Source organism: Hirundo rustica, chromosome W, assembly GCF_015227805.2.
Source record: "Hirundo rustica isolate bHirRus1 chromosome W, bHirRus1.pri.v3, whole genome shotgun sequence".
Classification (NCBI taxonomy): domain Eukaryota; kingdom Metazoa; phylum Chordata; class Aves; order Passeriformes; family Hirundinidae; genus Hirundo; species Hirundo rustica.
In genome coordinates, this window is record NC_053487.1 from 19,397,529 (window position 1) to 19,974,244 (window position 576,716).

General features: G+C 43.5%; 4 protein-coding genes and 1 non-coding gene across 9 annotated transcripts; 2 read left to right on the plus strand and 3 right to left on the minus strand.

The window, feature by feature from the left end:
- The first annotated feature begins 10,316 nt into the window (after nucleotides 1–10,316).
- Nucleotides 10,317–205,375, plus strand: LOC120764805 (uncharacterized). Of its 2 annotated transcripts, none has more exons than XM_058423948.1 (2): nucleotides 10,317–10,388; nucleotides 202,719–205,375. In XM_058423948.1, the coding sequence occupies exon 2, from the start codon at nucleotides 202,910–202,912 to the stop codon at nucleotides 204,836–204,838; it is 1,929 nt and encodes a 642-aa protein (XP_058279931.1). In that variant the 5' UTR covers nucleotides 10,317–10,388; nucleotides 202,719–202,909; the 3' UTR covers nucleotides 204,839–205,375. The 2 variants fall into 2 exon arrangements, with proteins under 2 accessions (XP_058279931.1, XP_039944772.1); XM_040088838.2 differs by lacking the exon at nucleotides 10,317–10,388 and adding an exon at nucleotides 194,721–194,852.
- On the minus strand, nucleotides 26,738–47,961 carry APOOL (apolipoprotein O like). The gene is given in 12 exon segments (XM_040089112.1): nucleotides 26,738–27,055; nucleotides 32,865–32,877; nucleotides 33,766–33,793; nucleotides 37,627–37,733; nucleotides 39,317–39,403; nucleotides 39,763–39,854; nucleotides 40,205–40,274; nucleotides 40,277–40,308; nucleotides 40,461–40,515; nucleotides 41,576–41,695; nucleotides 42,230–42,334; nucleotides 47,909–47,961. Coding segments are annotated over 12 exon segments (828 nt in total). The 5' UTR covers nucleotides 47,921–47,961; the 3' UTR covers nucleotides 26,738–26,948.
- On the minus strand, nucleotides 56,400–418,805 carry LOC120764804 (connector enhancer of kinase suppressor of ras 2-like). 4 transcript variants are annotated; one of them, XM_040088834.2, is made up of 25 exons: nucleotides 418,613–418,805; nucleotides 418,282–418,355; nucleotides 276,762–276,925; nucleotides 246,372–246,574; nucleotides 245,016–245,103; nucleotides 235,528–235,569; nucleotides 232,921–233,040; nucleotides 182,245–182,304; nucleotides 167,762–167,830; nucleotides 141,418–141,564; nucleotides 137,457–137,590; nucleotides 136,693–136,898; nucleotides 125,767–125,853; nucleotides 124,314–124,567; nucleotides 107,628–107,662; nucleotides 99,457–99,505; nucleotides 96,603–96,651; nucleotides 95,383–95,558; nucleotides 93,891–93,964; nucleotides 85,810–85,881; nucleotides 60,774–60,844; nucleotides 59,913–60,013; nucleotides 58,087–58,594; nucleotides 57,577–57,776; nucleotides 56,400–56,914 (listed from the first exon to the last, which is right to left on the minus strand). In XM_040088834.2, the coding sequence occupies exons 1-25, from the start codon at nucleotides 418,651–418,653 to the stop codon at nucleotides 56,699–56,701; spliced, it is 3,240 nt and encodes a 1,079-aa protein (XP_039944768.1). In that variant the 5' UTR covers nucleotides 418,654–418,805; the 3' UTR covers nucleotides 56,400–56,698. The 4 variants fall into 4 exon arrangements, 3 of the variants coding, with proteins under 3 accessions (XP_039944768.1, XP_039944767.1, XP_039944770.1); XM_040088833.2 differs by having other exon boundaries at nucleotides 59,913–60,016; XM_040088836.2 differs by lacking the exons at nucleotides 245,016–245,103; nucleotides 246,372–246,574 and having other exon boundaries at nucleotides 59,913–60,016.
- Nucleotides 418,806–432,369: 13,564 nt separating this feature from the next.
- Nucleotides 432,370–432,442, minus strand: TRNAK-CUU (transfer RNA lysine (anticodon CUU)). Its single transcript has one exon. It is a non-coding gene; the product is annotated as a tRNA-Lys (tRNA).
- A 58,958-nt stretch (nucleotides 432,443–491,400) lies between these two features.
- Nucleotides 491,401–549,232, plus strand: HDX (highly divergent homeobox). Its single transcript, XM_040088968.2, has 10 exons — nucleotides 491,401–491,525; nucleotides 507,362–507,508; nucleotides 509,362–510,483; nucleotides 514,758–514,811; nucleotides 526,716–526,862; nucleotides 537,413–537,620; nucleotides 544,161–544,240; nucleotides 545,837–545,920; nucleotides 547,944–548,066; nucleotides 548,264–549,232. Exons 2-10 carry the CDS (start codon nucleotides 507,362–507,364, stop codon nucleotides 548,387–548,389), a joined length of 2,091 nt encoding a protein of 696 aa, XP_039944902.1. The 5' UTR covers nucleotides 491,401–491,525; the 3' UTR covers nucleotides 548,390–549,232.
- The last annotated feature ends 27,484 nt before the right edge of the window (nucleotides 549,233–576,716 follow it).

The following is a 576,716-nucleotide window of genomic DNA, read 5'->3' on the forward strand; positions in this document are numbered from 1 at the left end:
CGGAGAATAAAATTTGTTTGGGAGATATGTTGTTAGTAGAAGAGGCTGATTACAACCTGCTGGGTAGGGATTTGATTGTTGCACTGGGTATTAACCTCATCGTAAGGAATTCACAGATTATGGTTAGCATATACAAACTAACCTGTGAAGATGAGGACAAAATCAACCCCAAGGTATGGCATACAGGGAAGGAAGCCGGGAAATTGGCTATGGAACCTATATCAATTGAGATTGAGAAGCCTGAGGATCCCATAAGGATCAGGCAGTACCCAATCCCTTTAGAAGGGAGGCGGGGACTGAAACCTATAATAGAGGATTTGATCAAAAAGGGCATATTGGAGCCGTGTATGTCCAGACACAATACCCCAATACTGGCTGTTAAAAAGGGAGATGGGAATTATAGGTTAGTGCAAGATTTAAGAGCCATAAATGAAAGGACAAGAACTCGGTTCCCTGTGGTGGCTAACCCCTACACCCTTCTGAATAGGATCTCCCCGAAGGATACTTGGTACAGTGTTATAGACTTAAAAGATGCATTTTGGACCTGCCCTTTAGCTGAAGGCAGCAGGGATTTTTTTGCATTTCAATGGGAGGATCCAGATACTAACAGGAAACAACAGTTAAGGTGGGCCTCACTTCCCCAAGGATTCGTGGACTCCCCAAATTTATTTGGACAAGCGTTAGAACAGTTGCTAAGTCAGTTCTCCCCTAGGAAAGGGACCAAGATCTTACAATATGTAGATGATCTATTGGTGGCTGGTGAAACAGAGGAAGGTGTAAGAGAATGCACTATTGATTTATTAAACTTTTTAGGGGAAAAGGGATTGAAGGTAGCAAAACAAAAGTTACAGTTCACAGAATCTGGGGTGAAATACTTAGGGCATTGGTTAGTAAAAGGGAAAAAGAAATTGGATCCTGCAAGGATAGCTGGGATTATCGAACTGCCCCCCCCTAAAACCAAAAGACAAGTACGTCAGCTATTGGGGCTGTTAGGTTATTGTAGACAGTGGATAGAAGGATATAGTGAAAAAGCTAAATTCTTGTATGAAAAATTAACTGCAGAAAAGATAAAATGGACAGAACAGGATTATAAGGAATTAGAGCAATTAAAGGGTGCTTTGGTAACTGCCCCAGTATTAAACCTCCCTGATATAAATAAGAAGTTCCAATTATTTGTAAATGTAGGGAACCACACAGCACATGGGGTGTTGACACAAGAATGGGCTGGGGATAGAAAGCCTGTAGGTTACCTTTCCAAACTATTGGACCCTGTAAGCAGGGGGTGGCCTACATGTTTACAGGCAATAGTAGCGGTTGCCTTATTGGTAGAAGAAGCCAAAAAGATTACTTTCGGGGCTCCCATCACAGTTTATACTCCACATAACGTAAGAACAATTTTGCAACAAAAAGCTGAGAAATGGCTCACGGATGCAAGACTGTTGAAGTATGAGGCCATTCTCCTTCATGCTCCAGAATTAGAATTAAGAACAACACAAGCAAGTAATCCTGCTGGGTTCCTGTTTGGGGAAGCTTCATCTGAGCCTATACACAATTGTATAGACCTAGTAGAATTACAGACAAAGGTTAGAGAAGATCTGGAGGACGAGGAGCTCGAAGAAGGGGAAAAATGGTTCGTAGATGGGTCAGCCAGGGTTATAGAAGGAAAAAGAAAATCAGGATATGCAATTATAGATGGAAAAACTGGGGAAGTGATAAAATCAGGCCCCTTGGGCACTTCGTGGTCAGCTCAGGCATGTGAATTGTATGCTGTATTGCAAGCTCTCAAAGGACTTAAAGGAAAAATAGGGACTATCTTTACTGACTCGAAGTATGCTTTTGGGGTAGTGCATACCTTTGGGAAAATCTGGGAGGAGAGAGGACTAGTGAACACTAGGGGAAAAGGTTTAATACATGAGGATTTAATAAGGCAAATTCTCAAGGCAGTAAGGGAACCAAAAGCCATTGCAGTGGTATATGTGAAGAGTCACCAGGCTGGACTGCAGTTTAGAATATGTGGGAATAATCTGGCTGATCAGGAAGCCAGGAAAGCAGCTCTCCTAACCCTGGACACCCCGGAAAGCAGGACAGAAAATCTTAGAGAAGTTTCTCCTCATCCCACAGAAAAAGAGATTGAGGATTTCAAGAAAATAGGGGGAAGTTTAATAAATGGGAAATGGAAATTGACTGACGGTCGGGAATTGATTCCAAAGGCTTATGCCAGGATCATATTAAAAAGATTACATGCACAAACTCATTGGGGAACTCAAGCTTTAGCAGAACAATTTCTAAAGTTCTTTGGATGCAAAGGTATTTTTGAGTTAGCAAAGCAGGAGGTTCAGAGTTGCTTAGTATGCCAGAAAATTAATAAGTCAAAGGTCAAGCACAATGCATTAGGGGGACGCCCTTTAGCATATCGCCCCTTTGGGAGAATACAAGTGGATTTCACAGAGTTACCAAAAATAGGTAGATATAGATATCTGCTAGTGATAGTAGACCAATTAACACATTGGGTGGAGGCATTCCCTAGCCCTAGGGCTACAGCTCAAACAGTAGCACGAAGATTATTAGAGGAAGTAATTCCCAGATATGGAATCCCTGATTCCATAGATTCAGATCAGGGAACCCATTTTACATCTAAGGTCATAAAAAGCCTGGCAGAAGCTCTGGGAATCAGATGGGAATATCATACACCTTGGCATCCTCAGAGCTCAGGTCAAGTAGAGAGAATGAATCAAACTCTGAAGGCACAGTTGTCAAAACTTATGCTGGAAACTAAGATGACATGGATCAAATGCCTCCCTCTAGCCCTCCTAAATATCAGGACGCAACCTCATTCAGGTTCGGGATTATCTCCATTCGAGATGCTGTACGGAATGCCCTATGAGCATGGAATGCCAGTTGGACATCCCCGGGTAGAGGATTGTCAGATCCAGTCTTATATTGTTGTGATTAACAAAAATTTACAGGAACTCCGGAAGCGTGGACTGGTAGCACAAAGCACCCCGCTGGGGTTTGCTATCCACAAAATCCAGCCGGGTGATCGAGTGTTGATCAGAGCGTGGAAAGAAGCACCGCTGTCATCGCATTGGGAGGGACCTTTCCTCGTCCTCCTCACAACAGATACTGCCGTGAGAACAGCAGAAAAAGGCTGGACCCATTCCTCCCGAGTGAAAAAGGTGGAACAACACAGCAGCTCTCCGCAGTGGAAAATCACCTCAGCGCCTGGAGATTTAAAGCTAAGAATTCACCGAGACACCCAATGACCAGCACTTATCGGATAAGTTGCACTCAGGCAGGATGTCCCTGCTATCCTTTTGTTCATTTTAAGTGCGGGCATTGTGAACAAGTTTGGGTAACTCATTGTGTCCGGGGAGCTAGACCTTGGAATTTGTGTGTACCTTGTTACGAGGAGGAAGTCAGGCTTACCAATCTATTCCTATACGTTGCCACAGAATCGGGATTGTTCGAATTGGATTCTCCTGAGTGGTTCCACTATTTCACCAAAGGGATAAGGGGAGGATTAAATAAAAGGGCGGATCCACTCGTAATTGAGTGCAGGAGAACGTTGAAAGTACCCTGTAGAGCAGATCAAATAAGGAGAACGAGGTGGGAGCAGTACAAAAGGCGATACGCTCAGAGAAGCACCGGCAGGGACCCGGAAGAATATCCCTGCTGCCAAGAAGATGGATTACCCCGCCGCTGGTGGCAACCCAACGGGCGAAGGGTGGAGCAGAGGGATAGGTCTATGGGTAACCCTGGTGATCCTGAGTCGAGCCATGTACCCCACGAATGGCCTCCACGAACCCCAAGAGGGGATGGGGATGGAAACTAGTCTCCCCACGATCCCTTCAAACCTTACCCGGAACGGAGTTTTGGAATCCAGGGTACGAGTAGACTGGCTTACACAAAAAAAGGGGGAGAATCGCAAATGGAATGAAGGGGTTAAATTGAACAAATCCAATCACCCGATGGCAATGGCTAGGAAAAGAAGGGAGGTAAGCAGTCTTCCTTTGATCACAACATGCAAAGAATGTAACAAAACTGTCTGGATTGGAGGGAAAAGAGAGAGTACTTTTGTGGGATATCTACAAGTTAACCCCTTATGTTATGATAAGAGGAAACTGAAAATGTGTGCCTTGAACGGGAAAACATATTGGGTGGGACAAAATGAGAAATTACAAACAGCTGCTTTAACTAATGGACCTATATTACTCGATATGTTGGGGGAAAACGATGAAAGGGTTTGTTTAAGAATGGACAAAGTTTTTTGTTTTTCTAAGGATGAGGAAGGGTTAGACCCTGAGAACAAGATACAAAAGGTAGCCCTAGAATTTAAACAACAAGAATTGGCAGCTAAGAAAAAGAGAATGGAGCAGGAGAGAATGAGGACACTAAGTGAACAATATGAACAATTGGAAAAACAATCTAATGATTGGAGTCTGGCTACTTCCAGCAAAAACCTTTTCCTGGATTTGGTACAAGAGATTGCTACCGAATTAGGGCTGACTAATTGTTGGATCTGTGGAGGATTAAAATCCGCAGAAAGATGGCCCTGGAAAGGTGAGAGTTTAACTCCTGAACAGTTGCTAAAATGGGATAACAAAATCTTAAACACTTTAACCCGACCAGGAGGGTGGACACTGGATGAACGAGTAATAGGGACAATCTGTATAAGTAGAGAAGGGAATGTTTACAGTGATGTAGTGGGATACACTCCTTGTCTATCCACTCTAGCTGTAAATTCCAACAATAGATCCAAAATATGGCAACCAGAACCCCCTAATGGGTACTGGGGAAAGGAAAAGCAAGAAAAGTGTAACTGGGTAGAGGAAATTGAACTCTGTTGGCATGAATTCACTAACGCTAACCCTTATTACTCCTTAACTGAACTAGTGGAATTTTGGGACAAACCGGAAAATATAGATATTAAATGGAAAGCTCCCAGCGGAATTTATTGGATCTGTGGGAAAAGAGCATACAGTGAACTGCCCCGGAAGTGGAAAGGGTCTTGTACCCTAGGTATGATTAGACCCTCTTTCTTTACACTCCCCAGAACTGGTAGCAATTTACTACGGGCTCCTTTGTATGAAACCCTCAGCAGGAGAAAGCGAGAGGTAAAGAAAGGACTCCCACAAGTGGGAGGGAATCAGAAATGGGGAGAGGAAGAATGGCCTGCAGAACGCATCATAGAATACTATGGTCCAGCCACCTGGGCACAGGATGGAAGTTGGGGATACAGAACCCCAGTATACTTATTGAACCGGCTAATCAGGTTACAAGCTGTAGTAGAAATAGTGTCTAACCACACCTCAGACGCCCTGGAATTGTTAGCCAAACAACACTCACAGATGAGAGCTTTCGTGTACCAAAATCGAATAGCTCTGGACTATTTATTAGCAGAGGAAGGAGGCGTGTGTGGGAAGTTTAATGACTCAGAATGCTGTATCGAAATAAATGACTATGGAGAAACTATCAGAGATTTGGCTGCAGAAATTAAAAAAGTGGCACACGTCCCAGTGCAGAAATGGAATTCGATCCTAAAAGCATCATGGTGGGATCAAATATTTGGAACAGGAGATTGGTGGAAAAAGGTGGGGTTCTTTATCCTGTGCTCAGTAGCTGGGTTAGTGTTCTTACCTTGTTTAATACCTTGCCTAATAAGACTAATTCACACCGTAGTCCAGGGAATGCAAATAGCAGCCCTTCCTATGGACCCGGAATTAGCTTCAGGGGGATTAGCCAAAGGCAAAGCCACCTCAAAAATTATGAACTTAACCGAGGAAAAGAGTACTGCTGCCCAGGTGTTAGAGAAATTTGAAGCTCAGATACAGGAGGGAAACATAGAGAGAACATATTGGAACAAAACGACAGGGGAAAGGTTAACTGAATAATGGTTAAGAGGCTTTTTTATCTTGACAGAGAAAAAAGACTATAACCAGAACACGAATTAAATTGGTGAATTTGGAAGAGGGGGGATTGTAATAAATGTGCTAAAGTTAATTCGTGTTATCAAATTATAAAAGGTAAATGTTGAACTGTATAAAATATGAATGTTAAAGATGTGCTCAAATGAACATAAGTAAGGGTAAAATGTAGAAACCAAAATTAGAAAATTTCCTAGCTTGGGAAGCACAGGAGGGACACGAGGAAAGTATGATTGGAATTACCAGAGAGGGGGCCTTGAAACTATTGCTGCCGGGAATCCCTGAAAAGAAACAAAGAACCACGGAAGAAGAAGATACAAGTCCGGAGACCAAGATAATCACTTCAGATGGATATCTCTACTCGTCTCCGCCGAAATTAACATATACACGACACACCCGGGCTCGGCCATCAGCTGCATTGTTCCACCCTACCGGTCTATTCAGACTTCCGATACCAGGACTTGAATAATTAATGAAGACGCCTCGGAGAGGATAACGTCAGAATTTCGGACTTCACTCCGCGATCTTGTGTATAAAAAGGGTGGCTGGAGACCAGAAATTGTGAACTGGGGGGGATACCAGGCTGGCAGAGCTTGATATCCGTGTTCACCCGGCACCGATCCCGGGCTCGGCGCTGTCCTTTTAAATTGTGGCTTTCCGAGACTGATATTTTGTCTCATAATAAAATTCTAAATTTTGATACTTTAAATTTGGTCGATTTTATTTATAACAGAAAATATTACAACCACTATGATAACCAGTGCCACTCCAGGAAGAGTAGCCACTAAAATGAAATCCAGAGTGCTCCAAAGGCAGTTACATTTGGAGCCCATGTACCAGTACTCCTGCCAGCCCACTCTGAAGTAATCACATCTGCAAATAAAAATATTCACTTTTAGCTACAGCATTTTAATTCAAAAGTAAGCAATACCAAAAAAAAGTATAATATTTTGCTATGTAATTATTTATTATTCGACACTGCAGGGGCCAAGAGATTCACTATTTTTCCTGCTTATTTAAAGATGATTTTTATCTTAGTTACACCCATCTGTTTCCAGATTTGATGCAAAAGCACTTTGCCAGGCTCTGAGTAACCAAGTCCAAGTTGGCATTTCAGGAGTCCAAGATAAAAAGCTTTGCTGGGAATCGGGTACAGCACCCAAGTTGTGGCCTGGCTCAGGTCAAAGATGTCTTTATCTGCTGTCAGCATGGCAAAGCTGCTGAGTGGAAGTGAAACCTCACATTTCTGGCAGTCATTATGACACTGATTTTTTAAAAGGAAAAAACCACCCAACTACGTAATGGAGAACAGAACATTCAGATTTTTTTTTTTTTTTTTTTTAACTCAGAAGAAAATTTGATCAACCGGAGAAAAAAATGAACTTGCAATTACACAGCTAATTCAGTTCTCAAGTAAAATAGTTGAGAGAACAGGGAGCATGTAAAAATTAAGGATTACAGTGGTTACTTACATTAGGAATGACATGGCCCACATATTTTTAAAAAGAAAACATTATGCCCAGATCCCAGATTTGATGCTTTGTACCAGAGTTATAAACTTATGCAGATTGTGAATGAAGATCAACATTTATTTTCATGGATCACTTTGTAGGGTCTAAATTTAGTTCATAATTTAGAATATATTTGACTTTTACATGGTGTATATTTAAACAAACAAAGGAAGCCCACACACTGCCTGCAAAAAGGTTCTTCATCTTTACACTGACAAAAAATATTTTTAGGACAGAATTCATCTGTATTACCCGGACAGGCCTCAAAGTCTGCAACTCCAGTGCAGTTGGCTGTTAATGAAAACAAAACAAGTATTTAATACAATTATACAGTAACCTACTGTCAGTGGGCTGTGTTGCAAATTACATCAGAAATTTAAGCTTCATATGTACTCTGTAGATGATACTAAATCATACTTTCCAGTGACTTGTCCCTTGAAAACTTTGAAGCAATTTGAGAAATGAAAAATTACCTAAATTACTTTACCCTGAATGTGCACCCATCTTCCAAATTGTATGGCGTGTGCTGTTTTGATTTTTATCTCACAATTTAAAGTGTAGTTGTGTCTGAATTCCATTTTATATCATCTCTGGATTGTTAGCAAAGACTAAAAGTCATGAGATTGATAAGAGATTCCCACCTTCCAGTTATCCAAATTAGAACTTTTTTGTGTGTTTTACAACAGGATTATTCCTTGGTTTAGTCTACAAAAGGATCTGGTTTGCATTAGTGTTTGTTCTCTATCTCTTTTGCTTTGTAAACACTGGGCTGTAAATTATGTTCCAGAATCTCAGTGTTTACAGTATTTCATAGGTATTTGGCTGGCTAAAAAATAACCCCCTCAGCTGCCTGAATCAGCCATCAAATGCCAGCACATTTGGCACTCCCACCCTACATCCTTTGCTACCTGTTCCTCTCCTGCTCAGGTCTCACTCAACGCTAGGCACCAACCTGAACACACAAAAAAGCCCCTAAACTGCCAATAGAGCCAAATATAATTGTGCACAACTGTTCCCAGTGAGAGGATCCATGTTTGGAATGAAGCCAGTCAGAACTGGCTGAGATCTCTGAGCAGACCCTTCCAAGTTCAGCAGGCAACTGCTGGAACAGCTTTAATGTCATTGCCATTGTCAGAGGGACTTTCCACCAGGAACAAACCCCTGACTGATGCATTATTAGCCACAGGAACTGTGCTGGGAGCAGTCTGCATTGCAAAAAAAGATGGGAGCCTCTTTCTTTTCCACTGTCCAAGTCCATCTAATCCAACATTTGCTGCTTATCAGAGATAAATCCAAATGATTACAGTGACCAAGGCTTGTACCAATCCATTTACTTAACACTGTGTGCTCTCCTCCCAAGAGAGCATCAGCACTGAAACATTTTCCAATAAAACCTAACTACAGGTCATGTGTTATGGCTATAAAGTACAGAACGATGAAAAATCCCAGGTAGTATTTGGCATGGTTCATCTAGGAGATAAGCCATGTTTTTAGCTACCCCTCTGATCAGTAACACAATTACAATTCTTTTAGCAATGACACAAAAACTGCTAAGGCAGCAGAAAATCACCAATTGTGATTCTGGTGGGAGAGGGAGTATGTGCCCTTTGCTATTAATGCTCTAATATCCCATGTGATAAAGGAACTCACTGCTGAGCCCTTCAAAATACTGTGGTCCACATAAATGCCAAGTTAGCCTTCAAGTGGTAACTTTTTTTTTTTTTTTGCAAATGAAAGTTTAGAGTAGCATAAAACAATTCCTCAGATCACAAACCAAAACTCATTAGAAAAATAATAACTGAAGCTGGTTTACACTACTATCAGCTTAGGGATACCCAATTACAAGTAACTGATAGCTACCAGGTACAGAACAGTGATGATAAAATAAATAAATATATAAATAAAATATGTGGGAAATCTTCCCATAAAATAATTGCAGGCCAATACTGGTCTATTCTAACAGAACCAGAGACAATTCCATTACTTAGCTTCTCACTTAAAATAACTTTTCTATCAGAGCATTCTGGTTGTCATACTTTTAATTATAGATGATTTTCTCCCTTTTAGTATCAAAAAAAGTCTAAGAACATTTGCTATAAAAGTGTTTGATTTTTTAAACCCATATACCTAGTGGGGTTTTTTTTCACTCAGAAAAAGAACCAAACCATTTAACTAATTTAAAAATACCCTTCTGAAATTCAGACTGACTCAAAATGATCCTAACCCACCAGGATATTGAGTATCAGATGAAATACATATGGTTGTAACCTCTTCCCTGTGATGCCAAACACAGGACAGCAGCTGTCTCACCGAGGTTTTCACATTTGCATTGTTTTGCTCTTATTTAAAATAAACCCAGCCTAAAGCCTAAGGAGAATTCCCAAACAGCAATCCCTCACAGAGGGACTGCAATGCTCCCCTAGCAGTCTCCAGTGGAGTGGACATGGCCATGTCCCTGCTCTGACAAGCCACAAAGCAGAATTCCAGCAGATCTTACATTGTGATGTGTCACTCAGCAAGGAGCTGGCCAGGACCAGGACACAGCAGAACTTTCAGAAAGGACATCCTAAAGGCAACAGGGGAAAAAGACCTTTTCTTCCAGACTTTGTCAGCAGCAGAATTGATATGCGGAGAGAAGACTCTATAACTCACAGAGTGGTTATGAGAGTAGGTATGAATTTATTCAGTGCTGAGGTGCATGGAGATAACTCCTCAAAGACATGCACCTCAGCGCTGAATAAATTCATACCTACTCTCATAACCACTCTGTGAGTTATAGTCTTCTCTCCGCACATCATTTTGGTGAGCCAGGCAGGAGGATCTCTGTCCGGCTGTGGGAGCGGCCGAGGAGCGGATTCCCTGGCGCGCCCCCAGGACCTTCCCGGGAGGGACCCCGGACCTCGGCTCGCTCACCGCGGGGACAGACAACGACCTGCTGGCCTTGCGGATAAAGGTATGAATTAAATATCAGGGAAGGGGCAGCTGATAAGTCGTGCAGAGACGTCTGACACACAGCACAGTCCCGGTGGGCTTGCAAGCAGCTGGCCAGGGAGAAGCCGGACACAGAGGGGGAGGGATCGACCCCCGGCCGATAGCGCGGCCGATGAGAAGGGGTCTCACTGAGCTGATAGAGCAGCCCGCTAGCGACTCTGGGGGTGAGTCGAGTGAACCCTTGTTTTGCTGCTATTTTGTGTGAATGCTAAGTCCGGACACGTTGAGTCATTGAGTATGATCAGTGAGTGAGTGAGACGCACCAGAGGTGCGGAGCGATTGTGGAGCTCTATCCGCATTTCCGACCTCGGGCGACTGAGGCGGCCGGAGAAAGGCAAAGCGACTGGAGTCAGTGTGGGGCAAACCCGAGTGTGTTATGTTTGAGTGTGAAGTAGTTAACATTTGTTTCAACCGTGGATAGACAAATTGACAGAGTCTCTCCTCAGCAGTGGTTTGGGCTTGATCCCAAGGAATCAATTGATCAAGTGAATCATTGGCTAGAAAGAGGGAATGAACGGGTCTATCTAGAAGGAATATACAGAACTTCTGCAGGGAGATTGGTGGCCTTGGACTGGGAACAACCTGCAGTACAGACCCTAAGTATTCCAGGGGAGGTGAATGGGATAGCCTGTTCTTGTGGGAGACTTAGAGCTGTCAGAAAATCAAGACATTGGCATCTGGCATGGGTATTATTGCAGTGTAGAGATTGTGAAAAACGTTGATATTGTTACTCTAGTAACCAGCAGGGCATATGCCCCCTGTGTAAGCTGAAATATTATCGTAATCAGGTTGACGTTGAACCTAAAACTTTGAAGGTTGCATGTGGAAAGTCACATTGTGTGCCTGCAAATTGGGGCTGTGTGTGTGTGAAGAGAATTGGGAAGTGACTCTGAAATTGTGTGAGGAAAAGTTTAGGTGAAAACAGGACAGAACAAGAAGAAGGAGATAATGGGTATTGAACAAAGCAAAGAGATCCCCAAAGTGAGTCCGCTAGGCTGTATTATTGCACATTGGAAAAATATTGCTGGACGTGGGGGAACTGAGAACAAGAGAGATCTTATCAGATTTTGCAGAGATTGGTGGCCACTATATAAATTGGATGATGGAGCGAGGTGGCCACCTAGCGGAACTTTGGATTATAACACGCTATTGCAACTCATACTATTTCTTAGGAGAGAAAGCAAGTGGACGGAGGTGTCCTATGCCGATAGGTTTTTCTCCCGTCGAAATCACCCCGAATGGCAGAGGGATTGTGGGATCAGGGCTCCATCTGACCCTCTGGTGTTAGCCCTGGAGAAAGAGAATAAGACTAAGAGAGGAGGGCTTAAGCAGTGTTGTTCAGCATGTAGCACAGGGCAAAGATGTACAAAATCAGATAAGGTTTACCAGACTGTGGCCCAGGAACAAGAGCTGGTGGATGATTTGCTTAAGCCTCCCCACATAAGACAAGAAAGGGATGAGGAGGAGGATGTGGACTCAGAGGATGCAGACACCTCCCCGATTGCACACCGGACTAGACAACAGACACACATATTACAGGCACCTCTGCATGAGGCAGTGGGATCAGAGGGAGGAGTGGTATTGGTTAAAGTTCCGTTCTCCACAATCAATTTGGAAGCATGGGAAAAGGTCACTAAAAACTACTGCAGTGATCCAGTTAACACAGCCAAATGTCTGCGATATATAATAAAACAACACAATCCGGATTGGAGCGATATGCAATTATTATTGGATGCACTGACTGAGACAGAAAAACAATTAATCATAAAAACGGCAGGGGATCTGGCAGAAGATTATTATAAAACCCAACAGCTGGATGTGAAAGATTATTTCGCACTCCAAAACCCACAGTGGGTTCCAAACAGAACAGCAGAATTGAAAAAATTGGAAAGCTATCAGGAATGGATCGCAAAGGGGATGGAAAGAGCCATTCCCAAAACAATAAATTGGACAGCCTTATATGCAATCAAACAGGGGCCCTCTGAGTCGCCATCTGAATTCCTTGAGAAACTAAGAGATGCTATGCGTCGTCACACATCACTGGACCCTGGGTCTGAAGTAGGGATACAGCAACTAGTTAATCTATTCCTAGGGCAGTCTACAGGTAACATAAGGCGTAAACTTCAAAAGCTTCGGGGAACAGATGGGAGGAACTTAGAGACTTTGTTAGATGAGGCGTGGAGAGTCTTTAGTAACCGAGAAGAAGGATATAAACAAGGAATGAGGAAGCTTGTAGCTGTTGTAAGTGAGAGAGAGAGGGGAAAACGTGGGCAGAGACCACCTAGGCAAGGCCCGTCCCGGCTGGGCAGAGACCAGTGTGTGATCTGTAAGAAATATGGTCACTGGAAAAATCAATGCCCAGAACAAAGACGGGGTGGCTTTCAGGAAAAAGGAAACTGAGAGAAAGGAAAGGTGACTGCATATGTGGAAGAAGACTGAGGAGGACCGGTAGATCTCACCCCAGAAGATCCACTGGTTATAAAATTGGAACTGGGAGAAAAAGGGAAAGAAGTAGAATTCCTGGTTGACATGGGAGCAACACATTCAGCCTTAAATAAGACTTTGGCACCTGTGGAGAAGAATTATGTTACAGTGATAGGAGCAACTGGCCAACCTGAAAAAGCATATTTTTGTAAACCATTAAAGTATAAGCTTGGAAAGCAATGGGGCATTCATAAATTCCTATATCTGCCCAGCTCCCCGAGACACTTTTTGGGGAGAGACTTGCTAGAACAATTACAAGTAACCATTAAATTTAAAAATGGGGAGGTCATTCTGGAGGTAAATGATGAACAATATATAGAGGCATTAAGTTTAATGTTGACAACTGTTCAGACAGAGGGGGAAATTAGCGAAGAAATAATAAATCAAGTGTTTCCTGGAGTATGGGCCTCCAATGTACCAGGGAGAGCGAAAAATGCACTTCCTATATTAATCAAACTTAAGGAAGGGAAACAACCAGTTAGAATTAAACAGTACCCCCTGAAAAAGGAAGATAGGGAAGGAATTAGTCCCATAATTGAAAACTTTTTGCAATTATGGTTGTTAAAAGAGTGCCTGTCTGAGTTCAACACTCCCATTTTGCCAGTCTGAAAACCTGATGGGTCATACCGGATAGTACAAGATTTAAGGGCTGTTAACAAAATAACTGAGGACCTCTATCCTGTGGTAGCAAATCCATACACTCTGTCAACATGCCTAACACCTGAGTTAACTTGGTTTACTGTTTTAGACTTGAAAGATGCCTTCTTTTGCCTCCCTATCCATGAGGACAGCCAGAAAATTTTTGCATTTGAATAGGAAAACCCCAAAAGCGGGCGCAAATCCCAGCTCACATGGTCAGTTCTACCTCAAGGTTTCAAGAACTCTCCCACTCTGTTTGGGGAGCAACTTGCCAAAGATCTGGAATCCTGGGAGGCTCCCCCAGAAGAGGGAAAGTTACTGCAGTACGTGGACAATATCCTCATAGCTACCCGGATGAAAGAGGCATGTGTAGCCTGGACAGTAAGTCTTCTAAATTTCCTGGGACTACAGGGGTACAGGGTATCAAAGAAAAAGGCCCAGGTAGTGAAACAAAAGGTAATCTACCTGGGTTATGAAATCAGTGCAGGACAGCGGACCCTAGGGCAAGATCGCAAAGAAGCGATATGCCAAACCCCGAGGCCTCAAACGGTAAAGGAACTGTGAACATTCTTAGGAATGACGGGATGGTGTAGGCTCTGGATACACAGCTATGGGTTGCTCGTGAAACCTCTGTATGCGCTCATTACAAATGGGAACAGAAACCTCCAGTGGACAAAAGAGGCCACGCAAGCCTTTCATCAACTGAAGAATGCTCTAATGTCAGCCCCGGCTCTCGGACTCCCGAATGTAAGTAAACCGTTTTTCCTGTTCTCCCATGAAAAACAGGGAATTGCCCTGGGGATACTGGCCCAGGACCTGGGTCCATACCGGAGAGCAGTTGCTTACTTCTCCAAGCAACTAGACACAACAGCCAAGGGATGGCCGGGATGCCTCAGAGCTGTTGCAGCTGTGGTGCTGAATATTCAAGAGGCACACAAATTCACTTTGGGTGGGAAAATGACTGTATTTGTGTCTCACGCAGTGTCTGCAGTCTTGGAAGTAAAGGGCGGGCACTGGCTTTCCCCACAAAGGTTCCTGAAATATCAAGCCATCATGGTAGAACAAGATGACGTAGAGATAGTTGTAACTAACATTATCAACCCAGCTTCTTCTCTCAGTGGGAATCAAGGGGAGCCAGTACACCACGACTGCTTGGAGACCATCGAAGCCTCCTACTCCAGCTGCCCGGATCTGAAAGACACCCCTTTGGATGACGCAGAAACCTGGTTCACTGATGGGAGCAGCTACGTCATCAGTGGAAAGCGACATGCTGGGTATGCAGTTACCACCTGCAGAAAGGTAATAGAATCTGGACCCTTGCCAACAAATACCTCTGCACAAAAGGCTGAGATAATTGCTCTAACTCATGCTCTAGAGATTGTGAAAGGAAAGAAAGTAAACATTTATACAGACTCAAGATATGCATTTGGGGTTGTACATGCACATGGAGCCATTTGGAAAGAAAGGGGACTGTTAAACTCACAAGGGAAAAACATCAAACATTCTCAGGAAATATTGCGGCTACTGGAAGCAGTCCAGCTACCTGAGCAAGTAGCAATTATGCACATCAAGGCACACCAGAAGGTGAGCTCTGAATTGGAGGAAGGAAACGAGCTGGCGGACAGAGAGGCAAAAGAAGCAGCAAAAGGTGAGATAATGATTGAGGGAGCCTTAATTCCTGATGGACAGGTCTCCCTTGAAGGTAAGCCAGTATATACCAGAAAATATAGAAAATTAATTCAGGATCAAGGAGGAAAGTATAACCAAGAGGGATGGGCTATTACTGCAGGTGGGATAAAAGTCATCCCTTCTCATTTGTTATGGTCTCTAGTAAGAGACTGTCTTGGTTTTGAAAAGACAGGTGTCTGCTATGGAGAGGCAGGCCTCTCTAGGAAATGAGGAATTTGAATCCTTCCCTCCGTGTTATTATAATTTGGAAGATTAAAAAAAACCAACTTTTCAGTCAGAGCTATGGGGAAAAGGAATAACAGTCCTTTACTAGTAAATATAACAGGACAGACAAAAAACAACAGCAATTATAACAATAGTAGAACAGAACCAAGAACCCCGAGGGCAAACGGTGGAAGCTCCGGTGCTGATGGCTGGAAGCCGGGCACGGCGGACTGTCCTCCGCAGGCAGGGGGTGTCCTCGGCAGGCAGAGGTGGCAGTGCCGGAGAAGCCGCAGCGGCGGGACCCGGTCTCACCCAAAATCCAGCAGGACAGCGAAGAAACTCCGAATTCCTGGATACTCCAACAGATGGTAGAATTCCCAGGACCAGACTCCTTCGTTAACCGTGGACTCCAGCAGCCAGCAGCCCCTGATCTCTGCTCCCCGGAAGACCAAAGACACCCGAACCCCACCCTCAGCTCTCTCTCCCGGAGCTTTTTTTTTCCCTCCCCCAAACTAAGTGATCAGCTTCTTTTTGTCCAGGTTAAGTACTCAGCATTTAGTCTCCTAGCAACTTGGGGGGGGAAAAATTCTACAGGAGACTTAACCCTCAAAAGAGACGAACATCAGAAAACACACTGGGGAATAGATGCCCTGTATAACTATCTAATTGAAAAGATTACTGCCAGGAATTTATATTCTACTGTCATTCAGGTAACCCGGCAGTGTGATATTTGCCTCCAGACCAAACCCCAAAATGCTCCCAAACCAAAACTAGGTCAAATTGGAAAAGGCCACGGGCCTGGACAACAGTGGCAAATTGACTTTTCAGAACTCCCAAGAAAAGGGGGGGTATCGATATTTGCTGATTTTAACAGATACCTTTTCAGGGTGGCCAGAGGCTTTTCCCACCAGAACTGCCAAAGCCCGGGAGGTAACCAAAGTATTACTACAAGAGGTAATACCACACTTTGGAGTTCCAGCCACAATATCTTCAGATAGGGGGCCACACTTTATTTCAAAAATAGTACAACAAATCAGTCATCACCTGGGCATAGACTGGGAGCTCCATACCCCTTATCGCCCCCAATCAAGTGGCCAAGTGGAAAAAATGAATCATTTAATAAAACAGCAAATTGTTAGGCTAGGACAAGAAGCTAATTTACCCTGGCCTCAATCTCTCCCACTGGCATTACTGCGGATCTGAACCAAGCCTAGAGCTAAAGAAAAATTAAGTCTCTTTGAAATGCTTTACGGGAGACCATATGGTGTGCAAAAGGGATTGTCCACCCAAGTAGGGGAGGAGAGGCTGACTGCCTATATGATAGCCTTAAGCAAACAGCTCAAAGCAATTGAGAAGCATGTGGCTGGAACTCTGAGCAGAGGGCTGGATGGGCCAGTGCATGACATACAGCCTGGAGATTATGTGAATGTTAAGTCTCTTACAGAAAAAACTTTGGAGCCACAGTAGGAAGGACTGTTCCAGGTGCTTCTCACCACCTTCACCACAGTTAAAATCAAGGAACAGAGCACCTGGATTCACCATTCTCAAGTGAAGGAGGCTCCAGAAACTCCTTGGAAAGTAACCCCAGGTGACAATGAACTGAAATTAAAACTTACTCGGGCATAATGAATACATTGTGGTTGAAAATATTCCATAATTTAGCATACAGGAATCCAATCAGTAGAATTGTTTTGCCTGTAGCTATAAGTGCAACCCAAGAATTGGAAAGCATCTCTAACCAGAAAAATGCTGAATGGCTGTGGTGGTGTGAGAGTTGTTTTATTAAGTTATTTTTGTAATATTTTTAAGCTACTTTTATAATGGTTGAGTCCACTGTACCCCTGTGTTCTGTATTGGTTTTCCCCTTATGAGTTAGGTTATTTAGTCCACTGTATAACCAGACGTTTTCTGTCAATTATTCCTTCCCTGCACCTGTTGCTGTCAATCCCCCCTCTCTCCTCGTGGTCGCCCTGTCTGTCACTTCAAGACCCTTCCCTGGATTCTGGAAAGATCCAGGAGAGGTGTCGAGTGATAGGCTGGTGCCTGGGGAATCCCCTCCTACCCTCCTGTGATTTGTTAATGGTTCAAAGGTTGACACCCCTGTTACCACCCCCATGTTCCCTGGTTGGCTGACCCGTTGTCAGCCCTCCCCTGTTTATAAGTGGCTGTCAAGCTTTGATCTGGGCTCTTCTGGGCAGCAGGTAGTGGGGTGCAGAGCTCTGTGCTCCCCCCCCCCTTCAATAAACCCTCGTTAATACCCTGCTCAGAGGAGTCTGCCTTTCATTCAGCTGCCGCGGTTGCTTGCTATATCTACGTGCCCATCGCTGGTGGTGGGATCCAAGTTCCCACAGGGAGGAGGCGGCTCACTCTGCCTGCCACCCCGACCTTACCACGTTGCCGCAGTGAGACCCACTGAGCTAGCCTGTGGCTGCACTGGTCAGTGTGATTCGGACACTGCGACAAATGGCCTTGGCCCCAAGCTTTCATTCAGTATACTGGATCCATGGGAAATCATTCTGATATAAAGGATTTAAACCTATCAACCGTGGTTATGCATGAAAACCAGATATATGAAAGGCGAGAATGGCAGAAACAAAAGTTGTGGAGCCTTCAAGGGACTATAGGGGAGGTAGTCAGAGTAGGATGCCGAATGATTAACAGGACTAACTATGAAAAGGCAATTCAAATTAGTGCCTCAACTTCTCCTGCAGATCATCACCAGGAAATTTGTGATCATCTAAGTAAATTGGACTGTTGGTGTAACTTTACGTTAGTACAGACAGTGGATGTGATCTGCCTTTGGGGTTGTGGTAATAAAGGGCTCTCATTTAAATTTAAAATAACAGCTATACCTATTGCAACAACCAAATCAACTGTAACCCAAGCTCAGACCACACCACCTAAAATTGAACATAAAATTTATTAAATTGGCCCATATGTAATAAGGAATACGGGACAACAACAACTGTTATTTAATCCAGAGTGGTCTCTTAAGCATGTTGAAGTACTAATACAAATGGACATTTCTGAGATTCAGCCAGCCTGCTCCTCTTTCCTAAGGCCATCATCCGAGGGCTGGACAACATGGTTACAAAAGTACACTTCAGGGGCAGAATGAGAAGAGATTTAACCGGAATATTAGGAACAGGATTGGGGGTCTTAAATGGAATCGATTCAGAAATATTAATTAACAAATTAGCCACTGCCACAAATGATTTGGTAAAACTAAGACAACCCCTACAATCCTCTTTATTAGCACTAGGAACTAACCAATGGGAAATTTCCAAAATACTACCAAAGTGGAAAGAAGCTGAGGACCAGGACCATAAGCTAATAATAAATGCACTAAATATAGCCCAAAACAATGTGTTGTTAGCCCTCAGCTGCATACAGGCACAATTATGGATACAATCAATAGTTGCTCTAGTAATAAGGGAGGGAAATGAAGGTACTTTTTCAATTGAAATTCGGAAAATTGTCTGCGACAATGCAAACAACCTAGAAAGAAAACTTCAGTCTTGGTGGACTGGTAAATTTTACCTATGACCCTACCACCAAAATAGCTACTACTTTTGTACTGACTATACGCAATGCCACAATTTACAATATCCACCCTATTATTGCATTAGGATTAAATCATGAAAAAACAGTGCTCTACCCCTCAGAACATAGAGCATGGGCCCAGATAATGAATGAAAAGTGGCAAACTGTGAATTTGGAATCTTGTGTTACCCGGGAACAACAAGGGTTCATCTGTGAGACTAACATGATTGATGCACAAGATATATGCCTAGACACTGAGCAAAACATTTGCCACTTTGAGATTCATCCAGATACTAGTCAAAAGACTATGCTTGTGTATATTGGCCTAGGCTGTGTATGTTTAAGAACTGCATGTGTTTCTGTAGAAATAGATGATAACAATGTAACCTTGCCTACTAGGAACTATTCTAATTTTTGTATTTGTAATTTTGTTAAAATTGTAGGGTGTGATTTTTCATATTTAGCACCGGTTACATCCCACCAGTTGATAAGATCCAATTACACAATGTACCATCAGTTATCACCAGCACCCATTGGAATGAACCTTACATTAGTAAGACAACTAATGAACCACCAAGACCTGACAGAAATCCTGAAAGAGATTCAGGAAAAGGGGCAAAAGACTCTGGTTACTGTCTATCATGATGTAAAAGAAATAAGCAAAGTATTACAAAGGGTAAACCGAGACACAAATCATCACTGGTGGGATGCACTCTTTGGATGGTCGCCGACTGCAACTGGGATTCTGAACACACTTTGCCACCCCATCATTGTCATACTAACATTAGTAGGTATAAGTCTGGTGCTATCAATTGCAATGCTTGTTTGGAATTGGAGAATGTTAAAACAGATAGCTGTACTGACTTCCCTAGCAGCAGCCTATGGTAATGCAATGAGGGATACGTATCGAGATAGGCCGGCTGCGGAGGTAGATTGGGAAAGGAAAAGGCATCAGTACTGCTAAGTAAAAGAATTTACTGATTTTCTAGAAAAGGGGGGACTGAGACAGAGAAAATAAAGCAAGGGTGCCTGGCATTCGGCCAAGAGCACACTGCATTAACAGAGAACTGTTCCTTAAAAGCACCAGTCTGTTACATATTAGTTTCAAAATCCCCCAGCAAATCAATCTTCTCTCTCTGGCCCCAATGGGTCTCCTAAATTCCTCCTTTAGGACTCTGGTCACTGTTATGCTCACCTGGTACTGATTATCTACTCATTCTTTGGGCCCCAAAACTGGGAAACACGATATAGAAGTTTGGAAGATGGCCAAAAGAACAAAAGAGCATGCGAAAGGGGACGAGGTGAAAAGTTCAACTCAGAGGATGACTATGTGCTTCATCCCCAAAGACCCCCGACAACCACCAGTGATCAATAAGGAGCAGTGCGCAGCTGCAAATAGGCGTGGAACTAATTTTAATACAAAGCGGGGACAGGCGGGGTTAGAAAATGAATATGTATTAGGTGTATCGTATAACCCTAGTTTGTAGAGATAAAAAGGGAGAAACAAAGCTCCAAGGTGTGCATGTCTTTGAGGAGTTATCTCCATGCACCTCAGTGCTGAATAAATTCATACCTACTCTCATAACCACTCTGTGAGTTATAGAGTCTTCTCTCCGCACATCAGAATGAACTTCTCTTTCTGCTGCTGTGGATTGTGGATTTTGAGCTTGTTTTACAGCATCCTTCTCTAAAAAGAATTACTAATTAACTTAAAACTGATACAACTTCCTGATAACTTATCCAGCATATTTTCCTTTATGAAACCAGGTAGTTCCATAAAGATATCTCATTAATCTTGCTATTTCTGAATTTTTGAAATCAGATGTGAGGTATTCATTTAACAACCTAAATTTCAACACACTAAGGTATCTGTCAGGAGCATTTCTCTCTTCTCCTTTTAGGCTTATGTTACCTTTTACAGATAACAAACTTGGACTATATTTGCAGACAATTTCCTGGAATATATATTGTTTTTAAAGACAAAGCCATGGTCCTGAAGCCATCTAAGAGGGATGAGATGGGAAGGAGGGAATCCTGTAATTGGATGCATCTACCATTAAGTTTTGTTGATTAATTTTTCCTTTTTCTGAGAAAAGAATAGAAAATACCCATCTGGCAAGGATGAGTGATGACAGAAACTCACCTTAGCACACCCCCTCTCATCTTGCTCCTTTATTATTTAAAGAGTCCTTAAAAATTCTCAACATTCACTGCACAAGATCTTGACTCTGTGGTCACCCCAAACACTACCCAGGTTACACCCAAACTTCGTGTAGTTTAACTGCATTGAAGCTGAAGTTAGCACAAGCATTGTTCTTAGCACAATGCTTTCAAAACTAATCCATAACTGATAAAATCCCAACATGGATTTCCTAATTTGACAGGAGCTGGCTGTTTATGTAAACATGCCAACCATAGTTACATTAACAGCAAAAGGTAAACTTTAACCTCTGCTTTTCAAAGAATAAATAATGATCTCTAAAAATCAATGCCTAGCAAATTCTTGAAAGAATACTGCTTTGGCTAAAGTCCAACAGCACTTAATATTACAGCAATAGATAAGAGATTCTCAGTCCTGCCAGAAGATTGCTTTACAACAGACCACAACAAAGAAATTAATATTTACCTCAGTGAAAGAAATTGCATGATTCTTCTTCAGATGCAAGGCAGAAGTGTGAAGAAGCAGTTCCTGCAGATGCTCCATTCTTCTGACTGACAAAGAATTCCCCTCTGGCTCCAGCTCCCAGCTGCTCAGTGGGAGCCTCAGGTTGGCTGATAAACACCTTTACCTGGGTCAGATTTCAAGGATGCAGAAACGCAATAGGCAGTTTTTCCTTGGGTGAGATGTTTTAATGAGGCAGGTTACAACCCCCAAACTCTTGACTTTGCAACATCATTGGCATTTATTGGATTCAGCTGGTTTGGACCTGGCCTCAGGAAGGGCTGCAGAGGCTGTGAGTTGGTTTCTGTTTTCAGTGCCCACTTGGGTAACAGCAAATAAACCCAGTGCCAGCAGACCTGAACAGCTGAGAGCTTTGTATTCCACAGCACACCCATTTCCTCCTCTTGTCCGAGTTTCTGGAACTCAACTGAATCAAGTGCCAAATTATGCATTCTATAATGACATCCAGGCTCATTTAATTTCTTTGAAGAGAGACATATAAGTAAACCAAAGTTACTGACCAAAATTAGTGGTGGAAGATGGAACTGCTCATGATATTTAATCTTAATTCATTTCAGATCTGGTTCAAGATGGCTGTGGAGACCAGTCTCTCCTCCTATAGCATAGCAGGGGTCCTGAGAGTGACACAAACTAAGCACAAGCTATGCATTCCCCAAACACTGGTATCAGGACTGCTACAAATAAAGCCCAGAAAAGGTTACCAAGGCTTGAAGCCATGACAGGCTCAGTTTACACCTATTCCCTGGTCACAGCAATGGATTTTCTTTCAGTTGTTGCAGCAAAATCTATCTCCTATGTCTGTAAACAAAAGGACAAAGGATTAACTGCACCTTGAACAAGGGTGTTTGCCCACAGTGAACACAGGGTTTCACTGGGGTTTGTTCTCTGGCTCTGGTCCACAACAAAAGCATATCAGGGGCAGGAAGAAAGATACACTGACTTCTAGGATGGCTTCAATTACAGCCTTTCTTGGCTGCAGCTTGCCATCAGCACATAGATGAGCTTGGCTTCTGGGAATCCCACATTTTAAAATAAAAAACACACATAATCCAGTGCCTACTGATTGTCCTTTTTAAAAAGTATTGGCTTCATAGGACCCCACTTCCTTTTTGGATTTAAAATATGTTTTCAGCATTTCACTGAAATACTCCAAACTTTCACAAGATAACAACACTGCTGCACTCCAATACCTTTCTAGTATTTCCCAAGCTGTTCAATAATCACAGTGACAATCTGCCATTAAAACAGCCCCATTACTCATTCACACAATTTTCCTTCTTTTGAGTAATTCACTCTTTAGGTTACATCTTGGATTACATAATTTATGACCCTTGCTTGGCAAATTACTTTATTTGGAAGACCGGCACAGTCACATTGAGACAAACACATTTACCACCTGCTTCCTTCTTGAACAGTGTCACTCCTCCAGCATGGATAAAAGCTTTAGTTTTTCCAAGTCCTGAACTACACCATTCTTTAGAAAAAAATACCAAGAGAAGAAAATGGGAGCACTTCTCAAAATGTAGGTCACTGAGCATTGATCTGTCCTGTTACTTCAGTGATTTCTTCCAGGAGTGTTTCAGTACTTCAGGGGTGAAGTTTTCCCCCCAACATTAATAAACTAAGTGTGACTTATTCATTAGAAATGAACTCTTAAAAAGTACTTAAAAGGGAAGGAATTGACAATTTTCCTACAGATGAAAACAGCAGACAAAAATTAAACTTACTTTTTAAATAAAAAGTATCTTATCACCCTTTATTTCCAGGTGCTTCACAGTGATATGACAAAATAAAGTATCACAATCAGTTTTATGTAAATAAAAATATCAACAAGTTCCAATTCTCTCTATATTGAATGCAATCAACCATAAATAAAAAACATGCATTAAATCTATTTCTGTATTGTAAAATACCATGTGACCCCATTCTTTAAGACACTGAATTTTTCACAAATATATAACTTATATAAAAATTACAATATATATATTCTTACTTTTATGATGTTACTGTATTATTGCATTGTGAAATAAACTTAAGTGACTCTTAAGGATACATTTGAGAGGCATTTCAAAGTGTTTCACTATAAATTAATAAAACCATGTCTCACAATAAAATTTTCCCATGTTTTATGTTAATTTTTCACTGTAACAGATTTGTCTATTGGGTCTGAAATCTTCAAGAGCCCAAGTCAGGCACATGGTTATCCAGGACTCACAAGCATGGCATCATGTAGGTCTGAATTTGTTTTTTTAAAGCCATTGCATAGCACCTTTACTAGAAATTACTAATACAGACATGTGGCTACAGCTCCTTGCAGTCAGCTGTAAAGCATTATATAACCCCTAGAGGTTCAGATGTCTGAACTGAAAGCAGAGAATACACTCAGCCAGAATACAAAACTTTCCATACTTTTCTCCCACTTTGGCTGCAGTTAGGGAAGAGTTGTCTTTAGCTGTACCTGTTTCACAAACAAAACCTTCTAATTTTAACCCCACTGTGTAGAGATAGTAAACAAAAACTGGTGATAAAAATGAAACAGAAAATTACCCTGCCTAGAGGAGAAAGAGAAATCTCAGCTGATGAAAAAACTAAATTTAGAAAGTGACAATAACCTCAGCAGCAGCATCACCACCAACTGGTGTGGGTTGGAAGGGACCTTACAGACCATTTTCTTCCACCCCTGCCATGGGCAGGGACATCTTCCACTAGCCCAGGTTGCTCCAAGCCCCATCCAACCTGGCCCTGGACACTTCCAGGGATGCGGCAGCCACCTGGCAAACCCTGAGCTGGAATAATTCTGTGCTGCTCACACCTCTCACCTACCAAAAAATCACACAGCACAGGGACTCCATTCTGTGAGCTACAGAACTGCATCCCTCATCCTGTTTGTTCATCACAGTGGGCAGGAACACTCATTTTAAATTATGTGCCAGAAGATGTTTAACTTCGAGGTTCAGTTCTATCCCAGCGTTGCCCTAAGGAGCAATTTGAGACTGAAATCCAGCCCCAGGACAGCTTTGTGTACCAGGGCCATGCACAGCATGAGCAGGATCAGGGGCTGCAATGAAGGGCTTTGCAGGGAACACCTGACTCCTGCCTGCCCAACCAAAGGGCCAGTGGACATTTACAGACCAGACACCCCCTCCTGTATCATTAGATCTGAGTGGAAATGCCCTCAAAACCTGGGAAGTCCCGGGGCAGTTTTTGGCACCAGGAAGAGGCAGTGTCCCAAGGCCTACTCTCCTGGGAAGGGCAGATGTGCTGGTTCCATAACAGCAATCCAAGGCAGCTCCTCTCTCTGCTCCCATGACACCAATTCCTGGGCAGAGTTTTTCATTATGTCCTGAAAAATCTCACCACAGTAAACTCCTGCAAAATCCAAGCAAATCTGCATCATCTTACATTTCCTGTTGACTTGTTGTGGTAGCACATCACTCAAAGTTAGAATTTAACAATTTAGGAGTAGAGCAGATGGCTTTTCCTTTATGTTTTTATCCATATTATCAAAGGAAGACAGATAATACAATTTCTGGCATTAGTCATGCACTTGAAAATGATAATTTCTTCACAATTTTCACTTATGTCTTCATCTGTTTCCCTGGAAATGGTATATGAAGCCCAGCCATCTAACTTTTCTACTCCTCTTGCTGTGATGAAACACTAAATGTGTCATGTCCAGGAGCTCTATGAAGACTGATTTAATATCCTCTGATTGCTGCCTGAATTCTGACAATTGCCTGGGCCTTTAAGAGATGATTAAAGAAACAAAACACACTAAATCCTGTCAGCTGTCCCAGACAAGTTTAACTAATAGAATTCTTCTTTTAAACTTCACATTTTTTTACTTCACCTTGCACTGGACTCTGTGTAACAAAGACCAATACTTCACCTGAAATTTGGATTTTAAAATATCAATTTGTTTCTGACCCATCCTAAAAGCTTTTCTCCTTTTGCTCATTTACCATTTGTGCCTTCTGCACATTCCATCCTGCAGCATCTCCTCACAATTTTGCTGATCCCACAGGGACACCAGGAATTCTGCCTGTATTTCACTGGTCATTTGCCCTTGCATTAGCAGCCTTGGAGAAGGAATCAGGTTGTGAAATTTCTTGTTCTGGTGAGCAGGAGCAAATATTCCATCACATCCCAGTGCTGAGAACAGCAGCATTTCAGGCTTTAGCCTTCCATCCACACTATCTGTTCATATGGTTTCTCTTGCTTCCCCCTCAATTTTACAGCAAAGTCCATATTTTCATCAATTGAAAGGTAACAGAATGAAGAGAAATGAAGGATGAACAGAAGTACAGGGATATACACCATGATAAAAGCAGTGTTTGAAAGTTTCATCTTAGGAAACAATTTCTAATATCATTCTTACAGAAAAACACAGAATTTCACAGAAATCCTACCAAAATCAATGAGATATTGCATACAAACTTGTGGGATGAAAATGTTGGCTGCCTACTACTGCATTTTTACTGTTTGTCAGCAGTTTAAACCTTGAAACTACAGATTTCCAACTTCCTAAACACTTCTAATGGATTTTATATGAATTCAGTATCAGTTTCACAGATTAAGCAATTTAAACACAGTTCTTCCAAGTATTAAAAGTAGGTGAAAGCTGATGCATAGTTTAGAAAGGATGTTTAGAGATCAGTTGTGTGTTTTTGTCCAACTTCAGACACATTTGAACACAGCAGAGGTGTGCAGGACAAGGAGTTGTTTCCATTAACCTTTGTGAAAGAGACAAACAGTACCAAATTATTTTGTAAGGAAAAAAAGTGACTCTTTTACACAAGCTTTAAAGCCAATGATGTTCACATGATACAACCACAGAGATTTTAAGGATACTCAGACCAGCAGGAACTTCCAGAGCTGAAAGATAAAAGACAAAGAAGCCTCTGCAAACCCCATCCCTCACATTCTTCATTCAGATCAATGAACATCTGAGCCAAAGCAGAGATACGTTTGCATTTTGAAATATCCTTTGTGAAGTGACATTTATTAGCAAGTTTGGCACAGAGAAACCTCACTGGGAGAAGACACTGACAAATCTTGTTTTCTGTCTCACTAATGACACTGAGTGAATTCCCACTGCTTATAAGGAGTCAGGAACAAAATAAGCACTAAACAGAATCATGTAAGTCAATAATACAAATTGGAGATAAGAAAATATCTGATGAAATTATACTTCACAGAGTACATATTATAAAGATTATTCCTTCCCTTCTTCTCTCCCCCTTATCTGTAACATTTTGCAATCACTAAAGCAGACTTGGCTTAGCTCCTGGTGCTGTACATGTCTACATCTTCTGGGCTGGACTGACCATGGTCCACAAGTTTTGGATGAGGCTTAAATTTTGATATCTTCCCTGTTCCTGTTAGAGATAGTAAAGAAATATGGTTAAAAAGTATGCATATACTTGAGCTGTAAGGAAATAAAGCTTAGTGATACATTTTGAGAATTTCTGTATTACCAAACACTTAGAAAAGATCAAAATCTGTCTGTTCTAGTTCAAAGTGTGTTAAGAAGTGATATAGGAGGATGAGGGCATGTTGGAATGCTGAGTGCAGCAGTGGTTGGAAAGCAGGACCTCTTCTCACTCTCCAACACCACTTCCTAACCCAGCAGAGTGAGAGAAGAAATTGTGATGCTTTGCCCAACACATGGAAAGGAAGGGAAAGTTTGAGGCATGGAAAAAAATCTCCAGCATTTCTTGCCCCAGTGCTCCCAGGAGCAGAGCTGGCTCCTAAAACCAAACCTGCCAGATCTCCCCAAAGCCAGATGGCAAGAATTCCAAATGAAGACAAACACTCCTATTTAGTTTCACTTCATAACTTCCAAAACCCATGAACTGAGTTTAGTAAAACACTGAACCCTCCCACTTGCTGGGGGACAGTGTACAGGCTGACATATTTAATGATACTGCAATTCCAGAGGATCCAGGGGAATATAAAGGCAGCTTTTCTGGGGCTGTGTCTCCTGTTCCTGATCTGCTTCTTTTCCAGCTACAAGGGATGTTACATTCTCGTGAAAGCTTTGACCCATTTGGACTGAGAAAATAAATATCTCTGGCAACACAGATTCATTTAGGGTATGGATATTTTTGGCTGTATTAGGGACATGAACTAATTCCCCCTATGAAAGCAAAGACAGATCTATAAACACAAACCCAATAGACACTTTGGCCTGGAGCAAGTGTAAAAACAGATCAAAGCATTCCACAAATGTCACCCTGGTTTTTCTGAGTTTTTTAAAGCCTTTTGATTGTTCATAAGATGGAGTCAGACTTTTTAGCTTCTGTACAATATTGGTAGCAGTTTTTGCCTTTTCTCATACATGTAACATAAACAAATCCTTTGTTTTTCATTCTCTGTCCTTTGTTTGCATATTTCTAACCTGAAAACAATTGTAACTGACAGTTGGTCTGGCCATTCGGCTGTGAGGTGATAACTCCAGAAGCCAATCCACAGCCAGACCACAAATGTATAAAAAGTAAGAAATAAACAGGCAGAGGGGCTCTCAGCCTTGGCTCAGCCTTGGGCTCTCTCAGAGGAACATCTCTGCCCTGCAAATCTCTTATCTCCGTGTGGTTGCTTTGCGTGTCGCGATCACAAGTGGTGACCCTTCGACGTGTGAGAGAAACAGTCTGGTGAGGTTTTCCTTCCCCTCTTTCCCTGTTGTGTGCCTGCCATGCAGGACGGTCTGGTGTTGGAGCTTTGGGGGGACCTCTTGGAGCGGAAACACGCTGAGGTCTCCCGGGAGGGGCTTCAGCGTCTGTTCGCGTGGGGCAGAGAGCGTGGGTTCTTTCCCACGCCAGATGCTGTGCTCAGTCGGGAGGTGTGGTTCCTCCTGGGGGAATGTCTGATGGAGGCCCTTGAAACAGAATATGATGAGGAGGTTGCACGCTTGTTGCTTCAGTGGAAGTTATTTGAGAGGGCTGTGTTGAGGTCGACCCCCCCCAGCTCGCAGACCTCACGGGCTGGCTCCCCCGTTTCGAAGCAGGACGGGGGGCTGGAGGGGGGCGGGGTCATTATATCAGACCCAGAATTATTGTCTGAGTCCGAACTTCAGCTCCCTTGTGAGACGGACTCAGCCCCTCCCTCCCCGGTCGCTGCGCCGGGTGGTTTTTCCCTCTCGGGCTCCGGCGCTGCTCTCCGAGGGGGGGGGCGGGGCACGTCCCGAGCCCGTTGGCGCTGCTCGGGCAGCAGGGGGGCGGGACCCCAGCGAGCCCGGGGCTGGTCCCGCCTGTCCCCGCGCCGTGGAGCCGCCGGAGAGGGGCGGGGCCGCCTCCCCTCCATGCCTTTCCGGCCTTGGTGGGGGGGGACAGCCCGGGGGTGCGGCCCCCACTGTCGTTTGACCGGGATTCGGTCACTGTGTGGTGTCCGTGCTGCGGCACATCCATCACCTATCCGATTGAGCCGGGTGAAGCGGCGCACCCCGCCCTGCCACCCGGGCCGGGGCCGGAGGGGGGTGCGTTGGCCGCTTCTGTCCCCGCGCCGCCTGTTGAGGGAGCGCGGGGTGTGGACGCCGCCGGAGGCAAGGTCCTGGTCGGTTCTTCGATGGACACCGCCTCAGCGGGCAGCCTGACGGCTCTGCTCTGCTCGGGGGTGGCGGTGCCTGCAGGCCTCCACCCCCCCGATGGGACTCTTCTCGGGGAGGTCCCGGACCCTCCGCTCCCCAAGCCAGCCCCGTGGGCTGCGGCGGGGGGTGGTGCTCGCGGGGCAGGGAGAGACTCCGGCGCTGCCAGCTCTGATGGGCTGCCGGCGGGGGCCGGCGTGACCCCCGCGGTGGCCAAGGTGCTGTCGCCGTCTCTGCCTGAATGCAGCCCGAGCTTCCCAACTGCGCCGGGATGTGTGCCTGCCGCGGAGCCTTTTGACAGGTCTCCGGCGGCTGGGGCCGCGGCGCTGCTGGCGGGCCCCAGCCCCGCCGCGGATGCGGCGGGCCCGGCAGGAGCGGCTGGCCCAACCCCGCCTCCGCTTCCCGCTGTGAGCGTTACGGCGGCTGCGGGCGCCGGGGTGTTTGCGTTCAGCGTGAACGGGGACACGGCCGGAATGCGGCCAGTCTTTGACAAGAGTAAAGGGCCCCACGCTGTTGACTCTTCCTCCACAGCCTGGTGGACGCTCCCCCCCGTCAGGTGACCGTACGCCCGAAAGACCGCGGGCGATTCTGGGGGGGAGGTGAAAGCTAAGGTTGAAGGACTGAGTGATGATGCTGATGCTGGTGCTGGACCTGCAGTGTCTGGTGTTCAGCCAGTCCCCAGCCGAGTGCCTGCCTCTGACCCTGTGGGGCCCACAGGGCAGGATATGGCAGGTGCTGCTGTTTCATCTGAGGGTCTTCAGGCCTTCCCTGTCCTTCAGGGTACTACTCATAACACCTATCAACCCTTGACTTGGCAGGCCTTGACAGAGCTGCGTGATGCAGTCAGGAAGTATGGTCTGGGCTCAGCTGAGGTGATACAGGTTCTCTGTTATTTTAATGACAGTCTTTTGACGCCCTTTGACATTCGGAGCTTGGCTCGGGCCCTTTTCCCACCGGTTGAATATGACTTCTTTGAGCATAAATGGACTCAGCTGGCAGTCAGAGCAGTGTAACGGAATACGACACTGGGTCCAGGAGATCCTAGGCGTACGGTTAATACTGATATGCTACTGTGAACAGGCAATTATGCCAGGGCCGACGGGCAGGTTGGTTTTGAGCCCTTGGTCCAGGAGCAGTGCCAGCAGACAGGCATGGCAGCCCTGGTTCAGACTTTACAGCTGGCTACTCCTCAGGAATCCTTTGTAACAGTCATCCAGGGAGTTGATGAGCCCTTCCTGCGCTTTGCAGGACGGCTGACTGCTGCGGTTGAGAAGCAGGTGAGTGATCCTGCGGCAAGGGAGCTCATGCTTCAGGTCCTTGCTCAAAGCAACTGCAATGCTGTTTCCAAGAGAATAATTGAGGTGCTTCCTGGGGAACCATCCATGTCGGAGATGGTTGAGGCCTGTGCAAAGGTATCCCCTTCCAGCCAACAGATGGTTGCCGTAGCTACGGCTGTACAGCCAGCTGTGGCTACGGTTGTCCAACTGACGGTGGCTACGGCGGTCCAGCCAGCCGTGCCTACAGCCATGCAGCTGGCTGTAGCTGCTGCTGTGCAGCCTGCTTGGATCGTTCCCCAGTGGGTGCACCAGCAGCAATGGGGTGCTCGGGCCAGGAAGAAACAGGGCAGAAAGCTACAGAAGCCTACGGCTGTCTTGTTTTATTGTGCACGATGTGGAAGGCCGAATCACGCTGCGGACGCGTGTAAGGCAATGGTGCACGTGAATGGTCATTCGTTGGTCAGTTCGGGAAACGCAACGCGGAGCACGAAGGCGAGACGCGTGCCGACATAAATGTCTCTGCCTCAGCCCCAACCAATGGAGATCTGCTCAGCAGGCTTGCAGCCAGCACCCGTGGTTCAGCAGGTGTTGATGTCTGCACAGCCGAGTCTGTCGTGATTGATTCGGACAAAATACACAAGGTTCCCCTGGATGCCTTTGGTCCCTTGGGTGATGGCATGAGCGCCTTCCCAATGGGGAGGTCCAGTGCCACCATTCAGGGTATCATGGTGCACCTGGGACTGATTGATGCGGATTTTTCGGGACAGATTCACGCAATGGTCTCCACACCCACCCCCCCTCTGACTATCCCAAAAGGCACACAAATTGCTCAACTTGTTCCTTTTAAGTCTTCTGTTTCCAGGACCGAGGACCGGTCACAAGGTGACAGTGGCTTTGGCTCTACTGGGCCACCTCAAGTGCACTGGACTGCTGTCCTGACCAAAGACCATCCTGAGACGCTGTGTACCGTGTCCATGGCTGGTGCCATGCCATCGGAGATTCACCTTCGTGGCCTCCTAGATACCGGGGCTGACGTGAGAATTCTCTCCCTGACTGCTTGGCCCCCGCAGTGGCCTTTGACCCTGGCAAAGACATCGATCTAGGGCTTAGGAGGAACAAAGCAATGCTATGTGAGCCAGAATCCCATGGCCATCACGAACCCGGAGGGACAGACGGCCATAATTTGGCCTCATGTTACTGAGATTGCTCGGAACCTCTGGGGGAGGGATGTTTTGGCCGCGTGGGGGGGGGGGCGACTGGGGACGGATTTTTGATTGGGGCCTCTGTGATGAAGGGCACAGAGTGTCCCACGCCTCCTTTACGGTGGCTGGTGGACAGACCCATCTGGGAGAACCAGTGGCCCCTCCCTCATGACAAGCTAGTTGCCCTTCGTGAACTTGAACAGGAGCAGTTGGATCAGGGGCATCTGGAACCATCTACCAGTCCCTGGAATACTCCTGTCTTTTGTATCAAAAAGAAGTCTGGGAAATGGAGGTTGCTACAAGACCTCCGAAAGATCAATGCCGTGATGGAAGGCATGGGGACATTGCAGGCTGGTATGCCATCACCTACCATGCTTCCTGCGGACTGGCCGGTCCTCATTGTGGATCTGAAGGATTGTTTTTTTACGATCCTTCTGCATCCCGATGACAGACCAAAATTTGCCTTCATGGTACCAACAATAAATAATGCCGAGCCTGCACTGCGATATCAATGGAAAGTTTTGCCTCAGGGCATGCAAAATTCTCCAGTGCTATGCCAATGGTATGTAGCCCGTGCCTTGTCTGGAGTTCGCAAGCAGTTTCCTGATGCTCACGTCTATCATTATATGGACGACATTTTGGTGGCTACGCCCACCCAGGAAGAGCTGCTGAGGCTACAGCCTCAGTTGTTGAATGTTCTGCATTCACATGGACTGCAGGTGGCTCCGGAAAAGGTACAACAACAACCTCCCTGGAAATATTTGGGAGTCAAAATTCTGGAACGGACAATCCATCACCAGGAGGTGCAATTTGTGCAATCGGTGAAGACACTGAATGATGCTCAAAAGCTGGTAGGTGTTATCACTTGGTTACGTCCTTACTTGGGACTGACCACAGCACAACTGTCTCCCTTGTTTGAATTGTTGAAAGGAGACACTGATTTAAAGTCACCTTGTGAATTGACCCCTGAGGCACGAAATGTGCTGGAGGAGGTTCAGCAAGCTGTTTCGGCTTGCCAGGTGTACCACATTGAACCTTCCATTGATGTCACTGTGTTCATCACCACTCCTGATTTACATCCTACAGGTATCATTGGCCGATGGAATGATGATTGGACTGATCCTCTGCACGTCTTGGAGTGGGTCTTCCTGCCTCATCAGCCGCATAAGACGGCGACAGCGCTGTTTGAATTGATTGCGCGCTTGATAATCAAGTGCCGACAACGCTGTTTGCAATTGATGGGTGCAGATCCCTCAAAGATCACACTCCCGGTTCAGAGGGAGGAATTTGATTGGAGCTATGCGAACAATGTTTCGCTGCAAAGTGCTCTTGAGGGCTTTTCAGGGCAGATCACTTATCATCTGCCTAGCCACAAGCTATTGCAAGTGGCCAAAAATACTCAATTTTCTCTGCGACCCAAAAATAGCCAAGAGCCAGTGCAAGGTCCCACCATCTTCACTGGCGGTTCGGGCAAAACAGGAAAAGCCATTGTTACCTGGCAGGATGGATCTGAGTGGCAGGTTTTGGAAAGCCATGAGGATGGGTCAGCCCAACTGGTTGAACTAAGGGCTGCTGTCATGGCATTTGAGAAATTTTCCCAGGAACCTTTCAATTTGATCAGGGATTCCGCCTATGTTGCCGACATCGCACAGTGATTGGGTTATTCAGTTTTGAAGGAGGTCAGTAACCCTGCCTTGTTTAATTTACTGAAGGCCCTGTGGTGTGCAATTCAGGCCAGAGTTCATCCATACTACGTTCTGCATGTATGGAGTCACACTAACTTGCCAGGGTTTGTAGCGGAAGGTAACGCAAGGGCTGTGTGGTGGTTTCAGGCAGATTTTGGGAGAAATCCTCCCAAGGGGCCCCCCTCCCCTCTCCCAACCGGTTCGGGAAAAAGACTTCCTCAGAGAGAAGTGGAAAAAACCTGTTTATTAAACAGGCAAAGCACTCCCAGCACAATACCCGATGACAAGAGCTTCGTGCCGGTTACGGAGGGATAACAAACTTAAAGAAAGTCTCCTCTTGAGGATCATCACTGTGCTCCACCGCTCCGTCTCCGCTGGCGTTGGGAGAAAAGGAGATGTGCAGGGCTGGTCTTGGTGGGGTGGGTCCCCTGTGGAGGCCCCCGGTGCTTCCCCAGGTCCTTAGTCTGGAGAGGTTGGAACAGTTCCGAGGAGAGGGCAAAAAGCAAAAAGGAAGGAAAAAAAAAGAAAAAAAAAAAGAAAAAGAAAAAAAGGCAAAAAGCTTCAGCTATTCTACAGCGTCTAACTATGCTAGCACTAAACTAACTAACTGCCGGGGAAAAAAAACAACAGAGCTTCTTTCATCTTGCCGTGTTCCAACTCCCCCGCTTCAAGGTCACTCTGATGAGCAGAGTTTTCCTGGGGAAAAACAAACCACGCTTGCCCTCCCCCCTGCACCCAACAGACGATTGGGGGTACACAGTCACCCCAGGACAGGTTGACAAGTTGGCCAACCCAGCATGGGTAGCTCCTCAGCCTGACGTGCTCGCGCAGGCCAAGGCATCGCATGGGTTTTTCCACCAAAATGCGCATACGCTGCAGAAGCAGTTCCAACTGATGGCCACTGAGGCTCGTGAGATTGTTGAGTCATGTGACGACTGTCACGCCCTTGGTGCGCCATTGCCGGCAGGGGTTAATCCCAGAGGCCTTAAAGCCTTGGAGCTTTGGCAGACCGATGTCACCCAGGTCACCGAGTTTGGCCGGCTCAAGTATGCGCATGTCACGGTGGACATGTTCTCCTCTGCGATGTGGGCTTCTGCTCACACAGGAGAGAAAGCCCGCAATGTCATTGCCCACTGGAGGCAGGCCTTTGCTGTTCCTGGCATACCTTCTGCTGTGAAGACTGACAATGGTCCTGCTTATGCCTCACAGAAGGTACGGCAGTTCCTACAGTCGTGGGGTGTGTCACATAACTTTGGCATCCCTCATTCTCCGACAGGACAGGCGATTGTAGAACTGTGTCTGGTTCCGTTCCCGCTCCGGGCGGGAGCTGACCTCCGGCTAGCTCTGGTCAGCACAGCCACAGAAGTTCCCAGTTCGGATAGGCACGCAGGTTATCTTTACCTGCTGGTCGGCTTCTCAGCAGCAGCTGGACCTAATAGTGTCGTGACAGCAATGGCAGTAAGAAGAAAAGGATGGCTCTCAGCTTTGCAGGTTAAAGATGTTTATTCAGGCCCAGCTGCGGGAAGTCCGCAGCTGGTCCAAACCTCAGGCCAGGGGGGCCAGCAAGCGAGAGAGGAGAGCAGAGCAGAGAGTTTGAATCTCCCTCCTCCACCTTATAAGTGGGGGAGGGGTTCCAGGGAGGATACAACAAGACAACAAATCAGGGGATTCAGGGGGTAACAAGGTGTGCCCACCCCCAAGCCTTGGACCACTAAAATCCAGAGCCAAAGGAATTCCCTCCAGTCTACCTATCACCTGAAGCCCTCTCCCTGAGATTTCGCAACCTGGGAGGGCTCCTGGAGTGATAGACAGGCTGCCCCCAAGTGAGGGGGGGGCAGAGGGGATGGACAAAGATAGGTGGGGGGTGAGATGATTGACACAAATCACCTTATTATACAGAAAACACAAAAGGGTTACAGATTTGGGGATACAGTGAAATGAACCATAACATAAATTTCTTATAAAAACCTAACAAAACACTTCTTGCATCGCCACATAGAATGCACTCACGGTACACTCAAGCGTGTTCTTCAAAAACAAAAACGGGGAATGCAGGGTGAAACCCCGCACAGTCGGTTGGCAAAGGCTTTGTACACCATCAATCCCCTTACGGTGCCACAGAACTCAAATAATCCTGTCATTTTGAACCATCATCTCTCGTTGCAGGCTTCGGACGGTGAGCAACAGCCTCGAGCGAAGGTACGGGTCCGAAATTTAGTCACCAAGCAATGGGAAGGACCCTATGACCTAATCGCTATGGGGCGAGGGTATGCGTGTGTGTCCACGGACACTGGGACACGCTGGCTACCTTCAAAGTGTGTCCGTCCTGACCTGCGACCACAGAGGCAGAATTCAGCTGACAGGCAAGGTGGAAGCCGTGATCAACTTGAAAGTCACCAAGTGGATGAATCCTCGAGTGATCACTCTGATGATTCCTCCAGACAGTGATTGAACTTGTATATATTCCCTTTGTAAATTTGTTCATTTTTCTTTTTCTGTTTTTCTTTTTTTGTTAAGTTAAAAGGGTGAGATGTCACCCTGGTTTTTCTGAGTTTTTTAAAGCCTTCTGATTGTTCATAAGATGGAGTCAGACTTTTTATCTTCTGTACAATATTAGTAGCAGTTTTTGCCTTTTCTCATACATGTAACATAAACAAATCCTTTGTTTTTCATTCTCTGTCCTTTGTTTGCATATTTCTAACCTGAAAACAATTGTAACTGACAGTTGGTGTCAGTTTTAATTTCAAACCGGGCAGAAACACTAATTAATGTAGTGGTTTTACGTTCACTAGATTTTGGTCTTGGTACTTACTCTTTTTGTGAGAGAGAGACTAGGAGAAAAATAAAGCAGGCTCAACCTTAAAATTAACAAATAGTTTATTAACATACACTAAAAGAATAGAAAAAGAGAAAGTTGGGAAAAAACTAAAATGGAATGAAACTTCAGAAACACTTTTCCCTCCCCTTACAAACTGTTTACTTTCTTACAAAACAACATAAAGTGACAAAACTTGTAATTTTCAGTCAGTTTCACTATCTGATAATAGTCTTTTATCAATTTATTAGCGGAAGAGTATCTTTTAGAGTCATGGATCCCACTGACAACTTAGAACAGTTCTCTTGTGGGTTTTAAACTGTCACAAAAACAACCGCCCGGAGAAACCTGCCTTTGTGACCCTCCCAGGAGCAGTTTCCCAAGCTGCTTATGGGTCATGGGTCTTAGACTTTTGCATACTGGGGTGTCACCTTTTAAAGATGAATAACTCCAAAGCAAAGGATTCTTCACCTCAAGGTACAGAGATATCTTCTCACTTCTTCACTGGCACAGGGGGCTTCTCATCTTTATCTCTGTTCAAGCATCTTATAGGATATTACTTAGTTCATCACAAACACCTTTGCTTAAATCTACACACAAATTAAAACAATCATCTCCCCAAATGCATATCTTTCCCATGATTTAAAGGAATGATCTAAATATAGAGTTCATTTCCATGGCTCAAGTAAGAATAGAACAACCAACTCTTCAACCCTCTGTCTTAATATTCTTTTTACTCTTGCTACTGACTTCATGCTGTTGTTCTTTATGTACATTCTGTCCTTTCTTACTCTCTCAGAGAAGGGCTGAGCTCTGGAAGCTTCATGTTGCTAGAGTTAAATCTGCTCGGAGTCTTTGTCTCTCCTTCTGTAGCTCCTGGTGTTAGATGTTCAAGGCCGAGCTGATGAGGGAGGAAGAACTCATGCAGAAACATTAGAGATTGGAGCACTCAGGCGGTCTAGAATTACAAAAAAACCAGGCAGGATCATAAATGCCTTCTCAGCCACCCCTCAGTGTAAATCAGGGTGGCTTCGGCCCAAATGGTGCCCATAGCTCTTATCAGGGCCCAGCAGAGGTCCCTCCCTGTTCTAAAGAAGTCTGAAGAAAGTAGCTGTTACAAAACAGCAACCTCTCCTTCCCCCCCCTTCACCCAGGAGCCGATGGAATCCAGCCAGGCCTCAGGCCAGCTCCCCCCAAAAGGGGGGAGCAGCAGGCCCAGCTCGATGTTACCTGTCTCTCTCTGGCCAAAGGAAGAAGAAAAAAAGGACCCACCTACAGGAAATCCATGGGGTTTTATATGGTACTTCCCAAAGTTGCAGCTAACAATTTCAGTGGTCAGAATAGATGTCAATATTCTAACTAACTCTCTGATAGGTCCCTGTCTCTCCTAAAGCAATTCTGTTCTGTTAAATGATCATGACTCAACAGCAGACTCAGATTTGGTACTAGAAATTCCCTTCTTTTTCTTATCTTCTTGCATAATTGGTTTTGACTCTTGCTGCAGCTGTGAATCAAACATTAATAAAAGAAAGCACATGGGTATATGCTTAATACATTATTGCAAAATAAAGCTTTCAAGTCCAGGAGCTTATGTTTTATGAAATTATTTTCAGATATGACATCATACAATGATATTCAACTAGTCAGCTGCACACAAGGGACACAGTTGAAAAAGTAAAATGCATGAAACCCCACAGATCAGATAGATTAAATTCATGTAGAAGGGAATTTGTCATGAGTATAGACTTTGGACTGAAGCTGTGGTTTTACCTGAGACCCTCCAAGAACTTCACAAGTTCATTTCCAGGTGAGGAGTCTTTAGCCTTACACAAGACTGAAATAGCCCTGAGTGTTTACAGAATACTTACTACCCATAGTTAGCAGAAGATGGAAAGATAAATCATGGTTACACCCTAGTAATGAGAAATAATATGTCTTGGGAAGAGGCTTCACTCGGGAAAAAAAATGAAGTTAATAAAAGTGTCTGTACCACATCAATTCTTGTTTTGCTATCAGTTTAATGACAGTTATCTGAATCTAATTTTTGAAACTCAGAATTCCACTTGTGCTTCTTAGAGGAAACAAAAGGTGAGGACTGCATGCCAATGAGCACTGTAAATTTAAAGCAAAATACTTCTACATGTTAATGTAACTGAGAAACTGAAATTTTCTTTGAAAAGAGCAATGAAAAATTTCTGTGCAAAGCCGCAATTTCATTTGGGAAGTGCTACTTTCATCAAGGTTTTATAAATTTCCACTTGAGAAAAAACCCTTTTGGATTGGATAAAACCCACATTTAATTCTGGGATTACTAACCCAAATTCCATATGTCATTTACAGAAGGTTCATATTGCCCTCTGCTCTCTGTTGGCAAGGCCTCAGCTGTTTACTATGTCCTATTTTGACCACTTCACTTAAAAACCAGAAAGAACACAAATCACACACAAAATCCCCTAAAAACAGAAAAAGCAGAGAAACTAGAGGAAATTCTGAGAACAAGAATTATGTCAGAGATAGAAAGCCTGCTTTGAAAGACAAGGTTATAGTGGGGAAGAGAATGTCAAAAACCCTGATAACTTTTCCATATGTAGTAGGTCAATATAAAGAGGTTACTGACCATTTATTCACTATGGCTGCAATGAGGACAGGACAAAGAGAAGAAATAAATCAGACATGGATAATTCATATCACAGGGTAAATTAACCAGACTTCCTGCAAGGGTTGTAGAAGAGTAACCAGTCATACCTACTGTAATTCTGAGTGTCTTTAGTCTAAATTCAGGGCCTGCTTAAGACCAAAGCTTGAATCAAAATGGATCCTTTATGCCAAGATAAAAAAGGAGCTCTGAGAGAAACTCATTCTTCTCTTGTGCACCCTGCATGCATTGTGGGACTACAGAGGGGATCTCAATATCTACTGGTGTGAAAGGTGTGAAAACAATTAAACACTGAAGTGAAAAAAAGATCAGACTGGGGTTTGTGCCTTGCTTAACGCCATCAGTAAACCCTGAACAGTATCAGCAGAAGAGTCCACAACTTTCTAAGCTCCCTATCCATGTGTGAGTTATCATTACTTCCCAACTCCTACCTTGGTGACAGTTTCCTTGTCTGCCCACCGTGACCTCACAGCCTCATAGGTCTGATGACTTGCACAAAGTAACTTTTTCCCTGTTACCTGTTTTTTTTTAGAAAGACATAATTTAACAACAGCTTTTAAAATACAAAGACAGACTACTCAAATGAAATTAATCATGTCTGCATGAGAACATGCCTGATCCCATACTAAGGCATCTACTTTTCAAGATCTAGTGCATATTTCCCTTACATCAAGAAAATTGTAAATAATGTTTAAATTGGTATTAGTAATCCACAGGAAACATTTCCATGCTAAATCCACCTACTCCAAATGAAATCAAAGCCTGATCAGCAAACAGTGTGCTGGCATTGTTGGCACAATAGATGGAGCACCAGGTTAAAAGATCCAAACTTGTCCCACTATGGTGGAAATGACCACAGATAAAACCAGAAACTTACCTGAGCAATGACCACTGACTGAGCTGGGTAACAAACAGAATATCCTACAGCAGTAAGTCCCAATGGATGAGCAATTTTCTTAAATCTAGAACCTGTACAAAGCCAAATACTTTGAATAATTAGAGAAAAATGAAACACAAACTAAGTAGTTGTAGCAATTAAATGCAGGAGACATTGATATTCTGAAAGAGAAATAACCCCAAACTAGGTTTTCTAATATTATGAAGAATGAGAAGAAGAATGGTATCATTAGTCTGTCTAGTTCTGCTCTATCAGCTCTCAGCCAGCTTCCAACAGCAATCAATAATGTCCCTTCATTTACCAGGATGATTTATTTCAGTTGCACAGGCTTTTGCCAATGTTTCAGAAGAGTATTCTGACCACTAGAACTGTTACATGCTCCATACCCCACAGACCAATAATGAAAACAAGCAAACTCTACCTTTTCTTGCCAGCACTACACCAGCCAGGCCTGACACCGTAATTACAGCGGCTTTGGGAAGAAATTCGGGGTGGGGGGGGGGTTGTTCGGGTAAACATAAGCATCTAAGAATTGGAAAAAAAAAAGACAAAAACAAGCAGGGCAATTCAGTATCAGTCATTTTATTTTATTTCCCACTTAAGAGATAAAGGTGAAAAAATTTGATTTTACTGAGAGTTTATATAGATGAAATGAGACAGATGTGTGACTTGCCTACCTTTTCCAAACTGAACTGAATCCATTATTCCATTTTTAACAAAGACATAGGCACTCTACAAGGAGAGAAAAAAAAAAATCAGAAAGTAAAATCTCAGCAAAAGTAGCTGTTCACATATATCTCAGCACAATGAGACAAAGAAATACTGTGTAACTTTAAAAAACCCAAACTAGATCAGTGACATTCTAGAAAGGCTGTGCAGAGATCTATCATCTTTGTGATAAACATATTTATATTTTTAAAACTTACATTGACAATTAATGAAAAAAAAATCTCACTAATGTAAGTTCACTTTCAAAATTGACATCTCAAGAACTGTAGAGTAGGAAAACACCCGGACGCCAACTGTATAAGAAAATTCAATTATAAAATACACTCTTCTCTTCCCTAGAGACTTTCCCAGGAAAACTGAAAGAGCAACACCAAATTTGTATCACCAGAGGTCACTGCTACTCAGTGTCAGGAACTCAGAATGATTAATGGCATGAAAAAGTTTGGTACAGATTGATAACAAGAGTATTTCGGTCATGCAGTCACTGACAACATTTTCACAGACCAATGGAATCACAATTTACAGAAAATACATTTTGAAGACATTTTAATTTTTTTTTTCAACTATTAGGGTCTACATTTTTTTGCAAAAAGCAAAACACAAGAACAAAATCTCCTCCTGCCAACAGCCAGGGTGAAGCTGCTGTTTCCCAGCAGGTCCAAAAGCAGTGACAGGCACCACAGTTCCCTCTCCACCTGGAACATGCAGCAACAGAGCTGGAAGGTGTTTCTGATGACTCATGAGGAACAGCCTGCTGCAACAGATAATGGGATGCATTCTGTTTGTCTTTTTTTTGTCAGGTACTGCCCTCTGGAAGCAGCTCTTTCTCGGTGGACTGCACCTGGAATTTCAGACTCCAAAACACCCTCAAGTTCCGCCAGCAAGAATTTACCGACATAACTCCTGCTGTAGAAGGAGGGCTCATTTTTCCATCCAAAATTATCTTATGCTAAGACAAAGAACTGTAAAAAAAACCCTCCAGGGGGAAGTAACCTGTTTTTTCAGTGGTTTAGTGTAGCGTTGAGAGGAACTGCAGGAAACATTGGGTGCAGTCACCCCTTACCTGGCACCACCCAAAATAGCGGCTGGTCGTCCTTCGCACTGCCGAGAGCTGCTGCTGCAGGAGCCCAGGCTGCTCCTCGATGTACTTGGACTTCAGAGGGGGTGCACTGTAAATGGGGAGCTGCAAACAAAGGCACAGCTGAACAGCAGGGGCAGAGCTCTCTGTTCGCATTAGCTGCTGCATTTGAAGGGAGTTTTTCAAGCATGCAAACCCTCAGTGTTCCCATTACGGCAAACAAAGCCTCTACGTGGAATTATGAACTTTTAGAGTTCCTAACTGACTCTACTCAAGTGGGACTTCACTCTTTAGAAATGAAAACTGAAACAATTGTGTAGGTTCTAGGAAGTAGAATTACTAATTAGAAGATGGATGTGTGTATTACTAGAAATTGCACATTAGAAAAGGACTCATCAGTAAATATTCTATTTTCACCATTTTTGAAATACTGTAATAATGAAAATGAGATAGAACTTTACTAATTTAGTATTGTAACACTTCATGTTTTATTTGAGCAATAGTGGTCAGTTATTTATTATCACATATTACTTTGCTATGTATTTTAGTTACTGGGTAATATAATTCAATGGACAGAGCTGCTATGCTGCAGAATTTCCTAGTATTATTTTAAAGACCAAAAAAGAGGAAGATTCATACCTTATCTGGCTTCACCAGCTGATTTTTGGATTCCTTTTTTGTTGCTGCATATACAGTAATATATACAAATGGCAGCCCAGAAGAAACAGCTGCCAGCTTTGCCACCTGGGACAGAGAGATGTAAAAATGAAGTCTTAATGCTGAAATTAAAAATTCTCTTGGGATTGATCAAATATGGGATTAAACAAGTCACTTTTAAAACCTTTTTTAAGCATTATGCCTTTTAGAAATGTCTTCTGACTTACACAAAGATTTTCTCAAATTATAATGGTAAATAAAAGGTTAAAGATCCCTGACAACAGTTTTATGTCTAAAATACCAGGAATAACTTTGTGTTCAAAGCCATACTGATGCTTCCATCACCTGTTAGGGTAAATTCAGTTGTAATTTACTCAGCATGCAGGAACTCCATTTTTGAAGAATTATTAAAGAAAAACTATTTTAAACATATCGTAATTCAGATTGCTCATTTCCATACAGCATGTTACCAGAACAAGACACCAATTTTCAGTAGGCACTAGAAGGAAAAATGAATTTGAAAGTGACAGCATGAAAAAGTTGTATTGTTCACTTAAATATATATATATATATATATATATATATATATATTTAAAAGTCACAATGGATTCTGTGCTCAATGTAAAAGAGAAAGCTATACAGGGAATGATCAAAGTGGTCCAGCTCCTGACTGACAGTAATTGTTTTACTTTTGGGTGCCTGCAGACAAACACATGAATGTTTAAAGATCCAAGGAAACAGCTGTACTGGCTAACATTTACACTGGCACAGTTATCCCAAGAGGGCTTCACTCTTTTTCTACTGAAATCACAAAGAACCAGAGTGAAAGAAAAAGCAACATCACCTTGACTACACTAAAGAGGCTTCACTGCATGGAGCTGTTTATCTTGTTCCTTATCTAATCACCAGGTGCACTAAAAAGACTTCAATTAGCTAAGTTATTTCTAGTATTAATTTATGGAAATTATTTTATTAAAAGTTACTTATGAGGCATTATGTATTTGTCTTGGTTTGAAAAGACAGGTGTCTGCTAAGGAGAGGCAGGCCTCTCCAGGAAATGAGGAATTCAAATCCTTCTCTCCATGTTATTATATTTTGGAAGATTAAAAAAAAACCAAAACTTTTCAGTCAGAGCTATGGGGAAAAGGAATAACAGTCCTTTACTAGTAAATATAACAGGACAGACAAAAAAAAATCAACAGCAATTATAACAATAGTAGAACAGAACCAAGAACCCCGAGGGCAAACGGTGGAAGCTCCGGCGCTGATGGCTGGAAGCTGGGCGTGGCGGACTGTCCTCCGCAGGCAGCGGGGTGTCCTCGGCAGGCAGAGTTGGCAGTGCCGGAGAAGCCGCAGCGGCGGGACCCGGGCTCACCCAAAATCCAGCAGGACAGCGAAGAAAACTCCAAATTCCTGGGTGCTCCAACAGATGGTAGAATTCCCAGGGCCAGACCCCTCCGTTACCCATGGACTCCAGCAGCCAGCAGTGGCCCGATCGGTGCTCCCCCCGGAAGAAGAGAGCCGCGAGACCCCCCCACCCTCAGCTCTCTCCGGGAGCTTTTCTCCCTCCTCCAAACTAAGTTATCAGTTCTTTTGTCCAGGTTAAGCACTCAGCATTTAGTCTCCTAGCAACTTGGGAGGGGGAAAAAATTCTACAGTAAACTTAACCCTCAACAGTATTAAACGAGGAAAATCAAATATTGTTTAGCTATAGAAACCAAAAAGTATTTTAACTATGAAAACTACAGAAGTTACTGAGAATTAAGAAATGGCACTAGGAAACACGAGGAAAGAAGCACAGAGAAAAACACCTGCAACAAGCTGCAGCGGTGAAACACCCTGGAATTACATGTTCAGCCAGTAGAATGACTCCAGAACATCAGCTGATAACTGACTTACAAATAAATAAAAATCTTGTTGAAGAATTCAGGAAATTGCTGCAGCTACAAAAGCCATGAAGCCAGGTGACATTTCTAGAGATGAATTCTGCACAGACAGAGAGCTAAACACCACCAGAAGGAAAGGTCAAAGGTCAGTATTAAAATATTCCCTGTAACACCACTGCCAAGTTCCTGACCTGCAGCACTGACAACCTGAAGGATTGTTTTTCCCCAAGCATAAAAAGCACACCAAAGTCAAACAGACATGGCAATATTTTTGATGAGAAGCCCAAACAGCAATTATTTGCTGAAGAAATGCATTATATGCTTTCTAGCAGAAAATTGTTACAGCTTGTTGAGGGTTAGGTTTCCTGTAGAATTTTTCCCCCCCCATAAGTTGCTAGGAGACTAAATACTGATAGTTAAAGGGTGCTCAACCCAGACAAAGGAAGTTGATCACTTAGTTTTGGGGGAGGGAAACAGCTCCTGGGAGCAGAGGGTGGTGGGCTCACTGCTCTCGGTTTTCTGGGGAGGACGGTCGGGCGACTGGTAGCTGTGTGGAGTCCACGGTTAACGGAGGAGTCTGGTCCTGGGAATTCTATCATCTGTTGGAGCGCCCAGGAATTCCGAGTTTCTTCGCTGCCCTGCTGGATTTTGGGTGAGCCCGGGTCCAGCCGCTGCAGGTTCTCCGGCACTGCTCACTTCGCCTGCCAGGACACCCCCCTGCCTGCCGAGGACAAATCCACCGCTTCCAGCTTCCAGCCATCAGCGCCAGAGTTTCCACCGTTTGCCCTCGGGGTTCTTGGTTCTGTTTTACTATTATTATAATTGCTGTTGTTGTTTGTCTGTCCTGTTATATTTACTAGTAAAGGACTGTTATTCCTTTTCCCCATAGCTCTGACTGAAAAGTTTTTTTTTAATCTTCCAAATTATAATAACACGGAGGGAAGGATTTAATTCCTCATTCCTAGAGAGGCCTGCCTCTCCTTAGCAGACACCTGTCTTTTAAAACCGAGACACAGCTACACCTCTTAATAGTAGAACTGGAGTAAGACCAATCAAAATATAATAATAAAACTGTCAAATGTACCTGGATAATTTTGGCTTTAAGTCTTTGCATTTCAAACAATCTGTTTCAAAGTGTTGGAAGCTTATCAATGATCAAAAATACAGATTCTATTAAAAAAAAAGTTAAAAAGCTACATCACTACAAAGAATTCACTACCTTCCACTCAAAAGATGCAGAATACAAACTAAACCATAATAAAACCATAGTTAATTTATGCTAATCTCCAAGTCATTGTTTCCCACTGAAATTACAAATTCTGTGTGCTTGCTTCAAGAATTGGAGCACGAGTCAGGAAACATGCCCTGAAGGCAGGAACTGCCTCAAAACACATGGAATCAGAGGAGTGGAGTATATGCAAAAATCTGATGCATGGATTTATGAAACAAAATATATGAGTTCTCTATCACAAAATGGGAATCTACTAGTCAGGTTAAAATAAGATTAAAATTTAGCAGTGTTAGGAAAATTAATCCACGAACACCAGAGGTTTATGTCCAAAAAGGAGACAGAGGAGTCCTTTTACTTTATTCGAATAAAGGGAGAGGCCATGGGGCATTTCCCCTGGGGTCTCTCAGTTTTTCGGAGGACACAGCCTCCTTTTTATCCTAATTTCCCAGCCGCATTTCCCTCTCTCTTTCCCCATTGGCTGAGGTACTTGATAGGTACAGATTTCCCGAAATGCCTAAGACCTCAGATTCCCCTTTTAATGTATAACCCCCCGCTAATTTTTAATTTTTATGGGATTTATGGGTTTTCCCCATTGTTGCTTTCATCTTTCAATATTCAATTTCATTTACAAACAAACCTACAGTTTGTTTGTAAAGGCAAGTATCTTCTTTTCCATTCATCAATCAGTAGAATCCTTCCCATTGTTTCTCTTATCTCTCAGTGCTAGTTTTATCTACTAGCAGACTCAGGGCTTGTTTGTAAAGACAAATCTCATTCTTCTCAGCAGCTACCTCATATTTTCCATGAAAAAATGTTAATTAAAGAATAGTCATAGGTTTATGATTTTCTCCTACCAATCAGATGTCTCGAGGTGGATCACAAAACTCTCTCAGATCCTTTTGGTTTATTTTTCCCAGAAGTTACGAGACATTACGATTGCCAGAAGCTTATCGGCCAAACCTAGTATCCTAATTCAGGTATGTATTTATAAATCTCTGGTGACAACCACCAAAAACCCCCATACAAGTGGAAGAGATCCTTCCGCTTCACCTCAACTCACTGACTGATACTCCACGGATTTGGTTTTAATCTTGGTCTGCCAGATGGTGACCCACAGAGAGTAAAATTTTAAGCAGAATAAAAGTCTTATTAATAAATCTTTCATAATAAATATTAAAGAACACACATGAAATAAAGTCACTTCACTAAAGGTACTGAATCATTCAGATTTATGTACTGAGCCAAACTACTTCAAGATCACCCAGCCAGACAACAAAGCCAAAGACAGTTTCTTTTGCCACAACAAACTAAAGTAAAATGCTTTATTTTAATTTCTCTGTCTGTCCTCGTTGGCATCATCCTTTTCTTTGCAGATACATACACATTTTAAATGCTTTAAAAGAGCCAATATGAAGATTCATGTGAGAGCAACCTGTTTATTGATACAACTGAACACTGGAAAACCTGTCTAAATATTTGAGGAAGCTTAGATCTTCACATGCACGTTTTTCTGTTTAAAGACTGTTGTAGTGCATTAATTTGGTTTACATTGTATTTCATTTTTATATTGGGTTTTGTAATGTTTCTTCTGTTCCTTTGGAAAATGTATCACATGGTTTGTCCCTGCTCTGCCCTGCCCATCCTCCCACACTGGAATGTAACCCAACTCTGTTCCACTCCCACCTTGTCCCTGATTGGATAGTGGCTTGTCCCTGCCTCTAGCCCCTTCCCCCCTGGGTAAAAGCCCTAGGAGGAGGAGGGGAGCCCTCTTTTGCACCGGGACAGGGATGGGGACTGGGACCAGGACCGGACTGGGCTCTGGACTCTGCAGGGGCAGGACTCCAAAATAAAGCCCTGATCCCCCCCGGACAAAGAGCAGACTCTTTTCTTTTGCCATCGACGGATGCCTGCTCTCTCTAAAGAACCAAAGTTTACCTCTGGGTAGCTTTAAGGCCCTGGGAAGGAAGATTCCTTCTGAAGTGGTTTCTCTCTCGAGCTAAATGGAGCACGGGCTCCGAAGGAGAGAGAGAGCCGCTACAAAAGACACTGTATTATTCCTACAACTAGAGATATTTTAGATACTTGTAACCCTGTTAGCTCATAACAACATGATTTTAACAGCCCTGCTTTAGTGATGTACAGCACTACTAGCACTTTATCATGTTACTACCAAACTATCATCTTGATATTCCTCGAGTTGAAGGTGTTTTGGGGGCTGCGAATACACGGAGAACCAGAAGAGAAACATTGCCTTTATTCCCTCTTGCACAATTTAACCACCTCCCGAACCAGCTCTTTCCCCCTCAAGTCCCACACCACCACAAAGACCTCCCACTGCCCCACTCCTCCACCTGGCCCCGGCTTCTGCGGCACCCGGGGCTCCTTCCCCCCAGCACCGGCGGAGCTGCAGGCGGGCCGGGCGCTCCGAGCCGGCCGCAGCCGCCGCAGCTGTTCCGAGCCCACGGAAGAGCGGGAGCAGAGCCTGAGGGGCAGCAGAGCCGCGGGGCCGGGGCAGCGCCGGCCTGAGGGCGGGCGGACACTCACCTTGGCCGCCATATTGGACAGCGCCGCGTACGGCGCGCGGGAAGGGCCGCGCCGGGCGGGGCCGAGGGGCCGGGGCGGGACCGCGCTCGGACCGGGCGGGATCGCCCTCAGCCAGCATTGCCCCAGAGTGCATGGATGATCCCCCTCAGCCGGGGAAGGGATCGTGCCCAGATCGGGGGGGATCGCGCTCAGCCGGGCTCTCCTTCAGATCGACAGCGATGCCCCTCAGCCCACATCGCACTCAGCCTGGATCACCCTCAGAACGCACAAAACCCCCCATAAACACAATCTAAGTGCATATAATTTGTCTATTGAAGTCCAAATTTACAACTGAACTTTCCCTCCCCCACCAAAAAAAAAAAAAAAAAAAAAAAAGCTTTGTTTGAATTTAGGAAGAAAAAATGTTTGTTTTTCTTTTCTTTTCTTTTTTTTTTTTTAATAATGTACAGACTATATATCTTAAATAAATTAATCTTTGAAAAACGAGCAATATGTTCCTTTTTTTAATGTTGCAGTGCAACTTACACGTCTGTGCAATGTACCATGAGGTATATGCCCAGTGAGCAACACACAGTGAAGTTTTGCATTCATAAATTTTCATTGTAGACACAAAAAGTTAACCAGTTATTAATCTGCAATAGAAAACACAGCCGGTTACAGTAATTCACACAGAACTCATCTGGAAAGAGGGAAAAAAGAAACCTAATGTTCATTGCCTATAGAAACTATTGGATCGTCTCTCAACATAGACAAGTATAAAATTAAAAATACTGTTGTGATACTGAAGAAATACTGTTATTCAGGGGTTGAAACCTCATTTGACCTGTATTAGTCTAGAATCATTGATTTTCTCTCTGTAGCATCCATGAGCTGAGGGATTTACTGCGGTACCGATGGAGCATCTGCTCGTCAAAGCACTAAGCACAATGGGCATTATAGAAAAGTTGCAGAATGCTCAAAAATTTACAGCTCCAGCCTTTTCTCTGGCATGGACAGGTGGTTTTCCATTGCCTCTCAGTTCATCTCCCAGCTGATTAGAAAAACAAGGCTAAAACATGGAAGATTACTCATATTTGAAGCTTGACACTTCAAACTTCTCAAGATGGCTCTAAAATAGATATTTTTCTTAATGACAGAAAACATATTTATTTAAGAAAGAATCATCCACAATATAACTTTGTGATAAATAACAGTTCTGCCTTTAATGCATATATACATACTGCTTGTAAACAAAAATGCCCACAGGTCATGGCGTCTCCATGATTTTTATACAAGGTGCTATAGATTTTTTTTTTTATTATTTTGTTATTGAAAACAGTCCTAGTGAAAGTTTGGTTTATAACCTCTTATTGCTACAGAAACGGCAAGAATGTTTATATTTACAAAGAAACAAAGACCATGGAGACCCCATAGCATTATTTGCCAAAGATTTGAAGTTGGTGGGGTTTGCAAAATACACATTGTCAGTACGTTGGACAGGTTGAACACCAGAAGTACGATACTCCAGTGCTTTGGTATTTCAGCCCCTGAATATACAGACATTACTTGCATTAAACTGTGAAGTAGGCTGTAGTAAAGTGCAAGCCATAGTATAAGGGTGTCATACATTTCCATACACGTAAGCATTATCTAAAAAATACTCTATACAAGGTTTATTAGCTATTTAGTAACCTAGATGGAAGTCACCTATGGCCCAGCAATTAATGGTCTTACAAGGATATTGTCTTTGTAATACAGTATGTGTTGAATGTAAAACATTTATTAATACTAGTGCATTTCTCATATCCTAACCCATTTTCTCATCAGATTTTTAAGCTGAAATCCTTGTTTCTCGGTAAAACAGAAGTCTTAACTGGTAACAGGTTCTTACTGGTATTTTGTCCAGCAAACACAGTTTGTTAAGACGTATTTGTTTTGTGGTTGCTAGTAAAAAAAATGAAATAGCTAATATGTATAATGTGACATCCTTAGTTAATCTGCAGCATTTGGACAGACACATTTACTGTTAGTAAAAAGATCTGTATTGATACCCTCACCAACGCCTGAGGATGAACAATATTCTAGAAATGTGAGAACAGAAGCTACAGGGCTTAGCTGGTCAAACAGCAGGTTGTTGATATATTTGATCATTTTTACAACATTGCTTTCTTTCAAATACTGCTCATACAGTGGCATTAATGCTTAAAGTCCCTAACTGTCACTTCTAACACATGTATATTCTTGATAAAAATAAAGATATATCTGTCTGGCCTGCATTAAGAGTGAATATGGTTCTTTTCTTGAAGGCAGTTTCTGTCTGAATTATTTAAATATTTTTATTAAGAGAAGGTCCCAATAGTATATCACCTGTCTTCAAACCTGATAAAAAGCTTAAATAATATTATTTATAAATCTCCTTCTGGATGTGCAAGACCCGTAAAAGATAAAAAATAAGTTTTAAAAAATGTTTCTTTATCTATTAGTTATATCCAGAGTGGAGAGTTCCCTGCCCACATGTTAGAGAGTGGAACTGATCAGAAACATCACAATTTACTTGTGTATAATGGGAGCAATGAAAAAAACTATAAACATCAACTAAGGAAATACAACTTACTAGTTTTGGTTTAAATAGTCATGAAATTTCCATACGTCAGCTGATACGGCTCAGGTGTGATTTTCAGATGAGATTTTCAGATCTGTGCCCACTTAACACCCATCAAGAGCCTCAGCCACACGGTGTGAATTCATCTGAGAGAGGAGATGGAGGACCTTTCCCCACAGCATCTTGCTGGGGAAACCTACCCTGAGCCTCAGCTTTAGTGAGGGAAACATTCTGGAAGAAAAAGAGCTTTTTAATACTGAATATAAATGAATAGCTAATATTGCTTCTCCTGTCTGTCCTAGTGGTAAATAAACATCATTTGGCAGCAGGGAAGGTGATGTGTTGTGGCCTAAGGCATGTGGTACATGGAAAATCTACCATGGAAAACCTGTGCCCTTCTGGCTGCCTGTCCTAGGGTAACTTTATGATGCTTGTATCCCCAATCATCTGTTCTGTTTGTGCTGTACATTGAGTCCTGTGCCTTTAAGACTAGTTCTAAGAGCAAGGAGAAGCGCGGAGTTTGTTTTGAGAAAACTACCTGACTCCTCCACATTCTGCTGCGGACAGCGTGTTCGGCGGAGGCTTAGAGAGACTGCAGGACAGAGATCTTTTTTTTGCTTTTAGTTAGTTTCAGCTAGCTAGGGCAGAGAAGTTCCCTGGACTGTTTTTTTTTCCTTTTTCTTGGAACTGTTTAAACCTGCTCTGAACTGAAAACCCAGGGGAGCACTGGGGGCTGCACCTGCGGCCCACCGGGGCCTGGACCTCGGCATTTTCCAGCAGCGCCGGAGGGACTGGGACTGAGGAGACACTGAGAGAGAGCCGAGCTCCACCCACGGCAAGGACTTTCTCAATTTGCCATCTCACTTCAGAAGGAGAGGTTTTATTGTTTCATACTATTCATTCTTTATACTTGTATGCACTTCATTTGTTTAGTAAAATAGTTTTTTCCACTTTTCTCCAAAGAGGGTTTTAGTTTTTTTTTCCAGACTAGTTAGAGGGAGGGGCCACGTGAGTTTACTTCCTTAGAGGGATCCTATACAGGGGTTTTCTCCCAAATTTGTCCCAAACCAGGACACTGCCCTAAAGCACCATTTCCCTACTGTGAAAACTGAGGAGAGAATAAAATCCTTTATGAGACCAAACCAACACTTATTTCTCTAACATTAAATGTAGGGAACCCAGGTATGCCATGAATGGGGTTCAAGCTGAGGCCCAGCAATACAGACAGGCTTGTCCTCTCTTCCTTAAGTTATCTCCCTAGGACTGGATCTGGAGACAGTCAGAATCCATGTAGAGACACAAGACTTGCTTGTACTGACAAATTGAGTGTTTAAACTATAATTAAGTTGCCTGGTGGTATCCTCTAATTCAGGGGCAGCTGACAGGCATTGCAGAGGGGCCTGGTTTTGTTGTGCTGCATTGTGCCTTAGCCAAGGACTGTTTTACACAAACCGTCTTTGAATGACTTTGTTCCCCACTGCATGAAGGGTTTGTACAAACTGTTGGTGAATTATCACAAAATAGCTCTGCTGGCAGAGCTGTCCCTCCTCAAGGATCAACAGCCCCCAGCTATATCACCTTGGTCATAAATACTGCTATTTTTGGCAGAAAGAATGCTTTTATCACTTTGGAAGACAGTAAGACCCCATGAGCAAAGAATATGTCAAATAAGCTATGTGATAATCTTGGCCTGATTTGCATTACTTGAGACAAAGAAGAGAATGTTCTTTGTTCTCCTCAGATTTGTGTTAAACAATTTCTATCAGATTCTTAAATTTTCTCCCAGAGGTCCTATTAACATCTAAAGTGAAATCTCCTAAAGGTCAGCAGCAGAATTGTACAATTTTTGAGGAGGCTGAGCCCTTCCCAGAGCCACTGTAAAGTAACTCCTTCAAAGGTACCTGTACTGTCCTTCACTAGACCTTGGAGAATGAGTGTTCTGTAACTGCTGAGAGGAGTGAGAGTAGGCTTAACTGGCCATGTACAATCCTCTGCAACACTCATTTCTTTTTCCTTGGAAAAAGCCAGTGGAGCACCACATTTCCAGCTGAAAAGGCAGCTGCCAGAGCTGAATATACTGAAAACAACCCCCTCATACTCCTTTGATTTTTGTTTGTGTCAATTAGAGCAAGCTCAGGGTAGTTTTCACTTAAAATAATGAAACCAAGAAAAATGTCTTGGTTCTCTCGGGAAGTGATGCCAAGAGAGCTATTAAGACACTTTCAAAGATATGACATGTCACTGAAAACAGACCAGTATTAAAAAAGGAGGGGAATCAGTACCTCGGGGGGAGCATTAAATCAGTTGTAATGAAAAATAGCCAGTAACAAAAAGATTCAGCTTGTGGAGTGTCAGAGAAAGTCTATGGGCTGAGACATTTTACCTGCAGGAATTCTGAATGAAGACACTAACTTTAATAAGATCCAGTTAAATAAAGCACATCCAAACAACATTTCCATGTTGTTGTATATGTTAAAAACCAAGTTTTACCTGAGAATTCAGGCAGGAAAACTGGTAAAATAATAAATCTATTGTACAGGTTATGCTTATTTCCCTTGATGAACTCAACAGCCAAGCCTTGTTCTTTTATTAATTAAAAATATGGCATCAAAACAACCACAACAATTCCAGCTGTTTTGTAGTGTGTTTAAGTACATGTTGGTCCAGAAGAATTAGACATATTTTAATACATAACCAGGATTTAGTGCATTAATTTTTTACTAGAGTATCTGTATTGCACTTTGCATTCCAGTGAGTTCAAAGGTGAGTAAAATCCAAATAATTGTGCTGAGGTGACTACATTCCTCTCTGCAGTCCATTTAGATTGGCACCTACATCCAGAAGGAAGAAACCTGTGGCAGGGAGGGAAGAGCTTGAGTACATGTGCCAGGAGAATGATAAGTTCCTGTGAAATGGCTTCCAAATGCCAGCTGACATTTGTGAAAGAATAAAGTCTTTGTATTGCTTAATTTAGCAATTAGATTTTGCTTGCTCTAAGGCACAAGCAATGCCAGACAAATGGTTCAAACTTTTCTCCCAGTTAATCTTAAGCCCATTAAAGGGAATTTCTCCAGTATATCTCATCTCATCTCATCTCATCTCATCTCATCTCATCTCAGTCTCATGCATCTCCTGGACAATTTATTTGGCCTATTCAGTGCAAATCACTTTTGCTGAGAGCTGCTTTGCAAGAGCAGAATGCAGACTCACAATTCCAAGAATTTCAGAAACAATGATCTCTTGGCACTGAAAGATTTTTAAAGATAAGCTGAAAGCATGAACTCTCTACTATTTATCTCATCTATTCATATTACAGAAATTGTATTTAAACTTAAAACAAAGATAATCTGTTTTCCCTACTACTTGGGTTATTTTTGAGAAATCTATCTTCCCAATTATTTTCTCACTTTCACATGTATCTGTAAGTAGTATTCTCTGTTTACTTTTGACTTCACTGAATATGCTCAGTTATGTGTGATGATGCAACAGCATATGAAATCCTTTTGGAAAGCTGTTTGGAAATAATAAAGACCTTTGCATTATGAAAGCACAAACCATCTTTTGGGTTTGAAACAATATTACATGTTAAACATATTTAAATTTCTTTAGGAATTTAGATAGTTCAATCTAAGTAACTATTTCTGTGACCATCCATCACTGCTTGCATGTATAATATGAATTAATTTCTAAATGGATTCTATAATTTACGCTGTTGCTCGCTGGAAATGAAGGAGTGAAATTAAGACTGGAAAGAAGGGAGGAGGCAAAGGAAAGGTGTTTTTAATTTTGCCTTTGTTTCTCACTATGCAATTGTATTTTAAATTGTTAATAAATGAATTTTCCCCAAGTCAGGTTTGTTTTGCCTACAATAACCATTAGCAGGTTATCTCCCAGTCCTTGTCTCAACCCAGGAGCTTTCCCATGACATTTTTTCCCCCATCCAGCCAAGGTGAGCCCCCCTCAGCTGTTCTGTAGAGACAGAACTAAACACCCAGGAACACCTTCACCTGGTCTGGCTTTGGGAATAATGAAATCTCTTCCTGGATATTAGGACCTCACTGAGATGACATTTTTTCCTCTGTTATACTGAAATGCATTAATTTTACAGTCCGTGATGGATGAAAGACAATTAGGTTTATCTTGTGAAAAAATTATCAGTGAATTTGTTTCAGTGAAATCTGTTTCAGTGAATTGATATCAGCTGTATTCACATCCCCTTCATTCTGCCTTTTAGAACTATTCTAGCAAGCAGAGTCAAAGCAAACTGTGAATTGCTTTGAAATCTATGTTCAGTAGTGTTGGGGTTTAAGTCTCCTGTAGAATTTTTTCCCCCCTCCCAAGTTGCTAGGAGACTAAGTGCTGAGTGCTTAACGTGGACAAAAGAACTGATAACTTAGTTTTGGGGGAGGGAAAAAAAGCTCCCGGAGAGAGCGGAGGGTGGGGGGATCTCGCGGCTTTTCTTTTCTTCTTTCCGGGGGGGAGCACCGATCGGGCCACGGCTGGCTGCTGGAGTCCACAGTTAACAAAGGAGTCTGGTCCTGGGAATTCTACCATCTGTTGGAGTATCCAGGAATTCGGAGTTTCTTCGCTGTCCTGCTGGATTTTGGGTGAGACCGGGTCCCGCCGCTGCGGCTTCTCCGGCACTGCCACCTCTGCCTGCCGAGGACACCCCCCTGCCTGCGGAGGACAGTCCACCGCGCCCGGCTTCCAGCCATCAGCGCCGGAGCTTCCACCGTTTGCCCTCGGGGTTCTTGGTTCTGTTCTACTATTGTTATAATTGCTGTTGTTTTTTTGTCTGTCCTGTTATATTTACTAGTAAAGGACTGTTATTCCTTTTCCCCATAGCTCTGACTGAAAAGTTTTATTTTTAATCTTCCAAATTATAATAACACGGAGGGAAGGATTCAAATTCCTCATTTCCTAGAGAGGCCTGCCTCTCCTTAGCAGACACCTGTCTTTTTTCAAAACCAAGACAAGTAGCATTCAGAGCAATCTTTTTTCCCCCCAAGAATACAAATATTTTCCCCCAAATCTGATTCTTACAAACAGTTCTCGCTCAGGCAGGCAAGGAAGTGAAATACACTGCGTGACTTGTCTTCCCAAACCAATCAATACCGATTGGTTTTCGAATGATGTTTGGAATAACTTCACTCACTTGCAAATGTACTGCTAGTAGTTAAAAATTATTGCCAGACATTACATAATTTTGAATAATTAACTCAGCTATAGATGTCAGTCTATAACAGAATGTAATTGATTAGTTCAGGAGGTTTTTTTAGCTTCATTCTCATGCTTTTTTTGAATTTTGTGACTCACGGTCATGTGTCACAAATTCACAGTGAAGAAACGATGAAAACCTGCAGTATGTACCTTACTCAGTGCAGATGTTTTGGTTTTTTTCTTTCACCATGAAATACTTCAAATTCTATTAAAACCAGTTTAATTTGCAGCATTAGTGAGCAACCAACATTGTCCTACTCATATCTTACCTCTGTGCCAAATCTGCTTGCTCATGTTCCTTCATTTAAAGGCAGGCACAGCATGTTACAAACACAGAATTTAAATGGCATGTACAGAGTGCCCATAGGGCCAGACTGGGATCTATTTCTTAGATGTACAGTGTACATTTTAAGGCACACTATAGGGATTGAGTTTACATTTTAATAACTCTGTCCTTTTATTTGCAAAGATGGTAACTACCTGGAAATGTTGCAAAAATAAATGTTCATCTCTAAGAGTGGTCAATGTATTCATGTCTTCATTTTTTATATCTGTTCTCCAGAAAAAATGTGTGAAAATGTGAACTTTAGGGCATTTTAAAAGGAAATGTCAACTACCACATTACATTTTATATACATAGATATGTATTTATGTATATATATCTAAATATATAAAATGATTGTAGGAGCTCATACTATAAACTGAGTTTTAGTACCGTACTTTAAATATACTGGTATTGATTTTCAGTTACACTTCTGTACCACTTCTTTCTAATGCAGAGCTTGATACGGATGTTGGTTGATAATAACAAACAAAAAAATTCATAAAGAATATTATTGTCTTATCATGCAATGTAGTAGGCATCCTGTGGCACTATTCTCTTACCCAAGTATTTACAGTACTGCTGAGTACCTTAGCAATAAATTCATCAGTGTTTGTCTGACTGCATCCCTCAGGGCACCCAGCAGTGATCCAGGCTGAGGCTCCTGTCACACGTGGGTCTCGATGAAGGAGTGTGTGTGTGTCAGCATTGGGGCTGAGCTTGCCAATTCAGAAGCTCCGTTTTGAGACTTCCCAGCAGCACTGTACTCACAAATGTCCATGAAAAATTCATAGTTCTTTAATTTCCAATCTTTGAACTTCTTGGATGTTAAGCTGGGGTCATCCAGAAGGCTGTTGATAACTTTGAGGTCCCCTTCCTTTGCCTGGCAAATTCCAGAAAGACAGAGGACAGGTCAAAATGAAATTTTGTATTTCAGCACTTTATTTCTTCCTTACCTTTATGCCAAGGGCCAGGAAAGCTACTATGGAAACGTTAATATTTACCTAAATTCAGGAACTTTTACAGCATAAACTGTTTGACAGCTCAGTCTGTGGCATGTGCTACAACTTGCCTACACAGACTGCCAAATAATCTCTTTTTTTCCTTAAGCTGGAACATGTTTGCTTTCAAGAATTTTAGTTTCTCTGAAACTTAATTTTAAAGCTACAAAAAAACATTAACAATAGAAATGCAAAGAGATTAAGGACATATAGTGACATTAAGGACAAGGGGGGATGGTTTCACAATGCCAGAGGACAGGGTTAGCTGGGATATTGTGAAGGAATTCCTGGCTGTTAGGGTGGTGAGGCCCTGGCACAGTGTGCCCAGAGCAGCTGTGGCTGCCCCTGGATCCCTGGCAGTGTCCAAGGCCAGGTTGGACAGGGCTTGGAATAACCTGGGAGAGCAAAAGGTGTCCCTACCCATGGCAGGGGGTGGGACTGGATGGACTTTAAGGACCCTTCAACCCATCAGCATTCTGTGATGCACAACTAGACTTTTCCTAGTTTATATTCCTTACACACAAAATTGGTGATAAAGCCTTACTTTTAAAGTGCTCCTGAGGACTCGGATGTGGTGTAGCTTTTCGTTGATCACTGGGTCGTTACATCGCTTCACAAAAGAGTTGTGGAACTCCTGCTTGGTGGAGGGACGCTGTTCTCCGAAAGCTGACAGACTGGCTTCTTCCAGAGTTCTGTAGAGCTCTTGCAGACCATCTGTGATTTCTTCAATTTCTTTTATATTTTCTGAAAGGAAAGAATGAAACCTAACAACAAACCTGATCATTCAGATGAGGTCTCTAAAATCAGCAATACTGCAACTTCAATACTATCTTAACCTATTGCTCAGTTCTGCAATGTCAGTTTTGATGAGACGAGAAGATTTGCATCATCCCAAAGCTCAACTTTTAGTGTTATGTCCTGGCATTTCAAGTACAAACTCCTGTGTTTGCCAATATCCAGCAGTTCAACCACCAAACCCTTGCTGAGAATAGTGGCAATACTCCTCTGGATTTTGATGGCAGTAAAGTGGATCAGAACATCTCCCAGAGCTTACCTTCTGCACAGAAACTATTGTGCCTTCTAATAGGAACCTTCTCTTTCAGATCGTCATCGGTCCCTTCTATGGACTTTACGTGTCCCTTCACACGGACATCTCTGTTTCGGGGAAGGCTTTGGCTGCACTGTTTCTGGGGCCGCCCATGGGAGCTGTGTCCCCTTGGACATTCTACCAGAGGAAAAGGCCCATCCTGCTCAAAATTGTGGCGCCTCTGGACGGGCAGCGTGGCTTGTCTCTGTTTGTCTGGTGACATTCCGGGCCGGCTGCTCACATACTCTGCCTCCAGAGGGACAGTCTGGAGGAAATGGAGCCCTGAACTGGTTAAGGGAGTCTCTATCAGGTCCTGCCATGAGCGCCGTTCTCGGTAGGGAGGTCTGCACCCCAAGGAGTGTGTGCTGCCTGATGCATCCTGCTGGGAGTCCTCAGCAGAAGAGTGGGAATATGTTGATTCACTGGAAAAGTGTTGATCTTGCTTGGCTTCAGGGAATGGACTTGAAGAATTCACCTGGAAAGATACAAAAACATCTGCCCATGAGACAATGTTTTGAACAGACCCAAGAAAATGACTGTAGTGTAAAACACTATGATATCTAGTAATCAGATGGACTGATGGGTTTTGATTTGTTGTAACATGAACCACTGTAAACAGAAGAGAATTAGCAGTGGTAACTTTTATACAAGTGCTCTTTTAACCACTCCCTATTCTTGTTTTGCACATTCTCTGCCCACAAGCAACTCCTGATGGAAAGAAAAGTGTAACACTGGTGCAGGTTTTCCGAAGACCCTTCCAGCTTACTCTTGGTCCAGCTGAGGACAGTGGAAGTCTCCAAAAGAAACCGTAATTGGATTTCCTGTCTTTTTTTTTTAGGGGCCAAACAGAAAAAAAAAAACCAAAACAACAAAAACCCAAACCAAAAAAAGCTTCAGCACCCAGGAAGAATTTTGGCTGGGGGACTGTTGAACTTGTGAAACGATTTGAGTGAATTCTGCTGGGTCTGTGTATAAATTTAATTCAAAACAAAGAGAAAGGCAAAAATGTGGAAAAACAGAAAGGGAGGGGCTTAACCTGTATCCCAGTTGATAAAACAGCATCACATGGTTGAAAAGCAGTCTGAACTTCACCCATGTGATGCTGTTGTCTCAGTCACTCTTTGGTTCTGGCTGTGTGAGGATCATGTCATTTACACTGAAGAAAAATCTGAAAGAAAAATAGAGAACAGTCCTATCTGTGCTTAGAATCATAGAATAATTATCATAATTGCCTGTGTTTTGTCTAATAGAAATGTTCTGTTTGCAATACTGTCATTACCATGGTATTGTACACAATCTTATAAAAAAAACCCCTTTCCTGGAAAGATTTGCTCTTCAAAAAATAACTAAAGCATGATTACTGTGTGAATGTGAGCTGATCTTAATCTCTAGCATCCAGTGTCCAATATTCATAATTGAAAATCAGTCTCAATTAATACAAACTATCCCTTCCACCACAATCTTTTCATATTCTGCAGTGAAGGTAAAATTTGAATATTCTGTTCCTGTTATGATGTGTAGTTTCACCAGTCCTACAAAAAAAGGTCATATTTCCAGTCTGGTGACAGATCTGTGTCAGGAGACATTACCTCTCCTTCCTTTCTAACCGATTTGCTATGGAAAAATCCAGGTCTTGGCTCATGAGGAACAGTAGTAATTTCATTTTTACAATCACATCTGGCTTTGTTCTGCCACCATTATGGTGCTTAAATATCCCAGGACAAGGGAAGTGCAAGTCAAGGCACACAGATGTTTTTGGTGACCTAGGGTCACATGCAGTGTCAGTGACTCACAGAGGGTGTGCGGTGGTAGGTGTCACACAGCGTAGAGGAGCCCTCCTGCTTCAGGGTCAGGGAGCTGTCAATGTCGTCCTGATCACTTTCACTCCAGTAATCTGCTGACAAAGCATTCCAGGTTTCACTCAGGTGCTTTTCCATACGCAAGCAGATCCCACATTTTAACTATATCCTTCCATGGCAAGGTAAATGTTCCCCAGTCACCTGCAGGGCTCAGCAGCCACTCAGGAATGGGCTGGTGGAAAGGTCTGGCACCTCAAACACACAGGGAGTGCAGGAACCTCCGAATGCTTTAGGGAAGTGTTACAGAAGGCAGCTTGGGCACCTGACTCCCACTGCACATAAAAACCAACTTCTGCTCACAGACTTTCAAACACAAACCTCATTCCAGATGCTGAAGTAGAGACAAGCCTGAACACTTAAATTAAGTGGGCATAACAGGTTCCAGTGTGGGTGCTGGGGAAAGGGCAAGGCTGGCACCTGAGCTCAGGAGGTGCAAACAAATATTGCTGAAGCACACATTGCCCTGAGTCTGCAATGTCTGCAGTGGTTTTAGGGGGATGAACATCCCTTAGGGCTGGAATCTGGGAGATCACACCTCACCCTGAACCCTGCATTCTCTTTATCACTCATTTAAAATATTTCTTAAAATTACTGTTCAGGATTCTATTTTCTTTGGTGGTGGCACCAATAAATGGAGTCCTTCAAGGAAATGTATTCTTATCAAAATTGATATTTGAAAAGATATGGCCATATGTAGATAAAGAAGTCAGTTATGACCTCTCCAGCTTTATTGAAATACTGAACAGATTTGTAGTGTCTTCTCTCTTCTCCTAATTATAATCACTGAAGCATTACCTTCATCTGGGTGAATATCCTTGTCATCAGGTGTGTAACCAATTGCTGCAAGACCCAAACGATTCATCCATCTAACGGAACGATAAAAAATGAGGAAGAGAGGTATTTAAAAGGAACATCTTGTGTAAATCTGAAGGCATCCACATTCTTAACATCTAGAAAAGTCAGTCACAACACCTAATACAAAAAGGCTGTTAAACTCATGATTCAGATGTGTTGGGCGGTTGATAAATGGGAGTGAAGGATTTATCCCATTTATTCTGATTGCTGCTTCTATTTATTCCAAGAACTTGCCTGAATTGCCAAAATACTAGAAAATAAAATAGAATTATCATAATTATTGTCTGAAAACCTGTGTTGGGAAATAAGTTATATTAAACTTGTATCCTCAGAAAGCTAAAACAGCCTGTGGCAGTTTGGTTTTTTGCTAGTCTGGATTCACAATGCTGATGATAGAAACATTTAGTGCTGTTGAGTTGTGATATCAACTTTATTTTCCCTAAATTTGTTTAATACAGGCTTTTGGGTTTCTAAAACAAGACTTGGTAAATTGTAAGTACTTCAATATTTGCATTTGGCATTGGATGTGCTGGGTTCTTTCTTTGTCCCCAAATTATTTAGTTTGATAGAAAATAAGATTCTTTACTTCATTAGGAAAATATTATAGTTTATATTGGGGAAAATACCTTTTGAGTTTTCTTTATGTAAAATTACTGGATATTTATACAATATATAATTGAAAACCTAGGGAAAAAAAAGAATGCACAGAGGGAAAAGTCACTTCTTAATGTTCAGCAAATGGAAAATCAAGAATTATCTTATTTTCATCAACAAGGAGATATAACCAAAGAAAAAAGCCCTAATAGTGACATCTATAATGCCTGGGATGTTTTTAACCATTCCCTTCCTCGGTGACTAAATTCTTAATTATATCATTAATTTCCCAGAATGTTGATATGAGAGTTTATCTAGAAGCAGCTCTTTTTTCCCTTTTGAACATTTGCAACATCAAATTTGCTAATAATTATCTTCTTTGTTAATGAATATTATAATGGCAAAAACATCTTTCACAGGCCTCAAGTCAGACATTAGTGAACAGTACATACACTATCAAAAGGACGAGTTGTTTTGCAAATTAAAACAAGAAAACTGTTCAGTGTCATTCTTTCCCACTTGTTCTAGAGGAGATAAAAAGCTTTTAAGGATGTATGTGACTGTTATTGTCCAGGAGAGTGGTGTGTGGGAGATGGGAGGCACAGCAAGGAGGCAGAAAATGAAGGAAGAGTGAACTTTCCACTAAAAATAGCGCACAGTACAGCACGTATTGATCTGGTATCAGCAGCTCCACAGAGGCTCCAAGCAATGATCTTAATCTGTAATATTGGATTCAGCACTGACTCACTGCATGGCCTGCAGCAGAACTTTCCATGGATCTTATGACTTTCCTAAGTAGCCAAAGGGGACAACAACGTTCACTTCTTACAGGGAATTGTGAGAGGGTTTAATTTACTTGCAAAACTATGAAAATAAAGAACTGTGCAATCATATTGCTTTGCCTCTCAGTATTAAGCCAGAAGTGAGAAATTTGGAGATGAAAATGGAAATGATGATTAGTTTTTGTTGTAATATTGTGTTTCATCGGATTTGTAATCACGTGGTTTGTCCTTGCTCAGCTGTAACCCAACCCTGTTCCCCTCCCACTTCTCCCTGATTGGGTAGTGTCTTGTCCCTGCCTCTGGGCCCTGCCCCCTGGGGAAAAAGCCCCAGCATGGGAGGGGCCTCACTCTCTCTGGCACCGGTGAGCTATCGGGAAGGGCTACAGCCAAGCAGGGCAGGACCCAAGAATAAAAGCTGTTATATCCCACCCAGTGAAAGAGAGCAGACTCTTTCCTTTTGCCATCGGCGGTCGTCTAGTCTCATAAAGAAATACCACAAGTTTTCCCAAATACCAACTGCAGGGTTAGGACTGCTCACAGCCGTTGTTTGCATCAGCATGTCAATAACTCATCTTTATCATGAGGGAAGTACATTTAAAATGGATTAACAGATTTACAGAAGAGCTTTTGCACAGTGCTCACCAGCATAATTTCCCTCTGCAAACGGTACCTTGATCGCCTGGCATTTGCTTCCCTTGCAAGGCAGATCCTTTATTGCAGGAATGGCAATGACATCATTCCCTGCTCATTATTAAGCATTTGTATTCACCGGTTTTTCATCAGTTGTTCCCAAATTTCAAAACTCATTAGCACTGGAGCAAAATAGTTTTAGTCATACTTTGCCATATGCCTTTGGCAATTAAGCAGGATGGCTCAGTGCCTTCAACTGAGGTTCTGCTTAAGCACCAATGATAAATTAGGACCAATTACTATTTTCCAAGTTAAAACAGACTCAGCCATTTGTGTGGTCAGTGTGTGGAAATTTATATTGTCTTAAATTTCTTGCAAAATTTCTTTTGTTGCTCATTGTTAATTTGAGGGTGTCGGATCTTGGAAGCAAATACAGACCCCAGTTAAAGTGTTAGGATTGACCTTCCAGAGACAGGGATGTTCTGAGGATACCCAGAGTATCAGCTTTAGGCATATGTCCTCAATGGCCAAATCTGGAATTAGCTGAAGTTAATCTTCCTTCTCTAAGGCTGCTCAGGCTTTTCTCTTCCAAAGGCCAAGATCATCCCTAGCTATAGTTACAAGGACTTTCTTAGCTCATTTACCACAATTCAGTCAGCTCTTTGTCAAGCCAACATAAAGGGTTATCTAATGACATTCAGTGGCTTATCATGATAAAAACTCTTCTGATAAAAGAACTAGAATCTCCATTTTAGGTTTTGTGTTTTTTAAAAAAGCATGAGTGAATGTTTTTGAGGTTAATCAGGAGATATACAAGTGGTGAGATTACAGCTCATTTTCTTACAGTAAATATTTTATTTTTCCCAAAGAAATGCAAACTCCATTTGAAAGGAACCCTGCATAAGCTTGATGAATTTCCTTCATGAGCAAACCATTTTTATTTTTCAGAAAATTGCAGTCAAGGTTATAAAAAGCTCTTTGTGGAGAGCTTGGAAAGGCAGGCAGTTGGTTCTGAACTCTGCCCTGGGTGCCCTGTAGGCAAACACTGGGGTCCAATTGGGCACTGGGAGCTCCTGTCAGAGCTGGACTCCCGAGAGATGGAGGATACACATCCCATGGAGGGTTGGGCACTGCAGGGCTCTCTGTGCTGCACCTGGCCAGCACAACCCCAGGGGCTGGATTGCTGATTTGGGTTCTAGAGCTATTCCCCAACAGCTCTGAGACTTCCCCGTGGTCACAAGGAGGCCTGGGCTGCCTTGGCAGGGGCACCTTTGGGATCTCACGTGCACATCCCCGTACCTTGATCCCAGGCAGAAAGCTGGGCTCCCTCCCCCCAAATCCTGCCTTTTTACCTGGATAATTTCAACAACTCTTTCCTGTTGATAATTAAACAACTTAACCAGGATGTTTCACTGAGTGTAGGCCACCCAACAGAACACAGGGTCTGCATTCTGGATGGAAATTGTGATGACACAGAACAGCACTAAATGTCCCATGGAACCTCTACCACAGCATTTTACCTCCAGGATTGTACAAATCCCCATAAGATATAATCACTGTCTTACCAAGGCATGTTGTAACAACCTACAGGGGACCAAGAAGTGGGTTGGTTTTTATTGCCTGTACTCCAGTGAACCAAAGGCAGGGAAAGGTGAGCCTCGAGTAGTCATGAAAATGCACAAGTAAGTTTTGTACTTTGTCTCAAATTCTAAATAAATCAGACTTGGTTGTAATTAATTCTGTTGGTTACAAACAGGCACTGTTGTCATTGCTTTGGGATAAAATAGAGCTTCCTAGTAGTATTTAAGTTAAATTTACTGAGACAATTCTGGTTATTACCCAGGGATTACAGCCCAGAGCCATTTCTGAGAGTCTGATTCTGCCCCAGGCCTGGGATGTGATGAATGAAGGCATCAGGGCAGTGAGTAGCTGAGGAGCTGTTCAAGAGTCAAAGCCTGATACTGAAGAGTGAATCATGCCTAAAATGCCCTGAATTGTCAGGAATCAGGAGCACATTCACCTACTGACAGAAACACTGGGAAATGTTAACGGGAGCCAAACAACTGGAAACAATTGCACATTGCTTTGCTCTCCTAACGCTGTATTGAAAACAGGAATATGCCACTCCTCAATGTACCAATTAAAGAAAAGTCTGTTTCCTGGCTGTTGTAGTTTACTCCTGCTGAGCAAAGGCTGAGCCAGCCCAAGGTTAGTGGGAGGTTCTGGGAGTGAAGGTAATTAAAGTTTCCAGTGGCATCACACTCACTCCCTTGGCTGCTCCTTTCTACAAGTCCAGAGTGAAAAAGCATAAATAAAAAAATAAAACAACTTGGACAATCTCAGTTTTGGAGAGAACTATTTTGTGTAGTGTAGGATAATGAAAACCAAGGGCAAGAGGATAACCTTTTCTTCTTCCTATATAAAAAAGGGGTGAAAAGTAACAATTTTTATGTTATAGTTAGAACTGTTCCATAAACCCACGGAGAAGAGATGAGGAAGAAGTGAGTTTCTGTGGCTCAGAAAAGTCTTATTTGCTAATATCCTCACTTATTGCACATACCAGGTGGTTGGTTTTAGAAGAAAATATTTAATTCAAATGAATATGTAAAAAAATTATATGTCTCGAAAAGGTGTAAATTCAAGAAAAAGTCCAATGTTGAGAGCTTATCAGAGCAGTGGCTCGCAGAAAAGGGACATGACATGATTAAACTAGTAAGAATTTAGGCCTCGAGGATATGCTATCCTTGAAGGAAGGCTTATGTGAAGAACAGGATGTAAGCCGGATGTGAAGTTAGTCAAGTATGGGGAAACTAAAGATATGATGTACTGACTTTAGCTGTTTCGCAAAAATTAAGGTCGTCGCTAAGTAATGCTTGCGTTAATTAGTTATGTCCAATGATGAGCTTGGCTTTTGCAATATGTATGAGCTAATTATGAAAAGTATAAAAATGTAAAGCAACCTTAATAAAGTGAGATCTGCTGACCATGACAGCATGAGGCATTTCTCCCGCGGCTCCGGTAACCCGACCCCGACATCTGGCGCCCGAACAGGCTTCTCCCCCTCCCTCCTCAGAGCTGCGTTGGGCTCGGGTCCTCTGTGACGGTGACTTTTTCGCCCGGGGTGAGCACATAGGTGTGCCCTGCCGACACGTGCTGCCGACGCCTGGAGGGTTGCGACGGTACCGGTAAGCATGGACAGGCAAGCAGCGTATGATCTCTTCGCTTCTCTTTTAAAAAGGCGGGGTGTGAAGGGTCTTGATTTAGATAAGGATCTTCCTTCTCTCCTGGGGCATGCTGCCTCTTATGGGTTCTTTGCTAACCCTCATGCTGTGCATGAATTAGCGGAATGGCGTAAATATGGGGACAAGTTGTGGGAATTAGTTTTAGATGACGATAAACCTGCCAAGAAAATGAGCAAGTTTTGGAAGATTGTACAGAATGAACTGCTTAAATGTGAGGCTGAGAAGCAGGCGGTTGTAGCTGCTAAGGAAGCACAGGGGAAAAATAAGATTTATTATGGTCACCCTTCTGATCCTAATCCCCCGGGGGTGGCCTTTGTTGACTTGCCCCCACCGCAGCCGCCGCCGACGGCCCCGCCATTGCCCTCTAATGCCGACCCCCTGTCTCCCACGCCTCCTGACCCCCCCGCCACGGAGCCGTTCCCCGGAGCCCTTTCGGACCTCGCGGAGGCTATGGCACAGGGCAGGAGAGAGACATGGGCGGCTCTGGCGCAACAGGGGTGGCAAAGGGAAGACCCTGAGCTTGCGGCGGCTGCCCAAGAACAGATTGATACTTGCGCTTTTCCTGTTATTTTTCAACCTAATCCGCAAGGGGGCCAAAGAGCTGAGCTTGTAAATCTTGACTGGAAGCTGCTTTCTCAGCTTAGAGCTACTGTAGCCAGCTACGGAGTCACGAGTGAGCCTGCTAAACAAATGTTAGAGTTCTTGTTTAATGCCAACCTCCTTTTGCCATCGGACATTAGAGGGATCTCTAAACTTATTTATACGCCACATCAGCGGCTACTATTTGAGGCTCGCTGGCGAGAAGAGGCAGCCATGAGTGCTGCCTTGCCGCGACCTCAGGGCGATCCCTTAACAGGACTTACAATGGATGAACTTATGGGGCAAGGACCATTTCATCGAATCGAGGCACAGGTAGCTTTAGGACAGGAGAAGTTAAGAGAGGCTATGGCAGTAGCAAGAAGAGCGATGGGCAAAATCAGAGCTCCAGGCGGTACCCCCATATATATGGGAATCAAACAAGGTCGAGAAGAATCCCTAGGATCTTTTGTTGATAAAATAATTGAAGCATTAAACAAGGCAGGTATTGCTGATCATATGCAGGATGCTTTAGTTAAGCAATGTATTTTACAAAATGGGAATGCTAATACCCGTTCCCTTATAGCTGCAGCCCCAGGTCATTGGAATGTGCAGGATTTGTTAGACAAAGCTGAATCCATGCCTTCAGGCACTCAAGTTTTTATGGTAGAAGCTCTTCAGAAAATAGGGGAGGGACTGCAGCAACAAGCGCAGGCTTTTAGGGAGCAAACCGCCTCAGCACATACTCAGGTATTAGCTGCCCTCGCACCCCTCCAAGCGGCGACGGCGCGTCAGCGCTCTAATACAGGAGGAAGAATGAAATGTTTTCGCTGCGGAAAATTGGGGCATATCCGTCGTGAGTGCAACGCTACCAGTATCTGGTGCGAGAAATGCCGCTCTAACACCCATAACAGCACCGCCTGTGCCCGGTCCGGATCGGGAAACTGCAAAACCAGCGCGAAGTTGGGCCGCGCCAAGACACAAGTAGCTCCAGCTGCTCTGCCGACAACCAGCTCGTGCCAGCAACCTCCGGCAGCCTCGGATTGGACCTGGCAGCAGCAGTAACTGTTACCTTGTTTAACAACAGCCCGCATGTCGTTTCTACCAGAGTTTTTGGCCCCATTATTGTTAATGGACAGCCTACAGGAGCACTTATTTTAGGTCGCTCATCGGGATCGGTGCTAGGCCTGTTTATTGAACCAGGAGTCGTAGACGCTGACTCCGAAGGAGAAATTTTTGTTATTGCCAGTACTCCTTATCCACCAATGAAAATTCTAAAGGGTCAGAGGATTGCTCAATTTGTACCTCTGCCACAATTGACTGCGAACATTTTGCCACGATCCAAGGAGCCACGCGGTACCGGATGCCTTGGCTCCTCAGGAGCCATTACTCTTCCCGTCATAGACTTATCTACAAGACCTAAGAGAACCTGCCATTTACATTATCAAGGACAAACAGCCACCTTGCATAAGGCGCTGCTCGATACTGGGGCGGATACTTGTATTGTTGATTTGACTAAATACCCAAAGATGTGGCCTCTCCTTTCATCTAATACTACGGTTTCAGGCATTGGAGGCATTAGATTGGCGCAACGTTCCCCTCTCCTCACTGTGGAAGTTGACGATAAACTGGCCAAAGCAGTGTTTTCGTTAACACCATTGCCAGCGGAGGTTGATTGCATTTTGGGACGAGATGTTTTGACACAGCTTGGGTACGTGCTTACTGATCGCCCTTTATCATGACGGCCATTGCTTGGACATTCCCTCTACCGCTGACCTGGACAACTGATGATCCTGTGGTAGTTAAGCAATGGCCGCTAAAAAGGGAAAATCTTGAACAGGCACACCGTTTAGTAGCGGAGCAATTACAACTTGGACACCTTAAACCATCTACCAGCCCATGGAACACACCTGTTTTTATCATCAAGAAGAAATCAGGAAGTTACCGCCTTTTGCAGGACTTAAGAACAGTTAACCAACAAATGGAACCCATGGGAGCTTTACAACCAGGACTTCCTAATCCAGCTATGTTACCGCAAGATTGGCCTATTTTAGTCATTGATTTGAAGGACTGTTTTTTCACAATTCCCCTACACCCTACGGATACTAAGAGGTTTGCATTTACCCTCCCCTCTTTAAATAGAGGTGAGCCTGACAAACGCTTTGAATGGACAGTTTTGCTGCAAGGCATGCGTAATTCACCTACATTGTGTCAACTATATGTTGATACAGCCTTACAGCCTGTCAGGAGAGCCTTACCTGACACAATCATTTATCATTACATGGACGATATTTTGTTTGCTCAGAGTAACCCATTTGATGTATCCCAAGTACAATTTATAGTCGCTACATTGACTGACTATGGTTTAACTGTGGCCAGAGAAAAAATTCAACTGCAAGCCCCATGGAAATATTTGGGATGGACCATCACGCAAAAACAAGTGCGCCCACAAAAACTTACCATTCAGACTGAACCGACTACCCTACATGAAGCGCAGCAATTGTTAGGGGATTTACAGTGGCTCAAGCCCGTAGTAGGCATCCCAAATACACTTTTAGAGGAACTGCGTCCCCTGCTAAAAGGTACTAACCCGTCTACTCCTATTACACTGACACCTCAACAGAAAACTGCGCTTCAAAACATTTTATGGTGTGTTGCCAACGGTTTCGTTACACGCTATAACCCCTCCAGCCCCATTTCTTTAACAATCTGGAATAGCAAAAATCATTTTCTAGGGGCGATCACGCAGGAAAAGAAAACGGGGGAGAGCGCAGAAAAGGGGAAAGACTTAGGAATAATAGAATGGTTAAGCCCTCCTTTGCAGCAAAGAAAAACAATAACACAAAAAATTGAAAAATTAGCTGGCTTAATTGTCAAAGGCCGTCTTCGAGCAATCGAACTTAGTGGGAAAGAGCCCGACGCAATACAACTACCAATGGAAAAAGCATCTTTGGACTGGTTCTTGCTTAACTCTAATAACCTTGCTGAAGCATTATTGCAATCACCCAGTTTGATTACTACAGGCCCCCTCAAACCAAAATTGTTGCATTGGTTCGGAGAATGGCAGCTGATAACTAAGCCGTTAAGAGAAGATCACCCCATTCCTGGAGCAACTACAGTGTTTACTGATGCCGGGAAGCGTTCCCGCCGAGCAGCGGCGACATGGAATGAAAATGGACAATGGCACGATCACATTATCCTGGCAACACCACAAGATAACCTTCAAACATTGGAACTCCTAGCTGTCCTATGGGTGTTCCAAACCTTTTGGGGACCCGTTAATGTTGTTTCTGATTCTCTTTATGTGGTTGGAGTTGCTTCCAGGATTGAAGACGCTAGCCTAAAGGAAGTAAATAATCCTCGATTGGGTGAACTGTTCGTACAGCTCCAACGAACTTTACAAATGAGAGAATGTCCGTATGCTATTATGCATGTCAGAAGCCACAAATGGACAGAAGGTTTAGGAGAAGGGAACGCTCGAGCTGACCGATTAGTGGCTATTAGTCAGCAAACTGTTTTGCCCCGCACCTTACAAGCCAAAGAGAGCCATAATATTTTTCATCAGAATGCAAAAGGGCTAGCACAAGAATTCAATATTTCAGTTAATGAAGCAAGGGCGATTATTAGAACATGTTCTGTGTGCAGCCATCATAACGGAGGGGTGGGATTAGGATTAGGGGTAAATCCGAAAGGATTGTCTCCAAATGAACTATGGCAAATGGATGTCACGCATGTTCCTGCTTTTGGGAGGCTTAAGTATGTGCATGTCACCATCGATACATTTAGTCACTATTTGTGGGCTACAGCACAAACAGGGGAACAAGCCAAACATGTTGAAAAGCACCTTAACAGCAGTAATGGGTGTACCTCAGAACATTAAAACAGATAATGGGTCGGCATACTGTAGCCAGCGCATACAACAATACATGCAGTTTTGGAATATTAAGCACACACAGGGAATCCTGCATGTATCCACGGGCCAGGCCGTAGTGGAGAGGGCTAACGGGACCTTGAAACGCTATTTGCTCAAATTCTCAGACATTACAGATCCAAAAGAGAAGTTATTGAGATGCTTATTTGTGTTAAACCATTTGTGTCTTTTTGGAGATAGGACAGTCCCTCCTGTTATTACCCACTTCCAGACAGCGTCCCCTCCCACACCGCCTATTTTTGTCCAGTATAGGGACCCAAAAACAGGAATATGGCAGGGCCCCGCACAAGTGCTTTACTGGGGCCGAGGATATGTTTGTGGTTTCGTCCCCAACAGGTCCCGCCTGGATTCCTGCTAGATGGACGCGAGCCGCAATAAATGAACAGCCCCGAAGGGAGGAGGCTTCATCGCTTAAGAAAGACGCTCCAACCACTGCTGATACAGGCTGACAGCCTGCCGGGACTGACTGGGACTCAGTTCGTGATTAACTCTGGAGAGGATGTGCAGTTTGGACTTCTTCCAGCTTTAAATGCTTGTTTACTTTTAGGACCATGCATTTTTCAATGTATACAACGCATGATGATGTCAATGGTAGAGAATGTAAAAATGTCGATGTTTGCCATAAAAGAAAACGGGGGAAGTGTTGAGAGCTTATCAGAGCAGTGGCTCGCAGAAAAGGGACATGACATGATTAAACTAGTAAGAATTTAGGCCTCGAGGATATGCTATCCTTGAAGGAAGGCTTATGTGAAGAACAGGATGTAAGCCGGATGTGAAGTTAGTCAAGTATGGGGAAACTAAAGATATGATGTACTGACTTTAGCTGTTTCGCAAAAATTAAGGTCATCGCTAAGTAATGCTTGCGTTAATTAGTTATGTCCAATGATGAGCTTGGCTTTTGCAATATGTATGAGCTAATTATGAAAAGTATAAAAATGTAATGCAACCTTAATAAAGTGAGATCTGCTGACCATGAAAGCATGAGGCATTTCTCCCGCGGCTCCGGTAACCCGACCCCGACAGTCCAACTACTTTCACTATTTCTTTCTGTTAAATGTTCCTTTAAAATGAAGTCTGAAATCCAGACACATTAAAAGAAAGAATAAATAAAATATATTTCCTATCTTCCTTGCATCTTTTCATCATTAATTCTTGCCCTTGAACACCACCTCAGCTTTGTGTTAGGAATGTTTCAGTGCAGAAATATTTTTTTCTTAATTTTTGAGATTGCATCTACATTTGAGATTATTTGGTTAAAAGGAAAAACTAGAACTAAGTGGAAGTTAAATTTCACTTGAATCAAGTTATCTTTAAGTCTATTAGAGATTCCCCTGAATCATTTATTTCATAGATAGAATTTATTCAGTGAAGTTTACATTTAATTCCTGATCAAAAGCTTTGTATTATATATTCTTTTACATCACTGTGATAATCAGATTCTAGAATTCACGGTAAAATTCTTTGCAATACACATCTAGATTTAAAAATTGATTTTGTACTTGTTATGCTGACTTTTCTGACCAGTCTTTCCTACTCAACACCTGAAAAATCAATGCATTTCCCATTTGGGTTCCTAAGGTACATTATTTTTACTATTTTCTATGATTATGCAGGTAATGCATTCATTTATTAAGAGAATAAAAGGTGCTGTAATAGGGGTGGCTGAAATGATGCCTTGATTTTGCTCCACACAAAAGAAGCCCCAAACCATCTCCTGGTGAAATTTAACCCGGAGAAGATCCTCCTCCATTAGCTCATCTCTCCCTGTGTATCAGCCCCCAGTATCTTCCATCTCTGCTATTTGATTTGTCACACTTGCTGGGATTTGTTAAGCAAAATCATTCATGGGATAAACTCTGAGTACTCTCTGATGTGATAGTTTGACATGATTGTTGATCTTGTTTCATGCATTGTCTTCTTAGATTTGTCAGGCTGGAAAAATAGGAAAAAAGCCCAAGACAGCTTAAGAATTGACAAGTGAACCAATCTGTGCCCACTTTGCATGTGCATCTACTTCATGTACTTAATGGGATTTTTTTTTCTTATTTTTAATTTTTTTAACTGTCTTCTGTCAAACAAATGCATAGTTATGCCTCTGTACACAGAAGTCTGGTGTGGATGGTCATTTTGTTTGTTTTTTGTTCTCCCAAGTGGGTAATTGTTACCCTGTTTTTTCTGAGTTTCTTTATTAGCCTTTTGATTTTCATAAATGGAGTCAGATCTTTTAGTTACTGTAGAATATTAAGAGCAGTTTTCTACCTTTCCCACAGAAGTAATATAAACAAATCCTTTGTTTTTCATTCTCTGTCCTTTGTTTGCATATTTCTAACCTGAAAACAATTGTAACTGACAATTGGTCTAGCCACTGAGGCTGAGGGGTGGAAACCCCAAAAAGCCAATCTTCTGCTAGACCCACAAATGTATAAAAAGTAAAAAAATAAACAAAGGGCTCTCTTCTCTCCGCTCTTTCAGCTGGGAGCTGGATCAGAAGAACCTCTGCGAAAATCTCTTGTCTGCGTGTGATTGCTTTGTGTGTCTCGGTGACAGGTAATAGACAAAAGAAATTCACTGCATTGTAGCAAATAAATTACCCTTCTGGTACCAGCATTTTACTGTACAAATATAGTCGTATATCACAGAGAATAAAAGCACACAATAACTGATAAGCTGTTATTTGATCCAGAACCAATAATAAGCTCTAAGGAAATCATCAAAACAGTCACATAAACTCACTCAACTGAAACTTCTCTTTACTCACTTATTCAAACTTTTACCCCAGCTTTCACCAAATGATTGGCCCCAAGGAAAGCTCTGGAGAAAGAAAACTTTGTTTACAAGCAAGAGAACTGAGCTTAGCATGGCCTAAAGTACGGGTGGATTTTTGGGATTTAGAGGTGATTTTTTTTAAGAAATGGGTTGATATACTTGTGTGTGGTGGTTTCAGGCAGATTTTGGGAGAAACCCTCCCATGGGGGCCCCCTCCCCTCCTCCAACTGGTTCGGGAAAAAAACTTCCTCAGAGAGAAGTGGAAAAAACCTGTTTATTAAACAGGCAAAGCACTCCCAGCACAATACCCGATGACAAGAGCTTCGTGCCGCTTACGGAGGGATAACAAACTTAAAGAAAGTCTCCTCGAGGGTCGTCACTGTGCTCCACCGCTCCGTCTCTGCTGACGCTGGGAGAAAAGGAGATGTGCAGGGCTGATCTTGGTGGGGTGAGTCCCCTGTGGAGGCCCCCGGTGCTTCCCCAGGTCCTTAGTCCGGAGAGGTTGGAACAGTTCCGAGGAGAGGACAAAAAAAGCAAAAAGGAAGGAAAAAAGGACAAAAAAAGAAAAAAAAGAAAAAAAAAAGCAAAAAGCTTCAGCTATTCTACAGCGTCTAACTACGCTAGCACTAAACTAACTAACTGCTGGGGAAAAAAAAACAACAGAGCTTCTTTTGTCTTGCTGTGTTCCAGCTCCCCCGCTTCAAGGTCACTCCGATGAGCAGGGTTTTCCTGGGGAAAAACAAACCGCGCTTGCCCTCCCCCCTGCACCCAACAGACGATTGGGGATACACAGTCACCCCAGGACATCTTCCACCCCTTATCCCCATATCGTTGACTTACAGACAGAACCAATACATATTCCACATAAAACTTCCATCCATTCTCCCCACAGAAAAAAAGAATACAAGCAATATACCCTCTCACTTACATATTTCCTTCTATTTCATTCTGCGTGGTTTAATGTACAGACAATGGCAATAACATTCAGCAGACAGTGATGTTTGTAAATGATTCTCACCCAACAATCAGATCTCCCTGAGGTACACATCGTGTTGTTCCATCTTTCTGCATTATCCACCACGTGCAACCTGGTCCCTGAGCAAAGACAACCCCACGAATGGGTTTGTCTGAACTTGAGGCAGACTTGATCCACACTGTCTTCCCTAACAGACCTCTGGCATGCACCACTGGGACTTTATCTCCATCTATTGTACGCAGAGGCTCAGCCTGGGCGGGGCCTGCTCGGTTGGTGGAGCCTCGGGTGTTGACCAACCAGGTGGCCTTTGCCAAATGCTGCTCCCAATTCTTGAAAGATCCCCCACCCAATGCTTTCAATTGGGTTTTTAACAATGCATTGTGCCTCTCCACTTTGCCTGCAGCGGGTGCATGGTAGGGAATATGGTACACCCACTCAATGCCATGTTCCCTAGCCCAGGTGTTAATAAGGCTGTTCTTGAAATGAGTCCCGTTGTCTGACTCAATTCTCTCGGGGGTACCATGCCTCCACAGGACTTGCTTTTCAAGGCCCAGGATGGTGTTTCGGGCAGTAGCATGGGGCACAGGGTAGGTCTCCAGCCACCCCGTGGTGGCTTCCACCATTGTGAGCACGTAGCGCTTGCCTTGGCGGGTTTGGGGAAGGGTGATGTAGTCAATCTGCCAGGCTTCCCCATACTTATACTTGGACCATCGCCCGCCATACCATAGGGGCTTCACCCGCTTGGCCTGCTTGATGGCAGCACACGTCTCACAGTCATGGATAACCTGAGAAATACTGTCCATGGTTAGATCCACCCCTCGGTCTCGGGCCCACTTATAGGTGGCATCTCTGCCCTGATGGCCTGAGGCATCATGGGCCCATCGAGCTAGGAACAAGTCTCCCTTGTGTTCCCAATCTAAATCAATCTTTGAGACCTCTATTTTTGCTGCCCGATCTACCTGCTCGTTGTTTCGATGTTCCTCATTAGCTCTACTCTTGGGGATGTGGGCATCTACGTGGCGAACTTTCACAGGTAGTCTCTCTACCCTGGTAGCAATGTCTTTCCACTCCTTAGCAGCCCAAATTGGTTTCCCTCCACGCTGCCAATTAGCCTCTTTCCACCTCCTCAGCCATCCCCACAGAGCATTGGCTACCATCCATGAATCGGTATAGAGGTAGAGCCTCGGCCACCCTTCTCTTTCAGCAATATCCAAGGCCAATTGAACAGCCTTGAGTTCTGCAAGTTGACTTGATCCACCCTCTCCTTCAGTGGCCTCAGCAACCTGTCGTGTGGGGCTCCACACGGCTGCTTTCCACTTCCGGTTCATCCCTACAATACGACAGGAACCGTCAGTGAAAAGGGCATAATGCGTCTCCTCTGCTGGCAATTGGTTGTATGGTGGAGCCTCTTCAGCCCGTGTCACTTGCTCTTGTTCTTCATCTGTGAGGCCAAAGTTTTCACCCTCAGGCCAATTGGTAATTATTTCCAAAATCCCAGGGCGATTCAGTTTACCCATACGGGCGCGCTGCGTAATAAGAGCAATCCACTTGCTCCATGTGGCATCAGTGGCATGATGGGTGGAGGGAACCTCCCCTTTGAACATCCACCCTAGCACAGGCAGTCGAGGTGCCAGGAGGAGTTGCGTCTCTGTACCAATCACCTCCGAAGCGGCTTGAACTCCTTCATAGGCTGCTAAGATTTCCTTCTCAGCTGGGGTGTAATTGGCTTCGGACCCTCTGTAGCTTCGGCTCCAGAATCCCAGGGGTCGGCCTCGAGTCTCCCCAGGCACCTTCTGCCAAAGGCTCCAGGACAGGCCATTGTTCCCGGCTGCTGAGTAGAGCACATTCTTCACATCTGGTCCCGTCCTGACTGGGCCAAGGGCTACCGCATGAGCGATCTCCTGCTTGATCTGGGCAAAAGCTTGCTGCTGCTCAGGGCCCCAGTGGAAATCATTCTTTTTGCGGGTGACCAGGTAGAGAGGGCTCACAATCTGACTATACTCGGGAATATGCATCCTCCAGAAACCTATAGCACCTAGGAAAGCTTGCGTCTCCTTCTTATTGGTTGGTGGGGACATCGCTGTAATCTTGTTGATGACCTCAGTGGGAATCTGCCGCCGTCCATCTTGCCACTTTATTCCCAGGAACTGGATCTCATGAGCTGGTCCCTTAACTTTACTCTTCTTGATAGCGAAACCAGCTTCCAGGAGGATCTGGATGATTTTCTTTCCCTTCTCAAACACTTCCCCTGCTGTGTTCCCCCACACAATGATGTCATCGATGTACTGTAGATGTTCCGGAGCCTCACCCTTTTCCAGTGCAGTCTGGATCAGTCCATGGCAGATGGTGGGGCTGTGTTTCCACCCCTGGGGCAGTCGGTTCCAGGTGTACTGCACGCCCCTCCAGGTGAAAGCAAACTGAGGCCTGCATTCTGCAGCCAGAGGAATGGAGAAAAAGGCATTAGCAATGTCAATTGTGGCGTACCACTTTGCTGCCTTGGACTCCAGCTCGTACTGGAGTTCCAGCATGTCCGGCACAGCAGCGCTCAATGGTGGAGTCACTTCGTTCAAGGCACGGTAGTCCACAGTCAATCTCCATTCTCCGTCAGGCTTGCGCACAGGCCAGATGGGGCTGTTGAAGGGTGAGTGGGTTTTGCTGACCACCCCTTGGCTCTCCAGCTCACGGATCATCTTGTGGATGGGGATCACAGCATCTCGAGTTGTTCTATACTGTCGGCGATGCACTATTGAAGTGGCAATTGGCACTTGTTGCTCTTCCACCTTCAGAAGACCTACAGCAGATGGGTTCTCTGATAGTCCAGGCAAGGTATTCAACTGCTTAACACCCTCTGTCTCCACAGCTGCTATCCCGAATGCCCACCTAAATCCCTTTGGGTCTTTGAAATACCCATTTCGGAGGAAGTCTATGCCCAAAATGCATGGAGCTTCTGGGCCAGTCACAATAGGGTGTCTCTTCCACTCATTTCCAGTCAGGCTCACATCAGCTTCCACCAAAGTAAAATCTTGTGAACCCCCTGTCACCCCAGCAATGGAAACAGATTCTTCCCCCACATGTCTTGATGGAAGTAATGTGCACTGCGCACCAGTATCAACCAAGGCCTCATAGTCTTGTGGTTCTGATGTGCCAGGCCAACGAATCCACACAGTCCAAAATACACGGTTTTCCCTAGCCTCTACCTGGCTAGAGGCAGGGCCCCTCTAAGCCTGGTTATTCTTCTTTCCTTGAGCATATGTCTTAGAGGTTCCTTCAAGGGGGTCGGACATGTCATCGTCATCATACCTGGCAGTTCGGCTACGGGCAACTGGAGCCGCTTCCCTTTTGGTGGAACTCCCTCTTTGAGTCTTGACTTCCTTCAATTCACGCACCCGTTGTGCCAGGGCAGCCGTAGATTTTCCATCCCATCTGTTCATATTTTCTCCACAGTCCCGCAGGAAGAACCACAGCTCAGCACGTGGAGTGTATCCTCTCTCCCTACCCGGGGAGCGTCTACGTTGGCTACCAGAACCTCTGATCTGCACTGCTGAGATTTGGAGAAGGTCCTCTCTAATCTCCTCCCTGAGTTTCTTATGGTTCTCATCTATCTTATCCTCCAGTTTCTGTAGACGTGTTTCTACAGCTGCGATCCTGGCATGTGTTGGGCCATGCACAGCATCTGCATATGCTCGGAGCTTCTTTGCCATATCAAGCACTGTTTCCTCCATGTCCTCCCGCTTCATTACTGCTAAAGCAGAAGCGTATTCTAATGGCCCGAGTCGTATAAGTTTTCGCCACATCACAGATGTACATGATACCAAGTCTGGGTTCCTAGTGTTTATATCATCTGAGAAAACCATCTCTGCCACTGCCATTTCTCTCAAGCGTTGAATCCCTTGTTCTATGGTCTTCCATGGGGTTTGCTGCATATAGAGATCATCTGCACACAAGTATCTTTCTGCCACACTTCCTAGGACCCGTATCCAGAGACTGCAAGGACTAGCCTCTCTCATCATCTCCTGGTCGATGACTGGATCATGTGACAGGGATCCCAGATGCCTCGCTTCAGTGCCATCCAGAATTGTAGCCTCGCCTGCAGCATCCCAAAGACGGACTAACCAACTAATTATAGATTCATCAGGTTGTCGCCGGTAATCTTTTCTTAGGCCCCGAAGGTCCTTCAGGGAAAAGGAATCAATATTTGCTTCTGATCCTGTGCTAGAAGCTTTGGCTTCTGATTTTGGTGAAGGTCCTTCTCTTGGGTCATCATCGTCCACTGGTCGATCGGTTTTGACTGTATGCTTCTTTGCCGGAGCAACTGCCAGGGGCTTTGGCTTACTGTCTGCTTTAGCTGCCAACTCAGGTTCAGGTTCTAGTCTAGCTGTTGGCTTCATAACTGGGGTGTTGACTGTAGCCTGAGTGACTGGGGTGGCTGTTGATTTGTATCCCTTCCCCCCTGCCTCTGTCTGCTGCCCTACAGTCTCTAGCAATGTGCGATAAGCATATGCCAGGGCCCAGCTTACTGCAGCCATCTTCTCCCCCTTAGAGCCATCATGGTACCTCTCTTTCAGGTATTTCCCCAACTCCACTGGATTCTGAATTTGTTCCCGTGGAAAATCCCAGACTACAGGGTCAGAGAATTCCTTGAGGAGTTGGCCCATATCCTCCCATTCTCCACACCACTCAGGATTTCCTCTGCCTGGGTCAGGAGTTTTATCAGCCCCTCTAGAAATCTCAGCCCATATTCTAGAGAAGCTGCAGACTGTATAGAGGAGGCTTACCAGATGACATACCAGAAAGATGGTCTCTTTAACACTCAGGGGAAACTCAGCATTCTCCAACAATGATTTAACCGATTCAGAGGAGAAGAAAGAAACGAAAGACTGCAACGCTTCATCCTCTGCTCCTCTTCCCACAAACAGGGTGAATATCCATAACCATGACCCATACATAGTAGGGAAAGATCTCAGCACCTTTATAAACTTCCTACAAATGATTATGATTAAACCAAGGCCAATAGCTACTCTAATCCGTGTCCCTCTGCTGTAAAAACTGCGTATTAGTGACAATATTGGGGCTATCTCTGGATATGCAAATAAACCTAAGGACCACAAAGGTATTAAGACCTCAAAGAAGCCTAAGGATCCAAAACACAGCAAGGCCCCCATCCCAAGAGACATGAGGTCAAACAGCATAATTACTGACTGCTAAATATTAATCAGTACAGGGTTTTTCCACTCTCTCGTGCCCCACGTATGGGCGCCAATAAGTTTGTGGTGGTTTCAGGCAGATTTTGGGAGAAACCCTCCCATGGGGGCCCCCTCCCCTCCTCCAACTGGTTCGGGAAAAAAGATTTCCTCAGAGAGAAGTGGAAAAAACCTGTTTATTAAACAGGCAAAGCACTCCCAGCACAATACCCGATGACAAGAGCTTCGTGCCGCTTACGGAGGGATAACAAACTTAAAGAAAGTCTCCTCGAGGGTCGTCACTGTGCTCCACCGCTCCGTCTCTGCTGACGCTGGGAGAAAAGGAGATGTGCAGGGCTGATCTTGGTGGGGTGAGTCCCCTGTGGAGGCCCCCGGTGCTTCCCCAGGTCCTTAGTCCGGAGAGGTTGGAACAGTTCCGAGGAGAGGACAAAAAAAGCAAAAAGGAAGGAAAAAAGGACAAAAAAAGAAAAAAAAAAGCAAAAAGCTTCAGCTATTCTACAGCGTCTAACTACGCTAGCACTAAACTAACTAACTGCCGGGGAAAAAAAAACAACAGAGCTTCTTTTGTCTTGCTGTGTTCCAGCTCCCCCGCTTCAAGGTCACTCCGATGAGCAGGGTTTTCCTGGGGAAAAACAAACCGCGCTTGCCCTCCCCCCTGCACCCAACAGACGATTGGGGATACACAGTCACCCCAGGACAGATTGTGTAATTCTGCTTCCATGTAGTTTTTTAAAAATCAGCTCAAATAGGCCAAATAATGCTGTTAAATGTCTGGCTAATTCATTATGATGAAATTTCTTTTTTCTCTTACTTATTTCTATTATTTCTTATTTCTATTACTAAATCTTCAGATTTGGCAGAGTTAACTCCATATCTCTAGGATAACATCAGAACATGGACTGTGACACTGCCTTCACCTCAGAGATGTGCAGGGCTGGAATCACTAAATCTGCTCTATGAAATGCAGCTGAACTGCTTGGCTTCCAGAAGAACTCTATCACTTCACACTGTGATATATGACCTAAAGTTAATTTGTGTTGTGAAGTGTAATTACTCTACAATGAAATGTAATAATATGCAATGTAAAATTGACCTGCTTTCAGTCTAAGTTGAGATCGGTAAACCTAAAGGTATGTTTAGGGTTAACTAAGACTAAAACAGCATGGAGGGACATGAAAGTCGAGAGAAAGAAGGAATTTCTGCCAGGAATCACTCCGGGACGAACCTACAGAAAGGCACCACTAGCGGAAAATGGGAGATGGGCGCGCTAACGATCAAATGATTAGATCAGATCGATATCTTATCTGTTCCGGCCCAATTTAACATTTCCAAACCTCCTCTGGACACGGCAATCATGGCATTGTTCCACCTTGAGAAACCATTCAACGGACCCCGGACCTGAACATGAATATCTAATGAAGCTACACGGAGGGGGAGTCTTACGGTCTCGGTCCACTCTCAGCGGAAGACTGTATAAAAACCAGCAGTATTGGACCCAGTTTGTGAACAGAGGGGGTGACAGGCTGACAGAGTCTGTTACCGCGTTCACCCAGTGCCAAAACCCCGCGATTCGACGCTGTCCCTTTTAATTGTGGCTACCGGAGACTGTGGTTAAGTCTCAAAAATAAAATTCTAAATTTTGATTAACTGAATTTGGCTTGGCGATTTATTACAACACTGGTACTATTTACAGCAGAATTTGATTAAGTTAATTTTGTAATTTAAACTGGTGCAGAAGGCCAGTGCAGATCCTGCCTCCTGCACGAGGGATCAACTCTCCCCAGTGTTGATTTGGATGGTGTTGGGGAAATGGAACTTCACATATGTAGGGTAAATTATTCAGAAACTGTAGAAAGGAGAAGCCAGGTGACTTGCCCAGAAAAGGAGGTTTGGAATATTCCAGCTCAGTCCTAGGAATTCCTGGTGAAGTATTTTGCCCTGACAGGACACAGCAGCTCCACTATCACCCTGTGCACTCCCATGAACATCATGCTTTTACCCAGTCCTTGGGGCCTGCAGCTAATTCTGATCAGGAAATTGTTTTACTTGTGCTGGACTTAGGAGCTTTTATGTGAGAACAATAAATTAGAGGGCTGGTGTGGCCTCAGGCATGGATTTGAAACAAGTTTATGGTAACATAAAAGGGAGAAAAGAAAACCTGCTCTTCATGATTATTTACAACACCATTGGGAAGCTCCATTCCAGAGATTTCTGTTTGAAAAGTACCTTTCATGTTCTGCAGAATTATCTCCTGGCTTTTCATCAGGTAAGGGGCTGAGAGTAAGAGCTCTGTAGCAACTTTTACTCAGCTCTATTTGATAAAGAGCTGTTAAAATAGGCCAGACAGATTTGACAATCTCTTGCTCACTTGTCCAGTTTGAGGGAAAATGTCTAATAGGGGCTCAGGCCTGAAACTTTTAGTTGCTTTATATAAACTAACATCCAAGAACTTTACTTGGGTGTTAGTTTATATAAAGTGGAGACAAAGTGCATTGAAACGGTAAAAGATGTGTTAATCCTGGCTCACCATCTGATTTGGCCAAGACCTGTCAAAGAGACCAACATGCCTGAAATTTAAGGGAGAAAACTGAATTAACTTTAGTAATAAACAGGATGATTTAGGGAAAGTCTTGAGTAACTCACTTGGTTATATTCCATATGTAAAAGTAGATAGGAGACACCATAAAATTTGCTTATAATCAATAGAAATTCAATTCAGAACACTTCAATTTTCAAACAATTCTTTTTTTTAAGAGAAATATTGTGCTATAATCTTTCAGGTCTTGGAAAATATAAGAGTGACACCTTTAAAAATCAATCATCATTCTGTTTCAGTAGCAACTATTATATTTCTTGAATGAACGCCTAAGATTTATGGGAATTATTAAAATTGCAAAGTTAACCCAGTCATTCAAATTAAAAGTGATCAAATTATTCAGCCAAAATGAGAAAGTTTTAAAAATTTAATATTTGGAGTCCATGATGAGATTGCAAATGCACTGTACTGCAGACTTCAATGGCATGTAAGTTTTAAATAAAGTAGATATTGTAAAACAACTGAATATTAAATTCAGTGCTAATTAAAGCCATAAACAGGTTATGTGTGGTGTGGTAGGACATGAAGCACTTCTGGGAAATAAGGCCTTGTCTTGGATTATGTAACCAAAAAATGTGTATTCTATTTCATCTGTTGAAAGCTGTTTTTTGGGAGATGTTTTTTCCTTATCTCTTGTGACTCCAGGGGGAGGGGGCGGATGCCTTCTAATAATGGCCCAGCCATTAAAACCAGGTGGGGCAGTGTTTCTTATCTCTTTCACCACCCCTCCGTCCTCCAGGGGGACATCTTCTGATAATGGGCCATTAAGGCTCACCAATGACATGACACATTCCATCATCCCACTGTGAGATGCTCCACCCAGTGGGGGGAGCCATCTGTTCCTACCTAGATAAAGACTGAGACTCAGGAACACCAGGGATCCGGTTTTTCCACTGGATCCCTGGAGGAAGACCGGACCCATCTCGCCACCACTGGACTTTCTACAGGATTTTCTCTACTCCACAGATCCTCATCTGTTACTCCAGGAGGATTTATTTGGACTGCTTCCAACACCCTGATCAACAAGGTGTCAGGTCGTATCCCTGACTCTGTCAAGGTTTTTCCAGGATTTTTGTTTGCTTGCTTGCTTGTTTTTTTGTACTTTTTTTTTTTTTTAATATTCCTAGTAAAGAACTGTTACTCCTATTCCCATATCTTTACCTGAAAGCCCCTAATAGCAAAACTATAATACTTTGGATGGAAGGGGGTTTACATTCTCCATTCCAAAGGAAGCTCTAGCTTTCCCTGGCAGACAACTGTCTTTCAAAACCAAGACAGGCCTTTAACAAGCTTGGAGTACCAAGCTAGAGATGACCTCATCAAGTTCTTTATTAATTCATTTCTAAGAACACAGCTCTGCTCATGTAAGACCTGACAGAACAGCACGAGCATGAATTTTGCAAATCCAAGTAACACAGCAGGCAAAACTCAGCCACAGCTGAGTGCCTAGGTCTGCTACAGAATAATCCATCCCTACCCACTGGGGTCCAGCTCTTCCTTCAACAATGTGGGGTTAAAGGCACATTAAAATATTCCAGAGTGGAAAAAAAAAAAAAAATAAACAGTGAATCTGAGGTGAGAAACTCTAAAAAGAGCTGTTAAAACAGAAGCAGGTAGTAAAGACAGTTGAAGAAAGGATAAAATTCCCCTCATAATGAATAAGGAATGTTCCTTTTCATGCCAGGACTCCTTCACTTTTCAGCATGAGGGGTCCCTACTTCCATCAGCAGGGAAAATCCAGTTAAATTCTGTGCTAAAAACAGGAGTGGGAGATACCATACAAAGCATTGGCCCTATTTCCTTACATTATGGGGTTAGAAATTTGCTGGGAAGAGAGAGATTTGTGAAATCAGTATTTTAAACACATTTTTCATCTATGAATCTTGATTCCTCATTTCAAATTTTACATAGGATCTCTGGGAGAAGGAATTTCAGGAAGCCTGTAAAAGCTGGAGGGATGCCCAGGGATTTTACAGAGGTAGCAGTTATCCATCATTTGGGTGGGGAGTGAATTCCAATTGCTCTGCAGGGACAGAATTGCTGAAGGGAAAATACTGCACAAAATACTTCAAGTAGAAGTTCATCCTTTGCCTTCTTCCCAAAAAATCAGGGAAAAGGCTCTTGTAAATTCCAACGTAAATGATGTGAAGGATGGTATGGTATGAAAAGACATGCTGGCACCTTCCCAGCTGTTCCTGTGCTCCAAGGCCTCATTGCCATACATGCAGCTTCCTGGGCTCCCCATGGAAAAATCAATGGATGTTGTAAAAGCAGCTCATCAAACGTGTGTCAAGACTTCCTGGTTTTCCTTGTCAGAACACTATGTATAATTTATAGATATGATCAATGGCACTTCAACAAACAAGAGCTACCCCAGCAGCTGAAATCAAGGGAGACCAGGCAGAGTTAAACCAGCAAAACATCCTCACTTTGGTTTTGTCCAAATAAACCTGAACCGCACTACAGAACTGAGCAATGGAACATTAACAACCTTGAAAAAATATCTTTCAGCAAACTTATACCCTGAAAATATCCCTCTCCTGATAACTGAAGCTCATCACCTTCATCAGTGCAGGATGAACAGGCCTCAATAGTTTCACTCCAGCCAGGCTCACGCCCCAACACACCTGAAGAGCCATGTAAGCCACAGAATATAAATGTTCAATTCAACACTGATTTTTAGGCCTTAATATTCCAAAGGAAAAAACCCATGCATATCTATCTTTCCAAGCTGGCAAACATTAAGGAACAACTCTAAGTATGAACATCTCAAAGTTTCAGTTATCTGTGCCAGGAAAGATTTAAGACTTCCTAGTATGGTGACCTTGTCCCAGGTGTCCTTGTGCTTTCCACCTCAGCTGGGAATAAACAAATTTCTGATGTAACAGGAGGAGGGAGGACATCTGACTCTGCCTTTTGGGATCTAAGGCTCCATCCCACCTTCACCCAACCTCTGCCTTCACCACTGAATCACAAAGAAGCACAGAGTAATTTGGGTTAGAAGAGCTCCCAGGAGGTGTCTGTTCCCACACCCACCCACAGCAGGGCCAGCTTTAATGTTGGATCAGGCTGTCTAGTGCCTTATCCAGTCAGAAGTTTGGAATGTCCTCCCAGCACATCCAAGGACATTTAGAAGCTCACTGCAACACCAAAAATGGAACTTTGCTTGCCTCTGCTCTGTGTTGGGACAGTTGATGTGATGAATAAAATTAATTACTGCTGATGTTCCATGTTGTTGGGGGTTGTTCTTGGGATTGGAAGGAGAATATATATATATATACATACACCTCACCACCTGGATGTACTCTTACAAGCTTTGGTGTGGGTGCACTGTTTAATATACCAGAAACACTGATCCCACTAAGACTTCCAGCCTTTACCTACCAATCACCACAAGGATGATAAACCTTAAGCCCACTAACAAAAGAAAAAAATCTAATTAACACAGATGAGACCAACACAAGTAACTTTCCTTTGCAGAACTAAGACAGGTCATGGCAGGAAATGTCAGCAAAGTGAGCCACAAAATGTAATGCGTTTACTGAAATTAATGGAAGGCTAATTCCTGAGAACACCATGAGCCAGCATTCCATCAGGCTCCAGGAGTCTACTCCTGTGTGAGAATAAATATTGAAGCACCAGGATAAAGAACATCCCACAATGAAGAGGACACATAACTCACCTGTTCATCTCTTCAAGGCAGTCAGTTGCGAAGTAGAAGCTCTTTATTTTGGGGTGACATGCTTTAAAGGCACTATAAAAAGAGCACAAAGAATAAAAATCACCTTTTCTTTCAAAAAATTTGCCTACAAATACAGCAGACTGTCCTGCTGTATGATTCTTCAGCATGTTACAGGTTTCATAGGCATTTGTCATCTTCAGTCTGAATTTTGCTGCCTAAATTTATAGATGGGTTCCCCCGATCTGATTTCATCTACATTTGTGAGACTCATACTTTGCAAAAATTTCAAAGCCTTTGAATTACTTAAAAATATAAATCCTTCGGATAACCACTGATGTTCTATATCTAAAAAATTCTTGGGTGAATTTGAAAGACTTGTTGAGTATATTCAAGTACATCTTAGTTGTATTCCAAAGATCAACTAAAGGAATAAATGTTTGATCACCCCCACCTCTCCTCATGTATTTAGATGACTGTTTTATGTTCTACAAAAAGAAATGCAGAGGGCTGCCAAGTTGAGCTAGAAATCACTGGAATAATAGATAATAATCAGATGGCATGGATGATTATAATCCACATAAAATGCTTTTTATTAATGCTTTTATGTGGTCTAATCCCTGAGCTCTCCCTTGGCTGAGCAGTTGAAAACTGCTAAGAACAATAATCAACAGGTTTTACAATTTTTTTGTGTGGGTATAATGAAAAGGAGTTTTGCTATCAAGGAAACCAGAAGGTCCCAGCATTAAAGACTATTAATTTGATTAGCTGGCAAATGTTTAAAAAATGCCACACTGTAATTCATAACATTTATGTTAAAATACTGACATTTATATGGTGATTACCAGATGTAAGAATTAGATTAGGAATCATTACATGTGGAATTATGAAGAACCTGTGATGCAACGTTTCCACTATTAATAGCTTAAATGCAAAAGAGTGTTTTATTAATTACTATGACTTATTGCAGTTTTCAAAGACAAGATGAAAAACTGAAGAAACTTCATCTGGGCACAGTGATATTTTGATATATATAATTAATACAAATGCATTCAGCAACAGCTTTCCTAACAAAAGTCCTACAGCAGAGTTGTATTTCTGTGCAGTTTCCTTTTCATGAGATTAGGGATATAAGGGGTAAGGCTATCTTTGCAAAGAGGGTTATCCTTAAATATTAAATTCCATAAAAGGAGACTGTTGAGGTATTTAAGTGTTGTTTTGGAATCTGGACAGGTGATAATTTCCACTGCAGAGCCTCACTGCCCTGGCTACTTGTACTTTGCAAATGAAAGCAGTGAGTGACTGTGAAATCCCACATAAGGATTCGTGGTGCCCACTAGATGGCATAGGCTTGTTAATTATCTCTCTTGATCATTATATAAATGCAGTTTTAAGCATGCTCTGATCAAATTTATGCTTTCTTTTGACTGATTGGTATGATACGATTTTAGTGTCAAGAATTCTTAGTCTTCTGCTTTTAACATGGAACTTTTTAATCCCCATATGACAGCTGAGTACCAGCAACTCCAACTGCTTCTATGGAAACAGCTGTGGGTAAGAAAGGTGAAAGTTTTGTGTGTCTTTAGACATGTGAATTAGAGCACTACATGGCACATCTTTAATTACATAGACATTAGCAAATAATGTACTCTCAACAGAAATTCCTTACTACATTTTTGATGCTCAAAATAGAAAATCATGACTAAACAAACACTTCTGCACAGTTCTACTGTTGGTCTGAACTCTCTGCAACATCTGCACCTTCTCCTGCTCCACTTGCCCAATCATCTCCCAGTGGGATTGGCTCAGATTGGAGAGGATAAGGTGGTGGGTCTAAAGATCCTAATCCTCTTGGCTAATCCTGAGAGAATACCACAAGGGAGTTTCTGCTTGTAAATAAGATTATTTTCCTAGACAGGAAATTTAAAGACATACAGGCATTCAAATGCTAACATTGGGGTTTCAAGTCAATGTTAATGGGTAGAAGTTAGTGTGATAAACAGAGTTTAATTTGGCTCCACTGTGCTTCTGTAATGTGATAAAATCTATGATTAGTGGATCATTTTCTAGTGGAAGGTGTCCCTGCCCATGGTAGGGGGGGGGAATGAGATGAATTTAAGGTCCCTTCCAACCCAAACGAGGCTGTGATCCTGTGATTATTAGAATATTTTACATTCTCACAGGAACCCTGCCTCAGTGTCATGGGTTGGCACAGTTTGGTTTTTACTTAGGGAGGAATGTGGAGTGTTGCCCTGTCAGGACCTTGGAATTGTTTTGGAAAGGACAGGGACCTATCAGAGGCTAGTTTGGGATTGTGAAAAGTGCATATTATATGGCTCTATGCAAGATATTTACTATATGTGTTGTGTTGTGTTAATTCTTGGTGTTGTATTAATATTTTGATAGTATAGTAAATGAAGTTTTGTAGTTAAAATGTAGTTTTTATGTACCAACCACAGGAAAACGTAAATCTTTCAGAGAAAAAAGAATTTACTACTTCCTTATCAGAAGAGACCAATTTCTCCTGCCTTGCTCAGCCCTGTTGATGCCATGGAGATTAAAAGAAGAAAGTGATATTAACCAGAGACAATTCTTTGTTTGAATGGAATTTATGCATCATGTATGAAATGTATGAATATTCAACAGGCTATTGCTTTTAAGAGATAATCCTTTGTTAACAGGGGTCCTTCTTCAGAGCTTTTTTGCTTGGAGAGGCACCCAGACGTCTGTAACTTTGTTTTTTATTGTCTCGTATTGTCCTAACTCTAAAATTGTTCAATTTTTTACTCTAATTCTATTTTTATAACCAACTTATTTATTATTAAACTTTTAAAATTTTAAAACAAGTGAATGACGTTTTTCACAGGGATATTGGCATCTGCTTTGACCACTGAGAATGTTGAATGAGACTTTGGGAAGTACCCATATAAATCCTGATTTTGTTCAGGTCAGCCCTATTCCTCCTGGCCAGCTGAACAGGTAACATCAAGTGGGGCCTGCTGTTCCCCCCCCCCCTCCTCCCTTTTGGGAGGGGAGCTGGCCTGAGGCCTGGCTGGGCTCCATCAGCTCCTGGCAGAGGAGAGGTTGCAGCTTAACATCAACTACTTTTTAAAACTTCCCCAGAGCCCCAGAGCAGGAAGGGATCTCTGCTGGGCCCCTGATAACAGCTATGGGCCTGGTAGGGCTGAGGCTGCCCGACTGTCACTGAGGGGTGGGCAGAGCTCTCCCCCCCTCCCCTCCTCTGGTGATTTCCAGACAGAGAGGAAAAGAGTGAAGGAGGAGAAACTCAGCTGATCTAAGATGCAGCAGGGAAAGACTGCTGTCCTGCAGAGATCACATGGCCACTGCAGGCCTGGGCAGATTTAACCCTTTCCTGGCAACATGAAGCTTCCAAGGCCTAATCCTTCCTTGAGAGAGAAGAAAGAGATGGAGTAGATGTAGAAAAGATACCACATTAAGTCAGTGGAGCAGGAGTGAAAGAACTGATAAAGATTATTGGAAGAAGGGACTGAGGAAGTGGACATTTTTAACCGGACTTCTCTGGTGTAAACTATGGAGAAATGGACTGTTTCTTATAATATCTTAATGTTGTTTGGGGGAATGCTGGTTTTAGTCAAAGTTGGGGATTGATATGATTGAGATTTAAGCGGGAATCTTAAAGCCCCTCACTCCTGGGGTAAAAGGAGGTCTCAGCCTTTGAGACAAAGATGATTTGAGAGAGAAAGTGATTTGAAGCCCTTGGCTCCTGGGGTAAAAGGAGGTCTCTGTTTCTTTTGAGATAGAGATGATTTTAGAGATAGAAGAAGAGAATCCTTGTTTTATACTAGAAGAAGCATTCTTAAACAGTACCCCAAATACACTGAGAGGCCCATAAGTAGCCAGGGGAAAGGCTGCTAATGGGTGGCACTGCACAAGCTACAAAAACTCCAGGAGGTTGCAGATTTGTGACATTGGGAGCCACAAGACTGTTTTTATCTTGTGGCGAATGTCTCCATAGGACTCTAGAGAGACTCTTCTCCCAAAGTGATGAAAGATTATGTTTAAATGGTGAAACTGACTGAAAATCACAGGTTGTGTCTATGTTGTTCATAAGAAAGTTAACAGTTTGTAAGGGGAGGGAAAAGAGTTTTGAAGTTTCATTTTGGGTTTTTTTGGTTTTTTTTTTCCATCTCTTTTATCTTTTCTTTTCTTTTCTTTTCTTTTCTTTTCTTTTCTTTTCTTTTCTTTTCTTTTCATAAAACTATTTGTTTATTTTTAAGCTTAAGCCTGCTTTGCTTCTCCTTATCCTCTCCCACAAAAAGAGAGTAAACACTAAGACCACTACACTAAATTTGGCAAACAGAATTTAGCGAACATAAAACCATTACACTCAGTTAAGGCACAGAGAGGTGAAATCAGGAGCATGCAACAGGTCAGGCACTGTCTGTAGGGCTCCTGGCTCAGCTGTTACAGAACTTGTGAACATGTCATAAAATGCAGAAAGAGCAAGAATTTTCTCAGGGTAAATCAGTTAAATGCTGCAGGTCTGGCTGCTTTTGTAAAGGAGTTTGCACATGCCAGGTCCCTGCAGACATCTCTGATTGGTTACTATATGAATGTTCCTTAAGATCTTTCTGTCTGATACTGTGATAATTTCCTGAGATAGTGAATATTAAAGCTGCAATAATGTATTGCACTGTTAGATATTTGCAGACTGCAGAAAAGAGATCTTTATTGCTAAGAAATGGAGATCCCAATTCTGTGCAAACTTGTGATTTAAATGCATTGCAGTTCTGTGTCAGGGCTGCAAAACATGACAATAAATCCATCATCTCCCAGCAGTGTCACTAAGATTATTATTAAGGAAGTGTTTAGATACATTTCTAGCATTAGGAACTGGAGTCTCCAGGGGAACAATTTGAGATGTATAAATATGAATAATTTAGAGGAATTATAACTATATCTTTATGTTTGGCTTGGTTTGGAGGGCCCCAGACTGGATGCAATAATCAAGATGTGGCATAGTGAGTGCCAGTTTAAAGAATAATCCCTTCATCCATTGGCTGCACTCCAGTTAACACAGCCCAGGAAGTGGGCCCTGTGGGGGCCCACTGGTGGCTCAAGGGGGCTTTGCTGTCTGCAAAGACTGTCAAGTTCTTTTCAGAAGTCATAAAATTATGAAACTGTAGTAACATTTAAGCTGTACCTTCATGTCTGCCTGTACTACAACGACATTTGTATAGAGCTCTGACAGCACACTTGCAATATGAAGTGCCAAAACTGTGGCATATCCTTGATAAATTTAAGACCCAAATTTGCATTAACTAGGCAATGAAAATTTTCACTAGGTGGAAATTGTTGAAGGTTCAGACAAAGCACCAGTTGATAAGGGCTAATTATACCTGTGGCTCAATTTATCTTTATATTTGAGGATCAGCATCATCATGGGGCATTATAATTATCAGTATCTTTGAAAATAACATGATATTTGTTTCATGTCACAGCATACAAACTCAAATAACTATAATTTCTCATACTCTATGATCACTTTTAATCAGGAGGATGCAGGTGTTGCCTAAAAGCAGAGGAAAGTTTTTCAGTGGCAATGCAAAAAGCCTCCTTTCATAGGGACAAGGTCATTGCACATCCAGCTATAGCCTGGAGAGCTGAACCAGCCTGAGATAATGCCATGGTTCCTGTAATAATCAGAGTACCTTCATTAAATGCATTACTGAGGCAAATCATCAAACCATACCAAATGATGCATTCAAATATCTATATTCTTGTGAAAACTTTCTTAAGGTTATTCCATCACTGTGAGCCATGGACATCAGGAACAGCCAGGCTGGGGAGCAGAACTCCCCATCCCACAGAACAGTGGGAGAGAGAAATCCGTTAATTATCCCAGTAAGCCTTCAAATCCTTTAGTTACAAAAGGGTTTGAACATTTCACATCAATAGCTCTGAAAATAACCCTCTGAGATCTGAGGGGAAATCCAAATTGAATTCCAAAATGTTCTTAGTTCTGCACTGGGGAGAGCTGAAGGAAAACTGACACTGTGATTTTGGCTTTTCAGTAGAACCAGGCAATGGAATGATGCTCACTCCTGGCCTTGAGGGACAACCCAAGAGAGGACAGGTAAGTGTTTTCCAGGTGTGCTCACAGGGGCTGTGGGTTGGAGCTGGCTGGACACAGCCAGGGCTCCCATTCCCACATGCTAGATATACTGAATTTCACTGCACACTTGTTACCCTGGTTTTTCTGAGCCTTTTGATTTTCTTAAATGGAGTCAGATCTTTTTAGTTATTGTACAATATTAAGAGCAGTTTTCTACCTTTCCCACAGATGTAACATAAACAAATCCTTTGTTTTCCATTCTCTGTCCTTTGTTTGCATATTTCTAACCTGAAAACAATTGTAACTGACAATTGGTCTAGCCACTGAGGCTGAGGGGTGGAAACCCCAAAAAGCCAATCTTCTGCTAGACCCACAAATGTATAAAAAGTAAGAAATAAACAAAGGGGTCTCTCCTCTCCGCTCTCTCAGCTGTGAGCTGGATCGGAAGGACCTCTGCCTTGCGAAAATCTCTTGTCTGCGTGTGACTGCTTTGTGTGTCTCGGTGACACACACTTCCAGGTAAAACAGTGGCTAAGGTAAGGTGAAGTTCTTGTGATGAGGGAAATATATAAATGGTAGTCCATGAAGGAAGAAATCAAATGGAAATTCAGCTCAGGAAAAAAGGAAATATACTATGAACATCTTCATTATACTTTTACCTCTGGACCTGCCTCTTTTTGAAAGGATTCAAAGCCTGAAGGTTCTCAGCTTTCAGTCATGTGCAAAGTTTTAGTTAATCGGACTTTTCCCTGTGCATATACCCTACAGAAATCCTTCTCTAAGCTGAGTTCTGAGGGATTGTGTTCTCATGCTTTGAGGAAAGCTCTGGAAGCTATTTCTAGCTGTGCACAATGACCTTCTGTTTGATCTTGGTTAATTCACTGAAATCTGTTAAGTGCTTTATATTCTAAAAAAAGGGTATTATTTTTCCTGTATTTTTGTTCAATATCATTATTAATATCTACTCATTGCTCTGAGGTATTTATAATGCTCAGTTCATGTTTAATTTCTATAGTGATACCCACAGCTGAAAGGAGAAATAGAAATGTAAATTGCAGTCTTGTACTTCTCTGACACAGTAATAATATCCCCAGACAAGAACAGGCAACTGAAGAGGTTTGATTTTCTGATGAGCAGTCTCTATTGTAATTCATATCTTCAATATTTCTATTGTATTGTGCTCATAGCTGTAGGACTTGTTTCCTCAGACCAAAACTGCACTCAGTCATTGGAAAAGCACAGGAAAAATCCAGGATGCTTAGTTAAAAGAAGGAAAGCATACAGAAGATAAATGCAAATAATTCCGGAGATCCCAGCAAAGTGCTAGTCTCAAAGCATTGGAATTGTTCTGTTAAACCTGTTGATTGCAATTGAAACACTGTTTGGAAGCAGTTTCCAATGAGTGTTTGTTATTAAATATTCCTTAATTGTGAAAAGCTTATAATATGCTTTTTAGTGGAGTGGAATGTAGAAGTAGCAATATGCGCACAAGCAATAATGCAGAGTTCATTTTGCATATGGAACCTAAATATTTTAGCAGCTGAGAGCAACACTATTGGGTATGAAAAGCTTCCTCCATAAAAGAGAAAATTAAGATTATATTCGCCATCCCCTGCTATGATATTTGTTATGCTATTTCCTATGGGAAAATACAGCCCTACTGAACCTGAGAAAGTTTTATCTCTTTACTAAAGTATTCATAGCTTTTTGATTTACTTATTTAACTGAAGCTGTAACTGGAGTATCTGGCAAACTGGCTAAAGAGTTATTCAATTAATTTTAATCCAGTAAATGGAATTGACATTACATTGCATCTTTTATAATAAAGAGAAATGCTAAAGCTTAAGTGGATCTATGATGTTATATTTACAGATTTCAAGGTTTTTTTCTCAGTAACTTCCTTCTCTGGACTTTGTAAGCGTTCAGTACCATGTATAGCAAACTTCCAAGAGCAATCCTTTATAAACATAATTGACACATTACTTACTGTTTTCGTCTGCATTCAATTGCTCTGTCTATCCTGAACTCGGGTAAACTAATGAATCCTTCTGCTTTTTCATCCTATTGAATGAGAAAAAAAAAATGTAGAAAAACCAACACAGAATTAAAGAAGAGAGAAATGAGCAGCAGCTGTTTGGGTTTTATACAAAGAACAACTACCTAGTCAAAGGAAATACTGAATGTATTCTGCACGTACTGTTTTTGTTATGAAATTGATTCAATTCATCACACAAAGTAAATAACCTCTATGAGGTAACTAAACTGATAATTTCTCAAAGGAGGCACAGCCATCCCAATCCCCTTCTGCTGAAGATCACAGAAAACCTTTCAGCCCCAAACACAGCACCTAAACAGAGAGCTCTCAGATTCTTCACCATAAATCTACATTTTACAGTTGTTTGGTGGATGTCTCTCTTTAAAGTAACAGTTGTCACACCACGTGCCCTGCTGATGGCCCCTGAGGAGCTTCCTTGGTGAGGTCACCTCTGATTAAATGGGGAGGTAATAACCAGGAAATGTATCCTGCCACTTTTTGCTTCTTTTGAAGCAATTCAGCAGGAAAAGCAGGGAGACATTAACACCAGGCAGTTTTTTGAAAGCTATTAGCAAGGGTACAGTGAATTATGGCTTGGTTTGAGCCACAGCCTGAGAGTCGGGGGGGGGACACAGCCAGCGCCCCCCACCTGGCACAGGAAATGTCATACACCACAAAACCTCTTGATCACCCACAGCCTGAACAGCCTCTTGGGCTACAAAAACCACAAAAACTGAGGGGAATTATGCTGCTAAACTCATCCTCTGGAAGAAAATGGGAGAGGTGGAGTAAAAGATCAGTAACCAAAGTAGGCTGCAGAGTTCAGCTCAAGCCCTGGGGCTGCTGCACACAAATGGAAGAGCAGAATTGAACCATTTTGGGCTTCTTCCCTCTGTTTTTTTCCCTACTTTTATGCAGATTGCACCAGCATAGGCCTATTGGTTTTCAGGAAAATGTCACCAAGAACAGCATTTTACACATGAGAAACTGCAAACCCCAGACTAATTCAGCAAAAAGCAAGAGGAACATCAATATAAAAATAACTTCTAGATAAAGAGATTCACAAATTCATATTTTCACATCTGCTTCACAGAATGCTTAACTAACACAAATGGTTACACTTTATACATCCCCCCCTCCAACTGAAACTGGGGAGAGTTGAGTGTGAACACTGTGTTAGTCCAAATTAATCTGTGGAAAAGGATTAACTACAGACATATTAATTTCTTAAAGACTGCCATGAATATCTGCTATTTTATTAGGCTTGAACATGGACTTGGAGACTTTAAAAAAGACTTTCAATTGGAATATTTCCAGCACTGAGTGTCCCAGACCTGGCAATTAAAGTGGCAGTTCATCTGAGCATGCAGTAAAAATAGACTTTAAAAGAATTCAAAACCTTAAGGTTTCATTTTTACTTTGTCCAAGCATGGAGCATACTTACATTCTGGTTTGTGTACCAGTACAAGGAGGAATCCTTCAGAATGAACCAGTATTTTTTCCACTTCTGGGTGAAATAACCTTTGGCATCCTTTTTCTTCCAGAGCCAGCCTTCACAGTCGCCGTGCCCCAGGTCCTTGCAGGAAATGCGCCTCCTGCTCACGCTGGAGGGGGAACTCCCTGGGAACACCACGGGGTGAGAAGGGGGAAAACTGTTCCATTCAAAACCCTCCAGGCCAAATCCTCTCCAGACTCGGAATGAACCATTTCCAAATTCAACAGTGCTGTGCAATTTTGGTTTCCCCATGAACACAAAATAAAAAGGGGCTGGTTTATGCAATGCTTTATTTAATCTCTAGAGGGTTGATTCCTCCAAGGGCTTATTTATTTTTTTTTTTTCTGATTAAGATGGACAGCATCATTCTGAAGTAAAAATGTATTTATTTAGCCTTAGTCAGGAACTCAGAGTGTGACACAATCTGTACACAGATGCAAACACTGCTTTTTTCTGTATATCTTCCCTTTAGCAGCAGAAGCCCTGCCAAATTATGGGAATTTTTAAACCCAGTTTTTATAAACAATAAAAAAGAAAGATTGTTCACTTCCATAACAGTGCACATGCTTACATGATTTTTATCCTGAAGTGAACAACAATATTTTGACTTTACAGCATCCTGTTAGAGGCACAGCACCAGGAAGAGGGTTGTTTTTCGTGTTGTTATTTCAGTGGATTCTAATTGAAAGCCTTAGATTGCCTTTTGACTATTAATAAAACCAGGTTTCTTAATAAATATGCTATAATTTATTTTCCTGAAAAAAACTCCATAGGAAATCTCCTTAATAGATCAGAATTTTTTTTCTGTGAAAAATCAAGTTTATGATGCTACAAGAATTACATTTTTCCTACAGCTATGAAACAGGGAAGAAATTTAGATAATATAAAACACTATCCTTTGCTCTGCAGTGTTCCACAAGCAAGTTCTCATCCATTTGCTCATAGATGCTCCTTGCCTTTTTCCTAAGGAAGAGGAAATTTTACCACCTACCCGAGCAATATTGTACCTATAAAACATTTATTTTGGTATTTTAATTTGGTATTTTCCTTTGTTGCTTACTATCAAATTTAGAAATATTTTAATCAAGTTGAACTTTTGATACAGTTCACTTATTATCAGAGAAGGAGCCTCATTTTCTAGTTTCAAAATGTTAACTGAAAGAAGTTACCTTTTGACCATTTTCTGCTTTTTACCCTGAGAGAAGTGTAATGGAATGACTGTAAGGAAAAAAATAAATTATGAAACACCAGTGCAAGTAACAGCAGTAACATGTAAGAGCTTTCATTCACTCCCCTCTCCAGGGTTATCACAGCATCAGTGATCACAGGATCTCCCTTCTGTCATTTTTTGCTTACTACTTTCCTCAACATCATAAAGAAAATAACACTCTGCTAAATCTGCAAATTAAAATTGCTTAAAAAAATATTAATTACAATTGCAATGAAACCATCAGGGACTCTTAGCATGAATAGCTGTGCAGTAGTTTGAAAACTAAAGATATAAACTCCCATGAATGAGCTGATAAACTGACAGGTATTTAAAGTTTGTTGCATCAACGTAATAATTATAAAAATATGCATTCAAAAAGAAATATTCACCAAAAACATTATATGCAAAATCCTGTGCTCAATGATGCGTCAAAGCCACACTCCTCCCACCACAGAAACAAGTTTTTGGGTGGTTGACAGAATAAGTCTCAGGAGAAAAAAAAAAAAAAATCCTTTTCTCTTTTGTGGCAGCATTAGAAAATTGCTACAGATTCTGGAAAAAAAACCCCAAAAAACAACACAACCTAAAAGCATCTCTTTATTTAAACCCAAAAGGAAGGATAGCACTCAAAACATGGTAAGGATTTGCCTCCAACATACAAATGCTTATGAACCCTAGAAAATAATCAGGTGAAAACAAGACGACAGCTCCAGAGAGACAAAGGTTTATTTTAATTGAAAGTAGCAGAGGGAGGAGCGGGTTTGGGCATCCACAGCCCTATTTGTAACCCTGGTGTGATTTAGCCCTTCACAAGTGGAAGGTTTTGTGGGGACTGCAGGGATCAGCAGCTCCTGGCTCCAGAGGGAGCTGGCTCAGAGGGCATCAGCTCTCTGTGCTCTCCTGACCTCAGCCTTTCCTCCCAGCCAGCCCCATGACAGGAATGTTCCACAAAATGTGGTAATTCTGGCAGGGAAAGCTCAGTGAGTGAGTGTGCAGCATGCCACTAACCCAGCACATCTCCCTCATTTGACTTAATCTCTGCAAATGTGTGTCTTCATTCAAGAGAAGACAAAGATTAATGCTCCTGTGCTGGAGGAAATGTGGCAAAATACAGAAAATGAAACAGCAAAACTGAGAAAAAGTAGCAAATGTGCACAGCAGCTCTGGGGGTTTTGTTGATGTATTGCAAATCACAGCAGCAATATTGATCTGTCCTGTTGTGTCAGCTGGAGTTCTGTGGTGGCTGGGGCTGAAACAATCTGCTCAGTGTTCCTCTTTCCACAAAAGTGCATTAGGGCAAAGCAGGTGTGTTCCTGAAAAACACATCACCAAATTTTCCCACAATTTAGGCTAGAGAAATGCAGTGATGGAATAAAAGACCATAATGAAATGTGGTTAAATTTACAGGACTGCAAGACAAGTGAAACATCTGGAGGAGATACCAGAAACTGGTATGCATAATTTAATATAAAAGTTTTTAAAATAATGAAAAAAAACCCAGCACAACAAATTAAGGGAGAGCTGAAAATATCTTTCTGACATAAAAAATATCTTTCTTCTAAAAAGCTTAGTTAATTATTCTTCCTGTTTTGTTTATGCACACATAGAATGTATTCAAAACAAGGAAACTAGAGAAAGTGAAAGGTTTGCAATACCTTGGGGATCAGTAGTTAATTAGCACTGCTAACATAAAAATTCAAGCTCCACATTCTGAGAGATAAAAGAACCACTATAATATAATTAACTTGGTGGCAAATACTGTGAGGAAACAGAACTCACAACTCTGAATGACTCAGAGTTGCTATGGGACAGATGATGGGGAACTTGCTGGGGCTGTCAGCGTTTCAATTCTTACCTCGAAACCACAACACAAGGCCAGTCAGAGTGCACACCCTGCCACTCCCACCCAAACCCAGCACAGTAGAAATGAAAAAAAGTGATAGAATTGAATGGATGCTACATGGAGGTAAATAAGGGAGATCTCAGTGTAATCAGGGGGTAGGAGAAGTGCTGTCACAGAAACGCTCAATGAAAAGCAGAACTGGTTGCTTGTACATCCACTGGTTTTAACCTCAGGAGTTTTTAGGGAAAACTATTTAGAATTGAGTCATCGCAAGCCACAGAAAAGTTTGGGTTGGGAGGGACCTTAAAGCTCATCCCATTCCACCCTCTGCCATGGGCAGGGACACCTTCCATAGACCAGGTTGGTCCAAGCCCTGTCCGACCTAATCAGTGTAAAAAGTGCTAAGTCAGAATGAAGAACTGACATTCTTCAAATGAAGGTTCTGTTGTTTGTCCTTTGTACGAAATAATTGCCAAATGCTAAATAAAACTTTTTTTTTTCAGCTATTTTCCATTGAAAACAGAGCACCTCGAAGTTGGTACCACAAAAAAATTTGAAAATCTTAATCCTCAATCTCCCTATGATAGTATTGGTACTATTTAAATATTCTGAGTTTTCTTTACCTTCAGAGTAAGCCTCCCTCCAGAAGTGCCTTCCAGCCCAACGTGGTGTGTGATTCTCCTCCCCAAACCATCACATACTTCAGAACACACATTAAGGTTCCTAAACTTAACTGAATTCCTAAGTTCTTAAACTTAACTAAAAGTATTGAAGACACACTGACCTGCTGTGGTTGCAGCAGACAGTTTCCTCAACATGGAAATTGTTCCTAGATTTTTGTTTTCAGCTCTTTCATAACATAGGCAAATGTCAAGGCTTGGGAGATCTTAAGTATCTTTAAAAAATATGGCAATGAATTGAACAGTTGAGGATTTTTTTGCTCATTTAAAACACATTTATAAATCATTACCTTCCTCATGGATGTGTTTCCTGGATGGTCAATGGCAGAATTTGCATATCTAGGACAGACAGAAGAAAGATGTCAAATAACCAAAGGAAAAAAACCAAACTGATTACATAGTGCTTACAGACACTCTGGATTTCTAAATATAACCACAGCATCCTGCAGCACAAAGTTCTGTAAGATTTTGCTACAGGATGCCACAGATACCAAGAACTGACACTTTAAAATGAAAAAATACTATCTCTGATATATGTGAATTCTGTAAAGACTGAAGAACAAAGCTGGCCAGCAGCACCATAGGCCTTTCCTCATCCAGTGCAAACAGTATTGGCCATGATGGAAATAGGACACTGAATCAGGGTCAGATTCTTCTGATCTGGCACAGAAATTCTTAAACACACAATTCCCCTTCATGCTCTCAAAAGTCAGGAAAAGGAGAATCCTTAACACTGTGGATGTTTTTGTATATGTCATGTAAATAGAAACAGAATGCAGAAATGGGAAAGTGATTAAGGGGAAAAAATAAAAAGGAATAAAGGGATTGTGGACATTTTCAATATATTGCCAAATTCTGTTGGTGTCCTGGTTTGGGACAAATTTGGGAGAAAACCCCTGTATAGGATCCCTCTAAGGAAGCAAACCCAAGTGGCCCCTCCCTCCAACCGGTCCGGTAAAAAAAAAAACCCTTTGGAGAAAAGTGGAAAAAACTATTTTACTAAACAAATGAAGTGCATACAAGTATAAAGAATGAATAATATGAAACAATAAAACCTCTCCTTCTGAAGTGAGATGGCAAATTGAGAAAGTCCTTGCCGTGGGTGTAGCTCGGCTCTCTCTCTCAGTGCCTCTCCTCAGTCCCAGTCCCTCCGGCGCTGCTGGAAAATGCCGAGGTCCAGGCCCCGGTGGGCCGCAGGTGCAGCCCCCAGTGCTACCCTGGGTTTTCAGTCCAGAGCAGGTTTAAACAGTTCCAAGAAAAAGGAAAAAAAACAGTCCAGGGAACTTCTCTGCCCTAGCTAGCTGAAACTAACTAAAAGCAAAAAAAAGATCTCTGTCCTGCAGTCTCTCCAAGCCTCCGCCGGACACCCCGTCTGCAGAAGAATGTGGAGGAGTCAGGCAGTTTTCTCAAAACAAACTCCGCGCTTCTCCTTGCTCTTAGAACCAGTCTTAAAGGCACAGGACTCAATATACAGCACAAACAGAACAGATGATTGGGGATACAAGCATCATTAAGTTACCCTAGGACATTCCACCCCTTATCCCCATATCGTCAATTTACTAAAACTAATATATACTCTAGCTCTACACACACATACATCTATATAAAAACAATATGCAATATACAGCTACATACAGTGGCAGTACCATTCAGCACACAGTGATAATTACACACGGTTCTCACCTAACAATCAAATCTCCTTGGGGTACACATCGTGTGGTTCCATCTTTCTGCATTACCCACCATGTGCAGCCTGGTCCCTGAGCAAAGACAATCCCACGGATGGGATCCTCTGTACTTGAAGCAGAATTGATTTAAACTGTCTTCCCTAACAAACCTCTTACATGTACTACTGGGACTTTCTCTCCATCTACTGTATGTAGGGACTCAGATTGGGCAGGGCCTTCTCTGTTGGTGGAACCTCGGGTGTTAACTAACCAGGTGGCCTTTGCTAGATGCTGCTCTCAGTTTTTGAATGATCCCCCACCCAGTGCTTTCAGAGTGGTTTTTAGCAGTCCATTGTATCTTTCTACTTTCCCTGAAGCTGGTGCATGATAGGGGATATGGTACACCCACTCAATGCCATGTTCCCTAGCCCAGTTGTTGATGAGGCTGTTCTTGAAATGAGTTCCATTGTCTGACTCAATCCTCTCAGGGGTACCATGCCTCCAAAGAACTTCTCTTTCAAGGCCTAGAATGGTGTTACGGGCCGTAGCGTGAGGCACAGGGTAGGTCTCCAGCCATCCTGTGGTGGCCTCTACTATTGTGAGCACGTAGCGCTTGCCTTGGCAGGTTTGGGGAAGGGTGATGTAGTTAATCTGCCAGGCTTCCCCGTACTTGTACTTGGACCATCGCCTGCCATACCATAGGGGCTTCACCCGCTTGGCCTGCTTGATGGCAGCACACGTCTCACAGTCATGGATAACCTGAGAAATACTGTCCATGGTTAGATCCACCTTTTGGTCTCGTGCCCCACGTTGGACACCAGTTAGAAGTATGTCCTGGTTTGGGACAAATTTGGGAGAAAACCCCTGTATAGGATCCCTCTAAGGAAGCAAACCCAAGTGGCCCCTCCCTCCAACCGGTCCGGTAAAAAAAAAAAAACCCTTTGGAGAAAAGTGGAAAAAACTATTTTACTAAACAAATGAAGTGCATACAAGTATAAAGAATGAATAATATGAAACAATAAAACCTCTCCTTCTGAAGTGAGATGGCAAATTGAGAAAGTCCTTGCCGTGGATGTAGCTCGGCTCTCTCTCTCAGTGCCTCTCCTCAGTCCCAGTCCCTCCGGCGCTGCTGGAAAATGCCGAGGTCCAGGCCCCGGTGGGCCGCAGGTGCAGCCCCCAGTGCTACCCTGGGTTTTCAGTCCAGAGCAGGTTTAAACAGTTCCAAGAAAAAGGAAAAAAAACAGTCCAGGGAAATTCTCTGCCCTAGCTAGCTGAAACTAACTAAAAGCAAAGAAAATCTCTGTTCTGCAGTCTCTCCAAGCCTCCGCCGAACACCCCGTCCGCAGAAGAATGTGGAGGAGTCAGGTAGTTTTCTCAAAACAAACTCCGTGCTTCTCCTTGCTCTTAGAACCAGTCTTAAAGGCACAGGACTCAATATACAGCACAAACAGAACAGACGATTGGGGATACAAGCATCATTAAGTTACCCTAGGACAGTTGGTCATAATAACAACAATTGTTTTAAGTCAGCGAGGCAGGAAGTGGCATTTTCTCATTTGATGATTTCCATTGTTAGGAGAAATCAAATTTACCAGCAGAAACAACTGCATAGTGGGTTAGAAACATCTATAGTCCTGAGGCAAAGGAAATTTCCAGCCTGCAGTGAAGGGATGGAATACATAACATTGAAATTAAATTTGTGAAAGTTAATAGGCAAGACTTCAATGTTCTGAGCTGTCTGTAGGTGACATGGATTGAAGGAAACAATGAAAACCTAACAAGTTCAGCTTTAGACATTTGGGGAGGGGATGGAAAGATGCCCAAAATGCTGCTGATTGTGCCATTAATGCCTCATTTGTGCCTGTCCCTGACAATGCTATCAATGCTGTTCCATCCTTCTGGGCACTTCCCCCTGATTTCAGGGCTGTTCCTTTTAATCCCATATGGAAAGCATCACGTTTGATGCTTCCAGTCTCTCTCTCAGCCAATATACAACCTCAATTGTGCATCTGTAGTGGTATCGAAAAAGTCCTTAGTCAAGTTTTATTTGCCTCTGTGCAACCACAATAATGGGTCTCCTTACAGTAATCACAGACTGTCAGCAGCAAAAATGCTGTAAAGCGAGGGAAGCAGTCTGGAATTATTGATAGGAGCAGCCTGCTCCATGCTTTTGAAACCTTGGCCAGGAAGTCAGGTCAGGATAAGGTGTTCTAGCATGCAATAAGTGTCATTTTTTCACTTGGGAACAGTTTTCAACAGTCTGCAGGAGGTTGGTTTGTTAAAAGATTTTATGTTTATCAAATACCCCTCCCCAAATCTAATTATTCCTGAAGTATTCAGATGTGCAGACCACAGAAGAAGGAAATGCTGATTTTTTTCTCCTCTCTAAACTAGTAAATTTTCTGTATGAAAGTGGCAGAACCAATTTAGACACAGAAGACCCCCAGTATGTTGCATGTTCTGGTTGAAATGTTTCTGTATCATATTTGGTTGAGTTATTCCTCAGCTGTATTTTTAGGAAATCTATTGTTACAGCAAAAGGAGCAAAAGGGAAAAGAAGGGGAAAGATGTGCAGTGATACAAGTTATAAGCACCTGGACTAATATTTCTCAAATCAGTTAAAACAGCTGATCTACTAAATACATGTTCATGTATAATTGTGCTTTTGAAACAAACTTCAGGATGTAGAAAAAGATTATACCAATTAAAACAAATAGAAAACAAGGAAAACAAATCAAGCAATTATTTCAGTATGTCTGCAGAAACATTCATTGCATAAATAATATCACATAGAAAAGGCAAAATATTAAGGAAATAACTGCGGAAATTGCATTTATTTATTCATGTAATTAATGCAATTTATTAATAAAATTACATTTACAGGCTCATTCTAAAATACTTATTCTACCCTACAATTTCCTCGAATGGATTTCTGAGCTATTTCTGCTTGACAGAAACCTGAAGGACTGAAACAATATCTATTGAGACTTTGGATGTGCTCTGCCTACCTGTGGGGCATATATTGGAATTTGTGTGGATAAAAAGGTCTCCCTTTTATCCATTTTTCAGAACTTGGACTAATACACACATGTAACATTTTGGATTTATCTACCTGGTCACAGGAATGCATTTTCAATCACCTCATCTGGAACCATGATTTACATTTAGGTTATTAGAACTTCCATCCCTTATATAATATATTCCTGTTACAACGAGTAAATTCTCACTGCAGATTAATTATTGAGTATTTTGTAGTGAGGTTTGAAATCCCTGGCTCAGGTCTCTGCTCTGGGCTGTTGATGCTTCAAGCAACTCAGGTGCACCTGTAAATCTCTGCAGCCTCTTCAGTACAGGTGCAGCTGAACATGCAACCTTAACAGCAAAATGTCAAGACTGAAAGCTATTTTCAAAATGTTAATCTCTTCTTATCTCTCCGGCATTAACCAAAACAAACAAACAAACAAAGTAATTTCCAAAGCACACTGCCATGACCATGAATTAAATAATCTTTAAGCACTATTTACAAATACAAAATGTGTTATGAGAAAGAACTTGAGCAGTGTTTATACACAAAAACTAAGCAAATATTCAGAAAAAGTGTTTATTCGAGTAGCAGCTGTGCCACATGTAAAGGATGCAGGTTTTTTTGCCTCTCTCCCCCTTGCAGGCCCGGCTGCTGAGTGAAGCAGAGATCTGCACCCAGGTCTCCACAGGGATGTCACGGTTACATGACACACCTGTGGCCAGAATCCACAGGTGTTGAGGCTTCCTATGACTGGAAAAAAACTTCTAAAGTGAAATGAAGATCAAAGACCACGTAGAACTCTGCTAAGCACAGAGTCAGGTGTTTGTCTGCAGGAAAGCTCAGCAGTGATTCCTTACTGGGCATCTGCTACCTCCTCCTCATCTGTGAAACAACTCCCAACACGGCAAAGGCTCCTGGCAAAGAGGGGAACAGATCAGCTGCTGCTCAGGAACAGGCAGCTATGCTTGCCCTCCTAAAACCTCAGTGCACCCATGCATCCAGGGATTCCACCTCCAGCTGCAACTTCCTAAATCATGACCCCTGCTCAGGAGTGAGGTCACAACTTCCAGCCACAGGAGCTGTGAGGAGAGTGCAGATTTGTCTGCCAGGCAGGGCAGATTTGTGAGTGATGGACAGTGCCCTGCACTGAGGGATGCTGGTGGAAGTCCTGCCCTGTGCACAGAGCTGGGCCAGGTGTGAGGTGTTCAGGTGCCAAGAGTTTGAAAGAACCCAGAGCTGTAAGGCAGAGATCCCTCATTTCTGCTCTGCTCCAAGCTGTGACAGAGCTGCCAGGCTTGCTCTACATTCTACTCATTGAATGAGTTAAAAAAGCTCCATGTTCCCAGGGACATCCTGCAGCCTCGTAGCTCTCACAAAGCTGCTTGAGTTTCCCTGCAGCCTGGGGGACATTCTACTACATGCAAGAAACAACTTCCTTCTCCTTGGCTTTTTTAAAACAAAGGATGCAATAATAAATGTCACAGAAGCTCTATAAGTCCCTGTATGTTAAAATCACAGAGTCACAGGATGGTTTGGGTTGGAAGGGACCTTAAACCCCATCCCATTTCACCGCTTGCCATGGGCAGGAACACCTTCCACTATCCCAGGTTGCTCCAAGCCCCATCCAGCCTGGCCTTGGGCACTTCCAGGGATGGGACTGCCACAGGTTCTCTGGGCACCCTGTGTCAGGGCCTCACCACCCACACAGGGAAGAATTTCTTTATATCCAACCTAAATTTCCCCTCTTTCAGTTATTGAAGATAATGGTATTTCACCCAAATATGTCAATCTATCCACACAGTTGGTCTCCTGGTCCCCAAATCCTAACTCTAGGGGCTAAATATCTGAAAAATTGTTTTTATTTTGGTTTACGCTGTTTAAATTACTTCAAATAAGGTTATTAGGAAGTTGATATAATTCTGCCTCTTGAAATATTTTTCAATATATTGAAAAGGTATAATATGGTCATGTTTTAGGCCTGAAATCTAAAATGTGTGGGTGAAGGATTCTTCTATAAAAGAATAGAAAAACATAGCCTTTTGCTATGAAAGTTTGCCAAAATTTCATCAATTCATATGTCCCTGGAAAGTATCTCTTGATAGATGCCCTGTCCTGTCCACCAGGGATGTTCCATCTGGATTGCAATGTCCCTGCCAAACTGAGCATGTGCAACCCACTGGGAAAAATCAGGCACCCTTTGCTCTGGGAATAACAAAATTGCTCAGAAGAAAATAAACTCCTTTGCAGCTCTTCCTTGTGGCTGCATGAAAATGTGAGTGTGGAGAAGAAAATGAAAAGGGTGAGACACATGGCTGTTTCTGGGAAGGGTGTGGGTTTTTTTCTGATGCAGAGAAGTCAGGCAGGAAGGACCTGAGGGAGGGCATAGCCAGGCAGAAAATAAGGAGAAACAAGTGGGAGAGAAGAACAGGACAAGAGAACCTATAAAGGGGTTGGGAGACTAAATGAAAACAGTCAGATTTACAGAAAGCAGTAGGTTTTCAAAAATCAGGTGTGAGAGGTAAAGGCAAAAGGTGAAATGAAGTTGTTACTTCAAAAGAGAGCAAGAATAACCCACTCTCCCCCAGGTAACCCTGGACAGGAGGGATGCTGCAAAATGGAAAAAATATTAATATTTAAATATTAATGTATTTAACCTCCTGTAAAAGCAAACCCCCACACTTAGCTGAGATGATGAACTGCTGGCACTGGAGGGACAGGACTGTTGTCAGATGAGGTGGAATTTCATCTGTACCTCACTTTAATCTCTGCTAACAGTGCTGCTCCATTTGGTAAATGCCGTTTTAACCATGCACACCCAGGGAAACAGCAGCAAATGGTCACCACTATGGCTGCCTTTCAACTGCATTGCGATATTTAAAACACATATAAAGAGGTAAAAATCCTGTCAGCCCTGAAAAATCAAGCATGAGGTGGTCAACAGCTGATAGTGTTGCACCTCAGACTTTTAGCTGTACTTCAGGGATGTTTATGGCACTGAAGGGAATCATCAGCAGTTGTAAATCCTTTAGACTGGTCAAAGCACTCTAAATCTAATTATTCAGCTTCTTAAATAGGTTTAGGCCATAAACGGGATGAAAAAAACACGAAAAAGAATAATTATCATAGATTACAACTAAACTTCATTAGAATATATGATGATACGAAGTAGCTGTTGCTTCAAACATTCTTTTACTGTGACTTTTGGATGAAACATGAAGATACTTCATCAGATAAACAGCAAAGAAATGAAAGACAAAATCACTGTTTTCTTCATTAGAATAAATTGATTCAATTCAGACCTAAAGGCCAAACTGAAGACCCTATTCTTAATATCTATCTACTACAAACCACAAATATAAGCAGTAATCTTGTACAGAGTGAATTAGATGTAGATGTTCATTGAAGCATTCTGCCTGTTGGTTACCAAAATCATGTTAGACACACATTACGTTTTTCATCCTCAGAGTGAGTCTGAAATACTGAATTTCAAAAGTAAAAAAGTAGATTGGGGAACATAACAGTATAATTTTTCCCTCTACAAATATTTTATAAACTTTTTTTTCTGAAGAATTTTTTAAACCTTTTTAATTTATATTTATGTTTGGTGTTGACAAATGAACATTTACTAAATTATATCAACACTGATATCTTTAAACCCTGAAAATTTATTCCTCAAATACTGCAAGGAAGTTTCTAAAAGTGAAGAAAGGAGTTTAATTCACAAATATAACTGTGTATATATTTAAATATAGAATACAGAAGTATTTACCTTTCAGTATCTCCACTGACTGTATCCCCTGTTCTCTGTAGAAGAAAAATAAAGAGCATTAAGCATGACTAAAGACCAGACTTCCTTGGCGCACTGAGCACAGTGAAATAAACGACAGGTAAACCACAGTCATTCTGCAACTCTAAAGCAAAGGAAATGGAACACGTATTTCAATTTCCAGCTAAGAGTTATTTTAAAATGAAGATCATACTTAAAACAACTTTCATCTGCACTTATAAACTAACTTCAGATGCTGCGTAATTGTGATCAAAGCTCTTTAAAATAAGGGAGCTAAAATTTATTTGAATACTTGCAAAAGTGTTAATATTTGAAGGGCAGTTTAAATGAAAAGAACAAATATTGCAATATAGAATAGAGAATTCCAGAAGGACAAACTGTCTGACATCATTCTTACCCAGCTTTAAATAACTTGATTTACCACACTGGTTATTCCTCTGAGGTTTAGAAATGAACCTGTCTTTGTGGATTAAGTAGCAGCTGATTCGGGGTTAAAAATGAAATCCTCAGACAGTTTAAGTTACTTTAAAACAAGTTTTATGATGGAGGATATTTCCCACAGCTAATAATTGAAATTTACAAAAAATGAAATTGCAAAAACCCCTCCCCCAAAATAGGTTGTAAAATTCATATGTATTTGTTTATAAATGCAGAAATCTGCACTTGCGAAATCTTTGACTTTCTGGATAACCAAATAGGAAACTGATAATTTTAGGAAGTGCAATGTTTGTGGTTTAATGCTACTACTTGAGGCCTGCAGCAGATGTTTGATCACAGATCATATTGAATCACAGATGAGTTCAGAGCACAGAAACAGAAGGGACAGAAAGTTTGCTGGGGCTGTTGCACCACAGGGCTCTGCACAGGCACATTTTGGACAAACACATTTTGCCACTTCCTCCTTCAAGTAGTCTCCCTTGCCCCTGGGGAACCCAGTACAGAACCAGTTATCAGCTTTTAGTGAGCTTCAGCTAAAATATTCCAGCAAATGTGAGGAGCAAAGATGATCCCACTCAAATAAGAGGCCTTATCTGATGAAAAATAATGAAATGGTGCCCTTACACTAAAAGCAGGGAGTTCTCTGACATTCCTTGTTGAAACCAAGCAAAGATAGGAGCTCCCCACTGAGTGATTGAGTTCAAAAAACCCTAACAGGATTTCCAGAGAACCATAATGCCTCAATTCTCCTCAGAGTATGCTGAAATGTAGCCTAGAGAACTTAAAAAAAAAATTGAAAATACCTTGTAGAAATACTCACATTTTCTCAAAGCAGACTGGAAGGGTTAACAGCACACAGCTAAAGCAAAATATTGGCTTGAGAGATCTTGCTCTGGTGCTGAAAATGCACTGCTAAATACAAATGAACCAGTCTGAGCATCCCTGGAAATACTGGGGACAGCCCAGGAAAATATTGTGTGGCCAAGCGAGCAAAAGAACTTTGACAGCAGCACTACCCATGCTAACTGTTATAAAAATAGAATTTATTCCTACCAGAAGGCTCAAAGCTTTCCTTCTCTTATCCCTCTGACTTCTAAGGTTTCTAATTTTAGCAACTAAAAGTGGGACTACTAATTCAGTCAGAGCTTCCCATTCTATTTCTTAATTTCCTTTTCCAGAAATGCTCCCGAAGTAAAAGCAAAGTGTTTCCAAATCAGGGTTTATTCCCTCTCTCTCAAATGGGACCCATCCCACACTCTCTTCCCTGACAAAGCTGAAATAAACCTCCCTCACCCTGCTCTGGTTGCTCTTTCCAGCACCCAAATTACAAATTTTCACTGCCATAAGGACTCATTTATTTCCTTCCAAGAAAATGCACAAAAACCACCTCTGTCATACGTGATCACCTTGGATTGTAGCTTCCAGATTTCTTTTGATCAGATATATTTCATAAACAATTATTAGTGTGATGTGAACTTGCATATATGAGGCTGAAAAAAGACTTACTAGTGAGAAATTTGCTTCTGATAATAAACCAAATTTTTCTAGAGGTCAGTCTTTCAACACCACCAATTTTTCTGCATCACCAAACATTAATTTCCAAAGATATTGAATAATGTAATCTCGTTAACTGAAGCATAGTCTGTAGCAGGGAAATTTAAAAAGACTATAAGAGTGTAAAAAAGAAAAATATGATTTAACCATTGAACAACTCATAGATTATTGTAACTGATTATTAGTTGCTGTAATTCAGAAAAGAGCAAAGAAGAATATCTATATAAATACAGAGGAAGAGAAAATTGTTGATATCGATACTTGAAACATAAAAAACATAATTACACCTTTTGAATTTTTTATCAAGAATTAATTTATTAGAAGAAAAATCTCAGCTCCTGACCAACTCATCGCTAACACAGAGCTTATTACCAGTATTTAAGCATGGACACTCAGGATTACTACAGACCTTTGTCACATATTTATCAGCTTTTATTTGACTGATTTTCTCCACAAAGAAGCTCTTCTCTTGGGAGAACAAAGCTTGAAATGCCAACCTTTATGAAGGATTTCTGATACTATACGTGGAAACTCCCACACTGGCATTTCTATAAATGTCTACCTATAGCTAAAATTAATTTCCTTGTGTAATTGTAATTACATACAGATTCGATGCTGACAATGACTTACATGTGGAAGGCTCCTACCTGCATTTTCAGCAACCTTATATATAAATTTTTTGAGCAGTTACTTCTTACCAGTTTGTGACAGTTGAAAAAAAAATTGCCTTTTCCTAGTTCCCAAAATAAAACTTTACTTCATCTTACTGCAAGGCCACTTTCATGAGTAGCAGACATGTGGGAGGCTCAGGAGACACAAGTCCTGTCATGCTGTCAGAGACTATAAAGCACAAATTCTGTGAAATTCAGGTCACTGGCACCTATCTGCCTTCTTTAGTCAGCTCCACTTTTCTGGAGCTCTAGGGATTCCCATGGATCTGCTTGTGCCTTGCACGAGTGGAGATGAAAGGACAAAAAGGCCTCTGTGGTCCCACAAACAGATCTGAGGCTCTTCTCCCCAAGGAAATCCTGTAGAAAGTCCCATTTACCTGAAACTTCTGTAAATAACTTATAACAAAAAAATCGTTCCTTTGAATTAGAATTTCTTCTCCTAAGTAAAGAAATCAGATAAACCACCGAGAACAGAAGAACCGTGAGTGGCAGAGATCATGTGAAAATATTCAACACTCATTATTTACTTGTGTCCTAAAGCAAGAGACAGGAATAGTTGGTGATGAGATTAGAATGGTTTCATAATGTGTATTACTAATCTGTGGCCAAATTCAAGATATTCCATCTACATATATAATTTATTCAGATGCAAAGATTCACAAACTTCTTTATTGTACTGTTCTTCCACTCTTCTATACTCAGATACTGAATTATTATTAATAAAAGGAAAAAAAAGGGAAAAAATATTTCTTCTGCTTCTTTAACTCATATACTTATTACCCTGAAAATTTTTCTACATCATATTTGTTCAGAAACAATCAAACAGTGGCCTTGTTACAAGGGGCTTTACTTATCTCTCTACCTCAGAGAGCTTTCAAAATTATCATGCTGAGCTAAAAATAAAAGCGGCCCTTGAGGTTTTCATTCCACTCACCCTTGTTGAAGGGAGAGATAACAGAGACAGGAAATCACCCAATGTGATCTACATTCATGTGCAGTTTGAGGTACTCAAATTTGTGCTGAAGAAAAACAAGAGGGCAGGTGAGAAGATGAACTGAAGGCAGAGGGAAGGGATCCACTCGAATTTGTAATTATGGGGTAATGATGAGCATTGTCAGCACACGGTGGGGAACAGGGGAGGCAGCACAGGGAGAGGTCAGGAAAAACAGGCAATTCCTTCCCCTTCCTTTTCCTCACTTTCTCCATTCCTATGGGAACAGGTTACCTGTGGCCCTGCCCAGGGCTGACCTTTCTGCCATGAAATGCTCCTGTCCTCCAAAACCCCCTCCTAGTTCTCCTGCTGGGGAAGGGGGAAAGGACAGGGAGCAAAGCTGAGCCACTCAGTAGAGAGAAAAAAATAAGAGGAGTCCCCAAAATGTTTCAACTGGATTCCTACACCTTGATCCTTTCAGCAGCAGGATGTGATATTTATGTGATAAGGGAGAGATTTCTATTTGGTGCATCTTCTGGAGGATAAATATTGCAATTATCATAGCAATAATATCAGTTGTAACTACTATTTATTTAAAAATGGATGTTAAATTTGGCTTTAGAGTGTATATATATCTAAACTGGTTTTTTTGTAGCCTGGAAAAACAATAAAAACAAGGCATAAATTCATTTGCTAAAATAATACAATGCAGTATAACTTAGTTGTGTTGTGGTTCTCTGGAGTCAGAGGATTGTAGAATATTTTACAAATGGCAATTTACCCATGAAGTCAGAGCAGGTTAATGAATGCTTCATTTGCTGACTTGCATTGGTAGTTTGTAGTGGTTTGTTTGAAGACTGCAGAATATCATCATTTAAATATGCTCTAATGGAGCAAAATTACTTTTGGAAACACTGCATATGTTTGGATAAAGGCAACCTCATATTTGCTTTGTGCAAAGTGTCCTGATATAACTACAAATACAAGGAATTCTAGGCCAACCAGGCAGCCTGAACTTTTGGAAGCAGCAGGAATGAGAAACCTGTCTTGGGGTGGAATTTGCAAACACATCCATCCTAACCAGGCTGTTTCCAACAAAATCCCAGCCCTTCTCCTGAGCTTCTGCAAGGGGCTGGTTCTTCCAGAAATCAAGGACAACCTGAGTTCTGGGTAAACACTGGTTTAGTCTTGTTTTTTTTCTGGATGCCGGTGAGTTATGAAGTTCTTGATTACTGAATGAATGTGGAAACCTAAAGACTGATGACATTATTGTTAGAAAGAACCTTTCTTAATATATTTCCCTTTATTTTCCCTTATACTGTAAAACACCTTTTTAAAATACCTTTTTCCCCTTTGAGTTGTTTATAGATTAATGAAGAGTAGTTTAGAGAGTCAGGTCTGAACAGAACTCTAAAGAAATACATTATTGGACTTTGCTACTCAAGGATCCATCTTCAAGTATGAGGGAGACACTTGTCAGCTCAAGCCTTCATGTATACAGTCCCAATGAAAAATAATATTATTTTACAATCAGTACAACTGGGCAGACTTGTTTTGAAGCTACAGAAGCCAGAAATATGTATATTGGCTTCTTTGAGCAGCCACAACCCACACAATCATCCTCAAAATGATTTCTCAGCATAACTGCAAGGTAGGGAAAGAAGACTTCCCATATTACAGATGCTTAAATAAAAAGCAAAGATAAATTTTATTCAGCAATTCAGAAAAGAAATAAAACTCTGAAGAAGGTAATGCTCATCCCTGACAGCACAGTTTTGTTTCTTTCTGCGAGAGCAGGAAGGAATAAATAAAACATGAGCACTTTTCCTGCAAAATTGGCAATAAAAGACTCCTCCTTCAGTCAGTGGAGCTGATTCTCCCAGACTATCTTAATTATTCTACTTATCAGAGCAGCAGACTGCCTGTCATCCCAAAAAAGCATCTGGAACATCTGGCACATCCCAGCATGCACCCATTACACAACACCCAGATTTACATTGGTTTTGCACAGGTTTTAATTCTCAGCATGTACCATTAAAATTTATATTGTTTGTCAAGCTGCTTCTGCAGCTCCAGGAACTGTTAAAGAGCATTTCCATCACCCTGTGCCACAGGGATGAGTTACCAACTTCCTGGGATCAGCAGGAAGGGAATAAAAAGCAAATTAAGCAAGTGCTGTGTAACAATGACTAACCCTAAAACACCATCATGCTTCAAATTATCTTTAAAATAAAAAAGTGATTCCTGGTCTGGCACTCTCAATGAATACCCTAAAGCAGCCATTATTTCTGTTTTACTGTGAAGGAAACATTGAAATGAAAGAATTGATCTTAAAACTCATTAAAAATTAAGTCTTTTCAACACACTGAATCCTAATTCACAAAAAAAAAAAAAAAAAATTCAACTCTATTCTCCAGTTTTTTAATATATGATACTACAAAGCAAAATATCCAATTATTTTGTAGATAATAGGCCCAGAACACTTATCACCTAGTAAAACCAACTGAGAGATCATTATCCAATTGGAGAATTTAATGTGGTAACCAGCAAATTGAATTTCAGAGCTCCAGAAAGTCGTGCAAGTCTGAGGCAATAAAACCACAGAGTTGAACACCATGTGGATTTCCAGAGTGGATCTGGAATGAGATCTTCAATATTCTCTTTTTAGATGGAATCTGGTTGCCACAAAGCAAAATGGAACTGAGCAGCAGGATAGATACAGTTTTCTATAACTTTTTGTAAAATCCTGAAGATTTTCCAAGGTTTTTTGTGTTTTATGATCAGAAATGCAAAATGAAAAATTTCCCAGGTACATCTGGTCTACTGAACTGGAGTCTTGTGTGATAAATTAATTTTCTGCAGAATGAGCTCTGGTAATACAAAATAAAAGCATATTCAGGTTTTAACTCTATCCTTGTAAGCCCATATTTAGGCTCAACCTGGTAAATTACATCCCTTCAGAAGTGAAGCATTAGTAAAAGAAATTCATTCCCAGAGATAAGAGTATTAATTAATAATTATTTATAACAGCCTTGCTAATTGTAATTGACTCTTGATTAGATCTGTGAGGTTGCATATCAATTAAATTAGAGTTATAAATATATCCTGAAGGGGGCAGTATTTCTTGACAGGACTATTTTACTGCAACATGGCTTCCTGCATTTTTTTATATCCTGGGCATGCTGCCAATATTGCATTGCCAAAATATCCATTTTATATAGGAACTCTGTATCCTCCCAGCAACTTATGAAATCGGGCTAATTGTTTAATTTTGGGTTCCAAATCAACATTCCTTCCAAAGCATTAATCTAGTGGTGAATCTCTGCAATTACCAATTTTGCAAAACTTCTTATGTCTGGTAATCTAAACTGCTGTTAAGTAAGTGCCTTTTTGTATTTTTTTGCTACGTATTTATGTAAGTGCTTAGAAAATTAAGCAATGGCTAAGTGATGCGCAATTTCTCCTTCCATCAAGCCATTCTTGTTTGATTACAAAACATTATCACCTTCCCCTCACTAAAGATGATGAAAATCCTATTTATCATCTCCATTTCCCAAAGTATTTATGTGGACTGAAATTTTGACCTATATCCAGAAGTTGTACTGGGCATGTGTTAAGGGGAGAGAATTTCATGGCAATGTGATTCCAGCAGTTCTGCACTTTTGCCTTCCACTGAAAAACACAGAGCCAAAGAAATAAGAAAACGCTAAAGCAGTTTTGTCAACTTTTCTAATACAAATGTAGCAAAAGCTGTTTTAAGATGATTTGGTCTCACTATCTAAAAAAGGTTTTAGATATCAAAATGCTTATGAAAATCCTGGTAACACCTTTAGATATTAAGGAAATTAACTGACCTACTTAAAACTTAAATTTATATCTAAGAACACCACTCTGATAGTTTTCCTTTTTGCTATCAAGCTGCCATGAAATGTTCTTTGATATTTCACATTTTTGTTCTGAGTAGCTCTCTTTCAAGATAAATATGCCCATTTTTTTGCTTGGCTTTTCAGAATTCTTTCAGTATTCCGAGTGGGAAGATGTTAATGTGAATGATTCTGTGCTGCCAAGAACCCACAAAATCTGTCAGCAACTCTTTGTATTTGTCAACTCAGTTCCTCCTGTATATTTATAAGGCAGTTGACAAAGTGCCTACGATATTCTGATTCCTGTGATTATCTCCTGAAGGACTGCAAAGGTCTCTTTTAATGCTGCCTCAAAAATTTATGGTGGTAAAAGAATTTATACTGTTCTGTCAGCCCATGAATAATCATTTTACCTGTGCCCTCCTCTGTAATAAGTGCACACGAAACAGTTTGTGAACAGGGGCTGAACTGACTTTTAGGGTGGACTGACCACTCCATACTGTCTCTTCCCAGGATAACTCCTGTTTTCCAGTTTCCTGCTTTTCCTTCAGACCCTTTAGAATTGACATTTTATGCCATTTGAGTATTTTTAAATATTTACTTTATTATCATACAATATTATACTGCTAATTTATCATGTCTGTTCAATTAGTTGCATGATGGTGTGGAAATCATGCAAGAAAATACAACATCAGTCCTGAAATCAAGGGTGGAATTTGCATATTACCCTAAATGGCCCATTTCCCTCTCTTCAGAATTCAGGTGAGCCAACAGATCATCAACAGAATTCCAAAAACTGACTGAAGCCAGCTGATTCATCTACCAAGTTATAAAATATTGTTGAGGTTTGTTGCAGGCTTGTATAATAATTTTCTCATTCATCCTAATAAATTGCCTGCTGATTTTCTCTACAGGTTTGAAATCCTTTGCTTTGACTTTGTGATACTGATAATCTCAGTCAGAGAGATTTAAATCCACAATTTCAATAAATAAATTTAAATAAACAGTAACTTCATTAAACGCATCTGTTTTTACAAGACACAGTAATCAAAGTGTGTGGTGGTTCTTTTGAGAGACCCAGACGACTGTTGATGGCAAATAGCAAGAGCCTGCTCTTTGTCCGGGGGGGAGAAATTATAGCTTTATTTGGTCCAGAGCTCCTTTAGCTCCTTCCCCATCCCCACCAGTGCCAGAGAGCCCAAGACCCTGCCCATCCCAGGGCTTTTTCCCCGGGGGGACAGGCCTAGAGGCAGGGACAAGCCACTACCCAATCAGGAATAAGGTGGGAGTAGAACAGAGTTGGGTTACATTCCAGTGTGGGGGATGGGCACAGCCAAGCAGGGACAAACCACGTGATACAGTTTCCAAGGGGAACAGGGAAGAAAACATTACAAATCCAATATAAAAATGAAACACAATATAAACCCAATTAATGCACTACAACATTTCCCCCTTTCTTATTAAATTGAGGAGGAGGAAGGCTCAGGCCGTGGGAGATGTTCAGAGTTCAGACCCTGAGTACCTTTAAAGTTGCAGAAGAAAAATGACCTTTAGTGCAAACAAACTGTCCAGAAAAACACTGTTAAGGGATAATTAGGAGAGGGTTCGGCGCTTTCTCCTCCTCCAGGCAGCATTGGCCACTTGTGGGGCCTCTGCAGGTGGCTTTGCACTTTTAGGGATGAAAGGTTTCACCCACTTGGCTGGCACCCACTTGAGACCTGAGGGAGTGGACACGCAGGCGTACCCACGACCCCAGGTGATCAGATCATGAGGACCCTCTGTTTCCCTGGTTGCTGGATCCTTTACCATTACCGGTGGCTTTGCTTTCAGCTGCAGTTGGCAGTTCTCTCTGAAATGGCACACAGTTGGTGGGTTAAGATTTTCAAACGTGCAATTTAAAAAGTTCAGAGTGAACAAGGCTTTGGACAACTGGATTTGGGGTGTTTCTAATTTTAGAGACTGATGTTGTTGGCTGAGGACCCTTCTGAGATTTTGGTGGGTCCTTTCCACAATGGCCTGACATGGTGGGGAGTAGGGGATGCCTGTTTTGTGCTCTACTCCCCATTGCTGCAGGAAGCTTCTGAACTCCTTGGATGTGTATGTGGGTCCATTATCAGTTTTTATTGATTTGGGGATGCCCAGGAAGGAGAAAGCCTGTATTAGGTGTTTCATGGCATCACTAGCCTTCTCCCCTGTGTGGGCAGAGGCATAGACAGCTCCAGAAAAGGTGTCCACAGATACATGGACATACCTTTGCCTACCAAAGGACATGATGTGTGTCACGTCTGTCTGCCATACCTCACAGCTGTTCAATCCCCTGGGGTTCGCTCCTGCACTCAGGGCTGGGAGTGCGTGTTGCTGGCACGAGGGACACATTGCCACAATTGCCTGAGCCTGTTCCCGAGTTAGGTGGAACTGGCGGACTAGGCCTGGTGCATTCTGGGGAAAAAGCTGGTGGCTGATTTTGGCTTGTCCAAAGATGTTTGGGAGTGGGGCCATCTCCACAGGTGCAGCAAGAGCATCAGCCTTTCTGTTGCCCTCAGCTATGAATCCTGGTAAATCGGTGTGTGATCTGATGTGCATCACATAAAATTGTTGCTCTCAGTGGGAGATCAGATTTACTAGTTTTGAGAGCAAGTTGAAAAGTGCAGAATTGGAGACCTCACTCAGTACAGCCTGCTCAGCTCTGGATACTACACCTGCTCCATAGGCCGAATCTGTGACCAAATTGAATGGTTCAGCAAACTTTTCAAAAGCTCTAACAACTGCAGCCAACTCAGCTACCTGAGGCAACCTTTCTACCTCGACAATATCTTTTTCCCACTGCTGAGTTTGAGGATTTTTCCACGTTATTACTGACTTATGAGATGCTCCCGATGCATCTGTAAAAATGGTTAGAGCCTTCAAGGGCCTCTTGCTCTGAACACTTTTTAATGACAATTTGAACTGAATTTGTTCTCTAAATAATTTGTGAGCAGGCTGATGAATTGAAATTTGACCTGTGTAGCTATCCAGAGCAAACTGCAAAGCTTCATTTTCATGAAGCAGGTGCTCCAACATTGCCTTTGTGATTTGGCCTGAGTTTACCTCAATTAGGATGTGAATACACTCAAAATCACTTCCTGCCAACTCCCTGATCCAGGTCCTGGCTTTCCGGATCAATTCTGCTACCAGTTTCCATGGCCTGGTCATTCTTTTGGACCGGTGGTGACTGAGGAAAACCCACTCTATGATTAAGAGGGGATCCTTACAGTCTTTGTCCTTTTTTGATTTTTCCACTCTTTCCCACTGAAAGATCACCCCGTGTAGGTGTGGCAATTTGCCTAAAATGATGAATTTAAATGGCAAGTCTGATTTGCACCTGTTGGCCTGTCTGGTGGCCATACAGTCCTGTACCTTTTCTAGGGCTGCTCTTGCCTCTTGGGTGAGGGTCCTTGGAGAACTTAGCTCCTCTCCCCCTTTTAAAAGATTAAAGGGGGGGTCTAGGTCCTCAGTGGTCAGACCGAGCCAAGGTCTTACCCAGTTTAAAGACCCACACAGCTGCTGGACATCTGCTAAGGTCTTGATGTTATTTTTGACAACCAATTTTTGCGGCACAATGGTCCGCTTACCAATCTCCAGACCCAGGTATTTCCAAGGCTGCATCCTTTGAATCTTTTCCTCCTGAAGCTCGAACCCTGCAGCAACCAGAGAATGGATTGTCAGGTCAAGCGCATGGGACAGTAAGTCATCATTGGGGGCACACACGAGCACATCATCCATGTAGTGCAGGATGATGGCTTCTCTTACAGCTGCGCGCACTGGGGACAGCAGGGAAGAGAGATACCACTGACAAACAGATGGCAAGTTTTTCATCCCTTGGGGAAGAAATTTCCAGTGGTATCTTTTCCTCAGGGCTTCTCGGTTGAGGGTAGGGACCGAGAACGCGAAACGTGGGGCATCATCAGGGTGCAGAGGGATCTGGAAAAAACAATCTTTGATATCAATAATTTTGGGGGAGCATTGCCGGGGATGGCATCCCTGGCTGGAGAGAACCCATGTCCTCAATGACATTATTTGACGGAGATCGTGGGAGAGCCGCCACTTGCCTTTGTTTGCCTTTTTGATAACAAAGACTGGGGAATTACACGGAGATGTGGTTTCCACAATGTGGCCTTTAGCTAGCTGTTCATCCACTAGCTCCTGAAGCGCCTTCAATTTTTCTTTACTGAGCAGCCACTGCTCTACCCAGACTGGTGAATCAGTTTTCCAATTGAGTTTCTGGGTAGGGTGCTCTTCAGTGGCCGCAGCCCAAAAAACCGGGGGAGCATCTGGGATGCCAATCGTGACCCCCCACTGGGCCATCAGGTCTCTCCCCCACAAGGGCTCTGCATAATCTAAAACAAATGGACACAGTGTAGCTAATTGTCCATTTGGCCCCTTAATTTGCACAACACTTTTTGATTGTTTTGCCCATTTCATCCCCCCTACACCTTCTACGTGCCCAGCCACATTTTGCAGTTCCCAATGTGAGGGCCACATCCTTTCTGGTACAATCGTTATATCCACGCCTGTGTCCAAAACCCCTTTGAGGTTTATGACTTCCCCACTGTGACGGACCTCAGACCCTATTATGAGTTTGTCCCTCCCAATAACTCGTGTGGGGCAAACCTCAAGGTGTTTGTTCCTTGTGATGTCTTTTTCAGGGAATGGGTCAGGTGCTGGAATTACCTGAGCTATTATCTGCCCCTTAGGCAGAAACAAAGGTGGGCAGACACAGCGCAGCCAGAGAACTAGTTCTTTAGGGTTTGATGAGGCAAGACCCGGAAGGATCTTGATCTCTCTTGGTGTGTACTTGGTGTCCCCAAGGATGACATACTTACTGCCAACATGTTGCCAGGAGCCTGGCACCTGTAGATCCAATGAACCTAAATGCCAGTGTGTGTCAGGTGCAAGGACTGCCAGTTGCAACCTAAACGGCTCTTGGAGACATTTTGTGGTTAGACAGGGTCTGCTTACATCATGATCTGAAAGGGTCATATCTAGTGACTTCTGCTGAAAGGCAGAACTGGTTATAGCAGGATTATTTAATTTAACATTTGCATTTTCTAGTTTTTTCTCCCGCCTCCTCGGACTTGCCCCATTTATGTCGGCATGGTGGGCGAGCCGGTGCTCACTTTTTAGTTTTTTGAAAACTTCCCTTTGGACCCTTGAGACCTCCCACCCCCATTGTCCTGAAAGTCCAGAAATTGCTTCTTTAAAGGGCATTGAGATGCCCAATGTCCAGCCTGATCGCACAGGAGACACGTCGTTCTTCTCTTGGGTGGTGGCTGTGGCACAGGCACAGGGGGCATGGCGTCTGCTGCGGCTCTTTGCGGTGGTCTGAATGCATCTCTGTAACTGTGGTTTAGGTGAGCTGTTATGAAGGGAACCTTCTTGGTACACACCTGGAGCATGTCATCTAAGGTTGGCACTGGTTCCATGGGCAGGCTGAGGATAGCTGCCTTGCAATGTTCGTTTGCATTGGCCAGAGCCATCTCCTCCAGGACCTGTTCTTGGGCTCCTTCATTCTTAACCTGTAATTCGATAGCTTGGGTTAACAGCTCCACAAACGTTACAAAAGGTTCTGATGGAAGCTGCTTTATTTTACTGTAAGGTTGGAAACGCCCATCGGGCTGGATTGAAAAGAATGCTTTGGAAGCAGCATCTTTAATGTGCTCTAAAACAGCTAAAGGAATTTCTTGAGCCTGCTTGAGGGCTGAGACCCATTCACCATCACCACATAGATGTTCTAATCCAATTGACAAAATATTATTATCAACAGCCATTTCAGGATTTTGCCAAAGCTCTGGGAGTAAATCTCTGGGAGTAAATCTCTTAGTCTTTTTTCCATGTAGAGTCCCAAAGCCTAAACAGTGTGGATGAAAGGAGGGAAGACCTGCCGGAGGTCAAAGGGAACAATAGGATTCCCTGCTAAATTTGCTTTTAAAAGGCTGCGAAAGTATTCACTTTTGTGTCCAAATTTGGCCTGAGCTTTGCATAAATCCTGAATCGCTTGTTGGGGGAAGGGGTCCCAATTACTGTGGACAGTACCCCCCCTTTTTGACCATCAGTATGTGACAGGGGTGGCAGAAAAGCCGGGATCACTTCCTACTTCCGGGTTCCTGGCTCCCCCCCTCCCCTCTGGGGCGTGGGAACCAGGACTGTGGGTGGGGAAACTGTGGGAACCAGGGGCAGGGAGGGGCTGGAGGCTTGAGTCACACGGGGAGGAGTCGGAGGGCGGAGGTTTGAGGGTAGGGGGCGGAGTCAGAGGAGAGGGCAGTGCCAGGGGCGGCACCGAAGGGAAGGGGGGGTCTGGGGAGAGGAAGGGATTGCGAAAGGGATTGTGGGAAGGAGGGACAGACAAAGAGAGATGCTCCTCGTGACTTAAGAGCACATGGCTTCAGCCATTTTGGGGAACAAAGGAGTCCTTTCCATCTTGTGACCCCCCTTCTGAACTAAGACTAGTTTGGGATTCACTAAGATAGGGGTTTTGTGCACTCAAACTGCCATCAAAAGTAAACCTAACCCGGGGTTTACAAACTGGGGAAGAAGGGAGTTTTGGGGAAAGTTTAGGGGGTTCTCGAGGAATATCTGATTTTGGGGAAGGGATTTTGGGGTCGGGATAGGGAGAAACTGAGGAAACTGGGGAAAATCCACAAAGAACTGGCTTTTTTTGATTTTCATTTTGTTTTTGCAATGCAAATAAAATCTGCAAGCTCAATGAGACGTTAATTTTGAGGAACTAAGGATTTTTAGGAAAGTTAAGATAATAAGTTGCTGAACTAGCTGAAGTAGATAGGTAATCTTTGTTCGCAGTTAACAGAAGCCGGATCTTAGATACGCTACCCCGGATCTTGTAACTCATTTCTTGTCAGGTTTATGTTTATGTAGTTGTGCTTGTAATGAAAAACAAAATGTGGTAAATAGGACATAAGATAGCTGCAGATTTCCTGCTTAAAGGACCCATTGAACACAGGAAACTGTAAGTTCTACCAAGGAATCATTTGTCACGAATGCATTGAAAAGGTAGAAAGGTCAGGACGAGGAAGACTCATCTTACTTCCTCATTTTAGGTGACCCCTCCCCAAAATAGACCCCCGACTCATTTTAAGAAACAAAGTACGCATGCTTAATAACCTTTTTGCCAATTAGCATATGAAGCGAGGAATGGGAGGTGACAGGGGTATGAATATGCATTTGTATTTTGGATATTCAACACTTTTGTAAATAAAAGACTTTGTAATTACCTGTGAATTTCGCAGTGCGAATTAGGGAAATATCCCGCGTGCTGCCCGGCCGTAATAAACATACACTTTCTAACTTTAAACTGTTAGAGAGTTTTTGTCCATCACAGTTGGGTATCGATACTAGATCAATACCCATATTTCTTTAATAAGTCATCCAAAGAGCAAAATTTGCTTTTTCTTTATCATTAGGGGATCTTGATTGAGACAATTTTTTTGCAACAGCTTCCCAAAATTCTTGGGAGCTTATTTGCTCTAATGATACATGTGGAAACTGAGAAAACAACCACCAAATTAAATTTTTCTACTGTTTCTTCGAACAATGGGTTTTCCCATCATCCAAGGCACTTAAAATTTGATAATAGACTCCTTTTTGAGACACAGACAGCTTAGCACCCATTTTTGGCTCAGATTTTAAGTTTCTGTGTCCCCTTTAACTGTGGCTGGGAAACCGAAAGGAAAAAACCTTGCTGGAGAGAAAAAAAAGCCGAAGGGGAAACAGTTACCTTTTCCACCCCCCCCATGCAGCCGAAAGGAATTTGCTACTAAAGCACCCTGAAGGTTTACTCTGAAAGCAAAAACCTTCCCCAAAAGGAAAAAAACCCTTTTCCCTGAGGAGCAACACCTCTGAAAAAGATTTTCCCTTAGATAATACTCACCAAAAATCCAGCATTCAGACGAATCTTTCCTTTCTTTCCCAATCCCTCCTTTTGCCTGAGACTGACCCTTTTGGTGCAAAAAGAGCTTCCAATCTCAGTTCCCAGGGTCGGCTTTCCATGAACATGTGGTCACTTTCTCTGGGAGCAGCCTGCCGTTCGTGGGGCTTCTTCGCAGCACTCCGATGGGTTTTTTAAGTCCAAAGGAGAAAACTGCAGCCCTGGCCTGTGGAATCCTGTGTTTCGGAGACTCCACAGTGAACGCAAAGCCTGACGGTTCTGTGTCTCTGCGTGGGTGGGCTGCGTTTCAGGACTCCCGTGCGTGCGTGAGATTCCTCGGCCACGTGCTCCCTGCGTGGTTCTTCCAGCTTTCTGAGAGCTCTTTGTGGCTTCGAGCCCCACATTTAGGCGCCAGATGTGGTGGTTCTTTTGAGAGACCCAGACGACTGTTGATGGCAAAAGGCAAGAGCCTGCTCTTTGTCCGGGGGGGGAATTATAGCTTTATTTGGTCCAGAGCTCCTTTAGCTCCTTCCCCGTCCCCGCCGGTGCCAGAGAGCCCGAGGCCCCACCCATCCCAGGGCTTTTTCCCCGGGGGGAAGGGCCTAGAGGCAGGGACAAGCCATTACCCAATCAGGGATAAGGTGGGAGTGGAACAGAGTTGGGTTACATTCCAGTGTGGGGGATGGGCACAGCCAAGCAGGGACAAACCACGTGATACAGTTTCCAAGGGGAACAGGGAAGAAAACATTACAAATCCAATATAAAAATGAAACACAATATAAACTGAATATATGCACTACAACAAAAGTGGAAACACAAAAGGTTATAAATTAATCTATAATAAATCATTATCAGAGGATGAGTGCAGGATCCTTATGAACCTTCAAAGATAATACAGTTAAATTAAACTAAACTCAGTGAGGCTGAGTAATTAAGAGCACAGTTTTATTAAAGCATCTGACAGCAAATGATTCTTGCCTTGTGTTTTGCTGTTCTGTCCTGACTTTTATGAAAAAGCTGTCATGATACTGACAGCCAAAAAGTGACTGTCGTGACAAATTTGTCATGACACTATCACTGAGCAACCTTTCTCATACTATGAAATACAGCATGAAAACATGCAGTAGAAGACTGTGCCTTTATGCCTGGATCAGTCCTAAGAGGAGAACATTGGAATACCTGAATTAATCCTAAGAGGAGAACACTGGAATGCCTGGATCAATCCTAAGAGGAAAACGCCAAAGTGTTTTCAAGATGGCTCATGCAGGGAGGTGTTTGTTGGGCACTCACATGGTAAAGTGGAACTGTGTTGTTCTCTGCCAGGGAGAAGTTGAGCACGTCCTGCTGCCCTGGCTCCAGCCTGATGTTCATGGTGGAGGCCAGCACAGAGGGGGTGATGGGGTAGCTGGGGTTCCCTGGGGGTTTGCCCTTTTTCCTGGACCTCCATCCCATGTCCCATTTGTTGTCCTTCTGCATCAGAGGCTCCTCCTGGATCCCCAGGATCTTGTTGTCGCTCAGGTACCACAGCAGCGAATTCTCAGAGTCAGTGGTTGGAGGGGAAGGAAAGTGAAAAAGAAACATTAGGAAGTGGAAACAAGCAGAGAACTATTTGGGCTGGCCAGAGACTGTCACTCAGTCTTGTTAAACTGGAAAAAGTTGTGTGAATGTCCAGGGAATTGTGGGGGCTCTCCCTGGATTCCATTCCACATTTTCTGACACCATGGGTAGTGAAAGGGAGCAGACACAGAAAATATTACTGGCTTGTATCATGCAGGGAGCATCTCTAGGACCATTCCAGGCATCAGGATTGTAATTTCAAGGAATTTGACAAGCTGGAATATTGGTTTTAAGGAGATGTGGAGCATAGTTGGGCACGGTTTCAAAATGGGAGCTGGCCAGGCAACAAGTCTGTTACTGTCTGTAACAGTGAAATATGAGCTAAACATACATTAACAGATTTGGAATAAATCAGAAAAGGCCTGTGCCTTAAATGAAATTTATTTTCTCTTGGAATGGAAGTTTACTGAAAAAGGTAGTTTAAAATCCTGTATTGATCTTCAAGAATATCATTCATTTTTTTGTTCACATTTTTAGGAGTCAAGCTGAACTTCTCTCAGCTTCCAAATCATGCCTAAAAGATTCTAAAAAACAGTATTCAAGAATCTTCAACAATTGGTGTCACAATAAATATGGTTATATATTTGAAGAATATTCTTTTGAATTATATGATTTCTTTTTGCCAGAGGAAATAAAGGAAAAAAGAAACTGTGCAATCACTTTTTTTCTTGCAAAGTTCATAATTACCACTGGGATCAGTGGGAGTTTATGTGATTAGAACTGCTGGTCTGAACACTGACAGTACAATTGTTGATTCCTGTTCCAAATTTTAATTCATATTGATCAATCAAAACGTTCTCAAAGGATGCTACCTTACATCTGTAACATCATTTACTGTTTTCTAGAGCTATGCAGATTTATTGCTTTGAACACATATCTGAGTCTTTGAAGTACTTTTTCCCTTGATGTTTTTTTCTTTATACTAGAATTAAATTCCTCCTATTAATACAAATTTTTAATTTTCAGAAATAGAAACAGAAAAGCACAGACACTAAACAGGCTCTTTTATAGCCTCTGTGACAAAAAAAAAAAAAAAAAAAAAAAATTTTTTTCCTGTGATGCTCCTTAAGCAACAAAGAAAAAAACATCTTGGAGAACAGCAGAGAAAAAAAAAAAAATTACTCACCTCTGCTGCCCCTCTTGTACATGTTCTGTTCTTTGGACTCCCCTATCCAGCTGTACTCAGTAGGCATCAAAACTGGCCTCAAATCTCCTGGAAACAAGGCAAGGAAAACCAATATAATTTTAGAAGCCTAGGAATGTAGGATCAGTAATGTCCATAAAATCCAGGTGTGACCTGGATAACCCCCACAGAGCAGTCCATTATTTGAGCTGTGGCCTTCAGGATCAGTGAAACATCCCAGAGCCTCCTCTTCATCACCCTGACCTCAAGGGAAGCACCATTAACTATGGTGAAACTCCTTGTAAATGTAAAGCAGATTACAAATTTATTTCAAAACTCTGCTCTGTAAAAACTTGCTCACTCATTAAACAGGTGTTGGGATGTAGTGGTTACATGTTCACTAAATTCTGGTTTTAGTACTTACTTTTTTTTCTGTGGGAGAGAGACCAGGAGAAAAACAAAGCAGACTTAATTTTAAAAACAAACAAGTAGTTTTATTAAAACACACTAAAAGAATAGAAAAAGAAAGCTGAGGAAAAAAAAGTAAAACAAAACAGAAAGAAACTCTAAAAACACTCTTCCCTCCCCTTACAAACTGTTCACTTTCTTACAAAACAACATAAAGAGACAAAACTTGTAATTTTCAGTCAGTTTCACTATCTGACAATAGTCTTTTATTAATTCTTTAGGAGAAGAGTCTCTCTTAGAGTCATGGATCCCACTGACAACTTAGAACAGTTTTCTTGTGGGTTTTTTAACTATTACAAAAACAACTGCCTGGAGAAACCTGCCTTTGTGACCACACCCATTAGAAGGTTCCTAAGCTGCTTATGGGTCATGGGTCTTAGACTTCTGCATACTGGGGTGTCACCTTTTAAAGATTAATAACTCTAAAAGCAAAGGGTTCTTCATCTCAAAGTACAGAGATATCTTCTCACTTCTTTACTGGCACAGAGGGCTTCTCATCTCTATCTCTGTTCAAGCATCTTATAGGATTATTATTACTTAGTTCATCACAAACACCTTTGCTTAAATCTACACACAAATGTAAACAATCATCTCCCAAAATTCTTATCTTTCCCATGATTTAAAGGAATGATCTAAATATAGAGTTAATTTCTGTGGTATTTCTTTATGAGACTAGACGACCGCCAATGGCAAAAGGAAAGAGTCTGCTCTCTTTCACCGGGTGGGATATAACAGCTTTCTTTTCGAGTCCTGCCCTGCCTGGCTGGAGATCTTTCCCAGTGGCTCACCAGTGCTAGAGAGAGTTAGGCCCTACCCATGCTGGGGCTTTTTCCCCAGGGGGCAGGGCCCAGAGGCAGGGACAAACCACTACTTAATTGGGGATGAAGTGGGAAGGGAACAGAGTTGGGTTACAGCTGAGCAAGGACAAACCATGTGATTACAAATCCGATGAAACACAATATAAATCCAATTAATGCATTACAACAAATTTCTATGGCTCAAATAAGAACAGAACAACCAACTCTTGAACCCTCTGTCCCAATAGTCTTTTCACTCTTGCTCTACTGACTTCATGCTGTTTCTTCTTTATGTTCACTCTTTTCTCTCTCAGACAAGGGCCAAGCTCTGGAAGCTTCATATTGCCAAGAAAGGGTTAAATCTGCCCAGAGTCTTTTTCTCTCCCGCGGTAGCTCATGGTATTAGATGTTCAAGGCCGTGCTGGTGAGGGAGGAAGAACTCATGCAGAAACATCAGAGATCAGAGCACTCGGGCAGTCAGGAATCACAAAAATATCAGGCAGGATCAAAATGCCTTCTCAGCCCACCCCTCAGTGTAAATCGGGGCGGCCTCGGCCTAAATGGTGCCCATAGCTCTTATCAGGGGCCCGGCAGAGATCTCTCCCTGCTCCAGGGAAGTTTGGAGAAAGTAGTTGTTGTAAAGCAGCAACCTCTCTTTCCCCCTGTCCCCACCCAGGAGCCAATAGAATCCGGCCAGGCCTCAGGCCAGCTCCCCCCTAAAAAGGGGGGGAGCAGCAGGCCTAACTTGATGTTATCTGTCTCTCTCTCTGGTCAAAGGAAAGAAGGAAAAGGCCCACCTGCAGAAAATCAAGGGGTTTTATATGGTACTTCCTAAAGTTGTAGCCAACAATTTTCAGTGGTCAAAACAGATGCCAATATTCCAACTAACCCTCTGATAGGTCACTGTCCTTTCTAAAGCAATTCCCAGGTCCTGACCTGGAGAATTATTCTACATTCCTCTATAACTAAAAAACCAAACTGTACTAACCCATGACATGGGATTAAAGAGAGAAACAGGTTTTAAGTGGGTGAAAATGCTGTAGGAAAAGTAGAGGGAGAATTAATATAGATACAACAACACAGATCTGTCAGGGAAACATAAAACCACCCTGACCTGGTGTAATGGTTTTAATTTAATAAAACCGGGTGGAAACACCAATTAATGTAGGGATTTTAGTATTTATTCTCTTTTTTGTGGGAGGGAGAGATTAGGAGAAAAACAAAGCAGGCTTAAGCTTAAAAATGAACAAAAAATAGTTTTATTAACATACATTAAAAGAATGGAAGAAAAAAAAGCTGAGAAAAAGAAAACAAACTAAAACAGAATGACACTTTAAAACATGCTTCTCTCCTCTTACAAACTATTAACTTTCTTATTGAACAACATAGAAAGACACAATTTAGGATTTTCAGTCAGTTTCACTATTTAGGCATAACCACTCATTACTTTTTAGGAGAAGAGTCTCTCTAAAATTTTATGAAGATGTTTGCCACAAGACAAAATAGTCCAGTGCTCCTAATGTCACACATCTGCTGCTGCCCGGAGTTTTCACAGACTGTGATGTTCTATCAGCAAAGCTTCTCAGTGCATCTGGGGTACTATTTACGAATACTTCTTCTAGTCTAAAATCATCTTTGTCTCAAAGGCTGAGACCTCCTTTTAACCCAGGAGCGGGGGCTTTAAAGTTCCCAAATAAATCTCAATTACATCAGTCCTCTATTTTGATTAGAATAGCATTCTACCCAACGACACTAAGATGCTGCAAAGAACAGTTCATTTCTCCATAGTTTACCTTAGAAAAGTCCAGTTAAAAAATGTCCACTTCTTCAATCCTATTCCAATATTATTAGTTCTTTCACTTCTAATCTAACTGACTTCATTCGATGCCTGTTCTATACGTATCCCTCTGTTTTCTTCTTTCTCTTAAGGAAGAATTGTGCTTTAAAAGTTCTATGTTGCTAAGAAAGGGTTAAATCCGCCTGGGCTTGCAAAGGCCATGTGCAAGCACCAGGCTGCAGGAGCTGAAGAAAAATGCAAAGCTGTGCTGATGGAGGAAGCTGGTAGATGTCCTTTTTTCCACCCGTCGGTCTCATCCAGGGCGGCTCAGCTCAGAGTTGTTATAGAGCTGCAGGCTTTCTTTCTCTGCTGCCAGCTGCGATTAAGCTGGGCCATGTTTAGGCCCCTTCTGCCGTGGTCTGAGCACATGGCCCTGCACTGCCGAACTGCAGCCGCCCCTCTCCCCTGCTGGCAAGCAGAGCAAAGGGGCTCAGCCGGCCCAGGCTGCTCCCTGTGTGGGCAGCGGCCCTCAGAGGCCTGGCTGAGCCCGGCCCGGCCACCCACGATGTTACCTCATGGCTGATTCTGAGGCGAGGGAGTGCGATCAGCAGCAATTAGTTTTAAATGTCCTTTCCAAAGTCACATCGACACCTCCCATTGGTCAACCCAGCTGCCAATATCCCGGTCAGCTTTTTGATAGGTCCCTGTCCTCCCCCCCAAACCACTGCACAGTCAGAGCAGGGAAAAACACCTCACATTTCTCCATAACCAGAAAACAAAATTGTGCCAACCCATGATACCTGGAAAATCACATGGTGAGAAACAAGGGGATCTCATTTCAAGGAACATTAATTTCCTCTGGCTCAGAAGGAAAACCTAGAGCACAGTTTGGTGACAACAACCAGCAAGGAAGATTCAGCCATTGGGGTTTTAATAAATGGGATTTCATGGCACTGTAGCAGTGAGATCCTGATGTGCCCAAGCCATTCCCTACTTGAGCATCAGAACAGGGATGGCAGGGCACAGGGCACCAAACCAGAAACTGCCCCAGATCTCCTGGAAATTGGAGGGGCGATATTTGAAGTACTGAGATTTTCCCATATCACACTTTTGTGCACACCATGAAATTTAGTGTATAAATAATCCTATGGAAAAAATATGTAGTTTCATTGTCTGCCTCACAGCTGAGACTACCTTTAACTACAAATATAGGATTAAACTCCTAATCCTTAGAAGAACAATATCAATTAAGAAAAAACCCTCAGTAAATAAATTCAAAAAAAGAATAATCACTAATATAAAAAGAAGAACAATATAAATTTTAGAAAAATAGGAAGGAACATAACAAGTGAAGATCAACATAACCAAACTGAGCAGTTTTTCTGTAAAGAAAGGGAAGATCTGAAGCTCTGAAATGATTTATACACAAATACTGATACCACAGCACAACAGACATCAAAAACCAAAATTTAGGACAGGAATCACACAAGGCAAATGAACGAATGATTTTGTAAACTGCTTATCTCACTTCCAAGTCCTTTCCAAATGAAAAGTAACCTATAAATTGTTTTGACATTGTAGCGTGGATATTTTTCTGAGGAGCAAAAATTGTTGTGTACAAGGATACCAGAATAAAGTGAAAGAAAAAAAAAATTATTTATGATTTTTTGCCTCTAACACAAATGGAAGAGGTTTGATATGCATTGCCACAAGAGCTCTTTAGATCAGAGCATTTTAGAGTCAGAAAATAAGAGTATAATGTTAAGTAAAACAAAAAATGCACTGCAACATTGTTAAAAACAAGCTTAATTTTCACAGATACGTTAAAAAAATAAAAAAAGACTTTTTATATACCTTCATGGATTTTGTATGTACTATGGTCATGGGTTAGTACAGTTTCGCTTTTTAGTTATAGAGGAATGTAGAATGACTTTTTGGGTCAGGACCTGGGAATTGCTTTAGAAAGGACAGGGACCTATTAGAGGATAAGTTAGAATATTGGCATCTGTTTTGACCACTGAAAATTATTGGCTACAACTTTAGGAAGTACCATATAAAACCCCTTGATTTCCTGTAGGTGGGCCTTTTCCTTCTTTCCTTTGACCAGAGAGATAACATCAAGTTAGGCCTGCTATTTCCCCCCCTTGGGGGGGGGGGGGGGGGGGGGGAGGGAGATGGCCTGAGGCCTGGCCAGATTCTATCAGCTCCTGGGTGGGGAGGGGGGGAAGAAGAGGTTGCTGCTTTACAACAACTACTTTCTCCAAACTTCCCTGGAGCAGGGAGAGATCTCTGCTGGGCCCTGATAAGAGCTATGGTCACCATTTAGGCTGAGGCCACCCCAATTTACACCAAGGGGTGGGCCAAAAAAGCATTTATGATCCTGCCTGGTTTTTTTGTGATTCTGGACTGCCCGGGTGCTCTGATCTCTGATGTTTCTGTGTGAGTTCTTCCTCCCTCACCAGCAAGGCCTTGAACATCTAATACCATGAGCTACCACGGGAGAGAAAAAGACTCTGGGCAGATTTAACCCTTTCCTGGCAATATGAAGCTTCCAGAGCTTGGCCCTTGTCTGAGAGAGAAAAGAAAGGGACAGAGTGAACATAAAGAAGAAACAGCATGAAGTCAGTAGAGCAAGAGTGAAAAGACTATTGGGACAGAGGGTTCAAGAGTTGGTTGTTCTGTTCTTATTTGAGCCATAGAAATGAACTCTATATTTAGATCAATCCTTTAAATCATGGGAAAGATATGCATTTGGGGAGATGATTGTTTTGATTTGTGTGTGGATTTGAGCAAAGGTGTTTGTGATGAACTAAGTAATATTAATCCTATAAGATGCTGTCCTTTAACTTTATGATGCTTGTATCCCCAATTGCCTGTTCTGTTTGTGCTGTATATTGAGTTCTATGCCTTTAAGACTGGCTCTAAGAGCAAGGAGAAGCGCAGAGTTTGTTTTGAGAAAACTTCCTGACTCCTACACATTCTTCTCTGGACGGCGTGTTCGGCAGAGGGTTGGAGAGACTGCAGGAAAGAGATTTTTTTTGCTTTTAGTTAGTGTCATAGTTTTAATTTAAAACCGGGCAGAAACACCAATTAATGTAGTGGTTTCACGTTCACTAAATTCTGGTCTTGGTACTTACTCTTTTTGTGAGAGAGAGACTAGGAGAAAAACAAAGCAGGCTCAACCTTAAAATTAACAAATAGTTTGTTAACATACACTAAAAGAATAGAAAAAAAGAAAGTTGGGAAAAAACTAAAATGGAATGAAACTTCAGAAACACTTTTCCCTCCCCTTACAAACTGTTCACTTTCTTACAAAACAACATAAAGAGACAAAAACTTGTAATTTTCAGTCAGTTTCACTATCTGACTATAGTCTTCCATCAATTCATTAGGGGAATAGTCTTTCTTGGAGTCATGGATCCTACTGACAAGTTAGAACAGTTCTCTTGTGGGTTTTAAACTGTCACAAAAACAACCGCCCAGAGAAACCTGCCTTTGTGACCCTCCCAGGAGCAGTTTCCCAAGCTGCTTATGGGTCATGGGTCTTAGACTTTTGCATACTGGGGTGTCACCTTTTAAAGATGAATAACTCCAAAGCAAAGGATTCTTCATCTCAAGGAACAGAGATATCTTCTCACTTCTTCACTGGCACAGAGGGTTTCTCATCTCTATCTCTGTTCAAGCATCTGTCCTGGTTTAGGGACAAATTTGGGAGAAAACCCCTGGAAAGGATCCCTCTGGGAAGCAAATCCAAGTGGCCCCTCCCTCCAACCAGTCTGGCAAAAAACTTCTTCGGAGAAAAGTGGAAAAAACTATTTTACTTAACAAACAAAGTGTACACAAGTCTAAAGAATGAATAATATGGAACAATAAAACTTTTCGTTCTGGAGTGAGATGGCACATTGAGAAAGTTCTTGCTGTGGATGTAGCTCAGCTCTCTCTCAGTCTTTCATCAGTCCCAGTCCCTCCAGCGCTGCTGGAAAATGATGAGGTCCAGGCCCCAGTGGGCTGCAGGTGCAGCCCCCAGTGCTCCCCTGGGTTTTCAGTCCAGGGCAGGTTTAAACAGTTCCAAGAAAAAGGAAAAAAAACAGTGCAGGGAACTTCTCTGCCCTAGCTAGCTGAAACTGTCATGGGTTAGTACAGTTTGGTTTTTTAGTTATAGAAAAATGTAAAATAATTCTCCAGGTCAGGACCTGGGAATTGCTTTAGAAAGGACAGGGACCTATCAGAGAGTTAGTTGGAATACTGACATCTATTCTGACCACTGAAATTGTTAGCTGTGACTTTGGGAAGTACCATATAAAACCCCATGGATTTCCTGAAGGTGGGTCCTTTTTTTCTTCTTCCTTTGGCCAGAGAGAGACAGGTAACATCGAGCTGGGCCTGCTGCTCCCCCCTTTTGGGGGGGAGCTGGCCTGAGACCTGGCTGGATTCCATCAGCTCCCGGGTGAAGGGGGGGGGAAGGAGAAGTTGCTGTTTTGTAACAGCTACTTTCTTCAGACTTCCCTGGAGCAGAGAGAGATCTCTGCTAGGCCCTGATAAGAGCTATGGGCACCATTTAGGCCAAAGCCACCCTGATTTACACTGAGGGGTGGCTGAGAAGGCATTTATGATCCTACCTGGTTTTTTTGTAATTCTAGACTGCCTGAGTGCTCCAATCTCTGTTGTTTCTGTGGGAGTTTTTCCTCCCTCATCAGCTTGGCCTTGAACCTCTAACACCACAAGCTACAGAGAGAGAGACAAAGACTGAGCAGATTTAACTCTTTCTTAGCAACATGAAGCTTCCAGAGCTTAGCCCTTCTCTGAGAGAGTAAGAAAGGACAGAGTGAACATAAAGACCAACAGCATGAAGTCAGTAGCAAGAGTAAAAAGACTATTGAGACAGAGGGTTGAAGAGTTGGTTGTTCTATTCTTACTTAAGCCATGGAAATGAACTCTATATTTAGATCATTCCTTTAAATCATGGGAAAGATATGCATTTGGGGAGATGGTTGTTTTAATTTGTGTGTAGATTTAAGCAAAGGTGTTTGTGATGAACTAAGTAATATTAATCCTATAAGATGCTTGAACAGAGATAAAGATGAGAAGCCCCCTGTGCCAGTGAAGAAGTGAGAAGATATCTCTGTACCTTGAGGTGAAGAATCCTTTGCTTTGGAGTTATTCATCTTTAAAAGGTGACACCCCAGTATGCAAAAGTCTAAGACCCATGACCCATAAGCAGCTTGGGAAACTGCTCCTGGGAGGGTCACAAAGGCAGGTTTCTCTGGGCGGTTGTTTTTGTGACAGTTTAAAACCCACAAGAGAACTGTTCTAACTTGTCAGTAGGATCCATGACTTGAAAGGATACTCTTCCCCTAATGAATTGATGGAAGACTATTGTCAGATAGTGAAACTGACTGAAAATTACAAGTTTTTGTCTCTTTATGTTGTTTTGTAAGAAAGTGAACAGTTTGTAAGGGGAGGGAAGAGTGTTTTTAAAGTTTCATTCTGTTTTGTTTTACTTTATTTCCTCAGCTTTCTTTTTCTATTCTTTTAGTGTGTTTTAATAAAACTACTTGTTTGTTTTTAAAATTAAGTCTGCTTTGTTTTTCTCCTAGTCTCTCTCCCACAGAAAAAGAGTGAGTACTAAGACCAGAATTTAGTGAACGTGAAACCACTACAACTATCAATACCCATCACCTGCCTGAGTATCCATCTACTTACCAGCTGCACAGGAGACTTATTTCTAATAATGGCTAGAATTCTGGTAAGTCCAAGGCTGGAATTTTGGAGCAGTAGTTTGTATCAGCACAAGAAATAATGAAAGTGGCTACTTGGTAATGAAAGGCTTCAGAAGTTTTATTTTCATTTCTTTGCTCATGGCTCTGTGGTTCCAGCATCAGTTTATTGGAGCTGCCATAAATTCTGTCTTTTTACTGAGACACATTGTCACTTTCATGATTGATGGCACCTCTCAGTCAGAAAGTACAATACCTTTCACTACAGCAGAACATCATTTGCATGCCTGTTAATCAACAGATTAATTAAAACTATAGTTTAAAAAAAATATCTGGGTTTGGCAGTCATTTTTTGAGAGAAGGGCGCATCTCAGAGACTTTAAAACCAAATTGCCTCTGGATTTCAGTCAGAATTATGCATCATAGACAAAAAAAATAAATATTGTGTACTCCTGGGATCAGGCAGAGAGCCCAATATCTTAAGCCACCATGCAGCAAGAATTTATGAAAGCAGGCCAAATAAACCCATCTGGCTCCAATTTTAATCACAGTTAACATTTCTCTTTATCTTTCATTCTAATTTTGTCTTAAAATTATGTCACTTCACAAGGAGATAAAGAGTGAACATTACTGGTCCTAAGACAGAATCCTATTCTTCAGCATCACAGCTCTTTCAAGCATCAAGTAGATGACTGAAGCAGTAACTAAAAATATCCTGTCTATAACAAAGGCTTATTAAGATTTCCTCCTCTGAAAAGGTTCTGTGTGCATATACACACACCATCAAGTCCATTTTACTTGCCATTTTTACCAGAAATCCAGCTGCAATCAGCAAATTACAACAGCAGGAGGGAAGTTCTGTGTAACTGATAAACACAAGATAAATACTAAGAACAGGAGGCAGAGAAACTGCATTTAACATCCCTGATAGCAAACCCCACACCAGCCTAAGTGGCAACAGAATCAGTGACTGCAGTGCTTTAAGTTTTCTTCCCCTCCCCCCGTGCTCCCTTTCAGCTGCTGTCCACCAGAACCACTCCTGGGATTCTCTCCACTGAGCTGCAGCAGGATTTTAGTACCTGTGTTCTTCATAGACACATTTTCCTTTACTGCTCTGAGCTTCTGAGAGGTTTTCCCTTTCCTAAATTTCAAAGACAAAAACTTACGAAGTTGTTGGGGCTTTTCAACAAAATGAGAGAAAAAAAAAGGTCTCAGAATAGGTGAATAAAATACTTATGGATGGCTTGCCATGTATGAATGAATATGTATATATCTCTCAAAAGATAGCAGCTACCCATAGAGAATACTACGGTCATTGCTTTCTCTGAGGCTCAGAAATAATGCCATTTTCAAAATGAGACATAATTCCAGTTTTCAAAAGAAATCTCCTATCTGAAATCTGTAAGCATCACAAAACTCTCCTATTGCCTTGAAAATAAAGCCACTGAAAATACATGCATTTCAGCAGTATTTTTCTCAAATTCATTAAACACCAAGCAATTCAGTTTAAACAGAGAAGCAAAAAAATTATCAGTTAATTTTCAACAACACCTTTTTATGGTTCCATGTACTCACATACAAGCACATGTGATTGCACACTCAAAAGGGATTTAGATACACACAAAATTTCTATAGAAAACCAGAGTTAATTATTGTTTTAATAGCATTTTATATATTTAAGCAGTCCCCATCCCAAGATTTTGAAACACAATTCAAGCACTAATGAGTGCATTGTAGGATACTCCTTGTGCATTTAATGCAATGCTGAATTTTGGAGGGCCTTCCATCTTACATACACTTTCATACCATAAGGCAGTTCCTTCACTGAAGTTTAACAGCCCAGAACATTACAAGTGGAATAATCTCCAGGAGTTTGGGAGGGGAAATTGAGTAAATCCAGATGCTGGCTATCCAAATAATATGAATTTAATTATCATTCAACATTCCAGTATGAGCTGCAAAATGACTGTATAAATAACTTACTCCTGCCCAGGAACATTAGTATGCAATTTTTCTAATTATTCCTTCATAATTAAACTTCTGTTTATTGTTCAGAGCCAACAGGTCACAGTCTGACAAAGAATGACAGATTTTTGAGGGTTGTTGCAGAGTTAACAGCACAGTTTGTAAATGTGGCCAGTTAGAAGAAGGTTGAGGAAATCCAGCCTACCATGAGAGGGTTTTTTTTCCCTTCTCCTCACGCCTGTGGCTCTGCTCCTGTCATACTCAGAGCCCCCAGGGTGGCCTTCCCCTTCAATCAGGGTGTAGTATTTCCCACTCTTGTGCTCCAGGAAATAGTTTGGAGACTCAGAGCCTTTCATCCCAGACTTTCCAAATTTGCTGATGTCATCACAAGACATTATTCCAATTTCATCCCTAAAAACAGAAGATGATGGAGAAATTAACCATTTAAGGTAAACTTCCAGCATGCAATTGCCTCCCCCAAATGCTACCAATAAAAAGCCTTGCAATTGAAATGCTGTGTGGGAGAACTTTACAAGTGAGGCAATTCAACAAATGTAAATTACCAAAACCATCATTAGGTGCCACTTTAATTGTGAGATGAACATTTAGGAGTTTTCTAGGATCTGAAGGAGAACATAAGGAATTGTTTTAATATGAGCAGACAAGGGTTTCCCTTGCAGAAATGCCCAACAATAAGATAGAAGTATGCACACAAAAGTAAATCAAACTAATTGATTTAAATACTTCTTTAAGTACTTTCTTGATTTAGGACTAAATCCAGGTTCTGCTCAGCTAAGTGAAAGTTAAGTCACTTAAAATAACGATATGATGCTAAATGTATTTTTAGCTCTTAATTTTATTAATTATTTTATGGTAGGGCTGTTCATTTTGGCTTTGTTTTATTAATCTAATGAAATCAAAGTGTAACATCTATTTTTCAAAACCTCAAATTCCTTAGAACATAAATACCTGGGGCCATAAAGTCCTGACATAGGGGAGAGAATGAAAACATCCTGGAGTGCAGAGTTGTCCATTTCTGAGGACATGCCCATTGTACTTGTTGGGGTTGTAGAGCTGCTTGTGGGGCTGGTTGGAATCACAGTCTGTAAAAACCAAAAGGCACATGAAGAATAAATTAATGTTTCCTGTGCTACAAGAAACAACAAAATTAGTGTGCATAATTTTAGGAATTTTGACCCCTGTTTTGGATTAGCCTTTTTTTTTTGAATTTCTGAAGTTTTTTCCAAAAAGGTGTCTAGTGAAACTCTAGACTTCAAGACTAGTTATGAAAGAAACTGATAAACGACCATTAAATTAATTTAAAAGCCACCTCAAGGGAAAAATCTGAGACTCAATCTAAATATGATCTTTAATCAGTGCAGAAAATCAATTATCTGAGGGCACAACATATTAAATGCCATTAATACAGAAGTTAATTACAGAAATCTGGAATACTTGTACTGAATTAAATGATCATGCTGGTTTCAGTGGAAGATTTATTGTTAACAAAGACAGAATATCTTTATTTTTTTTTAAGAAAGCAGAATTCATTGTCCTTTGGCTTTATAGCCATGGCGATACACATACGTGTTCTATGGTAAACAGCAAAGAAATATAAATTAACCTAAATAATAAATAAATGCCCTTTAAGATTTTTTACTTTATAAACTTTTACATGACGTTGAACACAGTTTTTTGATTCAGATGTCATAGAGAAGCTCAAGTCAATGGCCTGCAAGGACTAGAAAGATGATAACCAAATAAACTGTGCAGGATACAGAGATATAAACAAATAATATTTTTCAACCAAGATTCAGTCTGTGTTGATACTCAAGAAATAGAAAATAATTTTATTAATAAAAGTTATGCTTAAATAGATGCAACCAGTTTTCTAAAGGTGGAAGGAAAATCCAGTGACTCAAATTTGGATGAAAGCTATAAACACCAATCTTTTTCTAAATAAAAGGTTTTCTGTCCTCTAGAGGTAAACACTGAAATATTTTTTTATGTAGTTCAAAAAGTAAAAGCAGTCCTAAATACCAAAAAATTATGTTTTTTTCATAAGAACATCAGTCTGCAAATGGGTCAAAATTGTATTAGTTCTCTATGCTTATTGTTAAACTAAATAATAAATGGTGTAATTGTTCTGGATCAATTAGTTGTGACAGGAAGGATTATTCTAATTTGAAAAGTTCTCCAAATAAAAAGAAAAAACACAAAAAAATCTGCAGAGCACTATTTGCCATTACAAATTTTAAAAAAACCCAACATTTTGTCCCGAGTGGGAAAATAATTAGAGTTTAAAAATTCAAATAATCTTCTACTATCACATAATGTCAGCCAGAGATAGAAGGGGAAAACGGTATCACAAATCTCATTGAAAGATAATGGGGCACAGAACTGGCAAATGAAAACTGCTGTTGTTAATTGAGCATCAAGGGAAACCCTCTAAAGCAAAAGAATATTACAACAAGGCCAAGTAATAGATTTTATAAGGCCTCTCAGATTCTGTATCATCTATAATTCATAAGTTACCTATGTGATATAATTTTAAACCTTATTATTGTAGAAAACATATTAATAACCTCTATAAGTGCTTTAAGCAACAATAGAAAACACAACTTTTAAATAAAACTTCCTGCTATGCACCAATCTGAGGTAACAAATATGATTTCAAGTTCTTAAATCCTATTTCCTTTTTGCCTTCCCTAATTATGTACTGCATTTGTTTTGGGTTGGGTTTTTTTTTACCAGCACTAAATCAGAATGGAAAAACTGCTCCATATGTGGACACATCAATAGACATATGGGGTGCACCATGAAAATAGCACATGCAGAGAAATACGTATGGATCTGGACCTTGAACACGCCATGAAATACAACACACCCATATGTGTTATGCCTTTTTTGTGACAGTCTGACTTTTGATGAACTGTTTCTCTCAATCTTTCACTGAGGTATTTTCCTGCAGCTTGTTGCTGTTTGGGCATTCCCTATCCTGATTTTGTCTTGGTGGAAACCCTCCTGTCTGTGCTGTGCTCTCTGCTTATCCCCAAATCCTGTTCTGCAAGAGCCAATTCAATCCATGAGCAGCAGAAAACTCCAGAACAACAAACAAACCAACGCAGAAATTCTCCTACCAATTCAACACATGGAACTGCTCTAGAGTCTAAAAACGGCCAAAGTCAACAAAAGGTGAGGACATTGCAGCCAACAGAAGGGGGAAGTGAGCTCACTGCTTCCAGCAGCAACAAGCTGTTGTGTCAGCTGTCCAGGAAGCACAAGCTTTAGTGGCATCTTGAAATTTAATCAGGCTGCTTCCAAGTCATTACTGACAATAATAAATAATACCAGATCCAGGCGAGAGCTGCAGGAAATGGACAAACCCAAAACCTGCACCCTGAAACGGATCCAGGTCCGAACACTTGAGGTTGTCTCTGTGGCAGGAAGAATAAAAGATCTAAAATTGGTTTTCCACACCTCATAATAGAATCTACTCTTAAGAATTAACACTGGCAGGGCTGTTTTTGTTTTCCAAAGTGGTTTATACTTTTATTTAAATCTCTCACCCCACTATTCTCTGTTATAAGAGAAATACACCCCAGGAAGGAGACACTTCAAGCATCCTTTGCTCCTCAGGGGCTCATCAGGAGAGGAAACATCCCAAAACCAGAACGGCTGATAATGCCACAAAAGCAGCTTGATGCACTTTCACTTTTCTGGCTACCACAACAAAGGTTAGCATTTTTAATGGCAAATCCTGTGCCATACATGAAGTGTATACAGCACACACTGTTCACTCTGACACAGCCTCCAGATCCAGTGCTGCCCGTGAATTATGATTCTTTAATGTACAGATATAAAGAGAGGATCTCTCTGGAAACCCATTGCAATTTCCATTTGGCTGCCCCTGGAGGCGCCATCTGAAGTTCACAAGTAGATACATGAGCATCTTGCAAGAGCAAAGGATGGTATTCCTGCAGCATTATGACAGAAAAATCCCCTCTGGGTGTCACAGGGCCCTGTTCCTCTCCCCCAGGGAGAGTCACAGAGAAAGAAAGGTGGTCCTAAATCCCACTGTCAGTATTTCTGGGCTGCAAGGATTACACAAACTCCTTAAGTGAAGCCACTGTGTAGGATTCAGGCACTCTGAGAAATGAAAGATTTAGAAAATGACAGACAAGGAGGAAATCTGCCCAGATAAGCTTGAAGGGTTTTGTTTCATTAATTTAAAAGTCATTCAAAACCACATTCATGTGTCACGTGAACCAAACAAAACAGCTCTGAGAAGCTTCCACATTATGGAAGTGCATCAATTTACAGGATGTTAAATGGCATTAAAGGCAACCATCAATATTTATTGACTTACTTTCCTTTAAAAATGACATTTTGAGTTCAGTGTTTCAGCCAGTTTTTCCTGCTGTAGGAAGGAGCAGCTGTGATGTTCACAACTGTCTTTTTTTTTTTTTTTTTTTGTATCAGAAGGTTTTCAAGGAATGAGTACACAGAAAATACCAGAGGTTCTATTATCCCTGCTACCAAAAACTCCAACTGCATGAGAGGTGTGCAACAGAACTAGAGTTCTCCTGGAATTTAATGGATCTGACACACTTGATTACAAACAAGTAGTTGACAGACTGTGAAATAATGGAAACGGAGGCTCTGCTGCCTCTGCCAGGCAGAGCAGCCACTGAACCTTGTTCTTCATAAAACTCTGTAAATGTTCTTTCCTTGTGAGAGTTCCTGTGGTTCCCAAAGTCACCAAAACATGGAGAAAACAATCTGATCATGGTCACACTTATTTATCTCAGCACTCTGCTTCAGAGGAGTTTGATACAGGCTCCTGTCCTGTACCTTTCACTGGAAGGTAAAATTCTAGTGTTTTCTCTTGAATAAAGGATTTACCATGACATTGCAGCAGCCACCTTACCTGCAGTGCCAGAGGCTTCCACCTCACATTCTTCAGAAGGGCAGGAGCAGAAACCAGGGTATTCTGAGGTCGTTTTTTCAAAGTCAAAATCACTCCATTTGGGTCTTCCCACAGTGCATTTACTAGGTTCTTTAACTGCCAGCCAACCTAAGGAAGAAGTCCATAACTGAAGTTTGAAAGCTTTCCATTTAACTTGAAATGTGAATGAAGTGTTCTGTTAACCAGCAAGGTCTATTACAACCTGCTCCTTGCAAACATAAGCAGTTTTTATAAACTCTGTGGGACTGAAATCATGCTGCTGCAGCTGGATTTTTATTTTTTTTCTTTAGCCATGTTCCTGAACAAAATAAGGCAGAAGTGAACAGTTACCCTTTCAATAACTTGTGAGATCACTGAACATTTTAAATCAGAAAATGAGGTCTAGAAGTCATGAAATCATTTCAATCTAGGTTCTGAGTTGCAACAGTGAGTGCTGAGGAGGAAGCCAGACTGTGCTGGAACAACATATGTAGCATGTATGTAAGAGCTGTAAGACCCTGACTGGAGATAAATAAACATTTATTGGTTTATCTGTACAGCCACTGGAAACAGCTAAGTCTCTAAGTTACTGTAAATTCCAAACAGAGCCATAAAAAAGGACATCACTGGGACTGTAAGGATGTGACACTCAGAAAAAAAACTTCTTAAAGACATTTCTTAATCACCTCAATTATCTAAATAGGAATTTACCACAAATTATTTATACAGAAAACCAGAAAAATTATTTGTAGGGCTTTTCTCTTTCCTCTGCCTTTTCGGTCCCAGTCAGAGCAGATTTTTAGAGCAGTAGTACCTGGCCACGGTAAAGACCTGCCATAAATGTTGCGACTGCTACAAATCTGAGCAGACCTGCACTGAGCAGGAATTGAAATGCTGTGTCCATACAGCAATTCCCAGACACAACCTTCCCAAGGCAACTGCATCAGCCATGAAATGAACTTGTGAGAATGAAAAGCTTAGTGAATCACAGAACAGGAACAGCACCAATATATGCAAGCAGTAAATATTTTTATACTGGCCATGTTTGACTTGTCAGAGATCACTAATAACATTTTAATCATAATTTCTCTTCTGACCAAAGTGTCAATTCCCACTGCTATTAAAAAACAGGAAAATAAGTTATTTAGGTGCTCAGACACAGAGCAGTCTACTCCCTTGTTATATCAGGTGGAGTTGATAATGACTTCCTCTTAGAGGAAGATAATATTTGATTACACAAAAAGGTGAAGGGAAAATAATAGAAGACAACCTCCAAGAGATTTGAACTAAAATCCTCTTCTAAGAGCTGAAGAGAATTTAGGATACCAACTGTAAGGTTCCAAGCTGCCTCCACAGTGGGCCAAAGCCAGGATCCCACTGTAAACATCCACCTGGGACAGAAGTGCAAGAAGTCTTGGAATTCCAAGAAGGGTTTTAAAAGCTTTTAAAAGTTCTGCTCTATTTTTAATGCTGCTGTTCCATCGAAAACTTTCTAAAAATGCACCGGCCACAGAAAACAGCAGTAATTGTAAATAGGTCATATCCAAACAAATGCAAGGATGGCAGCTTACATCCCAAAAAGTCCTCCAGTTTGGGCTGTGTTTATAAAAGCCCATTTTTTTTTTCCTCTTTTACTCAACTATAGAAATCAAATGGAACGCTCTTTGATTTTTATAGATTGATGTAATTTTCAGATTGATGAAATCCTTAGAGTCCCATGGGCTCCTTTTAGAAAAGAATGATAAATAATTAAGTTAGTGACAAATTATTCCAATGAGAACCTTAATGATAAAGCCATTAAATACCAAGATCTATCAGAGAACCAGCTGCAATCATTACTACTGGGTGATGATAAAATGCTCTCAGGAATTTGGACAAGTTATTAAAAAGTGTATTACTAAAAATATCTTTGAAAAAAGAGAAGTCAATAAAGTGGATTAAAAATCAGTTGAAAACCAGCCATTGTGGAGTCCTATTTTGAGGAGGCTGAAATCTGATCCTCCCCCTCTGACCTAAACCTAAGACTCCTCCCCTAGAATACCCAATAAAACCCACGAGCTTGCCCCTGCTTGCTCTCTGTCTTCACCCCTCTTTGATCTCACCCCCTCCCTGGCCCGGGGTAGGGGGGAATAAATGGATTCTCGTGCTTACAACAAAGACTTGTCTCGTCTGTTTCCCTGACAGTGGTTGTAACCTCCCTGGACACAGTCACTGTTGCCACACGACACAACAAGCCCTTAAGTCAGATTTTGACATTTAGTCCTAAAATCATTCTTTAAAGCAATTATTGGCTTCTAGCTCTGTTAAGATGTATTCTTCAGAAAGGTATTTTGATTAAGATGTTTAGCACATACAGTCAAAATCAAATTCTACAAAATGGGTTAAGCTATTTCAGCAAGGAAAGTTAAATTAAAATTACAATACTGAAGAAATAAAAGACCAATGTGATACTTTTTATTTTCGTCCATAAATGAAAATGGATGCTAATTCAGATGCTAAAGATGTAACAAACCCAGAAGAATGCAAAAGAATTCACTGAAAATGATTCATATACAGGCAGATGTTTGAAATTTTCCTTGTTTACACTTAAGATTGCCACAATCATTAATTTTTATTTGTTTGTACATCCTCACTGTGTAAAGAGGAGCTCCAGGTAAAAAGAAACCTGAGGACTAATGTCTCTATTAAAGAATTTGTTAGTTTTCTCATAGAAACTATGCTGTGGAAAATTAAGAACATAGCATCTTTAAAAACAATAGTTCCAAAAATACTAATTGCTAACATAATTAATTCCTTTACCAGGAAATTCCACAATGCTGAGATAATTTTGTAGCCCCAAACTTGATGACTTTGTAGCTAGGACTCCTTAACTAATGTTTAGAAAAACATGAAAAAACAACCCACTTCCATTAACAGCAAAGCAGTGTTTTTTATATGTTTTTTAGACTCTCCTCATAATAACTTTGCTCCTTCTCACTGAGAAGATCTGGATTTACATGAATGGGATTTGGAATGCATCCTACCAGCAGTAGGGATTTCAGCATTGTTATAAATCCAAACTCTGTTCATGCTGGAAAAGCACCTTTTCTCCCTTTTTAAAATAAAGCCTACCTGCCCAGGGATGACTCGCTGCAGATCTGTATGAAAAATTCATACAAAAAATTCCTAATGCTACAGATGCACATACAAAAAATAAAATAATCAGTGCATTTTCAGGTGTCTGCAGATGTATGAAGCACATGATATATTTGTCTGTCAAAAGAAACTGAGAAAACAGCTGAGCTGTTAAACATGGTGGTGTTTATCAGAGAGTGCCCGTGGTCTGAACCCCCACAGCAGTTATTCACCTCCCTGCCAATTTCTTCCAAACACATTATACCTATCTGTTACGGTAGGAATTTTGAAGTAAAATTTAGCTCAGATGTTGGAACTTGGAGCACACAGGGGAGAGAGGCATCTCTTCCTTTCTCTGCTTTCCCTGAAAATTCTGGGGACAAGGCAGGAAGGGGGTTCCTCAGTTCCTTCACTACCTTACCAAACCCCAGCAGGATTCTGAAAAATGGAAAAGTTTTAAGAAATACAGAACCACTGAGTGCACCTCACAGAAGGAAGGGAGGTCACACCTTAATTTGCTTGGGGGACTTGTGTCTGTTCACTGAATCACCTGCCAGCTTTGCTGTTACCTGCAGTGGGAAGACATAGCACAATAACTAACAGAAATTTAAAAGCTCCCTTATCATGTCATCATCAAGATGGCCACAGAACTCAAGAGTGCTCCTTTAAAAACTTCAGCAGGCCTCAAGTATCAGTCCCATGTTATCTAAAAGTCTTTCATACCTTTTCTATGTTGCAGTCCCATGAGTAGCTCCACACAGCTCTGGCTCTTTCTCTCCTTCTTCTACCTTCCTTCTACAGTTCCAGCTTGCTCCTTCCTTTCCCTAGCACAGCTGCCTTACCCTATCTGTCTGTCATACAGCATCATACCCTTTCTATCCCTTGCACAACCCCCTGTCCCTTCCTCCTTACAGCACAAGTAGCAGACTTGAACTGACTCCTCTCCTAGCTAATTCATTCTTTTATCACACCCATAGCTGTGAGGGCAAGGCTGTTCCCACTCTTTGATAATTAACACAGCTGCAATGTATGGGGGGCAAGATTGCCTTTAGCCCTATCGCTGTCTTCCCATATCGTCAGGCATTTGGTCTGGAAATCAGTTGTGCCAAATATTTTCTAAATATTTATATCCCACTATATTGCACACCACCTGAAAACAAGTAATTCTGCTCTGACTGCAGTAACTCCTCACAGGAACCAGGACAGATGTTTCCTCTCATGACTCTTCAAATACATTAGCAAAGCCATCTGGATATTTACTTGAACCTGCAAAGTTTGACCTCTCTTCATATTTGCATTAAAAAAAAACCCCAGCTAGTGTAAACTCAACATTTTTTAAGGAAGAGACTATCATCTTTTCATATTTTAAGTTATTCACTTTGCCTCATTAAGGAATTAATCAAGGGAGCTGGTTTGATTAACATGGAAATCAGAAATTATTATTAGACAAAAACGTGCTGGAAGATCATAAGACTGTTTTCTGCCACTGAATGGGAATCTTGTCATTAACACCTGTAGCTGATTCACTCTCATTAATATTCGAGCTGCTCCTAACAATAATTGATGATGGAAAACCAAATGTTCTTCCATTATCTTACATAGTTATTTTCATTAACTAATGGAGAAGCACAGCAAGAATCCAAGAAGAAGCAAGATCTACTACTGGAAGAGAAGCTTTACTGAGCCTTTCTGAAAGGCAGAATCTGGAGAATAAGACTTTGGAAACAGAAGGACGTCTTTTGGGGAAAGAAGTTCAAATTCTCATATCTTTTGTCTTTTTTTTTTTTTCCCATTTGCATTTCCCAACACAGAGTGTACTGAAACACAGATGGTGTGACCTGGCACTACATTTATGGAATTACTTCCACCTAAAATGAGCTCTCATTAGGACTCATTTTTACAATTCAGCAAACAGACACCGAGGGTATTAATTCAATGACTGTCTTCACACAAATAAATTAGTGCTGAAATGATTTCATTGTGCCAGGCTCTTGACACACTTAATTTCAAGCATGTAATTTGACAATGAACAGTATGAAAGGCCATTAGGCTGCTGATCATGTATTTAGAATCAAAGTATATTTGGGGTTTGAAGGGACATTTAAAGGTCATTTAGTCAAACCCCCCCTGCCAGGAGTAGGGACATTCTCAAGTGGGTTGCTCAGAGCCCTGTCCAGCCTGGCCTTGGACACTTCCATGGATGGGGCAGCCACAGCTTCTCTGGGCAAGCTGTGCCTGTATTTCACTGCAAAAAAAATTCTTCTTTATATCTGGTCCAAATCTCCCCTCTTTCAGTTTAAAATTGTTGCCCCTCTACAACAGACCCTACTAAAAACCTGTCCCCATCTTTCTTCTGTGCCCTTGAAAGCACAGGATACATCATTCCAAAGAACAACCTCAAGTGTGAAAATTCAACTACTTTAGTTGAAACCAGCAGCTGTTTCAAGAGAATATAAGAAACATGTAACACAACAGATTTATTACAGATATTTCTGTGGCCTCTTGCTCTGGCATAGCAGTGTTTTATGCCTTAAGGAGTTGTTTCTCTTTCTGGTCTTTATTGCCTCTATCTGTGGAGAAAGAGAAATTCTGTCTCAGCCCCAGCTGGCTGAGTTAAACTGCTACCTCCGCTGAGGCGTAGCGACCTGGTTCAGGAACGACACGGCAGCCACACCCAGGCTGCTCGGTCCATCAGCTCACAGACACCAGTGTGGTGGACGGCTAATGGCGTTTATTAACTGGTTACATGGAGTTATAAAACCTCTGTTTGCTACATCACATCCATCTGCTTACGTTACAGGTTAGGTATTGCTTACCTTATCAAGGACACTAACCAACTAAGAGTTGAGGGAGGGGTTCTGTCTGCCCGTACAGCGCGATATCTTCCGACCGCCTGTCCCTAATCTCCCACATTTCCCCCCCCTCTCATGACTAAATAAAAAAGTATAAAAGTATAAAAGTATAAAAGTATAAAAGTATAAATGTTATAAAAGTATAAATGTCATAAAAATACAAAAGCTGTTAAAGTTAGTATAATAGGATACAAAAATAATATAAAATGTTAGTAACAAACACACTTCACGATAATTGCATGCGTTCGACAAATAGGATGTCAACTTTGTCTAAACGTCTTCTAACAAACGACACTAACTTGTTCAAAATGCAAGGCCCAAAAATCAATGTCAGGAGTATCATGGTGAGAGGACCTATTAATGTGGGAACAAGGGTGGCTAGCCATGGGGACTGATTGAACCATGACTCGAACCATCCTTGTTGGGCCTCTCTCTCTCTCTTTCTCTGGGCCAGTCTTCCTCTCAGTTCAGCCATGGAGTCTCGCACGACTCCAGTGTGGTCTGCATAAAAACAGCATTCTTCTCTCAAGGCGGCACACAGGCCTCCTTGCTGCATGAGCAAGAGGTCCAGTCCTCGCCTGTTCTGCAAGACGACTTCCGAAAGCGAGGAGATAGATCTTTCCAGAGAGGAGATGGATTTTTCAATTCTCAGTAAGTCTTCGTCAATTGTCATTTGCAGCTGAGAAAGTCTTTGATGTTGGGTCACAAGAGCTGAAACACCTGTGGCTGTGCCAGTGGCTCCTAGGCCAAGGAGCATTGCAATGGTTATACCTGTCATTACTTCTCTTTTGCGGAGCAGGATGGTTTCTTCTAAAAACCGATACATTTCTTCTTCTTGGTGATACAGGACTCTAGGAACAATCAGAACTTGGACACAAAAGTCAGCAAGGTTATTGAATTTGCTAAGGTACACGCAGGGAGTTATTCCGATTTGTTGACAGACCCACATTCCTGATAGGAACGGAACTGCCCACTTATCAGTCTTTTGACTAGGTTGGATGAATTCAGTACAGATATTTCCTATCTGCTTTGCTACGGTTACACTGCCAAAGCATTTGCCTCGGCCTGTGACTTGACTCAGGGTAATTTCCCTCCGGGGGGTGTCCCACTTACAGTTGTGTGGATTGTTTGCTGCAGAGTATTCAAAAGGAGCATCAAGGGCGACACCCTCATAAAAAGGAGGTTCTGCATTATAACATAACCAGCATGATTTTGTAAAGTTCGGATTGGATTGGTTCAATGACAAAAAGGTAGCATTTAACACACTAAGAAACAAATTGTAAGGATCTGACTTAGGTTTTTGGTAGATAGCTAAAGGACTGAATGAGGAGGAGGTGCTAGGTGTGGCCTCTCTCCTGTGTCTGCATGCTGTGAGAATCTGATAGGGTTTGAATGACTGGGGCACTGAAGGTGGGAGTCTAATAATTTGCACGTTTGCCCAATTTAAATGCCTGGCTGCATTTAAAGCATGCCATTTTTATCTTCTTCCAGTCTGTGAGGGGAGTTTGTTCTGACTTCCCCTCAGCCCAAGTAGAAACATTGTTGTTACTGATTTTATATACTGTTACTGTTACTTCTTCTTTGTCAGAGCCGGAGTCAGAGCCGGCAGCAGAGGACTGGCTGTCCCAGTCCCAGCTAGAGTCCGGTTCAGAGCCGGATGTCGACTGACTGGCTGCTTCCGGGCTCTGGAGCCTTTTGGTCGGGCTCCGACCTGGCCCCTTTCCCTCAGGGCTGGGCTGTCCCTTCCCTCTTGGCCCCCGCCCCTTTCCCTCAGGGCTGAGCCACTCCTTCCCCCTGGGCCTCCTGCACTTGCGCTCCCCCCGCCTCCTGCTGTGGGAGCTTCTTGCCTTAGAAAAACGTACTTTTTGGCAAAGATTAGCTTCAGCTCTCTCTTTGCGCTCTCCTCCCTTTTTCTGCTCATGCGCCCCCGCATTAGCAAACGAGCTCTCTTTGTTTTCAGCGCTATCTTGAGGTGCATAAGGTGGAGGTCCCTCCCCCGCTTTTTCAGCATTCCTAGCTTCTTCAGCTAGACCGTTGTAAAATGACTGCATCTGTTTTATCTCTTCAGTGAGCGACCTTGAGCTCGGAGGCTTCGAAGCAAGCTCTTGACCTTCTGAGCCCGAGCCCATACATTCAGCCAAACCGACTTCATCAACACTCTGAGCATTATCACTAACATTCAGAGTACATTCTTTTACAGTCTGAAAATTCTCAACAACAGTTCCCTCTGAGAAAGTTTGCGTTGCTGCTGCGATACTTAATTGGGGGGAAACTTTTAAACAATTTCGGGCAGCTCTCCAGGTGTCCTGTTCCTGCAAAGCCTTCTGTAAAGATTTTACGACCCTTCCCCATGCCTTAAGATTTTTCCCTGAGCCGGAAGACATTGTGTCTTCAGCAAGAGCCTTAGTACATTGACCCCAAACATCTGGGTGGAGGATATCCACCGGTCTATCAATAATACTAAGTTGCAAAAGCCTCGTCACTGTGAGGGTAAAATGTTTTGCTTTACAATCAATTCCCCACTGCTTATGAATCTGAGAAACGACCTTCACGAGAGCTTCCATCCTCTGCGTGGGTCCGGAGGCGTCCCTCCCGCCGAGCTGGACCAGCCGCTCGGCCGTCGTTCACCCGTCCAGGCGACTCCCGAACTCCAGGGCGACTCCCGGGTTTCTCGGCACCACTTGCTACCTCCGCTGAGGTGTAGCGACCTGGTTCAGGAACGACACGGCAGCCACACCCAGGCTGCTCGGTCCATCAGCTCACAGACACCAGTGTGGTGGACGGCTAATGGCGTTTATTAACTGGTTACATGGAGTTATAAAACCTCTGTTTGCTACATCACATCCGTCTGCTTACGTTACAGGTTAGGTATTGCTTATCTTATCAAGGACACTAACCAACTAAGAGTTGAGGGAGGGGTTCTGTCTCCCCGTACAGCGCGATATCTTCCGACCGCCTGTCCCTAATCTCCCACATTAACCAAACTGAAATTCTTAAATAATTTCTCTTCCTATGAGACAGATGAAACATTTTCCTTTTTGCCCACTATATTTCTTTAATGCTCCTAACTTAACACCTTTGATAGCTGTAAATGACCTGAAGATCACACAGTATTTCAGACAAGATAATACTAATGTCAAGACAATGGTATCCAAACTCAGTTTCTCCTAGAAACCTTTTCCTGATTAATTCCAAGTTCATCTTTACCATTTTCAGTCACAGCTCTATGGTGCTCAGTTGGTTTGGGATTAATTACTGTATTCTGACTCCTGGAGTCTTGTCAGGTGCTCCTGAGTAACATTTAGCTTTCAACAGGAATTACTAAAAGCCTTATTACTGTTCTCTGTCCTATGAAATAACCTTCAAATCCTAACCCTCACAAAAAAAAAAAAAAAAAAAAAAAAAAAGGAGACAGAGAAATTCAGTTTTCCCTTGTTTACAAATCACTTCTCTATCCAGAAGTAGACAAAATATTTTACAAGTGGTCAGGTAGATGAATCAATATTTATTTGATCTTCATTATTTTCATTGTTTATAAAAACTGTTGTAATGGTTTTAATTTCATAAAACCAGGCAGAAACACCAATTAATGTAGGGGTTTTAGTGTTAATATTTTTGTGGGAGGGAGAGATCAGGAGAAAAAATAAACAAAGCAGGCTTAAGCTTAAAAATGAACAAACATAGTTTTATTAACATATATTAAAAGACTGAGAAAAGAAAAAAAAGTTGAGAAACAAGAAAAACTAAAACAGAATGATACCTTAAAACACACTTCTTTCCTCTTACAAACTATTAACTTTCTTATTGAACAACATACAAAGACACAACTTAGGGTTTTCAGTCAGTTTCACCACTTAGACATTACTCATTACTCTAGGAGAAGAGTCCTTCTAAGATTGTTTATGAAGACGTTTGCTACAAGACAAAATAGTCCAGTGCTCCCAATGTCACACATCTGCTGCCACCCAGAGTTTTCGCAGACTGTGATGTTCTATCCGCAGAGCTTCTCAGTGTATCTGGGGTATTATTTACAAATACTTCTTCTGATCTAAAATTATCTTTGTCTCAAAGGGCTGAGACCTCCTTTTTGACCCAGGAGCGGGGGTTTCAAAGTTCCCAAATAAATCTCTATTACATCAGTCCTTAATTTTGATTAGAATAGCATTCTACCCAAATAATACTAAGATGCTGCAAAGAACAGTTCATTTCTTCATAATTTACCTTAGAAAAGTCTGGTTAAAAATGTCTACTTCTTCAATCCTATTCCAATATTATTAGTTCTTTTACTTCTCATCTAACTGACTTCATGCAGTGCCTGTTCCATGTACCTTCTGGGTTTTTTTCTTTCTTCTTTCTTTCTCTCGAGGAAGAATTGTGGTTTAAAAGTTCTGTGTTGCTAAGAAAGGGTTAAATTTGCCCGGGCTTGCCAGGGCTACGTGCACACGCCGGGCTGCAGGGCTGAAGAAAAAATGCATGGCTGTGCTGATAAAGGAAGCTGGTAAAGGTCCTTTTTTCCACCCCTCGGTCTCATCTAGGGCGGTCCAGCTCAAAGTTGTTATGGAGCTGCAGGCTTGCTTTCTCCACTGCCAGCGGTGATTAAGCTGGGCCATGCTTTGGCCCCTTCTGCCGTGGTCTGAGCACATGGCCCTGTCACTGCCAAGCTGCAGCTGCCCCCTCTCCCCTCCCCGCAAGCAAGGGAAAGGGGCTCAGCCGGCCTAAGCTTTCCCCGTGCAGGCAGCGGCCCTCAGACACCCAGCCAGGCCCGGCCCGGCCACCCAAAAGGGCAGCAAGGCCCAACCCGAGGCCGCCCGCCACCTCCGATGTTACCTCATTGCTGATTCTAAAGTGAGAGAGGGAGGCAGTCATCAGCAGATTAGATTTAAATGTTCCTTCTAAAGTCGTATTGACAGTTCTCATTGGTCAACTTAGCTGCCAATATCCCAGCCTGCTTTTTGATAGGTCCTTGTCCTCCTCCCCCCCCCGCCCCCAACTTACGCTACGGTCAGGGCAGGGAAAAACATTTTACATTTCTCTATATCTAGAAAACAAAATTGTGCTAACCTATGATAACTGTCCAAAAAGGAACATTAACACAAATTAATTTTCATAATTTTATGCTGAAAAAGAATTACAATATAAAATCTACTATTTCAACTAAGCAGCAGAAAGTACACCACCGCTAAGGAGTAATTGTTAATTTTGCAAACAAAGAAGTGCTACAGTGGCATCTTTAGTACTTCTGTATAATTTTATGGGAGAGGAAGTAAAAATCTACAAGGCACAGGCAGAAATGCTGCCTGTTGTTATTGTAGGGAAAAATAAAGAGTTACAGTGGCAGTAATTTAGAATGTATAACTTAAAGTTTCTTACACTGTTTTATTAAAATCTTATAAGCAAGAAAAACAAGCAGAAAAGCAAATAAGGAAATTGGATAATGATTAAATGATCTTAACAGCCAGTGGTGAATCCCCTGCTTTAATTAATTTCTTGCTTAAAGTACTATTATTTTTTATTTGATCTTTGTAATTGTATTACAAAGTATTCCTTGGTTAGACCAAATTCCATGTGGAAATGCTTTTATTTCTCACTTTTTCAGTTGCTGCATTACATAATTTGGAAGCAGCTCTCCTTTAATACCTCCTGAACACTTAACTCTCAACTCCATTGAAAAGCTATTGGAAAAGTCAAGTAAAACTTTAAAAAGTTGTGACCATTCCCTGGGGAGTCTGTTCAATGCCCAATCACCCTCTGTGGGGAGAACATTTTCCTGAAATCCAACCTAACCCTCCCCTGGAACAGCTCTGGGCTCTGTAGTCTCATTTTTACTCTTTCAGCACCACAGTTCTGTGCTACCCATGAGTGAATCCTTGCCCTGGACAGCATCACAACTCCCTGTGAAAAATGCAGAGTGCTACTGTTGGGAATTTAAAGAGGATGCCGAGAAGGGTCATGCATTAGGATGACAAACTGGAAAAACTCAAATTATCCACCTTACTAAAAAAAAGTGATGAGCTAATTTGATTGCATCCTGAAAATACCTAAAAGAGAAACCTGCTCTCCAATTTAAGAGATAAAAATAAATCAAGATCAAAGGACTGGAAGCTTGTGCCAGACAAATATAGACTACAAATAAAATTACTTTTTTCCTCCCAGCAATGAGAATAATTAACTACCGGAGCAATTTATTACAGGTTGTGGGAACATCAATGAAAGTTTTAAAACTCAAATGATCATATTAAATGAATATGAATTTATCTAGAAAATACACTGGCCTAGTTCAGTCAAAATCAGATTAAATGGTGCTGGTAGTCAGCTGTAGGATTGGAATCTGCTAAAAGAGATCCATACCTTCTCTGCTCGGGGAAGTATTTCCAGCAGTGGCAGGACAAAATGACATTTTCTAATCATCTTCAGAACAGGTTCTTCCAAACACATTGTGTTGAAGGGGATTTATATTTGATATAATAGAAAATATTGGTACCAAAATGCTGCAGAAATATCAATCTTAAACAAATGTCTTGGTTAGGATAACACAGAAAAAATCTTCTCTGGAAAACCTGTAGGAACACCAGAGATCTGCAAGTTCTCTTACCCCCCAGTCATTAATTTCAAATGGGTTACACCCCCTTTTATGAGCTAATATTAGAATATTGATTATGTGGAAATGTAATGAGCTGTTGCCTTTAAATTATTCCAGTCCACTAATGGAAACAATGCTAATTATAAGCAAAATATGGATCATCATAACATGATAACTCAGGGGAAGAAGGAGCAGAGTTGAGGGTGGTTTGCAGCAAGGAGTGCCAGAAGTGAATTAAAGGACACACTTGAAGATCTAAGGGATATTTAAAATATTAAAACTTCTAATCCATGAGGGGTGAGAGTTGGACATACACCCCTGAACCACACAAACACTCACTATTACGGCCTGATTTTCCAAACTGAAGACATAATGAGACTTTCCCAGGCATTTCAAAGCAAGAATAAATTTCCAGAACCAGTGCCGTTTATCTCTTTCGTTGGCTTGTTAGAAACTTCAGAATGAATAATTAATATATTATGGTTGGGTTTTTTTAGAAAAAAAGTTGTTTATGGCACTTGACTCAGCTGTTGGTCCTGTGCCCTCAGGTGGAAAGGGATTACGAGTATCAACAACCTTGAGCCTGCTGTAATAACAGACATGTAAAGAGTTGCTAAAAAAGCCAATTCTTGAGGAGCTGAATGGGGGATTTCACCTATGGGAGTAAAGATTAAATCAGATCTGTCACTTGAAGAGTGTGTTTGATAGAGAAAGCCAGTCTAATGCATATTTCAGCTTGTAACTGAGAACTCTCTAATACAGATAAGAGCTGTGTGTTGCATTAAAGTGTAAATGAATAAGTTATACTTCTTTTCAAGAGAAAATATTTGCTCTCTAATCATAGGATTTTAATAGCCAGACTTTCATATTTCCACTTCACACAAGTGACAGAAAGAAAGAGATTTCTTAATTTTGCAGATGCTGTGTCTGGAGATGGGGTTCACCAGGACAAAGTGAAATAGCTAAATCAGAAGTTTCTTAGGAAGTTATCATTGTCCTTGTCACTACTCATGCCTAAGAAATAATAAATACCAGTGTTCCTTTCACCTGTAGCACCAGCAACACTGGAGCTATTTAAATTATATATCAATTACATACTGCAATGTTGTAATGCATTAATTGGGTTTATATTGTGTTTCATCAGATTTGTAATCATGTGGTTTGTCCTTGCTCAGCTGTAACCCAACTCTGTTCCCCTCCCACTTTATCCCTGATTGGGTAGTGTCTTGTCCCTGCCTCTGGACCCTGCCCCCTGGGGAAAAAGCCCCAGCATTGTTGGAAATTAGCCATGTTGCTAGGAGAAGTACAAGGAAAGAATGTGCTGACAAACGAAGCATGAGGAACGGACCAAGACGTCGCGGTTAGGTGCTCACGGTGGTCAAAGAAGAATAGAATTTATGGTGGGAGCCTTTGTGTAAATAGAGATAGGGAAGCAGGTGTTGTGGGAACGGGATATAGTCTATAGAAATTAGAGGATTAATGTTAAACTGAAATGTCATGTATAGCACGTACGTTGATGATGTAATCTGTAAGAAATAGTATAAAACCTGTAAGAAAATGAGGGTCGGTGGGATTCTGATTTGGGACGCTAGTCCCCGGGTCCCCGGGCCCGAATAAAGCACCGCATAAACTACTTTGTGGTTTGTGTTTCTCTTCGTTGGGCAACAGTTTTCTGGCGACCGCGGCAGGACTCCGAAGGTTGCTGGGGCGGTTCGCGAGGTGATCTACTCCACGCCGGCACCAGGTGATTTCTGGGGAGACATCAACCCGTGCCCGACCCCGCGCCTGTCGGACAACTACGAGGTAAGCCCAAAAGGTGCTTTATTCTTAAAGGATTTTAGACGCCTGCCGATTAAGACGGACCTACGATCCGCACGGTTGGGCTTGGACGTCCCAGGTTGGTGGAAAAAAATTGACCGTAAATCTCGACGAAAGTTGAGTAGGATCAATACCTGCTAGCAGGATATAAGGTGGTAAAGGATATAAAGTGGTAAAGGCCTTAAAAGAAGGGTAAAAAAAAAAAAAAAAAAAAAAAAAAAAAAAAAAAATATTGCCATTTAAAGGGTTTAAAACGTCCTCGGCAGGGATTGAAATCCCGGAGGACTCACCACTAGGTTGTTTAATAAGGAAATGGAAAGAAGGGAATTTTGGTCAAGAATTAGCTAAAGATAAGTTGATTGATTTTTGTAATCATGTTTGGCCGCAATATGACACCGCGGGAATGCAGTGGCCTAGGAATGGGACGCTGAATCCTGATATTATTACTCCAATGATGCATTATTTACAGGATAATGGTAAATGGGAAGAAATACCATATTTGGATCTGTTTTATTACTTGGGACGGAGAACTGATTGGCAGAAGGAATGTGGAATAATGGTTCTAACTGTGGCAAATGAGAAGTGTCGGGGTTGCGAGAATCGGGATCAAAAGGCGGACTATCTAGTTAAATATAAAGACCCTGAGGAGGATGTATCCCTACTGGTCTCCCCTAGCGCTCCCCCACCTGAAACCGCTTCGGAAGAAGAGGGAGAAGAGGGTGGGGAAACAAGGGAAAAAGGGGATGGCAAGAGTAAACGGCATACCCCGATATCTAAACGAACAAGGGGTCACCTAGTCTCTAAGAAAGGGGGCCGGGAGGGGGGAACACACGTAATGGCCCCGCTGAGAGAGGCGGTGGGACCCCAGGGAGATCGAGTAATGGTGAAAGTTCCGTTTTCCCCGAATGACCTGATGATTTGGAAGCAATCTGCAGGATCTTATAGGGAGGATCCCGACCGTACTGCCAGGGTAGTAAAAATGGTAATAAAAACTCAGAACCCTGATTGGAATGATTTACAGGTTTTATTAGATACTTTGATGGACTCTACTGAAAAGGAAATGGTGTTGCGGGCTATGACGGAAAAGGCGAGAGAAATGATAAGGTTGCGGGTGGCGGATGGAACTCTGAATGAATTAGTACCAAGGGAAGACCCTGAATGGGACCCCAATACAGCACGGGGACACCAAGCATTGAAGGAATACCAGGAATTGTTAATTGAAGGAGTTAGAACAGGCATTCCAAAGACAGTAAATTGGTCCAAACTTTATTCAGTGAAACAAGAAAAGAATGAATCCCCTTCTGCTTTCTTAGAACGATTGAAGGAAACTGCGAGACGGTATACTAGTCTGGAAGTAGAGGGGGAGGCGGGAAGGTTACAATTGGCATTAATCTTTATGGGGCAGTCCCAGGAGGATATTAGAAAGAAATTGCAGAAGCTGGAAGGTGAGGATACCCGTAATTTAGAAAAATTGTTGGAAGTTGCCTGGAAGGTCTATAACAATCGGGAAAAGGAATCGGTCAGGAAGCAACAAGCTAGCATGTTGGCAGTACTCCAGCAAGCTGTGGGGAGAGGTAATGGGAGGGGGCGTGCTCGAGGCAGAGGAGGATTTGGTAGGGGTCGTGGCGGGGGCCAGGTGAGATTGGGATATGACCAATGCGCCCCTTGTAAAAATAAAGGACATTGGAAAAATGAGTGCCCGTTGAATAGTGGGATTGGAATTCCGAGGCAGTTTGGGAATTCGTCAGCAGAGGTCGCCCAGGCGCTGGTAATGGGGGAATATCAGAATCAGAGCTGACTAGACCGAGATCTCAAGGTTATCATAGAAGTAGAGGGAGAACCGTTAGAATTTAGAATAGATACAGGTGCCACATATTCTGCAATTAATACACAGGTAGGGTCATTAAGTGACACAAAGATACAAGTAGTAGGGGTTACTGGAAAAATTGAAGAAAGGGCATTTCTTCGGCCAGTAGATATAAAGTTTGGGGGAAAGGAATTTGATCATCAATTTTTGTACATGCCAAATAGCCCTGAATCATTGATAGGACGAGACTTATTGTCGATGTTACAGGCCAGAATTATTTTTGAAGGAGGTAGGGTCAAGTTAGAAATTCCGGAAGAAAATATTGATAAAATGTTCATTATTAAGGAGGTAGAGCCCCAACCCATTACAGAAGAAATTGAGCAAGCTGTAGTTCCCTGGGTATGGGAAACTGGGACCCCCGGAAAGTCAAAAGCAGCACAGCCAGTAGTAGTAGAACTAAAAGAGGGGAAAGAACCGGTACGACTGAAGCAGTATGCACTCAAACCTGAAGTCAGGCGAGAGGTAGCCCCAATTATTGATCAATACCTAAATTTAGGCATTTTGCAGGAGTGTGAGTCTGAATATAATACTCCTATTTTTCCAGTTAAAAAGCCTAATGGAAAGTATAGGTTAGTGCAGGATTTAAGAGCAATAAATGAGATAACCAAAGATATTCATCCCGTAGTTGCTAATCCTTATACCTTGTTGACATCTGTATCAGAGAAATTTGAATGGTTTACCGTGATTGATTTAAAAGATGCCTTTTTCTGCATCCCACTGGCACTTGGAAGTAGGAAATATTTTGCATTCGAATGGGAAAATCCGGACACAGGACGAAAAAGGCAGCTGACTTGGAGCCGACTACCACAGGGATTCAAGAACTCCCCTACCATTTTTGGAAACCAACTAGCTCGGGAACTAGAAGAGTGGAAGACAACCCAGGTAACAGTACCAAGCATGTTCTATGTGGTTCTCCAATATGTGGATGATATTTTCCTAGCAGCTACGGAACGAGACATCTGCTCCCAATTAACCATAAGCCTTCTGAACATGCTGGGACAAGGAGGATATCGAGTTTCGCGAGACAAAGCACAGCTGGTAAGAACAGAGGTTGTCTATTTGGGGTGTGAAATCTCTAAGGGGGTGCGGAAATTGGGGACTAACCGCATAGCGGCTATCTGCGCCATACCCGTCCCCCGAAACCATCAGGAACTCCGATCTTTCCTCGGAATGGTGGGGTGGTGTCGGCTGTGGATTCTGAACTTTGGACTGCTGGCACGGCCCCTATATGAGGCCCTCAAAGAAGCGCACTGGACTTGGGGACGTGCACAGGAAAAAGCCTTCCTAGAACTAAAGCAGGCCTTAAAGGAAGCCCCTGCGCTGGGATTGCCAGATTTGAGCAAAGATTTCCAGCTGTATGTTACTGAAAGACACAGGTTGGCATTAGGGGTACTAACACAGAAAATAGGGCCATGGAAGCGGCCTGTGGGGTATTTCTCTAAACAATTGGACACAGTTAGCTCCGGCTGGCCAGGATGCCTGCGAGCGGTAGCGGCAACGGTGCTGCTAATACAAGAAGCAAGGAAGCTAACTTTGGGAAGGAAGCTGGAAGTATATGTGCCCCATATGGTAATTGCAGTCTTAGAGCAAAAAGGAGGTCACTGGCTCTTATCCAGCCGTCTGTTGCAATATCAGGCGTTGCTGCGGGAACAAGATGATATAGAACTGAAAATAACACCCCATTTAAACCCAGCAGAATTCCTCAGGTCGGACCGAGAGGAAGGGGAACTGGTCCATGACTGTGTGGAGATAATTGAGCAGGTTTATGCAAGCAGAGAAGATTTGAAGGATGCACCGATCGATAGCCCAGACTGGGAGTTGTTCACCGACGGGTCCAGCTTTGTCGAGAACGGCACCAGGTATGCGGGTTATGCGGTAGTCACAACTCTTCAAGTAATAGAAGCAAAGGCTCTTCCCCCTGGAACCTCGGCTCAAAAAGCAGAAATTAGAGCCTTAACTCGAGCCCTCGAACTGAGCAAAGGAAAGAGGGTCAATGTTTGGACTGATTCAAAATATGCCTTTGGGGTGGTGCATGTACATGGAGCTCTGTGGAAAGAGCGGGGATTGTTAACGTCTCAAGGGTCAACAATAAAACATAGGGACGAGATCCTACTCCTGTTAGAGGCTGTAAGAGAACCCGAGGCAGTAGCAGTAATGCATGTGCCAGGACACCGAAAAGAAGATGGAAAGATATACCAAGGTAATCGATTGGCAGATAAAACGGCTAAAAGAGTGGCGAAGGAAATAAAGATTCAATCAGCTCTTATTCCAGCTAAGGGAAATCCGGCGGATTCCTACATGAAAGATGAGCCTCCATACCTACCAGATGACGTGAAGCTGGCCCACCTGGTGAAAGCTCAGAAGAATGACAAAGGGTGGTATGTAACAGCAACCGGGCAGGTAGTAGTACCTGCGAAGATAATGCGAGCAATCTTGGAGACTGAACATTACAAGTGCCACTGGGGAGCGGAGGCCTTGGTAAAATTTTTAAAGAATGAGGTAATCTCTAATCAGATGTTAACAATGGCAAAGCGGGTTAATGCAACCTGTCCCACTTGTGTGAAAAATAATCCCCTAGTGCGAAAACAGGTTCAGATGGGAGGGTTAAAGGTAGGCCCACAGCCTGGAGACTACTGGCAAATAGACTTTTCGGAGCTGCCTAAAGCCCAAGGTAATAAATATCTTTTAGTGTATGTATGTACCTTTTCAGGATGGCCGGAGGCGTTTCCCTGTCGCACGAATCAGGCAAAGGAAGTGGTTAAAACCCTTTTGAAAGAGATAATCCCCCGGTTTGGAATCCCGTTAGGAATGTCATCAGATAGGAGACCACATTTTGTGGCAGGAATCATTCAAGGTGTAGCCAAGGCGCTAGGGATTAGATGGGATTTACACACTCCGTGGAGACCGCAGTCTAGTGGCCAGGTAGAAAGGATGAATCAAACATTGAAAAATCAGTTGAAAAAGATTTGCCAGGAAGCCAAAATTCAGTGGCCCCAAGCTCTGCCAATAGCATTATTGCGCATCCGAATAAAACCCAGGGAGAGGATAGGAGTCAGTCCGTATGAAGTATTGTATAGTAAAGCTTATCATGCTGTAACCTATCAGGGGGACCCCCATTTGACAGGAGACCAGGTATTATTAAATTATGTGTTATCTTTGAATAAGACTCTTGCAGCTGTACGGGGAGCCTTGCAGTGGAACCGCCCGCTACCACTAGAGAACCCAGTTCATGACATCTCGCCGGGAGACCATGTGTACGTGAAAAATTGGAGCGTGGAGCCTCTGAAGGAGTCATGGAATGGTCCCTACCAAGTGCTGATGACCACGTACACCGCCGTCAAGGTCGCTGGGATTGATAACTGGATACACTACACCAGGGTGAAGAAGGTACCGACGAGATGGGAGGTGCAGCCCATAACGGACACCCGGATGGTATTCCGAACAAAGCCCTGATCATCTTGATACTGATTGTTTGTCAGTTAGTAGCCTCAGCAGTTATAATTCATGTACCAGACCCTTTAGTCTTAGTACCGGAAAGTGGAAATGTTGAATTAACCTGTTTGTTTTCTGACAACCAGAAAGCTGGATCCCATGAAATTAATGTGAGATGGAGAAAAGGCCTTGACATCGTAAGTAAAGGAATAATAACACTTTGGGATGACCATCAGCAATCAGGAAACACTACCTTAAGGATTCCTAAAATCTCAGCTTCTGGAGAAGGTAGATACACCTGTGTAGTATGGATAAAAAGTAGTTTTGATTATGGGGATTTTGAGTTGGAAATTATCAATGAAAACTATACCAGTGCAGGTTCGGTAATAGTAGCACCCTTGAAAACAAGCCAGGATATTTGGTTGGGCCCACCATTGAGAATTAGTTGTCAATACACCTTGAAGAATAAATGCAAAAGAAGAATAAGGATTAGCTGGTGGAAAGAGAGAGAGATGGAATGGGATCAATTGAAGGAAGGAAGTAGTGAGTGGAAGAAAGAGTCTAAAGGGGTCGGGTGGTATAATATCACATCTTTTGCTTCAACAACTATGGCAGGGAATTATCTGTGTATAGTTAAGTGTGGATTAGATGGAGGATTTGGACTTCGGGAAGTGGTCGCTAGAACAAACCCGGATCAGGGAATAAGAGCAACTGAAAGAACAATCTTAGCAGTAGAAAGAGAAAATATTGCTTTAAATTGTACAATATCCCAAAATTACACTGAGTATGGGTGGTGGCATGAAACAAGGATTAGGCCGGGATCAAAGTATAAAATCACAGCAGGGAGAAAGGAAATAGCATTGCAAATTACTAATGTACAGAAAGGGGATGACGAAGGAGAATATTGGTGTTGGATAGCCCGAGATAATTGGTGGGGTCACAGTCAGGTAACGTTAAGAGTAAGGGACATACGAGTTACCAGACAGGTCCCAGAGAGAAATCAAACCCTAAAAATAAGAGAAGGACAGGAAAATTTAATAGTAGGACTAATTCGAGACTTCGGAAGAATGCAAAATACAACTTCAATAACAGCCTGCCTGCCTCTTCCTCAAGCGGCTGGAGACCCGATCCCGTGGGGAATTATACCCATAAGGGAGATGCCAAGTGCCACCGCGAATGTGACCTGGAACTGTGAAATAGTGTCTAAGGAGATTTTAGACTGGGTAGAGGTTTGTATGTTACGAAGAAAGATTAGTAAGCAAAATTGTCAGCAAATACCAGGATATTATAGATGGATAGAGGATTCAAAATTGTCAGCAGATACCAGGATATTATGGATGGATAGAGGATCCAAGCTTAAGGGAAATTGTTTGGTGATTGGAGAAGTGTCCAAGCCATGCGATAAGATCCGAGTTCGGAATAAGAGAAAGAAGATAGAAGAAGTATGTCAAAATACCACTGAGACAATGACAATGGAGGAGTGGAAAACAATCTGGGGACCTAGTCTGTTAGAAACTTATAGTTACCTAGGGAAAGTGAATTGGTGCATAATGTGGGAAGGGAAAAAGAATCAAGATTTTGGGCAGAAGTCATTATTCAAAGAACAATATAGGAAAAAGGTGGAGATGATGGAGTTATGGAATTGTACACAGGTACTAACCTGTGACACTCCACCAGTGCAGATTGGACTTGAACCAGTGCGAGTGCTGTTGCAGTGGGGATGTGAATGTAGAGGATATAATCACACCCTTGCAAAGAAAGAAAAGGAGCCCTGGGATTGCAAGACGACCACAGTTAGGAGCCCAGGAAATTTAGTTTGGGTTATGGGACATGGATTATGGACTACGCACATGCCCATAGATAGTGCAGTTACACAAATTACATTAGGGGTTCCTACCTTATGCCCATTCTGGAAAACTTCTAAGCTGCAAGAAAAGGAATTAGTAAGCAGAAAGAAAAGGGAGATAGAAGATGATGCTTCGATTCAGGAAGATTGGCATGAACCTGATGATGGAGTAAAAGTAGGATGGATGTTAGAATCACTGTTTGCCCCTATATCATCTTATAGAAACAGGGAGATGTTGTACCGATTATTAGGACAGACGGAGAGGCTTGCAGCTACAACTAAAAAAGGTTTTAGAGACTTGAATCTTCAGCTGCAAGCGACTACTAGAATGACATTACAAAATAGAATGGCATTAGATTTACTGCTACTTAAGGAACATGGGGTTTGTAGATACTTAAGAAACAGAGTGGACCATTGCTGCGTGCACATCCCAAACGTGACGGAGGAAATAGAAAAAGATATAGATCAATTAGAACAAATAGAATCCAAAACAAAGGAAATACAAAAAGATGCTGAGCATAATTGAGTAGGAGCCCTGTTGAGCTCCTTAGGGATCCAGGTTTCCGGTTGGGTATCATCTATAATACAATATGTAATAATGTTTGTAATTGTGATAATTGTAGTGATCATTGTATATAGATGTCTTTTAGGAATGATTCTGAAAGAAGGGGCACACACCAAAAGGGTAATACAAGCAGTTACCCGAAGAGAAGTGATACAACCTCGTGTAGCTGAGACTCAAACCTAAGAAATTGAGCATCCTTGCAACGGAATTGAAGAATGCTCAAGAGGGGGGACTTGTTGGAAATTAGCCATGTTGCTAGGAGAAGTACAAGGAAAGAATGTGCTGACAAACGAAGCATGAGGAACGGACCAAGACGTCGCGGTTAGGTGCTCACGGTGGTCAAAGAAGAATAGAATTTATGGTGGGAGCCTTTGTGTAAATAGAGATAGGGAAGCAGGTGTTGTGGGAACGGGATATAGTCTATAGAAATTAGAGGATTAATGTTAAACTGAAATGTCATGTATAGCACGTACGTTGATGATGTAATCTGTAAGAAATAGTATAAAACCTGTAAGAAAATGAGGGTCGGTGGGATTCTGATTTGGGACGCTAGTCCCCGGGTCCCCGGGCCCGAATAAAGCACCGCATAAACTACTTTGTGGTTTGTGTTTCTCTTCGTTGGGCAACAGCATGGGAGGGGCCTCACTCTCTCTGGCACCGGTGAGCCACCGGGAAGAGCTCCAGCCAAGCAGGGCAGGACTCGAGAATAAAAGCTGTAATATCCCACTCGGTGAAAGAGAGCAGACTCTTTCCTTTTGCCATCAGCGGTCGTCTAGTCTCATAAAAAAAATACCACATCTGGCACCTTACGTGCGGCTCAAAGCCACAAGAGGTTCCCAAAAAGCTGGAAGAACCACTTTGAGAGCACGTGGCCGAAGAACCTCATGCAGGTATGTGAGTCACGAAACATAGCCCACATACGCAGAGACACAGATCCGTCAGGCTTGGCGTTTGCTGTGGAGTCTCCAAAACACAGGATTCCACAGGCAAGGCTGTAGTTTTCTCCTTTGGACTTAAAAGAACCCATCAGAGAGCTACAAAGAAGCACCCGACCGGCAGGCTGCTCCCAGGGAAGGTGATCACTTGTTCATGGAAAGATGACCCTGGGATCTGGGACTGGAAGCTCTTTTTGCACCAGAAAGGGTCAGTCTCAGGCAAAAGGAGTGATTGGGAAAGAAAGGAAAGGAACGCTGGATTTTTGGTGAGTACCACTTTCGGTTTTCTAAGGGAAAATCTTTTTAAGAGGCATTGAACCTCAGGGAAAAGGGTTTTTCCTTTTGAGGAAGGTTTTTGCTTTCAGAGTAAAAACCTTCAAGGTGCTTTCTTTCAGCAGCCGGGGGGGGTGGGTGGAAAAGGTAACTGTTTCCCCTTTTTGGCTTTTTTTTCTCTCCAGCGAGGTTTTTTTTTTCCTTTTGGTTTCCCAGTCACAGTTAAAGGGGACACAGAAACTTAAATTCTGAGCCAGAAATGGGTGCTAGGCTGTCTGTGACTCAAAAAAGAGTCTATTACCAAATTTTAAGTACCTTGGATGATAGGGGGACCCATTGTTCAAAGAAACAGCTGAAAAATTTAATTCTGTGGTTGTTTTCTCAGTTTCCACATGTATCATTAGAGCAAATAAGCTTCCCAGAATTTTGGGAGGCTATAACGAAAAAAATAGTTGAATCTGGCTCATCTAATAATAAAGAAAATGCAAATTTTGCTTTTTATAGCTTAAAAATTAAGTTTGCATTGCAAAAGCAAAATGAAAAGGGAAAAAAGCCAGTTCTTTGTGAATTTTCCCCAGCTTGTACCTTTGCAGGCAGTCTGAGTGCTCAAACCTCCCATCTTAGTGGTCCCCAGGTGGGGGCATCACAAGATGGAGGGGATTCCTTTGTCCAAAATGGCTGAAGCCATGTGCTCTCGAGCCATGAGGAGTCTCTCCCTTTGTCTGTCCCTCCTTCCCACAATCCCTTCTTCTCCCCAGACCCCTCCTTCCCTTCGGTGCCGCCCCTGGCACTGCCCTCTCCTCTGACTCTGCCCCCTACCTTCAAACCTCTGCCCTCCGACTCCTCCCCATGTGTCTCAAGCCTCCAGCCCCTCCCTGCCCCTGGTTCCCACGGTTTCTCTGCCCACAGTCCTGGTTCCCATGCCCTGGAGGGGGGGGGGAGGGAGCCAGGAACCCAGAAGCAGGAAGTGATCCTGGCTTTTCTGCCACCCCTTTCACATATCAACAATCAAAAAGACGAAATGCTGTCCACAGTAATTGGGACCCCTTCCCCCAACAAGCGATTCAGGGTTTATGCAAAGCTCAGGCCAAATTTGGATATGAAAGAGAATACTTTCACAACCGTTTAAAAGCAAATTTAGCAAGGAATCCTACAGTTCCCTTTGACCTCCAAAAAGATTTGCTTCCGGAGCTTTGGCAAAATCCTGAAACGGCTGTTGATAATAAGAATCTGCCAATTCAATTAGCAATCCAGCCCAATGGGCCTGTCCAACCTTACAGTAGAATAAAGCAGCTTCCATCAGAACCTTTAGTAACATTTGTGGAGCGGTTAACCCGAGCTATCGAGTTACAGGTTAAGAAAGAAGGAGCCCAGGAACAGGTCCTGGCTCTGGCCAATGCAAACGAACAGTGCAAGGCAGCTATCCTCAGCCTGTCCACAGAACCAGCTCCAAATTTACATGACATGCTCCAGGTGTGTACCAAGAAGATTCCCTTCATAAAAGCTCATCAAAACCACAGTTCCAGAGTCAAGGCGCCACAAAAAGCTGCTGCTGCAGACACCGTGCCTCCTGTACCTGTGCCACGGCCACTGCCCAAGAGAGGAACAACGTGTCTCCTGTGCGATCAGGCGGGACATTGGGTATCTCAATGCCCTTTAAAGAAGCAATTTCTAGACTTTTGGGACAATGGGGGCAGGAGGCCTCAAAGGTCCAAAGGGAATTTTTCAAAAAAAATAGAAAATGCAAATGTTAAACTAAATAATCCTGCTTTAACCAGTTCTGCCTTTCAGCAAAAGTCACTGGATATGATAGTAAAGGATCCAGCAACCAGAGAAACAAAAACTCCTCGTGATCAGGTCACCTGGGGTCGTGGGTACGCCTATGTGTCCACTCCCCCAGGTCTCAAGTGGGTGCCAGCTGAGTGGGTGAAACCTTTCATCCCTAAAACTGCAAAGCCACCTGCAGAGGCCCTACAACTGGCCAGTGCTGCCTGGAGGAGGAAAAAGCGCCGAACCTTCTCCTTCTAATTATCATTATTCCTTAACAGTGTTTTTCTAGACAGTTTGTTTGCACTAAAGGTCATTTTTCTTCTGCAACTTTAAAGGTACTCAAGGTCCGAACTCTGAGCATCTCCCATGAACTGAGCCTTCCTCATTCTTAATTTAATAAGAAAAGGGGAAATGTTGTAATGCATTAATTGGGTTTATATTGTGTTTCATCAGATTTGTAATCACGTGGTTTGTCCTTGCTCAGCTGTAACCCAACTCTGTTCCCCTCCCACTTTATCCCTGATTGGGTAGTGTCTTGTCCCTGCCTCTGGGCCCTGCCCCCTGGGGAAAAAGCCCTGATACGGGAAAGGCCTCACTCTCTCTGGCACCGGTGAGCCATCGGGAAGGGCTCCAGCCAAGCAGGGCAGGACTCAAGAATAAAAGCTGTAATATCCCACCCGGTGATAGAGAGCAAACCCTTTCCTTTTGCCATTGGCGGTCATCTAGTCTCATAAAAAATATACCACACTGCAATACTGAGGTTCAGCATCCACGTGCTTATGCGTATCTTAAAAATAAATCTCCATCCAAGAAGGCCCAAACCCCAGACTTGGCAGATTTCTATCAACTCTTTAATCATTTTTATATCTTCCCCCCAACAGATTCAGAATACACAGCTGTTACAGCACTTCTGCATAATTAATCTGGATCCTGCATTAAACAGAATGCAAAATTCTGTTCAAGAAGAGAAGTTAAACCAGCTGGCAAGTGCATAATGAGAAGTCTAAGAACTTCAAGGAAATATTCTTGTATCTCCTTATATAAGAAGAGTATGATGTTGAACAGCAGCTGTGTAAAATGTAAATTTGGCTTAATACCTCTGGGCTGGTTATGGACTCAATTTGGGCCTTTTCTTATTAAGAATAAGCAGTGAATATGATGTTTAAAAAGACATAAATAACAATAATAGTAATATGGTTGGGCAAAGAAGAATTAGTACTTTTTACCACTGGGAACAGGCAAAGGCTGCAGCACAGAATTTCCAAAATACTTACCACAGTTTGGTGGTTGACCTGGATCACCTCATCACCAGCATGGATTTTCTTACACTGGTCAGCAGGAGACTGAGGACAAGAGAGAAAAAAATACTTTACAGAGAGGGTGTGGAGGTAGAAAGAAAGAGCAGGAATTAAAACAATGAATGCTGAAGGAGGCAAGAAAGCTGTGCCTAAAGAAGTCTTATTGCTGTCAAATAATGATACTGGTCATATTCATAAGGAACAATTTATTTTTTTCTGATAACATTTGATGAAGAAATCTAAAATTCCATTTGCCATTCCAATCTAGAATTCTAACTGCCATTTTTGGCTGGTTGAGCTATTCCATTGTGTTTAGCTGAGCAGTCACAACCTCGTTGGGAATACTCTGGGTGAATTCACATCATGTGGAATTAAATCTGTTACAACACACCCTGGGACAGGGCTGGAGCAGCCACGTGTGGGACAGAAATCAGGGCTCAGTCCTCTACAGAGCAGTGTTACTGCTGAAGGGAACTGAAGATACTCTGCACACACAGGGTATTTATGTCTTCAAATACAGCTCCAGCACCTCCAAGACAGGGCTAAATGAACTATTTGAACACAGAATGTTGTAATTTACAAATGGATGTGAGGCACTTGCGCTTCAGGAGATTTTACGTACACAGACTATTCACTTAATTTCCTGATCCTGGAGCTGATAAACTCCCTTATCCTAAATATAGCTTGTTCTGAGCACATGGAGTGGATTAAAACCCATTGAGGAGCCATTCAAACATGGCCAACTACTGTTTTACAAATAATTTTTAGATGCTTTGATGAAATGTTAAATCTGTGAGAGAAATCAGGGGCATTCAGAAGATCAGCAGGCTCAGGAGTAGACAGCTGAGAATTCAAGGCAAATTGTTTGCACTGGCTAATGAGAGTGTTCTATTGACACACAGCACACCAACCTGGCATTCAGGAGAAAAAAAACCTCACAAAGAATTAAAGAGCTGAGACATCACCTTGGAAAATAAATCCCAGTGGAAGTTGACTGTTCAGCCAGGAGACTTAGACAAGGTGGGAAGTTTACTTGACTTGTGCGATACAGGGTCAGAGAGAGGAGAGGACTGATTGGCCCTTGTCAAACAGTGCTGAAACTTTTAAAGCAAAAGAATCCTCCAGAAACAGTTCAAGTTCCCTGCCAAGCAAACAGACTCCTAAGAAAAGCACAAAAGGAGCCACTTGCAGCTAGAGGGAGTGGCCTGACTCTAATCCTGCTGAAGAGCTGCAGAGAAACAGCTGCTACCAAAATGTAGCTGAGTTCCTGGATATCTCTTGAAGCCAGCCTAAAACATAAATTGTTAAACACAATAAACACATGAGCCACGTGTCAAATGCAAAGGAAGAAAGGATTTATCTGAACTGAAAGTGATGTGTAGAAGTATATGGTCATGACCTCACTGCAGGCAAGAGCCCCTCAGCTGCACTGTCTTCAACCAAAAATCCCACTCCTTCCTTTTGTGAATGGAGATTAAAACATAAGGCAAACAAATAAAAGGAACAAAGAGAAGAGGAGGCAATACAAGAAAAACCCAAATTGCCATGTACGAGGAAATGACTGCAATTATTTCTGAGTTAAATGACAGAGAGACTCATCTCTGAGGGGCCAAGTGGCCCCCAAGGGTCAGCCCCTGCTGCCAGAGCCATGCAGTGCTCTGAGAGCAGGAAATGATATTTATTGCCCAATCAGCCAACAGGGCAAACAGCCACTACTGGACACTGAGATTTCCAGTGGGATTGGGCTATTCCAAGCACAGCTTTGACCTTTTTTGCCCACTTCTAGTTTTTCATTCCCAGCCTTTCTCTGCCCAACACCAGCCTCATTCCAGCCCCTCACCTGCCTGATCTCTAACAGAGCTTTGGTCACTCCTGGGCTAAACCCTAGGCAGAGCAGTCAGACCTCACCTCCTGCCCCTGAGTCCTTCTGCACTACAACAGGCAGGATTTTACCCCCACATTTCATGTGGATGATGTGAAGAACCACCTGGCTCCAGAGCCACTTTCTCCTTTTGGTGGAAACTTGCGGAATTTTGGCAGCCCAGGAGAAAATGTAGCAGAAATATTCCTGGAATTCAATGTGACTTTAACAAATTCTTTGGCTTTAAATGGGGCATGAGAGGTAAACAGGAAACTGCAGTAAACACCGCCATTCATAATTGTGATATATGTCCTAAAGTTAATTCGTGTTAAAAGATATAAGATGTAATTCACCCCCTATAAATATAAGTTTTATTTCTAATCAAGTATACTAAGGGTTAACTGAGACAAAAGGTGCACGGAGAGGGGTACAAGGAATTTTTTTTGCCAGAAATTACACAGGAGGGACACAAGAAACTATGCTAAGAATTACAGGAAAAGGGACACGAGGATACCTCTGCCGGGAATCGTTAAAAGGAAAACAAAGACAACGGAAAAGGGAGATGGAGAACCCGGAGAACCAAATGATTACATCAGATCGATATCTCATCCGTCTCCTCCCGACATTAACATCTCCACACAGTACCTGGACACAACAATCAAAGACATTGTCTTCCCGGGAGAATCCATTCAAAACACCAGAACCCAAACATGAATATCTAATGCGGCTGCCTCGGAAGAGGGAACCTCGGAGTCCTGAATTTCTCTCAGCGATCCAGTGTATAAAAAGAGACTGCTCCAAGCCAGAAATGTGAACTTGGGGGGTGACATACTGACTGAGTGTGTTACCGCGTTCACCCAGCGCCGATCCCGGGCTCGACGCTGTCCTTTTAATTGTGGCTGTCCGAGACTGTCATTTTGTCTCAATAAAATTCTAAAATTTTGATTTATAGAATTTGGTCTATCGTATTTATTACAATAATGTTTAACTTCAGCTGAGTTACTCGGAAAAGCAAAGGCCTGGTTCTTTCTCTTTTTAGCGGCTTTCCTGACTTGGATGAGGCTGAGCTAATTAAACACTGACTCTGAGGTCAATTATCCCTTCAAAAGGAATGAAAAATCAAATTGCTGAAACACCAGAAGTTAAAGGTCTTTGAAGCTGGTTTATCTGCACATGTGATTACACTTTTAGCAAAACCAAAAAAAGCAACTTCTGGTGGTGTGTCTTGGTTTGAAAGACAGGTATCTGCTAGGGAGGGAGGGTCGGGGCCTCCAGGGAATTCCAATCCCTTCCCTCCAAGTTATTATAATTTAGAAGATTAAAGAGGCTTTTCAGTCAGAGCTATGGGGAAAGGAATAACAGTTCTTTACTAGTAAGTATAACAAGGCAAACAAACAACAACTACAGCATTAATAATAAACAGAACCAGTGTTATAAATAAAATGGACTAAATTAGATAAATCAAAATTTGGACTTCTTATTGTGAGACAGAATGACAGTCTCGGACAGCCACAATTAAAAGGACAGCGTCGAGCCCGGGGTCGCTGCTGGGTGAACAATGGTAACACACTCTGTCAGTTTGTTACCCCCCAAGTTCACACTTTTGGTTTGCAGCAGTCTCTTTTTATACACTGGATCGCGGAGAGAGGCTCGGGATGTCGACAGTCCTCCCTCTGAGGCATCTTCATTAAACATGCAGGTTTCAGTTCTAAGAGTCTGAATGGATCAGCGGAGGAGGACAATGCTGTTAATGGTCGGGTCCAGGTGTGGTGTGGAGATGTTAATTCCAGACGGAGACCATCTAGATACGGATCTGATACAATCATCGGGTCCTCCGGGCTATCATCCCCATTTTCCGTTGCCTTTTGTTTCTTTTCAATGATTCCTGGCAGTGACAGTTTTCTGTCCTCCTTTCTGGTAATTCTAATCAAGCTTTCCTCGTGTCCCTCCCATGCCTTTTTAGGCTAGAGAAATTCTTGTATTTTATTAAGCCACCTTCCCCTGAGTTAACTCACAAAATGCTATTTTAAACAAAACTTAACTTCCAACATGATAGTTTATACAGAACTTATATAGTTTGTATTACATTTTATATTCTATTAACACGAATTAACTTTAGGACATATATTACATTCCTTTTTAATGATTCCCAGCAGAGGCATGTTTGTGTCTCCCTTTCTGGTAATTCTAATCATGTTTTGTCTCGTGTCCCTCCCCTGTCTTTTCAGGCAAGAGAAATTCCTGTACCTTTACTGAGCTACTTTCTTCTGAGTTAACTCATAGCATATTGGATTAAAACAAAACTTATACTTATAGGGATGGTATTACATTTTATATCTTTTAACACGAATTAACTTTAGGACATATATCACAATCCCCCCTCTTCTAAATTCACCAATTTAATTCGTGTTCTGGTTATAGTCTTTTTTCTCTATCAAGATAAAAAAGCCTCTTAACCATTTGACTATTCTGGTAGTATTTCTCCAGCTGCCTCATTCTAATAGGCTTTTTTTTTTTTTTTTTTTTTTTTTTTTCTATGCTCTCTTCCTGTATTTGAGCTTCAAATTTTTCTAGCACTTGAGCAGCCTTACTCTTTTTCTCATTCAGTTTCATGATTTTTGAGATGGAATTGTTTTTATTTAAACCCCCTGAGGCCAATTCAGGGTCCATAGGAAGTGCTGCCACTTGCATTCTCTGGACTACTGTATGAATTAGTCTAATTAGACAGGGTATCAGACAAGGCAAGAAGATTAATCCAGCTACAGAACACAGGATAAAGAATCTTACTTTTTAGACATGGAGTGTAACTTAGTATCTTACTGTATGCATTTCCTTCTCTGCTAATACAAATCGTCCTTATTACTTGTTCATCTAGTGTCTATCCCTCTGGCTGAGTCATTGTTTTTAGGATTTTGTTATCTCACCTTAGTAGTTGCTCAGGGGCTAAACTTTCACCTTTTCAGGGCTATCTTTCTGCTGATCTCAATCTTCTACAGATCCAGCAGTTAGTTAGCCTTAATTCTGTAGTAATTTCTTGCACTAAATTCAGGAAGAGGTTTTTGCTGGAGGCAGATAAGCTCTAATCACTAGATTGTTTTTCTAATTCCTCATATTGCTTGCTAAGTGACTTCATCTTTTCTTGCTCTATCCTTTTTCTTTTTGCTTTTAATCCCTGCTTTTGAGCTCTAAGGCTACTTTTTGTATCTTGTTCTCTGGGTCTAACTCTTCTTCATCTTTAGAAAAACAGAACACCTTCTCTAGTTTCAAACATACCCTTTCATCATTGTCACTCCACAAATCCAGTAATATAGGTCTTCTGCTTAAGGAAGTTGTCTGAAGTTTCCTGTTCTGCTTCACTCAATATGTTTTTTCATTAAGGGTACACATTTCTAATTTTTTTTTTTTTATCATAACGCAATTGGTTAACTTGTAAGTATCCTACAAAAGTACTTTCTCTTTTTCTCCCAATCCATACAGTTTTATTACATTCCTTACAAGTGGGAATTAAAGGTAAGCTATTTAACTCTCTTCTTTTCTTAGACGTTGCCATCGGGTTATTGGTTTTGTTCATTTGAACCCCGCTATTCAATTTGCAGCCCCCTTCCCCTCGCAATGTAGACCAGTCTACTCGTACCCTGGATTTTAAGACATGGTCCCAGGTAGGTTCTGAGTGAACCTCCGGTGGGTTAGTTCCCTTCCCCGTTCTCTCTTTGGGGTTGGGGAGGCCATTCGTGGGGTACACGGCTAGGCTCAGGATCACCAGGGTTACCCATAGGCGCATCCCTCTGCTCAACCCTTCACCCGTTGGGGTGCCACCAGCGGCGGGGTAAACCATCTTCTTGGCAGCAGGGATATTCTTCCGTGCCCCTACAGGTGCTCCTTTGACCGTATTGCCTTTTGTATTGTTCCCACTTGGCTATTTTCACTTGGTCAGCTAAACAGGGTATTTTCACTGTTCTCCTACACTCAATCACGAGTGGCTCCGCCCTTTTATTTAGTCTTTCCCTTATCCCGTTCGTGTAATAATGGAACCACTCAGGAGAATCTAATTCAAAAAGACCCGATTCTGTGGCAATGTATAGGAAGAGATTTGTGAGCCTGTTCTCCTCTTTTAAGCAATGTTCACATAAACTCCAAGGCCTGGCTCCCCGGTAACAATGAGTCACCCAAATCTGTTTACAATACCCACACTTAAAATGAATAAATGGATGGCAGGGACATCCTGCTTGGTTACAACTTATCCGATAAGCGCTGGTCATTAGGTTTCCCGATGGATCTTCAGCTTTAAATCTCCCGGAGCTGAGGTGACTTTCCACTGCGGAGAGCTGCTTTGCCATTCAATTCTTTTTACTCGAGATGAGTGGGTCCAGCCTTTTTCTGCTGTTCTCACGGCCGTGTCAGTGGTGAGGAAGACGAGAAAAGGTCCCTCCCAGTGCGGTGACAATGGGGCCTCTTTCTACGTTTTGATCAGCACCTGGTCCCCCGGTTGAATTTTGTGAATAGCGAATCCTAGAGGTGTGCTTTGTGCTATTAGTCCGCGTTTTCAGAGCTCTTGTAAATTTTTATTAATTAAAACAAGATAAGACTGGATCTGGCAATCTTCTATTTGGGGGTGTCCAACCGGCATTCCATGCTCATATGGCATTCCATATAGCATTTCAAAAGGGGATAAACTAGAACCTGAATGGGGTTGAGTCCTAATATTTAGGAGAGCTAAGGAAGGCACTTCACCCATGACATTTTTGTTTAAATTCTCATGCACTAGACTTTTCTTCGAGTATTTATTAATCTTCTTTTTTTTCCCTTATTTTCTAAAGGTGTGTACTACTCCAAAGGCATATTTAGAATCAGTAAAAAAATAGTTCTCACTTTTTCATGCAGCTCCCTTAAAGCCTGCAAGACTGCATACAATTCACAAGCCTGGGCTGACCAAGATGCACTTAGTGGCCCTGATTTTATCACTTCCCCCGTTTTCCCATTTATAATAGCATAGCCTGACCTTCTTTTTCTTTCTACGATTCTAGCTGAGCTATCTACAAACTACTTCTCTCCTTCTTCTAACTCTTTATCTTTAAGATCTGCCCTTACTTTTGTTTGCTATTCTATTAAGTCCGAGCAAATTATGGGTGGGCTTCTCTAAAAAGAAACTCTGCCGGATTATTAGCCTTTGTTGTTCTTAACTCTAATTCAGGGGCATGAATGAGAATGGCTTCGTATTTCAAAAGTCTAGCATCTGTGAGCTATTTTTCTGCCTTCTGCTGCAAAATAGTTCTGACATGGTGCGGAGTGTAGATTACTAGGGGAGCCTCAAAAGTGATCTTCTTGGCTTCTTCTACTAACAGTGCAACTGCTACTATAGCTTGCAAACAGGTGGGCCAACCCCGGCTTACGGGGTCTAATAATTTTGAAAGATAACCCACAGGTTTCTTATTTCCTGCCCAATCCTGTGTGAGAACCCTATGTGCTGTATGATTGTTTATATCAATGAATAGTTGGAACTTTTTATTTACATTCGGTGGGCTCAAAATAGGGGCTGCTATTAAAGCTTCTTTTAATCGCTGCAAACTCTTATCATCATGCTCAGTCTACTTTACTTTTTCTGTGGTTAATTTCTCATACAGGAACTTTTTCACTATATCTTTCTCTGTTTCTCCTGCAACTAATAAGTCATCTACATATTGCAGGATTTTTGTCTCTTTTTAAGGGGAAAACTGACTTATCAATTGCTCTAAAGCTTGCCCAAATAAGTTGGGAGAATTTACAAAAGCCCTGAGGCAGGGTGGCCCATCTCAACTGTTGCTTACAATTTGTTTCAGGGTCTTCCTATTGAAATGCAAAAAAATCGCGACTGCCTTGGCTAAAGGGCAGGTCTAAAATGCATCCTTTAAGTTAATTACTCTATACTATGTATCTTTTGGGGAGACTCCGCTCAGAAGCATGCATGGGCTTGCTACTGAGTCAGCTCTCCCATTTACTGCTTTCAGATCCTGCACTAGTCTGTAACTCTGGTCTGTCCCTCTCACGGACAGCACCGGGCCACCACATCAGGACACACATGGCTTTGAAATTCTCTTTCTCACTAGGTCATCCACTACAGGCTTCAGTCCCCGTCTCCCCTCTAGGGGAACAGGACAGTGCTTCACCCCATGGGGTCCTTATGTAATAAACATTAACTATTTTTTGTTCACTGGAGATCAAATAACTCAAGATAACAGGAAGTTACTATGTTACTATCTAAGCTTATAGGCAAACATACCCTTGCCCAATTTCTTTTCTCTCTCTCTACTTGCTTAATCAGCTTTAAGTTTCAGGAATTCCAGCTTAGTTACCATATAAGGAAGAGGACAACTACAGCCTTCATCTCTGCGACCACCGAGGGACAGAAAGAGACCCTCCCAGCAACACGTCACACATACATCATCGGAGGAAAGAAGCAAGATAAAAGCAAGACTGAAAAATCTACCAATTCACGGCAGTTGGTGGAGCGAGACTTCCCCTGCCGTCCAGCGCTGTATTTGCCTTTGCTTTGCTTGCTGCAATGTAATAAATTCCTATTGGAACTTTTCTTCGTGTTCATAGTCTATTACACTTAGGTCTCTCGACCTTAACTGAAATTGGATCTATGTTTAACTTCCCGGCTTCTTTTTCTGTATGCTACACTTCGGCGTTAATTTTCTCCTCGTCTTCACAGATTAGTTTACAGATACTGACTACTAATTGAGAATTTCTCACGATTAAGTTAATTCTTAAGGCAACTATCAGACTTCTGCCTAACAGGTTATAATCAGCTTCTTGTATTCTTTTCTTGCAATCTCTCTTTTGTGTGCTCCTTTTTCTTACAATAGGAACACTTTGGTCTTTCTTCCTGATTCTTAGGGGCCTTTTTTAGCGGACGGACTAGTCCTTTTGAGGGTTCCCTCCTCAGGGTTTTTCTGCGTTTTGGGGACACCCTTTTTCCCCGTTCCCGGGCCTCTCTCCCGGACGCTACTAGCACCCCAGCCCGTGCCTTCTGTCTCCTCTTATCCCCCACTCTCTACTTTGCTCAATTCTTCCACCTGTTTCCTAGTCCTCCCAGCGGGTGGAGTGTGCCTAGCCTCCAACGAAACCGGCGGAGCGGGGGCTGCCGGGCTGAGGAACGCCGCCAAGTCTAACTCAAGCGGCTGGGGATCGAGGAGCGGGGTAGGGGTCTGGGGAGCCCGCGGCACTCTCCAGAGCGGTCGGGGAGCTGGCACGGGCTCTATCGGAGGAGGGAGTCCGGCCGGTGGGAACGGAGCCACTGCCCGTGGGGGCTGCGACTCTAAGGGAGGGGCGGAGGGCAATGGCACGGGGCCGGGGGTCCCCCGTCTCGAGAGGAACCCCGCTCCTACGGGGTCCCGCGGATTTCTCTGGTTTGGAAGGGGAGGGGGTGAAGGTACAAGGTAAGGTGGGGGAATGTTATCTAAAGGTTCCCACCTATCACCCGAGGCGGTCCTAGGACCCCTTAGTTTCACTGGCAGAAATCTAGCATCGATTTTTCCTCAAATTTGTGCATATTCATGTTTCTCTTTACTTCCTCCCTCCTTTACATAATTCAGTAAAGCTGTACAAATCCATTTCTCAAATCTTCTAAAGACAGGCTATATTACATGATCCCGTACTTTTACTCTCCCTCATATTTCGATACAGTAGTGTATCATTTGTTTCTTAGACTTCTTTTCCTTATAGGGCACTCGTCCCAATGTTCCAACATCCATCCTAACGGACTTTCAATCGGGATTTCAGGGACTCCTTTACCGGTTCCCTGTTTGGCTTTCCTTGAAGCCTTTTTACTATTTTTACTCTTTGTTTGCCCCATGGTGTGGGTCTACCAGATACTGGCCCTTTAAGGGTGATCGCTCCCCCTCGGGGTTTTCCCTGGTGATTGTGAGCTCTCCTTTCTCCTTACTCCCTCCCTTGGACCGTTCCTGGTCCCAGGCTGAAAGGTTTACCAGTCCCCGGAACTCTTTAGGGACGTACCCTTCCATTTCAGCCTTCCTGTGACCGATCCCCTCTCCGAAAACTCCCCGAGTTTTCAAGGTTTGACGTGTGAGGTGCGTTTTTACCCCCGAAACTTTCGCTTCCCCCGCAACCGACCACACCCCTCGCGGGGAAGTGGAACTGCAGTTTTGGGGTCCCACTCGCTTCGTGATAAAATCACGTCTCACTTCACACGCTTGGTCACCCCCACTCAACCATGCAATACTTACGATCCTTTTCCTGCGTGGATTCTTCATGCACGTAGACTTTTACGAGTAGATTTTCTTCGCTGCAGCTCTGGAGGTTCTGCTCCCCAAAACCTCCCCGAGTTCCCCAAGAGCTCTGACCTCGTCTATCTCCCTTTTAAGTGTGGCTTTTAGCTGTTTTAGTCCGTCGTGTGGTTGATCGGTTCCACCTGGCTTTCCCAGCTCCGCCAGGCTGCTGAATTCAGCAGGGCGCCTCCTGGTCAGAGACAGGGGTTTGGCGGGGGTCCCGGTATCACTCCAATCACGTCAGGGTCACCAGAATTGTTATAAATAAAATGGACTAAATTAGATAAATCAAAATTTGGAATTTTTATTGTGAGACAGAATGACAGTCTCGGACAGCCACAATTAAAAGGACAGCGTCGACCCCGGGGTCGCCGCTGGGTGAACAATGGTAACACACTCTGTCAGTTTGTTACCCCCCAAGTTCACACTTTTGGTTTGCAGCAGTCTCTTTTTATACACTGGATCGTGGAGAGAGGCTCGGGATGTCGACAGTCCTCCCTCTGAGGCATCTTCATTAAACATGCAGGTTTCAGTTCTAAGAGTCTGAATGGATCAGCGGAGGAGGACAATGCTGTTAATGGTCAGGTCCAGGTGTGGTGTGGAGATGTTAATTCCAGACGGAGACCATCTAGATACGGATCTGATACAATCATCGGGTCCTCCGGGCTATCATCCCCGTTTTCCGTTGCCTTTTGTTTCTTTTCAATGATTCCTGGCAGTGACAGTTTTCTGTCCTCCTTTCTGGTAATTCCAATCAAGCTTTCCCTGTGTCCCTCCCATGCCTTTTTAGGCTAGAGAAATTCTTGTATTTTATTAAGCCACCTTCCCCTGAGTTAACTCACAAAATGCTATTTTAAACAAAACTTCCGACATGCTAGTTTATACAGAACTTATATAGTTTGTATTACATTTTATATTCTATTAACATGAATTAACTTTAGGACATATATTACATTCCTTTTTAATGATTCCCAGCAGAGGCATGTTTGTGTCTCCCTTTCTGGTAATTCTAATCATGTTTTGTCTCGTGTCCCTCCCCTGTCTTTTCAGGCAAGAGAAATTCCTGTACCTTTACTGAGCTACTTTCTTCTGAGTTAACTCATAGCATATTGGATTAAAACAAAACTTATACTTATAGGGATGGTATTACATTTTATATCTTTTAACACGAATTAACTTTAGGACATATATCACAACCAGGAACCTCGAGGGGCTTTGTTTCACAAAGCCCGGGGCAGTCTGATCTCTTGGGACCCTGAGAGCACCAAGCTGGAACGGTGGAAACTCCTGGGTTGGTGGCTGGAAAGGCAGGATGTCCCCAGCAGTCGGGGGGGGTGTCCCGGCGAAGTGAGCAATGCTGAAGAAGCTGCAAAGGCTGGACGGGGCTGGCCCAGCTCCAGCAGGGCAGGCAAAGGGGCTCCGAATTCCTGGGCACACAAGCAGATGATGGTAGAATTCCCAGGACCGGACTTCCTGTTGAAAGTGGACTCCTCCTGCAGCAAGCAGCAGCCTGACCGTCCTCTCCGATGCTGAGAGCAAGAAGAACCCTCAGGTCCCTCATCCCTGTTCTTTTCCCTCCCCCAAACTTTGTGTGATCGTCTCCCTCCCAGCCACATCTTTTGTGTTAGTCAAGTACCCTCTAAGTACCAGCACTTTGCTTCCTAGTAACTTATGGAGAAAAATTTTTTTAAGACAAAAAGGAACAAACCTAACCCCCAACATGGTGTCATAGCAAAAAAAGCTTTGATAGTAAAAAAAAAAAAAAAATCTAATGGCTGGTAATTTAGTAATTTTTCCTGTGAATTTCAATTGAAAATAGATCAATATTTCCCCTACAAACTTGTCCTAGGGTGACTTTATGATGCTTGTATCCCCAATCGTCTGTTCTGTTTGTGCTGTATATTGAGTTCTGTGCCTTTAAGACTGGTTCTAAGAGCAAGGAGAAGCACGGAGTTTGTTTTGAGAAAACTGCCTGACTCCTCCACATTCTTCTTTGGACCAGGTGTTCGGCGGAGGCTTGGAGAGACTGCAGGACAGAGATCTTTTTTTTGCTTTTAGTTAGTTTCAGCTAGCTAGGGCAGAGAAGTTCCCTGGACTGGTTTTTTCCCCTTTTTTCTTGGAACTGTTTAAACCTGCTCTGGACTGAAAAAACCCAGGGGATCACTGGGGGCTGCACCTGCGGCCCACCGGGGCCTGGACTGGGACTGATAAAAGACTGAGAGAGAGCTGAGCTACACCCACGGCAAGAACTTTCTCAATTTGCCATCTCACTCCAGAACGAGAGGTTTTATTGTTTCATATTATTCATTCTTTATACTTGTATGCACATTGTTTGTTAAGTAAAATAGTTTTTTCCACTTTTCTCCAAGGAAGTTTTTTGCTGGACGGGTTGGAGGGAGGGGCCATTTGGGTTTGCTCCCCGGAGGGATCCTATTCAGGGGTTTTCTCCCAAATTTGCCCTAAACCAGGACAATACCGCATTATATTTCTGAAAATAATTAGAATTACAGTAAAAAAGTGGATTACTTACAGCATGAGTAATTCAATCTACGAACATAATCTCTCTAACATAATCAAGATGGATCAGTCATAATTTTTAGGACCCAAGATACACATATAGTTATTTTTAGACTTCTAAATGCTGCCAATGGTGACAATATAAACAAACAAATTTCAAGTTTAATTTGCATTAGAATTGTCTTCCCAAATTGTGACACAAATCATCTGGCTTTCCATGGGTTTGCACTGACAAAACCCATATAAATACTACTCAATGTATCTAAATCAATTAAAATATCCCACATGGAGCTCACCCATATGGGCCAGCAGAGCACTGGCACTTGCCAGCCAGGATTTACATCTCAGAGAGCTCATTTTGTGTTCCTTGAGCATCAGCAATCCATAATTTCAATATCAGCTGTATAAAATCTCAACTCATCACTTGCCCAGCTCTGAGCTTTGAACAGACCCAAGCCTGAATGGGAGTAGTGGGACTAAAAGACAAGATGAAAACCAGAAGGGTCATGTTATGAAGTCTGTCACAGTAATTGGATGGCAGCAGTTGAAGTCAATTCAATTTTTTCAAATTTGTAATTATGAACTGCACGTTAAGGTGAGACGTTAATTTTGAGGAACTAAGGATTTTTAGGAAAGTTAAGATAATAAGTTGCTGAACTAGCTGAAGTAGATAGGTAATCTTTGTTCGCAGTTAACAGAAGCCGGATCTTAGATAAGCTACCCCGGATCTTGTAACTCATTTCTTGTCAGGTTTATGTTTATGTAGTTGTCCTTGTAATGAAAAACAAAATGTGGTAAATAGGACATAAGATAGCTGCAGATTTCCTGCTTAAAGGACCCATTGAACACAGGAAACTGTAAGTTCTACCAAGGAATCATTTGTCACGAATGCATTGAAAAGGTAGAAAGGTCAGGACGAGGAAGACTCATCTTACTTCCTCATTTTGGGTGACCCCTCCCCAAAATAGACCCCCGACTCATTTTAAGAAACAAAGTACGCATGCTTAATAGCCTTTTTGCCAATTAGCATATGAAGCGAGGAATGGGAGGTGACAGGGGTATGAATATGCATTTGTATTTTGGATATTCAACACTTTTGTAAATAAAAGACTTTGTAATTACCTGTGAATTTCGCAGTTCGAATTAGGGAACTATCCCGCGTGCTGCCTGGCCGTAATAAACATACACTTTCTAACTTTAAACTGTTAGAGAGTTTTTGTCTGTCACAGTTGGGTATCGATACTAGATCAATACCCATATTTCTTTAATAAGTCAAAGGAACAAGGAGGATGTTTAGAAGATGTGCTGTTGTTCCTCTCACGCTCTTTAGTGTCCCTGGGATCTCTCACACAGATCTTTGAGCTGAAAAACTCTCTGTGATTTTGGTTCAGTTTTTTTAATACCTCTGGGGCTGCAATGAAAATTATAATTGATTTCTTCTGTATATTTACTATAAATGATAGAAAACATAAAATATGATGTATTGAATATAAAGGAAACCACTTGTGCCAGAGAGAAAATGTCAGAATGTTGTTAGAAAGGAGTATTTGAGGAATCACTGCGGGCAGAAGTTTGAGAATTTCCTTTATTATAGTGCTAGTTATTAATAATTTCAACACAGCTGCTTTTCTATGTCTATTTTCAAGGGTTCTAAGTCTTTACAAAGGTAATATGATACATATACATAAAAAAAGAAAAAAGATAATAAAAAGTGGCTTGGTTTAAAGCAAGCTTACATATTACAAAATGCACTGCAGATACACAGATAATAATTGTAAGCATGATGAAAGTATTTTGAAATAAAGCAAGCTTACATTTTCTGTTGTTCCTGTGATTACATGTAGTCCATCATATGTTGATTTGATATACATTCCCTGGGAAAAAAAAAGAGCAAAATGGGTCATTAATATTTGTAGGAAACAAATACAGGATATTTGCATGATAATTAAAATTATAGGTTTGCTCTAAGGACCATAACATTTGAACACATTGGAAGGAACTGTGGTCAATTAACATTTGCAAATCCAAGTTTAACAAATCTATATCAAGACCACTATAAATAGCAGCTTTCTCACTGAACAGAGTTCAACACCAAGCATCAGCATAAAAACTTCTGTCTATTCAGTATTTGAAATATTTAACATGACCTCTTTTTATTGCAGGTGACATAAAAGAAGTATTGAAATCAAAAGCATGAGCAGGAGTAGTTTTTAAACTTAAATGCCCCATTTTCAAAGAGTTCTTGATTCAGTAAAAACTAAGCCAGAGCCTAACTCAGAAAAGACAGGAGACCGTGCTCATATTGCTAATTTATGGGGGGAAAATGTGCTTAGTGAACTAACTGGAGCTTTGTAATTAGTCCATCAAGAATTCTGCTTCAAGAAGGCGACTGACAAGATCAAGAGAGGCAACCAGAGCAGGGATCTGTGGAGCTGAACACACTCAGAGCCCCAAATGTCAGGGAGGCTCAGTGTCTTGTGTGCTTCCCTCTCAGGAGCCAGGTCAGAGCTTCCCATCTCTTCACACAGCACGGTTATCATCCATCACATTTTGAAATCTAATTGATCTAATTGGTACACTGTGCTGCTGGTTTATTATTCTTTCAATAGTTCGGCATCACCTTGTGCTGTCAGCCCCAAAGTTTAGAGCCCCCAGCAATAACCAAGAACATTTTGTTCAGAGAAAGCAATTTCTAGATTCCTGAATGCTAATGGAGATCTTCAGGCAAGGTGGGGCACACAAACACCACCTCCCAACCCCTCGAGAAGAACCCAAAACTTAAAAGTCCTATGAAGTTAAGGTGATATTGCTCTCCACAAGTTCCTAAACTGGAAGGTTAAGAAGGGATGGAGCCAAACTCTTCCTGACAGTGGGAGGATGAGAAGCCAGACAAGTTGGAACTCTGGAAAGGAATTATTTTTTTCAGTTTTACCATCAGGAGAATAAAATGATGGAACAGGCTGGCAAAGCTGTGGAATCTCTGATGTGGAGATGATTAAATTGTGACTGGATGAGGCCCTGAGTAACCTCCTCTAGCTGGGTCTGTTTGGATTTTTCATGAGAAAATGTAACTTCCACCTTAATGTAAACTAATTTAATTTCAGCAAATTTTAAATTCATTGAAATCTTAAAAATAAAGATTGTCCAATCCTGATTGCTGGCTGGTTGCTTAACTCTGTTGCATAGGAAACTCTGCTTTAGATTTTACTCCCCATCTCACTTGTTCTCTGCTGTGGTTTTAATTTAATAAAACTAGGCAGAAACACTAATTAATGTAGGGATTTTAGTGTTAATATTTTTGTGGGAGGGAGAGATTAGGAGAAAAATAAACAAAGCAGGCTTAAGCTTAAAAATGAACTGTGAAAAGTGCATATTATATGGCTCTATGCAAGATATTTACTATATGTGTTGTGTTGTGTTAATTGCTGGTGTTGTATTAATATTTTGATAGTATAGTAAATGAAGTTTTGTAGTTAAAGTGTAGTTTTTGTATGCCAACCACAGGAAAACATAAATCCTTCAGAGAAAAAAAGAATTTCCTACCTCCTTATCAGAAGAAACCAACTCCTCCTGCCTCTCAGCCTTGAGAATGCCACAGAGATTAAAGGAAAAAAGTGATACTAACCAGAGACGGTTCTTTGTTTAAATAAAGTTTATGCATCATGTATGAAATATATGAATATTCAACAGGCTATTGCTTTTAAGAGATAGTCCTTTGTTAGCAGAGGTCCTTCTCCAGAGCTTGTGGCTCGGGAGAGGCACCCAGACGTCTGTAACTTTGTTTTTATTGTCTCGTATTGTCCTAACTCTAAAATTGTTCAATTTTTACTCTAATTCTATTTTTATAACCATCTTATTTACTATTAAACTTTTAAAATTTTAAAACAAGTGATTGGCATTTTTCACATGAACAAAAAATGGTTTTATTAACACACACTAAAAGAATAAAAAAAAAAAAAAAACTAAAACAGAATGAAACTTTAAAAACACAACACGCTTCTTTCCTCTTACAAACTATTAACTTTCTTATTAAACAACATAGAAAAACACAACTTAGGGTTTTCAGTCAGTTTCACTACTTAGACATAACTACACATTATTTTAGCAGAAGAGTCCTTCTAAGATCTTTCATGAAGATGTTTGGTACAAGACAAAATAGTCCAGTGCTGTCACACATCTGCTGCCGCCCGGAGTTTTCGCAGACTGTGATGTTCTATCCACAGAGCTTCTCAGTGTATCTGGGGTACTATTTACGAATACTTCTTCTAGTCTAAAATTATCTTTGTCTCAAAAGGCTGAGACCTCCTTTCTCGACCCAGGAGCGGGGGTTTTCAAAGTTCCCAAATAAATCTCTATTACACCAGTCCTTAATTTTGATTAGAATAGCATTCAACCCAGAAATAATACTAAGAATGCTGCAAAGAACAGTTCATTTCTTAATAATTTACTTTAGAAATGTCTGGTAAAAATGTCCACTTCTTCAATCCTATTCCAGTATTATTAGTTCTTTCACTTCTCATCTAACTGACTTCATGCAGTGTCTGTTCCATGTACCTTCTGTTTTCTTCTTTCTTCTTTCTCTCAAAGAAGAATTGTGCTTTAAAAGTTCTGTGTTGCTAAGAAAGGGTTAAATTTTTTGCCCGGGCTTGCAAAGCCACGTGCACATGCCGAGCTGGTAGAAGAAACTGGCAAATGTCCTTTTTTCCACCCCTCGGTCTCATCTAAGGCAGTCCAGCTCAAAGTTGTTATGAAGCTGCAGGCTTGCTTTCTCCGCTGCCAGCAGTGATTAAGCTGGGCCATGCTTTGGCCCCTTCTGCCGTGGTCTGAGCACATGGCCCTGTCACTGCCAAGCTGCAGCTCCCCCTCTCCCCTGCCCGCAAGCAAGGGAAAGGGGCTCAGCTGGCCTAAGCTTTCCCCGTGCAGGCAGCAGCCCCCAGACCCCCGGCCAGGCCCGGCCCGGCCGCCCAGAGAGGCAGCAGAGCCCGACCAGGGCCGGGCCCGGCCCGGCCCACCCCGTTACCTCATGGCAAGTCACTGAAGCAAGAGAGAGTGTGGTCAGCTGCAGATAAGTTTTAAATGTTCCTTCCAAAGTCGCACTGACAGTTCTCATTGGTCAACTTAGCTGCCAATATCCCAGCCTGCTTTTTGATAGGTCCTTGTCCTCCTCCCCCCAACCTACGCCACGGTTAGGGCAGGGAAAAAAACATTTTACATTTCTCTATATCTAGAAAACAAAATTGTGCTAACCTATGATATTCTCTTAAATTAGTCTGCTTTATAAACTACTTCATTTGTAAAAACCAAAGATCCAAATTCAATCTTGCCCGTCTTGAAATCAGCTGCATAGAATGGGATTAGTTGGAAGAAAGAAGCTGCTGGTGAACCTTTCAGAATTTCCTTCTTTAGAGCTGTTTAATTTTATCAGTTTGCTGTTCTATTGTCTCTGTGGTCCCTTCAGCAGCTAAAGAGACAAAGTTCTCTTTGCCAACTCAAAGACACAAACAGGAGCACTGGATCCTGGAAAACTGAAGGCTCCCATGTGTTGGAGTCCAGGGCATTCCATTGGCTGCCCTGGAGGGTCAGAGACCTGGACAGGGGGGTCTGGGACCCTGGCACAGAGCCCAGAGGGACATTGGCTTTGATCCCAGTCCATGGGAAGGGCTTTCTGCATTGTGGGAAGGATTGCAAGCCACAAGAGTGTGAAAGATAGTAGTTTAGCTTATCACAGGGTGAGAAAACAGTGGGTTTGGGTTTTTAGTATGGAAGTGAATGGGAGCAAGATGGAGGATTTGGGGCGTTGTCTCCTGCTTCTTCTTTCTTCTTCCCTCACTCCATTTTCTGCAGTGACGGTGGCACAAAGTAGTTTAAGAAGATTGGGTCAAAGTAGGGATGACCTGTTTAGTATAAGTGATAGGTATTGGCAAATAATGATAAATAAAGAACACGTAGCAATTAGTATAAAAGATAGCGACAGCCCAGTGCGGGAGGAGTCAACAGATGCCCAAGCAGCTGCACAGACCTTAGTTGGGCACTGAGAAAATTGTAAGATAAGAAACAATAAACAAAGCATGCAACCTTGAAAAATCAGAACCTGAAGACTCCGTCTCTTTGTTGCATCTGGCTCAGGGCTTTGCAGAAGGCAAAAAGACTCTAAAACCACCTGAATCTCGGGACTAAAAACCAAGAACTGGTGTCCCTGGGTGGGCCCCTGGAAAGGGGCACCGAAAGGGTCACAGTGAACCTTCTGCAGTGAACATCGCAAGCTCTCAGAAGATCAAAAGCCAGACGGTCAGCTCTGGAGAAGATAAGAACATTTCTGGCCAGAGCAGCTCATCTCAAATTCGTCCCAGACCGACAGATCTCCAAGGGCCCTGGAATCCGTCACCCTGAAACCTGCTGGTCAGCAATCAGGAGACCTCTGAGGCAAATTCGACAACAGCTGCACACAAGCCTTTGTGCTTTGGTAAGAACAGTTGGATCTAGATCATGGGGGGGACCACTTCCCAGGAACAAATCTCTATTTTAGCAGCCCTAAGGGGGGTGATTTCAACACACGGTGTGGCTCTCAAGGAGAAAGAGCTTCAGGTGTTGATGCTCTGGGTCCGTTGTAATTACCCTCACTGTGAGACCCGTGTCCTATTTGAGCCAGGGTTTTGGCAGGAAGCAAATAGGGAGTTGTATGATAGAGCCACAAAGAAGGACAAAATAGCTGCTAAGCTGTTGTCCGCAGGTAGAATTATGTTAGAAGCTATATCGGAGAATACCGATGCAAGTCCCAGGATTGGGCAGCTGCCAAGCTTTATCTGTCAGCCAGTCAAAGGGAGGGGACAGACAGCTACTTTCCCCAGGTTTAGTACCTCCTCTGGGAAATGGAGGAGGGGGGAGCCCTCAGCTCTCCCAAGGTTCGCCACAAAAAGGGTCCTCGAAAGCCCCAAGAGCTGATCAAATGCTAGTCCCAGTAAAGACGAAACTTCTAATTCATCCTAGTGATCAAGAGGAACTGGACATGCTTTATTTTGAAGCAGTTCCCGAGGGCACATCACACTCATCCCAAGGGGCGGGGGGGAGACAGGTCCGACACAAAGTCCACCTCGGAGTCCCTTCACCCCCCCACAATCACCACGCAGCAGCAGCCCACCGCTCCTTTCCCTTTCCGCGCAGGAACAGGGTGCGCGGGGAGAGGGGGGAGCGGGGGGGACGCCAGGAGAACAACAGGTCCCGACCGAGTCGGTAGCGGAGGGCGGGACTGCGGCGCATGCGCGCGGGGGCGATCCTAACCTATCTCGCCGGGGCGCGGAACGCGGCAGAGCGCGGTCAGGAAGCGCGTCGGGTCGGGAGGGGGCGGATCGCGAGGGAGAACAGGTCGCGGACGAGCGGCACGAGCTTGCGAGCGGCGGGACTGAGGCATTGGGGGAGCCGGGATCTGTGTCGGCAGTTCGGCACACGCCGATGACGCAACCTACGGGAAGTAGCACAGTTCAAGATACATCTGCGTCGTGGGGCGCAGGCGGGAGGCTGAAACGGGAAACGCCAAGCAGGGTACTACAAACTCCAGAAACACCAGCAGCGGGTCCAGGCGCAGGCGCGGCAGGGGCGGGACGAGGCCCGAAACGCGGTCCTGCTCTGGGCGGAGCAAATTCTGATGACGAGGGAGAACTGGCGGCCTTTGGGCGTGAGCGGGGAGGGGACACTGTCAGGTGCTGCCAGGCCGGGACAGGCAGGGGCGGGACAGGCGGAGGCAGAACAGGCAGGGGCGAGGCGTGGCCAAGGCGGAGAGTGTCTCCAGGGTGCCACCCCCACGCGGCAAACGCCACGGAGCTCGACTCCGCCTACCAGCGGCTCACTGGTTGCGGAACCACCTACGCGCGGCGATTCAAACACAGCTGTTGCGTTTCTGCAGATGGGCGCACGTCCAAAATTATCTCAGGTTTTACAAATGTACCCAGAAATTGAAAGCCTTTTAAGAACTCGACATACTCCGTCAAAGGCAGTGAAAGAAATATCAGATCCATATAGTACAGTGAGCCAGCAGATGCCAGCTGTCGATGTGTCATCGTCACCTAAGGGCGGGACTGTGAAGCCACGACAATCACAACGAGCGTCAGGCACACCAAGTGGAGCACCTTTTAGCAGCGGGACAGCCACGTTGCACCGCTTTTTTCCAGTTTCATACAAAAAATCAACTTCTTCAGAACAGCAATTCAAACAAAAGCTGAGAGAGCCTTTGTCGATGGTGAGGGACGATGAAGCTGCACGAGAAGAAGACATGTCAATCACTGATGACGACATCATCCGCATCACTGCTTCGGAGGGCATTCCTATCCGGAAAGCAAAAGCATTTGAGTTTTCACATCAAGCATCATCATTTTTGTTATCTAAGGACTTTATGAAGCAGTTTTTCCTGCAATTCAGTGAAGCAGCTTCAGAATTCCAACAAGACCCAACATCTTCTTTCTCTCGACTTTTTCTTCCGAGGAAAGGTGTTGCAGAGAAATTGCGTGATGCCCAGCAATCCCTAGTTCCTGTTCCTCAAGAAAAGGAAAAGGAAATGAAACAAGATGAGGTAAAGCCTCAAAACCAGGTAGATTCTGGAAAGGATGAAGCAGCAGTGAAGCTGCAAACACAGCAATCAATTCCGGTGTCAGACAAGACACAATTTCCTGGTGCACAGGTATTTCTTGCAACAGATTGGACTGAAATAAGAAAGCATGCATTGAAAGGGGAGATGCTTCAGATGGGTTCAAGAAGCATGGCAATGCCAGTGACTTATGATGCACAGGATGCAAACCCAAGATGGGAGCGATTGGATCATGAAGTTGTCAAAGATCTGATGAAAGCCATTCGTGATAATGGATTGGGGTCTCCATACTTCAAACAACTTTTAAAAGGGGCATTTAATATATATGATTTGACACCATTTGACCTCAAATCCCTTGCTTCAATGATCCTCACCGACTTGCAGTTCATCATCTGGGAAGCAAAATGGAGAAGAGCTCTTAATGAGCTCAGGGACAAATATCAGGGAGGAGCAAATGCAGGCTTCACCGTTGCACAATTGGCCGGTGATCCACCACTTGACAATCCAGCTCGTCAAGCCAGACTTTTTCCTCGAGAAGTGTTGACAGACATCAAGAATGCAGCCAGAAAGGCAATGGTGCAAATTCCACCAACAGGAGTTACAGAAAGTAGTTACACAGACATAAAGCAAGGTCCTTCAGAATCTTTCACCTCATTCATCGATCGTCTCACGCAAGCAGTGGACAGGCAAGTCACTGATGAGGGGGTGAAACCACATTTGATTCGGTGTCTTGCTTTTGTGAATGCCAATCCAGAATGCAACAGTCTGGGAGGAGTCAACAGATGCCCGAGCAGCTGCACAGACCTTTGTTGGGCACTGAGAAAATTGTAAGATAAGAAACAATAAACAGAGCATGCAACCTTGAAAAATCAGAACCTGAAGACTCCGTCTCTTTTTTTTACGTCTGGCTCAGAGCTTTGCAGAAGGCAAAAAGACTCTAAAACCACCTGAATCTCAGAACTAAAAACCGAGACCCATGGACAATGGGATGGTGAATCTCCATTAAAAATCTGGAGCAGATATTTTGCCCATCTAGTGTGAGTTATGCTGAATTTCCACGGTGAACCTTTCATGAGAACATTACACAACATTCCTGCTCTTTTAGCACTTGGTGAATTTCAGGAACACATTTCCAGCCACACTTTTAAATCAAATTTAATATCACAGTCCTAACATCCCACTTGCTTTGACGAGATTCATTCCCCGCTCAAAAAACCCAACAGATTAAAATCTTTAAGGCCACAAGACGACAGAGTGATAAACTTTTCACTAAATTTTACCACTTGTTTCTTTCTAAAGTTCTTAGACTCTTGTTAATCTCTGTGTATTTTTGGAAAAAATCAAATTATAATTTTATCTCTTAACAGATGCCATCAGAGAGACATAAAACCTGACTAATCACACAGAATTACCCTACATTTTGCTATTTGCTCTTTCATCCTAGTTATTAAAATTTAAGAATATATTAAAAAAACACCAATTTTAGTGAATGATTCATAGCCTTCAAATTATCCTACGCAGAGCTTTCATCCTTGTTTTCCCAAGAGAAAAATAATGAGCTTGTTTCTTGTTGACTATTACAGGAGCAGAGAATCCCCTTGACATATCTCTTACCTGAAAAGCTGGAAAGATTATTCTATGTAAAAAAATATAAAAGTTCTTATATTAATTTTTTACTTCATGTGGTTCAGCTTAGGCAGTGATATCCAGAGAATTGTTTGGTTTACCTCAATTGGAGTGATGAGGTACATGCACAGGTTTGGCCAATGTGGCAGAGGCCCTACTGGAGTGGCACCTACATGTGACGTGCAGAGTGAGTCCTGCTCTGCAGGGTTCTCCTACCTCTCTCCTTCCAGTTTCCACTACTGCCCTCTCCCCGCAGCTCTCTGTCCACCTTCCTCCTGCTCTGCAAACTCAGGAATGTCCATTCCTGTCCTACCAGGCCTTTCCTACCATGTCCTTCCTTATCAGAACCTACTCTGCTCTGTCCATCCCGGTGACTCAGCTCCCAATTTTCCTTCTGTTCCCTTACTGGTCTGTTTCCTGCCCTTAGAAGCAAAATACCACTGAAGGAATTTTTCAAAATGATTAATCTCTTTTTTTTCTTTTTTTCACGATTGGGATTTTAGTCTCTCTGGTTTATTCTTGAATGTCAACAATGATCTCAGAGAAAAGAATAACAAGCTGTACCCATTATCTCGAGATAGGGCAAGAGTCAAGGATTCTCAGTCTGTGAAGATGGCTCAGACTGGTCAACATTTAGAAATAAATAGTTGCTCTTTAATAACTGATATGTCAGACCAACTCTGAAGAATGACACTGACCTATGTTAGAGAACAAGGAAATGTTTCTCAGCCATCAAATCAAGAAACCCGTCTGTTTATGAGTAACTCTGCCACTGTCCCCTAGAGACAAAGTGAATTAAAGGTTTTTAATTCAATTCTGACCTTTGAAAACATATGGGAAGGCATCAGCCATTTAAAATCACATTTTGAAGAGACTTTTCCCCAGAAAACAGCATATCCAGTTGTCAGGGGAATTTTCTTGAAAATTTTCTTGCCAAATCATCTGGTTAAAGAACTAGGATATAATGACAGCAGTGTGTTTTTAAGTGTCAACAATTATTTCAGCACAGGGAAGCAGTGACAGCAAAGATGCAGATTTGTAAAGCCACAAATGATCAGGGAACTTTTGTACCCCTTGATCTTTTGCCCCATAAAAATGGTTCTTTAATCCTATTTCAACTGTCAAAGTTACACAGATGCATTTAAACAAATGCCATGATATTGCTTTGAGAAGGTGACGGAGGTTTGTTTAAATTTCATACCATTAAAAGTCCCTCAAAAATTTTTTGTGTGTCTTATATCTTGCAGTCATTTGCCCAAATTTAAACACCTCTTTCCTTCCTGCAAGACAAGTTCCACTTCTCAAAATTATTAAGATAGCAACTGTTGCCATATTCTTTTAGCCTTCTGATTGTTTGCATTTTTGTAGTGGAGTCTTCTCACAGATTGTAACATAAACAAAGTGATTGTTTTCGCATTCCTCCTTGGAGGAGGGACAATTGATGGACTTCTAGTGTGACTAGTGGGGTGGAGAGGTGTCAACCTTATTCTCCAATCTCTGGTCATTGCCCAGAATCTATATAAGCGAGATCAAGAAAATAAACTTCCCTTTTTTTTGCCCTGACTTGACTGTGTGAGTATCATTCTTTTCGTGCCCTCTAGTGACAAGTAACTTCTTTTATTCTTCTGTATAAGCAGATTTGGTTTTGTTTTGGCTTTTAGGCTATGAGAACCTTTATATGTCAAGCATGATGGAAATTTGCCAAGTTTCTATAAGCCTTTAAAAATAATTCTAAATAATTAGATTAATACCTTGACAGTTTTAGGACAGGCATATTCCCACAAAAAAAGCTGCCTTCCTATTCAACTTTTTCTTCTTGCCTTCCTTGCAATTCCTTTCTTGTGAAAATGGGAAAGATTGGCTTCCATCACCTTAAATTAGAAATGCCTCAGAAAGAGAAGCACTATTTGAAAAGGTGTTAGACACTGGATAGATGATAATAATCCTTCTAAAAGGAGGTTCTGTTCATCTAACAGCTTGGCTGTTTGTTCAGCATTTTTGTTTTTCCAACATTACACAGTTGGTTTCATAAAAAATTTTATGTCCACAATATTTGCTTTCCTTAAATTCTTCAAATGAAACAGGAAAAGTTCCCTCTGCAGAAAAATTAAGAGGCTTCTGGATATTAGCAGTGCACATCTTAATTAAGTGTGTCAGATTACACTGCTTCAATCAGCAGGGGGAAACTCAGACAACAGAGAGAAAAATAATAAAAAAGTGAAAGGAAGAGGGATAAAAGTCCTCCTTTATTCCAGAAGGAAAGAAGAAAACATTCCACAGACATCAGAAGATACAAACCCAAACAATAAAACCCCAACTGCCTCCCCATTTAGAATCTCCTGCTTAAGAGGAATCATTAATCTCATCAAATAAGATTAAAGCTGCATGTTACACAGAAGTATCTCTGGATAGATGAGCTGGACATCAAGTTCAGAAGATTTAAAAAAAAAGTTTCATCTGAAATAATACTGGCTGTAATAATCCTTCACTATGGACAATCCCCGATCATCCAAGAGCAGGAAGGGGGGAAAAAGCCCCAAACCTCAAAAATCATTCTATGATCCCATTCTATATCTCTATATCCAACATCTCCAATAAAATACTGCCTGTTTATGTGACCAGCAAAACTGCTCCAAAGCTGGCTCTGGGCATAGAAGGAGGTAAATCATAGCAAGGTTCGCCCAGCCTTTCATCAACCTTCATCCCCAAGGATTTAGCAGCAAGCTCAGGAGCTGCCAACAGCAACCCAAGCTCCTGGCTCAAGGACTTATTGTGGATCCATCAAGCTGAAAAATTTAAAGTGGGGAGGCAATTTTCTTAAATCACAAAGTTATTTTATTCTATTCTGTGGTGGTGCAGAACTGTTTTATTAGGTTTTTATAAGAAGTTTATGTTATGGTTCATTTCACTGTATCCCCAATGTTGTAACCCTTTTTGTGTTGTCTGTATAACAAGGTGTTTTGTGTCAGTCCTCCCACCTCCCCTTGCTCTGGGGCAGCCTGTCTCTCCAGGAGCCCTCCCAGATTGCAAAATCTCAGGGAGAGGGCTTCAGGTGATAGGTCCCCTGGGGGGAATTCCTTTCGCTTTGGATTTTAGTGGTCCAAGGCTTGTTACCCCCTGAATTCCCTGATTTGGTGTCTTGTTTTATTCTCCCTGGAACCCCTCCCCCGCTTATAGGGGGTAGGAGGGAGGAAAAAACTCTCTCAGTGTCTCAGCCGCTCAGCTCTCAGCTCGGAGCTGTGAGCCTCTCTGCTCCTCAACTCTGGAGCTAATAAACACCTTTTAACCTGCTAAGCTGAGAGCCAGCCTTTTCTCTTCTGCTGCTGTCGGCTGTCACAACACTTTTGGGGTCCACCTGCTAAGCCGAGAAGCCGAAACGAACCGGGACCATTCTGTGGCTGTGTTGACTCGAGCTAGCCAGAGGTCATCTCCCGCCCGGTGTGGGATGGAACCAGACACAGTGAGACAGAGAAAATAAAGCAAGGGTGCCTGGCAAGAGCACACGATATTAACAGAGAACTCTTCTTTAAAAGCACCAGTCTGTCACATATTAGTTTCAAGTCCCCCAGCAGATCAATCTTCTCTCTAGCCCCAGTGGACCTCTAAATTCCTCCTTTAGGGCTCGGGTCACCGTTATGCCCACCTGGTACTGATTATCTACGCATTCTTTGGGCCCCAAAACGGAAACATGATATAGGAGATGGCCAAAAGGACAAAAAGAGCATGCGCAAGGAGACAAGTTGAAAAGTTCAACTCAGAGGATGACTATGTGCTTCATCCCCAAAGACCCCCGACGACCACCGGAGTGATCAATAAGAAGCAGTGCACAGCCTCAAATAGGCGTGGAACTAATTTCAATACGAAGCGGGGACAGGCGGGGTTAGGAAATAAATATGTATTAGGCATATCATATAACCCTAGTTTGTAGAAATAAAAAGGGAGAAACAAAGCTCCCAGGTGTGCATGTCTTTGAGGAGTTATCCCCATGCACCTCAGCGCTGAATAAATTCATACCTACTCTCTTAACCACTCTGTGAGTTATAGTCTTCTCTCTGCACATCATTTTGGTGAGCCAGGCAGGAGGATCTCTGTCCGGCTGTGGGAGCGGCCGAGGAGCGGATTCCCTGGCGCGCCCCCAGGACCTTCCCGGGAGGGACCCCGGACCTCGGCTCGCTCACCGCGGGGACAGACAACAACCTGCTGGCCTTGCGGATAAAGGTATGAATTAAATATCGGGGAAGGGGCAGCTGATAAGTCGTGCAGAGACGTCTGACGCACAGCACAGTCCCGGTAGGCTTGCAAGCAGCCGGCCAGGGAGAAGCCGGACACAGAGGGGGAGGGATCGATCCCCGGCCGATAGCGAAGCCGATGAGAAGGGGTCTCACTGAGCTGATAGAGCAGCCCGCTAGCGACTCTGGGGGTGAGTCGAGTGAACCCTTGTTTTGCTGCTATTTTGTGTGAATGCTAAGTCCGGACACGTTGAGTCATTGAGTATGACCAGTGAGTGAGTGAGTGAGACGCACCAGAGGTGCGGAGCGATTGTGGAGCTCTATCCGCGTTTCCGACCTCGGGCGACTGAGGCGGCCGGAGAAAGGCAAAGCGACTGGAGTCAGTGTGGGGCAAACCCGAGTGTGAACGAGGGGCGTCATGTTTGAGTGTGAAGTGGTTAACATTTGTTCCAACCGTGGACAGACAAATTGACAGAGTCTCTCCTCAGCAGTGGTTTGGGCTTGATCCTTGGGAATTGATTGATCCAGTGAATTATTGGCTAGAAAGAGGGAATAAACGGGTCTATCTAGGAAGAATATACAGAACTTCTGCAGGGAGATTGGTGGCCTTGGACTGGGAATAACCTGCAGTACAGACCCTAAGTATTCCAGGGGAGGTGAATGGGATAGCCTGTTCTTGTGGGAGACTTAGAGCTGTCAGAGAATCAGGACATTGGCATCTGGCATGGGTATTATTGCAGTGTAGAGATTGTGAAAAACGTTGGTATTGTTACTCTAATAACCAGCAGGGCATATGCCCCCTGTGTAAGCTGAAATATTATCGTAATCAGGTTGACGTTGAACCTAAAACTTTGAAGGTTGCATGTGGAAAGTCACATTGTGTGCCTGCAAATTGGGGCTGTGTGTGGGAAGATAATTGGGAAGTGACTCTGAAATTGTGTGAGGAAAAGTTTAGGCGAAAACAGGACAGAACAAGAAGGAGGAGATAATGGGTATTGAACAAAGCAAAGAGATCCCCAAAGCGAGTCCGCTAGGCTGTATTATTGCACATTGGAAAAATATTGCTGGACGTGGGGGAACTGAGAACAAGAGAGATCTTATCAGATTTTGCAGAGATTGGTGGCCACTATATAAATTGGATGATGGAGCGAGGTGGCCACCTAGCGGAACTTTGGATTATAACACGCTATTGCAACTCATGCTATTTCTCAGGAGAGAAGGCAAGTGGACGGAGGTGTCCTATGCCGATATGTTTTTCTCCCTTCGAAATCACCCCGAATGGCAGAGGCATTGTGGGATCAGGGCTCCATCTGACCCTCTGGTGTTAGCCCTGGAGAAAGAGAATAAGACTAAGAGAGGAGGGCTTAAACGGTGTTGTTCAGCATGTAGCATAGGGCAAAGATGTACAAAATCAGACAAGGTTTACCAAACTGTGGCCCAGGAACAAGACCTGGTAGATGATTTGCTTAAGCCTCCTGTCCTGGTTTGGGACAAATTTGGGAGAAAACCCCTGTATAGGATCCCTCCAAGGAAGCAAACTCACGTGGCCCCTCCCTCCAACCGGTCCGGAAAAAAAACCCTCTTTGGAGAAAAGTGGAAAAAACTATTTTACTAAACAAATGAAGTGCATACAAGTATAAAGAATGGATAACGTGAAACAATAAAACCTCTCGTTCTGAAGTGAGATGGCAAATTGAGAAAGTCCTTGCCGTGGGTGTAGCTCGACTCTCTCAGTCTCTCCTCAGTCCCAGTCCCTCCGGCGCTGCTGGAAAATGCCGAGGTCCAGGCCCCGGTGGGCCGCAGGTGCAGCCCCCAGTGCTCCCCTGGGTTTTCAGTCCAGAGCAGGTTTAAACAGTTCCAAGAAAAAGGAAAAAAAAAAACCAGTCCAGGGAACTTCTCTGCCCTAGCTAGCTGAAACTAACTACAAGCAAAAAAAAAAATCTCTGTCCTGCCGTCTCTCCAAGCCTCCGCTGAACACGCTGTCCGCAGAAGAATGTGGAGGAGTCGGGCAGTTTTCTCAAAACAAACTCCGCGCTTCTCCTTGCTCTTAGAACCAGTCTTAAAGGCACAGGACTCAATATACAGCACAAACAGAACAGACGATTGGGAATACAGGCATCATAAAGTTACCCTAGGACATTCTACCCCTTGTATCCCCATATCGTCAATTTACTAAAACTAATATATATTCTAGCTCTACACACACATACATCTATATAAAAACAATATGCAATATACAGCTACATACAGTGGCAGTACTATTTAGCACACAGTTATAATTACACACGGTTCTCACCCAACAATTAAATCTCTCTGGGGTACACATCGTGTGGTTTTATTTTTGCAGCTTGATTTACTTGCTCGTTGTTTTGGTGCTCTTTATTAGCTTGACTCTTGGGGACATGGGTATCTACATGACGGACTTTGACAGGTAGCTTCTCTACCTGAGTGGCAATGTCTTTTTACTCATCTGCAGCTTAGATTGGTTTTCCCCTGGGTTTGCTGCATATAGAGATCGTTGGCACACAGATATTTTTGTGCTACACTTCTTAGGACTCGTTCCTAGAGACTGCAAGGACTAGCCTCCCTCATCATTTCTTGGTCAATAACTGGATCATGTGACAGGGATTCTAGATGTCTCGCTTCAGTGCTATCTAGTATTGTAGCCTCGCCTGCAGCATCCCAGAGGCGGATTAACTAACTAATTATAGATTCATTAGGTCGTCGAGTATAATTCTTTCTTAGGCCACGAAGGTCTTTTAGGGAAAAGGACTCAATAGTATCTCCTGCTCTTGCAGCAGTTGGTCGGGCTCTTGATCTTGTAGCAGTTGGTCGGGCTCCTGATGTTGTAGCAGCTGGTTGGGCTTCTGATTTTCTATCAGTTGGTTTGGTTTCTGACTGTGTATTATCAGTTGCTTCAGCTTCTGATTGTGTGTCAGGTGGTTTGACTCCTGACTGGGTGTCAGGAGGCATTGAGGATCCTTCACCTGAATTATCATCTACTGGTCGATCGGTTTTGTCTGTGTGCTTCTTTCTCTTCTTTACTGCAGCAACTACTGGTGTTTATGTCATCTGAAAAGACAATCTCCGCCACTGCCATTTCCTTCAAGCGCTGGATCCCTTGTTCAATGGTTTTCCACTCTCTCGTGCCCCGCAGTGGGCGCCAGTTAGAAGTATGTCCTGGTTTGGGACAAATTTGGGAGAAAACCCCTGTATAGGATCCCTCCAAGGAAGCAAACCCACGTGGCCCCTCCCTCCAACCGGTCCGGAAAAAAAACCCTCTTTGGAGAAAAGTGGAAAAAACTATTTTACTAAACAAATGAAGTGCATACAAGTATAAAGAATGGATAACGTGAAACAATAAAACCTCTCGTTCTGAAGTGAGATGGCAAATTGAGAAAGTCCTTGCCGTGGGTGTAGCTCGACTCTCTCAGTCTCTCCTCAGTCCCAGTCCCTCCGGCGCTGCTGGAAAATGCCGAGGTCCAGGCCCCGGTGGGCCGCAGGTGCAGCCCCCAGTGCTCCCCTGGGTTTTCAGTCCAGAGCAGGTTTAAACAGTTCCAAGAAAAAGGAAAAAAAAAAAACAGTCCAGGGAACTTCTCTGCCCTAGCTAGCTGAAACTAACTACAAGCAAAAAAAAAAAAATCTCTGTCCTGCCGTCTCTCCAAGCCTCCGCTGAACACGCTGTCCGCAGAAGAATGTGGAGGAGTCGGGCAGTTTTCTCAAAACAAACTCCGCGCTTCTCCTTGCTCTTAGAACCAGTCTTAAAGGCACAGGACTCAATATACAGCACAAACAGAACAGACGATTGGGAATACAGGCATCATAAAGTTACCCTAGGACACCTCCCCACATAAGACAAGAAAGGGATGAGGAGGAGGATGTAGACTCAGAGGGTGCAGACACTTTCCCGATTGCACACCGGACTAGACAACAGACACACATATTACAGGCACCTCTGCGTGAGGCAGTGGGATCAGAGGGAGGAGTGGTATTAGTTAAAGTTCCCTTCTCCACAATTGATTTGGAAGCATGGGAAAAGGTCGCTAAAAACTATCGCAGTGATCCAGTTAACACAGCCAAACGTCTGCGATATATAATAAAACAACACAATCCAGATTGGAGCGATATGCAATTATTATTGGATGCACTGACTGAGACAGAAAAACAATTAATCATAAAAACGGCAGGGGATCTGGCAGAGGATTATTATAAAACCCAACAGCTGGATGTGAAAGATTATTTCCCACTCCAAAACCCACAGTGGGATCCAAACAGAACAGCAGAATTGAAAAAATTGGAAAGCTATCAGGAATGGATCGCAAAGGGGATGGAAAGAGCCATTCCCAAAACAATAAATTGGACAGCCTTATATGCAATCAAACAGGGGCCCTCTGAGTCGCCATCTGAATTCCTTGAGAAATTAAGAGATGCCATGCATCGTCACACATCACTGGACCCTGGGTCTGAAGTAGGGATACAGCAACTAGTTAATCTATTCCTAGGGCAGTCTACAGGTAACATAAGGCGTAAACTTCAAAAGCTTCGAGGAACAGATGGGAGGAACTTAGAGACTTTGTTAGATGAGGCGTGGAGAGTCTTTAGTAACCAGGAAGAAGGATATAAACAAGGAATGAGGAAGCTTGTAGCTGTTGTAAGTGAGAGAGAGAAGGGAAAATGTGGGCAGAGACCACCTAGGCAAGGCCCGTCCCGGCTGGGCAGAGACCAGTGTGCGATCTGTAAGAAATATGGTCACTGGAAAAATCAATGCCCAGAACAAAGACGGGGTGGCTTTCAGGACAAGGGAAACCAAGAGAAAGGAAAGGTGACTGCATATGTGGAAGAAGAGTGAAGAGGACCGGTAGATCTCACCCCAGAAGATCCACTGGTTATAAAATTGGAACTGGGGGAAAAAGGGAAAGAAGTAGAATTCCTGGTTGACACAGGAGCAACGTATTCAGCCTTAAATAAGACTTTGGCACCTGTGGGGAAGAATTATGTTACAGTGATAGGAGCAACTGGCCAACCTGAAAAAGCATATTTTTGTAAACCATTAAAGTATAAGCTTGGAAAGCAATGGGGCATTCATAAATTCCTATATCTGCCCAGCTCCCCGAGACACCTTTTGGGGAGAGACTTGCTAGAACAATTACAAGTAGCCATTATATTTAAAAATGGGGAGGTCACTCTGGAGGTAAATGATGAACAATACATAGAGGCATTAAGTTTAATGTTGACAACCGTTCAGACAGAGGGGGAAATTACTCTGTTAACATGCCTAACACCTGAGTTAACTTGGTTTACTGTTTTAGACTTGAAAGATGCCTTCTTTTGCCTCCCTATCCATGAAGACAGCCAGAAAATTTTTGCATTTGAATGGGAAAACCCCAAAAGCAGGTGCAAATCCCAGCTCACATGGTCAGTTCTACCTCAAGGTTTCAAGAACTCTCCCACTCTGTTTGGGGAGCAACTTGCCAAAGATCTGGAATCCTGGGAGGCTCCCCCGGAAGAGGGAAAGTTACTGCAGTACGTGGACGACATCCTCATAGCTACCCGGACAAAAGAGGCATGCATAGCCTGGACAGTAAGTCTTCTAAATTTCCTGGGACTACAGGGGTACAGGGTATCAAAGAAAAAGGCCCAGGTAGTGAAGCAAAAGGTAATCTACCTGGGTTATGAAATCAGTGCAGGACAGCGGACCCTAGGGCAAGATCGCAAAGAAGCGATATGCCAAACCCCGAGGCCTCAAACGGTAAAGGAACTGCGAACATTCTTAGGAATGACAGGATGGTGTAGGCTCTGGATACACAGCTATGGGTTGCTTGTGAAACCTCTGTATGCACTCATTACAAATGGGAACAGAAACCTCCAGTGGACAAAAGAGGCCACGCAAGCCTTTCATCAACTGAAGAATGCTCTAATGTCAGCCCCGGCTCTCGGACTCCCGAATGTAAGTAAACCGTTTTTCCTGTTCTCCCATGAAAAACAGGGAATTGCCCTGGGGATACTGGCCCAGGACCTGGGTCCATACCGGAGAGCAGTTGCTTACTTCTCCAAGCAACTAGACACAACAGCCAAGGGATGGCCGGGATGCCTCAGAGCTGTTGCAGCTGTGGTGCTGAATATTCAAGAGGCACGCAAATTCACTTTGGGTGGGAAAATGACTGTATTTGTGTCTCACGCAGTGTCTGCAGTCTTGGAAGTAAAGGGCGGGCACTGGCTTTCCCCACAAAGGTTCCTGAAATATCAAGCCATCATGGTAGAACAAGATGACGTAGAGATAGTTGTAACTAGCATTATCAACCCAGCTTCTTTCCTTAGTGGGAATCAAGGAGAGCCAGTACACCACGACTGCTTGGAGACCATCGAAGCCTCCTACTCCAGCCGCCCGGATCTGAAGGACACCCCTTTGGATGACGCAGAAACCTGGTTCACTGATGGGAGCAGCTACGTCATCAGTGGAAAGCGACATGCTGGGTATGCAGTTACCACCTGCAGAAAGGTAATAGAATCTGGACCCTTGCCAACAAATACCTCTGCACAAAAGGCTGAGATAATTGCTCTAACCCGTGCTCTAGAGATCGTGAAAGGAAAGAAAGTAAACATTTATACAGACTCAAGATATGCATTTGGGGTTGTACACGCACATGGAGCCATTTGGAAAGAAAGGGGACTGTTAAACTCACAAGGGAAAAACATCAAGCATTTTCAGGAAATATTGCGGCTACTGGAAGCAGTCCAGCTACCTGAGCAAGTAGCAATTATGCACATCAAGGCACACCAGAAGGTGAGCTCTGAATTGGAGGAAGGAAACGAGCTGGCGGACAGAGAGGCAAAAGAAGCAGCAAAAAGTGAGATAACGATCGAGGGAGCCTTAATTCCTGATGGACAGGTCTCCCTTGAAGGTAAGCCAGTATATACCAGAAAAGATAGGAAATTAATTCAGGATCAAGGAGGAAAGTATAACCAAGAGGGATGGGCTATTACTGCAGGTGGGATAATAGTCATCCCTTCTCATTTGTTATGGTCTCTAGTAAGGGAGGAACATCAGAAAACACACTGGGGAATAGAAGCCCTGTATAACTATCTAATTGAAAAGATTACTGCCAGGAATTTATATTCTACTGTCATTCAGGTAACCCGGCAGTGTGATATTTGCCTCCAGACCAAACCCCAAAATGCTCTCAAACCAAAACTAGGTCAAATTGGAAAAGGCCACGGGCCTGGACAACAGTGGCAAATTGACTTTTCAGAACTCCCAAGAAAAGGGGGGTATCGATACTTGCTGGTTTTAACAGATACCTTTTCAGGGTGGCCAGAGGCTTTTCCCACCAGAACTGCCAAAGCCCGGGAGGTAACCAAAGTATTACTACAAGAGGTAATACCACGCTTTGGAGTTCCAGCCACAATATCTTCAGATAGGGGGCCACACTTTATTTCAAAAATAGTATAACAAATCAGTCATCACCTGGGCATAGACTGGGAGCTCCATACCCCTTATCGCCCCCAATCAAGTGGCCAAGTGGAAAAAATGAACCATTTAATAAAACAGCAAATTGTTAGGCTGGGACAAGAAGCTAATTTACCCTGGCCTCAATCTCTCCCACTGGCATTGCTGCGGATCCGAACCAAGCCTAGAGCTAAAGAAAAATTAAGTCCCTTTGAAATGCTTTACGGGAGACCATATGGCGTGCAAAAGGGATTGTCCACCCAGGTAGGGGAGGAGAGGCTGACTGCCTATATGATAGCCTTGAGCAAACAGCTCAAAGCAATTGAGAAGCATGTGGCTGGAACTTTGAGCAGAGGGCTGGATGGGCCAGTGCATGACATACAGCCTGGAGATTATGTGTATGTTAAGTCTCTTGCAGAAAAAACTTTGGAGCCACAGTGGGAAGGACTGTTCCAGGTGCTTCTCACCACCTTCACTGCAGTTAAAATCAAGGAACAGAGCGCCTGGATTCACCATTCTCAAGTGAAGAAGGCTCCAGAAACTCCTTGGAAAGTAACCCCAGGTGACAATGAACTGAAATTAAAACCTACTCGGGCATAATGAATACATTGTGGTTGAGAATATTCCATAATTTAGCATACAGGAATCCAATCAGTAGAATTGTTTTGTTTGTTTTGCCTGTAGCTATAAGTGCAACCCAAGAATTGGAAAGTGTCTCTAACCAGAAAAATGCTGAATGGCCTTGGTCCCAGGCTTTCATTCAGTATACTGGATCCATGGGAAATTATTCCGACATAAAGGATTTAAACCTATCAACCGTGGTTATGCATGAAAACCAGATATATGAAAGGCGAGAATGGCAGAAACAAAAGCTGTGGAGCCTTCAAGAAACTATAGGGGAGGTAGTCAGAGTAGGATGCCGAATGATTAACGGGACTAACTATGAAAAGGCAATTCAAATTAGTGTCTCGACTTCTCCTGCAGATTATCACCGGGAAATTTGTGATCGTCTAAGTAAATCGGATTGTTGGTATAATTTTACGTTAGTACAGACGGTGAATGTGATCTGCCTTTGGGGTCGTGGTAACAAAGGGCTCTCATTTAAATTTAAAATAACAACTACACCTATTGCAACAACCAAATCAACTGTAACCCAAGCTCAGACCACACCACCTAAAATTGAACACAAAATTTATGAAATTGGCCCATATGTAATAAGGAATACGGGACAACAACAACTGTTATTTAATCCAGAGTGGTCTCTTAAGCGTATTGAAGTACTAATGCAAACAAACATTTCTGAGATTCAGCCAGCCTCTTCCTCTTTTCTAAGAACATCATCCGAGGGCTGGACAACATGGTTACAAAAGCAAGTGCACTTCAGAGGCAGAATGAGAAGAGATTTAACTGGAATATTAGGAACAGGATTGGGGGTCTTAAATGGAATCGATTCAGAAATATTAATGAACAAATTAGCCACTGCCACAAATGATTTGGTAAAACTAAGACAACCCCTGCAATCCTCTTTATTAGCACTAGGAACTAGCCAATGGGAAATTTCCAAAATACTACCAAAGTGGAAAGAAGCTGAGGACCAGGACCATAAGCTAATAATAAACGCACTAAATATAGCCCAAAACAATGTGTCGTTAGCCCTCAGCTGCATACAGGCACAATTATGGATACAATCAATCGTTGCTCTAGTAGTAAGAGAGGGAAATGGAGGTACTTTTCCAATTGAAATTCGGAAAATTGTCTGGGACAATGCAAGCAACCTAGAAAGAAAACTTCAGTCTTGGTGGACTCTGGTAAATTTTACCTATGTCCCTACCACTGAAATAGCTACTACTTTTGTACTGACTATACACAATGCCACAATTTATAATATCCACCCTATTATTGCATTAGGATTAAATCATGAAAAAACAGTGCTCTACCCCTCAGAACATAGAGCATGGGCCCGGATAATGAAAGAAAAGTGGCAAACTGTGAATTTGGAATCTTGTGTTACCCGGGAACAACAAGGGTTCATCTGTGAGACTAACATGATTGATGCACAAGATATATGCCTAGACACTGAGCAAAACATTTGCCACTTTGAGATTCATCCAGATACTAGTCAAAAGACTATGCTTGTGTATATTGGCCTAGGCTGTGTATGTTTAAGAACTGCATGTGTTTCTGTAGAAATAGATGATAACAATGTAACCTTGACTACTAAGAACTATTCTAATTTTTGTATTTGTAATTTTGTTAAAATTGTAGGGTGTGATTTTTCATATTTAGCACCGGTTTCATCCCACCAGTTGATAAGATCCAATTACACAATGTACCATCAGTTATCACCAGCACCCATTGGAATGAACCTTACATTAGTAAGACAACTAATGAACCACCAAGACCTGACAGAAATCCTGAAAGAGATTCAGGAAAAGGGGCAAAAGACTCTGGTTACTGTCTATCATGATGTAAAAGAAATAAGCAAAGTATTACAAAGGGTAAACCAAGACACAAATCATCACTGGTGAGATGCACTCTTTGGATGGTCGCCGACTGCAACTGGGATTTTGAACACACTTTGCCACCCCATCATTGTCATACTGACATTAGTAGGTATAAGTCTGGTGCTATCAATTGCAATGCTTGTTTGGAATTGGAGAATGTTAAAACGGATAGCGACACTGACTTCCCTAGCAGCAGCCTATGGTAATGCAATGAGGGATACGTATCGAGATGGGCGGGCTGCGGAGGTGGATTGGGAAAGGAAAAAGCATCAGTATTGCTAAGTAAAAGAATTTACTGATTTTCTAGAAAAGGGGGGACTGAGACAGAGAAAATAAAGCAAGGGTGCTGTGATAAACATTAACTATTTTTTGTTCACTGGAGATCAAATAACTCAAGATAACAGGAAGTTACTATGTTACTATCTAAGCTTATAGGCAAACATACCCTTGCCCAATTTCTTTTCTCTCTCTCTACTTGCTTAATCAGCTTTAAGTTTCAGGAATTCCAGCTTAGTTACCATATAAGGAAGAGGACAACTACAGCCTTCATCTCTGCGACCACCGAGGGACAGAAAGAGACCCTCCCAGCAACATGTCACACATACATCATCGGAGGAAAGAAGCAAGATAAAAGCAAGACTGAAAAACCTGCCAATTCACGGCAGTTGGTGGAGCGAGACTCCCCCTGCCGTCCAGCGCTGTATTTGCCTTTGCTTTGCTTGCTGCAATGTAATAAATTCCTATTGGAACTTTTCTTCGTGTTCATAGTCTATTACAATTTGGTGCCGTGACTCGGATCCACCTGCAAGATAGGACTTTTGGTTCTGCCTGGGGGGCGCCCCGCCGATCAGTTGGCGGCCCTGGTAGACCCGATTCCTGTCTCGGTTGGACCGACGAACCTAAATTCAAGGCATTAGGCAAAGGAAGCCTGCAGACCCTATAAACTTTGTGCACAAACGTCCGAACGAAGACGCAAGACGCGTGAGTATCTGTGTGGAAGAATCCGTTCGGTCTGGGTCGGATATCCTGGAGTGCTGCGAGTGTGTGTGTGTGTGTGTGAGAGGAGAACCGGCAGCTCGGATTCTCCAAGCGATTGCGGACCCTCAGTAGTGCGGTTCTCATTGTCCGAGAGGGCGTGAGCCACGAACAAGGGGAAGCGAGTGACTTCTGCACCACACTTGTGTGAGGGCACTCCAGAAGATGGGACAGGGGAAGAGCAGGCCCTCTACTCCCATAAAACTCCCCCCGGTGCCTAGAGATAGCCCACTGGGGTTCATATTAGACAATTGGAAACATTACCCTAACACAGGGGGTAAAGATAAAGCTAAAATGATCCATTATTGTGTGGTAGTATGGGGTGGAAAGGAGATTTCCCGGAATATTTTTTGGCCTATGTTTGGATCATCAGAAGATTGGGTGAGGCAAAAACTCAACTTGTGGGTAAACACTAAAATTCCTTTTAGTCAGGAAGAAAGTGAATATGCTAATGTATGGGTTACAAGACCTGGGGGTGAAGTGCTCCTGTTTCCCCTCAAAGAGGGAGGACGAAAGAAAGACAGGAGTAAAGAGGAAGAAGTCTTACTAATCCCACCTCCTTACATACCCCCTCAGAACCCCCAGATTCCAGATGCACCTCCAATGGAGCCTCAGGAAGCAGGAAGTAATCCCGAGCCCCCCGAGGAAGTGCAGGGACCCATAACCCGAGGTCGGGCTAGACAGCATAACCTATATCCCCTAAGAGAAATGCCTGTGGGGGGGGGGCCAGGGACCTCACCCAGCGATAGGGTTTGTTTCAGTACCTTTGAGTTCTGGGGATGTTCGGGAATTTAAGAGGGAGATGGGGAGCCTCCTGGAAGATCCTTTGGGGGTGGCCGAGAGACTGGACCAATTTTTGGGACCCAGTATTTATACTTGGGGCGAGTTGCAAGCCATATTGAATATTCTCTTCACGGCCGAGGAAAGAAATATGATTAGACGAGCGGGGATGTGGATATGGGATTCACAACATGCACAAGGACCTTTAGCAGACACCAAGTGGCCTTTGCAGGATCCCAATTGGAATCATCAGCAGCAGGATCACAGAATCAATATGCAGGATCTGAGGGGGATAATAGTACAGGGGATCCGGGAAGCGGTGCCTAGGGGGCAGAACATCAACAAAGCATTTAATGAGAGACAGAAAAAGGAGGAAACACCTACGGATTGGCTAGAACGCTTGAGAAAAAAACCTGCAGATGTACTCGGGCTTAGATCCTGAGACACCGTTAGGGCAAGCACTACTAAAAACACAATTTGTGGCTAAATCGTGGGAAGATATCAGAAAGAAGTTAGAAAAATTAGATAATTGGCAAGATAGAGACCTGGATGAGCTATTGAGGGAAGCACAGAAGGTATATGTGAGAAGAGATGAAGAGAGTCACAAGAGACAAGTAAGAATGATGGTGGCAGCAGTAAGGGAAACTAGGAGAATTGATGCCCCTCCCAAAACAAGTCAAGTGGCCCAGAGAAATGGGGGAGGGGTTCCCCGGGTAGAGAAAAAGGATGGAGGCGTATGTTTCTACTGTGGAAATAAAGGACACTTTCGGAGAAACTGCAGGAAGCAGCTGAGGGATGAGAGAGTCTTCAAAGAGGACTGAAGGAGTCAGGGGCTTCATTTGCTGGGGACACGGAAACGTCAGGAGCCCTTGATAAAATTAAAAATAGGTCCTCAGCAGCAGGAATTTGAGTTTTTAGTAGATACTGGAGCTGAGCGATCGACAGTCCAGGTACTACCGGAGGGATGTAAGATATCAAAAGAAACTGCTCAAGTGGTAGGGGCGAAGGGGGAGCCCTTTGAAGTCCCTGTTATTAAGAATGTACTGGTGGAATCGAGGTCCAAAATGGGAATAGGGAACCTTCTGCTGGTACCAGAAGCAGATTATAATTTGTTAGGGAGAGACTTAATTATAGAAATGGGTATTAATATAGAAGTAGTAAATGAGGAAATCAAAATAAAACTCTGTCCCTTGAGGGTAGAGGATGAGGAAAAAATTAACTCAGAAGTATGGTACACTCCTGATAGTGTAGGAAGGTTGAATATACCCCCCTTCTCAGTAATCATTAAAGATCCAGAGACACCGATAAGGGTTAAACAGTACCCCATCTCCCCAGAGGGAAAGAATGGGTTGAAGCCCGAGATTGAGAGGCTACTAAGCAAAGGACTCTTAGAATCTTGCATGTCTCCTTTTAATACCCCCATTTTGCCAATAAAAAAGGCAGATGGATCATACCGGTTAGTGCATGACCTAAGAGAAATAAACAAAAGGACAGTAGCTCGTTTTCCGGTGGTAGCCAACCGTTACACCCTGCTAAGCAGACTTGGTCCCGAAAAACAATATTATAGTGTAATTGACCTTAAAGATGCATTCTGGGCATGTCCTCTAGACGAGAAGAGTAGGGATTACTTTGCATTTGAATGGGAAGACCCAGTCACTCATAGGAGACAGCAGCTAAGGTGGACCGTGCTCCCCCAGGGGTTTACGGAATCTCCTAATTTGTTTGGACAAGCTTTAGAACAGATTTTGCAAGAATATCAGACTGGGGAAGGAGTGACCCTTATCCAATATGTAGATGACCTCCTGATTGCTGGAGAAGCAGAGGACAAAGTACAGGCAAAAAGCATTAGATTACTCAACTTCCTGACTGCTAAGGGGCTCAAAGTATCTAAGGCAAAACTACAATTCGTGGAAGAAGAAGTAAAGTATCTTGGGCATTACCTAAGGAAGGGGGAGAAGAAAATAGACCCTGAAAGAGTAAAGGGGATACTATCCATACCGCCTCCAAAGAGCAAGAAACAAATTAGGCAGTTGTTAGGTCTCATGGGGTATTGCCGACAGTGGATTGAGAACTATAGCACCAAGGTTAAGTTTTTATATAAGAAATTGAGCCAAGGAGAGCTAGTGAAATGGCATGAGAAAGATGACAAGCATCTGAAAGCTCTGCAGCATGATTTGGTCAAAGCCCCTGTGTTGAGCCTACCCGATCTGAAGAGACCCTTTTATCTATTTGTAAACACAGATAGTGGGACGGCTTATGGAGTACTGACCCAGGAATGGGCTGGGAAAAAGAAACCTGTTGGGTACTTATCTAAGCTGTTAGACCCTGTAAGCAGGGGTTGGCCTACATGTTTGCAAGCTCTAGTAGCCTGCGCCCTGCTTGTGGAGGAGGCTAATAAAATCACTTTCAACGGGGAACTGAGAGTATTATCCCCTCATAATATCCGGGGAATTTTGCAACAAAAGGCAGAAAAGTGGATAACGGATGCCCGACTCTTGAAGTATGAGGGAATCCTATTAGACTCCCCAAAATTAACCCTGGAGGTTACAGCCTTACAAAATCCGGCCCAATTCTTATATGGAAGGCCAAGTGAGGATGGATTGGCCCATGAGTGCTAATCTACCATAGAAGAACAAACCAAAATAAGACCAGACTTGGATGAAGAAGAATTAGAAGAGGGGGATAGGTTGTTTGTAGATGGCTCATCGCGAGTAATTAATGGAAAAAGGGTCTCTGGCTATGCAATAGTTAGGGGAGAAGGACTTGCAGTTATCGAATCAGGCCCTCTAAGTGGATCTTGGTCGGCACAGGCCTGTGAACTTTATGCTGTACTGCGGGCATTGCAGTTGTTGAAGGATAAATCAGGTACCATTTATACTGACTCAAAATATGCCTATGGGATTATACACACTTTTGGGAAAATATGGGAAGAACGGGGGTTGATAAACTCCCAGGGAAAAAACCTGGTTCACCAGGATCTAATCCGGAAACTGCTGAAGGCCTTGAGGGGACCTAGGAAAATTGCTGTTGTTCACCTGAAAGGGCATCAAAAGGGATTGGATTTTAAAAGCAGGGGAAATAATGCAGCAGATCAGGAAGCAAGAAGGGCTGCTTTGCAGACGTCACAATCTACCCCCCAGAAAGATCCGAAGGCTGAAAGAAAAGAGCGTGAGACTAGCAGAGGGAATTTGCAAAAGATATATAGTTTTACTATGCAGGAAAAAGAAAAGATGAAAAGAATGGGGTTGAGAGAAGACCCAGAAGGGGAATGGCGACTTCCAAATGATAATAGAACTGTACTGCCTAAATCCATAGCTATGGATATTATGAGGAGAATACATAGCAAAACACATTGGGGGGCACAAGCATTGGTAGATCAATTCGCCACCAAACATATGTGTATTGGGGCAGATGACTTGGCAAAGCAGGTAGGGAGGGGGTGCGTTACCTGCCTAAAGGTAAATAAGGCCAATTTAAGAAAAACCTTAATAGGGGGACGACCTACAGCATACCGGCCATTTGCTAACATCCAACTAGACTTTACTGAGTTACCAAAGACTGGGAGGTATAAATATCTATTGGTAATAGTAGATCACCTAACCCATTATGTAGAGGCATTCCCTACGGCAAGGGCAACGGCACAAACAGTGATCAAGACCCTATTAGAGCAGATTATTCCCAGATATGGGGTCACGGAAACCATTGACTCAGACAGAGGCCCTCACTTTACATCCAAAATAATTAAAGAAACCATGGCAATAATGGAAATACAATAGGATTATCACACCCCCTGGCACTCCCAAAGTTCGGGAAGAGTAGACAGAATGAATGGGGAAATTAAAAAACAATTGACCAAACTCGTGATTGAGACCAAACTGTCATGGGTAAAATGCCTACCATTAGCATTGCTAAATATCCGGACACAACCTAGATCGGATATGGGAATATCTCCATTTGAAATGTTGTATGGAATGCCCTACAATATAGAGGAACCACAAGATCATCCAAAGTTGAGGGATCAAAATATGAATGTATACATTACCAGCCTAATGAAATATAGGGAAAATCTATGGAAAAAGGGAAGGTTAGCTCAGAGACCCCCACTAGATTTGAAACTGCACCAGGTGCAACCAGGAGATTGGGTAATGATAAAGTCCTGGAAAGAAGCAACCTTGGCCCCACAATGGGAGGGCCCTTACCTTGTATTGCTTACTACAGATACTGCAGTCAGAACAGCAGAGAAGGGAGGGACCCATGCTAGCAGAATTAAAGGGCCAGTGAGCAAACTGACTCCTGAGTGGCAGGTGACAAGCAATCCCGGAGACCTGAAGTTACAGATCCAGAGGAGAGATCATCAATGAATGGACACCGTGTAGAATATGCACCAGAACCACACTACACGGAGGAAAGATTAATTTGTAACTCTGATGTTAAGATAAGGTGTAGAGACCCAGAGTGCAATTGTTATCCTTTTGTTTGTTATATTTGTAAAATCTGCGGGGACAGGTGGTGGAGTCATTGTAGGCAAGGAACCCCTCCTAGAGGAATTTGCAGCCCCTGTTGGGTACTGCAGCGGAACATAACTGATTGGATTCTAGAATATAAAGTTAAATATGAGGGATTAGTAGAAGAATCAGAAGAGTGGTGGAGGATTTTTGCATTAAGGATTGGACCAAAATATTATTATTGTTATCACCCTAATGAACCCATCCCGTTCATAGCTGAAATTGTTGACTGCACCTGCCGCACACGCCTAAAGGGAATCCGGTGTGATACACCCCCGGTTAAGTATCGGAACTGGGATTCCTATGTCAAGAGGCAACAGAGTCGCCCCCGGGGACCTCCTGAAGAATATCCCTGCTGCCGAGAAGATGGTACCCCCCCGTGGCTCGAGGCAACCGAGTCGACGGGAAAGGCAGAGGGGTAAAAAGCTGTGGAGGAAAGAAACCCCAGGGTGGGACAACAAAACAATATTTGAGGAATTGCCTCAAGAATAGGAATTAGAGCAAGGACCCTAGGCAGAGAGACAGGTTGCAGTCTATGAAATGGAACAATCCTCAGATATACTCCCATTCCTATGCCCCCAATGATGCTCACCACGTGACCCAGCCGATTACTTTTCTTTTGCTGATGTTATACTTAAGAGGGATTAATGCCTTAGACAATCTACCACACCAACCCTTTAAATGGTCACTATGGCGATGGGATGACAATGAGATTTTGCAAACTGTAACTACTGTAGGAGCACCCAGTTTCAGAGTAGGATTGTGTGATCTGACCAACATAGATCATTCTGGAAAAGTACTGAACCTAACGAGATTTTACATGTGCCCAAGCTCAAATCACGGTAAAGGATATTGTAATTATCCTGGGGAATATTTTTGTGGATATTGGGGCTGTGAAACAATCGCCTCTGACTGGACACCCAGGGGAGGGCATGATAAATATTTGCAAGCAGACTTTGGACCAGCAGGATGCACAAAGCCATGGAGGGGTCCTTCAGGAGAAATGACCTATATAGGGGACTGCTCGTTTGTTTATCTCAATGTCACCCAACCAGAGAAACAAGAATGGCTATTAGGTAAAAATTGGGGAGTTAGACATTGGGAACCCGGGAGAGATAAGGGGAATATAATCCAAATAAAGAAGGAACCCGCTCCCCATTCGCCAGAGATGGGGGGGGGGGGGTGTAGGACCAAACCCAGTACTGGTAGTAAGGCAGAGCAGGACAAACACTACAAATAGCAGTGGATCGGGAGAATTAACAGTGCCTCAGGCTGATGCCCCTGAAGAAGCCTCTAAATATGGTATTCTGTGGAAAATAATGCAAGCTAGTTATGGCATTCTAAATAGAACAAACCCTGATTTAACAAGAGGATGCTGGCTTTGCTATAACATCCGACCTCCTTTTTATGAAGCCATTGGGGTAACGGCTAAAGCAAGAAGAATAAATGGGACTAATCCAAAAGAATGCCTTTGGAAAAAGACTAAAGAAAGTACTCAAGGAGTAACGCTCTCTCAAGTAACCGGACAGGGACGGTGTGTGGGTACTGTTCCCCCTAATAGAGAACATTTGTGTAACATCACTGTGAAAAACCCAAAGCAAAAACAAAAAGCAGATTGGTTGCTCCCAGCTCCCAGTACTCGATGGGTTTGCCAGAGTATAGGAATTACTCCTTGTTTATCTTTAAAAATTTTCAATCACACCCATGACTATTGTATTCAAGTAACTATTATACCGAAAATTACTTATCATCCAAAAGATTATGTCCTTGAACAGCACACAACCCCAGAACATCACCTCATGAGAAGAGAACCTTTCACCGCCCTGACTATAGCAACTCTTCTAACTGTAGGAGGAGTAGGAGCTGGAACAGGGATAACCTCATTAGTCAACCAACAGAAAGAATTTAGAGCACTAAGAATCTCTGTAGATGAAGATTTAAGTAAAATAGAAAAAGCAATTGATGGGTTAGTAAAATCAGTGAGATCACTGTCAGAAGTAGTATTACAAAATTGAAGGGGTTTAGATCTGCTGTTTTTACAACAAGGGGGCCTTTGTGTAGCGCTAAAAGAGGAATGCTGTTCGTATGCAGATCACACAGGAGTAGTAATCAATACTATGAATGAACTAAGGAAGCAGATAGAACAGCGGAAAAGAGAAAATGAAGCACATCAAAATTGGTATGAAAATTGGTTCAACCACTCCCCTTGGTTAACCACACTGCTTTCTACTATTGCGGGGCCAGTAATTCTGGTGGCACTCGGGCTTACCTTTGGACCATGTATATTTAATAAACTGATTACTATAGTGAAAAGCCGGCTGGAAGCGGCACATCTTATGCTTCTTAGGACTAAGTATGATCAGATACCTGAAGAAGAAAATTTAGAAACTTTAGAGTTAGCTAGACAAGAACTGCAAAGATACAGTGAACAAAAATAAGTAAGAACAAGAGAAATGGGGTGCTGTGATAAACATTAACTATTTTTTGTTCACTGGAGATCAAATAACTCAAGATAACAGGAAGTTACTATGTTACTATCTAAGCTTATAGGCAAACATACCCTTGCCCAATTTCTTTTCTCTCTCTCTACTTGCTTAATCAGCTTTAAGTTTCAGGAATTCCAGCTTAGTTACCATATAAGGAAGAGGACAACTACAGCCTTCATCTCTGCGACCACCGAGGGACAGAAAGAGACCTTCCCAGAAACACGTCACACATACATCATCGGAGGAAAGAAGCAAGATAAAAGCAAGACTGAAAAACCTGCCAATTCACGGCAGTTGGTGGAGCGAGACTCCCCCTGCCGTCCAGCGCTGTATTTGCCTTTGCTTTGCTTGCTGCAATGTAATAAATTCCTATTGGAACTTTTCTTCGTGTTCATAGTCTATTACAGTGCCTGGCAAGAGCACACGATATTAACAGAGAACTCTTCTTTAAAAGCACCAGTCTGTCACATATTAGTTTCAAGTCCCCCAGCAGATCAATCTTCTCTCTAGCCCCAGTGGACCTCTAAATTCCTCCTTTAGGGCTCGGGTCACCGTTATGCCCACCTGGTACTGATTATCTACGCATTCTTTGGGCCCCAAAACGGAAACATGATATAGGAGATGGCCAAAAGGACAAAAAGAGCATGCGCAAGGAGACAAGTTGAAAAGTTCAACTCAGAGGATGACTATGTGCTTCATCCCCAAAGACCCCCGACGACCACCAGAGTGATCAATAAGGAGCAGTGCGCAGCCTCAAATAGGCGTGGAACTAATTTCAATACGAAGCGGGGACAGGCGGGGTTAGGAAATAAATATGTATTAGGCGTATCATATAACCCTAGTTTGTAGAAATAAAAAGGGAGAAACAAAGCTCCCAGGTGTGCATGTCTTTGAGGAGTTATCCCCATGCACCTCAGCGCTGAATAAATTCATAGCTACTCTCATAACCACTCTGTGAGTTATAGAGTCTTCTCTCCGCACATCAACAGAGTTTGGCGCCCCAACCTGGGGCGAACCACGCCGGCAGAAGCAGCTTGGACCACGTGGGGCATGGCTCCATTGTGACAGAGCGTCCGGCGCTCAAGCAGGGCCCCCCCGGAGACGAGGCGGACCCTGCGAACGGACTGGGGCTGATTTAGCCCGAAGAACAGTCTCTGGGCGTCACGTACCCCTGTGAAATTGACTTTTAAACAAGGCAAGTTTCAGGGGAAAGAAGGGGAGCTTCGGGCCCCGACCGGAGTCCTTCTTGCGGCAGAAAAACCTGACCCACGCACCCCCCAGGTCACAGGACACGTAAGTATACCCACAACGGGAGATATTTACTGGTGTGAAAAGTGCATATTATATGGCTCTATGCACGATATTTACTATATGTGTTATGTTGTGCTAATTGTTAATGTGGTATTAATATTTTGATAGTATGGTAAATGTAGTTTTGTAGTTAAAATGTAGTTTTTATGTACCAACCACAGGAAAATATAAATCTTTCAAAGAAGAAAGAATTTACTACTTTCTTATCAGAAGAGACCAGCTCCTCCTGCTTTTCTCAGCCTAGTGGACGCCATACAGATTAAAGGAAAAAAGTGATACTAACCAGAGACAATTCTTAGTTAGAATGGAATTTATGCATTATGTATAAATTGTATGAATATTCAACAGGCTATTGCTTTTAAGACATAATTTTTTGTTAACAGGGGTCCTTCTTCAGAGCTTGTAGCTCGGGAGAGGCACCCAGACGTCTGTAACTTTGTTTTTATTGTCTTGTATTGTCCTAACTCTAAAACTGTTCCATTTTTTTACTCTAATTCTATTTTTATAACCATCTTATTTACTATTAAACTTTTAAAATTTTAAAACAAGTGATCGGCGTTTATCACAACTGGTTTTAGGGTTCCCCCGAGGGAGGGGGATCTATTGGGGAGGAAAAAATCTTCCAAAAATAGCTGCGCAGCTAAAGGGTTAAACCTCCTGTGATTTCTAGCGAACGGGGTCCGCGGGGGGGAGTGCTTTTCATCTGGGTTTGGGTTCAAAAGCAACTTAGTATCAAAACATGGGTGGAAAGCTAACGGTGTCTCAGAAAAGGTTGTATTATAACTATGTATGAGTCGTGAAAGGCGCCAAATTGAAAATCTCAAAAGGCGAGTTAAGAAATTTTGTTCGCTGGGTACATCTGCATTTTCCCCAGGTATCCCCCGAAGAAGTCTGCAGCGCCGATTTCTGTAGCACTGTAGAAACGGAATTAATTAGGCTGATTCAAACAGGGGACAAAAAGGCTACAAAGTATTTTATTGTGGCGACGAAGGTTAATTCGGCGATTCAATCTCAAAAGGCAATGCAGAATGAGCCCAGCCGAGAAACGTGTTCTCCCCCTCCTCCCCCCCTTCTTCTTCCCGGTCCCCGTGTCCCCGGGAAAGCGTTCTGAATGGAGCAGCAGGGTTCCCGCCCGCCCGCCCGCTCAGCCTCCGGGAAGCCCCAGGGACCCCGCCCGTGCTGGCCCGGTGGGGCCGGGAGGGAAGTCTCAGGCAGCATTGGCCACGTTGCACGAGACAATCCTCCGTCCCCGCTTTCCCCGGTTGAAAAATGCCGCGTTCGTTTTTCTGTGGGGAGGGAAACTGCGTGGTGTGCTTGGGGTCCCCAAGATGGCGGCGACCGCATGGCACGGGATTCCCCCGCCCCCTCCGCACCGCCCACCCCTCCCTACCCCGGTGACGTGGCGCCCGCACGGTGCGACCCCGCCCCGTCCCCCTCCCCCGCCCCGCCTTACCCCTGTGACGTCGGGTGTCTGCCGCGCGGCCCCGCCCACGCGGCTGCGGCCCCGCCCCCGCCCCGCGCGGTGCCGGCCCGGCCGCCCCGCGCGCCGCCGCCGCGCTGCCCCCCAACCCCCTGCGCGTCCGCGCTGCGGCACCCCCCCCTCCCCCACTGCGGCGGCGTCCGCACCGCCTCCCTCGCCCGATCTCGGTGACGTAGATTTCCCCGCCCCCCCCTCCCGGCGTGGCCGCGGCCCGCTGCGCCCCCCCGGTGCTGCCGGCAGAGGGTGCCTCCGCCGCGGCGTGGCCCGCCGCTCCCCCCGCAGCCGCCGCGCCGTCGACCGCCCCGGAGCAGCCCGGTCCCGCGCCACCGGGGCTCGACCCCGCTCCCCCGGGATCCCCCCCACCCCCCCAATCCTCGATGACATCACCCCCCGGGCAAACCGCGCCCCCTGCAGGGACGCGGTTGCCAAGCAACCAAGTGCCTCAGGGCACGGGCTCCCTCGCTCCCTCAAACCCGGAAGTGCCCGAGCAGGGAACGGGGGCAGATGGTGCTGCCAGTTCCTGCTCCATTCCGACTCTTGCCCCTGTTACCTACCGCAATGTCCGCGGTGGAAACAACAGGGCAGAGTACCACCCATTTGTGGGAGATTAGGGACAGGCGGTCGGAAGATATCGCATTGTACGGGCAGACAGAACCCCTCCCTCAACTCTTAGTTGGTTAGTGTCCTTGATAAGGTAAGCAATACCTAACTTGTAACGTAAGCAGACGGATGTGATGTAGCAAACAGAGGTTTTATAACTCCATGTAACCAGTTAATAAACGCCATTAGCCGTCCACCACACTGGTGTCTGTGAGCTGGTGGTCCGAGCAGCCTGGGTGTGGCTGCCGTGTCATTCCTGAACCAGGTCGCTACGCCTCAGCGGAGGTAACACCCATTTCACCGAGCCACCATCAAAGAAATCTTCAAAGCTCACAGAACGTATGGCCGGGATCGGCCATATTTCAGGGGGCTTCTCAGAGCAGATCTCTCTGCAGAAGAAGTGGTGCCTACTGATTTAAAGTACCTGTTTTCTTGCTTGCTGAACCCAACAGAGTACATCCTATGGGTCACAGCTTGGAAAGAGCTGCTCCAGGATGCCTTACCAGGGCTCCTCAACCAGGTTAACACTAGAGTGGATGCTCAGGGAAACCCCGTCACACTAGAACACCTAGTGGGTGAGGGGCAGTGGGCAGAAGCCACTGACCAAGTGGTCATTCCTGTCCAGTGCCTCCATGTAGTGAGAGACACAGCCCTGACTGCATTCTTCAGCATGCAAACACAAGGTCCTGTGATTTCATATTCGAAAATCAGACAGGACCAAAGGGAGTCTTTCACAGATTTTGTGGAGAGACTGTCCCGAGCTATTGAAGCTCAGGTCAAAAATGAAATGGCTCGGTGTCCTAGGGTAACTTAATGATGCTTGTATCCCCAATTGTCTGTTCTGTTTGTGCTGTATATTGAGTCCTGTGCCTTTAAGACTGGTTCTAAGAGCAAGGAGAAGCGTGGAGTTTGTTTTGAGAAAACTGCCTGACTCCTCCACTTTCTTCTGCGGACAGCGTGTTCAGCAGAGGCTTAGAGAGACTGCAGGACAGAGATTTTTTTTCTTTCTTTTTTTTTTTGCTTTTAGTTAGTTTCAGCTAGCTAGAGCAGAGAAGTTCCCTGGACTGTTTTTTTTCCTTTTTCTTGGAACTGTTTAAACCTGCTCTAGACTGAAAACCCAGGGGAGCACTGGGGGCTGCACCTGCGGCCCACTGGGGCCTGGACCTCGGCATTTTCCAGCAGCACCAGAGAGACTGGGACTGAGGAGAGTCCAAGAGAGAGCCGAGCTACACCCACGGCAAGGACTTTCTCAATTTGCCATCTCACTTCAGAAGGAGAGGTTTTATTGTTTTCATATTATTCATTCTTTATACTTGTATGCACTTCATTTATTTAGTAAAATAGTTTTTTCCACTTTTCTCCAAAGAGGGTTTTTTTTCCGGACCGGTTAAAGGGAGGGGCCACTTGGGCTTGCTTCCTTAGAGGGATCCTCTACAAGGGTTTTCTCCCAAATTTGTCCCAAACCAGGACATACTTCTAACTGGCGCCCACTGCGGGGTACGAGAGAGTAGAAAAAACTTGTATTGATTATTATTAACTGCATTTTTTTAGTTGTCCTTTGGGTGAGGATTAAACAGTCAGTGGCCATGTTGCTTCTTGAATTCCTAATGTCTCTTAGAATGGAGTCTTTTCTGCATTTCTGTTCCCTAGGCTTTTTTGAGGTCTTAATACCTTTCTAGTCCCTAGGTTTGTTCTCTTACCCAGAAATAGCTCCAATATTGTCCCTAACATACAGCTTTTACATTAGGGATGCACAAATTAGAATAGTTATTTTGCTGGGTTCAGTGATTATAGTTTACAAGAAGCTTATAAAGATACTGGAGTTTGTTCTGGGTATGTTCAGTTTATGGTTTTTTCGTCCTACCCTGCGTCCTAGTTCCAGCAGCATGTTTTGGGGATTTATCAACAATTGCACCCAGTTTGTTAGAGGAGGAGCAGGGGATGAGGCTCTTCAGCCTCTTCTTTCCTTCTTCTCTTTTGAGTCAGTTACATCACTTTTGGAGAATGTTCAGGGTCTCCTGAATGTTAAAGACCCCACCTTCCTGGTATTTCACCTGGTGACTTTCCTCTATATGGTTTATAGCTTTTCTAGAATAAGTCACACACTGCTAAACACTGTAGAGCAGCAGATAGAAGCAAGAGAGCAGGGAGATAAATCAGTCACTCAGGCTGCAGCCAACCCCACAGCTACTCAGGCTGCAGCTAAACCAGACAGTGAGGCTAAGACACCAGTAGTTGCTGCAGTAAAGAAGGGAAAGAAGCACACGCACAAAACCGATCGACCAGTAGACGATGATTCAGGTGAAGGATCCTCAATGCCTCCTGACACCCAGTCAGTAGTCAAACCACCTGACACACAATCAGAAGCTGAAGCAACTGATGATACACAATCAGAAGCCGAACCAACTGATACAAAATCAGAAGCCCAACCAACTGGCACAAGATCGAGAGTCCAACCAACTAGCACACGATCAAGAGCCCGACCAACTGCTACAAGATCAGGAGCCCGACCAACTGCTGCAAGATCAGGAAATACTATTGAGTCCTTTTCCCTGAAGGACCTTCGTGGCCTAAGAAAGGATTATACTCGACGACCTGATGAATCTATAATTAGTTGGTTAGTCCGTCTTTGGGATGCTGCAGGCAAGGCTACAGTGCTAGATGGCACTGAAGCAAGACATCTGGGATCCCTATCACATGATCCAGTCATTGACCAAGAAATTATAAGGGAAGCTAGTCCTTGTAGTCTCTGGGAACGGGTCCTAGGAAGTGTAGCACAAAGATATCTGTGTGCCGACGATCTCTATATGCAGCAAACCCAGTGGAAAACCATTAAACAAGAAATCCAGTGCTTGAGGGAAATGGCAGTAGCGGAGATTGTCTTTTCAGATGACATAAACACTAGGAACCCCGACTTAGTACCATGTACACCTGTGATGTGGCGAAAACTTGTACAACTAGGGCCACAAGAATACTCCTCTGCTTTAGCAATAATGAAGCGGGATGAGACAGAGGAGACCGTGCTTGATATAGCGAAGATGCTCCGAACATATGCAGATGCCGTGCATGGTCCAACACATACAAGAATTGCAGCTCTGGAAACGCGTATGAGGAAATTAGAAGACAAGATAAAAGAGAATCACAAAGAACTCAAGGAGGACATTCTCCAGATCTCTGCAGTACAAGTTAGGGGCTCTGGCACCACACGCAAACGTTCCCTAGATAGAGAGGGAAAAGGCATCCCACGGGCTAAGCTGTGGTCCTTCCTGCGTGAATGTGGAGAAAACATGAAAAGATGAGATGGAGAATCTACTGATGCTATGACGCAACGGCTGCATGAATTGTTAGATGACAAGACTGTGAGAGGAAATTCTAGCAAGAAAGAAGTAGCTCCAGTTACCCAGGGAAATAAAGATAATCAAGCTTAGAGGGGCCCTGCCTCTAGCCAGGTAGAGGCTAGGGAAAACCGTGTTTTTTGGACTGTGTGGATTCGTTAGCCTGGCACGTCAGAACCACAAAAATATGAGGCCTTAGTTGACACTGGTGCACAGTGCACATTACTCCCATCAAGACATGTGAGGGAAGAATCTGTTTCCATTGCTAAGGTGACAGGGGGTTCACAAGATTTTACTTTAGTAGAAGCTGATGTGAGCCTGACTGGAAATGAGTGGAAGAGACACCCTATTGTGACTGGCCCAGAAGCTCCATGCATTTTAGGCATAGACTTCCTCCGAAATGGGTATTTCAAAGACCCAAGGGGATTTAAGTGGGCATTTGAGATAGCAGCTGTAGAGACAGAGGGTGTTAAGCAGTTGAATACCTTGCCTAGACTATCAGAGAACCCATCTGCTGTAGGTCTTCTGAAAGTGGAAGAGCAACAAGTGCCAATTGCCACTTCAACAGTGCATCGCCGACAGTACAGAACAACTCGAGATGCTGTGATCCCCATCCATGAGATAATCCGTGAGCTGGAGACCCAAGGGGTGGTCAGCAAAACCCACTCACCCTTCAACAGCCCCATCTGGCCTGTGCGCAAGTCTGACGGAAGATGGAGATTAACTGTGGACTATCGTGCCTTGAACCAAGTGACTCCACCGTTGAGCGCTGCTGTGCCGGACATGCTGGAACTCCAGTACGAGCTGGAGTCCAAGGCAGCAAAGTGGTACGCCACAATTGACATTGCTAATGCATTTTTCTCCATTCCTCTAGCTGCAGAATGCAGGCCTCAGTTTGCTTTCACCTGGAGGGGCGTGCAGTACACCTGGAACCGACTGCCCCAGGGGTGGAAACACAGCCCCACCATCTGCCATGGACTGATCCAGGCTGCACTGGAAAAGAGTGAGGCTCCGGAACATCTACAGTACATCAATGACATCATTGTGTGAGGAAACACAGCAATAGAAGTGTTTAAGAAGGGAGAGATCGTCCAGATTCTCCTGAAGGCTGGCTTTGCTATCAAGAAGAGCAAAGTTAAGGGACCTGCTCAAGAGATCCAGTTTCTGGGAGTAAAGTGGCACGATGGAAGGCGTCAGATTCCCACTGAAGTCATCAACAAGATCACAGCAATGTGCCCACCAACTAACAAAAAGGAAACACAAGCTTTCCTAGGCGCCATAGGTTTCTGGAGGATGCACATTCCTGAGTACAGCCAGATTGTGAGCCCTCTCTACCTGGTCACCCACAAGAAGAATGATTTCTACTGGGACCCTGAACAGCAACAAGCCCTTGCCCAGATCAAGCAGGAGATAGCTCATGCAGTTGCCCTTGGCCTAGTCAGGACAGGACCAGAGGTGAAGAACGTGCTCTACTCTGCAGCCGGGAACAATAGCCTGTCCTGGAGCCTTTGGCAGAAAGTGCCTGGAGAGACTCAGGGCCGACCACTGGGATTCTGGAGCCGAAGCTACAGAGTCCGAAGCCAACTACACTCCAACAGAAAAGGAAATCTTGGCCGCCTATGAAAGAGTTCAAGCCGCCTCAGAAGTAGTAGGCACTGAAACACAACTCCTGCTGGCACCTCGACTACCAGTGCTAGGATAGATGTTCAAAGCAGAAGTTCCCTCTACCCACCATGCCACCAATGCCACATAGAGCAAATGGATTGCCCTCATCACTCAGCGCGCCCGCATTGGAAACCCAAATCGCCCTGGGATTTTAGAAATAATTACAAACTGGCCGGAAGGTGAAAACTTTGGTCTCATAAATGAAGAAAAGCAGGAACAAGTGACACGTGCCGAAGGAGCTCCACCATACAACCAACTGCCAGCAGAAGAAACATGCTATGCTCTTTTCACTGACAGTTCCTGCCGCGTCGTAAGGATAAACCAGAAGTAGAAAGCAGCCGTATGGAGCCCGACACGACAAGTTGCACAAGCCACTAAAGGAGAAGGTGGGTCAAGCCAACTCGCTGAGCTCAAAGCTGTTCAACTGGCCCTGAACATTGCTGAATGGTACTGCCACTGTATGTAGCTGTATATTGCATATTGTTTTTTATATAGATGTATGTGTGTGTAGAGCTGGAGTATATATTAGTTTTAGTAAAGTGACAATATGGGGATAAGGGGTGGAATGTCCTAGGGTAACTTTATGATGCTTGTATCCCCAGTCGTCTGTTCTGTTTGTGCTGTATATTGAGTCCTGTGCCTTTAAGACTGGTTCTAAGAGCAAGGAGAAGCGCGGAGTTTGTTTTGAGAAAGCTGCCTGACTCCTCCACATTCTTCTGCGGACGGGGTGTTCAGCAGAGGCTTAGAGAGACTGCAGGACAGAGATTTTTTTTCTTTCTTTTTTTTTTTGCTTTTAGTTTCAGCTAGCTAGAGCAGAGAAGTTCCCTGGACTGTTTTTTTTCCTTTTTCTTGGAACTGTTTAAACCTGCTCTAGACTGAAAACCCAGGGGAGCACTGGGGGCTGCACCTGCGGCCCACCGGGGCCTGGACCTCGGCATTTTCCAGCAGCGCCGGAGAGACTGGGACTGAGGAGAGTCCGAGAGAGAGCCGAGCTACACCCACGGCAAGGACTTTCTCAATTTGCCATCTCACTTCAGAAGGAGAGGTTTTATTGTTTTCATATTATTCATTCTTTATACTTATATGCACTTCATTTATTTAGTAAAATAGTTTTTTCCACTTTTCTCCAAAGAGATTTTTTTTTCCGGACCGGTTAAAGGGAGGGGCCACTTGGGCTTGCCTCCTTAGAGGGATCCTCTACAAGGGTTTTCTCCCAAATTTGTCCCAAACCAGGACATACTTCTCGGGAACACATTTTAACAGAGATTGCGTTTTCGAATGCAAATGATTTATGTCGTGCTGCGATTTTAAGTTTACCCCTAAACCCCAAACCAACCTTACCAGACATGCTTCAGGTATGTCAGGTAAAGGTCCCTTTTATGAGTTCATCTACATGTCTGCGGCCCAAACCTCATCAAGTTGCAGCCATGGAAGCTGAAGATTCCCGAAAAACACCGAACACCGGGAAGAACCTTTCTGCTCAAAGCTCCCAGAAGTGTTTTTTGTGCGGGAATTTGGGGCATTGGGTTTCCAAATGCCCCCTCAAGAAAGAAGTAGAGGACCTCAAAAACAAAAAAGGCGGAGGGGAAGGGGAAAAAGGGAGAGGGTTTAAACCCTCACAAAAAAAATGGTGAAAGAGCGCAGGTCCGCCCTGCGTGAGGAAAAAAATTGGGTGGACCGGGCAGGAGGGGAGGGGAAAGGGAGCCAAGGGAAAAAGAAGGAGAAGCTGCATTGCCCCATTCAGGGTGGCAGCAAAAAGAACACATTGGAAATGACTTATACGTACCATGACATGGCACAACCGATTTTGACAACCACTTCTAAGTATACCCCCTACAGGTTGCAGCTCACGGAGTGTTTGCACCTGAAAGACGACAACTGGAATTTTGTGTCAGTTGACAACAGTGAGCAGGGTACCTGGCCAAGGGTCAAAGGTAAGCTCATTGTTGTGGGGGACTGCAAACACACCCCAAAAGAGATCGAAATTCTTCCAGGAACACTTGATAACAGTCCTGGAAAGTTCGTTCTCTGGCTACGCTGCACTCACCCACCAACATTCCTACCTAAAGGGCAGATAGTTGCCCAGATCATACCCACCTGAGAACGCCCGGAAGAAAACAACATACCAACTGCTTGTCCCGTGCGCAAGATCACAGAAGTGAAACCCCAGGTGGGATGTGAGTTACAGGTGGGTGATGAGGCCATTAACATCACAGGCCTGCTCTACACGGACATGGACGTGACTGTAATCCCAGCTAAGCACTGGCCGTCACATTGGGCCTTGGAAAACGTGGCAGGACATGTGCAAGGAATAGGCAGAATGCAATTGGCCAAACAATCAAAGAGTGTGGTTCAAATTAAGGGGCCAAAAGGGCAGTTGGCCAGTTTACCCCCTTTTGTTTTGGATTATAGGGAACCCTTGTTGTGGAGAGACCTGATGGCCCAGTGGGGAGTCACAATTGACATCCCAAACCCCCCACAGGATTTTTGGGCGGCGGTCGCTGAGGAGCGCCCTACCCACAAGCTGAATTGGAAAACAGATGCACCAGTGTGGGTTGAACAGTGGCCGCTTTCAAAACAGAAATTGAAGGCGCTCGAAGAGCTCGTGGAGGAGCAGTTAGCTAAGGGTCACATTGTAGAGACCACCAGCCCTTGGAATTCGCCGGTTTTCGTTATCCGGAAGCCGGGGAAGGACAAGTGGAGGCTCCTCCAAGATCTCAGACAAATTAACAACGTGATAGAAGACATGGGCTCTCTTCAACTCGGGATGCCTACCCCGACCATGCTCCCACAAAATTGGAAATTGGCTGTAATAGATATAAAAGATTGTTTCTTCCATATTCCCCTACACCCTGACAACGCACCACGTTTTGCATTCTCGGATCCCACCATTAACCGAGAGGCCCCGAGGAAACGCTACCATTGGAGGGTTCTTCCCCAAGGGATGAAGGTGTCACCTATCATCTGCCAGTGGTATGTGGCTTCCTTGCTGTCCCCGGTCCGCGTAGCCGCAGAGAAAGCAATCATCCATCATTATATGGATGATGTGCTTGTGTGTGCCCCCACCGATGATGTCTTGTCACACACGCTTGACCTGACAATTAATGCATTGGTTGTTGCAGGGTTCGAGCTGCAGGAAGACAAGGTTCAAAGGATGCCACCTTGGAGGTACCTGGGGCTGGAAATTGGCAAGCGGACCATTGTGCTGCAGAAATTGGAAATCAGAGCCAAAATTCAGACCCTTGCAGATGTCCATCAACTGTGTGGGGCATTGAATTGGGTGAGACCCTGGCTGGGCCTCACAACCGAGGACCTAGCCCCTCTTTTCAATTTATTGAAAGGGGGAGAGGAGCTGAGTTCTCCCAGGGAACTAACCCTGGAAGCAAAGGAGGCGCTGGAAAAGGTACAGCATCTCATGTCCACTCGGCAGGCCCACTGGTGTGATCCAGACCTGCCTTTCAAATTCATAATAATGGGGAAATTGCCACACCTCCATGGAGTCATTTTCCAATGGAGAAATAACATCAAAAAGGACCAGGGCAGAGAGGACCCGCTCTTAATCATAGAATGGGTCTTTCTCAGCCATCAAAGGTCCAAGAGAATGACACGTCCACAGGAACTGGTGGCTGAACTGATCTGAAAAGCCAGAGTCAGGATCAGGGAATTGGCCGGGTGTGATTTTGAATGCATTCACATTCCAATTGGATTAAGATTGGGCCAAATTACAAAGGCAATGTTAGAACACCTGCTTCAGGAAAATGAAGCACTGCAGTTTGCTCTAGATTCCTTTATCGGGCAAATCTCAATTCATTGGCCAGCCCACAAAATTTTTAATCAGGATGCCAAATTTACACTGAATTTGAAAGATGTTCGGAGCAGGAAGCCTTTAGAGGCCCTGACTGTTACCCTGGTTTTTCTGAGTTTCTTTATTAGCCTTTTGATTTTCATAGATGGAGTCAGATCTTTTAGATACTGTAGAATATTAGAGCAGTTTTCTACCTTTCCCACAGATGTAACATAAACAAATCCTTTGTTTTTCATTCTCTGTCCTTTGTTTGCATATTTCTAACCTGAAAACAATTGTAACTGACAATTGGTCTGGCCACTGAGGCTGAGGGGTGGAAACCCCAAAAAGCCAATCTTCTGCTAGACCCACAAATGTATAAAAAGTAAAAAATAAACAAAAGGGTCTCTTCTCTCCGCTCTTTCAGCTGGGAGCTGGATCAGAAGAACCTCTGCGAAAATGTCTTGTCTGCGTGTGATTGCTTTGTGTGTCTCAGTGACACCTGACAGTTTTCACAGACACGTCCGGAAGGTCCCACAAGTCAGTTATGACTTGGAAGGACCCTCAGACTCAGCAGTGGGAGGCAGATGTTGCCGAGGTGGAGGGATCACCTCAGGTTGCTGAGTTGGCCACTGTTGTCAGGGCTTTTGAAAGGTTCCCCGAACCCTTCAATTTAGTAACGGACTCGGCTTATATAGCGGGGGTGGTATCGAGGGCAGATCAAGCAATACTGCAGGAAGTGTCTAACACAGCACTGCTTGAGCTGCTTTCTAAGCTTGTCAAGCTTGTCTCCCACAGGGAGCAGCCATTCTTTGTGATGCATACGAGATCACACACCGATTTGCCGGGTTTCATAGCTGAGGGGAACAGAAGGGCTGATGCTCTTGCTGCTCCTGCAGTGATGGCCCCGTTGCCAAGCATTTTTGAGCAGGCAAAGCTCAGCCATCAGCTTCATCATCAGAATGCGCCGGGCCTTGTTTGCCAGTTTCACATCACTCGGGAGCAGGCTAAAGCAATTGTGGCTACGTGTCCCTCATGTAATCAGCATGCACTTCCCACCTTAAGTGCGGGAGTGAACCCCAGAGGTCTGAACAGCTGTGAGCTGTGGCAGACTGATGTAACACATATCCCCCAATTCAGCCGATCTAAATATGTGCATGTGTCGGTGGACACCTACTCCGGTGCAGTTTTTGCTTCCGCCCACGCAGGGGAGAAAACCTCAGATGCAATTAAACACCTCATCCAGGCTTTCTCCTTCATGGGCATCCCAAAAGAATTAAAAACTGATAATGGCCCAGCATACCGTTCCAGGGAATTCTGCAGCTTCCTACAACAATGGGGAGTGGGACATAAAACCGGCATCCCTCATTCCCCGACAGGCCAAGCTGTAGTGGAGAGGACCCACAGAGAAATCAAAAGGGTCCTCAACCAACAACAACCGGTGTTGAAAACAGAAACACCGCAGACCCGATTGGCCAGGGCTCTATTCACACTAAATTTCTTAAACAGCACCTTTGAATTTTTAAACCCACCGATCGTTCGTCATTTTGGGGCAAACCCTCAATTAAACATCAAAGAGAGGCCACCAGTCATGGTCCGGGACCCTGAAACTGGAAGGAGAGAGGGACCTCATGATTTAGTCACGTGGGGCCGTGGGTACGCTTGCGTGTCCACCCCCACGGGGCCGAGATGGTTACCATCAAAATGGGTGAGGCCCTATGTCCCCAGGGTCTCAGGGGAGAAAAAGAAACTGCCACAGGTTACTCAGGCAGCTTTTAGGAGGAAAAGGAGGGAAGATTTTTCCCTGGACGATTTCCCTTTCCTGAATGACCCCTGCTCGAATGCTAATTGTTTGTTTTAGTTCTTTTAGTCCTGGCAGAACCTGTCCAGCGCCAGTCCCAGGGCTGAGGAAGTTCCACCTGCTCCTCAGCATCCTCCTGCTTGCCAGTCTTGCTGCACCTGTCTCCGGATGGTTGGTGCCCCAGCCCAAAGCCACCAGGGCAATGGGGCAGGCTAAAAAGCCAGCCAGAGCATCCGAGACATGGTGAATGACATCAGGAGAGAGACTGGTGACTGGCTGAATGGATTGTTTGGGGACTGGGGAATTTCGGGCTGGGTGGGTTCAATTTTGAAATCAGTTTTGTTATTTTTTTTGTTTGTTATTCTGTTAATTTTAATTGGGTTTGGCATCATCAAATAATGTTAAGTAGATTAATTTCTAGCACCACACATGCCCCCTCTGTGAACCAAGTTGCTGTATCATCCGTGCCTGGATGGGAGGAGAACATGGAACTGGAGGAAGACCCAGAAGACAGGAGACACCCAGAAGAGGAACCTCAGATGGAGTGGCCCACTCAGCCAGAGTGGCTCGCCGAGAGTTACCCGGACTTCGAATATCATCCTCCTCCGTTCCAGCCCTCCTCCTGTTATTAAAACAAAAAAGGGGGAGATGTGGTGGTGCAGAACTGTTTTATTAGGTTTTTATAAGAAGTTTATGTTATGGTTCATTTCACTGTATCCCCAGTGTTGTAACCCTTTTTGTGTTGTCTGTATAACAAGGTGTTTTGTTTCAGTCCTCCCACCCCCCATTGCTCTGGGGCAGCCTGTCTCTCCAGGAGCCCTCCCAGACTGCAAAATCTCAGGGAGAGGGCTTCAGGTGATAGGTCCCCTGGGGGGAATTCCTTTCGCTTTGGATTTTAGTGGTCCAAGGCTTGGGGGTGGGCACACCTTGTTACCCCCTGAATTCCCTGATTTGGTGTCTTGTTTTATTCTCCCTGGAACCCCTCCCCCGCTTATAGGGGGTAGGAGGGAGGAAAAAACTCTCTCAGTGTCTCAGCCGCTCAGCTCTCAGCTCGGAGCTGTGAGCCTCTCTGCTCCTCAACTCTGGAGCTAATAAACACCTTTTAACCTGCTAAGCTGAGAGCCAGCCTTTTCTCTTCTGCTGCTGTCGGCTGTCACTACACAATCGGGTCCAGGTGCTAAGCCAGGAAGCCGAAACCAACTGGGACCTTCTGTGGCTGTGTTGACTCGAGCTAGCCGGAGGTCATCTCCCGCCCGGTGCGGGACGGAACCAGACACACTATTTGATTTCCTAAAAATATATGTGTGCATGTTTGGCCAGAGTTAACGGTGATTCTCACAATTTAATACTTTTTTAGTGCAGGAATTCATTTGAAGTCTGTCATATTGATTGTTTGAAACAAAGCTTTGCCTTCCAGACATCTTGTTCATGCTAATTATACTGTGCACTTCCAATATTAATGGTATTACCATACCCAGGACTACAGTTCAGGAGAAAAAGTGCTTTACAATCCTTAACATTACTTCAAAATGAAATAGAAAATACATGGAGGGTGTTTCAGTATTTGCCACTCATAAATCAGTGATAAAATAGGGAAAAGGAGGAACCAGTTTGACTGGCGAAGCTGGGGAAGGAAGAAGAGAGGAAAAAGCCCAATATATTTCTGGAGGCCAACAAATGCCTGCAGAGATCAGGATGCCAACAGAGTCCCCAGGACTTGGAACGGAACCCAAACTGCGTGCTCCCAATGCAAATTCCTTTGTCCAGCAAACTGCTGGGAAACCACAGCACAGAGCATGTCCTGGGAAGGCTGGAGATAAGGCCATGTTTTTAATAAAGCTGAATGCAAAAGAAGTTATTTTAGAGAGGAAAAAAAAATAGGGTGACTATAAAGCTCATAAAAGCACAGATGGAAAGTTAGAAAATTATAGAACTGAAGATGCACATTCCAAAGACTTAGAGACCCTTTGTAAAAATGCTTTATGATCCAGAATTTATTTACACAATTAAACACACAGACACCGCCCTGCAGGAGTTCTGACTCCATGCAGCAATGGCATGGACTTGGACCTGGAAATTAATTCCGTTTATGTGTGAGCTTATGCAATGTCAATAGGATTCCTCGGCTCATTTGGGGAAGAAATTAGAAGGCATGTAATAAAAATTTTGCAAATGGAGTTTTGAAAATTTTGTAAGACTCATAATTTAATCAGCTGAATATCATTCCAGATAACTGAATTCTTTCATAAGTCTGAGTGATTTACAACACACTTTTCTCCAATGGCAAATAATTGTGTTTGTTTTCTAGGTGCCAACCCTGGATGAACCCTGTTCTCAGTAGCTCTGAAAATCAGAGCTACCCTTAAACCCAAGAGAGCCTGTGTTTTAAATTTATGCTATAAAGGTAACAAATGTTCTGAAAAATTGTACAGTAAGCCACTCTTGAAAAACACATTTTTGGTGATTTTGATACCAACTGCTGTACATTAGCTTCCTACCTCTAAAACTAAATTTACAGTATCCTTTTCACAAGTGTGTTGTGAGGATGAATTCGTGTCTGTGAAGCACTCAGTAAGGCCATATAAAAAATAAATAAAACAGCTCATGATGAAATTAGTAACTCCAGGGACTGCAGAGCTTAACTGAAGTGTGGTAAATCAGGCCTCAACCCCTACACTGAATGATAAGGATAAAAATGGAACTCTGAATACTTTTCATTCACTGAATAGTGCTCATTTTTCTCTTGAAAGGAGCAGATATCCTGTGGAAAAAATCTGCTATACAATCATGAGAAAGCCATTTGTAATTCATTACTCTGTTCTATATTTGATTCTGATTAATGTTTTCTTTTCCTTTTCATATGATTTTTCATTTATTCCCATTTATAAGTCCTTTTTCATATTTTCTTCTAAACAGAACACAGTGTCAGCAAAATTGATTACAAGGAAATTTCCAACCTAACACGTTACAGCACCTTCACAATTAGGCACAGAAAACTCACTCATTCACTGTGATTTCACTTCATCTAAGGGAAAAAAGGGGATAAAAAGGAGAAATTGCCAGGTATTTTTGATTGCAGTATTTGTTTCATGTCTTCTGTCAGCAGTGCCCACTCACTGCTCTTTTGTTGACTCTTAACTCGTGGGCACGTTGTGGATGGAGAACCACACAGGGGTTCTTCCAGCCCGAGTCTATCCAGCCAGGAGCATTCCAGCACAGGTCCTGTCTGCCTCAAGTTCTACCAGGGAAAAAGGGGAATGTGGACCACATGAAAGGCCCCAATATCTCAGCCAACAACTCTCACCTTGGTCACTCCAGAGCTTAAATCACACTCCAACACTTCATGGGCAGTTCCTGCCAAGAGCTCCTGACAGACACCTGCCTCAGCCTGCACACCAGGAAATCTCAGTTCCCCACAGGAAATGCTAGTTTTGGGGTAGATTCCACTCCTGTCCTCCACCAGTCTACCCCCTGTACTAGATCCAGAACCATCACTGCATGGGAAGCATCAGCAACACCAAGCCCTGCTTATTGTGCTGCATCATCTCTGAGGAAAATGCATCTCCGTGTTCAGCTTCTCTGCAGCACTGATAATGAACTTTCCCCTAATTAGACCAGCAGAAATACATCCCATTTCTGCACAGAAAGGAAAGCCATGCAGAGTGCTGGCCTGCAGGGTGTAGTAATCCTAATGCAAGTCAAAAGCACTGGGGCATTCACAACATATCTCATGCAAATGTACCGACCTGTATTTCCTGGGTACCCTGTGCTAACCCAGAAATCAGACATGAAGGGGAAATGGGGCCATAAAGGGAACATGTTTGGCCATAAGGATGCAGCAGCATAGCAAGGAAATTGTATCTGTGCTCAGGATTACACACTGGGCTGAGCATCTGTGATGCCACAGAATTAAAATTAAATGTGGTTTATGCTGTGGTAATGTTCTTTGTTGACTAAATCAGCCTAAGAATAAGTGATCTTGTGCAGTCACACAACACCCCCTCATGTTATTAAAATGTCATTCTCAGATTAATAGGCATACCTCAGAGTAATTATGCCCTTGTAACTCTGACAGTATTTGCATATGATGTTTGTTGCTATTCAATGTCAGAACAAAGAGGAAGATGTTGAAATAATACAAAGTGTCTCAACTAACAGAAATTTAAAACCTGTAAATCATGCTGAATTACAAACAAGAAACATGTCATAAGGTGTAGAGTGGCACTCAAATGGTTTTTGATTTGTCAGTTTGGGGATTTTCTGTGGACAAGCCTCATGGCTGCCAATTTCACTCCCCACTTCCCCCTTTTTTTCCTCCTACAACTGCTTCTTTCAACCCAGAAGCAACATTCCTGAATTACTCTTCTTGTAGGGAGAAAATAAAAATAAAAAATAAAAAAAATTAAAAAAAAAAAAAAAATCTGAGAAGGCAACTGAAGGCAATCTAGGAGATTTTGCTGGGAAAAGCAGCCTGACTCTTGAGGAGGGTGAATGAGAACATCCCAGTGCCTGCAGTGACACCTTCCACTCCAGCTTTTATTGGGATCTTGGGTTCCCAAGCACAATCCTTATGTTCCTACAGACCACCAATATCAAATGGTTGCAAAGTGAGGGACTACAGAGGGGAGGCAGAAATCTTTACCCACCAACCACTAAAATGCTACAAAAATCCATTGTCCAAAAAAAGGTATCAGTACATGAATATTTAAAAGCTGTAGCCAAATAATTCTGAAACTGTCTCTGCATAACATTTCACTGCTTTGACCCACCACTAATGCAGAGCAACTGGGATGTCCAGAGCCATCCAACTAGGCTGCTCAGTGAGCAACAATTTAAAAATAAAAGAGATTTATTTTGTTCCTGGGATGATACTTCTGAAAGTTTTATTTGAACTGATCATTAGGGAGGCAAATAACTCCATTTATGTAAGTCCAAGACACAGACCTTCCACTAATCATTTTGAAAGCACATTAATGACATTAGTTAACTTTATTTGTATGTGTTTGCATTTGGGGATTGTTTCAATACATTCCAAAACCTGCAGTCTGGTTATCAAAGGATCATAGATTTAACTACATACAGTTACACATGAAGCCCTAGGTAAAACAGGTTTTAATTTTAAAAAACCCCAAACAATCCCTTTGTTTAGATAAATGTCAATTAAACCACCTTCAGAAATCTGATTCAGCTTACCAAAAAAATTAGGACATTGCATGAAAATACATTTTAATTTCTTGATAAATTCAAAAGCCAAATCACCCCGAAGACCTGAGGCTTGTGCTGGGCAATCTAAGAGTTAAACCTGAAACTGCTTTGCTACTTACCAGCCCCTCACTGGGCATGATGCTGATGAGATGAACGACCTCGAGATGTGCTGACTGGGACACCAGAGAGTCAGATGAGAGAGAAATGATGTGGTCACAAATCCCAGACAGGGTTTCACACTACAAAGAAAAAAAAGTCAGTGGAATCCCTTGTATCAAACTGGAACTACAAGTGGAGAAGTCCTTATTCTAAGAACTAACCAAGAATAAATGGATAATTTTAATTCTTAGCACCGTAAAAACTGCAAGTGTATGAAAGTCAAAAGCAAGTGGTTAAGGGAACAGAAAATATCCATAAATGTCAAGAAAATGTACATGTATGAACAGTTCTGCTGTAGAAAAATATCTGTATCTCTAAACTATCTTCTCCACTCCAACCATGTGCACTTTAAAAACAAAAGAACAAACCCAATGAACTTTATCCTTATAATCATAAATACAATGGAAGCGGAGTGAAGTAGGTAAAAAGAAATGTCTTATGCGACTGAATAACCTATTTTGGCTACCAAATGATGACATCATCCCTACCAACTGTGATAATTAGGTGAATTCTGCTCTTCAACTTGGAAAAATTCCTTTGTTAAAAATTACCCTGGCAGAGAAGTGCCTTAGTTAACCCATTTCCTGAAGTAAAATTCTTATGCATCTTTGAACACATCCTTTAACTGATATTCTACATCACTACAACTATGCAATGATTTTGTTATCCTGCCTACCAGCTAAAGATCTCAAAATCTTAATGCAAATCCACAGAAACACCTTCAAAGCAGGAGCCCCATTGCATGGACAGTAGCAGTGGGTCTGACAAATTAAACTCATCTGTCAAAGCAAAGTCTGTAGGTCAGAGAGGAGCTGAGCTCAACTCTCAGACAACATTCATGTGGAAAGATTTATTCCCAAATTTCTGTGTGTTGCTTAATGCACACTCCTTCAAAAAGTCTATGCCTGAAAATGTTTGAACCTAATGTGAAAGAATTCATTTAACAGAATTTCAGGATGAGTTTCCGGTCGAGGCTGTGCTGTGTGCATCTATTTTGCTTTGGGGACTGTACTCTCATTTTTCCTAATTATAGCAAATTCCAGTGAAATCCCTTCAGGGAAGTTTTCTTTCAGGTGTTTGCAAAAGCATGAAGCTTTCTAATATCTCATTTGACACTATCCACAGAAGTTAAACAAGTAAAGTTGTCACAATGAATAAGTTAACTGCCTAAATTTATAGGTTGCATTTCCATTCACTGTGCAGTTGCTCATCTGGAAATCCAAGGGTAGCTCTGGAGCCCTGGCTGTGGCATCTGGATTTTGTATCAGCTGCAAGATGCAAAGCATCCCACTGAGGTGTGTGCGACTGCAGCTAAAGGTCACCATTTCCACAAATATTTTGAGCAGTTTCAGCTCAGGGCCAAAACCCCTGAGCAGAATTTGGGTCTCATCTTCTCCCAGCAGAGATGGAGAAACTCAAAAAAATCTCAGGTGTAGTGGGTGCCCCTGTGTGTGAATACATTCTTTATCCAGCTTTTGAATCACTGGCATGTCAAGATATTACCATAATTTCCTACTGAAAACCTCTCTATGCCTCAAAATTTGAGAGCATTTTCCCAGATTAGATGCCGACTAAATCTCAGAGAGAAAAACACTTTCTACTTTCTATTGTAATGCTTTAACCTTAGAGTTGCCTTATGAAAATACTTTTTTTAGTAAAATAAGCAACAAAGAAGTTTTAAATCAAATCAACATGGTCTATGGAAGGTGTCCCTGCCACAATTAGAATTGTGGGTTAAAAGGTGTAAATACGTGTATATGAGTGTATATATATATATATATATATATAAAAGTGTGTGTGTGTACACACCCCGAATCCCAGAAGGTATCAGGTGCTTTTAAAAGTTCTATTCATGCCCAGGTTTGCAATAGTAAGCGTTTTTCTTTCTTCTAAAAGTCACTATATGTTTTCTAAATTTAACAGCACATCAATGTTTTATGACAGATTTTAATCCCTGCTGGAAGCAAAGTATGTGCAACAGGCTTAAAAAAAAAAAAAAAAAAAAAAGAAAAAAAAAAAAAAAAAAAATTCAGGCCCTTGGGCAGAGCTTGTCAAAAGCTTATCTGAACTTGTAAATCCTTTGAGAGTTCCCTTTCACCACAGGCTTTAACTCTATCTCAGTGCCAGTACAGGTTTTCAGTGTTGGTACCAGGAAATATAAAGTATTTGAACTTAAAGGCCAAGATCTAATCAATAATCTTGAATAAGATTCTTCCACTCTGCTTTGTCATCAGATTTTTTTGAGTTCTGAAGGCACAAAATGCTCAGTCTGACAACCAGTGATGCACCAGGTCTATGGATTTGACCAGCAATCCTGGTAGGAATATTAACTATACAGAATATTGTGCAGCTTCTAAACCTAAAACAATAATTTTGTATTGGTAATTAACTGTAGCTATAACAGAGAGCTTTACTGTGGGGAATTTTTATTTTGAGCAACTGATATAATTCATCAGAAATTATGCCAAAGAGTAAGGAACTTTATTTTCCTATAGCAGCCTTATTTTTTGAAAAATCATTTCCATGTGTGGGGTAAAAATAGAGAATACCAAAGCAGAATTACTTACCACATGAAGAATTTTATTTTCTGTTTCATACACCGTACAATCCTGTGGTAAAAAAGAACAAAACCTATTAAATGAATGTCACATTAAATTTCCTATTAAGAAATGAAAGCAGGGTTTATGCTGTTAACAATCTCTTACATATTCCTGATGAATCTTAAGACTTGCTACTTTTGGAGCAGCCATTTTCCTATTTTAGCTATCATTTTAAGAATAATCAATCTTACACTCCATAATTTCAGTGTCGCCCTTACCTTGCTTTTTGCTTTAGTGCTATTACAGGGATTAAAATATTGTTTCTCTTTCATCAAACAAACCGTACAAATTGCTAAAAGGGATCTCCTTCCTCTATTACTTATTCATGTTTGAAAGTTCCCTCAGTGTGACCCTCTGGAAATTGGGACACAGCCATGGCAAAGGGGTTTGAACCATCCCCTGCAGCTCTGCCCCACCTCCTCCTGCCACTCAAAATCTCAGGTTATATTCTGCTAAAACATAAAATAAAAAGGGAAATACAGAAAATATCTCTTCCAAGCAGAGTGAAATTAGAACAGGGTCTCCCAAAGTCTTGGTTCCCTCTGTGGACAGCCCTGGCCTGGCTCCCTCTCCCCTTATTATGTTGGGAAATTGTTAAAACCTTCTCAAAGTGCTATTCCACATTGGAAAAGGCTTTCTACAGAGCAAAATATGGGATAATTAAAAAACCTGTCCTCTTCATTTAGTATTTTTTCCTTGAATAAGCTTTCAAATAAAATTTAACTTGCTGATAATACCTGAGAGGTCCCTTCAAGTAACTTAAGATTCCCTCAGTTGGTCGGAGCCTAGTGATGGCAACACCAAGGTTGAGGATTTTGTCCCTGTATGGGCTTAAGAGTTGGACTTGATATGTGTGTCCCTTCCAACTCAGAACATTCTGTGATATCCCTTCAAGCAGCTTAAGATTCCCTATATTTCTCAAGATTTCCTCTTTTTACTGGATCTTAATATATTAGCAATGAGTTAATTGCTTCAGACCCCCCATGAAACAATTCCAACCCCCTCATTCCCTGTACCCTGAACACTCAGTTTGAGCTGGGACACTCTCTGGAGTTCTCTGCTCCCCTTTTCCAGCAGCCCAAACCTTTGGCTGTTCCCATCCAGCTCCCAAACCTTGTCCCTTGGGTGTCCCTTTGAGGATTTTTTCCCTGAGCCCCTCTGAGGCAGCTGCTCCAAACCCTCAGCCCAAGGAACTGCCCCTCCCTCAGCTTTGAAGATCAATATTTATTTTGGAGGATTGTTGCTCCCATGGAGAAATGAATTTCTAAGTGACTGCAGTTTAAAGAATATTGCTACAGAATAAGAAAGTCAAAATCAGAAGATTGGGCGCACCAAGCAATACAGAAGAATTTATATTAGCATTTCATGGTCAAGTATCCCTTTGATGTTTCCTCTGTATTCATACTGTTATTTTCTAGAGCACAAAAAAGAATTCAATTAGTCAGTTTGGCTGGCAATGCCCAAGGCAATTTTCCCTACAAGTTTTGCACACTTCAAACAGCTCATCCACCATCTCCTTTAAACCCTCCACGTACCAAGAGAACAAAATTATCACAGCAGGCCAGCTTGACTTCAGAGCTAATGTTCCTGTCTAAATTATTCCTTTATTTTCTGTGCTAGAAATACAATATGAACCTCCCTCTGAACAAACTTAATTACTTCAGGTCAAAGAGTAGAAGACTTATGTATAGTAAAACTGAAATTTTACTGTTTTGTAGAGCAGAACTAATGTTAACTGTACTTATGTTTGCACATTCAAGATTACATTAGCATGAAAAATGTTAATGGATTTGGGATTCCTTCCAAAATAGATGCATATTTACTTTTTTAAAGAATACATCAGACTAGTTTAACTGAGAGGTTAAAAGCACTTACAGTGTTATACTAAAATATTAAGATATGTAGGTCACAATATTCTTCTGATTTATTTTTCTCTGATACATAGCAATGCACTAGGGATCTCATTAAAAAAATAATCTTCCGGCACTACTATTTATAGGATGTTGATCTATTTTTCTTAGAAAATAAATAATAGTCATAGTCACATTCTTTCTACATTCTCCAGTAGCAAGATGACATGATAAAAATATTTATTCCTAAAGTTTAAAATAACCTTTAAATTAGTAGCTGTGTTCTATTTCCCCTTTGTAAAAGGATAAGACCCAGGAATTACAAAACCAGTCACAGCAGCAGTGTTGCAAACCAGGCAAGGACTGCAGTCCTGAACATCCAAAATTGAAAGATGCAGCACATCTTTGTCTGATAAAGTGAAGCTGCTCCTCTGCATATTCATAAAGAGAAAAGGTCAGTGGGACTTGTGGTCACCCACACTCTAGTCAAAATTGCAATTTCTAATTTAGAAAGAAGGAAAAAATGCAAGTACCACAAAAATTTGCAGATACCAAAAAGAATGTTTTATGGCAAGTTCTTGAGGATGGTTAACTAACACATAAGAAAATGTAAAACATTTAGTCCATTAACTTAGTTCTATAAAACAGTATGAGCTAAGTCAACTACTGAAAGGAAACTGAGACCCTACAAAGGAGCATTTCCCACCACAATAGCACAGGAGAGTTCTACAGCAGTAATTGAGTGGTGGATATAACAAAGTGATATTTCAAAATACATTGCTGGCATGCATAAAATGAAATACTTTTGAAATTCAGACATTCAGAAGAAAGAAATCACTCTGGAATTAGGCAAATATACAATGGCAAATGCACAGAATTGACTCATTTTACTTGGTTCAAAGGTAGAGACTTGATCAGAGTGTATTTTTAAAAAAGAGTGAACAGATGTTTGATGAAATGTTCTTTAGCAAATGCAAGCAAAATAAGATGGAGGGGCTGATAGCTGAAGTCTGCAAAGTTCAAACTGAAAATAACACCCAGGTTTTGCATGGCAGCTGCTGAATCACAGGATCATTCTGGTAGAAGGGGCCTCTGGAAGTTATCTGGTCCAACCACCTTCTCAGGGGAGGCTAATTTAAAATTTACACCAGGTACAAAAGTTACTAAGAAACAACAATTCCTATCAATTGCAGTGCAAACTAGATGGCTTTTAAAAAGCAGAAAAGCCACGCTTTATCTTAAACAGAGTATTTGGCTAAAAATAGGGCAAAAATCCATTATAAGGTGTCTGAATTTATCTCAGTGAGATTAATTAGACAGTAATAAAGGGGAGAATAAGAAAAATTTTGTTTGGATTTTGTTGAAAAAAGTTAGGCTGAGTTGTGCCAATATCCTTTGGTAAGACACAGACACTTTTTTGTTGAGAGAAAGTTTGTTCTTGCAGGTCAATGAGTGTATCAAAAGCATCTACCTCAGATTTAAACATCTTTGACCTAATGAGGGAAAATTAGAATCCCAGCTGCCACTAGGACTGGGGAACTCCTCCTACTCAATGAAAAATTAACCAATGGTTGCATTTTATGAACAAAAATCCAAACCTATTCTTCCCCAGTTCCTCCAGTTGTCTTTCCCTCAGGGCAGCCTTGGTGCTAAAGCATGACCAAACCCAAATTTAGTTCAGTTATTATGGTGGATTCCATTTCAGAGCAGGCAGGAGAGTGAGTGCACCTTGAAACTGAGCTGTAACTTGAAGTCAGCAGAGAGCTCAAACATCTTAATACCCTGTTCTAATGTGCTTTTTTTGCATATTATTATAAACACATTTTGATAGGACATTGCACCTCAAAATCAGGATGTTTCTGCAGCTCTGTGCATGACATAATCCTTTTACAGTAGCCAAGTGAAGGTGATCAAAAGGGTTAAGAAAACTGAGCAGAATAAAGTACATTTCCAAACAGAAATGGACAGCTGTAAAACTAATTTTAGAGAATGTTTTCTTTTAACCAGCATGAGCAGATGCTCTTTACAGTTAAATAAGTGACTATTCATCATAGCATTTGCATGGTATGTAAATAATAATAATACATTAAAATAAATTTGATCTAAGGTTATGTCACTCAGATCACACAGGACATCTGAGCATGAAGATTCAGAACCACTTTTATCATGGGTTGGCACAATTTTGTTTTCTAGTTATAGAAAAATGTGAGATATTTTTCCCTGCCCTAACCGTGGAGTGGTTTGGGGAGGAGAACAAGGACCTATTAAAAAGCTAGCCAGGATATTGGCAGCTAAGTTAACCAATGGGAAATGTCGATGTGACTTTGGAGGGGACATTTAAAACTAACTGCAGGAGATCAGTCTCTCTCTCGCTTTGGGGATCTGCCATGAGGTGACATCGTGGTCGGGCTGGGCCGGGCCCGGGTCGGGCCCTGCTGCCTCTCTGGGCAGCCGGGCCGGGCCTAGCCAGGCTTCTGAGGGCCGCTGCCTGCACAGGGAAGGCCTGAGCTGGCTGAGCCCCTTTCCCCTGCTGCCGGCAGAGGAGAGGGGCAGCTGCAGTTCGGTAGTGCGGGGCCATGTGCTCAGACTGTGGCAGAAAGGGCCAAACCATGGCCCAGCTTAATCACCGCTGGCAGCGGAGAAAGAAAGCCTGCAGCTTCATAACAACTCTGAGCTGAGCCAGTCTGGATGAGACTGAGGGGTGGAAAAAAGGACATCTACCAGCTTCCTCCATCAATACAGCCCTGCATTTTCTTCAGTTCCTGCAGCCTTGGTGCTTGCATGTAGCTTTTTGCAAGCCCGAGCGGATTTAACCCTTTCTTAGCAACATGAAACTTTTAAAGCACAATTCTTCCTTAAAATAAAGAAGAAAGGAAACAAAGAATACTAGAACAGACACTGAATGAAGTCAATTAGATGAGAAGTAAAAGAACTAATAATATTGGAATAGGATTGAAGAAGTGGACATTTTTTAACCAGACTTTTCTAAGGTAAATTATGAAGAAATTAACTGTTCTTTGCGGCATTCTTAGTATTATTTGGGTAGAATGGTATTCTAATCAAAATTAAGGACTGATGGAATTGAGATTTATTTAGGAATGTGATATATGTCCTAAAGTTAATTTGTGTTAAATGTTATAATATGTAACTCGTTCTCTGTAAACTGCAAGTTTTATTTCTAATGGAGTACACAATGGGTTAACTGGGACTGAAGCAGCACAGAGAGGGGCAAAAGGAATTCTTTTGCTAAAAGATTGCACGGGAGGGACACGAGAAAACTATGCCAAGAATTACACGAAAAGGGACACGAGGAGACTTCTGCCGGGAATCGTTAGAGGAAAACACAAAAGGATGGAAAAGGGAGATGGAGAACCCGGAGGACCGAATGATTACATCAGATCGATATCTTATCTGTCCCCACCCGACATTAACATCTCTACACCATCCCCGGACGCAGCAATCAAGACATTGTTTTTCAGCTCAAATCCATTCAACCCGCCAGAACCCAAACATGAATATCTAATGAAGCTGCCTCGGAAGAGGGAGCCTTAGGATCCCGATTTTCTCTCCGTGGACCAGTGTATAAAAGTCAACAGCCCCAGACCAAAAATGTGAACTTGGGGGGTGACATACTGACAGTGTGTTACCGTGTTCACCCAGTGCCGAAACCCTGGGGTTCGATGCTGTCCTTTTAATTGTGGCTATCAGAGACTGTTATTTTGTCTCAAAATAAAATTCTAAATTTTGATTTATTGAATTTGGTCTATCGTATTTATTACAATTCTGGTGACCCCGACGTGATGGTGTGATACTGGGACCCTCAGACCCCCTGTCTCTGACCAGGAGGTGCCCTGCTGGTTTCAGTGGCCTGGCAGAGCTGGGAGACCTTGTGGAACCGATCAGCCACACGACGAACTGAAGCAAAAAGCCACACTTAAAAGGAGTTTAGGCGAAGTCAGAGCTCTTGGGGAACTCGGGGAGGTCTGGGGTACAGGACCTCCGGAGCCGCGGCGAAGACGAAGACAACTCGTAAAAATCTACGTGCATGAAGAATCCACGCAGGAAAAGGATCATAAGTATTGCGTGGTTGAGTGGGGGTGACCGAGCGTGTGGAGTAAGACGTGATTTTATCACGAAGCGAGTGGGACCCCAAAACCGCAGTTCCACTTCCCCACGAGGGGTGTGGTCGGTTGCGGGGGAAGCGAAAGTTTCAGGGATACCACACACCTCACATGTCAAGCCCAGAAACTCGGGGAGTTTCAGAAGGGGGATCGGTCACAGGAAGGCTGAAAGGGAAGGGTACGTCCTTAAAAGAGTTCTGGGACTGGTAAACCTTTCAGCCTAGGACCAGCAACGGTCCAGGGGAGAGAGTAAACAGGAGAAAAAGAGCTCACAATCACTAGGAAAACCCCAAGAGGGATCGATCACCCTTAAAGGGCCAGTAACTGGTGGACCTACACTATGGGACAAGGGAAAAGTAAATCCAAGAAAAAAGTCACAGGGAAGTCCAAGAAAGGAACTGTTAAAGGTATCCCTGAAATCCCAATTGAAAGTCCTTTGGGTTGGATGTTAGAGCATTGGGAAGAGTGTCCTATGAGGAAAAGGAGGTCAAAGAAACAGATGATACATTATTGTATGGAGGTGTGGGGAGGAGTTGAAGTACGGGACCACGTAATATGGCCCGTCTTCGGGACATTTGAGGGATGGATTTGCATGGCTTTAGTGAATTATGTGAAAGAAGAGGGGGGAAAAGAGGAATATGAGTATGCACGAGTCTGGGAAAGGATCGATGTTAGACTTTTACCAGTAAAATTAAGGTGTCCTGCGAATACCTTGAGTGATAAATGGGAACCTTTAGATAACCTTCCTCCACCCTACCTCTTGCCCTCACCTCCTCCCCTCCCGAACCAGGGAAACCCGCAGGGACCCTCAAGATCAGGGCATCCCTCGGGGCGAGGGACCCTAGCCCCCTTGCAGCTTCCATCAGCCCCTCCCGCAGAGTCACAGCCCTCACAAGACTTAGCTCCGTTCCTGCCGGTTGGGCTCCCTCCCCCATTAGAACCCACGCCTGCTCCCCGACCGTCGGGGGGGGTGACCCAGGTTCCCCGAACCCCGACCCTGCTCCTCGATACCCAGCCACTAGAACTGGATCTGGCTCCGTTCCTCAGCCCCGCAGCCCCGGCCCCACAAGTTTCATTAGAGGTTAGACATACTCCCCCCGCTAGGAGGACCAGGCGACAGTTAAAAAGATTTCTATATTAAACTAAGGTTACAGTGTAATGTCCCCTGTTAAGAAAATTCACCTGGAGTGGCAGCTGCAAGTTGTGCATACAAAATGTGTTCAATTTGCACAAAATGTCAAAGACATTCCTCACTTAATGTGCCAAATCTGTACCTTTGACTGCTACTTTCACACTGGCCAAATGAGGTATTTAAAATGTATATAATTCATAAAACAAGGAGTATCTGAAAGGATCTGAGACCCAGGTTTCTATTAGTTATGCCTTTCAATTCATATTCCAGCCTACAGCTGAGCCTGCAGTTCTGGTTTAAGTGAGACATTTCTGCTTTCACACATTAAGGTCAATTTTCCTCAGATTAAGTAACAGTAAAGCTTTCTCTCTATGACTGCTTTGGTTTTATCTGCTCTTTCTGGTGCTAAGTTTAATATAACATAAAAAGATCTTAGTATACAGCCATCAAAAAAGCCAGATCTGACAATAAGATAAAGAAAAGGCAAAACTTGATTTGTAACCCGAAGTACTAACTAAGCATTTTTCATCTTGGAACGATTTGGAGTTTATGCTAAAAGATTGGTTTTAAGTTGTCAAAAGCAGGACAGCTCTGGGACTGGAGCTGAAGAAATGGAAAAAAATAAAGAACCAAACTATTGCTGGCAGAGGAGAACAGAATTTTATCTGCCAAAAGCTGAGACATGAACGACAGAAGTGGAGACAGCAATTCAAAATTACTCTATTTTCACCTAGACCACAGGTAAAAATCAAACTCACACAAAGAAAGTGCAATATCAGCAGAAGGACAGAATCAGAATCTGGACTTTTTATACTGTAGAGAAGTTAATTTTGCTTAGTCTGTAAATCGAAAATAGCCTAGTGCTATAAGCATCTTGTAAGAGAAAGCTTAATAAAGATACATAAATAATTAAATGCCGACATAGGAATTTCTAAACTGAAAAAAGAGAAAAAGCATCTTTGTTTTCTGCTGCAAAAATGCATAAAGGATAAGATTTCCAGGAGGAATAAAGCTGAATATTATAAATTAAGGATAATAGTGTAAAATACAATGATATATTTACCAGCCTTAGTTATTTTGCTCTAAGAACTGAAATAAAATTGAAGTGGAGGGGGAAAAAAGTTTTCAGAACTACTACTCCATTACTGCTCCAAAAAGCATTTGAAATTGAGTTCTGTGATTGGTCTGCTGGGAGAGTGCATGGAAATCTGTGGCAGCACAGGACAGAGGCAGGCAGGGGAGTCCTCTACGTTGGAGACAGGCCCAGCCTAAAGTCCCTACAAAAGTGGAGCTTAGGCTAAGCTTTCTTCTTGCTTTCCCTCCTTCAACCCTTTTGTCTTTCTCCTTTTCTTCATTCCAAGACAGCCCTGCCTGTTCTCTGACCTCTCCACATATTCCAGTAACACTCTTCTGTCTCATCAATATTTTATCCGCTCAAAAGGGGAGTGGCTTATTGTAAATATTTGTAAAACTAATTTATCCTCACTCTTTCAGTACCCGTGTGTCACGTCTTGTCTTACTTCAGGGGCTGACACTGCCAGAGACTATTATACTATTATATTATTATACTACTATATACTATTATATTATATTGTTATAGGGGTCACAGCTCCAAGCCTGACTTCAAGGAATGTTTGGACAATGGTCTCAGGCACAGAGTGGGATTTTTGGGGTGTCTGTGCAGGCCCAGGAGTTGGAATTGATGATTCTGGTGGGTCCCTTCCAACCCAGGATATTCTATTATTCTATATATTATATAGAACTAAAGACCAGATAAATTATTTTTATGTACTTGAGGACTGTACCATATTACAATTAACTAATGGGTGTCAGTGATGATAACATGGCTACCATTATCTGTTCTGTAGTTAGTTGGTTTAATGCTATGAATATTTCGTGTTCATCCTTAAAAAACTTCCATGCTACTGGCTCTCCTTTCAGTGAAGAAGCCACAGAGCAGGTTCTGGATGTATTTGTATGTATTTTAAGAACTTGTCCACAAAACATTTTGGATCATTCATATTTTAATCTGGAATAACCTGTTCGCTGTTAAGCTGTTTCCCACTGTGGCTTTATTCTTCTGTTTAACACTTGCATGGTGGTAAATCACCTGACATGAAATTGTCCACTCAAGAGCAAAGTGGATTATTTTTAACTTCACACCATCCTTCAATCTATCCAGGATCCTCAAAGTCCAAAATTCTTCCTGTCCCTCCCAAAAAATGAGAGTACGGAAAGAACAGAGAGGTAATGCTATAACAACTTTTCTGGTGATGTTAAAACTGTAGTTATTTTTACTATTACAGTTTTTAAGCAGTGATATGAAAGGACTCAGAGCAGAGCCACTCCTACCTGTTGGACAATGGTTGTTAGTTCCAGGCACAGTTGAACAATGTTGTTTTTCAGCAGTGAATATTCTGTCACGCTGACAAATGGAGACCTGGGGCAGGGGAAGGACAGGTTTATGCAGCATTAGGAGCCACAATTTACACTATAGGCAGGTATATGTAATTCAGGGATCAGTTCTACAGCACAGAAATGCCAAATCATTTTAATCTCCAGCAGCAAGTCACACAACTTTTGTAATATACACCTTTGAAACAAGAAAAAATGCAGGCAGGATGTAGACTGGATTTTGGCCAGAACATCAGAAGTTCTTGTTCTTATGGAGAGTAGAAATGGGAGCATTCAGATAACCATAAGCAGCCCAGATTTTCTTTGTACGGCTTATTAAAAAGATGGCATTTCTGGTATGACCACTCCTCAGCAGCAATTGGCACCTTAATTCAGAGACCACAGTAATGCTTACTTAGTCACAGCTTCCTGCACACTCAGATTCTCTTCAGGGTTTCCAAATTCTGGCTAAATCTGACCCTGTTTGAATTTATAAGAACTGACAAGGTCATAGCCTGAGAATATAACTGCTGGCATTAGGTTAGGAAGACCTCACCAGGATTATAAAAATCCTGTAAAGGAGGGTGGTTCACTCTCACTGTGATTTCAAAGGTGCCATTTATAAATTTCAGAGCATTCAGATTCCAGATAAAGCTATTCATTGCTATAACTACAAAGAAAAACAAGCCAATGTTTGTTTTTTCCAAACAAGAAAAATGCTGTTTTATGTTTTGGTTTCTGTCTTGCCACAGTCACAGAGATACTTTTAATCAAATTCTCAGTTCATAAATGTAAAACACCAGTGGCTGATTGTTGAGCATTAAACATCACAACTGTACCTAACACATCCAGCCTACTCCTGATAAATAAGAACGTTTAATTTTCAGACTAAGCAAGTACTATTGTTTATTTTGAACATTCTTAATTGATTTGCTCAACTCCAGCTTTTCTGTGTCTTTTTAATGACTGAAAGCTCAAACTCCACAAGCTTTCCTTCCTTGCCCTTCATGCTGAAATTTCTGATGATGTTACCAGTTGTGGCAGTGAGAATAGCACAGAAATATTCATTTCACACAAAATCCAACTGAAAGAATCTCAAAAGTTATCTACAGCAAATTTTAACACTCTTCTGACAGAGAAGGGTACTAAATTTCACTTCCAGTATTACACAAATTTCTAAACATTTAGAGCTAGAATTCCAGACCTGCCATTTTAATATTAGAATAAAAGAGCACAAGAGGCAAAGAAAGAACAAATACAGAACTCCCCAAAGAATTATTCTCATGCACATGGGATTGAGGAACAGCTAATTACCTGTCCAGCCAGGCAAGTAAGTTCTTGGCGGCACCAATTAGGTCAACTACAGAGGTAAGAAAATCATTTGGCAGTCGTCTGGAGGCCCTGCCATCGTAATGGCCACTCCTCCTCCTACCCGTTATAAAGTTCTGAAGGTTTTTGGCTGAGGCGTTCAGCTTGTGAGACAGAGTTCTCAGGTTTTCAGTCTCCAGACCATAATTCTGAGGGAAAGAAGAAGATTGATAGAGTGCGTGGTCAGCTACATGAACCAAACCATGAAGAGAAACATCCTGGATTGCCTTGGCTGAGAGGGTGGTTGTGGGTACCTGGGTTGAGATGAAGCAAGAATATTTGGGTTGGGACACACGGGATGCACTCAGTCTGGGAAACAGCCTCTGCTGCCACCAGCAATCACAGTCCAACACAACTCACGTGGGTTCAGCCACATCCCTAAGGGAAAGACAAAAAGGATCCTATGTGCTGAGTCAAGGTCTATCCCGTTCTCAGGAAGTGCAGCTGAGGGAGTGCAGTGTCCCCTCTCTGCTGTGGCCCACGGGTGTCTGTCACCCCGGTCTGCAGCACTCCCACTGCACTGGATTCCAGTGCCTGGAATTCCTTCACCTGAGTAGAACATCCCCTTCCCCTGCCCTGTGAATCAGGAATAAAGTGGAACACGGCCTTGCTGAGAGACTTTCACAGGAACAGCCTCTCCTGAACCTTGCTGCTGCTGGAGAGCAGCTGTCCCATGTGCATTGGAACACGGGAACATCAAATCAGGTCAGAGCAAAGGCTCCTGCTCCCCATGGCTGCTCAGGGAAGAGTCTGAGCAGAGAACATGTAGGAATAGCTGCTCGTGGCTCAGAGACTCCAGCCAGTGATAGGGTTTCATATTTAAGAGTTCTGAGTGGATTTTTGTCCATTGTTCTAGTTGTGATGGTGGGAGAAGGGTTGAATCTAACTGAAGGTTTCCAAACACAAGTCCCTTTTCCCTTTATCCACATTTCTTCATCCATGTTGTTGTCATGCACCCCCCACTCCCGAGCAGGTATTTCTGTATAAGGAAAAGGGTTTCAGTTTACCTGAAACATATAAGGAAACCAAACTAGAGAGTTCTGTGTCTTTCTCTTTGTAATTGGCTCAATGCCAAGAGAGAAGCACCTGTTGGACCTTGTCACTGTCCTTCAAAGTCGGTACCTTTCCCTATTGGCAATTTGCCAGTGGAACCCACCTAGACTATTAAGTACTAAAGGGACTGCACAATAGAACCAAAGAACTTTTCGGGACTGCCATAACATTGTCAGAATGGTCTCTGCACTGTGTTCGACCTGCATTTTCTTTATCTGTTTATGTTTATTATATTCCTGTTTATTAAACCTTTTATTTTACAAAGCATGTCCAGGGAAGTTGTCTCGCTATGTAATTTAAGCCATTTACCTGAACAGGCAGGACCCCATCAGAGTTATACCATGTCTCTGTCCTTTTATCACCAGGCCTATTCCCCACTTAGACCCAGATAACAAGCACAGAGATAGTTCAAATCCAATAAATAACTCAAATTCACACAGAAAGCCTCAAACATGCTGAATTGAACCCAGATTTCTTGCAACCCCCACAGGATGTAGGACATGAAAGAATTTAATGAGCATTTAAACAAAATCAACTCTCAGAGTCTGAATTGATTGCCCACTGTTAATTTCAACTATGCTTATATTAGAGGACAACTGATCATGAATATCACACATTAATATTTTTGCCTAAACTTCTTCCTCAAATCAGAGAATAAAGAATTGAAAGGAATACACTTCTTGACAGATGCTAACATGGATATTTGTACTAGAAATAATAATTTTCAACTCCAAAAAAGGTAAATATACTGACCAATGACAAGACTATAAACTGGGGTTGTATGGAAAGTAAACAAAGCCCAAACAAACACTTGGTGAAGTGGTTTGGACTTCTGACAGCTGGCACTGGGGACAGTGCCTTCCCTGCCAGCCATTCTCCCTGTCAAAGTTCACTCTGAGAAATAAATCAAGGCCTTGCCTCCAGCTTGGAGGGAAATCTATGAGAAATGAAGCACTTTGCTACCTTAGCTGACTGCAAAGAATTAGATTTAAATACCAGGGAGAGAATTAACTTCATTGTTAGGCCTGTATCACAGCTAAAACATCATGGAAGGGGCTGGACCATCCAGTTCAAGACTAAATTGCTACAGATGACAAAAAAACTCTCTTCAACTTTTTTCCCAGAACAAATGTGTCACAGTTAGCAACAGTGTCACCAAAGAAAGTAATTCTCTTTTGGAAAAGTTTAAATAGCAAGCTGTATGTGATATTAGTGTGTCATCTGCTTAATATCACATCTAATCTTTTATTAAAGCACTGAAGGAATTCCCACCCCTGCTCTATTTTCTTCTCGACTTCCACTCATGCCAACATGATGACTAAGTGGATGCACTGGGATGCCTTTTCCAGCTCTCAACCAGCTGGGCAGGGCCTGGTTCCCCTCAGAACAGGTTTCATTCTGCATACTCAACAACACATTACAAGGATGATAAACTAGATTCTCCTGGTTGCTTATTCCCATGGAAAGAAGCAGGAAAAAAACCTCTCCCAATAACTTGTTATTGCATAAAAGCTCTGGAAACCTGTCACTTTGCTTTTAAGAGGAGTTAAGCAGGAAAGGACATGGTTTGATCACTGAATCTATAAATACCAGAGGGTATTTTAGATCCCAGCAAGTATAATCAGCCAGAGAGATCTTCAGTCACTGGAAGACACAGAGGACTGAGCAGGAAATGTGTGTGAGGAAATCCACCTAGTGAACAAGTTCTTTGCTTTATCTTGAAGTTTATTGCTTACATGCCAATGACAACCTCAATTAGTGTCAATATAAAATTTTAAATACAGCAGAATGTAGATAAAATATATCCATATAGATAATCAGAAGATGAAAGGAAATTTTTCAGCAGTCAGAGTGCTGATGCAAATTAGTGGCTTACCTGAGACTGAGTGGGGCACAATAAAGGGGAAAAGATAAAACTATTATGAAAGTGACAGTAAATCATAGCCTTTGTAGAAGACAGAAACATTGGGTTGTTCTAGATTTAAGCCTGACTAAATCCAAGATTTTAATTTTTAAAGCTAACAACTGTAATCAACTACCAAATGGGAAAAATGTGCTTACAAATAAACCTTGAAAGTATCTCCACATCCTGATGCTCTGATGCCACCAAACCCCACTGTGGCAGCATATTAGGAGAGGACTGAAGGAAGTTGTGGCTTCTTTTGGGCTTCCAGAGTCAGCAACCAAAGTGATGGGGAATGGGGGAGATTGTTCCAGAGGAGAAAAGAGCCAGGAAGCGGGTACCCCCCGAAAATTTAAACTGCATCAAATATAATTCAGTGGACACATTTGAAAACAAAGAATTGTAGTTTCTGGCAAGGATTAAGCAGGTGAGGAGTCTTGTGGATGGCACTGCCAGTATCCAGATCTGTAATTCCTGTAGGCACCTCATGTCCATGGTGTAACTGAAAGAGTCTCAGAGCTGCCAGACGAAATCGTTATCACAGCTGCCAGGTCAGACTTCAGCCTTCACAGCCACACATTCTGCTCCCCCTATGTTAAATTTGTGCTGCTCTCCTGAGCCACGCCATGAAAATTATGCTCCTGAGCCTCGAAAATTCTGTCTCCTGGCAGGAGATTCAGGTGATTTCTTTTTTTAACTGTAAATCCTAGATATAATTTCTGGTTTAAAAAGAAAGACAGGAAAATAAAAGAGAAAACCTCTAAAAGGGACAAGAGAGTGCCATTAGCATAGGCAGGATTATTTTTCATCCCAAGAGTAGGGAAAAACAAACAAGAAAGGGTTGCTCCATTCCCTGTTTTTTTTCATGATGCTTCGGGTTGCTCCATCATCAAATGACTCAGTTAGTAGAAATGGATATACAAGTTTAGAGAATGAATCCTGACTGCCAAAATGACCCCAGATGTTGCCTGTCTAGAACCACACAGCCCCATAATTTGGCAAATTATCCTGAAATCTGGATCAGAAAGCTGCTTAATGAGAATAGAAAGTTGTCCAAAGTCACCAACACTCCATTTCAGAAAAAGGGACCTGGACAGGAACATTGTAGAAAGTGCCAAAGTAACAGCACACCTTGAACACAGAAAGAGATGACTGGAAAACCTGTTAAATATTTAAGTTTTTTCATATAAAAGCACAGATCAAACAGTAAGAACTTCTGTATCTGCACTGACAGCATTATTACCTGCACACACTCAAAAGAGCTACACAGATTATTTGATTTGTTCAGTGACTGATCCTGTGTTTCAGGCTGGAGCTCAGCAATTCCTGATGCCCCATTCCATGACAGGAGCTGGGAAGAAGGATTTCAGGAGGCAGAAATTAAACACAAGTGTGAGATCAGAGGCAGACAAGCTCATGATGGAAGAATATAATTAGCAAAACGCCAGGATGAAGCTGTGCTTGCAGTGACACTTCCTAGTGAGGTGTGCAGCTGATTTGGGTGGAAGGATAACTCTGCTGGCTGCCTGCAGAACACAGCTCCTAAATTCAGCTATTTCCCCTCTGATTTTCCCATTTACAGACTCTCTGTCCTAGTTTCCCTCTCCTATTGGGTCTGAGCTGCTGTGCTGATGGCTGGGGTTATTGGAGGTGGTCAGGGGACAGATCCTCCCAGGGCTTTCACACTTGATCGGGTTTTCTGAAGTACAGAAAACAGGTGGGTGTTGTCAGAAATGGTAGAATTCAGGTGACAGGAGAAAATGCCATTTTTTTTCCTGAGCAACCTGAAGCAGACTCTTGTTTTTCCAAGTACAGAGAAGACACAGTATAAGAGGGAAGTTGTTGGATACTCCCTATAGTTAAAATTGGAATTTTGGAAACTGGAATATAGGAAATCTGCCTCCAAACAGATATTTCCTCTTTCTAATGTCATAAACCCAAAATGCAGAAATAGCTAAACACACATTCACCATGAACTTTCCTGCCCTGTGTCTGTGTCACAATTCCAGCTAAAAACTCTGCCTGTTTTGTACATTCTGGTTTGAAGTTCCATTTTTAAATAACTGAGCAAATTCTGTATCCATCTGACAGTGTAAGATCTGAGCTTTTTACATATTAAAAGAAGTGGAATGAAAAAAATCTTCAGCTATGGCTTCAGGTGTTCTCATACCTTACTGCAGGTAAGCAATAACATCACAGAGGAGGATTTTATGCTAATAAAGCAATCTGGGAGAATTTTATCTACTAAAATAAAATCAGTCAAATTATTGTAGCCAACATCAAGATAAAAAATAATGAATATAATGGGGAAAAAACCCCCCAAGTGCTAATCAGATTTTGCAAACACCAGCACCTGAAGATCAAAAGCCAAGCACAAAATACCTACAGTTTATGAAGAGTTTATTTCTTCTGTGGAACCCCCCCCAGCATTTCTTCTTACAGGTAGAACTATAATGAAATTGTTTTGCTGTAATGTGACATACAGAGATAGAAATAATGTCTGCACATTGAAATTTAATAGGCACAGGATGTAATTTTAGCTAAACAGTTTATATTGCATAAGTAATTACTTTAATTTACCTTAAAAACAGATTTCTTTTTAATTATAGTAATTTTTCTTCATGTTGACATTTGTGTGAGTAGTCAGTGTAAAATATGTATATATATATAAATATATGTATAAATATATAAACACATGGGTGCATACACAACTTTTTCTGTAGGTGATACTTTGAGACAGAATTTTCACTGAGTATAAAAGAGCAGAGCAGGAGATCTGACTGAGGAGGTGAAAGGAAACAACATTGACTGAAATTCAAGCACCTTACATGGAATTTGCCACATTCAAGACATTTAAAACACCACAACCTAAATATTGAGCTGCAGTCCCATTTCTATATTTCATACAAAAGCTCAGTCCCATTTCTATATTTCATACAAAAGCCTTAAGAATGCTCTAAATTATTTGGAATGTAAAAGCTCCATCTCCAGGCACTTCTTCCCCAATTCAGCCTGGTTTTCAACCCATTCTCAGATCACCCATGAATTGATTTATTGTGGATGTGAAGCACCTCAGCAGCTCCATGGGGATGCTCTGTTCCCCTCCCTGGTCCTTTCCAAGCTGTTCCTGGTCCCCAGGGCCTGGAGGTGCCATCCTGTTGCAGTGTGTTAATTTGGTTTATATTGTATTTCATTTTTATGTTGGGTTTTGTAATGTTTCTTCTGTTCCCTGGAAACTGTATCACGTGGTTTGTCCCTGCTTGGCCCCGCCCATCCTCCCACACTGGAATGTAACCTAACTCTGTTCCACTCCCACCTTGTCCCTGATTGGGTAGTGGCTTGTACCTGCCTCTAGGCCCATCATCCCTGGGAAAAAGCCCTGAGAGGAGGTGGGGCAGACTCTTTGGCATCGGAATGGGGACAGGGAAGGAGCTAAAGGAGCTCTGGAATAAATAAAGCTATAATTCCCCACCTGGACAAAGAGCAGGCTCTTGCCTTTTGCCATCGGCGGTCGTCTGTTCTCTCAAAAGAACCCCCACAGCTGGCACCCAAACATGAGGCTCGAAGCCACAAGGGGCTCACAGAAAGCTGGAAGAACCATGCGTAGAGCATGTGGCCGAGGAACGTCATGCAGGCACGTGAGTCCTGAAACGTAGCCCATCCACGCAGAGACACAGACCCGTCAGGCTTGGCGTTTGCTGTGGAGTCTCCAAAACACAGGACTCCACAGACCAAGGCTGTGGTTTTCCTTTGGACTTAAAAAACCCATCGGAGTGCTGCGAAGAAGCCCCACGAATGGCAAGCTGCTCCCAGAGAAGGTGACCGCGTGCTCGTGGACAGCCGACCCTGGGAACTGAGACTAGAAGCCCTTGCGGCACCAAAAGGGTTAGTCTCAGGCAAAAGGAGTGATTGGGAAAGAAAGGAAAGATTTGTCTGCACGCTGGATGTTTGGTAAGTATTACCACTTTGGGATCTTAGGAAAACTCCTTCAGAGGCATTGTTCCTCAGGGAAGGGTTTTTTTCCTTTGGGGGAAGGTTTTCACCTTCAGAGTAAAGCTTCAGGGTGCTTTAATAGCAAATTCGGTTTCGGCTGCGCAGCCCAGGGGGTGAAAAAGGTAACAGTTTGCCCTCTGGCTTTTTTTCTCTCCAGCGAGGTTTTTTTTTCCTTTCGGTTTCCCAGTCACAGTTAAAGGGGACACAGAAACTTAAAATCTGAGCCAAAAATGGGTTCTAGGCTGTCTGTGTCTCAAAAAATAGTCTATTACCAAATTTTAAGTGCCTTGGATGATGGGGGGACCCATTGTTCAAAGAAACAGTTGAAAAAATTAATTTGGTGGTTGTTTTCTCAGTTTCCACATGTATCATTAGAGCAAATAAGCTTCCTGGAATTTTGGGAGGCTATTTCAAAAAAATTAGTTGAATCAGACTTCCCTAAGGGTAACAAAACTGCAAATTTGGCTTTTTGGAGCTTAAAGTTCAGTTAGTATTGAAAAAGCAATATGAAAAGCAAAAAAAGCCAGTTCTTTGTGGATTTTCCCCAGTTTCCTCAGTTTCTCCCTATCCCGACCCCAAAATCCCTTCCCGTAGCTCGGATATTCCTTGAGAAACCCCTAAACTTTCCCCAAACCTCCCTTCTTCCCCAGTTTGTACTTTTGCAGACAGCTCAGGTGCTCAAAACACCCATCTTAGTGATTCCCAAGCTGGTCTCAGTTCTGGGGGGGATCACAAGATGGCGGAGACGCCTTTGTCCAGCCATAAGGGGCCTTTTTCTTTGTCTGTCCCTCCTTCCCACAATCCCTTTGGTAACCCGAGCCACCCATTCCTCTCCCCAGACCCCTCCTTCCCTTCGGCACCGCCCTCTCCTCCGACTCTGCCCCCTACCCTCAAACCTCCGCCCTCCGACTCCGCCCCATGTGACTCAAGCCTCCAGCCCCTCCCTACCTCTGGTTCCCACGGTTTCCCCGCCCACAGTCCCAGTTCCCACGCCCCGGAGGGGAAGGAGGCGGGAGCTGGGAACCCGAAAGCACGAAGTGATCCTGGCTTTTCTGCCACCTCTTTCACATATCAACAGTCAAAAAGCGGGGGGTGTTGTCCATGGTGATTGGGACCCCTTCCCCCAACAAGCGATTCAGGATTTATGCAAAGCTCAGATCAATTTTGGATATGAAAGTGAATACTTTTGCAACCTTTTAAAAGCAAATTTAGCAGGGAATCCTACAGTTCCCTTTAACCTCCAAAGAGTTTTACTTCCGGAGCTTTGGCAAAATCCTAAAATGGCTGTTAATAATAATAATTACCCAATTCAATTAGAACATCTATGTGGTGATGGTGAATGGGTCTCAGCCCTCAAGCAGGCTCAGGAAATTCCTTTGCTTCCATCAGAACCTTTAGTAACATTTGTAGAGCGATTAACCAGAGCTATCGAGTTACAGGTTAAAAAGGAAGGAGCCCAGGAACAGGTCCTGGAGGAGATGGCTCTGGCTGATGCAAACGAACAGTGCAAGGCAGCCATCCTCAGCCTGCCCATGGAACTGGCTCCAACCTTAGATGACATGCTCCAGGTGTGTGCCAGGAAGGTTCCCTTCATGACAGCTCACCAAAACCACAGTTCCAGAGTCAAGCCGCCACAAAAAGCTGCTGCTGCAGACACCGTGCCTCCTGTACCTGTGCCACGGCCACCGCCCAAAAGAGAGGAACAACGTGTCTCCTGTGCAATCAGGCTGGACATTGGGCATCTCAATGCCCTTTAAAGAGACAATTACTGGACTTTTGGGACGATGGGGGCGGGGGGTCTCGAGGGCCCAAAAGGAATCTTTCAAAAAACTAAAAGGTGAGCGCCAGCTTGCCCAGCGTGCTGACATAAATGGGGCAAGTCTGAGGAGGGGGGAGAAAAAACTGGAAAATGCAAATGTTGAATTAACTAATCCTGCTTTAACCAGTTCCGCTTTTCAGCAAAAGTCACCAGATGTGATAGTAAAGGATCCAGCGACCAGAGAAACAAAAAGCCCTCATGATCTGGTGTCATGGGTTAGTACAGTTTGGTTTTTTAGTTATAGAAGAATGTAGAATAATTCTCCAGGTCAGGACCTGGGAATTTTTTTAGAAGAGACAGCAACCTATCAGAGAGTTAGTTAGAATATTAGTGTCTGTTCTAACCACTGAAATTGTTGGCTGCGACTTTGGGAAGTACCATATAAAACTCCGTAAATTTCCTGTTGGTGGGTCCTTTTTCTTCTTTCCTTTGGCCCAAGAGAGACAGGTAACATCGAGCTGGGCCTGCTGCACTCCCCTTTTAGAGGGGGAGCTGGCCTGAGGCCTGGCTGGATTCTATCGGCTCCCGGGTGAAGGAGGGAGAAGGAGAGGTTGCTGTTTTGGAACAGCTACTTTCTTCAGACTTCTCTAGAGCAGGGAGAGATCTCTGCCGGGCCCCTGATATAAGCTATGGGCACCATTTGGGCCGAGGCCACCCCGATTTACACCGAGGGGTGGGCTGAGAAGGCATTTATGATCCTGCCTGTTTTTTTGTGATTCCAGACTGCCTGAGTGCTCTGATCTCTGATGTTTCTGTGAGTTCTTCCTCCCTCACCAGCGTGGCCTTGAACATCTAACACCACAAGCTACAGAGAGAAAGACAAAGACTCCGAGCCAATTTAACTCTTTCTTAGCAACATGAAGCTTCCAGAGCTTAGCCCTTCTCTGAGAGAGTAAGAAAGGACAGAGTGAACATAAAGAAGAAACAGCATGAAGTCAGTAGAGCGAGTGAAAAGACTATTGGGACAGAGGGTTGAAGAGTTGGTTGTTCCATTCTTACTTGAGCCATAGAAATGAACTCTATATTTAGATCATTCCTTTAAATCATGGGAAAGATGCATTTGGGGAGATGATTGTTTTAATTTGTGTGTGGATTTGAGCAAAAGTGTTTGTGATGAACTAAGTAATATTAATCCTATAAGATGCTTGAACAGAGACAAAGATGAGAAGCCCCCTGTGCCAGTGAAGAAGTGAGAAGATATCTCTGTACCTTGAGGTGAAGAATCCTTTGCTTTGGAGTTATTCATCTTTAAAAGGTGACACCCCAATATGCAAAAGTCTAAGACCCATGACCCATAAGCAGCTTGGGAAACTGCTCCTGGGAGGGTCACAAAGGCAGGTTTCTCCGGGCGGTTGTTTTTGTGACAGTTAAAAAACCCACAAGAAAACTGTTCTAAGTTGTCAGTAGGATCCATGACTCTAAAAGATACTCTTCCTCTAATAAATTGATGAAAGACTATTGTCAGATAGTGAAAGTGACTGAAAATTACAAGTTTTGTCTCTTTATGTTGTTTTGTAAGAAAGTGAACAGTTTGTAAGGGGAGGGAAGAGTGTTTCTGAAGTTTCATTCTGTTTTATTTTTTTTTCCAACTTTCTTTTTTCTATTCTTTTAGTGTATGTTAATAAAACTATTTGTTAATTTTAAAAGTTGAGCCTGCTTTGTTTTTCTCCAAATCTCCCTCCCACAAAAAAAGTAAGTACCAAAACCAAAATTTAGTGAACGTGAAACCACTACATTAATTAGTGTTTCTGCCCAGTTTAAAATTAAAACTATGACATCTGGTCACCTGGGGTAGTGGGTACGCCTATGTGTCCACTCCCCCAGGTCTCAACTGGGTGCCAGCCAAGTGGGTGAAACCTTTCATCCCTAAAACTGCAAAGCCACCTGCAGAGGCCCTACAAGTGGCCAATGCTGCCTGGAGGAGGAGAAAGCATCGAACCCTCTCCTAATTATCCCTTAACAGTGTTTTTCTGGACAGTTTGTTTGCACTAAAGGTCATTTTCCTTCTGCAACTTTAAAGGTACTCAGGGTCCGAAGTCTGAGCATCTCCCATGGACTGAGCCTTCCTCCCTCTCAATTTAATAAGAAAGAGGGAGATGTTGCAGTGTGTTAATTTGGTTTATATTGTATTTCATTTTTATGTTGGGTTTTGTAATGTTTCTTCTGTTCCCTGGAAACTGTATCACGTGGTTTGTCCCTGCTTGGCCCCGCCCATCCTCCCACACTGGAATGTAACCCAACTCTGTTCCACTCCCACCTTGTCCCTGATTGGGTAGTGGCTTGTACCTGCCTCTAGGCCCATCATCCCTGGGAAAAAGCCCTGAGAGGAGGTGGGGCAGACTCTTTGGCATTTGAACAGGGACGGGGAAGGAGCTAAAGGAGCTCTGGACTAAATAAAGCTATAATTCCCCCCCTGGACAAAGAGCAGGCTCTTGCCTTTTGCCATCGGCGGTCGTCTGTTCTCTCAAAAGAACCCCCACACCATCCCTGTCCCACCTGGGGCTCAATCACAGCTCTGAGACCACTTGGGGAAAATCCCCAGAGGAGCTCTGGGATTCTCCTCTGGGAAAACACAGGCTGGCAGGTGGGATCCTGCACCTCCCTGCTGTGTCAGGGCTCTGGCTGCTGCTCCAGCTTTGCCATGAGAATCAGAGTTTTTGGGATAGCATGGAGCCAGTTAGCTCTTAATAAAACCAGGCAAACACAGCCTTTTTGATAATAAAAGCAAAAGTCACAATTAATCATACACTCTGATTTTAGCATAAATACTTCTGACATACATAGAATGAAAACTGACAAAATACATTTTTTCTCTTTTAGATTTCCTTTCTGGAGGGATATTTTTAAAGGTTAAGAGCCTTTTGAAACAGTGGAAACCTGATTCTGTAAAACTTGTCTCTGTAAGCACTTCTTTGATTTCACTAAATTTTTGTGGTGATGTTTCCACCATACAACTTCAAACTGAAGATATTGAAACAGCATGAAGTCCAAGTGGGTGAGGCAATCCATTTCCACCATGTGTGTCTGGTTTTCCTCTTGCAAAAGAATTTACAGGCTGATCATCCTTTATCTGAATAGCAAATGGAAAAAGGCCAAATAAATTTTTCATTAGGGATCCTATGAATCAGTGTACAAGTTCAGGTCTAGAGACTAGAACCTAAAACTTAAAATTTCCTGAATGGTAAAAAACGGACAATTATTATAATCAGATGCAAGTTATGACACCACTTGATTAAAAGTTAAAATAAATCAAAGAAACTATCAGTTTTGTTAAGGAGAATGTGTTAGATGTAGTTCACACAGTTTATACTCTGATACTCTGACATATTCAATAATTTATGTATTTTATATGTATATATAAAATCCTAGCACTGTTGTTTTGAAAACTGTTGTTGTGCATTATTTGGGTATATATTGTATTTCATTTTTCTACTGGGTTCTGTAATGGTTTCTTCAGTACCCCCTGCTCCCCTGGAAAATGTATCATGAGATTTGTCCCTGTTCCTTCTCCCCTCCCATTCTCCCACACTGGAATGTAATCCAACTCAGCTCCACTCCCACCTTATCCCTGATTGGGTAGTGGCTTGTCCCTGCCTCTAGCCCCTTCCCCCTGGGTAAAAGCCAGGAGGAGCACGTGGAAAAATCTCTCTTGGCCCTTGGGATGGGGACTGGACTGGGCTCCTGACCCTGCGGGGGCGGGACCACAGACTGAATAAAGCCGTGATTTCCCCAGACCAAGGGCAGACTCTTTCCTTTTGCCATCGACAGATGCCTGCTCTCTCTAAAGGGAAATATTTGCTGCCTCTCTAGGATCTTTAAGGCCCTGAGGAAAAAATCCTTCCAGCTGTGGTTTCTCTCTCAAGCTAGCCGAGGCAAAAATGGAGCCGGGGCTCGGAGAGAGAGAGACACATCAGAAAACTATAAACGTATTAGGAAAATAATTTCCATTCATGGCTGGGGAATGCAGCTCCAGTAAAATATGGCCCAAATTTGGGTCAGCTTTTTCTTTAAAAGCTTTTCTCCTTTTAAATCAGTAAATTAGCATAATAACATATAATAAATATATAATAAACCAAATCCTTCTGCCTCTTTATCAACATTTGCCTATCATTTCAGTTAAACTGCAGTATTATAGCACAGTTTATGTGCACAGAACATGATATTTCATCAAAATAAAAGTATGGAGTTCATTAATAACTATGGTAGTACTATGCAAATATGCAACATCATAATATAAATTAGAGTCTATTATTTGAAACACCTCTATGCTTTTTCATGTGCAGCTTTCCTCCCCTTGTTCTCCCTTCCATTATAAATATCCCACCTTGCTGGAGCAAGTTGTGTAACAATTCGTTGTCTCCTGAGTCTATAATTTGGAACTTGTCATGGTGCTTCTAAGCACTCCATACACCTTCCTATTATCTTGTAAATAGATAGATTAAGTAGATCTAGAAATAAGATTAAATATTTTAGCCTATTTAAAAAATTAAGATCTGCATTATATTTTTTTATCTTCAGAAGAAGCTTTAGCATTTGCAATGCAATTGAGATATATATAGATATAGTTTCATATCTATATCTATGTCAACAAGCATAATTAAGGTGCCCCGGAAAGTTTTTTTATTTTTAACAAAAGTGATTTTTATTTCAGATAGAATTAGAACGTGATAGTCTTTCCTTAAAAATTGGACTCAAAAAGATTGTAAGGCAAATCATTGAAGCAGGTATTTTTTCAGAATAAGGTTTTCAAATAAATTGTTAACTTTATGTTTAAGACTTCTGTCATGGGTTAGTACAGTTTAGTTTTTAGTCATAGTCATTTAGTTTTTTGGGTCAGGACCTGGGAATTGCTTTAGAAAGGACAGGGACCTATCAGAGGGTTAGTTGGAATATTGGCATCTGTTCTGACCACTGAAAATTGTCAGCTACGACTTTGGGAAGTACCATATAAAACCCCTTGATTTCCTGCAGGTTGGCTTTTTCCTTTTTTCCTTTGGCCAGAGAGAGAGAGGTAACATCGAGTTGGGCCTGCTGCTCCCCCCTTTTGGGGGGGAGATGGCTTGAGGCCTGGCCAGATTCTATCGGCTCCCGGGGAGAGGGGGGGAAGGAGAGGTTGCTGCTTTACAACAACTACTTTCTCCAAACTTCCCAGGAGCAGGGAGAGATCTCTGCCAGGCCCCTGATAAGAGCTATGGACACCATTTAGGCTGAGGCCGCCCCAATTTACACCGAGGGGTGGGCCAAAAAAGCATTTATGATCCTGCCTGTTGTTTTTTTTTTTTTTGTGATTCCTGACTGCCCGGGTGCTCTGATCTCTGATGTTTCTGCATGAGTTCTTCCTCCCTCACCAGCTCAGCCTTGAACATCTAATACCATGAGCTACCGCGGGAGACAAAAAGACTCTGGGCAGATTTAACCCTTTCCTGGCAACATGAGGCTTCCACAGCTTGGCCCTTCTCTGAGAGAGAAAAGGACAGAGTAAATATAAAGAAGAAACAGCATGAAATCAGTAGATCTAGAGTGAAAAGACTATTAGGAAAGAGGGTTGAAGAGTTAGTTGTTCCATTCTTATTTGAGCCATAGAAATGAACTCTATATTTAGATCATTCCTTTAAATCATGGGAAAGTGTTGAGTTTCTTTATGAGACCAGACGACTGCCGATGGCAAAAGGAAAGAGCCTGCTCTTTGTCCGGGAGGGAAAATATTGCTTTATTTGCCCAGGAGCTAGTTTTAGCTCCTTTCCCGTCCATGCCAGAGCTAGATCTCCTGAGGCCTCCCCACCCCGTGCCAGGGCTTTTTCCCCAGGGGGCAGGGCCCAGAGGCAGGGACAAGCCACTGCACAATCAGGGATAAGGTGGGAGTGGAACAGAGTTGGGTTACATTCCATACAGTTAAAGGGGAAGATTACAAATCCGATGAAACACAATATAAACCAAATTAATGCATTACAACATTTCCCCTTTTCTTATTAAATTAAGAAAGAGGAAGGCTCAGTTCATGGGAGATGCTCAGAGTTCGGACCTTGAGCACCTTTAAAGCTGCAGAAGAAAAATGACCTTTAGTGCAAACAAACTGTCTAGAAAAACACTGTTAAGGAATAATGATAATTAGAAGGAGAAGGTTCAGCGCTTTCTCCTCCTCCAGGCAGCACTGGCCACTTGTGGGGCCTCTGCAGGTGTCTTTGCAGTTTTAGGGATGAAAGGTTTCACCCACTCAGCTGGCACCCACTTGAGATCTGGGGATGTGGACACATAGGCGTACCCACGACCCCAGGTGACCTGATCATGAGGACTTTTTGTTTCTCTGGTCACTGGATCCTTTACTATCATATCCAGTGACTTTTGCTGAAAGGCAGAACTGGTTAAAGCAGGATTACTTAGTTTAACATTTGCATTTTCTATTTTTTTTGAAAAATTCCCTTTGGGCCCTTGAGACCTCCCACCCCCATTGTCCTGAAAGTCTAGAAATTGCTTCTTTAAAGGGCATTGAGATACCCAATGTCCAGCCTGATCACACAGGAGACATATTGTTCCTCTCTTGGGCGGTAGCTGTGGCACAGGCACAGGCGGCACGGTGTCTGCAGCAGCAGCTTTTTGTGGCGCCTTGACTCTGGAACTGTGGCTTTGGTGAGCTGTTATGAAGGGAATCTTCTTGGCACACACCTGGAGCATGTCACGTAAATTTGGAGCTGGTTCTATGGACAGGCTGAGGATAGCTGCCTTGCACTGTTCGTTTGCATCGGCCAGAGCCAGGACTGTTGGAGTCTAAGGCATTCCTTTGGTTGCCCTGGAGGGTCAGGGACATGGGCAGGGGGTTCTGGGACCCCAGCCCAGAGCTCAGAGAGACACTGGCTTTGATTTTAGTCCATGGGAAAGGCTTCTTGCACTGCAAGAAGGTTTACAGACCACAAAAGTGTGAAAAATAGTAGTTTAGTATATCACAGGGTGAAAAAACAGTGGGTTTGGGATTTTTGGCATTGAAGTGAATGGGCCAGACAGAGAATTTGGGGCGTTGTCTCCTTCTTCTTCCTTCTTGTTCCCTCACTCCATTTCTGCAGTGACGTTGGCACAAAGTAGTTAGTGAGGATTGGGTCAGAGTAAAGATGACCTTTTTAGTAATAGTGATAGACATTGGTAAGAAATAGTAAATAAAGAATACATAGCAATTAGTATAAAAGATAAGGACAGCCCAGAGACAGAGGGAGTCACCAGATGTCCGAGCCACGGCAAACATCTTGCTGGACACTGAGAAAATTGTAAGATAAGAAACAATAAACACGAAGCATGCAACCTTAAAGACTCCATCTCTTTCATCCGTTTAGCTCAGAGCTTTGCAGAGGGCAAAAAAGACTCTAAAACCACCTGAATGCCGGGGAATTTAAACTCCAGCAAAGGAGGTCCCGAAAACTGGCGTCCCTGACTAGGCAGAAACACAGGACCTGTTCCTGGGCTCCTTCTTTCTTAACCTGTAACTCGATAGCTCGCGTTAATCGCTCCACAAATGTTACTAAAGGTTCTGATGGAAGCTGCTTTATTTTACTGCAAGGTTGGAAAGACTTATCGGGCTGGGTTGCTAATTGAATGGCAGATTCTTATTATCAACAGCCGTTTCAGGATTTTGCCAAAGCTCTGGAAGCAAATCTCTTCGGAGGTCAAAGGGAACTGTAGGATTCCTTGCTAAATTTGCTTTTAAACAGTTGCAAAAGTATTCTCTTTCATATTTAAATTTGGCCTGAGCTTTGCAAGAGCCCTGAATCGCTTGTTGGGGGAAGGGGTCCCAATTACTGTGGACAGCACCCCCCCTTTTTGACTGTTGATATGTGAAAGGGGTGGCAGAAAAGCCGGGATCACTTCCTGCTTCCGGGTTCCCAGCTCTTCCCCCTCCCCTCTGGGGCGTGGGAACTGGGACTGTGGGCAGAGAAACCGTGGGAACCAGGGGCAGGGAGGGGCTGGAGGCTTGAGACACACGGGGAGGAGTCGGAGGGCGGAGGTTTGAGGGTAGGGGGCCGAGTCAGAGGAGAGGGCAGTGCCAGGGGCGGCACCGAAGGGAAGGAGGGGTCTGGGGAGAAGAAGGGATTGTGGGAAGGAGGGACAGACAAAGGGAGAGACTCCTCATGGCTCGAGAGCACATGGCTTCAGCCATTTTGGACAAAGGAATCCCCTCCATCTTGTGATGCCCCCACCTGGGGATGACTAAGATGGGGGGTTTGAGCACTCGGACTGCCTGCAAAGGTACAGGCTGGGGAAAATTCACAAAGAACTGGCTTTTTTTCCTTTTTTTTTTTTTTTTTTTTGCTTTTGCAATGCAAACTTAATTTTTAAGCTATAAAAAGCAAAATTTGCATCTTCTTTATTATTAGAGCAGCCAGATTCAACTATTTTTTTTGTTATAGCCTCCCAAAATTCTGGGAAGCTTATTTGCTCTAATGATACATCTGAAAATTGAGAAAATATATATTGAATTAATTTTTTCAACTGTCTCTTTGGTCAATGGGTCCTGCCATTTTCCAAGGCACTTAAGTTGTGATAATAGACTCTTTTTTTGAGACACAGACAGCCTAGCACCCATTTCTGGCTCAGATTTTAAGTTCCTCTGTCCCCTTTAACTGTGACTGGGAAACCAAAAGTTAAAAAACCTTCGCTGGAGAGAAAAAAAAGCCAAAAAGGGGAAACAGTTTCCTTTTCCACTCCCCCCCCCCCCCCCAAGGCTGCCAAAAGAAACCTGCTATTAAAGCACCCTGAAGGTTTTTTCTGAAAGCAAAAACCTTCCTCGAAAGGAAAAACCCTTTTCCCTGAGCATCAATGCCTCTTAAAAAGATTTTCCCTTAGAAAACCGAAAGTGGTACTCACCAAAATTCCAGCGTTCTTTTCCTTTCTTTCCCAATCACTCCTTTTGCCTGAGACTGACCCTTTTTGGTGCAAAAAGAGCTTCCAGTCTCTGATCCCAGGATCAGCTTTCCACGAACATATGGTCACTCTCTCTGGGAGCAGCTTGCCGGTCGGGGGCTTCTTCGCAGCACTCTGATGGGATTTTTGAGTCCAAAGGAGAAAACTGCAGCCCTGGCCTGTGGAATCCTGTGTTTTGGAGACTCCACAGCGAATGCCAAGCCTGACGGGTTTGTTTCTCTGCGTAGGTGGGCTACGTTTCGTGACTCACGTACCTGCGTGAGATTCTTTGGCCACATGCTCCCCGAGTGGTTCTTCCAGCTTTTTGGGAACCTTTTGTGGCTTCGAGCCGCATGTTTGGTGCCAGATGGTGGATGTGGTATTTCTTTATGAGACCAGATGACCGCTGACGGCAAAAGGAAAGAGCCTGCTCTCTCTCACCGGGGGAATATTTGCTTTATTCTCGAGTCCTGCCCTGCCTGGCTGGTGCTCTTTCCCGGTGGCTTACTGGTGCCAGAGAGACCGAGGCCCCGCCCGTGCCGGGGCTTTTTCCCCAGGGGGCAGGGCCCAGAGGCAGGGACAAGCCACTGCACAATCAGGGACAAGGTGGGAGCGAAACAGAGTTGGGTTACATTCCAGTGTGGGGGATGGGCACTGCTGAGCAAGGACAGACCACGTGATACAGAGAAAAAACACTACAAATCCGAGGAAACACAATATAAACCCAATTAATGCATTACAAGAAGTTGGCATTCCTGCTTTCTGCTCTTCACAGCTATTTGCAGACTGGATTATTGTGCAGGAAAGAATGCCTGTGAAACCTAGAGAAATCAAAGCAAAAGAAGCAACAAACAGTCCCTTAACACTGCACTATGCCATGCTGGGGAAGCTGGTGTCAACAGATACACCATGAAATGGAACAAGGTGCTGCTACAAAGGTTTTTCTCTTAGCCCTGAGCAGGGAAAATGTCCATTCCTTTATCTCCAGCAGTGACTGGGATCACTACCATCAGCCTTGGAGAAACCAGACACCCAGAAGGGCTGAAATTACAAACACGATCCCTGACTTCCAGCTCCAAACCTCAAGAGAAATCAAAATTATGTCAGAAATGAGTGTTCCATTAGTGTCCCCTAATCCAGGGAGAGAAGAATACACAGAAATTATAATATAATTGTTATTATATTATCCCAACACTATTTGAAGTGCATTTCAGCCCTAATGCTCTGCCCTAAAGTGTTTGACACATATGGCTTTTAACCCCAGCTCATTGCCTACCTATTCATTTGCATAAATTTCTGCTTCTGCATTGGCCTAATAAGTAGCAATGCAATTTAATTGCAATTATTATGGGGGGCTGTTCTCTGCCAGTGAGTGACAGGAACTCACAGTATGAAAAGGAGTGAAACGTTCAGGATACCACTGAGCTTACCCAGACACAGAACCAACATGAAATACAGTAATGGATTATTATAAATGGATTATTTTGTAAATTTCTAAATGGAAATAAGTACATTTATTTCTCAGAAGCATGCAGGAGCTCCTGTAGGAGCCTATTCACCAGCCAAGCCTGCCATGGATTAGGATCCTCATTCTCACTGGTACTTAAACAGATGCATTTTCAGAAGAAAATTACAAGCTTTGGAGCAGGTTTAACACTGAATAGAACACGTTGCTCCCTATTTTGTGAAAAAGAATTATTGTGTGACAAGAGGAAATCTCTCAACTATGTCAAAAGACAGGAAAAACAGAAGTCTCTTTCCTCTCATTTGCCTGTTAACACTGTCTTGCTCTAGAAGCAAATGATGTGCATAAATTCAAAGAATTAGCAGCAGTCAACACAGCAAATTTGCATTTTTCCTGCTTTCTTTTTTAACATAAACAAAACCATAAGTAGGAAGAATACAGAAATAGCCTGAAGTAATTTATCTGAAGCTTGATAAACCAATATCACTGTGGGCAAGAATTAGATGTGGTCTCCTGGATTTCAGCTGCCCTGCTGAAATTCCCCTTTGGACTGTGTGCAGGAGCTGAAATTTGAATAAAATGCAGCCAACTTCCTTTCTCATATTTCCACTTTATGCACCTTGTATTATGGCAAGGGATGGAATTCTCACTGGAATACCTGAATAGGACCATTTCCAATCTGTCTGGCTATAGGATATACACACATTCCATAACCAGAGGGATCTGTGCCTTCATCAGAGGTTGTGTGGCCACAGCTGCTATATAGGAATGGTAAATTCAGAGAGGATAAAGTTCTCTAGAGAGTTCAAGCCTAAGTTTCTAATGTATTTAACACAAAAACACAAAACCAAAAGTCACTTTTGTCCTAAATTCCTTTTGCAACAACCCTGTGCTTGGGTGCCTCTGAAAATTTTGCTTGCTGCACTAATACATCACCACTGCTGGTCTGCTGGAGTACCCAAAATATTCCTGCTGTGTGTTGCTGTGGAGCAACTGGTGTGGAATCAGTGGTCCTTGAGGAGAACACTGAGAAGACATCAAGAAAAATTCCCCTTTACTTTGTTCTTTGCTTAGATCAACTCCCAGAGCTGCCTTTAGTGTGTTAATTTTAGTAAGGATTTCATTTTGGTGTCTACTCAACACAAATAATGTGTAATTACACCCAAACTTTTCCAGCACACCTTAGCAAAACCATGACATTTTTACCTCTCCCCAGTAAAAGAGTCCTGCACACACCTGTAAAATCCCAGGACTTTAGACTACTCTGAATTGTTTGTACAAATTTAATTATCTTCCTTCAATGTCCTCATCCTAAGAGAAATCTGAAAATGCCAAAATTGTCAACAGACTTTTAAAAGAAAAAAAAAACAAAAAACAAACAAAACAACCCCAAACTCAGACAATCCTTAAAATCAGTTATTTTTCCAAGCTGCATGATTTGAAAGGCTAGGAAAGAATGAAGCTGCTAATTAGACCAATGTCCTGGTTTGGGACAAATTTGGGAGAAAACCCCTGTATAGGATCCCTCTAAGGAAGCAAACCCAAGTGGCCCCTCCCTCCAACCAGTCCGGAAAAAAAAACCCCTCTTTGGAGAAAAGTGGAAAAAACTATTTTACTAAACAAATGAAGTGCATACAAGTATAAAGAATGAATAGTATGAAACAATAAAACCTCTCCTTCTGAAGTGAGATGGCAAATTGAGAAAGTCCTTGCCGTGGGTGTAGCTCGGCTCTCTCTCTCAGCGTCTCCTCAGTCCCAGTCCCTCCGGCGCTGCTGGAAAATGCCGAGGTCCAGGCCCCGGTGGGCCGCAGGTGCAGCCCCCAGTGCTCCCCTGGGTTTTCAGTCCAGAGCAGGTTTACACAGTTCCAAGAAAAATGAAAAAAAAACAGTCCAGGGAACTTCTCTGCCCTAGCTAGCTGAAACTAACTAAAAGCAAAAAAAAAAATCTCTGTCCTGCAGTCTCTCCAAGCCTCCGCCGAACACGCTGTCCGCAGAAGAATGTGGAGGAGTCAGGTAGTTTTCTCAAAACAAACTCCGCGCTTCTCCTTGCTCTTAGAACCAGTCTTAAAGGCACAGGACTCAATATACAGCACAAACAGAACAGACGATTGGGGATACAAGCATCATTAAGTTACCCTAGGACAACCAATCAAAAGATGATACATGTTCTAACATGTGCAATAATTAACCCACTCAATTCAATAGTATTAATTCAGTGTTTTGGCACAGCATAATAAATAGCACCAGACTGCCAAAAGCTGAACTTCTGTTCCAGTTGAAATTAATAAAGCTCTCTGGATGCATACATGTTAGTGGAGACAATAATAATGCATGTGCCAGGTTCCTCATTCCACTGAGGAGATGGAATATCTCTCCATCTCTCACCAAGAGGGAGGGAATTCCATTCCAAAGAAAGGAGATTTATTTCCATCTACTCAAGCATCAATATATATATAAAATGAAGATTTTAGTCTAGAATAATTACCTTTGAATAACCCCTGAAACATGGGTGGAAAAGAAGTATTTGACACATAGAATGACTTGTTAAAAGTGAAACTTGTTTACAAATCAGGTAAAGTAAGAAAAAATACTTCCTAATATACTTGCAAAACTGACAAATCAAAGAGTGTATTAGCAGAATGAAAAATTAAAAGGATCTCAAGAGACATCATTGTTGTAATGCATTAATTGGGTTTATATTTCATTGGAATCGTAATGTTTTTTCTATATATCTGTCCTTGCTCAGCAGTGCCCATCCCCCACACTGGAATGTAATTTCACTCTGTTCCCCTCCTGCTTCTCCCTTATTGGGTGGTGCCTCGGGGCCCTGCCCCCTGGGGAAAAAGCCACGACGGGGGAGGGGTGAGGTCTCTCTGGCATCAGAGAACCATCGGGACAATCCATCCAAACAGGGCAGGACTTGAGAATAAAAGCTGTAAAATCCCACCTGAAGCCAGAGAGCAGACTCTTTTACTTTTGCCATCGGCGGTCATCTAGTCTCGTGGGGAAATAATACAACTGGCGCGCAATGTGTGGCTCGAAGCCACAAAAGGTTCCCAAAAAGCTGGAAGAACCACTCGGGGAGCACGTGGCCAAAGAATCTCACGCAGGTACGTGAGTCACGAAACGTAGCCCACCTACGCAGAGAAACAAACCCGTCAGGCTTGGCATTCGCTGTGGAGTCTCCAAAACACAGGATTCCACAGGCCAGGGCTGCAGTTTTCTCCTTTGGACTCAAAAATCCCATCAGAGTGCTGCGAAGAAGCCCCCGACCGGCAAGCTGCTCCCAGAGAGAGTGACCATATGTTCGTGGAAAGCTGATCCTGGGATCAGAGACTGGAAGCTCTTTTTGCACCAAAAAGGGTCAGTCTCAGGCAAAAGGAGTGATTGGGAAAGAAAGGAAAAGAACGCTGGAATTTTGGTGAGTACCACTTTCGGTTTTCTAAGGGAAAATCTTTTTAAGAGGCATTGATGCTCAGGGAAAAGGGTTTTTCCTTTCGAGGAAGGTTTTTGCTTTCAGAAAAAACCTTCAGGGTGCTTTAATAGCAGGTTTCTTTTGGCAGCCTTGGGGGGGGGGGGGAGTGGAAAAGGAAACTGTTTCCCCTTTTTGGCTTTTTTTTTCTCTCCAGCGAAGGTTTTTTAACTTTTGGTTTCCCAGTCACAGTTAAAGGGGACAGAGGAACTTAAAATCTGAGCCAGAAATGGGTGCTAGGCTGTCTGTGTCTCAAAAAAAGAGTCTATTATCACAACTTAAGTGCCTTGGAAAATGGCAGGACCCATTGACCAAAGAGACAGTTGAAAAAATTAATTCAATATATATTTTCTCAATTTTCAGATGTATCATTAGAGCAAATAAGCTTCCCAGAATTTTGGGAGGCTATAACAAAAAAAATAGTTGAATCTGGCTGCTCTAATAATAAAGAAGATGCAAATTTTGCTTTTTATAGCTTAAAAATTAAGTTTGCATTGCAAAAGCAAAAAAAAAAAAAAAAAAAAGGAAAAAAAGCCAGTTCTTTGTGAATTTTCCCCAGCCTGTACCTTTGCAGGCAGTCCGAGTGCTCAAACCCCCCATCTTAGTCATCCCCAGGTGGGGGCATCACAAGATGGAGGGGATTCCTTTGTCCAAAATGGCTGAAGCCATGTGCTCTCGAGCCATGAGGAGTCTCTCCCTTTGTCTGTCCCTCCTTCCCACAATCCCTTCTTCTCCCCAGACCCCTCCTTCCCTTCGGTGCCGCCCCTGGCACTGCCCTCTCCTCTGACTCGGCCCCCTACCCTCAAACCTCCGCCCTCCGACTCCTCCCCGTGTGTCTCAAGCCTCCAGCCCCTCCCTGCCCCTGGTTCCCACGGTTTCTCTGCCCACAGTCCCAGTTCCCACGCCCCAGAGGGGAGGGGGAAGAGCTGGGAACCCGGAAGCAGGAAGTGATCCCGGCTTTTCTGCCACCCCTTTCACATATCAACAGTCAAAAAGGGGGGGTGCTGTCCACAGTAATTGGGACCCCTTCCCCCAACAAGCGATTCAGGGCTCTTGCAAAGCTCAGGCCAAATTTAAATATGAAAGAGAATACTTTTGCAACTGTTTAAAAGCAAATTTAGCAAGGAATCCTACAGTTCCCTTTGACCTCCGAAGAGATTTGCTTCCAGAGCTTTGGCAAAATCCTGAAACGGCTGTTGATAATAAGAATCTGCCATTCAATTAGCAACCCAGCCCGATAAGTCTTTCCAACCTTACAGTAAAATAAAGCAGCTTCCATCAGAACCTTTAGTAACATTTGTGGAGCGATTAACGTGAGCTATCGAGTTACAGCTTAAAAAAGAAGGAGCCCAGTTAACAGGTCCTGGCTCTGGCCGATGCAAACGAACAGTGCAAGGCAGCTATCCTCAGCCTGTCCACAGAACCAGCTCCAAATTAACATGACATGCTTCAGGTGTGTGCCAAGAAGATTCCCTTCATAAAAGCTCATCAAAACCACAGTTCCAGAGTCAAGGCGCCACAAAAAGCTGCTGCTGCAGACACCGTGCCTCCTGTACCTGTGCCACGGCCACTGCCCAAAAGAGAGGAACAACGTGTCTCCTGTGCGATCAGGCTGGACATTGGGCATCTCAATGCCCTTTAAAGAAGCAATTTCTGGACTTTTTGGACAATGGGGGCGGGAGGTCTCAAAGGTCCAAAGGGAATTTTTCAAAAAAAATAGAAAATGTAAATGTTAAACTAAATAATCCTGCTTTAACCAGTTCTTCCTTTCAGCAAAAGTCACTGGATATGATAGTAAAGGATCCAGTGACCAGAGAAACAAAAAGTCCTCATGATCAGGTCACCTGGGGTCGTGGGTACGCCTATGTGTCCACTCCCCCAGGTCTCAAGTGGGTGCCAGCTGAGTGGGTGAAACCTTTCATCCCTAAAACTGCAAAGACACCTGCAGAGGTTCCACAAGTGGCCAGTGCTGCCTGGAGGAGGAGAAAGCGCCGAACCTTCTCCTTCTAATTATCATTATTCCTTAACAGTGTTTTTCTAATCAGTTTGCACTAAAAGTAATTTTTCTTCTGCAACTTTAAAGGTACTCAATGTCCGAACTCTGAGCATCTCCCACGAACCGAGCCTTCCTTCTTCTTAATTTAATAAGAAAAGGGGAAATGTTGTAACACATTAATTGGGTTTATATTACATCGAATTTGTAATGTTTTTTCTATATATCTGTCCTTGCCCAGCAGTGCCCATCCCCTACACTGGAATGTAATCTAACTCCGTTCCCCTCCCGCTTCTCCCTGATTGGGTGGTACCTCTGGGCCCTACCTCTGGGCCCTGCCCCCTGGGGGAAAAAGCCATGACAGTGGAGGGGTGAGGTCTCTCTGGCATCGGTGAACCATCGGGACAGCCCATCCAAGCAGGGCAGGACTTGAGAATAAAAAGCTGTAAAATCCCACCTGAAGCCAGAGAGCAGACTTTTACTTTTGCCATCGGCGGTCATCTAGTCTCGTGGGGAAATACTACACATCATTGTAGGTGTAGCCATTAAAATAATATTAATTGAGGAAAAGCTTGAATAATTTTAATTCAGAAGAACAATGTTATCAATAGATACAGAGGCAGTTATGAAAGACTTCACCTTCACCATGGTGTGTTTCAAAATAAATCACTGCAAACTGCTTTCCACCTGACCAACAAATTCCTACTGCTGTTGTAATTTTCTTAGGGAGATGCCTAATAAAGAAATATGTTAGAAAAATTATGGAGGAAAAAAAAGAATTTGTTTGGTAGCTGTGTCCCATCATTATTTAAAACAAACAAACAAACAAACAAAACAAAAAAACCCCCAAAAAAAACTAAATATAAAAATAAATTAAATTTGTGCAGTTGTTGTAAACATGTTGACCATGGGTGACTTTATTGTGCCTTCTGGTGGAAAACCCACCCTGCCTGGATTGTGGTTTTGCAGAAACTGCAGACAAAGTTTCTAATCTATTTCTCCTTGAAATTTCTCCACAGCACAAGGCCTTATTTCACAAGTTGAATGCCTGTGAATTAACAGTACTTTAAATTACTTGAGATACAGTCTCTATTGGAGCATTCTTTTCATTTCCCATTCATTTTTCATCCTTTCATTATCAGTCTTTCTCCCCACTAGACTGTTTATATTTTAATTTGTGCAGGCTTTAACAATATACTGACTCAAATACCGTCCTAATTAAATTAAATTTACTGGCAGATTTGAAAAGCAACCCATTTTGACCTCAAAAATATTCCTTTTTCTTGCTTCCAGTATACTTTACTCTCTATCAAAAAGTTTTTTTTCCCCAGACCCTGCTACTTCTGCAGATTCAACCTCTCTGCAACAAGTCCTCCAATAGATAGCCCAATTAATATTTCAACTTTAATAAAGTTACAGTCCAAATCCAAGTAGCCCACAATTTTTAGTCCCTAAATGTTATTTAGGTCACTTCAAATAAATAATTGCAGAGCAGTTTCTGACCACCCTAGCAAGAAAGGACTTTGATGTTCCAGACTGGATTTTTTCCCCACAGCCATCATTCCCAATTTTCTTCATAATTAAAGCACAATTCAAAATGTCTTTCCAGAATGGTCAAAGAACTGAAGCTGAAAGTAAAGCTCACCTGTGACTTTGCATTTCATAGCACACGAATTCACCCCTCAGCAAGCCCAAGATAGTGCCTGTACTTTCTTTCCTACAGAGAAAGTTCCTCTCACCTTTTGCACTCTGATTTTACCCTTTCATAAAGTAGATTATTTTAACATTTGAAATCATTTAACTTTCAGGTAAAATACATACACTTCTATATCACCAAATTGCATGGGAGTATTGAATACTCTTATTATTCCCTTTTCACAGTTCTTATATTTTTTTCTTTCCCACTGCAAGTCATCTTCCAGTGTGGAATCTTTCCTAGCCAGGATTCTCATATGAATTTTCTATCTGAATTCAGCTTGTGTAGGAGAGTGAGGGGACGGTGATGAGAGATCTCTGAAGTCCAGGGCAGCCCTTGAAACATGTGGTTTATTGCATAGTTCGTTGGTGCAAGAGCTTTGCTTAAGCTGCCAGCCACAGCTAAAAGCGTGCCCGAACAAAGAGCGCTAAGTTATTGTAACAATACATTATATCTCCTTCTGTGCTGAATATTCTAGTTTACACTAACCAACTAGTACAAGACACAAATGCTACAGAATTTACATACAGCCTATAGGAACTACTACATTACCATACTGCACCACATTCCAAACCCTAAAAGATAGTTTTTAGACTCCTTTTCCCTGCCACCTTGGCAGGGCCCCTCCCCCTTGGACCTCTGGCATCCTTTTGTCTCTTAGGGGTATTGCTCAATCAACAAGGCTCTTGCCTTCAGCTAACTCAATCATTGTCTTCCGACTTGGCGTCCTACATCTCAAAGCTCGCTTTCATTTCTATTTCACTCATAGGTTTCATGCTGTTAGAATCTTTTGCCAAGCAATCATACTTGTAAGGCTTTCTTGTTTCATCCTCTCCAACAAGCTTGCTTTCAAAAGATAAGTGGATGTAAAATCATGTAAAGGGCTGATGCACAACATCAAACCCTCCCCGCCTTTAATAATTTGCATTTGGAATCTGGCTAATAGGTGGTTTGGGAATGGGAATAAAAACCAGGAGTTTCCTCCTTTAGTTTTAGTTTCTTCTTGCACTTAGAACCTTCTTTGCAGGTCAGCATTTGGTTCTGGGGGGTTCTCCAGTGCTTGCATCCCTGGAACAGCAGCCAAGGCACTATTGTTGGTATAACCCCACCAAACCTCACCAAAACCCCACTACCCATCCCACAAAAGCCAGTGGCCCTTAGACCCTTAGGAAAGGCACATTCCAGTGTGTCCCAAGGGCTGGAGCTCAGACAGTCAAATTTCCCCGGGTTTCCTGCAGCAGCAGAGCTGTTCTGCAGGTAAAACCCTGCCCAATGTGAAATCCTGATGACCCCTGAGCTTTCCTGGGAGATTTCTCCAGTTCCTGGAGCTGCTCCTGTTCCCAAAGTTGCACAACCCACCCTGCTGGGATGGACTGCAGATCCTGCTGATGCTGCCTGGGAGAAATGGGTCATGGAACTTGGGCACTGCCCATTGCCAAACAGAAATCAATTCAGAAATCCATGCATGGAAAAAAAAAATCAATGCTCGTTGACATGGCCAAGCAGGGCATGGATGTGGATAGGGACAGGAGCAGAGCTATCCCAGATCCAGATCCATCACGGGTGCTCGGGACTGGGAACACACCAGGATGGACAGAGGGAGGGACAGCAGGACAGAGCAAACTGCTGATGGTATCTCCCCTCTACATGTGGGATTTTAAGACCAGACTGTTGGAATTGGTGCTTGCCCGCTCTTTTTTCCATAAAGTGTTGAAAATAAAATTCAAGTGTTTATGTTTATGAATCTACAAACAGAATTTGTGCTCTGCACCCTGTCCATACTTCCAACACACACAGAGTGCATTAAAGGATTGATTCCTGACTGCCTGGGGCTCTGTTTTACCTGATCATAAACTGTATTAAATTTGTTTGTAATGCAATTCAGGGAATCAGGGGTTAAATTATGTGTTCCTTAAGACATTCTGATTTCAATAATTTCCTATATGTTAACTCCTGTTTAGTGGCATAAACAAAATAGAGATACTCTATAGTCCCTTTAAAAACTACATTTAAAATATTTCCTCGGGTTTTTTTAGACTAGCTGTTCTAAAAATCCATATCAGTGGGCAATTCCAAGTCAATTTTTTCTGGACACTTGGCCAGCAGTCAGACATTAGTGCAACAATCTATTAATTTTTCAAGTTAGCACAGAATAAGAATACAATTGTGATATTTTAGAAATGCATTTCAGCTCATAAAGGCAGCATCAGCTCTCCTCTCATTCAATTATTGCCATTATTTAAAATAATTAAAGCGAGACTCTTTAATAAAGCTTTTTGATTATATAGATCCAAATCCTAATAAATGAGTACAGATTTAAAATAGATATTATACTGAGTCTGGCAAAACTTTTCAGTGATCCTGCAAGAATTGAAGAAGATGTACGGAGAGCCAAGGAGAAATGTCAGAAGCAGGAGAATACCTCCAGGAGCAGAGCTGCAGGCAGCAGATTCGCTCAGTGGAAAGCACATGGAACAGGCAAGGAGAGAAACATTCAGAAGCAGGAAAAAAAAAGAAAAAGTCATTTTAGACTCAGAGTGAGAAAGGAAGGGAAAAGGCTGAAAGGCAGGAGGCAAAATAAATGATACCAGGAGCTGGAAAATACCCATCCTGCTTCAAAAGGAAAAGCAAGGTCATGAGACAGCACACCGAGAGCTGCACTATTGACCAGCAGCAAGAGGTACATTTTCTGTGCTTAAAAAAGAAAAAAAAACCTCACAATAAAAGAGTCAGCAGGGTCCTCCTTGGGGACACGCTTGACTGAAGGGAGATGTTTTTGCAGAGGAAACTTCTGGGGGCTGCTGTTCCCGAGGAGTGTCCGGGCACAGCGGGCTCTGCTGGCTGGGTGACACAACGCGACACTGGGGGCTGTGCTGGCTCCTTTGGTGTGGAACACGAGGTTGCTAGGGAAAAACTCCGGAGTTTGGGTCCAGATGTTTCCAAAAGGCCCTGGCTGTTGGGTTCTGCAGCACACACCTGCCCCTAAAGCATTTCCCTGCTCTGACAAAGTTGTTTCATTCGGAGGGGCAGATCTCAAGGCACACTGAGGGTATTTTGTCATTCAAGGTACCAGAAAGAAGATGAATAATAAGAGGTACCTAAAAATGGGGGTTTTTTTCCCCAGATCAAGTGCATTTTACCTCACTTGTTTTCTATCTTACTTCTAAGTGCCAGTTTCCCTCTTGGAAACAATTTCTCTTTATCAAATTCCCACAGGTTAACCCAGTTATTCAAAAGAAGAATTCCTGATAAAGAAGTAAAATATTGTCATGTGTAATTTACCTATGTAAATTTTACTATTTTGTGTTTTAGTATTTTCAATATTCTTTCACCTGTCCACCTACATGAACAAAAGTTATTTTGTCTTTAGAATTAAGTTAATACATCACATTTTATTAGCTGGTGGGAATAAAGTAGTAGAGGAAAAAAGAATTTTTTTATATCAAATATTTCATTAAGAGGTTAACTGAATTAGTAACCTAGTAATTATTAATATGAACAAATAATGTCCTTCCAAATGCTTGTAGATTGCTAAAAAACCCAAACCCAACTTTTAGTCAACACAGTTGTCTATAGTTTAGATAAAGTCAATTTTACCACTCCAGTCTCATCTTAAAACTCATTTAAAATAATCTTCCAGTCTAATTAACATTACCCTCTGGCTGTGTAGTACCATCCTTTTGAATGCTGGCATGGTTAAACCACTCAGGTCTACTTGGTTCAGTGCAGTGTGGCAAATGTCAGTGAAATACGAGGACATATGGCACATAATTACAGAACCATATGGATGCCGGGAGTGATAGTCAACAGCATCTGAATGCAGGATCGAGAAAGTCAGAGGAAAAGCAATCAAAGACCATCACACATAATCATTAAATGGATAAATATAGTTTCTGTGCAGTTGAGAGAAGCCAGGATATGTCTGTCCTTTATTGAAGCAAAGCCACCATGGCTGTTTGAGCATGTGGCTGCATAGGAATCTCTACATTATTTTTAGTTTGGTTTGTAAATTTATAAATGCAGCTGATCGAGTGAGTGATGCGAGGAATCACTTACCAATGCACAGAGCAGATCAGCTGCTTCCAGGATCAGCTCCTGGTGGCCAATGCGAGTCACTCCCAGTTCCTCCAGCTCCTGGTGAGTGATGTGCAGCAGCTGTTCCCCATTGATCTTCTCTCTCTCAAAGTTTTTGATGTATTGTTGGAGGCAATCATCAAGGCCTGGTTAGAAAAGCCAAGAGCACAGACTCAGAGAGCAGAGAAAAACCCAATGAAACAGTTCTGTAGCTCACAAATACAGAAATTTCTTGGGAATGCAAGCGTCCTTCCTTGTTTGGAGCTATTATGGAAAACGTGTGATGAAAATTATAATTTAACTCACATAATACAGCACATGCTGCTAAAGAGAGATTTTTATATTATTGATGTTATTTTCAACATTCTTAAACATTTTAATAGTAATTCTAAACCTTCACAGAGATGAGGGAAGTTATGATAAAGCAGCACAGAGTGACATTATAAAAAACCTTTTTCTTGAGATGTCACAAAGACTTAAATATAAGTTTATCTTATGATTAGGAACAAATTCTTCCTGTAACTCTTCCAGGACTCTTTAAGGTCATAGAGTTTGGCTGTCCCTGATCAGGAAGAGATTTTCAGGCTCAGTAACCACCCACACTAACTCTGCTACACCCACTGCCAATCCTCACCCTAGCTTATCCAGATTTCTGAATCCAAACAACACAAAAATGGCTTTGTTACAACACCTCCAACAAAGAATACAATTTTATCCATGCACAAAGACTTGTTCCATTTCACCCTGAAGCTTGATAAGGTGAGAATAACAGATTATTTTGTTTCTCAGACCAGAGAAGAAACTGATTAACGACACTGAAAGATTTTTACTTCCTCCGAATCTGTTCCTGAACCACACATGCCTTGAATTTCCAGACAGAACAATGAGTTGAACAGGGATCTACTACTGAAAGCTACATGAGGTCTCTCAGAGTTTCCTCAAGGACTGTCAGATTCAACAGAAAGCTGGTGTGCACGTGATTTTTCTAGAGACCTACAAAATAAACCTTCAATAACTTTATCTACCAAATAAAGTAAAACACTGATTCTCAGTTATTTGCCCTGCAGTGATGTAAGTAAATCCAAGATCCATAAAATTACAGAGATCCAGAAACCACAGAAATATCCCACTTGGGCATTTATGACAGAGCTTTGAAACAATTTCTGCACACAGCCATTATCAAATAGACATCAAGTTTACAGAGCATCTGAGAAAACGAGTTCTGATACCTTGTGAGGGTGTGCTGGGTGTCACCACTTTACACCCTAATTAACACAATTCAGTTGGGACAAAAGGACTGTGATGACACGAGAATGGAATGAAACAAACCAATGTGTTTGTCCTTAGTCCGTAAATACAGGGGGATACGTTGCAGTTTCATTTAATTAACTCTTCTTTCAACATAATCCGGTTATTTACTCTGTAAACTGATAGTCCTAAATTATGTTATAGATAAAGCTCATTTACCAAGTAAAGTGCACAGCTTTATATTCACTTACACTTATGTCCCACACAAAGCTAGTACAGTGATAAAAATGTCATATTTTATGGTGTAATTCAAAAGTATGAGGTAGTTTGGGGGATTTTTAAAGCTCAGATCAGCAGTCTGTAACTAATAGCTAAACCATTTCTCTATTCTAGAATGGCCTGCAAATAGGAAACAACTTCTCTGCATCTGTTCATTAGTTTTAAAGATTTCATGAATGATTTTACATAAGTATAGTTCAGTTACACTGGTTAAGAACTGCAAATTCTCTGTTTATTATTTAACATTTTAAACTCCAATCTGTTGCACGTTTCTGTTCCCACTTGCTCAAGAACAATTTTTAAAACTATTTTAGAGCAAAAATTCCAAACCCCACACCTCCCAGATTTGCTTTCATTGGACATTGCCCCAAAACTCAGAAAAAGTCACAAAACTGCTACTAGATATTAAATTATTTTCAACAAAAGCAAATTAATTAAACAATTTAGAATCAGTGGCCACAACAAGCATTTGTAGCATTAAGAGAGATTTAGGAAAACCTGAGTGAATGTGCCACACTGTGAAAAGTGTGCAGTCAGATGTATTAAACCTGCCTTTGTGCCAGGGAGAATGTATGACAGCAGAACAAAAAATCAAATTTGTATTATTTGTACTGCTCTGTAATAGCTCCCCAGGGCACCTTTACAAGGCATTTACTTACTGGTGCAAACAGTGTGGCAGTTGACAAGAGGCTATAGAAATATATCATTAAAGGGCCAGGCTGTCTCAAAGAATGACAGCACTTAATAAATACACACAAAATAAGAAAGATTTGCCCATTGCTCTCTGCTTTTCTGTCTCTCTGGGAGCCAGTTACTGAAATGTGAAACATTCCAAAGCAGGAATTCAGCATCAGGAACATCTTTATTGTCAGGGCTCCAATTGTTTTCACATGAAAATATCCAAGATGAAATTAGAAAGGGTACAGAAAGAGCTCATGTTGACTCACCCAAACCAAATGAAATATTTATTTCCTCAAGCCACTCAGGTCTCATTAGTGCTCTTTATGCATTTTCCCCCAACATCATTTCTGTTTACAGATAAGTATGAAAGCAGTTCAGATTCATAACTACAAAGAAGGAAGGTGCCTTAGCTCTGCTTAGATGTAGGTAAATAAAATTAACCCACTATTCCCAAGATACACAGCATCAGTGTCAGGCATGAAACACAGAAATTTGCAGTTCTCTTGCTGCACATTCTTATTTTATTTGTGCAACTTTTGTAATTAACCAACATCTCCTTCAGAGTGCAATAAAATGATTGAAGAAAAATTGTTTAAACATGGATGTTTTACTTTAAAGCCAAGGCTTAATACCCATGATGAGAAAATTACAGTTGAAGGGTTGGACAATTTTTATTTTTCCAACCCAGATGGGCTCAAGGAATTAACTCACCTTAACAGAAAATCAATGAAGGTTGAAGACATTTGCTAATCTGTCAGTATTATTTGAGAGGACAATCCAAGAAAAAAGGAGTTATCCATCAGCCCAAGTGCTGAGTCAGCTGGGAAGCAACTCTGGCTGAACATTGCATTAAAAGCTGTGTAAACCCTTGTGCTCAGAAAATGGCCTTGTAGAGGGAAATCGGGAAACATCCCATAAACCACATCCACCTGAAACCTCTGACATTTTCCTGGTGTATGGTTGGATTCCATGATCTCAAAGGTCTTTTCCAGCCTAAAAAATACTATGATTCCGTATTCTCTCTTTCCATTTTTAAGTTAAAAAAAAAATCATATTGAATCCACATGGACTAGGAAAACTTTATTTCCATATTCAAAGAGCAGAGGAAAAGGAAGCAACTCTGATATCTTGACTGCAAACTGTGATTTTGCAAATAGAGCATCTAAAGTCAAAGTCAAGGAAACATGGGGAAAAAAGGAGGTAGAAAATAGAAAATTGTTAGGGAGAAAGGACAGGAAAAGAAGAGCCAATCAGCTTGAAAATGTTTATTTTTAGAAATGCATAATTGAGAAAAAAAGAATAATTCAAACAGAAAAACAAAGCAAAACCTTAAAAATAACTCTAAATCAGAGTTAGGTAGTAACTCAGAGCAAACATTATAAGAGATGCTACATATTGTGGGCAACAAGGCTCACTGAGATTAAAATGAATCTTCCAATCAGTGTCAACAAATGGCAGGTTTGGTTTCCATTAAAAGCACAAACATTGTTGCCATGTTATGCAAACATCTATCCCTTCTCCTTGCCATTGGACAGAGATATTGAAAATATTACAATTATTGAAAAAATTCCTATAAAATGAATGAAGGGAAGTCCCAAGTTGTTGCCTCTTATGCAGGAATGGTGCAGCCAGGGCAGCTCTCACAGGAGAACTGCAGGAGCAATAACTCTGTCAAGTGTGATCCATCCCAGAAGGAATTCCTAAGTTCAAAATCTGTAATTTCCCATTTTTCATGGATCTCTCCATCACTTACATGCATTTATTTGCTTCTCCTTTTTTTCCTGTATTTTAACGGATTTTTGCAACTTACTGAAAACTACGCTGGTTTTGTAAGCTCTCCTGAAAAATTCCTGCCCAAATGATGGGCTTGTTGCTGCTCCATGAGAATTCCCAGGGGAAAATGCTGCTGGAACAGCAAACCCTGGCTGTGAAAAGGAGGGGCAGGGCAGGGCAGGTCCCTTCCAGCTCTGCCTGGCACAGACACAACAGCTCGTACAGGGGCACTCCCTGACAGATGAGGGGATGCAAAGCCAGTCCCTCTGGTAGGAAAATGCAGCATTGCTTTTAGGTTTTAGGGTGAAAAAGAAGGAAATCTGTTCAGTGGGAATGCATTGACCACTCCTGGCTTCAGCACTGCTGGAAGAGGGGTGAGAGCCCACTGGTAAAAATGTCTCTGATTGAGGGTCTGACAATGTATTCAATGTTTTTCCTGATTAAAAACATATTTAGAAATTAAAAGAACACAGCACAACACTAAACTCCCAGTTGCACAAAGGCTTATGCACAATAAAGAATCTGAGGTAGAAGTGTCTGTGGGACCTGGATCCAAAAGACAAAAGCTGAAAGTTGATGGGATGATCTGTTTTTCAGAAGAATTACATTTTGGCCTGCCAAGACAAATTAATAACCTATTAATGTGCCTCATTTGACTAATAAAAGCTGTAAAACAACACTATTTCTGCTCTTGCAGAATGGTGACTTGTGAAAAATCAACAGATAGAAGTGAAACAGAGACAAATATCAATTTTCAAATGTTGTAGTACTGTTGTTTCTGGACTCACAAGTCCAGAAAATCAGCTCTTCGCTCATAGGAAATATAAAATCACTCACTACTGAGCTGGAAATTCTCTGATTAATTGGGGAAGGCAGCACAAACTTCTGCTCCTGTCACAACCTTTGGTTTATATATCCAGATCTGCTTAAATATATCCAGCATTTAACAGCATCCACAGGTTCAGTCCAAGTGTAATTTTTACAGAAAACAAAGAAAAGTTTGGTTTGGTGGTTTTTTTTTAAAGAACAAGGGATATTTTCCATATAAAGCAATATTTAGCAGCTAGCTAGAAAGATCTGGAAGGAATTGACTGGTTGACTGACTGAGAGACTGGAGAGAATTCATGCCTTTTCCTAAATGCAATTTTATTGAATGCACACATAAATTCAGCTGTGTTCTTGATCAAAACCCCTTTGATTTATTACCCTGGGCTCAGGCACAGTGGAGCCTTTCTAATTCTTATGTAATGTGTAACAAGGAAAATCATCAGGTGGGTATTTTTGCTGGTGACATTCAAAAGCTTTTCAAGAATTATTCAGTCCAAATAAAGAAAAGGCATAATCCTTGGGACCATGTTCACACTAAGTTGACTCTCAAATACCAGATATTTGTTCTTAAACTCTTCAGGAGGAAAAATGAAAACTATTTAGAGCGTCAGGAGAAAAGGATCTTCATACCACCACAATTCAGAAACAAACAGATAGAACATGTTTGAAAACACTGTAAAACACCAAGCGTGGAATATTTCAGGCCTCAACTTTCCTAAACTTCAGAGTATATTTGAAATCTAAGGATTGCAGTGTTTTGCATCTTTAAGTCTACATGTCACAAACCTGACCTAGAGAAATATAGAAGCTAGATTACAGAATTTCACAAAAAAAGTGCATTTAAAATTTCAAGATACAGCAGAAATTCACAAACACAGAAAAGGAAAAAAATCCATTTTTTCTGAAAAAAAAAAGAATCCTTCAATTCTGGCCTTATCTGAACTTTGAAAGCTTGACTGTGCGAGTAGAATGCATTTAAATGTTGCTTCCCGACTGATTTTCCTCTGCGTCACTCCGATATTCACAGGGATACAGATGGATGTTTTAGATGCAAATATAGGCAGACTTGTGCTGCTTGAATTTACAGATCCTCATCTGCATGAACAGGAACTGGGGTGGGATGAGCACTCTGAATTATTGCTTCCCAGGCACCAATGGACACCATAAATGTTGGCTTCCATTCCAAGCTGCAAAGTGGGTGGAACTTGTAATGAATGAACAAGCCCAATTCCGTAAATCAAAATTTAGAATTTTATTTCGAGACTTGAATTCAGTCTCTAACAGCCACAATTAAAAGGAACAGCGTTGAACCCCAGGGTTTCGGCACTGGGTGAACGCAGAAACGGACTCTATCACTCCGTATCCACTCTGTTCACACAGTGTGCCCAGAGCCGCTGATTTTTATCCAGTCTTTCGCTGAGAGTGGACAGCGACCATAGCGCTCTTGCTTCGTAGTAGCTTCATTAGGTATTCATGTTCAGGTCCCAGGTCAGTTGAATAGATTCTCAGAGTGGAACAATGCCATGATTGCCGGGTCCGGAGAAGGTTTGGAAATGTTAAATCGGGCTGGAACAGATAAGATATCAATCTCCTCTTAATCGCTCGGTCGTTAGCAGGCCCATCTCCGGGGGAGGCATGGCTAATCTCCCCATTTTTCCCATTCTTTTAGTTTTGTTGGTTGTCCTGAGGCTTTTCCCGGCAGGGACCCTCCTTATCTTTCAATCCTCGTGTCCTCTTCTTGCAGTTTAGCTTTTTTTTCTTTAACCCTAAACACACTTTAGGTTCTACAGATCTTAAATCTGACCGAACGAAGATTAACTTTATATTACATATCACCACATTTTAACACTAATTAATTACATATCACAATACTTAACACAAATTAACTTTAGGTCACATATCACAAACTGCACTGGGCATAAACTCTTCCACTGGAGTCAGGCCACTGCTCAAGGCTGGGCAGTCCATGAGGTACTTCCCTTGCTCCGTTCTCCTCTCCTGAGAGTGCCAGGATCCACAGGAGCACCGGGATTCTGCCCTATCCAAGCCCGCTGCAGACACTCTCAGCTCCAGTATCCAGCTGGGCTCTCGACACTTGGAGCAATTCTGCATTTCTGGCCCTTCATTCTGAGGGCTCCCTGCTCCTCATCCTCCCCATTTGAGTCGTTAAAAACCGATATAATCACAAAGACTCCCTAGCTAATTAAAGTTAGAAAGCGGTATGTTTATTCACCAGCGGGTGGCATGGGAGTCATCTCCAAATGGCATGGCCGCACCGAACAAGGCTCTTTGCCCTCTATTTATTTTCCAAAATCTTACATACAATACATATGCATAACTCCAGCACCTCCCATCCCTGCTCTGTATTAAAATGAGGCTATTAGTCCCTCACGCGTGTGCAGTTCTTCTCTTGAATTGGGTCGGTGGTCTCCAATTGGGTCAGTGGTCTCAAAGGAGGAAGTCAGGAGAGTCTTCATCAGGTCTCTGTGACCCTCTGGCACGATCCAAGGTCCCCTGCTTCGTGATTGATTGATATGAAGTCCAGGTGCTGGCCATTGTTTTTACTGGTTTCAATCTGTTCTTATGACGGTTCACTTATTCCACTTTTTCTATAAACATACTCAAAATATAACAATTAGCTCTAGCTTAGGCATCTAATAATCATTAACCTACCATTTACTAATCTAACTTATATGTTGATCAATATAAATTTCTTTTAACCCTCAGCTAAAATCTTAACTCTTTAAAATCATGTTTCATTTCCCCACTCCTTCTTCAAAGTTAGTAAATTCTTTTACTAATATGTAAATTATTCTTCATCTAGCAAAGCTGTGTGGTAGGGGTCCTTTAAAACTGTACTATATGCTCTTGATATTGAAGTTAAAGCTGCTACTGGCTTCAGCATTTTCCAATTCTAAACAAGTATTATAACAAACACAATCAAACTTACAGCAATTAAAATAAGCAAAACAATAATTGGGTGAACCAATGTTGGGGGTTAAGTTTTCCTATAGAATTTCCCCCCCCCCCCCATAAGTTGCTAAGAGACTAAATACTGATGCTTAAAGGGTACTTGACCCACACAAAAGAAGTAGATCACTTAGTTTAGGGGGGAGGAAAAGGCTCGAGGGCTCCGGGAGCTGAGGGTGGTCTCTTCTGCCCTTAGTCTTGGAGAGGACGGTCAGGCGACTGCTGGCTGCATGAGGAGTCCACTGTTGATGGAGGGTCCGGTCCTGGGAATTCTATCATCTGCTGGAGCGCCCAGGAATTCGGAGCCCCACGCCTGCTCTGCTGGAGCTGGGTCAGCCCCTGTCCAGCTGTCGCATCATCTTCAGCACTGCTCACTTTGCCTGCCGGGACACACCCCTGCCTGCTGGGACAACCCACCATTTCCAGTCATCAGCCCCGGAGTTTTCCACCGTTTCGGCTTGGTGCTCTCAGGGTCCCAAGAGATCAGACTGCCCAAGGCTTGTGAGACAAAGCCCCTCGGGGTTCTTGGTTCTGTTTATTATTATTATTATTGCAATTGTTGTTTGTTTGTCCTGTTATATTTACTAATAAAGGACTGTTATTCCTTTCCCCATAGCTCTGACTGAAAAGTTTTTTTAATCTTCTAAATTATAATAACTTGGAGGGAAGGGATTGGAATTCCCCATTCCTAGAGAGGCCCCGCCTCTCCCTAGCGGATACCTGTCTTTTCAAACCAAGACAACCAAGGTATTGAGCAAAACAGCTGTGGTTGGTGACCACCCAGAAAGCACATCCCACCAATGATGGGATGGGCCTTCTTCTAACCTTTTAAATACTCTCCATATAGTCTCTGTGTCATGATGTATTGTAATCAAAGTTATCTTTCTTTCATCTTTAATTTCTTTAAAAATTTCTTTTAATTCATGGTGTTTCAATAATTGTGCAACTAAAGTTAAATTCATCCCTGTAGGCACAGGCGATACTTCTTGAACAGTAGTCAAGTTCACCTTTATATGTTGGTGCAATACAACAGGTGCCTGATAGGAAAAATCCCATCCTTTAATTTTGACAAAGTTACAAATGCACAAATTACTGTCCGAAGGCAGACACAACCTCGTCCTGTATATACAAGCAGGGTTGTTTAATTAATGGGATACATCTCAAAGTGACAAATGCTTTGCTCTGTATATCTTATTTTGAGCCTAAACTCAAAACAGTTAGTTAAGCATTTGTCACAACATTCAGGGCCAATTCAAATAGGTTGCATGGATTCTTGATGTGTCCTAGGTTACAATGTAAGATGTGCCCAAAGTATGTATTCTATCACCATCTACATGAGCTGTTGAAACTAGGTTGGGCAGTGTTTCCCTTGCCCCCTCCCTCCAGACTATCTTCTGTTAATGGCCCATCAATGCCCTGCTGCATGACTCAGATAACTCCCTCCGGGAGCTATCTCTGTTTAATGGGCAATCAAGGACCCATTGCATGACTCATAGAATGATATTAGCCCATTGTGAAATGCTCTGCCCAGGGGGAGGAGCCAAGCATTCCCATCTGGATATAATCTGGGATTTGGGACAGCACAGGCAGCCTTACCCACTGGATTCCCAGAGGACAAGAGCTACCAGAGCTTTCTGCAGGAACACTGCTTCAACAAGACCACCTCATCTGGACTGCTACCACCACCACAGGGTATCAGGTTGTATTCTGACTCTGTCAGTGATCTTTTGTACTATTGCATTTGTTTTATTTTATTGTACTTTTTTTTTTTTTTTTTTTTTTTTTTTCCCTCCTATTAAATTGCTTTTTCTGACTTGGAGTCCCTTGCTGGCTTTGCTTTCAAGCCAGCACAATAAGATTCATAGAATCCATCCTGGACAAACACATAATCACATACTTTTAGCATCTGAATCAGAGACTCACGGGAGACAAAATCATAAGCTTTCCCTTGGCGCTTGTATATACCAGTCATATTATAATGCAGTGGTACTGCATTGGCTTTGGCTATAGCAATGGTCATAAATGCCACAACTTTCCAGGCTATACCTACTTGCTATCAAAGATGGCAGTGGAAAAAACCTCTCACTGTAACAAAACCAAACAAAAACCCGAAAACCACCAGGAAAAAGGAACAATTTTTAGGCAGAAAGAAAAACATCAGAGAATCAGTATTTCCTTCACTGGAGCCTGAACACATTGAGGTGAGTTTATTCCAGACAGTTTCCATTTTAGAAAGGTTAACAAGTCTAATAAAGAAGGAGCAGCATTAACCATGTCTCATCTACAAGCACTGATCTTAAAAGCAAAAGTACAAGAACAAATAAATATAACTGAAAGCTCCTTCCTCCATGCTTCTGAGGATTTATCCACCTTGTAGTCTGCACAGGAAAGTCTTGATCACAGATTGACCTTCAAAAAACTACTTTGGTGTCACACAAAATCAAACAAAACCCTCACGCCAAGGAAGTTCTTGTACAAGTAATACAGGGATATGCCCCATTTGTCCCTGTCTTAAATGTGAAGAAAAAAATTACTGAAGAATGAGATAATGAGCCTGTCTGAGCTAATTAATAGAGAGGAAGTAACTTGTCAGACAAAATTCATGTAATAGCAAGACAGACATTTAAAGTTCTGTGAAATGAGTCCTGCCCTAAAAGTATCTCTGACTCACTTTGCAACAGGGCTACACATGAAGATCAGTTCATCAGCATGTCAAACCCCAGTGTCACAGATGCCTCAGAACAGTGACTTCCCAGCCAGAACATGTCTAAAAAACCAACATTTTCTGAGCCACATCTACAGCTGCAGAATGTTCTCAATCAACCAAACAGGCAGAATCCCTGGGTCACATCCTCTCCCAACAAGTGCTAACTCTTGCAAAGCTGAGGGGGATAGAGAGCTGACAGAGGAGAATCAAACAAAAAGTGCTATAGATGTTTCAGTGCCAAAATACATTGTCTCGTTTCGACTTCACTGACATATTTTACTAAAAATCCCAGATATAAAAAGAACAGCCAAATCCAGTGTATGCATTTGGAGTGAAAAGCCCAAACAAATCAGATTTTTGCTCAACCTAATTTCTTTAGCAGCTATGAGTCCATGACCTAATTCATGAGTCAGAGCTGACACCTGCAAGATGCAAATTCCCAAAGCAGAAGGTGGCTTTGGCAATTCCTTGCACACTTCTTCACAGAGATGCCAAAAATCAGATTGCTGCAAGAAATAAAGAAAAGGGGGAGCATTTGATCTTTTCCCAGGGATATTCAGAAGCTTTGGTGATGGCTTCTGTTGGCAACTACTCAGCAAAGGCTGTGGATCAGTCGATCTGGGGTTTCACCCACACCTCTCCCATTCCTTTTTTCCCAAGGATGCCACTCACAGCATGGCAGTGCTTGTTTATGTTATCCTGTTGACTCTGTAAATCTGAATGATCTTAAATGAGGCTCTTTCCTTAAGCAGTTTGGAGGAATTAGCTCTAGCAATCAGTGGGGAGCTCAGTTAAAAGTCAGGTCGTTGGCAGGAATTGTCAATTAAGGCAATTCCCAATCTAGGAATCCATATTTTTATTGATATGAACTATACAAAACTAACAAAAGCAGGCAAATGGGAAGAAATCCCAGAAGAAAGACTCATCAGTCTGTAAGTCCTCCTGAAGAAGCTTTTCCCTTTCCTTACATTTCCCCATTTTTATTCCATGTTTCTGTTCCATGTTGATACCAGACAAATTTATTATGATTGTTATTGAACAAAATGAGAGCTAGAAATTTTTTATTCACTACCACTTTTCATGCAGTGCCAGATTAAGATAGATTAAGTCTCTGGCTTCAACTTCATGATGAAATATATTACTACATCTTAAATCACTATTATTTTGTGTTTTAATTCTGAATTCTAAATGTTTTGCTGTTTGATCTGGACATAGTTTATCCAAGATTAAATAGTTCTGTGAAGTAATATGAAACAAGCAAGAATCTTATCATATCTAAAGAACTATATAGCCTAAAGTCCATGAATAAAATGATTACAACTCAATGTATAAGAAAAATCCATCCAGCAAAGCAAGAATTCAGTACAAAAAAGAGGTAAAAATCAAGTGATTACAAAACATTCCAAAGCCATAGGATGTCATTCACTCATATATTTGAAATAAGACTTTTTAAAATGCCTAAAATTATTAAATCTTTGGCATGGCAGCATGCAAAAAAGAGACATAGGGCAGGTCTAGTGCTTCAATTTCAATCTCTCTGACAAGGAAGCACCAGGCTGGAAGAACTGCAGAGTTCCCAACTACCATTCCCAGTTATTTTTATGCTCTGCACAGGTAAATAGTTAAAGCTTTTCTTTCAAGTCATCAGACAAGGCGTAAGAGATACCCAATAGTAACGTCAGTGTAAGTGCTGTCCATAAACCCTCTAAATAGAGCTGCTGGTGAAAAGGTAAATGTAATAACTGTAAAAATACTCTATGAGCAGGGCAAATCAATTCTGTGTCAGCAAAAGTAGCACAATATGAAATAATGTTTCTGGGGACATTCCCCATGGCTTCTTTTGCACTTCCCTCACAGCCATCCCCAGTAAAGCCTCAACAAAGGAAATTCTTCTCTGGTTTATTTTTCATATAAGGCACAGAACAAAACATGAAGGACAGGAGAGGTTTGTTGGCTCCTTAAGCTCACTGAGCAAATGGTTTGCTCTAACAGGATCAAGCAAAGTGTAACACAGAAACAATGAGTTACTGGGAAAGGTGAGTGTACAAACTACAGGTTCCTGTATAAAAGAGCTGTGATGAGAAAAAAGCAGGAAAATCAAGACTGAGATAGTCCAAAAAGGTCAGACACATGACTTTCATATTTATGAAACAATTTTTCTTGAAATCATTGCATGATTATTTTTTTCTAAGTTACTATTTTCCTGAACTTTTAGAAATATCACACAAAACAAAGACAACCTCATCCTAAGAAATTAAGATATTATTAATTTCTCCATTAAAATGCATTGTGCTGCTTATTGCTGCAATTTCTTCTTCCTGGAACACTACTTGGTAAATTAAAATGTAAATCTGGCTGCTTCAATCACTCTCAGCACATATGGAAACACTCAGTGCATGCAGAATCCAAGGTTTTCTATCCAATATTTAAATATTAGGAAAAGCAAAAATAAAACTTGAAAAAAAACCAAAAAACAACAAACTTGAAAAGTTCTTCTGTGTGGGTTATAATAGCTATAATTTATAAAGGAAGTGTTGCCATTTACAACCAAGGGTTCCATCCCACAGTGCTCAGGAGTGGAGAGGCTGCACCTGGAGCAGCTCTGGATGAGCTGGGCTCCTCTGCACTGACCTGGGGTGTATCCCACCCAAAGAGCAGCCAAGAGCAGATGTAGCTGGGGTGCTGATCCCACAGACACAGCACAATCCTGGCCGCTCCTGATGCCTTAGGATTTTAGCTTTTATATTTTTCATATATTTGTAATCCTACAGTTCTTTAGTGAATAACTTTAAACTCCATATACAGTGTCAGCTGCTGCTTTCCCATTTTGGTCAGACACAGCAATTACTCTCCAGGCCTGGGAATCAAGGACCTCTCACTGTCTCAGGCCTGAGAGATGTAAACAGAAGTGAGTTGAGGAGGAGCAAACTGGGGGTAAATAACTTCATTACCTGAAGCTGTAATTGGAAGATTAACCCCCAATATGCAAATGGACCAAACTTATAAAAGTGTGAACCCCGTGACCCATCATCCATTTTTCGGTGTAGCCCTTGGGGGGCTTCATCTACCCAAAATGTACCTGAAGACCCTTCAATAAATGGAACTGCTTTTTATTCCCTTAATTCTGTCTGGCCTCTGTTTTTAGGTAGCCCTGTGAAAAGGCATCACCCCAGCACTGAGAGGATTTTGGGAGCACTGAGCTGCAGTTCATGCTTCCACCTGGCCAGCGGACACCTGGGCTCAGGGGAGTGAGCAGGTGGAGGTGGCACTTCCACCCTGGCTCCAGCCCCGGGCAGGGATGGTTTCATGGCATAAAAGGATTTCACTCCTGGCTCCAGTTTCTGCTGGAATTGTGTGGGTTTTCACTGTGGCTCAGGGCGGATCAGGGAGCCAAACACCCCACCCTACAAACAACACCAAACCCAGCTCCAGGCATTCCCAACCTCAGTCCAAAATGCAAAACCAGCACAGGGAAAGAATTATGGAAATGGATTCACTTGTGTGAAATAATTTCAGGCTGCATTAATCACATTGCACAGTCTTAATTGGTCTCTTTTAAAAATTAAAGGTTAAGTGCATTATTTCCCCGAAGTGAGCACAAACTATTGATTACCTTCAATCTGAAAATGAATTTAGATATTTCATATATTTTATATGTATTAAGAGTCTCCCTTTTAAAAGCTCTGAAGAGATCTACTTTAGATAAGACATCTCTACCATCATATCCCTCCCTAGTTCATGGCCTCTGTAATTAAGAATCTAAAGGACTTCAGAAACAACATGTCAATTTTATCTTAAACACAGCAGCTGTTTAAGACTGAATTTGGACTTTTCCTTTACTATCTTTTTGTCAATAACAAGTTACATTCTCAAATGTAGTTTAAGTAACTTGAAAATGTAGATGAATTGACAATGCTAATCAGTGTTTCTTTTCCCTAAAAATATATCAGTGGGACTGGAAAAATTCAAATTATGACCTTTAACACACATCCAACCATGTTGTTTTCTCCCTGTGAGGAATTTGCTGATTCTAACTTAAAAAAAAAAAAAAAATCAGGTGCTTGCAAAAATGCTAAAAGACATTTACAAAACTTGAATGTCCTTGACTTACTTTAGTCATTTTCAGGGACAGAATGAAAAATTAGTATTTCCTCTAGAGGGCTTCAGGATCTGTATTATTTCCCAAGTCACAGTTATATTGCACTGCAGTAGGGAGGGTCAGAGAGGCTCCTTGCTGTTCTGATTCCTCCTGCTTTGGGCAAAAATCCTCATAATTAGTGGAGTGCAGAGGTCAGACCCTGATGGTTTATGTCCTCACTTCCCAATGCCACTGTGAGAATCCAGAACTGATGGTTATGTGATTATTTTTACTAGAAATGCTGAAGTTAATAATTTTGCACTGTTTTCTTGCAAGTTTGCTCCTTATTAGAGCTTGCTTTAAAGTCTTAGTGCCATACTAATATGAATTCAAAATTTAGCAGAACTATCTAAAGCAATGCACATATGAAAATTCATACATCAAATAAATGTTGATGATGATTATCTTATTATTTTTAATTTTTCTCTAAGACTGTATTGTGATAATCCTGCTAACCAAGTTTCTGATGCAGAATTTATATATTAATATAAAATTTAATTGAAATTCAGGACTTCAAATCTAATCACTTTATTATCTCTGTGTTTGCCTTTATTATCTCCATGTCTGCTACCAGAAATCCTAGGCTTGATTAGCCAAGATATTTTGCTCTACATTCTGTCATTTTCCTCTGTTTTTGTGCAGAACTTTGTACTTTATATGTCTACCTTACTTCTGAGCCACTGTTGTTCACTACCTTTCAGCAGTTCCTACTTTTCAGGTTAAACCCTTAACAGTTACAGGAAATCTTTTTGAGATGTGTCTCAAGCTCTTGGACAATGCTCTCAGGCACAGGGTGGGATTTTTGGGGATGGTCCTGTGCAGGGCCAGGAGCTGATCCTGTGGGTCCCTTCCAACTGTAATTGTTTAATTTCATAATTGAAACAGCTGCCAGTCTGCACAACTCTCCAAAGCAAGCACATTTTCTTTTAAAGTAGAAGTTTAATTAGATTTATCTCCCATTTGATGTTTGTCAGATAATTGGAATCTGTGGAAATCATAACTGGAAAAAAAGTTCCCACCCAAAGAACTCCTCTCCCATGGAAAAGACTACTGGACACAAAGATATCTGAAAAATATTTTTTAATGAATTTTGGTGTGATTGTTGAGAGAAATGAGAGATCCCAAGGTGCTACCTTTATGAGTCTAGTCTGTTTATTGTTAATTATTGGTTGCTTGGATCCTGTGTATTGATGTTATATGTATAAGTTACCAGTTCGATGTATTGATGTTAACTGTTCTCTGTACCCCAGACCCCAGTTCTGTGTATTTCCACAACTGCTTCCCAGTTCCAGACAGTCCTAACACCCCTTTACCTTATTCTCTGTACCCCAGACCCCAGTTCTGTGTATTTCCACAATTGCTTCCCAGTTCCAGACAGTCCTAACACCCCTTTACCTTATTATAAGTTGAGCCCCATTACTCCCTAAGTAGCCTAAGCCACCGCTGCCGCGCCTGCTACTTTGTATCAGCTCCTCCCCGCCTGCCTGTCGACCTAGAGGCTTCGCCCCCTCCTCGCCTGCGTCTAGCACCGCCCATTATGGAGATCAGGCAGGACAGAAGTGCGGCAGACACCAACAACCCCTGAGAACGACGAGCCAACTCAAGCCTCGGGAAAACAAAAAGCAGCGTTGGGTGAGGAAAGAGCTCAGGTACCCTCTGACATCCTCTAACCACTTTCGGGAATCTCGCCATAACTTAGGAGACCCTCGCAGAGAGACACCCCCTAGACCCAAGGAGCCTGAATCAAGACCTATGGACTCCCGTGAGGCGAGGCTCCCGACTCTGCGGCTGCGTGGCAAAGTCGACAAGGACCTCCTCCTCAGCGGTGTCTGGTCAGAGCAGCGGTGGCGTAGGCATCCCTGAGCCCTCCCTCGCCAAAAAGAGCTGGAAATAAAGGCATTGAAGGAGTTAACTCAGTCTCCTGCCCAGTTCATTTCCAACAATTGTGGAGGGTCCTATCCTTGGTACCAGCCGTTATTTAATACAGGAATCACTGCAGCGATGATTTGTGAGTGTGGCCTTGATTCAACCAAAAACTTAAGTGCCTGCCTCACTTCTCTGTAAAATGCTAATCCTCCAATTGATTTCACGGGAATATTCATGATTCAAATCAAACTTAAGTGCTCTGCTGGAGCCTGGCCAGAGCATGCTGAGCAGTGCAGGGCTGAGCCCACGCTGGCCAAAGCTTTGTAGATGGTCCCATCCAATTTCACAGATCAAAATTCATGTCTCTGGAAGGACATCCCACAAAAAATTTATACCTCACTTAGAGCCTTCTCCATGCTGAAAAATCCCCTACATGAATTAATGTCTCCCCTGATACTTCCTGGTACACGAGTGCCAATTTCCTCAGTAAAGATGATTTTTGGTAGCATATTTACATCTTCCAGAACAGACTGGTGCATCCCTCTCAATGTTTCTCCACTCTAGGAACTTAATGTGCTGTGACTTAACACCTGATTGTAAAGAAACTACATTCCTTGCTATTCTGGTAGGCTGCTGGTTGTAAGAAAGACATAAACACTAAAGGAAATTTCATATTCCATCTCATAATCTATTAACTATCTTCCTCTGTCATAACCTTGGATAGTACTTTTGAGAAATTTGTTACAAAACCCTTTAAAATTGTCCATAAATATTAGTTTATTCAGAAAGATACTGCATAACCTTTAATGGACTCACAGTTGTGGCTTTTCAGTGGACTGAGGAAAAAAAATCACTAGGGGATGAAAATATGAGAACAGTGGTCACACTTCAAAGTGAAGTTACCGACCACAAAGAGATGATGAGAAAAAAATTCCTCCAGACCATGACTGATGGTTGGGTCAGTTCTGGAGATCTGGAGCCACTGAGGAGCCAAGAGAGGTGGAAGTGTCCTGCTGGGCACTTTTCAGCCCAGGGACAAGAATATGAGACAGAGACAAGAAATTCCTTGTCTTGGTTTTGAAAGACAGTTGTCTACCAAGGAAAGCTAGAGCCTTCCTTGGAATGGAGAATGTAAAACCCCTTCCCTCTAAATTATTATAATATTGCAATTAGGGGCTTTCAGGCAAAGATATGGGAATAGGAGTAACATTTTTTTACTAGGAATATTTAAAAAAAAGAAAAATACAAATGTAGTAGTACAAAAAAACAAGCAAGGAAACAAACAAAAATCCTGGAAAAAACCCTGACAGAGTCAGGGATATGACCTGGCACCTTGGTGGTCAGGGTGTTGGAAGCAGTCCAAATAAGTCCTCTTGGAGTAACAGATGTGGTTCTGTGGAGTAGAGATGGTCCTGTAAAAAGTCCAGTGGCGACGAGATGGGTCCGGTCTCCCTACGGGCATCCAGTGGAGAAAACAGATACCTTGTGTCCTTCAGTCCCAGTTTTTATCTAGCTAGGAACAGTGGCTCCTCCCCCACTGGGTGGAGCATCTCACAATGGGATGATGGAATGAGTCATGTCATTAGTGGGCCCTAATGGCCCATTATCAGAAGATGTGTCCCTGGACGATGGAGGGGTGGTGAAAGAGATAAGAAACACTGCCCCACCTGGTTTTAATGTCTGAGCCATTATCAGAAGGCATCCACCCCCCTCCCCTCTGGAGTTACAAGAGACGAGGAAAAAACATCTCCCAAAAAACAGCTTTCAACAGATGAAATAGAATACACATTTTTAGGTTACATAATCCAAGACATTACTATTTCCATTTTTCCTGGACAAGTCTGTCTCAGCAAGGTCAGGTTGCTAAATACACTGAGTCTAAACTGAAATCAAAGAGGTCAAAACAAGTTTCTTTTTCCAGGATTGAAGGAAAAATCCTTGGAGACCTGACTGATAACAGATAGTACCTCGATGGATGTTCTTTTCATCAGTTTTATGATTAAACAATGTAGGGATTTTAGTATTCTCTTTTTGTGGGAGGGAAAGATTAGGAGAAAAAAAACAAAGCAGGCTTAAGCTTAGAAATGAACAAAAAAAAAAAGGTTTATTAACACACACTAAAAGAATGAAAAAAAAAGTTGAGAAAAAGAAAACTTAAACTAAAACAGAATGACACTTTAAAACACGCTTCTCTCCTCTTACAAACTATTAACTTTCTTATTGAACAACATAGAAAGACATAACAGGATTTTCAGTCAGTTTCACTATTTAGGCATAACCACTCATTACTTTTTAGGAGAAGAGTCTCTAAATCTTTCTCTGAACGATTTACGTTTTCCTGTGGTTGGTACATAAAAACTACATTTTAACTACAAAACTTCATTTACTATACTATCAAAATATTAATACAACACCAACAATTAACACAATACAACACATATAGTAAATATCTTGCGTAGAGCCATATAATATGCACTTTTCACTGAACTTTTAAAGCACAATTCTTCCTTAAAAGAAAGAAGAAAGAAAAACAGAAGGTACATAAAACCAGACACTGCATAAAGTCAGTTAGATTAGAAGTGAAAGAACTAATAATATTGGAATAGGATTGAAGAAATGGACATTTTTACCTGGACTTCTCTAAGGTAAACTATGGAGAAATGGACTGTTCTTTGCAGCATCTTAGTGTTGTTGGATAGAATGCTATTCTAATCAAAATTAAGGACTGATGTAATTGAGATTTATTTGGGAACTTTAAAGCCCCCGCTCTTAGGTTAAAAAGGAGGTCTCAGCCTTTGAGACAAAGATGATTTTAGACTAGAAGAAGTATTCGTAAATAGTACCCAAGATACGCTGAGAAGCTTTGCTGATAGAACATCACAGTCTGTGAAAACTCCGGGCAGCAGCAGATGTGTGACATTAGGAGCACTGGACTATTTTGTCTTGTGGCAAACGTCTTCATAAAATTTTAGAGAGACTCTTCTCCTAAAAAGTAATGAGTGGTTATGCCTAAATAGTGAAACTGACTGAAAACCCTAAGTTGGGTCTTTCTATGTTGTTCAATAAGAAAGTTAATAGTTTGTAAGAGGAGAGAAGCGTGTTTTAAAGTGTCATTCTGTTTTAGTTTAAGTTTTCTTTTTCTCAACTTTTTTTTTCATTCTTTAGTGTGTGTTAATAAACCTTTTTGTTGTTGTTCATTTTTAAGCTTAAGCCTGCTTTGTTTTTTTTCTCCTAATCTCTCCCTCCCACAAAAAGAGAATAAATACTAAACCCCCTACATTAATTGGTGTTTCCACACGGTTTTATTAAATTAAAACCATTACACCACTCCATCCCCTTCTAAACTATTTTAACTCCACTCCAAGTATGTGCCGTTGCCATTTTCCTCTCCTCCGAAACAGCATCAAAATTCATCCCCTCCACAGGTTTTATTACCAAGTTGATAAACCATAAAATAGATTTTACTCTATATTTCTCCAAAAGTTAGATGTGCACTAGCATAAGATTTTTCCCAGTCCTTGTTTTTCAATTACTTCAGCCCAAAGGTTTCTCAGAACTTTCCTACAACCTTTTCTCCCACTGCAGTGTATCCCCAGGGCTCCGTGTCTCCATAGACTCAATCTCTGATGGGTCCATGGAAGAGTCAACTTCCAACTGCAGTAAGAAAAAAATCTGAAACACTTCAGGAAGATGTACAACTATGATGTCTCATAAATACATGAAGCATCTCAACATTATTTCCATAACTGAAAGACATCATGGACTATAATATGAGGAATTCTAATTTCTCTCTCATTCCACAGGCAAAGTGGAGATAAGGTGCTCCTGCAGCTTCAGCAGTGCTGAACCATCCACCTGGATGAAAAACAGCTCAAATTTTCACACCCAGCTCCAGTGCAAACCCTGCCTTTTCAGAAGCACAAACAAGAACATGGCTTTTGATGTGAACACTACTCTGCTGTGTTTTAGAGCACCAGACCTCAGCTAAAAGACTCCTCATTCCAGGGGCATCCTCCAGGAAAACTTGTATGATTTCACTCTGCTCACCTCAAGGACACCAACTGCTAGAGATGTGAGCAAGGCCCACTTGGAACTTTAAATTATTTTCTTTGTCTGCTGCTGGATTTGCTGATATACCTTTGTGTTGGTTTAGCACGGATGATAAAAAACAATTAGTGACTGACTTTTAAGATTGATGGCCGGATTGGCCAATTAAATATAGGTATACACCTCTGGGTTACACAAGCATAAAATCAGCCCTGGAAGGCCGGGGAATTCCTTTCTTTTCCTTCTGGCTTGCCAGCAGGTAACACCGAGTCGGGGTCACTCTGTTGGAGCGGCCCAGGCCAGCCAGGCCCTGCTGCTCTGTCTCCCCCATTGGGGGGGGGGAGCTGGCCCAAAGCCTGACCAGGCTCCATCGGCTCCTGGCAGGGGAGGCTGTAGCTTAACATCAGCTAATTTTAAAGCCTACCCTGGAACCAGCTAGGCCAGGAGAGATGTCCACTGGGCCCCCTGATAACAACTATGGACCAGGTTGGGCCAGTCCTGCCCCAATTGTCACTGAGGGGTGGGCAGGCCCCCTCCAGTGACTCCCAGGCAGAGTGGAAAGGAGGGGGGGAAGCCCAGCAGCTCTGAGATCCCTTGGCCTGAGAGGTTGCTGCCCGGCAGAGATCACATGACCACCTCAGGCCTGGGCAGATTCAACCCTTTCCTGGCAAAATGAAGCTTCCAAGGCTTAACCTTTCCCTGAGAGAGAGAAGAAAGGGACAGAGTGAACGTAGAGAAGACATAGCATGAACTCAGTGGAGTGGGAGTGAAAGGACTATTGGGACAAGGGATTGAGGAGTTTGCCATTCCATTTTAGGCTGGACTTCTTATTGAGCCATGGAAATGAACTCCATATGTAGATTATCCCTTTAAATCATGGGAAAGATGCATTTGGGGAGATGATTGTTAAGATTTGTGTGTGGATTTGAGCAAAGGTGTTTGTGATGGACTAAGTAATATTAATCTTATAAGATGCTTGAACAGAGATAAAGATGAGAAGCCTTCTGTGCCAGTGAAGAAGTGAGAAGATATCTCTGTACCTTGAGATGAAGAACCCTTGGCTTTTGGAATTATTCATCTTTAAAAGGTGACACCCCAGTATGCAAAAGTCTAAGACCCATGACCCATAAGCAGCTTGGGAAACTGCTCCTGGGAGGGGTCACAAAGGCAGGTTTCCCCGGGCGGCTGTTTTTGTGACAGTTAAAAAACCCACAAGAGAACTGTTCTAGGTTGTCAGTGGGATCCATGACTCTAAGAGAGACTCTTCTCCTAAAGAATTGATGAAAGACTATTTTCAAATGGTGAAACTGACTGAAAATCACAGGTTTTGTCTCCTTATATTGTTTGTGGGAAAGTGAACCGTTTGTAGGGGGAGAAAGAGTGTTTTGAAAGTTTCATTTTGATTTCTTTTTTTTTTTTTTTTTTCTTTTGGTGTGTGTTAATAAATTTATACCTACCTTTAAGTTTGGGCCTGTTTTGCCTTTTTCTCCTAATCCTATCTCACAGCAGAGTAAACACTCAAACCATCACACAAAATGGTGCGTTGGCTGGAAACGGTCAAAATAGGTGAACGTGAAACCACTACAACCTTGAACTTAAAGGCAGAAACTGATTAAAAGCTTCCTCAAATTTACATTTGTCTCCCAGTTCTATTTGGTGAAGCCTCACACACATAAATTGCTTTTGTCTTTCAGTCCCACTCTCCTTGTCTTTTAATTACTCAGTCCTTTCTCATCTTAAGCAGCCTTTGCTTCCCTCTCTCTTGAACAACATCAAGTCTCTCTGGGAATCCACCTCCAAACCCTTTATAGCTCCTCCACCACTTCACCTTCCAAGTCTCAGGATGTTATTTTCCCTTTTCCCTGCCTTTTAAAAACTGGCTTCTTTCACATTACACCCAAACTGCTCCCTTTCATTTTCATAGCCATAGCAGGCAGAGTGTGCTCATGAAACACATTAACAAGAAACTTAAAAGGCTGCATGAATAAAAAGGTTGAAATATTGTCTGAAGAGATGTGCGACTGAGAGCTAGACCAGTAGGAAATTAATGAAATACAGAAATACAATGGGCCGTGCCATCTGGGGACTATTAACAGATTACTGCTACTGTGAGGAGAGTCATCAGTTCAGGGAAAAAAGATAAAGCAAAAAAAGAGGAGTGGAAAAGGGAAGAACCTGAGTACCCCAAGAGGACTCCTGACAGCGCTAAGATGGGCTGGGAGGAAGGGAAATACAAAGCTCAAGTGAATTGGAAGATAAATGTTTCATATTTTAATTTACTCATACTAAAATTAATTAAAAATCTCTGGTGATTTCCTCTTTTTCTATTATAAATCTGTCAAAGTTTCCTTAATAATCAGTTTCATTGCTGCTAAGCAAAACCATTCTGCTCAGTTTTTGCCATGTATAAATGACTTGGGGTACATCCTGCAAGCTGATTGTATTAATTATTTTATATTTTAAAAGTCTGGAATGCCATACTGGATTGTCTTTTAACCCAGACCTACAAGGGGTGTTACCTGTCCACGTGTTTTATCCCTATTCCAGGTCTTCCTTCCCTAAAAACCACTACACCTAAAGTGGCCAAAACAGAGGGGGAGATTCATCTTCCTCTCCCACCCACTGACACAAGAATTAGCTGCAGACTCATCTTGCTTAATTAATTTTTGTAAAAGGATGCAAAATTTCAAATAAGATCTTAAAGGTCACAATCAAATCGGCAGACCAGCCTTCTGTCAGCACCACTCAGAAAAATTAGTTCCCACTTCCAGGGGTTTTATGCAAGGCATCCTGCTCCATCAGCATATTTTAGCCCCTCATTTCCCAGAAAAAAATGTAAATCACAAGATTTAGATGATCATATTGAGGGTGCTCTGATTTTCTGCTCAGCTCACTGCAATTCTGATTTCAAGATTTATCACAAATCAGTGGTTTTACATCAAGGAAACTTCCTTGGAAAAAAAAATCAGGAGGAGCAGGAATAGTAGCACTGATAGCAGAACCTCAAGTGTGACTGATCAACAGATCTTTCATTATGACAGACCTATACACAAGGAAAATAATAAAGTGGAGTTGTATATAAAAAGTGAGGGATCCCATAGGGACAGTTCTCTTTCCCTGCTACATCTGCTCCTACAAGCTTTCAGAAGCCTTGTCAGGTTTCAAGTGCCTTAGGAGATATTTAATTCACTGCCACTGAATTTAGCAGATATGCAGCTACCAGTGTAAGTTGCCAGCATAATTTCTGGGTTAACCAGGCACTTTTTCACATCACATTATATTAATACAGTGTAAAATTTGGTATTGTCACATTTATCAATTTTTCAGATTACCGAAGTTATCACATTTCTCTAGCATGCTTGCAGTGTATGTTATATAACACAGAACGATTTGCTATTACCTCAGTGTAGTGGTTTCATGTTCACTAAATTTTGGTCTTGGCACTTAATCTTTCTGTGGGAGAGAGACTAGGAGAAAAACAAAGCAGGCTCAACTTTTAAAATTAACAAATAGTTTTATTAACATACCCTAAAAGAATAGAAAAACAGAAAGTTGGAAAAAAAAACCACCCAGAATGAAACTTCAAAAACACTCTTCCCTCCCCTTACAAACTGTTCACTTTCCTACAAAACAACATAAAGAGACAAAACTTGTAATTTTCAGTCAGTTTCACTATCTGACAATAGTCTTTCATCAGTTTATTAGAGGAAGAGTCTGTCTTAGAGTCATGGATCCCACTGACAACCTAGAACAGTTTTCTTGTGGGTTTTTTAATTGTTACAAAAACAGCCGCCCGGGGAAACCTGCCTTTGTGACCCCTCCCAGGAGCAGTTTCCCAAGCTGCTTATGGGTCATGGGTCTTAGACTTTTGCATATTGGGGTGTCACCTTTTAAAGATGAATAACTCCAAAGCAAAGGATTCTTCACCTCAAGGTACAGAGATATCTTCTCACTTCTTCACTGGCACAGGGGGCTTCTCATCTTTATCTCTGTTCAAGCATCTTATAAGATTAATATTACTTAGTCCATCACAAACACCTTTGCTCAAATCCACACAAATCAAAACAATCATCTCCCCAAATGCATCTTTCCCATGATTTAAAGGAATGATCTAAATATAGAGTTCATTTCTATGGCTCAAGTAAGAATGGAACAACCAACTCTTCAACCCTCTGTCCCAATAGTCTTTTCACTCTTGCTCTACTGACTTCATGCTGTTTTTTTCTTTACATTCACTCTGTCTTTTCTTACTCTCTCAGAGAAGGGCCAAGCTCTGGAAGCTTCATGTTGCCAGGAAAGGGTTAAATCTGCCCAGAGTCTTTGTCTCTCCCTCTGTAGCTCACGGTATTAGATGTTCAAGGCTGAGCTGGTGAGGGAGGAAGAACTCATGCAGAAACATCAGAGATCAGAGCACCCGGGCAGTCAGGAATCACAAAAAAACTAGGCAGGATCATAAATGCCTTCTCAGCCCACCCCTCAGTGTAAATCGGGGTGGCCTCAGCCTAAATGGTGCCCATAGCTCTTATCAGGGGCCCGTCAGAGATGTCTCCCTGCTCCTGGGAAGTTTGGAGAAAGTAGTTGTTGTAAAGCAGCAACCTCTCCTTCCCCCCCCTCCCCGGGAGCTGATAGAATCCGTCCAGGCCTCAGGCCATCTCCCCCCAAAAAAGGGGGGAGCAGCAGGTCTAACTCGATGTTACCTGTCTCTCTCTGGCCAAAGGAAAGAAGGAAAAGGACCCACCTACAGGAAATCAAGGGGTTTTATATGATACTTCCCAAAGTCGTAGCCGACAATTTTCAGTGGTCAGAACAGATGCCAATATTCCAACTAACCCTCTGATAGGTCCCTGTCCTTTCTAAAGCAATTCCCAGGTCCTGACCTGGAGAATTATTCTACATTCTTCTATAACTAAAAAACCAAACTGTACTAACCCATGACAGTCAGACTTTATTTAACTTCCACATAAGTTTTTTCAGGCCTGTGAACCTTTATTCACAACTAGTAAGACTATAAATATCACAAATGCACTAACAAAGGTAGATCTGAAGGCAAAATGAAGGATTGCCATGGAAGGATAAACACAGCGAGGTTTCTGAGTGTAAAGAACTGGAATTGGAAGAAATAAGCAATAATTAGAAGGGGTTGTGTTTTATTGTTGTCGAAAAAAAGCCTGGAGCTCTGTAAAAGTTATTTCAAAATTTGGCTTAATTTTTTTTTTCAAAACCTCATTGATCCTCAGGCCTTACACACTAATAAACAAGCAGTACACAAACTGTTCCCTCCAATGCACACAATTTGCAGCCACGAGGTTACACATTAAAATTCCAAAAACACAAATACTTCAAGGAGTAAAGGTTGAACATAAGTTTCAGTGTAATGCTAAGAACTCCAGCTGGAAGCAGTAAAAGAGGGGAAACACAAAATTAAAATTTCAGATTCCTTTTTCAAGGGAAGGAGTCTCCTTTTGCTGTTCTCCTGAATGAGGCAGGAGAAAAATAAGCCCTTATTTGGTGAATTCTAGCAGCACTCAGCTGCAACTAAATTTGGTGTATAAAAATTAAGGGAATCTTACTGAGCTAAGACAAGAATTGTCTGTTACATCATACTTAGATGTAAAATACTATCAGCTGATCAAGGACTCACAACTCCCACAAAGAACTCTGATTTAGAAGGCAAAGAGCCCATTTATAAAAGCCTTATTGATTCTTCCCAACATATCATATTTTTTCATAAAAATCTTAATTCATAACAGCAGTTCCTTTCAAACTTGCCCAGCAGGGAAATCAGCTTTATTTCTCCACTATACCTCAGTCACATGATAATCCCTTTTAAAGAAGTATACCTCATTGTGGGAGATTAGGGACAGGCGGTCGGAAGATATCGCGCTGTACGGGCAGACAGAACCCCTCCCTCAACTCTTAGTTGGTCAGTGTCCTTGATAAGATAAGCAATACCTAACCTGTAACGTAAGCAGACGGATGTGATGTAGCAAACAGAGGTTTTATAACCCCATGTAACCAGTTAATAAACGCCATTAGCCGTCCACCACATTGGTGTCTGTGAGCTGATGGACCGAGCAGCCTGGGTGTGGCTGCCGTGTCGTTCCTGAACCAGGTCGCTACACCTCAGCGGAGGTAACAAGTGGTGCCGAGAAACCCGGGAGTCGCCCTGGAGTTCGGGAGTCACCTGGACGGGTGAACGACGGCCGAGCGGCTGGTCCAGCTCGGCGGGAGGGACGCCTCCGGACCCACGCAGAGGATGGAAGCTCTCGTGAAGGTCGTTTCTCAGATTCATAAGCAGTGGGGAATTGATTGTAAAGCAAAAGATTTTACCCTCGCAGTGACGAGGCTTTTGCAACTTAGTATTATTGATCGTCCGGTGGATATCCTCCACCCAGATGTTTGGGATCAATGTACTAAAGCTCTTGCCGAAGACACAATGTCTTCCAGCTCAGGGAAAAATCTTAAAGCATGGGGGAGGGTTGTAAAATCTTTACAGAAGGCGTTGCATGAACAAGACACCTGGAGAGCTGCGCGAAATTGTTTAAAGGTTTCCCCCCAATTAGGTATCGCAGCAGCAACGCAAACTTTCTCAGAGGGAACTGTTGTTGAGAATTTTCAGAATGTAAAAGAATGTACTCTGAATGTTAGTGATAATGCTCAGAGTGTTGATGAAGTCGGTTTGGCTGAATGTATGGGCTCGGGATCAGAAGGTCAAGAGCTTGCTTCGAGGCCCCCGGGCTCAAGGCCGCTCACTGAAGAGATAAAACAGATGCAGTCATTTTACAACGGTCTAGCTGAAGAAGCTAGGAATGCTGAAAAAGCGGGGGAGGGACCTCCACCTTATGCGCCTCAAGATAGCGCTGAAAACAAAGAGAGCTCGTTTGCGAATGCGGGGGCGCGCGAGCAGAAAAAGGGAGGAGAGCGCAAAGAGAGAGCTGAAGCCAATCTTTGCCAAAAAGCGCGTTTTTCTAAGGCAAGAAGCTCCCACAGCAGGAGGCGGGGGGAGCGCAGGTACAGGAGGCCCAGGGGGAAGGAGTGGCTCAGCCCTGAGGGAAAGGGGCGGGGGCCCAGAGGGAAAGGACGGCCCAGCCCTGAGGGAAAGGGGCCGGGTCGGAGCCCAACCAAAAAGCTCCAGAGCCCAGAAGCAGCCAGTCAGTCGACTTCCGGCTCTGACTCGGACTTCAGCTGGGACTGGGACAGCCAGTCCTCTGCTGCCGGCTCTGACTCCGGCTCTGACAAAGAAGAAGTAACAGTATATAAAATCAGTAACAACAATGTTTCTACTTGGGCTGAGGGGAAGTCAGAACAAACTCCCCTCACAGACTGGAAGAAGATAAAAATGGCATGCTTTAAATGCAGCCAGGCATTTAAATTCAGCAAACGTGCAAATTATCAAACTCCCACCTTCAGTGCCCCAATCATTCAAACCCTATCAGAATCTCGCAGCACGCAGACAAAAGAGGGAAGCCACATCTGGCACCTCTTCCTCATTCAGTCCTTTAGCTATCTACCAAAAACCTAAGTCAGATCCTTACAATTTGTTTCTTAGTGTGTTAAATGCTACCTTTTTGTCATTGAACCAATCCAATCCAAACTTTACAAAATCATGCTGGTTATGTTATAATGCAGAACCTCCTTTTTATGAGGGTGTCGCCCTTGATGCTCCTTTTGAATACTCTGCAGCAAACAATCCACACAACTGTAAGTGGGACACCCCCCGGAGGGAAATTACCCTGAGTCAAGTCACAGGCCGAGGCAAATGCTTTGGCAGTGTAACCGTAGCAAAGCAGATGGGAAATATCTGTACTGAGTTCATCCAACCTAGTCAAAAGACTGACAAGTGGGCAGTTCCGTTCCTATCAGGAATGTGGGTCTGTCAACAAATCGGAATAACTCCCTGTGTGTACCTTAGCAAATTCAATAACCTTGCTGACTTTTGTGTCCAAGTTCTGATTGTTCCTAGAGTCCTGTATCACCAAGAAGAAATGTATCGCTTTTTAGAAGAAACCATCCTGCTCCGCAAAAGAGAAGTAATGACAGGTATAACCATTGCAATGCTCCTTGGCCTAGGAGCCACTGGCACAGCCACAGGTGTTTCAGCTCTCGTGACCCAACATCAAAGACTTTCTCAGCTGCAAATGACAATTGACGAAGACTTACTGAGAATTGAAAAATCCATCTCCTCTCTGGAAAGATCTATCTCCTCGCTTTCAGAAGTCGTCCTGCAAAACAGGCGAGGACTGGACCTCTTGCTCATGCAGCAAGGAGGCCTGTGTGCCGCCTTGAGAGAAGAATGCTGTTTTTATGCAGACCACACCGGAGTCGTGCTAGACTCCATGGCTGAACTGAGAGGAAGACTGGCCCAGAGAAAGAGAGAGAGAGAGGCCCAACAAGGATGGTTCGAGTCATGGTTCAATCAGTCCCCATGGCTAGCCACCCTTGTTCCCACATTAATAGGCCCTCTCACCATGATACTCCTGACATTGATTTTTGGGCCTTGCATTTTGAACAAGTTAGTGTCGTTTGTTAGAAGACGTTTAGAGAAAGTCGACATCCTATTTGTCGAACGCATGCAATTATCGTGAAGTGTGTTTGTTACTAACATTTTATATTATTTTTGTATCCTATTATACTAACTTTAACAGCTTTTGTATTTTTATGACATTTATACTTTTATAACATTTATACTTTTATAACATTTATACTTTTATACTTTTATAGTTTTATACTTTTTTATTTAGTCATGAGGGGGGGGAAATGTGGGAGATTAGGGACAGGCGGTCGGAAGATATCGCGCTGTACGGGCAGACAGAACCCCTCCCTCAACTCTTAGTTGGTCAGTGTCCTTGATAAGATAAGCAATACCTAACCTGTAACGTAAGCAGACGGATGTGATGTAGCAAACAGAGGTTTTATAACCCCATGTAACCAGTTAATAAACGCCATTAGCCGTCCACCACATTGGTGTCTGTGAGCTGATGGATCGAGCAGCCTGGGTGTGGCTGCCGTGTCGTTCCTGAACCAGGTCGCTACACCTCAGCGGAGGTAACACCTCATTTGCAGTCTTCTGCCCCTCTGGTATGGGGACTGACTTGAACAACCTATTAGATATCTGTTAGCTCACATTTGAGGCTCTGTTGCATTTTGTTTGGTTTAGTATTAGAACTTTTAGAATTACTTCAGTAAAACAGCTTGTACCAAACTCTTATTGTTCCCCAATTTATTACATCAGCTGGCTGCTGACACTTCCATTGGAGACAACGATCCAGACATGTTTCCTGTAAAAAGTATCCTCCTGATCTCCTCCAGCAAGGAGTTATTTGCTTTATATTGTATTTTCTACTCATCAGACAAGAGACAAATGGTGTTGTGTGTAATATGGTTTAACAAAAGAACATATAATGCTCAAATTAGGCAATTATTTGTAAAACATTCCTGATGAATATTGTGCTTAAACTCAATCTGGTTCTTTTCCCAATATTTTTCCTCTGTGTACAGGCCTCAGCTCCCTAATAAATGTAGATATCCAAGTATAGAAATGAATCATTAGCAGACAAATTAAACTTCTTATTGAAATGGAACTCTATTGTTAACAGATGAAAAATTAGTGGATCAAATGGCTGCACAAAGAAAATCCAATAAGGGCTCATCTGCACCCCATCATCTCCTGCCACAGCACTTAATTCATAATAACTCACTCTCACCAATTATTTCATACCTGCATGGATTTTCCTCCCTCTAAAGTAATTCCAGGCTTCAGCTATGCAACTTAATTTCCAAATTAGTGGCTTCCAGGGAATGTGTTAGCAGAGTAATAGGCTGAGGAAAATGAAGGGGGAGGAAAGGGAAGCTGGGAACATTCTTGGAAAACAGAAAGAAAAATACTTGGAAAACAGTAAGAACATGAAATGATAGGGAATAAAGAAGAGTCTAAAATTCATATACAGTGTTCACACCTGGATGCTGAGCTTGTTCTGTAATTGTTTGTTCCAACAACAAAACAAGAGGGAGGAGGGAGACAGAGGGATCAAAGGGAGAAGACATGAGGTCTCCATGTGACCAATCTCAGCTGTTGAGAGGTTTCTAAATTTTGCTTTAAATACCAAGAGACCTGTGCAGGTCACTGCAATCCCTGGGAGGGAGAAAGTCAATCTGCAGGGAACACAGACAGTAATCACTCTGCTAACAGGGTCCTGCTCTCCAGCAGCCTCTTGAAATATGAGTTTTCCAGCAAGCAAGGGAGAACCCTGCATTTAAGCAGAAATTTTGCAAACCAAAGCATTGAGCTTTTCTGCCCTCAGAGATTTTGCAGGAAATATTTTGTAATGTGGAATGTAACCAGACTTGGAAGCTGTGAGTTGAAGGGTGAAGATGGGACACAACCACTGCAAAGAGGCTTCAGGGGTTTGGGAAGTGGCTCCTCTGTGAGCCCAGTTAATGTTGCCATATTATGTGAGCTTCTGTGAGATGTTTACAGCTCTGACTAAATTTTCTCACAGCTTTCTGATGTAAACATCTTGTTTTTCCCCATTTCTTTCTGATGATAGCCAACTGATGGACTTCTAGCCTGGCCAGTGGGATGGAGAGGTGGCAGCCTTTTTCTCCAATCCCTGGTCATTCTTCAAAACCTATAAAGCGAGGTCTTTGTAAACAATGAAGTCTTTTTCCTTCTTCAGCCTTCATTTTGTGTGGAGTCAAATCTGTGAGTATTTACTTGTGTCCACTAGTGACACAAGTTAACACCAGAGAAGGGAAGGTCTGTGCAGCTGGGAAAAGCCCCAAAACCCTGCAGGTGTTGGAAGCTGCCCTCACTGCAGGATCACAACCATTAAATCTCTGTAGAGATTTTATTGATGTGCTCTGATGTTGTTGTGTATTATTTGGTTTCATATTGTATTTCATTTTTATATTGGGTTTTATAATAGTTTGTTCTATATCCCCTGTTCCCCTGGAAAATGTAAAATCCTGAAGTTTGTCCCTGCCCTTTTTCCCTGCCCATCTTCCACATTGTTCCCTTCCTGGAATGTAATCCAACCCTGTTCCACTCCCACCTTATCCCTGATTGGGTAGTGGCTTGTCCCCGCCTTTACCTCCTTCCCTGGCTATAAGCCACAAACCATGCGGTTGGGGTTTTCTCTTGGTTCAGGCAGTGGGGCTGGGCTCCTGACCCCAGAAGAAAGACTGAATAAAGCCCTGGTTTCTCCCTGGAACAAGTGCAGCCCTTCCTTTGCCATTGACGAGGTCTCACTCTCTCTGCTAAGGAAAAGGTTCTCAGCAGCTCCTGGGTTTTGGGGCCCTGAGGAAACCCTTCCAACTGCGGTTTGTCTCTCGGGGTAGGCGGGGTGAGAACGGAGCTGGAGAGCTCTGAGAGACAAGCCACAATCTGATGTCCCACACAGGCTGCTCAGCTTTTCTGAGCCAGGTTCTGCATGTGCAGGGTGGGCAGCAGGACAGGCAGGGGTTGGATGGTGACAACACAGCCTAGCTCCAGAGCACAGGGTGGGAGAACTGCAGCAGGTACTCAGAAAGGTAAAAGAAATCCTGCTTCCCCCCAAAAAAGATCCTTTTTTCCTTAAAGTAAACAGGGAGGTTAAGCAGTGCAGGAGGCACCACAACAAAGGGGAACTTCTGAGGGAACAGTCTGCTGCTGCTGTGATCCTGGGATAAGCCTTAAAATGTTGGTTTAAAAAGAAAATGCTTTTCTAAAAGGGAGAAAGCACCTCTTGCTTCTTGCTTGGTGCTAAAATGAATCACAGCACTGAAGAAAACGTGGATTTGTCAGTTGTAGTCATCATTTTCCTGCTACGTTGTGATGACTTTAAATGGCTCATCTGAAATATCAGTCATTCTGTAATTCCCAGCCTTTAAACTGGAGATGCAGGAATGCTACAGCACGACAGCTTCTTCCTGACTCAGACCTGAACTTCAGTGGAACCTTTCCTTTTCCTGGCAAAACTAAACTAGGAAAGTGCAAATTCATGCCGTCACCATTGCCTTCTTTGAAAATAAATATATATACACAAAAAGTATTTACAATAACATACTAATAAACATCACTTTGTTGAACCACAGGTGATCTATAAAAGGAACTAAATGAAAAAATTGAAAGGTAATCACCACACAGTGGAAAGTAAAATATACAGGCACCAGTGGGATAATATATCCTCTGATAGCATCTGGGAGAGCCCTATAGCCATCACACTGTGATATATGTCCTAAAGTTAATTCGTGTTAAGCAATAGAATATGTAATTCGTTCACCACAGAATGTAATAATGTATCATATAGCATTAATCTACTTTAAATTGGGTTTAAAATCAATAAACTAAAAGGTGCATACAGGGTTAACTGAGACGAAAGCTGCACGGTGGGGCATAGGGAATCTCTGCCGGGAATCATTGCAAAGACAGCATAAAGGAACGGGAAAAGGGAGATATGGGCCCTGACGATCTCCTGATTGTATCAGATCACTATCTTATCTGTTCTGGCCCGATGTTACCATTTCCAAAACTTCTCCGACGCAGCAATTGGGACATTGTTTGGCTATTCAACGGACCCCGGACACGGACATGAATATCTAATGAAGCTACCATGAGGCACAAGTCTCACGGTCTCAGTTGGCCCTCAGCGAGAGACTGTATAAAAATCCGCAGTATGGGGACCCAATTTGTGAACAGAGGGGGTAACAGGCTGGCAGAGTCGGTTACCGTGTTCACCCAGTGCCAAAGTCCTGGGATTCGACGCTGTCCCTTTTAATTGTGGCTACCGGAGGCTGTGTTTGAGTCTCACAATAAAATTCTAAATTTGGATTCACTGAATTTGGTTTATCGAGTTTACTACAAGTTGGTGACTCTGACGTGATGGTCTGATAGTGGGACCCTCGGACCCCTGTCTCTGGCCAGGAGGCGCCCTGCTGAATTCAGCAGCCTGGCAGAGCCGGGAGACCTTGTGGAACTGATCAAACCACACGATGAACTTAAGCAGAAGCCACACTTAAAAGGGGTTTAGGTGAGGTCAGAGGTCTCGGGGAACTCGGGGAATTCCGGGGTACAGGACCTCCAAAGCCACGGTGAAGAAACAACTCGTAAAAATCTACGTGCACGAAGAATCCACGCAGGAAAAGGATTGTTAAGTATTGCGTGGTTGAGTCGGGGTGACCGAGCGTGTGAGTGAGACGTGATTTTATCACAAAGTGAGAGGGCACCCCAAGACTGCAGTTCCACTTCCCCGCGAGGGGTGTGGTCAGTCGCGGGGGAAGCAAAAGTTTCGGGAGTAAAATGCACCTCACACGTAAAGCCCATAAACTCGGGGAGTTTTGGGGGTCAGTCACAGGAAGGCTGGAAGGGAAAGGTATGTCCTCAAGAGTTCCGGGGATTGGTAAACCTTTCAGCCTAGGACCAGGGAAGGGTCCAGGAGAGAAAAAACAGGGAAAAAGAGCTCAAAAATCACCAGGGAAAACCCCGGGAGGGATCGATCACCCTTAAGGGCCAGTAGCTGGTGACTCTATATCATGGGACAAAGGAAAAGTAAACCCCAGGAGAGGGTCACAGGGAAATCCAAGAAGGGAACCACTAAGGAGATTCCCGAAATCCCCCTTGAAAGTCCTTTGGGATGGATGTTAGAACATTGGGAGGAATGTCCTATATGGAAGAAAAAGTCTAAAGAAAAAATGATATATTATTGCATAGAGGTGGGGGGGGGGGGGGTTTGAAGTACGAGACCATGTAACCTGGCTCGTCTTTGGGACCTTTGAGGGGTGGATCTGTACTGCTTTAGTGAATTACGTGAGGAGGGGAAAGAACAAAGAAGAATATGAGTATGCTCAAGTTTGGGAAAGAACCGATACCAACCTTTTACTGGTAAAACTTAAAGGTCCCGCAGGAACCTCGGGTGATAACTGGGAACCTTTAGATAATCTTCCCCCACCATACCTCTTGCCTCCACCTCCACCAAACCCAGGAATCCCTCAGAACCTCCTAGGGTCCGGGCTTCCCCCTGGGCAAGGGGCCCCCTCCCCTCCGCCGGTTGCGTCAGCTCCGCCACCAGAGCTACAGCTCTCACAGGCGGTTGCTATGCCCCCGCCGTCAGGACTCCCTCCCCTGCTAGAACCCACACCAGCTCCTCAATTGTCCTGGCAGGGCACACCGCTTTCCAAACCCCAGACCCCGCTCCTCGATTTCCCAACACCCGAATTGGACTTGGCCCCGTTTCTCAACCCCGCTGTCCCGGCCCCGCAGAACACTCCCCCTGCTAGGCGAACTAGGAGACAGTTAAAAAGGTTGAATGAAGCGGAAAGTGAGAATGAAGGGGAAAGAGGTAACCTCTTCCCCCTGAGGGAGGTGCCCACGGCCCCAGGAATCATCGGATATGTAAACGTACCGATCAATACTAGCGATGTAAGAGCCTTTAAAAGGGAAATGGGAAAGCTTATGGATGATCCGTTGAGGGTGTCAGAAAGACTGGATGAATTTCTGGGAACTAGCATCTATTCATATGAGGACCTTACTGCAATTTTAAGGTCATTATTTAATACGGAAGAAAGGGAAATGATAAGACAAGCCGGGATGAGGGAGTGGGAACGCAGGAACCCCCAAAGCACACCCGGGGATCAGAAATGGCCAAGCCAGGATTCCCGGTGGAATGCTCAAACAGAGGAGGGTAGAAGAAGTATGATTGACATGAGAAATATAGTAATTCAAGGCATCAGGGAGGCAGTACCCAGGGGACAGAACCTAAGCAAGGTATTCTGTGAATGCCAAGGGAAGGAGGAAACCCCTACTGAGTGGTTAGAGATTGAGAAAAAGCCTACAAGTGTATTCCGGAACTGATCCCGATTCTCCCGTGGGAGAGGTTTTATTAAAAACACAATTTGTAGCAAAGTCATGGGAAGACATACGGAGGAAATTGGAAAAAATTGAAAATTGGCAGGAAAAGGGGTTACAGGAGCTACTAAGGGAAGCTCAAAAGGTATATATGAGGAGGGATGAGGAAAAACAGAAAATACAGGCAAAGGTATTAGTGGCAGCTGTAAGGGAAGCCCAGAAGCAGGAACATCCTCAAGATTCGGGGAGAACACTAAAAAGGGCCCCTCCGAAAAAGCCAGTTTTTCCCCAAAAAAGGACCCATGGTAATCAGAACGAGGGACCCGAATGCTTCTATTGTAAGAAGAAAGGCCTCTTAAAAAGGTACTGCAAGAAAAGAATAAGGGATGAGAAAATATTCTAGGAAGATTAGGGGCGTCAAGGGCTTTTTATTTTGGGGTCCATAACATCTAAAGAGCCCATGGTAAAACTTAAAATAGGACCCGAGGGAAAGGAGATGGAGTTCCTAGTGGATTCCGGGGCCGAGAAAAGTACATTTAAACAATTGCCCCTGGGGTGTCAAATCAGCAGGGATTCTATGATGGTTATAGGAGCAAAGGGGGAACCCTTTAAGGTCCCTGTAGTAAAAAATGTAGAAATAGAATCCAAGAATAAAATTTGTTTAGGGGACATGCTATTAGTTGAGGAAGCAGATTATAATTTATTGGGCCGGGTTCTAATGGTTGCATTAGGCATTAGCTTAATAGTCAGGGATTCAAAATTAATGGTCAGCTTATATAAGCTGACCGCAGAGGATGAGAAAAAAATTAATCAAGAGGTATGGCATACGGGAAGGGAAGCGGGGAAACTGGACATGGAACCAATTTCAATTGAAATTGAGAAACCGGAGGACCCCATAAGGGTAAAACAATACCCTATCTCCCTGGAAGGGAGGCGGGGACTAAAACCTATAATAGATGATCTAATAAAAAAGGGAATTTTGGAACCATGTATGTCTAGGCATAACACTCCTATTTTAGCAATCAGAAAAATGGATGGAAGTTATCGTTTAGTGCAAGACCTAAGAGCAGTTAATGAAAGAACTAAGACCCGGTTCCCTGTAGTGGCCAATCCATACACCCTCTTGAACCGGGTCTCCCCAGGAGATGTATGGTATAGCGTAATAGATCTAAAAGATGCCTTCTGGACATGCCCATTAGCAGAAGGGAGTCGAGACTATTTTGCTTTCCAATGGGAGGACCCAGACACTAATAGAAAACAACAGCTGAGATGGGCTTCTCTTCCCCAAGGATTCGTAGATTCCCCTAATTTGTCTGGGCAAGCCTTAGAACAACTATTGAGTAAGTTTTCCCCTGGGGAAGGAACAAAAATCCTGCAATATGTAGATGATCTGTTGATTGCTGGACCAAAAGAGAAAGAGGTCAGAGATTGCACTATATCGTTATTAAACTTCTTAGGAGAAAAGGGACTCAAGGTATCCAAGTCAAAATTCCAATTCACAGAGCCTGAGGTGAAGTACTTAGGACATTGGACTACAAAGGGGAAAAAGAAATTAGACCCCAAGAGGGTAGCCGGCATAATAGAGCTGCCTCCCCCGAGGAACAAGAGACAAGTGAGACAGCTACTGGGGCTCCTGGGGTACTGCCGGCAATGGATAGAAGGATACAGTGAAAAGGTAAAGTTTTTATATGAAAAGCTAACCACAGAAAAAGTAAAGTGGACTGAGCACGATGAGAGGGAGCTGAAGCAGCTAAAGAAAGCCCTAATAGCAGCCCATGTCCTGAGCCTCCCCGATGTAAACAAACAGTTCCAGTTATTCATTGATGTTAGCAACCACACAGCCCATGGAGTCCTAACACAAGATTGGGCAGGGGATAAAAAACCTGTGGGTTATATCTCGAAATTGCTAGATCCAGTGAGCAGGGGATGGCCCACATGCTTACAGGCAATTGTAGCTGTAGCCCTACTGGTAGAAGAAGCTAAAAAGATTACCTTTGGGGCCCCTTTAATAGTCTATACCCCCCATAATGTAAGGACTATCTTGCAGCAAAAAGCAGATAAGTGGCTTACAGATGCAAGACTTCTAAAATACGAGGCCATACTCATACATGCACCTGAATTGGAGTTGAAAACAACAAAAGCCAAAAATCTAGCTGAATTCCTTTTTAGGGAAGCATTAGAAGGGCCCATATATAATTGCTCTGACTTAATAGAACTCCAAACAAAGGTAAGGGCAGATCTAGAAGATGAGGAACTGGAGGAGGGGGAGAAATGGTTTGTGGATAGATCCGCCCGAGTGGTGGAAGGAAAAAGAAAATCAGGTTATGCCATCATAGATGGGAAAACAGGGGAGGTAATCAAATCAGGCCCTCTAAGTGCATCCTGGTCAGCCCAAGCATGTGAACTATATGCTGTCCTACAAGCTCTGAAAGGACTAAAGGGAAAGACTGAGACCATTTACATAGATTCAAAATATGCTTTTGGAGTGGTACACACTTTTAGAAAAATTTGGGAAGAAAGGAGATTAATAAACACTCGAGGAAAAAAATCTAGTGCATGAAAATTTAATACGACAAATCCTAGAAGCTATAAGGGAACCAAAGGCTATTGCTGTAGTATATGTAAAAGGGCATAAAGTGGGAATACAGTTCAGAACTAGGGGAAACAACTTAGCAGATCAGGAAGCAAGAAGGGCTGCACTTCTTACCCTTAATGCCCTGGAAGACCCCAGAAGTGAGCCCCAAGAGTTTCCCCCTTGCCCCACTGAAAAGGAGATGGAGGAATTCAGGAAGATAGGGGGAACACTAGACGATGGGAAGTGGAAACTACCTGATAGGCGAGAACTAATACCCAAGGCCTATGCCAGGAAAATACTGAGAAGGTTACACCTACAGACCCATTGGGGAACTCAGGCCCTAGCTGAGCAATTTTTAAAATTCTTCGGATGCAAAGGTATCTACGAATTAGCAAAACAAGAAGTCCAGGGATGTATTATATGCCAAAAGATAAATAAATCTAGAATCAGGCAAGCCTCACAGGGAGGACATCCTTTAGCCTACCGCCCCTTTGGGAGGATTCAGGTGGACTTCACTGAGTTACCTAAAGTGGGGAGGCATAGGTATCTGTTAGTATTAGTGGATCAATTAACCCACTGGGTAGAAGCATTCCCCGGTCCCTGGGCAACTGCCCAAGTAGTAGCAAAAAAATTATTGGAGGAAATAGTACCTAGATATGGGATTCCAGACTCCATAGATTCAGACCAGGGGACACACTTCACTTCCAAAATCATAAAGCACTTAGCAGATGCCCTAAGAATTCGATAGGAATACCATACACCCTGGCACCCCCAAAGCTCAGGACAGGTGGAACAGATGAACGAAACATTGAAGGCACAAATATTGAAACTTATGCTGGAAACCAGGATGTCATGGGTGAAATGCCTCCCCTTAGCCCTTCTGAACATCAGGACCCAACCACACTCAGGATCTGGGCTATCCCCTTTTGAGATGCTATATGGAATGCCATATGAACACGGAATGCCAGTGGGACATCCTCGAATTGAGGATTGCCAAATACAGTCTTATCTTGTTTCAATTAATAAAAATTTACAGGAACTTCGAAAACGTGGTCTAGTGTCACAGAGCACTCCCCTGGGATTTGCAATCCACAAGATCCAACCGGGTGATAAGGTGTTAGTCAAGACGTGGAAAGAAGCACTGCTGACTCCTCATTGGGAAGGACCCTTCCTCGTCCTCCTGACCACTGACACCACAGTAAGAACCGCAGAAAAAGGTTGGACACATTCTTCTCGGGTAAAAAGAATCGAGCCAAGAGACAACCCTCCGCAGTGGAAAGTCACCTCTGCACCAGGGGATTTGAAGCTGAAGATTCATCGACAGACCCGATGACCAGCGACTACTCGATAAGTTGTATCCAAGCAGGGTGTACCTGCTATCCTTTTGTTCATTTTAAGTGTGTTCATTGTAAACAGATTTGGGTAGCTCATTGTTACAGGGGAACCAAACCTTGGAGCCTGTGTGAGAATTGTAAAGAGGAGGAAAGGGAGCTTGCAGACCACTTTCTATACGTTGCCACTGAAGCAGATATATTAGAATTAGACTCCCCGGAGTGGTTCCATTTATTCATAAACAGGTTAAGAGGTAATCTAAATAAAAGGGCTGAACCCCTAGTAATTGAGTGTAGAAGGACAGTAAAGGTACCTTGCATAGCGGACCAAATAAAATTGGCCAGGTGGGGACAGTACAAAAGGTGATATGCTCAAAGGACTAACCATGGAGACCCTGAAGAATATCCTTGCTGCCAAGAAGATAGTTTACCTTGCCACCGGTGGCAACCCAGTGGGCAGAGGCGAAGGCAGAGGGGTACACCTATGGGCAATCCTGGTGATCCTGAGTCTAGCCATGTACCCCACGAATGGCCTCCCCAACCCTGAGGGGCAAATGGGGCAGGAAAAAGAATGCCTAAAGAAGACTCAGCGAGAGCCCACCGGGAGCCAAAAAGGAGTTTTCAAGGCACATTTTGACTGTCCAAAAATCCAAAAAAGGGGAATTTGTTCTCACAACGAAAGTTGGTTTAAAATATGTGAATTAAAAGAAAATATGCTATACCACAACCCAGTGGCAATGTCTAGGAAGAGGAGGGAGCTGGGTAGTATACATGTAATTCCTATATGTGAACAATGTAACAAAACCATGTGGGTTGGGGGTAAGCAAGAGTCCACCTTTGTAGCCTATTTGCGGGTAAACAAGCTGTGCTACGAGCAGAATAATTTAGGAATGTGCACCCTGAACGGGAAAACTTATTGGGTGGGGCAAAATACGAAACTCCAGACAGCTACTTTAAATAGCGGGCCCATCATTCTCGATATGTTAAGTGAAAACAATGAAAGGGTCAGTCTGAAGTTAGAGAGAACCTTCTGTTTCTCTCACAATGAGGAGGGGATGGACCCAGAAAGCAAGATACAGAGTTGCTCAAGAATTAAAAAGGCAGGAGCTAGAGGCAAAAAGGAAAAAGATGGAGCAGGAAAGGATGAGGTCACTTAGTGCACAGTATGAACAATTAGAGAAACAATCTAGTGATTGGAGCCTGCCAGCCTCTAGCAAAAACCTTTTTGTAGACCTAGTGCAAGAAATTGCCACTGAATTGGGGCTGTTGAATTGCTGGATTTGTGGGGGATTAAAATCAGCTGAGAGATGGCCCTAGAAGGGAGAGAGCCTAGCACCAGAACAACTTTTGAGATGGGATAACCAAATAATAAAACCAATGTCACGACCAGAGGGGTGGACCTTAGATAAACAAATAACAGGAACCACCTGCATTAGCAGAGAAGGAAATACATACACTGAGATAGTGGGATATACCCCTTGTTTATCCACTTTAGCTGTTAACCTGAATAATAGAACAAAGATCTGGCAACCAGAGCCACCAGCTGGATTCTGGAGCAGAGAAAAAGAGGAAGGATGTAAATGGGTAAGCGAGATTGAACTATGTTGGAATAGCTTGACAGGGGCAAACCCCTACCAGTCGCTAGCCAATTTAAAGGGATTCTGGGAATGGCCAGAAAGCATAGAAAATAAGTGGAAAGCCACAAATGAAATATACTGGGTCTGTGGGAAAAAAGCCTATAGTGAGCTACCTCGCAAATGGAAAGGATCCTGTACTCTGGGAATGATCAGACCTTCATTCTTCACACTACCCCGATCAGATAGTAACTTGTTAGGAGCTCCATTATATGAAACCCTTAGCAGAAATAGAAGGGAAGCAAAAAGGGAACTCCCGAATGCTGGGGGAAATCAGAAATGGGGTAGTGAAGAATGGCCCGCAGAACGAATAATAGAATACTATAGTCCTGCAACATGGGCTCAGGATGGGAGTTGGGGTTACAAAACTCCAGTCTATTTACTCAACAGATTAATCAGACTGCAGGCCGTAGTAGGAATTGTCTCAAATCACACCTCAGATGCTTTGGAGCTACTGGCACAGCAGCACTCACAGATGAGGGCTTTTGTGTACCAGAATAGGATTGCTCTGGACTACCTGTTAGCAGAAGAGGGAGGTGTGTGTGAAAAATTCAATGAATCTGAGTGTTGCATTGAAATAAACGATTACAGGGAGACTATTAAGGGACTAGCAGCTGAAATAAAGAAGGTAGCTCATGTACCTGTCCAAAAATGGAATTCAATCCTCCAGGCCTCCTGGTGGGATCAATTGTTTGGGACAGGAGCCTGGTAGAAGAAAGTGGGGTTTTTCATCTTATGTTCAGTGGCTGGGGTTATCTTTTTATCATGTCTAATTCCTTGCTTCATCCAACTGTAAGAGTCTGTCTGAAGTTCCCCTCATTTGCCTCACGATCGTCATAAGGACCCCGAGGACCCCACTGCAGTTCTGGCCTGCTCAAGGTGGATGCTTGCCAATCGTCTGCGGGTGCATTTTCCTGTGTCACCATGCCACGGTACACGGGCTTTGAGCAGTGTAATGGTAGTTCTGTACCCGAAGATTACATCTGCTTCATGGTCCCTGCTTCATGACAATAGCCTATGAATTTCCCCACCTCTTGGCCAAGGGAACTTTCTGGGGTAACTTTGGTGGTCCCCCACGGAAAATCCTTCATCTGCTTCGCAACCACCGTGACAGACGGAGATCAAAGTCCCCTTCCAAGGACTGAGATTGAGACCCCTATATGAAGCCCCTCTCAAGGACTGAGACATCAGACCCCGACAACCCCAATATAGGGGGCTGGGGCTGACTCAACTGAAGTGAGATGTTTGCCTGGAGGCGTGATCGTTGGACCAAGAAGACAATGGCTCTCGCTTACTGCTAAGAACATGGACTACCTGTTCCTCCTCGGTGGCTTCAATAGATTTACCTGTTCCCCCCCCGTGATTGAGGACTATAATAAAAACTCCTGAGTTAACCAGAGATTTTGAGAGAGACTCTCCCTGACGTGACAGGCGGACCCATTGACCGGACCACAAGGACTCCGTCTCCACGTTTGGTAGCTATATCCCCCCTTTTCTCTATCTCTTTCTCTATCTCTTTCTCTCACTCTTAATCCCTCTATCGCATTTGCTATGGTCAATCAATAAAAGGTGCATTTGTTTTAATGCTGAAATCCCCTCTGTGTTGTGTTTTGCACTCTGAGATCAGTAAACGAACCATCACGACCCCCGCTTGTACGAGCGGATCGTGACATTAAATTGGCGTCACGGACAGGATTCTGATAGATGGAGGGGTTTGCAGGGTCGTGTGTAGTCTGTAATAGGGGAAGGATGTTTCGCTCCAGCCGCACCTAGCCTGTCATTCCCGAAAGGGTTGAACAGAGCTAGAAAGCAAGGGGGGCGACTCGAATTTCCTGCAAACTGCACACGCCTAGGTGATAAGCACCCCCATACTCAATTGAGGGTTCTGTCTTCAGAATTTCACAAAAGATCTCTTAGTGCAAAAAGGGGAAAGTGTTTTTGTGTTTGTGTGTCTCTGGACTGTCTGGGAAGGAAGGGACAACCTGAAGAAACTAAGCAGGGCCTCCCAGGCAGATTTTGTCTCTTCACCCACTCAGGGAAGCGAAGGGAGACACAGCCGAGCTGTGTGTGTGTGTAACTAAGTGGTACTTCCCTGTTGTGGTTTTGATCCCTTCATAAAATTACTAAGAAGGCTAAGTTGCATTTTTAAACTGTTTTGTATGTGTGTGAATTTGGACTGTCTGGGAAGGAAGGGACAACCTGAAGAAACTAAGCAGGGCCTCCCAGGCATATTTTGTCTCTTCACCCACTCAGGGAAGCGAAGGGAGACACAGGCGAGCTGTGTGTGTGTGTAACTAAGTATTTCCTCCCTGTTGTGGTTTTGATCCCTTCACAAAATGACTGAAAATCTTAGTACAAAAGACAAAGCTGCATTTTATGCATTACTTGCTAAACACAATGCCAAGCCTTCTCCGGGAGGAGAAGAGTGGGCACAATGTAATTGGTTTAATTTGGAAAATATTATTGATAGAGTATGTTCTTTACAACATGAAGCAAAATTTAAACTGGGCAAAAACAAAACTATCCTCTGCTCAGTTTTGGGAGCTTGTCTTTCAGCAGCTGTAGAAAGTCGCTTTAAGCGAAGAAGTGAGGAAAAAGCTATAATAGACTCCCTTCAAAATCTAGTTGAAATTTTGCAAAAACAATTAAATGAAGAAAGGAATGAGATCTATGCACTGAGAGCTGCCCTTAGAGAGGAATGTGTTAAAAACTCCTATAATGTTGATTCCTCTATGGAAACAGAGGAGAAGGAAACTCCTCACATTAAACAAATTTATCCCCATAAGGAACTTGAAGCAGTTAAAAACTGCGGAAGAATCTGCTGTCCTCACTTGAGACCCTTGGTTAAAACAGAATATAATTACATAAATGATGAAGATTTTGAACCACATATCAAAACCAAACATATACCATACAGTGCTACTGAATTGGCTAAGCTAAAAAAGGAATACAGCCGCCTCCCACAAAAATCAGAGACAGAGTATGTCTTCCGAGTGTCCCTCACTGGTGGAGATCAAATTAAATTAACTGAACACGAGGCTAATGGATACTGGGGACATGGAGTTTTCTTAACAACAGGTGATAAGCGTGACGCTTGGTCCCTAACATAGCGCGCGGCTTTTTGGGCCGGGGGAATAAATCCTCTGGAAAGGGGAGACCCCTTAGCCATAGTTACTACCCCTGACCAACTCCTAGAAAGAGTTCAAAAGGCCGCCTGTCTGCAAATGATCCATGAAAAGAAATTGATTCCTGGTTTTGAATCCCCGATGCAATTACCAGTGAAACCAGAACTCATGACCCCTTTAATTCGGGGGCTTCCAGAATCACTTAAACCTACAGCAATTACTTTACAAAAGACCATAATGGCATTAGGTCCTGTGGAAAGGCTGGAAAGAGTCCTTGGAAGCCCTTGCAACCAAACTGAATCTACCAATCCTGGGTTTACTCCATATTCGACCCCCTCTCAGCCCCCAGCTTCACAATCTAGCTCACCTGCTAGTAGCTGCAAAGTTTGGACATGGGGGGATGTTGCCGTAGATTTAATTAATTACAATAGACAATATGGGCCTGTGAAAACCCAGGAGGAGAAATCAGAAAAAATAAAAGGTGTTCGTTTTATTGGGACCCCTCATAGTGAGGATTCAGAGAAGGGAAAACAGATCTCTAACCGCCACCGTTGGTGGCTGTTAGGCATTAAAAGGGGGGTCCCCAGGGAGGTGATGGATGGTTTGCCCCTTGAAAAATTACAAAAAATAATAACTAATTGGCACTCTCAAAAGCCAAATTTATCAACTCAGCCCAGTGCACCCCTCCCTTCCCGAGATCTAGACAGTGAACCAAAACTAACTCTCTCCCAGCCTCTCCCTGGTAATTCAGGTTGTGAATCAAAACAAACAACACCCCAGGGAAACTAAATTCTCCGTTTCTTAACAGTGGGCGAAGAAACGGAGTATGGATGTATTTGAGAATGCTCACTAGAAATAAATCAGGAGATATATTGATCACAGCTATTACGGGCCTCAAACAAGTATTTGTAACCTTTTTGGTTGACACTGGGGCTCAAATCTCTGCACTAACAAAAAGGGACGCCCAGAAGTGTGGAGTTGTTCCAACAAAAGGACAATGTTACATTCTTAATGCCCTAGGAACTACAGAAACTATGAATATGGCTTTAGTAAAACTTAGGCTTCCTGGAGAAGAGGATCAGTTGGTCGTCAAAATGGTAATTGGAGATATTCCAAACAACTTATTAGGAATGGATGTTCTTGCAGGAAGACAGTGGGAAGATTCTGAGGGATTTTTGTGGTCCTTTGGTACACTGCCAATTAACATTAGATTACTTCAAACAGCACCTGCACTACCTTATAGTAAAACTACTAATGTGAAACAATACCCCCTTCCTTCTGGCGCCAAAGAAGGCATTAAAACAGTTATACAGGACTTGCGAGACCAAGGAATAATTGTTAATACTCACTCTCCTTTTAACTCTCCAGTGTGGCCTGTTCGAAAACCTAATGGAAAGTGGAGACTAACAGTAGATTTTCGCAGGCTTAATGCCAACACAGACCCTCTCACAGCAGCAGTTCCAAATTTAGCTGATTTAATAACATCAATTCAGGAAAAGGCTCACTCAATCATGGCAACTATAGATGTCAAAGACATGTTTTTTATGATACCTATACAGCCAGAAGACATGGACCGTTTTGCCTTCACATGGGAAGGACAGCAATACACTTTCACTAGACTTCCCCAAGGGTACAAACATTCCCCCACCCTGGCTCACCATGCTTTAGCCAAAGAATTAGAGAAAATACCCAAACCTGATAATGTGGATGTTTATCAATACATCGATGATATTCTGGTGGGAGGGGATGAAATAGGAGTAGTGGGGGATACCCAACAGGAAATAATTGCTCATTTAGAAAGTCTGAATTTACAGATTCCCTCTGAAAAAATTCAAAAACCTTCCCAGGAAGTGAAGTTTTTGGGAATTTGGTGGAAAGGAGGTATGACATGTATTCCACCAGATACCCTCACCTCTTTAGATCAGATTAAAATGCCTGAATCCAGGAAAGATCTTCAGCAAGCTCTAGGACTATTAGTGTTCTGGAGAAAACATATTCCAGATTTCTCAATAATTGCTAGGCCCCTTTATGACTTGCTGAGGAAAGGGGTTAAATGGGATTGGACTCCTGCACAAGAAGAAGCACTACAGTTGCTGATTTTTGAAGCAACAGCTCATCAGGCATTAGGCCCTATCCATCCTACAGATCCTTTCCAGGTAGAATGGGGATTTGCCTCCTCAGGGCTATCCATACACATATGGCAACGGGGTCCTGAGGGTCCTACAAGACCTGTTGGTTTTTATTCCCGTGGTTTCAAAGATGCTGAGAAAAGATACACCATCTGGGAAAAGGGGCTGTTTATGGTTAGCTTAGCTCTCATAGAAGTGGAAAAAATTACTCGACAACAACCGATTGTTTTGAGAGGTCCTTTTAAAGTAATCAAAGCCATCACGACTGGCACCCCTCCACCTGAGGGAGTTGCCCAGAGGGCCTCAGTTAGAAAGTGGTATGCTCAGATTGAATACTACTGTAACACTTTCTCAGTAACAGAAGGAGCGGTAAAAAACTTAGCAATCCAAGAAACTGAGAGCTTGGATAACACCCAAGAAAAACCTGCCTCTGTGATTAAAGTAGCCCCTCCTTTCTCCCCTGAACAATCAACAAATTCTTGGTTCACTGATGCCTCTGCCAGGCGGGGGGGAAAGGTGTGGAGATACAGGGCAGCAGCCCTCCACATTTCCTCTGGGGAACGAATTATTACTGAAGGAGAAGGCAGTGCTCAAGTGGGAGAACTGATAGCTGTTTGGAGTGTTTTCCAGCATGAGGTACAAAATACCTCTCTTGTCTGCATTTACACTGACTCCTATGCCGTGTATAAAGGATGTACTGAGTGGCTTCCGTTTTGGCAACAAAATGGTTGGGAAGTTAATAGAATTCCAGTCTGGCAGAAGGAAAAATGGCAGGAAATTTTTGATATTGCAAGCCACGGAAATTTTGCCGTTGGATGGGTAGCTTCTCACCAAACAGATGGGAATCCAGCAGGAGAATGGAATAATAAAGCTGATGAGTTAGCAAAACTCAGTCCTCTAAAGAAGGAACAAATCATAGAGGACTGGGATCAATTATTAGAATGGCTGCCCCAAAATTACTGCCTTTTGCCCTACAGCTCCAAGCATAATCCCCTCGCCATGGGGACCTGAAGATCCTAAGAATCCTGTACATTACCCTGGACAACCTGTTCTGGTGGATCTCCTACTGTAGGGGAAGTACCCCTAATACTAAAAACCCCTCTAAATAATTTTGCATGGGTAGCCTCCGATGCCCTAGAGAAAGAGCATTGAATAAATACACGCTGGATAATTCCATCATTCTAACCATTGTCTCTGCCTCCTAGTGGCAGAATTTTTTTTTCCTGTTGTTTACTTTTTACAGAAGAACCCCGAGGGACATGAGGATAATCTGAACCATGATAAAACTGGCGATATTTTTCTGCATACTACCACAATACCACGGCCAGGATTCTTCAGAGTGGCCATGGTCTGAAGCTATCATCGAGCATAATAATCTTTTAGGACCTTATCCCAAAGGTCACCATCCGAACCTAGCAACTGTGGTACAGCATGGCTCTGAGGCATACCGTCTGAATGAATGGGGATGGGACCAGAAGGAATGGATTAAAACCCTAATTGGAACAGTGGGTGAAGTAATTATGATAGCATGCAGAAAAGTAGAAGGATATCGCCATGAGAAAGCCTCTTCCATTACAATTGCTGGGAATTTCTTAGAAGCAGATGGAAAAAACTATCTGTATATCCCTACAGCAGAATTATGCCCTACTAAAAAGTGGAACTGCACTAAACAAATTCCCCTTACCCTGTGCTGCCATCAAGAATATGTGGGTAATTACACTTCAAGCCCCAACACCAATAATATGGAAATTACAAAGGATTGTAATCATGAACCAACTGATTGCTGGTATAGTTATGTTTTAGTTAAGCCAACTTATGTAACATGTCGTTGGCAAAATAACTCGATCAATCCATCAGGCTTAAAAGGTTTAGGTTATAAATTTAAGTTAAACCCCATAAGAAAATCCACACAGAGTACAATAGTCACCCCCCAACAGGTGGAAGATCCCTTTTTCCAACATGATTCTGAATGGCCTTGGTCCCAAGCTTTCATTCATTTTACTGGATCCATGGGGAATGTAAAAGACTTAAATCTGTCAACTATGGTTATGCATGAAAATCAGGTATATACCAGACAGGAATGGGAAAAACAAAAGATATGGCAGCTTCAGGGTATAGTGGGAGAAAAAATTAGTATAGGGTGTCGAATGATTAATGGAACCACCTATAGTAAGGCAACTTCCATCAGTGTTCGGACAAACCAAACATATAAACAAGAAGAAGTCTGCACACACTCAAACATACAAGACTGTTGGTACAATTTCACACTAGCACAAACAGTGGAAGTAGTTTGTCTTTGGTCCAAAAATACTGAAGGGCTTTCTTTTAAGTTTATAATAAACGCTATAGCCCAATTTACTACAACCCATACTACTCCAACTCAACCACCAGTTACACTTAACCCAAGAATTTCTGAAATCGGACCATATATAATTAGGAAAACCGGACAACAACAAATACTGTTCAATCCAGCCTGGTCTCTTAAGCAAGTCAAATTAGTCATGCAAAATAATGTCTCAGAAATTCAGCCAGCTTGTTCACCCTTCCTGCAGACTTCCTTTGAAGGATGGACAACCTGGTTGCGAAAGCGGAACTCTTTTAAAAGGCGGACCATTAGAGACATAACGGGTGTTATGGGAACAGGATTGGGAATTCTAAATAGCATTGATTCAGAAGTATTAATGAATAAATTGGCTGCCACAACTAGAGATTTGACTAAATTACAACAACCACTACAGTCGTCCTTATTGGCTTTGGGAACACATCAGTGGTTGTTATCAAACATACTACCAAATTGGGAAAAGGTAAATGTAAAAGATCATAAATTGATAATTGATGCGCTCAATGCTACACAAAACAATGTTTCTTTGGCCCTCAGTTGTATCCAAGCTCAGCTGTGGATGCAGTCAGTTACTGCCTCTATTATAAGAGAAGGTGAAGAAGGCACTTTTCCTACTGAAATTCGGAAAATAATTTGGGACAATGCCACTGACTTCGAAAGAGAATTCCAATCCTGGTGGAACTTAGTAAATTTTACTTACAACCCCCTCACAAATACGGCTACCGCTTTTGTATTAACCATAAGTAATGCTTCAGTACATTTGATATTCCCTATCATTGCATTAGGATTGAATTATGATGGAGCTATTCTCTATCCTTCCGAGCATAGGGAATGGGCCCGTCAAATTGGTGAGAAATGGCAAACTGTTAACTTAGAATCTTGTATTGTCCGAGAACAACAAGGGTTTATCTGTGAAAGTAATGCAGTTATAGCTCAAGATATTTGTTTGGATACAGAGCAAAATATCTGTCATTTTGAAATTCATCCCAACGAGGCCCCTGGAACAGTCCTTATATATATAGGTAATGGCTGTGCATGCTTTAGAACTATTTGTGATATGGTATTTGTAGAAAACATAGTAGTAGACACTAAAAATCATTCAAATTTCTGTGCTTGCAATTTTACTAAGATTACAGGATGTGATTTCTCTTATAAAGCTCCAGTTACTTCTCATTACCTTTTGCAATTGAATTATACATTGATTCACAAACTATCACCTACTCCCATTGGAATGGACCTTACTTTGGTAAAGCAATTGTTGCTTCACCAGGACTTAATAGAAATTTTGGAAAAGATCAAGAAAGATGGGCAGAAAACCCTGATAACTGTTCATCATAATGTGAAAGAAATACATCGTGTTATAGAAAGGGTAAGAAAAGATGTCAAGCACAGGTGGTGGGATACTCTTTTTGGTTGGTCACCTACTGCCACAAGTGCCTTGAACAAATTGTGTCATCCTATCAGTGTCCTTTTGATTTTAGTTCTGATTGGTTTTCTTTTTTCAGCAATCTTATTCATTATGAACTGGAGAATGATGAAACGGTTAACACGGTTGACGTCCATAATTAATGCTCATAACCTGGCAGATATCCTCTCCCCTATGGACATCCCCAAGACTATTGACACAAGGCGATTATAAAATTTGAATGTATATTTTGAAATTATTTCCTTTTGTAATCTTGTGAAAACTACCTTTGATTTTTGTGATCTGTTATGAAAAAAAAAATTATTTTAATTACTAATGATTGTTATTATTGTTTTGATTAATTGTGATTTGTTTGATAATCTGAATTAATATTATTGTTTCCTTTTCCTTTCCTACTTTTCCTTTTCCTTCTTTTTCTCCCTCTCCCTCTCTACATACTACCTCTGTTTCTCGAGATATACTACCAACGTTGACGAGTCCTGAAGACTTCGCAACGCCACTACAGAACCCTGCTGAAGAAGACCTCTTGAAGACAATCGTGAGTGACGGGGTGATGTAAGAGTCTGTCTGAAGTTCCCCTCATTTGCCTCACGATCGTCATAAGGACCCCGAGGACCCCACTGCAGTTCTGGCCTGCTCAAGGTGGATGCTTGCCAATCGTCTGCGGGTGCATTTTCCTGTGTCACCATGCCACGGTACACGGGCTTTGAGCAGTGTAATGGTAGTTCTGTACCCGAAGATTACATCTGCTTCATGGTCCCTGCTTCATGACAATAGCCTATGAATTTCCCCACCTCTTGGCCAAGGGAACTTTCTGGGGTAACTTTGGTGGTCCCCCACGGAAAATCCTTCATCTGCTTCGCAACCACCGTGACAGACGGAGATCAAAGTCCCCTTCCAAGGACTGAGATTGAGACCCCTATATGAAGCCCCTCTCAAGGACTGAGACATCAGACCCCGACAACCCCAATATAGGGGGCTGGGGCTGACTCAACTGAAGCGAGATGTTTGCCTGGAGGCGTGATCGTTGGACCAAGAAGACAATGGCTCTCGCTTACTGCTAAGAACATGGACTACCTGTTCCTCCTCGGTGGCTTCAATAGATTTACCTGTTCCCCCCCGTGATTGAGGACTATAATAAAAACTCCTGAGTTAACCAGAGATTTTGAGAGAGACTCTCCCTGACGTGACAGGCGGACCCATTGACCGGACCACGAGGACTCCGTCTCCACGTTTGGTAGCTATATCCCCCCTTTCCTCTATCTCTTTCTCTATCTCTTTCTCTCACTCTTAATCCCTCTATCGCATTTGTTATGGTCAATCAATAAAAGGTGCATTTGTTTTAATGCTGAAATCCCCTCTGTGTTGTGTTTTGCACTCTGAGATCAGTAAACGAACCATCACGACCCCCGCTTGTACGAGCGGATCGTGACACCAACTAATTCACACAGTAGTTCAAGGGATGCAAATAGCATCATTGCCAACAGATCCGGAATTGGCATCAGGGGGTCTTAGCAGAAATGATACAATACCAAAAATCATGAAATTAAATGAGAAAAAGAGCAGAGCAGCAGAAGTGCTGGCAAAGTTTGAAGCTCAAATACAAGGAGGAAGAAAAGAAAGAACATATTGGGGTAAACCCGCAGAATAGAGACTATTAGAAATAATGAAAACAGTTTTTTGGGGGATGGTTGGTTAAGAGGCTTTTTTATCAGAACGAGAAAAAAGGCAATAACCAGAACACGAATTAAATAAGGTATATAGAAGGGGAGGGATTGTGATATATGTCCTAAAGTTAATTCGTGTTAAGCAATAGAATATGTAATTCGTTCACCACAGAATGTAATAATGTATCATATAGCATTAATCTACTTTAAATTGGGTTTAAAATCAATAAACTAAAAAGTGCATACAGGGTTAACTGAGACGAAAGCTGCACGGTGGGGCACGGGGAATAGTTGCAAAGACAGCATAAAGGAATGGAAAAGGGAGATATGGGCCCTGACGATCTCCTGATTGTATCAGATCACTATCTTATCTGTTCTGGCCCGATGTTACCATTTCCAAAACTTCTCCGGACGCAGCAATCGGGACATTGTTCAGCTATTCAACGGACCCCCGGACACGGACGTGAATATCTAATGAAGCTACCATGAGGCATGAGTCTCACGGTCTCAGTTGGCCCTCAGCGAGAGACTGTATAAAAATCCGCAGTATGGGGATCCAATTTGTGAACGGAGGGGGTAATAGGCTGGCAGAGTCAGTTACCGTGTTCACCCAGTGCCGAAGTCCCAGGATTCAACGCTGTCCCTTCTAATTGTGGCTACTGGAGACTGTGTTTGAGTCTCACAATAAAATTCTAAATTTGGATTCACTGAATTTGGCTTATCGAGTTTATTACAACACCATTATTCAAAGTATTATTAATGTGAGTGAAATCTTCATAGGAAGAGTATCCTTATCTGCCTGTAAAATCCATGGCATTCTGTGAGAAAAGCACCAAAGTCTCCCATGCTCAGCTTTCCATCACAATCTCCTATTGAGAACTCCTGGAAGTCAGCCATCCAGGAGTCTGAAAAGGCTTTGCTTGGGCTTTCTCAGATGGAAAGAAAGGGAATAGACAAAAAAACCCCAACCAAACCTGTTTTTTCATGCCTAGTTCACGTCAACCCTGAATTTTCTCATTTTCATGAAAGGCGAAATACATGAGTCAAAAGGTAATGCTTGGCTCAGTAGGAGAGGGAATGAACACCTTCATGTTCAGATCTTTAAAAGGCATGTCCTTCACTTTTACAAATATTTCAAACCAATTTCTGCCATCTGTAATATTATAAAGCATTTACGGCTCTACAGCATTTTCAATTCAGTGAATTTATTTTCATATTTTCCCAAAATGTCTCTCCCAAATACAGGTCCTAGAGTCACTGTCTCCAAAAAAACCACTAGGCTGAAAACATGGCAGAGAGTGAAGGCCACCGCTTCTTTGTATATATTATTTTCATAATGTTATTTTAAGCAAAGTTTTTCTTAACACAGCTTTCTTTCACAGCTTAATAATTTACCAGCCAGTAATTGCTTTTAGCAACAGACAGAGAAGCCATTAGGATGATTTTAGTGCTGTAATCAACACACACACTCAGCTAAACAATTCTGTCTGATTCTGCACAGACTCTAAATAACTTCCAAAGGAAAGCCAGGGGATTCCTGGTGGAGTAATAATGCTGTGGAGTCATTATGCAAAACTTCACCTCTAGGAAACAATCTGGCCTCACCATGATTGCATCCCAAAAACTTCACAGAAAGATTTGGTGGCATTCCCTTCCCCACCAAATTAATTTATTAACCAGAGCGAGGGGAGGATTTGTGGGGTTTTCACTTTTAGCATGAAAGCATGTCTGAAAAAAAAAAAATCACTGCTGAGGAAAAACCATAAATAAAGCTGGATCCTATCAGTTTTAAATCTATAAAATATTTTAAATGGTATTCAGTTGTCAAAAGAGGAGCTCAGTGATTTCACACTGAGGTTCTGAGACTCAGCACTGCTGTGGCTAACAGGTCCCTCCATGGGCAGAGGGGAGAAGAGCCAGGAGATTTTACATTTCACACCACATCATGGAAACAGCAGGGCTGAAAACACAGCTGAAAAATCCCCCAACTTTCATCCCTGGAGAAGTTTTGGGGTTTTTCTCAGTGTATTTTAAATTTATAAAAATACCATATACTGACGGGCATTGAAATTGATCTTTAAAAGAGAGAAGCAGGCCAAAGAGGGCCTAATTTCAGTTATTTGTCCTATATTTTTTTCTCTCTTAACCACATAGGAGACCCTGTAGTCTCTTCTCCTTTTCCTGTTGAATCTGGATAGGAAATTTAGTGTTTACCTTGTCTTCTGCAACTGAGTAAAAATCCTCATTTTCACCTTGCAAGCATCTTTAACCCCATTTAATTATTTTCATTCATTATTATAATCTTATTAATCTTTTTTTTTCCATTGCTTCATTTGAACCAAGTTTTTCTGTCTTTTCATTATCCCCATCATCAGTTCATCTCACTTCATTCAGCTTATAAAAAATAAGACTTGAGTGATCCAGCTCCAATTTATTTGTACCTGTTCAATGAAAGAAAATACCAGGAACTGAAGCACTTTCATTTCAGCAGTGAAGGACTGGCTGAAGATTAAAGCCAGACAAAAAGGTGGAAATGAGCTGCTTCAGAATATAAACAACAGAACACTGGAAACCAGTCAGTAAATGCCCTTAAACCGAAGTGGCACCCCAGAGAAGGGATGGAAATTCTGGTTCTCAATATTTTCAAGTGTACCTCTGGAAAATTCTGCTTTAGTGAAAGTTTTTAGGCCCAGTGCTTTGTAAATGGTAGCACAAAAACCTGATCCCCTGGGAATACCCTTACTGGAGTTGTGGTTCCATCACCTCTACAGTTCATAATGTATTGATTGCATAATTTATTACCAACACTTAATGTGTATAAATATATATTTAAATACTATGTGTAGTTGCCAGTTTTAAGTTCTCCTCACTGCAGACCTGCAAGAAGATCAAGTCAACTGCTGCAAGCCTTAGGGAAAAAGTTTAGAAAACCAAAAGTGAGAAAAGCTAAGGGAATATGGAGGATACATCAGGCATTGTCCTGGGTTACAATGTAAGATGTGCCCAAAGTATGTATTCTATCACCATCTACATGAAATGTTGAAACTAAGTTGTGCACTGTTTCCCTTGCCCCCTGCCTCCAGACTATCTTCTGTTAATGGCCCATCAATGCCTTCCTGCATGACTCATAGATAACTCCCTCCAGGAGCTATCTCTGTTTAATGGGCAATCAAGGACCCATTGCAAGACTGATAAAATGATATCAGCCCATTGTGAGATGCTCCGCCCAGGGGGAGGAGCCAAGTATTCCCACCTGGATATAATCTGGCATCTGGGACAGCACAGGCAGCTTTACCCACTGGATTCCCAGAGGACAAGAGCTACCAGAGCTTTCTGCAGGAACACTGCTTCAACAAGACCGCTTCATCTGGACTGCTACCACCACGGGTTCAGGTTGTATTCTGACTCTGTCAGTGATCTTTTGTACCATTGCATTTGTTTTATTTTATTTTATTTTACTTTTTTTCTCTCCTATTAAATTGTTTTTTTCTGACTTGGAGTCTCTCACTGGTTTTGCCTTCAAGCCAGCACAGGCATATAAGAAAAGAACCAAACAACTGCTCTACAGATTCTGATTTTATTTTTATGAACATCACCTCACTCAATCAAGAATCCTCTTTTTTTTTCTTCCCTGTCTGAGATTACTTTTGGTTGATCCTAATCTACACTTCCAGGAATGCTGCTCCATGTAAATAAAATCTTGCCTTGGGCTGCAAAAGTCTGCACTGTGCAGAACACAGATCTGAGGTACTTGGGAGTGAACCCTGCAGGAGCCTTAAATGTAAAAAAGCAGCTTTCTGGCCAGGAAGGGGGAACATTAGAGGGGCTGTGTTAGTGAACTGTATTGATCACTATCCATTCAGACAACTTCCAAATCCCAGAATAAGTATCTAGGCTCTCAGCAATGTTTCCATACAGACTCTGGGATTTTGGTGTCCATGTGCTCCCATTTAGCCTCTTTTATAATTATATGGATAAAGAAGCTGAACAATCTGGCTGCTCTTCAATATCTCTGTGACTTCTTTTTGAACAAACAAATGGAGGAGGAAGGGGATGGAAAAATAGTAACAGAACAAGATTTTAGAAATCAATGTAGTGCTGAAAAGTGTGTGTGGAGTTCAGATTCTCTAGAATTACAATTAAAATCCTCTCTGAATTGCTTTCCAATATAGTCTGGATTTATTCTAAGTTCCTTGGAACATTTTTGTTCTCCCACTTTTAAGCAAGAGCAAAATGATGAACAACAGTTTCAAGAATCCAGAAAAGCAAACCAGAATTTTTTGGGATGAAGGAGTTGGCTTTGGGGTTTGTTTACTTTGTTGTTTCTGGGTTTTTTTGAATGGAGATCACAATAAATCCAATATTTGCTTAGAGTGATGCAGTTTTGGGGCCCATTTCCTATCATGTTAGGGCTGGAGCTTGATTTTTAAAGACAGACTGACTTGAATTTTCATTTGCTGACGCAGCAGGAAATTTTACAGAATTTAGAGTTCTTAAGAGCATGTTGGCTTTGCTGTAATTAGGGCTGCAGGAATCCTGCAGAAATTGGGCTGACAAGCCGAACCAGGCAAGGCAAGTCACATCTCTGGCAAAAGAGATGCCAAATTCTGTTTGCCAAATTTAGTGTAGTAGTCTTAGTGTTTACTCTCTTTTTCCTTTGTGGGAGAGGATCAGGAGAAGCAAAGCAGGCTTAAGCTTAAAAATAAACAAATAGTTTTATTAACACACACTAAAAGAATGGAAAAGAAAAAAAAAATTGGGAAAAAAAAATGAAACTTCAAAACACTCTTCCCTCCCCTTAAAAAATGTTAACTTTCTTACAAAACAACATAGGGAGATATAACCTGTGATTTTCAGTCAGTTTCACCATTTAAACATAGTCTTTCATCACTTTGGGAGAAGAGTCTCTCTAGAGTCCTATGGAGACATTTGCCACAAGACAAAAACAGTCTGGTGGCTCCCAATGTCACAAATCTGCAACCACCTGGAGTTTTTGCAGATTGTGCAGTGCCACCCATTAGCAGCCTTTCCCCTGGCTACTTATGGGCTTCTCAATGTATTTGGAGTATCATTTTAAGAATGCTTCTTCTAGTATAAAACAAGGATTCTCTTCTTCTATCTCTAAAATCGTCTCTATCTCAAAAGAAATAGAGACCTCCTTTTATCCCAGGAGCCGGGGGCATCAAATCACTTTCTCTCTCAAATCATCTTTGTCTCAAAGGCTGAGACCTCCTTTTACCCCAGGAGCGAGGGGCTTGCCCTGTTCAAGATTCTCACTTAAATCTCAATTATATCAATCCCCAACTTTTGACTAGAACCAGCATTCCCCCAAACATTAAGATATTATAAGAAACAGTCCATTTCTCCATAGTTTACACCATAGAAGTCAGGTTAAAAATGTCCACTTCCTCAATCCCTTCTTCCAATAATCTTTATCAGTTCTTTCACTCTTGCTCCACTGACTTCATGCTGTGCCTTTTCTAGGTCCACTTTGTCTCTTTCTTCTCTCTCTCAGGGAAGGGTTAGGCCCTGGAAGCTTCATGTTGCCAGGAAAGGGTTAAATCTGCTTACAGTCTTTTTTCTCTCTCACTGCAGCTCATGGTATTAGATTTTCAAGGATGCGCTGGTCATGGGAGGGGAACTCACACCAAAAGATCAGAGATCAGAGCACTCAGGCAGTCCAGAATCAAAAAACCAGGCAGGATCATAAATGCCTTTTTTGCCCACCCCTCAGTTTAAACTGGGGCAGGCCCCAGCCCAGCCAGGCCTGTAGTTGGTATCAGGGGCCTGGCTGGCGGGCCTGCCCAGCCCCCCTTGCTGGCAGCAGATGTGGCCCGGAGGCACAGCCCGGCCAGCACTGCTCCTCTGCTCCCGGGTAAGCCCGGCCTCGGCCACCTGGCCAGGACAGTGGGGCCCGACTGACCCCTGGCTGCCATACAATGTTACCTTTCTCTCAGGTTGAAAGGAAAAAAAGAACTGGCTTAAACATGTGATATATGTTTTGAAATAAATTCATGTTTCAAGTGTGTTATATGTTATAACATAAAAACTGTGTTACAAACTAGGGTTTCCAAAAACTGTGGAGACATTTCTGGCTGCCGAAACTAATTTGCAACTGTAAGGATTCCAGACAATTGCAGGGCAAGTCCAAATTTACAGCAGAAAAGGACTGGCTGGACAGGAGATGCCTCATCCATCAAGGGAGGGTCCGCTGCCTTCTCCGGTGATCAACACATGATATAGATCTAGAAGAGGGAAACCCTGAGATGTCAGGTATCAGCATCCCAATGCTGAGTTCTCAGAACCCAATTCAAGTCCTTGACTTTGCCAGGAAAGGCATTCAAAACCAAGCAGCAAGAGAAAGAGACTACATGAATATACACAGCAGACACAAACTAACAATAGAATTGCCTCAAGGAAGAAAAACTGTATAAAAACTGCTCCCTGAACCTAGGAGATTGTGAACAGGGAGGGGCAGGTTCATTTGTGGCTGTCCCTGCATTCACCCAACTTCAATAACCCAGGATCAAGGTTGTATCTTTTATTGTGGCTGTCCCAGATTGCTTTTAAATGGCAAAATGAAATTACTTTATATTAAATTGGCTATGAAATCCTCTATAACAAACAGAATCAGGATTTATATGGGTACTTCCCTAAGTCGCATTCAACATTCTCAGTGGTCAAAGCATATGTCAGTATGTAAAATTAGCTTCTGATAGGTCCCTGTCCTTTCCAAAACAATTCCAAAGTCCTGGCAGAGCAATATTCTATAGTCCTCTTTAACTAAAAACCAAACTGTGTTAACCCATGACGATAAAAAGGCATTGTCCTGGTTTAGGGCAAATTTGGGAGAAAACCCCTGAATGGGGTCCCTCTGGGGAGCAAACCCAAACAGCCCCTTCCTCAACCGGTCTGGGAAAGAACTTCCTTGGAGAAAAGTGGAAAAAACTATTTTATTTAACAAACAAAGAGCCCACAAGTATAAAGAATGAATAATATGAAACAATAAAGCCTCTTGTTCTGGAGTGAGATGGCAAATTGAGAAAGTCCTTGCTGTGGATGTAGCTCGGCTCTCTCTCAGTCTCTCATCAGTCCCAGTCCCTCCAGCGCTGCTGGAAAATGCCGAGGTCCAGGCCCCGGTGGGCCGCAGGTGCAGCCCCCAGTGCTACCCTGGGTTTTCAGTCCAGAGCAGGTTTAAACAGTTCCAAGAAAAAAGAAAAAAAACAGTGCAGGGAACTTCTCTGCCCTAGCTAGCTGAAACTAACTAAAAGCAAAAATATCTCTGTCCTGCAGTCTCTCCTAGCCTCTGCCGAACACCCCGTCCACAGAAGAATGTGGAGGAGTCAGGCAGTTTTCTCAAAACAAACTCCGTGCTTTTTCTTGCTCCCCTTTTGCTCCCAGAACCAGTCTTAAAGGCACAGAACTCAATATACAGCACAAACAGAACAGATGATTGAGGATACAAGCATCATAAAGTCACCCTAGGACACTTACCCATCTGAGCACTGTGTTATAAACAGGATTAATGACATGATCCTGCTTAAAATTGACCCTGCAGAAAGAAAAGAAGGGGAAAGAGGCCTTTTCAGCAGTAATTCTTTTCACAGCCAACCCTGCATCTGGTTGTTACCGCCACAGTCAGGGAGATGGGGACCTATTGAATTGGATTAAGCTGAATTTAATTAATCTCACTTCAATTAGATTTATCTAAGTGTATATTAAATTGTGTGTGTTCATCGAGTGGGAAGATTATAATCTTTGCTCTTCAGCAGAGATTTTCGTGTGTATGCTGAAAATCTCTGTATTACAGTAAGTACTAAATATGACAAAAATGGAATATTGCTGTACTCTGGTCCATCAGCTGAACTTTGAGTTTGAATTATGGAACAAGTTATTCAATTGAATTAAAAAATACCTATTAAGCTTACTACAACGTGAAAGCAACTAACTCTTTGTATGTGAGAAAGCCTTTACTACCTGTTAGGAAAATTAATCCACAAACACCAGAGGTTTATGTCCAAAAAGGAGACAGAAGAGTCCTTTTACTTTATTCGAATAAAGGGAGAGGCCATGGGGCATTTCCCCTGGGGTCTCTCAGTTTTTCAGAGGACGCAGCCTCCTTTTTATCTTAATTTCCTGGCCGCATTTCCCTCTCTCTTTCCCCATTGGCTGAGGTACTTGAGAGGTACAGACTTCCCGAAATGCCTAAGACCTCAGATTCCCCTTTTAATGTATAACCCCCCTAATTTTTAATTTTTATGGGATTTATGGGTTTTCCCCATTGTTGCTTTCATCTTTCAATATTCAATTTCATTTACAAACAAATTTATGGTTTGTTTGTAAAGGCAAGCATCTTCTTTTCCATTCATCAATCAGTAGAATCCTTTCCATTGTTTCTCTTATCTCTCAGTGCTAGTTTTATCTACCAGCAGACCCAGGGCTTGTTTGTAAAGACAAATTTTGTCATTCCTCTCAATCCCTCCTCTTTTATTTTTAATAATTGTCTTTACAAACTTTAGTTATTACTGACTTAATTTTTTGTTCTTGGGTCTTTTTTTGGTTTTGCAATTATTTGCAGTGACATCAGTTTCTGTCCTTTTGTAGCCATCTCTGGATCAGTAGGCATTACTACTACTAGCATCCCTTTGATCACATGTTGAATAATTTGTACTAAGCAAGGGATCATGCATGGTAAAAAGATAAGAGTTGCTACTACACATAAGAGGAAGAAAAGCATTTGTTTAACTCATAGTCCACTAGGTAACTACGAAAACATGTCCTATTCTCATCTTTTCTATGTTTGGACTGGTACATGAGCTAACTTTCTTAAAGTTAAAGGGTTTTGCTACTTCTTCTCTTAAAGTTAAGAAATTATTTTCCTACTTTTGATCTTAACCTAACTGATAATATAAAGGTAAGATTATTAAGAGAAATATTCTAATGGTGTAATCTAATCTTCTAACTTAATTTTCATTTTTACGTTGTCCTCTACACCACCTGTGGCGAGTGAAGGCACAGAAACAGCTTAACATAAAGAAAACAATGACAGCGAGGATTGGCCCCCAGTGACTGGAGATCTGAGAGGAGGGATGCCCACACATTCAGGCAGATTTTGGGAGAAACCCTCCCACGGGGCCCCCCTCCCCTCCTCCAACTGGTTCGGGAAAAAAGATTTCCTCAGAGAGAAGTGGAAAAAACCTGTTTATTAAACAGGCAAAGCACTCCCAGCACAATACCCGATGACAAGAGCTTCGTGCCGCTTACGGAGGGATAACAAACTTAAAGAAAGTCTCCTCTTGAGGGTCGTCACTGTGCTCCACCACTCCGTCTCCGCTGGCGTTGGGAGAAAAGGAGATGTGCAGGGCTGGTCTTGGTGGGGTGGGTCCCCTGTGGAGGCCCCCGGTGCTTCCCCAGGTCCTTAGTCCGGAGAGGCTGGAACAGTTCCGAGGAGAGGGCAAAAAAAAGCAAAAAGGAAGGAAAAAAGGACAAAAAAAAGAAAAAGAAAAAGAAAAAGAAAAAAAAAAAAAAAGCTTCAGCTATTCTACAGCGTCTAACTACGCTAGCACTAAACTAACTAACTGTCGGGGAAAAAAACAACAGAGCTTCTTTCGTCTTGCCGTGTTCCAACTCCCCCGCTTCAAGGTCACTCCGATGAGCAGAGTTTTCCTGGGGAAAAAACAAACCGCGCTTGCCCTCCCCCCTGCACCCAACAGACGATTGGGGATACACAGTCACCCCAGGACACCATTTCAGCAGGCAGTCTGTGGGTCGGCACATGAGGCTTCCCCCGATGTCGACGCACTGACTACTGCTCCAGTCCACTCCTGCGGAGTGTCAGTCGTGGCTTCCCGTACTTCTCTTCCAGCTGAGATGTCCAAATCTCCGGGGTCTCAGAGACTTTGACCTGAGTGTGGTGGGTCCACCTGTGTTCTGCTGTCTTGACGGCTGTTTCTGTGGTCAGCAACACTTGGAAAGGTCCACGCCACTTAGCCACTAGTGGTGCTTCTTTCCACTCCTTAACTAGGGCTTAATTTCCTGGTTGGATATTGTGAACAGCAAAGTCCAAAGGTAGAGTCTGTTCCAGCTGAGCTTCCTGTCGAAGAGATTTCACAAGAGACAGTATCCTGGCCACATATTGTTTTAAATATACATCACTTATCTCTACCCCCCCACTAGGCTGGGAATTGTAAGGGTAAGGAATTCCAAACATCAGTTCAAAGGGAGATAACTGAATATCTCCCCTGGGTCTAGCCCTTATCCTTGCTAAAGCTAGTGGCAAGAGCCATACCCATGGCATCTTAGTTTCTATTACTAGCTTCAAAAGGTGTTTCTTTATTTCTCCATTCATCTTCTCCACCCTGCCAGAACTCTGGGGATGCCAGGGGGTGTGGAGATTCCATCTTATCCCTAGAGCGGTCATAACTCCTTGAAGAATTTTTCCTGTAAAATGAGATCCCCTATCTGAGTCTATTGCTTCTACAATCCCATATCTTGGAATTATTTGTTCCAAAAATACTTTAATAACTGATCTTGTAGTTGCTGAAATGGCAGGAAATGCTTCTGGCCACCCTGTTAACTGACATATTATTACCAGAAGGTATTTAAACCTTGCCACCCATGGCATTTCGGTAAAATCCACCTGACATCTCTGGAAGGGACGTATAGCTCAAGGCCTCCTTCCCCTGGCAAGTTTCTTTGTAACTCTGTTATTGGTTTTAGCACAAATTAAACAACTTTTGATAGCTCACTTTGCTAGAGTAAAAAGACCCACAGCAGCATACATTTTGAGGAAGGCTTCTGCCAGTCCTTGGGTGCACCAATGACTCCCTTCATTAAGTTGTTTTAACAACTGTAAGGCTAGAGCTTTTGGTATCCACTGTTTACCATCCTTTGTAAACTAATTTCCCCATTTTTCCTCTGCCCCACTCTTTTTAATTATCTCAAGTTCTTCTGGTGAAAAAGACAGTTTCTCTGGCAGTGATGCAGTTACTGGGAGCAAGGGGAGGATTTTAGATATTTCTGGCGACAGTGCAGCTTTTCGAGCTTCTTCATCAGCCAGTCGGTTTCCTATTGCCTCCTCTGAGTGCCCTGTTTGGTGCCCTTTAATGTGTATTATTGCTACCTTTTTTGGTAAGTTCACCACCTCTAATAGGCAGGAGATTAAGTTCTCATGAACTAACTTCTTTCCCCTGCAGGTTAATAAACCTATTTCTTCCCATAGTTTCCCAAATGCATGTATCACCCCATATGCATATTTAGAGTCCGTAAAAACATTCACTGTCTTATCCCAGTATAATTCACAGGCTCTCACAAGCGCATACAGCTCTGCTGTCTGAGCTGACCAGGTGGGCAGTAACCTCCCCCCTTCTTTTAGTTGCTTTTTATTAACGATAGAGTATCCTGTAAATCATTTCCTTTCTATCACTTTTGAGGACTCATCAATAAACACTTTTTTTTCTTCTTCTTGTTCTTACTCAAAGGCAAAATACTGTTTACTATCTTCTGTAATCAGACACCCCCAGAAAGCATCCTTTAAGTCCAGTACTGAATAATACTGGTGTGAAGAAGGGATCTGATTCAGGATTGTGTAGGGATCCGGAACTGTGGGATGCCTTGCTTTGACAATTTCATTTATTTTTCTTAAATCCTGCACTATTCTGTAGGTTCCATCTGGTTTCTTAACTGGCTGGATAGGGGTGTTATAGGGAGACATACATGGCTCCAAAAGACCTGCTTTTAGCAGGGACTCAATGACAGGCTGTAACCCCTTCTTTCCCTCTCTTGAAAGAGGGTATTGCTTTTTAGACACCACTTGTCCTGGTTGCTTCAAAGTAATTTGGAGAGGCTCTATGTCTAGTTTTCCGTATTTTCCTGGGGCTGCCCACACTTCCGGATTTATTTCAGCATAAGCCTTCTCAGACATTTTACATAAAGATATCACAGTGTTGGACTCTCTGTCATTTTTTTACAATACTAATTTGCATTCCCACTTTAGCCATCAAATCCCTTCCCAGTAAATTACAATCACAATTAGGAACAAACAGGAATTCATGTATTTCAAACCTGTCCCCCACATCTATTAATAGCGGTTGAATAAAATACACTCGCTCATCCTTTCCACTCACTCCTTGAATGACTAATGATCTTTTTGATAATTCCCCCCCCAGGTATAAAACTTAAAGTGGATCGAGAGGCCCCTGTATCTACCAGAAAACACACCTCCTCTCGATCTGGACCCACTTTAAAAGTTAACAAGGGCTCCTGAGTGGTGGGTCCTTCATATAATGGGAGCCCCTGACACCCCTAACAATCCATTTCCATTATCCTCTGGACTTCCTCCTCCTGAGGGTCCAGCTGTTTCTGTGGACACTCCCTTTTCCAATGCCCTTCTGCCCAGCAGATAGTACACTGGTTCCTTCCTAACCGCTGTTTGGGTCGGCTCCCCCCTGCCGAGGAGGGAATGCCTCTGCCACTTCCCTGTGGCCAACCCTGTCCCCTCTGTCCCAGGGGACCCCTTGGACCCTGCAGTTTATTCTTCCATGGCTGCAAAAACTCTGCCATCATCTTTGCCTTATCCTTTACCTTTTCCTCATCCCTCCTTACATATATCTGCTGTGTTTTTCTAACTAGTTCTTCTAGAGGCTTGTTCTGCTACTTTTCATTTTTCTGTACCCCTTTCTGTATGTCAGGCCAGGCCTTTGTAACAAATTGTACCTTTAACAGTGTGTCAAAGGCTGGTCCCTCCGGATCCATCCCCCCGTGTTTCCGCAAGGCCTCTCTAATCCTCTCTAACCAATGAGAGGGGCTTTCATGTTTCTCCTGTTCTAAGGACATAGCCTTAGCTATGTTGTTAGTTCTGGGAACTGCTGATTTAATTCCCCTAATCAAATAAGCACGGTAATCGCGGAAGAGAGCCAAACTGGTCTCCTCATTTGGGTTCCACTGGGGGTCCACCTGGGGGATGGCATCATCTACTGTAGGTACGTTAGGTCCAGCTCCCCCTGCTGCTTGTGGATGTTCATTCTCCCACAGCTGCCGAGCTTTCTGCAGAATCATTCGTTTCTCTGATGACCCAAATAAAATCCCCAGGAGAAAATCCCAGTCCTTCCATGTATAATCCGCATTTCCCAAATATTCTTCTATCTTTTCCCCCACCCCTATGGCATCATCTAAATACGGGGGTAATTCTTTTTTCAATCCCCTTATATCCTGGGTAGTAAGTGGTACAATTACAAACCCAAAGCCTCCCCCTTGATCCCCCAAAGGAACTTGGTGGAGTGGCATCTGATGTACCCCTGTGTCTTGGGTCCGGGGGGCTTCTGATGTGCTCAATTGATTTCCTCTTCCAGTTCTACGTGGTGGTATGATAGGCTGCTCCCTTCCCCCTACACTATTATTATTCTTGGGTGGGGCCGTAGGAACAACATTCCCCTGATCCCTTTGCTCTGGGAGTTGAGGATACAGGGGACCTGCAGCTGGTCCTGGTTTAGCTGGCAACACTGGAGGACAAGACAGGGGAAGGTACTGAAGAACATCCCAATTCTCACCAGTTCCCCCTTCCTCCCTTTTTTCCTCTTCTCCCTTTTTCTTTAACACATAGATTACTTTTGATGCTTGTCTAAACCATATCAATCCACATTCCCTTTCAATCCATCCTTTCCAATTCTCCTCTAAATACTTTAACAAAATTCTACACAAATGAATCCTATTTGTTCCATAAGGTGGCCACATAAGCCCCTTTGGCAACTTATACTCCGGCCACACAAAATAACAATATTTTACCATCATTTCCATAGTTACCTCTGTGTGAATGCATAGTCTGTCCCAAGACCTCAGCATTCTCCCCAAGGGACTCTCTGGGGGTATTATGGGATCATCATCCCTTTTGCTGGGGCCCCTTCCCGGCTTTACCCTAGCAACCCTCCATGGGTGCTGTGTTTCACCTGTGCTGCCCTCCATGGGCGCCCTCCCAGGTTTGCTCCCAGAAGATCCCATTTTACTCACTGGTGAGATTTTCAGTGGTCCTTCCCTGCGGACTCTTCATGGATCCCCCTGGTCCGCCACTCGTCTGTCTCCTGGACAGTCTCGGGAACTCAATCGATCGCCCGGTGCCGGCCGACACCAAGGGGAGCTGATCACTGAAACTGGGTGAGGCGCACCTTCAGCTCCGCTCGCTGCCCGCCGCCCCGGACGGTGGAAATCTCCCGGACGAGAGCCCCCAAATTGTTAGGAAAATTAATCCACGAACGCCAGAGGTTTATGTCCAAAAAGGAGACAGAAGAGTCCTTTTACTTTATTCGAATAAAGGGAGAGGCCATGGGGCATTTCCCCTGGGGTCTCTCAGTTTTTCAGAGGACGCAGCCTCCTTTTTATCTTAATTTCCTGGCCGCATTTCCCTCTCTCTTTCCCCATTGGCTGAGGTACTTGAGAGGTACAGACTTCCCGAAATGCCTAAGACCTAAGATTTCCCTTTTAATGTATAACTCCCCTAATTTTTAATTTTTATGGGATTTATGGGTTTTCCCCATTGTTGCTTTCATCTTTCAATATTCAATTTCATTTACAAACAAATTTATGGTTTGTTTGTAAAGGCAAGCATCTTCTTTTCCATTCATCAATCAGTAGAATCCTTCCCATTGTTTCACTTATCTCTCAGTGCTAGTTTTATCTACCAGCAGACCCAGGGCTTGTTTGTAAAGACAAATCTCATTCCTCTCATACCCAAGCTCCTTAATTAAAGCATCAATAACCATAATCTCCACCTGAAATCTCCTTGTTATGGACAAATCAGTAGCCAATTTAATATAAAGTTGTTGGGGAGGAAGAAGCCAAAAAACCCTATAAATATGATTGCCTCTATTCTGAGAATGAGAAACCTGTAAGTGAGATAGAATTGAAAGTAAGTTTTGATGTTTGAGATGTATTAGATACTGGATGTCTGGGAAAACAGTTACCTGCAGCCAGACCCAGAGGTCAAATGGAATGTTCTGTCTCACCCCTCAATGTATGGTTCATCCCACACCTGTACCCCTCCCCTGAAGTATCAGGTATCTGTAACCCCATTGGCCCAAGTCCTGTTCCAGCCCACCTTGAAGACCCCTGATAAGGGGTCCCGGGGGGCTGGACGGTCTCTTTGCTCCTTTGCTCTTTGCTCTCTTTCTGCTTGCACCCTTCCCTGAGGACTTTCCTCTCTTGGAATTTCCTCTCCCTACTTCTCCCTTCCCCCACTTTCCTAGGCCTTGCCACGAGCTGCAGCCTGGCAGCTCCGAGCAAGGCCCCCACATCCCTTACAATAAACCTCATCTTGTAAAACCCAACTTCAGAGATCTCTCATCTATATTTATCTACACCGTCCTGGAGTCCTCAGCAGCAGGAAGAAGAAGCTATTTCTACATAAAGTAATTTTATTTTGCCATTAAAAATAAAATAATAACAATCTGAAATAGCCACAATAAAAGAGACAACTTTGATCCTGGGTTATCGAAGTTGGGTGAACGTAGAGATGGTCACAAATGAACCAGTCTTCCCCCGTTCATGATTGCCTAGATCCAGTGGTGAGGTTTTGTAGGTATTTTCTCCCCTGAGGCAGTTTTATTGTTAGTTCGTATCTGAAGTACATATTCATGTGTTTTCTTTCTCTGGCCGCTTGGTCCTGAATGCTTCTTCCGGCAGAGTTGGACGCCTGAATGGGGTTCCGAGAAATCGGTATTCGGATGCTGATGGTGACAATTCTGAGTCCTCCTCTTCTAGGTTGGTATCATGTGTTAATCACCGGAGGAGGCAGGTGGCTCTTCCTTGATGAATGGGACATCTCTGGCTTGGCCACTTCTTTTGGTTGCTAATCTGGGCTTTGCCCTGCTATTGTCTGGAGTCTCTAAGGTTGCAAATCAGTCTTGGCAAACAGGAGGGTTTTCACATCTTGGTGGTCACCCTCTGCTTGTAATATAGTTTATAGTTTATAACATATAGAACACAAATTTATCACAAAATATCTATCACATCCTCATCTGTAGAAGTCACCCCTATGTCATAACCAAGATGCAGAAACCAAGCAATGCTGGCTTTATTCAGGCTGTAATAAAATAAAATTAAAACCAACTCAAATCCAAACTTCATAGGCAGAGATTACTTGCAATAAATCCATATTGTCTAAAAAAGATAAAAAGCTGGAGAGGGTGCTCATTTATTACCTTTTAATGAATCCTTTGACCACTCCCAGTTAAAATTTCAATCTCAAAGTCTCATTGCTGCAGCTTCTTTGTACTCTAATTTCAAATGCATAGACTTGGTGCTAAAGGCATAATTTTTTACATTTGCCAAGAAGATAAAAATGAAACAATGAATAGGAAACCCCCAAAAGCCCAAAGTACACATCTGCAGGCAGTTTTGTTTGGGATTGAATACAGAGTCTAACATCTTTATTTGCTGTATTTGGCCCCACTGAGTATAGAAGGTCAATTTCCCAACTAAAACAAGCTTGGAAGTAGGAGAGACTTTCAGATAGTTTTCTTAGGATAATCATAGGTAAAGGCTTAGGTTTGATGAATTAACAGCAGAACCAGTAAGCCCAGTTGCAGTGACAGTCAGTTGCCTCAAGACTCAGCAAAAGGTCATTTTGGCCAATGATGTTCAGCACAACCTGTGGTGATGTTGGGATTGGGATCCAGACCTTCCAAAGGGGTTTTCCCAAATAATGAAGTGAGGAAGGAGCTGTGGTGTCCCAGAGAGGCCCCAGGAGACTGCAGGAGATTATGGAGATGTTTACAGCTGACCTTTCAAAAGCACCATCGAGCACAGCAATAAATCAGAGCTTTAATCCCCTTCCCTCCATGCACACTGTGATATATGTCCTAAAGTTAATTCGTGTTAAATGTTATAATATGTAATCCATTCTCTGTAAGATGTAAGTTCATTTCTAATCGTGTTAAATGTTATAATATGTAATTCATTCTCTGTAAGATGTAAGTTCATTTCTAATCGTGTATACCACGGGTTAACTGGGACTGAGACAGCACAAAAGGGGACACGAAGAATTCTTTTGCTAGAGATTGCAAGGGAGGGACATGAAAAAAGTATGCCAAGAATTGCATGAAAAGAGACACGAGAAAACTTCTGCCGGGAATCGGTAGAAGAGAACAAAACGACGGAAGAGGGAGATGGAGAACCCGGAGAACCGAATGATTACATCAAATCAATATCTTATCTGTCCCCGCCCGACATTAACATCTCTACACTGTATCCAGACACAGCAATTAAGACATTGTTCTCCTGAGAAGATCCTTTCAACCCCACCAGAACCCGACCATGAATATCTAATGAGGCTGCCTCGGAAGGGGGAGTCTTGGAGTCCCGATTTCTCCTCAGCGAACCAGTGTATAAAAATAGACCGCCTCAGACCGAAAATGTGAACTTGGGGGGTGACATACTGACTGAGTGTGTTACCGCGTTCACCCAGCGCCGATCCCGGGCTCGACGCTGTCCTTTTAATTGTGGCTATCAGAGACTGTTGTTTTGTCTCAAAATAAAATTCTAAATTTTGATTTACTAAATTTAGTCTATCGCGTTTATTACACACACAAACCCCAAGATTCATCCAAAATATTAAAGCAAAGTTTTACAATAAAACTTCCATCATGGAACATAAAATAACATAAAATAACAGTGGGAAATACCTGAGAAGGGGAGTAGCCAAGTATTTCACATAGCAACCAAAATTTACTAAGCACTTTCTTACTACTGACTTTGACATGAACCAAAAAACTTCCCCAGTGAATGCCTCAAAGGAAAACAAAACCCAAATCAAACACATGCTCCAACACAGAACTGGGGGTGAAAGGTTGTTCTGGGGCAGGGATAGAGAGCCCAGGGTGAAATGAAATCTCTCTCATTAAGGCAACATTCAGTCTGGTTGGAAACCTGGCATTTTCAACAAAATTTACATTTCTAGAGTTGTTATTTAGAATATCTTCTCTGAAACCACTGGGTTTCAGTAGCATCAGAGTTGTTATGTATTATGTGATATGTAATATAAAGTTAATTCGCGTTCGGTCTGAATTAAACCTTGTAAAATATAAAATGTACCTGGGATTTGAAAAGCGGAATGTGAGGGGGACACAGAGGATTGAGAAATGGGGGGGGGGGGGGGAGGTTTCTGCCAGGAAACCATCAGAACACTCGTTTACTCAGTGAATAGAAGGAGTAACCAGATAAGACGTGTCGGTCTGTCCCGTCCCGTCCCCCGTCGTCCCCCCCCCCCAGATGAACCTGCTAACAACGCAGCGATCAACACCAGATAGGTATCTTATCTGCTCCAGACAAGTTTTACATCTCTAAACACCACTCCGGAGAGAGCAATCAAGACATTGTTCCACCCCAGGAAATCTATTCAACTGACCAGAGACATGGACATGAATATCTGATGAAGCAAAAAGGGACACGAGAAGTAAGGTAGCTTCTCATCCTTAGTGAAAGACTGTATAAAAGCCAGAAGCTCGAGACACACTTTGTGAACAGGGTAGATTCGGAGCGATAGGGTCCGTTTCTGTGTTCACCCAGTGCTGAAACCCAGGGTTTGATGCTGTTCGTTTTAATTGTGGCTGTTAGAGACTGAGTTTAAGTCTCGAAATAAAACTCTATATTTTGATTCACGAAATTGGGCTTGATCATTTATTACAATCTTGTGACCCCGACGTGATGGTCTGATTTCGGGACCCTCGGACCCCCGTCTCTGGCCAGGAGGCTCCCAAAACTAGATATACCCCTGTTTCTTCCTGGTTCGCTCTCTCTCTCCTTGGCCTCCTGGAACATCACATCGAGAATAAAGCTTGGACGGAAGCTGGGGGTGAGAGCCACTCTTTTGAAATCTCTATTCTGTCTCTCTGAAATATATTTCCCTAAAACCCCTGAATAACTGAGCTAGCGAGAGCCGGGGGGTGGCTACAGGGAAGAATATTTTCACTGCTGGGGCTCCTCGGATATTGCCGACAGTGGATAGAATGTTATAGTGAAAAGGTAAAGTTTTTGTATAAAAAACTAACCACAGATAAGTTGAAATGGACCGAGCAAGACGAACGGGAGTTTAGATACTTAAAAGAGACCTTGATGGCAGCTCCTGTATTGAGTCTCCCTGATGTAAAAAGGCAATTCCAGTTGTTTGTAGATGTGAGCAACCACACAGCACATGGAGTATTAACACAAGATTGGGCAGGGGACAAGAAACCCGTAGGTTATGTTTCCAAGTTACTAGACCCAGTTAGTAGGGGATGGCCCACATGCCTACAGGCAATTGTGGCAGTAGCCCTGCTGGTGGAAGAAGCTAAGAAAATAACCTTTGGGGCTCTGTTAATAGTATATACCCCACACAGTGTGAGGACCATCCTACAGCAAAAAGCAGATAAATGGCTCACAGATGCTAGACTTCTAAAATACGAGGCCATACTCATCCACACGCCTGAATTAGAACTAAGGACAACCACAGCCAAAAACCCAGCCGAGTTCCTCTTCGGAGAAGCCTCGGAAGGGCTCACCCACAATTGCGCTGAAATAATAGAACTCCAAACCAAGATTAGGGCAGATTTAGAGGAAGAAGAGCTGGAGGAAGGGGAATAATGGTTCGTGGATGGATCAGCCCGAGTTTTCGAAGAAAAAAGGAAGTCAGGCTACGCTGTCATAGATGGAAAAACAGGAAAAGTAGTAGAATCTGGCCCTTTGAGCGCATCCTGGTCAGCACAAGCGTGTGAACTATATGCAGTCTTGCAGGCTCTAAAGGGGCTTAAAGGAAGGGTAGAGACCATTTACATGGATTCAAAATATGCCTTTGGAGTGGTTCACACATTTGGGAAAATTTGGGAAGAAAGGGGACTAATGAACACCCGAGGGAAAGGTCTAGTACATGAGGGTTTAATAAAACAAATTTTGGAAGCTATAAGGGAACCCGAGGCTATCTCAGTAGTATATGTAAAAGGGCATCAGATGGGGATGCAATTCAGAACGAGAGGAAACAGTCTAGCAGATCAGGAGGCAAAGAGGGCAGCACTCCTAACCCTAGATATTCCAGAAACCAGAGAAGGTGAAACCCAGGAATTCCCTCCCTGTCCCTCCAAAAAGGAGGTTGAGGAATACAAAAAGATAGGAGGGATATTAGAAGATGGGAAGTGGAAATTACCAGATGGTAGAGAATTAATACCAAAGGAATATGCTAGAAAAATCTTGAGAAGGCTGCACTTGCAGTCCCATTGGGGAGCACAAGCTCTGGCTGAACAATTTTTGAAGTTCTTTGGATGCAAGGGAATCTATGAAATAGCAAAACAGGAGGTCCAAGGATGTATGACATGTCAGAGGATAAACAGATCTAGGACCCGGCAGGTATCCCCAGGGGGACGCCCTTTGGCATACTGCCCATTCAGAAGAATCCAGGTAGATTTTACTGAATTACCAAAAATTGGGAGGCATTGATATTTATTGGTAATGGTAGATCAGCTAACCCACTGGGTAGAAGCGTTCCCTAGTCCTCGGGCCACTGCCCAAGTGGTTGCTAAGAAACTACTGGAGGAAATAATACCAAGATACGGGATCGCAGACTACATTGATTCAGACCAGGGGACGCACTTCACCTCCAAAATCATAAAACATTTGGCAAATGCCCTAGGAATCCAGTGGGAATATCATACACCCTGGCACCCCCAGAGCTCGGGACAGGTAGAAAGAATGAATCAAACATCAAAAGCTCAATTATCAAAACCTATGCTTGAGACCAAAATGTCATGGATGAAGTGCCTCCCCCTTGCACTTTTAAACATCAGGACTCAACCCCACTCAGGAACAGGGTTATCTCCCTTTGAGATGCTTTATGGAATGCCATATGAACATGGAATGCCAGTGGGACATCCTCGGGTTGAGGATTGTCAGATACAATCTTATCTTGTATCAATTAATAACAATTTACAGGAGCTTCGAAAGCATGGGCTGATATCACAGAGTACACCCTTAGGATTTGCCATCCATAAAATCCAGCCGGGAGACAAGGTGTTAATCAGGACGTGGAGAGAAACGCCATTAACTCCTCATTGGGAAGGACCTTTCCTCGTCCTCCTGACCACAGACACTGCTGTCAGGACCGCGGAAAAAGGCTGGACACACGCTTCCCGGGTGAAAAAGGTCGAACAACGAGACAGCACTCCGGAGTGGAGAGTAACCTCGTTGCCAGGAGACCTGAAGTTGAGAATCCACAGACAGACTCAATGACCGACAGGCATATGATAAGTTGTCTTCAAGTCGGGTGGACCTGTTATCCTTTCATTCATTTTAAGTGTGGTTATTGTAAAGAGATTTGGGTAGCACATTGTTTCAGAGGGTTCAGACCTTGGGGCCTGTGTAAAAACTGTTTAGAGGAGGAGAGGCAGCTAACGAGCTCTTTCCTAGCCCTTGCCACCGAGAGAGGTATACTGGAATTAGATTCTCCAGACTGGTTCCTAATATTCAGAGACGGGTTAAGGGGGAAACTAAATACTAAAAGTCGAGCCTTTAGCAATCGAGTGTAGGAGGGCGGTCAAAGTACCCTGTATAGCAGAACAAATAAAATTGGCCAGGTGGGGCACTTATAAAAGACGGTATGCCAACAGGTCAGACTATGGAGGCCCGGAAGAATACCCTTGCTGCCGAGAAGATGGATTACCTCGCCGCTGGTGGCAACCTGGTGGGCGGAGGCAAAGGCAGAGGGGTACACCTATGGGTATTCCTAATGATCCTGAGCCTAGTTGCTTGCTGCATGAATGGCCTCCCCAGCCCTAAGGGACAAATGGGGCAGGAAAAACAGTGCCTGAAAGAGACTCAGAGAGAGCCTACCTTGAGCCAGAATGTAACTTTTCGGGTACATTTTGATTGCCCAGGGATTCAGCAAATGGGGCTTTGTAACCACAATGGGAATTGGTTCAAAATATGTAGGTTAAAGGCAGGAACCATATACCATGACCCGGTGGCAATATCTAGGAAAAAGCGGGATATAAGCGGCAGGCCCATAATCCCTATATGTGATAAGTGTAATAAAACAGTGTAGGTTGGGGGCAAGAAAGTATCCACCTTTGTGGCATACTTCCAAGTGAACAAACTATGTTATGATCAGAGTAAATTAGGAATGTGTATGATGAACGGAAAAACCTATTGGGTAGGGAATAATGTGAAGCTTAATACAGTTTCTCTAAACAGCGGGCCCATCATATTAGATCTGCTAAATGAAAATGATGAAGGTGTTTGCTTGAAGCTAGAAGGAACTTTCTGCTTCTCCAAAAATGAGGAAGGGATGGACCCAGAAAACAAAATACAGAAAGTGGCTCAGGAATTGAAAAGACGGGAGTCAGAAGCGAAAAGAAAGAGGATGGAACAAGAGAGAATAAGGACACTGAGTGAACAATACGAACAATTAGAGAAACAGTATAGTGATTGGGGTTTGCCGGCCTCTAGTAAAAACCTTTTTATAGAGCTAATGCAGGAGATTGCCACCAAATTAGGATTGTCAAATTGTTGGATTTGCGGGGGACTAAAATCAGCAGAGAAATGGCCCCGGAAAGGTGAGAGTTTGGCTCCAGAACAGTTTCTAAAATGGGACAATCAAATGATAAAAACTATGTCACGGCCTGAAGGGTGGATCTTAGACCAAAGAATAATAGGGACAATATGCATCAGTAGAGAGGGAAATAGGTATACCGAGATAGTGGGATATACCCCTTGTGTATCCACCCTGGCTGTCAATTCTAATAACAAAACTATGATCTGGCAACCTGAACCACATGCAGGATATTGGAGTAAAAAGAAGGGAAAAGAATGTGATTGGATTAACGAAACTGAGTTATGCTGGAATAAACTTGCTGGAGCCAACCCCTACCAATCCTTGGGGAACCTAAAAGATTTTTGGGAAATGCCTGAAAGCACAGAAATTAAATGGAAAGCCCCAAGTGGAATTTATTGGATATGTGGGAAAAAGGCCTATAGCGAGCTACCCTGCAGATGGAAGGGGTCTTGCACTTTAGGGATGATCAGACCTTCCTTTTTCACGCTACCCAGATCAGAAAGCAACCTACGAGGTGCCCCACTATATGAAACTCTAAACAGACAGAAAAGGGAATTAAAAAGAGAACTCCCAAATGCAGGAGGAAACCAAAAATGGGGAAGCGAGGAATGACCTGCTGAACGAATAATAGAATACTATGGCCCTGCAACTTGGGCCCAGGATGGGAGTTGGGGTTACAGAACCCCAGTCTATTTACTAAATAGATTAATCAGATTGCAAGCCGTGGTAGAAATAGTCTCAAATCACACTTCGGACGCATTAGAGTTACTGGCCCAGCAGCACTCACAAATGAGAGCTTTCGTTAATCAGAATAGGATTGCCCTGGACTATTTGCTAGCAGAAGAAGGAGGGGTGTGTGGGAAGTTCAATGAATCAGAATGTTGCATAGAAATAAATGATTATGGAGAAACTATCAGAGGCCTAGCAGCTGAAATTAAGAAGGTAGCGCATGTCCCAGTCCAAAAGTGGAATTCGATCCTCCAAGCCTCCTGGTGGGACCAATTGTTTGGGACTGGGGCCTGGTAGAAGAAAGTGGGGTTCTTCATTTTATGTTCAGTGGCAGGAGTCATCTTTCTACCATGCCTAATACCGTGTCTCATTCGACTCATACACATGATAGTACAAGGTATGCAAATTGCAGCATTACCCACAGATCCACAATTAGTCACAGGGGGCCTTGGCAAGACCAGTAAAATATCAAAAATCATGAAATTGAATGAGGAAAGAAGCAGGGCAGCAGAAGTTTTGGCCAAATTCGAAGCCCGAGTAAAAGAAGAAGAAGAGGAGTATAAGAAATATTGTGATTCATCAGAAAAAGCGTGGGATGACTATAAAGATGATTTTTAAGAAATATGTGATGGGTTTCTTTGTTCAGTAGGTTTATGTTAAGAGGTTTTTTTGTCAAAAAGAAAAAAAAAGCAATAACAGGAACACAAATTAAATGTGTTTATATAGAAGGGGAGGGATTGTGATATGTAATATAAAGTTAATTCGCATTCGGTCTGAATTAAACTTTGTAAAATATAAAATGTACTTCGGATTTGAAAAGCAGAATGTGAGGGGGACATGGAGGATTGAGAAATGTGGTGGTGTGAGAATTGTTTTTATTAAGTTATTAAGTTATTTTTGTAAGATTTTAAAGTTATTTTTATAATGGTTTAGTTCACTGTATACCCCTGTGTTCTGCATTGGTTTTCCCTTTTGCATCGGTTGTTTTGTCTATTGTAAAACCAGACATTTTCTGTCATTCATCCCTTCCCTGCACCTGTCGCTGTCAATCCCCCCCCCCCCCCCCCCCCCCCCCCCCCCCCCCCGTCTCCTCGTGGTCGTCCTGTCACTCAGAGACCCTTCCCTGGCTTCTAGAAAACTCCGGGAAGGGTGCTGAGTGATAGGCTGGGGCCCGGGAGACCCTCTCCCCTCATTTTGTGGTTGGTCCCCAGTTCCATGGTTCACACCCCCGGTTAACCCCCCGATCCCTGTGACTGGCTGACCGGTTGTCGCCACCCCCGTTTCCACCCACCCTTAAAACCTGCCGCATGCCTGGCCTCAGGGTCTCTTCTGGGCGGTGGGTCAGAGAGTGCTGAGCCCCATGCTGCCTCTCCCCCTGAATAAAATCCTGTTTAACTGAGCCCAGAGGAGTCCGCCTTTTGATTGGCTGCCGTGGGTTGCATTTGTCATCTGCTGACCGTCTCTGTGAGGGGAACCAAGACCCCACAGGGAGGAGGTGGCTCGCCTGGCTTGCCACCCCGACCTCATACGTTGCTGCGGTGCAGGAGACTGAGCTAGCCCGTGGCCGCGCTCATCAGCGCGAGGAACAGCACCGCGACAGCGAAACGGGGGGGGGGGGGAGGGCGGTTTCTGCCAGGAAACCATCAGAACACTCATTTACTCAATGAATAGAAGAAGTGACCAGATAAAACGTGTCCCCCCCTGAGATGAACTTGCTAACGACGCAGCGATCAACACCAGATAGGTATCTTATCTGCTCCAGACAAGTTTTACATCTCTAAACACCACTCTGGAGAAAGCAATCAAGACATTGTTCCACCCCAGGAAATCTATTCAACTTACCAGAGACATGGACATGAATATCTGATGAAGCAGAAGGGACATGAGGAGTAGGGTAACTCCTCATCCTTAGCGAAAGACTGTATAAAAGCCAGCAGCTCGAGACACACTTCGTGAACAGGGTCGATTTGGAGTGATAGAGTCCATTTCTGTGTTCACCCAGTGCTGAAACTCGGGGTTCGATTCTGTTCCTTTTAATTGTGGCTGTTAGAGACTGAGTTTAAGTCTCGAAATAAAACTCCATATTTTGATTCACGAAATTGGGCTTGATCATTTATTACATATGATCAAAAGATGGGACCTCACAAATCCATGCTCAGCAGTAATGAGTGACAGCTCATTAATTAATGTCACACTGGCACTGAAGCACAAACCAGCAGAGAACTTTCTTTGGATAGAGAACAAAGTTTAGGAGTTTTTAGAATTGCAATACTGAATTATTTTCTGTATTGTTAAGGCTTGTTTCTTCCTTGAGGATAACACATAAACAATTAACCTACAGCTGCCTAAACAACAGTGACCAGTAGTAGGTTTTACCCATTACGCACCTCAGAAATTATGGAACACTCTTCTGCAGTGGCTTATGCTATGGCAGAAATATGTAAAATTACAGACATTGAAAATACTTGTATAACTGAAGGGGTTTAAGGTCTTGTGACAGAGCTCTGCTTCAAACACACCTCTATTTACAGCAATTTTGTTGTTCCAAACCCCCTTCAGAGAATACTGGTGCTGACATCAACACAGAGGGAAAAACTGGAGCATGAGTAACTCCTGGAATCACACAGCCATTAAGGCATCACCACCATCTCCTAACTGGGAGCAAGTTTTAGAGATCTTTCAGGAATATATAGGTCAGCATCTGTCATTCAGAGCCCCCTTGACAAAGCTCAGTTTGATGTGTTTAATTCTTGGGCTCACGTGATGCTCCTTATTTACCAGGAGGGGATAAATTGGATGGAACTGTTTATGGTATAAAACTAGGAAGTTTTACAAAGTGCTAAATACTGAATGCTAATCACTGGATGAATTAAGTTCTTAATAGTAGGAAAAAAAACCAAAAAACCCCAAAAGAAAAGTAGGTTTACAAATCTAGGTTTGATTGACTGGCTCAGCTTTCCCAGAACTTCTTGAATAATTAATTTTTTTTTTTAATTGTTAGATATGACTGCAAAAACAAGATGCTAAGCAAATAAAGAGAAACTTACTACAATTGTGCTGTTCAAATTAATTTTTCATTCCTCATGAGATACCAAATACCTTCTTTATTCACACCAGCAACAACTGGAACAACATTACTGCCAGGCCTCTGATCTGGAAATCTTCCTTTAGGGCTGAGGCAAAAAGTTCCCAGGGAGGAACACAGTGACTTTCTGGTTATAAAAAGTGGAATTACTCCCCAGAGATCAATCCATAGGAAAGATGTAAAATTGGTTATGGACCCCTGTAAGCTAACTAAACTTTCCTCTACTTCAAGTGTAGAGAATTTCAGGAATAAAGAAACGAAGGGTGCACTCCTAATTCTTCACATCTATATGTTCATAATAGATGTATTTCTGGAAATGATTGCCCTGGTGTCTGCAATGGAGCCTTGAAATGAAATAAAATGACTGAGCTTCAAACCTGTCTGGAACAAGAGAACCAATCTTGTTATCATGGGTTGGTTCACTTTGCTTGCTGTGGATTTATCTGGAAACATTTTGGATTTGAGTGCCCTATTCTGCAGTTTTCAGTACAGACACTTCATTTATTTGCATTAGACTGATTCCTTCTTGAATGCTAAAACCAACCCTAGAACATTTTAAAAATAACTACAAAAAAAAAAAATACAAAAGCATTCCTTAATGCTAAGACTAGTCTTGGAAAAACAACATGCTCATGATCAGAAGTAGATACAGTCAACAGCGCTCTTTGTAATGTTTAAAGTGTTGATTTGTCCATGTCAGCATTACAGTTTGTGCAGCATTTCAGCTGCATTTGGAGTATTTCCCTGAGCTCTGCCTTAGGTTGCAGTTGGAAAATTTTCTGCACGGCAAAACCTGGTGATATTTTTGGAGCAATGTTTAAATCCTGTATGACCCTTATTCAGAGCCATCACCAGTGAGTGTTTGCAGGCCAAAGCTGACCAGTTATTTGTTATACACTTTCTCCCGTCACAAATATCCCACTACAAATCCCTGCCAGGAATGCAGGCACGTGCTTCTGCAGCTTCTGCACTAATGGATCAATCTCAGCCCTGAGCATGATTTTACCCTGGAAACACTTCTGCTGCTGTGAACTCCTGAGCAGGTTCTTTTCTTGTAAGGGTGCTCACACTTTAGTTCCATTTCCTTTTTTCTGTAGCAGAATAGCAAAAAAAAAAAAAAAAAAAAAAAAAAGCAACAAGACAAAAATTCCCCTATAAAAAGGAATAACTTGCATCTCTGACCAGGATATAAACTGAGCCAATGTGATGGTTTCCTTTGACATCCCAAGGCACACAGTGAAATAGCCCCTTTTTCCCCACATGAAAATATAAATAACAGCTCATGTCTCAGGCCTCCACCCTGCACATTTGGACCACTACTTGTTTGTTTAGAAGTATAATCTTTTTACTTGCACCAAAAAAAAAAAAAAAAAAAGGGTATAAGATTAATATTTCTAAACTGCTAGATATGCCCTGTAAGTTCCTATTTAAACACTATATAATCAGGCCTCTGTTTGATCTCATTTCTCTTTTTTTCTCCCTCATCCCAAGACTCCTTTCAAGTGTTAGACAAATCTCCAGTCTAACATCAAAACGTACTGACAGGAATAAGACTGCAAGGCTGATGGCTCCTTTCAAGCAATGCCACCCACTGATCCATGAATAAATGTCCCAGCTTCAAGGAAGGCACATCTCTGCTGAAGAGTTTTTCTCCTTGGAGATTCAAAGAGGAGCTCCCTGTCTGGTGCCCAAAGATCTGAAAACCTGCTGGAGTAACTGGGGGATTGAGGAACTTGACATTGTGGTTTGCAGCATTTGGCAGGATTTACCAGTTCGGTCTCAAGAAAGAGCAGCAGGCTTTCAGAGTGTGATAAACATTAACTATTTTTTGTTCACTGAAGATCAAATAACTCAAGATAACAAGAAGTTACTATGTCACTATCTAAGCTGATAGGCAAACAGACCCTTGCTCATTCCTTCTCTACTTGCTTAATCAGCTTTAAGTTTCAGGAATTCCAGCTTACAACTACAGCCTTCATCTCTGCGACCACCGAGGGACAGAAAGAGACCCTCCCAGCAACACGTCACACATACATCATCGGAGGAAAGAAGCAAGATAAAAGCAAGACTGAAAAATCTACCAATTCACGGCAGTTGGTGGAGCGAGACTTCCCTGCCGTCCAGCGCTGTATTTGCCTTTGCTTTGCCTGCTGTAATGTAATAAATTCCTATTGGAACTTTTCTTCGTGTTCATAGTCTAATACAATTTGGTGCCGTGACTCGGATCCACCTGTGAGATAGGACTTTTGGTTCTGCCTGGGGGGCGCCCCGCCGATCAGTCGGCGGCCCTGGTAGACCCGATTCCTGTCTCGGTTGGACCGACGAACCTAAATTCAAAGCATTAGGCAAAGGAGGCCGGCAGACCCTATAAACTTTGTGCACAAACGTCCGGACGAAGACGCAAGACGCGTGAGTATCTGTGTGGAAGATTCCGTTCGGTCTGGGTCGGGTATCCTGGAGTGCTGCGAGTGTGTGTGTGAGTGAGAGGAGAACCGGCAGCTCGGATTTTCCAAGTGATTGTGGACCCTCAGTAGTGCGGTTCTCATTGCCAGAGAGGGCGTGAGCCACGAACAAGGGGAAGCGAGTGATTTCTGCACCACGCTTGTGTGAGGGCACTCCAGAAGATGGGACAGGGGAAGAGCAGGCCCTCTACTCCCATAAAACAGATAGCCCACTGGGGTTCATATTAGACAATTAGAAACATTACCCTAACACAGGGGGTAAAGATAAAGCTAAAATGATCCATTATTGTGTAGTAGTATAGGGTGGAAAGGAGATTTCCTGGAATATTTTTTTGCCTATTTTTGGATCATCAGAAGATTGGGTGAGGCAAAAACTCAACTTGTGAGTAAACACTAAAATTCCTGTTAGTCAGGAAGAAAGTGAATATGATAATGTATGGGTTACAAGACCTGGGGGTGAAGTGCTCCTGTTTCCCCTCAAAGAGGGAGGACGAAAGAAAGACAGGAGTAAAGAAGAAGAAGCCTTACTAATCCCACCTCCTTACATACCCCCTCAGAACCCCCAGATTCCTGATGCACCTCCAATAGAGCCTCATGAAGCAGGGAGTAATCCCGAGCCCCCCGAGGAAGTGCAGGGACCCATAACCCGAGGTCGGGCTAGACAGCATAACCTATATCCCCTAAGAGAAATGCCTGTGGGGGGGGCCAGGGACCTCACTCAGCGATAGGGTTTGTTTCAGTACCTTTGAGTTCTGGGGCTGTTCGGGAATTTAAGAGGGAGATGGGGAGCCTCCTGGAAGATCCTTTGGGGGTGGCCGAGAAACTAGACCAATTCTTGGGACCCAGTATTTATACTTAGGGCGAGTTGCAAGCCATATTGAATATTCTCTTCACGGCCGAGGAAAAAATATGATTAGACGAGCTAGGATGCAGATATGAGATTCACAACATGCACAAGGACCTTTAGCAGACACCAAGTGGCCTTTGCAGGATCCCAATTGGAATCATCAGCAGCAAGATCACAGAATCAATATGCAGGATCTGAGGGGGATAATAGTACAAGGGATCCGGGAAGCGGTGCCTAGGGGGCAGAACATCAACAAAGCATTTAATGAGAGACAGAAAAAGGAGGAGACACCTACGGATTAGCTAGAACGCCAAAAAAAAAAAAAAAAAAAAAGAAAAAAAAAAACAAACCTGTAGATGTACTCGGGCTTAGATCCTGAGACACCGTTAGAGCAAGCACTACTAAAAACACAATTTGTGGCTAAATCGTGGGAAGATATCAGAAAGAAGTTAAAAAAACTAGATAATTGGCAAGATAGAGACCTAGATGAGCTATTGAAGGAAGCACAGAAGGTATGTGTGAGAAGAGATGAAGAGAGTCACAAGAGACAAGTAAGAATGATGGTGGCAGCAGTAAGGGAGACTAGGAGAATTGATGCCCCTCCCAAAACAAGTCAAGTGGCCCAGAGAAATGGGGGAGGGGTTCTCCGGGTAGAGAAAAAGGATGGAGGCGTATGTTTCTACTGTGGAAATAAAGGACACTTTCGGAGAAACTGCAGGAAGCAGCTGAGGGATGAGAGAGTCTTCAAAGAGGACTGAAGGAGTCAGGGGCTTCATTTGCTGGGGACACGGAAACATCAGGAGCCCTTGATAAAATTAAAAATAGGTCCTCAGCAGCAGGAATTTGAGTTTTTAGTAGATACTGGAGCTGAGCGATCGACAGTCCAGGTACTACCGGAGGGATGTAAGATATCAAAGGAAACTGCTCAAGTGGTAGGGGCGAAGGGGGAGCCCTTTGAAGTCCCTGTTATTAAGAATGTACTGGTGGAATCGAGGTCCAAAATGGGAATAAGGAACCTTCTGCTAGTACCAGAAGCAGATTATAATTTGTTAGGGAGAGACTTAATTATAGAAATGGGTATTAATATAGAAGTAGTAAATGAGGAAATCAAAATAAAACTCTGTCCCTTAAGGGTAGAGGATGAGGAAAAAATTAACTCAAAAGTATAGTACACTCCTGATAGTGTAGGAAGGTTGAATATACCCCCCTTCTCGGTAATCATTAAAGATCCAGAGACACCGATAAGGGTTAAACAGTACCCCATCTCCCCAGAGGGGGGTAGGTTGTTTGTAGATGGCTCATCGCGAATAATTAATGGAAAAAAAGGTCTCTGGCTATGCAATAGTTGGGGGAGAAGGACTTGCAGTTATCGAATCAGGCCCTCTAAGTGGATCTTGGTCGGCGCAGGCCTGTGAACTTTATGCTGTACTGTGGGCATTGCAGTTGTTGAAGGATAAATCAGGTACCATCTATACTGACTCAAAATATGCCTATGGGATTATACACACTTTTGGGAAAATATGGGAAGAACGGGGGTTAATAAACTCCCAGGGAAAAAAACCTGGTTCACCAGGATCTAATCAGGAAACTGCTGAAGGCCTTGAGGGGACCTAGGAAAATTGCTGTTGTTCACCTGAAAGGGCATCAAAAGGGATTAGATTTTAAAAGCAGGGGAAATAATGCAGCAGATCAGGAAGCAAGAAGGGCTGCTTTACAGACGTCACAATCTACCCCCCAGAAAGATCCGAAGGCTGAAAGAAAAGAGCGTGAGACTAGCAGAGGGAATTTGCAAAAGATATATAGTTTTACTATGCAGGAAGAAGAAAAGATGAAAGGAATGGGGTTGAGAGAAGACCCAGAAGGGGAATGGCGACTTCCAGAGGATAATAGAACTGTACTGCCTAAATCCATAACTATGGATATTATGAGGAGAATACATAGCAAAACATATTGGGGGGCACAAGCATTAGTAGATCAATTCGCCACCAAACATATGTGTATTGGGGCAGATGACTTGGCAAAGCAGGTAGGGAGGGGGTGCGTTACCTGCCTAAAAGTAAATAAAGCCAATTTAAGAAAAACCTTAATAGGGGGGACGACCTACAGCATACCGGCCATTTGCTAACATCCAACTAGACTTTACTGAGTTACCAAAGACTGGGAGGTATAAATATCTATTAGTAATAGTGGATCACCTAACCCATTATGTAGAGGCATTCCCTACGGCAAGGGCAACGGCATAAACAGTGATCAAGACCCTATTAGAGCAGATTATTCCCAGATATGGGGTCACGGAAACCATTGACTCGGACAGAGGCCCCCACTTTACATCCAAAATAATTAAGGAAACCATGGCAATAATGGGAATACAATAGGATTATCACACCCCCTGGCACCCCCAAAGTTCAAAAAAAGTAAAAAGAATGAATGGAGAAATTAAAAAACAATTGACCAAACTTGTGATTGAGACCAAACTGTCATGGGTAAAATGCCTACCATTAGCATTGCTAATATCCGGACACAACCTAGATCGGATATGGGAATATCTCCATTTGAAATGTTGTATGGAATGCCCTACAATATAGAGGAACCGCAAGATCATCCAAAGTTGAGGGATCAAAATATGAATGTATACATTACCAGCCTAATGAAATATAGGGAAAATCTATAGAATAAGGGAAGGTTAGCTCAGAGACCCCCACTATATTTGAAACTGCACCAGGTGCAACCAGGAGATTGAGTAATGATAAAGTCCTAGAAAGAAGCAACCTTGGCCCCACAATGGGAGGGCCCTTACCTTGTATTGCTTACTACAGATACTGCAGTCAGAACAGCAAAAAAGAAAGGGACCCATGCTAGCAGAATTAAAGGGCCAGTGAGCAAACTGACTCCTGAGTAGCAGGTAACAAGCAATCCTGGAGACCTGAAGTTACGGATCCAGAGGAGAGATCATCAATGAATGGACACCGTGTAAAATATGCACCAGAACCACACTACACGAAGGAAAGATTAATTTGTAACTCTGATGTTAAGATAAAGTGTAGAGACCCAGAGTGCAATTGTTATCCCTTTGTTTGTTATATTTGTAAAATCTGCGGGGACAGGTGGTGGAGTCATTGTAGGCGAGGAACCCCTCCTAGAGGAATTTGCAGCCCCTGTTGGGTACTGCAGCGGAACATAACTGATTGGATTCTAGAATATAAAGTTAAATATGAGGGATTAGTAGGAGAATCAGAAGAGTAGTGGAGGATTTTTGCATTAGGGATTAAACCAAAATATTATTGTTATCACCCTAATGAACCCATCCCGTTCATAGCTGAAATTGTTGACTGCACCTGCCGCACACGCCTAAAAGGAATCCGGTGTGATACACCCCCGGTTAAGTATCAGAACTGGGATTCCTATGTCAAGAGGCAACAGAGTCGCCCCCGGGGACCTCCTGAAGAATATCCCTGCTGCCGAGAAGATGGTACCCCCTGTGGCTCGAGGCAACCGAGTCGACAGGAAAGGCAGAGGGGTAAAAAGCTGTGGAGGAAAGAAACCCCAGGGGTGGGACAACAAAACAATATTTGAGGAATTGCCTCAGGAATAGGAATAAGAGCAAGGACCCTGGGCAGAGAGACAGGTTGCAGTCTATAAAATAGAACAATCCTCAGATATACTCCCATTCCTATGCCCCCAATGATGCTCACCACGTGACCCAGCCGATTACTTTTCTTTTGCTGATGTTATACTTGAGAGGGATTAATGCCTTAGACAATCTACCACACCAACCCTTTAAATGGTCACTATGGCGATGGGATAACAATAAGATTTTGCAAACTGTAACTACTGTAGGAGCACCCAGTTTCAGAGTAAAATTGTGTGATCTGACCAACATAAATCATTGTAAAAAAGTACTTAACCTAACGGAATTTTACATGTGCCCAAGCTCAAATCACAGAAAAGGATATTGTAATTATCCTGGGGAATATTTTTGTAGATATTAGGGCTGTGAAACAATCGCCTCTGACTAGACACCCAGGGGAGGGCATAATAAATATTTGCAAGCAGACTTTAGACCATGTATATTTAATAAACTAATTACTATAGTGAAAAGCCGGCTAGAAGCGGCACATCTTATGCTTCTTAGGACTAAGTATGATCAGATACCTGAAGAAGAAAATTTAAAAACTTTAGAGTTAGCTAGACAAGAACTGCAAAGATACAGTGAACAAAAATAAGTAAGAACAAGAGAAATGGGGGAATTGTGATAAACATTAACTATTTTTTGTTCACTGAAGATCAAATAACTCAAGATAACAAGAAGTTACTATGTCACTATCTAAGCTGATAGGCAAACAGACCCTTGCTCATTCCTTCTCTACTTGCTTAATCAGCTTTAAGTTTCAGGAATTCCAGCTTACAACTACAGCCTTCATCTCTGCGACCACCGAGGGACAGAAAGAGACCCTCCCAGCAACACGTCACACATACATCATCGGAGGAAAGAAGCAAGATAAAAGCAAGACTGAAAAATCTACCAATTCACGGCAGTTGGTGGAGCGAGACTTCCCTGCCGTCCAGCGCTGTATTTGCCTTTGCTTTGCCTGCTGTAATGTAATAAATTCCTATTGGAACTTTTCTTCGTGTTCATAGTCTAATACAATAGGAATCCCATGCAAGATTTAAACACTCTCTTTTTTCACATGTATTTGCAGCATTCTGCTGACAGTTTAATGATTGGTTAAAATAAAAAAAAAGCTTGTTTTCCATCACTATATCTTTATATTAGATGATATATTATGGTCATGAACCTAAATTGCAAACATACTTTCAGTATGTTAACAAATATTTTTAGTGGCATTGTACCAATAATTTACCCAGAAAATTCCTTGAACACCGTATTGCCTACAAAATGCTGGCAATATTGAAGGTGTAACTGAAGTCTTCTGGAAATTATGCCTTTAGAAAATCTTTGAGAAGTTCAATAAATATTTTCAGGCATGTGGCTTTGGTTTTGCTGCCAAGTAATGCACAGAATTGAAAATATGCAGCTTCAGTAATTTTGCCCCAAAAGCCTCTGTGCAGCACCAGCCTGATGTCTTAGACCTTGGTTTAAACCCCACCCCAGGATTAGCTCCTGGAAACCAAGTCCTTCTAAGAACAGTAGTTCAGATAGTTCTTCTGGCTCTTAAATAGAAAGTAAACTTGTTTTCAATGTCTGTAGCATTCAGAGCTTCAAACACTCACCACTACAGAAATACAGGCTGGAAAAAGCCAAACCATGGACACTTTAAGTGGATAGATAGATAGATAGATAGATATAACAAAACATTTGCTTGAAATTTTGTGCTACTATTTTATTTTGGGTCAAGTGCTCCAGCTTGTAAACAAAGCTTAATGAGATGGTCTGAAAAAAGGCGGGGGGAGGGGGGGGGGGGGGGGGGGGAGGAAAATAGCAAATGTAACTGGACTCCTGACTGAACCTTATCTGAAGAGCTGTGATGAATGCTGCTATAATATATCAAATGACAGTTAACAATAGTCTGCTGAAAAAGAGCTGGCTTTGGGAGATATTTACTCACGTCCTTCTTGGCAAGAATTCAAAGTATGACTCATTCCTGGAACACTTATACTACTGGTTACAGTTAAAAAGACATTCAGGTCTGACTATTAATACCCAACTCACTTTTAAAAATTGTGGTTTCTACACATCCCTCTCATAAAGTGGGATGTTTAAAGTATATTTTATTTCTTTTTAAGGAAAAAAGAGAACTGTCTTGGAAGCAAGAACTTGTTGGTGGAGCAAAAATGGCATGGAATGAACCTGACTGAAATTCATCTGAGCTAAACAGTGGGATTGAAATATTGGTTGAAACTAAGATGCCAATCTGCAGATGGAATCAAAGAAAATGAGAAGCTTTTACTTTCTGCAAAGCTATTTGTCACCAAGGCCTGGCTGTAGTGCATATAGATTGTAAGGGACTAGGAAAGGAGTGGAAAATAATGGACTAGTGCTTGCCTCAAACAGCTTAAAAGTAATATGGCTTAAACTTAAGTATACCTCGCCCTTTTTTAGAAAATTGCACACACAAAAATTGACAACAAATGAGGAATTCAAAATGTGCTTTGGCATTTTATTCCATTACATTCTCTTAGGACAGTACATAATTACAGTTATTTGTATGTGATATATGAACAGAGACATATCAAACATACTGGGGCTGAATATAGGTATTTTTATGGTTAATAATACCCAAGGGAGAAATTGCAAGTCCTCCAGTGAGCTGTTCCTTTTAGCAGAAGGCACATAAAACTGTTGGGAAAAAAACAGTAGAGTAGGAAATCAAGGTGTGGATGAGGTCAGAAGTGAGTATGGGGTTTGTTTTTGGTTTAACAACCAGTTTTTACTCAATCTGTGCTCAATTTTAGAAATTAAACAGGCAAAGGAGCTGGGTGACGAGACTGCTTTTAGCAGCTCCTCATCAATATTTGGAAAACAGCAACAGCATTTCCCTCACATGTCTTTGCACAAATCTGTGCTCAGTGTTGCATCCATTTGTCCTGCCCACACCCGCACGTGTCAGCGAGCTCATGCCACAGGAGCACCTCTGGAATGATGGCATCCTGAGCAGGCTGTGTCACCTAGTGATTGGTACAGACAGGATCCAGACAGGCAGACATGCACATGGACATGCACATGGACATGTGCATGGGTTGTGGACATGGCATGGCTATGGCATGGCCGTACAAAGGCTCTTACATTTCCATGACCCGGGAGTGTTCGTGGCTCACAGCAGCCATGGCTCATCCCAGCTCCAGGCTCACATCCCAGCCCCCTCCATGCAGCCATCCTTGGCACTGCTCTTCCCAGGCATTTTGGGCACAGTTTGGGCCCCCACACTTTGCTGGCATTCTCTCTGCTAAGGTATAAATGTGTACATCAATGTATGGATATGTGTATAACAATACACGTGTATATGCAGACCTGAATTTCCTGAAATTTCCTGCCTTGGCCCTGCATCCAAGGATGATTTGGGGTAGATGGGACCTTGGAGATCATCTCATCCCACCCCCTACCATGGGCAGGGACACCTTCCACTATCCCAGGTTGCTCCAAGCCCCATCCAACCTGACCTTGGATACTTCCAGGGATCCAGGGACAGCCACAGGTTCTCTGGGCACCCTGTGCCAGGGCCTCACCACCCTCACAGGGAAGGATTTCTCCCTGATATTTAATTGAAAGAGGAACATGAAATTAAGAAGGCAGGAATTATGTCTGGAGAGATCCAGTTTCCAAACAGCATGATGTGTTGGAAGCGAACTTGTATTTTCCATATCCTATACAGAATATTTTAGCACAGCAAAATGCATGGAGCTTGTTCACATGATTAGGTTGTTTAGGAATGGATACCTTGAAAAGCATGCTGAGGCTGTAACTATTCAGGTTTATATATTTAAAGTGTCTTCTCTCAACATCATCTTGGTATTTAAGGAAAATTGTGTTTTAAATCCACACCAAAAAGCCCAATATCATATACCTCACAGCCATGTAAAAATCAGCAGCAAGTTTTGCTCAAGTGATTTTGTTTATCTTGGAGACCCAGGCAATTAACTAAATGACCAAGTGTGTCATTTAATCAGTGACTGTTGGAGTCCAGGGCACGTGGAAAATCCCTCGAGCTGCCCTGGGGGGTCCGAAACCCTGGCTGGGACCCCAGGAAAGCATTGCCTTTGATCTTAGTCCATGGGAAAAACTTCCAACACTTAGAGGTGAATTAAAAGCAACAAAGATTTGAAATAAATAGTAGTTTAATTTGTCACAGGGTGAAAATTTGTAGTTTTGGGTTTTTAGTATGGAGATAGATGAGAGCAAGATGGAGGATTTTGGGCAGTGTCTCATCTTCTTCTTCTACTCCATTTTCTACTGTAATGGTGGCACAGAGACATTGGTAGAATGGGTTTGATGCAGAAATTGCGTGTTTAAAATAGGTAGCAATTATTGGCACAAAACTGTAAATATAGTACATTTTAAGAGTTAATTGGACTAGAAACCTTTAAAAGACCTTGGAATTCTCTGGCTGGTGTTCTTGCCAGCTGTGTTTTTCAGCTGTGTTAGCAGTGTGGGACCTTGAGATAAGAAACTGAATAAACATCTCTAAAGACCAAAAAGCTGCAAGTTCCATTCATCTTTTAACCCTGGTACAGGACTTTGTGTGAGAAGAAAACTCTCGACTCTCACAAGTGACAAGTGCTGCAGCTCTTGCTAAAAGAGCTGAAGGTGGTAATGAAAACCCAGAGTTTTTCACAACCGTCCCCTCACACCTTTCTCTGCATATTGGAGATCAAAGAGGCTCAGGAGTCTTTTTCCAAGCAGCTTTCTGGAGGCTGCAGGGAGAACTGGATCATAATCTTCAGGCTCTTTTCTGCCCTGAACTGTTTCTGTGTGCTCAGGATATTGGATGTTTGGATGTTTAAGGCCTGAAAACCTGAGCACATTGATTGCATTTTCTGAGAGCAGCTCAGGGTTAGGCTGGGACCCATCATGCAACCGAATCATTAAAATATGGTTTATTGGAGCCAAGCAATTTCGGTAATATATTTAAAATAGTGCTGTTTGCACAGGGACATATCCTTTCCAAAAGCCTGAGAGAATCAAAACAAAACTATGTTTGAGAAGAAAGCAAACACCAAATAAAGAAATGGGCCTTTAAAATCAGGGTTTGTGCAATGTTGACATTTACAACACGCTGGGTGAATTGTATGGACAGGTTTATGGGAATTTAATGGCTGATAGGTGAGTACCACCCATCAGTTCACTTCAGCCTGGTGCGGAAATGCTGCCAAACTCATGGCAGACTTTCTTTTACTTGGATTTTTTAAATGCTACCTAAAAACTTTGCAGAAAGCACTGAAGTTCAGCACAATTTTGTCTTACAAGGAGAGTGACAATTTCGTAAATATTGATTTATTTTTCTGTGTAGCACTTCAGAAAGTCACTGCCACATCATCCATCTGTGCTCTCACTGGTGCCTCTCGAGGTCAGAACTGAAGAGCTGAGATTCAAAGTTCACATTTCTGTAGCCTGCTAAGAGGGAAATAATCTTCCTCATAAACAGTAACACTGTTGTTCTTAGAAGGTGTTTTGTGCTGATTTGGCACTGGAAAATGTTTCTTTTGAAAACTGTATTTTGTCAAACAGTATTTATTTTACAGGCTATTTGGCTGTATTCTAGAATATTTCTGGGTTTCACAGGTAGAAAAGACAATGGATTTTAATAAAATTAAACAACTAGCTGTCCCTTACTTTTGTGACATCTTTATGAAAACAAATTGCGCTTTTGTTCTTTTTTCTCGGCTTTGCAAAAAAATGCATATAAATTATCCACATATGCATGCAAATTTGCATTTCATAGCATCCACATTATTCTCTTCATCCACTGCCTTAAAAACCAAGAGAAACATGGTTGAAGCCGACAAGGTATGAAAGGAAATAACTGACCCATTTATTTCCAGTGAAGTCAATTGCAAAAAATTAATTTGAACAACCAGATCATTGGATAAATCATGAAGGTCTGGAGGTGTAAATGCATAATAATGGTAGCACAACCTGTGGGACACTTTCCAGGGACAGAGCCCTGAGCAAGGTGCTGATGGTTTGCCACTGTTGGAGTCGAGGCCTTCCTTTGGTTGCCCTGGAGGGTCAGGGACCTGGGCAGGGGGGTCTGGGACCCCAGCCCAGAGCTCAGAGAGACACTGGTTTTGATTTCAGTCCGTGGGAAAGGCTTCTTGCACTGCAGGAAGCATTGCAGGCCACAAGAGTGTGGAAAATAGTAGTTTAGTATATCACAGGGTGAAAAAACAGTAATTTTAGATTTCTAGCATTGAAGTGAATGGGAGCAAGATGGAGAATTTGGGGCATTGTCTCCTTCTTCTTCATTCTCCTTCCCTCACTCCATTTCAGCAGTGACGTGGCACAAAGTAGTTAGTGAGGATTGGGTCAGAGTAGAGATGACCTGTTTAGTATTAGCAATAGGCATTGGCGAGAAATAGTAAATAAGAAATACGTAGCAATTAGTATAAAAGATAAGGACAACCCAGCTCGGGGGGAGACGTGAGAAGTCCAAGCCGCGGCAAACATCTTGTTGGACTGAGAAAATTTTAAGATAAGAAACAATAAACGAAGTATGCAACCTTGAAAAATCTAAACCTGAAGACTCCGTCTCTTCCTTCGGTTTGGCACAGAGCTTTGCAGAGGGCCAGGACTCTAAAACCACCTGAATGCCGGGGAATTAAACCCGACAGCCACTACCCCACTGTGAGTGGCTGCTGAGGCACCAGGATGTGACAGGGCTGCTGAAAGCAATTTTCATGTGTAACCCACTGGACTGGACTGAAATGAGCTGTGAAAGCCATCTAAACATGCACTTTATCTGTCAGCCTGAAGGTTCCAGATGAAGTTTGGTAGGTGTGTCCTCACAGCATTCCTGCAGAGCCTCTCCCATGGAAATGACTCTGGAAAAGCCAGCCCTGCATGTCTTTCCTTCTCAAGAGAATGTAGCACAAGGAGTCCTTGCTCTGCTGAGTTGGAAACTCCTCAGAATTCCCTCACTGACTTTACCTGGAAAGCTGACAAGGATATCAGCACAGACTCCCTCAGTTCCACCTCCTCCCTTTCTCCTGTTGTGGGTTTCCACTCCTCCCATGGATATTTTATGTGAATTTTCCAGTTGCCTGGGAGAGCTCTCACTTTTGTGTCAGCATTTCCAGTCATCCTGTCTCAGATGAATGAACCAGAAAGCCATTTTATGTCCATGGGACCATCCTTGTCAGACTTCAAGCTTCCATCAGCAGGATTGGGTACTCCCAGTGTTAGGATGGACACTGCAAAGCTTGTGAAGAGCCCTCAAGCCTGAAGATTCACTAGAAGAACAAAACAAATTCCAAGATCATCTAAATGCATTAGGATCTGAGTCCAGAGTTGGATGTGGAATTCAGCATTTTTCAGTAGCACATTAAGAGGCACCAACAGGTGGATTTACCATGTTTCCATCAAGTTTCTTTATCCTCTTTCAAAGGTTATTCATCCTTCCCCCACCACATTTCTAGGTGGTGCCTTTTCCTTAACTAGACTGTCGAAAAACTCCAGGTTAAACCCCTACCATTTAGAGTGTCTAAACTCTAAATCCAGACTCTAACTTCTCTGGATCTAGAGGATTTCCAGAATTGACTTTCCACAGGAGCAGATCCTGAAGATACACAGCTGCTTGTCAAAACTGTAATCACGGAATCATCAAGGTTGGAAAAGACCTCCAAATCACTGAGTGCTCTTCAGCTGCTGTAACCCAGCGGGTATTTACATGGAATGTGGATCCCTGAAACACTAATGTGTTTTTTAACACTGCCTGAAACATTATTTTAAAGAGTCAAGGTTTTAGCTAAGGGCTAGAAGCAATTTATATTGATCAAGATGTAAGTTAGATTAGTAAATGGTAGATTAATGATTGTTAGATGTCTAAGCTAGAGCTAACTGTTATGTTATGAGCTTGTTTATAGAAAAAGTGGAGTAAGTGAACCATCATAAGAACAGATTGAAACCTGTAAGAACAATGGCCAGCACTTGGACTTGGTATCAATCAATCACGAAGCAGGGGACCTTGGATTGTGCCAGAGGGTCACAGAGACCTGATGAAGACTCTCCTGACTTCCTCCTTTGAGACCACTGACCCAATTGGAGACCACCGACCCAATTCAAGAGAAGAACTGCGCACGCGTGAAGGACTAATAACCTCATTTTAATACAGAGCAGGGATGGGAGGTGCTGGGGTTATGCATATGTATTGTATGTAAGATCTTGGAAAATAAATAGAGAGCAAAGAGCCTTGTTCGGGGCAGCCACGCCTTTCAGAGATGACTCCCGTGCCGCCCGCCAGTGAATAAACATACCACTTTCTAACTTTAATTAGTTAGAGGGTCTTTGTGATTATATCGGTTTTCAACAACTCAATTAGTGAGCCAGCCAGGAGAAGGTTCTGCTTGGCTGTGGGACCAGCTCCGGTGAAGGACCCCCTCAGGGCACCCCCGGGATATTCCTGGAAGAGTGGGCTCCACTGCCCGACCTGTTCATCCAGCAGCAGCAGCAGACAAGAACTCCTGACTACTAAAACTCTGGACAAAAGGGTATGCTTAGAAAAAATTGAAACAGTTTGAACAGTGACCTGTAAGGCGTATGCGAGGTCAGGAAAGGCTGTTGGTAAGTCGTGGGAGACATCCCATGCACAAGTTGTGCCTCTGTAGTGTGCTTGCAAGCTTGATTGGTATCTGGTCAGTTTTACTTGGCTGCCAGCAGAGAAAGCTGTTAAGCTGTTGTACCGGGCCATGGAGGGCTCGGGCTGTGGTTGCTGGCAGAAGGGGATTTTTCCATTTGTTGCGCCGTAGAGGGCTCAGCCGCTAGCAATCTGGGGCTAGCAATTGTAAGGGCAAATCCTGATTTGTGGTTGTTACACTGTGTGAATGTGTCCTGACTGTGAAAACGATTGTGAGAGAGTTTGTTGAGACGTGCTACCAACACAAAGTGCAAAGTGACTGAGGAGTTTGGACCCGCGGTTCCGTTTTCGGGCAACTGAAACGGCCGGGGAAAAATGAAGCGAGTGGGGTGTATGAAAACCCTTAAAGCCCCCTCCCCGCTGTGTCTGTGGTGTGTGTGTTTTGGTTACCGGGACGGTATTCACTGTAACTGTATTTTTGAGGCAACATCCATCTTGTGTTAAAAGTTATAAATGCAGCACATGCTGAGTGAAAGAGCTGATTAGCTTCTTTGAGCTGAGGTGTGAATGTTTTTGAAGTAGATTGAGGACAAACAAAGGACAGGACCAGTTTGGCAAGGAGGAATAGAAGCCCTTGACAAGAGCTTAGTTGTGATTTTAGATACGGAGACTGTGTTTGTAGATTGTTGGAATTAAAATAAGGGTAACTTTGGTCTGAGAACTCGATCTGACCAGATGAATAAAAGGAATTCCTTTACTTAAGTGGTTTGGGCTTGACTCGTAGGAGTTTGTGAATTCAGCAAACTGGTGGATAGACAGAGAAAATTAGAGAATATATTTAGAAGGTTTATATCAGATGTCTGTTGGGAGACTAGTGGCTCTGGATTGGGAGCAACAGGCTGTGGAGAATTTAGAAAGTTAAGAAGTGAATGGAATAGTTTATATTTTTGGGAATTTTCCTGCAGCTTTTGGTGCATCTAGAGGTTGTTACTGTGCCTGGGTGCTTTTGCAGTGTAAAATTTGTGCAGGACGTTACTATTGTTCTTCTGCTAACCGGTACAGAGAACGTGCCCAGTGTAAACAACAGCTCCTTGATCAAGCTGATTTAGAGCAAAGATTTTAACACATTTAGTAAAACAATTTCTGTTTCAACTCCAGCTCCACCTTTAACTCCAGCTTTAACCAAAGCAATTTCTATTTCAACTCCATCTCTAGCTCTAAGCACAGCTGAATCAACTCTGATTTCTATTTCAAGTTCAGCTTCACCTTCTATTTTATCCCCTACTCCAACTACTCCACTTACTCCTAAATCTCTCCCACTGCCCAGCAGTGACAGTGAGGAAGAAGAGCCCTCTCCAAAGGGTCCTACAGCATCCCGGACTCAGAAACAAACCAAAGAAGAGGACATCAAAAAGGGGAGGCAGTGGTTGCTCATGTTAAGGAAAACTGAGATGGACCGGAGGATCTTACCCTAGGAGACCCTCTAGTTATAATGAAACTAGGGAACAAAGAAAAAGAAATGAAGTTTTTGATAAACACTGGGGCAACATATTCAGTGTTAAATAAAGCTTTAATACCAATAACAGATGATTATGTTATGGTAAAAGGGGTAACTGGCCAATCTGAAAAAGCCTATTTTTGTAGGCCATTGAAATATAAACTTGGGAAACAATGGGGAATTCACAGATTTTTATATATGCCCAATGCTCCATCAGCACTTTTGGGTAGGGATCTATTGGAACTATTAGAGGGAAAAAAAAAAAATTAAAAATGGAGAGATTACTTTGGAAGTTAAGGACCAACAATACGTGGAATTGTTAAGCTTGATGTAGATAACTAATGAGGCTAAAGTTAAAAGTGAAGGGGAGATTTACAGGAAAATAATAGATCGGGTATTTTCTGGGGTTTGAGCTTCTAACATACCAGGAGAGCAAAGAATGCACCCCCAGTGCAAGTTAAGTTTAAAAAAAAGAAAAAAACTAGTTAGAGTTAAGCAATACCCCCTGAAGAAAAGCTAAGGGATTAGCCCAGTGATTGAAATTTTTTTACCTGTTAAAAAGCCTGATAGATCATATCAAATAGTATAAGATATAAGAGCTGTTAATAGGATAACTGAGGATTTATACCCAGTGGTTGCCAACCCTTACACTTTGTTAACTTGTTTAACACCTGAACTAACATGGTTTATTGTTTTAGATTTAAAGGATGCTTTCTTTTGCCTTCCTCTCCATGAAGCCAGCCAGAAAATTTTTGCATTTGAATAAAAAACTCAGCTCACATGGACAGTGCTTCTGCAGGAGTTCAAAAAATTGCCCACCTTGTTTGGAGAACAACTAACAAAAGATCTGAAATCCTGAGAAGCTCCATCAGGAGAAGGACAGCTGTTACAGTATGTGGACGAACTCCTGATAGCTACCAAAACTCAAGACGCATGTCTAGAGTGGATGGTAAGCCTCCTAAACTTTTTTGGGCCTACAGGAGTATCGAGTATCCCAGAAGAAAGCCCAGATGGTGAAGCAAACAGTTATTTATTTAGGCTACAAGGTTAATACTGAACCAAGAACCTTAGGACAGGATCACAAGGAAGCAATATGCCAGACCCCAAAACTCCAGACAGTAAAAGAACTGAGAACTTTTCTAGGCATGACAGGGTGGTGCAGACTGTGGATTTATAACTATGGGTTGCTTGTTAAACCTCTATATGCCTTGATCACGGAAGGGAGCAGGGATCTCCAAAAGAAGCAACTCGAGCCTTCGACCAGCTAAAGAAGGCCCTCATGTCAGCTCCAGCCCTGGGACTTCCAGACGTGAGTAAACCATTCTTTTTGTTTTCATACGAGAAGCAGGGGATTGCCTTGGGAATACTAGCACAAAACCTGGGCCCGTATTGCAGGGCAGTCGCCTAAGCAGCTGCATGCAGCAGCTAAGGGATGGCCAGGGTGCCTCAGAGCAGTTGCAGCAGTAGCAGTGAAGCACCCAAGTGCACCCTAGGCCAGAAGATGACCATGCTAGTATCCCAGTGTTTGCAGTCCTAGAAGTGAAAGGGGGACATTGGCTCTCCCCACAGAGATTCCTGAAGTACCAAGCCACAATGGTAGAACAAGATGATGTTGAGATTGTGGTAACTAACATTGTGAATCCAGCTTCCTTCCTCAGCGGGAGTATGGGAGAACCAGTGATCCATGATTGCCTGGAGGCCATCGAAGCCACCTACTCCAGTTGCCCGGATCTGAAGGACACCCCGCTTGAGGATGCTGAGACCTGGTTTACTGATGGAAGCAGCTATGTCATCAGTGGAAGAAGGCATGTTGGGTATGCGGTTACCATGAGCAGAGAGGTAATAGAGTCTGGACCATTACCAACCAACACCTGGGCACAGAAGGCTGAAATAACTGCCTTAACTCAGGCTTTAGAGCTGGCAAAAGGAAAGAAAGTTAATATCTACACAGACTTAAGGTATGCATTTGGGGTAGTTCATGCTCATGGAGCCGTCTGGAAAGAAAGAGGACTGTCGAATTGACAAGAAAAAAAGTATTAAACATGCACAAGAGATAATAGAACTGTTGGAGGCAGTCCAGGTACCTGAAAATGTAGCCATCATGCATATCAAGGCACACCAAAAAGTGAGCTCTGAATTGGAGGAAGAAAACAAGCTGGCAGACAGAAAGGCAAAAGCAGCAGCTAAAGGTGAGGTAATTGTTGAAACTGTTGAGGCAGCTTTAATTCCAGATGAGCAAATTTCCATTGAAGGTAAGCCAAAGCACAGTAAAAAAGAGAAGAGGGGTGAGCTATTACAGATAAAAGGAAAGGAGGACTTATGATCCCCTTTTACATGCTATAGTCATTAGTGAAAGAGGAACATGAAAAAACACATTGGGAAATAGATGACTTGTATAATTATTTGAAAGATAGAATTATAACTAGAAATTTGTAAAGTATAGGTGACTTGCCAATATAGCCTTTGCCTCCAAACTAATCCCAAAAAAAATATTTTTAAACCAAAGCTTGGGCAAATTGGGAAAAGAGATACTGGGCAGCAATAGCAAATTGATTTTTCAGTACTACCCAGGAAAGGAGGGTACCGATACCTACTGGTATTAAGAGACACCTTTTCAGGATGGCCAGAAGCTTTCCCTACCAGAACTGCCAAAGTGCAAGAGGTAACCAAAGCAGTGTTATAAGAAATAATACCATGCTTTGGAGTCCCAGCCACAATGTTTTTAGATAGGGGGCCATATTTTATTTCAAAAATTGTGCAGCAAATTAAGCAGCAAATTATAAAACTGGGGCTCAAACCAGAGAACTAGATGGACCAGTACATGATGTACAGCCTGGAGATTATGTATACATTAAGTCTTTTGCAGAAAAACTTTGGAACCACGGTGGGAGGGACCATTCCATGTGCTCCTCATCACCTTTACTGCAATCAAGATCAAGGAACAAAGCACCTGGATCCATCACTCCCGAGTAAAGAAAGCTCCTGAGAAACTCTAGAAAGTTCTACTGGGTGATAATAAACTAAAATTAATAAGTATAGTATAACAACTTTTTGAAAAATAGGAAAGCTTGTAATTTTAATAGATAATCAAGTAGGTATAGCCTGGAGAGTTGTGGCATTTATGACCATCGCTACAGCCACAGCTAATGCAGCACCACTGCATTACAATGTGACTGGTATATAAGTGCCAAGGAAAAGCTTATGATTTTGTCTCCTCTAAGTCTCTGATTCAGATGCTAAAAGTTACAAATGCAACTGTGTAATAAAACTTAATTTAACTTGTGCATTTGTAACTTTGTCAAAATTGAAGAATGTGATTTTTCCTATTAGGCACATGTTGTATCCCACCAACATATAAAGGCAAACTTGACTACTGTTCAAGAAATATTGCCTGTGCCTATAGAGATGAACTTTAGTTGCACAATTATTGAAACACCATGGATTAAAGAAAAGAAAAATTAGAAAGAAAGAGAACTTTGATTACAATGCATCATGACACAGAGACTATACAGAGAGTATTTAAAAGTTAGTAGAAGGCCCATCCCATCATTGGTGGGATGTGCTTTCTGGGTAGTCACCAGCTGCAACCGGTTTGCTCAATACCTTGGTTTATTTGATTATTGTTTTGTTTAATTTAGTTAGTTTGATTTTGTTTAATATTTTTTTGGAATTGGAGAATGCTGAAGCCAGTAGCAGCTTTAATATTAAGAGCATATAGTACATTTTTAAAGGACCCCTACCTCACAGTTTTGCTAGATGAAGAAGAATTTACATATTAGTAAAAGAATTTACTAACTTTGAAGAAGGAGTGGGGAAATGAAACATTATTTTAAAGAGTTAAGATTTTAGCTAAGGGTTAGAAGCAATTTATATTGATCAAGATGTAAGTTAGATTAGTAAATGGTAGGTTAATGATTATTAGACATCTAAGCTAGAGCTAACTGTTATGTTATGAGCTTGTTTATAGAAAAAGTGGAGTAAGTGAACCATCATAAGAACAGATTGAAACCTGTAAGAACAATGGCCAGCACCTAGACTTCATATCAATCAATCATGAAGCAGGGGACCTTGGATTGTGCCAGAGGGTCACAGAGACCTGATGAAGACTCTCCTGACTTCCTCCTTTGAGACCACTGACCCAATTGGAGACCACCGACCCAATTCAAGAGAAGAACTGCGCACGCGTGAAGGACTAATAGCCTCATTTTAACAGAGAGCGGGGATGGGAGGTGCTGGGGTTATGCATATGTATTGTATGTAAGATCTTGGAAAATAAATAGAGAGCAAAGAGCCTTGTTCGGGGCAGCCACGCCTTTCGGAGATGACTCCTGTGCTGCCCGCCAGTGAATAAACATACCACTTTCTAACTTTAATTAGTTAGAGGGTCTTTGTGACTATATCGGTTTTCAATGACTCATGCCTCCCATTTTAAAAGTTTCATGTCAGTCAGTGTGCCTGTTGGAAATAGAATATGTCCAGATCATTTTTCCTTAGTGAGTCAGCTTTAGTTCTTCGGTTCATTCCTGAGAGTTTTTGTTGGGAAAGCTTCTCCTGTGAAACAGTGGACTGAATGGCTGGAAAGGTATTTCAGTAAATTCTGTCCTGATAGAAGTTACCAATAGATGAAGGCAGATATTGTCAGCTTCTATTCTGGTTTTATTAAATGCAGTTGTCTCTGACTGACATCAGTATCAGGTAAACCATTCTTTTCCCATTTAAAGGCTGAGAACTTAATGCAGCAGTATAAATTTAGGCTTTCACTGCATAACCTTCTGTCTGTTCTTTTCCAGTTGCAAACATGATCCTGTTAAAATCCCCCAGGTGCGCAGCTGAGATCTCACCCCCCCTGACCTAATCTTGCTTTTTCTGTGCTTCTCCTTCAGTATTTTATTGATTACTGTGTGACTGTTTGAGATTCCCACCCTTCACAGTCATTCATTATGCATCTGCTTCTCTTTAATTGTTCTAAATAATTATTTAATATTCTCCTTTTTCTGGGCAGATGTTACTGGGTTTACTACTTTCATTTTTCTGGAAAAATGCCAGATAGCTCTTTCCTCTGTAGTGTCTTTTTTTTTTCCCCCTGAAAACACACAGGCTGGATGGTTTGTTTGCTGTGGTAATCTTGATGTGAACTGATTGTCCTTCATTAAGTGCACTGACTTTTGCTTCCAGCTTCAAAGTGAAAGGTGTTCACTTTGTGTGGGATTCAGGCCAGGGGAACCTGAGTTGAAGTTCATGTTTGCTGTGTGAGTAAGACCCTGAACTCCATTAAGTTTCAGGGGACTTATGCATCTGAAAACCATTTACATCTTTTCTTATCTGCAGATGGAAACACCTGTCTGGGTTCCAGGAGTAGAGTTGTTTTAAAGAAAACTGTTGGAAGGGCTGTGAGATAAACCCTTTTTTGCCATATAATTCCAATTTATTCTGTAGCCTGACTGTATTTCCCACTGTCACTGCCACTCACATGCAAACCCATGAGCTCCTTCTTTGCAGGCACTGAATTCTTTGAATTTTGGTACAATAGCAGACCTCTTGGCAGCTGTAGATGCCTGTTATTAAGGGAGATGATTCTTTGAATATCCCTCTATAGGGGGAGAGGGTTTTGAGTGGCTGTGATTTGCATAGCACGTGCTGATGTGCAGTTTGCTGTACCAGGGAACGATACTCCTTTGTGTGTGGGAGAACATAGCTGACAGCAACAGCAAAAGCTGCAGCAAAGCCTGAATGGCTCCCACACCCATGGCAGGAAAAATCCCCTGCCATTTGGAATGGTAACTCAGCTTCTGGTTGGTTTTGTGTTAATCAATTTATGGATATATTTTCACAAAGCTCCTGCATGGCCCCAGTCTGTTCTAGTCATCCATTTTCTGCTGTCACAAGCTTCTCGAGGTGTCTGGGCTCAGGAAGCTCTACTCATTATTTGCTTTCATTTTATAAACAGCTGTGACATTAAAAGACACTCTCTTCATGCACCTAGTTTTCAAAGATTTTCTGTGCCCTCAGAGCTTAGTTTAGGATTCAATATATTTTTAGAAAGGAATACTCTCTAATATTAATACTTCTTGCCCACACAAAATGAACTACCACTTCATGTGCTTCCTGATTTGCTTCCTTTAGAGTAACTCAATGTCCTCCAATGATGGAATATCATCATTTGAGCCAAATTGAGCCTCCTCCCACACATAGACATTCCATAACCATAATATAAATACTCCTATGAAAATATTTGAGACTGGTTACAAACTAAAGGAAGAAATATTCCTTCTTTATGGGTGCAATCAGAAGTTTCCAACATTTGATACTCTCAGTGGTCATTTTGTCTATCAGAGGATCTTTCAGGCAAGACTTTAAGGAAATACAGGCATTTTATTTACTCTTGCATTTTATTTAATCCAATTCTCATAGTTCTTATGATTTCAAAGTAATTCACAGAAACATGGAAATCAAAGGCAACTGGATGAGACGAATACATTTTATTCTTCTACAGAACACGGCACCTATGGGGATAAACTAAATCTGACCCTGAGAGCTGTCAAGACAAATTAACTGATCAAAACCCATTTGAACAAATTCAAATTTAAACATTTAGACCTACAATGTTTAAGGAGTCACATGTACCTTTAATTTTTTTTTTTCCAAAAGGACAAACTTATTTAAAAAATAAGCATTAATATCTGAAGCATTACTGAATTCTTGCCAGCAGCCAGAATGAGCTTAAAAAGTAAGGGAAAAAGGACTTATTTTGAGATGGAAATTAACTCAGTATAAATGACCAGATCTGCCAAACTGGTAAAATGATGATTGGGAATTTCAGTGGTAAGCAAAACCAGTCTTCATTTTTCAGGCAGTTGACCCAAATGTCAAAGACTATATTAAATCACAGGTACTTCTTTGGAGTGAAGTCCTGTTAGTGAGAGAGGTAATTCCTCATGCAAAAGGGCCCAGCCTATATTCTGAAAATTGGCCAAGTCATACTTGTGAAATTCAGTGTGAATTGTAGATGTTCCTAATTGAGCCAAATTAATTCAAGAATTAACACCCTAGTGGAGATGTAGACACTCAGTGGGAGCTACTGACCACAACAGTACACCAGATATATCTGAAGTAAACAACACTGCTTTCCCAGAAAAGCAAACAACTGGATTATAATTCTGCTGAAAGTTACCTTTAAATCTGGGGGTTTTTTCCTTCTGGACTTGAAAAATTATGTGGCCAGCTGGGAGCCTTTTCTATTTAGGAAAAGACATATCTTGGAAACCCATAGACAAAAGTTCATTCTGTCATTTGTGTTTCTGAACTGACCTTCCCTGGACTTGTCATCCATCAAAAGGGACACCCACATGTGTCCAAGGGACCACCAGAGAACCAGCCAGAAACTGCCCTGTTCCTGAGAATTCTTCTGTGGGATTTGAAATCTACTTTTTCCTGATTCTCAGGACAGACAAGTTATTTTGTACAGTGGTTGTTCATTTGTGCCTCCCCTCGTGATCCCTCTGCTGTTTCTTTTTGCAGCTTTACCCCTAAAAGCCCCTTTGCTGCTTGGATCAATTTGTGCCTCAGAGCTTCGTGTTCCCACTCTCATGACACTTATCACAGCAACCCCTTCTGCAAAGTGCAGGGCCCATTTATAATTTATGTATTTGCCTCTCAGAACAGCCACGGGGTTTTATTAGGTCCTGTTCTCACTCCAACTTTGTGCCTTGGTCACGGAAAATCCACTTTGATTGGACTTTTGTGCATTTCTGAAGACCCTCATGAATTGGTGATTACAGAGTTGATTCAGCTTCGGCAGAACTCTGAATTTGGCTACTGAACTCAGGATGATCAAGATCAGGCATTTTAGGAAGGGAACATACCCATCAACCTGCATTTAGGGAGTATTCTGAGATGCTGCTTCCGGTGTTTGAAACACTCCCTTTTCTGAGACAAAATGTACTGAGGAACCAACTCTTGAAACACTGTGTAAAATAAACAAATCATCTTCTGGAATCAAAATAGTTACCATTTTATTCCTTTTTTTTCCTTCCCCTTAATTACTTACCTCCATTTTCTCCTGGTGGAACACTTAAAATGGAGCTGTATCGTTATTTTATTCCAGACGGCAGTAATAATGATATAACTCCAATCTTCTTGGAGGGCACAAAAAGCAATGTTTCTTGAAAGGCATATCCTTTTTATACACTTTTCTGATACACTGAACATGATTGGGTATTCAAGCCAACACCCCTTTGTAAACATTTGTGCAAGTAAACAGGTTGGAAAAACAGCAGGTGCAAGATTAGAAATTGTTTAGAATGTCTTCTCCCAGCTCCTCCAAAGCAATCCCTAGGAAAGTCTATCTGACTTACTTTCTCACAAGCTGCCTGATGCCTAAGAAATTCCTCTTTGACCACTGTAATACATGATATAAAAATTCGTGCTGAAACCAAAGTAATGTCGTCTAATAAAAAAAAAAAAAAAAAAAAATCCCAGAGGATCTCCATCCACAAGATTACATTGAAACCAGCATGAATATTCATCTGGAAGGACTGCATTCCAAAGAGACTTTTTGATAAAGAGAGAGACATGGCCCAACATGTAAGAGAAGACAAGACCACCGAAAAAGAAGGGCCCCCTCAAAAAGGCTTGAGAGCGTATAAAAGAGACCCTCTGATAATAGTATCTCATGAAACATGGTGAAGCGGCGCCTTCGAGCCCCTTCTGGTCTCACCCAGCACTGTTCGCCTGGTGCAGTGTGGTACTGATATTTGCTTGTGGCTTCTTACAATTGTATTTTAATTATGGAATAAATTCTTTTTTAATCAAAATTGGCTATCAATTTATAACACCACTGTCAGTTCCCACAGAGCTGTTGGTTTGAAATTCAAAAAACTGAAGTGAAAATTGTGTAACTCAGACTGTGTTTAGTGCTCCACATTCTAACTGTGCCTTTTAATTTTACAACAACCATTAGTGGAAGAGCTGACAAATGGTAGAAACCTGGAAAAAAAAGTGTCAGAATAATTTCTTGCTCTTCTCTTTCTTTTCCCCTAAAGTCACCAAGTCTGTGAGATCACATCAGCCAGGAAAAAATAGAATCAAGAGGGAGACGTGATGGAAATTCCTATAAAATCTATTCTGTGATTAGAGGTATCATAAAGTGTATGAAGAAACACAGGGGATTGCCTGGAGTTTTCTTTGAACTCAGAGGCATCAATGCATGGCAGTGCAGACAGCTGGACTCTGTAAAGTGGCAATCTTTTCTGAAATATTTATTACAGAAAAAGGAAAAAAAAATTATATGCACGTCTTCAAGTGAAAAAGAGACAGGCTGGGTAGTGTGTTTTGAACCAAGACACCAGTGTGTTCTCTAGATTAATGAGCTAATGAAAATCTATAATGCAGGGAGTACCAAAAGATAAACCAGCAAATTTTACATATTCTGTTATTGTCTAACACTGAGTGGGATTTTGTGTCTCAAAGATCTGTGCAGTGCAGGACTGAAAAGAAATTGAGCATCGCATTTTTACTCTATTAAACTGCAGAAAGAAATATTCCTGTGTCTAGGGCTGGTTATGAAGAAATAGTTCTCCCATCCATGGGAAATAGGAGAATGGGACAATTGGCAAAGTTCTTGGCAATATGAATCAACACGCCCCTGAAATCATTCTGGTTTTGGACATCACCCATGGCTTTAGTTCTAGGAGTTCCACACCTGGAATTAATGCACAAAGAGAGCATTATTTGCATTGTCTCAGTGGTGATCAAATATATTGTTCACTGGAAACAGGAAAATCACCTGCTGTCCTTGCCCTGAGAACGAGGTCCCCTGGCTGTGTTTTACCTCCTGAGTCCCTTCCAAAGGGCACAGAACCCTCCCACTCTCCCAAATTCATGTGGCCCAGGAGCTCCAGCTGCTGCTGTGATCCCCAGGTGACACCCAAGCAAAGTGTATCAGTCTGTAATTAATTACCTGTGCAGGTTTCAGAATTCCAGCTCAGGATTTGTCACAGTGTCAGATCCTCAATGTAGAAAGAGAAGTTTGACTGAGGACATGTGCTGCTCTACTAGAATAATTTTCTGCCTAAAATTCATTCTTTCCTTCCAAAAAGGGCTATCAAAAAGGAATACTAAAGAGTTTTGACAAAGCTGATGATGGTCAGAGCTTTTCCAGAGAGTTCTGTGGCAGAAGATTCTTCATTTTGCTGCAATTCCCCTTTGTGGTGCTTACATTTATTGGCTCATTGTACTTGAGGAAGGGTATTTTGGTTTGTTCTGATGTTTGTTTGATCTTTGCAACTCTAGTTTTTGAGAATGATCAACATTCCAGGCCAGCACTTTCTGCAGAGTCTCTTGCAAAGACCCAGCTGTATCCTTCCAAAAGAGTTGGCTGTTCAAACACAATGTTCCAGAACTGTCCATCTGTCTTGTCTGATGTCTTCCTCAGGCTGCTCCTCCTCCTTTGCCATTTCCATGCTGATGTCAAATTGTTTTTAGGGATAACATCAGAGCACCCTGGGCACGTCCATCCCGCAGGACTCTCGGCACATCCAGCGCTTGTGTTATGTAAATGCGGGAGAATCGCTGCTCAGGAGAGGCTGCTACAAAGCAGGTACTGATTTAATAAAAACCACCGAGACTGAAAGGGGTTAGCCGAGTTCGGTGTGCGAGGAATGTTAAGGAGCCCGTTTCCATCATCCCTGCTGTACTTCCCATTCTCCCTCCTTTTCCAAGCCAACCTGGATGCCGGGAACTGCGTGCTAAGGAAAACCTGACCCCAAGCTGGAATCAGTCTGGCAGCAATCAGTGCAGAGCAGCTCATCATTTTTATTAACTGAATTGGCTTTTTTTTTTTTTTTTTTTTTTTTTTTTGCCTGTATCTCTTTTGAGGCTGGAGCCCCTAAAATATCTAGAATGGAGGTAATTTGAAAAACTCCAGTCATGCATTTGAAAGGAAAACCAAGTTTGTTCTAAGAGGAACATACAGGTGTGATATATGTCCTAAAGTTAATTCGTGTTAAGCAATATGATATGTAATTGATTCACTGTAAAATGGAATAATATACCATGTAAAATTGATCTACTTTAAGTTTGGTTTAAGATCAGTAAACCTAAAGGTGTGTATAGGGTTAACTGAGACTAAAACTGCACAGAGGGACACGAGGAATTCCTGCCAGGAACCGCTTTGGAACAATCCTACAGAAAGGCACAAAAAGACAGAAAAGGGAGATGGGTGCCCTGACGACCGAATGATTAAATCGGATCGATATCTTATCTGTTCCGGCCGGATGTTAACATTTCCAAACCTCCTCCGGACATGGCAATCATGACATTGTTCTGCTTTGAGAATCCATTCAACGGACCCCCGGACATGAACATGAATATCTAATAAAGCTACCATGAAGCAAGAGTCTTACGGTCTCAGTCCGGTCTCAGCGGAAGACTGTATAAAAACCAGCGGTATTAGACCCAATTTGTGAACAGAGAGGGTAACAAGCTGACAGAGTCAGTTACCGTGTTCACCCAGTGCCGAAATCCCAGGATTCGACGCTATCCCTTTTAATTGTGGCTACCAGAGACTGTGTTTAAGTCTCAAAATAAAATTCTAAATTTTGATTTACTGAATTTGGCTTGGCGATTTATTACACAGGTAATGTATATTTAAACAACAAAAATATATGTCTAATGCATAGTTTAAGATACCAGTTTAGCTCTTGAAGTGTGAATTAACGCCATTTTAAAAATTACTAAAATCGTGAAAGCCCTATTAAAGAGACCTTGCTGGAGTCTAGGAATTTCTGCTCCAATCAGTTTTGGGATTAGAGCCAAGCTGAGCCCACGGGTGTCTGGAGGTTCACAGGAACAGACAAATGATCACTGAAAGAGCTCTTTGGGTTCGCAGAGCCAGGACAGGGTTTGGCTCAGCAAGCTCACAAACTTGACTTTAATTCTAGTTCAAAATGATCAAGAAGTGCCTTTGCCATTGGGCTCTTCAGTTCCACCAAACTGTTGATTTGTGGAGTGCGGAGTCCTGTTTTGAGGAAGCTGAAATCTGATCACCCCCTTTTGACCTAAACCTAAGACTCCTCCCCTAGAATACCCGATAAAACCCACGAGCCTGCCCCTGCTTGCTCTCTTCGTCTTCACCCCTCTTTGCTCTCACCCCCTCCCCAGCCCAGGATAGGGGAGGGTAAAAGGATTCTCATGCTTAACAACAAAGACTTGTTTCGTCTGTTTCCCTACTGGTGGTTGTAACCTCCCTGGACACGATGGTCACTGTTGCCACACAACGCAACAAATGGTGGATGAATGCGGGCAACCAGTGAGGACAACAGGACCAGCACCCTGGTCACCTCTGCGGGACCCCCATAAAAACATGGGGGTAAAAAGCTTACAGGGAGGGAAACTCCCAAGAAGGAGACCGGTTCTCTGGGACCGAGCGATGGACTAACATCTACCATCACAAGTCTTTTCATCCTTCATGGGAAGGAGTTTTTAAAAGCTACAAGCAGCTAGTCTGCCTGCAAAAAGGACCATGCTGGGGACTCTTACCAACTCTCCTGACATGTTCACTGCAACTTATGGACGATAAAACCCAAGTGGCTACCTATGGACAATTATGGACAATTTGCATGCAGAGTGTCGGTGCCCTAGATCCTCCCTCCTGTGAACCTTCACATTTTTCAGTTTCTGTGAAGCTGCCTATATCTTTCCTTTCCCTTTGTTCCTAAAAGTGCATCAAGGAGTGAAAACTGCCAGGATGGCACAGAGTTGCTACCGTCTCTCCGTCACCCTGTACCCCTCTCCACCCATATCCCCCTTTCCCTGAAGGCAGGACAAGGTCGGAAACCGGCCAGAAGTGACTTGGGTGCGCTACCGTCCTCCCGCCATCCTGTGTCCTCCTTCGCCCCTGTCTTTCCATACCCCCCGTTCCCTGCCCAGGAAGGCAGTGGCCACGCCATCCCGGGCGCTCCTTCTAAAAATGGCGCTTACCACACGGTTTTGAGAACCCCTTTTTCCCACCAAAGTCCTTTTCTTCTGGTCCCGTGCCTGCCTTTCCCCCTGCCTACCTACCCCCCCTTCCTGCTGCATGCCTGCAGCTGCCCCACCCCAGGCCCGCACAGTGGAGGAGGTGAAGTGGGGCTGGCCAGAGATAGCTCCAGGCCCTGTGGTGCCCTGCAGCCGGCACGGCAGAGGCGGCGTGGAGGAACTGCACAACCCTGAGAGAAGGCTGGACCCTGCCATGTGCTGCTGACAGCTCTCACTGCCGTTTTCACCGTTCCTCGCTTCACAGTCATCATCACCTACAATAATAACACCCACAACACCAGTACCAAAGCTGAGACCAAACAATACGAACTGTGCCCTTCGTAAAGAAGAGATGAAAGAACTGCACCCCTTCTGGTAGGAAGAGCAAAAGCCAAAGGAGATTGAACTATTAACTCATTAAGTGAAAATGTACTCATTTAATTCAGTATCATCAATTCTGTTGCTTTATTCTCTGTAATTAAGTCTCAAATGCTTTTCTGTTACTTGTTAATTTAGCTTAAAAATGTTCATTTTAATTTTGCAAACCAATAAGTCATATTCCCAAGAATCTCCTTATTATAAGTTATTCATAAAGGGAGGAGTTGTGGAGTCCTGTTTTGAGGAAGCTGAAATCTGATCACCCCCTTTTGACCTAAACCTAAGACTCCTCCCCTAGAATACCCGATAAAACCCACGAGCCTGCCCCTGCTCGCTCTCTTCGTCTTCACCCCTCTTTGCTCTCACCCCCTCCCTGGCCCGGGGTAGGGGGGAATAAATGGATTCTCATGCTTAACAACAAAGACTTGTTTCGTCTGTTTCCCTGCTGGTGGTTGTAACCTCCCTGGACACGATGGTCACTGTTGCCACTCGACGCAAGAGTGGAGTTTGTTTGGTCATGGACACAAAAATACACAGAATAATCCCATATTCTGGGAGTGGTCCCAGGGATTTGAGTGGCCCATTCAGTGCAGGGGTTGTTGATGTCACCCATGGGTGAACAAAGTGGTTTGAATTATCTGATATGAAAAACAAAAGTGGATTTTCCTTGACATTTTATGAGAGTTTTGTTTCTGAATCAATTTGGTTTTTTAAGCAGTTTGTGGGATCATATCCCTGTCCATCATTGTTTTCCCTAAATAAATCCAGAATCACAGAACATTTTGGATTGGAAAGGACCTTAAAGCCCACCCAGTTCCACCCCCTGCCATGGGCAGGGACACCTTTCACTGTCCCAGGTCACTCCAAACCCTATCCAAAGTGGCCTTGAACACTTCCAGGGATGGGACATCCCAACAAAAAGTCCACTGTAACTCTTGGAAAGGAAAATTTTCTATCTTGTTGCATCCCTAAAAATAAATGAAATATCAAAGCTGAGCATGCAATGCTGGAAAAAGTAGTCTGAGTAGTAAAATGTTTCACTCTATTAAAACTTTTTTTGGTACCACATGATATAGGAAATCAATGTTTTTGTTGAATTTATTGAGATTTTTATCTAGCAGTGTTTCTTCAACATAAGTAAATACACTGAAGTATTTAAATGCTTTTGAATTCCAAGGGATTTGACACTCCCAAGTGTAATTTCAGTCTTATAAAATTTATAAATATTTTATAAAAATACAGAACGTATCACAGTTTAATTACTTAGGATGACTTATCCACTCTGAGAAGTTTTTCTATAATTATTATCCACTTTTATCACAGAAAAATGTTGTTATATCAAGAAAAATGATATCTACCTCCACACTTTTATTTTATTTTATTTTATTTTATTTTATTTTATTTTATTTTATTTTATTTTATTCTATTTTCATCTTGTTTTCCTCACCATCCTTCTCAGCCTCATCAATGCAAATCAAGGACCTAATTTGCATGCGATACTTTAATTTCAAGCCTAGTAAGATGACTGTTAAATATTTGCACTGTGTATTTTTACCAGCAGATTCTTCATCAGCCACATATTTCTGCAGCAGTGAATTTCAGCTAAAGTCAATGGGCACAGATTTCTAACTGCCACATAGAATTTCAGTTTTCTTCCTGACTGACCTGCTTAAAAGTATTACCTTTTTTTCTTTATGCTGAGCTGACAGCTACCTGGGAAACAGCAGGTGCTCTCAATGTTAATAATGCTGTGCAGCCCAAGGCCTTTTTCCTTAAATTCTTAGCATAAAGAAGATTGCATCAAAGTCATATTTGTTGAATAAATTGTGAAGACGTTTCAGCTTAACAGAATCAGAGAGGAAATCAAAATACACAAAGCAAGGAAGAGAGAATTAATATTGTATTTTCCCAGAGGCTTTGGTTCACCAAGTGCTTGGTTTATGCTGATGAGATGTGTAAATGATTCCTGGTTAATGCTTGGATATGAATTAGTGATGACCCAGCAAAGGGATCTGTGAGAGTGACATGAATGTTCTCCATGGCTTCAGGATAGCTCGGCACAGTCCTTGGGTGGAGAATCCTCAGGGATGCATTTGACTGGATCAGGACACACCCTGCTCATGCTGCAGGTGATGAAGTGCCTGTAGCCAAACAGGCTCTCTCTGAGCCCCTGGCAGAGGACAGAGCACCCACAGGAGCGACTCTCTCAGGTTATCTTGGAAGTTCCTGAACCAAGCCACAATTATCACCTTGTCTGGTTTTCCCCAGGACCATGGGGCTTACTGCTGGCCCTTCCTGGCTGCCCTTGCTGCCACTGTGTCACTCCCCCCCTTATACCTCCTGAGCACTTGCACCAAACCTTACACCAGGTTAGAGGAGAAATTAAGAAGAAATCCTTGACTGTAGAGGTGGTGAGGCCCTGGCACAGGTTGTCCAGAGAAGTTGTGGACTCTCCAGTCCTTGTTCAACACCTGGCTGGATGGGGCTTGGAGCACCCTGGGATAGTGGAAGGTGTCCCTGCCCTTGGCAGGGATGGCACTGGATGAGCTTTAAGGTCCCTTCCAACCCAAACCATTCCAGAATTCTCTGATCAGAACTTTCTACTGAGTAAATCCATACCAAGTCTTGGCACTTCAGTGCAATGTGAATCCACAGCATACACGCATTTAGAAGAGAAGACAAATTATCACTCAAAAATCAGTGCTGCATAAAACATTTTGTAAAAATGAGTTTTGAAAGCTGTTTACTACTTTGAGCATGTCCCAAAGAAGTAGACTTAGTATCCTGATAGGCATTGCACAGTTTTAGAGAGCTGTGAGGTATAACAGGGACAGGAAGGTTCCATTCCAGAGGGAAGCACATGGAGCACTCCTGAAGGCCTCTATTCTGTCATTAAAAAACTTTTTTCCTTGTATTTTTGTAACAATTATCTAATTATTTCCAACCCATATGCTTGTACCAGATCTCTGAATCTTCACAGGCCAAATCATATTTATTCTTTCAGACAAACCACTTAATATTACTTAATAATAATTCTCAGGATCATTATTATCATTCTCATCACTTCAAATCCAAGCACAGCAAATATGATGAATAACACGCTTCAGTTTTTCCACTTGATTAATAGGCTCTCTGTGTGCACAAAAACATTACAGTTTGGAAGATGTGATTTCCCTGGTGAAGCCATTGCTAGCCAGATCTTTCCTGGAGCACTTTTCCCGTACTGTGGAACGAATGGAATTCTGAAGTGCAAGCACTCAAAATGAAACTTTCCTGTGCTACAGATGCTAAAGGTATTAATTGCCATTTCTCTGAATTTCACTGTGTTTTCCTGTCATTATTAAGAATTGTTACTCTTAAAATACTTGTGAAATACCTGCAAAAGACTTGTGAAATACCTGTAAAACTCAGAACCTTTATTTGCATCATACTTGGTTTGCACTTCAGCCCCTAAGAACTCTTTCTGCCCCTTTAGCAATCCAAGAACGCCCTGAACAATGAAACTATGGAGTTTTGCTATATTCCAGAGCCAAAAAAAGAGTTAATAGTGCACAATGTAGATAAGGTTGTCATTACTCTTTGACAGTATATATTGCTTTGTGCCAGGTTACCTGATCTGATAAGCAGCAGAACCTCCCAGCAGCAGGATGCTGATAATGATCCTGCCTTTACTCAGTGCCCCTCATCTCAGCAACTCTGAACTCCCTTGCAAAAGCTGCACACAGACAGTTGTCATCCCTTCCTGAAATGCAGCACAGACTCAAATGTGGTTGTCCATTAAAACGGGAGTGAACTGCTCCATACAGTGAGAACAGGCAGTGCAGTCCTCCTGCCAGGGTCTGCAGAAGGGGAAGAGGCCACAGCTTTTTGTTTTTCAAAACATTTTGACTGCTTTCCATCAGCCCAGTCTGTTGGAATCTGTTTGGATCACAATACCACACACTTTGATCAGGGTAAAAATGGAAATACTATGATGGCTTGGTTTAATATAGATTTAGAAAAATTATCAGTTTCTGAACTGTAACTTCCATATGTACCTTTACATCAGCATATCCATTTCCAAGTCGATGTTCTGCAAACTAGTGTCAGCTCATCTGTACATAAACATTGCTTTTCACTTTCATAGAATCACAGAATTCCAAAATGATTTGGGTTGGAAGGGACCTTAAAGCTCATCCCATTCCACCCCTGCCATGGGCAGGCCCACCTTCCACTAGCCCAGGGTGCTCCAAGCCCTGTCCAACCTGGCCATGGACACTTCCAGGGATCCAGGGGCAGCCACAGCTTCTCTGGGCACCCTGTGCCAGGGCCTCACCACCTTCACAGCCAGGAATTTCTTACCAATATCCCATTTAAATCTCCCTTCCTTCAGCTTAAAGCCATTCCTCCTGCCCTGGCACTAAATGCCCTTGTTCAATTAAAAATTTCAGCTGCATATTTGCCTCTGTGTCTTTTATCAGAAGTCATTGCAACATCTGTCCATAGCAGTCCTAGACTACCATGTCTTTTTTCAATTTCTAGGATTTCTAGGGAGGTTTTGTTTCAACTCCTGTTGGTATCCTCCTCATCTATAAGCATTTATTGATTTTTAGAGCCAAACCAACAAGTAAAACCACAGGAGTGGGAAATGGGAATTGCAAAGAGGCAAAATGGAAGATAATGGAGGTTGGAAATGAGGCTGGCTTTAACAAACCCTGCTTTACTAAACTTTGTTTTAACAAACTGCTTCTTTGCTAGTTAAAATTGGTTCTATCAACACAACCCTTGGTAGATACCTACAAATTTTGAAATTAAAAAAAAGAGACTATACCAGTGCATGACTGCACTGTGATCTAAAGTGTCCCTCAAGAATATTTCCTAATTAAACTGCTTGATCAGTTTTATTACCTTAATCAGTGCAGCCAGCCTGCAGGAGGTACTGACACTTCTGTATCAAGGATCCTGCTCTGCAGGAGTGGATTTATTTTCAGAGCTGTCCCTCTGTCTCTCACCAGACTGACTTTTGGGGCAGGTTTACCTGTGTGTGGAGTTCACTAAAATGAGCTTAGCTTCAGCCAGCTTTAGGACACATATTGCAGAAAATTTAAAACCAAAAAATGCTCTTCTTGTTGTGCTTTATGGTGCAAGAGGTATTGACAGTCATTGGGGCTGAAAATGACACAGACCACAGTGCATCCTGTCTGTAAATATTATGGAATTCCTAGTTCTTCAAGAAAAATCTCAGTTAATGTCCCATTCCTAAGATTATTACAGGACATTAAGGAAGACAACGCAGTTTTTTTCAAATGCACAATTTCCAGTACTTTGGAGGCATCCTGTGAATTTATCTCAGAGCATAACTGATGATCCAGATATGAAAATCAAGATTATTTACCAAAAAAACTTGACTACAGGAAGTGGCAAAATGCCCTTCAGATCAAAATAATAAGAAATAATCTTAGCTTTAAACTCCTCTGTTCTTCTTGGATGTTTTTTAGAAACCTTGATTAATTTTAACTCTCCAAAGTATCACAGTTCCTGTTTCAAACTGTACTTGACCAATATTTTAACATATCCACTACATGGTGCTTTTTTTTTTCTTCTGAGAAATTTGTGGATTTTCTCTGCACCAAGTCTCAATTATGCAAATTCTGTTATCATTTTGGGAATGCTTAGTCATGGGACTTCATTACCATGTTTTTGGGGATGGATAACTGTGGAGCAGAGAAAGACAGTGGCTCCAGTAGAATGAGTGGTGGTCTGATAGTCAAATATAAATTATTCTGGGATATTTTGAACTGCTCCAAATTGATAATAATTAGTTATCAGGTATGGATGCATACTAGGGTTAACCATAAGTGCAATTTATATTTTTCTGCTCTTCCACCACTGTTGGTTATTTCATGATGAGGACAAACAGACACTGTTCCAGGATGGTTTTAACATTGTCCTGTAAGGTTTAATTTTGTTATGTGACAGCCTGCCAGTTTGCAGGCAAAAAAAATGAAATATTTTCTATCATTTTCCCCTGGAAAGATGGGATACTAATGAGATTTGAAAGAATAATTTGATGAGAATTTTGGCAATTCAAATCAAGTATGACATTGGAGGGTGAAAGGAAAGCAAAGAGCACTGGGGTGAGTCCTGGCAGGCTGACATTGCACAGAACTGGACAGCTTTGGTTCACTTGGAATTCCAGCCTGGATGTCCTGACATGGAAGATGGAGAACTGTCAAACTCATAATGGAATATTTAAACCCCATTGATAAAATATCAAAGGTTCTGTGGAATTAACTCATTCCAAAAGCCAGGATTCCTCATCTACCAACATCCTTTTATTGTAAAAGTTGATCTTAAAAGAAAATGGAAATATAAAAAAGGATTTAAGAAGAAACTCTGCTGGTTTGATACCAGAGGAGACCTTCTTAATGAAGAAACTACAGAACCACCTTCAGATAAATAAAATGTGGTAGGGGACACACAAAGATCCATCCACAGTAAGTGGGGAATAGAAAACTCCTTTCCACATGCTGAGTGATATTGATGGCTCTTGGAATGATTCACAGATTGAATTAAAACACTTACATTGAAGGATCATTTGAGCAGTTTGGTTTCTAGTTAAAGCACTGCCTCATTGCTGATATGCAAATAATGATTGCTGCTGCTGCCACAAAAAGGCATTGATAATTTGGCCTGAGAATTTTCAGATAAACAAGAAATAGTTAATATAAAGTCCCACTGTGTCTTTTAGCAGGTGATAGCTTTCTTAGAAGATTTCCTAATGTTTTTAAGTCCACTTATAAAAGCCTTGAGAAGGGTTTTCCTTCATTTTCCTGATAATTTTTTTTTTTAACTTATCTGTTAAGTTTATCTTTTGTGTTCTTTTCTATCCTAGGTGGAAATTTTCTGTCTATTATTCTAATTTATCTTTTTTATTACTCAGGTAATTATTTGTTACATTTTTTTATGGATTATTCACTAGCTTCATTCTCCAGGATTTATTTCTTCAAGAATAGCACTGCTGGGCTACTGTCTTAAGTGGATCCATTTCTTTTTATGTGACATTCAAGTAGTGAATATCTTAAACGCTCTTAGTTCTGAATTTCTCTTACATTACTCTACCTGTTCCCTCCAACCACCTGATACAAATGCAAATTTCAAGGGGTTTTTCCTCTGCTTTGAGAGGTTTTTTCCCTCTGTAAACTACAAAGTTGTTTTTGGTATAACTAAGGGAGGTTCTCAGTGTGGCTTGGAAATGAACAATTGAAATCTCTTGACAATGGGCAATTAAAATCTCTCCTTAGTGTTCTGTAATTGAGGGCATTTTCATGATGAGCTCATGGTTGGTGCTGAGTGATCAGTAACAGATGCCTGCAGAGGACTCTCCTGGATTTAGGAATGTGCCCACTGCAGCACATTCCTGTGTAGTGTAAGATCATGTAATTCCAGTCTGGTTTGGGTTGGAAGGGACCTTAAAACCCATCCAGTGCCACCTCCTGCCACAGGAAGGGACACCTTCCACTAGCCAGGTTGCTCCAAGCCCTGTCCATCCTGGCCTTGGGCACTTCCATGAAGGGTTCACCTGTAACTTCTCTGAGCAAACTGTGCATCCCTATCCACTGGAAAGGATTTCATTAATAGATACCACTGTTGAACCTCCCTCATGTGTCCCAGGGAAGCATTTAATAGTCTGAAAGAATTGAGGAGCATCCAGGATATTCACAGGAGATTTTAACAGAGAATCAGTGAATCGGCAACACTTGCCTTCTTGCAGCTGCCCCTTAAAGCTCCCAGGAGTTGTGCTTGGCTTCTTGAGGCTGGTGATTTTCACCTCACCTGGGATTTTGGATGCACTTCACTTCCAAATCACTGAGTATCCAAGATTCTCAAAGCTAGAAATTTTTTTATGTTAAATGAACGAATTCCTTCACAATCTAATGCTTATTGTCCATCTCATTATGAAAAAGGTAAGAAAAATGCTGCTGGAGAGAAATGTGAATAAACAGAAGAGAGGCAAAAAGGGAATGGGGGAAGCTGGTGGAGAGAGAGAGAAGTAAAAGATGCTTTAATTCAGGTAATCATTGGCATGTCTGAGCTGTCAGGCTGACATCCTTGTCTGCCTGCACCCAGAGAGAGTTTTCCATGTAAAAGAAGCAGATGTGCCAAAGGAATCCTTTCTAGAGCTGTAGTAGTTTAAGCACACTTATACAAAACACAGTTTCTGCCTTAAGAACACCTGCAATCCCTACAGTTTTTCTAGGTTTTGTTTGATGTTTAGAATGAAAAAGATGGACATTTTTGTAGGGAATAAAGCTGAATATATTTTGTAAAATTACTGGCTGCTACGTTTTTATTTCAAACATGCTACCTACATTTGAACTAAAAATGCTCCAGAGTCTTTTTATAATTCATCTTTGCTGGAAAACAGTTGGTGGAGAATTTGAGTAGGAAATCCCAAACATTGCATTGACCTTGAATCCCCCTGAGTACTTCTCTGCAGAGGGTCAACAAGGATATGTTTTAGGAGCTGTTTGAGTGTTAGTTAATCAGAAATAATTTCATTTTGATTCATCACTAGAGCCCTTCACAAATACAACCTCATAATTTTTTCCTCTCTCTGAATCCCTTAAGAGTAACTCCTGAGCCTTTCCAGCTCCTGCCTTCACTGCAATGGCATCAGGGAAGATCAAGTCATGTTTACTAAAAAACCTAAACTGTAAAAGTAGCAATTTAAATTAGTAATGCAAAGCAGTATTTAGAAGATCAAAATCACAATCAAAATCTACAAAATCACTCTGGGTGGAGAGGATGAATGTAGATTATTGCTCAGCAATATTTGATACTATGGTGGTTTGTTAAGTAAAATCCTTCATTTAATATCAAGTGTCACTAATTTCAGCAGCAGAGCCACAACCTCTATTTCTGTCAGTGTGGCAAGGCAGTAGTTCTGAAAGAACGGCATTAATAGGATAAGCTCTGCCTTTTTTAGCTTTGAAAGCTTTGTAGGTGCTAAAGCAATTTTGCAAAAGGACAAATTGCAGTTTACTTTGTGCTTTCCTTTTTTTTCCTTCATTGCAAACAGAAATGCAAGCCATTGAACCCATCAAAATGAGACAAAAAGAGATTTCTTAGGCAGGAATATTTCTTTACCCAAACATGGAGCTGCCTTCCCATGGGTTCTGAGACAGGATCTGGAACAGAGCTTTGCCTGGCACTCCCTCACCTAGGCAGTGTTTTCCATGCACTGAAATGATATTCATAATGTATTTTTCTGCACAATGCAATGTTTCTCAAGCTGCCTTCCAACCTAGGCAGCCAGTAATCCTGTAGCGCTGAGATGTTCTGCTCTTTTCCTAGGAAATCCACATTTTACAAACTGGTAACAGCGTGTCCTAGGGTAACTTTATGATGCCTGTATCCCCAATCGTCTGTTCTGTTTGTGCTGTATATTGAGTCCTGTGCCTTTAAGACTGGTTCTAAGAGCAAGGAGAAGCGCGGAGTTTGTTTTGAGAAAACTGCCTGACTCCTCCACATTCTTCTGCAGACGGCGTGTCCGGCGGAGGCTTGGAGAGACTGCAGGACAGAGATTTTTTTTTTCTTTGCTTTTAGTTAGTTTCAGCTAGCTAGGGCAGAGAATTTCCCTGGACTGTTTTTTTCCTTTTTCTGGGAACTGTTTAAATCTGCTCTGGACTGAAAACCCAGGGGAGCACTGGGGGCTGCACCTGCGGCCCACCGGGGCCTGGACCTCGGCATTTTCCAGCAGCGCCGGAGGGACTGGGACTGGAGACGCTGAGAGAGAGCCGAGCTACACCCACGGCAAGGACTTTCTCAGTTTGCCATCTCACTTCAGAAGGAGAAGTTTTATTGTTTCATACTATTCATTCTTTATACTTGTATGCACTTCATTTGTTTAGTAAAATAGTTTTTTCCACTTTTCTCCAAAGAGGGTTTTGGTTTTTTTCCGGACCGGTTGGAGGGAGGGGCCACGTGGGTTTGCTTCCTTAGAAGGATCCTATACAGGGGTTTTCTCCCAAATTTGTCCCAAACCAGGACACAGCGTTATACACAGTTCTCAGTGTTATGGCATATAGGTTGATGTAAATACTGCCAAAGGAAGGAAAAATTAAGAAACTGGAATGAGTGGAGCAAGAAAGTCTGGGAAGAAACCATGAAAGCATCTTATTGCTGAGCAGGATACAGTGTCTTTGCAGTTTCCTGACATACAGCATCTCATTTAATGTGGTCTGAAAGTGTCATCCACAGAAGCCAATTTATCCTGAATTTTGCTTCATAAGATGAAGCACTGTGAAATAATGGAGAGCTGGAGAATGTTGAGCTCTTCTGAACTTGCATTGCCACTCTGCCCTCCCTGGGGTGGTCAGGACTGGGAGAAAGTTGAGAATTTTGCATAATTTTAACACATGGTAAAGGTTACAAGGCACAGCAATGCATGACACATTGTCTAACTGCTGATATTAAGCTGCAAGATAATAAATTTCTTTACATAATGACCTGAAAGATTAGTTACGCTTGATAAATGTGACTTGAGAGACTTTCACTGAGCTCAGACTTTTCTCTGGGAGCAGAATTACATTTCTTAAAAAAGTCTGAATGCTTTATAGATAGGGAAATTTCAGAATACAGTCCTAAATAACCTGATAATAAATACAGACCATTAAATTACTAAATGTTGCTGAAATCTTTTATGGAGATAGTGCTAGAGAAGAAGATATGTAGACCAGTTTCTAATTGGTCCTCAAAGTGGAGTTAGTGAAGATGAGGTAATAGTGATAGGGATGCAGAAATACTTCAGCCAAAATAATTTACATAGACAATTAGAGATAGACTTTGTAACGGGTTAATGCTTTGTTCATTGAACTTGCAAACACAGGATGACTCATGACTTTTAAAACTTGCAAACACAGGATGACTCAGGACTTTTTAGACACATGTGCTATTGCTTAACAAGGCTTTTGAGTTCCAGGAGAAGGAACTGTAACTGTTTTCAGAAGATAGAAGACGGTCTCCTAGCACCAAGATAAACCGACCGATAACAGAAGAAAAGAACTGTATAAAACAGAACTGAAAGACCGTAACCGCGCGGCAGTTGGCGGGGTGCAGACCCCCTGTCGCCCAGCGCTGTATTTGCTTATGCCCCGCTTGCTGTAATTAATGAAATTCTAATTGGGACTAAATCTTGAGTCGTGCAATTTATAACAATTTGGTGCCGTGACTCAGATGAGAATGTTCTGGTAGAATAGGAATACTGGGGAGGCGCCCCACCTCAGGTGGCCCCAGGATTTCTGTAACCTACCCCGCTCTCACCGACGAACCTAAAACTCGGGACATAAGCAAAGGAGACCGGTCGACCCTATAAACTTTGTGCACAAAGGTCCGGACGAAGACGCAGGACGCGTAAGTATTGCGTGGAATTACACGTGGGGAGCCGTTCGGTCGGGGTCGGGTATCCTGGAGTGTGCTGAGTGTGCTGTGTGAGAGGGGAGCCGGCAGCCGGACACCCCAAGTGAGTGTGGACCCTCAGTAGTGCGGTTCCCATTGCCCGCGAGGGCGTGGGCCACGAACAAGGGGAAGCGATTGGTTGCACACCTGTGATAGAAGGCACTCCAGAAGATGGGACAGGGGAAGAGCAAGCCCCCTCCACCCATGAAACTCCCAGCTGTGCCTAAAGACAGTCCGTTAGGATTCATGCTAGCTGAATGGAAGCAGTATCCTGGGACTAGAGACAAGGATAAGGCCAAAATGATACGCTATTGTATAGAAGTATAGGGTGGGAAAGAAATATCTAGGAATGTTTTTGGGTGGTTTTTTTTTTTGGCCTGTATTTGATGATGATTGGGTTAGGCAGAAACTCAACTTATGGGTAAGCACTAAGACTCCTTTAGTCAGGAGGAAAGCGACTATGCAAGTATATGGGTTGAGACCCCGGGAGTGTTTTTATTAAGCCTAAAAGAAAAATCTGACTCTCGTGAAGATAAGAAAAGAGGGAAACGAGAGGAAGAAGTTCCCTTAGTTCCACCACCGTATGTACCACCACAAGCCCCTCCACTCCCGGATAATGAAAATGCAGAGGAACAAGCTGAGGCCCCACCTAGAGGTCCGATGACTAGACAAAGGGTGAGACAACAGAATTTATACCCTTTAAGGGAAATGCCCATGGGGGGACCTCAGGCTGAAATAGGGTTTATCTCTGTCCCACTAAGCTCAGGGGACGTACGGGACTTCAAAAAGGAAATGGGGAACTTGTTAGAAGATCCACTAGGAGTATCAGAGAGAGTGGACCAATTCCTAGGTCCCAATATTTATGCTTGGGATGAATTACAATCCATATTGGGCATCCTTTTTACATCTGAAGAGAAAAACATGATTAGACGTGCAGGAATGCGCATTTGGGATGCCCAGCAGGTCAGGGGCTCTATTTGCTGGGGACCAGGACACACCAGGAGCCCTTGATAAAAGATAGGTCCCCAGCACCAGGAATTCGAGTTCCTGGTAGACACAGGGGCTGAAAGATCAACCATTCAAAAACTGCCCCTTGGGTGCACCTTTGCCCGAGAAACTGCCCTGGTAGTTGGGGCAAAGGGGGAGCCTTTTAAAGTAAAATCAGTAAAGGATGGCCTACTTGCTTACAAGCAGTTGTAGCCTGTGCGCTCCTGACGGAAGAAGCACACAAAATAACATTTAACAGCGAATTAAAGGTGTTATCTCCTCATAATATTAGGGGAATTTTACAACAAAAAAGCAGATAAGTGGATTACAGACTCCAGACTTTTAAAATATGAAGGCATCCTTCTAGACTCCCCTAAATTGACCCTAGAAGTGATGGGCTTGCAAAATCCGGCCCAATTTTTATATGAGGAGCCGGATGAAAAAGAATTAGCTCATAACTGCATGACAACTATTGAGGAGCAAACTAAAATAAGACCAGACTTAGAGAAGGAAGAATTAGAAACGGGAAAGGCTATTTGTAGATGGATCATCACGAGTTACAGAAGGAAAAAGAGTGCCAGGCCATGCAATTATAGGGGGACCGGAACTAGAGGTTATAGAATCAGGCCCACTGAATAAAACTTAGTCTGCACAAGCCTGTGAATTGTATGCTGTATTAAGAGCGTTAGAAAGATTAAAAGATAAAGAAGGGACAATTTATACAGACTCTAAATATGCATTTGGGGTAGTGCACACCTTTGGGAAAATATGGGAAAAAAGGGGATTAATGAACTCCCAGGGAAAGGATTTAATACATCAGGAATTAATCCAAAGGGTATTAATAGCATTGAGAAAACCTAAGAAAATTGCGGTGGTACATTTGAGAGGACATCAGAGAGGAATAGATTTTAGAAGTAGAGGAAACAATGCAGCAGATCAGGAGGCCAAGAAAGCCGCTCTAATGATAATACGACAAAAAGAAAAAGGGGGGCCCGGGACAGAGTCATTGGATGAGGAGAAAGCAGAATACAGATTTACTAAAACAGAAGAGCAGAGGTTATCTCAAATAGGAATATGTAAAGACCAGGATGGAAAATGGAAACTCTCTGATGGATGAGAAGTATTGCCAAAAGCAATAGCGCTGGAAATTTTGCATAGAATACACGAGAAAACTCACTGGGGAACCCAAGCTATAGTAGATCAGTTTGGAATTAAATATATGTGTATTGGAATTCATAACCTAGCCACTATCGGCTGTTTTCGAACAGCTCGGGGTGCCAGCACAGGGTCGGGAGTTCGCTTTTACTATAAAAGTGAGTCGACCTTTAGACAGAAAACCCTGACGATGCAACACGTGCTGCGGGGTTCGCTAGAAGATCCCTATAGTTTAATAGTGAGAGAGCTTTAGGACCCTGCGCCGCAGTGTGTTTGCGTAACGCGGTTAGAGATTTTTTTTTCTCTCTGCGGAACGGCTGGAGTTCCGTGTACCGGGGAAAACCGCGCGTTTTTGGGGTGGGCTAGCTACGGGAGGGCCCCGGGACAGAAGCCGGCACCGGGACACCCCCCTGCCCGTGTCCCCGCAGTCGGGAGAAGCGGCCAGAGACGGCCGCCCCGAGCCGCGACCAGCCCGCCTTGCCCCTGATACCTCGGGAGCGAGCGGGACGCGGCGGCGTCTTGAGTTTTTCACGTCAGGGGTTAAGATTTTTCGAACAGTTTGCCTTCTAAAACATCAGAAACATGGGCATACGTTTATCGAGAAATCAAAAGAGTGCTTTTAAACAACTTAGAAGCATTTCAACAGGTCTAAAATTTCCTGATAAGCTCTTAATCAATTTTATTTCCTGGCTGTCAGCTGAGATTCCAGACAGTACTCTACAAGATATAAATTCTGTTTCATTTTGGGATGATGTGGGAAAATTAATAACTTTAAAAGTTGAAAATTGGGAAAACAAAATTTCTTTATTTATTCCAATATTCTTACAAGTACGCAAGAAGCTGTTAGAAGCAGAAAACAGCAGACAGCCATGCAAAACCTCTCAGCAATTCCCTGTTCCCGAGAAGCAGGGATTCCCTGATTCCGTACTGGATTCTGCTCCTCAAACCCACCCACCGTCCTTATACCCTCCTCTCCCACCTGTTTTCTCTCAGCAAGATGCAATTTTTTTTTCTTCCTCTCGGGGCTCTGGCCACGTGGATGAGACCCTAGGAGGCTCGCACCACGCAGTCATCCCCGATGGCGGATCTCTCACCAAATCCCCCACCCCACCCTTCTCCCCAGTGCCTCTCCCTCCCTCCCAGCGGCCGCGCGAAGGGGGAGAGGGGAGGGTGCCTTACAACCCCTACTCCCAGCGCGGATGGGGAGATGGATAATGAAGGGCGGCTGCCAGCCCGCAGCAGCAGAAGGGGGGGGTGGTCCCCCGCAGCAAGGGCTAAAGAGCAGCCTAACCTGGGCCCCAGGGGAGGAGGGAAGAGCTGCCTGTTGCTGGACCCCAGGGGAGGAGGGAAGAGCTGCCTGTTGCTGGATCCCAGGAAGGGGGTGGGACAACACCCTCTGGCTGCCTGGGCAATGGAGAAGCAGCAAGATTTTTAGCAACTCAGAATAATGATGAAGAGAGCATACCATCTGTGGCTCCTGTAGTATATGTAGACAAAAGACACGTACGTAGAGAGTATTTGCCTTTTTCATGCCAAGATAAAAAAAAAAAAAAAAAAAAGAGCTGTGTAAAATGCAGAAACAATTGGGGAAATCCAGTGAAATATTTAAGGGCATGATGAAAGCTACCTTCAATTCAGTGAAATATTTAAGGGCATGATGAAAGCTACCTTCAATTCAAATGAGATGGTACCCAGTGACATTAAAGATTTATTCAGATGCCTATTAACTCCCTCAGAGTATGACCTATAGGAAGGATTATGGAAAAAAGCTTTGAAAACAGTATTGCAGGAAATTCAGCAAACTCCTGATGCTCAGGACAGCGATTACAATGACATCACACATGATCATTTGTGCGGTGAAAGTGATTTATTTAGTGCTGTGTGAATGAGCAAATTTGGTTGTTATCCAAGTCAGTTTTAAATAAGATCTGTAATGCTGCAGAAAAGACTTTTTATCAGATTCCATCACCTGAGATAAAGACCAGTTATGTTAACATTAAACAGTTTCCTTCCGAGAATTTCTTGCAGTTTGTGGACCATCTGAGAAGTCAAGTAGAAAGACAAGTGCAAGACCCAGAGGTACAGGCAGAATTGATTAAAGAGATGGCTCAGAGGAATGGTAATGGGACCTGTCGTAGAATCATTCTTAGCCTTCCCCTTGACCCATCGCCTAGTCTCGCACAGATGATAGAAGCCTGTACCAAGAAAGTAGAGCTTTTCAGTGCATCTGAAAGGAATCCAGGACTGACACACCCAAAGCCTGTGGCAGCTGCAGCACCAGGAGAAAGGAGGCAACCGATGTCATCAGACCAGCTGCAGCACATCATCTGCCACCGCTGCAAAAGGCCAGGACACTTCGCCAAGGCCTGCCCAGAAAACCAGAAACATCTACTGATTAGACAGTAATTACAGTGGGCCTGCAAAACATTTCACAAGACATGAAAGTTAACCACATAGAACCGAATAGAAGATAAAGTTCAAAGGATGCCACTTTGGAAGTACCTGGGTCTACAAATAGCTGCAAGGACCATTGTTCCGCAGAAATTGGAAATTGAGTGTAATCCCAAAACCCTAGCAGATCTCCACTCCTTGTGTGGGTCTTTGAATTGGGTAAGACCTTGGCTAGGCCTCACAAATGAAGATTTAGACCCTCTCTTCAATTTATTAAAGGGGGAGAGGGAGCTGGTTTCTCCCAGGGAACTGACCCCAGAGGCAAAGACAGCAATCAAAAAGGTACAGAAGGCCTTATCAGAGAGGCAGGCTCATCGATGTGAGCCAAACATACCTTTCCAATTCATTGTTCTAGGAAAACTGCCACATTTGCATGGTTTGATTTTTCAATGGATTGAAGGGCAGAGAGATTCACTCTTGATCATAGAGTGGGTCTTCCTCTCTCACCAAAGATCCAAGACCATCACTGAGCCACAAGAGTTGATAGCTCAACTGATTCGGAAGGCAAGGGTGAGATTGTGTGAGCTGGCTGGTTGTGACTTTACACGTATTCACCTTCCGGTCAAACTTTCTAAGGAGGGAAGGAACTCTCCCAAGAGATTGACCAAAGAGATGTTTGAGCATTTGCTCCAGAGCAATGCCAGTCTCCAATTGTCTCTGGACAGCTACAGGGGACAAATATCAGTCCATGCCCCGTCTCACAAGTTGCTCAATGAGGAATTCCACCTCATTCCTCGTGAGAAGAGGAGTCGGAGACCACTCAAGGCTCTCACAGTGTTCACGGACACATCCGGGGCTTCCCACAAGTCGGTGATGACTTGGAGAAATCCTCAGACTCAGCGTTGGGAAGCTGATGTGGAGTTTGTGGAGGGATCCCCCCAAGTGGCTGAACTAGCTGCAGTGGTAAGAGCCTTTGAGAAGTTCTCGGAACCAATTAATTTGGTAACAGACTCTGCTTACGTGGCGGGGGTAGTGTCCAGAGCGGAGCAGGCTCTGCCCAAAGAAATTGACAATGAGCATCTCTTCAGATTGCTTTCAAAGCTAATTTATTTAATTTCTCATCGAGAACATCCGTTCTATGTGATGCATGTAAGATCACACACGGATTTGCCAGGTGAAGTTGCAGAGGGGAATCGTCAGGCAGATTCCCTTGCTGCACCTGTTAAAAATGCACGTCTCCCTGATATCTTCCAACAAGCAAAGCTGAGTCACCAACAATACCATCAGAATGTGCCAGGCCTGATCCATCAGTTCCAGCTAACACGGAGCCAGGCTGGAGCCATTGTGGCCACCTGTCCCAGCTGCCAGGTCCAGGTGATGCCATCGATGGGTATGGGAGTTAACCCCCGGGGCCTTGGCAGTTGTGAGGTATGGTAGACAGACTTCACACACATTCCTAGTTTTAGACACCTCAAATATGTTCATGTAAGCATTGACACACATTCAGGTGCAGTGTATGCCTCTGCCCATGCAGGGGAAAAGACTGAACATGCCAAGAAACACCTAGTGCAAGCTTTTTCAATGTTAGGGATTCCAAAAGAAATCAGCACTGATAACGGCCCAGCGTACACGTCCAAGGAGTTCCTAGAGTTTGTCCAGCAGTGGGGAGTGGAACATAAAACTGGCATCCCTCACTCCCCCACAGGTCAAGCTGTGGTTGAGCGAGCACATCAGACGCTCAAACAGGTCCTGGCTAGACAGAGTAGTACGTCTGTGTAGATGTCTCCACATGAGAAACTCTGCAAAGCCATGTTTACCATCAATTTTCTGAACTGTTCATTTGAAAACATGAGTCCACCAGTGGTACGCCATTTTAACAGTGGCAATCAGTTCAAATTGTCTCAGTGTCCACTGGTCATGATTAGGGATCCAGAAACTTGGGAAACCAAAGGTCCCTATGAGCTCGTAACCTGGGGTCGTGGCTATGCCTATGTGGCCACTCCCTCAGGCCCTCGGTGGATTCCCCAGAAGTGAGTGAAACCTTTTGTCCCTAAAAATCCAGCTCCAGCAGAAGGGGATAAGAGGCAAGTAGCTGTTGCATCCAAAAGAAGACGCCGCCGGATAGAAGAAAAAGACTCTTCCTAGATGTGGACTCCTTCCGGCAGAAACAGAAACTTTTAACATGTTTTAAAAATGTTTGTTTTTCTTTTTAGAGAAAGCCTGCCTCACACTCAACCCTGTGATGAACCTCATACAAGTTGTCATCTTATTGTTGCTGAACAGTCTGGCAGCTGCATGGATCATCCCTCAGCTGCATCAAAATGTCTGGGTGACCCTGGCACAGACACTTCCGCAGGAAAACATATGTTTGTCCACTGCATCAACAGAGAATCCTATGTCCACCTGTCTGGTAGGAATTCCATTTTAAGCAGGAATTCCGTCTCGGCTTTTAGGAGGGCTATGTACCATAGGGCGGTTGTCTGTATTGACACCCAACCAAACTTTGATTGGTGAATGGACTCACAAAAAACAAATCAGCAAACAAAATTCAAAAGAAAAGTGCTGACCAATTGGATCCAAATTGTAATTCAGAAATTTTTCATTGAGCCAAGTCAAAAAGAGTCGCTGTGTCCCTGTTCCTTCTGTGGGTTGCAGCAGCCAAGGCTCTAGGTGAATTAAGCCATCTAAAGTGCTGGGTAGTCAAACAGGCAAATTTAACGTCCACCGCCATCAGCTCTCTCCTAGAAGATGAGGAAATTACCAGACAGGCCACTCTCCAGAACCGTGCTGCTATAGATTATCTCTTGTTACTTCATAGACATGAATGCCAGGAATTTCAAAGACTGTGTTGCCTAAACGTGACCTCAAAGGCTCCAAACATCCATGCTGCCCTTTGAAGCATGAACAGCGTGATCAGACAAGTGAAGCAAGAATCTGAGGACTGGATCAAAAAAGTAGCGACTTACAGGGTGGTAGACTTCTATAGTTAAAACAATTTTGTTGTATCTTGTTATTCTTTTCCTTGTAACAATAGCGTTCAAGATCCTACGCTGTTTAATCTTCAAGGTGATCAATAGTCTCATATCTTCTACCTCAGAAGATGAGAAATTAGAATAGGCCAGACAGGAATTAAAAAGATTCAATGAACAAATTTAGGCTGAAAGAAAAAGGGGGGATTGTAGCGGGTTAATGCTTTGTTCATTGAACTTGCAAACACAGGATGACTCATGACTTTTAAGAGAACCTTTAAACTTGCAAACACAGGATGACTCATGACTTTTAAAACTTGCAAACACAAGATGACTCAGGACTTTTTAGACACATGTGCTATTGCTTAACAAGGCTTTTGAGTTCCAGGAGAAGGAACTGTAACTGTTTTCAGAAGATAGAAGACGGTCTCCTAGCACCAAGATAAACCGACCGATAACAGAAGAAAAGAACTGTATAAAACAGAACTGAAAAACCGTAACCGCGCGGCAGTTGGCGGGGTGCAGACCCCCTGTCGCCCAGCGCTGTATTTGCTTATGCCCCGCTTGCTGTAATAAATAAAATTCTAATTGGGACTAAATCTTGAGTCGTGCAATTTATAACAGACTTGATTTAGGGAGGTCTTTGTACTAAATTTTGCTGTGGGCCTGCTGGCAATGACCCCAACCACAGCTGCAGTTGCTGGGAAGACACAAACTGGAGCCATGGGCTCAGCAAAGTGTTTTGTTGTCCCTCCAGGCTGCCAGTGGTGCACAAACTGAATTAAAAGTGGTAACAGTCAAAGCCTTGAGGGCACTGGTTCCTGGTAATCCTGCCAGTCTCCTGAGCTCTGTTTGCTACCTTAACCTCTGGGGCAGGGAGGAATGGGCCTTTTGGGAATGTTGGTGGAAGTGGAGCAGGTCTGGGTTTGCTTCTGGGACTGCAGCTCTGATGATCACCAGTTCTGCTGCTCTCCTCGTGAAACACAGCAGGAAGACTTCTGAGCTTTAGACATTTGGACATCATCTCCCATGGTTATTCTGGGAAATATAAACTGTGAAATATCCAGGAGGAAGCCAGAGCTATAATCTCTTTGGGACTTTTCACATTTCAAAGATGAGGGTGATTCCCATGCAAGAAACCACCCCAAGGTCTTGTCTGAGTTGGTAGAAGCCTTGAGAAGACATTAGGTCACTCTGCTGGGGACAGACTGGGCACAGAAACACTTCCAGAGGGATACTGGAGGTCTTCTCAGTGGTATTCAAAACCTCCTATAAAGGGAATGGGCCAACCTGCCTGGACAGCTTATTCCAACACTTAACTGTGCTGAATATTGGGAACCTGTTCCTTGAAATCTGACCTTTAGCACTTACATTGCAAAGCTGTCAACTCTGGGGTGGGTTCTGCTGATCCTTTAAAAGCAAACAGTTTACAGCACTCAAGTTGTTCACAAAATTTGTTACTAAGAAGCACTGAAGTCCAAAACTTGTGAGAGAAATTGGGGAGGAACTGCAGCCAATTCTGATTCAGTGACTTCCTAGAGACAACTGGAAATGTGGTGCCAGTGGAACACAGGAATCCAAGGGGGAGCCACAACAGCAAATTGTTTCAGCTGTACAATTGGTGAGAGCAGAAGGAAAACGGTAAAACCTTTACTTTATAACAGCTTGGAAATTGAATGCTAATTCTGCATTTGTGGCTCAGATCTTTCCCAAACCTATTTGTCTTCAGAAAGAGCTGAAAAGATGCTATAAAACCTACACTTTTTCTAAATAAGAGATGACCTTGGTTATCTACTCCAGTTTCAAATTGCATCTTGTGGAATTGTGTTCCTGCATTATGGGATTCTGAGGTCAGGAAGGGGGATCAGGGAAGCCAAGCATCACCCAACTCAGCACCTACAGGGCTGCTTTGGCAGTGGATCATAATATTCAGCTATGTTTCCAGCACATTCTGAGATTTGATAAATATGATGTCCTGCAAAGAGAGGAGGCTCCCTGGCTGTGACACATTGCTCCAGCACAGGTAGTGATCTAATGGGAAGCAGAGGGAGAGGGGTTTGCCGGAGCCCAGCATGATGCGAATGTTAACAAGTCCTCTTACGTCATCAGCTTCTCTGCTCTCCACACCCTCCCTCCCTGCCTTTCTCTTTTATGAGCCAGACTGAAATCAGGGAATTACATGCTAAGGAAAACCCATCAGCTAAATATATAATAATTCTGCACAGGATCAGTGCAGCACAGTTAATCAGTTTACCAACTGAATTTTTATTTATTTATTTATTTATTTTAATGTCTACATCTCCTGTTGAGGGTGCAGAAATTCTAGATTTAAAGGGGAAAAAATGGCTAGCAGTTGTGAAATGACTATCTACAGCAGACCATTTATTAGAAGAGAAGCCTCCACTGCAGGCTGTTTTGGCAGACAAACCTGTCAGTCCCCAGGACTTTGAATCACAGATGCTGTGTGGAGTTATTACAGGTACTTAAGGAATAGCTGGTTTCCCATTTTAATTTTCAGCTGTTCAATAACACTGCATTCTCTGAAAGTCGCAACTGTATTTTCATTGCATTGTATTTCATTTCATTACATTTCTTTGGACTGCTTTGAAAAATGAGTATTTATTTGGACAGAGGTGTCACTTGCCTGTAAATGAGTTCACATTTTAAATGACCTACTTGAAAACTGCTCCCTTTAGGAAGTACATCTCCAATGCTCTTGGTTGTAAAAGTACAGAGAATTCCCTTCAGATTTTGCCTCCAACAGAAACACAAACTCTCACCCTTTTGTTAATTCAGTAAGACATGCTAGCTCCCCTCTGCACCCCAAACCCCTAGATCCTGTACAGGACTCACCTGCTCAGTGCACATTGAAATAGAGGAGTTTGAGTTTGGAGTGTTCACTGATAACCTGCAAAGTGTCCCTGAGTTTCACAGGGAGCTCCTGTGCCAAAAAAGCAACAAAAATCTCCAGGTAAAGCATTCCGGATGCACATCTTGGAGGGCAGTTTGCCATTTACTCACATTAATATGTTAAACCTAATCCAGGGAAAACTAACCAGCTAGAAACCACTCTGACCCTGAAGGTACTGGGGAGCTTTATGGGTAGTTTGTTTTCCAATGGGGCCACTATGGAATCTGAGCAAGGCAAAGGTTTTTCCTAAAGTACCTTTTGGGTCCATAGTACACATCCCCAGGAAAACAGGTAAGTGTTGCAGTTTCAGGCAGATTTTGGGAGAAACCCTCCCACGGGGCCCCCCTCCCCTCCTCCAACTGGTTCGGGAAAAAAGATTTCCTCAGAGAGAAGTGGAAAAAACCTGTTTATTAAACAGGCAAAGCACTCCCAGCACAATACCCGATGACAAGAGCTTCGTGCCGCTTACGGAGGGATAACAAACTTAAAGAAAGAAAGTCTCCTCTTGAAGATAGTCACTGTGCCCTGCCGCTCCATCTCCACTGGTGCTGGGAGAAAAGGAGATGTGCAGGGCTGGCCTTGGTGGGGTGGGTCCCCTGTGGAGGCCCCCGGTGCTTCCCCCAGGTCCTTAGTCCGGAGAGGTTGGAACAGTTCCGAGGAGAGGGCAAAAAAGAAAAAAGGAAAAAAAGAAGGAAAAAAAAAAGAGGGAAAAAAAAAGCAAAAAAGCTTCAGCTATTCTACAGCATCTAACTATGCTAGCACTAAACTAACTAACTAACTGCTGGGGAAAAAACAACAGAGCTTCTTTCATCTTGCAGTGTTCCAACTCCCCCGCTTCAAGGTCACTCCAAGGAGCAGAGTTTTCCTGGGGAAAAACAAACTGTGCTTCCCCTCCCCTTTGCACCCAATAGACGATTGGGGGATACACAGTCACCCTCGGACATTTTCCACCCCTTATCCCCATATCATTGACTTACAGACAGAACCAACGTATATTCCACATCGTGTATTTATCCACATAAAACTTCCATCCGTTCTCCCCACAAAAAAAAATACAATCAATACCTGTCATGCTCCTGTCATGTTCCACACTGAGCCACTAAATCCAGGCCCCAGGCTGCAGGGCAGCAGGATTCCTCTCTCACTTACTCATACCTTCAACACTTGCTCATACTTTCAACATTTAACACATACCCTCTCACTTACACATTTCCTTCTATTTCATTCTGCGTGGTTTAATGTACAGACAATGGCAATAGCATTCAGTAGACAGTGATGTTTACAAATGATTCTCACCCAACAATCAGATCTCCTTGAGGTACACATCGTGTTGTTCCATCTTTCTGCATTATCCACCATGTGCAACCTGGTCCCTGAGCAAAGACAACCCCACTAATGGGTTTGTCTGTACTTGAGGCAGACTTGATCCACACTGTCTTCCCTAACAGACCTCTGGCATGCACCACTGGGACTTTATCTCCATCTATTGTACGCAGAGGCTCAGCCTGGGCGGGGCCTGCTCGGTTGGTGGAGCCTCGGGTGTTGACCAACCAGGTGGCCTTTGCCAAATGCTGCTCTGTTACCTCCGCTGAGGCGTAGCGACCTGGTTCAGGAACGACACGGCAGCCACACCCAGGCTGCTCGGACCACCAGCTCACAGACACCAGTGTGGTGGACGGCTAATGGTGTTTATTAACTGGTTACATGGAGTTATAAAACCTCTGTTTGCTACATCACTTCCGTCTGCTTACGTTACAAGTTAGGTGTTGCTTACCTTATCAAGGACACTAACCAACTAAGAATTGAGGGAGGGGATCTGTCTTCCCGTACAACGCGATATCTTCCGACCGCCTGTCCCTAATCTCCCACACTGCTCCCAATTCTTGAAAGATCCCCCCCCCAATGCTTTCAACTGGGTTTTTAACAATGCATTGTGCCTCTCCACTTTCCCTGCAGTGGGTGCATGGTAGGGAATATGGTACACCCACTCAATGCCATGTTCCCTAGCCCAGGTGTTAATAAGGCTGTTCTTGAAATGAGTCCCGTTGTCTGACTCAATTCTCTCAGGGGTACCATGCCTCCACATGACTTGCTTCTCTAGGCCCAGGATGGTGTTTCAGGCAGTAGCATGGGGCACAGGGTAGGTCTCCAGCCACCCCGTGGTGGCTTCCACCACTGTGAGCACATAGTGCTTACCGTGACGTGTCTGGGGTAGGGTAATATAATCAATCTGCCAGGCTTCTCCATACTTATATTTAGACCACCGTCCACCATACCATAGGGGCTTCACCTGCTTGGCCAGTGTGATGGCAGCACATGTCTCACAGTCGTGGATAACCTGAGAAATACTGTCCAAGGTTAGATGTGACTGGGATACGCAAAGCAATCACACGGAGTCAAGAGATTTTCGCAGGGCAGAGAGTTCCTCCGAGCCAGCTCAAGGCTGAGCCAAGGCGGAGAACAAGGCGGAGAGCCTTCTGCCTGTTTATTTCTTACTTTTTATACATTTGTGAGTCTGGCTGAAGATTGGCTTTTGGAGTTATCACCTCCCAGCCGAATGGCCAGACCAACTGTCAGTTACAATTGTTTTCAGGTTAGAAATATGCAAATAAAGGACAGAGAATGAAAAACAAAGGATTTGTTTATGTTACATGTGTGAGAAAAAGTAAAAACTGCTCCTAATATTGTACAGTAGCTAAAAGGTCTGACTCCATTTTATGAACAATCAAAAGGCTTTAAAAAACTCAGAAAAACCAGGGTGACAGTTAGATCCACCCCTCGGTCTCGGGCCCACTTATAGGTGGCATCTCTACCCTGATGGCCTGAGGCATCATGGGCCCATCGAGCTAAAAACAACTCTCCCTTGTGTTCCCAATCTAAATCAATCTTTGACACCTCTATTTTTGCTGCCCGATCTACCTGCTCATTCTTTCGATGCTCCTCATTAGCTCTACTCTTGGGGATGTGGGCATCTACGTGGTGGACTTTCACAGGTAGTCTCCCTACCCTGGTAGCAATGTCTTTCCACTCCTCAGCAGCCCAAATTGGTTTCCCTCCACGCTGCCAATTAGCCTCTTTCCACCTCTTCAGCCATCCCCACAGAGCATTGGCTACCATCCATGAATCGGTATAGAGGTAGAGCCTCAACCACCCCTCTCTTTCAGCAATATCCAAGGCCAATTGAACAGCCTTGAGTTCTGCAAGTTGACTTGATCCACCCTCTCCTTCAGTGGCCTCAGCAACCTGTCGTGTGGGGCTCCACACAGCTGCTTTCCACTTCCGGTTCATCCCTACAATACGACCGGAACCGTCAGTGAAAAGAGCATAATGCGTCTCCTCTGCTGGCAATTGGTTGTATGGTGGAGCCTCTTCAGCCCGTGTCACTTGCTCTTGTTCATCTGTGAGACCAAAATTTTCACCCTCAGGCCAATTGGTAATTATTTCCAAAATCCCAGGACGATTCAGTTTACCCATACGGGCGCGCTGCGTAATAAGAGCAATCCACTTGCTCCATGTGGCATCAGTGGCATGATGGGTGGAGGGGACCTTCCCTTTGAACATCCACCCTAGCACAGGCAGTCGGGGTGCCAGGAGGAGTTGCGCCTCTGTACCAATCACCTCCGAGGCGGCTTGAACTCCTTCATAGGCTGCTAAGATTTCTTTCTCAGTTGGGGTGTAATTGGCTTCAGACCCTCTGTAGCTTCGACTCCAAAATCGTAGTGGCCGGCCTCAAGTCTCACCAGGCACCTTCTGCCAAAGGCTCCAGGACAGGCCATGGCTCCCGGCTGCAGAGTAGAGCACGTTCTTCACATCTGGTCCTGTCCTGACTGGGCCAAGGGCCACTGCATGAGCGATCTATCTCCTGCTTGATCTGGGCAAAAGCTTGTTGCTGCTTAGGGCCTCAGTGGAAATCGTTCTTTTTGCGGGTGACCAGGTAAAGAGGGCTCACAATCTGACTATACTCGGGAATATGCATCCTCCAGAAACCTATAGCACCGAGGAAAGCTTGTGTCTCCTTCTTATTGGTTGGTGGAGACATTGCTGTAATCTTGTTGATGACATCAGTAGGAATCTGCCGCTGTCCATCTTGCCACTTTACTCCCAGGAACTGGATCTCACGAGCTGGTCCCTTAACTTTACTCTTCTTGATAGCGAAACCGGCTTCCAGGAGGATCTGGATGATTTCCTTTCCCTTCTCAAACACTTCTGCTGCTGTGTTCCCCCACACAATGATGTCATCAATATACTGTAGATGTTCTGGAGCCTCACCCTTTTCTAGTGCAGTCTGGATCAGTCCATGGCAGATGGTGGGGCTGTGCTTCCACCCCTGGGGCAGTCGGTTCCAGGTGTACTGCACTCCCCTCCATGTGAAGGCAAACTGAGGCCTGCATTCTGCTGCCAAAGGAATGGAGAAAAATGCATTTGCAATGTCAATTGTGGCGTACCATTTTGCTGCCTTGGACTCCAGCTCATACTGGAGCTCCAACATGTCTGGCATGGCAGCGCTCAGTGGTGGTGTCACCACATTCAATGCACGGTAGTCCACAGTCAATCTCCATTCTCCTTCAGACTTGCGCACAGGCCAACTGGGGCTGTTGAAGGGTGAGTGGGTTTTACTAACCACCCCTTGGCTCTCCAGCTCTTGAATCATCTTATGGATGGGAATCACAGCATCTCGAGTTGTCCTATACTGTCGGCGGTGCACTATAGAAGTGGCAATTGGTACCCGTTGCTCTTGTACTTTCAGGAGTCCTACTGCAGATGGATTCTCAGACAGTCCAGGCAAGGTGTTCAATTGCCGGATGCCCTCTGTCACTGCAGCCACTATCCCGAATGCCCACCTGAGGCCTTTCGGGTATTTGAAATACCCACTTCAGAGGTAATCTATGCCCAAAATGCATGGGGCCTCTGGCCCAGTCACAATAGGGTGTTTCTTCCACTCCTTTCCAGTTAGGCTCACATCTGCTTCCACCAAAGTAAAATCTTGTGATCCCGCCATCACTCCAGTGAGAGACAGATTCTGCCCCTACATGTCTTGACGGCATTAATGTGCACTGCGCACCAGTATCAACCAAGGCCTCGTATTTTTGTGGTTCAGATGTGACAGGCCAACGAATCCACACAGTCCAAAATACATGGTTTTCCCTAGCCTCTACCTGGCTAGAGGCAGGGCCCCTCTAAGCCTGGTTATCCTTCTTTCCTTGAGCATATGTCTTAGAGGTTCCTTCAAGGGGGTCGGACATGTCATCATCGTCATACCTGGCAGTTTGGCTACGGGCAACTGGAGTCGCTTCCCTTTTGGTGGAACTCCCTCTTTGAGTCTTGACTTCCTTCAATTCACGCACCCATTGTGCCAGGGCAGCCGTAGATTTTCCATCCCATCTGTTCATATTTTCTCCGCAATCCCGCAGGAAGAACCACAGCTCAGCACGTGGAGTGTATCCTCTCTCCCTACCCGGGGAGCGTCTACGTTGGGTACCAGAACCTCTGATCTGTACTGCTGAGATTTGGAGAAGGTCCTCTCTAATCTCCTCCCTGAGTTTCTTATGATTCTCATCTATCTTATCCTTTAGTTTCTGTAGACGTGTTTCCACAGCTGCGATTCTGGCGTGTGTTGGGCCATGCACAGCATCTGCATGTGCTCGGAGCTTCTTTGCCATATCAAGCACCGTCTCCTCCATGTCCTCCCGCTTCATTACTGCTAAAGCAGAAGCGTATTCTAATGGCCCGAGTCGTATAAGTTTTCACCACATCACAGATGTACATGATACCAAGTCTGGGTTCCTAGTGTTTATGTCATCTGAGAAGACCATCTCAGCCACTGCCATTTCTCTCAAGCGTTGAATCCCTTGTTCTGCGGTCTTCCATGGGGTTTGCTGCATATAGAGATCATCTGCTCACAAATATCTTTCTGCCACACTTCCTAGGACCCGTATCCAGAGACTGCAAGGACTAGCCTCTCTCATCATCTCCTGGTCGATGACTGGATCATGTGACAGGGATCCCAGATGCCTCGCTTCAGTGCCGTCCAGAATTGTAGCCTTACCTGCAGCATCCCAAAGATGGACTAACCAACTAATTATAGATTCATCAGGTTGTCACCAGTAATCCTTTCTTAGGCCCTGAAGGTCCTTCAGGGAAAATGAATCAATATTGGCTTCTGATCCTGTGCTAGAAGCTTTGGCTTCTGATTTTGGTGAAGGTCCTTCTCTTGGGTCATCATCGTCCACTGGTCGATCAGTTTTGAGTGTGTGCTTCTTTCCTGGAGCAACTGCTAGGGGCTTAGGCTTACTGTCTGGTTTAGCTGCCGACTCAGGCTCAGGTTCTAGTTTAGCTGCTGGCTTCATAACTGGGGTGTTGGCTGCAGCCTGAGTGACTGGGGTAGCTGTTGATTTGTATCCCTCCCCCCTGCCTCTGTCTGCTGCCCTACAGTCTCTAGCAACGTGCGATAAGCATATGCCAGGGCTCAGCTTACTGCAGCCACCTTTTCCCCCTTAGAGCCATCATGGTACCTCTCTTTCAGGTATTTCCCCAGCTCCACTGGATTCTGAATTTGTTCCTGTGGAAAATCCCAGACTACAGGGTCATAGAATTCCTTGAGGAGTTGGCCCATATCCTCCCATTCTCCACACCACTCAGGATTTCCTCTGCCTGGGTCAGGAGTTTCATCAGCCCCTCTAGAAATCTCAGCCCATATTCTAGAGAAGCTGCAGACTGTATAGGGGAGGCTTACCAGATGACATACCAGAAAGATGGTCTCTTTAACACTCAGGGGAAACTCAACATTCTCCAGCAATGATTTAACCGATTCAGAGGAGAAGAAGGAAACGAAAGACTGCAACGTTTCATCCTCTGCTCCTCCTCCCACAAACAGGGTGAATAACCATAACCATGATCCATACATAGTAGGAAAAGATCTCAGCACCTTTATAAACTTCCTACAAATTATTATCATTAAACCAAGGCCAATAGCTACTCTAATCCGTGTCCCTCAGTGATCGGGATACACAAAGCAATCACACTGAGACGAGAGATTTCGCAGGGCGGAGTTGTTCCTCCGAGAGAGCTCAAGCTGAGCCAAGGCCGAGACCCCTCTGCCTGTTTATTTCTTACTTTTTATACATTTGTGGGTCTGGCTGTGGATTGGCTTCTGGAGTTTTCACCTCCCAGCCGAATGGCCAGGCCAACTGTCAGTTACAATTGTTTTCAGGTTAGAAATATGCAAACAGAGGACAGAGAATGAAAAACAAAGGATTTGTTTATGTTACATGTGTGATAAAAAGCGAAAACTGCTCCTAATATTGTACAGTAGCTAAAAAGTCTGACTCCATTTTATGAACAATCAAAAGGCTTTAAAAAACTCAGAAAAACCAGGGTGACATCCCTCTACTGTAAAAACTGCGTATTAGTGACAATATTGGGGCTATCTCTGCATATGCAAATAAACCTAAGGACCACAAAGGTATTAAGACCTCAAAGAAGCCTAAGGATCCAAAACACACCAAGGCCCCCACCCCAAGAGACATGAGTTCAAGCAGCATAGTTACTGACTGCTAAATACTAATCAGTATGGGGTTTTTCCACTCTCTCGAGCCCCATGTTTGGGCACCAGGAAGTTTGTGGTGGTTTCAGGCAGATTTTGGGAGAAACCCTCCCAGGGGGCCCCCCTCCCCTCCCCCAACCAGTTTGGGAAAAGACTTCCTCAGAGAGAAGTGGAAAAAACCTGTTTATTAAACAGGCAAAGCACTCCCAGCACAATACCCGATGACAAGAGCTTCATGCCGCTTATGGAGGGATAACAAACTTAAAGAAAGTCTCCTCTTGAAGATAGTCACTGTGCCCTGCCGCTCCGTCTCCACTGGTGCTGGGAGAAAAGGAGATGTGCAGGGCTGGCCTTGGTGGGGTGGGTCCCCTGTGGAGGCCCCCAGTGCTTCCCCCAGGTCCTTAGTCCGGAGAGGCTGGAACAGTTCCGAGGAGAGGGCAAAAAGAAAAAAGGAAAAAAAGAAGGAAAAAAAAAAGAGGGAAAAAAAAAAGCAAAAAAGCTTCAGCTATTCTACAGCATCTAACTATGCTAGCACTAAACTAACTAACTAACTGCTGGGGAAAAAACAACAGAGCTTCTTTCATCTTGCAGTGTTCCAACTCCCCCGCTTCAAGGTCACTCCAAGGAGCAGAGTTTTCCTGGGGAAAAACAAACTGTGCTTTCCCTCCCCTTTGCACCCAATAGACGATTGGGGGATACACAGTCACCCTAGGACAGTAAGTTATGTAAGAAATGGCTGTATACCAGGGGAAACATCTGAAAACCATTTGGAGATGTTTAACATTTTGGAAAATTTGACGGGAAAAAAACAATACTGACTAAAAACTGTTGTTAAAAATACCTTCTCAGTTAATGTTGTCATCTCCTTTGAAACTTTCCCTTTTCACCACAGTGCCTTCTGCTGTATCTGCTCAACTTTACAAAATATTTTTGTATATAAAGACAGTTTCTTTAACACAAAAGTGTATCTAGTTTTAACTTCTAGAACCTCTGAGAGCCTCAGGAATCAATTTCTCCAGACTTGCATGGCCTTTTCAGGTTGTCCACACCATCAGATGCAGTTCCCTAATTGAATTGCAGTTGAGTGTATTCCCAAGAAAGGAACTGTGGACAAATACAAGATGCCAACTTGTCATTACAATGGTTCTTATAGCCTACCAATTTTACTTTTTTGGCAAGTAACATTTCCTAAAGGAAAAGAACAGAAGGGTGTCTCCTCTTGAGGGGGAATTCAAACTGCAGCTGCTGCTCTCATCGGATGCTGCAACTAGGACATTCTGGGGACCTGAGTCTCAAACCATTAACATCATTTTCCTGGCTTCCTTCGACCTTTTCTACAGTTATTTGATGCTTCTGCTACTCACTGCTACTTAGTTTCAAATTATGGGCTTTGCTAACAGATTTTAGAAGTAAATTCTAATAGCTTCAAGGGATATGATGAATGCAAGTTTTAAAAGCATGTTGCCATCATTTCCCTGTGAAATATTTTATCATTTACGATCTCCACAAATAAAACTAATTGCTTACATATTTTAAGCCCCCCAAAGGTATATTACAGTGACATTATTTGTTCCATTGTTTATTAACATGTTACTATGATAATACTCATTCCTAAAGTGGTAATTTTTTGAAAGGGTCCTTAATTTATCTTTTAATGCTGTGAAAGAAGTGACCTTTCAGAATAGGAGAACTACATAAAAACTACCTTATCGCTGAAAATCACTGCCTGTGCAGATCTTTGACATCCCTGGCACATGGATTTAGCAGAGTGACTGTAGCCAACAGAGCTGAGCTACACAACACATGGAAATTACAGGCAAACAGTGGCCACACTTGGGCAATTTTTGCAAAGTAAGGTACTTACAAGTAGTTTTAAACTGCCTCCAGTCTGCCATTTGTGTGGGTTAGGTCTTTTCTTTGGCTGCAACTGAACAATGCATCTGCAAAGGTAAATACTGGGATAAAAAGGAGGCTTGTAATATTAACATGGGGAAAATGAACAAATGTGCAACTTTCCTGTTTGTGGATATGCAGCTCACGTTACCAAGGAAAATATCAACATTGTGAATACTTCAGTGTTCATTGCATTATTTTTATTTATGCTTGAACACAGAGGAACAGTACTGGCAATGCTGCCTACTCCAGATATCCCTGTGGCTGGCGCACTGTGCAGTCTGGTATGGAAATCCAACTGTCGGGCAACTCCAGACATTTAAAAACCTGCTGCTTGTATGACCTTCCTCCACTGCACATGATGGATTACTTTTCCCCAAGATGTAATTAGTTTGCATCAGAAAGGATAAAAAAGTAGCAGGAAGTAATTTTAAATTTATCAACAAGTATTCTACACACTTTGACACTTAATTTACATTATAATTCAAGTAAGAAGCTAAAATAGCAGAGTGATCTGTCCCATTTTTAACTCTTTTATGTACTGAGAATGAAAGTGTAGATCAGAAAACTCCTCTGCAAATACATTAGGATTTGATATCACCTAATGACATTGGAGCCTGGGAATCAATCCTATATCTAAAGGTTTAGGATCCATCCCAATGACCTGCTTAAGCCCTCCCAATTGCCCCGAGTTCCCAAATACCTGAGAAAAAAAGTACATACATTCCCCTAGACACTGTTTGCTTCACAAGACTGTGCTTGTAAAAGAATAATTAGCTGATAATGGCAACGTGTCTGATGAGCACCAAAACAGCCCAATTTTAGTGGTGTGGAGATGTAGCTTAGCAAAATGAGATCAGAACCATTCTCTTATTAATGAGAATACTTTGAAAGCTTTAAGGACATTCGAGTGGGCATCCAATTCAACCCTCCCATAAGTTCAGTCATCACATTACAGGAATAATTTCCATGAGTATCCTACACCCCACATTTGCACCTCTTCTCCTTATATAAGAGATCCCCCGTGGCAGGAATTATTTGTCTCAAAGACAGACAACTCATCAGAAGCACTGTATAACAACACTAATGCATTCCACTGTGGGAATACATTCTCCTCCCACTCCGGAGAAATTTAAACCACTTATCATCAGAACAATCCCTCGCCCTGCCATCCATCCCGGTCTGTTTGCAGCACAGCCGAGCATTGTCAGGCAAAACATATCACAGCTGATGGCTGTGTTGTGAAACTGCGAATGTGCAGGGAAATCATCATTCCTGTCAAGTTATCCCGGCGAGTTTCCCCACGGAGCCGGGCTCAGCCCTGCGCCTTCCCACGGCTGGCAGCCTGGACAGGGCAGGACACGTTCCTGAAAGAGCAGGATACCTCAGTCCAGCCCCCGGCTTCTGGTGCTCCTTGTGGTACCCAAAACTACAGACAATCAGTGTACAGCCACTGCATCAGATCACCTGATATGAGCAAACCAGACCTAATCAGGGCAAATTTAAAGCAGCCAAACATCCCGACGTTACCCTGTGCGAGGCATAATGGAGCCGTAAGACACAAACACTTTCTGTCTGCATTGTCCAACGAATGCAGTTGATCCCCGCTCCGTTGTCGGCAGCAATTCCCACAGCACAGTTCGAGCAGCCTCTCCTCAGCCCTGTCTCTAACAACTACTGGGCAAAGCAGCACAGGGATGATCAGAACTGAATAAACTCTTCCGAAAACAAAGAATGCGGGAGCACGGATGCAAATTGCCAGGATCCAAAGTACAGACAATACACGGCAGTAAACGATCTTACCTTTCATCCAATCCACTACTTGCTTGGGTGTCCACTTGCTAATAGGTTCCATAATGAGAGCCATCATCAGATCACTTTATCATTCACACCAAAATCAGGGGGAAAAGGAGAGAAAAATTGTATCAGAGCATGGCTGGGCTACAAGTACTGTCAGATTTTACAGTGCAGTTCAAAGAGAAGATGATGCTTTGTCCCTCCAGGTTCCTCCAGCACTGATTCAGTAATGTATAAAATTACACTGCTTGATCAGCTCTGGTACCTCCCCCACTGCACACAGACTGCAACACCCGGAGCACCGAGCCAGGAAATGGTGCAGTACAGACTTACTTACCAAAGCCTCTGCCCGCTGAGCCACCGGCATGGATAAAACATGGCATTATACACGGAGCAATCTGCGCCGGAGCTGCTCCGCACACTGCGTTTGGCGGAGCTGCTTTATTCCAACGAGCCCTGGGATCTTCACAAGAGAAAATGTCACTACTGTAACTTAATAGCAGATTGTCTTGGCTTCATTGTGAATATGCTGACTGTCACTCGGCTTAAAGTGAAGATAGAAATGTCAGGATATCACCTGGCATCTGGCAAAATGCTGAGCATCTCCATCTTTACAATGCAAAATGTTGCTGGAGTCTTGTACTGTGTAATCATGTAATTCAGAATGTCAAACACAGTATGAAAAGTCTTACCCAAGGAAAAAATTACTGGGAGAAAGCTCTTTTTTTCTGGCCACATTCAGAGCCAAGATATTTCCTCCTATGAGCTGCTCATTTTGTAGAAAAAGAATGACAGCATTGAGGAGTCAATTTGTACTACTACAGCACTTTAGGATAGACAAGTACAGCAAGTATTTTGACTCTCAGTACTGGGATCATTAGTCAATGTCTCCCTTTTGTTATAAAGGAAAAAAAAAAAAGAATGTTTCAAGTATTCCTAATCCTAAAGTTTACTACCCTTCTGACAGATGAAAGTGAAACATTTCAATGAGATGTGCCAAACAGCACTTTTTGGACTCATTTGTGACTCTCTGCACTTCATGCAGCACAAATTCTGCATCCTGTGGCTGAGAAGGTACTGCTGGCTCCAACCTTTTGTCTGAGATCTGCAGCCCCACTATTTTATGCTAAGGGGAGAAACTCAGAGTCCAGAAAAAAAGGCAGAACAAAGCAGTTCCACCTTTTTCTTCAGTGATCTTTCCTCTGTGCCTTTTTCTCCAAGTTTCCCCAGCACATCAGGGGCAGAGGATGGTGATGTTCCCATGTCTGCTCCTCCTGAGGCTAGGTTGAAGTCCCCAGGCTGAGATCTGTCCTCCCTCTCTCATATGAAATGAACATGAAATACCAATGGAATATTTATCACAGAATCCCAGGGTGGTTTGGGTTGGAAGGGACCTTAAAGCCCATCCCATTTCACCCCCTGCCATGGACAGGGACACCTTCCAGTTGCTCCAAGCCCCATCCAACCTGGCCTTGGACACTTCCAGGGGTTCAGGGGCAGCCACAACTTCTCTGGGCACCCTGTGCCAGGGCCTCCCCACCCTCACAGGGAAGAATGCCTTCCTAAAATCCAATCTAAACCTACTCTCTGGCAGTTTATTCTCTACCCTTTGAGGGCTCTTTTTTATATAGTTAGGATGCAGACAGGCATCTTTCCCCCCACTAAAGAGTCTCCAAAGAGATGTGCCATTCTCAGCTCAGTGATGTACTCCATACTTTTTTTATTTTTCTTTAGTTTTGGGAAATAGTGTGATTAGTATTCTATGATGTATTTGGAGTGCTCAGAGCAAAAGGATTCACATCAATTCTCCTTCAAGAAGGCTGAACAACATGTCAGCTTCCTGAGTTTTGGGAGACCACTTTCAGTAGCTTTAGTTCTGTCTAAATAGCTGTTTACAATGGACATAATAATGACAAAGCTCTCAAAGACACAATACTTCTCTTTTTAGGCAACAGTGGGCTAGAATTGAGAATAACTATTTCTATTAGCTATTGGGAACTGTACAAGTTGTTGGAGGGGCTATTCTTTCTTCAAATTCTTAATTTATTTAAGTTCAATACCAGCATGGAAGAATTTGAGATAAGCTATGTTGTATATAAACTTGGTATTTTGACACATTTGCACAAAAAAAAATCTTCATTCATGATTGTTTGGACTATTTCCCTAATTCCTGTCATTTGACAGACATTCTGTCAATGCCCCTTTGTCTCACATTTCCTATCCAGGCTTGACTGGCCACTTTTTAAAATATATTTGGACATATTTTTGAAAGAGGATGAAGCCTGAATTCAAAGCTCATCAATGTCAATGGGCATAATTCCATTCATTTAAATTGTCCTTGGATGACAAAAGAGGCCTCAAACTATTATTTTGGAATCAGGACTTCCATTTTCACAATGAGAACCTTCTAAATCTTTCATGTTTTGTTACTGAGGCTCCTCTCCACAAAGATGGTTTGCATTTTTATTTATCCCCACTGTTATTCATGGTGCTGGCTCAGGCAGTAACTATAATTTGGCTGGAAGACCCTGGTTGTTAGATAAACTCCTGTGATTTTCCTTATCATTACCACAGTTTGCCTGTATTTTGGGATTTTACAACCTTCAGGACAACAATCTACTTTTTTGTTCTACTTCTTGGAATAAAATATTCAAAGCTGTTAAAAAAGCTCAATTTCTCTCCTTCCTGATGATTTATTCAGGTCCATTCTCTGTTACAAAGATCAATGCACATGGCCATGGTTCATCACAAATCATTCCAACCCCAGGGAAATGTTCTTTCAACTACTCCCATGGGTATGTTCAGTGTGGCAGCCCATGGGTGGTTCTACCTGGGGATTTCCTCTGCTTCTTCTTGTGTTGTCTCCAGAAAGATTTATTCCTCACACCCATAGGAATGTCACAGGAACATGGCAAGGTCAGGAAAGGAGCCTGTGGCAGACCATGGGGCTCAGTGATGGATCCAGCTGAGCACTAGAAAGGCCAAATGGAGTCCAGCCTATTTCTGGAATCACAGTTCAAGTCAGTTCAGAGCACTTTTTGATCCAGGTTATCCACTCTGCCTGCTGAGGTAATGACTCTGGAATGAGTAATCATAGAATACACTCCCGTGCACTGAGCTGTCATCCTCGCTCCTGACACAGCTCTAAACCTCCTCCCTCACCATTCCTGTCAACCATGGGGCACTGCAGTGGGATCAAGTATGTAAAGTCACTAAACAAGGCAATTTTTTTAAAAATAGGCAAAACTATGTAATCCCTGAAGCTGTGACATGTGTTTTTCTGCCCATTTATTGCAAGGCTTCTGCCTAGATCTATCCCTCAACCTACCTAGCACTGCTTCCTAATGCCAACATAAAAGCAACAATGCATTCCCATGACTGTTTTTCTTCCAGGCTGAATGTAGCAAATCAAGAGAAAAAAGATCAAGGAACATCTTTCTCACTATTATTCTGTCTAGGTCATGTAAATGAGAAATACTTTCTGACTGAAGTCTGCATAAGCATCGGAGCAAAGTGAGGCATTTGAAAGGGAGGAAGGAAGCAGAGCTTTCACTACGATGCAACGTTGTTGTCAAAGGCCTATATAAAATAATCTGGTAATTCCAGCCCATAATCATCTGTCACCCTGGTTTTTCTGAGTTTTTTAAAGCCTTTTGATTTTCATAAAATGGAGTCAGACTTTTTAGCTACTGCACAATATTAGGAGCAGTTTCTACCTTTTTCTCACACATGTAACATAAACAAATCCTTTGTTTTTCATTTTCTGTCTTTTATTTGCATATTTCTAACCTGAAAACAATTGTAACTGACAGCTGGTTTGGCCATTTGGCTGAGGGGTGAAAACTCCAGAAGCCAATCTACAGCCAGACCCACAAATGTATAAAAAGTAAGAAATAAACAGGCAGGGGGCTTTCGGCCTTGGCGCAGCCTTGTGCTCTCTGAGAGGAACCCTCTGCCCCACGAAAATTTCTTGTCTCCGTGTGATTGCTTTGCGTATCCCGATCACAATCATCCCTGCTGCCTTTGACAGCAAAAGCCTAAAGCTGAACAGACTTGTGGAAAGGTTTGGAGTCCCTCTTCCTTCCCAGCAATGATGCTGAGAGTACTGTAGCTTTTAGGCACTGCCTGGTATCTCTGGGATTGCTAATTAAACCATCAGTGTCCGTATTTTCATGGTCACTGTGGGAGGCAGTTAAATGTTCTTGTGTATTTCATGACCAGGGATAACTTTCCAATTAAGGATTATGCTCAAATCTGGTACCATAGTCACTCTAATACTTAGAACAATCATGTATTTCTTGCAGTTTTAATTTGGTAACAATTATTCTCATCTTCTTTGATGAAGAAATAACTTGCATGTTGTGAAATAAGTCCTTTAGGAACGGGTTAGTTTAATAAAATCTTCACATGGCATTTGATGTCCATTATGGAAAAACAAGAGCATGCAGTTCCAGATTAAATAGGTCATGAATGCCTTGGAAAAGTGGTATGTAATGTTATAACATAGAACATCTATAATTCATATTATTAATGGAAATGTAAGCAAAATCTCCAAGGAAATGACTGTTGAACTCTCAGTTATTAAGGCTTTTTATCATGTAGCATTCATATATTATACAGCTGTTTTTTGTGGAAAAGAACATATTCTTAAAAAACATAATGGAGCTAAATTGTTTGTTTTGATCGGTTCTGTTCTAAGCCAGGTTCTGTCTGATGTTGCCTCCAACCCATGAGACACTTGTTGAGAGACGGCAAGAAAAATGCCTCTGGTGAAGTTGCATGAGAGCAATAGATGTGCTGGGAGGAACAAAACCCAGTTTAGCTTTGGGACAGGGATTGACAGATCCTCCTTTGTAAGGATAAACCTTGGCCTTACTTAACCCTGGCTTTACAAACTGAGGGGCTGGGCTCTGACTGTTCTCCCAGGACAGCTCAGCTCAGGAGAGCTCCTGTGCTTTGAGCAGCCCGAACAGGGGCTGTAAGGGTCTGGATCATTCCTATCTCCCAGAGAGGGTAGGTTCTACATGATCCATCAGTCTTTATTGCACATCACAGGATATTCTGAGTTGGAAGGGACAAGGAGCAAGTCCAACTCTTAAGTGAATGGCCCATCCAGGGACTGAACCCACACCCATGGTGTTCTCAGCACCACACTCCAACACACTGAGCCGATCTCTTGGGTGGGTATTGCATTGTTGTGTCCAGAAGCTGTGGCTGCCCCATTCCTGGAAGTGTCCAAGGCCAGGTTGGATGGGGCTTGGAGCACCCTGGGACAGTGGAACGTGTCTGTGCCCATGGCAGGGCTTTAAGCTCCCTTCCAACCCAAACCATTCCACGATCCTGTGATTCTCCAACACGCCCCGCAGCTGGTGCCGAGGTACTTTCTCCCAGTGGAGGCACCAGCCCCGACTGTCCTTTGTGGAATTCTGTGGGCTGTGACGCCGGCGAGGCCCTGGGTCCGTGTGGTAGAGCCCTGGGATGGGGAGGATGGAGTTCCACATTCTGGAGTGCCATCTGCTGGCACCGCACCCGGCGGCAGCTCCGGCACCACCGCAGCCTCCCTTTTTAATAAACCCCAATTAATTAATTAATTAATTGCAGTTAATTTTCACTCTGGCATTTACTGTTGTATCAACTTAAAGGTTTTTTTCCCACAAGAACCCACTGTAGTCTTTGCTCTTCCATCGCAGGTATTAATATCCCAGTTTTTCCATGGAGCCTCATTAAAAATTTATATTTTTTCATGCTCCATTAGATGATAAAACTGCTTTATTAATGTATGTTAGTCATAATTTATGACACTTTACATTAATTGGATATTAAAACACCCTTAACAAATGAATTGGAAATCAAGCTAACATTCCAAAAATGCAAGAAGTACTTGGTTTCTCAGGAATGTAGAGAAATTATTTCATTATCACCTGCTTAAAAATATGTCTTGACATGGCTGAGATGGTTTTGTGCACTGCTTTGTGCTTGGTGTATTTTAGTGTTCACAAAAGCTCCTACTCTGACCTCTCTTGGGACTGAAAGTCTCTATTTAGCCACAGAACATGTACATCATGGACAGAGGCACTTGTAAACTTCCTCCTTTCTTGCATCACTTTCATCATAACATCACCCTTTTTTTTCAGGAGCTTCCCTTTAGCTGTTGTTACACTTCCTTGACATCAAGAGTAGCTTTTCTATAAAACAGGTTCTCTAGATTACACATCTCTTGGAAAAACTATCACTTTTCACAGTGCTCTCCAGAGTTTTAAATGCAACTTAAGTGTATTAATGTAAAAGATATAATGTAGAAAAATTAACCGAAAAAATCTAATTCTTCTCTAAGAGAAATCTACTGATTTCAGTGAAGACACTATGAAGTTAGAACTGGGGTAATTTTTGCTCGTAGAAGATGAACTTTGTGTTCTTTGACTCAGGCTGCAAATGAGCAGAGAACACTGAAATATTTTCATATTAAGGGAAACAGGATCCTCTGTTTTCAGCCTGTTTCTTGATATCACCAACATGTTTAGAGTCTCCCAAGGAGCCCCAAATAAGAGGGAATGTTCCCATCTGGGAATCCTAGTGACAATCTTCAAAGCAGAGATACAAGGAGAAAGTCCCTTGAAGCAGTGCCAGTGGAAGAGGCTTCCACCTTGGCAAAGAAGTTTCCATATGGGCTCTTGTGCCACCACCACAAGTCCCAGCTTCCTCCCCAAATAAACTTCATGTGATATATGTCCTAAAGTTAATTTGTGTTAAAAGATATAAAATGTAATACCATCCCTATAAGTATAAGTTTTATTTTAATCCAATATGCTATGAGTTAACTCAGAAGAAAGTAGCTCAGTAAAGGTACAGGAATTTCTCTTGCCTGAAAAGACAGGGGAGGGACACGAGACAAAACATGATTAGAATTACCAGAAAGGGAGACACAAACATGCCTCTGCTGGGAATCATTAAAAAGGAATGTAATATATGTCCTAAAGTTAATTCATGTTAATAGAATATAAAATGTAATACAAACTATATAAGTTCTGTATAAACTAGCATGTCGGAAGTTAAGTTTTGTTTAAAATAGCATTTTGTGAGTTAACTCAGGGGAAGGTGGCTTAATAAAATGCAAGAATTTCTCTAGCCTGAAAAGGCATGGGAGGGACACGAGGAAAGCTTGATTGGAATTACCAGAAAGGAGGACAGAAAACTGTCACTGCCAGGAATCGTTGAAAAGAAACAAAAGGCAACGGAAAACGGGGATGATAGCCCGGAGGACCCAATGATTGTATCAGATCCGTATCTAGATGGTCTCCGTCTGGAATTAACATCTCCACACCACACCTGGACCCAACCATTAACAGCATTGTCCTCCTCCGCTGATCCATTCAGACTCTTAGAACTGAAACCTGCATGTTTAATGAAGATGCCTCAGAGGGAGGACCGTCGACATCCCAAGACTCTCTCCGCAATCCAGTGTATAAAAAGAGACTGCTGCAAACCAAAAATGTGAACTTGGGGGGTAACAAACTGACAGAGTGTGTTACCATTGTTCACCCAGCGGTGACCCCAGGCTCGACGCTGTCCTTTTAATTGTGGCTGTCCAAGACTGTCATTCTGTCTCACAATAAAAATTCCAAATTTTGATTTATCGAATTTGGTCAATTTCATTTATAACATTCATAAGGACCCAGATATTTGAGTAAGTCTTAATTTTGAGCTGCTGGGAAACACAGAGCACAGGGGCCTCATCTGCTTCATTGATCTCTTCAGTGTGCCATCACCAGTTTGGCAAGCAGGGGAAAACTGCAGACAGATCCTTTGTTATCAATTTCCTGCACAGAATTCCTCCAGGAACAGCTATAAAGTTTTGCTCAGTTCAGAACTGACTACAGAATGTAACTAAATTAAAGAGAAACAGGGAAGTATCTTGCAGCAACTCTCTTTGAGCCTCAATGTAGATTCAGAGGGATCCTGTAGCACTGTGCAGGCAATTCCATGCTCAGAATGGATTCACTCTTTTAAATCAGTTTTCCATGTGTTGGGGGTTAAGTTTTCCTGTGGAATTTTTCCCCCCTATAAGTTGCTAGGAGACTAAATACTGATAGTTAAAGGGTGCTTGACCTGTACAAAAGAGGTAGATCACTTAGTTTAGTGGGGAGGGAAAGGCTCCCGGGAGCTGAGGGTGGTGGTTGCCCTGCTCTTGGTTTTCTGGGGAGGACAGTTGGGCGACTGGTAGCTGCGTGGATTCCATTGTTCACGGAGGGGTTCGGTCCTGAGAATTCTATCATCTGTTGGAGCGCCCAGGAATTCAGAGTTTTTCGCCTGCCCTGCCGGATCTGGGTCAGCCCGGGTCCAGCTGCCGCGGTTTCTTCAGCACTGCTCACTTTTGCCTGCCGGGACACCCCTCTGCCTGCCGGGACAACCCACCGTTTCCAGTCATCAGCCCCAAGTTTCCACCGTTTTGGCTTGGTGCTCTTGGGGTCTGTAATAAATACGATAGACCAAATTCAGTAAATCAAAATTTAGAATTTTATTTTGAGACAAAATAACAGTCTCCGATAGCCACAATTAAAAGGACAGCGTCGAACCCCGGGGCTTCGGCGCTGGGTGAACACGGTAACACACTCTGTCAGTATGTCACCCCCTAAGTTCACAATTTGGGTCTCCAAGCCGTGGATTTTTATACAGTCTCTCGCTGGGGACCAGCTGAGACCGTGAGACTCGTGCCTTGAGGTAGCTTCATTAGATATTCATGTCTGTGTCCGGGGTCTGATGAATAGTTTCTCGAAGGCAGAACAATGTCCTGATGGCCGTGTCCGGAGAAGTTTTTGGAGATGGTAACATCGGGCCGGAACAGATAAGATAGTGATCTGATACAATCAGGGGTTCATCAGAGCACCCATCTCCCGTTTCCATCCTTTTGTGTTGCCTTTGCAAGGTTCCCGGCAGCGATTTACTCGTGTCTCCCCTGTGCAGCTGTCGTCCCGGTTAACCCTGTATACACTTTTTGGTTTATAGATTTTAAACTCCATTTCAACTAAAATCTTGTTACAAGATATATTCAATTGCATTATTTATTGTTCAACACGAATTAACTTTAGGACATATATTACAATCCCCCCCCTTCTATCTTAACCTATTTAATTTGTGTTTCGGTTATAGTCTTTTTTTCTTTTCAAGATAAAAAAGCCTCTTAACCAACTGTTTTAACAACCTTGTACATTATTCCTGCTGCATTCCTTCCTCTGATTCACCCTAATAAGTTTTCTCCTCATTCCCTTCCTGTACTCGAGCTTCGAACTTTGCAAGTACTTCAGCGGCTCTGCTCTTTTTCTCATTTAACTTCATGATTTTTGGTACTGCATTATTTTTAGTCAGACCCCCTGAAGCCAATTCAGGATCTACGGGTAGTGATGCGATTTGCATCTCTTGGACTACCGTGTGAATCAATCTGATAAAACAAGGTATCTAACTTGGTAAGAAGATTAACCCAGCCACCGAGCATAAAATGAAAAATCCCACTTTCTTCTACCAATCCCCTGCTCTAAACAATTGGTCTTACCAGGAAGCCTGAAATATTGAATTCCATTTCTGAACTGGCACATGAGCTACTTTCTTAATTTCGGCAGCCAAACCTCTAATCGTTTCTTCATAGTCATTAATTTCTATGCAGCATTCAGATTCATTGAATTTTCCACACACACCTCCTTCCTCTGCTAATGCAATTTGTCCCTATTATTCTCTCATCCAAGGTCCACCCCTCAGGTCGGGACATTGTTTTTAGGATTTTGCTATCCTATTTTAGGGGTTGTTCAGGTGCTAAACTTCCCCCTTCCAGAGCCATCTCTCAGCTGACTTTAATCCCTCACAAATCCAGCAATTTGACAGCCCTATATCAGTGGCAATTTCTTGCACTAGGTTTACAAACAGGTTTTTGCTAGAGGCTGGCAAGCTCCAATCACTAGATTGTTTCTTTGTACTGTTAACTAAGTGATCTCGTCTTTTCCTGCTCCATCTTTTTCTTTTTGCCTCTAGTTCTTGTCTTTTTAATTCTTGAGCTAATTTCTGTATCTTGCTTTCTGGGTCCATCCCCTCCTCATTGTTAGAGAAACAGAAGGTTCTTTCTAACTTCAGACAGACCCTTTTATCGTTCTCACTTTAACATATTTAGGATGATGGGCCCGCTGTTTAAAGCAGCTGTCTGGGGTTTTGTATTCTGCCCCACCTAATAGGTTTTTCCGTTCAGGGTGCACATTCCTAGATTATTCTGATCGTAGCACAGCTTGTTTACTTGCAAATAGGCTACAAAGGTGGACTCCTTCTTACTCCTAAGTCACACAGTTTTGTTACATTGTTCATATCTAGGAATTACGGGTATACTACCTAGCTCTCTCCTCTTTCTAGACATTGCCACTGGGTTGAGGTATGTTGTTTTTTCTTTTAATTCACATATTTTAAACTAACTTTTGTTGTGAGAGCAATTTCCCCTTTTTGGATTTCTGGACAGTTAAAATGTACTTTGAAAATCTTATCTTGGCCCCAGGTAGGCTCTCATTGAGTCTCCTTTAGGCATTCTTTTTCCTGCCCCATTTGCCCCTCAGGGTTGGGGAGGCTATTCGTGGGGTACATGGCTAGATTCAGGATCACTAGGATTGCCCCTGGGTGTACCCCTCTGCCTTCGTCTCTGCCCACCGGGTTGCTACCGGCGGTGAGGTAAACCATCTTCTCAGCAGCAGGGGTATTCTTCCGGGCCTCCATAGTCTGTCCTGTGAGCATATTGCCTTTTGTACGTGCTCCACCTGGCCAATTTTATTTGGTCCGCTATACAGGGTACTTTTACTGTCCTCCTACACTCAATTACTAGAAGTTCAGCTTTTATTTTTAGTTTTCCCCCTCAATCCGTTTGTGTATAAATGGAACCAGCCCGGGGAATCCAATTCCAATATACCTGCTTCAGTGGCAACATATAGAAAAAGGTCTGTGAGCCTCCTTTTCTCCTCTAAGCAATTCTCACACAGGCTCCAAGGCTTGACTCCCCTGTAACAATGAGCTACCCAAATTTCTTTACAATGAGCACACTTAAAATGAACAAAAGGATAGCAGGTACCCCCTGCTTGGATATAACTTATCAAGTAGTCGCTGGTCATCTGGTCTGTCGGTGAATCCTCAGCTTCAAATCCCCTGGTGCAGAGGTGACTTTCTACTGCGGAGGGTTGTCTCGTGGCTCAGCTCTCTTTACCCGAGAAGAATGTGTCCAGCTTTTTCTGTGGTTCTTACTGCGGTGTCAGTGGTCAGGAGGACGAGGAAGGGTCCCTCCCAGTCAAGAGTCAGCGGTGCTTCTTTCCACATCTTGACTAACACTTTATTACTTGGTTGGATCTTGTGGATGGCTAATCCCAGGGGTGTGCTCTGTGACACTAGTCCACGTTTTCGAAGTTCCTGTAAATCTTTATTAATTGAAACAAGATAAGACTGTACTTGTCCATCCTCGACTCAAGGATGTCCCACAGGCATTCCGTGCTCATATGGCATTCTATATAGCATCTCAAAAGGAGATAGTCCAGACCCTGAGTGTGGTTGGGTCCTGATGTTTAGAAGGTCCAAGGGGAGGCACTTTACCCAGGACATCCTGGTTTCAAACATAAGCTTTGATAGTTGTGCCTTCAATGTTTGATTCATCCGTTCCACCTGCCCTGAGCTTTGGGGTTGCCATGGTGTATGGTATTCCTATCAGATCCCCAGGGCGTCTGCTAAGTGTTTTATGATTTTGGAAGTGACATGTGTCCCCTGGTCTGAATTTATGGAATTAGGAATCCCATATCTAGGTATTATTTCCTCTAATAATTTCTTAGCTACTACCTGGGCAGTTGCCCGGGGACCGGGGAATGCCTCTACCCAGTGAGTTAATTGATCTACTAGTACTAACAGATACTTATGCCTCCTTACTTTAGGTAACTCAGTGAAATCCACCTGGACCCTCCCAAAGGGGCGGTAGGCTAAAGGACATCCTCCCTGTGGGGCTTGCTTGATTCTAGATTTATTTATTCTCTGGCATATAATACATCCCTGGACCTCTTGTTTTGCTTACTCATAAATACCTTTGCATCCAAAGAATTTTAAAAATTGCTCCACTAGGGCTTGAGTTCCCCAGAGGGTCTGCAAGTGTAGCCTCCTCAGTATCTTCCTGGCACAGGCCTTGGGTATTAGTTCTCGACCATCAGGTAGTTTCTACTTCCCCTCGACTAGTATTCCCCCTATCTTCTTGAATTCCTCCATCTCCTTTTCAGTGGGACAAGGGGGGGAACTCCTGGGGTTCACTTCTGGGATTTTCTGGGGTAGTCAGGGTAAGAAGTGTCGCCCTCCTTGCTTCCTGATCTGCTAAGTTGTTTCCCCTAGTCTTGAACTGTAACCCCACTTGATGTCTTTTTACATATACTATAGCAATAGCTTTTGGTTCCCTTATGGCCTCTAGGATTTGTCATATTAAATTTTCATGCACTAGATTTTTTTTTTCCTCGAGTGTTTATTAATCCCCTTTCTTCCCAAATTTTTCCAAAAGTGTGTACTACCCGAAAAGCATACTTTGAATCAGTGTAAATGGTCCCAGTCTTTCCCTTTAGTCTTTTCAGAGCCTTTAGGACTGCATATAGTTCACATGTTTGGGCTGACTAGGATGCACTTAGAGGGCCTGATTCAATTACCTCCCCTGTTTTCCCATCTATGATAGCATAACCTGACTTCCTTTTCCCTTCCACAACTCAGGCAGAACTATCTACAACTTATTTCTCCCCCTCCTCTAGTTCCTCATCTTTTAAGTCTGCCCTAACCTTTTGGTTTTAGTTCAGAGCAATTATGAGTGAGCCCTTCTGATGCTTCCCCAAAATTGAACTCAGCTGGGTTTTTGGCTGTAGTTCTTTTTAGTTCTAATTCAGGTGTATGAATGAGTATGGCTTCGTATTTTAAAAGCTTAGCATCAGTAAGCCACTTATTTGCTTTTTGCTGCGGGATAGTTTTCACATTGTGGGGAGTGTAAACTACTAACGGGGCCTCAAAGGTAATTTTCTTAGTTTCTTTTACTAGCAGGGTTACTGCTCCAATTGCCTGTAGGCATGTGGGCCATTCTTTGCTTACTAGGTTTTACATTTTTGACTAGGGGGACTTTAAAAGGCTCCCCTTTTGTTCTTATGACTACTACAGAATTCTTACTGATTTTGCACCCTGGGGGCAGCTGTTTAAAAGAACTTTTTTCTCCGCCCCAGAGTTTACTAGAAATTTTATCTTCTTCTTTTCGGGTCTTATTTTTAAGTTTTACCTAAAATAAAAAGCCCTTGACATCCCTAATCTTTTTGGAATATTTTCTCATCCCTTATTCTCTTCTTACAGTCTTTCTTTAGGTGGCTTTTCTTCTTAAAATAGAAGCATTCGGGTCTCTCGTCCTGATTACCAGGGGTCCTTTTTAGAGGAAGGCCTGGTTTTTTGGGGGGGGGGGGGGGGGGCTTTTTGGTGCTATCCCCGAATCTTGGGGATGCTCCTGCTTCTGGGCTTTCTTTACAGCTGCTACTAATACCTTTTCCTTCATTTTCTGTTTTTCCTCATCTCTCCTCATATATACTTTTTGAGCTTCCCTCAGTAGCTCCTGTAACTTCTTCTCCTGCCAATTTTTGATTTTTTTCCAGTTTCCTCCGTATGTCCTCTCATGGCTTTGCGACAAATTGGGTTTTTAATAAAACTTTTCCACGGGAGAATCGGGATCTGTTCTGTTGTGTTCCTCTGAGGAATGGTTTTTCCCCTCAGAGTCCCCCTGAAACCTGTGCTATGTAGTTCAACCCTTTTTCCCTATCATACCTACTCCTGACCCTATTGGCTCTGGGCCAATATCTTTCCTTGGCCCAAAACTAGATATACCCCTGTTTCTTCCTGGTTCTCTCTCTCTCTCCTCGGCCTCCTGGAACATCACATCGAGAATAAAGCTTGGACGGAAGCTGGGGGTGAGAGCCACTCTTTTGAAATCTCTATTCTGTCTCTCTGAAATATATTTCCCTAAAACCCCTGAATAACTGAGCTAGCGAGAGCCGGGGGGTGGCTAGGGGGAAGTATATTTTCAGTTGGTGCCCAACGTGGGGCTCGAACCCACGACCCTGAGATTAAGAGTCTCATGCTCTACTAACTGAGCTAGCCGGGCCAGGGGGTGGCTAGAGGGAAGTATATTTTCACTGTTCCAGAATACACTTGCAGGCTTTTTCTTAATCTCTCTAACTATTCAGTAGGGGTTTCCTCCTTCTCTTGGCATTCCCCGAATACCTTGCTTAGGTTCTGTCCCCTGGGTACTGCTTCTCTGATGCCTTGAATTACTATATTCCTCATGTCAATCATACTTCTCCTGCCTTCCTCTGTTTGAGCATTCCACCGGGGATCCTGGCTTGGCTATTTTTTGATCCCCGGGGATACTTTGGGGTTCCTGTGTTCCCACTCCCTCATCCTGGCTTGCCTATTTTTTGATCCCCGGGGGTACTTTGGGGTTCCTGTGTTCCCACTCCCTCATCCCGGCTTGCCTTATCATTTCCCTTTCTTCCGTATTAAATAATGACCTTAAAATTGCAGTAAGGTCTTCATATGAGTATATGCTAGTTTTTAGAAACTTCTGATACTTTTAAAGGGTCATTCATAAGCGTTCCCATTTCCCTTTTAAAGGCTCTCACATTACTTGTATTGATCGGTACGTTTAAGTATCCGAGGATTCCTGGGGCCGTGGGCACCTCCCTCAGAAGGGAAGAGGTTATCTCTTTTGCCCTCATTTTCAGTTTCCGCTTCATTTAACCCTTTTTAACCGTCTCCTGGTTCTCCTGGCGGGTGGAGTGTATTTAACTTTTAATGAATTCTGCGGAGCCGGGACAGCGAGGCTTAGAAACGGGGCCAATTCTAATCGAGTGGTGGTGAATCAAGGAGCGGGGTTTGGGGTTTGGGAAGCTGGGCACTTTGCTAGGAGAGCCGTGGAGCCGGCGTGGGTTCTAGCGGGGGAGGGAGCCCAGACGGCGGGGGCTGGGCTGTCGCCTGCAGGAGCTGTAGCCCAGGTGTCGGCGCTGACGCATTCAGCGAAGGGGCGGGGGTCCCTTGCGAAAGGGGGAAGCCCGGGCCCTGGGGGTTCTTGGGGGTTTCCCGGGTTTGGTGGGGGCAAGAGGTATGGTGGAGGGAGATTATCTAAAGGTTCCCATTTATCGCCTGAGGTTCCCGTGGGACCTTTAAGTTCCACCGGTAAAAGTTTTAGTATCGGTTCTTTCTCAAACTCGAGCATACTCCCCTCCTCATGTAATTCACTAAAGCAGTACAGATCCTCCCCTCAAATGTCCCGAAGACGGGCTATATTACGTGGTCTCGTGCTTCAAACACCCCCCCCCCCCCCCCCCCCCCGCCTCTATGCAATAATATATCATTTGTTTCTTAGACTTTTTCTTTGGTATAGGATATTCCTCCCAGTGTTTTAACATCTATTCCAAAGGACTTTTAAGTGGAATCTCTGGAATGTCCCCAGCTGCTCCCTTTGTGGATTTTCCTGTGGCTTTCTCTTGTACTTTGCTTTTCCTTTGTCCTATTGTATAGAGTCACCAGCTACTGGCCCTTAAGGGTGATCGATCCCTCCCGGGTTTTTTTCTGGTGATTATGAGCTCTCTTTCTCCTGTTTACTCTCTCCCCTGGACCGTTCCTGGTCCTAGGCTGAAAGGTTTACCAGTCCCCGGAACTCTTAAGGACGTACCCTTCCCTTCCAGCCTTCCTGTGACCGATCCCCCTTCTGAAACTCCCCGAGTTTCTGGGCTTGACGTGTGAGGTGCGTTTTGCTCCCGAAACTTTCGCTTCCCCCGCGACTGACCACACCCCTCACGGGGAAGTGGAACTGCAGTCTTGGGGTCCCACTCGCTTCGTGATAAAATCACATCTCACACGCTCGGTCACCCCCACTCAACCACGCAGTACTTACGATCCTTTTCCTGCGTGGATTCTTAATGCACGTAGATTTTTACGAGTTGTGTTTTCTTCGTCGCGGTTTTGGAGGTCCTGTACCCCAGACCTCCCCGAGTTCCCCAAGAGCTCTGACCTCGCCTAAACCCCTTTTAAGTGTGGCTTTTGCCTAAGTTCGTCGTGTAGTTTGATCGGTTCCACAAGGTCTCCCGGCTCTGCCAGGCTGCTGAATTCAGCAGGGCGCCTCCTGGTCAGAGACAGGGGTCCAAGGGTCCCAGTATCACACCATTGTTGCCCAAACGACAGAAACACAAACTAACAAAGTAGTTTATGCGGTGCTTTATTCGGGCCCGGGGACCTGGGGACTGGTGTCCCAAATCAGAATCCCGCCGACCCTCATTTTCTTACAGTTTTTATACTATTTCTTACAGATTACATCATCATCGTACGTGCTATACATGACATTTCAGTTTAACATTAATCTTCTAACTTCTATAGGCTATAAATTTTCATAAGCATTTACTTCCCTAATCTACTTCTCCTTATCCCGTTCCCCCAACATCTACTTCCCTTATCTTTATTTACACAAAAGGCTCCCACCATAAATTCTATTCTTGTTTGACTATCGCAATCACCTAACCGCGACGTCTTAGTCCGTTCCTCATGCTTCGTTTGTCAGCACATTCTTTTCTTGTACTTCTCCTGGTAACATGGTTAATTTCCAACAAGTCCCCCCTCTTGAGCATTCTTCAATTCCGTTGCAAGGATGCTCAATTTCTTAGGTTTGAGTCTCAGCTACACGAGGTTGTATCACTTCTCTTCGGGTAACTGCTTGTATTACCCTTTTGGTATGAGCCCCTTCTTTCAGAATCATTCCTAAAAGACATCTGTATACAATGATCACTACAATTATCATGATTACAAACATTATTACATATTGTACTATAGATGATACCCAACCGGAAACCTGGATCCCTAAGGAGCTCAACAGGGCTCCTACCCAATTATGCTCAGCATCTTTTTGTATCTCCTTTGTTTTGGATTCTATTTGTTCTAATTGATCTATATCTTTTTCTACTTCCTCCGTCACGTTTGGGATGTGCACACAGCAATGATCCACTCTGTTCCCTAGGTATCCACAAACCCCATGTTCCTTAAGTAGCAGCAAATCTAATGCCATTCTATTTTGTAATGTCATTCTAGTAGTCACTTGCAGCTGAAGATTCAAGTCTCTGAAACCCTTTTTAGTTGTAGCTGCAAGCCTCTCCGTCTGTCCTAATAATCGGTACATTTCCCTATTTCTGTAAGATGATATAGGGGCAAACAGTGATTCTAACATCCATCCTACTTTTACTCCATCATCAGGTTCATGCCAATCTCCCTGAATCGAAGCATCATCTTCTATCTCCCTTTTCTTTCTGCTTACCAATTCCTTTTCTTGCAGCTTAGAAGTTTTCCAGAATGGGCATAAGGTAGGAACCCCTAATGTAATTTGTGTAACTGCACCATCTATGGGCATGTGCGTAGTCCATAATCCATGTCCCATAACCCAAACTAAATTTCCTGGGCTCCTAACCGTGGTCATCTTGCAATCCCAGGGCTCCTTTTCTTTCTTTGCAAGGGTGTGATTATATCCTCTACATTCACATCCCCACTGCAACAACACTCGTACTGGTTCAAGTCCAATCTGCACTGGTGGAGTGTCACAGGTTAGTATCTGTGTACAATTCCATAACTCCATCATCTCCACCTTTTTCCTATATTGTTCTTTGAATAATGACTTCTGCCCAAAATCTTGATTCTTTTTCCCTTCCCACATTATGCACCAATTCACTTTCCCTAGGTAACTATAAGTTTCTAACAGACTAGGTCCCCAGATTGTTTTCCACTCCTCCATTGTCATTGTCTCAGTGGTATTCTGACATACTTCTTCTATCTTCTTTCTCTTATTCCGAACTTGGATCTTATCGCATGGCTCGGACACATTTCCAATCACCAAACAATTTCCCTTAAGCTTGGGATCCTCTACCCACGCATAATATCCTGGTGTTCGCTGACAATTTTGTTTACTAATCTTTCTTAGTAACATACAAGCCTCTACCCAGTCTAAAATCTCCTTAGACACTATTTCACAGTTCCAGGTCACATTCGCGGTGGCGCTTGGCATCTCCCTTATGGGTATAATTCCCCACGGGATCGGGTCTCCAGCCGCTTGGGGAAGAGGCAGACATGCTGTTATTGAAGTTGTATTTTGCATCCTTCCGAAGTCTCGAATTAGTCCTACTATTAAATTTTCCTGTCCTTCTCTTATTTTTAAGGTTTGATTTCTCTCTGGGACCTGTCTGGTAACTCGTATGTCCCTTACTCTTAACGTTACCTGACTGTGACCCCACCAATTATCTCGGGCTATCCAACACCAATATTTTCCTTCGTCATCCCTTTTCTGTACATTAGTAATTTGCAACACTATCTTCCCTTTTTCCATCTTAATTTTATACTTTGATCCCGGCCTAATCTCTGTTTTATGCCACCACCCATACTCAGTATAATTTTGTGATATTGTACAGAGTAGAGCAATATCCTCCCTTTCTGCTGCTAAGACTGTTCCTTCAGTTGCTTTTATTCCCTGATCCGGGTTTGTTCTAGCTACTACTTCCAGAAGTCCAAACCCTCCATCCAATCCACACTTAACTATACACATAGTTGCCATAGTTGTTGAGGCAAAGGATGTAATATTGTACCATCCGATCCCTTCAGACCCTTTCTTCCACTCACTGCTTCCTTCCTTCAATTGGTCCCATTCCATCTCTCTCTCTTTCCACCAGCTAATTCCTATTCCCCTTTTGCAATTATTCTTCAAGGTATATTGACAACTAATTTTCAATGGCGAACCCAACCATATATCCTGGCTCGTTCTCAAGGGCGCTACTATTACCGAACCTGCACTGGTATAGTTTTCATTTATAATTTCCAACTCGAAATCCCCATAATCAAAACTATCTTTTATCCATACTACACAGGTGTATCTACCTTCTCCAGAAGTTGTGATTTTAGGAATCCTTAAGGTAGTGTTTCCTGATTGCTGATGGTCATCCCAAAGTGTCATTATTCCTTTACTTACGGTGTCAAGGCCTTTTCTCCATCTCACATTAATCTCATGGGATCCAGCTTTCTGGTTGTCAGAAAACAAACAGGTTAATTCAACATTTCCACTTTCCGGTACTAAGACTAAAGGGTCTGGTACATGAATTATAACTGCTGAGGCTACTAACTGACAAACAATCAGTATCAAGATGATCAGGGCTTTGTTCGGAATACCATCCGGGTGTCCGTTATGGGCTGCACCTCCCATCTCGTCGGTACCTTCTTCACCCTGGTGTAGTGTATCCAGTTATCAATCCCAGCGACCTTGACGGCGGTATACGTGGTCATCAGCACTTGGTAGGGGCCATTCCATGACTCCTTTAGAGGCTCCACGCTCCAATTTTTTACATACACATGGTCTCCCAGAGAGATGTCATGAACTGGGTTCTCTAGTGGTAGCGGGCGATTCCACTGCAAGGCTCCCCGTACAGCTGCAAGAGTCTTATTCAAAGATAACACATAATTTAGTAATACTTGGTCCCCTGTTAAGTGGGGGTCCCCCTGATAGGTTGCAGCATGATAAGCTTTGCCATACAACACTTCATACGGACTGACTCCTATCCTTTCCCTGGGTTTTATTCGGATGCGTAATAATGCTATTGGCAGAGCTTGGGGCAACTGAACTTTGGCTTCCTGGCAAATCTTCTTTAACTTATTCTTCAATGTTTGATTCATCCTTTCTACCTGGCCACTAGACTGCGGTCTCCACGGAGTGTGTAAATCCCATCTAATCCCTAATGCCTTGGCTACACTTTGAATGATTCCTGCTACAAAATGCGGTCCCCTATCTGATGACATTCCTAACGGGATTCCAAACCGGGTGATTTATTAAAGAAATATGGGTATTGATCTAGTATCGATATCCAACTGTGACGGACAAAAACTCTCTAACAGTTTAAAGTTAGAAAGTGTATGTTTAGTACGGCCGGGCAGCACGCGGGATATTTCCCTAATTCGCACTGCGAAATTCACAGGTAATTACAAAGTCTTTTATTTACAAAAGTGTTGAATATCCAAAATACAAATACATATTCATACCCCTGTCACCTCCCATTCCTCGCTTCATATGCTAATTGACAAAAAGGCTATTAAGCATGCGTACTTTGTTTCTTAAAATGAGTCGGGGGTCTATTTTGGGGAGGGGTCACCTAAAATGAGGAAGTAAGATGAGTCTTCCTCGTCCTGACCTTTCTACCTTTTCAATGCATTCGTGACAAATGATTCCTTGGTAGAACTTACAGTTTCCTGTGTTCAATGGGTCCTTTAAGCAGGAAATCTGCAGCTATCTTATGTCCTATTTACCACATTCTGTTTTTCATGACAAGGACAACTACATAAACATAAACCTGACAAGAAATGAGTTACAAGATCCGGGGTAGCTTATCTAAGATCCGGCTTCTGTTAACTGCGAACAAAGATTACCTATCTACTTCAGCTAATTCAGCAACTTATTATCTTAACTTTCCTAAAAAAATCCTTAGTTCCTCAAAATTAACGTCTCACGGGGAATTATCTCTTTCAAAAGGGTTTTAACTACTTCTTTTGCCTGATTCATACGACAAGGAAACGCCTCCGGCCATCCTGAAAAGGTACATACATACACTAAAAGGTATTTATTGCCTTGGGCTTTAGGCAGCTCTGAGAAGTCTATTTGCCAGTAGTCTCCGGGTTGTGGGCCTATCTTTAACCCTCCCATTTGAACCTGTTTTCGCACTAGGGGATTATTTTTCACACAAATGGGACAGGTTGCATTAACCCGCTTTGCCATTGTTAACATCTGATTAGAGATTACCTCATTCTTTAAAAATTTTACCAAGGCCTCTGCTCCCCAGTGGCACTTGTAATGTTCGGTCTCTAAGATTGCTCGCATTATCTTCACAGGTACTACCACTTGCCCTGCCGCTGTTACATACCACCCTTTGTCATTCTTCTGAGCCTTCACCAAGTGGGCCAACTTCACATCATCTGGTAGGTATGGAGGCTCATCTTTCATGTAGGAATTCACCGGATTTCTCCTAGCTGGAATGAGAGCTGATTGAATCCTTATTTCCTTCGCTACTCTTTTAGCCATTTTATCTGCCAATCGATTACCTTGGTATATCTTTCCATCTTCTCTTCGGTGTCCTGGCACATGCATTACTGCCACTGCCGCGGGTTCTCTTACAGCTTCTAACAGGAGTAGTATCTCGTCCCTATGTTTTATTGTTGATCCTTGAGACGTTAACAATCCCTGCTCTTTCCACAGTGCTCCATGTACATGCGCCACCCCAAAGGCATATTTTGAATCAGTCCAAACATTGACCCTCTTTCCTTTGCTCAATTCGAGGGCTCGAGTTAAGGCTCTAATTTCTGCTTTTTGAGCCGAGGTTCCAGGGGGAAGAGCCTTTGCTTCTATTACTTGAAGAGTTGTGACTACCACATAACCCGCATACCTGGTGCCGTTCTCGACAAAACTGGACCCGTCGGTGAACAACTCCCAGTCTGGGCCATCGATCGGTGCATCCTTCAAATCTTCTCTGCTTGCATAGACCTGCTCAATTATCTCCACACAGTCATGGACCAGTTCCCCTTCCTCTCAATCTGACCTGAGGAATTCTGCTGGGTTTAAATGGGGGGTTATTTTCAGTTCTATATCATCTTGTTCCCACAGCAACGCCTGATATTGCAACAGGCGGCTGGATGAGAGCCAGTGACCTCCCTTCTGTTCCAAGACTGCAATTACCATATGGGGCACATACACTTCTAGCTTCCTTCCCAAAGTTAGCTTTCTTGCTTCTTGTATTAGCAACACCGTTGCCGCTACCGCTTGTAGGCATCCTGGCCAGCCGGAGCTAACTGTGTCCAATTGTTTAGAAAAATACCCCACAGGCTGCTTCCATGGCCCTATTTTCTGTGTCAATACCCCTAATGCCAGTCTATGTCTTTCAGTAACATATAGCTGGAACTCCTTGCTCAGATCTGGCAATCCCAGCGCAGGGGCCTCCTTTAAGGCCTGTTTCAGTTCTAGGAAGGCCTTTTCCTGTGCACATCCCCAATTCCAGTGCGCTTCTTTGAGGACCTCATATAGGGGCCGTGCTAGCAGTCCAAAGTTCAGAATACACAGCCGACACCACCCCACCATTCCGAGGAAAGATCGGAGTTCCTGATGGTTTCGGGGGACGGGTATGGCGCAGATAGCCGCTACGCGGTTAGTCCCCAATTTCCGCACCCCCTTAGAGATTTCACACCCCAGATAGACAACTTCGGTTCTTACCAACTGTGCCTTGTCCCTCGAGACCCGATATCCTCCTTGTCCCAACATGTTCAGAAGACTTATGGTTAATTGGGAGCAGATGTCTCGTTCCTTAGTTGCTAGAAAAATATCATCCACATATTGGAGAATAACATAGAGCATGCTTGGTACTGTTACCTGGGTTGTCTTCCACTCCTCTAGTTCTCGAGCTAATTGATTTCCAAAGATGGTGGGGGAGTTCTTGAATCCCTGTGGTAGTCTGCTCCAAGTCAGCTGCCTTCTTCGTCCTGTGTCTGGATTTTCCCATTCAAATGCAAAGTATTTCCTACTTTCAAGTGCCAATGGGATGCAGAAAAAGGCATCTTTTAAATCAATCACGGTAAACCATTCAAATTTCTCTGATACAGATGTCAACAAGGTATAAGGATTAGCAACTACTGGATAAATGTCCTTGGTTATCTCATTTATCGCTCTTAAGTCTTGCACTAACCTGTACTTTCCATTAGGCTTTTTCACTGGAAAAATAGGAGTATTATATTCGGACTCGCACTCCTGCAGAATGCCTAAACTTAAGTATTGATCAATAATTGGGGCTACCTCTCGCCTGACCTCAGGTTTGATTGCATACTGCTTCAGTCGTACTGGTTCTTTCCCCTCTTTTAGTTCTACTACTACTGGCTGTGCTGCCTTTGACTTTCCGGGGGTCCCAGTTTCCCATACCCAGGGAACTACAGCTTGCTCAATTTCTTCTCTAATGGGTTGGGGCTCTACCTCCTTAATAATAAACATTTTAGCAATATTTTCTTCTGGAATTTCTAACTTGACCCTACCCCCTTCAAAAATAATTCTGGCCTGTAACATTGACAATAGATCTCGTCCTATCAATGATTCAGGGCTATTTGGCATGTACAAAAATTGGTGATCGAATTCCTTTCCCCCAAATTTTATATCTACTGGCCGGAGAAACGCCCTCTCTTCAATTTTTCCAGTAACCCCCACTACTTGTATCTTTGTGTCACTTAATGACCCTACCCGCGTATTAACTGCAGAGTATGTGGCACCTGTATCTATTCTAAATTCTAACGGTTCTCCCTCTACTTCCATGATGACCTTGAGATCCCGGTCTAGTCAGCTCTGATTCTGATACTCTCCCATTACCAACGCCTGGGTGACCTCTGCCGTCAAATTCCCAAACTGTCTCGGAATCCCAACCCCATTATTCAATGGACACTCATTTTTCCAATGTCCCTTATTTTTACAAAGGGCGCATTGGTCATATCCCAGTCTCACCTGGCCCCCACCACGACCCCTACCAAATCCTCCTCTGCCTCGAGCACGCCCCCTTCCATTACCTCTCCCCACAGCTTGCTGGAGTACTGCCAACATGCTAGCTTGTTGCTTCCTGACTGATTCCTTTTCCCGATTGTTATAGACCTTCCAGGCAACTTCCAACAATTTTTCTAAATTACGGGTATCCTCGCCTTCCAACTTCTGTAATTTCTTTCTAATGTCCTCCTGGGACTGCCCCATAAAGATTAATGCTAATTGTAACCTTCCCGCTTCCCCCTCTACTTCCAGACTAGTATATCGTCTCGCAGTTTCCTTCAATCGTTCTAAGAAAGCGGAAGGCAATTCATTCTTTTCTTGTTTTACTGAATAAAGTTTGGACCAATTTACCATCTTTGGAATACCTGTTCTAACTCCTTCAATTAACAATTCCTGGTATCCTTTTAATGCTTGATGTCCCCGTGATGTATTGGGGTCCCATTCAGGGTCTTCCCTTGGTACTAATTCATTCAGAGTTCCATCCGCCACCCGCAACCTTATCATTTCTCTCGCCTTTTCCGTCATAGCCCGCAACACCATTTCCTTTTCAGTAGAGTCCATTAATGTATCTAATAAAACCTGTAAATCATTCCAATCAGGGTTCTGAGTTTTTATTACCATCTTTACTACCCTGGCCGTACGGTCAGGATCTTCCCTATAAGATCCTGCAGATTGCTTCCAGATCATCAAGTCATTCGGAGAAAACGGAACTTTCACCATTACCCGATCCCCCTGGGGTCCCACCGCTTCTCTCAAAGGGGCCATTACGTGTGTTCCCCCCTCCCGGCCCCCTTTCTTAGAGACTAGGTGACCCCTTGTTCGCTTAGATATTGGGGTATGCCGTTTATTCTTGCCATCCCCCTTCTCCCATGTTTCTCCACCCTCTTCTCCCTCTTCTTCTGAAGCGGTTTCAGGTGGGGGAGCGCTAGGGGAAACCAGTAGGGATACATCCTCCTCATGGTCCCTATATTTAATTAAATTGTCCGCCTTTTGATCCCGATTTTCGCAACCCCGACACTTCTCAGTCGTCACAGTTAGAACCATTATTCCACACTCCTTTTGCCAATCCGTTCTCCGTCCCAAGTAATAAAACAGATCTAAATATGGTATCTCTTCCCATTTACCATTATCCTGTAAATAATGCATCATTGGAGTAATAATGTCATGATTCAGGGTCCCATTCCTAGGCCATTGCATTCCCGCGGTGTCGTATTGTGGCCAAACATGATTACAAAAATCAATCAACTTATCTTTAGCTAATTCTTGACCAAAATTCCCTTCTTTCCATTTCCTTATTAAGCAACCTAGTGGTGAGTCCTCCGGGATTTCAATCCCTGCCGAGGAGGTTTTAAACCCTTTAAATGGCATCTTTTACCACCTTATGTCCTTTGCCACCTTATATCCTGCTAGCAGGTATTGATCCTACTCAACTTTCGTCGAGATTTACGGTCAATTTTTCCACCAACCTGGGACATCCAAGCCCAACCGTGCGGATCGTAGGTCCGTCTTAACCGGCAGGCGTCTAATATCCTTTAAGAATAAAGCACCTTTGGGCTTACCTCGTAGTTGTCCGACAGGCACGGGGTCGGGCATGGGTTGATGTCTCCCCAGAAATCACCTGGTGCCGGCGTGGAGTAGATCACCTCGCGAACCACCCCAGCAACCTTCGGAGTCCTGCCGCGGTCGCCAGAAAACTGTTGCCCAAACGACAGAAACACAAACTAACAAAGTAGTTTATGCGGTGCTTTATTCGGGCCCGGGGACCTGGGGACTGGTGTCCCAAATCAGAATCCCGCCGACCCTCATTTTCTTACAGTTTTTATACTATTTCTTACAGATTACATCATCATCGTACGTGCTATACATGACATTTCAGTTTAACATTAATCTTCTAACTTCTATAGGCTATAAATTTTCATAAGCATTTACTTCCCTAATCTACTTCTCCTTATCCCGTTCCCCCAACATCTACTTCCCTTATCTTTATTTACACAAAAGGCTCCCACCATAAATTCTATTCTTGTTTGACTATCGCAATCACCTAACCGCGACGTCTTAGTCCATTCCTCATGCTTCGTTTGTCAGCACATTCTTTTCTTGTACTTCTCCTGGTAACATGGTTAATTTCCAACACCATCACGTCCGGGGTCACCAGATTGTAATAAATACGATAGACCAAATTCAGTAAATCAAAATTTAGAATTTTATTTTGAGACAAAATAACGGTCTCCGATAGCCAACATTAAAAGGACAGCGTCGAACCCCGGGGCTTCGGCGCTGGGTGAACACGGTAACACACTCTGTCAGTATGTCACCCCCTAAGTTCACAATTTGGGTCTCCAAGCCGCGGATTTTTATACAGTCTCTCGCTGGGGACCAGCTGAGACCGTGAGACTCGTGCCTTGAGGTAGCTTCATTAGATATTCATGTCTGTGTGTCTTAGGGTAACTTTATGATGCTTGTACCCTTAATTGTCTGTTCTGTTTGTGCTGTATATTGAGTCCTGTGCCTTTAAGACTGGTTTTAAGAGCAAGGAGAAGCGCGGAGTTTGTTTTGGGAAAACTACCTGACTCCTCCACATTCTTCTGCGGACGGGGTGTTCGGCAGAGGCTTGGAGAGACTGCAGGACAGAGATTTTTTTTTTTTGCTTTTAGTTAGTTTCAGCTAGCTAGGGCAGAGAAGTTCCCTGGACTGTTTTTTTTTCCTTTACCTTGGAACTGTTTAAACCTGCTCTAGACTAAAAAAACCCAGGGGAGCACTGGGGACTGCACCTGCGGCCCACCGGGGCCTGGACCTCAGCATTTTCCAGTAGCGCCGGAGAGACTGGGACTGAGGAGAGACTGAGAGAGAGAGCCGAGCTACACCCACGGCAAGGACTTTCTCAATTTGCCATCTCACTTCAGAAGGAGAGGTTTTATTGTTTCATATTATTCATTCTTTATACTTGTATGCACTTCATTTGTTTAGTAAAATAGTTTTTTTCCACTTTTCTCCAAAGAGGTTTTTTTTTACCAGACCAGTTAGAGGGAGGGGCCACTTGGGTTTGCTTCCTTAGAGGGATCCTACACAGGGGTTTTCCCCCAAATTTGTCCCAAACCAGGACATACTTCTAACTGGCGCCCACTGCGGGGCTCAAGAGAGTAGAAAAAACTTGTATTAATTATTATTAACTGCATTTTTTTAGTTGTCCTTTGAGTGGGAATTAAACAGTCAGTAGCCATGTTGCTTCTTGAATTCCTAATGTCTCTTAGAATAGAGTCTTTTCTGCATTTCTGTTCCCTAAGCTTTTTTGAGGTCTTAATACCTTTCTAGTCCCTAGGTTTGTTTTCTTACCCAGAAATAGCTCCCATATTGTCCCTAAGATACAGCTTTTACACTAGGGATGCACAAATTAGAATAGTTATTTTGCTAGGTTCAGTGATTATAGTTTAATAAAGGCTTATAAAGATACTAGAGTTTGTTCTGAGTATGTTCAGTTTATAGTTTTTTCATCCTACCCTGCGTCCTAGTTCCAGCAGCATGTTTTGGGGATTTATCAACAATTGCACCCAGTTTGTTAGAAGAGAAGTAAGAGATGAGGCTCTTCAGCCTCTTCTTTCCTTCTTCTCTTTTGAGTCAGTTACATCACTTTTGGAGAATGTTCAGGGTCTCCTGAATGTTGAAGACACCACCTTCCTGGTATTTCACCTGGTGACCTTCCTCTATATAGTTTATAACTTTTCTAAAATGAGTCACGCACTGCTAAACACTGTAGGGCAGCAGATAGAAGCAAAAAAGCAGAGAAATAAATCAGTCACTCAGGCTGCAGCCAATGCCACAGCTATTCAGGCTGCAGCTAAACCAGACAGTGAGGCTAAGACACCGGCAGTTGCTGCAATAAAGAAAAAAAAGAAGCACACAGACAAAACTGATCGACCAGTAGACGATGATTCAGGTAAAGAATCCTCAATGCCTCCTGACACCCAATCAGGAGTCAAACCAACTGACGCACAATCAGAAGCTGAAGCAACTGATGATACACAGTCAAAAGCCAAACCAACTGATACAAAATCGGAAACCAAATCAACTAGCACAAGATCAGGAGCCCAACCAACTGCTGCAAGAGCAGGAAATACTATTGAGTCCTTTTCCCTAAAAGACCTTCATAGCCTAAGAAAAGATTATACTCAACGACCTGATGAATCTATAATTAGTTAGTTAGTCCGTCTCTGAGATGCTGCAGGCGAGGCTACAATGCTAGATAGCACTGAAGTAAGACATCTTGAATCCCTGTCACATGATCCAGTTATTGACCAAGAAATGATGAGAGAGGCTAGTCCTTGCAGTCTCTGGGAACAGGTCCTAAAAAGTGTGGCACAAAAATATCTGTGTGCCGACAATCTCTATATGCAGCAAACCCAGTGAAAAACCATTAAACAAGAGATCCAGCGCTTGAGGGAAATAGCAGTGGCAAAGATTATCTTCTCAAATGACATAAACACTAGGAACCCCGACTTAGTACCATGTACACCTGTGATGTGGCGAAAACTTATACGACTTGGGCCACAAAAATACTCCTCTGCTTTAGCAATAATGAAGCAGAATGAGACAAAAGAGACCGTGCTTGATATGGCGAAGAAGCTCCGAACATATGCAAATGCCGTGCATAGTCCAACACATGCAAGAATTACAGCTCTAGAAACACAAGTGCAGGGATTAGCAGACAAGATAGAAGAGAATCACAAAGAACTCAAGGAGGACATTCTCCAGATCTCTGCAGTACAAGTTAGGGGCTCTGGCACCACACGCAAACGTTCCCTAGATAAAGAAAGAAAAATCATCCCATGGGCTAAGCTGTGGTCCTTCCTGCGTGATTGTAGAGAAAACAAAAAGATGGGATAGAGAATCTACTGATGCTATGATGCAACGGCTGCATGAATTGTTAGATAGCAAGACTGAGAGAGAAAATTCTAGCAAGAAAGAAGCAGCTCCAGTTACCCAGGGAAATAAGGATAATCAAGCTTAGAGGGACCCTGCCTCTAGCCAGGTAGAGGCTAGAGAAAACCGTGTTTTTTGGACTGTGTGGATTCGTTGGCCTAGCACATCAGAACCACAAAAATATGAGGCCTTAGTTGACACTAGTGCACAGTGCACATTACTCCCATCAAGACATGTGGGGGAAGAATCTGTTTCCATTGCTGAGGTGACAGGGAGTTCACAAGATTTTACTTTAGTAGAAGCTGATGTAAGCCTGACTAGAAATAAGTAGAAGAGACACCCTATTGTGACTGGCCCAGAGGCTCCATGCATTTTGGGCATAGACTTCCTCCAAAATGAGTATTTCAAAGACCCAAAGGGATTTAAGTGGGCATTCGGGATAGCAGCTGTAGAGACAGGGGGTGTTAAGCAGTTGAATACCTTGCCTGGACTATCAGAGAACCCATCTGCTGTAAGTCTTCTAAAAGTAGAAGAACAACAAGTGCCAATTGCCACTTCAACAGTGCATCGCCGACAGTACAGAACAACTCGAGATGCTGTAATCCCCATCCACAAGATAATCCGTGAGCTAGAGACCCAAAGGGTAGTCAGCAAAACCCACTCACCCTTCAACAGCCCCATCTGGCCTGTGCACAAGTCTGATAGAAGATGAAGATTGACTGTAGACTACCGTGCCTTGAACGAAGTGACTCCACCATTGTGTGCTGCTGTGCCGGACATACTAGAACTCCAGTACGAGCTGGAGTCCAAGGCAGCAAAATAGTATGCCACTATTGACATTGCTAATGCATTTTTCTCCATTCCTCTAGCTGCAAAATGCAGGCCTCAGTTTGCTTTCACCTGGAGGGGCGTGCAGTACACCTGGAACCGACTGCCCCAAGGGTGGAAACACAGCCCCACCATCTGCCATGGACTGATCCAGGCTACACTGGAAAAAGGTAAGGCTCCAGAACATGTACAGTACATTGATAACATCATTGTGTAGGGAAACACGGCAATAGAAGTGTTTGAAAAAGAAGAGAAGATCATCCAGATTCTCCTGAAAGCTAGCTTTGCTATCAAGAAGAGCAAAGTTAAGAGACCTGCTCGAGAGATCCAGTTTCTAGGAGTAAAGTAGCACGATGGAAAGCGTCAGATTCCCACTAAAGTCATCAACAAGATCACAGCAATGTGTCCACCAACCAACAAAAAGGAAACACAAGCTTTCCTAAGCGCCATAAGTTTCTAGAAGATGCACATTCCTGAGTACAGCCAGATTGTGAGCCCTCTCTACCTGGTCACCCACAAGAAGAACAATTTCCACTGGGGCCCTGAACAGCAACAAGCCTTTGCCCAGATCAAGCAGGAGATCGCTCATGCAGTAGCCCTTAGCCCAGTCAGGACGAGACCAGATGTAAAGAACGTGCTCTATTCAGCAGCCGGGAACAATAGCCTGTCCTGGAGCCTTTGGCAGAAAGTTCCTGGGGAGACTCGGAGCCAACCACTAAGATTCTGGAGCCGAAGCTACAGAGGATCCGAAGCCAACTACACTCCAACAGAAAAAGAAATCTTAGCCGCTTATGAAAGTGTTCAAGCCGCCTCAGAAGTAGTAGGCACTGAAACACAACTCCTGCTGGCACCTCAACTACCAGTGCTGAGATAAATGTTCAAAGCAAAGGTTCCCTCTACCCACCATGCCACCAATGCCACATGGAGCAAATGGATTGCCCTCATTACACAGCGTGCCTGCATTAGAAACCCAAATCGCCCTAGGATTTTAGAAATAATTACAAACTAGCCAGAAAGTGAAAACTTTGGTCTCATGAATAAAAAAGAGCAAGAACAAGTGACACGTGCCAAAGAAGCTCCACCATACAACCAACTGCCAGCAGAAGAAACACGCTATGCTCTTTTCACTGACAGTTCCTGCCGCGTCGTAGGGATGAACCGAAAGTAGAAAGCAGCCGTATGGAGCCCCACACGACAAGTTGCACAAGCCACTGAAAGAGAAAGTGGGTCAAGCCAACTCGCTGAGCTCAAAGCTGTTCAACTGGCCCTAGACATTGCTGAAAGAAAGAAGTAGCCAAAGCTCTACCTCTACACTAATTCATGAATGGTAGCCAATGCTCTGTGGGGATAGCTAAAAAAATAAAAAAAGGCCAACTAGCAGCGTAAAGGAAAACCAATCTAGGCTGCAGATGAGTGAAAGGACATTGCCACTCGAGTAAAGAAACTACCTGTCAAAGTCCGTCATGTAGATGCCCATGTCCCCAAGAGTCGGGCTAATGAAGAGCACCCAAACAACGAGCAGGTAGATCAAGCTGCAAAAATAGAAGTGTCAAAAATAGACTTAGATTAGCAACACAAAAAAAAGTTGTTTCTAGCTCGATAGGCCCATGATGCCTCAGGCCATCAGGGCAGAGATGCCACCTATAAGTAGACACAAGACCGAGGAGTGAATCTAACCATAGACAGTATTTCTCAAGTTATCCATGACTGTGAGACGTGTGCTGCCATCAAGCAAGCCAAGCGGGTGAAGCTGCTATGGTATGGCAGGCGATACTCCAAGTATAAGTATAGAGAAGCCTAGCAGATTAACTACATCACCCTTCCCCAAACCTGCCAAGGCAAGAGCTATGTACTCACAATGGTAGAGGCCACCACAAGATAGCTAGAGACCTACCCTGTGCCTCATACTACAGCCCATAACACCATTCTAAGCCTTGAAAAACAAGTTCTTTAGAAGCATAGTACCCCTGAGAAGATTGAGTCAAACAATAGAACTCATGTCAAGAACAGCCTCATCAACAACTGGGCTAGGGAACATAGCATTGAGTGAGTGTACCATATCCCCTATCATGCACCAGCTTCAAGAAAAATAGAAAAATACAATAGACTGCTAAAAACCACCCTGAAAGCACTGAATAAGAGATCATTCAAAAACTAAGAGCAGCATCTAGCAAAAGCCACCTAGTTAGTTAACACCCGAAGTTCCACAAGCAGAGCAAGCCCTGCCCAATCTAAGCCCCTATATACAGTAGATAGAGAGAAAGTCCCAGTAGTACATGTAAGAAGTTTGTTAAGAAACAGTTTAAATCAATTCTGCTTCAAGTACAGAAGATCCCATCCGTGGGATTGTCTTTGCTCAAAGACCAAGCTGCACATAGTGGGTAATGCAGAAAGATGAAACCACACAATGTGTACCGCAGAGAGATCTGATTGTTAAGTGAGAACCGTGTGTAATTATCGCTGTGTGCTAAATAGTACTGCCACTGTATGTAGCTGTATATTGCATATTGTTTTTATATAGATGTATGTGTGTGTAGAGCTAGAGTATATATTAGTTTTAGTAAATTAACGATATAGGGATAAAGGGTAGAATGTCCTAGGGTAACTTTATGATGCTTGTATCCCCAATCGTCTGTTCTGTTTGTGCTGTATATTGAGTCCTGTGCCTTTAAGACTGGTTCTAAGAGCAAGGAGAAGCGCGGATTTTGTTTTGAGAAAACTACCTGACTCCTCCACATTCTTCTGCGGACGGGGTGTTTGGCGGAGGCTTGGAGAGACTGCAGGACAGAGATTTTTTTTTTGCTTTTAGTTAGTTTCAGCTAGCTAGGGCAGAGAATATCCCTGGACTGTTTTTTTTCCTTTTCCTTGAAACTGTTTAAACCTGCTCTAGACTAAAAAAACCCAGGGGAGCACTGGGGACTGCACCTGCGGCCCACCAGGGCCTGGACCTCAGCATTTTCCAGCAGCGCTGGAGAGACTGGGACTGAGGAGAGACTGAGAGAGAGAGCCGAGCTACACCCACGGCAAGGACTTTCTCAATTTGCCATCTCACTTCAGAAGGAGAGGTTTTATTGTTTCATATTATTCATTCTTTATACTTGTATGCACTTCATTTGTTTAGTAAAATAGTTTTTTCCACTTTTCTCCAAAGAAGTTTTTTTTTACCAGACCAGTTAGAGAGAAGAGCCACTTGAGTTTGCTTCCTTAGAGAGATCCTACACAGAGGTTTTCCCCCAAATTTGTCCCAAACCAGGACCAGCTGAGACTGTGAGACTCGTGCCTTGAGGTAGCTTCATTAGATATTCATGTCTGTGTCCGGGGTCCGATGAATAGTTTCTCGAAGGCAGAACAATGTCCTGATGGCCGTGTCCGGAGAAGTTTTTGGAGATGGTAACATCGGGCCGGAACAGATAAGACAGTGATCTGATACAATCAGGGGATCATCAGAGCACCCATCTCCCGTTTCCATCCTTTTGTGTTGCCTTTGCAAGGTTCCCGGCAGCGATTTACTCGTGTCTCCCCTGTGCAGCTGTCGTCCCAGTTAACCCTGTATACACTTTTTGGTTTATAGATTTTAAACTCCATTTCAACTAAAATCTTGTTACAAGATATATTCAATTACATTATTTATTGTTCAACATGAATTGTGGTGGTGCAGAACTGTTTTATTAGATTTTTGTAAGAAGTTTATGTTATGGTTCGTTTCACTGTATCCCCAATTCTGTATCCCTTTTGTGTTGTCTGTATAATAAGGTGTTTTGTGTCAATCATCCCATACCTCACATGACATGTAACATCCCCTCTGCCCCAACCCCCCTCTCTGGGGCAGCTTGCCTATCACTCCCGGGGTCCCTCCCGGATTGTGAAATCTCCGGCAGAGGGCTTCAGGTGATAGGTAGCCTGGGGGAAATTCCTTTGGCTCTGGATTTTAGTGGTCTGAAGCTTGGGGGTGGGCACACCTTGTTACCCCCTGAAACCCCTGATATGTTGTCTTTTTGTATCCTCCCTGGGACCCTCCCCCGCTTATAGGGGGTAGGAGGGAGGAGGAAGCTCTCTCAGCCGCTGGGTTCTCAGCCTGGAAGCTCTCAGCCGCTGGGTTCTCAGCCTGGAATCTCTCAGCCGCTGGGTTCTCAGCCTGGAAGCTCTCAGCCGCTCGCCTCGGAGCTTGGAGATCTCTGCTAATAAACATCCTTTAACCTGCTAAGCTGAGAGCCAGCCTTTTCTCTTCTGCTGCTGTTGACTGTCACCTTTGGGTCCAGCTGCTAAGCCGAGAAGCCGAAACGAACTGGAAACTTTGTGTCTGTGTTGACCCGAGCTAGCTGGGGGTCAGCTCCCACCCGGAGCGGGGACACAACCGGACGCAATGAATTAACTTTAGGACATATATTACAGGGTCCCAAGAGATCAGACTGCCCGGGACTTGTGAGACAAAGCCCCTCGGGGTTCTTGGTTCTGTTTATTATTATTATTATTATTATTATTATTATTATTATTATTGCTGTTGTCATTTGTCTGTCCTGTTATATTTACTAGTAAAGGACTATTATTCCTTTCCCCATAGCTCTGACTGAAAAGTTTTTTTTAATCTTCCAAATTATAATAACATGGAGGGAAGGGATTGGAATTCCCCATTCTTAGAGAGGCCCCGCCTCTCCTTAGCAGATACCTGTCTTTTCAAACCAAGACACCATGACATGGAGCTTACAGTACTGACAGTCATGGGGCCAGCATGAGAATTTCTTAGGGTAAAACTGGACAATATCTCCCAAAATAAGTTCCAGCTCAACAGAAATCATCTGTGTGATGCCAAATTTATTACACATGGATCAATGGCCTTTATTTTGTAGGTGTTATGGAGTGTGGTGGTGGGTTTTGATAAGTTGTGATAAGTTATTGTTAAGTTATTGTTAAGTTATTGTTAAGTTATTATCCCAATGGTTTGCTCCTGTTAACCCCCTGATGGTTTGGTCTTACCCCAGGTTTTCCTCTCCCTCTCCCGGCAGTCCATCACTCCCCAGACACACCTGTTGCTTTGTTCACCTGATGTAAATCCCCCTAAGCCCCTTCCCCTATTTCCACGTTGTTCTCTGTCCATCCTAAGCCCCGCTTGGGTTTTCCCCTTGTGAAAAACGCTAATCACTTGTTTTAAAATTTTAAAAGTTTAATAGTAATAAAATGGTTATAAAAATAGAATTAGAGTAATAAAAAATTGAACAATTAGGGTTAGGACAATGCGAGACAATAAAAAACAAAGTAAGAGACATGTGGGTGCCTTTCTGGGCAAATAAGCTCCGAAAAAGGACCCTGTTTGTTGTGGTGCCTTTTGCTTGGTCTCCACGCACGCCTAGGCTAGCTCAGGCACCGTGGCATGGAAAGGTACGGACAGCTCATCCGATCCTGTGGGGTCTTGGCTCCCACGTGACCTCGGCGGCAAGCACAGGTGGTGCAAGGCAACAATGGCGGAGATAGAAAGGTGGACTCTGCTGAGTGAGTCACAAGATTTTATTGGAGCTCCAGCGTGGGACTTCCTGACCTCCAGGTAACTGCCCAGGCAGAGCCCCCCAGGCTGCTTGCCAGCACCTTTTATTTGGGGGTGGAACAAGGGGAAGAGGCAGGGGGTGAGCAAATCAGGGATCACCAGGGAGAGGTCACATGGATGAATGATATTTTCATAAACCAAACATAAATTATAAGGAGGGACCCCCTCTGGATCTGACCTATCACTCGATGCCCTTGAAAGAACTTTCTAGCTCCAGGGGAAGGCCCTGAGATGACAGGCAGACCCCAGAGGAGGGGGGAGTGGGGGATTGACATATAACGGTTGGAGGGGAGAAAAATGGGGAAAGACCATTGGGGGGAACAAACTGGGGTACATAGAACGAACCATAAATTAACAGCACATACAATAAAACCAAAAACAAATCCCACACCACTACACCTGTTAACAGAGGATTATCTCTTTAAAGCAATTGCCTGTTGAATATTCATACATTTCATACATGATGCATAAATTCCATTCAAACAAAGAATTCTCTCTGGTCAGTGTCACTTTTTTCCTATGGCGTCTTCAGGGCTGAGCAAGGCAGGAGAAGTTGGTCTCTTCTGATAAAGAAGTAATAAATTCTTTTTCTCTGAAAGATTTGCATTTTCCTGTGGCTGCTATCTCTTTGCGAGTATCTCCCTTCCTCTCTAAAAAAAATACATAATTTCTATTTTAACTACAAAAACTACATTTTAACTACAAAACTACATTTACCATACTATCAAAATATTAATACAGCATTACTAATCAATACAACATAATGCATATAGTAAATATCTTGCGTAGAGCCATATAATATGCACTTTTCACACCCTTTTCCACGGTACCCCCGTTGGTCCACATGACCCTTTCCACTCCCCTTGCCTTCCTGATTGGCTGTCAGACTGTGGGTCCCTCCTCTCTCCCCTCTCTGTTGTGTCCCTGATCGGTTGGAAAAATGTACACACCCCCCCCCCCCCCCCCGTTCCTCCTCCGGCTTTTTCCGGGTGGTATACTTTGGGGGAATAAACCTCTGAGATGCACCCGAGGGACTCTCTCATTGTTCTTTGCCTCAGCCCACAGCACAGCACAGCACAATCTACTGCTGTTTGAGAGCAGCCTAGCTCCTGCAGGACTCAGCAGCTTTGCTCTAACCGCCACCCGGGCCGGAATCGGGGCGGGGGCAGCCCCACACGACGTGTGCCGGAGGAGTCTGAGCTAGCTGGGGTTTCTCCAGCATTTACGTCAATGGAGATCAGACTAAATTTTCATAACTGTCCTTTTTGGCCCTAAAATCATAGGAATTTAAAAATTTGAGTGCTTCTAACTACAGCTCCTTTTCTTTGAAGAAAATAAAAAAATTGGAATATTTATTACTACAATATGTTTAATTTCCTGTCCATATATCTGTGGTGGTGCAAAAGTTATTCTATTAGGTTTTACGTGCTTTATATAATTAATTTACAGTTTTTTATAAGAAGTTTTGAAAAATGGTTCGTTCCCTGTACCCCCATTCTTCCCAATGGTTCTTACCCCTTATGTTTGTTATATATTGCTGTCAATCCCCTCTCTCTCTCCTTGGGCGCCCTGTCTGTCACTTCGGGACTCTTCCCCGGATTCTGGAAAGTTCCAGGGAGGGTGTCAAGTGATAGGCTGGTGCCCGGGAAATCCCCTTTCTCCCATCGCGGAGTGGTTACCCTGTTGAATGTTTACACCCCTAGTTCCACCCTGAGTTAACCTGGTCGGTTAATCTGTTGTTACCACCTCTCGATCCTCCCCCGTTTAAAAGTTACTGCACAACCATTGTTTGGGGTCTCTCCTGAGCAGCAGTGGTCAGGTGCAGAGCTCCCATTTGGTCTCCCCCTCAATAAAACCCTGTTAACCCTGCTCAGAGAGTCGCCTTTCTATCTGTCACCGTGGTCGTGACTACCATCAAGTCCGTCGCAGGGTGTGGGGAACCAAGATCCCACAGGGAGGAGAGAGCAAGTCGAACTAGCGATTCCGACCTAAAAGCGCATGTGCCGTGGTGTGGGACTGAGCTAGCCCGTGAGCCTGCGCTTCCATGCACACAGTGGACACCGCGACATATATCCATACTCATTTACATACAATATGATTGGTAGTTTCCTTTCCTCTTTCTCTAGTAAATAAATGGAAAATATTTATTTGATAAAAACACAATAAATGTTCAATATACTTCTTCTGCAAGAATCACATAACTTTTAAGCAATAAATCATCTGCTTCTCACTACATTAGGTAAACAATATTACTTTGGAAAAAAACCAGTAATAATGGAAAACTTGACAACAGTAATAAAACTGCCAAGGTATTGATACCAGATTCCCTTGTAATTCATTATTTGCTGGCTGGAAAGTTGGCTTTGAAGCAGAAGTGCCTCTTGATTTTCCTAATGCATTCAGGGAACCAACTCTGAATATTCAGTGATTCTGTGAAACTTGGGCTGTATATTCTGTGTGACATTTACGGTGTGAAGAAAATATCCAGCAATGTTGGAAATTGACTTGTTTTGCCATTGCGGGACCCTCAGTGTGGTAGGAAAGGAGGGACAAGCTCATGTTCAAGTGTCCAGGAGAGTCTGGGTGCACTCTGGGCAATGGTGTGGAGAACTATTCCACTGAGAAAAAACACTATTCTTTTGTGTTCCATCATTATCTCCTTCTCCACCATCCCACAGCAAAGTGTGCCTTACAGAAATGTTTGAGCATGGGCTTCAGTATTCATAGAGTCATTTTGCCTTGTAGAGATATTTGCTGGGGTGACCCAGGATGTGCTGGCACGGGGAATGTCATTCATGAAATTGTGACAATTATTATCATGCCATCTTCATTTTCCCCTGTGATTTTCGGTCCAAGCTCGTCTTTCATGTTGCCAAGTGACTGGTGACAGCAAAAGCTTTTCTTCAAGGCATTCTCAAGATGGCTTTTTCTTTATCTTAGCATCTCTGAAAAGCCCTGCTATTATTAGGTCTTTCTAATGCCTTGGTTAAAACCTCAGAGATTATGCTCCTGCTTTATATTCCAGTAGCCTCTTCATTCTCCATGTTTAGTTAGACTCAATATTTGCTTGAAGGACTGGCTGTGACTACAGAGATATTCCCAGTGTGTGACTGAAGCCAAGTTTTGTGTTGCCTTAATACTGTGAACAGAAATAGAGATACAAGAATCTGAAGGCGAGAAAAAGAAAATTTATGTGGGCCACAAACACCTGTCATGAAAACATCTGCTGCAGCCTCCACCATGGGCACTTCAGAGAATTTAGTGTGTGAAGCTTCCTATCCTGCCCTTGATACATCTATGAATGATGAAACCTCAGGTCTGAATGCAGAGCTGGACATTTTTCATCCTTTCTGTAGTCACACACTGGCACGAGTTAAACACTGAACCAAAAGAAGGATGCAGAATAAAAAGGTCTCTTCCCTTCAGCCTGTCTCTCCAAATTAACTTGATTTGCTGTTTAGAGATCGAGGAGATGATGGTGATGTGTCCTGTTGTGTTTTCCTCCGCATCCCAGCAGCATGCCCTTTGCTCTTAACCAGGAGCTTTGCATCAGCAACCAGTTTTCCTCCCGTAATTAATTTCTCAGGGCTCTTCCCCTGTTCTTTCCATTCCAAACAGCTCTGCTCTCTCTTACATGCAACGGTAGCTTTATTTTGAAAGAGCCTGGCAACCAAACAACACAATGTTTTCCTTTTGGACAACCTGAAACCATGTTAGATGGTGACAAGATGTGCTCTGATCAAGATGAGGAAGGCATAAAGTAATTGCTAAGAGCTGGGAAGCTCTGTAGCTGTGCTTCAGAGCCAGCTTTCATTTCTCTCTCACTTTCTTGTAGTCACAAATTGCACCAGCTCAGCTCCAAATTAAAGACCTGCCATCCAGAAACCTTGTTTATAGGAAGGCCTGTCAGAATTATCAGCCATCTGCAGCTCTTGCTCCCCTTCCTGCTCCCAGTGCTCTTTCCTTCCGTCGTGCATCCCAACATCTCTCGAACCTCCTGTCCCCTGGGAGGGAAGGACGGGATGTTCTGCAGCCACCAAACACCAACCACAGCCCTGCCATAAAAATCCAGGGATAGATCCCTTGTTTTAGGGATTTTCAACAGCTATTGCAACAGCAGTTCTTTAAATATTCTCTGATTTCTGATATATCCAACCCACTGAGCATTTCCTCAGGACCTATGTCCTTCAAGCCTTCCAGCAGCTACTTTCTTCTTCAGGTCTCCATGAGGAGTCTGTTGTAGAAATGCTTCTTCCTGCTGCTGAAGACTCCAGGATGGTGTAGATAAATGTAGACGAGAGATCTCTGAAGTTAGGTTTTAGAAGATGAGGTTTATTGTAAGGGATGTAGGGGCCTTGCTCTGAGCTGCCAGGCTGCAGCTCGTGGCAAGGCCTAGGAAAGTGGGGGAAGGGAGAAGTAGGGAGAGGAAATTCCAAGAGAGGAAAGTCCTCAGGAAAGGGTGCAAGCAAAGAGACTGTCCAGCCCCCCTGGGACCCCTTATCAGGGGTCTTCAAGGTGGGCTGGAACAAGCCTTGGGCCAATGGGGTTACAGATACCTGATACTTCGGGGGAGGGTTACAGGTGTGGGATGAACCATACATTGAGGGGTGAGACAGAACATTCCATTTGACCTGGGTCTGGCTGCAGGTAACTTTCAGCTGGTCACATAACTGTTTTCCCAGACATCCAGTATCTAATACATCTCAAACATCAAAACTTACTTTCAATTCTATCTCACCTACAGGTTTCTCATTCTCAGAATAGAGGCAATCATATTTATAGGGTTTCTTGGCTTCCTCCTCCCCAACAGTCTGTCTTCTCTTTTTCAGCCTCTTCTGAGTGAGAAAAACCTGCATTTTTAACTCTTCCCTTAGATGGGCTTGTTTTGCCTGTATGATTAGAAATGCACATATCAAAATATCTCATCCTAAAACAAGGAGCCAAGACTTTTGACATAGACATGACCATGACCAAGCATTGCCCTTGGAGTCTCCTGCATGTCCACCAGCAATTCCCAAGGTCACTGAGTTTCACCAGTTTTGTTCCTCAAGCTTCTGTTCGTTTCTGTCTCAGTTTGAAGAGACAGGTATCTGCTAGGGAGAAGCAGACCTCTCTAGGAATGGGGAATTCCAACCCCTTCCCTCCATGTTATTATAATTTGGAAGATTAAAAAAAACTTTTCTGTCAGAGCTATGGGGAAAGAAATAACAGTCCTTTACTAGTAAATATAACAGGACAGACAAACGACAACAGCAATTATAATAATAATAAAACAGAACCAAGAACCCCGAGGGGCTTTGTCTCACAAGTCCCGGGCAGTCTGATCTCTTGGGATCCCAAGAGCACCAAACCGAAACGGTGGAAACTCCGGTGCTGATGACTGGAAACGGTGGGTTGTCCCGGCAGGCAGGGGGGTGTCCCGGCAGGCAAAAGTGAGCAGTGCTGAAGAAGCCGCGGCAGCTGGACCCGGGCTGACCCAAAATCCAGCAGGGCAGGCGAAAAAAACCTCCGAATTCCTGGGCGCTCCAACAGGTGATAGAATTCTCAGGACCGAACCCCTCTGTTAACAGTGGAATCCACGCAGCTACTAGTCGCCCGACAGTCCTCCCCGGAAAACCGAGAGCCGAAAAAGGAACCCCCACCCTCAGCTCCCAGGAGCCTTTTCCTCCCCACTAAACTAAGTGATCCACACCTTTTGTAGGGGTTAAGCACCCTTTAACTATCAGTATTTAGTCTCCTAGCAACTTATGGGGGGGGGGGGGGGTGGAAATTCCACAGGAAAACTTAACCCCCAACAGTTTCCCAGTTGAATCTAGGACTCAGCTTTTCTCCCAAGGAAAACCTCTCCTGCACTTTGAGCTGTTGCAGGTTTATTATTCTGTTCAGTGCAGTAGCAGAGGCAGCAATTTTTGGCTACAAAGCCTCTCTGCAGGTGTTACTGCTGTGAGCCAGTGCTGGGAAAAGGTGAGACAGGTGAGAAACCTGTTAAGAACTTGCCCCTTATTTCCTAGTCCCTGCAGACAAGGCCAGGTCTTCTGCCTGGAAGAGCTTGGGGATTTTAGCAACTATTTCAAGTTATAATGTTTAAATAAAAATCAAAGTCATATATTCCAATATTATCTCCCTCTTCCCCATAATTCCTCCACGGCTCATCTTGGGATAATAACTTTCCATCACGAGAGCTACCCATTTAACATTTTCTTAACTCTTTGGGGAAGGGGTGTAACTGTGCAGCTGTCTTAAATTAATTTGAAAGAGTTAGAAAATAAAAATGGTTCCATTCATCTATCTAAAACTATACATATAATCTCCATCTATTATTAATAAATTCATTTTGCATTCTAAACTAAACCCCACACTGTCACTTATGTTTAATGCTGCCTGCCCATTTTCCTGATGAAGTGCCATATCTGCTGCATTTCTGCATCACATCTTTTTAACAAATGTCTAATTTCTGCAATCATGTATCTTGCTAAGAAAGTTCTTACTCCTTTTATATAGCTCACCAGTTTTGCTGCATTGCTGCTCTTTCCCAGTACATATTCATGAAACTTAGCAGGGCATTTCTCATATTAATTGAACATTCTGCCTATATATATAGATATTTATAATCTCCTGGGGGGGAAACTGTTTTAGTGGCTTTTCACAGCACAATTCATTTTCTTATTTCTACTTATTCACAGAAAATGTTATGATTAAAAATAGCTTAGGCTGAAAACTTAGTTGAAAGCTTTTTCCCCTAAAATTATAAGTGACTGTAGTGGTTTCATGTTTGTCAAATTGTTTACCAAATTTAGTGTAGTGGTCTTACTCTCTTTTTGCCCCTGTGGAATAGGATCAGGAGAAGCAAAGCAGGCTTAAGCTTAAAGATAAACAAATAGTTTATTAACATACTAAAAGAATGGAAAAGAAAAAAAGATGGGAAAAAAAAATGAAACTTCAAACACTCCTCCCTCCTCCTACAAACTGCTAACTTTCTTACAAAACAACATAGAGAGACACAACCTGTGATTTTCAGTCAGTTTCATCATTTAAACATAATCTTTCATCACTTTGGGAGAAGAGTCTAGAGTCCTATGGAGACATTCGCCACAAGACAAAAACAGTCTTGTGGCTCCCAATGTCACAAATCTGCAACCGCCTGGAGTTTTTGCAGATTGTGCTGTCCCACCTATTAGCAGCCTTTCCCCTGGCTACTCATGAGCCTCTCAGTGTATTTGGGGTACCGTTTTAAGAATGCTTCTTCTAGTATAAAACAAGGATTCTCTTCTTCTATCTCCAAAATTGTCCCAATCTCAAAAGGAACAGAGACCTCCTTTTACCCCAGGAGCCGGGGGCGTCAAATCACTTTCTCTCTAAAATCATCTTTGTCTCAAAGGCTTAGACCTCCTTTTACCCCAGGAGCGAGAGGCTTGCCCTGTTCAAGATTCTCACTTAAATCTCAATTATATCAATCCCCAACTTTTGACTAGAACAAGCATTCCCCCAAACATTAAGATATTACAAGATACAGTCCATTTCTCCATAGTTTACACCAGAGAAGTCCAGTTAAAAATGTCCACTTCCTCAGTCCCTTCTTCCAATAATCTTTATCAGTTCTTTCACTCTTGCTCCACTGACTTCATGCTGTGCCTTTTCTAGGTCCACTCTGTCTCTTTCTTCTCTCTCTCAGGGAAGGGTTAGGCCTTGGAAGCTTCATTTTGCCAGGAAAGGGTTAAATCTGCTTACAGACTTTCTCTCTGACTGCAGCTCATGGTATTAGATTTTTAAGGCAGTGCTAGTGAGGGGGGGAGAACTCACACCGAGAGATCAAAGATCAGAGCACCCAGGCAGTCCAGAATCAAAACCCAGGCAGGATCATAAATGCCTTTTTTGCCCACCCCTCAGTTTAAATCAGGGCAGGGCCTGGCTGGGCCAGGCCCCTAGGTGGTATTAGGGGCCCAGCCGGCAGGCCTGCCCGGCGCCCCCCCTCGCTGATGGGGCCCAGAGGCACAGCCCAGCCAGGGCCGCTCCTCTGGGTCCAGGTAAGCTTTGACCCCGGCTGCCCAACCAGGGCAGCCCGGCCCGCCCAACCCCTGGCTGCCGTACGATGTTACCTTTCTCTCCGGCTGAAAGGAAAAGGGCTAGCTTAAACAAAATCAGGATTCATATGGGTACTTCCCAAAGTAGCATTCAACATTCTCAATGGTCAAAGCATAGGTCAGTATGTAAAATTAGCTTCTGATAGGTCCCTGTCCTTTCCAAAACAATTCCAAGGTCCTGACAGGGCAATATTCTATAGTCCTCTTTAACTAAAAACCAAACTGTGTTAACCCATTGTAGTGGTTTCACATTTGCCAAACTCTGTTTGCCAAATTTAGTGTAGTGGTCTTAGTGTTTATTCTCTTTTTGTGGGAGAAGATCAGGAGAAGGAAAGCAGGCTTAAGCTTAAAAATAAACAAATAGTTTATTAACACATACTAAAAGAATGGAAAAGTTGGAAAAACAAAACAAAACCAAAATGAAACTTCAAAACACTCTTCCCTTCCCTTACAAACCGTTAACTTTCTTACAAACAACATAGAGAGATACAACCTGTGATTTTCAGTCAATTTTACCATTTAAACATAATCTTTCATCACTTTGGGAGAGGAGTCTCTCTAGAGTCTTATGGAGACATTTGCCACAAGACAAAAACAGTCTTGGAAGCTTCATGTTGACAGGAAAGGGTTAAATCTGCCCAGGCCTGCATTGGCCATGTGATTTTTTTGCCAGGCAGGGGCAGCAGTCTCTCCCCCGAAGCATCTCAGATCCTCTGGGCTTTTCCCTTCCACTCCTTTCTTCTCCACCTGGGAATCACCAGAGGAGGGGAGGGGGGAAGAGCTCTGCCCACCCCTTGGTGACAACTGGGGCGGCTTCGGCCCAACCAGGCCCATAGTTGTTATCAGGGGCCCGGCAGTGGTCTCTCCCTGCTCCGGGGCTCTGGGGAAGTTTTAAAAAGTAGTTGATGTTAAGCTGCAACCTCTCCTCCCCTGCTGGGAGCCGATTGAGCCCGGCCAGGCCTCGGGTCAGCTCTCCCCCCGTTAGGAAAATTAATCCACAAACACCAGAGGTTTATGTCCAAAAAGGAGACAGAGGAGTCCTTTTTCTTTATTCGAATAAAGGGAGAGGCCATGGGGCATTTCCCCTGGGGTCTCTCAGTTTTTCGGAGGACGCAGCCTCCTTTTTATCCTAATTTCCCGGCCGCATTTCCCTCTCTCTTTCCCCATTGGCTGAGGTACTTGAGAGGTACAGACTTCCCGAAATGCCTAAGATTCCCCTTTTAATGTATAATCCCCTGCTAATTTTTAATTTTTATGGGATTTATGGGTTTCCCCCATAGTTGCTTTCATCTTTCAATATTCAATTTCATTTACAAACAAACTTATGGTTTGTTTGTAAAGGCAAGTATCTTCTTTTCTATTCATCAATCAGTAGAATCCTTCCCATTGTTTCTCTTATCTCTCAGTGCTAGTTTTATCTACCAGCAGACTCAGGGCTTGTTTGTAAAGACAAATCTCATTCCTCTCAACTCTACAAAAACATTTAGACCTTTCAAACTAAATGTCAAGTTGTTCCTATTGAGTCAAATTCTTGCAAATTTAAGCTAATTAACATAACCACTTTCCAAGTCAGAGCAGGCCCTTATGCTGTGCTTAAGTGGTTTAATACATGAATTCTTTCTGATTGCCACAGCCCCACGTTTGTGTCTGTAGGAAGGGAAGGGAAAGTTCTGAGTTCAAAGAGTTTTTTATTCCAGGCAACAAAATTCTTCATGGACATAAATGTAGCTTTCCTATGATTGTTTTTAATACAGAATGGTATTATTTTCCTGAGCCAACTAAGAAATGTGATCCAGCTGAAATTTCTGGGACACAGAAGGGACACGACTGACTGGAATGTTCAAATAATCATGATTGGCTTTTAATCACAAGAGTGACCCAACAGGCCCATAAGGGTGATAAACTGAGTTCCAGGAAATGGGAATTTAGTAAAGTCTGGAACGAGGAGGAGAGAGAGAGAGAGAGAGAGAGAGAGCGAGCTCATTACCGGCCGAAAACCCGCAGTCCAGTTCACTGAAGGGGTAAGTAGTCTGGTAATTTAGACCCCACTTAGTTAAAAGATTCAGGTAGAGAACTTTGTTCAGGCAGCTGAGAAAAACACAACGCAGGATCTCTAAAAGGTAAGTGAATTTCTAAATCTAAGAAAAGGATGGGACAGAAAAAGAGCAAACCCCAGAAAAAGACACAGGAAAAACGTGTTAGAAGAAGAGAGCGGCTCTCGAAATTCTACGAGATAGTCCATTGGGATGGATGTTAGAACACTGGGAGGATTGTCCGACTTCTCCGCAACCCCCGCCCCTGTTACCTCAATCCCCAGAGATCCCACCTGAAAATATACTTCCCTCTAGCCACCCCCCGGCTCTCGCTAGCTCAGTTATTCAGGGGTTTTAGGGAAATATATTTCAGAGAGACAGAATAGAGATTTCAAAAGAGTGGCTCTCACCCCCAGCTTCCGTCCAAGCTTTATTCTAGATGTAATGTTCCAGGAGGCCGAGGAGAGAGAGAGCGAACCAGGAAGAAACAGGGGTATATCTAGTTTTGGGCCAAGGAAAGATATTGGCCCTGAGCCAATAGGGTCAGGAGTAGGTATGATAGGGAAAAAGGGTTGAACTACATAGCACAGGTTTCAGGGGGACTCTGAGGGGAAAAACCATTCCTCAGAGGAACACAACACCCACCCTTGCAAAATCTGGGACTACAGCTCCCACAAGTCTGTGCGCAACCCCTGTCATTGTTTACCTCCCAGCCACCAGAAATTCCACCTTCCCTGGCACGGACACTCATCTCCCCACTCTTGCCGCCGATTCCCCAGCCCCAACTGGCCCCACAGCCAACGGAAACCAGAAAGCAAGTTACAGTAAGCTCTCCCCCAGCCAGCAGAACTCTGCATAAGACTAGGAAAGTAAATGATGAAAATAGTGAGAATGAAGAGGAGAGGTATAATCTCCTCCCCCTAAGAAAAGTTCTGACTGCACCAAGATTATTGGCTATGTGAACATGCCAATTAACACCAGGGATGTGAGAGCCTTTAAGAAAGAAATGGGCCGACTGATGGATGATCCTTTTGGGGTTGCAGATAGATTGGATGAATTTTTAGGCAATAGTATTTTTACCCTTGAGGATTTAACCTCTATATTGAGGTCATTGTTTAATAATGAGGAAAGGGAAATGATAAGGCAAGCTGGCATTCGGGACTGGGAACATCAAAACCCCCAGGGGGCATCAGGTGAACAGAAATGGCCTAGCCAAAATCTAGGGTGGAATGCTCAATCAGAGGAAGGCAGGCGAAATATGATAGATGTAAGACACATTATAATCCAGGGCATATGGGAAGTGGTGCCAAGGGGGCAAAACATCAGCAGGGTGTTTGGGGAATGCCAAAAGAAAGATGAAACACCAACAGATTGGTTAGATAGACTACGAAAAAGCTTGCAGATATACTCAGTGGGGTGGTTTCAGGCAGATTTTGGGAGAAACCCTCCCATGGGGCCCCCCTCCCCTCCCCCAACCAGTTTGGGAAAAGACTTCCTCAGAGAGAAGTGGAAAAAACCTGTTTATTAAACAGGCAAAGCACTCCCAGCACAATACCTGATGACAAGAGCTTCGTGCCGCTTACGGAGGGATAACAAACTTAAAGAAAGAAAGTCTCCTCTTGAAGATAGTCACTGTGCCCTGCCGCTCCATCTCCACTGGTGCTGGGAGAAAAGGAGATGTGCAGGGCTGGCCTTGGTGGGGTGGGTCCCCTGTGGAGGCCCCCGGTGCTTCCCCCAGGTCCTTAGTCCGGAGAGGTTGGAACAGTTCCGAGGACAGGGCAAAAAAGAAAAAAGGAAAAAAAGAAGGAAAAAAAAAAGAGGGAAAAAAAAAGCAAAAAAGCTTCAGCTATTCTACAGCATCTAACTATGCTAGCACTAAACTAACTAACTGCTGGGGAAAAAACAACAGAGCTTCTTTCATCTTGCAGTGTTCCAACTCCCCCGCTTCAAGGTCACTCCAAGGAGCAGAGTTTTCCTGGGGAAAAACAAACTGTGCTTCCCCTCCCCTTTGCACCCAATAGACGATTGGGGGATACACAGTCACCCTAGGACATTTTCCACCCCTTATCCCCATATCATTGACTTACGGACAGAACCAACGTATATTCCACATCGTGTATTTATCCACATAAAACTTCCATCTGTTCTCCCCACAAAAAAAAATACAATCAATACCTGTCATGCTCCTGTCATGTTCCACACTGAGACACTGAATCCAGGCCCCAGGCTGCAGGGCAGCAGGATTCCTCTCTCACTTACTCATACCTTCAACACTTGCTCATACTTTCAACACTTAACACATACCCTCTCACTTACACATTTCCTTCTATTTCATTCTGCGTGGTTTAATGTATAGACAATGGCAATAGCATTCAGTAGACAGTGATGTTTACAAATGATTCTCACCCAACAATCAGATCTCCCTGAGGTACACATCGTGTTGTTCCATCTTTCTGCATTATCCACCATGTGCAACCTGGTCCCTGAGCAAAGACAACCCCACGAATGGGTTTGTCTGTACTTGAGGCAGACTTGATCCACACTGTCTTCCCTAACAGACCTCTGGCATGCACCACTGGGACTTTATCTCCATCTATTGTACGCAGAGGCTCAGCCTGGGCGGGGCCTGCTCGGTTGGTGGAGCCTCGGGTGTTGACCAACCAGGTGGCCTTTGCCAAATGCTGCTCTGTTACCTCCGCTGAGGCGTAGCGACCTGGTTCAGGAACGACACGGCAGCCACACCCAGGCTGCTCGGACCACCAGCTCACAGACACCAATGTGGTGGACGGCTAATGGTGTTTATTAACTGGTTACATGGAGTTATAAAACCTCTGTTTGCTACGTCACTTCCGTCTGCTTACGTTACAAGTTAGGTGTTGCTTACCTTATCAAGGACACTAACCAACTAAGAATTGAGGGAGGGGATCTGTCTTCCCGTACAACGCGATATCTTCCGACCGCCTGTCCCTAATCTCCCACACTGCTCCCAATTCTTGAAAGATCCCCCCCCCAATGCTTTCAACTGGGTTTTTAACAATGCATTGTGCCTCTCCACTTTCCCTGCAGTGGGTGCATGGTAGGGAATATGGTACACCCACTCAATGCCATGTTCCCTAGCCCAGGTGTTAATAAGGCTGTTCTTGAAATGAGTCCCGTTGTCTGACTCAATTCTCTCAGGGGTACCATGCCTCCACATGACTTGCTTCTCTAGGCCCAGGATGGTGTTTCAGGCAGTAGCATGGGGCACAGGGTAGGTCTCCAGCCACCCCGTGGTGGCTTCCACCACTGTGAGCACATAGTGCTTACCGTGACGTGTCTGGGGTAGGGTAATATAATCAATCTGCCAGGCTTCTCCATACTTATATTTAGACCACCGTCCACCATACCATAGGGGCTTCACCTGCTTGGCCAGTGTGATGGCAGCACATGTCTCACAGTCGTGGATAACCTGAGAAATACTGTCCAAGGTTAGATGTGACTGGGATACGCAAAGCAATCACACGGAGTCAAGAGATTTTCGCAGGGCAGAGAGTTCCTCCGAGCCAGCTCAAGGCTGAGCCAAGGTGGAGAACAAGGCGGAGAGCCTTCTGCCTGTTTATTTCTTACTTTTTATACATTTGTGAGTCTGGCTGAAGATTGGCTTTTGGAGTTATCACCTCCCAGCCGAATGGCCAGACCAACTGTCAGTTACAATTGTTTTCAGGTTAGAAATATGCAAATAAAGGACAGAGAATGAAAAACAAAGGATTTGTTTATGTTACATGTGTGAGAAAAAGTAAAAACTGCTCCTAATATTGTACAGTAGCTAAAAGGTCTGACTCCATTTTATGAACAATCAAAAGGCTTTAAAAAACTCAGAAAAACCAGGGTGACAGTTAGATCCACCCCTCGGTCTCGGGCCCACTTATAGGTGGCATCTCTACCCTGATGGCCTGAGGCATCATGGGCCCATCGAGCTAAAAACAACTCTCCATTGTGTTCCCAATCTAAATCAATCTTTGACACCTCTATTTTTGCTGCCCGATCTACCTGCTCATTCTTTCGATGCTCCTCATTAGCTCTACTCTTGGGGATGTGGGCATCTACGTGGTGGACTTTCACAGGTAGTCTCCCTACCCTGGTAGCAATGTCTTTCCACTCCTCAGCAGCCCAAATTGGTTTCCCTCCACGCTGCCAATTAGCCTCTTTCCACCTCTTCAGCCATCCCCACAGAGCATTGGCTACCATCCATGAATCGGTATAGAGGTAGAGCCTCAACCACCTCTCTCTTTCAGCAATATCCAAGGCCAATTGAACAGCCTTGAGTTCTGCAAGTTGACTTGATCCACCCTCTCCTTCAGTGGCCTCAGCAACCTGTCGTGTGGGGCTCCACACAGCTGCTTTCCACTTCCGGTTCATCCCTACAATACGACAGGAACCATCAGTGAAAAGGGCATAATGCGTCTCCTCTGCTGGCAATTGGTTGTATGGTGGAGCCTCTTCAGCCCGTGTCACTTGCTCTTGTTCATCTGTGAGACCAAAATTTTCACCCTCAGGCCAATTGGTAATTATTTCCAAAATCCCAGGACGATTCAGTTTACCCATACGGGCGCGCTGCGTAATAAGAGCAATCCACTTGCTCCATGTGGCATCAGTGGCATGATGGGTGGAGGGGACCTTCCCTTTGAACATCCACCCTAGCACAGGCAGTCGGGATGCCAGGAGGAGTTGCGCCTCTGTACCAATCACCTCCGAGGCGGCTTGAACTCCTTCATAGGCTGCTAAGATTTCCTTCTCAGTTGGGGTGTAATTGACTTCAGACCCTCTGTAGCTTCGACTCCAAAATCGTAGTGGCCGGCCTCAAGTCTCACCAGGCACCTTCTGCCAAAGGCTCCAGGACAGGCCATGGCTCCCGGCTGCAGAGTAGAGCACGTTCTTCACATCTGGTCCTGTCCTCACTGGGCCAAGGGCCACTGCATGAGCGATCTCCTGCTTGATCTGGGCAAAAGCTTGTTGCTGCTTAGGGCCTCAGTGGAAATCGTTCTTTTTGCGGGTGACCAGGTAAAGAGGGCTCACAGTCTGACTATACTCGGGAATATGCATCCTCCAGAAACCTATAGCACCGAGGAAAGCTTGTGTCTCCTTCTTATTGGTTGGTGGAGACATTGCTGTAATCTTGTTGATGACATCAGTAGGAATCTGCCGCCGTCCATCTTGCCACTTTACTCCCAGGAACTGGATCTCACGAGCTGGTCCCTTAACTTTACTCTTCTTGATAGCGAAACCGGCTTCCAGGAATCTGGATGATTTCCTTTCCCTTCTCAAACACTTCTGCTGCTGTGTTCCCCCACACAATGATGTCATCAATATACTGTAGATGTTCTGGAGCCTCACCCTTTTCTAGTGCAGTCTGGATCAGTCCATGGCAGATGGTGGGGCTGTGCTTCCACCCCTGGGGCAGTCGGTTCCAGGTGTACTGCACTCCCCTCCATGTGAAGGCAAACTGAGGCCTGCATTCTGCTGCCAAAGGAATGGAGAAAAATGCATTGGCAATGTCAATTGTGGCATACCATTTTGCTGCCTTGGACTCCAGCTCGTACTGGAGCTCCAACATGTCTGGCATGGCAGCGCTCAGTGGTGGTGTCACCTCATTCAGTGCACGGTAGTCCACAGTCAATCTCTATTCTCCTTCAGACTTGCGCACAGGCCAGATGGGGCTGTTGAAGGGTGAGTGGGTTTTACTAACCACCCCTTGGCTCTCCAGCTCTTGAATCATCTTATGGATGGGAATCACAGCATCTCGAGTTGTCCTATACTGTCGGCGGTGCACTATAGAAGTGGCAATTGGTACCCGTTGCTCTTGTACTTTCAGGAGTCCTACTGCAGATGGATTCTCAGACAGTCCAGGCAAGGTGTTCAATTGCCGGATGCCCTCTGTCACTGCAGCCACTATCCCGAATGCCCACCTGAGGCCTTTCGGGTATTTGAAATACCCACTTCAGAGGTAATCTATGCCCAAAATGCATGGGGCCTCTGGCCCAGTCACAATAGGGTGTTTCTTCCACTCCTTTCCAGTTAGGCTCACATCTGCTTCCACCAAAGTAAAATCTTGTGATCCCGCCGTCACTCCAGTGAGAGACAGATTCTGCCCCTACATGTCTTGACGGCATTAATGTGCACTGCGCACCAGTATCAACCAAGGCCTCGTATTTTTGTGGTTCAGATGTGACAGGCCAACGAATCCACACAGTCCAAAATACATGGTTTTCCCTAGCCTCTACCTGGCTAGAGGCAGGGCCCCTCTAAGCCTGGTTATCCTTCTTTCCTTGAGCATATGTCTTAGAGGTTCCTTCAAGGAGGTCGGACATGTCATCATCGTCATACCTGGCAGTTTGGCTACGGGCAACTGGAGCCGCTTCCCTTTTGGTGGAACTCCCTCTTTGAGTCTTGACTTCCTTCAATTCACGCACCCATTGTGCCAGGGCAGCCGTAGATTTTCCATCCCATCTGTTCATATTTTCTCCGCAATCCCGCAGGAAGAACCACAGCTCAGCACGTGGAGTGTATCCTCTCTCCCTACCCGGGGAGCGTCTACGTTGGGTACCAGAACCTCTGATCTGTACTGCTGAGATTTGGAGAAGGTCCTCTCTAATCTCCTCCCTGAGTTTCTTATGATTCTCATCTATCTTATCCTTTAGTTTCTGTAGACGTGTTTCCACAGCTGCGATTCTGGCGTGTGTTGGGCCATGCACAGCATCTGCATGTGCTCGGAGCTTCTTTGCCATATCAAGCACCGTCTCCTCCATGTCCTCCCGCTTCATTACTGCTAAAGCAGAAGCGTATTCTAATGGCCCGAGTCGTATAAGTTTTCACCACATCACAGATGTACATGATACCAAGTCTGGGTTCCTAGTGTTTATGTCATCTGAGAAGACCATCTCAGCCACTGCCATTTCTCTCAAGCGTTGAATCCCTTGTTCTACGGTCTTCCATGGGGTTTGCTGCATATAGAGATCATCTGCTCACAAATATCTTTCTGCCACACTTCCTAGGACCCGTATCCAGAGACTGCAAGGACTAGCCTCTCTCATCATCTCCTGGTCGATGACTGGATCATGTGACAGGGATCCCAGATGCCTCGCTTCAGTGCCGTCCAGAATTGTAGCCTTACCTGCAGCATCCCAAAGATGGACTAACCAACTAATTATAGATTCATCAGGTTGTCACCAGTAATCCTTTCTTAGGCCCTGAAGGTCCTTCAGGGAAAATGAATCAATATTGGCTTCTGATCCTGTGCTAGAAGCTTTGGCTTCTGATTTTGGTGAAGGTCCTTCTCTTGGGTCATCATCGTCCACTGGTCGATCAGTATTGAGTGTGTGCTTCTTTCCTGGAGCAACTGCTAGGGGCTTAGGCTTACTGTCTGGTTTAGCTGCCGACTCAGGCTCAGGTTCTAGTTTAGCTGCTGGCTTCATAACTGGGGTGTTGGCTGCAGCCTGAGTGACGGGGGTAGCTGTTGATTTGTATCCCTTCCCCCCTGCCTCTGTCTGCTGCCCTACAGTCTCTAGCAACGTGCGATAAGCATATGCCAGGGCTCAGCTTACTGCAGCCACCTTTTCCCCCTTAGAGCCATCATGGTACCTCTCTTTCAGGTATTTCCCCAGCTCCACTGGATTCTGAATTTGTTCCTGTGGAAAATCCCAGACTACAGGGTCATAGAATTCCTTGAGGAGTTGGCCCATATCCTCCCATTCTCCACACCACTCAGGATTTCCTCTGCCTGGGTCAGGAGTTTCATCAGCCCCTCTAGAAATCTCAGCCCATATTCTAGAGAAGCTGCAGACTGTATAGGGGAGGCTTACCAGATGACATACCAGAAAGATGGTCTCTTTAACACTCAGGGGAAACTCAACATTCTCCAGCAATGATTTAACCGATTCAGAGGAGAAGAAGGAAACGAAAGACTGCAACGTTTCATCCTCTGCTCCTCCTCCCACAAACAGGGTGAATAACCATAACCATGATCCATACATAGTAGGAAAAGATCTCAGCACCTTTATAAACTTCCTACAAATTATTATCATTAAACCAAGGCCAATAGCTACTCTAATCCGTGTCCCTCAGTGATCGGGATACACAAAGCAATCACACTGAGACGAGAGATTTCGCAGGGCGGAGTTGTTCCTCCGAGAGAGCTCAAGCTGAGCCAAGGCCGAGACCCCTCTGCCTGTTTATTTCTTACTTTTTATACATTTGTGGGTCTGGCTGTGGATTGGCTTCTGGAGTTATCACCTCCCAGCCGAATGGCCAGGCCAACTGTCAGTTACAATTGTTTTCAGGTTAGAAATATGCAAACAGAGGACAGAGAATGAAAAACAAAGGATTTGTTTATGTTACATGTGTGATAAAAAGCGAAAACTGCTCCTAATATTGTACAGTAGCTAAAAAGTCTGACTCCATTTTATGAACAATCAAAAGGCTTTAAAAAACTCAGAAAAACCAGGGTGACATCCCTCTACTGTAAAAACTGCGTATTAGTGACAATATTGGGGCTATCTCTGCATATGCAAATAAACCTAAGGACCACAAAGGTATTAAGACCTCAAAGAATCCTAAGGATCCAAAACACACCAAGGCCCCCACCCCAAGAGACATGAGTTCAAGCAGCATAGTTACTGACTGCTAAATACTAATCAGTATGGGGTTTTTCCACTCTCTCGAGCCCCACGTTTGGGCACCAGGAAGTTTGTGGTGGTTTCAGGCAGATTTTGGGAGAAACCCTCCCAGGGGGCCCCCCTCCCCTCCCCCAACCGGTTCGGGAAAAGACTTCCTCAGAGAGAAGTGGAAAAAACCTGTTTATTAAACAGGCAAAGCACTCCCAGCACAATACCCGATGACAAGAGCTTCGTGCCGCTTATGGAGGGATAACAAACTTAAAGAAAGAAAGTCTCCTCTTGAAGATAGTCACTGTGCCCTGCCGCTCCGTCTCCACTGGTGCTGGGAGAAAAGGAGATGTGCAGGGCTGGCCTTGGTGGGGTGGGTCCCCTGTGGAGGCCCCCGGTGCTTCCCCCAGGTCCTTAGTCCGGAGAGGTTGGAACAGTTCCGAGGAGAGGGCAAAAAGAAAAAAGGAAAAAAAGAAGGAAAAAAAAAAGAGGGAAAAAAAAAAAGCAAAAAAGCTTCAGCTATTCTACAGCATCTAACTACGCTAGCACTAAACTAACTAACTAACTGCTGGGGAAAAAACAACAGAGCTTCTTTCATCTTGCAGTGTTCCAACTCCCCCGCTTCAAGGTCACTCCAAGGAGCAGAGTTTTCCTGGGGAAAAACAAACTGTGCTTCCCCTCCCCTTTGCACCCAATAGACGATTGGGGGATACACAGTCACCCTAAGACACTCAGGGACAGACCTGAATTCCCCCATTGGGTAAGTGCTCCTGAAAACTCAATTTGTGGCCAAATCATGGGAGGACATAAGGAGGAAACTTTAGAAAATAGATAACTGGCAGGAGAGAGAATTACAAGAATTATTGAGGGAAGCCCAGAAGGTTTACATGAGAAGGGATGAGGAGAACCAGAAAATACAGGCAAAAATACTGGTTTCAGCTGTCAAGGAAATTCAGAAGCAGGAACGTTCCCGATTCCAAGTAAGAACAATGCAGAACTGTAGTACTCAGAGAAGACAGTTTGTTCTCCCCAGGAAGAGGAAAGACACTTAAAGGGAACTCCCAGAGCATTTTTATTGTAAAAAGAAAGGACACCTTAGAAGGGATTGTAAAAAGAGGGTGAGTGTTGGAGTCCAGGGCATTCCATTGGCTGCCCTGGAGGGTCAGAGACCTGGACAGGGGGGTCTGGGACCCTGGCACAGAGCCCAGAGGGACATTGGCTTTGATCCCAGTCCATGGGAAAGGCTTCCTGCACTGCTGGAAGGATTGCAAGCCACAAGAGTGTGAAAGATAGTAGTTTAGCTTATCACAGGGTGAAAAGACAGTAGGGTTGGGTTTTTAGTATGGAAGTGAATGGGAGCAAGATGGAGGATTTTGGGGCGTTGTCTCCTGCTTCTTCTTTCTTCTTCCCTCACTCCATTTTCTGCAGTGATGGTGGCACAAAGTAGTTTAAAGAGATTGGGTCAAAGTAGGGATGACCTGTTTAGTATAAGTGATAGGTATTGGCAAATAATGATAAATAAAGAACACGTAACAATTAGTATAAAAGATAGTGACAGCCCAGTGCGGGAGGAGTCGCCAGATGCCCGAGCAGCTGCACAGACCTTAGTTGGGCACTGAGAAAATTGTAAGATAAAAAAAATAAACAAAGCATGCAACCTTGAAAAATCAGAACCTGAAGACTCCGTCTCTTTGTTGCATCTGGCTCAGGGCTTTGCAGAAGGCAAAAAGACTCTAAAACCACCTGAATCTCGGGGAACAAAAACCGAGAGGTGAGGGATGAAAAGATTTTTCAAGATTAGGGATGTCAGGGGCTCTTTATTTTAGGGACCAGAACATCGAATGAGCCCTTGATAAAGTTAAAGGTGGGTCCCCAAAAACAAGTAATAACCTTTTTGGTACATACGGGAGCAGAAAAAACTACATTGCAAAAATTACCCCTAGGGTGCTTTAAAAGTAATGAGGAAATGATGGTAATAGGTGCAAAGGGGGATCCATTCGAAGTGCCTGTTATCATAGATGTAGAGATAGAATCTGAAAACAAAATCTGTCTGGGGAATCTGTTATTAGTGGAAGAAGCAGACTACAATTTATTAGGAAGAGATATGATTATAGCCCTAGGAATAAATTTGGCCGTAAAGGATTCACAATTGGTGGTAAGTTTATACAAATTGACTGCAAGAGATGAGAATAAAATTGATCCTAAAGTATGGTTTTTGTTAGAAAAAGCAGGAAGACTGGTCATAGTTCCTATAAAAATAGACATAGAAAGGCTGGAGGACCCGATTAGAATTAAACAATATCCTATTTCTATGGAAGGGAGGAAAGGGTTGAAACCAGTGATAGATGATCTAGTAAAAAAAGGAACATTGGAACCATGTATGTCAAGGCACAACACTCCCATCCTAGCAGTAAAGAAGGCAGATGGGAGTTACAGGTTGGTCCAAGACCTTTGGGCTGTAAATGAAAGAACCAAGACCCGATTTCCGGTGGTTACAAACCCATACACCTTTCTGAACCAAATCTCCCCAGAGGATGTTTGGTACAGTGTAATAGATTTGAAGGATGCCTTTTGGACTTGTCCTCTGGCTGAGGAAAGTAGGGATTACTTTGCCTTTCAGTGGGGAGATCCCAAGACAAATAGAAATTGACTGATAACTCAGAGCAACCCCTTAGGGTTTGCTATACACAAAATACAACCCAGAGATGAGGTGTTAATCAAAACCTGGAGGGAAGTCCCGCTGACACCTCACTAGGAAGGCCCTTTTCTTGTCCTTCTCACCACAGATACAGCTATCAGAACAGCAGAAAAGGGTTGCACTCACGCATCACAGGTGAAGAAGATCGAGCCTCAAGACAATACCCCGGAGTGGAAAGTGTCCTCCTCTCCTGGAGACTTAAAGATCAGGTTACAGCGTCACCATAAATGACAGAGGAAGATCAGATAAGTTGCCAGGAACAGGATTGTGAATGTTTTCCCTTTATTTATTTCGAATGTGTTCTTTGCAAACAAATCTGGGTGACTCACTGTAGAGGGGGGTACAGACCTAAGGGCTTGTGTACCAAGTGTCTGGAGAAAGAGGAGGAGGAGACTAGCCGCCTTCTAGTGCTTGCTACTCAGGCGGGTTTGCTGGAGTTAGATTCTCCAGAGTGGTACCTGATATAAAAAAAGGTATAAGGGGAAAATTGGATGCAAAGGCCGAGGTCCTTGCAATCGAGTGCCAAAGGACTAATAAGGTACCCTGCAGAGCTGACACCGTCAAGCTATCGAGGTGGGACATTTTTAAGAGGAGGTTTGCGGTTCAGACCAGCACTGGAACCCCTGAAGACTACTCCTGCTGCCGAGAAGATGGTTTACCTCACCGCTGGCTGCTACCCTGCAGGCAAAGGCAGAGGAGTACACCAGTGGGGAATCCTGATGGTCCTGAACCTAGCCATGTGCCAGGCGGGTGGGTTGTATCCCAAGGATCCGTTGAGGCAGAATCCCACTAATGAATGTGAGCAATGCCTGCAGACAGCATTAAAAGGGCAAATTGCCACAAAAGTTATAACATACCAAGCCCAGTATAATTGTCAGCCGGGTAAAGAGAATGGGTATTGTACTTTCAACGGCACTCGATACAATTTATGTGAATTGGAAGAGGGGGTGATATGCCACAACCTGAAAGCAGTACCTAAGGATGGACAGTCAGCCTATATCCAAAGGGAGGAAAGCATCCATCCATGCAATATACAAATGGGAGACTGGATGGATGCCGACCATTCCCACATGTAACCAGTGTAATCAAACTCTGTGGATAGGAGGAAAAATGAAATCTACTTTTGTAGCATACTACCAAGTCAATAAGTTATGTTATGATAAAAGTCAATTGAAATGTGTATTATGGGTGGAAAGATGTATTGGGTAGGAAAGAACTTGAAACATGAAAGAAAGACATCACTAGGTAATGAACCCATCATACTTGACCTCCTCAGGAATGATGATGATAGAATATGCCTACAATTCGATAAGACTTTCTGTTTTTCAAGGAATGAGGAAGGGTTAGATCCAGAAGGTAAAATGAAATTGATAACTCAATGTAGAAATAGCTTCCTCCTGCTGCTGAGGACTCCAGGACGGTGTAGATGAATGTAGACGAGAGATCTCTGAAGTTAGGTTTTAGAAGATGAGGTTTATTGTAAGGGATGTGGGGGCCTTGCTCTGAGCTGCCAGGCTGCAGCTCGTGGCAAGGCTTAGGAAGGTGGGGGAAGGGAGAAGTAGGGAGAGGAAATTCCAAGAGAGGAAAGTCCTCAGGGAAGGGTGCAAGCAAAAAGAGAGCAAAGAGCAAAGAGACCGTCCAGCCCCCCGGGACCCCTTATCAGGGGTCTTCAAGGTGGGCTGGAACAGGACTTGGGCCAATGGGGTTACAGATACCTGATACTTCGGGGGAGGGTTACAGGTGTGGGATGAACCATACATTGAGGGGTGAGACAGAACATTCCATTTGACCTCTGGGTCTGGCTGCAGGTGACCTTCAGATGGTCACATAACTGTTTTCCCAGACATCCAGTATCTAATACATCTCAAACATCAAAACTTACTTTCAATTCTATCTCACTTACAGGTTTCTCATTCTCAGAATAGAGGCAATCATATTTATAGGGTTTTTTGGCTTCTTCCTCCCCAACATCTCCCCCGTTCTTATTAACAACTAAAACACTAGACACTGTCTTACTCATTACTTTTTTCACACACTGAAGTATGCAGGGAACTGCTACTAAAACTACAACTACTACTATTAGAATGATCAAACCTATCTTACAAAGTTCCTTTAGCCAAGGTGCAAAGCTCATACCATCAAAAAAATTGTCTAGCCAAGATGGGTCATCTATTGTAATTTGGCCAGCTAAATCTCTCAATTCTTGCAATTGTTTGTGAATGGAAACAGAGTGATCAGATAAATTCATGTAGCACAAACCTTCAAAATCTTTTGGAAAAGTTACTCTAACTAAACAGGTTTTTCAGGGCTTCTGTCGGATAGACAGATGGTATCAGAGCCTGCAGACTTAGCTAAAACAACTCAGACATTTGTCTTTGGTTGACTTAGGTAAAGCTTCACTACAAAAACTAAAACAAAGGAACAAAAGTAACATGCACGCGCGCAAATGATAAAACTTCAGTCTTTTCTTGGGCTGTTCTTGGCAGATCATCTTCTGGTGATTCTGCGCAGCTCAGGTCTGGGTGCTTGCTTCTTGGTTTGCAGAAGTACTGGCTGATGTGGGGGTCTCAGCGGGCTTAGATGCGTGGTACAGCTTCACGTTCTTCACTGGAACCCACTTGAGTCCTCTTTCTGTGGAGGCAAATGCAAACCTCTTCCCCCATGTTACAGGATTATATGGTCTTTCTAACTGTCTTGATTTTAAATTTTTAATTGAAACTGGGGGGTGTTCTTTCAGTTTTACCTTTTTAGTGTTCAAGAAATGTCTGTAAATGTGAGGGTGAGGCTCTTTTGCAGAGCTGTTCAGAAAATTATAAACATACTGAGCTTTCTTCAATCTCTTTTGAGGTGTCACTTGGGCTTTCCCCCTTTTCACTTGAGTTAAAATGTGTTTTAGGGTTTGCTGTGTTCTTTCTAGGGTATTTTTCAGCAGTTCTTTAAAATATGAAGAGCAGATGCCACTGTCCTTTATCACTTTTTGCAATTCTTTCATGTCTTGAGATGGGATAGGTGTCCATGTTCTGGGACCTCCGGCTTGCTGGCTGAATATCACAGGCATGGCTAGAGGATTTAGATTTTCTTCTTTGCAAATTTCTCGTGTGATTTCATGCCAGTCTGTCAGTTGAAGGTCATCAGAACATTTCTGGGGACCTTCCAAAATCGGGATTGGTGTTGGTGGATCCTCAGATTTGAGAGGGCTGGCATCTGCAAGGGCAAAACAGTTCTCTGTCTGTCCTGTATTTGTTAAAGTGGCTGTCACATTCCATCCTCCCCCTTCTCGTTGCATGGCTTGTGTGCCAAGCTGTGGTTTTGTCATGCTTGGGCACGATGCAGGAGGCAGAAGCAGGGATGCAGGAGGCAGAGAGCTTGTCAGTGAAGACATCTGAGAAGAACTTGAAGCTGCGGGAGGAGTCGTCCGGTCTGGCGGTGGAAGAGGCGCGGAAGGATACATATGAGTTGCTGTAGAATCATGTTGCTGTTGTGCTGTGTGCAGGATCGTGGACGGGGGAGGGGCTGCTGAAGGCTGTGGTTGTGCAGAAACTGCTGAAGTCTGTGGCGTCGGGGGCTGTGCAGCACGCGCGGCAGTGTGGACTATTTGCGATGGCACTGTAACAAGTTCCGGCTGAGCGTAGGTTTCTGCATGGGGCTGTATCACAGGCGGTGACGCGGCCGGGCGCGTTGGCGCGAAATGCGAATGCGCTGCGTGCACAGGGTCGGCGTAGGAAGTTATCACGGCGGCAGGCTGCATGGGGCGCGCGGGACGTGGCGGAGGCGCAGGGATCGCAGCAGGAACCGTGGGAGGGATCTCTAAGAAGCCTGTGGGCACAGGACACGCCGGAGCCGCGGCTGGGGGCTCCGGAGAGTCACCGTGCGATGGGGACACGTCGGCAGGGGGTCGTGCTGCGAACTCGGCCACAGCCCCAGCCTCCGGTGCAGCCGTCGCTCTGGCAGGGATGGGGGGGGCGGGGTGGAACACACCGCGGAGCAGGGACTGGGCTCGCATGGCCATCCGCCGTCTGTGCCGCAGCACTCAGCCGCTGGTAACTCGCAGGCTGGGCCGGGGCACGCCGCGGAGCGGGGACAGGGCGTGCATAGTCAGCCGCCGTCTGTGCCGCGGGAGTGAGCTGCTCGTAGCTTGCGGGCAGGGCTGGGACACGCCGCGGAGCCGGGACTGGGCTCGCATGGCCATCCGCCGTCTGTGCCGCGGCACTCAGCCGCTGGTAACTCGCAGGCTGGGCCGGGGCACGCCGCGGAGCGGGGACAGGGCGTGCATAGTCAGCCGCCGTCTGTGCCGCGGGAGTGAGCTGCTCGTAGCTTGCGGGCAGGGCTGGGACACGCCGCGGAGCCGGGACTGGGACGGGCCGGAGCATCCGCCGCGGCGTGGGGCTGGGGCAGTCTGCAGGCGCCCGAACACGCGGGGGAGTGACGGGCGCAAGGGGAACTGCAGGGATAGCCGGTACCGGCGCCGGCGGCACCGCGGGCGCCGGCACCGCTGCAGCCGGCACCACCGGGTCGTAGAAAGGCGGCGGCGGCGAGGCAGCGGCGGGCACAGGCGAGAGCGACTGCGCCGCCAGCGCCGCGTCGGCCGCTGCGAGGGGACTCTGTGCTGCTTGCAAGACTGTGGCCGCTTGGTTGTGGAGGAGTCCGGCAACGGCGGCAACCACAGCCGCAAAAGCCATGGCAGGCGGAGCGGCGGGACTCGCGGCAGGGAGGGGGGGTAGAGCCGGGGCCGCGTGGTATGGAGGGGGCGGGGCTGCCGCCGTGCCGGCAGCGAGAAGCACCGCAGGGATGTCTTCAGTGGGGGGGCTCGAAGGGGCAGAGACGGGGACGGGGCCCGGCACAACGGAGCAGGGGGAGGGAGCCCCGGTAACAGGAATTCCAGCCGTGAACGGGACCGAGGGCGCGGTGGGAGGGGCCGCAGGGTCCGGTGGGGGCGGTGGGGCCGAGGGAACGGGTGCTGCAGCCACGAGGGTGGGGGATGGGTCCGCGGCGCTCGGCGGGGCCGCGGAAACCGAAACCACGTGGCGCGGCGAGGGGGGGGAGGGGAGCGGGCTCCGCTGCAGACCGGCGGCCACGCGGAGGGGATCTCCGGGAGCGGCGTGACTAGATGTCGTGGCTGCAGAGGCATTTTTTGTAGCAAAGATCTCAACGAGGGCCCTACAAGCTGGAACGAGCTCAGCAGCAGCAAAATTCTTCAGTGAAATATCATTAAAGAGTCTATTTCCAACTGAGTCCCAAAAGTCTCTGGTAAAGACGGCTGAACGGTCAGCATTGGGAAAGTTAACTAGAGTCCATTCTAAAAGGTCTTTCAGCTCTTGCTTATGTAAAGTACTGTGATTGCAGCGTAAAAGATACTTAAGTTTCTTATAGAGATCTCTATCAAGGGTAGAATGGCAGTGCCCCATTTTTACACCAGTGTAGCTCACCTCGATGTCGCAGAAGCAGGTCCTCACTCGAGATCCGACGTAGGGGTTGGCCAGACACTCCAGTCGGCTCTCAGGACACTGCGCAGGGTCCCCTTCAGAGTCACGGCTCCAGGCGCTGCTCCAGAACAGCTCTTCCGTGCTCAGGGACTCCAACCTCCCCTCGGCGCTTCAGTGCGGGCAGCGCAAAGCAGTGCCCACACACGCTCAACGCACGTGGCAACGTACCACGGCAAAACTCCCTCCGTGAGCCCCAGTGGCCGCCGCTCAGCAGCAGCCGTCTGTGCTCGAGGGACGCCAGACAAAACCTCCTCAGAGCTCCGAGTGTTCGCTGCTTAGTAACGATCCTCATGCTCAAGGTTTTGTCTTCAGCCACTTTAAAGAGCTCCAGCCTCACGCTGCCCTGCAGCGATATGCTGTGCTCACGACACCGATTAGCATACAACTGGTAATTTAGTTACCGTCCATGGGGAAGTCTCTCACAGCTTGAAAGGCTGGGTCCGGCGTTTTCCACGTTGTGCGCCAATTGTAGAAATAGCTTCCTCCTGCTGCTGAGGACTCCAGGACGGTGTAGATGAATGTAGACGAGAGATCTCTGAAGTTAGGTTTTAGAAGATGAGGTTTATTGTAAGGGATGTGGGGGCCTTGCTCTGAGCTGCCAGGCTGCAGCTCGTGGCAAGGCTTAGGAAGGTGGGGGAAGGGAGAAGTAGGGAGAGGAAATTCCAAGAGAGGAAAGTCCTCAGGGAAGGGTGCAAGCAAAAAGAGAGCAAAGAGCAAAGAGACCGTCCAGCCCCCCGGGACCCCTTATCAGGGGTCTTCAAGGTGGGCTGGAACAGGACTTGGGCCAATGGGGTTACAGATACCTGATACTTCAGGGGAGGGGTACAGGTGTGGGATGAACCATACATTGAGGGGTGAGACAGAACATTCCATTTGACCTCTGGGTCTGGCTGCAGGTGACCTTCAGATGGTCACATAACTGTTTTCCCAGACATCCAGTATCTAATACATCTCAAACATCAAAACTTACTTTCAATTCTATCTCACTTACAGGTTTCTCATTCTCAGAATAGAGGCAATCATATTTATAGGGTTTTTTGGCTTCTTCCTCCCCAACAACTCAAGAATTAAAAGGCAAGAATCAGAGGCAAGAAGGAAAAGGGTGGAACAAGAAAGGTTACAAACTCTGAGTGAACATTATGAACAACTAGAAAAACAATACAGTGATTGGGGATTACCTGCTCCCAATCAGAATCTATTTATAGATTTGATGCAGGAGATTGCCACAGAATTAAGTCTATCCAATTGCTGGATTTGTGGAGGGCTCAAATCAGCGGAGAAATGGCCATGGAAAGGTGAGAGTTTGACTCTGGAACAGCTTTTAAAATGGGATAATGCCCACATTTCAAAAACCATACAAAGACCTGAAGGATGGATATTGGATGAAAGAATAATTGGAACTATTTGTATAAGCAGAGAAGGCAAATAACATAATGAGTTAGTAGGATATACTCCCTGTATATCCACTCTAGCTGTAAACTCAAGTGACAAAACCAAGATTTGCCAGCCAGAGCCCCCAACTGGGTACTGGAGCCAAGGGAAAGAGGAAACCTGTGAGTGGCTGTCTCGGTTTGAAAGACAGGTATCTGCTAGGGAGAGCCGGGGCCTCTCTAGGAATGGGAATTCTAATCCCTTCCCTCCAAGTTATTATAATTTAGAAGATTAAAGAGGCTTTTCAGGCAGAGGTATGGGGAAAGGAATAACAGTTCTTTACTAGTAAGTATAACAAGGCAAGCAAACAACAACAACTACAGCATTAATAATAAACAGAACCAGGAACCTTGAGGGGCTTTGTTTCACAAAGTCCAGGGCAGTCTGATCCCTTGGGACCCCGAGAGCACCAAGCTGGAATGGTGGAAACTCCTGGGCTGGTGGATGGAACGGCAAGAATCCCCAGCAGGCAGGGGGGTGTCCTGGCAGGTAAAGGGGGGGGGGGGTCCCGTCAAAGTGAGCAGTGCTGAAGAAGCCATGACGGATGGGCAGGGCTGGCCCAGCTCCAGCAGGGCAGGTGAGGAGCTCTGAATTCCTGGGCACTCCAGCAGATGATGGATGGTGGTAGAATTCCCAGGACCGGACCCTCCGTTAACAGTGGACTCCTCACGCAGCTAGCAGTCGCCAGACCGTCCTCTCCAAAACCGGGAGCAGAAGAAAAACCCCTCAGCTCCTGGAGCCCCCGAGCCTTTCCCTCCCTCCCCAAACTAAGTGATCTACCACCCTCACCACTTCTTTTGTGTGGGTCAAGTACCCTTTAAGCATCAGTATTCAGTCTCTTAGCAACTTATGGGGGGGAAAAATTCTATAGGAAAACTTAACCCCCAACAGTGGCTTGACTCAATTAGATTATGTTGGCACAAGGTTTCCGGAGCTAACCCTTACCAATCCTTGGAAGGTCTGCAAGAGTACTGGAAAGAGCCAGAGAAGGTAAATATGAGATGGAAGGCACCTGATGGTATATATTGGATATGTGGAAAGAAGGCCTATAGTGAATTACCCAGAAAGTGGAAAGGATCCTGTACACTGGGAATGATTCAGCCTCTCTTCATCACATTACCCAGGACAGAGAGCAATTTATTGGGTACCCCTCTGTATGAAACACTAAATAGACAGAAAAGAGAATTAAGGAAAGAACTTCCTATGGCAGGTGGAGACCAAAGATAGGGAGAGGAAGAATGACCAGCAGAAAGAATTATAGAATATTATGGTTCTGCAACCTGGGCCAATGATGGAAGTTTGGGTTATAGAACTCCTATCTATTTATTGAATAGATTAATAAGACTCCAAGCTGTGGTGGAGATTGTTTCAAATCATACCTCAGATGCCCTAGAGTTGCTCGCTAGACAACACTCCCAGATGAGGGCTTTTGTATATCAGAACTGAATACCTTTAGATTACCTGTTGGCAGAGGAAGGGGGAGTTTGTGGTAAGTTCAATGAATCTGAATGCTGTATAGAAATAGATGACTATAGGGAGACTATTAGGGGCCTAGCATCTGAAATTAAAAAGGTAGCCCATGTACCTGTGCAAAAATGGAATTCTATCCTCCAGGCCTCTTGGTGGGATCAGTTGTTTGGACAAGGAGCCTGGTGGAAAAAGGTGGCATTCTTTATATTATGTTCCATCGCTGGAATATTTCTGCCTTGCTTGATACCTTGTCTTCTTCGATTGATTCACTCTGTGGTACAGGGCATGCAGATTGCAGCCCTGCCCACATGTGATATATGTTTTGAGATAAATTCGTGTTTTATATGTTATAAACTATAAACTGTATTACAAGCAGAAGGTTTCCACAAAACTGTGGAATCTTTTCTGCTTGCCGAGACTAATTTGCAATCGTAGAGATTCCAGACAATGGCAGGACGAAGTCCAAATTACAACCAAAAGGAATGGCCAAACAGGAGATGTCCCATCCATCAAGGAAGAGCCATCTGCCTCCTCCAGTGATTAACACATGATACCAATCTAGAAGAGGAAGACCCAGAGATGTCGCTATCAGTATCCCAATGCCGACTTCTCGGAACCCCATTCAAGCACCTGATTCTGCCGGGAAGAAGCATTCGGAGCCAAGCGGGCAGAGAAAGAAAACACATGAATATGCGCAGCAGATATGAACTAACAATAAAACTGCCTCAGGGAAGAAAAACTGTATAAAACCTGCCCACTGAATCTAAGTGCTTGTGAACGGGGAGGACTGGTTCAGTTGTGGCCATCTCTGCATTCACCCAACTTCGATAACCTGGGATCGAGGCTGTCTCTTTTATTGTGGCTGTCTCAGATCGTTATTTTTAAAATGGCAGAATAAAATTATATAAAATTGGCTATTTATTGTCCATAACAATAATGTAGTGCTACCACAAGTAAGACTTCATTTAAAGAAATTATTTAAACAAATAGTGATTTGTACAAAATCTGTCTTCTTTCATGAAATAAATAATTTGCATTTAAACAAATTCCTCTGTAGATGAAAGAAAACAAGGTTACAATAAAGGGGAAAATATTTGGCATCAAACCATCGATACTTCAATTTTATTGTTATCTCAAAGAAAGAAGGAAGATTACTTTCCAAACATATTTCTTAACAGGATGATTCTGTAATGAATGATAGCAGTCTGTGATAAGATTTAAACTTACAAAGTCTTGTTGCAAAATAAAAGTGGTGCTATGGGACTGAACAAAGTAGGATATTTCATCTACAAAAGACAGTGGCTCCTTCCCAAGGAGGACACTTTCCCTGATCAGGATTCTCCAGCAACTCTTTGCCTTCTCTTGAAACCCCACCTGCAAACTGATGGATGGATCAGCCAAGCAGGGATGGGAATTGTCTCATGGATTTCCCTCCTTGCTGAAATCTGGCACTGCCAAAACTGGCATTTTTAGCTGATCTTGTACTTTTGGGAGGTCATGTGAGGAGCATGTTTTCAGCAGGACACCCAAAGGGCTCACAGTGGGGTTAATGTTCAAGTAGTTTCATGCTTTCCTTTTGGGAAGTGCTTGTGATGCAACAGTTTACCACTGGTGAAAGGATTTCCTTGGAATAATTCAGATATTCACCTTTCTTCTTCAACAGGAATGTGGAGCTATTGAGGACCAGCTTCATACTGCTACTTTATTTGTAAAATTGATTCCTAAGTTTTAATCTTCATCTCTGATTCTATGGTGCTGTTTCCTTTAGAACTAAAGTGTAATACATGATATAAAAATTCATGCTGAAACCAAAGTAATGTTGTCTAATAAAAAAATCCCAGCATGAATATCTGTCTGGGAGATGTATATCCCAGAGAATCTCCATCCACAAGATTACATTGAAACCAGCCTGAATATTCTCTGGGAGATGTGTATTTCAGGAGATGTTACCAGAACCAATATGAATATTCATCTGATCTTTACCGGAACAAATATAAATATTCATCTAGAAGGACTGCATCCCAAAGAAACTTTATGACAAAGAGAGAGAGACATGTCTCAACATATAAAATAAGACCACCGAAAAGAAGGGACCCCTCAAAAGGGATTGAGAGGGTATAAAAGGAACACTGATAACTGTATTTCGTGAAACACGGTGGAGTGGTGCCAGAGAGCCCTTCCCTGTCTCACCCGGTACTGTTCGCCTGGCACAGTACCGAACTAATTTTTACTTGTGGCTTTTTATGATTGTATTTTTACTATGGAATAAATTCTTTATATTAATCAAATTGGCTATCAATTTATAACATAAAGCTACATTATATTTTATTGTATAATTTCTTTCCCTTACTTTGGCTTGCTGTGACTGGGGAGAAAAATGAGTTTGACTAAATCAAACAAGGTAACAGAAGCAAGGAGAAATACTTGAAGGAACTGATGGGTGGGTGATAGTTATTTTTATTCCCAAGGACTCGGAACAACCACTACGTTTATCCTATTTTTAAAGGAAAAAAAACCAAACCACTTTTCAGGCTCTTTCAGCCCAGTCAGGGGTACCAGAGAAAAGTAAGGACTTGGTAACAAGGAGGATAGGCATGAGAGGAATGACAAGATTTGTCTTTACAAACAAGCCCTGGGTCTGCTGGTAGATAAAACTAGCACTGGAGATAAGAGAAACAATGGGAAGGATTCTACTGATTGATGAATGGAAAAGAAGATACTTGCCTTTACAAACAAACCATGAAATTGAATATTGAAAGATGAAAGCAACAATGGGGAAAAACCCATAAATCCCATAAAAATTAAAAATTAGGGGGGGTATACATTAAAAGGGGAATCTTAGGCATTTCGGGAAGTCTGTACCTCTCAAGTAGCTCAGCCAATGGGGAAAGAGAGAGGGAAATGCGGCCGGGAAATTAGGATAAAAAGGAGGCTTCGTCCTCTGAAAAACTGAGAGACCCCAGGGGAAATGCCCCATGGCCTCTCCCTTTATTCAAATAAAGTAAAAGGACTCCTCTGTCTCCTTTTTGGACATAAACCTCTGGTGTTTGTGGATTAATTTTCCTAACAGGCACAAGCTTTGGTGGACAAAGAATAAAGTGTGGACCCACAGGTAGAAGAAAAGGAGCAGAGGAATGTTTGATTTTGGTAGACCTGAGCAAACAGAAAAACCATCTGAACCTCTGGAGAAATACAAGTCAAAAAAAACCAAAGTGCTGCCTAAACTAAAAAATACTTTGAAGATTCCAACTCAACATTTTCTTGGCTGCTTTTCTAAAAAAAATCATGGGAAATAAGAATTGCTTGGGCATCACCTTTAGGTGAATCATCTCAACAATTGAATTGGGGCTTGTAGGGGGAAGATAAATGATGAAAGGAGGGACTGTATAGATTTTTTTTTTTAATGATGGTTCTCTCGCAGATTCTTCACTTCCTCATGACTGGTTTTGTTTCCTTTTTATTTAAAAAAACATTTTAACATTTTCTTTGTACTATAAAACTCTATGCTAGGAATACTAATGGGTGAAAAATAAATATACAATAACTATCTCCCTCTTTTTAAAAATTTTTGGTGTTTTGCATTTTTATACGTTCCTCAAGTTCATAATTTTCCCTGCTCAGTGTATAAAAATTATCAAAGGCAATAAAAAGGCAAGGAAACAGTATCCCTGATTTTCTAAAAAATATCCCATTAAGATAAAAAAGTGGGACAAATCCTTAAAATATCTACCTAGCCAGGCTCTTTTCCATTTTTTTCCCATAAGCACGAGCTGTTTTTTCCATACCAGCACAAAGGGCATATTTACAGATTCAGTTTATGGGAGCTTTGTTTATGCACTGGGTGAGGATTAACAAGTAATTTTAATTAATATGGAAAAAACAAGTTCAAAGAAGGCAGAAAATTTGTAAATCTTGTAAGACCACTAATTCTGGCCGAGCTTTTAGATGCAGAAAATGTGCCGCACAGAATTTTCCATATTAACATTTTTCCTAAGGTTTACACACTGTAATCCTTTCTCCATCACCATTTTTCACAGAACCTCCTGATTTAGTAGATCTTTAATTACACCCTTGTGCTCCCAATGTTTAGTATGTCTTCATAATATTTCTGTAAAATGAGCATCACTGTTGTCATTTTAGGTGTTCATTGAGCAGAAAACCTGGAAAAGAGCAGGCACCTAAACCAAGAATTTGCTTTTCAGAGCAACTTTTACCCCTGCAAAACCAATGGCATCGATAGGAAAAAAAGGACACATATTTGGGTGGAAACAACTCGGATTTTGCAAGAATAAATCATGTCAAATTTCCTTTTGTGGCAGAATAAGGAGCCTTGTAGAGACATGAAGCAGTAAATGTTACATATCTTGGCTTTAGCAGGGTTTTTGGAATGGTCAGACATTCTGGGAGAGAAACTGAGGGGACAAAGCCTCAGAACTGCCTGAGGAGCTCCTCAGGAATCTGCTAGCACACTTTTCCAACAAAATGAAAGGACCAGCAGGTATGGCAGTGTCCCCTCACGCTTGGCAGGCGTGCAGGCTAGCTCAGTTCTGCACTGCCACAACGAGGATTGGTCAGGGTTACAGGCAGGGCGAGTAACCTCCTCCCGGTGAGTTCTTGGTTCTCCACGCCAGCGAGTGGACCTGATGGAGTTGCGACTGTGGCAACGGAAAAAGGATCGACTCTCTTGAGCAGGGTAGAAGGTAGTTTATTAAGGGGAGTCCGGCAAGGAGCTCTGCCTCAGACCACTGCTGCCCAAAGAGAGCAGAGATCAAAGCCTGGCGGCCACTTATAAACAGGGGAGGATCCAGGGGTGGTGACAACGGGTCAGCCAACCAGGGAACACAGGGGTGTAACATGGGGTGTCAACTTCTAAACCATTAACAAATCACAGGAGGGGATTCCCCAGGCACCAGCCTATCACTCAGCACCTCTCCTGGATCTTTCCAGAATCCAGGGAAGGGTCTTGAAGTGACAGACAGGGCGACTAAGAGGAGAGGAGGGGGATTGACAGGGACAGGTGCAGGGGAGGAATGATTGGCATAAAACGTCTGGTTATATAACTAACTCAAAAGGGGGAAAACTATTACAGAACACAGGGGGTTACAGTGGACTGAACCATTACAAAAATAACTTATAAATTTTACAAAAATAACTTAATAACTCAATAAAACAACTCTTGCACCACTACAAGCAGGGTTTTCCTGTGGCACTCTTTAACCTGAAGTTTAATAAATCTCTTATGAGGGTTGAACTTATCAAAGATTTAGGATGAATGATAGCAAGAAGTTCCCAAAGGGAGGATGGTCAAGCACTAGATCAACTGCAGGCTTTTCCACATTGGATCCTCCATACATTTTTCCAAGCACAAGTTGGATTCTTTGGGGACAAAGGGACAGATTCAATCCAGATCCCTTTTTGGCTGATGCAGTGCAGCCACATGATTTCATGCCTTGGAGCAGCGTCAGAGCCAAATTACTCGATGGGATGGGGAATTGCAAATACAAAAATTCCAGGTGAAAATGGGCTCTTTTCCACACTCCTGACTCCTTTTGAAAGGCCTCTGACTTTATAGGTGATACCAAAGTCTGGCTTAGAGCTACATCCTTTAAAATATCACCTAAATAACGGCATCATGAAGCGAGTAAAGCTACCCTGGGAAAAGGTTCTGTGGAGTGAGGTGGGTTTGCCCTTGTGGCTTCCTCAGTGTTTTCTAGACTCTGTAAAAAGCCAGAGAAATGGAAAGAGCAGCTGTTGCTCTAAACTGTGTCACCAAAGCTATTCAGGCTTTGGTTCCTCACCAGCTCCCAAATCCTTGTTTAGGAATTCAGAGAAATCCCTACAGACTTCTCTTACCCGCACAATCTGCCAAAAGTCTGAGAACCTACAGACTGCTGGAAAAGGGAAAGGTCTAGGAACATTGGCGTGCCCCTACAGCTGGGCTCCTGACTGTGGAATCTATTCCCTGTCACACAAGGGAGCAATGCAGATGTTCCCAGCTGTAGCAGGAAATACCCACATCCAGCCGTGGCCCAGATGCTTTCCCTGCCCGTAGAACCAAACAAGGGTAAGTCACTAATGGTGAGCTGGGCTACTCAGTTTAATGAGCTTGTACAGAGGAACTGCAGCACAGTCTCACTTTGATGGTAATTCCCTCAAGGAAGGATTCCTTTCATGTCCCAGGCTACTGTTTAAACCACCAGACCAATCTACCAGCCCATTTTAATTTAAATCTGTTATTAATGAAGGAGGTAGCATTTGGATCTGGTGGCAGGAGAAGAATATTTGGTTTATTTCATCCTGCCATAGTTTTTTTTTTCTAAAGGTTTGGCTCCTTGAGAGGCATTACCCAGGAGGGAAATACAGAACATGAGATTCTTTCTGGAACTTGTCACTCCTCTGCTGCAAACAGCAGCAGCTTTGTTAACCTGTATGTTCAACCTCCTCTTCTATATTGTAAAGAACATTACTGTGATCAATCAATCTTTTTTGGGGGCCACAAGTCTGCAAACTGGTTTCTTTGACAACATAAATACACATCTCATGTCTCCTTCAAGAAAAATTCTGAGTTTCTTGATGAAAACTATAGAAAAAGCACCTGTGAGCTCATTGTTAGTCAAATTAGAGCCCTTGAAATATTACTTTCTATGGTTCACCATTTTAAAGGAGTTTAATAAGCTGCATTTTATCAAACACCACTGTATTGTTCAAGGGATTTTAGAGAGACTGTCTCATCATTTTTGTTTCCCAAGCTGCAGATAACGTGAGAAAAAAACATACCAAGTTTCTCAGGAATTGTTCCATAGCTAATTCCAAACCAATCATTTTCTATAAAAGTGGTGGCGTAGAGGTTTTGTGGTTGCTGTATTTAATTTTTACAGGGCAAGTGTTGATGGCACACAGAGGAAGGGAACATATCCAGGAGACAAAGCAGCACAACAGAAGATTTAGGGTTTAAATATATGGGCTATCCCTAAAATTCTGTTACTAAATTCAGGATTTTTACCACAACATAGAATTATAGAATGGTTTCAGATGGAAAGGACCTTAAAGATTATCTGTTCCCAACTCCCCAAAGGGATGCCACCACTAGTTCAGAAGACAGTGTAAACATTTTTAAACTATGTAAACAACTTCTTGCCATTTTAAAATAAACATAAACACTGTCTTCTTTTCTCCTCCCTGCCTACAGAAAACCAGCAGTGATTCTTTTATTTCAGTCCTGCAGAAATATTTACTGGTATTTCTGATTAAAGCATCACAAAATTAATTACCTGTTAAATATTTTAACATTGTGACTTTCAGAGGAAACTATTTGGAGTAGGGATATGGTCTGTCTAGAGGCTTTGTAATGGACACAAGTCTCAAATCTGATTCTGACTTCTCAGTGCTCCTATAGCCGAGCCAATAAACAGTGATTTTACATGATTTCTACCACACAATCCACCAGAATGGGTCAGCAGTGTCCTTCCTGTTCCTTTGTTGAGGAGGTTTCCTTTTGGAAGGGAAATGGAGCCCGAAGGAGGTCTGGCACTGATGCACCTGGCTGTACCTGGATCCCTGTAAAGACAGAGAGTGAGTGTGGTTTGTGTTGTCACCAGCTCTGGCCTCGGCCCCAAGGAGGTGTCTGGCACCATAGGGTACCTGCCCTGTGCTGCCCACCTGGAAACATTGGCATTTCCTCCCTTCCCAGACCAAATGTATCCATCCTAGGAAATAAAAGGTTTACTTCTTGAGTACCATAATATTGATGCAAATGAAGCCCTGGTCCTTCATGGAGCTTTTTGGGTTTCACTGGGCACAACCTCCTTGCGAGCCCAGGCTGTACAATCTGGTCACAGTGATGGCTATCCACAGAATCACTGGATGGCTGGGGTTGGAAGGGGCCTCTGGAGATCACCCAGTCCAAGGCAGGGTCACCTGGAGCAGGTGACACAGGAAGGTGTCCAGGTGGGTTTGGGATGTCTCCAGAGAGGGAGACTCCACACCCTCCCAGGGCTCTGCCACCCTCATAGAAAGAAGTTCTACCTCGTGTTGAGGTGGAACTTTTTGTATTGTAGTTTATGGGCACTGCTCCTTGTCCTGTCCCTGGACAGAGCCTGGCATCACCCTCTTGGAGACATTTACAGGGATTGCGGACTCCTTCCCTCTCTCTCTTTTCCTCTCTCCCCGGAATCTCAGGGATCGCTTTCCAGGAGCACTCCCAAGGGTTATGCCGGCCGGGCCCGCGGCCCGGGGGCGGTGCGGGATTCTGGGGCCGCTGGGGGCCGGTGCGGGGCTGGCGCTCCCGTGCGCGCCCCCACAGCGGGCGGCGGGGGCGGGCGCCGTCCGGGCCGCGCTGATTGCAGCGCGCCATTGGCCGCTGTCTGCGCGCACGTCACGATCATGATGAGAATTAATGATCAGGGCCGCTGATTTCATTGTGTGACGCCGGGACCGACCCAACCGAGGCCGGCCGAGCCCGGAGGCCCCGCGCCGGCCCCGCGCTACACGGTAAGCGCGGGGGAGCCCCCCCCGGGGGCGAAGAGCGCGGCGGGGCCCCCGGGCGGGAGGGGCGCGGCGGGAGGGGAGGAGGAAGAAGAAGATGATGATGATGCCGGCAATGTGTCGTCGTCGTCGTCCCCCCCCCCCCCCACAGGCCTGGCGGTGGGGGTGGGGGGAGGCCCGCGCGGGCTCGCGCGCGCGGACCCGCCCGGCAGCGCGCAGGCGCTGCTGCGCCTCCTGCCCCCCCTCCCGGCGCGGCCCCTAGCGGGGGCGGGGAGGGGGCACAGTGCTGGGCGCACGCCGGGAGCCGCCGGGGAAACTGCGCGTGCGCGCGCAGCCGCTCCGCGTGCGCGCGCAGCCGCTCCGCGCGCGCGAGGGGGGAACCTGGGCGCCTGCGCCGGCCGGGGCCGCTCTGCGCGTGCGCGCGGGCCTGACAGCCGCCTCAGCCGCGGGTGTCTCAGTCAGAGTCACAGAAACGTTAAGGTCACAGAAACATCACGGACACAGAGCCCGGGAAACACCCCGGGATCCCGAGCACAGCCTGTCATCGAACACCGCCCGCACTCTGTGCCACGTCCAGCCTTGCCTTCAACACTTAAGGGACGGGGACTCTACCACTTCCCTGGGCAGACCATTCCAATGTCTGACCACCCTTTCTGTGGAGATATCGTTTATAATGTCGATGCTAAACCTCCCCTGGCACAGGTCCTGTCATCGTTAATTGCCTCATTCCCCAGTGCCTCAGTCACAGAATCCCAGAATCACTGAGGTTGGGAAAGACCTCTGAGATCACCGAGTCCAACCTGTGCCTGATGCCCAACTTGTCACCCAGCCCAAAGCAGTGAGTGCCACATCCAAGCCTTCCTTGGACACCAGGGATGGGGACTTCACTACTTCCCTGGGCAGCCCCTTCCAATGTCTTATCACCTGTTCCATGAAGAATTTCTTCCTAATGTCCAGCCTAAACCTACCTTGGCAAAGCTTAAGACTCTGTCTTCTTGTGTCATGAGTTGCCTCAGTCCTTAGTGCCCCAGTGTCCCCAGTGCCTCAGTGTGCCTGTGTTGGCAGGGGTGTGGAACAAGATGAACTTTAAGGTCCCTTCCAACCCAAACCCTTCTATGACTCCATGGTATTGGCCTGCTGTGGTGCCAGGCATGGCCAGTCATGGTGGTTGGACAGGGGGCCTTGTGCTGCCATGCTTTTATCCCTCAAGTGTTTGAGGATAAGGAGGAGGACGTGTCCTTGGTTGTGCTGTTCTGGAGGTCTCACCCCTGGAAGTGCCTGCATGGCACTCACCTGCCCCGAGCAGTCCCCAGTCCTGTCCTCTTAGCCTGGGGCTTCTCATTTTATGGATAAGATCACACATAACTTGTGATCACGCCATGCAAAGCAATCACACTGAGACAAGAGATTTGCAGGGCAGAGTTGCTCCTCCAAGAGAGCCCAAGGCCGAGCCAAGGCCGAGCGCCTCTCTGCCTGTTTATTTCTTACTTTTTATGCATTTGTGGGTCTGGTTGTGGATTGGCTTCTGGGGTTACCACCTCTCAGCCCAGTGGCCAGACCAGCTGTCAGTTACAATTGTTTTCAGGTTAGAAATATGTAAACAAAGGACAGGGAATGAAAAACAAAAGGTTTGTTTATGTTACATGTGTGAGAAAAGTGAAAACTGCTCCTAATATTGTGCAGAAACTAAAGAATCTGACTCCATCTTACGAACAATCAGAAGGCTTTAAAAAACTCAGAAAAACCAGGGTGACATGTCACCCTTTTAACTTTACAAAAAAAGAAAAACAGAAAAAGAAAAATGAACAAATTTACAAAGGGAATATATACAAATTCAATCACTGTCTGTGGAGGAATCATCAGAGCGATCACTCGAGGATTCATCCACTTGGCGACTTTCAAGTTTATCATGGCTTCCACCTTGCCTGTCGGCCGAATTCTGCCTCTGTGGTCGCAGGTCAGGACGGACACACTTTGAAGGTAGCCAGCGTGTCCCAGTATCTCTGGACACGCATGCATACCCACGCCCTATAGCGATAAGGTCATAGGGTCCTTCCCATTGCTTGGTGACTAAATTTTGGACCCGAACCTTCGCTCGAGGCTGATGTGCATTGTCCAAAGCCTGCAACGAGAGATGATGGTTCAAAATGACAGGATTATTTGAGTTCTGTGGCACCGTAAGGGGATTGATGGTGTACAAAGCCTTTGCCAACCGACTGTGCGGGGTTTCACCCTGCATTCCCTGTTTTTGTTTTTGAAGAACACGCGTGAGTGTACCGTGATTGTGTTCTACAATCGCCTGTCCTGTCGGAGAATGAGGGATGCCAAAGTTATGTGACACACCCCATGACTGTAGGAACTGCTGTACCTGCTGCGAGGCATAAGCAGGACCATTGTCGGTTTTCACAGCAGAAGGTATGCCAAGAACAGCAAAGGCCTGCCTCCAGTGGGCAATGACATCACGGGCTTTCTCTCCTGTGTGAGCAGAAGCCCACATCGCAGAGGAGAACGTGTCCACCATGACATGCACATACTTGAGCCGGCCAAACTCGGTGACCTGGGTGACATCGGTCTGCCAAAGCTCCAAGGCTTTAAGGCCCCTGGGGTTAACCCCTGCCGGCAGTGGTGCACCAAGGGCGTGACAGTCGTCGCACGACTCGACAATCTCACGAGCCTCAGTGGCTGTCAGTTGGAACTGCTTCTGCAGCGTATGCGCATTTTGGTGGAAAAACCCATGCGATGCCTTGGCCTGCGCGAGCACGTCAGGCTGAGGGGCTACCCACGCTGGATTAGCCAACTTGTCAGCCCTTGCATTACCTTCAGCTACAAATCCTGGCAAGTTAGTGTGACTCCATACATGCAGAACGTAGTATGGATGAACTCTGGCCTGAATTGCACACCACAGGGCCTTCAGTAAATTAAACAAGGCAGGGTTACTGACCTCCTTCAAAACTGAATAACCCAATCGCTGTGCGATGTCGGCAACATAGGCGGAATCTGTGATCAAATTGAAAGGTTCCTGGGAAAATTTCTCAAATGCCATGACAGCAGCCCTTAGTTCAACCAGTTGGGCTGACCCATCCTCATGGCTTTCCAAAACCTGCCACTCAGATCCATCCTGCCAGGTAACAATGGCTTTTCCTGTCTTGCCCGAACTGTCAGTGAAGATGGTGGGTCCTTGCACTGGCTCTTGGCTATTTTTGGGTCGTAGAGAAAATTGAGTATTTTTTGCCACTTGCAGTAGCTTGTGGCTAGGCAGAAGATAAGTGATCTGCCCTGAAAAGCCCTCAAGAGCACTTTGCAGTGAAACATTGTTCGCATAGCTCCAAGCAAATTCCTCCCTCTGAACCGGGAGTGTGATCTTTGAGGGATCTGCACCCATCAATTGCAAACAGCGTTGTCGGCACTTGATTATCAAGCGCGCAATCAATTCAAACAGCGCTGTCGCCGTCTTATGCGGCTGATGAGGCAGGAAGACCCATTCCAAGACGTGCAGAGGATCAGTCCAATCATCATTCCATTGGCTGATGATACCTGTAGGATGTAAATCAGGAGTGGTAATGAACACAGTGACATCAATGGAAGGTTCAATGCGGTACACCTGGCGAGCCGAAACAGCTTGCTGAACCTCCTCCAGCACATTTTGTGCCTCAGGGGTCAATTCACGAGGTGACTTTAAATCAGTGTCCCCTTTCAACAATTCAAACAAGGGAGACAGTTGTGCGGTGGTCAGTCCCAAGTAAGGACGTAACCAAGTGATAACACCTACCAGCTTCTGAGCATCATTCAGTGTCTTCACCGATTGCACAAATTGCACCTCCTGGTGACGGATTGTCCGTTCCAGAATTTTGACCCCTAAATATTTCCAGGGAGGTTGTTGTTGTACCTTTTCTGGAGCCACCTGCAGTCCACGTGAATGCAGAGCATCCAACAACTGAGGCTGTATCCTCAGCAGCTCATCCTGGGTGGGCGCAGCCACCAAAATGTCATCCATATAATGATAGACGTAAGCATCAGGAAACTGCTTGCGAACCCCAGACAAGGCACGGGCTACATACCATTGGCATAGCACTGGGGAATTTTGCATGCCCTGAGGCAAAAATTTCCGTTGATATCGCTGCATGGGCTCGGCATTATTTATTGTTGGTACCGTGAAGACAAATTTTGGTCTGTCATCGGGATGCAGAGGGATCGTAAAAAAACAATCCTTCAGATTCACAATGAGGACCGGCCAGTCCGCGGGAAGCATGGTAGGTGATGGCATGCCCGCCTGCAATGTCCCCATGCCTTCCATCACGGCATTGACCTTTCAGAGGTCTTGTAGCAACCTCCATTTCCCAGACTTCTTTTTGATACAAAAGACAGGAGTGTTCCAGGGACTGGTAGATGGTTCCAAATGCCCCTGGTCCAACTGCTCCTGTACGAGTTCACGAAGGGCAACTAGCTTGTCATGAGGGAGGGGCCACTGGTTCTCCCAGATGGGTCTGTCCACCAGCCACCGTAAAGGAGGCATGGGACACTCTGCGCCCTTCATCACAGTGGCCCCAATCAAAAATCCATTCCCATTCGCACCCCCAACGCGGCCAAAACATCCCTCCCCCAGAGGTTCTGAGCAATCTCAGTAACATGAGGCCAAATTATGGCCATCTGTCCCTCTGGGTTCGTGATGACCACGGGATTCTGGCTCACGTAGCATTGCTTCGTTCCTCCTAAGCCCGCGATCGATGTCTTTGCCAGAGTCAAAGGCCACTGCGGGGGCCAAGCAGCCAGGGAGAGAATGCTCACATCAGCCCCGGTATCTAGGAGGCCATGAAGGTGAATCTCCGATGGCGTGGCACCACCCATGGACACGGTACACAGCGCCTCAGGACAGTCTTTGGTCAGGACAGCAGTCCAGCGCGCTTGAGGCGACCCAGTAGAGCCGAAGCCGCCGTCACCTCGTGACCGGTCCTCGGTCCTGGAAACAGAAGACTTAAAAGGAACAAGTTGAGCAATTCGTGTGCCTTTTGGGAGTCAGAGGGGGGGTGGGTGTGGAGACCATTGCGTTAATCTGTCCCGAAAAATCCGCATCAATCAGTCCCAGGTGCACCATGATACCCTGAATGGTGGCACTGGACCTCCCCATCAGGAAGGCACTCATGCCATCACCCAAGGGACCAAAGGCATCCAGGGGAACCTTGTGTATTTTGTCCGAATCAATCACGACAGACTCGGCTGTGCAGGCATCAACACCTGCTGAACCGCGGGTGCTGGCTGCAAGCCTGCTGAGCAGACCTCTATTGGTTGCAGCTGAGGCAGAGACATTTGTGTCGGCACGCGTCTCGCCTTCGCGCTCCGCGTCGCATTTCCCAAACTGACCAACGAATGACCATTCACATGCACCGTTGCCTTACACGCATCCGCAGCGTGATTTGGCCTTCCACATTGTGCACAAAGAAACAAGACAGCCGTAGGCTTCTGTGCCTTTCTGCCCTGTTTCTTCCTGGCCCGAGCACCCCCTTGCTGCCATTGCACACCCTGGGGAACAATCCAGGCAGGCTGCACAGCAGCAGCCACAGCCTGCTGCATGGCTGTAGGCATGGCAGGTTGGACTGCCGTAGCCACCGTCGGTTGGACAGCCGTAGCCACGGCTGGCTGTACAGCCGTAGCTACGGCAACCATCTGTTGGCTGGAAGGGGTTACCCTCACACAGGCCTCAACCATCTGCGACATGGGCGGGTCCCCAGGAAGCGTCTCAATTATCCTCTTGCAAACAGCATTGCAGTTGCTTCGAGCAAGGAACTGAAGCATGAGCTTCCTTGCTGCAGGATCACTCACCTGCTTCTCAACCGCAGCAGTCAGCCGTCCTGCAAAGCGCAGGAAGGGCTCATCAACTCCCTGGATGACTGTTACAAAGGACTCCTGTGGAGTAGCCAGCTGTAAAGTCTGAACCAGGGCTGCCATGCCTGTCTGCTGGCACTGCTCCTGGACCAAGGGCTCAAAACCAGCCTGCCTGTCAGCCCTGGCATAATTGCCTGTTCCCAGTAGCATCGGTATTAATCGTATGTCTAGGATCTCCTGGACCCAGTGTCGCATTCGGTTCCACCGCTCTGACTGCCAGCGGAGTCCATTTATACTCAAAGAAGTCATATTCGACCGGTGGAAAAAGGATCCAAGCCAAGCTCCGAATGTCAAAGGGCTTCAAAAGACTGGCATTAAAATAACAGAGGATTTGCATCACCTCAGCTGAACCCAGACCATACTTCCTGACTGCATCACACAGTTCTGCCAAGGCCTGCCAAGCCAAGGGTTGATAGGTGTTATGAGTAGTACCCTGAAGGACAGGGAAGGCCTGAAGACCCCCAGATGAAGCAGCAGCACCTGCCATATCCTGCCCTGTGGGCCCCACAGGGTCAGAGGCAGGAACTCAGCTGGGGACCGGCTGAACAGCAGACACTGCATGTCCAGCAACAGCATCAGCAGAATCACTCAGTCCTTCAACCTTAGCTTTCACCTCCCGCCAGAATCGCCCGCGGTCTTTCGAGCATATAGTCACTTGACAGGGGGGAAGTCTCCACCAGGCTGTGGAGGAAGAGCCAACAGCGCGGGGCCCTTTACTCTTGTCAAAGACCGGCCGCATTCTGGCCGTGTCCCCATTCGCGCTGAACGCAAACACCCCGGCGCCTGCAGCTGCCTTAACGCTCACAGTGGGAAGCGGAGGCAGAGCTGGGCTAGCCGCTGCTGCCAGGCCCACCGCATCCTCCGTGGGGCTGGGGCCCGCCAGCAGCGCCGCGGCACCGGCCGCTGGAGACCGGTCAAAAGGCTCCACGGCAGGCACACATCCCGGCGCAGCCAGGAAGCCCGGGCTGCAGTCAGGCGGAGATGGCGGAAGCACCTCGGCTGCTGCTGAGGTCGCACCAGCTCCCGCCTGCAGCCCATCAGAGCTGGCCGCGCCGGAGTCTCTCCCTGCCCCGCAAGCACCGCCCCCCGCCGCAGCCCACAGGGCCGGCGCGGGGAACGGAGGGTCCGGGACCTCCCCTAGAAGAGTCCCAGCGGGGGGGCCGAGGCCTGCAGGCACCGCCACCCCTGAGCGGAGCAGAGCTGTCAGCCCACCCATGGGGGCGTCATCCATCAAAGAACCGACCGGGACCCCGCCTCTGGCAGCGTCCACGCCCCGCGCTCCCTCAACAGGCAGCGTGGGGACAGAAGCGGCCAACGCACCCCCCTCCAGGCCTGGCCCGGGTGGCAAGGCGGGGTGTGCCACTCTACCCGGCTCCATCGGATAGGTGATGGATGTGCCGCAGCACGGACACCACACAGTGACCAAATCCCGGTCAAACAACAGTGGGGGTCGCGCCCCTGGGTCGCACCCCCGGGTCGCACCCCCGGGTCATCCCCCTCCACCAATGGCGGAAAAGCATGGAGGGAAGGCGGCCCCGACCCGTTCCGGCGGCGCCGCAGTGCGGGGACAGGCGGGACCAGCCCCGGGCTTGCCAGGGTCCCGCCCCCCCGCTGCCCGAGCAGCGCCGACGTGCTCAGGACACGCCTTCCTCCTCAGAGAGCAGAGCCAGAGCCCAAGAGGGAAAGACCACCCAGCGCAGTGACTGGGGAGGGAGGGGGAGAGTGTCTCACAAGGGAGCTGAAGTTCGGACTCAGACAATAATTCTGGGTCTGATATAATGACCCTGCCCCCCTCCAGCCCCCCATCCAGCTTCGAAACGGGGGAGGCAGCCCACGAGGTCTGCGAGCTGGGGGGGTCGACCTCAACACAGCCCCCTCAAATAATTTCCACTGCACCAACAAGCGTGCAATTTCCTCATCATATTCTTTTTCTAGTGCCTCCATCAGACACTCCCCCAGGAGGGACCACACTTCCCGACTGAGCACATCATCTGGCGTGGGAAAGAACCCACGCTCTCTGCCCCACGCGAACAGACGCTGAAGCCCCTCCCGAGAGACCTGAGCGTGTTTCCGCTCCAAGAGGTCCCCCCAAAGCTCCAACACCAGAGCATCCTGCATAGCAGGCACACAACAGGGAAAGAGGGGAAGGAAAACCTCACCAGACTGTTTCTCTCACACGTTGGGGGGTCACCAATTGTGATCATGGCACGCAAAGCAACCACACGGAGACGAGAGATTTGCAGGGCAGAGTTGCTCCTCCAAGAGAGCCCAAGGCCGAGAGCCTCTCTGCCTGTTTATTTCTTACTTTTTATGCATTTGTGGGTCTGGTTGTGGATTGGCTTCTGGGGTTACCACCTCTCAGCCCAGTGGCCAGACCAGCTGTCAGTTACAATTGTTTTCAGGTTAGAAATATGTAAACAAAGGACAGGGAATGAAAAACAAAAGGTTTGTTTATGTTACCATGTGTGAGAAAAGTGAAAACTGCTCCTAATATTGTGCAGAAACTAAAGAATCTGACTCTATCTTACGAACAATCAGAAGGCTTTAAAAAAACTCAGGAAAACCAGGGTGACACATAACTCACCTAAAGTAGTGCTGTGTCCCCCCAACTGGAGTCCTGAAGCAGCTCACATGTTCAGAGTAACACTGCATTTTAATGTTTCTTCCAATTTTTTCTGACATAGGTCTTACAAAACACATACATGCTTTATTTAAAACTTGTGGCTAATCCAGCTGCAGTCAGGAGTCTCATTTGCATCAATAAAGCAGGATGGGATGCATAAACCTGCAGTGTTGTGGTCATGGGTTATTATGTTATCAAGTTACTGAGGGCTGTCTAATTTGTCCCTGTCTTGGGTTGCAATATGTAACCAAAAGTGTGTATTCTATTTTCCATCTGTTGAAACTGGTTGGGGAGGTGTTTTCTTTATGTCTTGTATAACCCATTCCTCATAACTCCAGGGGGGAGGGGGCGGGTGTCTTCTATTAATGGGCAGCTGTTAAAACCAAGTGGGGCAGTGTTCTTATCTCTTCCACAACCCATCCTCCCTCCGGGGGATATCTTCTGTTAATGGGCCATTAAGGCTCACCACGACTGATACAATTACATCATCTTGTGAGGTGCTCCACTCAGTGGGAGGAGCCAACCATTCCTACCTAGCTAAAAACTGAGTCAGAAACACCAGGGCAGCCTGTTTTTCCACTGGATTTCCTGGAGGAAGACTGGACCCTTCTCACCACCACTGGACCCTTCTACAGGATCATCTCTACTCCAACAGAACCACATCTGTTACTCCAGGAGGATTTACTTGGACTGCTTCCAACACCCTGACCAACAAGGTGTCAGGTTGTATTCTGACTCTGTCAGTGTTTCTAGGATTTTGTTTGTTTGCTTGGTTTTTTTGTACTCCTACATTTGTATTTTTAATATTCCTGGTAAAGAACTGTTACTCCTATTCCCATATCTTTGCCTGAAAGCCCCTAATTCCAAAATTATAATAATTTGGAAGGAAGGGGGTTTACATTCTCCATTCCAAGGGAAGCTCCAGCTTTCCCTGGCAGACACCTGTCTTTCTAAACCAAGACAGTCCCTAATAAAGGCCTGCATTTTATAGGTAGGGCTGTAATATAATCCTACAGACACTGTACTTAGTGGAGAGGGAAGCAATTATGCTGTGAGTCACAGATATTTAAAAGTAGTTTTACAAGCTGGTTTGTACATTTCACTCACCCGAGCATCAGCCTCATCTACTGTACTTGGAGTGAGTGCTTGTAACTAGTTTGGCCTGTGTAAGAAAGAGGCACCAACCTACAAATTCAGATTATTAAAGGTTGTTGCTTGATGTGCCTCCAGTATCTCCACATAGCATGTAAGTTGAGGGGTTGGTTGGTTGATTGTTTTCTTTCCATTTGGGATGTGGAAAAAAGGGTGAGTTTTTGGCAGCCATGAAAAGTGAATGAGATGATTTCAGTTCAAGTTTCTAAAGCTGGAGGTGTAGTGTCACTACTGCAGTCTTGTTTTATTTATGTCAAAATAGTTTTCTTACTACAGTTCCAGTTTTGTCTCAGCTTTATATTGGCACTAAGATGTGCTATTTTTTGCCACTGGAGATCTGTGGAGGGAGCTCCACAGATAAATTGAGAGTCTGCTGATTTTCTTGTACCTCTTACAGCTGGAGAGACCGAAAAATAAATAGTCTTTGTAAGGTGATTTTTTTCTTGGCAAATGCCTTTTTGGAGCTGAAGTTAAAAAAGAAAACTCACAGAAACTGATTGTTCCCTTTTATCATTGTGTTAATCTGTGACAGTTTTAGAATGTATATATTATTCAAATAATAATTATAGATATAAATATTTTTATACATAGTTACTTCCTGGTGTCTTGTACTCTTGAGTTAATTGATTTATTTATTATTTATTTGACATCCAAGACTAGTTTCTATTGCTGTTTGAAGTGAGTATAATTATGGGTTTGTTTCCTATTTTTCAAATTAATTAGCATTAATATAAAGATTTACCTTGTAAATGTTTACTTGATTCAGCAATCCAAACATTTAAGGATTTTTGGAGACTAAGATCATACTGCTACACACTGTAGGCAGAAATTATTTTTCCTTCTTGTGCTGCTCTTTTTTTATTATTATTTTCCCCCCAGATCTCTCAAGTAATTGCAGAACAGCTCAGTAACTCCTGAATTATTTGATTACATTATTTTTCGCATTTCTTTATAGTTGTTCTTTCTTTTGTGGCACTCCTTGACATTGAGTTGTTTCCATTAGTTGCTAAAAAGGAATGACCTGGCTTCACCAGGTCTCCCTGGAGAGATTCCTGATTTTGGAATGTTGGATGAAGTAACTGGGGTGGAAGAGCTGGATTTGCAGCAGACACTGTGGGATCATGCACTGAGTACCTGTTCCATGAGGCAAACCGTGGCTTCAGGAGCAAACTCTGCTGGAGGTCTGTGCTCTCCCCTCATTCTTGTTCTTCCCAGAGAAGGGATGGAAGGGAAATACTGAGGAGAAGTTGCTCAAACCACTAAAGAAGCCTGAAAAAGTTCAGCTGTAAGAACAATCCCAATGTCATCTGCTGAGAAGCCAGTGACGGTCACAGGGTGTCCATGGAATTGTCCTTGGGACAAACTGAAGGCCATGGAGTTCCCATCTTTGTCCTTATCAGTCACCACCCTGGTATCTCCCAGTGTCCCCAGTGCCTGACAGCACTTGGACTCCATTTACACCTCCCAAACCATGACACAGCAGAGGGTTCTTACAATGAGCAGATTTTTAAATTAGCATTCAGTTCAGAAAGGCAGTGAAAACATCTTTATATTGTTGGGTTCACAGCAGGCTGAAGGGTGGGAGACCAGGGGAGTGGAGAGTTATCAGTGTTGATTGGCTTAGGACAAGTAGCAGGGACAAGGAAACCTTGGAAAACATGCTTTTTCGGCTGTCATAGGTTATTCTCTGCATTGCCAGAGACACCAGCATATTTGGCCAAGGCTGCTTTGTTTTATTAGAGCAGGCAGATGTTGAATCCTTAAATACAGCTTTGCCACCTCTGTCTTTTATTAAAGTGAAAATTCAACTTACATTCATGGAATTTGTTTGCATAATGCTTTACCTGATTTTTATTAAATTTCACAGCGTTCTTTTCTGTAACAAACTCTCTTTTCAGTGCCGATGTGTTGCCAACTGTGGCAGTGTGTCCTTTAGGAGTGAAGCCTCTGCCTAGGCCCCAATCAGTCTCTCCAGTGGAAAAGCTGCTTGGAGCAACTTAGGCAAGCAATCAAGCTCTCACATCCACACGCCACGAGGCTAGCTCAGCAAAAGAGAGGCAAGAAGGCCCTTTGCATAAGATCAAGTTCCAGCAAAGTTTATTCCAGGTGCCGAAGGGAATCCAGTGCAAAGAAGGGGTGATCATGTGCCTTGCTCAGGCTTAAGTATGATTTACAGCATCCAGTGACCTTGTGGCACAGGGGTGGAACTGAGGGCAGGTAAGGTCATTGTCCTATAGGGAAGACAGGTCTGGTCACTGGGGTCCCACAACCAATGGATTAACAAGGAAAGAAGAAACCAGGAGAATTTGGGTATTAGGGAGAAGAGGCAGGGGTAGAATTACAGCATATAATCCTTCCAAGGCCAAAACCTGGGGGTTATTTCAATCGGCTTTGGGGACTCCACAGCCAACCAGCTGGACACCCGGCTTCCCAAAAGCTCACATGCATGTTTTCTAAGCTTGGCAAGTCAAGATCAAAATGAAATGATGATAAAAATCCATGTGGATTTCTAACTTGGAATCTGAGGTTCAAGACAAAGGTGAGAAATCCTGAAGAGACTGGAGTGCTCTGTAGGTAGACAGATTGGGAAAAGGAGTTCATTTCCTTGGAAGTTACTGAGGTCGTTTTGAATAGTCTGTGATGAAGGTGTGTGGCCTGCTGAATCCCTTCACACTAATGTGGCTGCCTAAATGTTCAGTAATTTTAGCACTTTGCAAGTTACTTCCTGTATTAAAGAAAATGTAGAAGTTCATATCTTGTTCTAATTATGAAAACTGATGCTGAACATGTAATACTTCCCCCAAAAATAATCAGCATAATCCTTTGATGAACCTATGCTGTATTAGTCTCAGAGTCAGTAGCATTATGTTCTTACAGCTGTTTGAATACTCAGTGTAGGTAAATTCCCAGGTATGACAGGCATGGGAAGTGAGCAGAACTTGTTGCCTGTGTAGGTGAGATATGAGGAGGCATCTCTTCCTGGATTAATGGGATGGCTCTGGACTCAGTGGTTTTCTAGGGGAGCTCCCAAACATCTACCAATTGGTCTATTCAACACAGGGTACTACTTTGGATATTCAGAATCAGCACTTAAGAACTGCCAATAGCAAACTGATTTCCATCTGCACTTTACAGGTGACATTATATCAGAGCTTTGAACCTACCAGAGACAGAATATTGCCAGATGTCCTTCACACTGGTGTGAAATCGGTGGAAAATGGTACAGAACTGTCTGTTGACTGAGGATTTGGTATATGCAAGACACAAAAAGCTTTAATAAATCTCACCTGTTTATTTGAAGGTTTAGATGTTGGAATGTAAACTGCAGTTATGACTCAGTTCATAACTCTGTGGCTGGAGCGTCCTGTAATCTGTTTATTTAAATCAGTTTCTAATGGTCTCTGCAGGGATTCTTTGAGCTTTGCTTTACTGGATTCAAGGCAGAGGCTATCAAGGAATCTTACCAGGACTTTGGTTGTCAGGTGTAGTTCATGAGTGATTAAAATCCACTGCAAAAATTAGTTATTAAAGTAGAGCATGACCTCTCCTGAGTTTAGCTGGGCCAAGCCTATCATGCAATGCTCAAGGGTTGATCTGAAGTTCAAGTGATTTAATCAAAATGCTCCACCCTGTCTTTATCTAAATTACAGATGTCAAATGCAACAATGAAAGTATTTTAACATGGAAGTGACCTTGGATGCAGAAATCCACAATTAAAAAACGTGTCAAGGACCTGACAAAGGTCTTCCCTTGCAGGTCATCAGGTCTGGCTTTAAAAATTTATCTTGCCATTGGAATAGTGTTTACTGCAGTTGATGAACTGTTTGGAGAGCATGATGTGATGAGCCTGTCTATGGAAACACTGGAGCTTTGGGATGACTTCAGCTGGATCTGGAAAGATGGAAGTTGCAGAACTATTTCTGATGAGGTCATTTGTGGGAACTGAGCTCCACTAGATAAAACAGGAGCACTGGTACTGAAAGAGGAGTAGACAGGAGTGGAAGCTGGGTCCTGCCAATCGTGCAGGAGGAAAAAGAATCACAAAATTAACTCTTCTGTGTTCTTTCAAAGTGATGTAAATCAGTTGGTGGCCTCTTCATTGTGTATCCACATGGGAGATCTGAAGGCAGTTCTCAACATGAGAAAGTAGATTATTATGAACTTTATTCATTTGTTAATGGACTAATAATTGTCTCCTCTGTTGCTTGCTATAAATTTCTTTAAGGAGTAGATTATTCAGAGCAAGAGTCTCTTTTGCCCAGCTCTGGCTGTGACTGAATAAATGTTCTGGGGGAGGCAGAACTTGGGCAAATCTGACTTGTAATGCAGCTGGTGCTGGATTTAGTAATGCACTGGATTGAGAGGGTGAAAAAGAGTTGAGTGAGAACAGAGGTAAAAAATATGACTGAAAAATCATCTTCTATTTTATCTGTTAATTCAAAGAAACAGTAATTTTTACAAATTGGTAATTACTGATTTTTTTTATTGCCTGTTGACATAGAGAGGAAAGTAAACTCTGAAGTCAAAGCTCTGGCCTACAAGCATTTTACTCCAAATTCTAGATATCAATCTCTTTCTTTATACAGGCCTTTTGAACTCTTAACATCCATTACCGTTACATAGTATAATCATCTTGGTGAATAAAGTGAAAGCAGTTGGATGTCTGCTTATGCTTTTGAGCCCTTAATTTTATTTGCTTTATGTTAGAAGCAGCTCTTGTGCAAAGATTAGGTAGATCACCCCTCTCCTCCTTTCTATTCAGAATTTTCAAAAATGCTTGGCTACAAAGGGTTCCCTCATCCCCTTTATTTTCCTACTGGATGACGGCAGGTTTCTTGTCCTTTGGTTCATTCTGTATTATTGTGATGCATGTACTGGATTAAAATAACTTGTGACTGGTGATGTTTTTGCTTCCCAAAGCACCAAGCTGAATGCAGGTTGTTCCTGGCCAGCACTTGTATCGTCTCAGTTGGTGGCCTCCTGTCTGGGAAAAAAAAAGGCCCTGTCTTGGAAATCTGTGATGATGGGGTTCTTCTTTTCTGATATCTACCCAGAGGATAACATTCTTTTCCTGTGTAGATTGTGTAACAAGAGCATCCATCTCCAGTTTGCCATTAAGATGCTGTTGTGCATTTGGTAATATTGATAATATTAGCAATAATGTTTGCCTTTCCCAAGCCAGGGCATGAATTTTCACACATAACAAATCAGTGTCTGGTTTAATGTGTTCATCAAAGTGCTGCCCTGTCCAGGCCACCTCCTGTGTCCTCACAGTGAAACTCAGGGGGACCCAGTACTGGGAACTGACCTGAGGAGTTGCTGCTGGCCAGGGAGGAACCTGGGCCTCATCCTGGTTGAGTTCCTGAGCACCACTTTGGTCAAAGCCAAGGAGCAGGAACACATCCCAAGGTCCTGAAGCCAGCATTGGTTATATCCCAGAAAAACAACCCTTACATGTTCTTAAAAATCCGTATTTCCAGCCTTCAGCGGGTGTCACAGCAGCAGAACCTTTCTCAGCCTGGGACATGACATGGGTGTCCCTCCTCTGTTAAACTGGAGCATTTATTAAACTGGGTGGGCAGCACCAGGGCTGCCCAAAGCCCTTCCTTGGGGGTTTTCCCCCAAATTGGTCTTTGGTCCTCGATCCTTGTGACTCTGCAGCTGGAAGTGCCAGTCCTGACACAGCAGAAGGACCGGCTCTTGTGGAGTGAAGGAATTGGTGAAGTTGGAGACAGTGGAAACTTTACTCATGCCAAAGAGTCACCTTGATTTTATACCAGGTTGCGTCTGTTTTTTTGTTCTTAGCAATGGGAAACAGACCCACCGATATTGGAGCTGCTGATGTTTCTGTTTTGCCTAATGCCTTCATTTCATTTATATTTTTAAGCGAGAAACTTTTTCTTTTAAAGTAGAGCCTCATGGGCTTAGCACCATCATGAAATATTTATTTATTTATGAAAAGCAGTCACTGTTGTTCCAAATGTCCAGTTCACCTGTTCAGCTTGAGTCTGTCACAACACTGATTGCAAGAGGCTTTCTTGGAAAGTCAGGGAGAGTGTTGGTAAAAGATTCTGTAGAGAAAACATGTCAAACCTCAGAGTTATCACAGGCACAAATGAGAGCCGGTGCATCCTGCAAGTGTTACAGTTTCCATTCCAGCTTTCATAGTATCTCCTTTTTCTTTCAGATGAATCTGCGTTCTGTATTTACTGTAGAGCAACAAAGGATATTACAGCGTTACTATGAAAATGGAATGACAAATCAAAGTAAAAATTGCTTTCAGCTCATTTTACAGTGTGCACAAGAAACTAAACTGGATTTCAGCGTGGTCAGGGTAAGTACTGGGGCCTTCCAAATTTCTTAAACATACACATTCATTGCTTTACATAAAATAGAGAGGTCTGGAGTCTCTAACTTTATCCTTGTCTTAAATCAGACTTCAGTGTGTGTGACATTCATTTTTACCCAGTGAGCCTATTTAGAGTTTGTTTTCACTGAAATATCTTCATATGACTGTTGAATTTAGCAGGGGCCTGGGTTGAACAAGGAGTCATTTTTGTTCTTTGTCTTTTGTTGGGATTTTTAAAATTATTATTCATAAAAATATAAATTGGTTTGCCCTATAGAAACTTTGAATGATGTATCAAAGCAAGGTCTCATTATCAAGAAAGTATTTTCAAGCTAAATAAGTTTCTATAAATTAATATATTTGGGGGAAACAATTGCGAAACTATTTCTTTTGATGCACTCTGTCACACTTGTATTCTACATTACAATCATAAACCTTGTGGTCCCTTGTGTTTATTTACAGTGAGAACATTCTTTTCCTATAAAACAAGAATGTCCCAGTACTAACAGGAGCTCTTCCAGAGTCCATGAATTCCACAGGAAGGGAAATAATAATCCCTTTGTGAAACACTAGACAACAAAATGGCTGTTGTCTGAGGGCAGAAATAGAAATCCTGAGGCATTAGATGGAAAAATAACAAAAGGTAGTGGAGCTCCCAGGAGCTGCTGTGACACTGGACACTGACGAGGAGCAAGTGGGACCAGTCTAGGTTGGTTTTTAATTGGTTTAACAGTGGCACATTGACAATACCAACCCTGCTCCCAAGTTCTTACCTGGATTCCCCTCCCTCAGAACACTCTGGGAAGATTAAAAGTTACTTTCTCAGCTCAAGGTGGTAGAAGCTATGAAAGTCAGCCAGGGATTCAGGCTCCTGGGGCAGGCAGGCAGTTGTAACAGGAATCTGGATGCTGATGGTGCAGCCAGGGCTGGTTTGCTATTTTTGTGCTTATTGAATGTCCTAGAGGAGGCAGCCCAGCTCCCTTCTCCTTGCATTTCTCTCCATCTTCATGATTCCTTTCCCTCTCCATTTTCCTTCCTGCAATCAAGTATCATTCCTTGTGTTCCCTTTCTGAGCCCTGATTTGCAGCACTTAAACTTTTTCTTACTTAGGAAGTGCAATGGAAACAGCACCAGTGTTTGTCCTGCATTTGTCATATTTTAGCATGATCTTACCTTTCTCTTCTTTACACCCCTCATTTCTGCTTCTCCTAATGCCCCCTTTTTCCTTTTTTTTCCTATAAAACTCTTGGTCAGTGATAAGTTCTTTGCAAAATGATACTTGAGTTGCAGCTGGCACTTGCAGATAGGATTATAATAGGCACATGAATTCCCTAAATACAATTGGTCAGGATAATGGGACTCTCAGCAGAGGCAAAGCTGACCAGTAACTGATATTCTACTGCATGTTACAAATTGTGCCTCAAATTAGACGTTTTATAAAATTTGACAAAAAAATTGGTAGAATGGAATTGTGTATGGTAGGAATGTTTGTTTTTCTGTAGGAAATCAGTCATGGTGGTGTCAATGAAATAAATCTTGAGGGTAACTTCAAGACAGGAGGTACAAGAGTCTCAGGATTTTTGAGAAGCTGGGGGCTTTGGAATTGAGGCTGGGGTTGTCCTGTGCATGAGTTGTGGATCCCAAGGAGGAGAGGCCTGTATTTCCACCCTGTCATGTTCACGGCATAATCAGTACATGATTTACGTATTTGTAAACTTAAATCTCAACTCGAACACTTAGCATGTCATCAGATCTGCTTAAAAATGGAATTGCTAATTTTTTTCTGCCTCTTTGATGCCTTGTTTTGTGTTTGTTGTCATTGCTGCCATTGTTTGCAGACATGGGTTGGCAACAAGCGGCGGAAGATGAGCAGCAAGAGTGCCGTGGAATCTGGGGGCACCCCCCCAGGGACTGCCCCTGCCACGCCCTCCATGTCTCCAGAAACAGCAGTGAGAAATGTGGTAAATATTGCTCGATCCCAAAGCCAGCAATCCTGTTGGACCTCTTCTAACAACGACTTGATAGTGACTGGTATCTACAGCCCTGCCAGCTCATCGGGCCAGCCCAGAGCCACCAAGCACACAAACGCCTCTGTGGCAAAGCTACACAAAACCTCCATCCCACGGCTTCCAGGCAAGAGCGATGCAGACTTCCAGCAGCAGCACATCCCTCTGGGACGGCAAGTACCCCACTGTAAGAACACTTCCCTCTTAGTGGGGGAAAAGACCATTATTCTATCCAGGCAAACGAGCATGCTCAATTCTGCAAACTCCATCTACAGTCACACGAAGAAAAGCTACGGCGGCTCCTCAGTGCCGACAGCGGAGCTGGTGTTACCTCAGAAACCCATGATTTGCTACAGGCCCTGCAAGGCTGAACCCTTGGGGTGCCAGCGCTTGCAGAAACCCAAGCACACGGCCCTGGCATCACACGTGCCCCCCAGGCCGAGGGCTCACCCCAGGGACCCTGCGTGTGGCACCCAGAACCTGGAGATCCGTGAGGTGTTCTCGCTGGCGGTCACAGACCAGCCCCAGCGGCTCATGGCGGGGAGCACGACACAGAAACATCCTTCCCAGGAAGGCAGCTGCCTGTCCATCGCGATGGAGACAGGTGATGTGGATGACGAGTACGCCCGGGAGGAGGAGCTGGCCTCCATGGGAGCGCAGATCCAGAGCTACTCCAGATACTGTGAGGGCAGCGGCTCCAGCCGCTCCGGGTACAACCAAAGCGCGGCCAGGCCAGGCTGCAGTGGGGGCTGTGGGGCACAGCTGGGCAGTGCCAGGGATGTGCCTGACAATCTCCTCTACCACAGCAGAGAGTTCCACCTGCCTGCACGGACCTCATTGCACACCACGTCCAGCATGATTTATAACACTGCGAACGCAGCCAGAAGTACCTTTTCTCCTCATTTCACATCTTCAAGTCAACTGAGGCTGTCACAAAACCAAAATAATTACCAGGTAATCCATCAGTTTATCTCTGTTTTCAAAACTCAAAGCTGAGGTTGTAGCTAAATGCTGTTTCCTTTCAAAGTTGGTAGCTATTAAGTAATAGGTTCACCTTTCTGCAGGCTGTGCTCCTTTTATGCCTTTCAGTGGAGATAATTCCTTCTCAAACCCAGTGCAGGCAGCACTGCAGTGTGGTAGCACTTCTACCTGTCCAACTGAGCCCCTGGTAGCCATATTAAAGATCAATGAGGATTGGCTAAATTTTGGCTGCAGGAGTCACACCTACAAGCTGGTGGTTGCTCAAGCCTGTGTTGTCCTGCCCTGGCTTTCCAGCATATGCCATGGCCATTCTATGGGTGTTCCCCTGTGGACACACATCACACATGGCACAGGACATGGTTTCATGCTGACATTTGTATGTTTGCTCAGCCCATTGATGTCAGCTTGGAATCTTGTACCCCCTGTGCAGGTGGTAGTCTCTGGACCTGTGTTCTCTCAGGGATTAGGATCCCCTGTCAGGGAGTTAACTCAGCTTCCTTTCCCATAGCATCTAATTCAAATAATCAGTTTTGCATTCAATTCCTTTATTCCTCTTCCTGTACTAAAATCCCTTTAGTGATACTGAGGGGAAATTAAATGCAGATCATTGAAGAACTAAAAGATGTTTAGGAGAAACTGCAACACTTGACACATTTTTTTAGTTTTTTGTATTACAAGGGGAGAGATACTTGTGCAGGAAACATACAAATTGGTATTTTTCATGGATTTTTACACCATCTGGCATGATATAGCCTGGAGACACTGAGGTAAAAGTCTTTTAAGGCTGGCAGGATGTGATTTTCTGTGTGTCACCTGTATGCATTTGCCTGTTATTGCCTTTTTATTTTATCCTGAAAATAAACCATGTTGACAGCATATCAGCTTTTCCTGTGCTTTGCTCACCAGGATAGAGAAAGACTTGGTGAGTCATGTTTTTGTAGGGTTTTTTAGTTTTCTTTTTTCCCTGACTTGTTCCTATCTCATGTGACAATTTGAAAGAAAGCTTCTGCGTCCAAGTCAGTGCCACTTTTCGCCTACATTATTACTTTTCTGGGTAAACCAGAGGTTTGATGAACAGAGAGTAAATTCTGGGGAGTAGATGGCACATCAGATGAGCTGTTCTCTCCTTTACTCTCACACAGTCTTTCATTGTTTGCTGTTAGTTTTCTTACTTGGTTATAGAATTCTTGATACGCTGTTTACTTTTGCCATCCCAGTTTCACAGGAGAAGAAAAACTGTAAATGTGCAGATGAGTCCAATAAAGGGTTGGTAAAAGTGCTTACAATTGAGTTAAGGACATTTTTATAAGTTTCATGGAGGGAAATCCATTACTGATGCCTCCATCAGCTGTGTGCTCATGGTGCTTTATTTCACTCTTGAAAAAGCATCAGAGAGATCGATTTCTTGTATTTTAAATTTTTTTAAAATGAAATTCAGAATAACTTTGCTTTGGGGTTTTATGGGGTAGTGTGGAGGTTCTTTAGAGAGACCCAGACGACCATCGATGGCAAAAGGCACAGAGTCTGCTCTTTCCAGGGGGGGATCATGGCTTTATTTGGGTTCCAGCCCCTTGAGCTCCTTTAGCTCCTTCCCTGTCCCCTTCCAAGGCAAAAGAGCCCGCCCCGCCCTCTCTCAGGGCTTTTACCCGGGGGGAAGGGGCTAGAGGCAGGGACAAGCCACTACCCAATCAGGGACAAGGTGGAAGTGGAACAGAGTTGGGTTACATTCCAATGTGGGGGATGGGCGTGGCTGAGCAGGGACAAACCACGTGACACAGTTTCCAAGGGGAACAGGGGATACAATAGAAAACATTACAAAATCCAATATAAAAATGAAACACAATATAAACCAAATTAACACACTGTAACAGGGTAGGAACTGAGTCTTTTTGAAGAGCTAGAACTGTTCATGGTAGATGATATTTTATCTGTCTGTGTGGTGTTTTATGGATCACAATAAGGTCTCTGGAACTTTGTTGGGTTTTTTTTTTTGTTGGTTTTTTTTTTTGGTTTTTTTTTGGTGGTTTTTTTTTTTTTTTACTTCCCCCTATTGTAACAACATACCTGTTTTTTTGATATGTGAGGAATTCATCTATACCCTAGCTGACCTCCATGCCTGTCTCAGACACCCTGTTCTTTGGATTTGGAATGTGGATGGAGGGAGCTTCTGTTTCCTGTCATATCCTTTGACATTCCAGAGTTGTAAACCTTGGAAAAGCTGAGCAGGATGCTGTTAATTCCCTTATTGCTGTGAGCATGCACCCTGTGAACCCCTGAGGTGACACTTCTGGGCATTAGAGACTTTCTAAGGTGCTGTCTTGAATCCTTTTAGGCTTGTACAGGATGACACTTCATTTTTTTGTAGTCAGTTGATTTTATTGCTTATGTTTAGCTAATTTATCCATCAGCACAGAGATGAAAATCCTTAAACTTGGGGAAATCTTGAATTTAAAGAGATTAAACCTGAGCTAAATGATTATGGGAGTAGTTGAACATTCAAGCAGATGCTTCTTCAAAGTCAGGACTGCATGATTCATGTTTTGATGAAGTAATTACTGTCATATATTGGTGGAGCATCTAATTAGCAATTAGTTATAGCTTCCTTACTGGTTCAGTTAATCAAATTCATGTTAGTGTAACTTAAAACTAAATTTAATTGAGTGATCAATTTTAATGCCTGAGCAGTTTCAGTAAACAAATTCTTCAGCCTACTTGCTTGTCTTAGTTTGACTTTGAGTGTGTTGAAGTAGAGAGGTAATCTGTGCTGTCCTCCAGGCTGAGTTGGGATTTAGTCTTGGTTCCTTTCCCTGACCCTAAGGGACAAGAACACTGTTGAGAATGTGTGTATTTTTATTTACTTTGTTCCCAAGCCCAGCCCTTGTGCCTGTTTGACAAAGGCAGCTCAGAACAGTGCCATGCACGTTGTCTTTCAGGGTCTTCTCTTGAGATGAGCTAGGCTGGTTTCCCTTTCAGAACTTTGTCTTCCCAGCAATCCTTAATGCTCTGCCAGGTAGATTTTGCTTTATTCCCATAGGAAAGCACTTTTTGGTTTTTTGTAGCCCCCTTTAAATTAGCGAGGAGGAGCCACCTGGGTGGTTCCTCAGTGTGCTTTTACAGTGGATTCTGTGGTGTGAAGCTGTTGTGTGGGATATAGGGTTGTAATAGATGTAACTTTTCTATATGGAATTTCCAAAATGTGTGTGTGCAGTGAAGAAATTAATATTTTAGGCTCAAAACCTGATGCAGGCTGGCCCTTGGGAGGGGAGATGCTTGTTTCCAGCCCCCCTCAACCCTCTTTGTGCTGTAATGAGAAAGTGTCTGACCTTGGGTGAGCTTCAAGTGTTTCCAGCTAAAAGCTTGAAGAATAAAAATGTTTTACGTGCTTGTACAGCAGACACCTGTACCAGTCCTGCTGTGCTTGTGCTATCCTGCAAGAGCCATGAGTGAAGCACTTTGCAAATGCAAAAACTCTCAGTGCAGTTTTGTTCAGTCAGCAGAAATGCACAGTTTTTTTCCTCACATACATGTGTGTAATAACTTGAGGTGATTGATCTCTCCAGAGCTGTGTTTAGTCTCTCAAGCATTGCTTGTCTGCAGCAGAAGATGAACATGGAATCTTAAATAAGCCTAAAATATTCCAGGCTATGACACACCTCAGTTGGTCAGGGAAAACACTGAGATTTTTATTTAATAAAGTCTGACCTCTGGGAATGATGGAGAAGCAATAGGAATGGAAGCAGCTCTTTGCCTTCACACCCCTTCCCCTTCCTTCTCCATCCTGACATCCCTAATTTTTCTGCTGGTACTCAAATCTTTAACATCAGACATTGAACAGCTCAGTGACAATCATGAGAGATTTTTTTCTGGAAGATGAAGTGATGTAATTGAAAAAGATGTGAGGGTAGCTCAGTCCACAGCCCTTGTCTGACTCCAATCTGCTCATCCTGCCAGTTTGGGACAAATGGAAAGGCAAACTGCTGTTATGAAATACAAGTTTTGGGGTACCAAAAGTACAGAAACACCCAAGTTGTCACTGTGTTATCTTGCCCTCACCCAAAGAAACAGTGTTTTATTCTTGGCAGTAAAGGTGAGTGTGGCTTTGGTTTTGAATCTTAACCTGTTTTGAATCTTAACCTACAGACATTGGTGTCAGAATTGAATGCACAGTGCTGAAGTCTCAGTATTGACTCTCACAGCAACCTAAGCTGCTCTTATTTTCTGATCTGTTTTCTCCTTCCCCTCTGCAGATTTCAGGAAACCTTACTGTGCCTTGGATTACAGGTTGTTCCAGAAAAAGAGCAGTAAGTACATTTCCATTTAAGTATCTATTGCATCAAGTGAAGCAATGAAAAGTTGGTAAAAATGCATTTTTGAAAATGTCAGTTCTATTTACCTTGGGTGGGTTTTTTTCCTGTTTTCCTTTGATACAAACATTATCTGCAGGTGCAGTGTTTCAGTTGAGGTGAAGTTGATGTCTATCTTTAAAAGCAGGTCAAGGTCATAATCCAGTGTGAGGTGATGGCCAGGCAGGAATTGTGCTCTTAGCTCAAATACAGCATCTGAATTGATAAGGACTGAAAGTTTGGATCTCAGAATATGTTTTTTATATTGAAAGTGAAGTGGTTGTTAATTGAGGCAACTGAATGCTTAAGAGAGTAACTCTCTCTGCAGCTTCTCTGCACGTGCACAGAATTAGTCAGTGCTGGCTGTAGGAACTTGATTAAGTCTAATTTTATCTACATAAATATCATTTCACAGTAGCAGAATCAGCCAGTTTGGTGTCCTCAATTCACAGACAACTCCAAACCATAAGACAAGGTATGAAACAGCTTTTGTCAGGGGAAAAAAACAAAAAAACACCTCTGCCCCACTCTTTTGTTTAGTTACTGCTCAGCATTTCCAGTTTGTCTTTGAAGTGGTGTCAGTTCTGCCCCCTTACCAGGAAATCCAGCCTCAGGTGGGATGGTACAGCCAGGCTCTCCAGGGGCTGCTCTATCACTCCAGCTCTGTCAGAAGCAACAACTGAGGAAGTGTCTGTCATGGTAACCAAACTCCCCAGTCTGTGGAGCTGGCAGTGCCCTGGCAGTGTCCTGGCAGTGGCTACTGTGTTGGCAACAAGGTCTAGGCAATGGAAGAGCCTTTTCTTGCTTTCTCCTGATGTAACCAAAACTTTTTCCTTTCTTGATTATTTTCTGTTCTTTAGTCTTCAAAAGGTGTGAGTGTGGCAGTGTTTCCTGTATAAGCAGGAATCTAAGGACCATCACATTAATGGTGTTTTCTCTCAGACTTTTTCTAGGTCTCCGCTGAAACACTTCCACTTTCTGCAGAGTTTGGTACAATCACTTACTTCTTTTTATACAGAGAGCACTTTATAAGAACATCTTCCAGAGGAACTGATACTTTTATACAAATCCTGTTGTGCTCAATCCATCTTTTTTTCTTTCCTAAGTGCTAATACTCTTGAGGAAGCTTTTTAAAATGCAGCTCTTTTCTGGAAAGCTCATCCCCACTATCACTTAATGACCTTTTAGAGCATCTCACCAAGGAGCTGGGGAGTGTCTTTGCATAGCTTCACAGCTAAATGGGGAGGTTTTCCCCTTCCCTCCCAGTACCCTTCCACCCCATCCATAGTCAATATCCAGTTGTAAGGTAATCCAGGTTGGGTGTGTGACCTGTCAGGTACAAATTCAGCTGCTGAGGTTGTTTTTAGTGTTCAGTACTGTTCTGGGGGTCAGGTGATCTCGGTTTTTTCGTCCTGAGATAGAGGTGGTTTTAGAGTATTTTTGCCTTCTGCAAAGCCCTGAGCCGGACGCAAGAAAGAGACGGAGTCTTCAGGTTCTGATTTTTCAAGGTTGCGCGCTTTGTTTATTGTTTTTTATCTTACAATTTTCTCAGTGCCCAAGTAAGGTCTGTGCAGCTGCTCGGGCATCTGGCAACTCCTCCCGCACTGGGCTGTCGCTATCTTTTATACTAATTGTTACGTGTTCTTTATTTATCATTATTTGCTAATACCTATCACTTATACTAAACAGGTCATCCCTACTTTGACCCAATCTCCTTAAACTACTTTGTGCCATCATCACTACAGAAAATGGAGTGAGGGAAGAAGAAAGAAGAAGCAGGAGACAGCGCCCCAAATCCTCCATCTTGCTCCCATTCACTTCCATACTAAAAACCCAAACCCACTGTTTTCTCACCCTGTGATAAGCTAAACTACTATCTTTCACACTCTTGTGGCTTGCAATCCTTCCAGCAGTGCAGGAAGCCTTTCCCATGGACTGGGATCAAAGCCAATGTCCCTCTGGGCTCTGTGCCAGGGTCCCAGACCCCCCTGTCCAGGTCTCTGACCTTCCTGTTCAGGTCTCTGACCTTCCAGGGCAATCAAAGGAATGCCCTGGACTCCAACAAGGTGAGTGCCAGAGCCAGCTCAGATTTGGCAGTGGAAGTACTGGGCTGGGAATGGGGTGATGGCCCCTGCCTGCAGCACTGGGGGGGTTGTTGGGCATTGTGGTCATGCTGGATACCTGACCCCAGCTGTTGAATGCATTTCTGGAGTAAATTTTAAACTTTCAAGGATATGGAGGTGCCTGTTCATTAATCATAGAGTCCTTAAGGTTTGAAAATACCTTTAAGATCATTGAGTACAACTGTCAGCCCAGCATCAGCATGATTACCACTAAACCATGTCCCCAAGGGCCACATCCACATGTTTTTTGAACACTTCCAGGGATGGTGATTCTACCCCTGCCATGGGCAATCTGTTCCAATGTTTTATAACCCTTTCAGTGATAAAATATTTCCTGATAGCCAACCTGAACCCCCCCGGCACAGCTTGAGGCCATTCCCTCTCCTCCTGTCCCTGTTCCCCGGCAGCAGGGCCTGACCCCCCCCCCCCAGCTGTCCCCTCCTGTCAGGGAGTTGTGCAGAGCCAGAAGGTCCCCCTTGAGCCTCCTTTTCTCCAGGCTGAGCCCCTTTCCCAGCTCCCTCAGCTGCTCCTGTGGCTCCAGCCCCTTTCCCAGCTCCCTCAGCTGCTCCTGTGGCTCCAGACCCTTCCTCACCTCCATTCCCTTCTGTCTCCAGCCTCTCAATGTCTTTCCTGCAGTGAGAGACCATTAAGGATGGTTATTAGGGAATTATTTTTCCTTAGACCTTTACTCATTTGTCTTTCTAATCAATCAAATGCATAAAACCCATTGGTTAATACAATCTGTTTGCCAACATCTGTGTCCAGATTTGTGGATGCACTTTCCCAGTCTGAGTACAGAATCAGCCTCCTTCAGGAGACAAATTGAGGATTTGGCACTCTAAATGCCGTGTACATACAGGGGTAAGACAAGCAAAGGAGAAAAAGCTCCTACTTCCTAGAAACTTTGATTTCAACTGTGAAATTCTTCTGAATAAAGTATGAGGGAACAGAAATAGAATGGATAGAGTTGTAGAAGTGCCATTATGGCAATTACTGCCATTCAAACAGGAAAAAGGCTAATCTATATTTTGGTTTAAATGGAGATGATTGTCTTTTAGATGCTCTGAATTTTTAATCTTCTGCCTTGATGTTTTGTTTCCCTTGCCCTGTCCTTCAACTCTATCAGGAGAGAAATAAAAACTGTGCAGTTCTGCAGAAACTTTCTTGTCTGCTCAGCTCTGCTGTAGGATGATGTAATCCTGATTGTTAATGAATATTAGTCTAGAAATATCACCCTCTCTGAAACTCATGAGAGTGTCTTTGGAAATGGCAGAATTCTGTGTTCTGTCCTGGTGCATGTGCAGTGGCCTTTATGAATGCATTAAGTTTTAGTTTTTCACAGGGTGGTGGAAGGATAACAAGGATTCAAAAATAGCAGTGAAGGTGCTGGTTAAGGAGAGTTAAAACAAAGAAAATATCTCCACTTCTGTTCTTAAGTCTTGAGTGTACTGACTGTGCTTCAGTTCTGTGTCATCTGAGGTCTGAGCAGAATGGTTTGTATTTGTGGTAGATTTAAAAGTACTGGTGTGCTCTGTAGAACATTTGTCACATAGGTGGTGACTCTGGGTAAGCTGTGCCTTAGTGATGAAGTTTTATTTCAGGGGAGAGAAGGGGCTTGTCTGCCCTGAGCTTCACTTTGGGGTGTCTGGGCTCTCAGACAGATGCATTTGTGGACAGGGAAGACCTGAAATGGGTAGAGAGTGCTAGATTTTGATTTTTGTATCACTGTTTGCACATTGGCTATTTGAATAAAACTCTGTCATAGGAGTGCAGGCACACTTTGGGCAGGTGGAGGGGCTGAGGTGTGAAACCTGCCCCCAGCTGTTCTGGGCATGGGAACACAGCTGGATTTTGTAGGGGAGACACATCAGTACAACTCTAAAGAAAGCTCCTCCTTGGCCTGGGGTCTGCAAGGCTCAGGAAAACTGACATGAGCTGAGAGCAAACACCTCAGAGCAGCTTCACAGAGAAACCCTGGCAGGGATTAAAGCTGCCTGCAGTCAGAGGGCACCTCAGCTCTGCCTTTTGTTTTAAAACTATCCCAGGAGGAACTTGTGGAGTTCTCTTCACCTTCCTCTGCTCTCCCAGGAGGGGAGAAAACTGTGGTTTAGTCAAGTCAGTGGGAGCGTGTCTGAGTGAGACACTTGGGGTCTGCAGTGAGAGGTGAGCCAAACTAGAGGTCTCTGGATGGGAACACTCTGCTTCTTCCTACTTTGTGGCATTTGGGATACTGACTCAAGTGTTTCCTCCTTCTGTGAGATATTGTATCTCAAGATACTTCTCCATCGGTAATACCATCCATAGCATGGCATGGCCTTCTGGCTGGGAACAGCACCTCCTTGTCCCACAGCAATGCTGAAGGAATGGAAAGGGGAACAAGTCTGGTGATCTTTTTATTACGTGATGTGCTGCACCTCAGTGCCACAAATCACCTTGGCTTATTGTCTGCTGTGAACCTGCATGCGAGGAATGCATCCTGTCTGAACAGGAACTGCAAAACTTTCTGGTCCAGTGTGAGGAAGACATTAATAGATCAAGTAAGAATCATGATAATTACCATCTAAAAATCAGTTTACTTTGAGGCTGAACATTTACTATTTCACAAATCAGCTCAAAATCTCCAGAAGGGTGAATTGTCAGTTTGTGTGGTTTGAGGGTTGGTTTGGAAATTAGAGTGACTGGGGCTCAGAGTGTAATTTCTTTGCTAGACTGTTCATTGCATTGATATATTTTTTTCATCTTTTTAGCTGAGTTTGATTTAGAAACAGATATTAACAGAATATCTGTAATTTTGGCTGAGTGCTGAAGCAGTTACAGCTCTTCTCACAATGGGGTGCTATGAAATTTTTATCAGTTCTGCTTCCATCAGAGCAAACTTCAATCTTACCCAACCAGTGGGGAAAGATGCAAAAAGTCTCTGCTGCAGAAACCTAACAGTGTGTGCCCTAATGGTGTGTGAAGGGTGCCTTCAGACACCTTTGTGCCTGAGTTTGTGCAGCTGTGTGTGAGCAGCAGTGTCCAGCCTAAGCTCAGGATGGGTGTCACTGACAGGGGCAGCTTTGTGGCACTGCTGAAACCTGAAGCTGAAACCTCAGGCTGAAGGAATGTGTAATTTGTGACAGCTTTAATGAGGTTAAATATCTTGGTGTGTTAGGGAAAAATGCAGATCTTCAGAATTTGTATGTGGAAAATCAAGAAATAATAAACGATGCAGATGGGAAAGGAGAAACGTAGTGGAATGATTCAGAAATCACTGTTAATACATACAAATAAGATCTTGAGGTAGGAATTGATAATCCTCTGAAGAAAACAGGTATTAATTAGTGTCGGGGTTCAGAGAGTCCCATGCTGGTGTCACTGGAAAAGGTGAATAAGGCAAAATTACACTGTGCTTGTACAGAAGAATCTGGGATTTGTTCATACCTTGAATACTTTGAGTGCTTCTGATCTTCCCATTCCTCCCAAAATATAACAGAGAAGCAGTGACAGGGATCAAAGGCATGAAAAAATTGTTTATGAGAGGTTTGTTTGCTAAAAATAACCATTATCTCAGCCCATTTCATCACCAAGTATCAGAACTGGATGTTGATTTAACATGATTTCACTGCAATTGAAATGAACACCACACACAGTGCTCAGCTGCAGCATAAAGGCAAGTTATATATAAAACCTCTAGTTCTATTTTTTAGTATGTCTTTGATTAATAATCTGAAATTTGTGTATAGCTTCTGTGCACGGGGCCTAAAACATTTTCAACTGATGCATGAAACCCGATCTAAAAAAAGCAGGCTTTAAGAAAAGGCAGGATAAGGACGCGCCACTCTGTGCAATTATTCATCCCAATTATAGGCACTGGATTTGCACCACAGATATTGCTGCACCATGGGGGGGTGTAACAGTTTTAATTTTGACAACCAGGCAGAAACACTAATTAATGTAGTGGTTTCACATTCACTAAATTCTGGTCTTAGTACTTACTCTTTTTCTGTGGGAGAGAGACTAGGAGAAAAACAAAGCAGGCTTAACTTTAAAAATGAACAAATAGTTTTATTAACACACACTAAAAGAATAGAAAAAAAGAAAGTTGGAAAAAAAAGTAAAACAAAACAGAATGAAACTTCAAAAACACACTTCCCTCCCCTTACAAACTGTTCACTTTCCTACAAAACAACATAAAGAGACAAAACTTGTAATTTTCAGTCAGTTTCACTATCTGACAATAGTCTTTCATCAATTTATTAGAGGAAGAGTCTGTCTTAGAGTCATGGATCCCACTGACAACCTAGAACAGTTCTCTTGTGGGTTTTTTAATTGTCACAAAAACAGCCGCCCAGGGAAACCTGTCTTTGTGACCCCTCCCAGGAGCAGTTTCCCAAGCTGCTTATGGGTCATGGGTCTTAGACTTTTGCATACTGGGGTGTCACCTTTTAAAGATGAATAACTCCAAAGCAAAGGATTCTTCACCTCAAGGTACAGAGATATCTTCTCACTTCTTCACTGGCACAGGGGGCTTCTCATCTTTATCTCTGATCAAGCATCTTATAAGATTAATATTACTTAGTCCATCACAAACAACTTTTGCTCAAATCCACACACAAATTAAAACAATCATCTCCCCAAATGCATATCTTTCCCATGATTTAAAGGATTGATCTAAATATAGAGTTCATTTCCATGGCTCAAATAAGAATGGAACAACCAACTCTTCAACCCTCTGTCCCAATAGTCTTTTCATTCTCTCTCTACTGACTTCATGCTGTTTCTTCTTTATGTTCACTCTATCCCTTTCTTTTCTCTCTCAGAGAAGGGCCAAGCTCTGGAAGCTTCATGTTGCCAGGAAAGGGTTAAATCTGCTCAGAGTCTTTGTCTCTCCCTCTGTAGCTTGTGGTATTAGGTGTTCAAGGCCACGCTGGTGAGGGAGGCAGAATTTACGCAGAAACATAAGAGATCAGAGCACCCGGGCAGTCCGGAATCACAAAAAAAAAAAAACTAGGCAGGATCATAAATGCCTTCTCAGCCCACCCCTCAGTGTAAATTGGGGTGGCCTCAGCCTAAATGGTGCCCATAGCTCTTATCAGGGGCCCGGCAGAGATCTCTCCCTGCTCCAGGGAAGTTTGGAGAAAGTAGTTGTTGTAAAGCAGCAACCTCTCCTTCCCCTCCCCACCCGGGAGCCGATAGAATCCGGCCAGGCCTCAGGCCAGCTCCCCCCAAAAGGGGGGAGCAGCAGGCCTAACTTGGTGTTACCTGTCTCTCACTAGTCAAAGGAAAGAAGGAAAAGGCCCACCTCCAGGAAATCAAGGGGTTTTATATGATACTTCCCAAAGTCGTAGCCAACAATTTTCAGTGGTCAAAACAGATGCCAATATTCCAACTAACTTTCTGATAGGTTACTGTCCTTTCTAAAGCAATTCCCAGGTCCTGACCTGGAGAATCATTCTACATTCCTCTATAACTAAAAAACCAAACTGTACTAACCCATGACAGGGAGATGAGGGGCTTGGCAAGGAGCCAGGAATACCTCTAATAAACTGGGTCATCTCTTCCAAGGATGTTATTGTTGTTACACTTGGGAGGTTGGGGATAAGTTGGGCTTAACCCTGCATGTGGCACAACTGCTGATTCAATTTGCTTTTCCTTGGCAATGGATAGGCTGGATTCTGCTGGACAAAGCCTTTCCTGCTTTTTAAACTGTGGCCGACAGAAGTGGCAAATGTAAAGGATTCAGCCAAGAGCAGCACTGCTGAGGATAAAGCCAAGCCTTGAATCAGCAATCCGGGTATCTGGAGAGAGGAAATAAGAATTGTATTCTGAGCTGAGTTAATGATGTAAAAAATAAGAACTGAATTACTGGCTTGCCTTCACCTATAAGTATTGTCATAAATATGAAGCTTTCCAATATTATCTTTTGATATTTTTTTCCTATAATGATGAATATTATGATATTTGTAGGGCTCTGAGATTTTCCTCTTGGTCCCTCATTTCCTCTGATGATATGAAGCATGAGAAGGTATCCTGGTTTAGGGACAAATTTAGGAGAAAACCCCTGAATGGGGTCCCTCTGGGGAACAAACTCAAACAGCCCCTCCCCCCAACCGGTCCGGTAAAGAACTTCCTCGGAGAAAAGTGGAAAAAACTATTTTACTTAACAAACAAAGTGCATACAAGTATAAAGAATGAATAATATGAAACAATAAAACCTCTCGTTCTGGAGTGAAATGGCAAATTGAGAAAGTTCTTGCCGTGAGTGTAGCTCGGCTCTCTCTCAGTCTCTCCTCAGTCCCAGTACCTCTGGCGCTGCTGGAAAATGCTGAGGTCCAGGCCCCGATGGGCCACAGGTGCAGCCTCCAGTGCTCCCCTGGGTGTTTTCAGTCCAGAGCAGGTTTAAACAGTCCCAAGATAAAGGAAAAAAAAACCAGTCCAGGGAACTTCTCTGCCCTAGCTAGCTGAAACTAACTAAAAGCAAAAAAAAGATCTCTGTCCTGCAGTCTCTCCAAGCCTCCACCAAACACCCTGTCTGGAGAAGAATGTGGAGGAGTCAGGCAGTTTTCTCAAAACAAACTCCGTGCTTCTCCTTGCTCTTAGAACCAGTCTTAAAGGCACAGAACTCAATATACAGCACAAACAGAACAGACAATTGGGGATACAAGCATCATAAAGTCACCCTAGGACAGATAAGTTATATTAACATAATTATACAGCAGTTGTGAGGTGAAAACCATTGAATAGCGATGTATCTAATAATATTTTTATTTAAACATTTGCAGTAGGTCATCAAAATTAACATCTATCCACTAAAATGGAAAAGATCTGACTCTGCTTTTTAAGGAAAATTTTTGAAGGCCGGGTGCTGTTACAGTGTGTTAATTTGGTTTATATTGTGTTTCATTTTTATATTGGGTTTGTAATGTTTTCCCCTGTTCCCCTTGGAAACTATCACGTGGTTTGTCCCTGCTCGACCCCACCCATCCCCCACATTGGAATGTAACCCAACTCTGTTCCACTCCCACCTTATCCCTGATTGGGTAGTGGCTTGTCCCTGCCTCTAGGCCCGTCCCCCCTGGGAAAAAGCCCCAGGACGGCCAGGGGCTCGGTCTCTTTGGCATCAGAACGGAGATGGGGAAGGAGCTAAAAGAGCTCTGGACCAAATAAAGCTATAATTCCCCCCCCGGACAAAGAGCAGGCTCTTGCCTTTTGCCATTGGCGGTCGTCTGGGTCTCTCTAAAGAACCACAACAGGGTGCTTTTGCTAAATTCTGTTTTTTCCCTTTAAAGTCCTTATTTTGAGGAAGTAAAAGCTGAGCAGACTCTGCACCTTCCTGAGCATCATCTCTTGGGGAACTCAAGGCAGGCACTGGGTGTCTTTTGTCCAAGGCAGAATCCTCTTGCAGATCACTTTTCCTGCTACTGAGTCCTTGCCCCGGGCTCTTTGAGGAGAGGAAGCATTTCTGAATAACTGGAAAACCACATGGCAAGAAGAAACCTGGGCTTCCTCCAGCAGCAGCTGGACTTTCTTTGGGTTTTGTTGTAATTTGGCCAACGCAACCACTGGGGTGGGAGAAGACAACCTGAGCAAGGTTTCTCCCTTACCTGTGCTGTAACACCAGGCACGTTTCCTGGTGCTCCACAGAATTTCACAGAACATTCTGACCTGGAAGGGACCCCACAAGGATCACTTAAGTGAATGGGCTGAAATGAGAGAGTTGCACCTGGGAGGGCAAATTTGGGTGTTCCAGGGGGGTTTTAGGCTGTGGATGTTAAATGTGAGGGATTGCTGTGTGTTCTGCCCCTGCCGAGCACCGATCACAGGGAGCTCTGTGAGTTCACTGCGAGGACCTGCAGCAGTGTGAGCTCTGCAGAACCAGCAGGCAAGGTTAGTTATTTATGTTTAAAAAACACCCACTGTCCTTTAGGAGGTGAGGTTGCTCTGAGCAGTCAGGAATGTGGATAGGCCAGGATGCCTTGTATCTCTATGTAGTCTGGGTGTTGCTCTCTGCCTTCCCTCTCCTCAGTGCTGGGCTGCCGCAGAGCAGAGCTCTTCCCAAGTCCCAAGCTCTTTTGCCAGCAGCTATAAAAGGAGTTATTGCTGCAGTGATCCAGGAGATGGCTGTGCTTTTGTTCCTTGAACATGGCTTGGAGTCAGGAGGAGCTCAGATCAGGCTTGCAGCAAGAGCGGCAGCAGCTCTGGGCGAACAGGCACCAGGGATTGGCTTTACCCGGGCCTGGAGCTGCACTTTGCTCAGCCTAGAGCAGCCTTCAATAAGCTAAGTGGATTCCTTTTGGATGAATGTGGCCTGAGGCATTCTGCCTGGGAGCATCTCCTGTGCTGAGCTGTGCAGAGCGCAGCAGCTCAGGGGTGTCCAGGGTGTTCCTCACTGTCCCTGCTCTGACCCAGTACCATCAGCTGTGGGATGGGCAGGATGGGAACAGCCCCCCTATTTCCAGACTGGGATGATGGAACAATAGCCAGGAAAAACTCTGAGTGCCTGCTAGGCACTCCATCGTGGATTCATTAAAGTTGGAAAAGACCTCTAAGGTCATCAAGTGCAACTGGACCATATTTGAATTTATCTGGTGCATCTTTTTACTGGGATTACTTTAGGAAGACAAAGGTTTGATGCCCCTATTTTGTGTTCATACATTGAGGAGACTCAAGTGCTTCTAACATTTTGAGAAATAGTAATTTTTAAGAGAAGAAAATTGCAACAATTACAATATTCTGAAGATTAGCAAAAGCTAGAACTGGGAACTGTACAAGATTGTCAAATGATCCTAGTTCTGCAAAATTGCTTTTTATTCCACTTAAAATTATTCCTTTCTAACTTTTAATGTTTTTTAAATGAGCAAACACAGAATTCAGCTATTGAAATCATGAACACAATTCAGCTACTGAAATAATGACACATGTGGCACATGGGATACAAGTTACCAGTGCAGACTTTGTGGTTGATTTTCTGTCCTCTGAATAGCAGAAGTGAAAAACATATGGGTTGGTTTAATGAAACTGTAGATTTTAGATTAAATTCTGTGTGAAAAGCTTTTGATAAAGCTTGGAAGCTCTACTAGAGAAATACACTCTGTGCCTCACACCAGTTCAAACAATGGTAAGATGTTTAGGAATTCTTTTTCAGTGTTTCTCCTTTTATCGCTACCACATGTTTTGATAAATGTAGACAAAGAGTGAGAACTCACAGATAAACAGTGGAACCAATTTAAACTCGAGCTCACCACATAAGCATTAAAGTATTCCCTTTAGGAAGTCAGAATCCTTTGAATTATGCATGTGTTGTAGTTTGCAGTAAGATAAAAGAACTTTAAGGGGGAAGGATGAGAAACTTGAAAACCCTTTAAGGAGTAATTTGCATAAATTGAGTGGAGAGAGTAAACAGCACAAGGGGGAAAAAGGTATTTTCAGTAAGGCCTTATAGAATGAGATATAACAAATTTAAAAAAAATCAAATGGAGTTGAAACAAAGCTGAAGTGCCTTAAACTTGTGTTAATGCTGCCACTGCCTTTACAGCAAATCCCAGGGAACTCTGAACAGCAAATCCCAGGGAACTCTGAAGTGCCCTGGATAAAAAAAAGAAATAAAAAAACCCCAAATTCTTAAGGGAGTCTTAAAAGAGAAGAGCCACGGCGACAGTAGAAAGTGTGTGTTACTGTGTGGGAGACCTCTGGACATGAATGCTCAGGATAAGCAGATTTTTTTTTCCATCTAACAGTATTTTTTTTTATCTTGCAGTTACAGGACCGCACACAATTTAGTGACCGAGACTTAGCTACCCTAAAGAAATACTGGGACAATGGCATGACCAGCCTGGGCTCAGTCTGCAGAGAGAAAATTGAAGCTGTGGCTGCAGAATTAAATGTTGACTGTGAAATAGTTCGGGTAAGAAATCCAGAGTCTTCCCTTATCTTGTCACAGGAGCAAAAATAAGACAGATGAAAGGCTTTAAAAATTTCATGAGGAAGCTTGAAATAGATTTTACATATTACATAATGAATGACCATGTTGGGAAGTGCTCTCCTGCTCTTTCTGCAGTCTATATTTAGTAAAAGCCCTCAGGTAAAAGTCTTATTGATCAGCAGCAGAAGCAGCTGTTTGACATTCTCTTGAGTAAGATTTTAAGAAAAAGTGTTACATTTTTGAGGGAGATCCTAGAAGGCTGAAAGGTACTATTTATATTGCTAATAAGATACCAAAAAAGGGCATTTCTAAAGATACAAGGAAAATACTTCTCATTCATGCTTATAGGGAAAATTGTGTGAAAGAAAATGCTCCAAAATAGAAAAAAAAATATTTTACAAGACTGTCTTGAGGGCAGGTTGAGATGTGATGGAGGAATTCTGAGTCAGTTTGGTTTGATGGTCCCTATAGGTGGCACAGGTGTGCTGGAGATAACCTGGTTCCCAAGAACCTTTGCACATCATCCCTTCTAGAGGCTGGGAAGTTGCTGCTGTGTCCTGGATGAGCAGACACACAGCAGCACCCTGCAGCTCTGGAGTCTCCTTTGCTCATCCCAGCCTCAGGAAATGGCCCCACTGTTTGCAGTCAAAGAAGAGGAGGCTTCCTTTCCCTTATGACAAGCATGACAATTGGGATTATTCCTTTCAGGCTTCATCCTCTTTTTCCACCTGTTTCCTAAATTCCTGACACCGCTGCAGGAGCAGGGCTGAGAGCCCTTAGTGAAACTCCTGTTGTGGAGATGTCTGGCTTGGTGCATCCAAATGGTTCCAAAGCTGCTTTTAGGGTGGAACACCAATCTGGTTATTTGTTTTTGTGAGCACACAGGAATTCTAAAAAACCCAGTTGTACTTTTGGAGGCTGAAGAGAATCACTCTTTTCTCTTTAGAGGGTAAAGCTGCTCCTTGTTTTTCAAGGGCTTTACTTTGTTCTCTGAAAGGTGGAGCTGTTCCCCCCTGGTAGCACCTGGTCATGACACACCTCCTGGACAGTACAGTGACACCTAGGCTCTTTTGGTTTATTCCCTTGGGAGCATCCTCATTGGCACACAAGGGGTGTGTGCTGGCTTGAAGGCAAAACCAGCGAGAGACTCTAAGTCAGAAAAAAACCAATTTAATAGGAGAGGAAAAAAATGTAAAATAAAATAAAATAAAACACATGCAATGGTACAAAAGATCACTGACAGAGTCAGAATACAACCTGAAACCATGGTGGTAGCAGTCCAGATGAAGTGGTCTTGTTCAAGCAGTGTTCTTGCAGAAAGGTCTGGTAGCTCTTGTCCTCTGAGAAACCAGTGGGTAAAGCTGCTTGTGCTGTCCCAGATGCCAGATTATATCCAGGTGGGAATGCTTGGCTCCTCCCCCTGGGCGGAGCATCTCACAATGGACTGATATAATTTTATCAGTTTTGTAATGGGTCCTTGATTGCCCATTAAACAGAGATAGCTCCTGGAGGGAGTTATCTATGAGTCATGCAGGAAGGCATTGATGGACCATTAACAGAAGATAGTCTGGAGGCAGGGGGCAAGGGAAACAGTGCACAACTTAGTTTCAACATTTCATGTAGATGGTGATAGAATACATACTTTGGGCACATTTTACATTGTAACCTAGGACATAATCCACCCCTTATTCTATGACCATCTACATCATACCTAAATTAATACATTCTTACAGCTAGATAGATAAATATACACATATACAGAATGAAACCCTACACCCAGTTCTCACTTAAAATTAGGTTTCCCTGTGGTACACAACGGGTTTCCCCATCTTTCTGCATTACCCACCAAGTGGAACTAGGTCCTTGAGCAAAAACAATCCCACGGATGGGTCTGCCTTTGCTTGATGTGGGATTAATCCAAACAGTTTTTCCTAAGATGCCTTTCATGTGTACCACAGGGACTTTATCTCCATCCACTGTGTGCAAGGGTTCAGACTGGGCAGGACCAGCTCGATTGATTGACCCTCGAGTGTTGACCATCCAGGTGGCCTTTGCTAAGTTCAGTTCCCAATTTTTGAAAGTCCCCCCCACCAAGCGCCTTCAGGGTAGTCTTAAGTAACCCATTGCACCGTTCAACTTTCCCGGCAGCTGGTGCATGATAAGGGATGTGATATATCCATTCAATGCCATGTTCTCTAGCCCAGGTGTTTATAAGGCCGTTCTTGAAATGGGTCCCATTGTCTGACTCGATTCTCTCAGGGGTGCCATGTCTCCACAGGACTTACTTTTCAAGGCCTAAGATAGTATTCCGAGCAGTAGCATGAGGCACAGGGTAGGTCTCCATCTATCCAGTGGTGGCTTCCACCATAGTCAGCACATAACGCTTGCCTTGGCGGGTTTGGGGAAGGGTGATGTAGTCAATCTGCCAGGCTTCCCCATACCTGTACTTCAACCATCGTCCACCGTACCACAGAGGCTTTACTCGCTTGGCCTGTTTGATTGCAGCGCAGGTCTTACAGTTGTGGATGACCTGTGAGATGTTGTCCATAGTAAGGTCCACCCCTCGGTCACGGGCCCATCGGTATGTTGCATCTCTCCCCTGATGACCAGATGCATCATGGGCCCAACGGGCTAGGAATACTTCTCCCTTGTGTTGCCAGTCTAGATCTACCTGTGATACTTTCACCTTGGTGGCTTTGTCCACTTGCTCGTTGTTGTGATGCTCTTCATTAGCCTGACTCTTGGACACATGTGCGTCCACGTGTCGAACCTTCACGGTCAGCTTCTCTACTCGGGCAGCGATGTCTTGCCAAATCTCAGAAGCCCAGATGGGTTTCCCTCTGTGCTGCCAATTGGCCTTTTTCCAGCGATTCAGCCATCCCCACAGAGCATTAGCTACCATCCACGAGTCGGTGTAGAGACAGAGTCTTGGCCACATCTCTCGTTCAGCAATATCTAAAGCCAGCTGGATGGCTTTAAGTTCTACAACCTGACTTGATCCACCTTGTCCCTCAGTAGCTTGTGCAACTCGTCGTGTGGGGCTCCACACTGCAGCTTTCCATTACCGGTTGGCGCCTACAATTCGGCAGGAACTGTCAGTGAAAAGGGCATATTGTCTTTCAGTCTCCGGTAGCTCGTTATATGGTGGGGCTTCCTCAGCACGTGTCACTTGTTCTTCTTCTTCAGAAGAAGATAATCCAAAAGTCTCACTTTCAGGCCAGTTAGTTATAATTTCCAGAATCCCAGGGCGATTCGGGTTTCCAATACGGGCACGCTGTGTGATGAGGGCAATCCATTTGCTCTATGTGGTGTCAGTGGCATGATGCGTGGAACGAACCTTTCCCTTGAACATCCATCCCAGCACTGGTAGTCGGGGTGCCAAAAGCAGCTGCGTTTCAGTGCTAATTACTTCTGAGGCAGCTTGAAGTCCTTCATAGGCGGCTAAGATTTCCTTCTCTGTGGGAGTGTAGTTGGCTTCAGATCCTCTGTAGCTTAGGCTCCAGAATCCCAGTGGTCGGCCCCAAGTCTCCCCAGGCACTTTCTGCCAAAGGCTCCAGGACAGGCCATTGTTCCCAGCTGCTGAGTAGAGCACGTTCTTCACATCTGGTCCCGTCCTGACTGGGCCAAGGGCTACCGCATGAGCGATCTCCTGCTTGATCTGGGCAAAGGCTTGTTGCTGTTCAGGGCCCCAGTGGAAATCGTTCTTCTTGCGGGTGACCAGGTAGAGAGGGCTCACAATCTGGCTGTACTCAGGAATGTGCATCCTCTAGAAACCTATGGCGCCTAGGAAAGCTTGTGTTTCTGTCCTGGTTTGGGACAAATTTGGGAGAAAACCCCTGTATAGGATCCCTCTAAGGAAGCAAACCCACGTGGCCCCTCCCTCCAACCGGTCCGGAAAAAAAAACCAAAACCCTCTTTGGAGAAAAAGTGGAAAAAACTATTTTACTAAACAAATGAAGTGCATACAAGTATAAAGAATGAATAGTATGAAACAATAAAACCTCTCCTTCTGAAGTGAGATGGCAAACTGAGAAAGTCCTTGCCGTGGGTGTAGCTCGGCTCTCTCTCAGCGTCTCCAGTCCCAGTCCCTCCGGCGCTGCTGGAAAATGCCGAGGTCCAGGCCCCGGTGGGCCGCAGGTGCAGCCCCCAGTGCTCCCCTGGGTTTTCAGTCCAGAGCAGGTTTAAACAGTTCCAAGAAAAAGGAAAAAAAACAGTCCAGGGAAATTCTCTGCCCTAGCTAGCTGAAACTAACTAAAAGCAAAGAAAAAAAAATCTCTGTTCTGCAGTCTCTCCAAGCCTCCGCCGGACACGCCGTCCGCAGAAGAATGTGGAGGAGTCGGGCAGTTTTCTCAAAACAAACTCCGCGCTTCTCCTTGCTCTTAGAACCAGTCTTAAAGGCACAGGACTCAATATACAGCACAAACAGAACAGACGATTGGGGATACAGGCATCATAAAGTTACCCTAGGACAGTTTCCTTCTTGCTGGTCGGTGGGGACATGGTGGTGATCTTATTGATGACCTCAGTGGGAATCTGCCGCCGTCCATCTTGCCACTTTACTCCCAGGAACTGGATTTCTTGAGCCGGTCCCTTCACTTTACTTCGCTTAATGGCAAAACCAGCTTTCAGCAGAATCTGGATGATCTTTTCTCCTTTCTTGAAGACTTCCCCTGCTGTGTTCCCCCATACAATGATGTCATCAGTGTACTGTAGATCTTCAGGAGCCTCACCCTTTTCCAGTGCAGTCTGGATCAGTCCATGGCAGATGGTGGGGCTGTGTTTCCACCCCTGGGGCAGTCGGTTCCAGGTGTACTGTACGCCCTTCCAGGTGAAGGCAAACTGGGCCCTGCACTCTGCTGCCAAAGGAATGGAGAAGAAGGCATTGGCAATATCAATGGTCGCATACTACTTTGCTGCCTTGGACTCCAGCTCGTACCGAAGCTCCAACATGTCTGGCACAGCAGCACTTATTGGTGGGGTGACTTCATTCAGAGCACGGTAATCCACCGTCAGTCTCCATTCTCCACTGGACTTATGCTCTGGCCATATAGGGCTGTTGAAAGGTGAACGAGCCTTGCTGACCACCCCTTGGCTCTCCAGTTTACGAATCATCTCATGGATAGGAATCACAGAGTCTCTGTCGGTGCGGTATTGCCGTCGGTGTACTGTTGTTGTGGCGATTGGTACCTGTTGTTCTTCAACTCTCAGTAGTCCCACAGCACAGGAGTCATCTGAGAGACCAGGCAAGGTATTCAGTTGTCTGATGTCTTCTGTCTCTACAGCAGCCATCCCAAAAGCCCAGCGATATCCTTTTGGATCTTTGAAGTATCCATTTCTGAGATAGTCTATGCCGAGGATGCATGGGGCCTCTGGGCCAGTCACGATGGGGTGTTTTTGCCACCCATTCCCAGTTAAACTCACTTCGGCCTCCAATACAGTCAGCTGCTGGGACCCTCCTGTCACTCCAGAAATAGAAATGGATTCTGTTCTTACATACTTTGATGGCATCAGGGTACATTGGGCACCAGTGTCAACCAAAGCCGTATATTTTTGTGGGTCAGATGTGCCAGGCCATCGGATCCACACAGTCCAATAGATCCGATTGTCCCTTTCCTCTACCTGGCTAGAGGCAGGGCCCCCCTATTCCTGGTCATGGTACACGTTGCTTTCTTCCTGTAAATATGTTCCTGAGGTCCCTTCAAGAGGATCAGTCATATCATCCTTCTTATACTGTCTGGAGTTCTGTGCCTGAGAGACTGGAGCAGTGTTGGCTCTAGATGAGCTCTTCGTGGTAGGTGTCTCTGTCTTCAGTTCATGTACCCGGGCTGCTAAGGAGGAGGTGGGTTTTCCATCCCAATTCCTCATGTCTTCTCCATGCTCCCGAAGAAAAGACCAGAGGTTACCCCGTGGAGTGTATCCTCTCTCCCTGGCTGGTGGGTACCTGCTCCTAATGGTAGAGACTCTTGTTGGTTCTGGCGAGATGTGGTAGATTTCTTCCTTAAGTTCCTTTTTCAGTTTCTGATGGCCCTCTTCAATCAAACTCCGGACTTGCTCAGCCAGCCTTGTTTCCACGGATGAGACATGGGTACGAAATGGGGCAGTGACAGTATCCTCGTAAATTCTCAGTTTATTGACCAAGACGCCCACCTTGTCCTCACCTTCCCTTCATTGCAGCGTTGCCAGGTAACAGGAGTACATCTCTGGTCCAAGCCGTGCAAATCTCAACCACATCTGCGATGTGCACTGGACATCATCTGGGCTTTTAGGAAATCTCTCATCTTCTGAGAAAATTATCTCCAGCACAGCCAATTCCCTCAGGCATCGGATACCTTGTTTCCATTGTGCTCCATTTTCCTTGGTGCACGTGGAGGTCTTCTTTACAAAGGTATCTGTCCCCCACACTTGTTAGCAGTTGCCGCCAGAGGCTGAGAGTTTCTTGGGTTCTCCCGATCCCCTGGTCAGTGACCACATCCCGAGACAGCGATCCCAGTTGCCTGGCCTCACTTCCATCCAGAATGGTGTCATTGGCTGCAGCATCCCAGATGCGGAGCAGCCAGGTCAGGATGGACTCGTTTGTCTGGCGGGTGAATTCCCTCCGTAGGTAATGCAGTTCACCCAGGGATAGAGAGCGGGTGATGATCTCTGGCTCTGTCTCTTCTGCTGGGTGCGAAGGTCCTGCCACATCCTCATCAGTCACTATGCGGACTGATTTGCTCTTTGATTTCTTCTTCTGAACAGGAGCAACTGCCACTGGTTTAGGTTGTTCTGCTTCGGTGACAGTTTGTGTGGAGATGCTGATGGCACCTTTGGTTTCTTTCTCCTCTGTGACAGCTTGTGTAGACACTGACACTGTTGCTTTGTTTTTGGTTCCTTTCTCCTCTGTGATGGTCTGAGTAGATGCAGAAACTGTTGCTTTGTTTTTGGTTCCTTTCTCTTCTGTGACAGTCTGCGTAGATGCGGTTCCTGTTTCCTCTACGACAGTTTGTGTAGACACGGATGCCGTTGTTTTGCATTTGTTTCTTTTTCCCTCTTCCTCAAGGAGACGCTGCACCACCCCATGTAGTGTTTGATTTCTAAACATGGTGCAGGCCGTGCAGAGAAGGCAAAGCAGAACTAACAACAATATTATGCTGTACTTGGCACCTAGAGAGAACTCAATACTTTCGAAAACTGCTGTGCCATACCTAAAAGACTGGAAAAAATCATTCTTTACCCCTCCCCACAGGGGCTGGGTGCGATTGTTGAGAACCCAGATGTAGCATTCTGGACAAGAACACAAAATAGAGTATATATTCCGAATGATGCTCATTGCCTCAGAGGTTATCATACAATAAACATAATAGACCAATAAAGCAATTTTGGTACCATACCCTGGTCTACACATGAGCATTAAGACCGGCAAATACTGCCCCATGTGTGGGAAAATGTAGAGAGCTAGGTATAAGATATATGAAAGCATGTTGAGCATCATAGTGGACAGCTGGTTTTTTTTGGTTTTTTTTTTTTTTTTTCCTCACTACAAAATTGTAATCCTGACTTTTCTCAATACCTCCTGCCCCACGTTGGGCACCAAAATATATGTGCTGGCTTGAAGGCAAAACCAGCGAGAGACTCTAAGTCAGAAAAAAAAACCAATTTAATAGGAGAGGAAAAAAAAGTAAAATAAAATAAAACAAATGCAATGGTACAAAAGATCACTGACAGAGTCAGAATACAACCTGAAACCATGGTGGTAGCAGTCCAGATGAAGTGGTCTTGTTCAAGCAGTGTTCTTGCAGAAAGGTCTGGTAGCTCTTGTCCTCTGAGAAACCAGTGGGTAAAGCTGCTTGTGCTGTCCCAGATGCCAGATTATATCCAGGTGGGAATGCTTGGCTCCTCCCCCTGGGCGGAGCATCTCACAATGGACTGATATAATTTTATCAGTTTTGTAATGGGTCCTTGATTGCCCATTAAACAGAGATAGCTCCTGGAGGGAGTTATCTATGAGTCATGCAGGAAGGCATTGATGGGCCATTAGCAGAAGATAGTCTGGAGGCAGGGGGCAAGGGAAACAGTGCACAACTTAGTTTCAACATTTCATGTAGATGGTGATAGAATACATACTTTGGGCACATTTTACATTGTAACCTAGGACAGGGTGACACTGTGGAGTTCTGTGCAAACCTTTCCATCTGTTGGAATGTTTCTGTCCTCAAGGCAGAGACAGGGACAGCCCGTAAGGCTCTGGCATCACCTGCACCAGAACAGACTCACAAATGATCCCATGCACTTCACAGAACTTGCTGGAAGTGTTTAAGGAGAATGTATTTTAGGGAGAGATAGAACTCTCAAGCTCATTTCCTACATGGCAATTCCTATCTGCTCTTGCCCTCACAATTTTGCTGTTCCAGAATGCTCTCTGTTCAGCAGAGCACACAGGATGTGGAACCTTCTCTTCTCCATTTAATTTGAGACACTATCAAAACATCTTCATCTTCTCTGCCATTCTCAGTATGTTGAATGAAAGATTTTCTGCTTTGAAGAGTCTCTAAAAAGATCTAGCTTTCCCAAGTGCTTTTTTTACTAAAAAATAGGTAGATTCAATTTTAAATTTTTTTAGTGCTGTTTGTTAAAATCACAAGATGATGGGAAAATTTAAAAGAATGGCAATATACTGCTTGAAAAAAAAGAGACTCAGATCTCAAAGGGCTGCTTATGTGGGGTGTTTTCTTTAATTTCTTTTCTCCCAAAACTGTAGGTAATAGAAAAAAATTATCTCGGTAGTTCTCTGCATACCTGTTGTGCATTCTTCAAAGAGGAAAATCAGCAAGCTGGGAAAGCAAATACCAGCCAACAAAAATGATTTGCTAAAAATCGTGTTCAGCATGTTATCTTTTAGCTTGTTAGAGATGCAGCTTTAATTTTTTTTTTTTTTTCCCAAGGCTGGCACAGCATGAAACTGTGTTTAGTAGTTGGGACAGCTGTTAATATTCCTTTATTTTTTCTCTTTGGTAATCAAGGTACTATAAGCAAAAAGTTTTTTACTCAACTGTTTCAGAACCTTAGGAAGAGGAATAGGGCAGATATTTCTGAAATAAGGCCAGAGTGATGTTCTGTGTGTCTTTAAAGAAAATCCTAAAATATTTTAATGTCTTGGGAAACTCATTTGGAACCGAGGCCTCATGGAGATGATGTGCACTCTGCCATGGCCTGATCATGTTTTCAAACCCAGGAACTGCTGCTCCTATTTCTGGGGGTGTAGGTGGTGTGGAAGGGGGATGAGAGCCAGCCTGAGAAGAGTGGGAGTAGCAGTTGGTAAAGAAATTGATTCCTGGCTCTGGGAAGGATTTTTGGTTGCCAGTGGAGAACTGATTTGATGGAATGAAGGGTCTGGGGTACAGGGGCTGTTGAGCAGAGATGAGATGAGATGAGATGAGATGAGATGAGATGAGATGAGATGAGATGAGATGAGATGAGATGAGATGAGATGAGATGTTGAAAGCCTGAGTGACACAGGGGAAGGGAGAGCCTTAGGAGGTGAAGAGTTGCAGACAAGTCTTGTTACATCATGTTAAGCTCTGAATCTTTAATAATTTTTGGTGTAGATGTTTCTTCATCAGAGAAGGCAAATTAATGACCAGGTGTACAGATCCACTTTGAGAATTTAGAATGTGGGTCTTCTTTTTTTTTTTTTTCTCCTTTGAAATTCAATTTTATTAATGGAAGATGAACTTAAAGCATCCTTCTCCATCCCACCAGGGTTTCCAGGTTCCTGGGCTGGTTTCATTGCCCAGAGTGTTCCCAGTGTGCTCTTCTGCACTCACTGCAAACAACTTTTCCTAAAGCTCTGTTTCACAGCCAAAGGAGACTGAAGGATGAGCTGCTCTGAGCTTTATTCTTCCGAGTTCCTTTCTGTCCTCCAAGGGGAGTGCAGTAAATCTGTCACCTTGGCCAGTTCCCTCTGTGCTGTAGGAAATCCTAGAACAGGGGGGATGTTTGGGTCATCAGATGCTTCAGTCCCCTTATGGAAGTTGAAGAGTAGGAGAACCTGGATCAAAGATCTTATGTTAAATTTGTTGAATAATTTAGGTGGGCAGAGACCTTACAAAGTCATCTAATCCTGCTCTTTATCTGGAGCTGGATTGACTTTGGAATCAAGGCAGGTTTCTCAGGATGTTGTCCAGTAAAACATTGAGTACCTCCAAGGCTGGAGGTACCAAGGCTTCTATGGACAAACTGTCCCTCTGCCTCACTGTAAAGCATTATTTTTTCTTTTATATTCTCACTTCCAATCAGAGCTTCCCTTGCTGCCACTTGTGCCTATTGCTTCTTTTCCTTTTGCTGTGCACCTTCCTGTTTCCCTTGGAAAGCTGAATCTGGACACGATTTTGGGAAGCAGCCTCAGAAGGGTCCAATACCGGGGAATAATCAGCTCCCTGAACTGCTGGCTGCACCCTTGCTCCTGTAGCCCAGATGTGATGATGTCACTTGGTTGGGGGCCTGTTGCTTTTGTTATAGTTTCTGATATCATTCATGTTTATTTCTCTTACAAGACTTGGATTGGGAATCGAAGACGGAAATATCGTTTAATGGGGATTGAGGTCCCACCCCCTAGAGGAGGTCCTGCTGATTTCTCTGATCAATCTGAATTTGTTTCTAAATCAGCACTTAATCCAGGAGAGGAAACTACTACTGAAGTGAGGGATGATAATGACAGGAATGATGAAGTATCAATCTGCTTATCTGAAGGAAGCTCACAAGGTATTTGGAATGCAGTTACTACTGTGCCTATGTTTTCAATTTTGTGCAGTGTGCATGCTTTGGATTCTGTTGTACACATTCAAAAACATCTGACAGAGTCACAGGTGCTCCACCCCACCTGGGCTGAAGGTACTGTTTGGTCTCTTTCTTCTACCTCTGTGTCTCTGAGTTTTGTTGGGTTTGTTATACAAAGATTGGAGAAACCTTTGTTCACAAGAGCCCTGTTTCTGCCAGATTCATCTGAAATGAAATAAAAAGTTCACGTTTTGCTGATGCAAGTGAGAGCTTGGCAGCCAGTACAGGTGGGGAAGCCTCACTTCCCAAGGAAGCCAGATTTAAAAAATGTTCTCTGCCAACTGCTCAGTTCTTCCCAGCCAGATGGAATGGTCATTCCATTTGACACCCCACCCCTGGAAGTGTCCAAGGCCAGGTTGGACGGGGCTTGGAGCACCCTGGGCTAGTGGAAGGTGTCCCTGCCCATGGCAGCCTTGGAATTGCACACATGGGGATGTCAGTAAACTGCAGCATCTGGAGTGAGAAGTGCCTTCAACTTAATTCCCTTTTCCCTCCCAGGAGCACATGGGATCGATGTCTCCCTGCCCCTCCTGTCCATGAGCCTGGCACATGCCTCACTCACTAATTGTTCCCAGTGCTTCTGCTTAGAGGAGATCAATGGAGCCTTTGCTCTCCAAGCTAAAAGAAAGTCTGACCTCGGGCCTGCTGCTGCTGCAGCTCAGTGTGTCAGGCTTGATCCTGTAATTTCCTCTGAACAATTTAAAGGGAAGAGCCAGGGGAATGGAGAGCAGCTGGGAATGAGTTTGGGAGAGCTTTGTCATATTCAACTGTAGAGGGAATAAGATGATAAAGAAATGGGTCAAATGATTGAAAGCCAAGTGAGATGAGGAATTTCAGTCCTTGATTTGCCTGAGGTGTGGAAAGAGCTGATTTAAGTCAGATCTGCTTGAGGGAAAATGGTGACAGGGAAGAGTCTGAAGTGTCTGTAGTTCAAGTGAGGAATAACTCCATATTTGTTGAGCAAGGCTTTCATCAGGCAAAGTGAGACTGAACACTTGGCTGTATTATTAGTGTCAAAGCCTAAGGAAGTGCAAGGAAATAACAGGATTTCCAGAGCATCCAGGAATCCCACTTTCATTCCTTTGTTCTCCCACAACAATTATTTCTGTTCATTTCTCCAGTTCAAAGGAGGAGGTGTCTGCTGCAGTTCAGCTGGTTTTGAACTTCCTGGAAAATATTTCCCCCAATCCTCATGGGTTATGTTCAGTCACAGATAGGGAATTGCTCTAATGTTTGAGAACTGTAATTTTTGGTCCTAATTTATTAAAAAACCAAAACCACAACAGCAAAAAACCACTCTGAAAGACAGACAAAAGCAATTTTTGATCACCTAATTAGAGTGAGTTGATGGCTTCTGCTTTTAAAATGTAGTGTGTCAATATAAAAAAATAAGCTGTGCTGTGATGCAAAATGGATCATTAGAGCTCTCATATTGCCTCACCTTTTTTAATTGTGTGGCAATTGAATCCACACCTTGTCAGTGGAGGTCATTAGGGCTGTGCTGGGTTCCATGAGTTGAGGATGAATATTCAAAGAGTTGGGAATGATGTAGGGAGCTGCTTCCTTCAGCTGTTGAATCCAAGGGGTGACTGTCAGGGTTACAGAGTTCCTGGTGCCTTGGAATGTCCCTGAGGAGCATCCTCACCTAGTGTCCTTCACCCTTCCTTGCTCCCTGCTCCCTAATGCTCCTGTTTGATCCCATGTGCTTCTGGCACAAATTGTCCTATGGAGCTGTGACCGGTGACAGATTAACTTCATTTGAAACAATTTCCAATCAGATTTTCTCGGTTCAGAGATATTTAATTTAAAAGTTGTTTAAAACCATGTCATGGGTTGGTAAAGTTTAGTTTTTAGTTAGGGAGGAATGTGGAGTTTTTACCCTGTCAGGACCTTGAAATTGTTTTAGAAAGGACAAGGACCTATCAGAAGCTAGGTTGGGATATTGGCATCTGCTTTGACCACAGAGAATGTCAAATGCGACTTTGGGAAGTACCCATATAAATCCTGATTTTGTTCAGGTCAGGTCCTTTTCCTCTGGTTCAGCTGAACAGGTAACATCGAGTGGGGCCTGCTGCTCCCCCCCCCCGCTTTGGGGGAGAGCTGGCCGAAGGCCTAGTTGGGCTCCATCGGCTCCCATCAGGGGAGGGGAGGTTGCAGCTTAACATGAACTACTTTTTAAAACTTCCCCAGAGCCCCGGAGTAGGGAGGGATCTCTGCCAGGCCCCTGATAACAACCATGGGTCCAGTTGGGCCGAGGCTGCCCTGATTGTCACCGAGGGGTGGGCAGAGCTCTCCCCCCCTCCCCTCCTCTGGTGATTCCTAGGCAGAGAAGAAAGGAGTGGAAGGGAAAAGCCCAGAGGATCTGAGATGCATGGGGCTGGGAAGAGACTGCTGCCCCTGCCTGGCAAAAAAATCACATGGCCACTGCAGGCCTGAGCAGATTTAACCCTTTCCTGGCAACATGAATCTTCCAAGGCCTAATCCTTCCTTGAGAGAGAGAAGAAAGAGACAGAATGGACATAAAAAAAGACACTGCATGTAGTCAGTGGAGCAAGAGTGAAAGAACTGGTAAAGATTATTAGAAAGAGGGATTGAGGATGTGGACATTTTTAACTGGACTTCTCTGATGTAAACTATGGAGAAATGGACTGTATCTTGTAATATCTTAATGTTTGGGGGAATGCTTGTTCTAGTCAAAAGTTGGGTATTGATATAATTGAGATTTAAGTGAGAATCTTGAACAGGGCAAGCCTCTCGCTCCTGGGGTAAAAGGAGGTCTAAGCCTTTGAGACAAAGATGATTTTAGAGAGAAAGTGATTTGACGCCCCCGGCTCCTGGGGTAAAAGGAGGTCTCTGTTCCTTTTGAGATTGGGACAATTTTGGAGATAGAAGAAGAGAATCCTTGTTTTATACTAGAAGAAGCATTCTTAAAACGGTACCCCAAATACACTGAGAGGCCCATGAGTAGCCAGGGGAAAGGCTGCTAATAGGTGGGACAGCACAATCTGCAAAAACTCCAGGCGGTTGCAGATTTGTGACATTGGGAGCCACAAGACTGTTTTTGTCTTGTGGCGAATGTCTCCATAGGACTCTAGAGAGACTCTTCTCCCAAAGTGATGAAAGATTATGTTTAAATGATGAAACTGACTGAAAATCACAGGTTGTGTCTCTCTATGTTGTTTTGTAAGAAAGTTAGCAGTTTGTAGGAGGAGGGAGGAGTGTTTGAAGTTTCATTTTTTTTCCATCTTTTTTTCTTTTCCATTCTTTTAGTGTGTGTTAATAAAACTATTTGTTTCTTTTTAAGCTTAAGCCTGCTTTGCTTTCTCCTGATATTCTCCCACAAAAAGAGAGTAAACACTCAGACCACTACACTAAATTTAGCAAACAGAATTTGGCGAACATGAAACCACTATACAGGGTAATGTTTAGGCCAGACCATACAGAGCCAGTTAATGGTTTGTAGTGGTTTCACGTTCGCTGAATTCTGTTTGCTAAATTTAGTGTAGTGGTCTGAGTGTTTACTCTTTTTTTTTTTCCCTCTGTGAGATAGAATTAGGAGAAAAAGGCAAAACAGGCCCAAACTTAAACCATAAAAATAGATTTATTAACACACACACTAAAGAAAAAGAAGAAAATGGAAAAAAATCAAAAATGAAACTTTCAAAACGCTCTTTCCCCCACCACAAAGTGTTCACTTTCCCACAAACAATATAAAGAGACAAAACCTGTGATTTTCAGTCAGTTTCACCATCTAAAAATAATCTTTCATCAGTTCTTTAGGGAGAGGAGTCTCTCTTAGTTTACCATGGAATTTCCCCCACTGACACCTAGAACAGTTCTCTTGTGGGTTTTAACTGTCACAAAAACAGCCGCCAGGGGAAAACCTGCTTCTGTGAACTCCCCTCCCATTAGCAGTTTCCCAAGCTACTTATGGGCCATGGACTCAAGCATACTGCATACTGGGGTGTCACTTTTTAAGGATGAACTCCAAAGGCAAAGGATTCTTCATCTCAGGGAACAGAGATATCTTCTCACTTCTTCATTGGCACAGAGGGCTTATCTCTCTCTGTTCAAGCATCTCATAGGATCACAAAAGTCACAGATTCTAATTCAATATTACTCAGTCCATCACAGACATCTTTGCTAAAATCCACAAATCTAAACAATCATCTCCCCAAATGCATATTTTTCCCATGATTTAAAGGGATAATCTACATATATAGAGTTCAATACCATGGCTCGATAAGAGAAATTCAGCTTAAAATGGCAAACTCCTCAATCCTTCCTCCCAAAAAGTCTTTTCACTCGTTCTTCAATGACTTCATGCTGTGTCTTCTCTACGTTCACTCTGTCCCTTCTTACTCAAAAGGAGGATTAGAGTTTTAAAAGTCTCATCTGTGTCAGGAAAGAGTTAAATCTGGCCCAGGTCCTTTCCCCCTCAGGCTGCTGGCTCACGGTGTCAGCTTTCAAGGCTTGCCCCGACGACGGGGGGGGGGGAACTCGAACAGAAAGATCGTAGTGAAAGATGGGAGCTCAGAGCGACTGGATAGTCAGGGATCATAAATGCTTCCTTGCCCACCCCTCGGTGACAATCGGGGCGGGCCCGGCCCAACCGGGATCATAGCTGTTATCAGGGGGCTCGGCGGCCATCTGTCCCGGATCGGCCGGCTCCAGGGTAGGCTTTAAAATTAGCCGATGTTAAGCTACAGCCCCCCCTCCCCCACCGGGAGACAATGGGGCTCAGCCAGGCCAGGCCAGCTTCCCCCGAACGGGGGGGAGCGGGGGGCCTGGCCAGCCGGGGCCACTCCAACAGAGCGGCTCCTACTCGGTGTTACCTGCTGGAAAGCCGGAAATAAAAAGGAAGCTTCCCAGGATCTCCCGATATTTAACCCCGTAGGTCCACGGAGACGTATCCCTTTCTAACTGGTTTGTCAAACTATAACTTCCTGAAAAAATCACTTCCTGGCCAAACCACCACACCCTGTCTTTGGTAATCCCAGGGAAATCCTGTTATCCCTGTGTTTGTGTAGAGGTGACAGACCCTGAAATCACCTGAACCTTGCTTCCTCTTCCCTCTTTTCCTCTTTATATTTAATATGTGTAATATATTTATGTTTTTTCTATGCAGAAGTCATGTAAATATGAGAAACAAACTTCAATTTGAGGGGTAAATGGACTTACCTTTCTTTGGGTTTTGTGTTCTCCTTGGCCTTTAAGGTCAATGGACTCACCTCATGCTTTGTGGTTGAAATACCAAGGTAAAATCTGCTGTTTCCAAGTGTTTATACATAAAAAAGCACTTCAGGTTCACTGGGGATAAGCATTTGCCATAATCTGATCAGGTTTTGGTTCAAAACCCATCAGTGTCTGCAAGGGGGAAGTTGGATTTAGATATGTACTCCAGAATTTCAGGGAATGCAGGATTTTTCATGCAGGAATTTATTTTCATTAAAAAAAAAAACAAAAAAACCCCACAACTTCTGCACACCTCTGATGTGAAACTCCATCACCTTTGACTATTCCAACCTGAACCTAAAAATGGGAAGTTTTTGGTACTGAATATAACTGAGAGTTTTGTTGTTGTTTCCGGTCACAATTGGTTTGATGTTGGCTTGAAATGCTTGTGACAAGATGTCTTTTTAATAAGGCAGTGTCTTGGTTTTGAAAAGACAGGTGTCTGCTAAGGAGAGGCAGGCCTCTCTAGGAAATGAGGAATTTGAATCCTTCCCTCCGTGTTATTATAATTTGGAAGATTAAAAATAAAACTTTTCAGTCAGAGCTATGGGGAAAAGGAATAACAGTCCTTTACTAGTAAATATAACAGGACAGACAAAAAACCAACAGCAATTATAACAATAGTAGAACAGAACCAAGAACCCCGAGGACAAACGGTGGAAGCTCCGGCGCTGATGGCTGGAAGCCGGGCGCGGTGGACTGTCCTCCGCAGGCAGGGGGTGTCCTCGGCAGGCAGAGGTGGCAGTGCCGGAGAAGCCGCAGCGGCGGGACCCGGTCTCACCCAAAATCCAGCAGGACAGCGAAGAAACTCCGAATTCCTGGATACTCCAACAGATGATAGAATTCCCAGGACCAGACTCCTTCGTTAACTGTGGACTCCAACAACCGTGGCCCGCTCGGTGCTCCCCCCGGGAAGAAGAAAAAGAAAAGCCGCGAGATCCCCCCACCCTCCGCTCTCTCCGGGAGCTTTTTTCCCTCCCCCAAAACTAAGTTATCAGTTCTTTTGTCCACGTTAAGCACTCAGCACTTAGTCTCCTAGCAACTTGGGAGGGGGGAAAAATTCTACGGAGACTCAAACCCCAACAGGCAGATATTCTGTTTATGATTAGACATTGATACCATGACTTTGCTGTTGGATTTAGCAGCTGTGACATTTAGTGGTAATCACCATTAACAGTCCTTCAGCATAAGATTGGAATGAACTCTGACAAAACCAATTTATTTCTGCAGAAGAGACAAATGAAGCTCTTCAAAATGAAGCAATTAGCCACAAAGATGATGACCAGAATCCAGTTTCCACTGATAATGTGGTATGTTTACCTTTACTTTTCCACCAGTTAATTCCTCCTTTAATTAATCTTGAGGTTGTTGTCCAGCACCTGTCTTTTTCACTAGATTACAACTTCAGTTGTGTGTGTTAAAAGTCCTTCCTATTTGAGCTTTAAAACTGTGCTAATAATACTAAAACACAGCAGGAAAAAACCCTAAAACCTTTAGTAGAAATGGTTTTCAGAGATGGTGTCCAGGAGACTCAGCTCCCCAACCTGCCTGAACCCCAGATTTTGTCATTTGATACGACAATGGAACAAAACCAGGGAAGAGTTTCTTCATACTTTGTTCTGAAAACACTGTAACAAAACTTTTTAAAAATGCACTTAAAATTGGACTGATACATTGTATTTGCATAAGAGATACGGTTTTCCTATTTGAAATTCTAATCTGTTCCTTCCCCTATCTTTAAAAATGTGTCTAAGAAAGGGAAAGTGAATGTTTGGCAGTTATTTAGAGACTTTCCTCAAGCTGAGTCTGAAACCAATAGTATTTGAGTCCCAGCTTTACTGAGGGTCTGATGGAGCAGCAGAACTCAGGGATGTTTCTGAGCTATTGTCACTTCAGCTGGGCTGGCAGACAGTGGAGTACACAAAATGTGCTTTATCCTCCATGCCTTCAGCACAGGCTTGGGAGCTTGGTAGGTCCTGCCAGGAAGAGCAGGGAATACCCCTGGAAGGATTTCTCCTCCTTGATTTCAGGGAAATTCCTGGTGTGCAGGCAGGAGGGACCACATGCTGCAGGAAAAACCTGAATTAACACCTCAGGAATGACCCATGGACATGGGTTGGGTCAGTGGGGGCCCTTCCCTACACTGGGTTAAACACCATCCTAAAAAATAGGAAAATTGCTTTAACCTATTATGGATGGGTTCATAAATGTTCACAACTTTCAAAACTATTAAAAACAGTAAAAAACTTGGAATGTATTTCTGAGTCTTAGTCAGTGTTAAGCTTGGCCTTAACACTGTGCTTTAGGTATCTTTAGAAACCCAGTATAAAAAGCTCCCCAAATTTTTGTGAATTAGGTGAAAATGTCCATATTTATGCATTTGGAAGTGTCTTTTGGATCAGCATTCCTTACAGCTAAGGGCATTTCCCTTGCACTGTGACCAGGGAAGGTCAGAGGAAAACTCCTTGATTTCTTTAGGTAAGGAGTAGCTCAGGACTTGCTGTGATGGGTGGTTTATCCAGAGGGACAAATTTCCAGACCTTCCTCTACAACAACAGAGCAGAGCAGGGGCTATGAGGGGATAAATTTTAAAACAAAAAGCTGGGCCAGGGAGCTTCTCCTCTGTAAACAGACCAAGTCTCCATGGCAGCAGCTCCTGCTGAATTCCTGCTGGATCTCCTGGCTGAGGTGCATGATTGCCATCTAATGGGAGCTGTACAGCTCAGAACTCCTCAGGAACCACCACAGAGCTCTCTTACCTTCATCCTTCACCCTTCATCCTTTATCCTTTATACTCCATCCTCCATCCTCCATCCTCCATCCTCTATCCTTCCTGCCCCTTTGGGATGCGGATCCTTGTTTGTTTGTCTCTGTGTGTTGGAATTAACTGTTTGCTTCTGTTTCAGAAAATAGAAATTTTAGATGATGAAGGAAGTGATCTGATCAGCAATTCTGAAGTGGATCAGATGAGTTCTCTTTTGGATTACAAGGTGAGTGATTGGGCCGTGTCAGGGACAGCAGGATAATCTCCAGGGAGTTCAGGGGGTAGATCTGTCAGGAATTCAGCAAAGGCTTCTGGGATCCTGAATTCCTCTGCTGTTTTCCTGGTGTACACATCATGCCCTCATCCCACCTCTAGCCACTTTATCCATGTTTCAACCCAAATGGAGGCAGGAAAACCCCATTTCTACAGAGCTGCAGCTCCCTCCATGTGTCCCAACAAAGGGATTTCTGGAGCCACTCCACCAGAATTGCTCCTTGGAGTGCTGTGATGCTTTTCCTGAAGCATGGTGCTGCCAGCTCTGGAAGGGACTGAACAGCTGGAATCCTCTGCTGGAATGGGGAGATCTGAGGAGAAGTCATTCCCCAGGACATGCCTGGAAGTGGTGGTTGTGGGAGGGAGGAGAAGCAGTTGGATCCTGTCAGCTTCTGTCTCCTGCTGAAGGCTGAGGGTTGTATGTGTGCTGCTCTCCTAGGAGTTGCCACAATTCCAAGTTTCCTTGAGTTTTTACCTCTATTGCTGATTTTTTCCCTTAGAAACCAGATCTGTTCTCCTAACAATAATCAATTATCAAAATAATAAACAGATCATTTCTTCAGAACAAAAATTCCTCCTTCCAGCAGCGTTTTCCTGGGAAGGGCAGCAGAGAATGAGCCAGGAGAGGGAATGACCTTCTCTTAATGTCACCTGTCAGCGCAGTGAGAGGCTTGTTGTGACAGTGCCCTGCAGAGCCAGAGTTGTTTGACAGCACTGATTACTCCCTGAGTTTTCTGCCTAAATCTGAATTCTTCCTGGGCTGGGCAAAATCCAGAGCTAAACAGGCAAATGCTGTGTCCATCAGGAAGAACTCAGCTGATTTTTTATGAAAGCCTCAGAATTGCAGCCAAATATTCCTCTCTCATTCCCAGAGTTGCTATCACCTGGAACAGTGTGGTGAGCAGTGCTTTCACTGAAAAAATGTGAATTTTTTGGGGAAAAACCAACAAAAATACAACCATTTTTAAAGGTTTGTTGAAAACCTTTAGAGCATCATGTAGTCACAGCTTTTTGTGTCAACTAAAGCTGAATTCCAGTCAGTGTGAGCATGAATATCATATTTTTTTTCATTATTCTCTCATGAGTTGGTGCTATTAAGCAGAGCCCTTCTGCAAAATGAGCAATGCCTTTGATCTTGTAACCTAAATAAACATTTTGATTTTCATGATCTTTGCAAAGGTGAATAACCAGAGAAAATGAATTTTAGCTCTGCACTGATGAACAGGTTTAGCATTTTGATCCAGTAAGTTTGAAAGAGAAGAGATACTTGGAATAAATGGAAATACTAATCAAATCTGAATTTTTAATTAAGAGATTTGCAAGTATAGATTGGGAAAATGCCTTTTTAGCCAAAGCACACAAATTATTGATATTTCCTCATTTTGTAATATATTACATCCAGTTCCAGTCCCATAAACAACTCTGTGGAGGTTGGAACTAAATGATCTTTAAGGTCCCTTCCAAACTGTTCTGTCACTCTGATATTCCTGTTTATTCTGTAACCCAAGGGATCCTGAGGAGCTTGGTGAGCTGACACTTCATCCACATCAAACCCAGCTGCACTGGAGGATATCTTTTAATTTGTAGTAGCTTTGAGGAATTTTCAAGTAATTTTCCCTGTTTTTTGTGTCAAGCCTTCTGCTGCAATAATGGAATTTATTTGCTGTCTCTTCTCACAGCCCCCTGATCACTTCTAGGAAGAGATCCGGGCTTTGGTTGTCATTGTCACTAAAAATAGTTTTTAGTGACAATTTAGTTTTAACCCAGGGGTGTTTAGGTGTGATTATTCCAATGCTTTGTCCTGTCTCCATCCCTGTAGGGATTTAACAGATATGTGGATGTGGCACTTGGGGACATGGTCAGTGGTAGGCTTAGCAGTGCTGGGGAATGGTTGGGCTCAATCTTAGAGGGCTTTTCCAACCTAAAGGATTCCATGGTTCTGAGATTATTCCCAGAACTCTCTGGTTTCCCCACAGAATGAAGAAGTCAGGTTCATCGAGAGTCAGCTGGAGAACCACAAACAGAAATATTTTGAACTGCAGACGTTTACCCGGAGTTTGATACTTGCAATTAAATCAGATGATAAGGAACAGCAGCAGGTAAATCCTGGAGCAGGTTTAATATCTGTGTTTAATATCAGAAGATGTTTATCCTTTTGTGTTGTGTCTCTCCCTTGGATTTATTCCAGAGGCTCAAATTATGATTGAAAAACCCATTTTCATACTCTGTTTAAAGCATTGCTGACATAAAAAACACACCTAATAGTGTATATACTATATATACTTTTCCCTCGTAGGCTCTGCTTTCAGACTTACCTCCTGAACTTGAAGAAATGGATTTCAACCACACATCCCCAGAGCCTGATGATACCTCATTCAGCCTCTCATCCCTGTCAGAGAAAAATGCCTCAGACAGTTTGTGATTTCTTTTTCTTGGAAGAGACAGAACAGAAACCCCACGGGAGGTGCAGGGTTCAGGGGAGAGAGAGGCTTTTGCTCTGCGGTGTTCTCAGCCCAAGGGAGCCAGCCCGAGGAGGAGGAGCCTGTGCTGGAGGGCGGCTGTGGCTCCTCACAGCCTCACACTGCCCAGGAACTGGGAATGTTTGGTTTGGAAAATCAAAGAACTGGGTGAGGGAAGGGTTCACTGGTAGCAGCTTGGCCTTGGGTAGGATTAACTTTGACTCTTCAGAACAACTCTGGCTCTGTAGCAGTCTTTCTGAGCAGGGATGCAAGAGTGGGAAGCAAATGTTGTGTGACACACAGCAAATTCTCCAGCTCCACGTGCTCCCCAGGCCTGTTTATTATATTTTTCCCCATTTTTACTCAGGTAGGTAGACTAAAAATTGGGGATCTAAATAGAATAACAGGCTTTCTCTGAGTTGTACTTGAAAACCTGAAATTAAACTGAAGTGTTTTTCATTTTCTGACTTAAGATTGTTAAATCTTCCATTTTTCTGACCAAAATAGCTGAAAAAACCTTGAAAGGCTAACTGAAAAAATTGAATTATCCTCAATGAATTATTAATGCAAGGAAGCAGTGATAAGTGTTGGAAGAAATGAGGTGGAATTGGGAACCCTAATAGCTGCAGGACACAACTTCCTAATACAGTAGCAATTGGACTGGATGTTTACACTCTTTAGAGTTTAATGATTGTAGTCAAAGTTTTTAATTATCAAAGCCTGAATGCTAAAGTTCTGCTTATTATTTTAAGTCTTGGTTATATATTTTTCCACAAACTTTGCTCTAGTTTACAAAGCCAGTCAGAATTCCACAGCTGTCATTGCATCCTGAAAGGTTTTCCAGTGTTTGGAAGTGAGTTTTGCAGATCTGGTTTGAAGCCCTGCCTGGTGCATTTTTTGGCAAGTGCAATTTCTAAACTGTGATCTCGATTGCAGGCAGGGGCTGAACTGAATTTCTTTCCCAGAGCTATTGGCACTGAATCCCTTCACTCCTGTGGTGGAATGGATGTGCAGAGATGTTCAGATGGATTCAGTGGGGTGTGTTTGTGTCCAGGGAATGCCTGGCCTTGGCAGTGGTGCTGTGGTTGAGTTGACAGGGTGGTGACCAGTCCAAGGCAGGTCTCAATCCTGGAGCTCTTTTCCTCCAGGATGCTTCTGTGGGATGCTGCAGGTGCCTTCCCATTGCATTGATGCTCCGATTCCAACCTGGATATGCCTCAGCAAGCATTTTTCACACAGATACTTCAGTCTGGTAAAAAATCTGATCTTCCCATTTTATGCCAAATAATAATTGACTCGGGAATCTTGGTTCATGCAGTGAGTAATCCCCTTAATTTCAGTGGGAGGTCCAAGGTGTAGCTCAGAAAATCCAGAGTGTTGGGGAAATAACACCTGTTTTTTCTTTAATAATGGGATTAAACTCGGGTTTTAAGGTTTTCTCAGTCTGATCAGTCCCTCCCTAATCACTTGTACAGCTCTTTTTGTTTAGTATCAGTAGTGAGCTCTGTTCTTTCAGGTTTTTAGTCTCTCCTCTCCTTGGGCATGAGGAGCTTTTAGCAATACTGTTAAATACCAGCTGCAGAAAGGGCAGGAATGGTTTTAAAAGGTGTTCTGAAAAACCAAAAGCCTCACAGTTTTCCCCCTGTACAATTCTGTAAGTTCCCAACAGAGCTACCCTTCCACAGACAAAGCCCAGAGTTCCAAGCTGCTGGGCCTGTGCGTGAGTTGAGGCATTAAAACTCGGAGTGAAAATGAAGGTTTGTGAGCAGAGCTCACAGTGCTGTCCTTCAAAGGGAGGATAGAGCTGAGCTGGAATTCTGCTTGCTCTGAAAAACTCATTTATAAATTTTCTATACCAGGCCGACAATGGTTTCTATTGCTGTTCCCTTTAGACAGGAAATTTGTGCCACTGACAATGAAACCTCTTGTTTTCTGCAAAATTTAAAAAGTGCTGGGATTTGCCACTATTTGGACCCTGTTTTCCTGCTTCTTCCACTTGAATTCCTGTGGTGTCTCTCTCTCGGAGCCCCCTGGCTCCGTTTTTGCCTCGGCTAGCTTGAGAGACAAACCTCAGTTGGAAGGATTTTTCCCAGGGCCCCATAGATCCCGGAGCGGCTGTGAACCTTTTCCTTTAGAGACAGCAAGTCCCCATTGATGGCAAAAGGAAGGGTCTCTGCACTTGATCTGGGGGGAATCAGGGCTTTATTTAGTCTTTCTCCTGTGGTCCTGCCCCGGCAGGGTCAGGAGCCCAGTCTCTGTCCCCGTCCCCGAGCCAAGAGAAATTTTTCATGTGGTTTCCTGGCTTTTATCCAGGGGGAAGGGGCTAGAGGCGGAGAGAAGCCACTACCCAATCAGGGATAAGGTGGGAGTGGAACAGAGTTGGGTTACATTCCAGTGTGGGAGAATGGGCGGGGAAAAAGAGCAGGGACAAACTTCAGGATGATACATTTTCCAGGGGAACAGGGGGCTACAGAAGAAACCATCACAAAACCCAGTATAAAAATGAAATACAATATAAACCCAAATAATGCACAACAAATTCCCATGACAGAGGGCAGGATACTCTTAACAGGAGTTCTTAATCTCATGGTCAATTAAATCATCCACTTTCCTGCAAGAAAAACTTCCACTGATGATGCCTATTTGTCTTGGTTTAGAAAGACAGGTGTCTGCCAGGGAAAGCTGGAGCTTCCCTTGGAATGGAGAACGTAAACTCCCTCCTTCCAAATTATTATAATTTTGGAATTAGGGGCTTTCAGGCAAAGATATGGGAATAGGAGTAACAGTTCTTTACCAGGAATATTAAAAATACAAATGTAGGAGTACAAAAAACCAAGCAAACAAACAAAATCCTAGAAACACTGACAGAGTCAGAATACAACCTGACACCTTGTTGGTCAGGGTGTTGGAAGCAGTCCAAGTAAATCCTCCTGGAGTAACAGATGTGGTTCTGTTGGAGTAGAGATGATCCTGTAGAAGGGTCCAGTGGTGGTGAGAAGGGTCCAGTCTTCCTCCAGGAAATCTAGTGGAAAAACAGGCTGCCCTGGTGTTTCTGACTCAGTTTTTAGCTAGGTAGGAATGGTTGGCTCCTCCCACTGAGTGGAGCATCTCACAAGATGATGTAATTGTATCAGTCGTGGTGAGCCTTAATGGCCCATTAACAGAAGATATCCCCCGGAGGGAGGATGGGTTGTGGAAGAGATAAGAACACTGCCCCACCTGGTTTTAACAGCTGCCCATTAATAGAAGACACCCGCCCCCTCCCCCCTGGAGTTATGAGGAATGGGTTATACAAGACATAAAGAAAACACCTCCCCAACCAGTTTCAACAGATGGAAAATAGAATACACACTTTTGGTTACATATTGCAACCTAAGACAGGGACAAATTAGACAGCCCTCAGTAACTTGATAACATAATAACCCATGACCACAACACTGCAGGTTTATGCATCCCATCCTGCTTTATTGATGCAAATGAGACTCCTGACTGCAGCTGGATTAGCCACAAGTTTTAAATAAAGCATGTATGTGTTTTGTAAGACCTATGTCAGAAAAAATTGGAAGAAACATTAAAATGCAGTGTTACTCTGAACATGTGAGCTGCTTCAGGACTCCAGTTGGGGGGACACAGCACTACTTTAGGTGAGTTATGTGTGATCTTATCTATAGAATGAGAAACCCCAGGCTAAGAGGACAGGGTTGGGGACTGCTTGGGGCAGGTGAGTGCCACACAGGCACTTCCAGGGGTGAGACCTCCAGAACAGCACAGCCAAGGACACGTCCTCCTCCTCATCCTCAAACACTTGAGGGATAAAAGCATGGCAGCACAAGGCCCCCTGTCCAACCACCATGACTGGCCATGCCTGGCACCACAGCAGGCCAATACCATGGAGTCATAGAAGGGTTTGGGTTGGAAGGGACCTTAAAGTTCATCTTGTTCCACACCCCTGCCAACACAGGCACACTGAGGCACTGGGGACACTGGGGCACTAAGGACTGAGGCAACCCATGACACAAGAAGACAGTCTTAAGCTTTGCCAAGGTAGGTTTAGGCTGGACATAGGCAAGCTTAAAGGTACCTGAGCAGATGAACCTAGCGAGGTTTCTGGAGTGCCAAGCCCTGGAGGCAGCTCTGCACTTTAATCTAAGTATTTTTTTTCACTAAGGCAATAAAAAGTGTGAAATGAGGAGTTTGAGGCTTTGCAGCCCTGTGAGTGAGGAAAGGAATGTCCTGGTTCTGTCCTCACCTTAAACTGGGCAGCAGCTTTAGAGAGTCTGTTCTCCAAGGGGAGAAGCTGTGTCTGCTGCTGGGCTCAGACAGGTGAAGTGATGGAACAAACCGACAGCATCATGGATACCCTGGCTTGGGAATGGGAATCCCTGCTTCAAATGGATCTGCCCTCCCATTTGGGGTCTCTTGCACTGTTGTATCCCTGACACTGAACACAAACTGCACAGTGCTGACCTTCCCCTTGTCATTCCGGACAGAGCCAGTGCTGGCCTCTGGTCTCAGGGTGGTGCTAGTGTGAGGAGGGACAGGAATGTGCATGAAGGGAATAGCACAGAATTCCTGACACAGGAACAATTCATAACTTGTTCCAGACCAAAGCATGATGTCCAATCTCCAACCCCTGCCCAGCTCCCCCAGACTAGGGGCTGAAGGGCTGGAACCTGGCCAGAGTCTGCCTTTTCTGCCCCAAATGAGGTGCCTGAGCAAAGTTAGGGGTAGTCAGTGAGGAAACTCCACCTGGCTGCCAGAGAACACGAGCTGGATTGTGGTGGTTGATTTCTTTAATCAAGAACATTTTACCACATTGACCAAATGTGAAATCTGATAAGTTTTTGGGGGAAAAATAAAGTCAAAGCAGCACTTCAAAATGGGTGTGTTCCATGGAAAAACAGGAGTTTAGTCTGAGCATTTATTGCTCTGAAAAAGAGCAGCTGCTTTGGTCAGAAGGCAACAGAAAAGAGGCAGAGCCTTGGGTTTGTAGGGTTTCTTTTCTCACAAAGGAGCAAATTCTCTTGGCTGAAGGAAGTGTTCAAGGATGTTCCTGGAAGTAAAATAGTTCAGGTCAGTGCTTTGGCTCTGGGAACAGTTTCCCATGTTACTGAACTAAGTCAATAACTATTTTACAGCTCTGTTTTACATTTTACACAACACTACCTCTGAAACGTGATACCCCTTAAACCCACACAGAAAATGTGAACTTAGGAATTTTTTTAACCTTTTATAGGCAATAAATTATTCCCAACATGCATCCTTCAACTTGTGTTTGGTTTTTGCTGAGTGTGAGACATCTCTTTGTTTTTATTTTAGTGCTATTTTTCTGTATTTGTGTTCATCACAATCCGTGGAGAAGGAAATAATGGGATATTAGGGAGAAAAGCTTAGCATATGTTAATGGGAAAAATATTTCTATTTAAAGCTGAAGGATGGTGGGGTGGCTGTGCTGGTTTTGGTGCAGTTACTGTGAGAAATGGGTATTATCCTTAATTCTGGTATTAATGATTGTTGGAACATTGCTCAGTGCATCAGATGACAATCTGAGAGAGCAGTCAGTGATGTCAGCAGTGTAAGGAAAAGGATTGTTACCCTGGTTTTTCTGAGTTTTTTATAGCCTTTTGATTTTCTTAAATGGAGTCAGATCTTTTTAGTTATTGTACAATATTAAGAGCAGTTTTCTACTTTTTCCCACAGATGTAACATAAACAAATCCTTTGTTTTTCATTCTCTGTCCTTTGTTTGCATATTTCTAACCTGAAAACAATTGTAACTGACAGTTGGTTTAGCCACTTGGCTGAGGGGTGAAAAACCCCAGAAGCCAATCTTCTGCTAGACCCACAAATGTATAAAAAGTAAGAAATAAAACAAAGAGGCTCTCTCTCCACCCTGTCTCAGCTTTGAGCTGAATCAGAGAAGGACCTCTGCCCTGCAAAAATCTCTTGTCTCGTGTGACTGCTTTGTGTGTCTCGGTGACAATGGATTTTACACTTTCTGAGACATCACAGTTCAGAAATACCTCAGCAGATTTTTGTTTCAGTTGTTTCCTTTTTTTGGCATAACTTTATAGAGACCTTGTAGAAAGAATTTTGAAGTGTTAAATGAAAATGGGTCAGTAACAAACTGTGGTCAAATGTAGATTTAGACCACATTTGTATTCAAGTTTCATCTGAAAAGAGTTCCTTGAATTTCCCCCATCCCATTTCTCTCCCTGGAGTACAGGGGAAGGGTGGCAGAATGCATGAGGGAGACGGAGGGAATGAAGCACAAGGAGGCAGAAATTAAGGTACTGGGTTGTAGTCAAGGAAATTTCAATAAACTAAAGGGTTTCTGTGCTGTGGAAAACAAGAGCTTCTGCTTTATCTGCAGGTTTTGTGAAATACACTTCAAAAAGTCATTGGCAAATCCACTGAGTTGTGCTGGGGGGAAATTGTCTTCTCCAGTAGGAATATTACCATTTCTGGGGTTATTTCTGGAATTACTGTGTGTGAACACACAGATGCAGATTTACAATGTGCAGAGATACACTGAATTTGATCACAGTAGCTCTACAAAGGTATTTTAACTTGAAATGTTAATGGAATTCTTCTCAAATATATTTAATTTGCTCTTATTTTTGTGTCTTGCTGCATATCAATTGCATAGTTCTGAAAATTAGTCAAATACATCCATACAAATATGGTTTATTGTTTATGTCCTTGCTACTGGTAACTTTTAGGCTTGTAAATTTGTGAAAATGCCCATAATAATGATATTTCTAAGTGATCTTGGCAAATAAACAAACTGCTGTATTTCTGAAGAGATAATGAGTCTTCTGCCATAATTCCTGCTTTATTTTCACTGTAGGAATCAGTTTCATTAAAAAAAAATCTGAAAATTTAAATATTATTGTATAACTTGGATGTTTTCCTTTGCCTACAAAACAGGATAATTGATGATTTTAAATATTTTATCATTTCCTTCTGGGCCAATTCCTTAAGCTTTGTAACCTGAGCGTATTCCTGAGTTTCTGTGTGAAAATCACTATTTATATTGCACTCTTATGATTTGTATCAGAATGTGTAGCAAAGAAACTACTACAAACCTTCAACTGAAGTACATCCACTATGGTCCAGGACACCTGATTCTGGCATTTTGAGTGCCAGATGCCTTGAGAAACAGTCCAGACATTTGTATTGAGTTGGTTTTCTGTGTATATAAAGGGTATTTATAATCTTGTATTAACAGAGTCATCATTGAAAATGCTGATTTCCTGCTCTAGAAGCCTTCTCAGCTATTTTTATATAAAACGTTGGTCTTCACCTTAATTTTTTTGGGTGAAAAGTTGTGCCATAGATATTTTAACTTATCCACAGATCTTTTACAGAATTTGCTTTGACTTCTCTTAATTAATTATTTTTTCCTCAAATTGTCCTAATTTGTTTTCTCCTCCAAATGCATCTCAAGGTTGGCTTGCTTTCTTAATGTTTGGGGTTTTTTAAAAAATTTTGGAAGATCCCCTTATCTGCATGCTTTGGTAGGTCGAGTTTTTCCTCTGTTGTTTATTGTTTATAGTTTAGAAGAACCTTTTATTGAAACCCCCTGAAGTAATGCTTGTACAAATGTATTTAGGGTGGCCCAGATGCTCAGAGAAAAGGGCTATTTAGCATTGGTAAATTTGTCTACTGACTCAAGGATATTTTTCTACATCTGTCAAGTTTGGGACTATGGAGAAATTAAATAAAGGTGAACTAATTCCTTTTCCTATATGAACTTCTCCGTTTCTGTCTTTATTATGGCCTTGTAAATGTTCAGTCCTGTTCAGAGCAACAAGAATTAAATCCACGCCAGGGCTCAGCCCTAATTCTTCAGTTCCCACCATATAAATTAATTTATTATTTATGGAGTGGCTTTTCAGAATTAGAATTTTATACAGAACTTGGAGCCCTCTGTCCCAGGAACAGTGAAATGTCCCTTCCCAAAACGGGATTTGTGTCCAATGGAGGCACTGCACACCCAGCACTGACCCAGCTCAGTTCACCTGAGGGGGGTTGAGCTGTGGGGCTTTTTAAAGCTATTTTTAAGCTAAATGTGAGCTCTTTGTGCTCTTTTCATCTCATCCCTTGGCCTTTCCTAAGTTAAAAATCTCCAGATCTACATCCCGTGGCCTCTGACCTCTGCCCCAATCCACATGGATGGAAACTGGGGAAAGTTGTTAGAGCTGATGCTTGTTGGCTTTAGGAGCAATTCTGGTGCTGAAAGAACAGCCCGAGTGTGCCGGGGAGCTCCCAGTGCGGTCCTACGGCCGAGGGTCAGGGTTTCAATTTAATTCAAACCCAGGAATAGTGAAAGACAGCCGGGAGGGACCGCACAGAAAAGGGCTTTGGTGCGGGGTGCATCCCGGGCTGGTGTTGGGCAGGGAAATGGGAGCGAGGTGCAGCCACACCCCGAAATTACAGCAATTCCCGGCTGCCCTTGGTGGCAGAGGCTGGCAGTGATGGTATGGCCGCGTCCCGCGGGTGCTATGGGCACACGGTCACCTGGCTCCTCTCTTGCACAGCAGATTTGCATAATCCTGATGAATTAAACTCTCGACGCTCCAAAGTCACCCAAACTCCAAGCTCAGCCCCCGGCCAGCTTTGGAATTACGGCTGCAGAAAGGGAGGGTAAAACCAGAGGGAACATGGATGAAGAGGAGATAAATCTGTCTAACCCGAAAGATTTATTAACAAATGTTCCCGGGATCCTGAACTCGGGTGTTATGGGAAAAGTCCACCCGAGCCGGGTGGTGCTGCAGCTCCATTGCCACCTGGTGGCAAAAACCCAGGAATTGGAGAAAAATGCCTTGAACTATCCCCATACTTCATATTTCAGAATGAAGAACTGTTTTTATCTCAATGAAAAATCAAATATTAAAATAAATATGGAATTTAGTAAACAGGAGACTGAGATCAGACTGAAGGTGCAGCCATAAACCAAGAGCATATTCCAGTTTAATTTCCCCACATGGATTTAGGTTTGGGGGCACCAAAGCTGCTCCATGGGATGAGGTGATGTGTGACCAGCAGGGACAGCTGGGGTGGCCAATCCAGCTCCATGTTCCTGCTGCAAGGAATAAGGGAAAGGGCCATGGGAGGAGAAAGAAACAGGAAGAAAAGGTGTTTTCTGGTTATTTACTTGCAGTTGTTATTTTAGTGGGGAAAGAAGGGGGAGGAAAGGGCAAGAAATGCGAAAATTTTCAGACTTTACCTACTATTTGATCTTGCTTTTTGGTTATTTTTTTTCTGGAAATCTGGAATAACCTTGGTCTGTGTAGAATTTTTTCACTAGAAAAAGCTCATTTGACTTTTTTTGAAGGAAAAATTTTCACCAGCCTCAATCATCCCAGGCAGTTTCCTTTTTTTTTTTTTTAATGAGAAATTTTCAATTAAAAGCCCTTTATCTCTTTCTTCTGAAGGTTTTGGACTTGGTCAGAATTCAGGGCAATTTGAAGTGAATTTGAAGGAGTCACCCAGCAGATCCCACCCCTTAAGGATGGACAGAGCAGGAGAGCAGCAGCCACACCTGGACAGCCCATTTTGGGAAGGCCAAATCCTTGGAATGGCACCTGGGAAGAGACACCCCATCAGGTCAAAGACCATGGGTTAATTAACCTGAATTTAATGTTCTCTTAATCATTTAACAGTTGCAAACCCATTGCAACCAAACCCCCTGTCTTGGTTTTGAAAGACAGTTGTCTGCCAGGGGAAAGCTAGAGCTTCCCTTGGAATGGAGAATGTAAACACCCTTCCCTCCAAATTATTATAATTTTGCAATTAGGGGCTTTCAAGCAAAGATATGGGAATAGGAGTAACAGTTATTTACTAGGAATATTAAAAAAGGAAAATACAAATGTAGTAGTACAAAAAAAAAAGCAAGCAAGCAAACAAAAATCCTGGAAAAACCCTGACAGAGTCAGGGATATGACCTGGCACCTTGTTGGTCAGGGTGTTGGAAGCAGTCCACATAAATCCTCCTGGAGTAACAAATGTGGTTCTGTGGAGTAGAGATGGTCCTGTAGAAAGTCCAGTGGTGACGAGATGGGTCCAATCTTCCTCTGGGTATCCAGTGGAAAAACCGGATACCTTGTGTCCTTCAATCCCAGCTTTTATCGAGCTAGGAACAGCTGGCTCCCTCCCACTGGGTGGAGCATCTCACAATGGGATGATGGAATGTGTCATGTCATCGGTGGGCCCTAATGGCCCATTATCAGGAGATGTCCCCCTGGAGGATGGAGGGGTGGTGAAAGAGATAAGAAACACTGCCCCACCTGGTTTGAATGGCTGGGCCATTATCAGAAGGAATCTGCCCCCCTCCCCCCTGGAGTCACAAGAGATAAGGAAAAAACATCTCCCAAAAAACCAGCTTTCAGCAGATAAAATGGAATACATATTTTTTGGTTACATAACCCAAGACACTCCCTCAGGCCTTCATTCCCATAATAGTGATTAATGGCTTACTGCGATCCAAACTATAAATAGATTTCATGAATTCTGCCAGAAACTGAATATTGAATTATTTCTTTATGCCCATGTCTTTCCTGGTTTTCTTAATTCTGCCAAACATCTAGCTCAGACTTCTCTTCTCTCAGCAACCCGCACTCTCCCAGCTGCATCAACCCATTTTTGGACCATTATTTAAAATTTCAGGCTTTTTACAGAGCCTGGCCAAGGAATCAAAACTGATCAGGAAGGAATGGAACAGCTGAAGGTGTTCAGCTCTGCCATGGGGATCAGGTCATAGGCTCCTCACAAGACACCTGCACACCCAGCAGCAGGGTTTGAGCCCAGTCCAGTATCGCTGGCACAGGCTCCCTGGTTTAGCCCTATTTTTGGGAAAAATCCCACTGGAATGTCTTACGCCTAATCTGGGACATGGGAACAGGATGGACACATTTCTGCATGTTCTACAACCACATTTCAGAAATATATGATTTTCTGAGTTCCCATTCTCTAAAATATTAATTAATCTAATTTTTTTTTCATATAAAACCTGGGAGTGAGTGTGTCTGGTTCCGTCCCGCACCGGGCGGGAGATGACCTCCGGCTAGCTCGAGTCAACACAGCCACAGAAGGTCCCAATTTGTTTCGGCTTCTCGGCTTAGCAGCTGGACCCAATAGTGTCGTGACAGCCAACAGCAGCAGAAGAGAAAAGGCTGGCTCTCAGCTTAGCAGGTTAAAAGATGTTTATTAGCTCAAGAGCTGAGGAGCAGAGAGCCTCAGAGCTCCGAGCTGAGAGCTGAGTGGCTGAGAGAGTTTTTTCCTCCTTCCTACCCCCTATAAGCGGGGGAGGGGTTCCAGGGAGGATACAACAAGACAACAAATCAGGGGATTCAGGGGGTAACAAGGTGTGCCCACCCCCAAGCCTCGGACCACTAAAATCCAGAGCTAAAAGAATTCCCCCCAGGGGGCCTATCACCTGAAGCCCTCTCCCTGAGATTTCGCAACCTGGGAGGGCTCCTCAAAGTGATAGACAAGCTGCCCCAGAGAGGGGGGTTGGGGCAGAGGGGATGTTACAAGTCAGGTGAGGAGTGGGAGGACTGACACAAAACACCTTATTATACAGACAACACATAAAGGGTTACAACATTGGGGATACAGTGAAATGAACCATAACATAAACTTCTTATAAAAACCTAATAAAACATTTCTGCACCACCACAAGTGAGGGGTTGAAAATTCCATTTCTTGCTGCCATGGGGGGCTGTAAGCCACCTCAACGCTGCTATGATCTATGTCCTCAGCAAGAACCAGGACTCACAATTTTCAGAGTAAGTGCTGCTGATGGCCTGAAGACAGGTAGAAAATATTGACAAAATAATGTCAGCAATTAGCAGTAAAACTCCCTTAATTTACACAATCATTCCCAGAGAAAGACTCCTATCACCTTTGTGGATTATTTTCAATTGGTTTTCCCCTCTTTAATTCAGCTGGAGAAGCTGAGATAAGAGATGAAACCATTCAGTGCCCTCCCTGCTCTGTGCCCTGATGTGCCCTGTCCTGGGGGAGCAGGAGCAGCTGGGGCTCCTGGAGCCATTCCCTGCCATGCTCCCAGCATGGGGACAGGGATGGGGACAGGGACGGGTGGCAGCGCCAGCTGCTCACTGCTCCCACACCGGAACTATGTGTTGATTCACTCTGTAAATTGATTTGGGCAACTCAAGACAATCAGTTTCCAAGATACCACCACATCCTTCAGATATTTAAACCCCTCTCTCTGGCAGTGTATTATATTTAAATGTCAATGGATGATTCAGGTGTGTATTTATAGGCACGCTCAGATGGGCTCTTGGGAATGGGCCGTGGATGGCTGGGCAGGGAAGTGTGTGTGACTGGAATTCCGAGGGGCCTGGGGACCCCTCTGAGTCACCCCAAAATCAATATCTCACCATGCGTCAATGCATCAGAGGTTCTGTTGGCTCTGCCACACTAGGGTTCAGTGCAGCTCCAATTAAGAGCCAGGTCATGAGCAGTAATTAGAGACTGATTTCAGATTTTCCCTCACAACAGTGATTCCAGATTTCCCACTGTAGTGGTTTCACGCTCACTAAATTCTGGTCTTAGTACTTACTCTTTTTCTGTGGGAGAGAGACTAGGAGAAAAACAAAGCAGGCTCAACCTTAAAAATGAACAAATAGTCTTATTAACACACACTAAAAGAATAGAAAAAAGAAAGTTGGAAAAAAACTAAAACAGAATGAAACTTCAAAAACCCCTTCCCTCCCCTTACAAACTGTTCATTTTCCTACAAAACAACATAGAGATACGAAAACTTGTAATTTTCAGTCAGTTTCACTATCTGACAAGAGTCTTTCATCAATTCTTTAGGGGAAGAGTATCCTTTCAAGTCATGGATCCCACTGACAACTTAGAACAGTTCTCTTGTGGGTTTTTTAACTGTCACAAAAACAACCGCCCGGAGAAACCTGCCTTTGTGACCCCTCCCAGGAGCAGTTTCCCAAGCTGCTTATGGGTCATGGGTCTTAGACTTTTGCATACTGGGGTGTCACCTTTTAAAGTTGAATAACTTCAAAGCAAAGGATTCTTCACCTCAAGGTACAGAGATATCTTCTCACTTCTTCACTGGCGCAGGAGGCTTCTCATCTTTATCTCTGTTCAAGCATCTTATAAGATTAATATTACTTAGTCCATCACAAACACCTTTGCTCAAATCTACACACAAATCAAAACAATCATCTCCCCAAATGCATATCTTTCCCATGATTTAAAGGAATGATCTAAATATAGAGTTCATTTCTATGGCTCAAGTAAGAATGGAACAACCAACTCTTCAACCCTCTGTCCCAATAGTCTTTTCACTCTTGCTCTACTGACTTCATGCTGGTTTTTTTCTTTATGTTCACTCTGTCCTTTCTTACTCTCTCAGAGAAGGGCTAAGCTCTGGAAGCTTCATGTTGCCAGGAAAGGGTTAAATCTGCCCAGAGTCTTTTTCTTTACCGTGTAGCTCATGGTATTAGATGTTCAAGGCCGCGCTGGTGAGGGAGGAAGAACTCACACAGAAACATCAGAGATCAGAACACTCAGGCAGTCTGGAATCACAAAAAAAACTAGGCAGGATCATAAATGCCTTCTCAGCCCACCCCTCAGTGTAAATCGGGGTGGCCTCAGCCTAAATGGTGCCCATAGCTCTTATCAGGGGCCCGGCAGAGATCTCTCCCTGTTCCAGGGAAGTTTGGAGAAAGTAGTTGTTGTAAAGCAGCAACCTCTCCTTCCCCCCCCCCCCCCCCCCCCCCGCCCCCACCTAGGAGCCGATAGAATCTGGCCAGGCCTCAGGCCAGCTCCCCCCAAAAGCGGGGAGCAGCAGGCCCAACTCGATGTTACCTGTCTCTCTCTAGCCAAAGGAATGAAGGAAAAGACCCACCTACAGGAAATCAAGGGGTTTTATATGGTACTTCCCAAAGTCATAGCCGACAATTTTCAGTGGTCAGAAGAGATGCCAATATTCCAACTAACCCTCTGATAGGTCCCTGTCCTTTCTAAAGCAATTCCCAGGTCCTGACCTGGAGAATTATTCTACATTCTTCTATAACTAAAAACCCAAATTATACTAACCCATGACACCCACCCAGGGGCAGTGACTGGTCCAGCCAGGTGAGGGACTGTGGAATCCTGTTTTGAGAAGGCTGAAATCTGATCTCCTCCCTTGACCTAAACCTTAAGACTCCTCCCCTAGAATACCTGATAAAACCCACAAGTCTGCCCCTTCTCGCTCTCTTCGTCTTCACCCCTCTTTGCTCTCACCCCCTCCCTGGCCTGGGATAGGGGGGAATAAATGGATTCTTGAGCTTATCAACAGAAAGACTTGTCTGTTTCCCTGCCGGTGGTTGTAACCTCCCTGGACACAATGGCCACCGTCGCCACATGACGCAACAAGGGACATTTTGTTTGCTGTTTCTATCATTCCTTACTGTCACCTCCCCACCTCCACACCACTGCCATGGCTCACACAGGGATCACTCCCTTCCAGCAGTGAATGTTGGCTTCCTGGATAAAGGTAATTTCCAAAGAAGAGAGAGGAAGCTGCTGTGATCTCACTCTGGAGGTCCAGCAAAGAAAAAAAAGTGGAAATATTGGCTAAATCAGTTGAGTATTATGAGACCTGGAGCTGCACACACATCTTGTGAGCTCGGGGTTTCAATGCGATGAAAGAAAACTCATGTATGTAGAAGAGGGGACAGCTTAGAAGCAGGCAGGAAAGGCAGAGATAACCTGGGAGGTGGATGGGGTCAGAGGCACACAGGTCACCCCGTCTTGGAGTGGCTCTGCAGGTACAGCTCTGAGCAGGAATGACAGGAAGTACCTGGAGAGGCAGAGTTCCCAAACTCCTGCTTTGGGCTTCTCCAGCAAGAGGAACACTCACCCAAATCCCAGGGTGTGGCATGAGCCCAGCTTGGGCTCAATGCAGAGCTTTCCTTGTTTTAGCCAAAACAAGCTGTAAAATACACTAAGAATGAAGATAAGATAAAATAAAGGCTTGGATTTGTGGCCTCCCACCTTTGCCACCATCATGATTTGGACTTAAAGGAGGGATCCAAGACCCAGGATCACGCATCAGCCAAAGGCTGGACTCGATGACCTCAGAGCTCTTTTCTAGCCTAGAGGATTCTGTGAAATCTTCCTTCCAAATCCCTTGGGCATGTGCAGCCTCAGGAGGCCACAGCAGGAAGGGAACAGGATCAATCCAGCCTGGAACTGCAGGTAACAAAGGTTAAACTGATACACAAAGTGTCCATGCACCATGCAGAAAAGCAAACTGATAAAACAAGGAGAAGAGTTGGGAATGCTCGGAGTGCCAGCCATGGACATCTAGGTCCTGGGGGAGAGAGGAAGAGCAGCTGGGAATGGGAACAGAACAGAACAACGTGCTGGGATGTGAGGAGCTGGCCCTGGCTGACCCTTCAGAAGGCTCAGACCAGTCACCTGGAGGACGGTGTCACCCAGGGCTGCTCCAGTGGGGCTTGGCCCAGGCTCAGAGGGAACAGCTCCCAGGAAGCAGCGTGGGGTGGGATGTGAGAGTTCTGACAGCGCTGCCTGTGGGAGTACCTGTGGGCTGGGATGACAGGTGATTTTTGGCTCAATAAGGAAAAAAATAAAACACAACCGTTTTTTGTTTTCTTCAAGCCTCACTATGAGCTTCATTTTGTGGACTTTTCACTGGTATGTTTTAGGACTGGAATACATGCAAGGAAAGGAAAATCTGTGCAGAAAAGAATGGTTTGCATTAAAAGCAGTATAGTAATAAGCAAAAATTAAAATACAATTCATTAAAAAATCCCCTGCTTAAGAGGTTTTAAAAGCTGTTTTTACCCTTATCTACTAATAATGTTGAGTTATTTATTTTTTTCATATCCTAAAGGTTTTACAGTGACGAGTATTTTTGCTGGAAGCATTTCTTAGTTCAATGTATGAGAGCTTGAACAGATCCCACTCATGCTCTGAATAAACTGAGTCATTACAGCTTTCTCATGCCACGATCCGACCTTTGATAACTTTCATTTATGCTTTTTGGGTGATTCCTTGAACTGCTTTGTCATTTACAATATAACCATTGAGGCTTATAAATGTGTTTAGAGCTGATCAGCCTGCTGGTCTTTGAGGGGTTAAAGACACCTGTAAAAGTTCAGACCATGGTTTCCAGCTCAAAAACATCCTGAAGGAGGAGGGAATCCACTCCTTGGGAGGTGTCAATAGGACACAGAATGGGTTGGGGTGGGAGGCACCTTAAAGTCCATCCAGCCCCACCCCCTGCCATGGGCAGGGACACCTTCCCCTATCCAATGTTGTTCCAAGCCTACTCCAACCTGGTCTTGGACACTTCCAGGGATCCAGGGGCAGCCACAGCTTCTCTGAGCATGCTGTGCCAGGGCCCCCCCACCCTCAGAGGGTAGAATTTTTTGCTAATATCCCATCTAACTCTACTCTCTGGCAGCTTGAAGCCATTTCCCCCTGTCCTGGCACTCCAGGCCCTTGGAAATAGTCTCCATCTTCCTTCCCTGTGGGCTCCCTTCAGGCACTGGAAGGCCACAATGAGGTCTCTTCTCCAGGCTGAACAATCCCAGCTCTCCCAGCCTTTCCTTGCAGCAGAGATGCTCCATCCCTCTGATCATCCTGGTGCCTCCTCTGGAATATTTCAGTCCTGTCAAGCTACAATGCCATCACAGTTGTTCTGGCAGGTGCTTTTCCCAACAAGCTCCCAGCCTGTGTGAATTCCTCACCTGTTCCATGGCCATGCCAGGAATGGGAGCAGCAGCCAAAGTGTCTGCAGGGGAGCTCTCCCTGTTTTCCAGCTGTATGGAGCAGAATGAAAAAGAGGTGTCACTATGACAAGCCAACAGCTCTGAAAAAGCACCCCCAGAGTCTCCAAGCAAAATTGAAGGAAGCCAGAACTGCAGGGCTGGAGTTAAACAAACAAGCAGACAAACAGGGAATGACAATTTTGGGCTCCCCTGAGCTTTCCACAGCTCTTGGCAGGTTCAGTAGATCCATCAGAGAGACATGAAGGGAGTCAGAGGGAAATGCTGAGCAATCAGTGTGGAATTTGATGGAGGAGAAATCCTTTGTGGAGAAAATATTTATAGCAAAATATTCTGTAAAGAAAATTGATACCATGTGTTTATCCCATTAAAATCTTATCTAAGGGGTCTGGGGGTCTCCTGTTGGTTCTGTGCTCAGAAAACACCATTAATTAAGTCCATTGGGTGTAAAAAAATGCCATCAATTGAATCCATTGGGTCCACTGGATCAAAAAAAAAAAAGCCATTGATTGATATAAAAATGGGTTCATAGTTTTATTTGTAGTGTTAATACAGATGGAATCATCTCTGAGTGAAAACATCTTCCACATAGAGTGCTAAATAACCAATATTAATAGCTAAGTGCTGTTGGGGGCTCCTTTTGCAGGAGTTTAAATTCCCCGGCATTCAGGTGGTTATAGAGTCTTTTTTGCCCTCTGCAAAGCTCTGTGCCAAACCGAAGGAAGAGACGGAGTCTTCAGGTTTAGATTTTTCAAGGTTGCATACTTCGTTTATTGTTTCTTATCTTACAATTTTCTCAGTCCAACAAGATGTTTGCCGCGGCTTGGACTTCTCACGTCTCCCCCCGAGCTGGGTTGTCCTTATCTTTTATACTAATTGCTACGTATTTCTTATTTACTATTTCTCGCCAATGCCTATCACTAATACTAAAAATATCATCTCTACTCTGACCCAATCCTCACTAACTACTTTGTGCCACCGTCACTGCAGAAAATGGAGTGAGGGAAGAAGAAGGAGACAACGCCCCAAAATCTCCATCTTGCCCCATTCACTTCAATGCCAAAAATCCCAAACCCACTGTTTTTTCACCCTGTGATATACTAAACTACTATTTTTCACACTCTTGTGGCCTGCAATGCTTCCTGCAGTGCAAGAAGCCTCTCCCATGGACTGAAATCAAATCCAGTGTCTCTCTGAGCCCTGGGCTCTGGGCTGGGGTCCCAGATCCCCCTGCCCAGGTCCCTGACCCTCCAGGGCAACCAAAGGAATGCCCTGGACTCCAACAAAGTGCAACATAAAATACTTTATAATTGTCTTATTAAAATGCATTTAGCAATGAGGACTTTGTCATAATGGAAGAAATATGTTGCTTCTTTTCTGGAAGTTTAATGATTGTGCTAAATCACTCATTGTTTGGTGACTGAAAATTTGGAAAGTTGTTTTAATTTAAATTTTGAAGCGTTCTCAGAGTCCATGTGCTTCTGAAAGGCGTTGGAAGGCAGTTGTGGGACTCGCGAAGGCACGATTTTACAGTAAATCCAAGTTGCTGCTCTCCCAGCCATACGCTGCCTCAAGCCCTCGCTGCTGAGCTCAGGGACAATTTTAGATATCATTTAACAAGGCTGACTTTTTTCTTTGAGTTAATTTGAACTTCAGCCCTTGATCATCTGCCTCTGTTTATGTGCAGTTATCCATCCTTGAAAATTTTCAAATTAATATTTTGCTGTGAATATTTGAAGTATTTTAATTCTGGCTATCTCTTTCAATGGTTCCTGTAATTACAAGGTACATCATTCATTTGAGATTTAAATCTGCTTCCTTCCCACACAAACCCCGCATTATTTCTTTTTTCCTGGAGACTATTGTTGGATTTTAAAAGTGAGGCTTATTAATTTTTTGTAGTAAAAAAAAAAAGCAGATCCTCCTCTTTTGAAGAGTCCTACCCTGGTGCTTTTTGCTGGCCTTCCAGGGGTGGTACCACACTGTTGCAGGAAGAAAAATCAAAGGTTGTTCCTCCTCCTTTTACGAGATAAATATTGATGCTCAGAATTGCATTCTTTAAACTTGCTTCAGAACACCACAAACTGGTGAAATGTAAACTGAAACTAGGCTGGAGATGATGTCTTGTAGCTTCATTAGGGAGGTTGAGGTACCCCACTAGAATTTTTCTTGCTGTCTACAGGTGATTTATTGCTCACGCTGTGGCTCTGCTGCTGGGCTGGGCTGTGGGTAAGAGCCATTCTTTACAAGTCTGACCTCATCCTGTGAGATGTTTCCTCCACTGAGTGCTCCTGTTTCTCACTGAAGCCAATTCACAACATCTACTGAAAAACCCTCCGATTAAGGGCAGTGCGAATCTGCCTCCCACATGGCGTGGACTGGAGTTTTTCCTTTTTTCCAGAAAGTCTGCTTGTCTGTCATTTTTTTACTACTTTCAGCTGTTCTGCTACAACTCCATCGATGTCTGTGACAGCTCCTCAGTGACAGGAGAAGCAGTGTCAACTTGTTGAAGACTCTTCATAATCACTTGTCCCTGTAGGTTTGCAGCAAAGGAGGAAATATGACTGTTGGGGGTTAGGTTTTGTTGGGGGTTAGGTTTGTTCTTTTTTTTCCTATAGAATTTTTCCACATAAGTTGCTAAGAGACAAAGTACTGATGCTTAGAGGGTGCTTGACCCACACAAAAGACGTGGCTGAGGGAGGGGGAAGATCACATGATTTTTTTGGGGGGGGGGGGGAAGAACAGAGCTGGGGGCTGTTTTTTCTTCTTGCTCTCGGCATAGGAGAGGACGGTCAGGCTCCTGCTTGATGCGGGAGAAGTCCACTGTCAACAGAAAGTCCAGTCCTGGGAGATTACTGTCATCTGCTCATGTGCCCAGGAATTCTGAGCTCCTTTGCCTGCCCTGCTGGAGCTGGGCCAGCCCTGTCCGGCCGTCGCTGCTTCTTCAACACTGCTCTTTTTTGCTACGCTGTAGCCCTGCCCTCCCCCTGCCTGCCGGGACATCCTGCCGCTCCAGCCACCAGCCCGGGGATTTCCACCATTCCAGCTTGGTGCTCTTGGAGTCCCAAGGGATCAGACTGCTCTGGGCTTTGAGAAACAAAGCAACTCGAGGTTCGTGGTTCTGTTTATTATTAATGCTGTAGTTGTTCATTGTTTGCCTTGTTATACTTACTAGTAAAGAACTGTTATTCCTTTCCCCATACCTCTACCTGAAAAGCCCCTTTAATTTTCTAAATTATAATAACTTAGAGGGAGGGGATTAGAATTCCCCATTCCTAGAGAGGCCCTGCCTCTCTAGGCAGACACTGCTCTCTAGAAAGACACTGCCCCTCCCTAGCAGATACCTGTCTTTAAAACGGAGACAGGTTTGTTCCTTTTTTTTCTTATAGAACTTTTCCCCATAAGTTGCTAAGAGACTAAGTACTGGTGCTTAGATGGTGCTTGACCAACACAAAAGAGGTGGCCGAATGTAGGGAGGGGGAAGATCATGCGAGTTCTGGGGCAGGAAAAGGACAGAACTGGGGGCAGCTTGCCTCCTCTTGCTCTTGAGAGGAATGACAAGATTTGTCTTTACAAACAAGCCCTGGGTCTGCTGGTAGATAAAACTAGCACTGAGAGATAAGTGAAACAATGGGAAGGATTCTACTGATTGATGAATGGAAAAGAAGATACTTGCCTTTACAAACAAACTGTAGGTTTGTTTGTAAATGAAATTGAATATTGAAAGATGAAAGCAACTATGGGGAAAACCCATAAATCCCATAAAAATTAAAAATTAGCAGGGGGTTATACATTAAAAGGGGAATCTTAGGCATTTCGGGAAGTCTGTACCTCTCAAGTACCTCAGCCAATGGGGAAGAGAGGGAAATGCGGCTGGGAAATTAGGATAAAAAGGAGGCTGTGTCCTCCGAAAAACTGAGAGACCCCAGGGGAAATGCTCCATGGCCTCTCCCTTTATTCGAATAAAGTAAAAGGACTCTTCTGTCTCCTTTTTGGACATAAACATCTGGCGTTCGTGGATTAATTTTCCTAACAATTTGGGGGCTCTCGTCCGGGAGATTTCCACCGTCCGGGGCGGCGGGCAGCAAGCGGAGCTGAAGGCGCGCCTCACCCAGTTTCAGTGATCAGCTCCCCTTGGTGGCGGCCGGCACCGGGCGATCGATTGGGTTCCCGAGACTGTCCAGGAGACAGACGAGTGGCGGACCAGGGTGGTCCGTGAAGAGTCCACAGGGAAGGACCACTGAAAATCTCACCGGTGAGTAAAATGGGATCTTCAGGGAGCAAACCTGGGAGGGTGCCCATGGAGGGCAGCACAGGTGAAACACAGCACCCATGGAGGGTTGCTAGGGTAAAGCCGGGAAGGGGCCCCAGCAAAAGGCATGACGATCCCATAATACCCCCAGAGAGTCCCTTGGGGATAATGCTGAGGTCTTGGGACAGACTATGCATTCACACAGAGGTAACTATGGAAATGATGGTAAAATATTGTTATTTTGTGTGGCCGGAGTATAAGTTGCCAAAGGGGCTTATGTGGCCACCTTATGGAACAAATAGGATTCATTTGTGTCAAATTTTGTTGAAGGAGAATTGGAAAGGATGGATTGAAAGGGAATGTGGATTGATATGGTTTAGACAAGCATCAAAAGTAATCTATGTGTTAAAGAAAAAGGGAGAAGAGGAAAAAAGGGAGGAAGGGGGAACTGGTGAGAATTGGGATGTTCTTCAGTACCTTCCACTGTCTTGTCCTCCAGTGTTGCCAGCTAAACCAGGACCAGCTGCAGGTCCCCTGTATCCTCAACTCCCAGAGCAAAGGGATCAGGGGAATGTTGTTCCTACGGCCCCACCCGAGAATAATAATGGTATAGGGGGAAGGGAGCAGCCTATCATACCACCACGTAGAACTAGAAGAGGAAATCAATTGAGCACATCAGAAGCCCCCCGGACCCAAGACACAGGGGTACATCAGATGCCACTCCACCAAGTTCCTTTGGGGGATCAGGGGGGAGGCTTTGGGTTTGTAATTGTACCACTTACTACCCAGGACATAAGGGGATTGAAAAAAGAATTACCCCCATATTTAGATGATGCCATAGGGGTGGGGGAAAAGATAGAAGAATATTTGGGAAATGCGGATTATACATGGAAGGACTGGGATTTTCTCCTGGGGATTTTATTTGGGTCATCAGAGAAACGAATGATTCTGCAGAAAGCTCAGCAGCTGTGGGAGAATGAACATCCACAAGCAGCAGGGGGAGCTGGACCTAACGTACCTACAGTAGATGATGCCATCCCCCAGGTGGACCCCCAGTGGAACCCAAATGAGGAGACCAGTTTGGCTCTCTTCCGCGATTACCGTGCTTATTTGATTAGGGGAATTAAATCAGCAGTTCCCAGAACTAACAACATAACTAAGGCTATGTCCTTAGAACAGGAGAAACATGAAAGCCCCTCTCATTGGTTAGAGAGGATTAGAGAGGCCTTGCGGAAACACGGGGGGATGGATCCGGAGGGACCAGCCTTTGACACACTGTTAAAGGTACAATTTGTTACAAAGGCCTGGCCTGACATACAGAAAGGGGTACAGAAAAATGAAAAGTAGCAGAACAAGCCTCTAGAAGAACTAGTTAGAAAAACACAGCAGATATATGTAAGGAGGGATGAGGAAAAGGTAAAGGCTAAGGCAAAGATGGCAGAGTTTTTGCAGCCACAGAAAAATAAACAACAGGGTCCAAGGGGTCCCCCGGGACAGAGGGGACAGAGTCAGCCACAGGGAAGTGGCAGAGGCATTCCCTCCTCAGCAGGGGGGAGCCAACCCAAACAGCGGTTGGGAAGGAACCAGTGTGCTATCTGCTGGGCAGAAGGGCATTGGAAAAGGGAGTGTCTGCAGAAACAGCTGGACCCTCAGGAGGAGGAAGTCCAGAAGATAATGGAAATGGATTGTTAGGGGTGTCAGGGGCTCCCATTATATGAAGGACCCACCACTCAGGAGCCCTTGTTAACTTTTAAGGTGGGTCCAGATGGAGAGGAGGTGTGCTTTCTGGTAGATACAGGGGCCTCTCAATTAATTTTAAATTTTATACCTAAGGGGGGGGGGCGGAATTATCAAAAAGATCATTAGTCATTCAAGGAGTGAGTGAAAAGGATGAGCGAGTGTATTTTATTCAACCGCTATTAATAGATGTGGGGGACAGGTTTGAAATACATGAATTCCTGTTTGTTACTAATTGTGATTGTAATTTACTGGGAAGGGATTTGATGGCTAAAGTGGGTATGCAAATTAGTATTGTAAAAAATGACAGAGAGTCCAACACTGTGATATCTTTATGTAAAATGTCTGAGAAGGCTTATGCTGAAATAAATCCGGAAGTGTGGGCAGCCCCAGGAAAATACAGAAAACTAGACATAGAGCCTCTCCAAATTACTTTGAAGCAACCAGGACAAGTAGTGTCTAAAAAGCAATACCCTCTTTCAAGAGAGGGAAAGAAGGGGTTACAGCCTGTCATTGAGTCCCTGCTAAAAGCACGGCTTTTGGAGCCATGTATGTCTCCCTATAACACCCCTATCCTGCCAGTTAAGAAACCAGAAGGAGCCTACAGAATGGTGCAGGATTTAAGAATAATAAATGAAATTGTCAAAGCAAGGCATCCCACAGTTCCAGATCCCTATACAATCCTGAATCAGATCCCTTCTTCACACCAGTATTATTCAGTACTGGACTTAAAGGATGCTTTCTGGGGGGGTCCAATTACAGAAGATAGTGTGATATGTAATATAAAGTTAATTTGCGTTCGGTCTGAATTAAACTTTGTAAAATATAAAATGTACTTGGGATTTGAAAAGTGGAATGTGAGGGGGACACGGAGGATTGAGAAACGGGGGGAGACGGTTTCTGCCAGGAAACCATCAGAACACTCGTTTACTCAGTGAATAGAAGGAGTAACCAGATAAGACGTGTGTGTCGTCCCGTCCCCCCCCCCCCCCCGGAGATGAACCTGCTAACGACGCAGCGATCAACACCAGATAGGTATCTTATCTGCTCCAGACAAGTTTTACATCTCTAAACACCACTCCGGAGAGAGCAATCAAGACATTGTTCCACCCCAGGAAATCTATTCAACTGACCGGAGACATGGACATGAATATCTGATGAAGCAAAAAGGGACACGAGAAGTAAGGTAGCTTCTCATCCTTAGTGAAAGACTGTATAAAAGCCAGAAGCTCGAGACACACTTTGTGAACAGGGTAGATTCGGAGCGATAGGGTCCGTTTCTGTGTTCACCCAGTGCTGAAACCCAGGGTTCGATGCTGTTCATTTTAATTGTGGCTGTTAGAGACTGAGTTTAAGTCTTGAAATAAAACTCTATATTTTGATTCACGAAATTGGGCTTGATCATTTATTACAATCTTGTGACCCCGACGTGATGGTCTGATTTCGGGACCCTCGGACCCCCGTCTCTGGCCAGGAGGCTCCCAAAACTAGATATACCCCTGTTTCTTCCTGGTTCGCTCTCTCTCTCCTTGGCCTCCTGGAACATCACATCGAGAATAAAGCTTGGACGGAAGCTGGGGGTGAGAGCCACTCTTTTGAAATCTCTATTCTGTCTCTCTGAAATATATTTCCCTAAAACCCCTGAATAACTGAGCTAGCGAGAGCCGGGGGGTGGCTACAGGGAAGAATATTTTCACTGCTGGGGCTCCTCGGATATTGCCGACAGTGGATAGAATGTTATAGTGAAAAGGTAAAGTTTTTGTATAAAAAACTAACCACAGATAAGTTGAAATGGACCGAGCAAGACGAACGGGAGTTTAGATACTTAAAAGAGACCTTGATGGCAGCTCCTGTATTGAGTCTCCCTGATGTAAAAAGGCAATTCCAGTTGTTTGTAGATGTGAGCAACCACACAGCACATGGAGTATTAACACAAGATTGGGCAGGGGACAAGAAACCCGTAGGTTATGTTTCCAAGTTACTAGACCCAGCTAGTAGGGGATGGCCCACATGCCTACAGGCAATTGTGGCAGTAGCCCTGCTGGTGGAAGAAGCTAAGAAAATAACCTTTGGGGCTCTGTTAATAGTATATACCCCACACAGTGTGAGGACCATCCTACAGCAAAAAGCAGATAAATGGCTCACAGATGCTAGACTTCTAAAATACGAGGCCATACTCATCCACACGCCTGAATTAGAACTAAGGACAACCACAGCCAAAAACCCAGCCGAGTTCCTCTTCGGAGAAGCCTCGGAAGGGCTCACCCACAATTGCGCTGAAATAATAGAACTCCAAACCAAGATTAGGGCAGATTTAGAGGAAGAAGAGCTGGAGGAAGGGGAATAATGGTTCGTGGATGGATCAGCCCAAGTTTTCGAAGAAAAAAGGAAGTCAGGCTACGCTGTCATAGATGGAAAAACAGGAAAAGTAGTAGAATCTGGCCCTTTGAGCGCATCCTGGTCAGCACAAGCGTGTGAACTATATGCAGTCTTGCAGGCTCTAAAGGGGCTTAAAGGAAGGGTAGAGACCATTTACATGGATTCAAAATATGCCTTTGGAGTGGTTCACACATTTGGGAAAATTTGGGAAGAAAGGGGACTAATGAACACCCGAGGGAAAGGTCTAGTACATGAGGGTTTAATAAAACAAATTTTGGAAGCTATAAGGGAACCCGAGGCTATCTCAGTAGTATATGTAAAAGGGCATCAGATGGGGATGCAATTCAGAACGAGAGGAAACAGTCTAGCAGATCAGGAGGCAAAGAGGGCAGCACTCCTAACCCTAGATATTCCAGAAACCAGAGAAGGTGAAACCCAGGAATTCCCTCCTTGTCCCTCCAAAAAGGAGGTTGAGGAATACAAAAAGATAGGAGGGATATTAGAAGATGGGAAGTGGAAATTACCAGATGGTAGAGAATTAATACCAAAGGAATATGCTAGAAAAATCTTGAGAAGGCTGCACTTGCAGTCCCATTGGGGAGCACAAGCTCTGGCTGAACAATTTTTGAAGTTCTTTGGATGCAAGGGAATCTATGAAATAGCAAAACAGGAGGTCCAAGGATGTATGACATGTCAGAGGATAAACAGATCTAGGACCCGGCAGGTATCCCCACGGGGACGCCCTTTGGCATACTGCCCATTCGGAAGAATCCAGGTAGATTTTACTGAATTACCAAAAATTGGGAGGCATTGATATTTATTGGTAATGGTAGATCAGCTAACCCACTGGGTAGAAGCGTTCCCTAGTCCTCGGGCCACTGCCCAAGTGGTTGCTAAGAAACTACTGGAGGAAATAATACCAAGATACGGGATCGCAGACTACATTGATTCAGACCAGGGGACGCACTTCACCTCCAAAATCATAAAACATTTGGCAAATGCCCTAGGAATCCAGTGGGAATATCATACACCCTGGCACCCCCAGAGCTCGGGACAGGTAGAAAGAATGAATCAAACATCAAAAGCTCAATTATCAAAACCTATGCTTGAGACCAAAATGTCATGGATGAAGTGCCTCCCCCTTGCACTTTTAAACATCAGGACTCAACCCCACTCAGGAACAGGGTTATCTCCCTTCGAGATGCTTTATGGAATGCCATATGAACATGGAATGCCAGTGGGACATCCTCGGGTTGAGGATTGTCAGATACAATCTTATCTTGTATCAATTAATAACAATTTACAGGAGCTTCGAAAGCATGGGCTGATATCACAGAGTACACCCTTAGGATTTGCCATCCATAAAATCCAGCCGGGAGACAAGGTGTTAATCAGGACGTGGAGAGAAACGCCATTAACTCCTCATTGGGAAGGACCTTTCCTCGTCCTCCTGACCACAGACACTGCTGTCAGGACCGCGGAAAAAGGCTGGACACACGCTTCCCGGGTGAAAAAGGTCGAACAACGAGACAGCACTCCGGAGTGGAGAGTAACCTCGTTGCCAGGAGACCTGAAGTTGAGAATCCACAGACAGACTCAATGACCGACAGGCATATGATAAGTTGTCTTCAAGTCGGGTGTACCTGTTATCCTTTCATTCATTTTAAGTGTGGTTATTGTAACGAGATTTGGGTAGCACATTGTTTCAGAGGGTTCAGACCTTGGGGCCTGTGTAAAAACTGTTTAGAGGAGGAGAGGCAGCTAACAAGCTCTTTCCTAGCCCTTGCCACCGAGAGAGGTATACTGGAATTAGATTCTCCAGACTGGTTCCTAATATTCAGAGACGGGTTAAGGGGGAAACTAAATACTAAAAGTCGAGCCTTTAGCAATCGAGTGTAGGAGGGCGGTCAAAGTACCCTGTATAGCAGAACAAATAAAGTTGGCCAGGTGGGGCACTTATAAAAGACAGTATGCCAACAGGTCAGACTATGGAGGCCCGGAAGAATACCCTTGCTGCCGAGAAGATGGATTACCTCGCCGCTGGTGGCAACCTGGTGGGCGGAGGCAAAGGCAGAGGGGTACACCTATGGGTATTCCTAATGATCCTGAGCCTAGTTGCTTGCTGCATGAATGGCCTCCCCAGCCCTAAGGGACAAATGGGGCAGGAAAAACAGTGCCTGAAAGAGACTCAGAGAGAGCCTACCTTGAGCCAGAATGTAACTTTTCGGGTACATTTTAATTGCCCAGGGATTCAGCAAATGGGGCTTTGTAACCACAACGGGAGTTGGTTCAAAATATGTAGGTTAAAGGCAGGAACCATATACCATGACCCGGTGGCAATATCTAGGAAAAAGCGGGATATAAGCGGCAGGCCCATAATCCCTATATGTGATAAGTGTAATAAAACAGTGTAGGTTGGGGGCAAGAAAGTATCCACCTTTGTGGCATACTTCCAAGTGAACAAACTATGTTATGATCAGAGTAAATTAGGAATGTGTATGATGAACGGAAAAACCTATTGGGTAGGGAATAATGTGAAGCTTAATACAGTTTCTCTAAACAGCGGGCCCATCATATTAGATCTGCTAAATGAAAATGATGAAGGTGTTTGCTTGAAGCTAGAAGGAACTTTCTGCTTCTCCAAAAATGAGGAAGGGATGGACCCAGAAAACAAAATACAGAAAGTGGCTCAGGAATTGAAAAGACGGGAGTCAGAAGCGAAAAGAAAGAGGATGGAACAAGAGAGAATAAGGACACTGAGTGAACAATACGAACAATTAGAGAAACAGTATAGTGATTGGGGTTTGCCGGCCTCTAGTAAAAACCTTTTTATAGAGCTAATGCAGGAGATTGCCACCAAATTAGGATTGTCAAATTGTTGGATTTGCGGGGGACTAAAATCAGCAGAGAAATGGCCCCGGAAAGGTGAGAGTTTGGCTCCAGAACAGTTTCTAAAATGGGACAATCAAATGATAAAAACTATGTCACGGCCTGAAGGGTGGATCTTAGACCAAAGAATAATAGGGACAATATGCATCAGTAGAGAGGGAAATAGGTATACCGAGATAGTGGGATATACCCCTTGTGTATCCACCCTGGCTGTCAATTCTAATAACAAAACTATGAT

What these genes read in the sequence shown, in the direction of transcription:
- LOC120764805 (XM_058423948.1), top strand. Translation starts at nt 202,910, where the DNA reads ATGAATACATTGTGGTTGAGAATATTCCATAATTTAGCATACAGGAAT.
- LOC120764804 (XM_040088833.2), bottom strand. Translation starts at nt 418,653, where the DNA reads ATGTTTTATCCATGCCGGTGGCTCAGCGGGCAGAGGCTTTG. An exon ending in GGAAGCCTCTGGCACTGCAG is followed by an intron (nt 137,591 to 141,417) that starts GTAAGGTGGCTG and finishes TGGTTTTTACAG; the next exon opens with ACTGTGATTCCAACCAGCCC. An exon ending in ACACAGTTCCACTTTACCAT is followed by an intron (nt 107,663 to 124,313) that starts GTGAGTGCCCAA and finishes TTTCTTCTACAG; the next exon opens with AGAACAGGGGATACAGTCAG.
- HDX (XM_040088968.2), top strand. Translation starts at nt 507,362, where the DNA reads ATGAATCTGCGTTCTGTATTTACTGTAGAGCAACAAAGGATATTACAG. An exon ending in AAAACCAAAATAATTACCAG is followed by an intron (nt 510,484 to 514,757) that starts GTAATCCATCAG and finishes TCCCCTCTGCAG; the next exon opens with ATTTCAGGAAACCTTACTGT. An exon ending in TTGACTGTGAAATAGTTCGG is followed by an intron (nt 526,863 to 537,412) that starts GTAAGAAATCCA and finishes TTCTCTTACAAG; the next exon opens with ACTTGGATTGGGAATCGAAG.